This window comes from Canis lupus, chromosome 21 (assembly GCF_048164855.1).
Source record: "Canis lupus baileyi chromosome 21, mCanLup2.hap1, whole genome shotgun sequence".
Classification (NCBI taxonomy): domain Eukaryota; kingdom Metazoa; phylum Chordata; class Mammalia; order Carnivora; family Canidae; genus Canis; species Canis lupus.
In genome coordinates, this window is record NC_132858.1 from 33,264,259 (window position 1) to 33,799,277 (window position 535,019).

The 535,019-nt window shown below is 38.2% G+C and overlaps 2 protein-coding genes and 3 long non-coding RNA genes across 21 annotated transcripts in view; 3 read left to right on the forward strand and 2 right to left on the reverse strand.

Moving 5' to 3' along the window:
• Window positions 1-63,057: 63,057 nt before the first annotated feature.
• On the reverse strand, window positions 63,058-69,705 carry LOC140613004 (uncharacterized). The gene is made up of 3 exons (XR_012014123.1): window positions 69,569-69,705; window positions 66,452-66,666; window positions 63,058-65,655 (listed from the first exon to the last, which is right to left on the reverse strand). It is a non-coding gene; the product is annotated as an uncharacterized lncRNA (long non-coding RNA).
• On the forward strand, window positions 69,499-306,193 carry SEMA3E (semaphorin 3E). Of its 4 annotated transcripts, none has more exons than XM_072791345.1 (17): window positions 69,499-69,657; window positions 204,182-204,342; window positions 223,532-223,591; window positions 226,004-226,123; window positions 256,121-256,214; window positions 266,448-266,567; window positions 267,678-267,820; window positions 269,051-269,165; window positions 269,568-269,637; window positions 272,495-272,639; window positions 275,038-275,260; window positions 277,793-277,884; window positions 280,124-280,165; window positions 281,817-281,983; window positions 286,753-286,820; window positions 288,349-288,488; window positions 305,153-306,192. In XM_072791345.1, exons 1-17 carry the CDS (start codon window positions 69,543-69,545, stop codon window positions 305,624-305,626), a joined length of 2,349 nt encoding a protein of 782 aa, XP_072647446.1. In that variant the 5' UTR covers window positions 69,499-69,542; the 3' UTR covers window positions 305,627-306,192. The 4 variants fall into 4 exon arrangements, with proteins under 4 accessions (XP_072647446.1, XP_072647449.1, XP_072647447.1 ...); XM_072791348.1 differs by lacking the exon at window positions 305,153-306,192 and adding an exon at window positions 289,983-290,195; XM_072791346.1 differs by lacking the exon at window positions 69,499-69,657 and adding an exon at window positions 92,669-92,728.
• Window positions 306,194-310,412: 4,219 nt separating this feature from the next.
• Window positions 310,413-343,057, reverse strand: LOC140613005 (uncharacterized). Of its 9 annotated transcripts, none has more exons than XR_012014130.1 (7): window positions 342,919-343,057; window positions 342,452-342,662; window positions 341,257-341,350; window positions 328,086-328,179; window positions 327,646-327,701; window positions 325,358-325,508; window positions 321,655-323,738 (listed from the first exon to the last, which is right to left on the reverse strand). It is a non-coding gene; the product is annotated as an uncharacterized lncRNA (long non-coding RNA). The 9 variants fall into 9 exon arrangements; XR_012014128.1 differs by having other exon boundaries at window positions 327,646-327,704; XR_012014127.1 differs by having other exon boundaries at window positions 328,086-328,289.
• Window positions 343,058-453,171: 110,114 nt separating this feature from the next.
• On the forward strand, window positions 453,172-460,064 carry LOC140613008 (uncharacterized). Its single transcript, XR_012014133.1, has 3 exons — window positions 453,172-453,245; window positions 459,071-459,141; window positions 459,834-460,064. It is a non-coding gene; the product is annotated as an uncharacterized lncRNA (long non-coding RNA).
• A 19,710-nt stretch (window positions 460,065-479,774) lies between these two features.
• Window positions 479,775-535,019, forward strand: part of PCLO (piccolo presynaptic cytomatrix protein) — a 389,843-nt gene continuing 334,598 nt past the window's right edge. For 5 of the 6 annotated variants that reach the window (XM_072791350.1, XM_072791351.1, XM_072791353.1 and 2 more), the window contains exons 1-3: window positions 479,775-480,046; window positions 485,964-487,518; window positions 506,622-508,025. In XM_072791350.1, the coding sequence (XP_072647451.1) occupies window positions 479,790-480,046; window positions 485,964-487,518; window positions 506,622-508,025 (3,216 nt within the window). In that variant the 5' untranslated portion in view covers window positions 479,775-479,789. Of the gene's footprint in view, window positions 480,047-480,395; window positions 480,533-485,963; window positions 487,519-506,621; window positions 508,026-535,019 lie in introns of those variants that run through there. The other variant, XM_072791352.1, reaches the window with a different exon arrangement.

The window sequence follows — 535,019 nt, forward strand, 5'->3', positions numbered from 1 at the left end:
GTCCGCAGCGTGGCCGGCGCCCCCATGTAAGGGGTCTCCGTGCGACGCCCAGGGCAAGCATCCCCGGGTCATCTTAAGGTGATGACGTAATGGGAGGGACCGCGAGGGGCACGGAGCGCTGGAGAAGCACCGCACGGGCCCGCTCCCCCGTTCCACCTGCTCTGGGCCTATTTTTTTGTAAGTGTTAAGTGCTTTTTTGTTTGTTTGTTTGTTTTATTGTTTTTGTTTAATCCTGAAAAGCCCAAACAGGTAAGAGCAGCCGGAGCCCCTGAGCGGAGCACAGCGCCCACCGGGCCCTACAGACGTCGGGGGCAGAAGGTGGCAGGGAGAGCGCCAGGGGCGGTGCGCGGGGCCAGGCCCGGTCCCAGCGGCTCCTGCAGGCGTGTCGCCCCCGGCGAGGAGGGGCCTACCCGACCCTTTACTGGAGGAGGCACAGAGCTGGCACACAGGGAAGCAAGGCCACCTGTCCCGGGCGGATGCTGTCAGCCCTGGTGTTACGTATTTGTGAGGCTCACTTGCTTCCCAGACATTTTTCTTCTTCTGGAACGGCCAGGCCTTCCCGGGGGCCCAGAAGCAGCAACTCGAGCCTAGGGGACTCCGCAACTGGGAAACGGGACGGGGCGCGCCTGCTGCGGGTCGGCCTCCGGCCTCCGAGCGGCATTAGAGCAACATGAGTCGCGTCCCGGGGTCCTCGGCGCTGCCTCTGGTCCCTCTGTAGGCAGATCAAGTCCAGGCAACATCGGAATAAAAAATCACACTTCTGAGTGCTTCCTCAGACACAGCGAATAAGAACTGTTAAGAAACATGCGTGGGATCTGAAAATCTATTTTTTTAATATTTTTTTTAATTTTTATTTATTTATGATAGTCACAGAGAGAGAGAGGCAGAGACACAGGAGGGAGAAGCAGGCTCCATTCAGGGAGCCCGATGTGGGACTCGATCCAGGGTCTCCAGGATCGCACCCTGGGCCAAAGGCAGGCGCCAAACCGCTGCGCCACCCAGGGATCCCCTGAAAATCTATATTTTTAAAAACATTCCCTCAGGTAATTTTGATGCTTTGCCAAATGTTGCCAAGGTTCCAGATTCATACTCTGTGGTTCATTACCACCTCTGTGATACACTAAAGAGGGCCATGTGAAGGACATTGTGTAAATGTGAAGGACGCCAGAAAGTGACAGTAACTTATTAACCTACATTTTTAGAGAAAAACAAAGGTTTGTTGAATTAAAAATCCTTATAAAATTACTTTGAAAGCTCAGTGAAAACTCTTCCAAATAGAAGGAATCAATAGATGTATAAATACCATTTAATCTCATTGTAAAGAGTTTTAGGTATGAAAATAATGCCAAGAAAAGAAAAATCCAAGTAAATGACTTCTTTTTAACAAATTAATCTTCAGTTGTAGAGTATCCATTTAATACTGTAAGCACATTAAGCAATGTCAGGTGTAAGAGAATCTCTCTGGGCTACGTTTCCCTTAATGGATTTTGGTGGAAAGCCATAGAGCAACTCTAATTCATATTTAATTCCCAAAGACACAGATAGCCCAGAGAGTTATCAAGTTAAATGCAAGTAATCCTAAAATACTTTTAGTATTTGAAACTGATGTCGAATTGAAATTTAGATCTTGATTTAAAGAACTTGTTTAAATTGCTTATCGAATAGCCATTTGCTGTTTGTTTCCTAAATGTCAAATACCAATGAAGGCGAGCATATATTTTGAAATATGTGTATGTGTGTATAAATGTCATGTATACACACGTACCCTACCCTGTGTTTCAGGATGTCTTTTGGATAAATTATCACGATGACATTAAATTCATAAAATCCAGTTTAGTGATATTTCTATAAAGAATTAAGCAATTATTGTAATCTGTAGGTATCAGTACTATTCAATATAAGTGAATTCTGTTTCTAATATCCAAAATCTACAATATTTAAGACAGTGATCACATAGGTTTTTACCCGCATTTAAGTTAGTTTTTGATAGTGGTACCATTAAAAAAAAAAATGTTCAGGGGTGCCTGGCTGGCTCCATTGGTAGAGCATGCTACTCTTGGTCTCAGGGTCCTTAATTTGAGCCCCACATTGGGCAAGAGATTACTTTTTAAAAAGTGTTCTTAACTCACAAAGCAATATACATATGTTCTCTCTTAAAGTCACTCTTCAGAAGGTTCCTGACCTTGTCACCCATAACCTACACCAGTGTTTCTCTGTGTGGCACCAGATCAGCAGTATCAGTATCAAGGGACTTGTTAGAAATGTACAGTATTAAGCTCCTCTCAGACTTACTCAATCGGAAATGATGCATTCCAGCAATCTGAGCAACACAAGTAGATGTGCTAAATGCTCACAATGGTGGGGGGTGCCTGGGTGGCTCAGTTGCTTAAGTGTCTGACTTTGGCTCAGGTCATGATCTCCAAGTCCTGGGATGGAGCCTGGCATCGGGTAAGGAGTCTGCTTTTCCCCCTCCATCTGCCTCAGCCCCTGATCATCCTCTTTCTCTCAAATAAATAAAATATTTAAAAATAAGTAAGTGAATAAATAAATAAATGCTCATAACAGTGGTTGCTTTTTTTTTTTTTTTTTTTAAGATTTCATTTATTTATTCATGAGAGACACAGAGAGAGAGGCAGAGACACAGGCCGAGGGAGAAGCAGGCTCCACACAGGGAGCCCAATGCAGGACTTGATCTCGGGACTCCAGGACCAGGCCCTGGGCTGAAGGCACTAAACCACTGAGCCACGCAGGGATCCCAGGTGGTTGTTCTTAATAGCAGTTTTGTGGGGGCACCTGGGTGGCCCAGTTGGTTAAGCACCCAACTCTTGGTTTCTGCTCAGGCAGTGATCCCAGGGTGGTAAGATCAAGCCCCTCTTGGGCTCCACACTCATCATGGAGGCTGCTTGAGTTTCTTTCTCCTTCTCCCTCCGCCCCTCCCCACCTCTCTAAGATAAATAAATAAATAAATAAATAAATAAATAAATAAATAAATAGCAGTTTGTTGGTTTTTTTTTTTTTTTTTAAGATTGTATTTATTTATTCATGAGAGATACAGAGACAGAGAGAAACAGAGACACAGGCCGAGGGAGGCTCCAGGCTGCATGCAGGGAGCCGGATGTGGTACTGGATCCCAGGACTCCAGGATCATGCGCTGGGCCAAAGGCAAGAGCTAAACTGCTGAGCCACCCAGGGATCCCCTAAAAAAGCAGTTTTGTGTCTATTTTCCCTTATTATCACTAATAATTAATAGTAAACAACTCTAATTTTTGCCCCAATATGCTGAATGTGAAATAAAATTATTTTACTATTTTGTGCTATCCTAATTATTATGGAAGATGAGTATCTTTTCATAGATTTATTGGGTATTCAGTAAAATTCCAGGGGTAATTTCTTTTTTTTTTTATTTTTCATAGTTCTTGGATATGATTTTTATCCTACCATTTGAGTTTTAATTGTATATGGCTTTCCTTTGAAATTTTTTTTAAACACTTCCCTTTTTTGAGAGAGAGAGAAAATTTCAAACAGACTCCACCAAGCTCAGGGCCCCCACATACGGCTCCATCTCATGACCCAGAGATAATGACCTGAGCCAAAATGAAGATTTGGACACTTAATCAACTAAAACCAGTCAAGCACACCTTTCCTTTAAATTTTTTTAATAGTATCTTTTGTTACATGGATTTTTAAAAACTTTTTAATTAGCTATATGTACAGGAAAAAAATGTACAAATCCTAAGTATAAATAAATTATCTTTAAGTGGACACACCTCCCATCAAGTTCAAGAAATCAAAAATTACATTAACTGGAAGGGTTTTTTTTATACATTTAATGCATTTTCTAGTGGTTTGTACTTTTGAATCTTCTTTAAGAAATTGTTCCCTAATTTATTATCATAAATTTTTTTCTGAAAATTATGAAGCTCCATTTTTGTTTTGTTTTTGTTTTAGAGGGAGGGTAGGGACAGAGGGAGACTCCATGCTGGGAGGAGCTCAATCTCACAACCCTGAGATGGAAGTAGAGTTGGACACTTAACCAACTGAGTTGCCTAGGTTCCCCAAAGCTCTGCTTTTTATGTAATTTTACTTTCACATATCTTAACCTATTTATGGATGGTTTAAGGTAATGATCTATTTCTTTTCTTTTCATATGAATAGCCAGTTGTTGAAACACCGATTCATGCTTCTCTGCTGATTTGGGAAGTCATCTTTCCCATATTCAGTTTTCCTATTGTCATGGTTCTATTTCTGAATTTTCTATTCTTTTTCATTGATCTTTTCAATAATCTTTTGACTATTATAGCTCTATAATAAACCTGTTATCTAGAATGTCTTTTACCATTTTTCTTTTTTAAAATATATTTTAGTTAATTTTGGACCTTTAATATTTCGTAAGGATTTATGAATGACTTGTTAATTTCCTGAAAAATACCATTAGGTTTTGATAAGAATTTCATTATGTCTTCATACATCAATATGGGAAGAATTTATATGTACATTGCACTTAATATCCCATCAGGAATATGACTTGTATGTCTTCATCTACTTAGGTCTTTGTTCTCATGAGTAAAGCTTACCCCTACCAGCCTGCATTTTATTAAGTGGATGTTATAGTTGGGCACTTGTGTTGGCTTACCTGTGTGTGTATACAGGTCTGCAAGTTGCTGAGGCAAAACTGAGGTGCAAAGTAAGGAAGCCAGCAGTCAGCGGTCCTTCCAGCCCGTGTACGTATGCATGCATGTGTGTAGGCCTCTAGTCTCTTTCAATACTGGGCCTCTCTGACAGGACCAGGAATACTATAAAAAAGATTTTATTTCAGGACATACCTAAGCATGACTAGTCTTTGCTTTAGGTATTTCTACTACAAGTCATCTTTTTGTCTTACCATCAAAGTTGACTTTCTCTAAGATTTCCTTTTGTAGGAGAAGTCAAATTGAAAATTGGGCAGAATTTGGAAGTAGGTTAGGTAAGGGATGATAATGCCATGTAATCACCACCTTCTGTTACCTGCAAAGTAGGAAATCTTGAGGTTAGAGTAGATCTTTCTATCAAAGAAATTGCATGCTGTAAATCTACCCCTTATAAAGAGTAAAAGAAACAAATGAAACCCCCATGCCTTCTAGCCATATATACTATTTACCAGGAACACAGGTCGGCGATAAAGAAAAAGCCCTCTGCAGGAACATAAGGAGGGAGATTGCTAGACATGGAATGATTTAGTTCTAGTTTTCTGTTTCCCCCCAGCAGCTCCTGCCACAGAAGCTAAGTAAATGATATTCTCTCAGGAAGCTCAAGGTAGAGTCAACTCCAGTTCCCAGGACTTCACTGTTCATAGGGCTTCTCTCCCAGCTATGGCATGCCTGCCTCTTTCTTAGAGCCCTCAGTTCTTTAAATATACAGAATATTGTTCTCATTAAAAATACCTTACTACTCATATTGACAAGTAACTGCTCACATAGTTCCAGACTGGATGGGGAAAGTATAAAAAATTTATTCATCCATTTCTTTTTTCTCTCATTCTGATCAATAATTTGCAGCCTTTGCATTTATAGCCCTCATATTCAGAAACACTTGGATGACTATTTACTTGTCAATTAACTAAAGAAAAAATGCTCATTTTCTGAAATATTTACTTGGAATCTCCAAAATATTAGTTAGGTCAGCAACTACATGAATGCATCAAAACAGAAGAAAGATTTATTGCTATTTCCCCCAATATAGTATCATAGACCCAAAGACAGGTTTAAGATTAAATTGAAAACTACTTCTAGTCTACTTTTCTGGGTTTTTTACTAGATGAATCACAAATTATTTAATTTTAAGTAAAGAAAAAGTGCCAGTGAAACATGTTAGAAGTACATCAAAACAATACTTCAAAAAGCTTTGAATTCACTCATCTAATCAGTCAGTATAATCGTGTACTTGGGAATATAGCTGAATTTTCATTTTCACACTGGACAAGCTTTGTTCAACTTAAAGGTGAGGATTTTGTCCTGGGAATGAAACAGATGGTATCCCTGCCCTTTACACTAGAACAGTGTATTAATTTTCTTTTGCCTTTTCTAGTCATCACTACATTTATCAGAGAAAATATTCCATCTTAATATTTTTCTAGGCAGCCTTCCTTAGATTTCACACACTTGGAAAATAAAAACAGAAAATTACTCTTACAAATGTTACTGAAAACATCGACATACGTGTCCAGGGGGCCATTCCACAGAATTGTGTTAAGTAACTACTTAAAGTGGTCACAGAAGAACAAAGCCAAAAAGTTTACAAAAGTGTACAACAGAATTAAAGCAATAAATTCAAAATTAACCTATTGACTTTTGATGTCTACAACCAGTTAGGCTGTTCCTAGAGTATATCTGTGGTGTGCATATTGGAGGCAGAAAGGAAATGTATATAAACACACATATAAATGTAAGTGGTTTCAAAACATTTCCCCAAGTTCATTGACAGTCTTTCCATCACCAAGCGGAGCTCGAAACTGTGTAGGTCTTTCTAACTGCCTTGACCAATAGGATGTAACACAAGTGACAAGGTAATGCCTTGACTGCTGAGGCCAGGTTAGAAAAAGCCAGGTAGCTTCTGCTGGCATTTCTTGAGACACTTGCTCTGGAAGCTATCAAACCACCATGCAGAAAGACAGGTCCCAGGGGGAGAGATGCTCATAGAACTCTGACTCTTTGCATCTTTCCAGCTTAGGCAACAGATATTTGTGAGTGAAGAACCCTTGAGATGATCCCACCACTATCTGACTGCAATCCACTGAGACCTCCTGAGCCAGAACTGCCAACCTGAACCCAGATTTGCAAACAAAATAAATGTTATTCTTTTAAGATACTGTTTAAGACTGTTACACAGCATTAGAAAAGAAAGAGTGTGTGATAAAATTAGCATTCACAATGCATGTGCACCAGAAATATTAAGACTGTTTTCTCATAGTGCTTAACAGTATTGCCATATAACCTCAAATAAATTATATGCCGGCCTAATGCTGGAAACATATTGAAGGTAGATGCTGACATATTATTTTCCAACAGTGGAAAAATTGTAGTTTTCCTTACGGTCTTACGATCAATAATTGCTTTGATTTCGGAAATGCCGTTTCTCTATTTCTGTGACACATTATTAGAATAGCACTACTACCGGAGACCAGAATGCAGATGCAAGAATATGGTTTATTCTTTTTCTTACTAAAAACAAGTTTGTCTTTATTAACCTGCCAAAGTTCTTCCCTAAGAAAATTGTGTATGTTCTCTCATTAAAATTTCCATTTACTTATTCTGTTCCATTCTAATTTATTCTTTCTCCATTGGATTATTGCTCCAAAATGTCTTTAACTTTTTTTAATGACTGCTGGTTTCCGTGATCATAGTTCTATTTTTCTAAATTAGATGCAATGTAAAAATAGGCCTTGGCGATGTTATGTTTCTATACAGATTCGCTGTCATATTTCTTTAATTTTATATATAGTCAATCCTTATTTCTAACTCCAATGAAACACAAACTAAAAATCCAGATGCTGTATCACCATTCTTTTGGTATTATACATTTTCTCTCATTTGTTTCTTATTTGCATATTTTAAGGTTTTAACAAGTTTTTACCGGTTTCCATGCACTGAGCTGATCAGATGCATATTTGATTCTCAGGATCTGAAATCAATCAGGTAAGGTTAGATCTTGTAGCAATTAGCTTTTATTGAGTAACAAACCATTCCACCAATTAGCAGCTCAAAACAACAACCTTTTATTTAACTCAGGATTCTGCAGGAGGGTATTTTGGATTGCCGAGCTGTGCAGTTCTTTTGGTCTGGTTGCTCAGACATACATGCCAGGAGAATTACATGTTTTGTATAGGACTGATACTTAAGCAAATATCTAATTCCTTTTAATTTTAACAGCTTTTAATTTCCACTTAGCGGAAGAGAGAAGGCAAAGAAATTTTCAAACTTAATGTAAGTTGATGACTTGAAACCATTTTTTGGGATAAACTCAATAATCCATCCAAAACACCATCTTGTTAATAAAGGAGAAATACTCACTGATGAATCATCCACAGTCTGAAACCCCTCTTTTTGCTGCATATAAAAAACTACATTAAATGGAAACAAGAAAAAATACATTGCTGCCTTAAGAAAAACTAAATAAATGAATTCTGAAGAGTGTTACTTCTTTTAGAATACTTTCCTCTATCGTGTAAAAGTTTTCCACAAATGCCTTCTTCTGTGGTGCTTACTGCCAATTCATGTTTTACAGAGCAGTTCTACTGTGATTTGGCCATATAGAGAGAATTCCTCATTAGTCCAGATTTTTTCCATGCTAAGGAATTTGCCTTCATAATGGGTTGTGATTTCTGAAGCAGCAAAACTCATTGGAAAGAGATCTGTGTAAAAAGTTCAATAAACACAAAGTGATGTTCTTTTTTAGAAAATGAAAATTTTTTTCTACTCCAATATTTCATTGTTTTGAAGAGAAGGATAACATGTTTCAATGTCACATATGCATTATGGTTAAAAGCAAGGAACCATCATGCCAGATTTCACTTATTCATACACCGTCTTATGAATATCAACTGTACTAAACACAATATTTTTCTATAAGTTGACGACTCATGTCTTAAAACAAAATCCCATTATTCTCATCCTAAATAGTAATATTTATGGAATCACAAGAAAGCTGTATTCATTACTGTTTTCTAATAAACATGATCATTAACAGAAAATAATTATTCTATAAATTGTCTAAGATAACATTATGTAACATCCTTAGTAGCCATTATTTTGTATTTTGAAAAACACTCTCAGTAGCTATTATCTTGTAGTTTGAAATTTTCATAATTGAGAATTAAGGTCAAGAGTAACTATTTTCCTTTCCCTAGTGGTACCTTATTAAAAAAAAAAATCATGCTTGTAATTGTGGATATTTAGAATAAATTCATGGTAGTGGAGATAATGTGGAGTAATTAGTTTAATTCTTAGTGTTATTTTTTTAAGATATCGTGGATAAACTAGAGAATGTTTCTAATCAAAATAACAAAACCACAATGAGATCCCACCTCACACCAGTGAGAATGGTGAAAAATAACAAGACAGGAAATAACAGATGTTGGAGAGGATGTGGAGAAAGGCGAGCCCTCTTGCACTGTTGGTGGGAATGTGAACTGGTGCAGCCACTCTGGAAAATAATAAAATTTAGACCAGTTCAGGGCTGCATATTTTCCCAAAACTAAAAATATTCAAACAGAAATGGAATGAATAATTGCCAAAGAAGTGTGCAGGACTTTAAGCACCGACATATAAGTTCTAAGATCCCTTATAAGATTTATACTCTGGGCAGCCCCGGTGGAGCAGCGGTTTAGCACCGCCTTCAGCCCAGGGCGTGATCCTGGGGACCCTGGATCGAGTCCCACATCAGGCTCCCTGCATGGAGCCTGCTTCTCCCTCTGCCCCCCTCTCTCTCTGTGTCTCTATGAATAAATAAATAAATAAAATCTTTTAAAAAAAAGATTTATATTATTTATTATCCCATTGCTTTGGTCTACTATAAAATATCTGTGATCTTTAATATAGTCATTATTAAAATCCATTATTTGACATATTTATAGGAAGGAAATTCTCAGAAATCTATTGTGAAATTAGTAGTATTTAAAAGTATTTCCTGAAGTACAATTTTCAAAGACAGTTGACCCTTTCTTATATACTGGATCCTTACAATAAAGTAAGCTAGAGAAAAGAAAATGTTATTAAAATCATAAGAACAAAAATATACAAGTAAGTACTACACTGTACTTACCACTATTTCATAAATTTATGTCACTAGCATATAAGACGAATCATCTGTCAGTGCCTACATCACTATTGTCTTTATGACATAAAACCCTTAGATGTATGTATTACTAACACAGGAAATCAAAAATGAAGAGATAATATGAAAAAGAATTTCACATTTATTTATAGGTATAATGATTTCATGCATTCATAATGAAGAAGCAGTAATACAATTGCTTTATAGTAGTGTAGTGTGATGGGTATGATTCAAATCGAACTTCAATAAAAATATATATATATAAAATAATAATGGATATGATTGCTTCATAGTAGCTTACCCTATTGACTAATGAATCAATCCAATACTAATGTATGGCAATGTAATTTTTTGAAAGCAAAGTTATCAAACAGTAAGAAAATGAACACATTATTGTTTTAAATATCACTTACCTATGCCTGTGTAAGGATAGACTATCCAAGTCTTGTGCACAGTGTTCTACTAGTGAACACTTGGCGATGGTAATGATGACACAGAAACATTTCACACGACTCTCATTGTACAGTTTTTGGATTTTCACACAAAGACACATACATACAGGAAAGTGTAACCATATGACATGATAATTATTTAGTCTTCATTAAGTAGAAGTGGATAATAATAAAGATCTTAAAAAATAATAATAATAAAAAATAATAAAAATAAATAAAAAAAGATCTTCGTCCACATCATCCTTTCATTGAGTAGGCTGAGGGGGAGGAAATGGGGGGCACTGGTCTTGCTGTCTCAAGGTGGCAGAGAAAGAGGAGGTGGGAGACGCCAGGGGAGGCAGGTACCCTAGGTGCAAAGACATTGTAATCTCTGTCTTTTTGCTTTTTCATTCCTCTAAGAATGCTTCTATATGGTACCAATCCTTCTTCCACCATCTGCTTTAGTTTCAGTGCCCATATCATAAAGGAGTCCATGTCATAAAAGAAATCAAAAGCAGTCTTGAGTAACCGGAACTCTTTCTGCTAGATGTCTAATGTCAATTTGTTTTTCTGACACTACTTCTGCATCTTCTTCCTCATTGTCTGGCACCGTGTGAGACCACTCATCTCCATCAAGTCATCCTCTGTGAATTCTTCTGGTGTGGTGTCTGTTCTTGAATTTCTCCAAGATCCATATATTGAAATTCTTCATCTCCTGCCTCTTTTTTGCCATATCTACAATCTCTTTCATGATTTCTTTGATTGGCTTTGTCATAAATCCTGTGAAGTCATGCACAACATCTGGACACAGTTTTCTCCAGCAGGAGTTTATTATTTGGGGTTTGATGGTCTTCACAGCTATTTCTGTAACAATGATGGTCTCTCCAATGATGTAATCCTTCCAGACTTTCATGACGTTCTGTCTATCGGGGTTCTCTTCCATAATGTTGACAATCCTTTCCATAGAGTACCACATGTAATGGACTTTAAAGATCCTTAAGATCCCCTGATCTAGAGGCAGAATTAGAGACATTATGTTTGGGGGCAAGTAGACCATTTGACACCTTCAGTGTTGAGCTTCATGAGGTGCTGGGTGGCCAGGGACATTGTCTAATATCAAAAGATATTTAAAAGGCAATCCCTTATTGGCAAGACAGTTCCTGACTTCAGGGACAAGCATCGATGGAACCAATCCAGAAGAAGGGGTTTCATTATCCAGGCCTTGTTGTTCTGCAATCAAAACACTGGCAGCTGGTATTCATCTTTTCCCTTTGAAGGCTCAGGGGTGAGGAGCTTTACAGTTAAGGGCAGTCCTGATCATAAACCTGACTGCATTTGCACAGAACAGTAGAGTTAGTCTATCCTTTCCTGTCTTAAACCCTGGTGCTCACTTCTCTTCCTTACTAACAAATTTTTTTTTTTTGTAGCATTTCTTTTCCAGAATAGGGTATTTTTATCTGCATTAAAAAGCTGTTCAGACAGCTATCCTTTCTCCTCAATGATTTTGTTAATGGTGCTCGGGAACTTGTCTGCCTCTTGGTTAGCAGAAGAGACTTCTCCTGTTACCTTGCCATTTTTTAAGCCAGATCTCTTTGTAAATTATCAAACCATCCTTTGCTGACATTAAATTCTTCAGCTTTAGATCCTTTACCTTCCTTTTGCTTAAGACTTCAATTTTTCTCGAATCATATTAAAGTCTGTATGTATGCCTTTCTTAGAGCAATCTGGCATCCACGTAAAAGCTGCATTTTCAATACAAGATTTAAAAAGAGGTTTTGCAAAAAGTGTAAGGTTTTGTGCCTCTAGGGATAGTTATAGCTACAGCTTGATGAACTTCCTTTTCTTTTTTTACAATGGTCTTTATGCTGGAATCATTAACTTGAAGTTAAAATGATAGGTAACTATGGCTGCAAATGTCAATCTATAGTACATATCAAGTAATTCAACTTTTTCCTTGCAATATCATGACTTTTTTCTACTTCTCGAGAGCACTTTCAGCATCACTAGTGGACCTTCATGTGGGTGTCATGGTGTTATTCAGAGTTCACGATACCACACTAAACTTTATGAAAACTATGCAAGAACCTGGAAAGATCACTTTTTACTGTGATATCCATTACAGAAGAGACAAGCTACTCACCCAAAGATAATGAGCATCGCAGAGCGCTTTAAGCAGATAATCAAAACACATCTGCTCACTGCAAAAGCAACAGCAAGTGACTATATAATTATTATACTAGTACAATCTGTACTATAGTTAATTGTATGCACTTATGATTTAATAGTTCATCTTTATTTCTACTTATTTTTCCACTGCAAATGGTCTACAAGTGTGTAAGTTTTGATAAATTTTAACTTTTTACAATGTATTTGTGTGTATTTTATGTAAATGATAAAATGGCTAGTATCTACATGTATTTTATGTATTGATGACATATCTAAGTTTTTCTTAATTTATTTTCAATATGCTAAGCTATTCAGTACATCTGCAGGTTTTTCAAATTGTTGCAAACCTCCAAAACTTTTTCCAGTATATTGATTGAAGAAAATCCATGTATAGGTGGACTTACACAGTTCAAATCCATGTTGATCAAGCATCAATTATATATAAATGTTTGTTTTTTTCATATTCTTAGTATAAATTTTTGAGTAAAGTGCTAGTGCACTTTTAATAACATTAAGTGTTATTACTTAAGTACATGCTCAACACATGTATTTATACCATATACTTTTTTAGTTAATTCATTCTTGCTGAAAAGCCAGATGTTAGACAATAGAAGCCTTATAAAAACATTTTGACAGTCCAGCAACTGAACTTTTGTGAATCATTTGATGAGTCTGTAGACCTATGCAAATGATACAGTTATATCTGAATTTTCTCATTCAATAAAATGTGATTTGAGTGATGTGTGATTTCATTCTGTTACATGAGAATGAAACACTAAAAGATAATTCACATCTCAAAAATTTCACATTTCAAATTTCCATTATCAAGTTCACATTATTTCTGAATTATACCAATGTGCCTATTTTAATGAAAGCATAATTCAGCTTCTGTCTTCTTCCAAACTTAGATCTTATGCTTAACTTCTCATAGGAGGAGGGAGATCATAAAAGATTTATGTTAATGTGTTAAATTGATGTAATCTAGGTATAATTCTCCAAATTTTATCGGACCATAGAATTAAAATATATCTACAGTGAGCTTATATTACTTACTTTTTACATCAGATCAAATGGGTACTGGTTAATCAAAATGGATTAATTGAATATTGTATGTGTGTACATGTGTGTATGAAACTTGTGCTTTATACCAGTAGAATGTGAAGTCACACTTATTTAAACATGGAATGATCTAAATTAAGTCAGAATAATCTACAAAAAGAAACTTGAATTTTGAATATGAATAGATAACTCTGGTCATTAAGTAAGCCATGCTCTTAGTTCTAACACAAACCTGGTATTATTTTGTATATCTCATAATAAATAATTCATTTCTTCTAAAACTAAACACACAAAATGTAGGCCTATGTGAAATGTACTATAAAATATCTTAAAATATATCTTTTTTTTTTTTTTACATCTAATGTACCATACCACATCATGTTTCTCCCCCTTACTATTTCTCATAGCTATATCTGTGTTGATTCTATCTCACTTAGGGAACCCACTTTGTATACATTTCTGTTGTGAATGACATTATAGGTTTTGTATAATTATCTGCTTCATCCTTACTAAAGTGTATGTGATCACTTGGCAGGAGAACTTGGGGTTTATTTTTATATTCTTAGGGCTTAACATGGTAAATAATACATAAAAATAAATGTTCAACAAATTAACTCATATAGTAGGGTGATAAGAACAGAAAATAAAATTATTATCTGAAAACTCTAAAAATGGAAATACAAAGTTATTGTATATATGCCAAATGTTGAACATACACATAGGCTTCAAATTACGTGGATGTAAACTTACAAATTCTAGAGTAACTAGAAAATTTCAACATACTTCTCTCCCCAACCTTACCCCAAAATATACCAGGTTTTCTGTGGAATCTCTCTTCTTGCTGCAATGAATGTCTGGGAAAAAAATGTGTAGCAGTCAAAACTACATTCAGAGCCCCACTAACTTACTTTTGGCTTCTTTTATGAGAAACTCTTTATGGTGATATTGATAATTTCTCAATATCATCACTAAAATTTTAACAGAATTGTTAGATGAGCAGTAACATATCTGAAAGTTCAAGTCAAAGAAAAAAAAGTCAGTGAAGCTAGAAAAAAAAATGGTTAACATTTTGTTAATAGAGTAACAGTTGAATAAAAATTATTTTTCTTTATAATGTAAGATATTAAATAGTTAATGTGCAGTTAGGACTGTATATTATAGGATATTTGATTTTCCATTAAGGAGTCATGTTCATGATAATATGTTTCACTGAAACATACCAATGCAAGTGGCAAACTTAAGTTGTTTTGAAAGAAAATACATTAAATTTTGAATTTAGTCCTTTTTGAAAAATTGTTACTTTGCATTACTGCAATTCCAAAAATTTGCAAAATTTTTTATTTCATCTGGTAGATTTATGTATCTCTTTTTTAAAAAAATCACTGAAATGCCACTCTCTTCCAGTTAGAATCTAGCCACCCCTTAAATGAGTAGTGTAAACTAGCTTAAGACAGTGGAAACCAGTTATATAATAACTCATTATTAAACGGACTATATTATTTCTTAATACAAAATATTGTACAAAACATGGCTTTATTCACTAAAATCTATTCTTCCATGATTATGACTCACAACTTACTATTACATTATACTGTAACAATAGAATTTCACGTGTTGCCTACTATATTATGATCATGGTAAAGAACTCAGGCCCTTAAAAGAGTCTTAGTCTGATGAAAGAAAATTTTATTTTGTTAGGGATCAATTGCAAATTAAAAAAAAAAACTCAGGGAAATAAAAAACTGCTTTCCAGTCACATGGAAAGCGAACTGCTGGACTTTTTTTTTAATGATAATTAAATAGATCTTAACATACTGCTATAACATTTTTACTGATACCAACATAGAAGCTCAGTGCATTCATAAAAATTTTGTATAAAAAAAAATCCAAGTGTTCCTAAATGCTTACTAACTTTTAGTTTATCAGTATTTTTTAAAACTGAATGAAAAAAAAGAAGAAAAAAAATTGAATGGAAAAAAAATTAGAGAAACACATTTCTTTTTAACCATTATGTATTCCACATTAAGTGTTATTACTTAAAATGCCAATTTGGATCATTTTCAGTAAAATACAATACAAAATTTATATAACATTTTCCATTTTATCAGCAAAAACGAAATTGTCCACAAACACTTTGCTTGGCAGGGGTCTTCTGACTGAATCATTGGCAGGTGCTAATTGGCCAAAGAGAAGGCAGTTTGCAGTAAACACCTTTCTCCGTAGAGAAAGTGCCGGACTGCAAAACCCAAGTTCTTTGAACTTTATTGGCTGTTCAACAAATAGGCTTTTCATGGTAACAAATGCTTAGCTTTACATCAGCACTGAACAAAATTATTTGTAACTCTGAGTATGTGGCAAGTTTCACTGGCTTAGTTTCACGATTAGTTTTATTACTTGTAAAAAAATAATCTAAACAGTTCGATAACTCGAAGCAGTTAAAAGTTTTTGTTTGGACAGTTATCTCTCCCACTGAACTGCAGAAAAACCCAAGGTACAGGTACGGTTTTATATTTATTATGCCGTGGAAAACTGCACTGTGTGTAGAATTACAAGGCTCTAATTTCATTGAAAGTTTCTGTAATGTCATAAACCAAAAGGCTAAAAAATACAATCTTTAGAGTCCTGATACGAAAAACGGAAGACTCCTATTACCTCAATATGTTCTGTAAGCTAATCTGTATATCATTTGTTTCTTAAATGACCCATTTCCTACTCCCATATCAAAATTTGGAAATTATAAGATATCCAGAGAAAGTTTAATATTTCATTTAACATTCAGTAATAACAATTTAAAAGCTCATTTCAGTAGGAAATTAACTATTTTCTTGCCCTAGAAATAAGGCCAAATCATATTAAAATTTATGACATCAGTGCAAACATCTATTAAAATGCACATATAATTTAGAGCAGTTTAATCAAGATCTACCTTTTGCAAAATATTAGGCGATCGTGATGGCAGTAAATCCCAGAGTGATTTCAAGGTAATAAGAATGTCTCTGTTCAGAGCTGTAAACCCTCCTGTGTAGCGTGGGGTACTTTATAGGCTACAGCTTCTTCTAAAGAAACATTACTACCATTTCCTATTAGTTGGGACTTGAACTTAAGTATGCAAGTTGGCTTTGTGAATTTAATTTTTACCAGGAACAGAGAGCCTCTGGGTGAGGAGCCTTCATGATCAATGGAGAATAGTATCTTAGGAAGCCATGAAATTGTGAATATACCACAGTAGTATTTACAAGAGTTTGTATCTTATTCCAAGCCTCCCGTAGATTTGCATATGCCCTTAAGGGCAGAAGAGGAACAGATAAAAGTTTTAAGAATTATTTTCTTTTTTAAAAAAAGATTTTATTTATTTATTTGACAGAGAGAGAAAAAAAAAAAAAAAAAAAAACACGAGCAGGGGAAGTCGGCTTCATCCCAGGACTCTAAGATCACGACCTGAGCCAAAGGCAGACACTTAACAGGCTGAGCCACTCAGGCATCCCCAAGAGTTATTTTCAAACAAAAATCAATGTGAGATATCTGGAAGCTGAAGAGGAACAGATTTTTCTACAGTAAAATGTTTCTTTGACATAAGAGTTATCTTGAGCCAAAGGCAATTAAAACTCAGCAGATTCAGAGAAAGCTCTTTACCTTCCCCTCTTTACTGCTTACATTTACTTTGGGAGGGGGCTCGGTACCAAGAAGAGAGCTAGTACCTAAGAAACTTCCCTGCATAACAGCAACCTTCGCTTTCCAGACTTGGCCTCTGCCTTCCTGTGAACCAGGCCCTCCTCACCTTTCTACACCCAGACTCCTACCCCTGTCTTTTGCTCAGGATGTTATGATAAGCCTGTTACCCAGCTGCTCTTTGGGTCCCATATCTTTATGAGGCCTGTAGGTAGGAAATTGAGGAGTTTTTTCTGTTAACCTATTTTATATAAATTTAATCATGAGACCATCCAAAAAACCTAGAAAGGGAGAGAGAAAGCGTTTCCACATGCACACAGCGAGCATAGAGGCAGTGGGTCTTGGCCTCCCGACACGAAGCAGGGCGGCGGGGCCTTGGGCCTAGGGGTGCCCGGGCGTCGTTACAGACACCCTGGCCTGTTTTCCTAGCTGTGTGGGTGACTTCGGCCTCTTCAGCAGTGCTCAGTCCACAATGAGAGCACGGCCGTGGCTCTTGGCCAGTTGAATCCAAAGCGAGGGAGGCCGGCACTGCAGGGTAACGGCAGGGAGAGCCCTGGCCCCTTGCTCACAGTGGGGGTACTGGGGGTGCAGCTCTAAAAGTGCCTGCAAACCATGCCCCCCCGCAAGGACACGTAGGGGAAAGTGGAAGAAACCTTATGGGACAAGGGTTTCCTAGAAGTGGATAGGCTAGAAGTGTGGGGAAAATGTGTTCATCACTTACGGTGTGCACAACACAAGGTATAGGCACGTGTCAGAAATACTTAAGCTTTGGTTCCAGAAGGCCAACCAGTTTTTGGTTTCCAAGTGCATATAATAGTTATTTTTACACTATACTGTAGTCTACTAAGTCTGAAACAGCTTTATGTCTAATAAACAATGTACATACCTTAATTTAAAAAATACTCTATTAGGCAGCCCCGGTGGCTCAGCAGTTTAGGGCCTGCCTTCTGCCCAGGGCGTGATCCTGGAGACCCGGGATCAGGTCCATCGGGCTCCCTGCATGAAGGCTGCTTCTCCCTCTGCCTGGGTCTCTGCCTCTCTCTGTGTGTCTTTCATGAATAAATAAAATCTAAAAAAACAAAAACAAAAAACAAAAAAACCCTCTATTGCTAAAAAGTGCTAATGGTCCTCTGAGTTTTCAGGGAGTCATAATCTTTTTGCCAGTAGAGGCCCAGCTGTGATGTGGCTGGCGTCTGACTGGGCAGGGTAGCAGGTGCTAAAGGTTGGGGTGGCCATGGCAACTTCTTTAGACAACGAGGAAGTCTGCTGTATGGACAGACCCCTGCTGCTGTATCCACTAAGTTTATGCAAAATTCTATGTCCTTTTTTGTAGTTTCAACATTCTTCATAATATCCTCACCAGGAATAGATTCCATCTCAAGAAGCCACTTCCTTTCCTCACCCGTAGAAACCACTAATCCTCGTTCAGGTTTTCTCATGAGATTGCAACAGTTCAGTCCCATCTTTAGGCTCCACTTCCAAGTCTAGTTGTCGTGCTATTTCTACCTCACCTGCAGTTAATTCTCCACTGAAGTCTTTTACCCAAGTCCTCCATCTGGGTGGAAGTCGGTTTCTTCCAAACTCCTGTTTATGTTAATATTTTGACTTCTTCCCATGGGTCACATTTCTTAACGGCATGTAGAATGGTGAATCCTTTCCAGAAGGTTTTTAATTGACTTTCCCGGGATCCATCTGAGGAATCACTACCTACGGCAGCTCTAGCCTTATGAAATGTATTTCTTCAATAATAAGACTTAAAAGTCAAAATGACCCTTTGATGAATGGGCTTTAGAAATGGTTGTTGTGTTAGCAGGCATGAAAACAACATTAATCTTGTACATCTCTCCCAGCTCTTGGGGGGACCAGAGGCATGAGAAATAATATTTGAAAGGAACCTTTTGCTCTGAGCAGTGGATCTCACCAATGGGCTGCAGATACTCGGTAAACCATGTTGTAAACAGATGTGCTGTCATCAGGGCTTTGTTATCCTATTTATAGAGCACAGGCAAAGTAGATTTCATGTAATTCTTAAGAGCTCTGGGATTTGGGGAATGGTCAATGAGCTTTGACTTTAACATAAAATCACCAGCTGTGAAAAAAAAAAAAAAAAGCACCAGCTGCGGTAGCCCCTAAGCGAAGCGTCAACCTGTCCTCTGAAGGTCCTTTGAAGCTTCGAAACCAGTCATTGACTTGTCCTCTAGCTATAGAAGAAGTAGATGGCATTTTCTTCCAATAGAAGACTGTTTCTTCTACATTGAAAATCTCTTGTTAGTGTAACCACCTTTATTAATGACCTTAGCTAGATCTCCTAGCTAACTTGCTGCATCTTCTACACTAGCACTTCTGCTTTCCCTTGTACTTTTTTTTTTAAAGATTTATTTATTTATTCATGCTAGAGAGAGAGAGAGAGAGGCAGAGACACAGGCAGAGGGAGAAGCAGGTTCCATGCAGGGAGCCCGACGCGGGACTCGATCCCAGGACTCCAGGACCGCGGCCTGAGCCAAAGGCAGGCACCAAACCGCCGAGCCACCCAGGGATCCCCTCCCCCTTGTACTTTGATGTTGTGGAAACCATCTCTTTCCTTAAGGCTCATGAACCAACCTCTGCTAGCTTCAAACGTTATTCCCACAGCTTCCTCACATTCCTCAGCCTTCATAGAGTTGCAGAGAGCTAGGGCCTTCCTCTGGCGTAGGCTTTGGCCTAAGGGAATACGGCTGGTTTGATCTACCCAGACCACTGTACCAGCAATACAGTTGTTTCACTTCCTTATCATTCTTGTGTTCACCGGAGTTGCACTTTAATTTCTTTCAAGAATTTTTCCTTTGCGTTCATGAAGTGGCTCAGTGTTTGGCACAAGAGAACTAGCTTTTAGTCTACCGTGGTTTTTGACACGGCCTCCTCATGCAATTAATCATTCTGGCTTTTGATTTAAAGTGAGAGACATGCGACTCTTCCTTTCACTTGAACACTCAGAGGCCGTTGTAGGGTTATGGACCGGCCTAATTTCAATACTGTTGCATCCCAGGGAAGAGGGAGGCCCAAGGAGAGGAGAGAGTGGGAGGAACAGCCGGTCAGTGGCTAGTCAGAACATACAACTTTATTGATTAGGTTCACCATCATATGGATGCAGTTTACGGCGCCCTAATCAATTACAGTAATTCCATCAAGATCATTGATCACAGATCACTATTACAAATATAATAGAAATGAAAAAGTTTTAAATATTGTGAGAAATACCAAAAGGTGACACAGAGACACAACGTGAAAAAATGCTTTTTGGAGACTGCAGGTAGACTTGCTCCACACAGAGTTACCGTGAACTTTCAACACGCAGAAAAGGCAGTTTCTGCAAAGGGCAATAACACAAGGTATGCCTCTAAACTATGGACTTGCTTCAATTCCTTATTTGATAGTACTAATGGAACTCATTACTACAAATGAAAATACTCTGGAAATATAATGAACTTCAGGAAACTTTTGTACCTAGTATAATGCATAATGACGCCCTCAGTCATGGAGTCTTTTCACTGTAATTGTTTTCAAATAGTTAAAATCAGATATGTTACAGAAATATGGAAGACAGACTTGTCCTGGATAATATGAAATGATAGCTTGGTATGGAATACCTTTTTTCCTAAGTTATCGATGCAATACCAATGTTCCTAAGGTACATATAAATAACTTTACATAAATAAGATCATAACCTGTTTACTCTTTTTTAAAGATTTTTAATATATTTATTCGAGAGAGAGAGAAAAAAAAAGCAAGCATGAGCATGGGGTGGGGCAAAGAGAGGAGAAGCAGACTCCCCATGGAGCAGAGAACTCAAGGTGAGGCTCAATCCCAGGACCCCAGTATCATGACCTGAGTCAAATACAGATGCTTAACTGACTGAGCCACCCAGGCGCCCCACATGTTTATTCTTTGATAGCAGGTTTTTTTTGTTGTTTTTTGTTTTTTTTTTTCTGTTAGTTGACTCTGTCTTTTCCCTCACATGAATATCTTTGGCCTATATTTTGAATACCAATGCTTTATTTTTTATGGACTAGATGTCTACAAGTTAGACAATGCCTAGGATTTCTTGGTTAAAAGTTCAAAAAATAGATAAATAGATAATAGATTGACAAGTAGATAATTAACAGATTATCTTTCAAATGTATTTATTCAATAGATATTGCTACATAATCTTTTAAAGGACAGTATTTACTTTTTTTACTACATCTTCATGACAAACATCCTAACTTGTTTAAACATTTTGCCAATATTTGAGCATTACCAGTTGAGTGAAATCTTTCATGTTTAGCAGCTCCTCAGATTTACATTTGTTTTTCTTTGTATTTTCTTTCCATAACCTTTGCCCATTCTCCTTTTGAGTTCTTTGAGCCCTGGTACAATATGGTGGGTATTCATATGGAACTGTAGGAACATCCATACATATTGTTAATTAAAACTAAACAAGTAAGAAATGCAGTATAATTATATATTAGTTTTAAAAATCAGGTAATCAAATATCTCTCTAGACGTGCATTTATGCCTATCGACATTGAGGCAATAGGTGAGTAGAAAGGTGTTGAAGAGCATCACAGAGGGCTTTCCACATGGGTTCCACCTGGGTGTGAGAGTGGAGGGGGATGTGGGAGGAATGTTCATTGCACATACATGCATTCTTATAGTGTATTGTTTATATTACAAAGTATATTACTATGTTTGTCACTTAAAATGCTAATAAATTTTAAATATAATAAAAAGGTCTATGATTTAAATGATAAAAATAAGATTGCTTGGAAGATAAAAAGTATATACTCCATTTCTCATAAAAATTATCATTGTAAAGGCCCTGCATGGCTCAGTCAATTAGGTGTCTGACTCTTCATTTCAGCTCAGATCATAATCTCAGGGTCATAAAATGGGGCCCCCCGTCGGGCTCCATGCTGAGTGTGGAGTTGGTTTAAGATTCTCTCTCTCCCTCTGCCCCTCCCCCTACTGCTCAATCTCTCTCTTTTGTTCTCTTTCTATAAAATAAAAATAAATAAAATAGGGACCCCGAGATCATGCCCTGATTCGACGGCAGACGCTCAACCGCTGAGCCACCCAGGCGCTCCTTAAATTGTCTTTTTAGTATTAAAATACTTGCTGGGATATATTTATCCTTAGATCAGTGAATTTTCAGGCTATGGAAATTAGTGTGAAAAGATGACATTATGGAAAAAGTCAATCAAATTCGACTGAAAGCCAAGCAAAATTTTATGAAACAACCTCATCTGCCCATAACCACATCTCAGGAAGTATCTCTAAAGAGCTAATTCTTGCATTCATTGATGAGAAAGGGGCAGCCCAGGTGGCTCAGCGGTTTAGCGCCACCTTCAATCCAAGGGCGTGATCCTGGAGACCCGGATCGAGTCCCACGTCGGGCTCCCTTCATGGAGCCTGCTTCTCCCTCTGCCTGTGTCTCTGCCTCTCTCTCTCTCTCTCTCTGGGTCTGTGTCTCTCATGAATAAATAAATGAAATCTTTACAAAAAAATTCATGAGAATGCTTCACCATTGCCTATTAGATGAATGCAGTGTATAAGATTCAAGGTCTATTTTTATGCTGTGTATTTGGGATTAAGGCTATTTCAGAGTAAATATAATTTTCAAGAAGAAATCTTTGAAAAGAGAAATGTATATAGAGGAACGAAATTTGCTAGAAACTTTAAATAATTTGGGGACTCTGGAAAGATAATCAGATTAAGAGAAGATTGAGTAATACTCTCATTATAGCATAGAATTATACTTGATAATTTTAATGATCAGTAATTTTTAAATATTTCTACAAATATAGAATCTACCAAGTGAAATCAGTCATTTAATATGAGATGCATTAACTATAATGTTGATATAATCTAATTATATTTTAGCATTAAGAAGTGAAAAATAATATAAACTTCTAGGCAACATTTCCTCATGACAAATGCAGTCATTTTTCTGCCTTCACCATCCTTATAAGTTTTCTAGGTATAAATTAAATAGCTTTTTCCATGTGTTTGAGTTCCCACTACAAACAAAAAAAAAGAAAAGAAAAAAGGATTTTCAGCTATGAATCACTGCCCTGAGATGCTAAACATGTGGAAATCAGGGTGCAAACTATAAACGTCAGATTGTAACATCTTTGTTTTAGCAGAGACCTTAAATCAAAGTTAATTTATGAGAAATATCTTTAATGTGAAGACAACTAGAGATTATGTAAAATTTGAACACAATATGGCGAAGTAACTTATCACTTATTTGGTTCAATTTGAAAGGGGTCAAGATATGCCCTCCTGCCAAGTCATCCTGCTGAGAAGCCTGAATTCTGACATTAATGCTCCTTTGAGAGTGTGTAGTTGTTACAATAAAAGTATTATCTGGCATATCGTTAACCCAGTAGTTCAAATTTCTTGAAAACATTAATTATCCAGTCTCCCAGCAGTGCACTAAGGTAATGAAACTCAAGATGAGTTGATTTTACATTACTGGGGGACTGGAAAGAATGTGGAGGGACCTGTATTGACCGGAAGGATTAGGCATGTGAGAGGCAATGTGGCAGGTATTTAGGGGAAAAGGCAGTGATTTCCAGTGACCTGGAGACTAAGCCTGGTGGAGTTGCTTGAAACACTCCTCTCTGGTTTCCTGTGCTTTTCAGGCTCTTGCACAGCTCTTCCTAAACACAATCATTCATAGTCATTTGTTGTTTCCTAGGATTCCACCATCTTCTCATGATCTCCCTCTTAAGAATCTCTTTGAGTAATGTCTATAGTGTTCAGTTCATGATAGATGCCCAGTAGTCCTTGTGTGTTGCATTTATGGAAGGATATAAAAACAAGGTATATCTTAATCTTTTAAAAGTCCAAACCTCTAAACTATGTATATGAAGTTATTATTTTTAGGAACTTTTTCAAAAATTACATATATATACATATATGTACACACACATATATGGTAACCTATAGTCTATATTTTTGGGAAATCAAAGAAAAACTTTTCTTTTCTACTACTGTAAGGGATATGTCAGTCTGTTCTCATTGAGCCAAAAATAGAAATGACCTGTGGTAATACCTCAAGTAACATTTTGTGCTTCCATTTTTGAATATCAATGCTTTCAGACTATAACTAGTTTAATAAAGATAAATGCAAGATAAAAATACAAAGGGAATACATATCAATATGACTAAATGGAAGATGATTATATAAAAACTATTTAAAAATATTTGTAGAACATCTGGACCAAATAAATGAATCATAAAATGGTATTGAAATCCCAGTGAACTATTGTATGGGACACCCTTAAAAGATAATTTTGTATAGCTATTACAAAGAACAGAGCAGAAATAGTAAAAAATAATTCTCAATATAAATTACTAAATGAAAAAAGCAAAACATATTGCCACAAATGTTTTGTTGACTTCTAAAATATCTGCATCTTTTCCCATCATACATAGTTTTTAATGTAGTCAAATCTGGTGTCTTGTTTGCAATTACTTTTACAGTTTATAAGTATTGCGAATCTTGTGTTTTCCACATTTGAAAATAAATATTCATGTGGGTATGTATGAAAGTTAAAAAGCATGATGCAGTGGAGACTGTGTATTACTCTACCATTGGCATATACTTTTTAAAGGGTTTTACTTAGAACCTCCTGAACCTGAAAAGTTTTCAGAAAGTGGAAATAGTTTTTCTAAGGAGGGGACTTGGGGGTCTGATGATCAGGAGAGCAAAGAGACATTTGGATAATACACTATTTGCTACTGTTTTGATTTGTTTTTTAACCAAATGCAGGTATTATTTCTTTTTTTAAAGATTGTACTTATCTATTAATAATATCTGCAGGTATTATTTCTTTGAAAACAATTTCATTTTTGGGATGGCCAGGTGGCTCAGCGGTTGAGCGTCTGCCTTCGGCCCAGGGCGTGATCCCAGGGTCCCGGGATCGAGTCCCCCATCGGGCTCCCTGCATAGAGCCTGCTTCTCCCTCTGCCTGTGTCTCTGCCTCTCTCTCTCTCTCTCTGTGTCTCTCATGAATAAATACATAAAATTTAAAAAAAAACAATTTCACTTTTTAAGATTATCCTATAACCTTTACATGTGTCTACCATTCTGTCCCTCTATCTCTATCATTAAAGGATGTTATTGCTTAAAAATTACTTGAAAAGTGTAAAAGCCATGACACAGTAGGATTTGCCCAGCGGCTCACAGCCTCGGGGCGGGCGGACCCCTGGAGCAGGCGATACCCGCCGCCCGGGTCGCAGGACCCCCTGCCTTCAGGGCCCGCGCCCTTGGGACCACCGCGGAGGGCGGGGGAGGGCGGGGGAGGGCGGGTGGGGGCGGGGGAGGCTAGGGGAGGGCTAGGGGATGGGGGGGTAGAGCGGGCAGAGGGCGGGGGGAGCGGGGGAGGGACGGGGGAGGGCGGGGGTAGAGGCAGGGCGAGAGCTGCGCGGCGGAGCCCCCTCTCCCATCCTCCCCCCCCGCCCCCCCGACAGAGTTGGCCGGTGGGCGCTGCTCCCTGGGTGTGCGGCTGCAGAGGGTCGCAGCCGGGCCTGAATCCAGCGCCGTCCGGCCTGCGTGTCCCCTGCGCCTGGGCCGGCGCTGAGCGAGGGCAGGGCGGTGCGGGGACGGGGTGAGGCTGCTGCTGGCGGCGCCCCCGCCCCGAGCTCCCGGCTCGGCTCTGGCGCAGGCCCCGGGGAGGGCGCTGCCGAGGGATCACCCGGCTGCTCCGCAGCGTGGCGCACAGGGGCTGTTTCCTGTCTTCTGCATCACGACCGTCCTGGTTCACCGGCAGCATCACTTCACTGTGGTTCCAGCCTGCATTTGTCTAGTGAAGCATGATCCAGGGTAACTCCCTCGGGCTTGTTGGCAAAGTGTCTTCCTTTGCACAAGTGTCCCTGCAGATCCCCTACAAAACGGCGCGGCTCTGTGAGTCTGCAATTCCTCCCCATCTCAGGCACCGGCTGGCTCCGCTGGTTAAGCACCTGACCTCCGCTCGGGTCATGACCTTGGGGCCCTGGGACTGAGGTCGGTGTGTGGCTCCTCGCTCGGCGGGGGCTCGGCGTGCGTTTCCCTCTCGCCTTCTTCCCCTCCCTCCCCCCACTTTCCCTCTCAAAAGTTAAGCGTAAAGTTTCCATATGATCCAGCAATTCCACCTCCAGCTATGCAAGGACCCAGAGGACTAAGAACACACGAGCATTCACGAGAACCGCATCTTCGTAACAGCCAGAGGTGCGGACGGTGCAAGAGCGCATCCGATATAGGCCGGTGATTGTCCAGGGCTCAGAGGATGGAGGCGCTGGAGAGTGCCCGCTGGAGAGCGGAGGGCTTCTTAGGGAGGACTGAGAACATCCTGGAGTTGTGGTGATGGTGACACAACTCTGCACGGAGAACAACTAATACAAAACAGCTTTCGCGATATAAAGTTGAAAGACAGAGTTTCTGTACAGTGAGTAAGAGACACCAAACGAGTGCTCACTTAGTGGCACCAAATTCTGTGAATTTATCCCCGGATATAGGAATAGTGGTAGAGGTGGAAAGATTTAGCCAGAAAGATGACATCAAAATCGGTTTCATAGAAAGTTAGCCAAGGAAAAGGCCCCCAAATATCCTGAGACTTGCCCTTCTCTTGCCCACAGCCTCCCCCAGGGCTTTGCCCGGGAGGGGCTCACTGTTATCATTAGATCCTCTCTGCTGGACTAGACCATAAATAAACCCCTGGCCCCAAGTGCTCCAGATGTTCTCTCCTAGGAATTTGGACGTAATCAGTCTGTATGGGTGTAACGTGAACTGAGGGATATAAATTCAGGGATCATGGGTCTGCCATTGTCTGTTATCTATATAGAGAGGCCAAGAAAGCCGGCTGGGAGGATGGATAAAAGACCCAGAGAGAAGCAGAGATAAGAAATAAAAAGCAAGCACCACTGGATTACTGATGGTTTGCTCATTTCTGCTTCCCGGCCCAGCAGCCCAGCGTTTTGTGAGGGACTCCAGTACTTCTAATAAAATTATCCTTTTGATTTTAGTGGGAAAAAAAATTAAAATGAGGGATAAAAAAGGTGTGAGAGAAGTCGGAATAGATGTCCAATCTGAGGACCTGGTATGTTCAAATCCATGCAGTAGCCAATTTACTTGAATATAAATTTGTGCTTTTTGAATTATATTATTTATTTACTACAGTATTGGAGTCATATATAATCATTATCAAGCACATATCCTCATTAGAGAAAATCTGGTAAAATCATTCCATTTTTAGTAACAGTATGGCAAGCTCCAAGTATCAGCGGTCCTGATGAGAATCCTCGATGGGAAGAAATGCGTGGTCCCACTGGTAATTCTTGTTCTTATCCCTTCCCTAAAAGTCCAAGCTATTTCATGGAACAGGAGATACTTTCTGTTTTTTTTTTTTTTTTTCTGGAACTGTTATGTCACAGAAGATATATTTGTAATTAGAAAGAAGTAAAAGATAATCAATAGCAGAACGTAAACCTCCTGATTAGAAATGTAAACCAAAAACACATCTAAATTTAAGATTCAGAATGGTTTTTCCAAAGCACAAAAAGCAAAGAATGAACTTAATACTTAACTCATTTACATATGTTAGAAATTTAAATTTAAAAGGATTCAGAAGGGCACCAGGGTACCTCAGTGGTTGAGCGTCTGCCTTTGGCTCAGGTCCTGATCCCGGAGTCCCAGGATCCAGTCCCACGTCCGGCTCCCTGCATGGAGCCTGCTTCTTCCTCCGCCTGTGTCTCTGCCTCTCTCTCTCTGTCTCTCATGAATAAATAAATAAAATCTTTTAAAAAAACAAATAAATAAAAATAAAATGATTCAGAAATGAGAACTGGTAAAGAAACTATCCAGTTAAAATACTGAATAAAATGAGGATTAAAGTATAAAAATAATAAAAATTTTCACATCCTAAATTAGGTAATGTGAATGAAAAGAAATAGACAGTCACTAATAACTTTCTTAAAATTTGTTTTTCATTCTCTGTAGACTTTTAGCCAAGAATGAAAATCTTCCAGTTTATTTTGTTCATCCGACACTCTCTAGCATCACTTTGCCTGGATTGATCTGTAGCCATTTCACTATTCAGCAATGTCTTTCTAATATTATACAGAAGAATTTAGTAAAAGACATGATTTTTTTTTAGTGTCACATCCAGACGTAGTTCCCCAAGCCCCTTACTATAAAGCAGCCTAACTTTAGTGCAAACAATGCCATCATAACTAGTGTGGTTCCCACAGTTAGCATATTGCATTCAAAAAAAAAAAAAAAGAAAGAAAGAAAGAAAGAAAGAAAAAGAAGAAGATGGCATTTTAAAATCTTAAGCCAAATCATTTATGCTTTACATATATAATTCACACACAATTTTGAGTAATGTGTTAGAAGGAATAAATGTGTCAACCAAATTATGTTTCAAAATAGGAACATTTCCCTGATTTAGACGAGGCTGGTGGATGCTGGAGGTTCTGTTCTTCATTTTCTGCCTCAGATAGCTGCTTTATATCATTAAAGGTCTAATTGAAATAATGCTAATATCCATTCACTCTTCTATAAATGACTCTATTGAAAATAATTTCTATATTCTGTACAGCAACAGGACTCTACAGATCAGACATGATTGTACGTGTTCTTGGCAATATAGTTATAGAGTTCCGCATGATAAACACATTGTGTTGAACTGGATATAATTTAGGAGAGCATTATAGATTTCAAGTGTTTCGAGAGACACTGACCAACAAATAAAGTCACATGAGTAAACCAGCGTAATCTAATTATTCCCCTACAGATACTTGCTCTGTATCTTCTCTTTCCCCACTCTGCTTAAAGTCTTTAGTTAGAATATACGTCTTCTTCATCCTTACCATCTCCAGAGTCTGGCACAGTGCCTTTATACTATAAACACTCATTCATTCAGTTCATCCAACTAATACGAAGTTATCAAGTCCCATTTATTGCCAGGCTCTATTCTAGGTAATGGGTTAGAGCAGTGTACAAAATAATTATAAAATCCCTACCATCAAGGGGCTTGCGTTCTAGAATAGTGAAACTTATAATAAAAGGTAAAAATCGAGGGTAGAGTACAGTAGGTGTCAGTAAATGCTATAGGAAGAAACAGATCTGTGAAGGAGAATAGTAAATGATAAGATAGAAAGTTACAATTTCAAAAGGGGTAGTCATATACATTCTTGCTGAGGTTGTATCTGAGTGAAGACACCGGAAAGAGTGGAAATATGGAGGAGGGGCACTGCAGGCAGAGGATAGAGCAAACACAAGATGCCAAAGCAAAAGGCTGCCTACTCATGTTCAAAAAAAGTAAGAATGTCAGTGCACATGCTGTATGATGAGCAAAGGGGAAATCAGAAGTTAGAAGGTTAACAACGACCCTGTGTTTGTAACATCTGGACCGTGCTAAAAACTGGAGCTTTAGAATAACTGAGTTGGGGAACATTGAAGGGTTAAAGGGGGAAGCATGACATCATCTGATTTGTATATTTTATAAGATCACTCTGGTATCTCTGTGGAGACTGAGAAGAGAAAGAGCTGAACCAGAGAGACCATGGCCATGTAAAGTGAAGAGACACTGCACTAACAGGTGCAAATAATTTTTAAAAAGTGCAAACATAAAATAGACTGGGGAGGTGGGAGAGGAGTACCTGCAAAAAAAAAAAAAAAAATGGTAGCGTGTGATTTGCTGAGCTCTCAGTATGTTATAGAGAGGAAGGGAAGAGAAAGGGGTCAGGAGCCGTTGTATTTGGTTGTTTGGCCTCCCATAGATATGTGCTTGGGAAAGGGAAAAATCACTTTATTTTTAGATAATGATAGATATCCTTCTTTGTCACTGTACCACAGCTCAATAAACCGGACTCTTTAAAGGTTAACTGCAATAAGAAATCTGAATCCATATCAATAAAAATTTTGCACTGTTGCAATGAAGTTCATTGGTCTGTTTCGCACTTTGGGTTTTTTTTTTTAAGATTTTATTTATTTATTTGAGAGAGAGAGAGAGTACAGAGGGAGAGGGGAACGGAGAAGCAGGCTCCCTGTTGAGCAGGGACCCCAAGGCAGGGCTTGATCTTGGAACCCTAAGATCGTGACCCGAGCCTGAAGCAGATGCTTGACTGACTGAGGCACCCAGGCACCCCGTCTTGCACTTCAATTGTGCTTTTTATTCATGCATGATTTTATAACATCATGTTTTGGTCATTGGGTAAATAACAGCTCTCTGAGTTATGTAAATATTCCACATGTTCATATATTTTATTATATAATATTTTAAAATATCATATTCATTTATATCATGCCCATTTCATTAAAAAAAAAACACTTAAGTATTAGGATACACAAGGTGGTAAACAAATTGTCCATAATCATCATTTTCATTTGAAAGCTTAAAATTTATCACTGGCAAAAAAAATTGTGTTAGTTATTTTCCTTGAAATGACTCACTTTCTTCATTTGTGGAAAAATGTCTGCCAAATACCCAGTTAGGAATTGCAATAATATGTCTGTCAGTTGTTCTTTCAAATAAAAATGTTATTTCATGAAAAAAGCACAAATCGTTTTTCTAGAGATAACTTTTGTACTTCAGTGTGCAGCAGAAATGCTTTATGTGTCACAGAATATTAAAAGACATTCTTGAAGGGTTAAAATTTGATATTAATATTTTTACTGCTTTCTCTAGGACATTCATAAATGAAACTGACTTTTTTTTTCTGGACCACAAGTGCTTGTTTGTGGCTTCTACTTTAGTTGGTGCCAGTACCTGGACTGTGCTAAGACACCAACAAATTTTCCCCTCTGTTGCTTTTGTACCTTTGCAGCTAGTGTCAACACAGTGAAACAGGCAAACAACATGTAAGTGTTAGTATGAAAATAGTTTTGATTTCACAGACCCCCTGAAAAGGTCATGGGTATTTATAGGAGACTGGGGGCCAGTCTTTGCAAAGTCACTGCTGGTCCAGGAGACTAGGAGAGTGAATGTTCTGGGAAGATATAACATGATCATCAGATAGCTTTCAGGTTTCTTGGTAGGAGCTTAACATGAAAACTGGAAGTCTGGTTGTATGGGATTTTTTTCCCTAACTTTGTTCAACCATGTGGATATTGGCTAGGATTAGATCATGGGTAGAATTAAACCAAGATTTTAGTTTGGCTGAGCAAATATATGGAAAAGAAGGAGCCAAGAGAATTGAGTGTGCATGCCAAAGAGTGATAAGGATTGAGTCTGAAATTCAAGCTGTAAGATGAAGAAATTAAGACGTGATGGAGTAAGGAATAATAAAAAGCTGGTAGGATTAACAAATGCTATGTCAGAGTAGGGTCAAAAGATTGTTTTATTTGGTTCTAATTTGGAGCTAGAATGTTGGGAGTTGACAGTTGGAGTGAGAAATATTTGAAAGTGAGATTAAGGATATTTAAAATTGTGAAAAGTGTCTAAGGTATGCCCAGAGGAGTGAGCAGCTGCAGTAGGGTCCAAAGAATTTTTGGAGGAGAGAAGATCAAGAACTGACAAATCATCTACCCACTAATATGTCAGAGTGAATAAGAGCACGGACTTCAGAACTTTACTGCCAGAACGCAGATCAAGTAGACTTCTCGCTGTCTAATTTACTCGGTTTAACTGCGCCTCAGTTCCCTATCCGTGTAATGGGGGTGATGATTATATTTTTCTAATTCATGAGGTTGTTATGAGACTTAGAAGAGTTAATATATGTAAAGCACATAAAACAGTGCCTGGCATGTAGTAAAAAACCTTGTATGAAGGGTAAATGTTATTAAATCTACTGAAGTCAACCGGAATTATGGCAAGAGGAATAATGTAAGAGAGGGACCAGTAAACCAAAAGCTAAAATCTTCATTATTGGAGAGGTTATGACCCAGGGGCTATGGCAAGAAGGAGAAATTGGTGATACGATGTGATGACGTGAGATTCAAAGCTGAGGACTGTAGGAAGGAGGGATGTACTGTGGTCAGGAAGTGGCAGTTAAGATCCGTTGGGATAAGTAAGGGCCCAGCAGCCTGAGGAGTATTTGTGAGCCCTGGGGGAAGCAGTGTCCTCAGGCTAGGACTAGGTTTAATCTTCCAGATTCCCCTGGATATTTTTTAGTAGCAATTTTTTATTGTTCACCACTGATACTTAACATTGTGAAACTAAAGTTACTCCTTTCTCCAAGTGCCCACTTGCTCTGTGCAAGTCACCATGTTCTTTTAAGTTTATCTAACTGCACAGGCTTTCATTAGTTTCGATTTTCCCCCTTTATTTTGTCACTGCACTAGCCAGTTCAAGCCAAGTTACTCAATGCCTGGCTGTATATTATTAATCCTAGCTGTTGGCTCTAACTCAAGCCTACCACACATTTTATTCCATCTTATGCATTTCATCCTGAAGTAAATCTCTGATTTCTTCACTTTCTCAAAAAAGAATAGTGACCATTAAAGCTTTGTTATTATTTGCGGGAATCTCTTTGACCTCATATTCAAGGTCTTCCTTCTAACCACCAGCCTGAATAGCCTCTGAAATCTACTTCCCATTGTGAGTTACAGAATACTCCCAGAATATTTTCCATTACTGTTCAAGAGAACTCTCATCCTCCCTCTTCCCACCACACTCCAAGAAAATCAAGAGCTAAAGTAGGAGGCTTTTCCCACTCAGTTTGATTCCAGTGTGATGAAGAGGGTACCATGTGGGCTGCTCTTACCTGTTGTGCTCTTGTGTTCTGGTACTCTCCAGTTATTAGTGTTGGCCAAATCCAATGTTTATTTCTAGATAGCTGAAAACTTTAAGTGGGCTTAGCATTTCCTTACTTGTGACCTCGAGGAATTTCTCATGGAAATCTGCCCTTATGAGGAAAAGAACTCAGAATAATATACACGATTCTTCTCATTCATCTAAGATGATAGTGGATAAAAATGATATTTGAACTCTAACCCTGAGGAATGTGTCTTGCAGGAAGCCCCTGTAGGGAAGAAGAAGAATTTTCCCTCCACCCTTCTAGATTCTTGGCTGAGAGCCCCCAGCCTTGCTCTCACACCCCAATAGTAGAAGACAGATTAACTAGAGAAAAACAAGTCTAATAACATGTATCCACCCTGTATACACAGTTGAGTAACTCATTGAAATGGCTCAAGCCATGACCTAAAGTATTATCTCCAGCTAAAGAAGAAAGATGCTGGGGGATAGGTGAAGGCCAGCTAAAGGAGATTACTAGGAAAAGCACAGTAAACAAGGGTATGGTTGTTATATAGATTTAAGACTATGCCTTCTCCATTGATAAGAGTTTCTAGAGATTTGGTCATCCTTCTCCTGTATAGAGAGACACTCTTACAAATGGAGGTTTCCCTTATAAATGTTAATGTCTCTAGCAAAAGAGTAACTTTGGCCCTTCTTAATTGGTGTTTTAGGATTTTTAGAGCTTCTTCTGTCTGCAGTTTATTAAAAATAACAAGCCTAAAATAATCCTTATACCAAAGAGGCATAATTTGGGGTGGCAAATTCTGGTTCTTTCTACCCCACATTCCTTTGCAATTAGATTTGTAAGAAGGAAATTTTTTAGAGTAAGTAAGAACTTCCAGAGGCAACCCATTAAATATGGGGAAAGGGGATGGGATTACACTATATATAGAAAAAGTCTCTAGATCGGGTAAATAAAAATGGAGCCCTCTACTGGATGGGGGCTATGTGACTGGGACAGCATTTATTAACAGGTACACAATAACCACTATTTTATCCACTTCTGCAGTAACAAGACTGTAATTCTTTTTTTTTTTTTTTAATTTTTATTTATCTATGATAGTCACACACAGAGAGAGAGAGAGAGGCAGAGACACAGGCAGAGGGAGAAGCAGGCTCCATGCACCGGGAGCCCGACGCGGGATTCGATCCAGGATCTCCCGGATCCCGCCCTGGGCCAAAGGTCAGGCGCCAAACCGCTGCACCACCCAGGGATCCCTGTAATTCTTTTTTTAAGATTCTATTCATTTATTCATGAGAGACACACACACACAGAGAGAAAAAGAGAGAGAGAGGCAGAGACACATGCAGGGACCTTCATATGGGACTTGATCCCAGGTCTCCAGGATTATGCCCTGGGCCGAAGGCAGGCGCCAAACCACTGAGCCACCCAGGGATCCCCAAGACTGTAATTTTTATTTGTAATGATTCTGCTATTCCTCTTCCCTTTTCTATGGCTTTGTCAACCAATTCCAGGATTTTTTGCAATTCAGAATGTGGAGAATGGTGGAGATAGAGTTTAGAGAGAGTAAAGAAGGATTTAGCATAAAAGATTAAGAAAAAAGGGGAGGAGGATGGGGACTACAGAAGCCTGGCTCTTTGTAATGAACTTAATATCTTCATCTTTGTTTGGAAAATTGAATTAGATACTGGAAAAATTTTTATTCCCTTTTATTTCTGGATTTACTCCCATGCTACTCTATAGATAGACTGTACCATGTTGGCCCTGCTTTTATTAGGATTTTAGTCTTACATGTAGCTCACAATGTAAGAAAGCTTCTTTGCCATTTCCTGAATACACTATAACCAAATACATTATAATCATGATTCCTAAACTTTGAACCAAAGTACCATGGGGCACCGTAATAAACTCTCAAAGGCACTGCCAGGTGTTTTAAATATTCAAAAAAAAAAAAAAATACAGTAGAATTTGTTGCATACCATGTGAACTAAAATAATTTGTTTGGATTTAAACTACTTAGTACATGGATCTGTTGTCAACCTTAAAAATAGTTACTTTACTAGCAAAGTGAGCTTATTTGGAAATGGCAGAGGAATTGCAATTTGGGGCAAGCAAATGAGTGATAGGCAAGTTTGGAGAACGAAGGAGAGGGACTTGTTTTATACAGGAAAGGAAGAAATTTGGGAGGATTGTTTTGAGCAAAAGTTTACTGGAGAAGAACGAGGAATTGTGATTCTGCTGGCTTCTCATTGGCTTCGAGCAGTGGTTAGTGTGCCGTTGCTGGAGCAGGGAGAAATCTTTTTGTTGAAAGCAGATGAAATTCCTATGTGAAAAATATCCTCCCTTGTCAACATAATTCTTATCTTCTTTCTTTCTGCTGGTGGCACAGGCTTCAATAACTGGTTCATTCATGAGAGCTCACCCTTCAGGGATTTGAGTCCATTTTAAATGAGGTTTCCTTTATTTTCACATGGTCAAGTAGTTTTTTTGGGGGGAGGGGAGAGCCTAAGGTCGATATGAAAAAAAAAAATACTAAGATTCTAAATGTCATCAACTAGAAAGTTCTATAAGCTTTCGAAATTCCAGACCTACTTCCACTGCTTTCATTTGACCTAAAATAATTTACTCCCCCATTTTTACTTGAAAAACTTATTCTCTACTAATTTTCATATTCAATTTCAATTCAATTTCAAAGTCCTCTAGGAGGACTTCTTTTATACCTGCTACCATTCTCTGAACTTTTTTGATCTATTTTGAAGAGGAGCAGAATCTGCCAAATACGCAACTGAATTGTCTCTAGAACACACATATGCACACACATGTAAATATATATTCCATAAATCTGGTTCTCAACAGTCATAGAACTACCAGTTTTCTTGAGAAAGTCCATTTACAGACTTTTTTTTTTTCATTTACAGACTTTTAACAAGTTATTTATATTTCTAGGATTCCATAATGAACACTGTCACAGAATAAGAGTAAAGAAGATTTGAATTTTAGGCTAGATTGCTCTAAAATGAATTAGGGCTTATTTAAGATAATTATATCAACTGTTTGTAAGAGAGAGGGAGAGATTTTTCTTTATTTAAGCATGATTTAGATTAAATGTATTCTTGATCTCAGGCATTTTAATATATAGCATATTTTGATTTTTTTTCTCTTACTCAAAGATGTTTCAAATATAAAGTGTCATATTAAGGGATCAGGCTTTTATGGAAGCATCCATTACATGAGTTGGGTGGGTATTCACAGTAAGACTGATTTCTTTTTATGCTAAAAAAAGTCATAAAAATTTCAGTAAGATTTTGTTAATATCATATGAGCTTGGAAATGCATCAACTGATGCCCTGATTTTATTGAAGGTTTGCATTTGAGTGCATTTCACAATTTACCTTCCAGTCAGCACTCTAGCATGGAAAGGTGGAGGAATTCAAATAACAAATGCCATGCATATTTCAGCCCTTGGATTTCTGTTTGGATGATATCAGTATCTTAGACTTTCAGGCAACCAAATTATTTGCTTTAATGAAGAGGAATCAAGACTATTTTTACAGCATAGCAAAGATTTCATCCTTTGAGCCACAGTTATGCTTAACATAAAACATACCACTCATCATCTCTCTTACTCCTGAATGGTTCTTCAAAATGTTTATTTTAGGTAGAGAAAGCTTCTTAAATATTTCTGGAACTAACAATTTAAACAAAGAGCATACACAATACACTTTGGAATGAATATTACAAACACAGAATCATTACAACAAGCAGGCAAGCACAAAGTAATGGCTGACCAACTTTTCTTTTCTTTTTCTTTTTTTTTTTTTAACCCAACACTAAAGCTGAGAAGTAAACTATCACGAGATAAAGAGCAATCAAGATAAAAAGATCAAAATGGCTTGCTCAAGTAGATTTCTAAAAGCCTTTCTCTATTATACTTGCTCCATAACTTTGAACAGGACTGAATAGATTTAATCCCTGTGTGAATCTTATTTATCTGAGGATATTTTGTGATTAAAAACTCTACATGCTTTCAGAGTATCTGCCTTTGATTAAAAATAAAGCAACCTCTTTGATTGTTTAGCATATACCAAGTAGTTTTAGTCTACATCGCTGATTATTCTAAAGCTTCCAGAGCTTTGTATTTTTAAAGTACTCCCTTGTTTTACTTTTAGCTAGTTTGAACTAAACTCTGCAGTTCTGCAGCTGGTTTGCTAAATAACCTTGGAGAAGTCACATAATCTATTTCTGTGATTCCATTTCTTTCAACTATTTAAGGAGGGAAAAATAACCCAGGTGTCTCAGAGAGAATATACTGGCTCCATAAAATATTAAGATTTACACGATGGAAGATATTTAATATATATGCATCTTTTATAAAACAAAAAGTACAGGTTTCCCTCGCTACCCAAGAGCACTCCTATGAAATTTTTTGTAAACTGAAATGGCATAAAGCAAAGAAGCAATTATCATTAATTTAAATGGAAAAAATTCAAGTTCCCAGACCCTAAATAACCTCTCTTGGGCTTTTCTGATACATTAGGGTACTCCTTGCTAATGGATGCACAAAATATATACAGATAAAGCACAGATGCTCGCAGACTCTGTTGAAAGCTAAGGACGTTGGATGCTGACAGTAGTTCCTGAGAAAGGGGCTTGGTGGCGCCATTCTCACTGCTTGGGGTGCATGCTACCTCTATAATGTGTGACTGCAAAATAAACACTGAATGCAATTTTTGCTTTTCTTCTTTTTTCCCAAAAGTGAAAATCCTCTTCAGATTTCTTGCAGCTAGTGAAAGCAGGTGCTAATGTAGGTCTTTCATAAAAGTGAAGTGGTGTAATGCAAACTTTCAAAAAGCAGAGGATCCTTGTACAACCTTCTTTATATAATAATCTCTCATCAAATTTAAGGAAAACATATCTTACTGATCATTAATAATCTTGGTATATACTTTGGGCTTGTAGGGGAAAGGGCTCCTCTGTTAAGTAATTATTGACTCCCCTCCCCCGCTCCCCCCCCCCAAAAAAAACACCCTTTCACTTAAATGAATACATAAGAGTGAGATAGGTAATGTTATTTTATTTTATTTAAGAAAGCAGGGAGCTGGAGTGGGAGAAAAGTAGTAAGTTAGAGCAACTCACCTATTCCAGTTTTCAAAGGAGAAAGGGTAAGGATCAGAACCAACCCTAAACTTGTTTTCAGGTTGGACAAGTATTAGGAGAGGTACAGGAATGTCATGGTCTTCCCTCCTGTGCTGTATAGGTGGTGAGCTGCCGTGATATTTGTATTGAAATGAATTTGGGATGTTCAGTAAACTTACTAAAGCACAATGATTTAATTTTAGTCCTCTATTTACTAGCTTCTTTCTTTTTAACCTTGGGTGCCTAAACAATCCTATGCTTCATTTTCTTCATCTTTACATAGGCATGATAGAACCTCAATTCCTGTGCTCTGTTTTCCTTTCTTCTTGTGGGTAAATGAAAATGCATTTAAGGAATAGGGCATGGTGTCTGATAAAAGGCCATCTTAAAATATGGTTGAACTTGGAACAACACTGATTTGAACTGCATGGGTCTACTTGTATACGGATTTTTTTTCTTCTGATAAACAGTATATAGTATAGAATGTAGTATATAATACATGACATGCAAATATATATTAATTGACTGTTTATATTATCTGTAACACTCAACAGTGGGCTGTTAGTAATTAAGTTTCTGGTAGTCAAAAGTTATACTTGCATTTTTCTACCTCAAGGGGGGTCAGCACCTCCCCGGGGTTTTCAAGGGCCAACTATAGTTGTTTTTGCTCATTTGTATAGAAGGAGACATTTCTAAGTTGATGCCAATTACAATTATAAAGTAATTTGATTGATTCGATAGCTTTAGACTATTAAAATTCTCCAGGATCATTCATCACATCAGGTGAAAAAAGAGGGAGAACCGAAGTCATACTGGCTCTGATGGGCAGCAACCGGCAGCTCGGTACTGTCACCCAGGGCACTGGGCCGGCTCAGCCTGTCTCCCTGCTAGTGGCCCCTGAAGCCCCGAGCACAGGAATTACAGTCTAGGTTTTAGCACCTGTTTCATTCTCAAAACCGGTCAACAGGGTGGGAAACATTGTTACTTCCAGAATATATTCTTGCAAATGTATTTAATCTCAGCAATGCTAAAAGATATATCCATAGGAAAAAAAATCACTTACTGAAAATTCAACAAAATGTTTACTAAATTTATGATGAATCATGATTTTTTTTTTTACATTTTACAAAATTACAATTTTTTTTATTAAAAACCGTCAAATTAAAACAGGTGCTTGTGTTGCCTTTGATATAGCAATCCTACTCCTTGGAATTCACCTTCAGGAAATATTCAGAGAAATGTATAAATATGTCTACTGAAACATTATAAACTATAGCAGGAAGAGGCAATTTAAATGTTCATCAGTAGATTATGTTGTTGAAATTATTTTTAAAATTTTTTTTAAAGATTTTATTTGTTTATTCATGAGAGACACACAGAGAGAGAGAGAGGCAGAGACACAGGCGGAGGGAGAAGCAGGCTCCATGCAGGGAGCCCGACGTGGGACTCGATCCCGGGACTCCAGGATCAGGCCCTGGGCCGAAGGCAGGGGCTAAGCCGCTGAGCCACCCGGGCTGTCCCCACCCCTTTATTTAAAGAAATTATTTACTACATACTGTGTGTCAACATTAAGATGATTTCTTACCTGATGATATATATACACACACAAATGTACATGCAGTAAAATATACAGCCCTAAAAATCAGGAAACTAATACAGTCCTTGAAAATACCCGCAGTCCAGCGGCACCTGCGTGGCTCAGCGGGTTAAGCATCCACTTTCCACTGGGTCAAGGATCCCACCGGGGTTGAGCCAGGTCTGGCCTCTGTGCCTCCTGCTCCGCGGGGAGTCTGTTTCTTGCTTGCTTTCTTTTTTCTTGCTTTCTTTTTTTAAAAAAGATTTTATTTATTCATGAGAAACACACACACAGAGAGAGAGAGAGAGAGAGAGGCAGAGGCCCTGGCAGAGGGAGAAGCAAGGTCCCTACGGGGAGCCCGAGGCAGGACTCGATCCCAGGACCCGGGGTCATGCCCTGAGCAGACGCTAAATCACTGAGCCCCCCGGGGCCTCAGGAGCCTGGTTTCTAATGTGCCCCTCCCTCTGCTCCTGCTCGCGGTTTTTTTTTTCTCTCTCAAATAAATAAAATCTTTTTTAAAAATCCACAGTATATTTTAAGACAAAAAATGGATAATAGAGTAGTATAATCCCATTTATTATATGCCCATATTTCTATATCTAAAGTTTCTACTTACTACCACATACAAGATTATTGTAGTTTTCTCAGTGATGAATTTATAGATTTCCTTAAGTTTTTAATAGTTCTCTGATTTCTTTGTTTTTATTGAGCATGAATGATTTTATATTTGGTAAAACCAAAATAAGATGAGTACTTGTAAATCATGCAATGCTTATAATATTTTTAAAAAGACCAACAACACCTTATAATTTTAAAAATATCAGCAACTTGAGATAATAGGATTTTAAATTTCTAGTCCAAATTCTTTATTTTTCAGCTGGAGAAACTGAAACCCAGTAGGTGAAATTACCTCCCAAGTTATGCAGCATATTATTGCTAAGTACCCAGTGTGTGCCAATCCTGTGTTTCTGTAATGCTTTTGTTTGCTTTCTTCATTCCAAACAATTAAGTAAATGTCACACATACTTCAATTGTTTATGGCATTTCAGATTACACCACGGTTTTGTGCAACAGCACCTTCTGAGTCAAGGATCTGGCCTGTGCCAAATCTATAGATAGGCTTTTAGATAACATGTTCTTTTACCGCCTCCCCTACTCCTTAATTTGTTGTTTGTTTGGATTTACTTTTAGAAATATGTCGAAATCAGGCCAAGATAATGTGATCACTGAGGTTGTGATAGTACAGTCTTCACTTTGATTTACGGGGGATGAGCCTGAAAATCCCTTCTACTGACTGTGACTTGGAAATGGTAAAGAGCTCCCGTGGCTTCACAGCCCTAGGTAAAGTGGAGCTTCCACATTCCATCCATTCCTCCCGAGGAGGGGGCTTGTCAAGCCTGCCTCACAGGGCACAGCTGTTGACACCAAGGAGAAGATTCCCACCGCCCTGGACCTTATCAGCCCGGAACCTCCGCCAGGATTCCACCCCAGGAGCCCACCTCCACACCTGCTCCTCCTACCCAGCCTTCTTCCCTCTGTGAATCAGATGGGAACTTGGTGACCACGCTGCTCACAGATACTTCCACAAACAAGTCCTCCCCACCCCCCATTTCTCATGATTGTGACTGTGTCAAACTTCCAGAAATTCAAAATCCAGAAAATAGCAATAGAGTCAGAATTGTGGCAAAAAGTATGATTTCCTGTAACTCTTAACTCCTTGAGGTTTTATAAATACAGCCACTCCCTCACGCTATGCTAGAATTTTAAATAATTTGGCAGCAAAGATCAATTTAATTTTTCCTTGAGAAAATATGCAAACAGGCAAATATCCTCACCAAATCTATTTAAAATGCACAGAGGAGCACGTCACAACGTTCCACTGACTGAAAAAAAAAAATAAAACTTTGGAAGGAATACGATTCCTTAGTCCAATGGCTTATAATGTGGCAATATTAAATAATTGTACAATATTAAATAATTTCACAGTAATAGAATAGCGTTTGGTACACAAAGATGTGTAGTGTAAGTCAGTACTTTGCTGTTCTTGATGATGACCCCAAAATGTTTACAGAAGAATAAAGCTATGAAATAATTATTTATAGTTTCTAAATTTTTCACCAATTATGAAGAAATCCAGGCTAACATAACCACCTTGGTGTTCTATTTTTCCTTTTTCCTTGAAGATATATCTGCCTGTCTTGGGTTTGCTAGTTATTTAAAATGATGGCTAGGAGCTGCATGTGCTTGAGGTCTTAAAAAGGAAATTAATGATACATACGTCCAGCTCTTACTAAGTAAAAAGTGCCAAGGCTTGCATACCCCTGGGCTTTCTCTAAGTCTCCATTGCTACTTTAAGGACCCAAGAAGGCTAAATTTCATGCTGGAAGTTTTCCCAATAGGAACTATAAAGATAAATCATCTTTGAAACATTTTGGTTTCTTCCTTTTAAATGTTCATAATGTTAGCATGTAAATAATAATCACCTCCTCGGATCATAAAATCAAGTTGGACAATTATTGAGTGAAATAATGGCAACTGCAGAGATTTGGTTATTTCTAAGACAATACAAATTGTAGAACCTGACATAATCAATCTATTCATAATTTTAAAAGAGCAGAAACAAAAATCACAATCCGTCTTTTGTAAATAAATGATGAAAATTATTTTGTAATTTCCTTATGCTTTGTGTATTAATCAACAAGCCAACAATTAAGAACATAGACTAATATTTTGCTCTCCTGATGGTGGAAATTACAGAGCATGATTCTATATATAATTTTGTATTAGATATTATTTATGAGAATATTGTAGTTTAGTACAAAGTGATAAGAAATTAGTATATTACAGGGGCCCCTGGGTGGCTCAGTCAGTTAAGTGGCTGCCTTTGGCTTAAGGTCATGATCCCAGGATCCTGGGATGGCGTCCCACATCGGACTCCCCTCAGTGAGAAACCTGCTTCTCCCTCTCCCTCTGCCCCTCCCATCCCACTCATTCCATCCCTCTCTCTCAAATAAATAAAAAAAATCTTAAAAAAAAAAAAAAGAAATTTTACATATACAACTTGAAGTTAGCTTGGATATCAAGTTCCAAAGCTTAGGTTGTCAAACTTCTGAGAACAGTGAGAGGAGAGGAGGGGTCCTGAGCCTCCCAGCACAGAAACCAGAGAGGCATGTACAGAGTAGGATCAAGGTGACAATTGCTCGAGGAATGTGGAGTTCAAGGGAGCCTCAGCTTTGTGCTCCCTTTTCAAGCAACCACCACCTGGCATCTGTGTCCACAGAGTGATGGCACCATGAAGCACACCAGTTACTCCCCTGATTGCCAGACCGAAGGGGCTAGTGCTTAGAGTTTGTCTTTAAAGTGAGACACCTGTCCCTTCTTGATATTTTTTCTCTCCTCCTTTGGATCTTGTACACTAGATCTCGGGTTTATCGTTTCTTTATTCCTCCCCGGCTCTTTTTTCCCCTGCCAGACAGTGAAGTGTTACTGTTCTCTTGATTTATTTCCTCAGCCAACTTCTGTTCTTGAATTTTCTCTTGCTGAATATTCACATCCAGTCTCACAACTCTAATCTGAGGTTTTAACTGGAATCCATAGGCTGGTTACTGCCAAACAACACTCTCTAGCGCATCACTGCCTGACCTATTCTCACACATCCCATTTTCTGCCTTACGTCTCTGTGGAATCTCCTACAGGAACTTCATATTCAACTTGTCCAGAATTTAATGTAACATTTTTGTATTTACTGCTGTGTTTTCTATCTTATTTTTGGTTCCAACAAGCACTCCACAAACCAGGCAAGAAAACCAGGCGATGACTCCTCCTTATTTACTAATCTCCAAATAATGACCAAGACCCACTGATTTGACCTCTTCCATGTTTATACATATGTTCCCTTTTCCCAATCACTATATATTGCCAATCTCCTAAAAATCATATACTCTTTTTTGTCTGGATCATTGCAGCAATCCTCTAATCTCAAATTTCCCCTCCACAAATGTTATCTCCTCAAAGCTGCCAAAGTGACTTATGTCAAACACAAATACAAACATATTGTACCTCTGCTTCAGCTCATCAAAAGCCTCCCATTTCAAGAGGGATAAAGCTGAAGTTTTTGGCACATCATCCAAGGCCTCCTTAATCTTACCTTTTCCTAAATCCCCAGCCTCATCCCTCCCACTTCCCCTTCTACTCTGAACCTCCTCCTGCCTTCTTCACTCATCTCATTTCTTTGCCCCTGCCTCCAGCCTTTCATCTTTTAGAAAGTTCCTACTTATCTTTTAAGTTTAAGAAAGGTCTTACTCCCTATGCCATTCCCCACTTCTTTCCCAGCAGGGATTGATACCCTTAGCAATCAATAAAATTTACTATTATCTGTCACTTTATTGAAATAAACATCTTCACTTTCTGGCTTCCAGTTCATGCCAACTAAACTCTGACTTTTACCACTCCATCTCGGAGCTAGTATGAAGAACCAATCAACAATTTTGAGATATTTTTTGAAAATAGACTCTCTGAGGCATCTAACCATGTTGGTGCCTTTACCGTGCATTCATAGCACATGTGGACATCGGTTTAGGGTCTTACTCAGTAGGCAGTCTTTAGCAAGTTACTTGACATCCCTCTGTCTTGCATTCTTTACCTCTAAAATGAGTGTAATATAACCTATCTCAAAGTTTGTATGATGAGTAAACACATGGAGACTGTGTAGAACAATCTCTACTCCATCTCCATCATCATCATCATCATCATCATCATCATCACTGCTATTCTTAAGGGTTAACATACACAGTAAATGTGTCTGTATAAGTGTGCACGTTTTCCTGCATCAGTAAACAAGTCTTTTCTTGAACAATTGACCCTGATGGAGATATAATAGATTTGTTTAAAAGCTAGATATAAATTTTTCACTTATTAAGTTAGGATGTCTTCTAAAGAATGGCAATACAATAGTTTTGGAATATGATACAATAGTATAGATAAATATATGTTCTAAGTATCTTATTTAGGCACAAGGAACTCCTCCCATCTGAAATATGTATTTTCTTGCCCATCTTAAACCTTTTTTTTGAAGATAATATAATAATAACTCTGAAATAACATTTTTATACATAGTTTATAGAAGTTTCTTGGCCTTTACACTGCATTCCTGATTCATAAAATTAAACCTGTATGGTGTTCTTCTTGCTTAGAAAAGTATTTTTTCCTGGATTAAAAAAAAAAAAAAAAAAAAAAACACTTACATTGTCCCAGAAATACAAATTATTGAATTTCTACTTATACTTCTACTATTGTAGATATTATATAATTGTTTTGCTTTTCTCAGAAAATAAAAAATAGAAACAAGGTCTTAATTATGTAATGAAAAGGATATTTTCATCAAAAGCATACTACTAAGTGTTGGTCTGTGGATAATTGTTAAAGTGGAAAAGTTGTCTTTCTTTTCTTTTCCTAAATGAGTATTTCCACTAATAGAGGCAAAGTTCCAGCATACTGTCCCTTTGTCATCTCCCCTGAACCCATCTCTCTTAGGCTGATCTGATTCCTCAGTATCTTTTTCTTCTCATGTTGTCCAGCAACCATGTCTGATCAATGCTTATTCTCTCCATGATTTTTCTGTATTTTGATTAGATAATGTAAAATAACTTTTGAGTCAATTATCTTAAACCTCAAAAGTAACATGCAGATTTTATCGTACAGGTTTTTGAACACATAATAGAAATGACATAATGGGGATCCCTAGGTGGTGCAGCGGTTTGGCGCCTGCCTTTGGCCCAGGGCGAGATCCTGGAGACCCAGGATCGAATCCCACGTCAGGCTCCCGGTGCATGGAGCCTGCTTCTCCCTCTGCCTATGTCTCTGCCTCTCTCTCTCTCTCTCTCTGTGACTATCATAAATAAATAAAAATTAAAAAAAAAAGAAATGACATAATGGTAATATTTCAATGGGTTGGGAAGGTCTTATTTTGGGAAGGTGAGCTCTAAGGCTTCTCAAATTTGAGTATATCTGGAGGTAACAATTCCACTCCCTCATCCCTCCAAGATAACATTATTTCTGTTAACATAAAATGTTGCATTAGTCTTTATAATAAAAAAGATTAAAATTCTTCCATACCTTATTAAAAATTTTTAAGTACTATAACAACTTACACGAGTAACCTCTAATTTATAGAGAAATATTTCTAGAAACTATGTAACCAGACAGATGGCCACAACATAGAGAAGATGCACTGCTATTCCAACTTGCTTCCATCATTGCTAAGATGGTAGGATGATGGCAAGTGAAATAATTTTGAAAATAAGAGAATAAAGGACTAAAATATTAGTGGATAATAAATAACTATGATTGTCTTAAAAGTATTTACTGGGATCCCTGAGTGGCTCAGCAGGTCTAGCGCTGCCTTCAGCCCAGGGCCTGGTCCTGGAGACCCGGGATGGAGTCCCATGTCGGGCTCCCTGCATGGAGCCTGCTTCTCCCTCTGCCTGTGTCTCTGCCTCTCTCTCTCTCTCTCTCTCTCTCTCTTTCTCTCTCTCTGTGTCTCTTATGAATAAATGAATAAAATCTTAAAAAAATAAATTAAATTAAATTAAATTAAATTAAATTAAATTAAATTAAATTAAAAGTATTTACTGGCCATACAAATTCTATTTTGTGATTAATTGTGTAAAAAAAATTTTGGGAGTCACCCACCTTTTTGCAATGAAAACTTGTGTTTCCTCAAAAGCTTGGGAACGGAACAGGCAGATGTTTACAAATAATGAAGTCCCCTTCCTGGAGAATGATAGCACCAGGTATTTTCCCAACTTCACAAGGAATCATGGCAAATCTCAAAGTGTGGGCAATCTATCATATAGAATTTTTATGTATGCTGGCAATGGCCCATTTACTCATGAGACAACTAAGAATAGTATAATTATTTGTATGACCAAATTGCAACTAATGATAGCCTTCTACTTTAATAAAATACATTAAGAAAATGTAACTTTATCATAATCTACTTTGTACGAATTTGTAAAATGGCTTCATAAGAGTTTGCCAATATTAGATTAATAGATTAATATTAAGATTTTAAATTTTGAAGGTGTGTTCCATCCATTTCAGAAGTAAGGAGAGGAACTAATAATGAATCTTCAAGTCTCTTTACTAATACATCTTATTTCGTTTTTAATCCTTGTATCATGCACGGACTTCTGTCCTGGAACATGTGTTTGGACTGCTAATGTGTATAATCATTTTAGTCCAGCCAAATATTTTAAGTACTCAAATGTTAAGTGTTAGAAACTTTAATTTTTAGAAAATTAGAAAGCCATTCAGTCCTAAACCATTTCAAGGCATTTAGGTTATCTCATGCTAAGATGGGAATTGAATATGTGGGAGTCCCATGGTCTCCAGTAAGGAGGGTCTCTGGCTAGGGCATGTTCTAACTGATTTTTGACCCGAGGGAGCCATAGTTGACATTGATCCCATTAGTCTCCTGTAGAAGTGATGCCACCTTTTGAGGGCCTCCAGTCCTTGTACCTACCATCTCTGCACTGTCCCTCCCAGCTCACTTTTGTTTTATCCTTCTTACTTAGCCTAATTACATCCTATCAGTTAATCATTCTGATCATTCTGCACGTTCTTTCAACTTGATTGTCTTTTTTTATCATATTTGTTTAAGAAGACACCTAACCTTGTGATGTCCACCACTTTCTACATTTGGGTTAATAAATCTCAACTCTTCCAGATGCTCAGGTCTGACTTACCTATTTACCACATACCCCATATTCAGTTGATAAGCAAACCCCATCCGTTCCACTTATAAAGTATGTCCAAAATCCAGATCATTTCTCTGCACCTTCAATACTATCTCTCTAGGCCAAGCGAACTTGATCTTGTTCCTGAAATCTCCTAAAAGCAATTTCAGTTTGACCACTCCTCCCTCTCATGCCTCCAGTCAATTCTCAATATAAAAGCCAGAGTAATCCCTTTAAAAACATAGATTATGTCCCTCCTCTGCTTCAAATGCTACAGCTTCTCTCATGATAGAGTAGCTTCCCCTTCCTTGCCTCATTGTCGCTCAGGTCCCATCTCCCATTGTGCGCTCTCCTGGGCTCCACTATAGCCTGCCCCCCACCTGGTGGCCAGGTCTCCTGGCTCTTCCCGGATCAGCCCTATAGCATGATGCTCCCACGTGCCTCAAGGAGTTTCAACTCATTCTTTTGGCCTAGACTGCTATTTCCCCTGGAGGTTAGGTGGGACTGAGGTTGGAGAAGGGCTTATTTACTTACCTCCTTCAAGTCTTTAATTATCTTTAATTATCACCTTCTCAGGAAATCCTTACTGACCATAGGATTTAAATTTTAACATCTCCATAACCTACTATCCTTTCTTGATTTCCCCTCCTATTGCCTTTACTATCTACCACAATGCAATCTGTTTATTTATTTATTCTATCTTTTGTCTTTTTCCCTTCAGAAAGCTCCATTAGGTCATTTGTCTATTTTATTTACTGTTGATTTTTTAACTAGAGCAGTGCTTGACTATAGGTTTTACTTAACACACTCTTGTATGACTCTTCTACGGTGATTATGCATCTTGTTTCTTAAAGCTTATTTATTCAGAAAAAAAACCATCATAATTTTTATAATAAAAATTTATAATAAAAATTTAAAAAACCCATGTTTAGCCATCATAATTAGTAAGTGCTTAGCCTCTGGAATATTGTGTTCACTTTTTGGCTGCACTTATTACCATCTGCATGACCAGAGAGAAAATAACAATATCCACTTCCCAGAGTAGTTGTAATACATTAATGGAGATCGGGCAAGTAGTGTTTTCCAGAGTTCCCAGCCAGAGTAAACACTGGTCATGGTTCCCCAGTGCTTTTATTAAAATGTGTTAGGTGGGCAGGTAAGTGCTACCTACCTGAGTGCCGCATCTCATGAAATCTGCTTGCCAGTGTGATAGATGAGACGTGCTATTGCCTCTGGGAACTCCAGGAATATCTGGACTCCTCCAGACTCCAGACTGAAGAGAGGTACGGAAGGGGTAGTATTTTCCCTGGCGTTGTCTCATGTCCCGTGTGTACTGGGGATATCTTCATGTATTCTGCAATTACTCAACACTCAGCACTATTTCTCAGAAAGGTAAATAATCCTATAAATTATGATGAAAAGGATAGGGAACTGTAAGGAAAATATGAAAGAACTAAAAATCGTCCCTGAAACCCAGGCCAGTGCAGACGCAATGACGAGTCCCACAGGGCATTCCAGGTTCCAGGGCTCCCTGACAGCCCCAAGGTTTGCTTTCCTCATCTGGGTGTGGGTTGGGAGTCAGGCTGCATCACTACCACATAACCAGTCCAGCTGTTTCCATTTTCAGAGCCGTGAGCACTTCCTTGGCTTCTAGGTTGTCAAAGGTGGTCATTCACAGCGCTTTTGAAACTGTTGAAGGGACTTCTGCCTTAGAGAAGCAAAAAATAAATTCTGCTCTGTTTTTAGACTTGTGAACCCACCTGGGAGCCCAATCCTAAATTACAAAAAGGAAAAAGTTACTCCAGCTCTCCATTTAGAAACCACTCTTGTACCGGGACTCTTTTGATTTAACAGCACATTCTAACCTGGAGGAAAAAGAAAAGAGGAGAAACATCAAACATTGTAAGAAAGGCAACTTTACAAAAAGTCACTGGTCACAATCTAGGACTTTAGGGACAAAAGGAACTAAAATTCGTCTAACGGAGCTGTATAGGATTGTTCGTCAATATATTCACATGGAAATAAATTTATTTTGGAAAAAATATTTTAGTTCTGTTTGCAGAAGGTTTTGCAAGGTAGTATGTGGTAAACTGTTTAAAGCTAAAAGTGCTAGAGATGAGTTAGATCAGACTCTGGCTTATTTCCCAGAAAATATAATATTCTATAAAGGAGAGCATTATAATCAGTTTCTTATGCTACTCATTCAGGTGTCTCATGTTTTACTGAAATTTAAACCAGATCTTCAAAGAGAAACCTACTTAAAATGAAAAAGGAATAAGACCAGATACCAGTTGTAGGTGAATGTTTTTTTCTGTGTATGTATAAGAGTTTTAGATGCATGAAATTGATAACTTTCATAGAATTAGTAGAAATAAACTGTAACACAATATTGATAGATTTATAAAATTAGTACATACTTATTAAGGAAAAAGGGGCTCAATTTTCAGTCTCATAAATAATGTAATCAGATAATCCTGTTCTGATTTAAAAACTAAACCGGATTAAGGAAATGCTAATCACTGTACTAGGCACAGACCTTCGCTTGGTAGATGTTGAGGGAATGAATGAAGAAAATCAGCTGTTCACCGAGCTGAGCGCGAGATAGGTAAAGAAGTTCTCAGAAGACTGAGAACTTAACAAAAATGCCTGAAATGACTTGCACAGAATGATATATAACAACAGTCACTTATTTTTTATTAATTTTTCTTAACATCCGGGTCCCATTTATTGTCCATTTTCTCTCTCGGGAAGTCCAATGGGAGAAAACCACCAAACCCCAGAAGGCCCCCAGCTGGGGTCGGGCAGGAGGGCCCTGGCTGGACTGCATGCCCCTGTGGCTGGGTCAGCTGTCCCACTTCGTGTCTCATGTTGGTGCCATCCCGTCCTCTCTGGGTTCTGCTGCTTCATCTGCTGCGAGAGCTAACTGCTGGCTGGCCTGGAGGAGCGCGCCCCGTCCTTCTGCCAGGGGCTGGTGCCAGGGGCTGGTGCCAGGGGCGCCGCGGCCTTGAGGCCGCCCTAAGAAGTCTTCTCCGAGGGGCTCCCTGAGCTTGGGGATCCTCCTGAGGCCGGGGCCTTATCCCTGAGGCTGGGGCCCTGTCCCTGAGGCTGGGGCCCTGTCCCTGAGGCTGGGGCCCTGTCCCTGATGCCGGGGCCCTGTCCCTGAGGCTGGGGCCTTGTTCACGGTGCTGGGGCCCTGTCCCTGAGGTCGGGGCCCTATCCGTGAGGCTGGGGCCCTGTCCCTGATGCCGGGGCCCTGTCCCTGAGGCTGGGACCTTGTTCACGGGGCTGGGGCCCTGTCCCTGAGGCCGGGGCCCTGTGCCTGAGGCTGGGACCTTGTTCACGGGGCTGGGGCCCTGTCCCTGAGGCCGGGGCCCTGTCCCTGAGTCTGGGACCTTGTTCACGGGGCTGGGGCCCTGTCCCTGAGGCCGGGGCCCTGTCCCTGAGTCTGGGACCTTGTTCACGGGGCTGGGGCCCTGTCCCTGAGGTCGGGGCCCTGTCCACGGGGCTGGGGCCCTGCCCCTGAGGCTGGGACCTTGTTCACGGGGCTGGGGCCCTGTCCCTGAGGCCGGGGCCTTATCCCTGAGGCTGGGGCCCTGTCCACAGGGCTGGGGCTCTTTCCTCGAGGCTGGGGATATGCACCCGCCGGCGACGTCCAAGCTGCCGACAGGTCCCGTGGGGTTTGCTCCTGTCCCCGCTGCGTCATGCCAGGAGCCAGCTCGGGGGCCCCGAGTCAGGGAACCGTGGCCACCCCGTGCTTGTCCACAGAGGAAAGCCTGCGTGACTGTCCACAGCAGGTGCACAGACCCCCGCCCCCTCCCCCCCCCCCGGCCCCGGCCCATTGGGGTCGCGCGGAGGCGCGGGGCGCGGGGGTCCCCGGCGGCTGCTCCTTTCCCCGGGGTTGGGCGGCGCGGGGCGTGGGCGCGGCGCTCCCGGGGCCGCCTCAGCCCGGGGCCCCTCCGCGGTCCCAGAGCAGCGGGTGGGGCCGGAGCGCAGCAGCCGCAGGACCTGAGCCTCCGAGGTCGCCGTGACGCGTGCCCGCTTGGGAGCGGGGTGTCCTGCTAGCAGGGGTCCCAGGCCCCGGAAAGCCTGTGGGCGCAGCTTGGCCGCCGCTCCTGTGCCTCTGCGCTCTGGCCAAGGTCCGGCCGCAGGGGCACCCCGCGCCCCCAGGACGCCCCGGGGCAGATCGCCCACAGGCTCCGACGTCCTGCTTACCATTCACAGAACCAAAATACGTATTTATGACTTTCTGAATCTAGAGTCTCATGGTTTTACATATAAACACACAAGTATATTTTAAATATACCAGACTTTCTAAGAATACAACTGTCGTGTAAATGCAGGTGTAAGCTTCTGCGTCTGTTTGTGCTTGTTACCAGGCTGTGAACCCAGAATCCCGCGGGACTTCTACTATCCTTCTATTTAAGGTCTGAACTGCAATTAGTCCTGCGGGCCTTTTCCCCACTTTTGTTCCTCAGAGCATCCTTCCCTATCAACAAGGGGTGAGCATTATTGACCCGAGTAAAGGAATATTTTCCAGTAAGGCTTAGAGAAGGGTGGCTATAAACTGGCCACCCCAGGCCTCCTTTCCCTGGTTCTGCTCACTCTTACAGGGACAAAGGGACCTCCCAAGAAGAGGTAATCACAAACTCATCCTCACCATACCAGCCTAGGGGAAAAGGAAGCAATTTAGAAAGAGAGGAGAATCCAAACAGAGAGCACTCCCCACGGCAGAGTTTGTAACCCCTTAGTTCCTCCCTGGGAAAGCTCTTCCAACACAATGGCCTACTTTGTGCCTCTATCACAACCGAGAAAGGGAGGCTTAGCCTCCTTGCCACTCCCATGGTGTAGAGCCAATACTTAACAATAATTCACCAGAGCTAGTTTAAACTATTTTAAAAATCACACGTTGCCTTAGCCTGTGGGGTATAATTTGATGACCTCTATTCTGCAGCACTGTAATCTTCCATAAGGTGAAAAAAAAATTTTTTTTAATGTAGAAGTAATAAAAGGTTTGAGAGGCAAAATGTAGAATTGCAAATAGATGGATCTGGCCTCAAACACCTGCAAATCATATTGAAGACAATAATAAAAGCCATTAAAATAAGACAATTCTAAAGGAGAAGAAAATGTCCTTTATTATATACATAATACATGCCTATGAAATATGTTGGGAATTATAACGGAGAAATTTTAAATTGTGGAAACAACTGTCTTCAGAGTGAGACACTGTTAAACTATTAGGAAGATATTTTTGTATACATACATATATGACTTTACATACATTATATTCTGATTTTCCCACCCAATCTTATTTCATAAGCTTTTTAGGTGTTACTAAAGGAACTTCCAAAAACATGATTTTACACGGCAACCTAAAATTCAAACACAAGGCTGTGTCACATTTTATGAGGCCTTGTTATCTTGACAGACCGGTGGAAAACACAGTAAGGATAAGTGAAAGTTCAGAGAATGAGTAATGACTACTTAGTTTAACACACTAAACCTAAAAAAAGAGTGGCTGCAGGCATACCTAATTATAGATTTCAAGATATGAATAAGGGCATCATTTGAAGAAGCACTTCAGGGAGAGTGGCTACATTTATATACGAAGGGGAGACACCTGGGTGTATTCATTGTAAAGTTAATGGATATTTAGAAAAGCATTTTTAAAACTAGCTGTAAGGTGTTTGAAAAGTTTTAATTCTTCTGGACATGTTCCTGAAATACAAAATAGAGCTTCTACACACCTAGAGCACGTTCAGACCCACTGTAATCGTAATTCAAGACAATCAGGAGTTCCTGAGCTGCTGCTAAGATGTTCATTATATCCTGCTTGCATGAAAATAAACAAAGTTGAATAGGATGGTTCCTTCTGCTTGAAAATAACACAAATCTTCACAGTAATGTTATGCCAAAGAATATGTCAGATACAAACCACCAAAGTAAATTTTGAAGTTGTCTTGGCCCTCTTGCAAGAAACTGTACCCTCTACAATTCTGACATTCCCTCACCTACTGTTATGAGTAAAAAAATATTACGCCCATGTCTCTTATTATTAGAAAAGTAACTTTTCGTCTGCCAATATAGAGATGAAAAAAAAAAAACAAAGTAGATGGGTTAAATGTAATCATTTTTAAATTGTCTAAATTCCAAACATGTAATTATTTTACAAGATTAACAAATCATAAGCATTTGTTTTGATCTAACTAGGGATAAGCATTTCTCCAAAGCTTTCTTTTTTTCTTTAAGATTTATTTATTTATTTTTATTTATGATAGACACAGAGAGAGAGAGAAAGAGGCAGAGACACAGGAGGAGGGAGAAGCAGGCTCCTTGCCGGGAGCCCGACGCGGGACTCGACCCCCGGACTCCAGGATCGCGCCCTGGGCCGAAGGCAGGCACCAAACCACTGAGCCACCCAGGGATCCCCCAAAGCTTTCTTTAAATGTCCTGAATTTGTGAAGAGACAGAGCACGTGTGTTTGCGTGCACGCGCACGTGTATATCATTTGTTACTTAATATAAAGCTATTCGTGGGATTCCTTCTGAGCAATTTTTGCGAATTGCCTTCTGGAAACCTATTCCGTAATAAAAGATGCCGCCGTTAGCTAGGTGAGGCTAGCACTCTACACAGTGGTATTCAAGGTGCATTCAGGAGTGCTTTCCTAAAAGAGTCATTTTTTATAAAGTCTCATTTTATTCACGAAAACAGCCAATCTTTAGGTCGGATGTAACGTTAGTCCCAGCCCAGTCGGCCCGCGGGCGCTCAGCGGCCAACCGCCCCTCCAGCAGGCGGCACGGGACCCGCTCAAAGCGTCAGAAAAATGGCCACAGTGACCAGGGCCACGCTGTTTGTGAGCTTATGCGGTCCTAAGACGACCTCCTGTATTCCGCTCCCTCCGGGAGCTCGCTGTAAGCGCCGGGCAAGCCCGCGAAGTGCAAAGTGCGTCTCCCCGGAGTACTGCAAAGGCGGGGCCAGCGGGCCAGCGCGGACGTGGGCGCCCGGGAGGACCCCCCGCGCGTGGGACGTGGGCGCCCGGGAGGACCCCCTGAGTGTGGGAGGTGGGCGCCCCGGGAGGACCCCCCGCGCGTGGGATGTGTGCGCCCCGGGAGGACCCCCCACGCGTGGGACGTGGGCACCCCGGGAAGACCCCCCTCGCGTGGGATGTGTGTGCCCCGGAAGGACCCCCCGCGTGTGGGAGGTGGGCGCCCCGGGAAGACCCCCCACGCGTGGGACGTGGGCGCCCCGGGAGGACCCCCGGCTCGCGCGTGGGACGTGGGCGCCCCGGGAGGACCCCCCCGCGTGGGAGGTGGGCGCCCCAGGAGGACCCCGCAGGTTCACAGCGCTGCCGGGCCCCTGCGCACCGTGCTGGCGCACTCTCCCTTGCTCACCTCCAGGAAGCTGCCGACCTTCTCGAAACCCAAATGCTGAGAGTCCAGGGGCTCTTCCGGTACTGGGCACCGCCTTCAGGGACACCCCGTAAGAAGCCGAAGCCCGGGCAGCCCGGGGGCCCAGCGGTTGAGCGCCGCCTCCGGCCCAGGGCTTGACCCCGGGTCCCGGGATCCAGTCCTGCGTCGGGCTCCCCGCAGGGGGCCTGCTTCTACCTCGACCTGGGTCTCTGCCTCTCTCTCTGTCTCTCATGAATGAATAAAATCTTAAAAAAAAAAAAAAGAAGGAAGTAAAGACAGAAGAGGGCTGATGAATAATGTCAAAAGGCAAGTAACCTAAAGGTCCTGATGTGATGTATAGCGGGGGTTGCATACTTCAAACCACAGCCCAAGTCTGCTCCTGTTTTTGTAAAGCTTGAGGCTAAAAAAAAAAAAAAAAAAAAAAAAGTTTTTCACATTGTTAAATGTTTTAAATTTGTATTTCAAATGTTTGAATATATATTTCATTATGTATATATAAATGTTCAAAATTTATATTTTTGAGACATATAAAAACTGTAAGAAATTCAAGCTTCAGGATACAAAAATAAGTTTTAGGTTTGGAACACAGCCATGCCCATTTGTTTACATATTGTCTACAGGTGTTTTTGCACTATGATGGCAGAGCTGACTGGTTGTGACAAAGAGCGTCTGCCTACAAAACCTGAAATACTTGCTGTCTGGTCCCTGAGATAGAAATGGAAGGCTTAGGAGGATTAGAAATCAAAGGAGTGAGAAATTAGACTTGTGGTAGAGGAGTTTTGCTCAGAGGTTGGTTACAGAATTAATGCTTTTGGAAATAGAGGGAATTTATACTAAAAATGTCCAGACTGTATCCATGAGATTGAAACCTAGAGAGAAGCTAATTATTGTTGATTAGAAGGTCAAGGAATTGAAAGTGTTGTTGGACAAATCTATTATTTGAATACTGAAATCATTTAGAACACACAAGATAGGTGCCATAGTCTTTGATGAAAGATTGGAGATAATTAAGAGGTGGTAGGAGAGTGGTTAGTTCAAAAGATTTAAGCTCCAAAATTACAGTTTTTTTTTTTAAGAGGAGTACTTGCCTTTGAGAAGGAGGAGTATTGAACATGACACGCTCTGTGGCTGCTGTCTCGCCTCTCCTAGACCAGGGTGGTGAGAAACTCATAGTGTCCTTTTGTGGGGAGGAGAATATGAACTTTGAAGCTCTATTCTCAACAAAACAAGGTCTTGATAACTGCTGAAAGGAACAAAAGTTTATTTGTAGACAAAATCTTCATTATATCAGGAGTGCATGTTAGTGCCAAAAAGTCTTAAGTGATGAACTTACTTATATTTAGCACACAGCATGAATATTTAAGATGTTTTTATTTTTGGAAATTTCCTCTATACTAGGTTTTTCTTGAATGGATATATTCTAAAAAAAGTTATGAATTCAAAAATTAATGCCTACTATTTTCACTATCATTAAAAGTGCTATATTAAGGTATAATTGGTGAACAACAAAACAAACATATTTAAGACGTATAATTTGATGATAACTTTTGACACGTACACATATACTCATGAAACCATCACTATAAATCAAGATAGTGAGCATATCCATCACCCCTGAAAGTCTTTATATTTAATCAGCTATTTCTGCTAATAATAAAATTTTACCTAATTTTAACTTGAAGTATCTGGTATATTTCCTTTTACTCATTTGTTCTTTCATTCTTCAATAATGAGTAAATGAGTACATTGAGCCCAAGCTTTTAACAGTTATGCCCCATAAGCTAAGAGTAGACACATTATCAAAAATAAATATCATTATCCCAATGTATAGATAATAGATATTTTTTAAAAATCTCCTGGTAAATCTATTTTTTATAAAGAAACAAATCCCTCAAATAAAAGAAATTACTCTAAGGCATAGATTTTGTAAAATATTTTGCTCTGCAGATTTAATTAGCATAGTTTTCAAAAGCATTTTATACTCCTTTAAATTCTGACCTTGTTGAAAACGTGTTAAAGACTATTCCTATATTGATTGTAGGATATTAGCTCTCTTTTATTCTGAGAGGCTAGATTGTCTTTCTGCAAAGGTCTCATTCATTTCATTAATGGGAATGGAAAGGTATTGGGTTGCCTACTACCTGCATCTCTTCCACAATACACAGGAGGCATCCCATATCTACAGCAATGCCTCTGAATATATAGAACATTAGGAATGACACAAGAGCCAAGTTATTTAAATCTTGAAAAATCAATTATCCTTTTTGTAATATTAGCTCCAGAAATACCTAGTAAGAGATAGTTCTTAAGAGGAAAAAAAATTTTAACCTATTGTTCGAATGGTAGCAATTTTTAAGAAAAACCAATGTATTTAGAGAACTTCATGCTAATCTTTTCATACCCCCCAAATTGAAATAGAACTTATTTAAGTATTTTAACATGCTAATGTTAATATAGAAAATTCTAGAACTTTTTTATATTAAATCTTTTAATATAATTGTATCAATTTTGAAATACTTATTCTATTTAAGTGCATTCATTATATTTGTCTCCATTACATATGCTAGAAAATAATGCTCGGAAAAAGGTAATTAAGGGCACCCAGTTACATAAGATTAAAGCAGAATTCAAAATATGCCTTTTTACCCTAAATACCCTAAATACTGGTCTGAAAAAAAATTGTTCCAAGTAAAAACATCACATCACAATAGATATTTGTAGATGCTTGAAATATAAGACATTGGTGTTTAACATTATGTTTAATGTTTAATTTCTTAGTAATTACATCTTTTTAACTTTTTGACATGTAATAAAAATGTAGAGTTATTATGATACATGACTTGGCTTTTTGAGGGAAAAGCTTTATACAGAGAGGAAGTAGCAGGTGCAAAGGCTCTGAAATGGGAGTGTGCTCAGTCAGGCTGAGAGCAGTCAAAATAGTCCATGTGGTTCGAGTGGGGTGAGAGAGGAACGGTAGCTAAGATAGAAGACATAGCAGGGCCCCGATCAAGAAGAACCTCATAGCCCACTCAGAATTTGATTTTATTCTAATTGCTATGGCTTGGAAAGGCATTGGTGGGAAGATAGCTAGACAGTTCCATTTGCTGAGATGGGGTAGTAGATTTATAGATTGAAGGGGGCAAAGAGCAAGTCAGAAATCAGAAGTTCTGTTTTGAATATGTTTATTAATCATCCAGTGGACATATCTAGAAGGCCAGTCAATATCCAAATCTGTTTGAGGATAGTGAGGGGGTTGAGTTTTTGGATATGAATTTGGGATCCTCAGTACACAGATTTTATGGAAAGCCCTGGTCTTAGATGAGGTAGTAGAGTGTGTACTGGAAAGGGGTTCAACGGAAAAAGTAGAACTTTTAGGAGATATATGCAGATTTGTTACAGGGATTTAACTACACATTTGTGGAAGCTTGTCAATAGGTAAAGCTGAGGTCTTTATGCCCGATGCTAGATTTTGAAGTGCATGGGGCAGGCAGAGAGAGGAAGGGTGTAGAGTGGGGGTTGGGGAGAGAACAACAAGCTGGGAACCCACAACTAAGAACTTGAATGGAGCAAAGACAGACTGAACTCAATGTCAGCTCTTGGTGCTTCTGACCTTCATGATGTGGGTTCCAGGAGAAGCCAAGCCCCTTAGTTGTGAAGAGAAACACATACACTTGACCTAGGAGACAGGAAAGCTGAAGGAGTTTCCTGGGAAGTTGGGAGTAGCTACAAATGCAAATAAAGTCAATATGTGTGTTACAAAATGATTGCCGTTTTTTTTTTTTTTTTTCCACCCTTAAAATCTCCCAGGAATTACCTGTTTGACCCCACCCAACTGGAAAGAGATAAGAAAGGGAATTCTGGGAAAGGTAGTTCAGTTTGGCCAAATCCATAAATTGCACACTACCACAGGAGGTGAATATAGATAGAGAAGAGATGAGGTGGTAAGTCCAAATCCTGTGGAACTCAAAAATTTAGAGATAAGAATTTGAGGGTTTCTAGAAAGTATCCTTAAATGCAAGTATCCTTTGGCTGCAAAAAGGATGTGTTGGCTGGACCCTGGACTCTGAGATGGAGGCCACCCATTGGGATGGATAAGCAATAAGATCAAAAGTGTTCATGTTAGTTATTCATTATTAGCTCATTGTGCTGCTATGCAGTCTTGCATATGGACTATGTTTATAAGAGAAGTCAGATTTGTCATATTTAAACCACTGTCATTTTGGGTTTTCTACCTGCAACAAAGCCTAATTCTAACATATGCAGTGGATTCAAGAGAAAATAAGGTGAACAGATTAAAGATAGAGTATAGACAATATTTTGACAAAATTTAATTATAAATTGGAACTCAGAAATTGTTCTCTAGCTAGAAAGTAAGTGATGGTGGGGGAGATTTATTTTTATGATGAGAAATGTGGGCAGCCCGGGAAGCTCAGCGGTTTAGTGCTTCTTCAACCCAGGGTGTGATCCTGGGGACCCAGGATCGAGTCCCACCTCAGGCTTCCTGCATGGAGCCTGCTCCCTCTGCCTATGTCTCTGCCTCTCTCTCTCTCTCTCTCTCTCTCTCTCTCTGTTTCTCTCATAAATAAATAAATAAAATCCTTAAAAAAATTTAAAGAAAATTATGATGGGAAATGTTATTACATTTTTTATAAGATTGGAGATTATCCAATAGAGAGGAATGATTTAATTCTTTTTTTGAAATTTAAATTCAATTTGCCATCATATAGTATAATACCCGGTGCCCATCCCATCAAGTGCCCTCCTCAGTGCCCATCACTCAGTCACCCCATCCCCCCTCCCACCTGCCCTTCTGCAACTCTTTGTTTCCCAGAGTTAGGTATCTCTCATGGTTTGTCTCCCTCTCTAATTTTTCCCACTCAGTTCGCCTCCTTTCCCTTATAAATCACTTTCACTATTTCTTATAGAGAAATTATTTAATCCTATAGTACATCAATTAAATTTATGTAAGGAATTATGAACTGAATAAATACAAATAACAGAAAATTCTAGAAAAAAAACATTTAGTTTACCTGAGTGCTTATTCAGAATGGGGAAAATTTTATTTGCATTATTCTCTTATTATATAGATATTAATACTGTTGTAGTTAAAAGCAACATTCTGGGAATTTAAACAAATTAGCATAATTTTTAATCAGGTAATCAGGAAGAAATAGATGGTATGTCACGTCCTTAATTTAAAAATATTTTATTTATTTGAGAGAGAGAATGAAAGATGAAGGAGGAGCAGAGGTGGAGGGAAAAAAAGGGGGAAGCACCCCAAGTAGACTCCACACCCAGCGAGGAGCCCAAAGTGGGCTCAGTTTCACAATCTGAGACCGTGACCCAAGCCAAAACCAAGAGTTGGATGTTAACTGACTGAGCCACCCAGCCACCCCAGATAGGTCAGGTTCTTAATGCTGTAAAAATTACTCGATTGAAAATAATTGGTAAAGACTTTTTATGTTTAAACTTATATCACTCAAGGAGTCTCTAATTCACTTTTCATTTCTATTTGCAACACGTTGTTGTTTCTTATATTTTAGTCCTGGATAAAGCTTATTAGACTTATTATAAGAACACAATGTACCAATTAGCTTTTCCTGCTTAGCTATTAAAATTTCATTTGAACTGTGAATCCACTTTTTTACCTCTCCTTATTGTTTTTTTTTTTTTTTTTTTTTTTTTAATGATAGGCACGCAGTGAGAGAGAGAGAGGCAGAGACACAGGCAGAGGGAGAAGCAGGCTCCATGCACCGGGAGCCCGATGTGGGATTCGATCCCGGGTCTGCAGGATCGCGCCCTGGGCCAAAGGCAGGCGCCAAACCGCTGCGCCACCCAGGGATCCCTTTACCTCTCCTTATAATGATAGGTGATCCATCTTCAGATCATTAAACGATTTTATTAAAATTCTCCTGCAATTAACTTTTGGCATAATTAATTTTAGGCATAGCTATATGCATATACACTAATTTATCCTTGGAAACATTCTAATTTCTTAGTCGTATCTAATATAATTAGAAATATGCTTTCCGTTTAGATCTCCAGTGAAAGACAGATTGGTTTGTTTGTTCCTTTCTTTGTTTTGGTCCACAAGTATAGTGAGGTTGGAGTTTAAAAGAGTTGATACTTTCTGTTAATATCTTTGTATAATTTATTACCTATTATACACAAAGGATTATATAAAGAAAAGATAGTTATATGCAATTATATTCCTCTCCCATAGTTATTGTAATGTTAGAGATGCTTTAGGTATGAGATGCATAATCATAAAATCAGGTATGGTTAGAATTCTACAAACTATCACCTTTTTAACTGAGTTTGCTAAATTTGAATCAACATGTTTTAACAAGACATATTTTCCTATTTATTAGCTTTGTTTCTCATATGTTTACGGTCATCTCTTGAAAATTTAAAGCCTTTTCATAAATATTTTCTGAACAGAAGTGTTAATGTTCTTAAATGTTCTCCAAGAACATTTAAAGTATTTTCCCTTAACTGGCAAGACCCATTTTATCAGTCATGAAAAGTGGCTACATAAAGTGGCCACATCATCGGATAAAGCACATTCTTTGTTTTGTAATAGGAAACCCATGGTGAGAAGGAACAGGTTTGTAAAGGAGTTTCGTTTACATATGAAAACGTGTAGTTCCAGTCTTGGCCTCCACATGGTGCTAGCGTTATGTCCTGGGAGATACCAAGCCTAAACTACCTGGTAATGCAAAATAACCACTCATACTGACCATCAAAAATAATCACGGTAATGAAACACCTGATTCAACTAAAAAGGCACCATACCTGAAATTTTGCCCTATGTAAAATTTGGCTTGTGCACCGCAATAATTTTGCCAGGTCATTTGTGGAAATTACAGCGAAGCTAAATAAAAGCTGACATGAAATAATGAGTTTAGAGATTCTTGTTTCATCCTTGGGAACTCACCAATGGGTCCAACAGCACTTTTTCTTTTTATCTATGAATTGTTTTCTCTCTTCCGTAGATGGTTATTTGGAATAGTGTTGAGGAAAGGAAACCCTTGGAAAAGAGACTTCGTAGGATTTCTGCCAGGTTTTTTTCTTCCGTCATTGTGATTCCTTTGAACTCTAAAATTCGCGTTCATAGCCAAAATCTGATTTATTTTGAATATTTTGATTTTCTGTCATATTCTTCCCAACTTTAAAGGTAGTGTTTTGTTTCCATTTATTTTAATGTGAAACAGGTATAATCATTGAGTTGATGGCAGCTTTATGTGATATACTTTATATCCATTTGCCAACTGTGTGACAATGGAAGATACTATAAAATATTATAAAATATTTGGCCTTTTTGCTCAATTTCTTGCCGGCTGACTAATGGATAATTGCACTGGCTTTATCTAATTCCTTCCTTTTCTTTCATAATGGGACACAACTGTTTTCTTCACTTTAGGCTTACACATTGATCATTGAGCCAAGACAAAGTGAACGACTAAAGAAATTATTCAAATAATTGACAGAAATTGATTTGGTGTCTCTAAATATCTCAAGCCATATAGAGTGCATTTTATAACTTTTTTCACACATTTGAATATTTACTCAAAAAATTACTCCATGCCAACTGGTTTGGTTCTGGCTTTAGCAGTGGTAGTTTAAAACCAATGCAGAGTGCAGAGAAAATGAAAGTGGGCTCAAGACTTGAAATAAAGAAAATATTTTTGAAAACTATATTGAACTGCTATTATCACTTTCCTCGTGACTTCTTTCCCTTTTCTCCTTTTTTTTTTTTTTTCAAAAATTTAATTATTTATTCATGAGAGACACAGGCAGAGGGAGAAGCAGGCTCCCTCCAGGGAGCCTGATGCAGAACTTGATCTCAGGACCCCGGGATCATGACCTGAGTGGAAAGCGGATGCTCAACCACTGAGCCACTCAGGACCCCCCTCCCCCCCCCGCCAGTTTCCTCCTTTTTGAAAAAAAAGTAAATAGTCCAGAAACTGACCTTAAAAAAATTAGATCACTTCTTGCCTGGAAGACAAAAAGTGTAAGTAGTCTTAAATTCTAGAATGAGATTAAAGATGCCAGTGGAGGGATAACTTCTTTAAGTAGTTTATGGCACTTATTATTGGTCTCATACTGAGTCCATTTCTTAGGTGGACTGAGTATAAAGTGTTGTCTTTGGTTTAGGTACATTAGTGGTAATGTTGTTTGAAAATGTTGGACTCTTTTGGACAAAATCATATAAACATCAGCCACCATTCATAAGTGATTTATTACCCTTAAATCCTTTCTTGGAAACGTTGTTCGTCTCCTGTAACTGTTACTAGAAATATGTGTGTGGGAATGCACATATATGTAAATATATTTCCACCAATATGAATAACTATTACTTGACAATTTTTTAAAAACAATTTTTTATTGTACTACTACTGTATTTTTCATTATAGAATAAAGATTATTAGAAAAAAACTGTTTAGGTCCTTTACAGATTTATTCTTTAATAATTTGGCCCACCGTGTTTAGCTCCAGAGTATTCCTGATTACCAAGGTAAGAAGACAAAGCTAACAGCCTGCAGAGGCAAGATCTAGTCAACTAAACAGGTCGCTAAAACTTGGGCAGCTGGACACTGTAACCTGAAGTGGAATGAAAGTGTGCTCTGCTACCTGCCACAACCTCAGACGGAAGGCTTTATCTGGCAGGTTCAGTCCCAGAGGCTGTTGTCCACTGAAGCACCAACTACCTTGAGTCTTTATTTTATCTCTTTTTAAGGATTCATTTATTTATTCATGAGAGACACAGATACACAGGCTGCCCCAATAAATACAATCTTTAAATGAATAGGGCAGCCCAGGTGGCTCAGTGGTTTAGCACCTCCTTCGGCCCAGGGCGTGATCCTGGAGACCCAGGGATTGAGTCCCACATCGGGCTCCCTGCATGGAGCCTGCTTCTCCCTCTGCCTGTGACTCTGCCTCTCTCTTTCTCTCTCTGTGTTTCTCATGAATAAATAAATAAAATGTTAAAAAAAATAAAATGAAATAAAATAAAATAAAATGGTGGTTCTGTCACTTATCAGTGTTCCACCTCAGCAACTTATTTGGCATCTAGTCCCAGATTTTTCTTACAGGTAAATGACAATAAAAACGGTATCTATTGCACGGGGCTATTATTTGGGTTCAACTGGATTTTATAGGAATGTGCCTTACAAGGTGCCTAGCATATATGGGAAACAATAAATTAACATTATCATTACATTACATTTTATTATTATTTTAATTCCATTGATGGAATCAGTTTGAAGTGCAGTGTTAGATGTTGCAGACACTAGTCATACATTACTAACAATTCAACATTGGCGCCAATAACTCACAAATATTCATTCCAACAGACATAAATCAATAAATTACAATATATTAAGGAAGTTTCTTTTTTTTTTTTTAAGGAAGTTTCTATTACATTTTTTATAGCAACTGGTTGGAGCGAGCTCTGCTTTTTTTAGGAATTCTCCATAACTCATAAGGAGGACTATAGGGAAACCTCTCAGGACCTACAAATTAAATATTTTCAAGTTAATGCACAATAATTTTATTTTGCCATAAAGAGCACATGAGAGCCATCACTACACTTTGATTAAAATCAGTTAAAGCTGATACTTGACTTGCCATGTGTTTACTGCTTTTCTTCATGGTCAAGGGCTTAAAACAAAATTAGAGTAAGTCAGAAACAAGGAATTCGAAATTTTATAAAATATAATTTTTGTTTAAATTTTGAAGTTGTTTTGTCTTGTTTTAGAATACCTGGTCAAAATAGCAAAAAAGAAAAGCCACTCCATTGAATTGTTAGCGATCTAAATGATGACATGAGAATGACATCAACCAAACCTCTTCCAGGAAGTGACTGCAATGGGTCCCGGATGGGTCTTATTGATGGGATGGACTCTTTGGACTATTCTTGACAACATACAAAAATAATTTGGTTGTCCATTTTTTCTCATCGACTTGAATCACAGAATGTAGGAAACAGCCAATTCAGACTTCTGGGACTCTCGCAGGGTCTGCAGCATAAGGTATCTGCACTGACCAACCAGCAAATGCATCAGCAACGTTGGCCCGTAAAAGCCAGTAGTAATGATGGCAGCAGCTGCAGCCGTGGCAGGCCGTATCAGTGGGACATTTGAGATGCTCCAGATAGCAGGGTTAGCAAGAGTAGAAGGAGGATTAGTGAACCTGAAATGCCATGACCACCCGAGAGAAAATTTACCTTTAGTTCCTAAAAGGATCATCATCATTGCTGTTGTGATACTTTGATGTATTAATGGTTTTAATCATAATGTTCTTAAACCTTAGTACTGACTGTTCACCTATAAATACTGCTTATGACATCACTTTTGTGTACAGAGTTCAGTTGGAAAAGCTAAGGGCATATCCTATTTTATCTAAGAGGGCCATAGGGATTTACTTTATTTCTTAGCCTGCGGTATCCACATCTCTTACTGGATATATTAGTAAGTTCTTTTTATTTTTTTTCAAGGGTTTTATTTATTTATTCATGAAAGACAGAGAAGAGGCAGAGACAGGCAGAGGGAGAAACAGGTGGGGAGCCCGATGTGGGACTCGATCCCAGGACCCCGGGGTCACGACCTGAGCCAAAGGCTGATGCTCAAGCGCTGAGCCCCCCAGGCGCCCCATATATTAGTTAAGTCCTGCTAAGGTAAACCTTCGTGGCAGAGAGCAAGGAAAGGAGTAGCAGTGCCTCACTGATGCCATGTTTGTCCCAGACACATTTCCCAGAGCGCAGGAGGTGCAGTTTGTGCATCTAGAGGCTGTGCCCTGCTGTGGAGGCCACACAGAGGACACAGCTTTGGTCCCTGTTCACGTGAAGACTGCTGCGGGCCTGGGGAAGCTTCCAGGGCAGCTGTCCCCAGTGTGATGATTCAATAATCCAAGATGCTTCTGTCTTACAGTTTCACCGTTTCAGTGTAAGATCTTCTCCTTTCCTGCAAAAAAAAAAAAAAAAAAAAAAAAAGGAGACAGAAGAATTGCATCCGGAGCATCCCACTGCCTCAGCGCAGATGTAGCACATTTACTTGGCGGTCACAAGTTGCCAAATGGCTTCACGTAAGTGCCAAGGGGTTGGGAAACCCACTCTCTCTCGCATACACCTCCTATCTTCCCTGGGTAGGAAGGAAAGAAAGAAGGGATATTGCCTGGGGGCATTAGTACTGCCTCCCATAGTACGTGAGATAACTTGAAGCTGTGCAGAGACAAACTTTTACAAATTTTGTTAGGTTTCACGTGTGTTTGAAAAACATAGGCAGCATATCAAGCCCATGAGGTAATGATTTCATTTTATATGAGTTTAAGCTAAATTTTAATTGCAAACACTATGCGATTGTGATAAAAAAAAATGATGAGAGCAGCGAACAGATGTCTAATGTTTTAACAACACTGACCTAAAGGAACCATTGTAAAAGTCAAATTTTAGTATGTACAACTTTAGGCAAGCTGGGACTATCAGGTGGGGCCCAGGAATGTGTTCTTTTAGCAAATACCCTGTGTGATTGAGCAGCAGAGTGTCTGGGACCACATACTGGGAAGGATTATTTCAGAGGCCAGTTGCTCTTCTGCTATTAAGTGGAGAACCAGTGACAGGAGCCACCAAGTGGGAGCCTGGAAATTCTGATGAGTACTCCGTTTCCCCCACCCTCTCCCTTCCCCCTCACCACTACGGTGTGACCCTAGCAACAAAGGGTTAAGGTTTGGGAATGAAACACTGGGCCTGGCAAGCAATACCTTCAGAATTGGCATTTCCCATAGTGCCTGGGTGGGTGGCTGGCTCTGTTTGGCTGGTTAAGCGTCTGGCTCTGCTTTGGCTCAGGTTGTGATCTCATGGGTGGTGAGACAGGCCTCTGGGTTGGGGTCCTAGCTCAGTGAGGAGTCTGCTGGAAGATTCACTCTCTCTCTCTGCCCCTCTCCCCACTTGTGTGAACTCTCTCTTTTTCTTTTCTCTTTAAAAGAAAGAAATGTTTTTTTAAAAAATAAAGAATTGCCATTTCCCTTCTTACCTGGCTTTCCATGTTGTCTAATGCTATTCAAACTGGCAGTTTAGCTCCTCTCAAATTAAAGCTAATAGCACCAACAGATACTGTTGCTAGTCCCAAAGCTCTTCAGTTCACTGAAGCTATTCATTCAGCACTGGTGGCAGGTCAGTCTTGTTATTTAATTTTTTTTTTTTTCTGTTGCCATGTTTCCCAAGGGTACCTAGAAATCTCTTCCAGGAAGAGTGACTTGTCATGATGTTCTTGGTTTGCATGTGATTTACTCTTAAAACCTGTCTTGTTTGTATGATAAATTATGTGGTGACCCTGCTCCTGAGGGTTCTTGTGATTTTATTTCATGATGCAAATGACTGATTTTGGTGTCCGAGGCTCTTTATTCCATTGATAGTGGCTAAAAACACATGGGGGCAGCTGACACTATGGTCATTTATGGATGTTCAGAATTTTTAATAATTTTGTTTTTTCCTTTCGGCCTCATCTTTAGATCATACACTAGAGAGGAAGATAGGAGGACATACAGAGGAGCTAAAGGGGTGAGCAGTGAGGTTGCTGACCGAAGGATAAACCAAAGCACATTTTGAGAAACCAGAGGAGCTCATTAATCTGGTGTATCCGTCACCGTGCGCTAACCTGACCTGACGGGTGACACGTAACACTGAAGATGAATCTCACTATGTGGCTTGTACGTACGTAACTGACATGCGTGACATTTATTGTCTCATAGACATTAATGGTATGAATTTCGTATCCTAATAAAATGGCTGTAACGTCTTACACGACCTCATGTCCCTACTAGAGTTAGAACAGGCACTGCACAATCTTAAGTGGAATTTCAGTTGTTTGAGACGAGCCATATATTTGTAATAAAAGTTATATGCGCTACATTTACTTTTCCTGGAATCCTACCATTAGATAACACATATAAAAGCTGCTATTTACTTTCTAGTTACTTCAATTCTGAAAGAGAGTCAAAGAGGATTCCAAAGGTACAGCATATCACACTTGGAGCTACCTTTAGGTCTGTAGCTCATCAGACTGGCTTTTAAAATATGCAAGTGCCTACAGAGACCACCCCAGGTTAAAAGTGTCTAAATACTTCATGTTACTCTACTGTTAAATAATGTTTAGAGTTTGTTATCTTTTGTAGCCCTTGGAAATCTAATTATTTATAATATCCAGTGACATTTACATTTTACTAAAATATACTCTGCTTGTAATAGAGCATATCATGCCTAGGAAAATGGGTAGATAATGCCTGGCTCTACATTTGCTTATATATAATGCAAAATATCAGTGTAACCTGCATTATCTTCTCATTATAATCATATGATTTTAAACACATACTTCTCAAGAAGTGGCCTTAACAGTATCATTTAAAAACAATAAGGAAAGTTATAGCTGAAATCATTTGTTTGCCATTTAGCTCCCAACCATCAAATCAAATACCTATTCCAGTTTATTGGTAACTTAAAATAGTGCCATTCATTTCCATGCCAACGGGCTACAGAGTGTTTGGTTTAGTTTTTGAGATTGATTGAAAGTAGATTGTAAAGTTGACCTACTGTGTTAAGCTTATTTACACAAACATAGTGTCTTGGAAAATAAATTCGAGAGTGCACAGCAGGAGAATTTCACATCCCGAATCTTCCTATACCCGCTTTCCCTGGATCTGTCACATAGAGACCCTCCACTTTTCCGTTGGTACCTTACCTAGGAGGAAATCACTTCAAAATGTATTCTTAAACTGGGGCTGAAATTTATGACTTGCTAAAAAAAAAAAAAAAAAAAAAAAAAAGGAAGAAGCATTTGCTTTTAATTGGTTTGAAGGACTTGCCTAAGTAGAATAATTTTTTAGCACTAACACATTTATGAAACAATCACAGGTGAATTTTTTTTTCAGGCTCTTGAAACGTAGTTTTCTTCCAAGAGGTGAAAATAGCATTTCTAAGATGTATTTTTTTTCCTAAAGGTCATCAAGGCGAAAAAAAATACGATTTCCGTGGAAACTGCAAAAAATCAACTTGGGTGCTGGATGGTGACAAATGGATGATTTAGACTGCATTTAGGTAAAGTGAATGATTTAAAAAGGACTAAAATGAATTCAAGGGCTAATCCTGGGGAGTGAGCGTTTCAAAGCCCGCCCCGCCCCGGGCCCCCGCGTCCGCCCCCCGCGTCCCCCCCCCCCCGGGCCCCCCGCGCGGCGCACGTGGGCTCGGCCCCGCCTGAACTTCGCGGGTGCGCACGCCCCCCGCGCCCCCGCCCCGCCCCTCCCCGCCCCCCGCGTCCCCGCCCCCCGCGCCCACCACCCCCGGGCCCCCGTGGGCCCCGCCTGAAGTTCGCGGGTGCGCCCCCGCCCCTCCCCGCCCCTCCCCGCGCCCCCCTCCCCGCCCCTCCCCGCGCCCCCCTCCCCGCCCCCCGCGCCCGGGGCACGGCCCTTCCGGGCGCCGCTCGGCGGGGGCAGGTGGGGAGCGGCGGGCCGTGGGCGCCCAGCCCCGCGGAGGGCAGCGCGTGTGCTCCGGGGCCGGTTCCGAGGGAAGCGCTTGCGCGAGCGACTCGAGGAGCAGCGAGCCCGGGGCCGCGCGGACGGGACGCGGCCGGCAGCCCCCCATGGCCCCCCGCCCCCCGCCGCCGCCCGGCCGCCCGCAGCCCGGGGGCTCTGCGCCGCGCAGCCCGGCCTGGCGCGTGGCCCGGGGCGGCCGTGCCCCCTGCTGACCGCGCCCGCGCCCCGCACCCCCGCGCCCCCTGCGCCCCCCGTGCGCCCCCTGCACCCCCGCACCCCCGTGCACCGCCCGCACCCCCCGCGCACCCCGCACCCCGCCCGCGGCATGGCCCGGGCCGCCAGCCTGCTCACCTGGCTCCTGTGCGGGCACCTCCTGCAGCCGCGGCCGGGAGGACACGCGACCGGCGCCGCGCACCCGCGCCTCCGGCTGTCACAGAAAGGTAGGCGGCCCCGCGCGCCCTGCCCCGGACGCGGCCCCGGGACGCCCCAGGCCTGAGCGCCGCCCCGGCCCCGGGCCCCGCGCCCCGCGCCCCGGCCCCGCGCCCCGGGACGGCAGGTCCTGCGGGCCGAGACGGAGCCGGTCCCCCGCTCCCCCCCTCCGGACCCCCCGGTCCCCCCGGTCCCCGCCGCCGCCGCCCTCGCCCTCGCCCCGGGACCGCAGGTCCTGCTGCCGGAGAGCCGGTCCCGCCGGTCCCCCGTCCCCCCTCCGGTCCCCCCGGTGCCCGCGCCCCGAGACGGCAGGTCCTGCGGACGGAGAACCCGAGAGCCGGTCCCCTCCCCCCGGTCCCCGCCGCCCCTCGCCCCGGGACGGCAGGTCCCGCCGCGGAAGAGCCGGTCCCCCGGTCCCCCGGTCCTCCCCCCGGTGCCCCCGGTGCTTCCCCCGGTGCTCCCCCCGGTGCCCCCGGTCCTCCCCCCGGTGCCCCCGGTCCTCCCCCCGGGGCCGCGGCCGGGCGCGGGGCAGGTGCAGGGCGCCCCGCGCGGACGGAGCCCGGGCAGCCCGAGGGCCGCCGACCACGTGCGCACCTGGACGCCGCGGGGCGAGCGCCCCGCACCGGGGCGGTGGGCTTGCGGCGCGCTGCCCGCCCTGGGGTGACAGGAGGGGACACGGAGCAAGAGGGCAACCCGCGACAGTCGTCACCCTGGAACCAAAATGACGAGCGACTCACAGAAATTAGGTTTTTAGTTGAACCGGTCATTAAGATTCTTTCATGTCCGGAGAAAAAGATAGGCAGAGTCTATTAGCAGTGCCGGTAAGCTGGTTTATATCGATTAAAGCATTAAGGTACCGTTCACTGGCATCTCTTCTTTTAATGTAAATTCATATTGCTTCACTGAAGATCTGTCAGAAAGTGCTTAAATATTTTATTCTGCAGCCATGTCTTGGAAAGCAGCATTTGGTCATAAATAAGTTATCAAAAGATAGCTTTTGCATCAGGACCAGTAAAAGCCAGTGGAGAATGGGTTTGGGGATTTTTCCTGTAAACAAACAAACAAACAAACAAAACCCACGCGTACAGAGAAAGGGACTGCTGACCTAGAAGTGATTTGGAATAGATTATCCAGACAGAAGTATTTATTATCACCAATCACTGAGACAGACAACAGTTGCAAGAATTCCCTGAGAACCTTGTCTTAATTGTGTGAGCTGTAAAATTGTGCCCATGGTAGAAAGAACAGAAACCTGTGTTTCTGAAGCATAGATGCAGTCTTTACCAGAAAGAAAAACAAAACGGGAAGCCTCACTCGTACATGACATGATGGATCGGTTTTTGGTTTTGTCGGACAATCATCAGTTGGTTTTGACTATGGAAATTTCTCGTTTTCAGAAGAGTTAAAACTCTATGAATACTTTCTTCATTTAAATAGATTTCCTATAGCTCTCTGCAGGAGGTAAGTTTAAGACACACTGACACCAAATTTGTAAGGAGTTTGAAAGAGAGTACATAGCATCAGCACAGATCTTTGGAATTGGGAAGATGCATCGTGGTATGTATCAAAATGCATATTTCTAAGAAGTCTGATCAAATATATCAAAATGTAAAAATTTGGTGGGATGAGTTATGGACAAAAAGGCATGGCAGAAAAAGAACGTAATAGATGGACCGTTTTCCTTCTGTAGACAAGTGGATCAGCTGCCAGCTTTGGCCAGCTACCATTCTACCCGGTATTGACCTGTTATACCAAATCATTAGGGTACTTGTTTTCAGTGGTTCCATATTAGGGTATTTTCCAAGATATCTCCTTTTAGTATTTCATGAGAGAGCTTGTGATTCGGTCAGAGCAGCCCAAAACTTCTCTCATGCATCTAAGTGCTATGCACAGTACTGTCATCAGACTTAGCCTTCACTACATCCCTCTTTTTTTTCCCATTACATCTCTCCTAAAGATGTTGTGGGTTTATGCATTGCGTTAAACAATGTGGGAGTAGAACTGCTGGTCTTTGTGTGTACACTGGACTGAAAACTACCACAAAAGATTTCCCTTTGGTTTTTCTAAACCTTTTCATTTAATGGCACTGGCTGAAATGCTGGGTGTCGTGCTTCTATAGAAAGGCAGCGTATAGCTACCTGAAAATAGACTGTTCTCACTTGTGCAGGCTAGCCAGCTAGCAAAGTCAGCCAGGAGATCACACCAGCGATGCAGCCTGACGCAGCAAAGGCCTGCCTGCCGCAGGTGCCTCAGTGAGAGCAGAAGCCCCATCAGCCCACCATACACTGTCCCTGTTTATGATGTACACTCTGGACTTCAGTGGACTTTTGAGCCGTATCCAAAGACTAGGGGGAAAATATTTCAGAGCATGATCTTTTGCTATCTTAAATGATGCCAGAAATGGTAAAATTTTGGTAATGGGTCAAGTTAGTTGATTGATAGTATGAATGAGTACATGGTCCTTCAAAATCAGGAGCACTGGGCAGCCCGGGGTGGTTCAGCGGTTTAGCGCCGCCTTCGGGCCAGGGTGTGATCCTGGAGTCCCGGGATGGAGTCCCACATGGGGCTCCCTGCATGGAGCCTGCTTCTCCCTCTGCCTGTGTCTCTGCCTCTCTCTCTCTCTGCATGTCTCATGAATAAATAAATAAATAAAATCCTTAAAAAAAATCAGGAGCACTGGATATAAATAATGTAACACCTCTGAACTGCTGCCTAACCCTCAGCAGGTAATCCAGTAGGCTCCCTGGAGGTGGTCTCCTCTGTTATCAAGATGGCACTTGAGACCACAAGCCTAGTGTCTCTTCCCAAAAGGGAAGCAGAAGTTTCAGTGTCAAATACAAAGTTTGAGCTAAATTATATAAAAATACCCATGACTTGCTCTCTTCACTCTTCTCCATCTTTCTCTATGTCTGCAAGTGGCATGTTCTAAAAAGAGAGTTTAAGAGGAGAGACCATTAGAGCTAAAAGGGGAAAAAAGATCTAGAAGAGGGAGACAAGGTAGAAAGCTGGTATCAGATATAGATCATCTTCTTGCTTATTTCTCACTGCCTTCCGTCTGCAGTGGGATAGTGCTGAACTCCTCCCTCTTCTGACTGAATATCCGCTCGGTTCCAATGTTAGGCAAATATGCTGAGAGCAAGCCAAGCGGATAAAGCTATGAGATACTCTTGTTGAGGCAATGCATGTATCTTTTAATGTATTTTATAGGTATAAGACAAATTGGGTTAACAGATAAAAAAAAAATAGGAAGATGCTGTCCTGCCTTGTAAGACTTTTCAGTCAAGATTGGAGTTGACATTAATGGCACCAGGGAAGTACTTAAGGGTTTATGAACAGTTAGGGATTATAGCCAACTTTGGAGCCAATACCCTACAGAGGATAATGTTGGTGTCATTAACTAAAGTTGATAATATTCTACCCAAGTATTTCCTTGAAAAATAGCCATGATCCTTATGACAGAGATGAAGGAAAGAGAGAATAAAGGGAGTAGTGTCGTACTACATTCAGCCACTTCGCCCTGTTGATGGTCTGTTCTCTCCTTACCTCTCACCATCCTGCATTAATGAGGTTACAGGGAAGGCAAAAATAACCCTCCTGATAATGGAGTTCAAAGAAAAAATAAAACAAAAAACAAATGAGCAAGGCCTCTTGTCAAAGAAGAAATCCCAATGTACATGGAAAACCCCAGAAATTCAGTCAAGGGAGTTTGGCAGATGAGGCAGGTAATCAAAGCCCCAGTAAAGAATGACAATCACAGAAGCCAAGGAGAATGGCTCTGTAATCAGAGGATGTTGGTGGAGAGATAGTGAAGTAAAGGCATAATTATGGCAGAAGAATGTTCCTAAAATATATTGACATTATGGATGTAGATTTGAGCACTGAATATCTATCTATCTATATGTATAAAAAGTAGGATAAAGAGTATTAGTCTCTCTGTATTTAGATATGACCAATGAAGAACAGATTTGTCATAGTTCAGAGAGGTCAGAGAGGTCAGGGTTTAGAGTCCGAGGTCTCTACTCCAGTTCTAGCCCTTCCACTTACACTAATGGTAATTATGCCTCAATTTCCTTAATTTGAGAATAGGGATAGTAACGGTGGGTGCTTTCCCCGTATATCTTCCTGGCTTTTTGAGAGAATCAAATGAAACAACAAAACTGAAAGTACTTTATAACCTAAAAATTATTTTATTACTGTTTCCTAAAGACTGACATAAATTGAGAACATTAAAAGGAAACATGTCCTAAAGAGAAAAAAATCTTTGAGACTGGCATGAGTTTGGATATCAGTAATGCTAGGATAATGTTAATATAGAAGACAGAAGAAGTTGGTCTTAATTAGCATAAAATGTATGGTTTATCCTGACAGGTGGCATTCATTCCAAATCCCATCTTCCATACCTCTGGCTTCTAGTTATAATAATTTAGAAGATAATCGCATCACCTGTGCATTTTTCCAAGATTCATGGCCAATAGTTTGGCTTTAGTAGTGTGTGTAGTATATCAATTAATTACATATATTCACTTTATACCACACCCTTCATATTTTTTCCCCAATTTGTATGAAAGAAAATTGAGATAGAATTGTAGAAGAACGCAGTAAGAACTGAAAGTTTTAAATGATCATCCTGGAAGCTGTGATATTTATTTCATACCCAGAGCAAATAAAAAAAAAGAGACAGTGACTAAGCCAGTTTTTCCTGACCCAGCTCATAGCTCAGCCAGTCACTCGGTATTATCAATAGTGACATTAGTCACACATCCCTGCATAGTTAATAAATAAAAACTGGTCATAAGGCATGATTCATGAAGAAAGTAGTTAAATAGGACCCAGGAGTAAACACAAACCTTCATGCCAGGTCTCCATCAGGGAGAGTCAGTGCGAATTAAGTGGTGGATTTATTAAGAAACAGTTTATATTAAATTAAAAACACTGGGTAAGATGAAAGGAATTCCAGTCTGTTTTGTTGAGTTTAGTTTACTGAGAATATACTTTCTGTAGAGGAAGCCCATGTAAGGATTTTGGATGGTGCTGTCCTTCGTACTTTTATATTTGTTAGAGACAAATACTGCCCACGTGTCGCAGAAGTGCATAGGGGTATACTGAAGTCCTTGACTCAATAGGAATTATTTCGTCCTTATCTGGATTTTGGGTGTTACACTGGGAAAACTCTTGGCCTTTAGTATAGTGGATAGGATGAGGGCAGGTCAGAACCAGCCAAAGCAGCAAATGGAATGTATAAATGGACTGGGCCAATTTTAAACTGAAAAATAATTTAGTTGCATAAAACCATTTCTTATAAGGAGAGTGTCCTGTATATAATATAGAACAATGCTTGTTTGTGACTATTAAATATATGCAGTAGTGTTGTCTCCGTAGAATATTCTTTCAAAAATTTATAGCCCTCTTATTACTTTGCTTTCTATGTCAGATTTGTCATGTAGCCTGAGGTGATTTCATGGAGGGAGTCTCTCTGGGATGAGATCAACTTGGTGGCCTCAGTTCTATGACCACATGATGAAGAACCAAACATCAAATTGGTCATTGCTGGTGGAAATTACTGTTAGCCATCTACAGACTCGGTTTTATTTCTCCAAAGATATCTACCAGAATCGTTGTTGGGAGTTCTTAGTGGGGGAGCATGCAAAGATTTACTCCTTTATCTTTGTGTGTAACACTCTTCTGTGGTTTAGTAGAGGAATTTAGTCTGCAGGAATCCAGAAATGGCACTTTGCATGCATGCATGCCCCTTTATCCATAGCCACCGTAGTGTTAAAGTGGTCTCGTAAGGTCAGCCTCAGAGACTTGAAAATAAAACAAAAGGAAATCACACCATTAAAACATTTTCCAAAAGGTGCAGAGTAAAGATTTAGATTATTTTCTTAGTTTCAGTAAGCAGGGCTAAATGTTGGTCATAGTCTCTTAGCACAACCTTGGGAATACTACATAAACTATACAAAGGACAGTGGTTATTTTAATAGTGATTTTTTCTCAGCATGGTTTTAAATAACATTTGAAGCATAAGAGAAACTATCAATGTCATTAGTTATTTCTTGGACTTAAGCATTATTCTTTGTACTCGTGGTAAGGATGAGAATGACAAGACTGAATATTTTATAGGCTGGATTTGCTGGACTATGAATGAAAAGGATGTATGAATGCCACATTGGAACCCAGCGTTATGGTCTCTGATATTGACAGAACATTTTCTTGCAAAGAATGTGCTGATTTCAGGGACAGAAGTGTCTGTCTGTGGAATTGATGGCTTGACCTCAAATATATAGCCCTGGTGATGGCCAAGGCAACTGATGACTCAAGAAATTCTCCGCCTCCCTCAGTACTAATGTCTGATTCAGGGCAATGCCACTGCATGGCTCTATTGCCCTGGTAATGTTGCCTCTGCAAGTATTGAAAAGGGAAAGAGAAACCCATGACTTGCCTCATTTCTGGGGCTTAGAAATGTATCTCCATTTCTCTTGCTGGTGACTAACCCCTCAGCCCTTATTGCTCTCTGTGCAAGGACTTACATGGCCTCGGCACAGTACACGAAGAAGGATAGCGTGGGCCACGTATTACAAAACACTCTCACATTCTGTTTTCATTGGCCTAAAACTCTAGACTTTGGATGAGGCCTGCTGGATGTGAATCTTGCCTTTGGCTATACTATCCCGAGGTCCTTATCTTTTCTGATTATGAATTTTCCTATCTGTAAAATGGAGTAATAGGTAATTGCAGTAGCCTGAAGGAATTGCACAAGAGAATGCAAATTAGCGTGGCAAATACTTGAGGACAGGAAGCTTCTCAGAGGTTATTCAGTAAATCAGAAGAAGTTCTGAGAGCATTCATCTATCCTGGTTCCCTTTTTTAATTCTAAAAGCCATCACGAGTTAATGATTAACTTCTAACTTAAAATAAGGGAGAATCCTTAATCGTTTAGTTTTTGACTTGAACACAAAGATTTCGGTTCATGAAATCCAGCTCTCGTTGGGGTGGGTGATTGGAAGGAAGAAGGGATATTGGCATCTCTCATGTTTTTTAATCACTGTAGAATTACTATTTTTTGATAGTATAAGGAATTAATTGGAAAGTTGGAACTTAAAGAAAGAGGACAGTTGAAACTTCACCTGATGGCACCTTGGTGACAGCAGACCAAAGCCACAGAACAAACTTAAGTTACTGACAAAGGTCGCTGTAGACCTCGCTTTGTAAAGCACTTAGAACTAATATCACTAAGAGCACTTTTAACACCGTCAAAAGTTAAACAAAAGTGTCCTATAGGCAGCTATCAGCCTGGCAGGTATTGCTTGTGCTGAAAGCGAAAGAAAGCTTTCCATTCTCCCTTCTCCTGGACAAACAGGTAAGGCAGCTGGTGGAGGGCCCGATTCCTGACCTCTTGGAGGTGTTCAGTAATGCTCATTGAGTGGGTTATAAAGAAAACAAAATGATGCAGAGCTATGTTTTTAAAAGGAGAGTCTGATGGGGGGTGGGGTGAGAAGTACCAAGGAAACGAAAGAATCCTGAAGAACTCTTTTGGCTCCGTTGGTAAGACCTGCATTAGGAGAAGGCCAGGGCTCTCTCTCCCTGTTGCCCTCCATTCCTCCCAGCGCTGAACTGTAGGGAAGCAGCAGAGCCTCCAGGCATCCTCCGGATGTGTTAGCCAGATTTGTGCATTTATTATCAAATCGTGGTGGTGGTGGTGTGATGGTGATGGTGGTTCTCCTCCTCCTCCTTCTTTGTCTTTGTCGTCTCCTCCTCCTCCTCCTCCTCCTCCTCCTCCTCCTCCTCCTCCTCCTCCTCCTCCTCCTCCTCCTCCTCCTTCTTCTTCTTCTTCTTCTTCTTCTTCTTCTTCTTCTTCTTCTTCCTTTTCTTCTCAGTTTACCTTTTGCTGCATTTGTCTTTCCTGGGTGATTACTACACACTCCTCCCATTTTTTCTCTTATCAGTTCATTCTTTGATCACCCCCACTGTGTTGCTGTCACCCCTCCCCTTCTTTTCCTCCTCCTCTGCCTTTTTTCAAAGATAGATTATTTTTACTTCTCTCCTATCTTAGGCCAAAAATGAATAAAAACATTCTTAGTGGATGGTATATATCTACTGGTCCTCAATTTACCTTCAATATTTGTTTCATTTTTGTGATCTAATTCAATGAAGAGAAAGGCATCTTTGAATTAAAGAAAGTTTAATTACACTCATTAGGCATTCAGAACTTGTTGAAATTCATGACATAGGAAATAATAAAATATGAAGACAAACAGCTTACTAGCCACCTGGAAAACATGTCCTCTTTGTCTAGCCTGTGTTTCTAGTGGGCAACTGATGCTGCCAAGGCCCCTTGTGACTGTGCCTGTGGGGCTGGACTGGGAAGGAATCATGGCACTCAACAGGAGGGGATATGCCTGCCTTCTGCTCTCTGGCTACCCTTGGGTTAAGTGTAAGCTAGAATATTCTTTATATAAGCCTATTTCTAGGCTATTTGGGTTCCTTTTCTCTGAGTTATAAGTTTTAATTCATTGAAACCAGAATAGAAAGAGGGTTTTTGTTCCCAGGATAGAGCAGAGGAGCAGCACCCCTATGGATAAGTCTCGGTGGTGATGTCAGGTAGCCAGACTAACTCCAGAACCAGAAAAGAACAGCAGCGAAGAAAATGAGGATGAATGAGGGGGAGAGTAGAGGTCAGCTAGGGACACTGAGCTTTTCCTTTCTGACCAGTTCCCTCCCAGGAGATGATGGAAAATGAGGAGGGCTTTAAATTCAAAGCTCAAGATTCACTGTGAAACTAAAGCCAAAGAGGAAATGTGCTGACAGCGTTGCATATGGCCATTCATGCCTCCTGACTGCTTTTTTCCTAACCCTGAATCCAAAAGTTTATTATGGACCATGTGATTTCTAAGATCCTTTCCAATTCTAGAATTGTAGAACTCTTTTCCTCCCCCTTCCTAGACCTCCCAGTGTGTATAATTTCTCCACAATACTTTCTAAAATTTTTATTAGGAAACAGTATGTTCTAGTGGAAAGAGTAAGGATGGACTCACAATTTTGAAATCCTGGGTTTGAACCTACAGTACATATATCCAATTTGATGCCACGTTATTCTTGCTAAATCATTGAACTTCTGAGGCTTACTTTTCCCGCAATTACAAAGGACTAATGCACACTATCTCATAAGATTATTGTAGGAAACTTAAATGTATCATAGAAAGGTGTATTGTGTTGTAATGGCTTATAATATTCCCTAGTTTTTGTAATTGCCTTTAAACATTTTAAGATTTTTGAGAAGAGTAATTTTATTTTGTTAATTAGTTTATTTTGGGGGTAAGACTTGTGGATAGAATAAAATGACATACTCAGATCATTCTTAAAGCCAGTAATTAAAGTGTTTAGTATGTATTGAATAAAAACAAAACTAACTTTTTATTGTTTTTGTTGGCTTTTGTTGGCTTCTCTGTTGTCAGAGAGACAAAATTATAAAGGCTTGCTTAGCTTTTTTAAGAGGTAGAGCTGCTGCTGAAAAATTCACCTGACGGAAGGCTCAGTTGAATTTCTATGAATTTACTTGGGATTTCCTTTTGTTCCTTTTCTGAACTAGAGTCCCAGAGGAGATAGGCATTGGGGTGCTATGCAGAGTGTCAGAGACTGGCAACATCAGCCACCCCTGGGAGCTTCTGCATCAATAATTCTGGTGCATCGGAAGCTGTGTTTTAACAAGCCCTTACAGGTGACTCAGTGCACACTCCGCTGGAGTGGGAGAAACACTTGGTGGCCCAGGTGGGATGACCTACAAGGGGGCCTCACTTTCACATTACTTTTTCATTGTTTTTTCCCCATTAGGTCCATCACCTATGTTAAAGGTGTCATTTATTCAAATTTCCAAATCACACCCCTGGTCCTGGTAAATATACTTAAATTCATGAGTATGTTATACCACTCTCTATTTTTTTTACTAGATATATATGTATATATCTATATTTTTATATATGTAAAATATAAATTAAATCTGCTGTGAATGATTATTGATGATATAAATTGTGACACATCATGGTATCATTGAATTCAGATGAGAAAAACATCTAATACTAGTGAACTGTAGAAAAGCATTTTGTAAGATTCCAGAATTACAGAACTCCTTCCCTCAAGGAAACATTTTCTTGGGCTAAAGATATTTGATCCACTTCATTTTTTGTTATATTTCCTGATCTTTTCCCTCAGGGATTCAGAAGCTTCTGTATCTTTCTAAGAAATACTCATTCAGTCATTCATGTATTTGATGACTACCTGTTGAGCTCCTTCCAAGCTTCAGATATTGACTGTCATGCTACGGATTTCAGAATAAAAAACACAGTTTTGTAATGTGATGCATTTCCTGGTTGGGATCCTGGAACCACAGTAGTTAAAAACTTAAGGAAATTGAACAAAGTGTGAGTTTTAGTTAATAATAACAGATCAGTATTGGTTTATTAATTGTGGCAAGTGTACCATACTAATGTAAGCTGTTAATGGGGGAAATTGGGTGTAGGTATATGGGAATTCTCTGCACTATTTTTACAACTTTTCTGTATACCTGAAACTATTGTAAAATAAGAAGTTTATTAAAACACACACACACACATACACACATACACAGCCCCTCTATTCAAACACTATTCCTGAGAATCTTAAGGGCCACTTTTAAGAAGAGACAAGTCATGATGGAGCAGGATTTTTTTTCTACTGAAAGTTAACACAAAAAACTTATGGGGGATCCCTGGGTGGCATAGTGGTTTAGCGCCTGCCTTTGGCCCAGGGCTCGATCCTGGAGACCCAGGATCGAATCCCACGTCGGGCTCCTGGTGCATGGAGCCTGCTCCTCCCTCTGCCTGTGTCTCTGCCTCTCTCTCTCTCACTGTGTGCCTATCATAAGTAAATAAAAATTAAAAAAAAAAAAAGAAAGAAAGAAAAAACTTATGGAAGGCTGGGGTTGGAAGAAGGAACCAGAGCACAGTCTTGGAGAAATAAGTAAGAGGAGTCTGGGCAAGAAAGAAGGAACATATCATCTATGCCTGATCCTGTCTTGCCAACATTCCTGCTGCCCTCCCACCACCATCCCATTGCATATGATGTGCTGTGTCTTCCTAGAAACCCAGTTACCCTTGGATATCTGAGTTCTGTGTTCATAGCTTTCCCACACACAATGCTCTGTGTTCATGCTCAATTAAATTGCTCCTATTTCTCTACGACTTTAAGCAGTTCTCACTTTTAGCATGAGGAAGAGAATTAATAGAAACTCACAAGTAAATTTTGAAAATTTTAAAGGCAATTTTATTATTTTATTGTTTGAATCCTTGAAAGCTAGTGTACTTTGGATATTTAATAAATTTATTTCATCATTTGCATTTAATGTATAGAATGTAATTGTTATGTTTACTCACATTAATGTTGCCAACCTGACTACTTTTGTTGGATGCCACATCTGTATAGGTTCCTAAGACAGATGGCACATAGTAAGATGGTAGGGCTTGACAGGGAGCATTCAGAAGTCAGGACAGTGGATGAGAATACTTCTCCTCTGCCTGTGCTCCAAAACATCAGGCCCTACTTTGGCTTCAGGTCTTCTATTTTGAAAACTTTGAAGAGAAATCCAGAACTGCTTTAAAATTTTTCAGGAAATATCTGTATATTATTGGAAGGCACAGTTTAAGGCTTTGCAGAGTGTGGTTCGAATTCATCTGGGCCATTACATGATTGATGTCACATTTCAAGCATCTTTTCTTCCCATTTGCTTCAGTTGTGATCTCCAGTGTCCAGTGTAGCATCGCATTCATTTCTAGAATGACGACCTATGAAGAGAGACGGAGAACGAATGCGTGAAATCAGCAACAAAGCAGAAAACAAAGGCAAGATTATAAAAGGGTAGTAACTTACTCAACACCTTTGTTTCTGAAGAATATTCTAAATGAACAAAAGCAAGAATGTTTGCTTTGTTTTTCTCACTTTACTCCTGTGCAAAGGTTGGTTTATGAATAATTTGACTATGTGGCCTTTGTTTTGTGGATTTATTGGTTTAAAAGCATGGCTGTAGGCAATAATATAGTAAGAAAAATAAACAATATTTACAAGTTTTATAGTTAAAGTTAGCATATGCAAGGTGCTTTCAATTTATTTCCCAATCCAAGTTAATTGAGAAAGAACCAATAAAAATTTTATCTTATTAAGATTTTATCTAACAAAAATTGACAGTACATTTTTAAATCGTGGTATCCTTGAGGTTTTGTTTTGTTTTGTTTAGCACCATACTAATTACTCAAATATAACACACCTAATCTGTAAGAAGAAATTGATGGACAGAAACAGAAAGGTTAAAAGTGAAAGTTAATTAAGGAGAAAGCACACATTTGTCACTGTCCCTTTCTCTTGTAAGGAGTAAATAAATATAGAAACAGGAAGCAACTGATTATTTTATTTTTAGAAACTAAAGTCAGATTGTCAAAATAAATATATAGGAGGTAGGATCATTTTAAGCAAGGTAAAAATAATATATTTTTAAAAGAAAATGTGGAAAGTAATGGAAAATAAAAGTGATTTCTTTTGAAATAACTCATCATTACTGATGAAACTGATAGAGCTTATTTTTTTCTTATCAAAAGAAAAAAAGGAAGAAGAAACTTCAAGTTTGACATTATCACAATGCATGAATGTTACACATATTTCTGTTCAGATGAATGATAATCTGACAGATACTTTATAATTGCTTAGAACGGGTACTAGAATATTGAGCTTGCTGACAATTTAAGGGTCTGCTTAAACTTGAGTTAACCATATGGTATATTCTTAGAATAGCCATACAACCCATGTTTAAAATTTAAACAGAAAAATATCTTTTTTCAAAGTCAAATGTTATCATTTTAGTTGATGTACTCAGTTATCCATATAATTGCACCTTTTGCTAGTAAGGGAACACAAAATATTTCCTTGTAATTTGTCCAGAATGAAGACAAAGAGAAGCTAGGACCGTGAAATATCAGAATGGATATTATGAGCCACCTCAAAATATCAATTACTATATTGTTACAATTATGAGAAGTTAATATGTTTAAACCTCAACACATTAATATGCTTTGATTTTCTAGTAATTCCCCGAAGCAAAATTCCCTTGTAACATTTAGATAACCACAGGAAGAAGAAAAATATTATAGTTAAGTCAATTATGCTTATAATTAAAAGAATGTAATTATATCTTTGTCATTATATTTCTCAGAAATAAGATAAAGTTATGTACTGGGCACTGCTTTTGACAGATTTTTTTGCCAAATGTTTTTTACTTGCTCCAAAATGTGTATGCCCAAAGTGAAGTCTGATGTATTTTAAGACTGTAAAAGAATTTTTCATATCTGGAGAACACAAAGGAAAGTCTCAAGACTTAAAAATCAATAAGATTAGACAAGAATTAGAATGAAAGATTAGGAAATTAATAATAATGAGAAAATCTGCATGCAAATAAAGCAGTAGAAACACATGAGATGCCTTTTATAATATTGGTCTCAAGGGAATTAAAATGCATAAAATACTAGGATTTTGTGTGCAGTTGTATTTTAGAATACATAATGTTGTTGACTAGGCATTTCCACACCTATATGGGTGAGCTTAACAGGAACTTAGAATGTCATTTGTCCAGTGAGTCTGCTCATACATACCCACGGCCTAGTTAGAACAGACCTTGATATTACTTTATTTTTCAATGTCCAGAATGCTGGTAATAGGAGTAAATGTATACCAAACGGATCCCTGGTAAGTTTTGCTGTCTTGGAATAAAACTCTTGCTAGCACAGGCACTGCTGGAGGCAGTGCTGCCCCTGTAAAAGCTTGGGGAATAATGCAGTTCTGTCCCCCAGTTCCGGTGCATTATACTTCTAAAGTTCCCCAGCCAGGCTCCAAGTTTCCACTCACACTGCTAGCCACCGCAAGTTCCCTTTGTCTTCACTGACTATTTTTTTCCTCTTAACAAATAGGCCCAGCTGCTACTGCAGCCGGTTGCCCACACTCCCCCATACTGCTCTCCCTGAGGATGGCAGCCAGAGCAAAGAATAACAGCTGGGATTGGCTTACTTTGGCATCTAAATAATTTTGGGTGGGTCCATTCCTAACTTTATTATTTCATTTAATTTGTATAATCTTTCCTTCTGCTGAACTTTAAAAAAAAAGGAGGTACATGATATTTTTCCGAAATGCTCTCTTCATCTGGCTGTGACTCTCCTACCTGGCTGCTCCGGACAAATTGGTTCATTCTGCACACTGTTAGTTTTTCCACTTTGAAGCACCATTTGGAAAACAAACGTTACAGAAACAAATTTATTCATGTGATACTGGACACATTATGTAACCTTTTTCTGACTCAATAGAAGAAAAATAAATATCACCTATGTCACTGATTGTGATTAGGATTAAATGAAAGAGCATTTGAATTCATTTAGAAGAGTGCCCGATGCACAGTAAATGCCAAGTAAGCATTGGATAGAAGGAGAGTCAAAGGAGACTCTCAGGGGGAGGGAAGGAACAGTGGAGAGCACTGGGAAGCAAGGGTAGAGTGAGAGGAGAGAGGGTGAGGAGGAGAAGGGAGGGAGAAATAACTGATGAAATACACAAAGTATGCTTATGCAGTTAAGACCAATGTTGCACACATAGGACTTTTTTTTTAAAAGACTTATTAATTTGAGAGAGAGAGCGTGCACGCGCACATGAAATAGTGGGGAGGGGCAGAGGGAGGGAATCTCCAGAGGCTGGTGCAGGGCCGCATCTCACAACCCTGAGATCATGGCCTGAGCAGAAACCAAGAGTCAGGCACTCAACCCACTGAGCCACCCAGGCGCCCCACACATAGGATTTCATATATCTTATTCCACTCAAAATGAAAATCAACACTTAGAAAAAGACTGAAGTTTAGAAAAGCTGATAGAATTTTACTTGAATCACAGAATTTTCTTAAAGATAGGAATTTTAGTGATTTAATCACATCCATGGCATCCGGACAGGTAGTCAGACATGATCATCACTTGGAATTTGTACACTCTCATGGAAAGGGAATTCACTACCTGATAAGGAAGTCCATTCCATTTTTTAAATCTTTATTTTTATTTTAAGAAATCTCAACATCCGGGCGCCTCGGGTGGGTCAGTCAGTTAAGCGTTTGCGTTCAGCCCAGGTCATGGTCCCAGGGTCCTGGGATGTAGTCCCGCATCAGGCTCCCTGCTCAACAAAGAGTCCGCCTCTCCCTCTCCCACTCCCCTCTGTTCACGCTCTCTTTCACACGTGTGTGCTCTCTCTCAAATAAGTTAGATCTTAAAAAATAAAAGAACTCTCAACATCCAACATGGGGCTTGAACTCACGAGATCAAGAGTCACATGCTCTACCAACTGAGCCAGCCAGGCCCCACAAGTCCATTCCATTTTTGAATGTTGTAATGAGGAGAAAGCATTTGCATAACTAATCCCAAATCTGACTTCCTGGGTCTTCCACTTTTTAGTTGGAGTTCTTTCCTCTCCTGACATAAAGTTGTAAGTCATGGCAGATCTCCAAATGCTTAAAGAGAGTTATCCTGACCTTTTGTGGTGGTTGGTAAACATTCCTCACGCCGGGGTTATCCCGCCTGAGGTGTCAGGGTTCCCATCATGCTCCTCTTTGTTAAGGCCTCACTTAAAAGGGAGCACCACGATCAATACTCAAGAGACGCCTGCCTTGTTCACAGGAGAGTGGTGCTGTTAACTGGCGACTCCTATTTATTAAAGCCACCTGAGTTGACAGCAGCTTGTTTGGCAAATATGCCAGCCTATTGGTTTATGTTGAGATTGCTGTCAGGTTTTCCACATGGACTCTAAGCCAGCGCTTTCCTTTATTTCACACGTGTGCTTTATTTGTTGAAGTCAGGAAAACCCTCTCCTACTCTCTCTAGTGTAGAATGTGAACCACAAGCAATGCAACAGCGTGTGGTGTCCTGAAAAGGACGTGAGCTCTAGAGTGTGACATTCCTAAATTTAAAGATTGTTTCTGCTATTGTGTTTAATTTTTCTTAACATCAGATTTTACGTTCATTATCTTTTGGAAACTATCTAGTTAGAACTGGCAAAACTTCTATTCATTATAGACATTCTTGTTTTTGTTTTAAATTTGAAATATTGTATAGGCTTTCTCTAGTGTTTGGAAGAAGGTTAACATACATTCAAGACAGTTTTTAAATTAGCATATATATTATGTATTAGCATATATAAAATATATGCTTTGGCTTTCGGGGAAGATGTAGAACAATAAATATCACTGCTGATTTTTTTCATAAACATTGCTGAGATAATTTGTATAATTATAGTTACGGAAAGCTTAATTTGAAATGCTTTAATATGAGGAAATAAAAGAACGTTTCTTCACAGCTAAAATAAAAAGGAGACTTTTTAAATGTCTGGACAATTTTTATTTAAAAAGAATCTGGAATGGTCACCCCAACAGAATGGCAGAATTAAAATACCACCATAGCTGTGACTGCTTGATTTTGTAACTTTAGTCTGCTGTCATTTTGTAGATTTGCCAGTCTCTCTGGGTATTTGTAGAAAGTACTGGGATCTTAAAAAATGAAGCATATGATTTTCCAGAAAATTTTGTTTCATTAACTCCTTGTAAGTCAACTAGTAAGCTCTAGAAAAATAATTCACTGAAGACTTTATATGTTAAAGGTATGTGTCACTAAAATTAATTTTTTAATGTTTTTTTAACCAAACTTCCTTGTGGTCTCTGTTCTGCTCTTGTTATGGGATTAACTCCATCAAGTGCTCTTTTCCTATATTACCAGTCTATGAGCTACTTACAGTTTCTTGGAATTTTGAATGTAGAAGAATGACTCTAATAATAGTATTGAGTCAGGTGGTCAAGTCCGAAAACACTACACATCCACTGCTTCTTGAGTCAGTTTCTATCTTTCTGGTCCCACTAATGCATTAATGGTCCATCTGCTTTATTACAAAGCCTCCTGACTAATACTTTCCCGCCAATCCAATTAACTCATCATACTACAGAGTTATCATTAAAAATGCAAATTTCACTCATTTCATTCCCCCAAAACAAATCTTTAATGGAAGAATATGCATGGCTTTTTATAGAAAATGCATACTTCTTGGCATGGTACACTAGGCTTCTCATGACCTGAGCCCTGTTTACTTTGTTTTTTTAAAAGATTTTTTTTATTTACTCACGAGAAACGCAGAGAGAGAGAGGGAGAGAGAGGCAGAGACACAGGCAGAGAGAGAAGCAGGCTCCACGCAGGGAGCCCGACGTGGGACTTCATCCCTGATCTCCAGGATCACGCCCTGGGCTGGAGGCAGCGCTAAACCGCTGAGCCCCCCCAGGCTGCCCGTGCCCTGTTTACTTTGACCCTTCTTCCTTGTTCTATATCTTTTTCTGAGTTCCAATCTCCAGTGATTCTGAACTCCATGACATTATGGGCCTCTGTCAAGCTTCTTCTTGCCGCCAAGCCTTTGTACTTAGCCTCTGCTTCCTAGAATGGCCTTTTCCTGCGTTTCCATCCTCCCCTCCTCTTCTGCTTGCTGGTAATGTCTGCTCATTTTTTAGGACTTGGGTGAGACATACGCCTTTGCCATCAGCCGTCACAGCAGTCCATGCATACTTTATAACAGTCATCTACGTTGTGTTACAGTTGTCTATTCATATGTTAAATTCACAAGGATTAACTATATCACAAGTATATACCTTAGTACCTAGCAAAGAGTAAGAACTCAATTAATAAATAAATGGATGAATGTGTTGTGTTATGGCCAACTGGCCATTTCTGGGTGTTCATTCTGAACAGCAAACATGTGGGAAAAGCAATACTTTATTGGCACAAAAGAATCTCTAACTTAGGAGAGCCATAAATAGTCTGTTCACAGATAATTCCAAAATTATTCGTAAATACGTTACCCATAAGCCTAATCATTTTTATATTGATAGTATACTTTTTTAGTGTTGTGAAAGAATACTTTTTAAGCACTACTCTACTTTGTATAAATTCCAGATCAGCATCTTTGGTAACATCTAGAATATGAAACAGCCTTTTAAAAAGCCCATCAAGCAGTGATTTACAATTTCCTCCTTCATAAAATCACTTAGTTACCAATGTACCCAAATTATAAATTCTGATAGAGGAAGTGGAAGCTTTTTATATTCTGTGACACAGTTATGGAAAAATATTTGGTGGGGTTGGTTTCATTCCTTTATGGTTAACCTCCTTAGGGCATTTATTAGCCCTCATATATGAAATGGAAATTGGTCATTCTCAAAGGAGGATTATACATAAATACTACTGCAAAATGGGAATTGTATAGGAACATAAAACATTAAAAATAAAAGTGCTGGAAAAGAATTTGACTACAAAAATACTTAAAATTATGTTAAGATTTGTTTTAGACTTTATATTTTTATTTAAAATAATAACTCAACATATATTTTAGAATTTTAACCAAATTAATTATTCAAACAGAGTATGAATTGGAATCTTTGAAGAGTATTTCTTGGCAGTTGTGGGATCTAATCTGGGACTTGAGGGATGGGTAGGCCTTCAATAAAGGGAGAGCAAGGAAGAGGGCATTGCAGGCTAATGCACAAAATCAAGACTGGTAAGGAAATTGTAGTGGATTTTTAGGAGAAAGCTGAACTTTCGCAAAAGGATACATTGAATAAGTATACAGGGGACAGTTTGCTAAGTACATCCTTTTTATTAGAAGATATTGAAGTGTGATAGATTGTGATTCTTGTAAAAAATAAAATTTCAAATGTAATTCCTTTTCCTATTCTGGCAAAATGTCCCATCTCGGACCTAGTTATCTCTAATAGGAGGTATGTCGTATTTCTACTGGCTCTATAAGGTACTTAAACCCTCTTTTTGGCATTTCCTACTTTTTGGTACTTTTCTTATGTAAAAAAGGTCATAACATGAATGCTAATTGTCCTAGCTACCTACATCAATTTTAGTAATAATCCATGTATTTTGAGTTTATCATGATGCCATTGTTTGAGATGCTTTTCTCTTTGCTCACAGTCTGTATACTTCACTTGTCAAAAGATTAAGGAAACAGACTCGCACATAATTCACAGCAGCTATTTACCCCCAGCTGAATGTAATTATTGAAAAAACAAAAGCAGAGATTTGGGAGGAACCCCAACAGGTACCTATCTAGTTCATGGTCTAATCTGTTCAAGGGCAGAGATGGGACCTGCCACAACACAGGTACTTACTGAAGACGTGGTTTTCTTTTCTTAATCAACTTAATCCATTTTACTACCTCTGGGCAGGATTGTTTAAGATCCTTCCTGATGAAAAAATTCCATTTAATGAATAAAGCTTTCAGGAGAGAGATTCTACAACAGCTCTTAGAATTTAGGAAAACTCAATGTTTTAGAAAGCTGACGGAAAACAATTCTTTATTATATCTCAGGGAGCTCACCCAGGCTTCTTCCATTTAAGACCATTCTCTCTAGTGTTCATTTCTCACATAAGACAGTAAAATTGCCTTATAGTTGCTATAATCTGCCTTCTGGTGGGAAGGTGTGGGTGTCTGTGTGCAAACCTCTCTCCTCAGTGGTGAAAACAATGATGAAGATATACAAAGTGTGGCGATTAATAATGTTAGTCTTTTTATGACCTGAGAAGTTTCATGTAGTTTTAACCTATAAATTGCCTTTCCTTAAAAATAGAACTACTCTTCCCCTGCCAACTTCTAGGAGCCCCCACTTACATCCACGTGGTGATTGCCCACATTATGGTACAACCCACCTGAGCCTGTTTTTTTTTTTTTTTTTTTTTTTAAATTTTTATTTATTTATGATAGTCACAGAGAGAGAGAGAGAGGCAGAGACACAGGCAGAGGGAGAAGCAGGCTCCATGCACCGGGAGCCTGACGTGGGATTCGATCCCGGGTCTCCAGGATCGCGCCCTGGGCCAAAGGCAGGCGCTAAACCGCTGCACCACCCAGGGATCCCGAGCCTGTTTTGTTTTGTTTTGTTTTCCCTCTGAGCTATAGTCCAAGCTCTTAAATTTTCTGTAAATTTTTGTCATCATTTTTTATCTGTCTCCAGGCCCCTCATGCTACACTATGTGCCAAGTAAGGAGTAGAAAAACAATATGGTATGAACTGAACGCTATCTCTAACATAATGTGTACGAACATTTTAGGACAGTTTAGAGGAATCAAATCTCAAAATAAGGGTAACAGAAGTGGTAATTTCAGGTTACCTGTAGATATAAAAAGTAATAGATGCCACAGAAACCCTTACAACAGTGTGGGGCAGAGAAAGTGCTCAGTTAATATCAGCTGTTGTTGTTTGCTGCGATGAGGGTAGCACTGGTGGTGGTATCTGGGTACATCACAGCAGGATCTGTACCTTACTTGTTTTTATCTCCTGCAGGGAATATCGTGCTTTGTTCTACTCATAGGCATATTCAGTACATGTATGCATACATGGATCCAATAAGCAGGGATTGATTCAACCAAAAAATTCTTTATGTAAGAATAATTGTTAGAAGTTACTTAAGCATTTAAATTGTTGTGAAGTACTATTTGAGCTGCTTATTAATCTTTTAATTCTTCATTGGTACCTGATAGAATTGCACATCCCCGCTTCCCCTCGGAAGTTAGCATGGCATTGTGATTTGCTTTGGCTAATTAAATGAGGTCAGAATCGACACCTGCCACTTTTGTGCAGAACTGGGATCCAGGAGACCGAGAGTGTGATTTGTCACATTTCCTCTTCCTGCTCAGCAGTCCCAAATGCACCTGCCAAGATGGGGCCTCAGTTACCTGGGTGTCAGAGTTCTTTGCTAAGCCCAGTCCCACTTGAAAACCTGCCTTGGGGGGCAGCCCGGGTGGCTCAGTGGTTTAGCGCTGCCTTCAGCCCAGGGTGTGATCCTGGAGACCCGGAATCGAGTCCCACGTCGGGCTCCCTTCATGGGGCCTGCTTCTCCCTCTGCTGTGTCTCTGCCCCCCCCCTCTCTCTCTCTTTCTCTCTCTCTCTCTCTCTCGAATAAATAAATAAATAAAATCTTTAAAAAAAAATAAAACCTGCCTTGGATATGTAAACTGAGTCTGAGATTTCCAGCATTGCTGTCTATTGCAGAGTAACCTGCCCTTTCTTGACTGACGATTGGCAACACATTTATTTGTGAAGGAAACATTTTTGCTACTAGACATGACTAAGCAAACTATTTTCTCCACACACACATAAATTACCTTCAGGTGTCACTCCCCATAACTGATTGTGCCGGGCCAACTTTCTCTACACTAAATGTGGTGAAATTCTTTCCTTACAAGGAAGAAACACAGCATCTGTTGTATTTGCACAGGAAAACTGCTTCTGGCTGGCTGTCCACAGTGCTGAATTGGAAGCAAGATCTGGCTGCCTGTGTATCTCGAACGTTAGCACTTGGCAGCAATGCGAGCAGCTAGCTTACCTGCGTCCCTGTATCTCACACTCCCTCTCCTGTTGTCCAGTGCAATGCAAGGCACAGAATGTAGTGACCTAACTTGTGACAGGTATAATCATCAAATAATCACTGGGGATTATGTGGGCCAACAGAGCAATTCTTCTCTCAGTAATAGCAAGAAAAACTAAAAGGTGGAGAAAATAACCCTCACTGCCATTCCTCTATCCCACATACTTTGTTCTTCAGCGAGAGATTCAACAGTATTTCTGGAATTCTTATTTCTCAATAAATGAATACTGTTTTGTATTTTAAATGCTTTAAAAGATGTTACATCTTTAGAAGTCGTCTTAGGTGTATTTTTTTCAGTAAGTGATTATAAAGAAAGTTACATTGTTTATTCTCTAATAGGACTAAGACATTAAGATGAAATACATATAGTGGAAACTGTGAGATATGTGAAGAAATTTTGTTTTGAAGGAACTGCCTTTTAAAATTTGCACCATCCTCAAGAGTTTATCCTTAAGCTCTTGAGTTTATCCTTAAGTATTCCTAAAGTTTATCCTTACTCTTCATTTTGGCCCAGGTCTGGATCTCAGGGCCCTGAGATCGAGCTCCACAGTGGGCTCCGTGTTCAGCAGGGATTCTTTTTCTTCTTCTCCCTTTGCCCCTCCCCTTGCTCTTGTGTGCTGTCTCTCAAATAAATAAATAGTAAATCTAAAAAAATTATGACAAAATTGAAATATGGATTGTAAAATACAAAAGAATATTAAATGCAGAAAATAAAATAATCCTAATTCAAAAGCCTTGTTAATTGTATTGACGTGGGATATTTTTAGGCCTGAATTCTTGTCCTCATGTTAGAGTAAGCCTGTTTCTCTGTGTAAATGGAGCTCCTTGTTAGTTCGATTTTAGATGACATGAGTAAAGAAGGAGTACTTTCTGAAGACAGTAGTCATTTCATATTGTTTTGTGGTTTACAGTGCTCTGTTTAAAACAGCATGATATTGTTAGGCCTATTTTAAACAGTCATACAGTCTGATTCACAAAGGAGAATTGATCATTCCTTCCCATTTTTAAAAAGTTTGTGTATTTTAGATTTGATTCTGTATATAATTTACTTATTGAAGGGAGGATGGCAAGAAGGGCAGGATACTGGAGGACACTAAAAGGCACTCTCCTTTGCTTTCAGGTTATGAGATAATTATGATGATAGGATGCTTCTTCCAATGTGAATAAAACTTACTGTTTTTATATCTACCATATGCTTGATGATGTAGATGGACCATCTCAATTCCTCCAATTATCTTTATATTATTATTTGTATTTCATGAATAAGCTAAATGAAGCTCAATTATTTAGGTGCCTTGCCCATCTAAAGCCATGTAGATATTAAATGACAAAACTGAATTCAAACCCAGTGTCTGTTCTTTCTGAATACAACAAGCTGAATTATGGGTGTAGTTTTGAAGGATTATTTTCACTTAGGATATCAAACTGTCTTTCCCCGTGGTACGTAGATTAGTCTTCATTGTATTTTTCTACGTGAAATAATTGACTTTTTATAATACTTATGTTTTAAGGTTGGACAGATCTTGTTGAAGCCTTTCTACATGAACTCTGAAACATGGCTTCCAAAGAACTTGTTCCTCACGGTAAGAGGACACTTATCCCAGAAATAGACATTTTTGTGTTTTACCTCATCCCTAGTGACACTGGAGTGCTCTGTTCTTTAAAATCCAGTGATTAAAATTAGACAAGGCAGGCTTCAACTGCACAAATACACAATTATCGAAATATACTTTGAGCATTACGAAGGCACTGGGGACTGAGCAGTTATTTTGTTTGCTTATTTTTTCATCAATTGAAAACATAGTTAAGTTGTGACCTTGGGTATTTCGCTACCTAAGACTCAGTCCTTCATCTGTGAAATACATCTCCTGTCTAAGATTACTTTCTGGATTAACTTAAATATTATATTTAAAGTTTAACTTACTGTGCCCATCAGAGTAAAACCTTGAAATTATAAGTATTTACTGAAAACATGAGAACGTATCTTAAGAAAGGAACTGTGTCATCACTCTGCTGTAGCTCTGAGGGAAAATATATATGTATGCATTAGTTATTAAGTAATACTCTGAATAAAAATAAACAAAGCAGGTTAAGGAGACTAGAATGTATTAGGGGGTTCTTTTTTTATATTCGGTGGTCAGAGAGAGTCTCTCTGACAGGTGACATTAGAGATATGAAGGAATATGGGAATCTGAGGGCAAACATTATGGACAGAGAGACTGACAGGGGCAAAGGCAGTGAAGCCAGAGCATCATCTGCACTTTCAAACAGTGAGATGAGCAGGAGGGAGAGTGAGAGACGAAATCAGTGAAGTAGATGCGGAACTGATCTGTCAATCTTGTCTGCCTTACTGAAGAGTAGATTTGGGCTATATGAATGGGAAACCATTGGGGAGTTTTGAATTAAAAGACTTTGTCTGACTTTCCGATTAAAGAGGTTACTGACTGCTGGTTAAGCAATGGTAGACATTAGGGGCCAGGATTGAAACAGGGAAACCAATTTGGAGGCCATTTTAATAGTTCAGGTTAAGAGACTTTAGTAGCATGGGCAAGAGTGATATTGATGGAGGCAGAAAGAAAAGATATTATGGATATTAAAGGTAGAACTAACGTGATTTGCTGATAGATTGTATCAGGATGTAAGAGGAAGAAAGAAGCCAAGGGTAATTCCAAAGGTTTCGTCCTGAACAACTGGAACAGCATAGTTACCACTTCTTCATGGGGTAGGTTGCTGGAGAAGCAAGTGTGGTTATGCACAGAAAGTATATGGTAGCTGAATGGAGCCTGAGGTCAAAGAGGATGATAGTTATGAGTGGGTGATCTGCAGCATGATTGCCTGGTGATGGAATGCTCTGGTGAGAAGAAACAACTGGTTATATAAAAGTGGGACTGAAGTCCTTGAGTAGAGGAGAGATAGGATTGCCTGAAGCAGAGCAGAAGCCAGGCTGCCACAGAAATGCAGAGGGACTGTGGGGGATAGGAATATTGACAAAGGTGGTTGGCAGAATCATTGGTGGGTAAGAGACCTTGGAATTTCTCTCTTGATAATTTCTAGCTTCTCAGTTGTATATAAAGCAAGTGTCTCCGCTGTGGGATGAGGGGAGGTTGGAGGTGTGTTTTATTCTGCTTGGGTTGCCCTAACAAGGTAGTACAGACTGAGTGGCTCAAACAACTGAAATTTATTTTCTCACAATTCTGGAGACTAAAATTCCGAGATCCAGGTGTCAGCAGAGTTGGTTTCTTCTAAGGCCACTCTCCTTGGCTTGTAGATAGCTATCTTCACCTGTGTCCCACATGATCTTCCTTCTGTGTCTGTGTCCCAACTTCCTGTTCTTATACAGACACCAGTCATACTAACTTAGGGCCTACCCTGATGACCTCATGACTTAATTTTAACTTAGTTACCTCTTTAAAGGCCCTATCTCCATATGCAGTTACATTCAGGGGTACTGGGGACTAGAGTTTCAACCTGTGAACTTTGAGGGACACAGTTCAGCCCATAAAAAAATGGCTGAGTTTGAAGAAATTGTCTGGAACAGGCCAGGGAAATTTATGATCGCAGAGCACCATTTCACTTGATGCTGTAAACCTGTTCAGTCCCAGTCACATCATTGTAATACCCATGACATTAAAAAACTCAGGGATAGGAGCACCTGGGTGGCACAGGTGGTTGAGCAGCTGACTTGGTTTTGGCTCAGTTCATGACCTCAGGGTCCTGGGATCAAGCCTTTCCAGTGGTGGGCTCCATGCTCAGTGTGGGGTCGGCTTGAAAGATTCCCTCTCCCTCTGCCCCTCTGCGCTTGTGCTCATGTGCACACACTCTGTCTTGCTCAAATAAATAAATAAATAAATAAATAAATAAATCTTTAAAAAAGAAAACTCATGGGCAACTTTAAAATTTTAATAACTCTATTCATGCCAATTAAATCCAATTGAAATTATAATGCTTTCTGTACCTATACTTTGTATTTAGTGGCATGGAACATAAAATAGAAACTGAGAACAGTAGCTCTACATTTCTTCACTAGGCATCCACCTGTTCCGGGTATTTTTGCCAAGTCTCTACATTTGTTATGTTATTAATTATACCCATAAGGTTAAGATCAGAAAGCTGGAAAAGAGGGAGAGATTGGTAAAGTAGCTTTCAAACTATGACCTTCAGATTAAAGCCCTATTTTTACCACTTCCTCATACAATCTTACATTCTCTGTGAAAAGTCTGTGTGCATTATTTGCTTCAGGTATTTATTTATTTATTTATTTATTTATTTATTTATTGCTTCAGGTATTTAATATATAATTTTTTTCACATTTTACTTGTAGTTTGTCATTAAATCAAGATTTAGTATTTTTCATAAGTATTTTGATTTCATTTTACAGTTCACTGTAGCATAGGTTTGTATTTTCTATGCAAATTAAGAAGTCTCTTTGGATTTTTAAAAATTTATTATCCTTAATCATTCAATGGGCAATATTTAATTATATTATGGTAATGTTTAAAATACAATGGAAAAAATTTTTGAAAACATATAGCACATTATTTAAGTAGGAGACTAACATGTATGATCTTAACATACCTCTGTTATATCATTGATGGGAGTATTTTGGGGCTTCATAGTTATGCTATGTGATCAAATAGACAGCAGTGGTTAAAAGTATTAAAAAATTTTAAAGAAAGGTAAAATGTATGTGTAACAATAAATTATATAGAACATAATGTTTAAATTATCTTTCTCAATGCATAATAATTTACCAGACATTTCTTTATATTTTATCAATGCTTAGAAATTTGTCACATGGCTTTTAATTCTTGACAGTCATCCTTTGAATCCTTAAAATGAATGAAATTTTCTGCTGCAAATTGTACCTCAGTCTACTTTCCTTTCACTTAGGTCTCTCAAGCAATGAGAGTTGGGATTTTACCAACTATGAAAGCTTAAATGTGATCACAACAATTTCGGGTCACATGCCATTTGAAAACCTGAAGAATACTGTGGATTCTCTAGAAAAATTCAAAGCTTTGCAGGTGCACTCAGAATATTATATGCAAATTCAAGCAGCTCATATATTCCCATAAGAAACTCATGATATCCACAGGCTTCAAATGACAGTGCTTTTAGACCCACAAATAAAAGCCTGATTTCACCACTTGTGCTTTACTATATTGATGAGATATGATATAGACAGGGAATAGGAGAGATGTTTATGACAAAATATGAAAAAGGCGAAACACAAAATTATATATACAATGATTATAATGCTAGAAAATATGCATGCTCTAAACAAAAATTTTTAAAACTCACATAAAACAGAAGTAGTTTTGTAAGAGTCGTGAGATTATAAAATTGTATTTCCTTCTTTTTAAAAATTCCCTTTAATGCCCTATAGTTTTGTATTAAAAATAATATAGTAATATGAGAAACCTAGAAAAGAGATAGCATAACCTGAACAAATGCAATCATCTCTTAAATGTTCACCGAACACCCAGGAGAGTCCTTCCTTTTTATTCTCTTGGATAAAGCTAAAATAATCTTTTAAAAATTTGGTGGTTATACCACACTCTAAAACACCTTAAATTGAATTTAAATAAAATATCTTAAAAAACACACAAAATCTCCTCAATGGCTTCTAATTGCTCTGAGGATAAAAATAATGAAAATGTTTCCCAAAGCTTCTTTCCATGAAATGGCAAGTGTCCACCTTCCCACCATTTTCGCCAGTTCAGCTTTTCCCAGAGAAAGCCTACCCTCCTTGCCTCTCTGGCTCTACACATGACTTTATCCGTTCATTCCTCTGTCCTCCTGCTCCCCCTTCTCTTAAATCTTACTCATCTTTTAGATTTTAGCTCCGATTTCACTTTTCAGGAAAGGTCCTGTTGATTCTCCAGCTTGAGTGGAGTACTGCATCATTCACACTTACAACGTTCAGATTTTTATTTCATAGCTTTTTTTTTTTTGTAGAATGAATGAAAAATAAACCCACAAACCAGTTCACATTTTTATAAAACATTTAAAATATTTTAAAATGTGGAAGGTTTTTTTTTTTTTAATAGATAAAACTGAGGATGAAGCACTACAATTTTCTGACTAATCAATATGGCAGGCCATTATCCTCAAAATTAACAGATGTAAGGCCAGGTCTCTTCAAGATACTACAGTAATAAAATTTATAAGGTTAAAGAATGTGCTTCGGTGGGTAACGAAGACATTTACATTTATAGTTTATGTTTTGAGATTGAGGCTGATAACAAAATCCCAAAGCATCTAGTGATTTTCATACATTCAGAGAAAGTCAATTAAGTTGAAAAAAAGAGCTAAACATATTATTTGTTATTACGTGGATACAAAAGCACTGATTGAATCTGTCCTTTTTTTCAAGTAAGTACTGCCTTAGGTCCTTTCATACTGGGGGATTCAAAAGGAAAGACAAATGAGCTCAGTGGGAGCTAATCTCCGCATCATCATCTCAGTGGTTGGATAGCACTTCTGAGTGCTCATTTAGAAGTTCAGTATTCCTGAGTTATTTCCAGTTGTACCCGATCAGGGAGTGTTGGTATCATTCCTGTAGATTTAATATTTAAGGAATGAGAGATATCATATCCTGAGTAAATAGCCTAAATGAAACGATACTATTTTTAGCTTTAACTTTTAATATTTCCTGGAAGCTTCACCTTACTAGATCTTATGCTGTATTCTAATATAATATGCAAATAGGAAAATACATGTATTTGTTTAAAGCAATAATATCTAACCTGATTTTTTAAAAATCTCATTGAGAATACCCAGGAAATGGATGAACTGCTAGTGTATTAAGGCTAACAAATCATCAGTCCGGTGGCTTTTTGTAGATCACACTGAAAGGAAAAACCATTAACCATTCTGTCTCTTCATTCTGTAAATTAAGACTTTCAAAGATTTTCAGTTTGGGATGCATGGAAGGTAACAGTCTGGCAAGTTCTCAATTTTCTCATCACATACAGTTAACCTGAAGCTGGTGAATGCCAACCAGATATATGATGGCTAACTGCTGTTAGGATTCTGGGTCTCAAAATGTTTAATAGAATATTTGAGATATCAAACTTTTATTACTTGTTTCAAATGTTTTTAATTTTAAAAGTGTATCTCCTTACATATTTAAGGGTTCATATAATAAGATTTCTATGCATATCTTTTTTTTAAGATTTTATTTATTTATTCATGAGAGACACAGAGAGAGACACAGGCCGAGGGAGAAGCAGGCTCCAGAATCACGCCCTGGGCCGAAGGCAGGGACCGCCGCCAGCCCCCAGGGATCCCCTCTACGCAGGGATCCCCTCTATGCGTAACTAAATAGTAAGAGAAAACCACTTAGATTTAAATTTATCACTTCTGCTTGAATTCGATCTAAGAGCCCCAACAGCCAGGCACTTTTTCACAAATTGTAGACAGCTTGATTCAGAGTGTACACGTAGGACTTAAATGGAACAAAATATCTGAAGAGAGGAGTTGCCCTTTCTCTATACACGCTTATTACTTACTAAACTAACTTCACTTCACTTTTCGGGGTGGGATGAAATTCCTCCGCCCTCCTTCAGTTGGTTTGCTTCGCAAATGCAGTAATAATAATTATTCTAACGAAGAAGCAATTTAACAGTTGTTAGAACAGTGTTTGCTTTCCAGAAATGTGGTTATCCTCGGGTCCTTTAGGTGAACCACCCAATCAGGGATATGAATCTTTACTCTCTGCACCTGAGAACATTTCTGACAGGATCATTTGGCAAGATAAACTCTACACACATTTAACTTCCTATTCAGTTTCTTAGCACCTTAGTTTTCGGCTTGCAGCCTTTAAAAAAATACGTGTGCAAGAGGAGTAGCCAAATCTAAAGAAAAGTGTATTCAAGCATTTGTAGAATTACTCGTTACAAGTATTGTGGTGATGCCATAGACAGCTCCGAAGATTAAATGGTGAGGTTTTCACATCATATTTTAGAAGAATGCAAAGGTCTACAGCAGACAAAAATAAAATTGTGGCTTAAGAGATTGAAAGATACTTGCTTTGTGAGAAAATCATTGTTTTTGGTCTTTTTCCTTATACTTTAAATAGAATTGTGACCATCTTACCACTGGTATTAGAATTAATTTGTTAAACCATTATACTTAAACTAACTTTGGGGTAGAGTACCTTCGGATCTCCTTAATAAAATGCCTGCAGCAGCATCTAGTTTTATTCCAAAACGATATGCCATTTTTCCATATAAGTAGTTATGAGTTATTGAAACAGTATTAGGACTTAAGTCCTAAGAATACAAAACTTCACTCCTGCTTTCTGGTAGTAACTTATAAATATCCCCTGCTTCCGTTGTAAAGCAAGAAAGGATCAGCTACAAGCTTTTATGGTTTTACTCCGTTTTCTCTTTTATGTTTTGCCTCCCTCACATAGTCAACAAGAACTGAAATAGCCCAACACTCATATTGACACACAAACTTCAGGGATTTTTTTGAGGAGGAGCTAATTATATACACATTCATACCACTTTGAAATGCTTTATTACTCACAGAAGTAGAGGACATTGACCAGGGGGTTAATTGTGTTTCATGAGAAATAAAGTATTGAGTTAAAAGCTTATTAGAGAAATATTATGCAAAATAACCACTTTTTCTTGGACCTGCGCATAGAACAATATAAAATTACACAATTTGGGGGAGTTAAATTTCAATTTCAGTTTCACTTAAATATTTATTGAGGACCTACTATATGCAAGCTGTGATACTCAGAGGGATCAAGTGTAAGTTAGCTACTAAGGGAGTTATAACAAGAATAATAATACATGCAGGATGCCTGAGTGGCTCAGCAGTTGAGTGTTTGCCTTCAACTCAGGGCAAGATCTTGGTCCAGGGATGGAGTCCCACATTGGGCTCCCTGTGGAGAGACTGCTTCTCCCTCTGCCTGTGTCTCTGCCTCCGTGTGTGTCTCTCATGAATAAATAAATACAAATCTTTAAAATAAAGATTAATAATAAATGCAAACAAATGTGAATGGCAGGGGCAAAATGGAGCAGCAGAGGGACATTGCAATCAAAAGGTGGGAGGAATCATAGCAGGAAAAATGAACTAATGTTTAAGAGTGCTTAAAGTTTAAGGTAAATTAGAACAACCAATTTAATAGTCTTAGATTTTGAGATTAAATTTGATAGAGTCAAGATCATTTTTCTTTGATTCCAATGTTTTATTTTGCTCCCGGATGCACTTGCAAAATGATATTATTAGTCCTGGCACACTTGGAATTATGTCATGAGATTAGCATCTGTTAAACTTAAGCACTCATCTAGGAAAAAAAATGTACTTTTAAGTGTCAGGTGCCTTAGACCTCTGAAGGTAAGATGAAAGTGCATCTTTTTTGGGAGGGGAGGGGACATGAAGAGGGGCATGTTTATTGGAAATTATTGAACATTTCCTATGTGAAAAAAAGATTTTTAGATATAATGTCAAGAAAGGTTGTATGAAGGCAGTGGTAGCTCATATGGTTAACAGTGACTCACGTTTGTGACTACCTCAACACTTCAGAGAATATTGCTTGTTCTCACATTTTTACTTTATCACTTTGATGTTATTGACTTTATTGTCTCTCCTGATGATTAAGCGGGGATGGAAACAAAAACTACATTTTTTCTATCTGAAACAGAGTTAAAGAGACAAATTTCTCATCCATCCCATTTCCAAGGTAGCCCAGAGCATACTGGAATCCTCTCTACTATTTAGAGTTAATAAAAATATTCTCCATCCTCCTTCCTCTCTCTCCCTCTATCCTTCCTTCTCATAGTGGTGCTAGTAGTAATGGTAACAAGTATAGTCACCATTTATTGAACTCATTGTATATGTCAAAAATTATGTTCAGAACAATAATTACATTATATTTTATTCTTGCACCTCTGCTTCAAGGTATATTTTATGTCAGATTTTTTCAAGTAAAAGAAAATAATTGTATTAAACAAACAGGTCAAATTTATTATATGGAATGGTTCATGATCCAGAGCTCTACATACAACCAGGCCTCAGGCAAGGAGGAGAATCAATACTTAACAATTTATTAGGAACTCAGAAAGGAAGCTCTCTGTATTTTCATCTTTGGTTTTATCTATATATCTGTACCTTAGTTTTCTCTATTTCTATGCACACAGGACAAGAGAAAGATGGTCACTCTACAGCTTCAAGAGACTAGCCAAGGTTAATAACTATCTCTCAAGCCCAAGGCCAGATTCTTACGAAAAGAAAAATTTTACTTTAAGAGCTTGAGTTAGCTCTCCAAAACTGATCCAAAGACTTTTAGCTAGAGAGTCAGGTTTACTTGGAATATAGATGGGAAAAGAGTGTGCAGAAAAAGGCATGTTATGTGCGTTCCCTATATAAGGATAAATCAAAGAGGGTAACTAGTTTACCCAAGTTCATATAGTTAATAAATGGCAAAATGGGATTTCAGAACACAGATTTTGAGTTTAAAACCCAAGTAGCTTTTATTGAATTGTGTCGACTTTTGATACTATAATAAATTATTATAAACGTAATGGCTTTAAAGACAAATTTATTATCTTAATAGTTCAGGAGGTCAGAAGACTTAAATAGGTTGGAAGGGTCTATCTTCCTTTTAGAGACCTTAGGAGGAATCCATTTCCTTACCTTTTACAGTTTGAAGAGACCTCTTCCTGGCACCCTTCCAACTTTTGTTTTTTTCATCTAACATCATTTTCTCACTCTGCCCCTCCTACATCCCGCTTAAGAGGACCTTTGTAATTGCATTAGATCCACCCAGATGAGCCAGGGTTATCGTCCCATCTCAAAATCCTTAACTTCTTTACATTGTTAAATTCTTTTTTGCCATGTAAGGTAACATATTCACAAATTCCGGGACTTAGGGTGTGCACGTCTTTGAGGAAGCCATTATTCAGCTGACCATATAACTCCAGAGTCTGTTCCATTCCTACTTACAGCTGCCATTGGATTGACCTTTAAAATTCTTTTTACAACCTCATTTTCTACACATTTTTAGTTCTTATAGTTCTCTGAGATTATGACCTGGTTTGACATAAAAGTACTACTTTTATTTGTTTCATCATCCTATTAGTTGAGATTCTTCTGTTCTTCTAATAGTGAATATTTCTTGGTCTTGGTAATTCCTAGATCCTTAATTTCTAATGTAATCCATCCTTTTTTTTTTTTTTTTTTTGAGATGGACTTTGATGCAGAGTTTTAATTTTGACTGGCAGAGATGAAAAGGGAGGCAAAGGGAGGGCATTTCCCAGAGATGGGAGCAAAGGGAAGGGTTTTAATATACCATATATATCTTCTTCCCAAAGGAGGAAGAAAAAATGGAAAATAGTCTGTTACCTAGTCTATTGGTGACATTTCATGGAAGGATGAGAGAAGGAATGTAGATTGGGAGCTATATTTTGAAAGTTTTTTTTTAAGATTTTCTTTACTTATTCATGAGAGACACACAGAGGCAGAGGGAGAAGCAGGTTCCATGCAGGGAGCCCAACACGGGACTCGATCCCGGGATTCCAGGACCACGCCTCAGGCCAAAGGCAGAGGTAAACCACTGAGCCACCCATGCTGCCCTATATTTTGAAAGTTTTAAAATTAGTCAGCATGGTACTTACATAATATGATTGATGGGCAAATGATTATCTCAAAATGAAGTTCGCTACAAATCCATTAATTTTAAAATGTGTTTGTTGTGTGGAAAATACCCATTTTTTAAAAAGTTTGCCATTCCTTACGTACATATAGGTTATACCTTTAAAATTCCCCAAAGGTCTTTCAAGAACCATCATATTATTTATTATTTGGAAATAGATACACACACACACACACACACACACACACACACATCCCCCCCACACACAAAGCCATTGATATGGGGACCTCATGCCATGCTGGCTGTTAAATAGGATTAGAATACTATGGACATATGTCTTTGAACAGGGGTTGTTTCTTCTACTTATCTCATTCTGTAATTCTAATTGTTTTAATAGTATTGAATGGTTTTCTGAATGTAGAAATTAAGTCTATATGTAACTGTTATGTAGTTAAGTACACAAACGGGCCATGCATATACTCATTTCTATTGTATTCATCTTAGGTAGAACTATTCATGTTGATGTTAACAAAAGCCAACTTAATTTTACAGTCATTAAGGACCAACTATGAAAGTATTTAATGGCTATAAATCAGCCCTGGAGCAAAAGTGGGCTATTGAATTTAAGTTCACAGTATAAATGAACTATTTTGGCACCCATTAGATTAAAATGATTAAATTGCTTCTCTCCTGTGTCTCATATTCACATAGGAAGTTTTGTACTTTTGCTTAACCACAAAATACTTTACCCTCTAGAAGGGAAAAAAAATAATCCCATAGCTTTTTAATGAAAGGGACATTGTGTATGTGTAACTTAATGTTTCCTCTAGATTTACTATTTTAGAAAGGCCTAGAAGTGGAAAATATTAGACACTACTGGCTTACAATGACATCATTCTGTATTTAATTAAAATGTGTCCTTAATGTAACACTAAGGCTTTCAAAACAACAGAGCTTTATCTAATTATATCTTTTCCTTTTAAAAACTAGAATTTTTATAATTTTCTAATTTGACATTAATTTTCTAAGGGATGGTCAGTGATAAACCCAAACATTTAAGTCATTTTAACTCAGAACTGTTTTACCTATCAAAATTTTCCTAGTGTCTGTTTTTATGAAGAATAATTTCCTAGTGTTTACTGTTTATCCACTTATTTAGTTAATGTATATTAAGGGCCACATTTTTACAGATACAGTCTTTTAGAAATAGAAAATTTTAGAGGTACAAAAGTGTATAACATACAGATTTTGCTCTAAGGAAAAAAATAGATGTACAGTTAAGTGTATAGTCTGTAATTAGGTAAGTGCTAGCAAAGACATACAGAGATGTTATGGAAGCACCAAGCACCAGAAAACAGTAGGTTTTCTGGAGGTAATTTGTATTATGGTTAAATCTTAGGAGCCTGTTGATTCTGATTTGGTCCCTTTAAGAGAAGATTGGAATTCTCCCAGTTTAAACTCTGCAAATGCTCACACCAGTGAACTGCAAGCATTATTAATGCAGTGTATTTCCAAAGGGAGGACTCTAGCCTGTATAATAGCATTGACTCACCATTGATTTTTATATATAAACACTGACTCAGTTATCTATATGGGTGAACAAAGAATGGATAAATAAAACCCAAGATCAACTTATAAAAGCCACTGGTATTCAATACTTTATATTATTTAATGATTTCAATGTGTTCCCTCACTAACTCATTTACTAAATAAAGTTGACCGATAGAATATAATGACAGCATTTATCATGGTGCCATTCTAATAGTCTTTTAAAGGCTTTCTAAGACAATTACATTTGATATTGTGAAAACTTGAATATACAGAAAGACACTGAAGAAGTGCCAGATCTGAGATCTTACTGCATTTAAGTTTTGGCACAGCCCTTATGCCACCTGGATGATCCATCCTAACACCTGCCTCCACAGGTGGCTCTAGCTCACCTCTGCTCTGGTGTTCTCAGTTTCAGTGGAGCCAACTGGTATTAATCTCCATATTCATGAGAGAAAATAATATATGTGAGAGCCTTTTGGAAACTACAAGTGATATATTAATATGAGTATTGATAATAACAGCATTAAGTTGGTTACAGTACCTTCAAAATATTCTTCTTCCTCCTCTCAATTTCCAGAAATGCACCACCAAAAATGTACTTGACCATTTTTTAATGTATATTATTTCTAATTCCTCTCTTATATATTCCTCTATACCTTTACATATATATTTTTTTTCCATCAGGATGATTGTTTTTCTTTGTATCAGAGTATGGCACATTAGTTCTATTAGAACAGCAGTGGGTAGTGGGTATTAGAATTGGGTTTGATGTTAGTTTATGACCACTTGATCTCATATTATCTACAGAGTGAATATTTAATGAATTCATATTATTTTACCACAATAATAACCAAGAAAAGTATAGTTGTATATTATTGTCTTATATATGTTTAACCTATATTTGGACAAAGTTGCATATAGTACAGTGAAATCTGTCATCACTTACTGATGGGAAATGGGCAGGAGAATTGGAAAGCTCACTGGATTATAACAATGTAATGAACCTGTTTATAGGAAACCTTCTAATAGGGTTCATGGAAACCACAACCAATGAGTGAAAGTTGAGTAAAACACGGTCAAGATAGTAAACTTGGTTAAACTTGAAGAACTGAGTGCTAAAACAGTGAAAATTACTACTGGCTTTTGACAGTGACATGTTTCACTTAGCAAAAATAACTGTCATAAAAATGTCAAGTTTTTTTCTACAGATTTTATTTATTTATTCACGAGAAACACGCACACACACACACACACACACACACAGAGGCAGGGGGAGAAGCAGGCTCCATGCAGGGAGCCCAACACAGGACCCGATCCCGGGTCCCTAGGATCAGGCCCTGGGCCAATAGCAAAAGACCCATGTCAGGTAGAAGGACAAATAAAAATTGGAAACAGTACCTAGAGGCTGGTGAGCACCATCTCCTGCCCAGGGAATAGAAAAGCAAGTAAAGGAAGCAGGTTGGAAAGTAAAACTTTACAGACCAATCTCATGGTTTGTTCAGATATATATACAGATAGATATGGAAGTAAACCATTCTGTGGTTTAGTTACATATTTATTACATACTTAAACTACAACACTGTACTATGCTGTGTTAACACACATACACTAGCTCTTGTCTATATCCACTGAGAGAACCTAGAAGCAGTGACAGTCAGGCGGCAGTGAGCGTATCCAGCATATAGCATTCTCTGTTAAAAGGAACCAGGGTTCCTTAGAGAAGTGGGAGGAACAGGGCAGGGAAATACAAGATGACCCTGGAGCGTGGATGTGCTATAAAGAAAAGGAAAAAGGAGAGAAAAAGAACAGAGGGATGAAGGATGGAAGGAAGGGAAAAAATGGGTGGGGTGTTCAAAGGACACAGGAGCCAAGCTGAAAGAGCTCATCATGGCCAATGCTGGAACAATTTGAAATTGAAATAAACTATGGTGTACTGGATTACAACCAAAAAGAACAATAGAAATGTCTGTAAGTCAAAACTAACATAAATCAGTAAATGGGAGAAGGGACAACTATTTCTTAAAGAAGATTATGATTAAAAATGTGGAAGAAATGAAAGAAATAGAAAAGCACAGTTAGAACAGTGTAGTAATAACTGTTGCAGGCCAGACACAATGACAGGTGCTGTAATTAGTGGACAGAAGTTGAAGGAGAAACAAGGTATTGCATGGTCACAAGGTATCTCTTCCTAAAGTACATTAATTACAAAGAAAAAAAAACCATAGTAACTGCCAGAAATCTGGCAAACACCATCTTAGCCAAGGGAACAGGGTAAATGGCACCAGATTTGCCAAATCATGACCCCCCCCCCCCATGTGATGCACAGAGATGAGAGGCACCTCTGTGGTGTCCTTCCCAGTCTTACACAATGACAATCTAATTTTGGAAAAACAAGGCAAATCCAATTTGAATGACATTGCATGAAATAGCTCAACTAGGGATCCCTGGGTGGCGCAGTGGTTTGGCGCCTACCTTTGGCCCAGGGCGCGATCCTGGAAACCCCGGATCGAATCCCACGTCAGGCTCCCGGTGCATGGAGCCTGCTTCTCCCTCTGCCTATGTCTCTGCCTCTCTCTCTCTCTCTCTCTCTATGTGACTATCATAAATAAATAAAATTAAAAAAAAAAATTAAAAAAAAAAAAAAAAAAAAAGAAATAGCTCAACTAGTACCCTTGAAATGTGTTGAGGTCATGGAAGACCAGGAATGAATGAACAAATACCACAGAATGGTAGAGACTAAGAAGAAATGACAACTATGTGCAATCTGGGATCCTGAGACAAAAACAGCATTAGTGGAAAAACTGGTAAAATCTGAAGTCTGTAATTTAGTAAATAGCACCGTACCAATGTTAGTTTCTTAGTTTTGATAATTGTAGGCTAGTCAGATTTTAACACTAGGGAAAGCCAGGTGAAAAGTGTAATAAAAACTCTGTGCTGTTTTTGCAACTCTTCTGTAAATGCAAAATCATCCCAATTATTAAGAAAAAAGAAATACAGGAGTCAAAGGAAAACAGCAGTCATTTTATATGTCAGGGAATTGTGGAAAAGTGCCGTCGAGGCACACTGCCATTAGGATGGTTTTGGTTGCAAGTAACAGAGACACCAACCTAGTTGTCCTAAATACTTGCTTATTGAACTGAAGAAATCATGGAAGCAGGGGAAGCTGGATCAAGATGTTCAACCAGGACTGTGTCTTCTTTTTAATTTAGGTTCTCTTTAGTTTAGCTCTCCTTCCCAAGTCTCTTTATCCTCACGCTGCCAACGAGAGAGCTGCAGCAGTACTGGAGTGAGAGGCCTGCCCATGGCAGTGGCTTTTGTAAAAAAAAAGTTAGGGTCTGCTTTCCTAAAAGTCCCTGGGAAACTTCATCCTCCAGAGATCTAACTGGAGGAAATTGGGTAGGGTGCTCATGACTAACCCAACAGCAGGTGCAGAGATCACTTAGACCATTTGTTATGGAGCCGGTTTCTAAAAGCAGCCACCGGCCAGGGGATCTCAGCTGCTCCGGCCGCCCTGGGCCTGAGGATGGGTGGTGAGCTGCGAGGAGCTGTGTCAGTACATGAACTAAACTCAGGTCCTCAGGAAGGAGAAACGATTATTAGGAAGGAAAGAAACTGCCCAATAAAACATTTTTCGACATCAGAATCATATATATGATTTGGGATGAATAAGTCAATATTCTAACATGGAAACAATAGAAAAGAATATGTGAAATCCACCACCCCCTGGAAAGCCGGCAAGGCCTGCACTCATGCTCTCTACAGCCATGAGAGAACTGTTTCAGCAGCCTGGTGAGACCCAGGAGGTTGACTTATTAGGCCTTTAAATTCCATCACTGCCTCGTCTGATCCGTTTCCACTTGTTTCAGTCAGCGTCTTGGAAATGGTCCCTTTGTTTACATACATTTGGCGCAGTTCCCATCCCTAATTTGATCACCTGCACCTGGAAAAACGGGTAATTTCATTTGAAGATTCAGGTGCCCTCATTAGGGAACAAGCATTACGTAAGCTTCCTGCTGGCTGAACAAATTTAAATTGTTCTCACCTAAGCGCCTCACCTTCTTACACACAAGATGTTATAGGAGAAGCAAAACAAAAGGATGTCTTTTGACAGAGAAGGTAAAAATATTTCACGCTCTCCAGAGAGAAACAATCTCTAATTGGAGTAAGCTGGCAAAGCTCTCTGTTGGCGCGGTTCACGCGATGGAAAAACCGCAGCCCTAAGGACACCGGTGAATGTGTTGTGAGGAAAGGACACAACTGGTTTGTGTACCTCCAGACATTCACATAACTTTTAGCAAATGTGAAATAAAACAGTTTCCACTTTTTAACGTTCAATTATGGTTTTAAAAATTACTATCCATACGTAATTATTGTTTTGCCAGTGACATCGTGGAAAGCAATTTATGTACTACCTGTTTTCTTACATCTTTCTGTAATGTATTTTGAAGTATTAAAAAATATGGATAAATTGCCTTTGCACTGAGGCTCCATTGGATCTACATCTGTAGATCTGAGCTCTGCTTTATCTCCCGACCCAGGCCTCTCACTGCTTGATGGCTTTCTCAAGGGGGATAAACCTTGGCTGCTTGGTCTGTCTGTTCCAAAGAGAAGTCATGATGATGAACCTGAACTTGGCCTCCTCCCCACATGTCCACTTTCAATTGAGAGCCCTTGGGAGGTGAGAGCTCTGGTGGTGACCCTGGCTTTTAACTCCCGTTGCCATCTCTAATTCCTTCTGGCTGCTTCTTAGCCTTCACGTGCAGTTACGAAGTGCTCTTGATTTTATATCTAAGTATTTTTTAAATATATGCCTTCTTTCCTAGTCCCACAATGACCATCTTGATACAACAGAAAATCTGTTTTCTTCCTGGCCCCAAATTCTCTCCCTGTTCCCAGCAGCTCCTCTCCCCTAACCACACACACACACACACACACACACACACACACACACACAGCTTTCAGAGAGAATACGACCTAGATTTGATTTCATGATCTTGTCACTCCCTGCTTCAAAATATTTGATGGCGGTCTAGTAACTGAAGTTTAATAGACAGGGCTGTCCATAGTTTGGCCACAAACTACCTTAGCAGTCTACTTCAGTGAATCCCTTAGGTCTTAGTCTAATTGACTTCATTCATGTCCTTTTAAAAATGTGCACTCTCATTCTCCAGGACTCCTTTCTCTTCTGTTTCTCTCCTGTTCCAGTCTTAGTCTGCTTTATCAAAGTACCAAAGACTGAGTGGCTTGGAAACAACAGAAATGCATTGCCCACAGTTCTGGAGGCTGGAAGTTGGAGATCAGTGCCAGCATGGTCGGATTCTGGTGAGGGCCCTCTTTGGTGCTGCAGACTGCTGAATTCTTGCTGTATCCGTCTTCTCATGGCTTACCAAGGACAAAAAGTCCCAATTATAAGGGTGCAAATTCCATTCACAAGGACTCCACCCTCATGACTCTAATTACTTCCCAAAGACTCCATCTCCGAAGATCATCATCTTGGGTGTTAGGATTTCAACATAAGAATTTGGAAGGGACGCAACATTCAGTCTATTGCACTCCTTCATTAGGTTTTCTTCAGCTGTTTGATCTACTTCCTTTATTTTAACCAACACCTTTCTGGGAATTACTCCCAAATTTAGTACCTTCAGCTGAAATACTTTCCTGACTCGAAACTGCATATCAACTGTCTCCTACTTTATATATTTCCCTGAGAACACATTGACTCCATCTCTTTTCTCCATTCACTATGCCCCTGTATATTCAAACATCAAATCTTGATAATTCTACCTCCCAAATATGACTGTGATGTTAGAAAGTTCCAAGTTTTTTAGTATAGTGTGGATATTGACCATTTGTGGTGGGAGGAGGGACATAGATAAAAAGATAAATTCAGTGATCTCAGGGTCCTGTGATCGAGCCCTGCGTCAGGCTGGGCACTCAGTGAAGAGAGCTTGTCTCTCTCCTTCTGCTCTCCTTATCAAATAAATAAATAAATAAATAAAAATCTTTACGATTATATGAACCAGACAAAATGCTAAAAATACAGGATAGACTCAAACAGTACTTTAAAACCTGGAAATAATTAATGCTTTGTAAATATAGCAAGCAAAGTATTACCCCCAACATACCCATTAGCCTAACCCTAAGTATATATTTATTCATTTTATTTAGCTTCTATCCATCCACACTTAGTACAAAGCATAAGTTTGATATTGAATAGTGATCCTCATTTAGAGCTGCAGAATAATTTAGAAGTCCCAATTTCATCCTTTTACATGTAACCAGTATTTTAAAAATAGAAGTATAACCATATACAGTATTTCTAAGGTTTATGGGAAAGATTTTTTCATTACAGTCTCTATAAGCTCTGTTAAAATATGTAGCCACATAGGCCCAGCATGGTATGTTAATATGCAAATACTTACAGTTTTATTCCCACAATTAGAACAAGAACATTATAAAGCAGTGTTGTAAGTTGCAATTTTTGGTATGACTATACTTGCAAGTCAGATTTAATGTTATAAATGGATCAGAAATGTTGGATTTAAAATTACACAGGATAAATTGACATAAATAAACAAAAATAAAATCTTCACCTGATCCCTGTCCCATTTGCTATATTACAGTTGTTTTTTTTTTTCAAGTAGAGCCCTAGTTCTGGTTTCTTGCAGTGAAATAAGCATTTTGCACTTATGTGGTCATTATAAAAAGAAAAACACAATTTTGAAATACAGAACAATACCAGTTTATGTATTTTCTGAAAAAGTTTTATCTGCTTATTTTAGTTCAACTCATGTTGCCAGTGTTTGATCATTTATAAGGTTTGATCCCATCCCATTAAATCTGCCCAAACTATTTACTTAATTTCTCTGTTTAAAAACTGTACATTAAATAGAAATGTTGAAGGGATATTTGAATTCAGCCTAACCAAACGGTAGTTGAAATTATTTTTGATAATATTCTATGTGATAAATATGGATTCATAAATATAATACATATTTTTTTAATTTTTATTTATTTATGGTAGTCACACACAGAGAGAGAGAGAGAGGCAGAGACACAGGCAGAGGGAGAAGCAGGCTCCATGCCGGGAGCCCGACGTGGGATTCGATCCCGGGTCTCCAGGATCACGCCCTGGGCCAAAGGCAGGCGCCAAACCGCTGCGCCACCCAGGGATCCCTATAATACATATTTTTATATTTAAGTCCTAATTCAAACTCAGTGTATGGAACACTAGACACAGTCCTTAAGTGATATGCACACTGTAGTAATCACATTCTTCCTGTATAAGACGAAAACCACCAAACTATAAAATAGCAATTGTAACTTGCTACTGACAGCAGGTCCCATGATATCCTATAATCCAATAAAGATTTGCACATACACATAAACATTCTAAAATAAACAATTCTGATGGGAGTTTACATTTTGATTATCTAAATTGCATCAGTTTTACCTCTACTGGCAATAAAAGTAAACATTTATCTATTCTTTGGAGGATTACTCTTTCTTTGCAAGTAACTCTAAGATAAAGTTATAATGTGGGGAGGACATATGGAAATAAATTGACAGAAAATTAATGACTTCCTCATCAAGAGCTGGTAGCTTAAATTCTCACTTCACTAATGAAAACAATTTGTATTTCATTTTGACTAAAGTTTATAAAACATTTTTTGATGTTTGCATAAATGAAGATGGTTTTAAGTTTCATGTAACAAAACCTAACTGACAGCGGGTTGACATTAAGAAGGTTATTATGTCCAATTCTGCAGTAGTATCTTCATCATTTCATCTGCTGATTCTTGATATTTTCACTTCTCCCCTTAAGCTGATTCCCTGCAGAGTCCCAAGATGACATGACTTCTGTCATCACAGGTAGATAGGAAGGTCCAGGAGAGAAAGAAGACTGTTCCTATTATGAGCAAGAAAATCCCTTCCTTGTTCCTTGGACGAAATTACATCACATACCTCTGGCAGAGTCAGTCATTGGCTAGGGAAAGGTAATTACCTAATGGACTTACACTAATCAATATCCCATTTTTTAGTTCTTCTCTGCACACATGGTAAAGGTGATAGTGAGCTCTCAGACAAAATTGAGGTTCTGGGACGCCTGGATGGCTCAGCAGTTGGGCATCTGCCTTAGGCTCAGGGAGTGATCCCAGGGTCCTGGGATTGAGTCCTGCATCGGGCTCCCTGCAGGGAGCCTGCTTCTCCCTCTTTTTTTTTTTTTTTTGGTAAATTTATTTTTTATTGGTGTTCAATTTGCCAACATATAGAATAACACCCAGTGCTCATCCCATCAAGTGCCCCCCTCAGTGCCCATCACCCAGTAGCCCCACCCCCCGCCCACCTCCCCTTCCACCACCCCTATTTCGTTTCCCAGAGTTAGGAGGCTTTCATGTTCTGTCTCCCTTTATGATATTTCCCACACATTTTCTCTCCTTTCCTATTCCCTGTCACTATTTTTTATATTCCCCAAATGAATGAGACCATGTTTGTCCTTCTCTGATTGACTTATTTCACTGAGCATCATACCCTCCAGTTCCATCCATGTCGACCTGCGTCTCTGCCTCTCTTTCTCTCCATGTCTCTCATGAATAAATAAGTAAAATCTTTTTAAAAATTGAAAATAGGGTCTCTGATGGTAAGAAATGCCTTTGTTGGGCAATGTAACACTTCTAATAGTCACCAAGCATGTTTGTGTGTTAGACCTTGCTAATTCATTATTTGTCCTCATTTAGGAGAAGGAAATCTATGTAAAATCTTGTAAGTAAATTTGAGTATTTAATACCTCTTTCTATAATTCTCTTTGATATAGAGAAGTATCTAGGATGATACAGTGAGCTTCAAGGGACTCCAGGGAACAAAATAGAGACTATGAGGGAAAGAACACTTATTTTTTCACTTATATGCTTCTGTGGTGTTTGGTTTCTTACAGTGAAAATATATTGTTAATCTTTTAATTTTAAAACAAGGGAAATGGGTTTTTCCTAGCTATGCAGTAAATTACAAAAGTGATTGTATTAAAAGAAATATTTTTTCTGCAATTTATAAAAGGCAGTATAGAGCAAATGCTTGCCAGGTAGCATGCTATTATGTATTAATCTGAGGAAACCACTTTTCCAGCTGTGAGGCGTCCCTCATTGGACATGGCATATGGAAGGTTGGTCTTTAAGGAAAATATGAATGTGAGGCAGGTTGTTGGACCATGCTTGAACTGTTAAGTTACTTTGAAACCTGGCATTTCAGGACTATTCAGATCTCTAGCTTCCAGTAAAATAGCCACAAACTATGTGTGGTTATTGAACCCTGGAAGCATCTGTGGTCTGGATTGGGATCTGCTCTAAGTGTAAAATACATAGTCAGTTTCAATTAATATAAAATAGCTCATTTTTATATTGATTATATATTAAAATGATAGTTGGAATATATTGGGTATTAAAATTATTTTCATCCGATTCATATTTATCATTTCAAAAAACCTATCTCATGAAAGGTATCGAGCTAGGTAAGTGGCTCCCTTTGTGGCTCCCATGGCGTGTCTGTCGCAGCACTTTCCGGCTGTGTCCTGGGGAAGGCCGCGCGGGCCACGTGGCTGCGAGCTCGGGACCGCGTGGGCCGCCTTCCGGGCCCGCCGGCGGTGGCAGCGGCTGCAGCTCCAGCTCCAGCTCCAGCTCCAGCTCCGCGGGGCTCGGCTCGGCTCGGCTCGGCTCGGCTCGGCTCGGCTCTGGCCTCGCGGGCGTCTGCGGCGCAGCAGGCTCCGGGCGGCGATGCCTCGGGTGGGAAGAAGCCGCAGAGGAGGGCTGGAGCCGGGGGAGGAGAGTTTTATTCGATGAAAGTCTAAGGACAAGCACAGCGTGGAGAGGAGCAGAAAGTCCCGGCAGTCAGGTTACCTCCTGGGCTCGACAGAACAAGGGGTGACGGGGTAATCAGTGAATTTAAGAGAACGAGAGCTGCCCGGGCCCGCGGAGCGCCCCGAGCTCCGGGATGCCAGGTTCGGGCCTGCCGGGCTCGCCAGCGCGGGGGTGGGGGGGGGTGTCCCCGCGGGGGGTGTCCCCGCTGGGTGCGGGGCCTGCGGGGGGCAGGGGGCGCCTCGGAGCAAGCCTCGGAGGAGCGGGATGCTGAAGTTCACAAGCTGGACAATCCCCTGGGGGTGCTAGGAAGTAGCCGCGGACACGAGGTCCCCGAGACCACGCTGGTGGGGCTGCGGCCGAGGGTGCATGTCTCGGGCTTTTTAAAAAAATTATCCTGACCTTCGTTCACCTGTCACGCTAATATGCTCTCAGGCAAATAGGGACTATAATTTAGAGCATTCAGAAACCAGACTAAGGCATTTAAAAACCATTAAGATAGAGGAAAAGGTCTAACACTTTTAAGCTTAGAGCCGTTAGCAAATGCATCATGGTAATGCGTGACCTTTGTCATCTGCCTCACCCACGCGGAGTACTGAGAGGTGACATTGATTTAATATTCAAATTAATTACTAGACACTCTTCACATTAGCTGGGCATACCCTTTCCCTCAAAGTCTCTACCTAAATAAATTCCTCACTGCTTTTATTTATTTTTTTATTTAATTTATTTATTTTTTTTAAGATTTTGTTTACTTATTCATGAGAGACACACAGGGAGAGAGAGAGGCAGAGACATGGGCAGAGGGAGAAGCAGGCTCCATGCAGGGAGCCGGACGCGGGACTCGATCCCGGGACCCCAGGGTTAGGCCCTGGGCCGAAGGCAGGCGCCAAACCACTGAGCCCCCCACGTGTCCCTTCACTGCTTTTAAATATCCATCTGTCCCAGCATTCAACTACAGAGGTTTTCACAATTCTTTTTACTCTTTAAATAAGCAGCTTTTCGGTTTCTTTAAGCACATGAAAATCAATTATATACAGCTTTAATACTGAGAGACTTTCAATATTAAGAAAAGCTACTAAAAGTCTCTCTTACTTTATCAGTTTTATACCAGTCAAATCTAATTAAATTATATGTATGAAAACCAAATGACTCTAGTGATAGCTGAAGTATAAAAGGTTATATAAATATAGAAGTTACTGCTTAGAGTAACATTTAAATATTTTAGTTACATAAGTAATTCTCAAATGCCTGCTTGGGTTAAAAAATCATATAACACAGATGCATATTTTGCAAGCCATATTTATTTCTACTCCTTTTATACAATTATCATCTTTAAATTTTTTGTAGTATACTTTATTTTTTTTAAAGATTTGTTTATTTATTTATGATAGACATAGAGAGAGAGAGAGAGAGGCAGAGACACAGGAGGAGGGAGAAGCAGGCTCCATGCCGAAAGCCTGACATGGGACTCGATCCTGGACTCCAGGATCGCACCCTGGGCCAAAGGCAGGTGCCAAACTGCTGAGCCACCCAGGGATCTCTGTAGTATACTTTTAAACGTTTTTCTATGTAATCTCATATATTTATAAATGTGCTATTTATGATTTTGTGTACATGTATATATATTTACATGACCGCATAGGCATGTTTTCATATACGTATGCATATTTTAGCTGTTTTCTACATAAATGAACTCACACCATATAATAATAGAATATTTGGGAATTTAATTTTCAATCAATTTAATTTTCAATTAAATTTTCAATTTAATTTTCAATATATTCTAGATTCTAGGGCTGCCTGGCTGACTCAGTCAGTAGGGCATGCAACTCTTGATCTCAGGATCATGACCTCAAGCCCCACAGGTGGGCATACAGATTACTTAAAAAAGGAAAAAAGAAAAAGGCAGTGTATCTGAGATTCTTGTCATAGCAGAGCATTTAGATATACCTTATTTTTTTAAAGGCTACTTATATTTTCACAGTAAAACATAGTAAATAAGGTTAAATAACTTCCAATAAAATTAAGGAACGTAAGTTGCTTTTCCATTTTGTCCAGTGCTTTGTTGACAAACTATAATGAGATAATAAACTATATTTTTTGGCCTAGAATATGTGAGCTTCCAGGGGTTTTAGATGCGAGAGATTGACCAGTATCATCAAGTCTACTTACATATAAAGAAAACATATCCAGAAAACATAGGAAACATACCCAAGGTCAAATAGTAAGTTGTGTGGTGATGTCTGACTGTAGTTGGCAGCCTCCCATTTATGCCAGTGATGTAAGAAAACATTTTACTGAATTAAGGATTGTATAAAATGATATATTTCTGAACTGAATATATAGTTGTGATAAAGCCATATTTCTGATTAATGGGGGGGGGACCCAAATACCCAATAGATATTATGGGCTATAGGTTGTGATTGGCATTAAAATGGAATAGAATCCTGAAACTCTAAGTCACTATGACAGCATGGCAGCAAATATCCAATATATGTGTGTAGATACATTGCTTAGATGAATTGGCACTTTAGTGGGAAATTGTAGTGGCAAAATAATATTATATTATTTATATATATTAAAATTTAAGTGATGTACATTCCTCTTGCAAAGGATTGAACTCAAATTTCTACTGAGAATAATAATGAATTCTTCTTAATTCTCTATGATTAATAATTGAGGACACATTTTAGAACTCTGCAGCAACCACCCTCCAAGAAAAAGAAGTAGCATATGTATATCCACAGTTCTTCACCTTCTTGCCTGCTAAAGAAATTTCCGAGTCTGCCAGCTTGGCACCTTGTCCTTTGCTGAGCTTAATCAGGGTAATGGGTAGGAAAAAAGTAGATGCCAGAAATGCTAGAATTGGAAAGGACAGCTTTCTTTCTGGAAGAGAGAAGTAATACTTTTAAAGGAAGAAAAGGAGAAAAGTTTTTAAACATTCGGACAGTCCAAATTTTTGTGAACAGTTTCTGTGTGAATGAAATAAGAACATGTTTTTGCTTACATTATGACATTATGGATGGGATCTCTTGCCATTAAAAAAACTTAGTAAATATTGTAGTGAACTTATTAATATTTTTCAAAGATAAAATTAAAGTGGTTAAAAATAAGTTGAAAAAATAGATTTAGTTTGACAAAAAACCTTTAGCATGCCATATAAGGGGTACCGTTAGGTCTATAAAATTGAACAAAACAAAACAACTGAATAAAAAAATACGTATTTTTTAAAAAAATATCAAGGATAGAGATAGAAATATTGGAAAGGAAAATACAAATACATTACATGGTTCAAGAGGATTTAAAATAAATGAGACTGAGGATTGTCAGTTAAGACTAATGGTGTCTTAAAATATTTCAACATGAACGAAATAGGGCATATAATGAAAACTGCATTATAAAAAAGGTGAATCTTTTAGATCTTAAGGTGCAAGAAGAGAACTGAAGAGAAACAGAAACTGTATTGGAATGTACTAATGTGAAGCAGGTGTGATTAAATAATAGTTAACTGTTTCCTACAGACACGATTAACACTACATTTTAACCCGGTAGATAACAGGCAAATACTTGAATTTCTGATCTAACCTCGATTTATTCCTGTAAAAAATATTAAATGGAAAATGGAATAAGTAGTATCTCCTGTGTATTTTTTAATTAGATACCTCAAATATCTGAAAGTTAAATACACAAATGAATGATCAACATGACCTGTGATATATATTTCCTAAAACCTCAATGCCATGATACTGATATACGGAATAAACTTTGAGCCTTAGACTCAGAAAAGTATTCATTAATTTAAAAAAAAAACTCTTTTTAAAAAATATTTTGAATAACATTGTAGCTAACACTTGTTGGACACTTAACTATATTCCATGAATTTACAAAATTCAAAGTAAGATACAGTATTAACTCATTTAATTCTCAAACAACTCTAAGAGTTAGTTACTATTATTACCTACATTTTAGAGAAGAGAAAACTGAGATGTGCAGAACTTAAGTAATTGCTAAGGTCACCCAACTTATAAGTGGTGGAAACAACCTAGAATCCAAGAACTCTGGTGCAAGAGTTTACACTCTTAAACCAATACTCACCATAGTCTCACTCAGCAGTTAATCCAGGCTATTTTTAAAAGCCAGAAATTTTTAGGAGAAAGCAATCACTCTTCAAAGGCATGACTTTTAAAACCAAATTGATGAGTTTTACGTGAAAGACTTAAACACCTAATTATTTCTGTGCTTTTCAAATAACAAAGGAGCACTTATTGTACATATGCTAAATAGAATGAACTATTATGCCAGATTTACAACTTGTTCTAACCTAAAAATTCATTTGTATTCCCCATATTCTTTACATAAATATATAATTTTGCTTTAATTATCAAGAGACATTCCCTCATAACCCATAACATATTCCTTGCAAGTATTATTCCTCAAATAACTTAAAACCCTGTTAACTTGAAAAAATTCTGGAAACATATAGTTTCTTTAAAAGAAATTGCTTGACATAGATTTATTATGTTTGCACTTTTGACATTTTCTTCACGTGATGATATTCTGCTGAAATTCTTCAGCTTCCACTTGATAAACTTCAGAAAGGAATGAAAGAGAAGCAGTGAATTTTAAGAACTTCCTGGTATCCAGTTCTTCAAATACTCATCCACTCTCACCTTTATTTCATAGCTTTCAATGTACAAAATGCAGAAATATGGCTGTTCTGGTAAGAATGACCTTGAAGTTTCCTGTGCTGAGGGAAATAAGAAAACTGTGTATTTTTCACTTACTTTCTTTTCACTGTCTTCATGCATGCTCTGACCCTTTAACTTGAATGTAGCAATTTCCGAGTTCAAGGAAACCTGGAGTCTGTATTTATTTTGGTGACTATAGAGATTATTTCCTTTGCTGAGGCATGGTGGGTAATGACAGACTGAACATGAGGAAATGGAAACCTGTAGATTTTTATTATAATGTTTGGAGGAAGATAAGTTTACTTAAAACAACCTCTATTATAGTCCTTTCTTTGACTTGTTGGTCTTCAAAGATAGGTTCTTATTGATTAAAATAGCATGCCAAATCTCTTTGGCTGCTTTAAAGTGATATAAAACTGAAAAAAATAAAATAAAGTGATATAAAATTGAAACATAATATCAATGTAGCAGCTAGAAAGGATCCTCAAGATTGTCCAAATTTGAAATTCTTGCTCTTTGGGTGGCCCCAAACCCATCTGAGATCTGATGAAAATTCTACATGTTCTTCTTAGAGAAAGGTATGTTTGATTGTAAGTGTTGACACTTGCATGATTGGCAGGAATTCAGGATCCCTTAGGTATCCCTCAAAGTACCCTAATATCAGTTTCACAACTTCTACTCTAGCACAATGCCATTGATTTATAGATAATAAAGATGACTTGATGAGGTGAAGATGATAGCATGAAGATATGTATTCAAATGAGTGCATTTATCTCTACTTGCATATACATGTACAGAGATATTTCTGGTTTTTGTAATATATGTAAGGTGAACTTGAGTGATCCAGTCCCCTGCCTCTGTTTTCACATGGCCTTCTCCTCTTCTGTTCTTGAGTCATTTATAATGGGGATGCTTGTCATTGGATTTAAGGTCCACCAAAATGATTTCATTTGAGATCCTTAATTATATCTGCAAAGACCCCTTTCCAAATAAGGAAGCTTTATTTCCTAATAAGATTACATCCACGTGTTTATGTTGTTAGGGCTACCATTCCACCCATTATGGTTACAATTATTGATCATTTATTAGCTACATGGCACTGGATACTCTGTTTCTTTTTATCTTAACACAATTCTGTGACGTGGATAGTTAGGGTATCCACCACAGTTGAGGAGCTTAGGACCTATATAGAAGTTAAATTACTTTCCAGATTTCACATAGTTTAGTCAGTGGTGGAGTTCTTGCTTGGCCTGTATCCTTGCTGCTCAAGGCTTAAGGATAACTCAAATAGTTACCCAAAGTTAAACAAAACAAACAAAGGAAAGTTGTTAAGGTCCTCTTGGATTTTGTTTCTATTAATAAAATAGGAACTATATGAACACATAATAGCTGAGATACAGAGAAGAAGTTAAATACAGTGAAGAGAAATATAAATTGTTAAGGATTTGCAGAGGAAGCTGACATACCCAGCCATGATCAATTTATGGTGTCTTAATACCCTAATACAATTAGGCTGATTATAAATAGCTTCTGTGACATTCTCTACTTTAATATTCATATTGCAAATCAACACTGTCTTACTTAATGGACATTCAGTCACTTACTCAACATGTATCAAGTACCAGAGAATTGTGTTATATACTCAAGATGTAATGGTTAAAAAAAGAAGAAGAAGAACAGATCTCCCTGTCCCACCATGTACATGCTAGTGAATAAGATAAACAACAAAGAAATGAGAAGGCAAATACATAAAATAGTGAGTACTATGAAAGCAATGAACAGGGGACGGGATCCTAGTTTAGGTGGGGTGGTCAGGGAAGACCTCCCTGTGAACAGGGCATTGCTGTTCAAGTGTAAGTGTAGGGAAAGATTTACCATGAGAAGAATGGTGAAAGAGCATTGCAGACTCAGGGAACAGCTGGTACCTATCACCTGAGATTAGAGAATGCTTAGCATCTTCAAGTAACTGGAAACAGTGATTAGTGTGGGACTGTCACTCAGTGTGAAATAGGCAGAGACCAGAGGATGAAAGACTCTTGCTCAAGGCAAGGAGTGAGGATATTTCCTGGGCACTGGGAAAACACCTCAGGATTAGGTAAGGAAGTGATGTAAGTGAGTTTCTTTTGGAAAGATCACTTTTGTTGCTCCATGGAACATGAATTGGAAGGTGCCAAGAGGGGAGGAAGAGAGGCCAGTGAAGGGACTTAGAGAACATAAAAATTATTTGTCAATATTCAAAATTTATTTAAATGATGGCCTATCACGAAGAATACATAGTATTTTGTAAAAAAAAAAATTATATATACAGTCAACAGGAGCATATATTTAGTAGCAAATCAATTATCTGGTACCTATTATCTTGTGCTCTATAACTGCTGAATATATTATATATGTAATGTAGGGTGGACATTGTTATAGGGTAACATTTCATTGTTAATGTGGAGAAAATATATCTAAAAATCATTTCTTTCAAGTAAGAGATGAGATGGCAATCCCATCTCTCAAACATCTGGCCACTCAAATAGAAATTAATTTATCAATAATAAACAGTGAGCATTATTTACCTGGTCTGTGCTTTGTACAACTTTGTTTTCACCAACCATTGATCCCAGAGGTTTCATTTTTCCAACATAAATACTTGATAGACGTGATCTGCAGAGCAGACTTACTGCTGGTTTTCAGCCTTTCATTTAGCCAATGGAAAATGGAGGTATAATATTTATTCTCTAGATTTTCATGTATTTGAACTTGAACAGTTTAAAAATAGAGTTGTTAATTTGTGTCTCAGGAAAAGTCTTATCACAGTTAGTTTCCAATTCCATTTTTCACTGTGAGTACAAATTGCTAATCATTGTTTTTTTTAAGATTTTATTAATTTATTTGAGAGACTGAGACATCACAGGAGCTGGCAGAGAGGTGTACAGGGGAAGAAGGGAAGGAAGAGGAGAGGGACAAGAAGACCTGTCATTGAACCCCAAGCTTAAGCCAGGGTTTGACCCCAGGTCCTTGAGATCATGACCTAAGCCAAAAGATGCTCAACTGACTGAACCACCCAGATGCCTTCATTATTTTATTATTTTATTATTTTATTTTTTATTTATTTTTTTAATTTTTATTTATTTATTCATGATAGACACAGAGATATTTTATTTTTTAAAAGTGAGATTATGGTCTTATTCCCTTGGGGCACCTGAGTGGCTCAGTAAGTTAAGTATCTGACTCTTGATTTCAGCTCAGGTGAAATTCTCCAGGTTGTGAGGTCCAGCCCTGTCTCAGGATCCCCGCTGGGCGTGAAGCCTATTCCAGTTAGGGTTCTCTCTCCCTCTGCTCCTCTACCCCACCCCGCTGCCCCACCCCTGCAGGCATTAGCACACAGACGCACGCTGCGCTCTCTCTCAAATAAATACATAAATAAATAAATAAATAAATAATTTCTTCCTTGTATATTGGAGAAAAATACTTGCATTTTTGACAGAAGTAGAAAGCATGTCTCCTTGTCTTGGAAGTTAAGGGGTAGTATAGTTATGACCTCTCATTAGGCTTACTTTTAAAGACTTTAGTTTTCTTAAGATGTATAATTCTATTTCTTCTCACAGCACATGAAGAGGAATAATGTTGATGTTTTGCAATTAATTTAATCACTTTCCACTAGTAAAAACAGCGACAGGATTTCCTATTGCTAAGAAAAGTCCCCCAGCCACCACCCTTGATTGGCAGTGTAGACAAAACTTGTGAATGAAATAAAAACATCCCCAATTCTTTTCTACCTACATACTCTGACAGACTGTTCCACGTAGAGTTTGAGTCCATTTCCTACTACTCTGACTTCAGTAGTAGTTTAATGATTAATTGGTGAGCTAATAGCTTTCATCAATTTCCAGATTTTAGTTATCACTTACAGTGATAAAGTTATGTCACTTTGTGGCATATCTGTTTTTAAATTTAATCTGCTGATGTTTGTAAAATTTCTTCTTCATAGTGCAAAATTTCATTTATTAAATTGAAAACATTGAAAAATAGATTGAAGTCTTAGTTTTAAAGTGCTATATAGGTTAAATAAATAAACATATCCTAAGAAAAACAAAATAAAACAGTATTGTAGTTCAAAACCCAGTGGTATTATTCATTAGGATAGGTCTTTCAGACAGGGATGTTGATAGAATTCACTTCCTTTTTCTTGCAACATGGAAGTATAAGTTACAAGAAAAACAATTCAAGGTCCACGCCTATAAATACTACGATGAACAGTGAAGCAATATGCTACGATAGAGTATATGTGGAACGTTTTAAAAAATAGTTTGGAATCTTTAATGGTAAAATAATACATAATGGTAGGGACTTAGAAAATATGTGTTGAATTTTATTTTTAAAGACCTGTGAGAAGTAGAGGACCTTAGTTAGCCATGATATGGATTCTTGAAAAATGCAGAATCTTATGAAGTTCTAAGTCTTAAATCCAGTTACCGTTATAAAATGACTTTAACGTTCTGATATTACTTTTGAAAGGCTAGGATAGTAAACCATTTTCAGAGTGGACATGTGCAAGACTTAACTTATGAAACGTTTAAACTACTTAATTTAACTTTGTTCTTAAAATCCAGTTCATGATCTAAGGATCATAATTATGCAGTAATGAAGATCTAATATCATTTTGACATGAAATTCAATGTATTAATAAGATTAAGGTTTTTTTTTTAACTTTTGTCACCTATATTCATTAGACAAACATTCGCAACATTTAGCACCTCATATTTGCTTGGAACAAGACTTTGAGAAATAATAGAGACTTTGCCTTCAAGACAAAGAGAAAAGGGTTATATAAATTGGCAATTATCGTTCTATGGCCTAAATACTAAGATAAAGAGGATTAAGGGAGCACAGAAATGAAATTTATTAGATTGAAAAGTTAAAGAAGGCCTCCCAGAGATAATTCATGAAGTATGTTTGATGAAAGAGTTGAAATTAGCTATCTGCAGGAGGAGTGGGCAATGTACTCCAGACAAGTGGAGAATCATTCAGTTAGTGAGATACAACAAAGAAATGACCAAAGTCTAAATGGAAGAAGGGCCAAGGAAGATAAAGAGATGCACATGATAGTCAGTAAATGGATAGAATATACAGGATTTTATAAGAAATTAGAAGTAAAGGAGATGATTGAAAGGAAGATGGAGAATAACTTGACTTGAGTCAGTGATTTTAATAAAATGAAGGTGATGGTAAAGCTGAATTTACTTTTGACCACATTACTTAGCCTACAGTAGAAATGATTTATGTAAGGAGGATGATTTTGAGAGTAATCAAAAAATTTCCTATTTAAAAAATAAGACACAGATTAGAATATTTTATTTGTAGTTATTCCTGCTGAGTTTTAAAAAGAGACTTAAAATGATACCAAGTTCATCCTCTTACTAAACTCTATATTTTTGTTGCTCTGTGCATGATTTTTATTTGTAATGGAATTAAAATAGACTAATAGAATTAAATTGGCTGATTTTTTAGGCACAGAGTGTGCTTAGAGTGTGTTTAGTTGGTAAACTAAACTTGGTAGGAGCAAAAATCTTTATCATGTTTCTAAGATTTTCTTATTCTTTGAGTGAGTTCACTCATTGTTGGTCTTCCAAAACCAAATTTAACAAGCCAGGTGGCTACTTTTCTAACTAGACCATCTTTTTTTTTTTTTTTTTTTAATAGTTTTTTTTTTTCAAGATTTTATTTACTTATTCATAAGAGATAGAGAAAGAGGCAGAGACACAGGCAGAGGGAGAAGCAGGCTCCATGCAGGGAGCCCGTCGTGGGACTTGATCCCGTTTTTTTGTTTTTTTTTGTTTTTTTTAAGATTTTATTTATTTCTTTGAGAGAGAGAGAAAGAAAGTGAGTGTGCCAGAGCGAGCGTGGGCAGGATGGGGTGGTCAGAGGAAGAAGCAGACTCCCCACAGGACAAGGAGCCCAGTAGGGCTGGATGCCAGGACCCCGGGATCATGATTTCAGCCAAATGCAGACACTTAGCCAACTGAGCCACCCAGGTGCCCCAGTAACTAGACCATCTTAAATTGGCTATGATAAGTGTGAATTAGGAAAGGAAAAAAAAAAAAATTGTGGAAATTGAAATACTTGTTCTCAGAGTTACTATTCAAATTTACATTGTATTTATTGGCTGGAAAATTACACAAAACATTTTGCTTTGAACCAGGATTTTTATTAACTATGTTTTCTTTTGCCATATTTCTTAGTATATAATAATTGTATTGCTGGAGTGTAATGCAGAAATATCTGACAATATGGTAGGCCAGTTTTAATCATAATTTGATTTACTTTAATCCAAGTCAGATATACTAGACAATTATGCAACCTTAAATTCTACTTCTTTGTTTACACTACAAATGATAAACTGAGTTTTTTTTAACTTTTAAAAAGAATTTTTAAATTTCATTTTTCAAATGTGAATTTAAAAATTGGTTACAACTTTTTGAAAATACTCAAAATTGTTTTGCTTATCCAACTAAGATTATCACGCTAAAGCAATCAAAACATACAAGTGGATTGCATTTATATAGTTTATTACATAGTTATGTAGTTATTATATTGTTTACTACATCATATATAGTTTATGCGTAATAAATAATCAATATTAGGTTTTTTTTTTAAATCTCTGTCCTAACAGAGTTAAGGATAATTAAGTATGTCATCCAACTATGAAAAGTGAAGTCTAACAAAACTTCAACATTTATCTGCAAATAGTTAAATTTTATAATGGGATAGATTATATTATATCTTTTAGAATCTAGCTTAATCAAACATGGCCAAACGTAGTTCGTCATATATTCAATACTTAAAGTCTGAGTAGTCATTAATTGAATTTTTATACATTTCTGATTAACTCAAATATCGGTACTAACAGATTCCATAACTTCTGTGACTTTTATTATTCAAGGACTTAACAAAGCTCGACAGGTCTAAAGGGCCCATATTTGAATAAGCTGTCTTTTGTTATGTCTACATTTAATCAAATTTAGGCATAATACATTTTTATTCTGAAGTCATCTGCTTTTTATTATAGTGAGTCCTACATCTCTAGGTTTTCTCTTCTTAGTTACAAGAGATTCTACTGTAAGAGGGAGTTTGCTTTGGAATAGTTGTAGAAGAAAATATTCTCTACCTGCATTTTAATAGTCTTACATTTGTTTCATGAATTGCAAGGAATGTTTAAAACATTTTTCTGTATTGAATGATGCCTTTTTAATAGTCCACGCTATGGATTCTGTCTTTTAATAGCTTCAATAGTATAAAAGGTAATTGGCATAGGAATATTAATCAACATAGCCATGAAACCAAATTAAATATCAGAAACCTAAGGACTTCTTGGGGGATATGTGAAACATTTTTTGTTGTTTCATTGCAGCACTTTCTTAGGAGAGAGCTGTCACAGTCATACTTGGATGCAAACAATGTTCTTGTGCCAGAACTTTAGAAAGGTAGAAATTATGAAGCAGTAGCTCTTTTCTTGCATGTGCCAGCTTTACGAGTTAATATTTAGATATTTTTAAAAATCTGGCAGCTGAGGAACATAGCTTACATATGTTTTTCAAAATCAATGTATTTCCAGTTAGTTTATTTAAAAACACAAAAAAAATAATGTCAAAATTGAGATAAAATTTTATATGAAGACACGTTTGCTATTCCCTTATGATTTATTAAAATATAAATGCTTGAATATTATTTATACTTATAATAAATATGAAAGAATTACAAAATATTACATTATTTCCAAACCTCTGAATTGAGATACATTTATTTTGACTTTTTTATAATTAAAAAAAATATCCTACATTCTCTCTCCTAGAGCCAACTTCCCTCTATCCTTGCTTTAAACCCTCTGTCATCTATCTCATGCTTCATCTAGAATTAAAATGAGTGGATAATCTTACAATACCTTTTAAAATTTCGTTTAAATTTTGCCTAGCTTGCATTACTAGAAACCTATTTAGGCATAGCATTACATATCTATATATTACATTACAGTGTAAAATAAATTCAGTACTAATTAAGTGGCTGCTTGCAAGACATACGTAATTTCTTAAACTACTAGAATATGTCTTAGATGTTGCATTATCCCCTAATATTTTTAGAGTAACATCTCAAGTCTTGGCAAGTTACTGACATCCTACTGTTCAAATTCTAATTTAAATTAAAATAGTAAAGCAGCCCTGGTGGCCCAGCGGTTTAGAGCCGCCCTCGGCCCAGGGTGTGATCCTGAAGACCCGAGATCAAGTCCTGCATCGGGCTCCCTTCATGGAGCCTGCTTCTCCCTCTGCCTGTGTCTCTGCCTCTCTCTGTGTGTGTGTCTCTCATGAATAAATAAATAAATAAAATCTTTTAAAAAATAAATTAATTAAAATAGTGGTGAGTATGGAAACTACAAACTATACAACAAAGGGCTAGGATATAATATAACAATTTTTTTTTCAAGACTATTTAATCACGAGAGACATACAGAGAGAGGCAGAGACACAGGCAGAGGGAGAAGCAGGCTCCTTGCAGGGAGCCCAGTGCGGGACTCGGATCCCAGGACCCCAGGATCACACCCTGAGCTGAAGGCAGATGCTTAACCACTAAGCCACCCAGGCGTCCCAACATACAATTTTTAAAACTTTCTGTAACTTCGGTCCCGTTGGAAAAAAGAGCTGTATATTCTTTCCATGTCTATTAATTTATTCTTTATCCATTGAATTTCTCGAGTTTTACATAAAATTTGTCCCAACTCTCTTGTTAGAGACTAAGCAGTGCTATCCCATCAACCTATTTCTCTATATCTGTTCATCTATCTATCTAACCGTTTGTCCATATATATCCATCATTATGTGATGATCTACTCGTTTATATGCAAATTTTAATATAATTATTTTTAAATTTAGGTCTCTTTGGTGCTTTGAGTAGTTCTTAAGTGGATAACACATGTAACTGAGACGAATAGAAAACATATTGCATAAGAGAATATGAAATCCAACTTACAGATTTTGAAATCATATAAAACACATATAACTATCATGTAAATTAGTTGGAATTTTAGCTATGATAAAGACACCTAAGCATAGTTTGGTCATGTTCTTTCAGTATAACATATTTTACACATTCATTTGGGGCACTGAAATACACACATTTATAGGGCAAAATTACTTACAGAAAAAAACATTAATTAGAAACTCCTTGGTAAGTTCTAGCCATTTTATAGTTATCTAAGCTGTGACATTTTCGTTTTCCTCAGAAACAATACCAAGTTTGAGCTGGGCTTAATGCAACCTATTTTAAAGTTTACATTCCCCATCCTTCCTTGTAGTTTATATACTATTTACTTACCATTTGCATATGTCTGAAATTTTCCAATGAAATTTGATATATTAACCATAATTAACTCAGTAGATATATAAGATTCTAGGGGCACCTGGGTGGCTCAATCCATTAAGCATCTGCCTTTGGCTCAGGCCATGATCTCAGGGCCCTGGGATCAAGACCTACATTGGGCTCCGTGCTCAGCAGGAAGCCTGCTTCTCCCTCTTCCTTTGCCTGCCTCTCGCCCTGCTCATGCTCCCTCTCTCTGTGTCTAATAAATAAATAAAATCTTAAAAAAGAAAAGATACATAAGATTCTAAAGAGGACTCAGGTAAATTGAAGAGTATTAGCATTAGATCAAAGTATTAGCATACGCAAATGAAAATTTTAAATTACTTTAGTAAGTTACTGGCTATAGGAAATGCACTTTTAGTTGATTATAATTTATATAACATTCTTACAATGAAATTCATTTTTATGCATCTTTCCAATAGATTTATATCCTAACATCTATTCCAATACATACTCTTCCATAGTAACGTGACACCACTTGAATTCTCCTTTCTTCGTAAGCTAATACAAATGAATGCACTGTTGGAGGCTTGAAGCTATGCAACTGAATAAATATTTAACCACTCAAGTGCTTAACTACGCGAATAAAACTTTCTTCATGGTGTTGTAAAGAGATGAATTTATCTAGTTGTTTGTGGGTGTGATGAAATTATACTGTGAAGGTCACAGCATGTATACTCGTCCTTCCATTAAGGATTTATAAGTTGGTACTTTCCCCCACAAATGCAAGGAAAAATGTTAATCCATCTTTCTTTTTTTCAAGCATTCGAAGGTTAGAAAAAAATCAAAGAAAGGAGATGGTATATCTTTGTAGATCTTTGATGTTCAGAAGGAAAATGACCCACAGCTTACAATAACATTTAATTATCACCGAGAGCAGAGTATGTTGCAGCTGTTGCAGATAATTATAAGCCCAAGGGCTGACATAAAAATAAAAGAAACCATACACTTTTGAATGAAAGTTTTGTTTCTTAAATCTCAAAAACAGCAGAAAGCATAAGTTTGAATAGAATGTCAGGCACATTGAAAATGACTTTTCGGGGCGCCTGAGTGGCTCAGTTGGTTGAGTGTTTGACTCTTGATTTCAGCTCAGGTCATGATCTCAGAGTTGTAAGGTGGAGCCCTCTGTTAGACTCACGGGCTGGGTGTGGAGACTGCTTAAGATTCTCTCTGACCCTGTCCCTCTACTGCCTCCCTCTATTTTTTTTTTAAAAGGAATAACTTTTCATAAATTCTTGTTGAAATTATGGTGGAAACAAAAAACCTGTATCCAATAGCATATGTAAGTAAAATTAATCAATGAGATTTGTATTAAGTCTTAGTATAAAAAAATTATTGCTTTTCACTTTGTCTCTAAGTAATTGTGTTTAAGATATCATAGGGTCCATGGAATATAATCCAAATCTTATCTTTGGTTTGCATCTATCTTGTAGGCAGGTGATAATATGCCTTCTATGTTCTTCTATTCAAAGAACAACTTGAAGATAATGCATCTTTCCTGCCACTCTTTCCTAACTAGGGGTAGAAGAAGAGCAGTGTGCTGTTATTTCTTGTCTTTTTAGCAAGGCTGTCTTTCAGAGTAAAAACACACTTTTAAATTACGATAAATCAGATTTGTTGAACAGATGCACATTTCAAAGGGAATTGACATAATAATCTGTTTCAAAGTCAACAACTAAAATGAACCACCAAGTGGAGAAACAGTTTATTTTGTCAGCAAAAGCTACTGTCCCCCACTTGCATTTATTGTTCTTTGTATCAGTTAGCTTTTGCTGTGTACCAAACCACCCCAAAACTGACTGACTTTAAAAACTCCAGTTTCTTTAGTTCACGGTTCTGTTGTTGGAATGGGCAGTACTTCTGGTTTGTGATAGGTTGGCTGATCTCTGCTGGGCTCTCTCATGTATCTGGTCAGCTGTCGGATTGACTGGCCACCAAATGATCTAGAATGGCCTCACGCGTCTGGCTGCTGGCACAGGATCAGCTAGTGGACTGTTGGCCGATGCTCTTCACTTCTCCACATGGCCCCTCACTCTCCAGCAGGTTAGCACGGGCTTGTTCACAAGTACAGCCAGAGAGAGGGAGTCTCAGTAGGCAAACACTGATGAAGTCTGCATGTATGTAGTATTTGCTCTTATCTTTCTTGACCAAAGAAAATCACAGGTTAATATTTCCCAAAGATGCAGATACAGGGAGGGGACTTACTTTTGTTAGCAGTCTACTTTACTCTCTTTCTCCTCTCAAAAATTTTTTTTCACTTTCTATTTTTTTTTCCTTTTCTTCTCTTGTCCTCAGAATATGGCTTTTTGGGGTGCCTGTTGGTGCAGTAGGTTGAGCATCTGACACTTGGTTTTCTCTTTGGTGGTGATCTCAGTGTCCTGGGATCATGCCCTTTTTTGGGCTCACCCTCAGCAAAGAGTCTACTTAAGATTCTCTCTTTCTCTCCCTCTGCCTTTCCTCTCTGCACACCCCAATCTCTCTCCCCACCCCTTTCAAATAAATAAATACATTTTTCAGAGAAAAAGGACATGGCCTCTTTGTCATTGTTCATATTATGGTCTTTGGAATCCCTTTTTCATGGTAAAGATTTCTCTTTATCATGGCCCTATGCCTTTCCATTTTCTATTTTCTCTTTAAAAATTAATTTTATTTTCCCATTTCTAGTAAAAGTTTTTAACTAGAAAAACAAAATTATTTCCTTTTGCTTTTAAATTCTAAGTAGTTCTGGGAACAAACTTCAGATATCTTTCAGGCAGAATGAGGTCTGAGCACTAAAATTTCTCTACAAAGATTTTTGCAGTGCAAGTCTCTGAGGATTTGGTTTGCATTTCTCTTTAGTAAAGACCCAGGAGGAGAAGTCAAGGTTAATATTTGAAAATTAAGCTGCAGTCTAATACTGCATATAAAACATTGAACATTGACCAGAGGAAGGAGAACTTTAACTCTAAAATTTATAGTTTTAGCCCATTTTTTTGAAAGCCTTACTCAAGTTTACAATTCCTTTTTTTTAAACAGGCTTCCAGGAGATAGCAGCAAAACTGGTTTAGTTATTTTTTAAATTATTGTATCCTATAAAATGGTAAAGGAAACATTATTATACAAGATTAAAGTATTTTTAAAAGATTTGATTTATTTATTCATGAGAGACACACAGAGAGAGAGGCAGAGACACAGGCAGAGGGAGAAGCAGGCTCCATGCAGGGAGCCCGACGTGGGACTCGATCCCAGGTCTCCAGGATCACACTCTGGGCTGAAGGCAGGTGCCAAACCTCTGAGCCATCTTGGGATCCCAAGATTAAAATATTTTTATAATAAAAATAAGAACCCGAGAAGAGTGGAGTATCTGATATACAATAAAGCAGCTATTTTTATTATCTCCAAAATTAAGAAGGATAAAATGTATACATTTCTCTATTTATGCTGAACTACTTACTCTAAAAAGATAAGGTAAAAAAGCTAAAATAATAGATATTAAATAAGTTGAACTCTCTAATATTGAAGGTTATATTTAATTGCAGTGGTCATAGAAATTGCAAACATATGCTTATTATTCATGGATAAGGCAAATGTCTCTATCCTCCTATTACTTTTATAAATGACCAATTTCAAAAAAGTGATTAACAACAAACTGGATTTCCCCCCTCTGTTTCCAGGATGTCAGTTTCTGCCAGAAAATATCAATTTCTCCTACAACAAAAATTTTTGAGACAAATTAAACATCAATGTATATGTCCATACACTGATTCATGTGGTATGAATTTCATTTTTATTAAATATGATAGTGTAAATTTATTAAGTTTAGGATAGTTAAAGGATGCTTAAAGATTAAATAAAAATTGATAGTAGCACTCTTCTCCAACATGAACATCTTCTAGAAATCAATTTTGAATAGTATCTAAAATTTTTAAACAATTCCAAAATTAAAATAGGAAGCATCTATTGAATATCTATTTATGTGCTCAGGGTATGTCATCCACGCTTTTGACAATATTGCCAGCCTTCCTTTACAATGAGGTTGATAGGGAAAAGTTAACCTGTCCAATATCAAATAACTATAAAGTCCAAAATTAGAAGAGTCCAAAGTTCCTGTGTCACGTTTTTCCTCTAATTTATTTCTTGGAGAAATAACATTTCCATAAGCAAATTTTTAGGCAGTGATTCTATGTATATAAGTGTCAATATGCTGGATAACAAAGATTACATATAAAATAGTATAGATAGGTTAGAGGAAGGAAGTAGTTCTTCCAAAACACATTAGAATTTAGAAAAGGTAAATATGTTGGAACCAATAGTCCACAGTACTAGAATGGGAGACAGCCATTCAGGTATAATAGAATGAGATTGCCTTGGCTCCTCTGGCTACACTGCTCTTGGAGTAAGAAAAAGCCAATACCACAGTCGGTCATACTAGAACTTGTATAAGAGGATTAGCTCAAGAGCTAATATGTATGAAGTGTGCAGGAATGGTAATCCCATGGATGAAATAGAATTCAAAAAAAAAAAAAAACAGGAGAAAAGTCTAAAGAAGAATCAAGCATTGAGTAAAGTTGCAAATATAGCATGTGAGAGAGTTAAGTGAGTTAGTTGTTTTTAGCACAAAAGAGTGAAGACATTGATTAAGGATGTACAGAAATCATACGCAACTTTAGAATGTATTTAAAAAACTGAATGATTGTAAGATTTACAATTCTCTGGAAAAGACTTTTTAAAAGAAACAAAGTGGTATGAAGAAGCTGTCTTGTGAGGAATGGGGGAACTTTATTGTCCGTATGATAAAATGCAAGAATTCCAAAGAAGGTCATAAAATTTCCACCCTGTAAAGTGAGAAAAACATGGACAGCTCTCTTTTCAGTTTAGATAGTCTGCAGCCTTCAGGCAAGGAAGTTGGAACAGGAAACCTTTTATGATATTAAAGTTTGGATATCAAATATATATTCTGGATACCAAGATAAAAATTGATACTGAATCACAAAACACATTACATCTTCATTGTGTTTGCTATCTAGTCCCAAGAAATATTTTCAGTTCATAACAACTTCTAAGCCTATCCCTATTTTCTCACTTTAAAATATTTGTATTCTTTTTTGCCAGCCACATAATTGTCATCTGTTACATCATTCCTCCAGCTATATATTGAACAGCAACTATGAACCAGGTACTGAGCCAGGTGTTAAAGTGATAGCAGTTAGAAATGATTTCCTACCTTCATGGAGAAGATTGGGGGAAAATGGTGAACAATTGTTAACAATAGTGACTAAGGAATAAAAACATTTATATTTTAGTAAAGATGAAAGCAATATATAGATGGAAGTTTTAAAAATATACTAACAAGAGTACAATGTGAAAAACATTGACCCTGAAACACCTGGACATGGCATTCCAGGAATGCAATTTCATGATTTTTTTTTTTGAGTAATATTTAAAGCTCTTTTTTTTCTTTAATTTCTTGGATATAGTTTTCCCAAATTATGCTTCATTTTTTTTAAATGTGTCTGTTGGGCACCTGGGTGGTTCAGATGGTTAAGCAGCTCAGGTTGTGATCCCAGGGTCTTGGAATTGAGCCCCGCATCAGGCTCCCTGCTCTGCAGGGAGGCTGCTTCTGCTTCTCCCTCTGCTTATGCTCTGTCAGATAAATAAATAAAATCTTTTAAAATAACTAATTAATTTAAAAATGGCTCTATTTGCAAAATATTTCTGGAAGGCTATATAATGCAATGACCTTTTAGAGAAAGTGAGCTGACTGCCCACTGAGAGATAATATTTTAATTTTGTATTTTATTATATTTTTAAGATTAGCTTCCATATAGAATTCTAGGAAGTTTGACAGCTCTTATTTGACACTTTTCATACATGATAGGTTGAACTGGTTGAAAAAATGAAGGGAGAACTGACCAATCTCGAATTGTCATCCAAAATTTAAAATTGATTGATTATATTTCTTTTTTGATGAGTTGAATTTCAGGCATCATTCCAAGCAGTCACCAAAAAGGAGTTGATTAACAGCTTTGACTTCTGTGGTCAAGAGGAAGAAGAATGTGAAAAGGTTTCGCTTAACTTACAGAAAGGAAGGTGACATGGGGATAGGAGAATCATTTTAAAATTGTTATGTGTTCATATTTTCATATGATACAAGTATTGAAGAAAAATAGGCAAAGTAAGAGTAAACTGACATATTTGGGTTGAAAGCATGCAGCAGTGGTTCTCAATTTTGGCATGCATCAGAACATCACTAAAGCGCAGAGTGCTGAGCCCCAGTCTTGAGTTTTTTTGTTAGGTGAGTGTGGGCTAGAACCCTAAAATTTGCATTTTTACTAAATTGCTAATGCTGCTGTAGCTGCTAGTCTGGGCACCATACTGGCATAGAGTATGCCTGGTTGCGGCTGGTACCCTTTGAGTAAAACAGTCATCAAAACAAGAGCAAAAATAGTAATTAATAGTAGAGACGGAGGTAAACCAGTGACAAGAGAAATAGTTGTGGGCAAAGTGTATTAGGGATTGATTTCATTGCTTGCTTTTTCTATCGCCCGTTTGTAGAAAAATTGTCCTTTCCACAGTCCTATGACTTTTTTTAAAGATTTTATTTATTTATTCATGAGAGACACACAGAAGGAAGCAGAGACATAGGTAGAGGGAGACATACCCTTTGGGGAGTCTAATGTGGGACTCCATCCAGGACCGATCATGACCTGAGCCAAAGGCAGATGATCAGCCACTGAGCCACCCAGGTTCCCCGTCCTATGACCTTTAAAAGACCACATCCTATCACAAGTCATTGTCCTAATACCGTAAGCTCCATGAGGTTTATGTGAAAGACTTTGCCTTGTTCATCACTGGATCTGTACTGCTGTCCCTGATTGCAAGTTTACTCAACCCACAAGCTGCCTGGGGACCAGAAAGAATCTGATTCTCATGGGTCTGAACTGAAGCTCAGAAGGGTGCCTGTCCACAGTGAACAATGGAGCCACGCAGCAGTCACGAGGAAGTGAAAAGCACGAGTAAACAAGGAAGTCAAGGTGGAAAGGAGAGCTGAGAGGGTGTTAACAGCATCCTTGAGAGCAACTCCTCTCCTTCAGATGACTTCCCTGTGCCCATAAAATTACCTTCACTTAGCTTCCTCTTCTTGGATTATTTAAGATTTCCCACTATCTAGTGAGTAACTTTCCCCTCTCTTTTCTTTATTGGAGAAAGATTGGTTAAATCTTTGCTTCGTACTACCAAAAAGCTCACACTAGGACCTATGGACTTCTTTCCCTGTTGTTAGTTGCAAATAATAGGCACTTCTAAAAGTTAAAGAAGCTACTTTTTGTCAGCTGAAACCAAATTCCCTTTGCTCCAAACTGGGTCCTATAAGGAAGATCCTCTGGAATAAGATACCTGTCTTAACTGTCCGTGTCTGCCAGTCTCAAGGGACAGTTTGGAGAGAATATGCTTTCTAAGATACTACCCCTCCTGTAGTGGTCATTTTATGCATTTGACAGGAAAAAGAGATTTTGGAAAGCCCACTCTGGCTGCCACTACCAGCAGTCCCTGGATGTGTACCTGGGATTCTGAATGGTTCTTGGCAGAGAATATTTGGAAAAATCAGGCCCTTTTCAATCTAAAATGTCCAACCAACAAAATAATTTTAAAAATGGACCAAATGTAACCAGAAATCATCCTCCAAGATAGTTTTCAATTTTAAATTAAGGGTAAGAAAACTCTGTGTTTTTTTATTATTCTCTTAAAAACACTCTTCAAAGATTTCCTTTGAAAGGCTTTCATTTTAAATATGCATATTCAATTCTAACTAAAATGCTGAATGTGAGACCGATGAATTAGGAATAATATGCTTGGTTATCCTTTGGCACTGCATCTTCATACTTTGTACCTAGGAATCTGATAAAAGCCATGAACTAGGAGCACCTGAGTGGTTCAGTCTGTTAAATGTCTGCCTTCAACTCAGGTCGTGATCCCAGGTCCTGGGATAGAGCCCCCCCCCACCCCCATCAGGTTCCCTGCTGGGCAAGGAGCCTGCTTCTTCCTCTTACTCTGCCCCTCCTCCCTGTTCATGCCCTTGGTCTCTGCCTCTTAAATAAAATATTTTTTTAAAAGAACTACATGCCCTTTCCTACCAGAGCTCCAAGTCATAGCAAGCTTAGTGGGGATTTTCTCTGCAATTTTCTCTCGGGAGGGGTTCTATGGCTAAAAACTGTTAGAAATTTCAGTCCTTAGACACTAATTAGTATGTTTCCCCACTTATCTAAGCTAAAGTATCACTTTTTTTCCATTTTATTTACTATAAAATCAGTGATGCTATGTACACAGCAGTAGGGTATCATAAAATACCATTTGTGTTAGCATATTGATGGAATACTTAGCGTAAATGAGTAGATGGACTTTTAAAATCAGTTTGTCATTATGCAGCTGCAGGTAAGATTGACACACAATTTCCAGAGTGAATTGAAAATGCTATTAGCTCATTACTGTGAAAGCTCAAGAGATTGTAATAGGGTGCTTCCGCAAAGGGCATATGTTTTTTAAAAAGCAGCTTAATTCAAAGCATCAATTGATTCCTTGAGGAACAGGGTGTTAAGAAGGAAGTTGCCTACCAGAGGGTGGAATATGATCAGGGATTAGGAGGCAGGCAAGATTGGAAAACAGGAAAGAGAAAATTGAAGTGTGTGCAAAAACCTGAAAATTCTACCGTGAAATTATTTTAGAAGCCCAACAGAGATGTAGGCAGTCAAAAATCTAACGGAATCAGAGGAGAATGTTTTATCCTAAAGGAACAATAGAGGGATGAATGGTGTTTCCTTCAAATAAACCTTCTAGTTTACTTTGTGAATATTAAAAGTCCTTTAGAGTGGATTGTTATTTTGAAGATCAAGATGAGTTCTCGCATCTGCCATGTTGAAAAAGTATGGTTAACTCTCAATTTATCCCATATTTTCTCTCTCCACTTGGTACAGTTTGGTAAATATAGATTCCTTGTTGGTTTTGTTAGCTCTATGGGAATATCTGTGCTTACTTAGTACATTTAATGGTTACAATAAAAGGACACAAAAATTCCCGTATCATGTATAATAGTTGCTTTAAGATTTTTAGATTAGTAATTTCCAGTGAATTAAAGAATAGCTTATCAAGTGTCTTTATTTCATTTTTTCAAAGACTATGCTTTGGAAAGCAGTATTATGTAATTGACCGTAGTCTACATATGTTTGGAATTTCCATATACATTCTAAGAAAGCTTTAAGTGTAAAACTTAAAAAGATATAATAGGAACAGGGGCACAGGGGTAGCTCACCCAGTTGAGTGTCCCACTCTTGGTTTTGGCTCAGTTCATGATCTCAGAGTTGTGAGAGCAAGTCCCCCCATGGGCTCTGCATCGAGATTCTCATTCCCTCTCCCTCTTCCCCTTCCCCTGCTCACTCTCTCTCTCTTTCTCAAATAAATAAATAAATCTTTTTTTTTTTTTAAAAAAGAAGATCATAGGAATAAAAAGTTATGCTCAAAATAGTTTTCTGAAAAATTATTTTCTAATGTGCAAATTGCATTGCTATATAGATAATGCAATATGTTTAAAATGCAAAGCAGTTTTAAAGAATATTTTTAAAACATATAGTCTTCTTTCTCATAAATTAAATGAATACATATGTCAAAGATTAATTTAACTCATTTTAAAGAGAGATATAGTAAGATATTATCTTACTAGTTCAAAAAAGAATTCTAAGAACCATACAAGTATAGGGGATAAGGAACTTTGAAATGAATTTACCAATAGATGAAAAGCATCTATCCGTAAGGCAATAATCAATTGCTTTCCAGCATACATAATGAAATTGCATTTCTACAGACAAAAATCATTTTTATTATTACCAGGTTTTTTACGTGAAAGGCAATTAGGTGAAATAAACAGGACACCACAGTTTTTCCTACTTTCAAAGTACTGTTTTCTAAAAGTAATAATGTTTAGAATGTGAAAGCAAATATGGATTAACTAAACCATTAAGACTGAATTTCCATTAATGATTGCTTTTTATCTTGGCACAATGCTAGAGTCTTTTATGTATAATATGTATATTGCATATATAAATCTGTGTATTTATATATAAATTATATGTATATATGTAAAATATATATAGTTAGTCTTCCTTTTTTTTTTTAAAGATTTTATTTATTTTCTTATAAGGGACACAGAGAGAGAGGAAGAGACACAGGCAGAGGGAGGAGCAGGCTTCCTGTGAGGAGCCTGATGTAGGACTTGACCCCAGGACCCCAAGATCATGACCTGAGCCAAAGGCAGACGTTCAACCACTGAGCCATCCAGGCGTCCCTATAGTTAGTCTTCTAATTCTATCAAATACCATTAAAGGAGAGTATCATTTTATAGAAGAGAAAACTAAGAAGGTGACCTTCCTGTAGTACCATAGCTAATAATGGTCGCAAGTGAGGATTTGAACTTGTTCTTATTCCAAGTGTACTACTGTTTTTGCTATATCAAAATTGACACAAAGAAGAACAGTAATTACTGATGCTCATTTGTGATTATTGAACACCACAATGGCTTCAATCATCAGTTGGATAGCTGGTTAAGTTTATATTTTATTTGAAACCTGTGAAGCAAAATAATAAGCTTAGAATAAACCATCACTTTCAAGTGATGACCTAACTACACTTAACAACTGAAGGAAAGCCAAAAAGCCAAATTTGGAAGCTTATATTTGATTTATGTTGTATTTTTTTTTTATTAAAGAAAATATTTTGGGTTTCTTGAAAATTTGATTTTTGTAGTGACATGACATGTTATTAGTCATTACTAATAATACTAAAGATAAGAATTTTAATCTTCCATTTTTATAATGTTAAACTAGAAGGATTATTACCTCAGTTTATTGTGGTTTGTCATTATAGCGTTGATTCTCAACCATATTTTTATTAAAATGTATTAAAATATTGAGTTCAGTTCTGAAATATTGCCATAATTTACAAAAAACCATCTGGAATACATCTCTGCTAATATTAGTGGATCTATTATTATTTCCCTGCTTTATAATTTGACAACTGCAATTTTTGAAAAGTGGATAAATGTATATTTTTATAACTGTCTTACCCTCCCCAGATGCCACATTTTATATTTTAAAGGGAAACTACTAAAGAAATGCTCTTTAAACAGTGCTATATTTGTCTTTTGAAACCAAATACCAGTAGCATAGACGACCACAGAAAAGTAATTCAGTAAAATCTTGGTACCAGCCCTATAAATTAAAATAATATGGAAAATATGTTGTTTTGAAAAATCAAGATTGGTATTTTTTCAACTTTATTACCTGAATTCTTACCTTAGAGTAGGGCATCTTTGGTGATGTATTAGTCGGGGTTCCCAGAGAAACAGAACCAGTAGGATGGATAGAGAGAGAGAAAGGGAAAGATGTATTATAAGGAATTGGCTCATATCATTGTGGAGCCTGAGAAGTCTCAAGATCTGAGTTGGCAAGCTGGAGACTCAAGAGAGTGATGGTGTAGCTTCAGTCTGAAAATTAGCAGGCTGGAGACTTAAGAAGCTCCAATTTCTCAGTTTAAGCCCAAAGGCAAAAAAATATACATACAGTCAGTTCACATCCCAGCTCAAACAGTGAAAGAGGTAGTCTCTCTTACTTATCAGCATCTTTGTTCTATTCTGGTTTTTAATTGATGTTGAGGCCCACCCTCATTAGGGAAGGCAATCTGCTTTACTAGGTCTACAGATTCATTTGTTAATCTCATCTAAAAATACTCTCACACACACAGGCAGAATAATGTTGGACCAAATGTCTTTGCTTCTCATGGCCCAGTCAAGATAACACATAAAATTTTAACCATCACTGGTAATGTCTTCAAATTTTTGTCTTTTTCTTTTTTAATGGCTCAATTTATCTCAAGGCTTTCCCCCATTGTTTATTGAAGTTGTTTACCATACATTACATCTACTTTTCCAGATTATTAAAGTTACAAATGTTATGAAAGCTATTATAAGTATATTTTATTTAACAAATTGAATGGAGGGCTTATTTGGATGAAGACCTCAATTTTCTCTAATGACTTGAGTGCACAGAAATATGTGTTTTATTCCTCTGAATGTTGTTGATACAGAAAAGCTATGTTACTGAGTTTAACAACTTTATGTAGATGTGCAAATAAAGCTAATTATTTTAGAATTATACTTTATACATTTTGAATGAACTGATAATTCTTTATTCCTCGGAATAAAATTAGAGTTTGCCTCACACCTCCCGTCAAGAGTAATTTTTATTGAGGAAGATGGAAAATGGAGTAGTGTACATTTAACCAGCTAACCTTTATTCTTAAGAGACACAGCTAGTAGCCATAATAATTTCATTCTTTAGAAGAATAGGAGGAAATAGGAATATATTTCTTCCCTTTGTACAAACATCAGCATCTTTACTGACATAAATTATAGAATTTAACTTATTGTTTTAATTTATAGAAACTGGTACAGAATTTTCTTGAATGATTTGTCAAATATTAACTTTGTTTAAAATAACTATTTGTATCCCTTGAGAGTTCTTTAATAACTGACATTCATGATTTAATTAGTGAACACTGTTTAATATTTTTAATTGGAAATAATGAGCATTGAAATGTTTATAATGTGAATTAGATAATTTTATTTTCCCATAAGAATATTGTTTATGATAAAATCCTATTTTAATGCATTTTGTTAATTGATTAAACTATATCAACATAAACTATTAATACTTATATTAAAAATGTATAGTAGTGATTGTTTTGATTTTATGTCCTAATTATAAATTAATACAAATTACTTACCTTTTACCTGCCCAGTGAAAATTAGGTAAGTTTCATTTTAATTCAAAGGCATATAACTGAAGAAACAGTATAAATATAATTGTTATGTAAATTCAGTAATAAAGAGCAAATAGGATTTGTTAACACATGGTAAGAGAAGTTAGTATAGCCAGGGGGGAAAACAGAAGAGGTGTCATGAAGATGCAAAAAGGAGATCCAGTTTCCTCATAGGTAAAATGAGTAAGCCATAGTATCTCTAGGGGTCTTTCCTTCTGTAAAAGTTATAGGAGCCTATTCTTTCATTGAGTTGCACTGAGACATGGGCAGATCATGACTGTACTGTACCTTAGTTTCTGACATGGGAAATATATTTGCCTCTAGTGAGAAAATGAGTAGGTAAAAGGCAAAGGTAATAGAAATAATTCAGGATATAGATATTTATAGCTGATAAAACACATTCATGTCTATAGTGGGGAAAAATGCTGTGACTTACCATGTACTTTGTTCTTTCAAACCCATTTAAGTGGAAAGGGGAAAAAAAGGAAAAAGTAACAAACTCATCCACAAACTTTTTGATGCAGAAAGCAAACTAGCATTAGACAGATTTATTCTTGTACTTTATGTCAAAGCAAAAAACTTTTTTTTTTGAGAAATGAATTTTTAGTCTACAATAAGTGACAATAGGGAGAGTAGTGTTTGCTTGACTTTTCAAAGCTGCATCTCTTCTGTGGAAAGAATGATTATTCCACTTACATTTAAATGTTTTCTTTTGAATAGAATTGTTTCTATATGAAATCCAGGTCTTTAAAGTGTTTAAGGAAGTGTCTATGCTTTTTATAAACTGAATGCTCTAAAATTCTGCTTTAAGAGTAATGCATGAGAGACTTTCCCTTCTTTTACCTCAAGTGGCAAGATAATTGCTCTGATATTACTGGATTAGAAAACTATTGACTTAGTTTTTTACTTAGTATTACTAAGTTTTGTAAACTGGATCTTCTTTTAAAGTCCCAACACCTTTCTTTCCTCTTCCATTTTTTCAAATGTATCTACATTTCTAGACCGGTCCACAAAACTGGTTCAGCACTATATAGATTTTGAAAGACTTGCTGGATGCTCATATCTATACTTAAGGCCTGGAGAAGCATATGTGCTACCTGATGTCAAGCAACTCGGTTACAGCTTTTTAATGCGAATTTGTCACTCAATTTCTTGTTAATTTGACGACCTTTATTTAAGATTACTAGTAAAATCTTAGAAGAAATTACAAATTTTCAAAACTACTTTTACATAGCAAGCCAATAATCATTGTTTTGGTCATAAAATGTAAAAAAATACATGAACTTCATGATTCTGAATTAAAATCATGTCATAAAAGAGGTTCATTGTATTTATTTCTTAATTTCTGTTAAATATGATTATATTATTATGAGAATAAAGTATTGACATATTTAAGGACTTCAGACTTGTATTCTGTATTCAGGAGTGAAATACTTCTGATATACCAACTTTAGAAATAATCATTTAACAAAGAAAATAATAAAATCAGAAAGAATAGGAAAAGCAAATTAAGGCAAAATCATTAGATTTAAATCATAAGTGGATGGAGATTCATAGTATTCTTTTCTCAACTCTTATGTATGTTTGAAAATTTACACGATACAATATAAAAACCTTGACCTAAAGGAGACATTACAGAGTTTTTCAAGATGAGTCATCAAGAAATTTTCTATTTAATGTATGGATTAAGATAAGATTGTGTAGGTGAAGAAAAAAGACATCTTTTTCTAAACATTCTTCTGGATTCTCAGCTTGGGCTCCATAACAAAAGACAGATTAGCAAGAGGAAAGCATACAAACATATTTAATATGAGTTTTTACGTGACACGGGAGCCTTCATAAGGAAATGAAGATACAAAGAGGTGGTTAAACCTGAGGATTTTTATGCTAGGTTTGATGAAGAGTGGAAAGTCGTGGGAAAAGAATATGAGCTAAGTGCAGTGAAGTTGGGGGACACTTAGCAAGGCCTGTTTATTCAAATTTCTCTCAGTGTTCCTCATCTTCAGAGACTTGGATGCTCCTTTCCTCTGGTGTAGGAAGGGCACCTCTTATGTGAGTTTTATCACCGGGCTCAGGAAAGAAGCCTCAGAGAATCCTTCCAACATCTGCCATTCCCCAAATCCTTCAGGTTAAGATATTCAGTATGCCAAGGTGTCATAATTTGTGGAAGCATGTTCTGGACCCCATCAATTGATAACTCTGTCTATGTAACTAAACTTACAGACATCATAAGAAATATTTTAATAACAGGTTTAGAGTTTTTCTCAAAAACATTGTTAAAATCTGTTTATATTTTCAGTATTGAATAAGTGGCAGAAATGATTCTTTCTGATGGATTTTGTCTGCTATTTTGGAGAAAGCAAAGCCCTAGAACCAATTAATTCATGTAGTTATTCATACATGTTCAACAAACATATATTGATTACTTACTGAGCTAAGCTTTGGTAATATAAAAATGAAGAAGACATGGTACCAACTTTGAAGAAACTAACTGGAGGAAGCTGGAAATTCCCCCTTGTGATAGTCTAGTCCAGTGCTACAGTGGAAGACTATAGGGGTCAGGATGCCAGTTATCTGCATGGAGGTAGAAGTCATTCTTGGCAGACAGCATAATGTGTGCAAGTTCATAAGTGAGTGGAAGAGGGTATATATTTTTTAGTCAGGACTATGGTAGGGTATCAGAGTGCATAGTCACTGTAGACTCTTTGAGATGCCCTACATATATAATACAATGACACTGTGACAAATTAATAATAGTATGTCTAATATAAAAACGCAATCTGTGTATGTGTCATAGTGGTAGCACCAGGGTTTTTAGTTCAGTATTTGACTACAAGTGAGTTTGGCTTTGTTTCATGTGAATTCCACATAAATTATCCCAAAAGACACTAAGTCTCAACTTGGAGTGATTTTGCTACCAAAGGATATTTGGAAGTATCTAGAAACATTTTTGGTTGTTACGGTTGGAAGCTTGCTACTAGCATCTAGTGCCCAGAGACCAAGGATGCGGCTAAACATTCTACAGGGCAAACAGCCAAACCCCACAGACAAATCATCTGGCCCAAAATGACAAGCGGGCCAAACTTGAGAAACCCTTCTGAGATTACTGTTGATCATATTTTATGAAAAGTAAAAGGAAATCAAATCTTTGACTTCTCCGTATTTACTGATATATGTAAATGGTTTAGTATGGAGTAAATTATATTATAAATTATAAAACATGTATACCTGTGAACCTATTATCCACTTTAAGATCTAAACCCTCTCTGTTCTGTGTCACTACCTGTGTGCTCTTTCCCCGACTCATCTTAATTTATTCCAAGAGGTGATTATTATCCTGAGTTTTATGTTTTATTTTTATCCTTTAAAAATAATTATCCTTAAATAGTTTAATTTTGCTTGGTTTTGCACTTTATGAAAGCAGTATCATCAACTATGTGTTCTCATATATGTTTTTATTTTACTCAGTATTATGTTTTAAGGAATCTTTAACATTTTTGAGAGTAGCCATATTTCATTCATTCTCACTGCTTCATATACTGTAGCCATCATTTTTGATGGACTTTTGAGCTATTTTTATTACTTTTTGGTGTTATAAACATGAACACTGTTATAGGCCTCCTGATGGATATATACAACAGTTTTTTAGAATATATACTTAGAAGTGGGATTGCAGGGACACAGCGTAAGTGGACGAACATTTAGATAGTGCTACAGTTTTCCAAAGTCATACCAATTTACAGGCCTACCCACATAAGTGTATGAATGTTCCTCTTGATTTACATATTCATCAATGCTTAATATTATTTTATTTTTTTATTTTGTTCCATTCTGATTAGTCTAAAATGAGATCTCATTGAACTCTGAATTCTCTGATTATTTTATCACTGATAAGGTTGAAAATTTTTATATGTGTATTGACATTTATATTTCCTCTTCTGTGAAAATCCAATCATATTTTATGCTGTTTTTCTGTTGGGACATTAGCATTTTTGTTGTTGATTTGTGAGCCTTTGTGTATATTTTCCAGTTCTCTCATGGAATGTCAAGGATTACTGATCCCAGAAAATCGTTGGAGTTTCTCCTAGTCAACTTACCAGAATTACTTGATTAAAACATGAATCTCTTGATGAGTAGGAGATAAAAGAATGTTAAGAAAAGGAATTTACATTTTGAGATATTTTATTTTTGCCCTCTTAAATATTTGTTTTTTAGAATCTCTTGCAATGTATAATAACAGACCATTGGAAACTATATGTTCTATAAAACATGAAAAAATCCCTTAAAGATAACGTTTCCCAAATAAATGCATAGAATATCAAATAGTAGCTTCTTGTTTACACTTAGAATATATTATTATGTTTACCTTTTGAAAAAGATATGTCACAACTTACAAAGAATCAACAAAAGGGGAAGAAAAAAGAGCAACAACTCTATTTCCCCCTATTTGGAAAAGATAAATATAAAATGCTGACGTGAAGTATTGCCTGATTATAAATATGTATATAATATATATATATAATGTGTATATGTATAATATGTGTACATATGTAGATCTCACATATGCATAGGAATTCAGAAGTTAGCTTATGGGAATTGAATAGAATAACCCTTTTAAGATACTAACAATTTGATCAGTCCTTCAAAGCAGTAATTTCAGATCAACACAAAGCATCATCTGTCTTACACAATTGTGAATGTGGGTGTTGCTCCTTCTCCAAGCGATAGGTGACCTTCATATTCAATACCATATGTGTTTAATATTGAAGGGGGATTAGATAAATGAAGACAGTTGATTTTTCTTGGCTCTGGGTATTTCTTTAACATATTTTCTATGGTTTGACTTGTGTAACTTCAAGCAGTGTAAATAAAACTGTGGTCTCTACTTTGCAAAAATAATGGACTAGAGTAAATCTCTGCAGAATAGGGGGAGGCTGTTCAGACGTGCCAATGTTAATAGTGTGGGTGATTGAATTTGTTTGGATTAAACTAAAAAGACTTATTGATTTTGAATATGAAAACTCCTAAATGCAATTATTGACCATTCATTGCTGAGGTGAAACTGGTAAGGCAAGGAATGCAGAAAACAAAACAGGGGATGAGAATTGAATTTGGCCTCACACAGGTAAGGTCACCTTCTCATTCTGGGAAAATGAGAAAACATGGACTTTGGTGGCATTAAAGGGAAACTTAGAACTTGTAAAGCTGTTGTATGAGATCTAGCAGAAGATGGGAAAAAGTGGATGACTCGTATTTTAAATATTATTTTATCTTTAATGGTGATATTGGCGGAAATGTCCTTTGGATATAGGATTAAAGAAAGATGAGTTAGACATTAGATACATGTACAGGGAAGTTATGATTCAGTGGGAATTTGTGAACTAGTAAAAGCAGAACTTCCATTAATTTTTAATAATAGAGATGGGATTAGAATCAAACAGATAAAAAAAAGATTAAAAAAAGATAAAAAAGGGATAAAAAAAGAATCAAACAGAAATGTAAGAGTACGTCATTAAAGAAGTTTTGTTAGACTGTGTGTGGAGGAAAATAAATAGTGGCAAATGTCAAAAATAGGAAAAGAATAATTGGATTCAATTATCAGACTAAGTGTTGCAATCAGGATTTTAACTCAGGTCCCTCTGATAGGCTTGTATTTAAGCTGTATCCTTTAAAGTATGTAATCATAGTACCTGAATAATGAGGATTCTTACCGGTTCGTTGAGTGATTAAATGAAATAACATGATACAGCACATCATAAGGAAAGCGATTTACAAAGACAAGTTGGTGAGGGTGTGGATATTGATGAAAATGCTTCCAAGTGACTGGAAAATCAATTCTGTTATGTAGTAGAATATAAATTTCATTACTGAAAATTTCTGTTATTTGATGAGAAAAATATAGTTTAAAATGAGATATGGTTTCTGTTTTGTTCTATTTTTTTATTTCTAAATGCCCAGAAGGGAGCCACGCTTTTATATTCCTTTGTCTTGGGGGCATCCCTAGTAATGAAAGAAATTGCTAGACCCGGATAAGCCCTCTTCCTAGCTTTTGTTTTTCAAAACCTAGAGTACTGAGGGTTTATGCTTAGACTGGGAGAGCTAGGAGTTGAATGAGAAGGGTACTTAGAAATTGGGAGGGCCCAGGGAATTAGGACATCCTACTTTCCTCAATTGTCTCTCTCTAGTGATCACACCTAAGAGGAATATACTGTGGAATCAGTCGTATATAATTTTAATTAGATAAGTAATGCAATATTTTTGTGCCTAACTAGAGTACTGAAATACTCATAATTTCTAAAAGAAGAAGGAGGAGGAGGAGGAGGAGGAGGAGGAGGAGGAGGAGGAGGAGGAGGAGGAGGAAGAAAAAGAAGGAAAAAGAAGCAAAACAAATTCTGGGAATGGGAAAGGAGTAAATCACAGATCTTTTTACATTGATTTGTTTCTAGCAAGCAACTAAAAATTTAAAGTAGGGCTCTATGGTGTAGCAAACTCAATTAAATATTCTAAATTCCCTGCAGAATTACACCATCAATGTGTGTGTAAGAAGTAAACAAGTTCATCTCAGCTCTCTGTTTCTCCAAAAGCTCTTAAACATAGGTATGAAAATAGAGAAAGGAAGGGCCTGGGGATAGACCTAGTGTGTTAAGGCAGTAGAGAGAGAGTAATCTTGGAACAAAGACAGGAAGTGAAGGAAACTGAAGCTGTGGTTCATGAGCCCATCTTGGACGCGCTGGAGCCAGATACAGAAGAAGATATTCCACTCTGGGCAGGAAAGTTCACCCTTCTGGATCTGGCAGGCTCAGCAAGACTGGGAAATGCTACCAATTCTTCATTCGTATGTATTTTTTTTTCCTGTTGAAAGATTGATGATTACTCTAGAATCATAGTAGGCGAATTTTTTCATATGTCTGCCTTAGTAAGCCTACTGGAGTCTGGCAGCTTGCCTCACCTGGCAGCTAAAAGGCAGGATATACCCCTCTGCAACTCTGTGGGTGGAAGAAAATTTCCCTTGGCCTATGTTTGTATTAGACAGACCTAATAACCACCACCTCTAGCAACAACCAAGAAATTTTGGCAAGTAGCCAGTTTTCTAAGGCTAAACATAAATCTTTAAACATAATTTGATAAGAATAAAATAATACCATACATTCTTCATTTGGGGGATATTTATAGTAAAGTGTGTCTGACCAAACTTTCATGAGTTAATTTCCTTAGTTAGGCTATGGAAATTGCATAATGGGTGGTTCTATTGTGAAAAGAAAGCACACTCACACCAAAATTGGATTTGATGGTATTTTTGCATGAAGTCTACGCATTCTGCTAAAAGTTTAGCCACAATTTTGCAAACAAGATAAACAAGGGAAGGTTACAGACCAATTATTCTGTTAGTAGCACCTTGATGAACTGGTCTTGGAATCTCGAACGTTATGTGGTCCCTATGGGTAAATAATGTACAGTTCCATATACTGTGATTTTGGACTCTGCTTAAATGTTAATTAAAAATAACCTAAAGTATGACTTTTTAAAGTTGGCAAAAGAGTAAACTTTATTCATAAGTAAAATAATAAAACTTGTAAATATGAATTTATTCATAATAAAAGTACATTATTACACATTATTTATTCATAAATAAAATTATAATATCTATTAGAATATAATTAGAACTCTAATTCAGTATTCTAAGAAGAAAAATTGGCTCCAGTTAACATTTGATAGTTTCCTATAGACTCTTAAGGTATACTCACCTGGGCAGGTGGTTAAAATTTTAGGTAAGACAACTCACACTCTCATTTGGGTTGCTTATAGTTTTCAATTGTTATTATTCTTGTTTCATAGTCAGACATTATGCCTACTTAATTTCATTTTCAATTTGTTTTGTCTAAATAACTTTGAATAAGATAAATATTTCCATCAACAGGATTTTGACCTAGGATTCAGTTACAGTTACTTTTACCCATGTGTTTTGTGTTTTGTGTTTTGAACAATACTTGCCATATCTTTATTGCTAAAGAGATATGTGCAGGGGATCCCTGGGTGGCGCAGCGGTTTGGCACCTGCCTTTGGCCCAGGGCGCGATCCTGGAGACCCGGGATCGAATCCCACGTCGGGCTCCCGGTGCATGGAGCCTGTTTCTCTCTCTGCCTGTGTCTCTGCCTCTCTCTCTATCTCTGTGTGACTATCATAAGTAAAAAAAGTAAATAAATAAAAAAAAGAGATATGTACACATATAGCCTGAATGTGCGCTGTATTAATTTATCACTGGTTTATTCTTTATTGACCTATGAGACTTGGTAGGATAATGAGATCTTTTTCTGGCTTCAGAGAACAGTATTGAAAAGTTCGAGAAACACTGATAGAGTGATTCCAAAGTACATAACTGGATATGGATACAAATGTAATTTTTAAAATTCGTTTATTTATTTATTTATTTGAGAGTGAGAGCGAGAGGGAGTACAAGTGGAGCAGGGAGAGGGAGAAGGAGAAGCAGGCTCCCTGCCAAGCAGGGAGCCAGACTCAGGGCTAGAGCACAGGGAACTGGATGCAGGGCTCCATCCAAGGGAACTGGGATCGTGACCTTAGCTGAAGGCAGAAGCTTATCCTACTAAATTGCCCAGGCACCCCAATAAAATCTAATTTTGACCCTAAAGTGAAATCTAAATGAGCTACTGGAGAAAACAGAAATGCATGTAAGACTTTTTGTGAGTAAAATTATAACAGGAAATATTGGTCTTTTTTGTCTTGGTCTCTGTCTTTGCCAGTTCTTATTCACCTGGTGCCAAGAAACTGACACCTGTCCCTTTGAAAACACCTTTCCTGCCTCTTTCCCATCCTACACCCTGCCACTGACACTACACTAGTCCTGCACTCACTACATTCTCCTGCTTCTGCCCTCCCAACACACACATATACAGCAATGCACCTTAAACATATCCCATCAAATACCCAGTCTTCAACTACCTAAGTTACCAAATCATCCAGTAAGCCTGTAATCGTTCAAGTTACAGATCCTTAGAAATATTGGTGCTTTCGTGGGTAATTATAAAATACTAATACAGTTAATTCCATTGGCTGAACATGGAATTTTTTTCTAAAATGAAAAAATAAAACATGAAATATAAGCATGTAGTTCTAATCTCATCCAATACCCAAAGTTGATACAACGTAGCCCTGGTCATCTTATCTGTTATATTACTAGAAGATAGTTTTAACATCTAGTTTCTCCTAGCCCATCTGTACTAAGGGGAAGGGAGCCCAGTCATGGGTCCTTAATAGTTAGAAATTGGCACCGCACTGCATTTGCCTCAGTTTCACTCCTGCTGGCCATGTGTTTATTTTCTCTGCTATGGTCTCTCTTTCTCCTATCTTTTTTTCCATTTTCCTTGAACTGTTTGAACCAGGAGGGTTGAATAAACATTTTTGCCTAAGAGGAGTTTCATACTGGAGATGAAACTACAGGTTTAATAGAGGCTTGAAAAGCTTTCAAGAAAAATCATTTTTGGAGATTGGAAGGAGACTTCTGTCATTATGGAGGGCCTGACAAACATCTCTGCAGACTGGACAGATGGACTCAAAATGGATAAGACCAGAAACTGGGTGAAGCCATGGCCCCAGAGGTTTATCTTGACTTCTAAGGTTTTGAAGAAAAAAGAACATTTGTCATGTTAGCAAATTAATGTAGTTCTAAGTGGATGATGACCCCTGCAGTGTTTTCTCAGTTATGTCTCCCATTTCCAGGCATTCCTAACACTAAATGGGGTACATGATGTACAACAAAAGCACATCTTCAAATATTAATTTCAAGTGCAGCAAGTCATAGTTAAGTTGTTGGATTTAGTAAGGTCAGTGGATCCTGAGTTTCCTATTAGTGCATTTTTTGATACTTGCTTATTAATTTTTTCAACTGGTAGGGTTATTAGCCAATACCAATTTAAGTGTGCAAATGGTTTTATCTAGTAGCCTATTTTTTTCCTATGAATTAGGAAAAAAAAAAACCTTTTAATTTGATTGATTAACATCTTTTGTCCAAGTCAAGGAAACTATTGAATCATGGTTTTAAGAATACAGGGCTACTCCAAGTGGCTATAAGAGAGTGAAATGGGGGCACCTGGGTGCTCATTTGGTTAAGCCTCTGACTCTTGATTTTGGCTCAGGTCATGATCTCATGGGTTGTGAGATGGAGCCCCTTATCAGGCTTCTCATTCAATGGGGGGATGGGGGTGGGGAGTTTGCTTGGGATTCTCTGCCCCTTCTCCTACTTGTGCAGTCTCTCTATTATGCTCTCTCTCTCAAATAAATAAATAAATAAAATATTTTTTAAAAAGGAGATGAAGAGTCCTACATAGATGAGATATAAATATATGAAACCACAGCATGAGACCCTACTGCCTTAGTTTAAGAAAGCCACCTTCTCTGATTGACCTATTTCACTCAGCATAATACCCTCCAGTTCCATCCACGTTGAAGCAAATGGTGGGTATTTGTCATTTCTAATGGCTGAGGAATATTCCATTGTATACATAAACCACATCTTCTCTCTCCATTCATCTTTCGATGGACACCAAGGCTCCTTCCACAGTTTGGCTATTGTGGACATTGCTGCTAGACAAACATCATATGTTCTCATTCATTTGGGGAATATAAATAATAGTGAAAGGGAATATAAGGGAAGGGAGAAGAAATGTGTGGGAAATATCAGAAAGGGAGACAGAACATAAAGACTCCTAACTCTGGGAAACGAACTAGGGGTGGTGGAAGGGGAGGAGGGCTGGGGGTGGGGGTGAATAGGTGATGGGCACTGAGGGGGGCACTTGACGGGATGAGCACTGGGTGTTATTCTGTATGTTGGCAAATTGAACACCAATAAAAAATAAATTTATTTTTAAAAAATAAAAATAAAAACCAAAAAAAAAAAAAAAAAGCCACCTTCAAGGCTTAGATTCAGAGGTACTTGTCTTAGAATATCATGCTACCTGTGTATAGGCAGTAAATCATGTCTCAGTTTTCCCATGAATAAAGTGAAAAAAAAAAGTAACTACCATATTGAGTTTTTGTGATGATTAAATAAGGTAATGCACGTACTTAGGACAAAGTACTCAGGTGGGAACTTAGTATCTGGCACTTACTATGTGAATTCTGACCACAGTATAGCAGAAAGCTTTCTCTCATCACTGAACCTTTCATGTCTCCCCAAATGCAGCTCTCTAGTCTCTTAGAATTCATACCAGTAAATAGTCATCACCTTGGGGTTTAGAACTGATTATTATTTTTATATGTAACTGCTCAAATGAAGAAGTAACACCATTTCTAAATAATATTATTTGATAGGACATACAATGGATTTGTGCAAGTGCTATAGTTCTCAATTATCTGTAATTAGGGTTTTAAATAAATGGTGAGGTAAGAAAGGAAACAATAGAAAGGATTTGTAGAGTCCACTTAAACATATTTTAACCAGCTGCCATTAAAGACCCTTAAAATGTTAGTGTTTTCTACGAGCCAATTACGCAATTACCTATTTCCAAAATGTCTTAGGAATCTTAGGAAATAATTTAATTGGTACTTTATAGGATTTTTTTTGTTAATGTCTTTATCTAAAAGGATTGTACTCAATGTAAGAGGAAAGAGAAAGCAACGATTTAAAGATTTTTAAGGAGGAAGGCTAAGTGGCAAATATAATGACTAAAGAATTATTGACCTGTTTAAAGTTTAAACTGATCAAACAGTTTGAAAGTACAGTGGTATAAACATCACCCTGATATTGAGTTCTTAGCTTGTGTTCTTTTTTCTTTCTTCCATGATAGCCTAGCAAAAATTGGTGTATTATTCACAATTCTGAAGTCAGCATTGTTTAGTGCATCATTATATAGGCAAGCAGGACAAGTCCAGAGAAATAAGTTAATCATGTGCTTAGGAAAAGAACCTTTTTAAACCATTTTCCCCCACTTCCTTGCATTTATGTTATCTTCTGCCAGGAGGAATTCAATTTACTGTCAAGTTGCAATAGAACTGTCTTAGCTTGCTGATTCCCCACAAGAATGTTTACATATATATCACCTTAAATTTCTAGAGCCATTAAATCACCAACTTCCCATCACAAACGATCTTGTTAAGAGGATGGTAAGACTGTGGGAACTTTAACATATTGAGTAACCAAAACTCTAAACTCGAGTTTCCTTCGTCCAAACACATAATGTAGCCTCAGACAAGGTATTTTATTTTAATACTTGTAACCCCCCAATGGATTTGGCTTTTTATTTTGCCTAAAAAAACAAGGAGAAATCTATTTGGTTTTGTCTTATCATTGCTTTTGAATAACAAGTTCAGTATTTCAGAGGACCCAGGAAAATTAACTACCACATCTAAGACTGAGATTTGTTTTGTTTTTTCTTTTTGGTTGACTTGTCCAAATCACTTTACACCTTAGTTTTGCCTTAGTTTCCCCAACCAAAGTCAGTCCATCCATGTGTTTTATCAGTGCAAGACTATCATAATAATAAGTCCCACTTATTGAGCATAGACTATGCAAAAGGAATTTATAGATTATCAAGTAGACACAGTTGGGAAAGACTGAAACCCATAATAACATGGGAAGCATCTTCCCAAAATCTCAGGACTGGTTAACTTTTTTTTAATTGTTTATACATTATAAAGTATCTCCCTTTTTTGGACTTATAAGCCACAAAAAAAAGCTATTGTTCAAACCTCTCATTATTTGGTTATAATATGAATTTATAATTTAATAACTTGGTAAAAAGTTTTTGAGCATCTACTGTATTATACCAGTTTTAGTGGCTTAGAGGCAAAAATACATATGAAAACAGATAAATTACCACCTAAACCTTGCCAATTAGGAATTTAAAGCCTAGTGAGAGAGACAGGCATTTAAGTTGATTATAAGATCAAATAACTATAATGAAAAGTTATGGATACAATCTATGATAAGAACATATCATAGATATGTATCTTCTCTCTGCTTTCTGGGGTGAATTATTACATCTATTTCAAGTTATACTTTCAAAAAGGTCAATTTTTCCCTATGGATTTTATTTTGCTCATTGAACTATTCAAACACTACAAAAACCTATCAAATAGTCTATTATACATATATATAAAAACACATGTATAATATATATCTATTTCTAATATATAAAACAAAATGTAATACACATATAATGTGTTATACATAATATTAAAGACATATTTTAAAATGAATTATGTTCATATGTATATATAAAATCTATTATGTCACAAAATTATATAACTATTATATATACTTGTATATAAGTAGTTCTATTATATAAAAAACAAAATGAAATGTTCCATGTTAAAATATTTTAAATTTAAGTTTTAAGACTTTTAAAATATAAAACAAGAATTACCAACAACAAAACATTTGATTTCTATAGAATACTAACTCTCAACATCCTTAGAGTTAGTTATCTGTTGATTTATCTAGTTATAATCATTAAGAGTTAGATTTTGGGGCTTTTGGGTGGCCCAGTCAGTTACATGTCTGCTTTCGGCTCAAGTCATGATCTCAGAGTTCTGGGATTGAGCTCTGCATCGGGCGCCCCACTCAGCAGGAAGATTGCTTCTCCCAATCCCTCTGTCCGCCACTCCCCCTGCATGTGCTCTCACTCTCTCTCTCTGTCAAATAAAAAATTTTTTAAATCTTTTAAAAAAAAGAGTTAGGTCTCCGGGCACTGAGGGGGGGCACTTGACAGGGTGAGCACTGGGTGTTATTCTGTATGTTGGCAAATTGAACACCAATAAAAAATAAATTTATTATTAAAAAAAATAATAAATAAAGTTTGTTTGAAAAATACAGTGGGTAACTACATGCCCTTGTATGTGACAAATACATCAAAATTTATTTATTGTATTTTTCTTATAAAATTCTTAATTACTTTAACCAAAAATTAAATAAGTTTGGCTTAAAAAAAAAAAAAAGAGTTAGGTCTCACCGTTGGTTGTCACTGAGTCACTGTACCGTAGCAGTTGTCAAAAGCTAAGTCCTATAAGCAGCGAGACTGCACCAAGCTCTTCAAACCTGCTACCATAGATTCTATTTTCTTCAATTCTAGTCCTTCTAGAGTGTGTTTTAGAGTATCTTTTCCCAATGCAATTCCTGTCTAACAGCAGGGGAAAACTTGGGAGGTTATATATTCCTTCTGACTTACAAAGAGCCACTGCCACTGGAAGTCTCACACTGAGGCCTTATTCCAGAGTTACAGTCTTCCAGTTTCTCTGAAGAGTAGGCTTCATGACTACTCTGAGTTTTCCTGAATTTGATGACATAAAGCATTGGTTGACCAAAGTTCTCTTAAATATTTAAAGAAATCAAAGTTAAGCCACTATCACCCTCCTCAGTAATCTCTCACTACTTATTGGCCTCTGAAAATGGCTCTCAGATGAGGTAACAGTAACTTATGTTTTTGCCTTTCTTAAACAGAGGAGAGGGACTATGGAGAAAACCAATCTCACAATGCTGACTCTGGTTGAATCTAGTGGTATCTACCCTATGCAACACCTATACTTTCTTAGTATTGTATTCTCTCATGGTCAAGGGTCATCTGTTCCTTCACCCAAACAGTGTTCATTTGTTCATTGACCCCTACTGTGTATGGTGGGCAGTATGCTGGATGCTGAAGATGAAATAAGAAATTTGATAGAAATGATCTCTGCCTTCATGGCATATAGAACTTTAGTTGCAACCTTTATATAACTTCCAAGAATTTTTAAAGAGTTACAAGGACAGTCCTGTCCAGTCCTTTTCTTAAGACAGTCAGTGCTAGATGTGTAAATCCAGGTTCTTAAACTCCAGTATTCTTTCTCCCTAAACTGATGATGTAGAACCAATTCCAGGAAACCCCCTCTTCCAGCCCAATGAATTGATTGGGGTCATCATTTGAGCATAGCTTGCTTGCTTGCTTTTTCTTTTTTACAATTTAAAAAATTTATTTACCCATGAGAGTCACAGAGAAAGAGGCAGAGACATAGGCAGAAGGAGAAGCATGCTCCATGCAGGGAGGACCCCAGGACCCCAGGACCACGACCTGAGCCAAAGGCAGACACTCAACCACTGAGCCACCCATGTGCCTCCTGAGCCCTTTTCTAATGATCTGAGCATCTCAAAACACTCTGTCATCCCTTTATTGAGGATTTAGGAAACTCATCTCCTTCCTTTAACTAGTCTCTCAACACATAAGAAAATGAGCTCTGAGTCATTTGGATACAAATTTGTTAAATCTTCTCTTCCAGGGAGCACTTACGTGGCACAGTGGGTTCAGCATCCTACTCTTTCTTAGTTTTTGCTCAGGTTATGATCTCAGGGTTGTGAGATTGAGCTTCATGTTGGGCTCAGCACAGAGTCTGCTTAAGACTCGCTTTCCCTCTGCCCCTCCCTGCTAAAATAAATAAATCTTAAATAAAAATTCTTCCAGAAAATAGCTGCATTTAACAAACACCCCATATTTTATGCCATGTGCGGTAAAAACACCAAATTCATTAAAACCTACAAAAAAATAATTTCACAACTGACCTCCTTAAACACATTTTTTCAGTGTGATTCTCAAATTTATTGTGCTTTAAATTTACCTGGGAAGCTGAGTAAAAATGAAGACTCTACCCCAGAGATCCATACTAAGTTGGACTAAGGAATCTATATCTATATTTAATTTTTTTCATTTTTACTGTAAATAGTCTGTGGATCAACCCTTGAGAAATATTACTTTAAGTAATACATACCATAATAGAGTATCTGATAGGACATTAATATTTACATTATTAAAGTATTAAATGGTTTTGGAATGATATTTAAATGCATATGTGCATTCTAGAGACATAGAGTAAGGCAGTCTAAGGAAGAGGTGTTATGAAATATATTTTGACTACATATGTTCTTAGACAAGTATCTTTATAAAATAGATTGGGTTTTTGGCAATCAAAGACCAGCAGTACTGCCTGACATCTCACTGATATAACACCTTAAATTGATATGGCTTATTAGATTAATATTTAGATAAAATGTATGCCTAATGGGCAATTTCATATCTAAAATGGTATCCATATCCTTTTATGCAAAAAAAAAAAAAAAGTTGTTCATGGAATAAGTAGTTGAATTTGTTCTCCAGCACCTTTCGAGATTAAAATTAACAAATGGAAGCAAGGCTTTTCTGTTAAACATGGTGATTAAACATGGACATTAGCCTTTATGTTTTCTCCAGACTTTGGGTGTTGTTACTGCCAACGGAAAATTTGGTAGGAACAGCATTAGGAAAGGAGAATAAGGTGGGAATATGGCAGTAATAATGAAAAGAGATTGAGAGAGGAAATAGCAATAACATATGGAAGCCTGAAAACCTGAGTTAAGTGGTAACTGATTTAGCAAGCCAAGAAAGCTGAATCATAAACTGGAATGAAGAAGAAAGAGTAAACGCAGTCTACCAGGAAACACCCCAAGAGTTTAGGAATTGGCAATATCGGTTTATCTGAAATTGAGAGAAGGTGGGTCTAACATAGGAAGATTGGTTGAAAGTCTGTTTAAGAATTAGGACGTTAGATTTCCCTTCCCTTCTAAGAACGGGCTTTCTGACTGGATACCAGGCATAGCTGAGGGGAAGGAAGGGTAACTTCTAAAAATCCAGAGATGAAGAGAAATTCCACTAGCATCTTGAAATTCCAGCCCACTTTCTCTCTGGGCTCTCAGAGGCTAGCAATAGGCTATCCCTAACAAAAAGATTAGAAGTCTTATGATGAATGACACCACCCCAAAGGGAAGATTCTACACTTTCTTAGAAAGTTGCCAAACAGGACCACCTCATGGTGGCCTATAGTTGAAAAGACCCATTTACCCACTTGGAGCTTCTAATCAACTTTTTCGCGTCCTAGTCTCATAGAGGAGCACATAGTCATGAGACTTACCAAGTATTTGAGGAAAGGTCTTAATAAAGAATTCAAATTAAAGAATATAAATTTTTATATTAAAAAAAGTTAGAGAAAACAGGTTATATGGAAACAATGACACTGAACCAATAAAAGGATGGATAAATGAATAAATAATAAACAAACAAATAAATAAATGTCCTCAGAAGTAAGAGGACTCATGCAGTCACAAAACAACTTTTTAAAAAAATAAATCAGACGGGGGCAGGGGGCTGGGTGGCTCAGTCAGTTAAGCGTGGACTCTTGATTTTGGCTCAGGTCATGATCTCAGGGTCATGAGATTGAGGCCCCTGTGGAGCTCCCTGCTTAGCTGGAAATCTGCTTGAGATTCTCTTTTCCTCTCCCTCTGCCTCCCCCAACTTGCCCACTGGCTTCCCTGAACGCTCTCTTTCTCTCTTTCAAATAAAGAAATCTTTAAAAAAAAATTTTTAAATCAAAGGAAAAATGAGTTCTTTACATTAAACATTTGAATTTGAAGAAAGAGCAGGTGAGTTGGACATAGGATTAAGGAAAGATGGAGACAAACGGAGACCAGCAGAAAACAAAAGGAAATAATTAAGAAAATAATTAAAGAATTTAATCCTAGAATTGAAAGGCTAGTGTAAAGGATGAAAATATTCAAACTGAATTATTAAATTTTAAAGTACTGGGATCAAGAAAAGATCTCAGACATTTCCAGAAGAGAAGAACAGTTTCACACGCAGGACAAGTGCCAGAACAGCAGGGGACTTCACAGTAGCAGTACGAAGCCAGAAGATAGTAAACCACTTTCTTCCACGCTCTGAGGTAAAATCATTCCCAGCCCTGAATTCTCCTCCTGACCAAATTATCAACTAAATACAAGAGTAGAATGAACTAACCTCTCACCACTTTTGCTTCCCATACACAATTGCCCAGGAACCTCTGAGGATACATTTTTCCCGTGCAGGAGAGAATGCCAAGAAGGCGAGAGTCAGGAGATCCAGGAAACCAGTCTTTAACTTGAGAGAGGGCAGGGAATTCCCTGGTGATTATGAACAGGGATACCCAGGTAATATTTGTGTAGCTGACCTAGGGGAGGTCAGATGGCTCCAGAGGAGATTTATTCAAGAAGAGAAAATTGAGGGGCGCCTAGGCAGCTCAGTTGGTTAAGCATCTGCCGTCAGCTCAGGCCCTGATCCTGGAGTCCTGGATTGAGCGCCACGTCGGGCTTCCAGTTCAGCAGGGAGCCTCTCTCTCTCTCCTTCTCTCTCTCTCTCTTCTTCTGCTCCCCCCCCAAATAAATAAATACATCTTTAAAAAAAAAGAAGAGAAAATTGGTTTTAATGTATTGACAAGAGATTGATAACAACTGAGAAAGAGTTCTGAGATACGGCAATGAAAAGTACATAGAAAGAAACATTAAGATGATTCTGTGGTGGGAAGTTATGACATTATAATAAACTAAATGATTCAGCTGCGGAAAATGTTTATACAGTTATTATAATCTAAGAATGTAATAACAAAACATTGACTTAACAAGAGCACAGTTTGTATTCTCTTCCATTATGTGTGCATGTTCATAATGGGGTTGCTGTGGTAAGAGAAGCAGATAGAAATCTTAATAGACATTTCTCTGAGAAAGATATACAAATGGCCAGTAAGCACATGAAAAGATGCTCAGCATCATTAGTCATCAGGCAAATGCAAATTAGAACTACAATCAGATGATAATTCACTCCCACTAGGATGGCCAGAATCAAAAAGGTAAGTGGTGGTCAGGGTGTGGAGGATTCAGAACGCTCACCCACACTGGTAGGGGCTGTCAAATGGTGCAGTGTCTTTGGAAAAGAGCCCACAGCTCTTCAAATGATTAAACATAGAGTCACCATATGACCCAGCAATTCTGGGTCTATACCCAAGAGAAAGGAAAGTATATGTCCACATATAAACTTGTACACAAATGTCTGTAGTAGCATTATCCATAATAGCCAGAAAGTGGCAGCGTCCCAAATGTCCATCAGTGGAAGAATTGGATAAACAAAATGTGGTGTAGTCACAGAATGGAATGAAGTAGTGATACACTGCTACTTGGATAGACCTTGAAAACATGCTGAGTGAAATAAGCCAGTCACAGAAGTCCACATATCATATGATTTCATTCATAAGAATAGGGGAATTGATAGAAAATAGATTAGTGGTTGCTTAGGGCTGGGGCAGAGGGCAAAAAAGGATGAGGCAGTGGTAGAGAGTATGACGGGATTCTTTCTGAGGTGATGAAAATGTTCTAAAATCCACTGTGATGATAGTTGTACTCATCAGTGAATATACTAAAACCCATTCAGCCATACACCTACTATACGTATGTATATACATCTATAGCTGTATGGTATGTGCATTGTACCTTAAAACTATTTTATTTTTTTAAGATTTTATTTATTTATTCATGACACAGAGAGAAGGAGAGAGAAAGAGGCAGAGACAGAGGCAGAGGGAGAAGCAGGCTCCATGCAGGGAGCCTGATGTGGGATCCAATCCTGGACACTGGGATCACACCCTGAGATGAAGTCAGATGCTTAACCACTGAGCCACCCAGGCGTCCCAATAAAACAATTTTTAAAAAAGAAAAAAAAAAGCAACAAAACAACTATCTTATTTATAGATTTGAAGATAAACATTAAAAAGTCATAACTTAAAAAAAAGTAAAAAAATAAAAAGTCATAACTTAAAAGTGAGTCAGTGTTCCTCAACCTGGGCGTCATTGGCGTTTTGGGCCAGATGGTTCTTGGTCGTGCAGAGCTATCCTGCACGTTGCAGGAGGTTCAAAAGCATCATGTCCTCTACCCCCACTGGATGTCCATAGCAACCCTCTCTCCTTTCGCCCTTTAGCAGTAACCAAAATGTCTCAGGACATTGCCAAATAGCCCCTGTGGGTCAGGAGATGGAGAGAGGTTTGGTTTTCCCTAGTTAAGAACCACTGCTCTAATGATTGGGAATTGGGGTGTGGGAAGAGCTACAATGTGGAGGCATGGCTATTTTTCATAACAAATATTGAAGATTACTTGACTATTTACTGTGTGAATGTGTATGTTTTAGCTTGGGCTGCTCTAACAAGTTACCATAGACAGGACACTAAGCAACAGAAATGTATTTATTTCTCACAGTTTTAGAGGCTGGGGAGTCTGGGATCAAGATTTAGTTTCTGGTGAGCATTCTTTTCCTTGCTTTTAGTTGGCTGCCGTCTTGTTCTGTCCCCACAGGCTGAGGAGATGGGGAGGGAGATCTTGCTCTCTTCCTCTTAGAAGGCCACCGATCCTATTGGATCGGGGCCCACCCATATGACTTGTTTAACCTTAATTACCTCCCAAAAGCCCTATCTCCAAATACACACTGGGGGTTAGGGTTCAATGTATGAATTTTGGGGACAAATTTAGTCCATAACAATGTATAACTTTGAATAAAATCTAAACTAAATACTGGGTATTTTTACAGAAAACCTATAGTAAAATTAGCAACAAAAGTTATTCCTTGCCCTTCTCCCATTCATGCTTGTGCTCACGCTCTCTCTCAAATAAATAAATAAGTAAATCTATCTATATCTATCTTTTTTAAAAAAAAGTTATTCCTCTATTAGGTTGCCAATAAGGTCACTGTCTGAGGATTTTTTTAAAAAGATTTTATATATTTATTGAGACCAAGAGAGTGCACATGAGTGGGGGGAAGGGCAGAGGAAGAGGGAAGAAGCAGACTCCCCAGGGAGCAGGGAGCCTGATGCAGGGCTCCAGCTGGAGCTTGATCCCAGGATCATGACCTGAGCCCAAGGCGGCCGCTTAACCCACTGAGCCACCCAGGTGCCCCACTGGCGATGTTACTAACAGTACTAGGAATATTATTTTGTTGTTGTTTGGTTTTGAATAGTTATATTCATTTGGCAATAATCTCAAATTGTTATTGTCAAGTTTGCAGTGGTTTTCAAAACTATCTCAATGTATGTGGTTATTTAAGAACCTGAGTGAGCCGTTTTATAAGCAAGATTTTTTTAAACAATGTTTTTTAAGGTTTTACATATTAGTGAGAGAGAGAGAGAGCATTTGGGCAGGGGTAGCAGCAGAGGGAGAAGGACAAGCAGACTCAGTGGGTCAGTGGGAAGCCTGACACGGGGCTGGATCCCAGGACCCTGAGATCATGACCTGAGCCAAAGTCAGATGCTTGGCTGACTGAGTCACAGAGGTCTCCAGCAATATTTTATTTTTTGATTATTTGCTTACTTTTTTTGTTTTAGGTGGACTTGGACATGCATATCACACCAGAAATATGTAGGCAATTACTCTATTTTCATAAATTGTTATCAATTTTTCCAAATCCTAAATATGATATTAGCAACAGACACTTGTCTTAGTTGGTCTAAGATGTTCTCCTGGCCAACTTAAATAATTTAATGCTGTGGTTATTTCCCTGTATGTTCAATCCTTTAAACAGTAATTCAGTTTAAAGTTTTTACTTGGTCAATCAATATATTTAAAAAATCAAATCTTCGTCAAAGTGATCAAAGCTTTACTTAGATTTTTAAGTAAATAGTTAATCTTAGTTTTACTATTACATTCATCAGCATGGTAAAAAAAACTACAGCGTAGGTACTTTTGAAAAAATTACCCCATTTATCAAGCTGACATTTTGGCTGCTTCACAAAAAAAGCAGATTCCATCACTGGTGTATATAGAGGCAAATTCAAATCAAATCATTCATTCCACTCGGGGATGTTTGATTAATGAGATCCTGCTTGGTCTTATTAATCTTACTGCATTCTTCACATCTCTCTTTTGACACATAAACATTCTCTTTGAAACCAGCTTCACTTTCTTTATGTATAATGCAGATTTAATTGTAATTTAGGTTTGGGATTTTTTTTTCTTCTATAATTCTTCATAAACCATTTATAGGATCTTTATTTGTAAGCTAAATATACCTACTGCATGTTGTGAAGATCTATTTTTCTGACCTCTGTTAATAAAACCCATCTGGCAAAGAAAACAAAACATCAGAATAATTAATTGAGACCTTTTGCCTCAAGCATATATGTCTTACCATACGTTTAGCATATGAAAAGATACATAAGTGAAGCTTTAGATTATAACATCAGAACATTGTGGCTTTGGGATTCATCCTCAAGGTCAATGACAGGTTTTTAATGCTGTCTTGGAAGCAAGTGTGAACAGAGTCTAAGTTGCTTTTAAGAACCGTATGGCTACCGTGATAATGAAAGCCAAATAGATATCATAGATAGATGAATACTGTAAATGTTTACCATGTCAGCTTAATGAACTAATTAACCTGCTTGAAAATAGAGGCACTTCTTTTACTGGCCTCTTGACCACCTTTAATTTAATGGGCTTGCTCTTTTGTGTACTGTCAAACCACAACAGCTTCAGGCAGGAAACATAGTTGATCCCCAACACAACTGCTCCTTAGGGAACAAAGGAAATCTACCATTAATGCTCACTGAATATAGTCCAAAGTTATGAAACTCAGTTACGAGGCTCAGGCAGGAATCTTTTTTTATTTTTATTTTTTTCAGGCAGGAATCTTTATCTAAAAATAGGAAGGTTATAAATTCAGGAGTTTCACAGTCAGAGCTAGGCACATAGCTCAAAGTGAGTTGAGTAGCAGGGAACATGATCTATTGGAGATTAGAAATGCACTAGAAACAAGATATAATTTCATCCCTGCCTAATGTGCTATATTTTCGGGGTTTCAGAACCCAGCTGGAGACTGTTAATCAGAAAAGAGTTTTACTCCTACATGGGAATGGTTTATTATTGTTCCTGCAATAAAATCCAGTCCCTAACTTGGAATACGAGACCATTCAAACTCTGGATTCTGATTCTTTTCTAACCTCTTAGCTTTTTACCATAATTCCCCGCTTCCTAAGGCAAACTGCTTACTTTGAACAAGGGGGAGGGGGGCAGACCCACTTTCTGTAAGGTCAGGTAAGATGTAGGTTAGACTTTGTGGGCCACGTAATCTCTCAGAACTCTTCAGTCCTGCCACTGTCGGCAGGAAAGCAGCCGTAGATCGTGCATTGAATGTGGTGTGGTTGTGTGCCAGGGCAACTGTGTTTACAAAACAAGTGGCCGACTTCATTGGCCCACGAGCCATAGTTTGCTGACTCCAGTTCTAGATCAGTTGATTTACAAACTGTTCATTGTGATTGTTTAGCAGAATATGTAGTCCATTTATAGGCCATGGCCAGATTTTTATTTATCTATCCAAGCTTAAATTCCCCAGCCGCTGTTTATTATAAAGGTGAACCCTAATTCTCATGATGGGTTTATTTGTAGGACTTCTGGTAGCAAGCATCGGCACCAGGGCCTCCGAACTTTCTAGAGTAGCAGCAATGGGGATCAGCTCCCAGCAGGATCTGGTCATACTGGATGAGGATGTCTTTGATTATCTCTCTTGGAAGCCTCATCCATGTGTTTCTGCTAATGGGCTACTCTCCAATCCGAGATGGACTGGCACTTGCAGAAATCTGGGCCAAGTGACCCTTCTCTTCACGCAGGCATGGAGGTCCTCACTAGCAAACAGCTCTTTGTGCAATAGAACAGGTCCAGTAGCTTCTACTGAATCAAGTATGGCTGGATTAGGGGCCTCGGGACCCCTTGATTAGGCATTTACCCCGTTTGTTGTGTGCCTTGGTATGGCAGTTTTCTTGTATTTGAACATATGCAGGACTACTGACGTCCCATGCACTGCGTGTCTGCAGGCACAGACCAGGATTCCGCACCTTGCAGCTCTGCAACTGGAAAAGGCTAGTTTTTGTTTTATTTTCATAATAGGTGCTTCTTTCCATTATTATTTCATAATATTTAAAAAATTATGGGGGGTGCCTGGGTGGCTCAGTGGGTTAAGCATTGGACTGTTGTTTTCCGCTGAGGTCATGATCTCAAGGTTGTGGGATTGAGCCCCCAGTGGGGCTCAGCTCCAGGGAATCCTGCTTGAAGATTCTGTCCCTCAGTCCCTCTCCCCATGCATGCGGCTTGCCGATCAGTCTCTCTCTCTCAGATCTTAAAAAAAAAAAAAAAAAAGTTCTGAGAAGTACAATAAAACAAGAAACATAATTAAGTATGATAGTAAATGAAAAGACACAAACTGATTTACAAACTATAAGATTATATTACTCCACAATCCAAGAGATTCACCTGAAAACGGTTTGGGAGAGTGGGGTCCCAAAGTTACTAACACATGGCAATCACCTGGGGAATGGCCCCAAAACAATGCCGGCTCCTCCAAAAAGATTGTGATTTATTTGGCTCAGTGTTTTATTTATTTTTATGTCTGGGAATTAAAAATATAAGAAAATGTAACTGGGCATGTATTGCATGTAGTAGGAGTACGAACTGCTTGGTGGAACCTTGTTTGCAGATACATACTTGACATCTACATGTGTACTGGCTATGAAGTGAAATCTATTTGTTACCCCTGGGCATGTTGTAAAAAGTTTGAAAGCTGCCCTAAATTGCCTAGAATTTGCATAGACTTAAAAGGGGAGCTATGTTGACTTCCTTTGGAATTTGTTACATAGAATGATTTTTTTTTATTTTTAGAATTTTTTTCCTAATAAAACTTTTATTAAATAGGAAGGTAGACCTTTCTTTAAGTATCTTATGATATTTTTTCATTTAGAAAAATTTAATATTTATGTAAGCAGGTCCATCTTAGAAAACTCTGCTTAGGGATCCCTGGGTGGCGCAGCGGTTTGGCGCCTGCCTTTGGCCCAGGGCGTGATCCTGGAGACCCGGGATCTAATCCCACGTCGGGCTCCCGGTGCATGGAGTCTGCTTCTCCTTCTGCCTGTGTCTCTGCCTCTCTCTCTCTCTCTCTCTCTCTCTCTCTGTGTGTGTGACTATCATAAATAAATAAAAATTAAAAAAAAAACTCTGCTTACTTCAATGTTGAAAATATGTAAAATCCTCAAGCCAGAAACATTACTTAATTCACCAAAAATAAATAAATAAGATGATATTTGAATTTTTTTTAAAGACTTTATTTATTTATTCATGAGAGACACAGAGAGGCAGAGACACAGGCAGAAGGAGAAGCAGGCTCCATGCAGGGAGCCTGACGTGGGACTCGATCCCAGGTCTCTAGGATCACACCCTGGGCTGAAGGCAGCGCTAAACTCGATATTTGAGTTGTTGATAACACTTGGGGTAAAGAGGAAAACTCAGGAGGCAGGAAGCCCTTTCAGAAATGCGATCATGGCTATTAGAAAGGAAAGTGAGCTGGTCGTTAGGACAATGGCCTACAGCACATCTGGGAAGGCAGGCAGTCAGGATCTTACCCATCAGGGGTGCCTGTGCTGTCTGATTGACAACAGCACCAGTAACTCCCTGGTTTTCCTTTTCTGCCTTTTTAATCATTCATATTTCAATTAAGTGGAATAAGAGAAGGAAGTTTCAGATGGAATTTTCAGATGAAGCAATCCTGGCTTAGGCAAAAGAGGGACTTGACCCCCATCCTCCCCCTGTCTTGTCTCAGATGAAGGATCTTTGTGGTGTTTGCTTTCCTCTCTTCTCCTGCCTCCAGACCTTGCCTGTTTTCTTTCCACGTGTGATTCAAACAAAAACTGAGGTGAGAAAGGGGAGGTTTTCTTTTAGATTGTAAATTTTGGGATTCCACGATGCCCTAAGGAGATTCAGGTAATGTCAGGTTAAGGGGGAGAGAAAGATAAGAAATGGAAGTTATTATAGAATGGCTTTTTGGTATAGTTATTTCTGTTTGAAGGATGGAGAAATCCTAGTGGTTTCACATGAGAAAACCATATGAAAATTAATTCATCTGCATTAAAGATACAGAACAGAAGTTCTGGTGAGAATTCCTTACCTTACTGATCACATGGTACTTACTAACAAATGAACACAAGCAAAGTGAGACTGTACCTTACATTGATTTTATTCTTGTTTCTTGAAATGGGTAAGAATCTCATCTAGATTATATCTAAAAACCAGGAAGGACTTCAAAATTATGAACAACCATCTGTCCCCTCTTTATTTTCTTATCAAACTGAAGTATTGAGAATTAGTCAAAGATAGTAAGTGCAAAGAAGAAAGTAGATTCCAGGTTTCAATGGTTATCTAACTATGGTTAGTTCCCATCACAGCAAATTTCTTTCTCTTAGTAAAGAGAAAATTACATTTTGCCTTAATGTTATTATGCAGTCCATTCATACATTGATTCATTCATACTTTCAGATTTCTTATTATATGCCAATCACTCTACGAAGCGACTCTTCTCTAAAAGTAGAATGCAAAAAAAAAAAAAAAGTAGAATGTAGACTTGGTGTCTGCCCTCTTGAAGCTCATGCCTGAAGACACTGAGACACTGAGACACGTCAGAGAGAGACACTGAAAATGAGAGAAGGACTTTGAAAACATTCATTTCTGGAAAGGAAAGGCGGTTGAATATAGGTTCCTGAAATTCTCATGTCTGTCAGTGTTCATTAAATCCTATTTCCTATAATGTGATAACAGCTTCCTAGCTCCATTTTCTGTCTTTAAATTAAGAAAAAAGAAGTCAAAGAATATAACAAGAAAAAAATAAAGATGTGATGAGATCAAGAAATCTCAAATGCTAAAAAAAAAACAAAAAAACAGATTTTGTTTTTTAAATGTTGTCTTAAAATTTGCATTGAAATATCTCCTTCATGTTTTTAATTTGTATAAACATTTACCCAGAAGAAATAACAGTCAGTAACATATGCTAATTTTTTTAAAAGTTACGTTCATCCTGTGTTGGTTTGAGAGCCAAAAGTCAAACGTCCCATCTCCTGAGGATGGCCATATGCAACAGTGGAATGCAAATATTTATAGTGAAATTATTTTCATAGGTGTCAATCTTATGTCTTAAGGTGGTTCAAATTAATCAAAGAGAAAACAAACAAATCTTTCCCCCATAATTTTTACAACAAAAGAAGTAAAATATTCGTTAAATAAAATATTTTGGTACCCTAAATTTGTGCATTTTCATACTTAGTATTTTTTCAAAATTAGAAAGTAAATTATAACTAAGTAATAAATGTCATACAAACATGAAAGAAAAACAGATATTTGAAGACATCTATAATAGGAACATTACAATCAAGGAGCATATACACACAAAATACTTAAACTAAGATTTAGGAATTTCCCCAAGTTGTTTCCTCTTTATTTGATTTTCTTACAAAGTAGGAATAAATATTTAACCTAGAATAAACAAAATAACTTTAGGTGCTTAATAAGAGTTGTAATATGAGGCAACTATTAGGGCAAACTGATTGTAACTTACATTTTATTGATTATGTATGCTTTCTTGTGTAAAGTTTCATATAATTGTAAATGCCAAATTCCCTTCATTTAAGAAAATCCTTAGTAGTTTCAGGGCAAAATGAGTATGTCTACACATATATATATAATGTACATATACACACATTAATCCAATTTATAATATATATATAATTTATAGTATGATTATATAATTTAATATATATTTAATGTAAGATTTATACATTTCCACAAACACATTGGATTCATGCTATACTTTCTAGAATCTTAATTTTAAAAAATATAAATATTTTGGAAATTGTCCATGCACAACAAAAACTTATTCCTGCTTTTTAAAGCTGTATAGATAGTGTTCTATTTTATGATCCTTCCATAACTAACCAGTTCTGATTGAATGATACAGTATCAGGACACCTGGGTGTCTCAGTCAGTTAAGCATCTGACTCTTGATCTCAGCTCAGATCTTGATCTCAGGATCTTGAGTTGAAGCCCTGCGTTAGGTCCACTTAAAAAATACATATATAGTACCAACTTTAGAGCTTGGAAAAGAATTGGAACAATTAATAAATGAGGGCACTGTGTCAGTGAAATGGAAAAATATGCCAACCTAGGGAAATTGCATGATTTCCATATTTATCACCATATTAACAAAATTATGTAGGCAGTGAAACTAAGACACAGAAGGCTTAGAAAGAGGCAGATCTGACCATCAGTATGTAGAGCCCCAGTACATTAAGGAGTTACCGCCATATCTGAGAACTTCTAGATGCATTAAGTTCTCTTAGGCAAGTGGATAGTTTAGTTTTTGTCACAACCACTGTGTGACTCACAATCCTCCTTTTTAATGGAATTATTAGTGCATTGTATTTAAACAGTGTTCTCTATTTTTAAGGTTTTTAAACTATTATTTGATTCTTCATAAGAATACTGTTAGACAAAGCAGATTGTTGACGTTACAGAACAGAAATTGGAGCTCAAAAGTTAAATGATGTGCCTAACACCACACAGTTAAAAAAAAAAAAATATCAAGGGTGGAACTAGAAAAGTTCATAAAGAGGGGTACCCGGTGGTTGAGCATCTGCCTTCAGCTCAGGGTGCGATCCTGGGGTCTTGGGTCCCACAGGGAGTCTGCTTCTTCCTCTGCCTATGTCTCTGCCTCTCTCTGTTTCTCATGAATCCATAAATAAAATCTTTTTTTTTTTTTAAAAGAAAAGTCCATAAAGAGAATTTCAGTGTTCATTGTAATATTGCCTCTCAACAAATGAATACATACTTTCATTTAAACCAAAATATTTTGTATACTGCTAATATTTGCCATTATGATAGTATGGTGATTACTATTCCTAAGAATTTCCAACCAATCCTTACTTGAGCAATGCTCATAATAGCACTTTCAAATCACCAACCAGATGTGAAAGTCACCTTTGTCCTAATGTTTCATTCCTCATATTCCAAAGAAAACCTTGAGCATCTAGATCATCTCAAATTGACCATCCTGTTTATCTAACTGTGCATACTGGCATGTAGTAATTGTCCCACTTCCCTTTTCAGCTAAGAGTAACTTCTTTTCTTTAGGGAGCTTCTCCTGAGTCCATATAGCTTTAAAGAGGCTGACAATCAAGATATCCAAAATCACTCACCTCTTCTTGGCATAGTGGTCAGTCACACTATCCTAGATCCTGAAGACAAAATTAGATTCAGTGGTTGAGTGTGAGATGCAGATCATGATCGTCAGAGTTGTTAACCCTTAATTCTCTGAAATAGTGCTAGAAGGATACTTTCCAGTTTGCAAGTGGTCTGTCTACATATGGTGCAGCCTTGGGCCTGCTGGTGACTGTTCTCTACTGTACAAAGTAGTCTTGACACAGATGGGGGAGGAAAATATAATCAGATGTAATCAGGGCTGGAGGGAAGAAAGATAAAGAGATCACTGATTTCAATCTTTCAATTGCTGAAGCTCAGATTCCCTTGACTCTGAGAAATTTGTTGTATACCTATCAGTCACATAAATCTCTTTTAAAACATGCTTGGTATGATGAGAGTTGAATGTCCATCTTGGAGAGAATACCTGATTTCTGCACAAGTGTCCCTGCCGAGGTTTCTATTCCATGGATTCCACACACGTTGGTAGGATCTCCCTCACGCTGCCCAGCCTTTTACCAGCCCCTTTTCAGGTAATGCTGAATCCTAGCTCTACTAGCTGGAGTCAGTAGTGAATGGTCTCATCACTGGGAACAGCCATCTACCTAAGCAGAGCTGTTCTAGGATTTAAAAACCCTTTGCATGCATAGACCGCCTGTATTTACAAAATGTTCGTGACCTTTGTGAAGGCAAAGTCATGGGAAATTGAATCTCTTTACCTACTACTGATATTTCTTCATGGGAAATTGAATCTCTTTACCTACTACTGATATTTTTAAAAGACAAATTTTGCTAGCTTTTGACAAAGGTAGCTCAATTTTCTACCAATTATCTAGAGTATACAAAGATAGCTATTAACTGTTCTGTACCTTGGCATTGTCTGCCTTTATCAGTCACCCTTAGCGAGCAAGTAAAGTCACAGGCAAACAAAAGCAAATGCATTGATGGAGTTCTTAAAGTAGTTGTAGGCCATGGTGCCATCTGTAAAGAATATGCCCAGGTACACTGCTCCCTGGAAGATGAGAAATAACCATTCTCTTCTTTGATAGAGGATATAGTTTTCTAGTTATTTGAAGAGCTGCTTCCACTGGAGGTCATAAAATTCTTTAGTTACTATTTAAAACACTTATGTTACATTCCAGTGATTACTACGAGCATGATTTAAAATACTCCACCTGAAAGATCATCCTTAATGAGTAAAGAATAGGCAACTTGAATACTCTTCTAATCTCAAAACTTGTCTGGAAGATTTTTCTAAAGATATAGCGCTCTGATTATCTAAAAAGTATTTACTTGTCCACTTGAGCATATTTTCACGTATTTAAGCCCTTTACAGTATGGCTCATTTAAAAAATCCAGAAGACTCTCTGAAGACCGAGAAAGCTAACAAATCACTACAATTTCATTTAAGTTTTATTATACCTTTTAATTTTTGTGACACTTTCTGAAAATGTATTTATCCTAAAGAATTTTTTTTTAAAGAACTTGAAAATGTAGCCATGTTACATGGGTATTTTATTTTATGGGTCATATTTTGCAAATGGAGTCAGTAAGTGAAACTGTTAAAATGAATAGTAGGAGTAGCTTCCTAAATGAGATCTTGGATTCTACTCATTCAGTCTGGTTCGGTTTTTGTTGTTGTTATTTGCCTGTAGGGATGCTTATTTAATATAAAAATGAATAGTGATTGAAATGATTATGAAGGGAGTCTGACAATATTTATTTATCTATGCCAAACTGTGAGCTCTTGATATTAATATCTTAGAGTTTTTAGTTAGACTGTATTACTTCAACCATTTTCACGGCAATCCATGGTACATTCCAGCTAGTCTTAAACTATGTTGTCACTGCCAACAAAGCTGCTATTTGGCCCTTTATGCTACTGCATTGCTCTTGTAACTTCAAAAGAAAAAGATGGCAATATTGGATGTTGTAATTGTGATTTTTAATATTTAGCTTTTCATCCTTTCCTCAAGAGGTAGTTTAATTTTTGAGTTCCCGTGGTTAAAAATGCTTACGAGGTCCTTCGTTAAAGATTAGTTCTTACAATTAGTATTATATGGAGACTGTTTATACCTTATTTATACTGCAAACCTTCGTTATGCTAACCTAGGTGCCAATTACTTTTATCAAAGAGAGTTTTATGCAAAAATTATGACAAAAACTATAAACTTGGAATTATAAAAGTTCAGCAGAAACATTAGGTTCTAGATGTAATCACTATGCAAATGTTTTTATAATAATTGCCACAAATGATATACTTTGCTCACCCATCTCTAATGACCAAAAGTTTAAAAAGGAACTGATTAAAAGAGCTCTTAAATATTCATAATATATCCAATTCTGAGAAAAATTTATAATGCAAATGTTACCTGAATTCAGGAAATCATTGAAATCACTGGTCTTTGCTACCACTTAAAATTGAACTTTCTAAATTTCAGAGGTGAAATACTTAAACCCCAATGGTGCTGTTACATCTCTGCCACTTGTAGCTTTTCAGTGTTTAAATGTAAATATATCTGAACATAAATTTCTGAGGCTCTTGCGCTATACTGCAGTTACAACATTGACCCTTGGGCTTATGTAGGCAGAAGCAAGAACGAAAACATCATATATCCCATAGGATCAGGGCTCTTAATGATGAAAGGGTTATATTAGCGCTGATTACCTGGGTTCCCTTTGTTCCTTTTGCCCACCCTATGCCAAGAAAAGAGCAAAGCCCAAGCCTTGGAAGTAGAGCGTTAATTTTCAGGAGCTGACAGAAGAAGTTTAGGAGATTAAATTTGAGCTATTATCCCAGATGTAGAGAAAAAATACAAGAACAGATGAACAAAAATAAGAGAAAAGAAATTTGGAACCAACCCAGAATTTCAAAAAATATTGAATGAAGAGAAAATAGGGAGTGTGTGTGAAAGAAGTCATCAGTAAAGTCATTGACAATTTCCTAGTACTTATATTTATTTCCAGATTGAGAGAGCCCATTACAATGTATGCAAACAAATTCATACCAAAGGAGGTCATAACATTGTAGAGCATGGGGAGCAATAGGAGGCTTTGTGAGGTTCCAGAGGAAATAAAGAAGTTACATAGTTTACAGGGATTAGAATTGCTTTGTTCTTCATAGATTCAGCCCTAGAAGCCAGGAGGCAATGGAAAAATGCATTCTAATTACAAAGAGAAATTATTTCTAATATAAGATTCTATATCTAGCCAAAGTATCAATTAACCTGGGGGATTGTATGAATACATTCCAGACATACAAGGTCTCAATTAACCTTAACTGAGATGATTTCTTATGAATCTACTAAAGGATGGTTCCAGCAAAACAGAGCAAACCAACAGAGAATTAGATCCTGAAAGAGGGGATTCAGGTGAAGAAGGAGTGAAAGAAATTCCTAGGATAAGAGTGATGGATCATTTTTTTTTTAAGAGTTATTTATTGTTAGAGCACAGGTACGAGAGAAGGAACAGAGGGAGAGGGAGGTAGAGAGTCTCAGACAGACTCCCCGCTGAGCAAGGGGCCTGATGTGGGGCTCAATCCCATGACCCTGAGATCATGACCTGAGCTGAAATCAACAGTTGGATGCCTAGCCCACTGAGCCACCCAGGCGCCCCAAGAGTAATGGCCAGCTTATAATGACAGTGTGCACCGGCAGTGAAGCCAATCCACTCTTTTGGTGGGCAGAGATTCTGATAAAGTTCTGTAGGGTGGTGATTCTAACAGATTGCCTGATGCATCTGGAAGTATTGAGAAGAAATTTAAATAACTGCTTCAAGGCTGGGGATTGAATGTGTATAGAAAACATAAGCAGAAAAAAACCCAGGGAATATTAAATCTGATTATTAAGAATGCCAGGCAGAAAGTATATTTCTGTTATATATAACTTTGTTCAAAGATAAGCTTTAAAAAATAATATTAGCCCAAGAACCCAGAGTTCTGTGCTATGTACAAAGACTGAATAAATTGATAAAACATACCACCTGCTTCTAGGAATGTGGCATTGCCCCTGCACAGATTGTGTTCCCTGCATTCCCAGAAGTGCTAACTTAGTGAGTAATGAAACAACTCGGAATTTCTTTTTCTTTTGACTAAGTACTCAAAGAGATAACAGAACTCTCTCTGATTTCAGAACATTAAATCCAGGTTTCCTGGAGATAGTTTTGGCCCTTAAAAAATTTTTTTTTTAAGATTTTATTTATTTATTCATGAGATACAGAGAGAGAAAGAGAGAGAGAGAGGCAGGGACACAGGCAGAGGGAAAAGCAGGCTCCATGCAGGGAGCCTGATGCGGGACTTGACCCCAGGACTCCAGGATCACACCCTGAGCTGAAGGTAGACACTCAACCCCTGAGCCACCCAGGCACCCCTAGGATCTCCCTTCTTTGTGAAAATCACAAGCAGAAACTTTTCAGTTACTAACTCACCAGAAGTTGAGGGTAAGTGGTTGCGATTAGGCCTCGCAGCCCTAAACACCACTAATACTGAGGCAGAACCACCAGCGACTGAGTGTGCAGTGTTTGCACCACTGGACAGGCACAGTTGAGGCTCGTTCTTTCTCCACTGCTGTCTGCCATCCTCTTGTCTGTGTCCTTGGCTCCATCCCCTCTCTGGGCTGGGGCTGCTGTTACCCTTTGCCATTCAAGTCACTGTAAGTAGTTGCCAAACACTACAGGCCTGTGCTCCCCCGCCTTCCTCATTGTATTTCCATCAATCCTGAAACTTGGTCTTGGGTAACAGGAGTGTTAGGCAAAAGTGGGAAATGAGGCAAAGCTAGAGGTCTCAGGCGAGGAGGCAAAGTGTAAAGGGAGAAACATCCGGATGGGACAGTGAACCGAAGACTGAGGGATTAAATTTGAGTTAGGAACAGGAAGCCTGGGAGGAGATTATAGTAAAAGACAGTAACGCTTACATATCCTCTTATCCCCATGTGTCTCCTGATGCCGTCAGAGATGTTCTGTCAAGTGCGGTCTTACATCGCATTCCCCAGAAGACCTTAAGACATGCATTGGTGTGCAAATGATTTATTTAAGAAGTGCTCCCAGGGGAGAATAGTCAGGGTCACAGGGGCAAGCGGGTGGGGGGCTGGGGAAAGGATGGTGGGGGGTGTCGCACTAGGGCAAAGATTAGGGGAAAGACAAGGAAAGCTTCAACTTGTCGTCACGAGGGGACTTAGGTTGTGAAGTAAGGCCTAGCAGTGCCCTGACCGAAGCAAGGGCTGGGTTTTATGTCACCGCATCTGTTCGGTATGGGCTGGTGGCCGGGCACTGTGGCTCTCCGCAGTGCTGGCCGAGTGGCTCCAGTGGCTGGCGCGGGGATCTGCAAACAGGCGTGAATTCGGGAGGTTAAAAGTAAAAACCCACCAACTTAGAGAAACACACAAAAAGAAACCAAAAAATGGGGAAAATTATCAGAGAGGATCTAGAGAAAGCAGTAAATAGTATCTTTGGATAAAATTATTGTCTAAGATAGCATTTAGGAGAAAGCTTACTTCTCATTTCTCAAGAATTCGCGGTGGTGCACCTGTCTACTGCAGCGGTGTCACACCTTTGTGTAGCACATAATGTTCCGGTATGAACACCTTTATAATACTTTCAGAGAAAACATCTAATTCTTGTCTCTTCTCTGAGTGACTTCATAGCATTACTACGTTAGGTAATAAATGGCTTATGGTTCTGTTAAGATATGTGCAGTAGACTGAACTCTGTCTCCGCAAAATGTACGTGCTGAAACCCTAACCCCTGGTGTGACTGTATATGGAGTAACAAAGGAGTTAAGGTTAAATGAGGTAGGGGTAGGGTAGGGCCTCGATGGGATTAGTGTCCTTGCAAGAGACACCCAAGAGCTCCTTCACTGTTCTCTACCACATGAGGACAAGTCAAGAAGGTAGTTGTCTACACGCCAGGAAGAGAACTATAGTCAGGAACTCAGTTGGCCAACACTTTCATATTGCATTTCTCAGCCTCCTGAAATGTGGGACGTTAAATTTCTGTTATGTCAGCCACCCCATCCGTGGTATTTTATTACAACAACTAGGCTAATGCAATGCCACATGTCTGTACTCCTCTTTAAAAATGTTTTATTTTCTTAGGGAAAAAATACAATGTAAAACAAAATTCCAGAGAGAATGGTTTCAACTCTGACACCATCTTTTCCCTAGCTAATGAAAAATAATGCAATTACTTAGGCATTGAATAAGTAATTTTATATATTCTTAAATATAAATAAATTGGGCAAGATTGGAAAGAACGGTTCCTAAATTTGCTCTCAGACCTTCCCAGATGAACATAAATGTTGCCTATTTGTCTTGGTAAAGGTGTTTTTTTTTTTTTTTTTTCTATCCTTAGAAAGTCAGAACCTGCCTCCTGGCAGAGACTGGTCTCTAAGAGACACTACGGGAGGGACTGTGATTTTAAAAGAAAATGTTCCTTGGCAAGAACTGTTGCTACATACGTCCCTATAAAATTTCCACTGGCATTTTGTGCATCTACACATGGGATCTTAAAAAAAAAATCTTAAAAAGTCCAGGTGCTTCCCAGAACAGGGACCAAAGGCTCTATTAACTGCAATGAAAACATTCTATTTACAGGCCGACTGCAGAAGAGGGAGTTAGCCATGTGGCCGACGTCTCACCCCCCAACTGGACGCCCATGCTCCAGGGGCTGAGCAGAGCCAGGCAGGTTGCTCTTGGGAGCCAGCCAGCAAGGCGGGCGGCGCTGCCCCCTGTTCCGGGGGCAGGGGGGTCCCGAGGTCCCTAACAGGCCACTTGCAGAGTCGGAGCTGACCAGTCTGCTGTAACCAGCAGGGCTCAGTGGGACTCAGGTGTCTCTGAGTGGCTCCGTCTTTAGGTGGACTCAGCAGCGACTTCTCTCCATCCCTAAACAGAATTTGAATTGGAAATACTACGTTGGCGTGCTTTTGTTAAATGGAATAGAGGTTGGCATTCCAGGCCGGCGAGCGAGGTGGATCCGGTTCCTTGCGAGGCTTTCGCCCCGTTGCTGCTAGAGGGGCCTTGAGCTGGTCCTCAGCGCCCCCCCCCTGCCTCCCCCGTAGGGCCCAGGCGGTCAGCCCCCTTCCCCACGCTGGGGCAGGAGGGCTGGGAGAGGCGGGAGGTGTTGATTAAAAAAAAAAAAAGGAGGGTAAGGGAGAAAGCGCACATCGATTCTGTCACCAAATCCTTCTGTCCAGGTCCTCCCGGAGGTGGGAGCTGAGGACCAGGCGAGGCCGCGGCCTGGCAGCCTGCTGCCGAGATCGCCCAGCCCCACCAATGTGCTTTGCTGACTGTCCTCTCCCAGGCGGACCCTGCGAGGTGTGGATGGCACTCCATACGTAGATGAACGCAAGTTCTCTGCATTGGAATAGTTTGGGTCTTACTCGACGAGGAGAGATGAGAAAGTTGCCCGTAAGAGGGCCACATGTAAGCAGTGCCAGTGCCTAACAATGACGGACGAATGTCAGGCTTGATTTCACTGTGAGCCTCCTTCAACCGGAGCTTCTACGTCTGTTCATGTTTCACGTGTTTACTGAGCACCTACTATGCAGCTAGCGTGGGAAGTGAGAAGCAAGTGCGATGCTTAGGAGTATTGGACAGATCAAGCAACCTGCCTCGTGTCCTAGTTCTGAACCTCAGATTCTGTGACCTTAGTCAAGTTATCTAACCTCTCTGTGCTTTGGTTTTCTCTTCCACAAAATGGCCATGAAGAAAGATCTATTTGGAGTAGATGTACAGATTGTATGGTCCATGTTGTAGACTTTCAGGGTAATAGCTATTGGTACTACTGTTTGTGCTCAGTTCTACTCATGCAGAAATCAATAATCCAAAGCACCTAAGACACTTCTAGTTTGATGATGGGGTTTAAAGGAAGAAACTTAATGATTAGGACCCAATATGATAAGTACTATAATAGAAGATAGATTCCAGAGCTGCAGCGCTCATAGGAGGGGTTACTTAGTCCAAGGAGAGGGGGATGGTGTTAGGGTTTGATACAACTTTTGAACCACTTAACCTAAAGACAAGATGATGAGGTCTCCAGAAAAGACACAGACATGAGAAAATGTGCCTTCTCGGAATGTTACATTATTTATTATATCCACTGCTAGAGGAAACTCTAGGAGTGTGGTAGACAACGATGCCTGGTCAATAGAAAGGGCCAGGGCCAGGCCATGCTAAAAGAAAATGTCAATTTGCATTGCAGGACATTAGACAAGTCAGATTCTAGAAAGTTTGCCCTATGTCTAGTAAGAACAGTATATTTAAGTTGATAAATCTGAAGGCCAGGATTGGATAGAGATTTATGAGAAAGAACTGCCGTGAGGGGTTTCATTGTGCTGGAAAGCAGGGAAGTAGAGCCTCATGGAAACAATGGCTAAATGCTAAGACTGTGGAGTAACAGAGGGGCAAGCGGGAGCTTACACGAGAGGCAGGGCTGTGCTCCAGTCTGGACCTTCGCATCTTCAGGGCGGAAAGGGGAAGGGCATGAAGCATTACCACTGGCATTCACTGACATCCAGTATGTCTTTATCCTCTCTTTTTATTAATGACTATAATTTTCTGCTATTTTGCTGTTTTACATAAATCATTTAATTTTATGCTTATAATAATTCTATCTGGTAAGTGCTATTATCTTCATTGTATGGGTTAAGAAATGGATACATGTGAAGTTAAGTGATTTGCCTAAGATGACATAATAACTAGTAAGAGGATAAGCTTAGATTTGAACTCAGGCTGAAACCAAAGTTGATTTTTTATATAGTTTGTCCAGTCCCTGAGCCTTTTTTCCTAGGTATACGTCCTCTTACTTTTTCCCAGTCTCCAGTTTCAGCCCCTGGTATGACTGTCATTGCAGATTTCCTTGTATCTTTTCCTTCCTTTACCTATGATTTCTAAGTGTTTACTGATCTGCTCTCTTTTATTTCTGGGCTAGTGAACATATTTGGCAAAACCCACTGTTATTAATGTTCTGCAACTTCAGCTGAATCCTTGCAGTGTTCTCCAGACCATTTTCTACATGTATCTTGTCCATTCTGTGGCCTGTTCCCCATAAAAACCACTCAGATTCAGACTCTAATCCTTATGTACCAACTGCGAGTCCATCTCCCACTCAAAAAAAGTCATACTTTTCTCCTTTCATGAGGAAAACCAAGGCAATCATGTGCACTTGCTCAAATTTCTCTTCTGTAGATTCTTTTTGTCCACTTTTTACAAACTCTCACACATTTATGCACCTCTAAGGCAAACAGTAGCTTTGGGATTTCCAAGCTCCTAATGGAATTAACTCTGCTAATTACTTTTCTCACCCACAATCCTGGAACTATTCTCCATCGTGGTCCTCGCTTACTATGCCTGTATAAACACATCCCTATTTACCTCTGGTCCCCCTAAAACTTTACCTTTGCCCCTTCTCTTTCAATTTGCTCTTGCTTGAGATCCCAAGAGTGGTTAAAAGCTCGAAAATCTCACTTTCCATCACCTGACCGGTATATGGCATGTCTTGCTATCCTGAATTTTGATCTCTAAAGATCCTTTTTTTGCTCATATGTTCTCTTTCTCTCATCCCCCTACTTTCCTTTTTCCTCACTCCATTCTTCTTGATAAGGTAATGCAATAGCTTAGTCAAGAGAAATGCTCTCTCCTTAGAAGAGGGTGAGTGTGATAATGAGGAAACTTAGTAGACAGTGCATTGCGACTTCTTTACTTAATGATTAATTAATATATTTTTAAATTTTTCCCTATTGTAGGTTGGAGGGAGTATAGCAAAAGCAGCATTTAATTGCATTGGCGTATGAATGCAATTAAATTCCAAAATAAGAATAGTTTTTCTTCTCCTAAACTTACAGGTCAGTAAAGCTTGTGAAGTTGTCGATGTATTTAGAACAAGCTCTGAAAGTGTCAGAGCTTCATTGCTTACTCTTCCTCTGCCTCTACAAAGCCAGCTTGTTATTTATAGAATAGAGTGTGTAAAGGCCATGGGGCAGTCTTTCATGCTCTGTCTAGCATAAGGCAGCTGCAAAAACACATGATTTGGAGCATCAAGGCCATGGCTGAGGTCTTTCCTTGTCAATGCAGATGTGCAACTTCAATGCATGTGCTTTTAGACCCTGAAAGGAATAGGGTTGATCAGCTATGGGATGTGTGGTGGTTATTTCATCTTGGGAGTCACAAGAGTACATTGAGTTGCAAATCGTAGTCCAGGAAGCAAAACATTCTATGAAATGGCTACAGTATTCTCATAGTAACAAGTTCCTTTATATACACTTTATGCCATATATATATTCAGAACATGCACATAGGATGCCTTTGATTGTTCATTCTTACTTTTACTGCTAAAATTTATTATTGTAGCTTAACAGTGTGTTCACCGGAACATACTGTTAAGAACCAGACTCTCTCTAAAACATGCCTGATACAGTTAAAAACAGTGTAGCAAGTGGAGAAACTATCAATTTCCAACTACTAAAACACACCATTTTGTGTCCACTTGTGTTAAGTATTTAAAATTAGGTGCTGTGAAAATATGAAAATACACTGGCTTTAATGGTGACAATAAAAGTGTTCTAAGTATTTATATACAGTTACTTGTAATTATTGGGTTTACATAGTATTGCCTTATTCTCTTCAGTTACCTAAGCAAATATTATCTCTCAGCAGTCAGAATCAAACAACAGAAAGTCATTTTCATGCTAAGATTTTCTAAGTATTGTTTACATTCTGAAAGATTTCAAATTTGCATTGTCTTCACTTGCAGTATAATTCATACTTTTCCTTAAATAATTAAGACTTACTATGAACTCTTCCAGGTAAAATCAGTAGGTGCAAATATCTTGCCTTTTTTTTTTTTTTTTTTTTTTTTTTTTTGTATCTCTGTCAAAGAGTCTTTAAAAATTACTAAATAACTGTTTGGAAAGAAAACATTTCCTCCTTAAAATAAAAAATATGGGGCAGCCCGGGTGGCTCAGCGGTTTAGCACAGCCTTCAACCCAGGGTGTGATCCTGGAGACCCGGGATCAAGTCCCATGTTGGGCTCCCTGCGGAGCCTGCTTCTCCCTCTGCCTGTGTCTCTGCCTCTCTCTCTCTCTGTGTCTCTCATGAATAAATAAATAAAATCTTTTTAAAAAATAGAAAATATATGTCATTTATAAATACATGGGAGGCTATTATATTACTCTCTTCATTTTTGTGTATGTTTGAAAATTACCATGATAAGAAGTTAAAAATTAAAAAAAAAAATTTTTAAAAGAAAATATGTCTCATTTAAAGGAGGAAAACCAAGAAGCCATGACTGTTTTATACATTAATATACCTGGAAGTTAGTATTCTGAATAAAAATGCTTATTCAATTAATGAGTAAAACTAAGTTTACAGAGAACAAAATTAGTCTAAACTTGATTGTGATCTATTATATAAAAATATCAATGTAATGACTAATAAGGGAATCACTGACAACTAGCAGTTTTATATAAAAGCTCAGGGGGAAAAACACATGCAGTCCAATTTTTTCTTTTTTAATAATCTGGAGGCCTTGCCATTTCTAGGTGAACAGTCTATCATAAAGATCCCTGGTGTAAATTCTAAGGATAAAGGAGATGGATAAACATCGATAGTACGGGCACATTTTCGACTTTTCGAAGGAAAAGTGCTTTTCGAGGAGCATTTTATAGTGGAAAGATGATGCACATTAGGAATAACTCAGGCTCTTCCTCTTCCAAGCCATTCTTCCTTGACAAGGATGCAGTAGGTTAAGGAAATCCATGTCATTTTCTGCTAGTTTTCTTGATAATTTGCACTAATAATTCAGATCACCTTACATATAAAAGAACGATTCAGGCTTAAGGCCCCAAGAACTTTATAACAACATTTACTTGGAATTGAGGACATTTCTTCTTTTCCAAAAAAAAAAAAAAAGTCCTTTATTGAGTTAAAAAAAAAAGTACTCCACAAAGTAGAACACCTGCAGGGCAGGAGGTTGCCTGTGAGGCCTCTGCCCCCTGCCTGGAGTTGCTAGAAGGCAAAGGAGATGAGACGGGAAGCCAAAGTTGGAGGCGTTGGGGTGGGTGAGCCCCGGGTGCACTGATTGTTTCTCCATCTCTCATCTGACCCAGGGCCCTGCTTTGTTTAAATTTAATCTCTTATTTGCCCTGGCAAGGACAAAGCACATTTCAATTAGCCAGGTCTCTGCTGGTGACAGTAGTGGCTGTTTCAAGAGGGAGGAGAGAACCATGCATGAGAAAAATTTTTCTTCACTTTTTACTTACCATGTATATGCGTCTATAGGAAACAAGTGTGTGCCTGTAAGCAGGCGAGGCATCTAAGTAAATAGGATACTAATTATTCCCCAAATAAGATGCAGTTATACCCTTTTCCTCTTATTAACTCTCCTGATTCTTTAAAAAAAATCTTGACAAATGCAGGGGTAAGCAGCAAATTTCTATTTCATCAGAATCTGTTGTTCAATGTCTAGTTAATAATGCCCTGTAAATCTAACTTTACTTCATTAGTTTCTCTTCCTCCTTAGATCAAGAATAGGAATGTTTTTCTCCTTCTGCAGCTGAGTAATTTCCAATTAAAAAGGGAAACAAAAGCTAGATTTTGTATTAACCATGATATTCCATCAGCCAGTAAAATTTATAAAATTTATTTATATTTAAAGTCAAGTTTGGTATGCAGTTACATTGGACAATAAATAGTTTTTTCTTCATTTTTAAGAAAACAAAGTTTTTAGGAAAAAAATTAGAGATCTACTAGAAGCTTGTTACACCCTGATTTTGAAACCTTGGTACATTTATACCAAAAACTTTAAAGAGATTTTGACAGCTTGATCAAGATAGTATGACACTGATTTGAAACATATATAATTGGTTAATGACATTTGAAAACTTAGTTTTGTTAAGTTCTAAAGACAGAGTGTGATTATTGTTTTCCTAAATGTGCATGCTGAAGTCACCCAGCTAAATTGCTTCTCTTGTAACGTGAAAGCATATGTATAGGTGCATTTTTTAAAGGAGACACAGCCTTTAATGATAAAAGATAACCTGAATATGGTCTCATGGACTTTTAATTTTGTAGCAAGTTCACTTTAATCATGAATGATATATTTAAATGTGTAATATTTTAAAATTTGTATAGTCAAGTTGGACAGTCACTGCATTGATTTGTTTTTAGAAAAATGGGTATTTTTCCTTTTAATTTAAAACGTTTGTGGCACCTCTGTCCTGATTCCCCTGGGAACTTTGCAAGAGCATTTGGAAGTGTTATGGGAAGGGGTAATTATGTTGTCCAGGGAATTTGTCAGGGAACAGAACTGTTGGAGATTAAAGGAGATGTGATGGGTACAGGGGTCACAGCCTTGATTTTGAGCCAAGACTCGCTATCACTTTTTTAATTGAGTCTGAAAACTAGAAAGCTGTGATGTAGTAGCCACCTATTACCAGGGAGGACACATCTAACTAATTGGAAATGAGTGAGCATGGGGGCTTAAAGAACTCTAAAAACAAAGAACCAGAACTACCAAATATGAATGGCAGCTCATTAAAACAAATAGATAGAGACGTTTATAATTGATGCATACCTTTCCTTTTATTTTAAAAATACAAATTCATTTTGAAGAGTATGAAAAGTTTAACCTTTATTCTAGCTTTAGTAAGACAATGAGAAAAATGTTGTGCATCAGTGTTGATACTTTTTCAGAACATTTTTTTTATATATTAGAGTTTTAAAAATTGTGTTGTAGTATTAACATATATCATTCCTATATTACACTAAAATTAAAAAGCGAGTCTAATTTATGTCATTTGTCATATTGAAAATACAGAAATATGTTAGTATATTTACAATAGACTTATTTACCTAATTTAGCATAATTGGCTCTGTTATGTCTATTCTTTTGTATATTCAGACCTCAGATGATAAGATACTAATTTAAGATACAACTTAAGACCAAGTTTTGTTGTTGCAAACTAGTTTGCAGTTGTAAAGAAATTTGGCATATATTTTGTTTCTACTTTTTAAGTTCCAATTAATATTAAATATCACTGTCTCGAAAATATAATTATTTTTTTTCTTCCATGTTTCCTTCCTTTAGAAGTCACAGAGTATCTGAATAACATGTAATGCTTCTTTTGGAATGTAATGCCCATCCCTCGGCCTTGTTTTATCCAATGTCTGTGGACACGGTAAAATGAAAGCAACTAATCCATAGCTTGTGTTTCAAGAGTTCTGTGGTTTGGGAGTCCCTATAAATGAAAACAGATCAAAGTTTCAGCCATAAGAAATTTAACAGTGTATGTACAGTTTCTTTGGTGTTACCAGCCTGAGATAGCTATTAATTATACATCCTCGTGCAAAGACTTTTTCTTTTTCTGTCTGGAAAGTATGTTTGCTTTCTCCAAGCATTTTAAGGGAGTAGTCACAGGTTGGACTCGGGAAAGCAGAAGGATGGACCCTTCTGTTAATTTAACCATGGCAATCACATGAATGAAAATGTCAGTCCTAGGAGATTTCTGGACAGATTTACTTTTATGGACCTAAGCAGTTTGTACTAGTCACCCCCCAATCAATTATATCCCCCCCCCCCCCATTTTTTGGGCCTGAACAAATGAGATCAGCAAATTCTGGTCTCTTATCTCTTGTACTCAGGCAACACTGACATTGTATGCTCTTTTCTCAGAAAATACTTTTTGTATACTGCAACAACTAGAGCATGCCATGGTCTCTTGCTGTTTTAATGTTGCTGTTAGAGAAAAAGAGAGGGACCTTCTTCCCCTTGACCCTAACCTCATTGGATGAATGGACATCTCATTGGTCCAAATTCTTACTCCTTTGGGGCATTCCAGCTGCTGGTAGGTAGGGACTCGATCTGCTCAGACCTTTTGAAAATGCTCATGTACTGAGCAGAGGACTGCAATCACTTGAAATAATCACCAGCGTTGTTTTATACTCAACATTAGAACCCTTTGACAGGTCTGTTTCTTGGTGTCCTAAAATGTCTGCTTTATTTCTCACTATTTAATAAACACATTTAAGCTGGACCCACAGAAAGGGTTCACCTCTAATACTGACAAGCACTGTGTACAGTGTCTCACCACGTTTTTGCAGTGTATGAGTTAGGCATGGCCTGATATCTTTTAGATTAATTAGATTTTTTTACCTTAATTTGTTAAAAACTTTACAGATGACAGGAGACACCTGTAATTTATTAAGAAATCTGGAGAGTTGAAAGCTACTCAAAATCAAACTTGCAGAACTCAACACAGACATTTATTTTTGAGTTTATTCCCCTTTTAATTGTCATAAGTATGAATGATGAAGCACCATCTTTTAAAAATAAACTTTCTTAGAGTTCAAATATTCAAGGTTGGCCATCATACAAAGTGTGTGATATCTTAAATATAATTAGCTTCTTGAACATTGTACAGAATAGACTCATCACATAAGAGGTGTCTTATGGCACAGATGAAGGACATCCCACTAAACGTCCATTAATCACATCATGGAATATGTACATAAGCACCTAGGGGCAGCCACGTTGCTCCCACTATTAATATATTGATATATTATTTAAGATTTTTTTCCTCAACCATCTTGGTCTATCTATAATGTCAAGGAGTGATCAGTTTTATTGTCCTCTTGTTGTTGACTCAGGATTGGATGATGACTGGAACATTTTGGTAAGTTTGATATTTTGGCAATTTTATGTCACTGACCTATAAGCTTGCAAAGCTGTGATTTGTTTGCATATAGTTTCTGCATCTTCTCTAATAGCTGAGCTTCAGCAGAATCATTCTATAGCAGACATTCTCAGTTTGGGTGTTGTATCAAAATTACCTGGGGAAATTAAAAAAGCCAATCTAAATCCAATTCTCTTGATATGGAGCACAGCCTTTTTTTTTCTTTTTTTTTTTTAGCTTCCTGGGGATTTCTGCATGCAACCAAAATTCTAGGACAAAACAGATTCAAAATCAGCATGAAGAAAATCCCCCATACTGAGTCCTGAATTTACCATAAAAATCATGTTCTGTCAAGTTGATCTGTGCCAAAGTAAATTCTTGGCCAAATTGCATAGACTTTTGTGACACCATTCAGAAATACCCTCATGTGTCATGGAGAGTGTCTAGTTGTCTCCAGAAAACTAGGCTAAAAGTGAACAATTCATTTGGCTCTGGACTCCCTATTTTGGCAAAATAGCCAAGCTCCATGCCAGGACTCAAACCTGGCCTGCTAAGGCAACGTTATGAATGTTGTATTGGTGTCAACCTCCACACTCCCCCAAAGCTCCCACAAACGCCTAACCTAATATTGTCCTTTGTTTCCACTTGAGAAATACCCTTCCTCTAGGCTCATCAAAGGTTATATTTACACTAGACCCACTTCAAGTATTCAGACAAGGCTAAGTTATTAGTTGATAAAGGTTTAAGGTATAATCCCTCCCAGAGGTCCCAAAATTTTAATAGGGACTTTTGAAAGCCAGAAATATCAAAGTTGTAAAACTTTAATAACTGGAGAAACCAGGAGGGGATTAAATAATTGGACTCAGAGGCCCCTCTATATTACCCCTCTTCAAATTATACCACAAAGGCAGTCTTATTTATTAGGTTAGTCCCTCTGGAAAACATTAAGCTTCTGTTCACAGCAAATTCAGAGGACTCACTATTACCTGATCAAAAAAATAATAATTTTTGCCTTTTGATTCCAAATATGATCATATATCTTTTTCCCCCCAGATATGTTGTCATATTGGTCATAGAAGTGGGGTAGACAATCATGTTAGAAATTAATTATTATTCTGACCGTGGTAAATTGTCATCAATACACTGAAAAAAAAAATCTTATTTACTAAGGGAAGTGTGCTAATTAATTACCTTCCAAAATTTTAATTTACTCTAGATAATTTATTATATCATAAAATGTCTTATGTCCTATATACTGTACTTTGTCAGTGAATATTAAAGACATGAATGTGATAACTATAGAATTTTAAATAAAGCAATTGACTTTATAGGAATTACAGCCTCTGTTAGTAATCGTGCATTTGCTGAAGGAAATTGTGACCCATCAGTCATTTCATTCATGTTTTTTATATTCTTGAATATTCTCCCTATAAACATCTTAGTAATTTTGAAAGTATTTACTAATTCAAGTATAGTAATACATGCTTTTATTCCTTATGTACGAAATCAGGGGTCTCACAGGTTGCTGGTAAAAATAAGTTCTCCAAAAGCAGGCAGGAATTTAAAGGCTTTAAATTCTTCAGTCTCATGTCTGTTAATCTGCATTATTTTAGCTATACGTCCTACAGCCAAAGTGATCATTTCTTGATATTATTTCCACCAGTTTTAATTTCCATTTTTCTTTTTTTTCTTTCCTCTGTTGCAAAGTGAGTGGAAATGTTGAAGTGGAAGCTTTCACACCTCCTGCTTGCCACCCCTAGTACATTAATTAGCATTCTTTAAGTGTCCTCTCAGTGTTTCTCTCTCTCTCTCTCTCTCTCTCTCTCTCACACACACACACACACACACACACACAGCTCTGATGGTGATAAATCCTAGCAGTCACCAACCACGAGCATTCTAAGATGTTGCATCATCCCTGTGGAGGGTGTCTGCTGGTCAGAGAGGTTAATACATTTGCTCCTTTCCAGTGGCAGAAGCTATCTCTTCTTGGTCATGACAGGAAAAGAAAATTGACCTCCTGTTCCCAATTTCATATGGAATTTTTCTCCCAGGTAGGGGCAGTGACCTTGCCAGAAGGATCCAAGCACATGTGAAATCATATTTGACTTGATGATGGATGACCAGTTACCTGGGTACAGGCATCTGCTCTGATAAAGCCAGGGCTGGGGATAGGGTAGCTATCTGTTCAGTTGCATTTACCTCTTGCCTCCAGCTGGCAGGAAAGATATTTTCAGAAATTCAGTTGATTGTCAAAGGAGATGATTGGCAGTCCTACACAAACTATAGGACCAGGACCTGATCTTAATGTCGTGGCACAAGTTTTGTTTCAATCTTTCAACTTGCTCTACTAATAAATTGCTTATCCACAGCTAATTTTATACTTTGAAGTTTCTCTAGTAAGTTCTACAAAAGACATTTTAATTTGTCCTATAAAAATGTCTTCCAAGTTTTCCAGGCTTTTTCTTATTTACCATTCAGGCTCTTGTTCTCAACATGTGTGGAAGGGTATTCATTTTGTCAAGTTGTTTCCTGGGGAGTAAGACTTTGGCTGAGTGGATTGCCTTTAATTTATAAATGTACTATCATATCTCTAGTTCTAATTGTGGCATGACCTAGGTTATATATTTTTTTCATTTTCTTAGTAAGTATGGGATACCAGGATGAAGTTAGAGGATGTTTGATTTATATCTTCCATCTTATATGTAAAGCCTATCAAAAATAACAGGAAAACTGATCAATATGATACATCTGTTGCTTTTTCTACTGATAGTGATATACTTTTCTTGACATGAGAATTCAACTGATACAAAATTGTATTTTAAGCACTAATTCTTTTCTTCTCATGCAGCTAGAATTAATGCTGCAGGTCTCACAGTTTGTAAAAAGCTAACAAAAAAAATTCTAGACGGCATCCTTTGGACACTTACACTCAATATTTTCCCTAGTTGGAGATGATATAGTCCATGATGTGAAGCGAGAAGGAAGCGGCTTGTGAAGCAAGAAGGAAGTTCAATGATAATTTCATCTATTCCTCTCATCCTACAAATGGGGAAAATAGATTTCCTGTAAATGGTATATTCAGTAGCAAAGTTGGGAATAGACCACAGAGGTCTGTGCTTATTATTTAAATTATTTTTTTTATTTTTAAGAATATTATCTCCTCTTATTTGAAGTCTGTAGGTTATAGGAGTGTATTTTTTTCATTTATTTCTAATCTCTGTCTTGTTTGATCCTCTGCAACCTGTTTTTTTTTTTTTCTGTTTGTTTTGATCGGATTGCACAATAAAGACATGACTGCCTTGAGGTAGCCGTTAGGATGCATGAGGCAAATTACAACAAAAGACTGAGGTACAGGTTGAAAAAAATGCCTGCTCCAGAGGTGTCTGTGGCCACTTATCAGGGGTAAATCTTCTTTGATAAATGCATGAAATACGGAAACCACCTGCAACACACTCCTAAGAGATTTACTGTACTGAAAATGCATGACTAATCTGCTAATGAAGGAAGTATGTAATTATGCAAACTCTTCTGTTATGGTCAAAGAGCAAAATAAGCAAAAATAACCTATTAGCTCCGGAGATATCAACACTGAAATAAGGTGTGACCCTAGGAAGTTTTTAAGTTTTCCCGTGAGCCTCTGCCGCCTGGCCTATAGAGTGAGGAGCCCGAGGCAGCCGCCGTAGGAGAGCTGTGAAGGGCAAAGGAAATTCTGTAAATTGGATGTTTCTCGCCGAACCTCCCACACGAGAGCCTTTCTGTGAATGCAGGTTCTCCCCCCTTCATAGTTTTCAGAGAAAACACGGGTGGTCTTTAAGGCACTGTTTGCCCTGCGACAGGTTATAAACAACAGGGGTTTCTGGGAAGTGCATCAGGGCTTATTAAGGATTGCCAGAGAGGAAAACACAAGAATTTGTTAGCAGCTTGGTCACTAAGGCAGCTTTCTGGTGAAAGAAAGTCATCAGTGAATTGTGTGCTTAGCTCGGGTGCGTCTCTCCCCTCCGCCGCCTCTGAGGAGGGCCCATCTCCCCGGGGCCCAGCACCTGTGAAGAGGCTTCCGTCCACGTGGCAGCAGCTGCAGTCACCGAGGCACGTAATGGCAGAGCCAGTGAGCTTCCAGTGGCTGGGGAGCATTTCCAAACCTATCAAAAGATGGCAAATACACACCTACCGACAGTATCGTTGGTATGATTTCTCTGTCTTTTAACGTGAATGAGTAGATTAAATTCCCATTTAATTAATGGGATGTAGAAAGATTATAAAATTGCCCTTTATTCTGCTTGGATTTGAAACGCAGTTAGTATTCTGTAAGAATAGAAACTATGAGGAAATGTGATGTTAATAGAAAAAGTGCCCAAGTAGCGCAGTGGTCATTACCTCATGGTAAGGTATCAAGCTGAAAACCACGTATTTTTAAAGGCACAAATGTTCAGTGTGTTAAATGGTCAGATAGGATGGTCTGGAAGTCATTTTTTTTTTTTTTTTTTTTTTTTTTAGAAAGGACGTTTTCTAGGATTAAATTCTATGGTTTGAGAGGAGGCTTTATTTTTATAAAAATGAAATTGAAGATCTTTATTAGAGGTCAGGAAGTGAGAATGCAGAGGCTATTTAGCTGTGATGTTTTAACACCAAGTCAAACGATATACCTGTCTAGGAGCTGACAACTGTGTTCTTAAAAAAACAACTACCAAATTCAATACTGGAAAACTCATAAAAATTCAAGGTTTAATAGTAATAGTAAAAATGTTGAAAGAATTTTTGCCTGCTCTTCTGGTACTTAAAATTTAAATTTCAAGGGCAGAGATAGTTTTGTATAATGTATTTTAGATTGAGCTTATAAATATGAATAAATGATAAAGGAAGCAGATATTTTAAAAAAAAAAAAAACATAAATGTTCAGGATGCCTGGGTGGCTCAGTGGTTGAGCATCTGCCTTGGGCTCAGGGTGGATCCTGGGGACCCGGGATCGAGTGCTGCTTTGGGCTCCCTGCAGGGAGCCTGCTTCTCCCTCTGCCTGTGTCTCTGCCTCTCTCTGTATGTCTCTCAGGGATAAATAAGTAAAATCTTAAAAACAAACAAAAAAGGATAAATGTTCTCTTGCCAGCTGGGATAGATGTGGACTGAAGAAAGGAATAGAAAATTATTCCAGACTACTGTTGGTAGTAAAGCAAGGTTTTAACTTAAAATACAGACTAGCTGTCTGCACTGATCATAGTAATCATGTACCTGGAGAAACTTCCTGTTTCACTTTAAGCCTACAGAGCAACTATGTCCACTTGACAAAATATAATTAAGGAAGGCCTATTTTTACAGGGGAAATTTTCATTCAATGCCCAATGATTTATCAATATCAAAGAAAGAAAAAGAAATCCATATATATTGGCCGTTCATTATGAATCATTGGATTCCTATGGCAAGCCAAATAATTAGTTACTATTATCTCCATTTCACACATGGGAAGTCAAGATTCAGAGACATGGTCTTCATTTCACACATCTTTATCCAGTGCCTACTAAACAAACAGCACTAGCCTAGAATCTGAGGACATCACAGTGACCAAGATGGAAAACGTCACTCCTCTCACGGAATTTGTTTCTTGTCAGAGGAGGAAAAAAAGGTAAGTAAAGAAAAAAATATAAACCCAAAACATAACCAAGTACCATTTACACAATGGGGGATTATGTTACAAGATAGTGATGCAGCAGCCAGTGCCTGGATGGGAACTTTGAATTCCTTAGACTTGGAAGACTTCAGAGGAAGGAGCCAGCTATCAGGGAGGCCAGAAGGAGGCAGAGATCTAAAGCCCGTGCCCTGCAGCTCCCTGAGCAAGGGAGAACGTGGAGCAACATCAGGGTGAGCTGGTCCACTGACAAATCAGATTGTGATAGACTTTGAACTAAGATTTTAATCTAAGGGTATTGGGAAAGAGTTGCAGAGTTTTATGCAGAGGAAGGAACATCCTGACTCAATACTTGGAATGAGTCACTGGCTACTGCAGGGTAAGCAGTAGGAGGGGGCGTCGGGGAGGGTAGAGGCAGGAAAGGAGGAGGTTCTTTCACTGGTCCAGCCTAGAAGTGGTGGAGATGGTGGAGACACACAGTGGAGATGCTGAGGACACACAGTGTGGCATTCAGGGAAAGAAGAATCACAAGAAGACTATCTTGTGAAACCAGATATTTCATAAGATTAAAAGTGCCATTTACTGAGAGTAGAAGACTGAATGAGGAATTTGTTCATAGATGGGAATCAAGAGCTTATTCTCCATTTGCTACATTGGACTCTAGGAGAAGATGTCAAGTAGACAGTTGGCTAAACAAGTCTGGATTTGGGGATAAAAAACTGAGAGGCCTGTTACTCTGAAGAACTCCAGGTATCAAATATTTGAACGAGTTTGTGATAAAGTAAAAATGGGATCCAGATTTTAGTAAATTTGTTGTTATATGATGGTTATTTTTAGATAAAACATTTTCTGTGATAGACCAAAGATCAATAAAATGGTTGTTAGAGGAAGATACAAAATCCTAACAAAAATATAAGAATTTAGAGGTGAGGGAAATGGATAAAGGAATTCCAAAGGCACAGGCTTCCAGTTATAAAATAAATAAGTCATAGGGATGTAATGTACAGCATGGTGACTGTAGTTAACAATACATATTTGAAAGTTACTAAGACAGTAGATCATAAAAGTTCTTAACACAAAAAAATTATAATTATGGGAAGTGATGGATATTAACTTTGGTAATTATTTCACAATATATATTACATGTACAGGAAGTCATTATGTTGTATATCTTAAAGTCATACAATGTTATGTCCCAGTAAAACTGAAAAAAAAAAGAAAAGATATACTATGTATTAGCAAGGTATATTACTCTAACACTAAAATGATTAAATACAAAATGAAAAAATAGACCTTTTTAACTTTTTAGCATGTCTTAAATTCAATTAAACATACAGATTGTAGAGGAGACATTAGTTTCTTAGAAAAGCACTTCTGAGTTAATATTGAAATACATTTATAATTTAATAGCTAATTAATTACAATTGAGTGCATATTAGCCAACTTCAAAAATCAGAAAGCATCTTACAAAATGCATTTTTTCAGGGGGGTATAGATGGAGCATCAGAAGTCATGATTGCTTAAATATGTGTTGGAGGAAATGAATTACAAAGTACTGTCATTCATTTATTTTGAACCTAACTCTGACAGAATATGATGTAAATTCATATAGAATTGTATTTTATTACTCACTAAGCTTTAAATATTAAACATGAGCCAAGCCATTGTGAAATGTCATAATCCAAAGAAACTGGCTTTCAAAATATTACTGTGAATGAACCCACTTCTACATGTCTAGCATTAAAAAATAAGTAACAGGAATAAATGAAATCAAAGCCTTGTTACCATGGACAGTTTCCTAGACTGTTTGAAAATATTTTGAAAGAACAACATTCACGCAGTGACCAGACCTGTAGCACACTGACTGTTACCGAGAGAATTTTGTAGGACTTGTAGAAACATGCCTCCCACCCCCGACATAAGTTTTCAATGACTAATGGTACAGAAAACATTATATAGTTCACATATATTCTTGGCTTCCTTAACTTGTACTTTGACTAAATATTTCACATATTTTCTAAAATATTTGTTTCTTGGAATTCTGGATTTCTCTTAAGTGTCCAGAAGTACCCACAGTCAAATTAGGAAGGGGCTTAAAGGTCAGTTTTGGATAAATCCTTTTTGCCCTCATATCAAAGAACCTTCCTCATTGGCTAGTGTTCAGTAAAAGCCTGGCCATAAATAAAAATTGACTCCACAGCAGTGGCCTTGCTAAATTATGTATCATGCACAACATTTCCTGTATCTCACTGTAGTGCTTAAATTACTAAGGAAATATTATTTAGTGCTCCTTAATAGAACCCCTAGTTAATCTGTATGAGGAATAGTAGTAGATTTGGGCAATTACAGATGATGGGAAATAATTGTTTAAACCAAGGGAATAAAAATGGATTTGGTAGGGAGCCCCAAAAATGGAGCTGTAGCAAAAGTCCAGAGGAAGTCTAAGGGAATTGGAATCTTAAAGAGGCCAGATGGAAAACATGGCCCTGAAGGCAGGGAGGATGGATTAGAGGACGGAAAAGTTTGCATCAATAGCAGTGTACTAGGAAAGGAAACATCTCGCTGAGGCCTCTGGTTATAAAACATTTGTCACCATGGCAACTAAGGCAGGGTCACTGTGGGCAAGGCTACTCATTACCTAGTTCCCCGTAACTCTCCTGCTGAACATTTGTGCATGAGTTTGTTGACACTCAAATCTAGCCTCTGGGAAACTGAGCATGTTCTCTGGCCACTTCTGGTTTATAACGTGTGTGTGTGTGTGTGTGTGTGTGTGTGACTGTGTGTGAGTGATCTGTTAATCGCCAAACTGGTTAATTACCCAGACAATCAAGAATCAACTGTATTTACTAAAGCAAAACTATAACCCTGAGATGAGGAGTCAGAAGCTTAACTGACTGAGCCACCCAGACACCTCAATGTATTTTCTGAAAGAAGGAAGGAAGGAAGGATGGAAGGAAAGAGAGAGAGAGAGAAAGAAAAGAAAGAAAAGAAAAGAAAAGAAAAGAAAAGAAAAGAAAAGAAGAAAAGAAAGAAAATGGGCCTAATTATTATCAAGTACATAAGCTTGGAAAAATCTTACCTCCAAAATTATTTTAGAGAAATCAAATGAGGGATACCAAAATCCAATTTGTGTCATTTTTACAGAATTACATTGATCCTTAATATCTCTCTGAAATCCCCCAATTAATGCCTAATACAGTGGATGACTATATATATTGAATTTTTCACTGAATTGACTATGGTATCCCAGTCTTAAATAGCCTAAATTTAAAAAGATACTTTTACCTTATAGTGTGAAATTTGATGGCTAGCTTTGTTCCACGTAGTTGTTCAGGTCTCTGTGTGTATAAGGTACCTTGCTTTGCTACTACCATTATCCTCACCTGCTGATTGAAAAAAAAAAAAGTCTTCAGACCTTTCCTCCAACTTTTGCTCCCTTTGGCACATCAAAATCAGCTGGTGTTTTTGAAATCAGTCTGGTCATATAATTGCTCAATTTAGGAAGCTCATTCACACAGAGCTTGCTGTGTTAGCCTCCAATGAAATGTAATTATAATTCAACATTTAGGAGACAGTCAAAAATAGTTTTGTTACTCACTTTTAGGGAATAGCACTTTATATTCTATGATTCTGTTCAGTAACTTAACTACATGCACACAACCACATGTATAGTGCGTGGATGCACAATGACACTTTGTAACTTGGTCCTTTCATGACCTTGCCTAGCGTTCAGACACCAATAATCTAGAATAGCATGCATAATACTAAATAATAATAATTTATATAAGATAGGAAGACAAGGGATCTTAAAATCCTGACCCTATTCTCCTTGGCCAGGGAAATAAAAGCCTGTGTAATGTCTAGGCTCTTCACAGATACATTTGAACTCTTTCTGCTTTCCCTGGAAGTGGTGAATGGCTAAACCTGGGGCACCGCTATGCCTGTTGTCAACTAGAATCGAAAAGTTGAGAGGACGTCTGAGGGCCAGCCGCACCATGGCTAGGAAGAGCAGTTAGCGCACCACCGACCTATCCCCTATTTACACTTAAAAAAAAAAAAAAAAAAGTGAATTGCTTACTTCTTTACCACTCTGTCTCAAATTATTGCAAACCATTAGCCATCATTGATTGGGTATGTCAAAATCATCAGAGCATTTTGTAAGAAACCTTTTCCTTTATTTTAACTGTTTCCTTTTTGGACTGTTAAGAAGTTGAAGAAAAGGTGTCTTTCCCTGGGAACCACTGGCCCTATGACCTCTAGACTCAGGAGGCTCAGCCCACCCACGGGTCGTGTTGGTTGGCAGGGGCAGGCATGGGGGAGCTTTGAGGGCATAGGTGACTGTCGGGGAGGGGAGACGGGACTTCCCCAAGCAGAAGGCAGGACCCCGGGAAATGTGTAATTTAAGGATGCCAATGATAATAGTATTATTTTTTTTGTAAGGGAAAATCAATGTGTACATTCTGAAATCATTTTCTCTGTAAATGGTTGGATTTCATTTCACCCTTAAAGGGATGCTTAAAGGAAAAGATAATATTAATAATTAAAACAGCAACAAAGTCTGAAAAAAAATTTCTATATTTCATTACTATATTTCATTACTATGAAATGTAATGGTTCTAATGGTTACTTCATTTCTGTATTTCATTTTCCCTAGCAGTGCGTGCTACATATGCAATTTAGCATTTTGTAGTCGATTAACTTGAAGATCTGCATTGATTCAGGAAACAATGAAAAGTTCAAATCCCGGGGTCTCAGGAAGTCGCTACTTTGCAGGTGACAATGGAGGAAGTGTGTGTTCAAGAGAACACTCCTCCCTTGGAAACCCCTGTGTGTCTGAGCACTGGGCAATGTGTACTCCCTCCCCCCCCCTTACACATGGGGGTGGAATTTAAATACATTTTGACAAAGTGAAGAGAACTGTCTCTGTAACATATTGATGCCAATGAGTTTTAAAAGTATTTCCCTTGCAGGTTAAAAAAGAAAGGCTGTGAGAGGAAATGACTAAATCCTTTGTGTATATCTTCATTGACAGCTCATAATTAGCATGCGGCTTAGCAATAATAATTAGTTCCCTCTTGAGAAAATTTCCGGATGAACTCGAGTTGGTGCATCTCAGTTTAGTCTTGTTTTTGTCCAGTCCCTCCCCCAAGTAATTTATGTTATTTTTAGAGTCGGAAGAACTCAAGATGCGCTGTCCATTATTTGCACTGTGTTTTCTGGAGATTACCTGAGATTAGAGTTTCTTTGTCCCCCTCTTCCTGTATGTTTTCTGATTCTTTCATCTAGGCAGCTTGAAGCAGTGCAGAAGGATAAAGAAGTTAGCCAGGGCTTGGTAAATACGCCAAGTCCACAGACTGTAATTTGGAGCTAAAATCACTCATATGATTTAAAGTGCTGGTTTGAAAACTAACAAGAGGAAAAAGTCTCAAGAGAGGGAAGCTTCTTGCATGAGTTTCTTTTGATTTAGTCTGTACCTTAAAATGTCCAATACATCTTGCAACTGTGTAGTAAATTAAGTAAAAACATTTTAATTTTCTCAAAAGAGATGCACGATGCGGAAAATGTCACCAGTTGACAAGTCAACAACATGAAAAATTCTATAGTTATTGGAAATAGTTTATAAAATACAAATTAAAGGAGTTTAAAATTGATATTAACCTGTATTTTCCTGTTGATGTTGCTGCCATTGAGTTTTTTGGATTAACACCAACTATTCAATGTTGGGAGAATTTTCCATTTTATCTTTTTTTTTTTTTTTTTTTAAAGATTTTATTTATTTATTCATGATAGTCACAGAGAGAGAGAGAGAGAGGCAGAGACACAGGCAGAGGGAGAAGCAGGCTCCATGCACCGGGAGCCCGACGTGGGATTCGATCCCGGGTCTCCAGGATCGCGCCCTGGGCCAAAGGCAGGCGCCAAACCGCTGCGCCACCCAGGGATCCCCATTTTCCATTTTATCTTATTTATATCAGACTCTGTAAAAATGTTTTCGATTTCAGACTCATTGTAATCTCTTGATAGACTAGATATTTCTTAGTTGTTTCTGCAAGGAATTTTATCTAGAATAGGTGTTGGAGTCCTTGCTGGTAAGGAACAAGCTTTTAATAAGTTAGTCTTTTTGCTCATTGAGTCTGGAGACCAGAATGGAGGATGACTAAACGGTGTGATCGATGCTCCATCTTACATGCATTTCTCATGGCGAAGCTCTTCACTCAATTTCTCTTGTGCAAATTTTGGCACCAGCGATGACTGAACAACCCTAGTTGTGCACCAAATCTCTTAAAACCTCTTTCTTTGTCTAAAAGATGGGGATGGTTGTAGGTCCTACTTCATGGACGTGCCACATGATTACAAGAGATAATAAATGCCAAGTGCTTAGACAGACATGACACATAACTACTCAATGGGTATTAACAGTTATTACCCCCCAGGGAGTCAGGGCTGAGAGGAACAATGTTGGGACATATGAGAAAATTTGGTTGCATAAAAGAAGCAGGCATTTCTCTAAACTTTCCTTTATGTTTAGGATGTAATTTTGTTTTTAATAAAATAATACATGTTCACAGAAAAATTTTTATAATATAAAAGTGTCATGTTGGCCTCTACAAGAGTCCTAATAGCAATACCATGAACCTCATTTTTGCTGATTATTGTAATTTTTAAAAATATCCTTTAAAATGATATTTTCACATTTATTTCCTTATATAGTTAATGAAGTTAAATTTTGCACATGAACTCGTTTTTTGCCATCTATTATGTCCTGTCTCTTTACAGAATAGAGGTGATCATTTTTCTTCTTTATTTAAATATTTTTCAGTGTACTGAAAGATTAATAATCTGTTTTTATATCTATGCTCTAACTAAATACTTTCCATTAAATTTTCCCCTAATAATTATGTTTCTGCTTCTTTCTTTAAATCTTGGAATTCCATAATTCATCAAACCTTACTGCTTCTTGTCTTATTAATTACTTTTATTTTTACAGTGCTCTTTTTATAAATGAAGCATGGTTTAATTCCTAGAAACTTCATATGCATGAGATAGACGAATATTTCCCTATCCCAAAAGAAAATAAAAATGGAAGTACTATTCGCTTTTCTGACAGTAAGGTTCATTTTCCACTTGAGTGAAGGACTTTAACAATTCAGTTATTATTAGGAAGGATAAAAACCCAAATTTTCATATTTGAAGATATTCTTCAAAAATTGGTAAAATTATATTGAACGTTTCTAAGCCACAGGTCAACTTATTCAGTCTATTGGAAATATAGATTATAACGAATTTGTTATTATACATTTGTTAATGAATAAAGACAGACTAGGTTTGTCTATGGCATTGGTGCATGTGCTTAATGATGACAGCTCTGAATTCCCCATAATTATAGGGACCACACCATTTACCACATGGCTTTTACATTTGACTGTGAGTGATTAATTGATCCCAAAGCATCCAGTCTACAGGAAACCAGCAATTTATGAATTGTGAACACTGGCTAAGTCAATTAAGTTATTTTCCTTGGGAATTTGAATTGAAAGATGCAAAAATTATTGTCGTATTGTGGTAGGATGGGAACTGGATGGTCATACAATTGGGGCTAATGCACATCTATTTGGTTTGAGCAAACAAATGAATAAACCCATTAGAATCAGTACATTGAAGCAGGGCATTAAGAAAAGCAAGAAGCCAATATACACCATTTCTCAATAAACAAATTACTTCTGCTCCTCCTGTTGGTTTTCCCCTCACTATGAGGCTTGGTTTTCCATCCTTGGATCTACATTACCCTGAGTTCTTTAATCTCTGTTCATCGAAATCACTAATGTCCTTACTAACACGGCCACCCATGGCCATAAAGTCACTTTTGGTAGATTGTACTCTGATATGAATTCAGGTGGCTTGCATGGAGGCATATAATTACATGCAGAGGCATGGCTCTTGATACCTTTTTTTTTTTTAAGTGATGTTGGGTGTCCATCATAGTTAGCCATTAAGAGGACCTCAGGAGAAGTTTCTCTTAGTCCTTGATACCAGGTGTATTAGTCAGAGTTCTCCAAAGAAACAGAACCAGTAAGAGATATGTATACAGTGGGGTATTGGCTTATGCAATTACAGAAGTTGAGAAGTCCTACAGTCTTATGTCTGCAAGGCAGAGAGTCAGAAAAGCTGGTCTGAGTCTGAAGGCATAAGAACCAGGGAGCTCATGATGTAAGTCTCAGTCTGAGGGCTGGCAAGAACCAGCTTAATTGGACAGGCAGGAAAAAATAAGTCATGAGTCCTTCCTTCTTCTACGTTTTGTTCTACACAGACCCGCAAAACATGGGATGATACCCGCCCATACTGCTTTAGTGGGTCTACCAATTAAATGCTCATCTCTGCCAGAAACACCTTAACAGATATACCCAGAAACAATGTTTAGCCAAATATTTAAGCAATCCTGATCCAGTCAAGTTGATACATAAAATTAGCCATCACACCAAGCAAAATTCCTAAGTGATCGATGCAGTTTTTCTGTTGTGTCATAGTGACTTTGACTTTGAAGTTTAGAAAGTCTGGGGCTAATTTTGGTATTCACTTTAACAATGTATAGGGATGTTAAAGAATGACTTTCAGTTAATAAAATTAATTCTGGACTATTCCATATTTTCCCCTTTATCTTGATAACCCTTGAAAACATAATGCCCCCCTCAGAATTATATATGTTAGTTCAATTGAATGTATAAGTTATTTCAGATCCTTTTTGGGAAGAGGCAAGCTAAATAAATAAGTGTAGAAAATTGGAGTTAGTATTGAAGCGTAAATATGTACAGCCTTTAAAAAATGTTTCTATTGTAGAATGCTTCTGTGTCCATTATTCGAGATATATATTTAAAACACGGATTTTTCTTTTTAATGGATAGTTTTAACTTTTCCTGACTTGAAGTCAAGGATATTGGAGAATCACAGGGACAGTTTGGGTCTTAGAGAAAATTAAGGATCACAATCAGGATTTATGCCTGTGGAAATTGATTAGAAAAAAATAAACCATCAGATGGATACATTTTGGTCAGGATCATGATTCTGAAATAATGTATCTACCTACAAGCCCAAACTTCCTAGGAATCAGAGATTGGCACTATGGTGTTGAATGGTGCTGGTCAAAGTAGAGAGTTGCAGAAGCAACTCAATATAGTTCTCCCATTTTGTGAAAATGTTTAAAGAAAACTATTGTCTGTTCATTGGGTCTTGAAACTTTAAAAAAGATAAAGTGACTTCAGGAATTATTCTAGAAAGTGTCTTCTTAAGTGAAGTGAAATTTATTGGCTTACTGCCTAAGGCATGTATATGATATTCAGCTTAATGTATCCAAACAAATCTCGGCAGCAGTTTCCTCTGAGGCAATATAAATAAATCAAAATAAGATCCAAAGTTCCTTATTACTTAAAAAAAAGGTATTCTTAGACCCTATAATCATTGAAATATATGAAAAGCCATAAATGAATATTTTAACTACATCCCTTTAGACAAGCTTAAATATGGTACATGTGATATTTACACTTGCTTATTATACTCCTTCCATTTGTTAAACTTCCAAAACACAGACTTTATGCTGTACTTTGAAAGAATCTCTAAAATATCTGTGTGTTGAGTTTATTTTTTTACAATGTTTTTATGACCTCTGCTTTAGAAATGCAGTTTAGTCAAAGACAAAGAGTTTTGAATGTGGAGTAGTGATTAACATGTAAAGAAACCATCAACCAGTAAAGAGGCTAAGTGGCTGTTCAAGGTGACTCAGGTAATCAATGGCAAAGCTAAGACTTGAATGTGGCTCTTCAGATTCTCAGTCTGTAGGACTTTTTGTTATGATATACACATCTGTTGTACTTTAATTCTCATAGTTGTTTTGTAATTTGAGTGATTTTTTGTTATAACAATGTATGACTATGGGATGGTTATTTAATTTCTGGGCACCTGGGTTTCTCTATCAGTAAAATAAAGGACAGTGGTAATTTTTTTTTTAAGATGCAATTTATTTATTAGAGAGAGAGAAAGTGAGTGCAGGGGAAAGGGCAGAGGGGGAGGGAGAGGGACAGATCTTGACCTGGACCTAAATCAAGAGTGGAACTCTTAAGGGACTGAGCCACCCAGGTGCCCCAGGACAGTGGTAATTCACACTGTTACTCTGTGGCTATTCATTGTTGTGGGGAGGAAAAACAAGATAAATGTAAAGGCCATCAGAAATGAATATTTAAAGAATTTTGCATTTGTTGAACCCACATTTCAGTTTTTTCTCTTCACATTTTCTAAATGATTTCTCCATGGGAACATAAGTGTAGCTTTGTGATATCATGGGATAGACTTGGCCACAGAGCTGGGCAGAGGGGTCGAATAAAAGGTGATATACCAGAATAAAATAAGATTGATGAGTCAGTAATCAGTCTCTCTTATTACAAAAAAATAGGAACTACCACCTTTAGGCTATTGGAATTATAGTAAGTATAGCAGAAATTGATAAGTCATAAAAACAAGTACCTGCTAGTGTCTGTCTCTCTTTGTGTGTACCCGGATGGTGAGGCCCTTCTGACCTCCCTGGGAAATAAGTAAGGTGATCGCTGGATGGAGTTGATGTGCAGAGTGCCTCCTTTACGGGTTGGGCTGTCTTTCATTTCAATTCAGACTTTTTAATATGGGCACAGACGATTCCACTATGGCAACACTTTAGAATATGCTCTCGTATTTTATTCCTTTCGTCACTTCATCTTATTTTCCAGCAAACTTAATCATCCAAACTCTGGACCTTACTATGTTTGGTTTAGAGACCTGTTAATTCTAGATAATGTGTAACCATTCTTTTTTAATTGCATCCTTCACTGTACATAAAACTTGGAGAATTTTAGCAACCTATTGGAATAACTGGGGAACCTTTTCTGGAAGAGTCCATTTAGCAGCCCTAATAAAAAACCATATCATATGTAAAGACAAGGTGTAATGGCAGTCGACAGTGTGAATCCATATTTTTGTTATGGTATTGAATCCCTAAAGTGTGCATCTCTTGCTGTTGATGGATACCTAGCAAGGAAGGAAAACAATATGATTTGACCTTGACAAAATTTCTAAACGAGAAAAAACTTGTCTTCCAGGATTCAGAAACCCTAATCTCTCAAACTGGTTTCCCCCTCCCCAGATAAAGCACCTTATTACTCTTTGCGTATCTCGCTCAAAACTTGTTCTCCGATTTTCTATTTAGGGGAAGAGTCAAATGACTCAATATCATTAGTTTTACCTTTACTAGAGATACTTTGATTTTAGCAGTATTGCTTATTTTAAACTGAGGAGTTTTTAATGTGTTTTTTTTTTCAATTTGAGTAGACTTGACACCCAATATTACATTAATTTCAGGTGTATTAAACTAAAGGCTTAAACTTAGCCCTGTTCCACAGAATCTTGGGCATCTACAGTTTCAGAGTAGAGATATAGACAGTGAATACATTTTTTAAAGATTTCATTCATTCATTCATTCATTCATTCATTTGAGAGAGAAGAAGAGAGCAAGTGAGCGAGCATGAGCAGGGGGAAGGGCAGAGGAAGAAGCAGACTCTCTGCCAAGCAGGGAGCCTGGTTTGGGGCTTGATCCCAGGACCCCTGATTCCACAAGACCCCAAGATCATGACTGAAGCCAAAGGCAGATGCTTAACCATTACCACCCTGATGCCCCCAATACATTTTTAATAGAGAGGGAAAAGGTCTTTCACCTCCTCTCAGAGGCAGCGCGGGCACCTGCTGTATAGATTTGCTGCATTTCATGCCACTCTCTGTATTTAGTGTCTGGTCACCAGTATTCCCCATTCTCTGTCAGATACATCACGCTTTGACTTTTGGAAAATGAAGCCCTTCTAACTAGTCTGTATTTCCCAAGGGACCTCTTCAGGTCATAGGTCGCTTACCAAGCTCCAGTACTGAACTGCCATATGCAGTTAAATACCTTCAGCCACCAAACAGATATACGATATACACACGAGTGGTGAGTCAGATTGTGACTTCCTAAGATTATACATATATTAGTTGAAACAAATAATTTGTGATTCCTGCTGTAGGCACAAATACATAACATGATCCCAGATCCCAGTAGTAGAGATCCCACCAGTTTTGTCGGTTGTCCTGGCTGAATGAATGCTGTCATGTTTTATCCTATTGTATTAACAACCTGAGAGGTTCCAGACACGGACAATTGGATTTTGGATGTGACTTTCAAAACTGGTATCAAGTGGAGACATTTGTTTTGTGAGTTGGTCTTCATCTGCAATTAAATGGACACACTTTTAGAAGATTTTTTTTTGTAGATTTGGAATTTTTATTGTACACAGAGAAGTGAATATAAAATTCACAATAAAAAATAAATAAAATAAAATTCACAGTAAAATAACTTTTCCCACAAAGCACTTTCCCACAATTAATCATGAAGGTTAATTCTTTCTGTATTTAAAAACATAGGATATTTAACTTACATATTGAATTGAAGTTTTTAGATTTACAAACTTATAAAGATTTTAATTTGTGCACACTGAAGTGTATTCTTAATTACACTTGTTAAAAAATTCATTTTTAGTTTTTCTAATTTTAGCAAGATTAAATGCACATGATTTGATATAGGTACATATCATAAATAGGCTACTATAGTAAGTTTAGTTAACATCCATGACATCACATAGAAGTTTTTTTATTGTGATGAAAACTTTCAAGATACACTCTTTTAGCAGCTTTCACCTATACAATACACTATTGTTAATGCACTGCATATTTTTAATCTTTTGTATAATAAATTCTGAAGGCTTTATATTTATATTTATATTTAAGATAAAATGAATGTTAACTACATAGTTCCAGTAGGTATGACGATAGAGCCAATATAAAAGTGTTAGGAAGGTATTTGTATTTTGCCTTTTGTTTAGCTAACATTTTCTTTTACATTTCAGAACTCTTGGACCTAAATCGAACATCAATCTTTCACAGCCCTTTTGGGTTTCTTGATCTCCATGCAATGCTGCTGGATGAATATCAGGAGAGACTCTTTGTGGGAGGCAAGGATCTTGTATATTCTCTCAGCTTGGAACAAATCAGCAATGGCTATCGAGAGGTATGGAAGCATCAGACTGTGTCAGGAGGGAAAGAAAAGGGAAGAGGGAGTAATTTCTTGCATGGTGTTACTGGAATTGGTTTTTGATTATTGGCCATTTTAATATTCTGAGTGATTATTTTATTGAAAGAAATAAGATAGTCATTAAAAATGAAATAATTTTGAGAAAAGTTTATAAATGATCAAGAATGAACTTTTCTAGCACACTGCTGATCTCTGTATTCCTAGAGGGCTTTGGATTGGTGTGTTTGACATTGCTCTTTGCATGATGGCCCTCGTCACCACATCCATTGTCCTGAGACCTGGATTTGGAACATGTTTCTACCAGCAATCCCTCTAGGCTTTATAACTACAAAAAGCCCAGCCTAAAGAAATATGGATGTGTGACCTTGCTCTAACTAACCCGTGATGTTCTATTGGTAGGATCACCAACTCAGGGGGATGTTCCTTAAATGTGGTGGATTAAAGTATATTAAAATAGGCAAGTGCCCAACATTTTAACCAAGGGTTGACCATGATGAGAAGATAGTACTTAGAGTCACTGCTTCTACAGGGTTAAGTTGAGCTAAATTTTTTTCAGACGCAAATCAACCTTAAACATGGAGAAATATTTAGACAATAGTATTTTTGGCATAAATGTATCTATTACATAATACATTTTCTTGACAACACACATTTATTTTTATGTTTGACAAAATGATCGATGTCCATATTTTTTAAGTCACAAAAAAATTTATGATAAAAAGCAGCACCTTTTCATCTCTGCCAGTTGCTAATCCCTACAGAAAATTATTTCAACTCTTTTGTTATTTCTTCTGATTCTTACCTCCATTTTTCTAAGTGACATTTGTATGCTATTCTTTCTTGATACCATTGATGTTAGACAATATCTGTTGACTTTCTATTAAGGAAAATGAGGATTTTAGTATTCTTTTCTTGCAGTACTATAGCTAAAATATCTCTGCAGTACATGGGAAGCCCCCAGGTATCCATCCCCTCATCGTCCCAATTTAGCTGTAGCATAATTTTTAGTTAAGTAGCAACCATTTACATTAGCGTAATTAGGAAAATAGATCACACTTCTTTTTATGCCCCCTCTGGGATTAAATACTAATCTCTTCTTTTTTCCTTTTGGCTTAGATTTTATATATTACTTTCCCTAATTTTTCAACAAACACCAAACTTTTACTATACTTCCTCTCCTCCTCTCAGTCTCCAGCAGTTCCAAGTTTTTGATTTTTAAACTAGAGATATCCTTTCTGGTTCTGTTACTATTCCACAGTTTAACTTCACCATTATCCTTGAGCATCCCCTCTACCACTCACTTGCAGTCTTCTTTATGAGTTTTTATGACCTTTTACTGAAATGTACCTTCTGGTTGCTTCTTGAAGATGGATACAAAGTAAAATCCTGAGTCTTTTATGTTTGAAAATATTATTATTCACTCTTTACATATAATTGATATGTATTAAATTCTGGAATGAAAATCATTTGCTTCAGAATTTTGAGGCTATTGCTCTATTGCTTAAAGACTTTCAGTGTAGCCAGTAAGAAGTTGATGCCTTTCTAATTTCAGTTTTGTATGTAATCTGTTTCCTGTCATCGTATCCCCGTTATCTTCACCCTCAAGTGCTTCTGTGTTTTAAATTTTTCTCAAATTTCTCTTAGAATTGATCTTTTCTCTTCTGTGTTAGGCCTTATATAGGAGACTTCATGGCCTTAAGTCTGGAAAATATTATTTTTAAAATGTTTCTTCTTTCCATTTACATCTTGATTCTCTTTCCCTCAATTTTGTGGCTTGTTTATTGTACTAACTTTGGACCACTTCTCCTGATTTCACCCATACCTATGCAATTCTTATTCTCAGAAGAACCATAGACTTCCAATTCCTGAGAATTTCTAAGGTTCTTTTTCATGAATCAGCTTGCTTATTGTCTCCCTTCACCTTGTAAGCATTTAGATTTCAGCTTTTCTAGTGTGCAAAGGCAGTCAGCACTTTTGATATGTCATAGAACTTCCAGAATGTTGCTGACGTTTCTTTGGCTTTTCAACTCAAGTTTTGTTTTGTCCTCTTCGGATTACGTCCTTTATTATCATTTTAGTAGTTGCAAGAGGGAGCCGAAGCACATAGTCTTTCCTTTTTTACTTCATCTTTAATTATATTTTCTCAATAGGTCTTAAAGACACAATATCTCTTTATATATGTAACATATATATAGTATTTATATTGGACACACATATATACGTACATATACATGGCCTCTGAGATCATCTATGACCTCCTCCTTATAAATTCAATGGTTTTTCTTCTTTCTGTTTGGATCCTCTTTCCCCCACTAACTGTGATGTTTATCATATGGCTTTCTTCTTTTTTCTCTCAGTTAGGTTATCTGCATGCTCTGATTCTTTTTCTTTTCTTTTTTTGCTCTGATTTTCTGTGAAGGAATATCTAGGCTTGGGATCCTAAGTATCCAATCCATAGAACAATCTCTATTACGGACTGAATGTCCCCCAAATTCATATGTTTAAGCCCTAACCCCCAGTACTTCAAGTATGACTGTATTTGGAAATAAAGACCATTAAAGAAATGATGAAGTTAAAGTGAGGCCATTAGAGTGGGCCCTAATCCAGTCTGACTGGTGTCCTTATAAAAAGAAGAAATTTGATCACACAAAGAAACATCAGGGATGCGTGTCTACAAAGGAAATACCATGTGAGTATAGCTAGAAGGTAGCCATCCACAAGCCAAAGAGAGAAGCCTCAGAAAGAACCGATTTTGCCGACACCCTTGATCTTGGACTTGTAGCATCCAGAGCTATGATAAAACAAATATCTGCTGTTTATGCCACCCAGTCCATGGAATTTTGTTATACTACAGCTATAATAAACTAGTGAAATCCCTATATTAAAATTTTAAGTATGTGAATATGGAAAGATCCTCCAAGAGATGGGGCACCCAGAAGATTAAGAATCTTTGCGTTGGGCAGCCCCGGTGGCGCAGCGGTTTAGCGCCGCCTGCAGCCCAGGGCGTGATCGTGGAGACCCTGGATGGAGTCCCACATCGGGCTCTCTGCATGGAGCCTGCTTCTCCCTCTGCCTGTGTCTCTGCCTCTCTCTCTCTGCATCTCTACGAATAAATAAATAAATAATCTTTAAAAAAAAAAAGAATCTTTGCGTTAAGAAAGTGGTTTTTAAATTGGTATCTTTGGGTCAGGATCATATAACTCTCATGGAGTTGGTCCCCGGAATCCACATTTAGAGCAAGCTTTCTAGATGATTCTTATGTACACAAAATCTCCTAATGATTTTCCTCAGCTGTTGTTTCCTATGTGGAGCTAAGACCAGGAGGTATCAGCTTCCCACATTAATGTGATTCCCTTTTAGAGTAGAGGAAATTGAATCACCTACTTATTTTCCCTTTATTGTTTGGCCTAATTGTATCCTTAGGCCTGTAATACTGGAAAGACAGGCTTTGTAGAGGAAATGACCAGTGAAGACTCTATAAGGGTCCAGGAAAGTAGTAGGGTTGCATGAACTGCATCTTAGGGAGCTAAATAGAATAATCTGTGGCCATTGAAGCTTTAGGGTACCATCTCGCAAGGAGGTCAAGGAAAGTTAGCTACACAAATTACTAAATTTAATAACTTGGCTGCATTCAAGGGCAAATCCTCATTTTGTGGGGCCTGAAGTATATACAGTTTAGCAACCTCTTCGGGAAATATATTCATTCAAACATAAATTTCAAATTGCTCAGATCCTTCCTCAGGTCACAAAAGGGGCAAGTACCAGTAAGGAGTCCTGAGGCTTAAGCTTTATTGGCTCTGAGGTAACTTCACCTCACCTGCATTGTTTTTATGTTTTGTTTTGTACTTTCCCTTCCTATTTCCACAAAATGATTAGCAATGAAACTTCAAATTGAACTTTTGTGTTTGTTTTCAGTAACAGCAGAATTAAAGCTAGATCTACTCTACGCACCTTCTGTTTAAAGGAATGGACTTGAGAATGAAGGTGCCTTAGTGGTTTCCAAGCTCCAAAGATGCTGTGTGTCTGCCTCTGGGCCAGGCTTTCCTCACACCTTTTCTGGACCTTGCTCCCTCAATTTTTTACCTGTTATATTTTTAATCTCTCCTGCTTTGCTTTATCTATCTCTGGGTTTCTTAACCTACCAGTACTATTGGCATTACGAATAGGTCTAAGCTGGGGAAAGGGGTATCCTGTGCACTATAGCCTGTTTAGCTGTCCCTGGCTTCCATGGAATAGATGCCAGCTGAAGTCGCCCCTCAGTCATGCCAATCGAAAAATCTCCAGATATTACCAGACACGCCTTGGGAGGCAGAATTGCTGAGGTCAAATCACTGAGACTAGCCCATCATTCTATAACAGGATCCGGAGCCCACCATAGAACACCCCCCCTAAATATATATCCATGTGATACCAAATCCCTCTTAGATCCCTTAGATCAGGTACCTTGAGAGTAGCCAAAGCCCATTTTCTCTATTTTCTCACATTGTATTTATTTCTTAGCTTTTAATATCTTTTGAAATGTTATATTTGATGCACAAAATAATATGTAAAAAGAATAATGTAAACATGCTAGAAAGCATAATAATGAAATCAACACCAGTGAGTCCACCACTCAACTCAAGGAGAATATCACCAATCCCATTGTCGAGGCAGCTACTGTTTTCCCCTCTTCATGCCTCCTGCTCTATAGAAGTGATTACTACCCATATTTTATGTCTGTCTGTTTGTGTTTTTATTTTAAAACTTGTTATAATAAATGTTTTGAGTATTATTTCTTAGATTCAGTCATCTTCCTTGCAGTTAGAATCCTTTGTTGTGAAACTAGATTAGTGAATTAGGACCACAAATTAGATTTCTAGGTTCCAATCCTGCCTCTACACTTAGAACACTTGGCAAATTCCTTAACCCCTTTCTGCCTCTATTTCCTGATTTGTGAAAGGGGAAATGTTAGTCTTCTCTGAGGGCAAAAATGAGTTAATGGAAGTAAAGGACCAAGAAGTATGCATCGCACACATTAGAAGCTATGTATAAGCTCTTATTAGTCACTTTGACTGGGATGTAATACATTCCATCATATGAATATAGCACAGTTTACCCGTTACCTGTCAAAAGGACAGTTGGGTGGTACCCAGGATTTTGCTTTATTGATATTTCTGTGATTACTGTAGTAAGTATCTTCTACACATTCCTGCAGGAACGCCCCCAGGACATATATTCTGGCTGTTGCCTGTTACAGGTTAATTGCTGATGATGTTCACTTGTACAAGATAATGCTCTCCCAAGGCAGAAAGCAGTTACATAAAGTCCCACTCTCCAGCAGTGTCTAAGTTTCTGGTGATACACACATCTTCCAAACCCTTTCCTCTTGGTCTCTTTAATCCATATATTTTCAGCAGTCTTCCCTTGATTCATTTGTTTATCCCCACCCAAGACCTCAATGTCTTTGCAACTATAATAGCACTTTTGTTTTTGATTTTACTTTATTATTTTCATAACCCAAATTTTATTTCAGAAGCAGGGACATACACAGTGTAAAAGATTAGAATATGCAGACCAAAAAATACCATACTAAAATATCAGACAGTGATAAGTCCTATGGAGAAAAATAATCCTGGTTAGGGAGGCAAGAGTAAAGGGGTTGCTATATTTGGTAGGGTGGTCAGAAAAAGATTTTCTGGGGAAGTGATATGTCACCTATACAAAATTCCCACTAGTCATGTTTCAAGGCTCAATAGCCAATTGTGGCGAATGGCTCCATAGTAGACTGTGGAGAGCTAGAGGAGCACCAACAGAGTGTGTGGCTGAGATCGATTTCAAGGACCATACCATTGAAATATCAGAGGATAGAGCACCGGTTGGCTAGAGTGATAGGGGATGATTCATCCCTATGCAAAGAAAGACAGTAATCTTTCCACGGAGGAGTACCTGACAGAGGATGATGGTGGTTGATTACATGGAGGGGTAGCAGGTGGTATGGTTGTGATCACATGAGCTTCAAAGCAGCAAGGGTTTTATGTTTACTATTTGGTTTTAAATTTTTATTTGGTAGATGAATTTAGAGTGAAAAGTATTAGGAACGGGCCAGAAGAATCAATTAAAACATCTTTCTTAATGTGGGTTTAGAGTAAAAAAAGCCACTACCAGTAGATACCACTGGTAGAGAAACAACAGTTTCAGGGGACAAGCTGATTTTAATTAAAGCAGGAAGCTAAAGGAGCACTAGAAAAAGAAGTAGAAGTGACAGTGGATTTTGCTAAAGACAGAGTAGGCATTTGAGACGATTTAATGGAAGTGTTTGAAAAGTTTGGAAGGGCAGAGTCAGACTGGGAGCTGCATAGAACTTTATGGGGATAAGAGTCCAGCCATTGATTATTGATCTCCTTGGGTAAGGGAGTGTCACTGCTTCCCGTGGGGTGCACAGTCACCGCATAGAGATGTGTCACAATGGATTAGCCCTGATGATCTCTTCAGGGAAGATGACTAATCTTAATTTTTAACTTTATTAGAAAATAGAAACCATCAAACAGGTGGATCCTTTCTCTCCTATCACCAAGTCCACTACTTCTGTGTGACTTTTCTACTGCCTTCCTTGTTAAAGTGGGGAGTGCTCTTTCTCCTTTCACAACGTGCCATCCCTTTTACCCATGCTCTGTATCCTACCCTGTTGACTTTGCTTAAGGATTGGTTATCTTTTATACCTTATCATTTCCTCTTTCTATAAAATTAGCAACAAATATAATTTTGTTAGGGGTTCATAACCTTTCTTGTGTATCATGGATCTCTTAGGCAGTCTGGTCAAGTCTATGGACCTTTAAATGTATTAAATCATTATGTAGGGGACACCTGGGTGGCTCAGTCGGTTAAGCATCTGCCTTTGGCTCAGGTCATGATCTCAGGGTTCTGGGATCAAGCCCCATATTGGGCTCCCTGCTCTGCAGGGAGTATGCTTCTCCCTCTGCCCCTCCTCGTGCTCATGCTTGCACATGCTCTCTCTCTTTCTCTCTCTCTCTGAAATAAAATCTTTTAAAAAACCATTATGTAGGATTACTAAGTAAAATATTGGAAAAAGCCAGCAAATTATAAATATATTGAAATAAAGTTATCACACCACAAGAATAATAATTTGTAGTATGAAAGCATGTAGCTTCCTAATTTGAATATTAAGTAATAAGACCTAGCAACTGGTCTTTTCAGCACTGTAATTCCAAATTAATGATGAATGTTAATAATATTTTGAGATACCTGTAACAACCCTAAGGTAATATTAAAATATCTGTTATTTCTTGGAGCTCAGTTCATAAAGCATCCAACTCTTGGTTTCAGCTCAGGTCATAATCTCGGGATTGTGAGATTGAGCCTCATAACAGGCTTCAGGCTCAGTGGGGAGTTTGAGATTCTCTCTCTGCCCTTCGCCCCACTTGCACACGCTCTCTTTCTCTCAAATAAATAAATATTTAAAAAATAAAATATCTAGTATTTCTCTTGCTTATTAAACAATGGATATTAATACTACTGTAATTTATTTCTTACATTTACATGATAGAGGTGCTAAATTTCAATTGGAGATTATACAACTAAATAATGATGATTTTTTTTTCAATTGAAGCTGGTGCATTTCCTGAACTCAGGAAATCAGGCCATAGTTAACATGGTTAACATAGTTATTCTTGCTCTATAATTTTTATCTTATAAAACATTCTAAAATTTTTGAGTAAGAATAAAGTTTTCATTTTTGCAAAGTTAGAGATCCTTGTGATCTACTCGTATCTACCTTTTCAGTCTCGTCTACACTAATATATTGCTAACAGATCACTTCTATTTTCACTTTTTCCATCTTTATTGAGGTGTAATTGACACATGAGATTGTGTAGGTTTAAGGTGGATAACATGTTGATTTGATAAATTTATAAATTGCAAAAAGGCTACCACCTTAGTGTCAGCTAACATATCCATCATGTCACAGGGTTACAATTTCTTTTTTGTAGTGAGAACATTTGAGATTTACTGTCTTAGCACTTAACTTTTAGTATATAATACAGTATTAATCATCATCATCATGCTGCACATTAGGTCCCCAGGACTTACTCATCTTGTAACTGGGAGTTTGTACCCTTTGATTAACATCTTCCCATCTCTAGGGAAATCTGGGTGGCTCCATCAGTTAAGTGTCTGTCTTTGGCTCAGATCATGATCTTCAGGTCCTGGGTGGAGCCCCACCCACATCAGGTTCTCTGCTCAGCAAAGAGTCTGCTTCTCCTTCTCCCTCATTGTTCTCTCTCTCTTACTCTTTCTCAAATAAATAAATAAAATCTTTAAAAAAAAAATCTTCCCATCTCCATCTCCCCACCTCCCTTTCTGACTTACTTCACTTAGTATAATGCTTTCAGGGTTATCTATGTTGCTGCAAATGGCAGGATCTCCTTTTATATCACGACTGAATAATATTCACATCTTTATCCATTCATCCATTGACACTTAAGTTGGTTTTATTTCTTGACTATTGTAAATAATGCTACATGGGAATGCAGATATCTCTTTGAGATTCTCTTTTGATTTCCATTGGATATACAAGTAGAAATGGAGTTGCTGGATCATATAGTCATTCTAGTTTTAATTTTTTGAGGAGTTTCCATGCCATTTTCCATAATGGCTATACCAGTTGACATTTCCTCCTCACTGCTACATCTTCCCTACATCTTCACCAACACTTATTTTTTTATTTTTTATAATAACCATTTTAACAGTTGTAACATGATATCTCAATGTGGTATGACGATGATAAGTGATGCTGAGCACCTCTATTTGCTCTTTAATATCCCCTTCTTGTTATACTCTCTCCTTCCCTGGACTAGCCTTCAAACATACCTACTTTTTTTTATAAGCCACTTCCTTTTCTTCTAAACTGGATTTAGAGAAGATTCTCCTAGCCCTTTCTTTATCTTTGGTCTGATTTTGATTCTCATATTATATTAAAATTGGCTGTTTACTTGCCAGTCTAATTTATAAGATAGCTCCTTCAGATAGGTACTGTGTTATATTCGTGTTTGAAGTTGTAGACAAAGAACATAGACAATAAGAGAGTGAAACTGTGTCTGTAGTGAATCCTGACATCATCCAATATGTTCTCTTCATTGTCTGCTCTCTTGCAATTCCCATTGTACTTATTGCCAGAACCACTATGAAACTAATTATTCTCTAATTTCTTTTAGGTTAATTTTGTCTGCCTTCTACCCCCACCCTTACCCCCACCAACCACCTACCCACTTCCCCACTGGCAAACAAGGTAGGATCCTGTTTTATAAGTGTGGCAGTAGTTTTAGTTTGGCTGCCCATTAATAACACCTGAGGACATTGTAAATAATATCTATGCTGTGATGCCCCACCCACAGACTGAAGTGGGGATTTTAAACCAGCCTCCAGATGATTGTTATGTTTATCTAGGATGGTGAAATACTGAAGCATTATGTGTCCCTGTAAACCTTAGGAAATACTGGTCCTATATGTGATGCCAAATAAATGTTTTATGTGTAATAATCAGAACTTTTATGATTATACACACACATAAGACTGCAATTTTGAAATAGATAAGAATTTACCATTTACCAGACTTACTGTACTATATTAGTCTTTTTAGAGACTGATTTTATTTTATAAATTAATTATTTAATAGCATTTTCCAGACTATGTAATAATAGTCTTTTGCCATGAAATTCTGCTCTGTTGTATCTGTATTACATTCATAAAACACCTTTAACTCACACTCAGAAAAATCAATACAGGTGTTAAATCCTACTATTCACTGTGATAAATTCAATTTTATAATTCCATTTGTTCTACCTTATGTTTTTATTTTATGAGAACCTCACATCTGCCACAAGAGAGTAGTTTCTACAAATTGCTCTCTTCAAAGATCTCTAAAATCCACAAATAATGTGAGACCTCTTAAACTCTGATTTCATCCGCAACTTCCAGAGAATTTTTTTTAAAACGTACTCTTTTCCTTTTTATTTTTCTCTAAAGCTTTTGGTGTAAAAAAAAAAAAAAAAAGGACTAAATTAGAGAAACCAGAATTTGAGTGAAAAAATTAAAACATCTTGAGAGTTTCTGGTCATACTATGACAAGATCAGGGAATTAGTATGAATAGAAAGTGTGTAAAGGGAAGGACAAATCATCTTGCCAGATACTTTTCACATGATTTCCTGTAGAAACAACCTGGATCTGTATCTCACTTTTAAAAAGCATCTGTTTATGATAAAATCCTATAGTTTCTAAGTTGCGATAGGGCTCTAAACATGGAAATTCAAGGCTATTCATGTTTAAATTGGCTTTTATTTTTCATTTGTTGAAAACATTCCTCATTAAATTTTCTTGTACTTACTGCTTGATTTTAAAACTATAGTTTGTATTGAGGAAGTGCTTCCAATCTATAATTTGAAAAGGAATGTATATGTTTCTACAAACATTTTCCACCCCAATTAATTTTTACTTCTTGTAAAGTCAAAATGTAGCCAAAAGAGATCATGACGGTTTAATATGTTATTATTAAATTCTCAGGTTAGCAGCTTTACACTCAGCAGAATTAAATCCTATTTTCACATGATGCATAGTTTTTTGAACTTTAATCACTGATATAATTTAATTGGATTTAGGTCTAAGAGGATTTAAATAAATACATGGAAAATTAATGGTAAGATATTTTTAGAGTTAATTCATAGAAAATTCTGATATATTAGAAATATCAAAAATAAACTCGGGAAAGGAGGAAAAAAAGAAATACCTATAAAACATACTGCCATTTTTTAACATTTAAAAGCCAACCCAGTATTTACACAATTATTTAGTAATTCAGTCTTTTTAAACAGGATTTAAAAGAACTTTTCATGTGACTTTAAAACATTTTAATAATGTGTATCCTTTCAAAATCATGAGTAATGATAATATTCATTAGTAAACTAAAACTGGTAATCAAAATAAAGATCCCTCTTGATATTACACAAGGGAAATTTTTTCACATAGCATCTAAGAATTATTGAAAACATTTTTGTACTATTTTTTTATATTCCATGAGAAAAATGTTATTTCCTTATTCACATTTATTACAATTTGTTTAAATTTACCATTAAGGAAATATTAGATATGGTGTATTTGTGTTTCTTTATTTACTGAAAGTGTGCCCTTACTTTTTCTGATCAATGTTTTATTTCTAGAATAAAGTTCAGCTGACCAATAGTTAATTTTTTTGAAAGTTAACAAAAATAGCCAACATATAAATTTTACTTCTTATTTCATTTTAACTGTTTTAATTCATAGATATTATAACACTGTTTGAAAAGTAGCAGAACATAATAGCAAAGAACAAAGAGTATGCAGCCAGCCTGTACGGACTCTAGTATCCAATCTCCCACTTATGAGATGAGTGATCCTGACCAATTGTTCCACATCCCTATGTCTCAGTTTTCTTATCTGTGAGAGAGAGGTGATCACAGTACTTAATTCACAGCTTTTATGAGAGGATTCATTAATTATTAAATGCCTAAGACATAGTCCCTAAATATTTGCTACCATGATTGTTGTCTAAACTAGACGTAGAATCAGTACACAATTCTTTTTTTTAAAATATTTTATTTATTTATTCATGAGAGACAAAGAGAAAGAGAGAGGCAGAGACACAGGTAGAGGGAGAAGCAAGCTCCATGCAGGGAGCCGGACGTGGGACTCGATCCAGGCTCTCCAGGATCACACACTGGGCTGAAGGTGGCGCTAAACTGCTGAGCCACCCAGGGATCCCCTCAGTACACAATTCTAATGTGCTGCTATAAGTAAGAAAAATAATCCTACATATTTTTAGGGCTTTACAACTGCATTTTAGAAATCTACATAGAGATATGAAGAATGAACAAATGAACAAAACAGTCTCTACCCTTAAATATTTGCAATATAATGGAGAAGATAGATAATGCACATTTGCCATTTATAGCACAACTAAATGAAACTGTAATAAATGTTTAAATCCAATGCTAAGTAAGCATATGAAAGCTGGGGGCTGCGGATTTCTGGAGGAGAGATATAATTTAAATTGGACTGTTAGGGGCATCTGAGTGGCTCATTGGTTGAGCATCTGCCTTTGGCTCAGATCGTGATCCCACATCAGGCTCCCCACAGGGAGCCTGCCTCTCCCTCTGCCTGTGTCTCTGTCTCTCTCTGTGTGTCTCTGTGAATAAAGAAATAAAATATTTTTAATTAATTAATTAGACTGTTAATGATATTCGGAATTTCAATTTGTATAGAGTAGTAGTGGGAACAGAGTGAATAAAGGAAAGAACAGAAATTTTAGAGCTGTTTAAAATAATAACTAATCTCCAAAGTAGATAGTTAAAGTGGGGGGATGTGAATGGTGGAAGGTAGGGTGCAGAGTAAAAGTTAAGAATGGAAATGTGGTTGGGACCAGATCCTGGAAATTTTTCCTGTACTTTTGAAACTTACTCTAGGCAATGCAGGAGCCAGTGGGGGATTCTGAATATGTGCATACCATCACTAGAATTGTAATTAGTACAGTTACCTTAGCAGTAGTATGTTGGATAAATAGAAGGTAGAGGAAAATAGAGGCATGAAGCCAGTAAGTAGCAGGTAGAATTTAAAACCAGGTCTGTCTGTCGAGAGGCCTGTGCTCTTTCCACAGCATCATACCATTGAGAAGCAGAGTACAGCTTTGGTGTGAACTTCACTTCTCCCAACTGGTCTTCACCATATACCATTAGCTCTGCCTTCTGTTATGCGGTGTTTCTTTCCCCTTGGTTCTTACTCCCTTAGCATGACCACATTTTACCTTACTAATGGTGAAGAACTAGTGAAGTAGTTAGTAGTTGGTGACAGGATAGAGAGAAACTACTGACTAGTATAAGGAGGAACTGTGTCCCACTTATGGTTACTTATGGCAAAGATTGAGAGCCCCACGGACTCCAGTATTAAACCGTGGTAAGTGATTAGTTTAGCTGTATTTACAGTCTTTACAGTCCCTTGTAATCTGTGTTGAGTTGAGCATTACTGAAATTTCCTGAAAAACAAATAAAAAATTTTCTCTGAAAGATAACAATACTAAGGCATAAAATTTTGAGGCATAATTTGTTTTGTTTTGTTTTGTTTTTTACCATTCCCAAACAAATCAAAAGTTGGGGCACCTGGATAGCTCAGTGGTTGAGCATCTGCCTTTGGCTCAGGTCATGATCCCAGAGTCCTAGGATAGAGTCCCACATCAGGTCCCTGCAGGGAGCCTGCTTCTCCCTCTGCCTGTGTCTCTGCCTCTCTGTGTGTCACTCACGAATAAATAAAAATATTTTTTAAAAAAAGAAAAGAAAAATAAATCAAAAGTAGATATATATTTAAGCTATATTTTATGGCACTTCATAGACTATCCCATATTAGTAATAAACTTTAAATTTAGCATTATTCATACTTTTTCTCTAAGTTTCTAAATTTCAGGCTATTTTCCTAAAATTATTCTCACCACTCTTATTTTAAGCTAATAGTAAATTAGTTGATTTGAATTCTGTACATATAGTTCTCTTAGATACTTCTGTTTTTAAAAGTATTTACATTTTTCCCATTTATTCCACTTTATTACATCAAAAGTAAAAGAAATTCTTATATTTTAGAATTTAATTTTTTTACTGAGTGGAAAAAGGCATTAAAGTATAATTCGCCTATAAATGGCAGATGGTATTTCACATTAATGTTAGCAGTTGAGTAAATTTCATCCATTAAAAAGGGCATGCATCAGGCCAATAATGTTCTTGTAGTAATAATATTGTTCTAGTTCAAATGCTTTGGAGTATAAACATTTCAAATACAAATCTTGTTTATAGTTCAAAAGATTATAATTCTGGCATATAAACTACTTGAATAATGACAGTCATTATAATTAAGTATAAAAGCATAAACACTAAAAATGATGTCGGGTTAAAGACTACCATTTATAAACCATTAGAACTCTTTTAATGTGTTATACTCAAAATATATTTTCTTTTCATGATATTTATAGGACACATAGTTAACATATACATTGATGGACACTGATACTGTGCATAGATGTAAAATGTAGAAAGAAAAAGTAAAATATAAATAAACATTTTTGTTAAAATAATAGAATGAGAAAGAGGATATATTAGATGAAATTATAATATTGTCTAAGGCAGTTAAATATATTCCATGAAGGGAGATTTACTGGATCATTTTACTTATTTATTTAAAAATGAAATCTTTTTTTAGAGAGTTAAATTGTCTCTTCTTCTTGGATTCGTTTTTACTTCCCTAAATCTCTGAGTGTCATAACATCTTGTAATAGTAAGTTGTTAAATCCTTAATTGTAACATAATTATGAGACTCAACAGGGAGCCCAGAAAAAATGCTTTGTAATTTAATTTTTATTTTATTTTATTTTCCTCCTTTGAGATGTGCAAGAGGAGTAAGTTGACCATTAATGTGCATTGGAACAATTAAATTGTAATATAGGAATATTGTGATGAAATGATGTGTATTTAACCTTTTGCTTTTAATTCCTTCTTGGAATAGAAAATTTGGAAATAGCATTACACCCTGTTGTTTAACTGCCTTTAAGAAATGTTTTTGGCAGAACAAATAGCTTAATTTGATGGGCTTTTGTTGATGATAAACTCTGGAGCAGAACCACAATACATCCTGATTTCCACAACAAATGAAGAAAATAATTTTTCTTACTATCTTGTCAGGATATTTGTGCATGATGGCTTTAAAATAACTCCATTTTCAGGAGCTATGTTATCTTTTCTCACATGAATGAACATTTGAATGCTATCCTGAGCCTGTTAAGTGTTATATATAAAAAAAAAAAACCCACAAAACTTGAGTAAATCTGTAATGACATTGTTTTGGAAAGAGTTCCTGTGTATTGGACTTCGTAGTGGTAAGTGTTCATAATTTAACCTTCTGCATCTCTCCCATCCTCTCAAAGTGATCTGGTCAAGATCCTTTTCCTCTGTTTTCAGAAATCCCACCAGTCTTTCAAAGTCTAAATTTTTGTTAACATCCTACAGAATTCCCTCTCTGATTAAACCCCAAATTGCTACTTGTCTCATTCCTTTGCCACTGGTTACAGCAATTTCATGCCAGTGAAGTTTATCTCTGAAATTTTACTGTGGATGGACTTTACAAAGAATGTTAAAAAGATGTAGTGATTGATAGAAGTCAATCAACAGACATTGAATAAGCAGTAACCACGCAGAAGGCATTGTGCCAGGTTGGGTTGTGCATTGGTAGGGATACAGAAGTAAGACATTGCCCTCCTCTCTATAACTTACAGATTAATATGAGACTTAAGTACACAAATTGTAATACAATCCTAATACAGAAAGTAAGAACAATATAGAGGATCAAAGGAGAAATAAATATTATTTATTTAAAAAGATATTAGGAAAGGTTTTATTGTGAAATACTTTATACAATATGCCTGGAGGAATGATTTTTTTCTTTTCTAGTGCAATTGAAATGATTCCACTTGCCACTAAAAACAATACAGATCCTGAAAATCTTGAGAAATGCCATTTTTTGTATTCACTATGACAAAATATATTATGTTTCGTTGGTGGCATAACTGTAGAGAGTCTGAGATTTTGCCTCACTTGTAAGACAGCAAGTTAGCTGTCACCATGTCCTAGATGCTGCCAGAAGACATGAGACTCATGGGTCAGAAACAAAGAACTCTATTAGCCACAGCATTGCATGCAGCATGGCCATCATGTTTCCAGCAATTGCTTTGCCCTCAGAAGTCCCACAGGGGGTGATGCATAGCATCACCAGGTATGATGCTGCACACAGAGTGCGTATGTGTTATGCCTGATGAACCCAAGCTTAGGAAATATGAAATCTCACAAGGGGTACATTAGCAAACCTATTCAACCTTTGTCTGGAGGGAGACATTCTCTTTATTATCCTGGTCAGGAAGCTAGTCTTTCATTTCCCCTGGAGGGAAGTTCTATCTTTACCTTCAAGCCTGTTTGAAAAGATAATGTAGAACAAAACTGTCAAAAGGTGTGTAGAAATTCTGTAGAGAATTACCCCTTTAACAGTTATTCAACTAGTCCTAGAAATAATCATTATGAAGCAATCATTTGGGGGAGTACATGGTGTAATGTGTTCAGGTTGTGTTACTGGTCTGGATACTATTTCAACATTGAAAAGCTGAACTTGATACATTTTTCTAAAGAATTGAGTTATACTTTGAAATTGTGACAATACAGCTTAAAGAAGTCATCATTTTACATAATGAAAAATGAATAACAAGGGATGCTAATATTTTTAAGAAGAAGATGAGCCCTGCATTTCTTAAGTTAAATGTGTTAAGAATATAAAGCACTATTTGGAATTACAAGTAAGATATTCTCTGATTTATTGATGCTGTTAACTGAATTAGTCATGAAAATCTTTCCAATGATGATGGAAATGATGATTTCCTTATTTTAGGAGATGATCCTAAAATAAGTTTGTATTTATATTTATTTGTATAATTTAATATACAGTATGTATGTAATATATGCTATATATATTCAGTCCGCATATATGTGTGTGTGCACATGTGCGAGCATAGCCTTTTGAATAATTTATGCATCCACAGTAAAATCATAATTCCAAAATAAAACTGAATCTCAAGTGAAAATAGGTGTGGAAATTATCTGAAAAAAAATCTCACCCTGACTACAAAAATTTTTCCCAAAATAAGGGATCAGTAAAGTTTATGAATGCTACAGCTTTGCTTCTGGGGTGCTTACCCTCTAATGGTACTAATGACTCTGCTGAAGCTGAGGCAGGGCTGCATCTGAACCTGACATTGATGTATTTACGTGATCTCTTTCCTGAAGCCTATATGATCCCCTGCTGGATTCACTGCCATCATGAACATTGATTCTAGGATTTTATGTGTATGCTTTTTGCTTTTTAGTTGGTTTTCTTTTATATTCCTATTTGTTTTCCTTTGTCTTTCTTGTGTCGCAACATAAATGAAAATATGATTTTTTAAGTTTATATACTGCACTATGAATATTTAATGTTGAGTATAGTTAGTAAGAAATGTTAGTAAGAAACGGGGGCCCCTTACACTATTAAGAATATCAAAGCAATGCTTTATACTTGTAATTCAAACAATATCAAAGTAATATTTTATACCTGTAATTCAAACCACGTAGTACTTACTCCTATGATAATACACACAATAATGTAAAAATCATAATAATAAAATGCCTTTGACACCACTTTTATAAATTCCCAATATTACTCATGTATCTGGGACTGGATTTGACTACATTATGTGTGTGTTAAGTGACAAGCCTCTTTGACCTCTAGCATATAAATACCTAACTTGTTATTTTCTGGGGCACAGCTTTAAAAAAAAGTTTAAATCTTAACCATATTTAGGATTCAAATATATATATATATATATATATATATTTAGTATGTGTGTATATATATATGTATGTATATATCGTTTTCAAAAACTTAAAATGGCTGCTGGGATCAGTCAGGAGAAGAAGAGTCTGAAACAAATTAAAGAAAGAGTGCCTGGCCCGCTTGGAGAAACTGGAAATCTTGATTTCTATTCAAAATTTCTCATTTGTAAATGTTGGCCACTAATTGGAAAACAAGCAGTGTGCTCACTGAACAAAAAATATCTCCAATCAGTAACCTCTCATATTTAGTTTGATACCCTGGATAATTTCTCTGGCATCTTTGAGCATCCTGAGAAGGAAAAGGTTATTTGTAGAAATATTAATATCTTGAGAGGCCTAGGCTACTCTGCTGGGAAGTTGCTACTCCTTCCCCAAAATGTTAACTTGAGAACAGAAAATGATTGCCTAAAAAAGAAAGAAATATGGATGTAGCTTGACTCAAAGTGTCATGGAGGTAGGAGAGGAAGAGAGAACATCTTAGGAGTTCCGTATCCCAGTGCGGATCCTTAGTGTATCTAAGGTGAAAACCTTTTACAGCAGTGAAGGAAAAGTTACAGGGTATTCTGGTCAGAGTCAACATCCCTCCACACTGAATCTGTTATCACCCAGCTGGTAGAAACCATGACGATGACATGATGGCATAGATGATGCTCCCCAGGATTCTGAGAGAGATGCAAGAAAGGGGGCCAGTTGAGCTTTTTCAGCCTGGTGGGGGAGGTTGATTGATCCATCAAGATGTGGGGATAAACTATTTACTGGAAGGCTTACGATCTTGGGGCATAGAAGACATTTGGGAACTTACCACTTGCTACACTTATTCAAATGGATCACATTCCTTGGTTCCCATGTATAGATGTATTGCCTTGTGGGGCTGCATAGAGAAATGTACCTTTTCGTTTTTAAAAGCTCCCTGGGTAATACTATATCTTTAATAAAGTTATGGTAAGTATTGAAGTATTTAATCTCGGGTGCTTAGTACAAAAATTAGAAAGTTGGTTGAGTATGTGGCCATTCTGGAAGTACTCTGGCGCTATGTTAAGAAATAAAATAAATGCTTACCCTAAGACCCAATAATGCTATTCCTAGGTTATATACATACCAACCCCCTCCGTTGGTTATAGATACTAACGGTGCTCTTTTACCAATCTCAGAGGGATGTGTACAGAGACGCATCATGTTTGATGTATTGGAGACCTGGAGGTAGTCTGGGTGTCCCTCCAGGACAGAGGAGTCCTACATCCTTTAATCCCATCATTTAGCAAATGTTACTGAGTCCCCGCACACCACGCTCTGGGCTGAGTGGTAAAAATGCAAAGGAAACTCAGGAGGTGCCTGACTTGGAGGGACAGACAGTCAAGTTCAGGGGAAAGACAAGACAGATGGCGGAGATCACAGCCGGTTATATGCAGAGCAGGGCTGCTTGAAGTGTGGCGTCCTCTTAAGGGTGGAGACTGGAGGAAAACCTGAGAAAGATTTTTGTTTAAAAACTAAGTTTTAGGATGAAATAAAAGCTCAAATGTTAAGTGTCTTCATTAGGCGTGTAATGATGTAAAGAAGATAGTCTTGATTTATCTTCTCAGGAAATAGAACAAAAGGAAAATGTACTGGGATTATAGAAAAAATGAAATGGTTTTTCGGTGTGGTTTATTTTTGTATGCATTTGCATAATAGTTCATTATCTTTATTTCAGATACGCTGGCCTAGTACAGCACTAAAAATAGAAGAATGTATAATGAAAGGAAAAGATGCAGTAAGTATTACTCATTGTAAATTAAACACATTGCCAATTATATTCCTGGTCAGTCACGAGGGACTGACGCTTTAACCTTTTATTTGCTCCTAAAAGGCGTATATGCGATTCCCTCAGGAAGAAAAAAAATGTATGTACACATATCCGTGCATACACATGCATTCTATAGAGATCATAATTTGTAAGTTAATTTCAATGTGAAGTCAGAGTAAAGGGAGCTTGAAGTGTCTAGGTTTTGGTTTTTGGTTTATTATGTATTTCTCAACTCAGATTTATGAATTTCTTATCCTAATGCTTATCTCCTACATATTGGGAGAAAAAACAATTGCAGGTGCATTTTTAATTCAAGGGAAAGTTAAGCACATTATTTGTGAGATTTCATCTTGCCTTGATTAGTAAATTAGAACCAAATGAAACAAAAGGAGAGAAAAACAAAAAGAAAGGAGAAGCCAAAGGCAGTGCTTTATCTCCCCCGCGATGTGTTTAGGGTCTCTTCTGCTGGAACAATCAGTGTTCCTTGTCTCCCTAACTTCCCTGTGGCATGTGAGGTTGCGCAGAAGCAGCGTCCTGACGCAGTGCCTTGTCCACATGCACGAAGGGACTTTCAGGTGCTGGGAGTAGCTGACAGCTGACACGATACACGTCTTGGAGAAAGGGGTGCACACCTCCTTTTGAAAGTCAACTTATCCCTTTTCCCCCTTTATATAGTGAGAAAAAAAAAAAAAAACATACCATGTAAGACTAACACACTCTATACCAACTCCGGAGTCTCTGTAGCAACTGGGTCACCCAGCCAAGGAGTGAGCCAAGACATTCCTGCTGTCTTAGTCCACAGCATAATGCTGACTAATTGAACACACTCTTAGGCTCTGTCAGTCTGAGCCCGACCGAGCCCAAATGTAGCCTCACTGGCTCATTCAAGGTTTCATGAGATGAAAAGCAGGTACTTACAGTGATAGGAGAAGAGAATATTTTCCCCATGCCTGAATGAATTCTGGTCACCCTCAGAATAAAATGCTACGTGAATGGGAAATAGAAGAAAATATATCTACATGCTCTGGATAATCAGGTTAGTGGTACTTTCCTCATTCTGAACAGGGAATGCTATAATCTGAATCACTTGTAGTAAAATGGTTGGTTCTGGTGGCTTTTTCATCCTACTGTTCTATGAAATGTTTTATAAGGACAGATTATGACTTTTAAAATACCACTACTGGTATTTTACTGACTACTACATGCATTGATATCAGAGTAGTATTTAGCATTAGAAGAGTTTAGTATTTTGTAATTTATTTTAAATGAAACAATACCTAATTTACCAGGAAGGTTTTTGCTAGAATTAATTTGGACAAGTTGGTTTGAGCTAGTTAAAACTCTTCTCATTCAGCATATTGATCATAAAATTCACCTGGTGATTTATGTAGTAAAATTTGTTAAGCATATTTTATATATATATATATATATATATATATATATATATATTTACTACTGTGTTTAATTAAGGAGGGAATACAAAGATGTGTAAAATAAATATTCTACTTGAATCCCAATGTAGGCAAACTAGAGCTCCTCAGCCAAATGGGGCCTGCCATTTACTTTTGTAAGTAAAGTTTCATTGGAAGCTAGCCACGCACATTCACTTTGTGTATTGTCTATGAGTGCTTTCATGCCATATTTACAGAAGTAAGTTGTTGAAACAGAGACCAGTTGGCCATTTTAACTAAATATATTACTCCCTGGTCCTTCATAAAAAAATTTTTGCTGATTCCTGCACAGCCGTCTTATAGTCATGGGTGTAAAATGTTATTTCTCTTGGTTAACTTCCCATGTATTTATTTGAAAATCCTCTATGAAAGTGCTTTGTGTGAATTTATGAGTTTGAAGATATGACTTATTTTACCAAACATCAAAACTCTGTAGAGCCTTAAAGTCTGCCCATGTTTCTTTAAGGGTAGTGAAGCCTTCTCTAATTATTGGTTCTCTGACTTTGTGCTGATTCATTTGTTTATATGTACTTAAAAAAAAATAACAGCATTGGGAATAACTTAATTACTTAGTGGGATGTATTGCCATGCACATCTTTATGTTTGAATAAGTTTCTGCATAGTACTTTTTTTTACTCCTCACTTATGTACTAGAATACTTGAAAAATGATACAATCCTGTTATGAATGTAATTTATGCAGTGAGGCTAAGGTGTGCATTGGTTATCCCAGTCTGTGCTTCCACTGTTTCTTGCCCTCTACATCCACCCCTCTTGCCTCCTCTAGCCTCAAAGGAGACTTGAACATGAGATTTGTAGGGTTAGGGAAAACAGACATCAAAAAGGCCTAAATACAATTTTTTTTTACAATAACCTGTTTCTTTTTTCTTTCTTTTCTTTCTTTCTTTTTTTTTTTTTTTTTTGCTTTAGAGTGAATGTGCAAATTTTGTCCGGGTTTTGCATCACTATAATAGGACACACCTTCTGACCTGTGGTACTGGAGCTTTTGATCCACTTTGTGCCTTCATCAGGGTTGGATACCATTTGGAAGTAAGATAATATCATTCATAGCAATAAAAGTCATGCTTAAAATAACTTTTTTTTTTTTTTTAAAGAAAGGTGGTGGGATTTTCTTTGATGAAAAAGAAAAGCATTTGTGGTACACTGATGAAGCTTTCCTAAGTCAGAGAAATGATCTCTCTGGACCTTTAAAATCCCTCTCAGCTATAAAATTGATAAATCAATTAATTCTTTATGTATTCCTCACTGAACAACTTCATTTACTTGATTGTGCACTTAAAAATATTTCTTCATATCAAACTGTGTTCTCTATTGTGTTTGTGCATAAATTTTATTAATGGAACCACCAAGCTAGAATGTATATATATAAATAAATTTATGTAAGCACAATTACTATATATAGTATTTTACAAAGGAAATGCAAAGACTTGTTGATTTCGTAATTACTCTTTTTTTGATAAGTGAAATGAGGGAGGTGGAGTTGGGAGTTGAGGGGTGAGGTGGATTACAAACTGACTGAAGCTAAATATTAGTGGGTGAGAGCTGTATGCCTCAGACCCCACTACAAGTGATCAGCATAAAGAAAACAAATCTCAAAAAAAAAAAAAAAAGCAAGAAAAGAAAAGAAGAAAGGAAAAGAGGAAAAAGAAAAAAGAAGAAAAGATCTCAGCTGAATTCTATCACACATATAACCTTGACTAACAAGCAGGCTTGAATATCCAATAACCTGTTGAATGAACTCTAAATTCTCATTTCTCTTGGGCACATTTTCAAGTATCTTATATCACATTTTCACTGTAAAATACATTTAAAAAAAAACTTCTCATGTCAGGATCTGCTACCCTTTTTTAGGTCAGAAGGCGGAGTCCTCCATTAAGGTGAGATACAGATAAAACAGACATCTATATATTCTATAGTGAAACAGCTACGGTCTCTTGATTCTTATACTCTACTGATGAAAGGGCAGCAGTGACCCTAAAATGTTTTCAGCCGCCGCATATAGAGAAGAACATTCACTTCACTCGTGCAAAATCATTCCTGGTATCCTTCATACTAGTTAACACTCAGGTGCACATACAATCAGTCATATCCAAAGTACTTAGTTTAGCTGCCTCTTGAGAGCCCCCTGATTGAGGGACTTCAGCTGTGAAGTGTCCTTATAGGCAGGATTTTTGATTAGCATATTTTAAATGTTAACTAACCACCTCTACTTGTAGATTAAAGCTAAAGAGTGTACACAAACACATCGAGTGTACTCACTGAATTCTTTTAAAGAAACAATACGGCTTATCTAATGGAAGAACCTTAAAGAGAGCCATGCAAAGCCAATCAACCCAGTGAAAGTCAGGATACTTACATGCATGCAAAGTATTCAGACATGTACACCTACATATGAAGCCAGAATATATACATTTTGTGGAGCCAGTCTGTTGGCAGCAAATAGATCTGAAAATGCCTTGATTTCATTTTTATTTCTCAGGGATATTTTCCCTGGATATAGAATTTTGGATTCACAAGCTTTTTTTTTTTTTTTTTTCATTCAGCAGTTCAAAGATACTTTATTGTCTTCTAAATCGCTTTCTGAATGTATATTCAGGTTTCATACATATTGATATTACCATGTTTGTAATAGCTTTATCTCTCAGAATTTTCTCCTCCTGTTTGTTGTCACCAATTTTTCCTATTATGTGCCTATTTGTGTGGTGGCAGTGGTGGGAGATAGATATTTACATTTCTTGAAATACTGAGATTTTTGGATACAAAATCTTATGTTTTGCATTGAATTTGGCAAATTTTGGGCTGTTATGATTTCAGATAATGTTATTGTTTCATGCCGTCCTCTCCCTTCAGGGATGTATTGTGTATGTGTGTGTGCACATGCATATGCACACAACCGCATGCATGTGCTCATATATGTGTATTGCATTGTGCCACAAATCACCTACATTTTGCTCATTTTTATTCAGTCTTTGTTTTCTCTGATTTGCATATTGGATAAATTCTATTGATTTATTTTCAAGTTTACTAATCCTTTCTTCTGGCCATCTCCAGTATGTTGTTAAGCACACCCCATCAATGGTCAATACATATAACATACTTTTCAGTTCCAAAACTTTGATTTTGTTTATATTTCATTTCTTTAATGAGCATTTCCCCATATTTTTATTCATCATGACTATATTTTTCTTTAAGCCCTTGAACACATTTTTAACAGCTGTTTTAAAAATTCCTGTGTGCAAAAAAAAAAAAGTCCCTTTGTGCTAATTTTAACATCTGGGTCAACTTAAGGTAAGTTTGCATTGATTGTTTTTCTCTCTTGACTCTGGGTCATATTTTCTTGTTTCTTTGCATGTCTAGTAATTTTTATTGTGTATCAGACATTACGGATCATATGTTTTCAAGACCATGGACTTGATTATATTTTAAAGAGAATTGATTTTTATTCTAGCAGGCAGCTTACTTGTCTAGACTCAAACTCAAAAATCTCTTGTGATGGGCGGCAGCCAAAAATTTCTTTCAACTTTCCAGACGGTGTTTTTTATGCTCTGCTTGCACATGCAGTCAGGTGTCAGCCAAGGATTTGGGAAGGAATGTATACATGCATTTCAGGGTGCCTCCCTGAGTTCCTGGGTATCTCCTCTTGCATTTCAGCTGTCCTGGTGCTTTTAAGTCTCTCTTCTATGACTTTCCACACTAGTAAGTCTATAGCTTTCTGCTTGAGTTCTAGCCATTCCTCACCATGTGGATTAGGGGATTTCCTGGATTGGAAAACTCTCTAGTCGTTGCTCTTAAGTGACCTCCGTTTTTAAAAAATAATTCTTTAAGACATTACTAGTTTATCATCATTATCTGTGTGAGAGTCCAAACAAGCTGATTATCATTAGCAGAGGTGGAACTATGTGTAATTCATCTTCACAGACATGATATTTGAATATTTTTCTCATGTAATTATCAAAGTATCAGTATTATTGAAAACACATTTTGGAAAAAATTCTACACAGGATGTAAGAGCATCTCATGGACATATAGGATAATAAGAATAACGAGATATTTATTCTCAAAAGTCCATTTGGAGGCTTGATAACATTTTATATGAGAGAATGAGAAGTTACACATTATACAGACAAGGAAAATGCTTTAAAAAACACAGAGGCAAGCACATATGGGATAGGTTCACAGACATTCATGGAGTTGGTTAGAGAATGTCAGGAGATAAAACTGGGGCAAACTGGCAGAGGATTTTAATGCTAGACAGTGGCATTTTGTAGTTACTTCTAAAGAGAGCATGGAGACCATGAAGGAGTTTGAGCAGACTGAAAGACATGACACTGGTAATATTTAGGATTGATTCAAGCAGAGAGAGATGAAAGGCAGGGAGAAATTAAAGAAGGCTTATTACAGGAGTCTGCAAGATCATGAGGATATTTAACTGTTGTCACAATGGCAAAGGAAAGGAAGTGTGGAGCTGATGTGAGAAGCTGCTCAGCAGGAGAGATTATGTAACATTTTATTGGATGTTGCTGATTAAAGGGAATTAAGAAAACAATTCCAATTTTATTTCTTGACAGTTGAGAAGAATAACAAAAAGGAGCCAAGGAGGCAGAGTAGGTTTTTTGTAAAAACATGAAAAAATTCTCAATATATCTCAGCTATAACTTTTTCATTTCTATGTATAGTTACTTGAAAAATTGATCTGCATGCTAGAGGAGGGCGTTATCAGAATAAGTTGAATTATTGAACCGTAGGTAATTAATTGTCCCCGAACAAGTCTCTTCTTTCTCCTTCTCCCCACGCCTCCATCCACCCCTCCATCTTATCCCTTCTCTCTCTCCTTCTCCCTTTATCCAAGTACTTAGAAAATTCCATTATTTAAGTGGCGGGGCCTGATCTATCAGTGTAAATAGCAACTGAGCAGACAAAGGGGTATAACGCAAATCAGGTTAGCACAAAATTTATAATCATTTGAAATAGGAAAAAAATATATTCTAAAATGATAGACAACATCAGTGCTACAGAGGGCAGTTTTTCTAAAGAAGTGAGTAATTAGAATGTAAGGGGTTAAGAACTGACTGACTAGTGACCAAATAAAGACAGTGATATTACCTATTTAATCCAGAAATAGAATTGTTAAGGATAAAAAATATAAGGGAAGGATATAAAAAGTGTAAGGGTGTTCAAAAAAGGTTTTTCTTAGGATAGCAGATAGGGAAGAATCAGTTATCCAGCACAGGATATGGCCACTTCTTGCAGATCGGGAGAGCAGGGTGGGAAGTAAGTTTGCTGAGGGGACTATGGGATATTTATTTATTTATTTATTTATTTATTTATTTATTTATTTATTTTTGACTATGGGATATTTAATGGAGAGATCTCATCAACAGTTGCGTATAAAGGGCTATTTTTCAGGAGAAAGACTTGAAGTAGAAATGCAGATTTGAGAGAGAGAGAGAGTGTGTGTGTGTTTGAAAACTGAGATCTTTAGGCATGATATCATTGTCTAGGAAGAGACTTTGAGTAAAAAGTGAAAGTAGTTAAATATGGAGCCCAGAAACACCAACACTTGAAAGGCTCTTCTCTCTCTGTCTCACAAATAAATAAATAAAATAAATCTTTTAAAACGGAGGGGTTGGGTGGCTTAAGCCCCTTGATTAAACCTCTGACTCTTGATTTCAGTTCAGGTCATAATCTCAGGGCTATGAGACTGAGCCCCGCATCAGGCTCCATGCTCCGCGTAGTATCTGCTTGAGATTCTCTCCCTCTGCCCGTCCTCCCGTCTGCTCACGTGTGCTCGCGTGCTCACTCTCTCTCTAAAACAAATTTTAAAAATCTTAAAAAAAAAAAGACTGATGGAGAAAGAAAAACCAACAAAGAAGATTAAAAAGAAGTGACAAGGAAGTTTAGAAGAGAAATCAGAGTGAGATAGCATAGAAATAAAGGAGTAATTAACCAAGTCATTAACCTTCTAACCAAGGTTAGAAGTTTTGAAGAATCAAAGTGCCATGGGACCTTCCTAGAAAGTCTTTGGAGGCTTCATGTGAGGAGTTTCAGTGAAATGTGGCTGTAAACTGTGGTCTTCTGGTATTAAAGATTAAAGCCAACTTTTTCTTGAATCTCTTTTCTCTCTTTCACATTGCATTATTTTCCATTTTTTATGGAAGTATAATAAAAATACAAGAAGTATACAGCATGTGAATGAACAGCCAGATCATTTTCACAAATGGAATACCCTTTCTAATAAGTACCCAGATCACATCCTTTATTTTTATTTTTTGGTTTTATTTTCATTTTTTTTTATCATAGAGCATAAACACTTGGGGTGTTTTTTCTCATATGCCCCTTCTCGTATAGTCTTCATTTTAAAAATTGCTTTCTCTTTTTGTTTTAAAATCCTTCCTGAGTTCTATCATCTCTTTTTTTAGTTTTTCTAATTTTGATTTATGCTTTACATGTATTTCTTCTATTATTTTCTTAATTTCTTCTAAATTCAACTGAAATACTAAATTATGGTTACTTCTTATCTATTTTGTGGCATGTTTTTCTGACAAACCTTCACTGCCTGTGGTAAATGTTATTCTCTTCTGTTTCCTTTTTTTTTTTAAGAACGTTGTACTGGATTTAGCTGAGATTTTTCTCTGTTGCTCATTTTTATATAAAATTGTTATCCTAAACTTTCAGAAGAGAAGTGTGGATATGTCTAGTACCTTCATATTCCAGAACTCACCATTCTTTTTTTTTTTTCTTTGAAGAGAATTATGTATACACTTCTCCTGGCTATCATCTCTTCATTAGGATATTGCTTTTTCTTTGCCCTTCTTTCTCTTTTTCTTGGAAAAAATGGTATTATAATTTCAGACATTTCTTCTGGAAGGGAGATAAGGTGATGAATTTTGAAGGTTCAAAGAGCTTCATCCTTCCCATAGACCTCTTGAAATAGTCCACAGGTCACATTAGCAAAAGTTCCTCCCAGGTTCAGCTCATGCTCTAAAGGGATACTCTACTCTCAGCGAGCACTTAGACATTTGAGAGTTCTTCCTTTCTCAGTTTTATCAAAACCTGGTTGCTTCTCTCTGCTTCTTCCTGCAAGATATTAATACCTGGTATGGTTTGTAGCTCATGGCATTTTATCCACACCTGCTCATACTTGGGGTCTCACGGAGATGTCTCAACAGCCAGTTTTGCTGGAAGTATAGTCATTCAACTTTAGGTTTTGCATTCCCAGTTGGTCCATTTGTTTTTCCTGGGAGAATTTATAGAGAGTAAACGTATGCCTCTGCTGATAGTCTTGCAGAAGTTTATAGTACCTTTTTTTAAAAATAAGGTTTCTTTATTTCAGAGAAAGAGAGAGAGCAAAGAGCATGAGCGGAAGGGGCAGAGGCAGAGAGACTCTCAAGCAGACTCCGTACAGAGCACAGAGCCCAACATGGGGTTTGACCGTAGGACCCTGAGATCATGAGCTGAGCCGAAACCAAGAGTCATACACTTAACCAACTGCACCATCCAGGCTCCCCTCACAGTGCCTTTTAAATAGTAAAATTTTATATGAGTACAGAATACTATAGAAAATACGACAGAGTTGTGTCTAACCCTAATTTTACTCACCTTCCAAAGAAAACAGAAATTATGTGTTGAATGTAGAGGTTCAGATAAAAAGAAACCCAGAGGTTCAGGTATAAAACATGTATTTCTAGAGAACTGGTAAAGGCCTTGAGCTCCCACAAAAGTTAAATCGCTTTTGTTACTGAACAGCGTCCTTCTCTTAGAACACGATGACTTAGCACAGTAATATTAGCATATTACTATTTGTATTAGTTTTCTATGATGCCAAAAAAATTATCAAAAATTCGGCAGTTTAAAACAACATACATTTATTACCTCATATTTTCTGTGGAGCAGGAGGCCAGGCACTAACTGCTTAGCTGGCTCGATTGCTCGAGATGTCTGCAAGACTGCAGATACCTTTGTGGAGTGCAGCCTCATATTCTGAGTTCCTGTGGTCGTTGACAGAATTCAGTTCCTTGCTGAACTGCAGGACTCAAGTCCCCATGTTCTTGACGTCTGTCACCCAGGGGCTAATCCCAGCTCACAGGCCACCTGCTTCCCCTTGCCACATGGCCCTGTCACAGCAGGGCAGCAAACTTCCCAAGGCTGGCAAGAGGGTGATTCGGTCCAGCTTACCAAGACGGGTGATACCATAGAACCTCGTCATGAGAATTACCGTACCGTCTGTAACCGTCCAAAGGGCCATGACCTAGAGAGCGCTTGCCACCATGCCTGTACTCCCACCAGGACTAGGTATTGCCTGGGACATTTCTGCGGGGGCCGGGGGTCTTGGTGCCATTGACACTCTGCCTTCCGTGTCTTACACGTGAAAGCTTGTACTAGCACAAGTGTTTTAGGACACTGTTGCTTGGGGAGGCAAAGCAAAGGCATAGAGTAAAAGGGGAGAAATGAAGTCGTTTGTTTCTAAACTTTGTCGGTGGCTCTCCTCTTAAAAGAAGCCACCTGGGCAGCCCGGGTGGCTCAGCACTTTAGCGCCGCCTTCGGCCCAGGGTGTGATCCTGGAGACCCGGGATCAAGTCCCACGTCGGGCTCCCTGCGGAGCCTGCTTCTCCCTCTGCCTGTGTATCTGCCTCTCTCTATTGTCTCCCATGCATAAATAAGTAAAAATCTTTAAAAGAAGAAGAAGAAGAAGCAGCCAGAATTCTTCCTTGCAAGAACCATAAACATTAAGGGGTGAATGTGTGGGCCATCTCCAAAATTTTTCGGCCAAACATGGGAAAATATGATTATCTTTGTCGGCATAAGCACTTGAATATAGATTGCTGTCATGTTTCATTAATGTAGGGTATTTTCTCAGCGTATTTTATTTAAGCCTATTTATATCAGTTTTTAAGTATGCAGACTGACTTAGCCATGCAACTATGCTTGGCACCAAATATAATCGATAATGAATTTTTAAAAGATTTTCAGTATACAGTCTTGACACATTTCCTCTAATGCAGCTCAGCTATATAAGTTGGGATATTATCAGCTTCAAAATCATGAGAGTTATACATATCCCTCAATCCAGTATAAATCTCTTTGAAAACATGTTAGAAACTGTACACAAGTAATGTTCCTAGCTATTCATCCATATTTGAACTTCATAGACTGGAAATTTGTATTCTCTAGTTAAATACTTTATGATATGCCAGTAAGAGATTACAATTTAGACATAACAGGACTCTTGCCTTTTAGAGTCATGCATTTTACATTTTGATCCTTAAGAGTTTGAACTCTGTATTTTCAGTAAATATTGAAAGTATCTTTTCAGGTGCAATACTTAATTATCCAAAATAGATCAAAACATACATTTATGAATACATGGATTTTTAAGTCAAATACATTTTTGACAGTACTTAATATTTGTTTCTTAGTCAAATTTTAGTTTCTGCTGCTTGTACTGAGTAAAATTTCATTGGCTGGCTAACAAAACTAGTGACAGTTTCTAGAGGTTTAAAAAATTACCCAGTAGAGAGATGCCTGGGTGGCTCAGCGGTTGAGCATCTGTCTTTGGCTCAGGGCTTGAGCCTAGATTCCCGGGATCGAGTCCCGCATTGGGCTCTTTGCAGGGAGCCTACTTCTCCCTCTGCCTCTCTCTTTGTCTTTCATAAATAAATAAAATCTTTTTTTAAAAAATTACCCAGTAGATTTCTATAACTGTTAGTACTTTGTTGTATGCAACTCTGATCAGCATACCTGTGCATCTGATATTCTTTGTGTTTTTCACAAAGAAAGATGCATATTTTTATTTCACAAAGTATTTTGTTTAGTACCAACACTTGCCACACCCAGCTTCTAAACCCACAAAATTACAAAGATTTTTAAAGTTGTCCTTTCAGTGGCTTTCTATTAGATCCCTGTTTATTTCTATTTGTTTAACTGCAATGTTCTTAACAGCAGGTGAAAACGTGTTGAGGACAATAATTTTAGAATAATTTTGTAAAAATGAAGAGTGAGCATTAGCCATTTGAATAGAACAAGTATATGAAGTGTATGCATCAAGTATTTAGCAACATGTATACTTTCAGGTAATTAATATATATTAAACTAGCCTTTAGTTAACAAAAATTTTCAGACTATAACTTGCACCAAGATATTTTTATAAACTTTTTCAGTCACATGTTTTATAGGGTAACCCTGGTTGTTATTTCCTGATCCATTTTTGTAAAAGTATATAGAAATGTTTTACTAATTTAAAAATTGTGGCAATTTTTTTATGTTCTCATTTCAAATAAGTGATTAAAAGACAATGTGCATCACCCTATGAAAGCAGGCTTAGGTTTTGCTTTGGCCTCACACTATGTTTTTCATTCTGTAGACCAGGTGCCTTTTATGTATTTTTGAACAAAAATGTAATCAAAGTTATGGGCAATGAAAATAGGCATTACTTTATAATAATATTTTGTGGGTTTTTTGGCAGCAGGGAGAATAGAAATATTTTATGTGTTAAGATAGATATTGAAAATTAATTGTGGAAGGGGAAATTATTTATACTACCATAGTAACTATCAAAGACAATATATTCATAGTTCTTTAAGAAAGAAGACAAAAATCATTTGAGTAGGTGGAGAAGGCTCTTTTAAGTTTTATATTTGCATTATATCCAGACACATCATTTAGAAATTAACATTAGAAGATTTAAATAGAATCAGTATTTTAAAAGAAATCCTACATTTTGTCAGCTGGGTCCTCAGTCATTTTGAACAGTGTTTCTTGTGCCTTATTTACTGCAAATCAAAGTGAGTATGGGGTTTTCATCAGGAGCTTGCAGGCTGTTACTTTTGTGACATTTCAAACCCCTAAGCTTATTTTAAAAGGTGTCTGAAGAGACTGATTGTTCCTTCAGGTCCTTCTCTTGTCACCCCGGAATAGTGAAAGCTGGTTACATGATGTGGTGGGAAGGAACACGGGATTCCTTGTGCTGGTTTTGTCTGAGAGTGGCTCCCTGGAAGCTCTTGGAAAGGCAGGCTGCTTGACACCCTTTGCTTGCGGCTCTGTGTTTTGCCTGCGGAGTGCGAGGCGGTTGGCAGGAGGCCCTCCTGGCTCCCGGGCCTGGGCCGAGGGGCTCGTGCGGGGCGCTGGGCGGTGCAGGCCGCAGCTCCCCGCTGGCCCTGGCAAGGCAGAGAGCAGGGCAGAGAGCAGGGGAGGCGCGTGTGGTGAGAGGACCGTATCTAATGAAGGAAGGAACAGGTCACAGCCGCAGGGAGCTCTGCTCCATGGCTTTTTTTGTCCAGTTAAAAAATATGAATACACAGAAGAAGTCGCTAAAATAAAAAGCGGATGTCGTCCTCGCCAGCCTTTGCCCATGTCACCCATGGCACTCCTCTGCTAGCAGTTTGATGCTTAGTAGAGACTAACTGTGGGTACATGTCTGTGCAAAAACAGACAAAAATGTCAGACTCCACGTGAACTTCTGATTTTGTTGATTTTAACTCAAATATTTCGTGAACATTCATTACGTTAGGACATAACAATTGCACCTAGTTCATCTGAGCAGCTGCGTAGTATTCCACAGGAAGAACGAGTCATAATGTATGTAATGAGGCGTTTTATTTGTTAAGCTGTGAGTCCAGTTAAAAAATATGAATACACAGAAGAAGTCCGGAGGCCCCAGGGAGGCCGAGAAGGAGCGTGCTGCCGTGTGGGAGGGCGCACAGAGGCTCGGGGAGCGCCTGTGGCTCGTGGGCCCGTGGCCGCATCCGAGGTTGGGGCCTGGCGGCCTGGTGGCCTAGCTCGCAGCCGTGCTTCGCGGGTCGCGGCCTTTCCTGTGTGTGCCCCGTCAGGGAGCCTACGTGGAGCCCCGGTTGGCTCCACCTCGTAGGTTGGGAGTCGCACCCCAGGGACCTGAGGAGCCGGGGGGCGAGGTAGTCACGGCGGCTGGTGGCCCAAGGCCAGGTGCTGGCAGTGCCCACTGCGCTCTGTCACCGCCAACTGGGCCCCACGGGCCCTGGCATTTGTTCCCCAGACACCGGGAGACTTAGGAGCCCCTGCAGATCCTCCTGGGCTCAGAACCCAGTACCCACCCAGGAACCTCGGAACGAAGCAGTGACTGTGCGGGTCCATGATTTCGTGAGTAGCCTTTGTGACATTCCCACTGACGTAGACCTCTACCCAAGACACCAAGACGTCCAACTTGAGAAGCTACTGGCAGTCTTCGTAAGGTAGAATGTTTAAGGACCCTCCCCGACATTTCTTCTTTTAATCATGTCCATCGTGTCCACCCTTGGAAAGGTTTGGTGATGAAATGATAACAGATACCAGTCTTGGCTTTTCTGGTCTTCGGAACATGAATTAGGCAACATGACGTAGTCCACAAAGACACTCTGTAGGTACACGTCTTTCTCGACTTATAAAATGTGTGGAGAAAAGTGTACAGATCAAGAAATTGCACTCACGATGAGTTTTTACAAATTGGACACATCCGTGCAACCAGTGTCCAGATGAAGAGGCCAATGCCACCAGGGGCCCAGGATCTGTCCCCCGACCTTGTGGGTCTCCATTCCCTGCAGGTAACCACTGTTCGGACTTCTCTCCCCATAGAGGAGTTTTGCCTGTTTTAGAATCTTACGTAAGTGGAATCACACGGCATATATTTTTCTGCCAAGCTTGTTTTGCTTTAAAAGGATGGTGAGACAGACCTAGGCTGTGTGTGTAACTGTTTTTCGTGTGTTTTCATTGCTGTGTAGTATTTCTGTACCTCAATTTATTTGCCCATTCTCCTTTTGCTGATTATTTGGGTCGTTTATGGTTTTGTGCTATTGTGCTGCTGTGAACGCTCTTGTGTAGGTCTTTCTAGTAAACATTCACATATGTGTTTGCTTAGTATTTTCTGGGAGTAGAATTAAGGCCCCCAGAGGCTACATGTGCCTAGCAGTAGTAAACACCCCAAACTGTCATGAACCACTGCACCGACGTCACGGCCTCTGGCAGTGTGATGCTTCCAGTGACCTCATTCCCCACAGACAATACTTGGCACTGTCTTTTCCCCAGTTATTTTGGTGACTATGTGCTATCACATTGCGGTTTTAGTTTTCTTTCCCAAATGACTAATAAAGTTGAGCATTTTTCAAATCTTATTGAGGCTTAGAATTGTTGGGTTACTCTTGAAATGGAGTCTCTGGCTGGCCATTGAAGAGCTAATTGACATTTGCCAAATAGGTTTGTCAGGGGATTTTATGAGAGAGCAAATATGAAATATCCAGGTTAGTTTTGGAGAAAATAATTATCTAGCCCTGATCATTATCACCGATAGTATGGCCCTTTTCTTTGCTTTTTAAAACCCTTAGAAAATGTAAAATAAGGATCGGAAATAAAATTGGGAGGGGAAATGGTGGAAAAGAACTGCTGAATTATATTTAAAGAGATGGTAGGAAAAGAGGTAACAGGGAGGATGGTAAGACTAATATTTTCTGATAATGATATTAACCTTCTTGTCACCCACGGTAAGTCAGTGAAAAAGAGAGATAGTTCTCGATGGAAGGAACAGTATAGAGATTAATGGATTTGGATTCAAGCTTTGGATTCAAGAATACCTGAGTTTTCATTTTTTCACTGTAACCTAACTAGATATTTTATAGGCCTAGCAATTGTACAGTCTTCAGTCAGTAGTGAGAATTAAATACATTAAACTCTAACTATAAAAACATTTTAAGTATAAAAATAGAATACAAGTCACATATAAATAAAATGTAGCCCAATAATGAAGTAGGTACTCAACAAAAAGTAACTACTTCTATTACCTTTTCCATCTTTGGGCTTTGAGGTATAATTATATACATATGTTTATATAAGGGACACTGATAACATGATGAACAGTATCCGTAGTATAAGTCCATTGCAAAGAAAAAGAGACTTTCTATATGTGGACTTTTGTACCTCATGCCAAAAACCTAATGTTATCATAGTTTACCACTCTTCACATTTATGATACTATGACAACGGGATCATGTCTTTCCCTGACATGATGACACTTGGGTAATGGCAGATGTTTTGTAGTAGTCACATTAGCCTGGTTTAAGTTGGGAATAATTTAAAATGGATTCAGTTTTTAAATATTCTCTTGAAGGTATCTGGAGAAACTTTGAAAAAATCTACCTTAGGATGTTAATAAAATTCTTTAAAGATACATTGGATATTCATTGAAATTTAGTAACTGTTAGGAGAAAATGTGCTAACCTGGTAGGTTTTTCTTGTTTTCAAGAATGTTTTCACTAAGACATTTGAGCAACATTAGGTGATTAAGTAATATGTTGGCTCCTTACAACTAACTTGAATTTTATTAGTATAGTCAAGTTAAATGAGTTACAAATTTAATCACATGCTATGCTGCTAATTCACAGGCATGATATAGAACAGATGTACATAGAGTTAAATTTGGTGGTCTAATTAAAATATTGGCTTAATTAGAATGACTTGCTTATTCCAGTCTGGCAAATTGAATTTTGTCAGGTTTCACTTCCCAAAGGGAGATACATATTTGAAGTAAGTAAACTCTAATTTTACTCATTTATTGTGTTAACCTTTAAAATTCTTTGATATTGTGGATATATTTTCCCGAAAACTTGTATGAATAGATGAAGCAGCTAAGCAGAGAAAGGAAAGAAAAAGTAGAAAAGTTCAGTAGAAATGCAGGATTCTTGGTGTGTTGCTCATCACTGTCATTTTCCTATGAGAAGAGGAAGAGAAAAGTAATATAAGAGACTCAACCAAGAGCAAAATGTTAAATATATGTTGGTATGTCCATCCGTAATCTCAGACCAGAAACATTTGTCAGATTTTGATAGTCTGTGTAGATTGATCAGTATGTAGATTGTTTTATTTCCTGAATAAAATTCTGGAGCAGTATTAGCAAGGTATAGTTTCATCTTAGTGCAACGTCCACACAAAGTTTGTTTTCCTCTGTAATTCCTTATTTTCTCATGTGTAAAATTAGATAAAGGGTATCTTCTAATCTAAAATTACATAGCAATGAAATAGTACTGTCTACCTCACAGTCTTATTGTGATAATCAAATCATCCCAGTAAGAATCTTAATAAATGTAATGACCATGCATCGAGCACATGCCATGTGCCAGATGTTTTTGTTCATTTGCTTTGATACTCATAACTTTCCACAAGGGAGGGATTACTGCTCTCATGTAACAGATGAGGGACGTAAACAGAAGGTAAGTTGCTTCTTAATGCTGCATAGTAAGTGGCCAAATGTGGGTTGCATGGTCCAAGGTCAAGTTTTTTCCATTATGCCGTGCTGCTTTCCTTCAAGACATAGCACGAAGTGCCATATAAATAGTTTAATGATGGTGGCAATACTTGTGTCTAAGCAGGCATTATCTAGGTGAACCTGTGCTCTCTCCCCTGTTCTCCTACTGTCTCAACTTGACTTTCATCCTCTGCCTTCCATAGACATCTTCTCTTTTCTCTCATCCTTTAATCTCTTCAAATTTTACTACCTTCTTGATACAGTGAAGGACTCACTCCACTGACATTGACAAAATATGGCCACAAACGATTTTGTTCTTTATGTATCTGCCTTTATGATGTATTAACCCTGGCTCATTTGAACCTTTTGCTTTCTCTATTGGAGCTCTCGAACTGCTGAATAACATTAGAGACAATTGGGGGATGCTGGTTGGCACCACTGTTATTCAGATGAGCCCATATACATGTGCTCACTCACTTTTAGTCCTCAATGAACTGTCCTGGCATTGTCCAAGTCACTGCAGTTTTCTGGAGGTGAGATGAGGGTAAAGTGATACAATGAAAAGAATATAGGTTTTGAACTAGACAGATGCAATTTCAAATCTGTGTCCTGCTGCCTACTACCTCTAAAACTTTGGGTCAATACTTTACATATCTGAATTTTGCTTTCCCCATCTGTAAATTAAGTCTCTGTTATAATACCTCACTTGCCAGATTGTGTGGATTTTCTGAGATCATACACGGGAAGGGAGCTGCTATGCAGGAAGAGTCTGTACTTACCACCTCTACTTCCTCAAATTCCATTGGTTCTTCAATCCACGGTACATTTATCACTTTTCTAAAATTGCTCCTGTTACTGTTACCCATAACCTTCTAGTTGTCAAATAAGTATCTCTTTCACTCCCTATCTTATTATGCCTCTTCTTTACTGTATTTGACAGTATTTATAATTTTGGTATAATAGCTTTCCTCTGGTATAATAGCTTTCCTCTTGTAATTTTTAGGACCATTATTTTTTTCATAGTTTAAAAATTCTGAATATTCTAGCTTCCCAGTCCTTTAAACTTCGGTGATTGTAGGAGTTGTGAGAAACCCTGGCATGTGTTTTCTCACATTTTCTCACATTTCACGCTTCTCTTGACAATCTGATTAATTCACATGGCTTTATTACCTATTTGTTGACTCTCAAATCTTATCCCCAGACTTGACCTCTGTCCAGAACTCTCCATCCACATTTCCTATGCCTGCCATACCCCCATGAAATAATGTCCTAGGGACATTGCAAAGAAATAGTTCTTTTAATAATAAAACTGAAAATTCTGGTTGACAAGGGTAGGGGAATCTTCATGATGAGGGAGTAGCTGCCACACTACTTTTAGGACTCACCTTATTCTAAGAGACTGACCAAGCCACCACAGCACGTTGTGCCATGCCTCGAAGACATTGTATTCACTCAGTTGCTCAGGTCTTGGTTCACACCCACCCCTTTACTTGAACCACTTATCTTCATTCTCTATTGAGAAAATCCTAACTCATTTTTCCAAAACGAAGTGATGTTTATCTCAACCCCCACCTGGTAAAATTAATTACGTTTCCTTTGGATTTTCATTGTACTTAAGACAAGTCTTAATTCTGAATTATGATTTCTATGTGAGAGCCAAAGTGTCTCTAGAAAAAAGATTATCATTCCTCTCTCTGTTTCTTTAAGGCCCAGCGTAATCCTGGCAGTTATCAGTTAAATCATTCACTAAAAACATGGGATCAGGAGCTCTTCTTTCTGGTGGGAACAAAAAAAATATGGCCTTTTTCGTTTGTTTCTTTCAAAACTATATTATGATTTAACTTTATATCAAGTATAATTCACTTTTGTCTGATAAATTTATTCTAAATTTATCTTATGAGTTTTAAACACATGCATAGATTCCAGGAAGCACCGCCACTGACCAGATTTGCAGTCAATCCTTTGACCTTTCCTCAACTCTTGGCAGCCACTGACCTATTATCTGTCCCAATAGTTTTTGTAATTTTGAAAACGAGATTTAAATGGAATCATACAGCAGGCCGACTCTGAGATTGGCTTCTGTCGCTTAGTGTAAAGCATTTGAGATTGTATCCAATAGTGTGTACGTGAATACTATGTTCCCTGTCATTGCCGAGATGTTTTCCATAGCATGGATGTATCATAGTTTGCTTATCCATTCACATATTGAGAGACATTTGGGTTATTTCCAGTTTTTGGCAATCATGAAAAAATGCAGCACATTCTAAGGTAGGCACATTCTAAGACGAACCTGAGGACTCCGGCCCATCAGTTGAGGGGGGAAGGGAACCTGTCACTTGTTTCTACCCTATAGAATATGGCAAAGGTGACGTGATATCACTCCTGTGATTAGGTTATAGTGTGTGGAAAAAGGGGAAGGGAGTCTGCAGGGGTAATTAGTCCCTAATCACTTCTCTTTAAGCCAGCAGTTGCTAATCTTTGTCAATAGAGGGTACTGAGAGACGGTCCAGAAGGAAAAGACTCCCTCTGGGGCTGGTGTGGCCCCTTCACCAGGTTTCTAGAGAGCGCACTTCTTCCATTGTTGCCCAGACCATGTGGTTTTCTGGGCACGAGGTGCCCGAAGTACACGGATTCCTGGAGCACCTGCCCTCGTCCCCGCAGAGGGAGCAGGCCGCCCGAGGGCCCTGCCCCCATCCCCCCGGCACAGACCTGGGCCCAGGCCGGCATCCAGGAACCCCTCGGGAGGCCTGTCCGGCAGGTGCGCCTCCCCCTTGCGTGGGGCCAGCGAGCCTGCCGGGGTGCGGCGGGGGGCGACTCTCCCTCCCAGGTTTTTCCTTCCTCAGCCTTCCTTTCATCATCCTTGCTCCCTTGTCATCACTTAATCACGTTTATATTACACGTCCCTGTTTAACCCTCTGTATCAGTGTTTCGGTCACTTGATTGGAGCCAGACTGATACAAGAAAATAACCTACTCCTCTACCGCTTAGGAACCACAGATTTGCTGATTTTCTGTGGAATTACTAGAAGGAGTTTAGCAAAGCCTAAAGCCTGCGGCAGCGTGCGCTGGGGTGGGGGGAGGGCGCCACGGTCCGCGGGCAAGGCCGCCCCGAGGGCTCCCGGCAAGGCCCCGGGACCTGGCTGGCACATCTGGAAATGTGCTGGGTGAGCCCCATTGCTTACCAGATGCGGACACTGGCCAGCCACATGCTGGCCACTCGCTGGCTGCGGAAGGCCTGTAGAACCAGACAAATACAGACCAAAAGCCCTGGCCGGCAGGGTGGCTGCCTTAGCAAACACAGGAGGGAGAAGCACAAGCCCACAAACCTCGGCCCACCTTCCCCCGGCCTCCCTGCCCCTCGGGGCCTGGCTCAGTGGTGAGATCCTATGACATAATACCAGCCGGCCACGGGAGCGGGGTCACGGGGACCCTGAAATGGTTACTGCTCGCTTGTTCCAAGACCCACCAGGCCGGTAGACACTTCTTCACTCCAGCGATGTGTAAATATGAACCTCGGGGCTTAAAGATGATGTTCTGAACATCATTGTAGAACTAGAGACCAAAAAGCATTTAATGATGGAATGGAGATAGAAGTAATATTTGTCTGACATCCACGTAAACTTGGCATAACGTGGGCTTTGTGAACTGACAGGTCAATGATGCTATAAAGACTGGATGGAGGGGCGCCTGGGTGGCTCAGTGGGTGAGGCATCTGCCTCGAGCTCAGGTCACGGTCCCGGGGCCCTGGGAAGGAGCCCCGTGTTGGGCCCCCTGCTCAGTGGGGAGCCTGCTTCTCTTTCTCTCTCTCCTGTGTGCTGTCTCTCTCGCTCTATCTCAAATAATGTAAATAAAGCACCTAAAATAGTAAATGTCAGGGAGTCATCAGCTGTCACTGTCACCACCACCGGCGGCGTCTCATTCCTTTAACCTTCCGGTGGTAGTCATTAGCCCCATGTGTTCATTCACAAGCCTGAATTCCTAATTCTGACATGTCTTTTGATATCTTATGTCAACTTTCTAGTATCTCCTGCCATTTAGGGGTCCAGGGGGGCCCAGTGGGTGAAGCGTCTGCCTCGGGCTCAGGTCATGATCCCAGGGTCCTGGGATCGAGCCCTGCATCGGGCTCCCTGCTCGGGGGGGCCTGCTTCTCCCTCTCCCTCTGCTGCTCCCACCTATTGGGTCTCTCTCTCTCTCTCTCTCTCTCTCTCAAAATAAATATTTTAAAAAATCTTTAGTATCTCTTCTCAATTAAAAAGTATCCAAAATCAGTAAACACATTCCTCGTAGGAGATTTACCACATTTCCTTAAAAATCTATCCTTTGGTTCCTTTCTACTCTGCTCCGATCACAGTTCAGCTGTCACCCTTTTCTTTCTGGCTGGTGCTTAAAACCTCAGTGCTGTGTCGCCAACCTAGCTGCCCCCGAGGTGAGTCGGGGTGGTGCGGGGTTGGCTGTGTTTCAGCCACCTCTCCGAGTCCCTCCTCCAGAACGCTCACCGCCCCGACGGCTTCCACGGGCTTCCTCACGCCCTCGCTGGCTCTTCAGCCTACTTGATCCCTGCTGTCAAATCAGCTTCACTGAACAATAAGTCTTTTCAGAACGCCGACGAGTTCTATTGCACAGCGAGGGGAGGAGGGGGCCACCCTCCCACCTCCTACCCCCCCACTCCTGAGCCCTCCCTGGGCGACCTTAGGCCCAGTCACTGAGGGCTGCACCCCTTTCTTACCCATCCCTTCATCATGGAACGCCTCTCCTTCCAAAAGCCTTCCTGTCGAAGGCTGCTTAGCAGGCCTGGGGATTCCATCCTCCTGCTACTAGCTCTGTGAATTTGGATGCATTTCTCTATATCTCTGAGCCTCAGAACCTTTATTCGTAAAATAGGGTACAACTATCTGTCTCAGAAGGTAGTAACAATGAACAAGACAAGTAAGCAATGTTCTTGGAACAGCCTCTGAGACAGAGTGTTCCTAATGTGAATCTTAACTAATTTTTTTTTTTTTTTTTTTTTTTTTTGTCCCTGGGAAAACCAGTTCAGAGCATTACCAGTCCTTCTTTCCGCTCAGACCACACCGCCCCCAGGACCAAAGTTAGGCTCCAGGTTCTTGTTCTCATCACAGTGTGTGCCTCATTCTAGGACTTTTCACACTGATGCACTCATTATAGTAATTATATTTCCCTATCTAGGGCCTGAAAGACATAGTTCGTGTCTCGTGATGTTCTTGGAAGAATCATTGTACATTTAAATACCTGTCTTAAAGACTTGTGATAGCCATAGGAAGAGCATGTAGGTAGAGTGCTTTGTATCTGCAGAAATGAACTATTACCTTTGCAGTAACTAGCACAGCGCCGTGCAGAGTGAGGAAGTGCATGGTTGAATGAAGGCCACGTTGAAATGGTGTGGTAGAGAGCAGACATTAGGCACTGCGTTTATCCTCCATTCTGTTATCACTGATGATGTGATCCTAGTGAAACATACTGTCTCTTTTAGTTTTATTGTATTTCTGTTCTGTCTCTATCTACGGGCATGAGCCTCCACAATAATTACTAAAAACAAGAAACATGCTAAGGATATGCTCACACACACACACACACACACACACACACACACACACCTTTAATGTTTTCGTAATAAGCTGCTTTTTGTGGTTTGATGAAGGGATGGATGAGATGCAAGGAGAAAGGTAGAAACATACATTCTCATGACTAGGTCATGGAGCAGGTTTTCCTATTTCAAGTGTATAGCAAATTGGACTATAGGCCTGGGCATCGTAAAATCAGGAAGGATTTAATGGTTATTAGCTTTGAAAACAATTTTGGAATATTCTTCTCTATGTAAGAATGAAGATACAATTCTGCACATGCATATTTCCTCTCTCCCTGATAAAAAGCCAGAAATCCCTTAACCCAGACTCCGATAACCACAAAAGCCTACCCGTTAACCCTGTTTTCCAGAATTCTCTTTGTTGACACTGTTAACTCCAAGGGCTGCATGGGCCCAGCCAGGACTGGAAGACAAATCAGCACTTAGAGAAGGCATCCCTACCCTTGCAGCTGTCCCCTTTTGGTGCAGATGGTGAATTGATTTTTCCTTTACCAGCAATTCTTTCTTTTCTTCTCCACACAGGACTGTGATCCTTTGTGATCATGTTTGACTCAGCAGTGGGGACACTCAGAAGATTGAAGAGTTTTCACATGTGTCCAAGGGAAAGGGAACAGGGATTCAGAAATGAGGAATTGCTCCAAAGGCTGTCTGTAGTCTAAAAAAGGGGCTATGACTTCCTCCCTGTGAAAAGTAGATATTCATAGTTTTAAAAAGCGTCTTTGTCCTCAAAAAAGAATTTTGACTCTTGTTTCATTGTGTGTGGTCAGAATAACAGTGAGAGCAGTCAGACCCAGAGAAGGTGGGCAGGAGAAACAGTCCAGAAGAGAAATCCAGATCTTAGAGCTAACTTGCATCCAGATGGATCTTTTCTTTCCATGTGTAAATGTCTAAATAATTACCTGCGTCCTTCAGTTAAATTTTTTGAAATATATGTGAAATTTTATTTGTGATTATTTCTAGCATTATCCTCTTTACAGTTTTAATGTTAATACTGATTAACATTAATTTAACAGTAGAGTATTTAATATTCATATTTCACATATTGCTTTTGTCATATATGTAAATTATTATATAAACACATATATAAATTATCATATATGTACTATGTATTTTATCTAAGAAACAGATATGATTTAATTGCTCATTTATGATGTACCAATTATTACACAGTGTATAGAGAATATCAGAAATTAAACACTGCTAATAATGAACAAATATTTACTACCATTAATTTTTTTCTACTAGGTTTGCCCTGTAATATATAGGTTAAAAGTTTAAAATTGCTTAAAAAATAGCCATTTGCAGTTCCATTCACTAGCATTCTTGGCATTTTATTAAGCAGCTAAAATTATGGAATCTAGACCATGATGCCTATTATGGCAAAACTCTATTTTCTTCAGCCTTTTTATGTGTAGATCTGCTTTGAATATTGTATAACTTGTTGATGTGAAGAGATTCCAAGTAAACTACTTAGTATTTTATTACAGAATGGTGTTTCAGTTTCCATATCAGTTGTAAATTTAGCACCAGATTAACTGGGTAGTCCAGGCAGGGATTTGACTAGACATATTGTGGTAGATTTCCTATCACACTGACTTTGACTTTTTCCAAAATCAAATACAGATGATCATGAGATAAATGAATCAAATTACAAGCAATGCTATAATTATTAGAAGACTGGCTCTGGTAATTTTTCACATAATTAAAATACCAAATTTCTTAATCTCAAAACTAGATATTTAATTATAATATGACATTTTCTAATATGATCTTAGAGGATATGTCCAGAAAATGCTTCAGCATCAAGGTCTTTATTTTCTTAGGCTTATTTCAGTCTGTTAGAGTTATTCTCCTATTGATAAACTGATTGTGTCATCTTTTCCCTGAGATACCTCGTCAAGCTGACATACCTCTTCTAAGTCTTTGTTTTTATAGCTTCTTTGTTTCTTAGAATAAAAAGTTTTTCTAAGACCACTTTGTACTTTTATGGGTGCAGACTATTTTTAAAATTTGTTTTGTGATCTTTATTGACTTGTGTGATTTCATTATATAATAAGGAGAGAAAAAAGTCCTTTTGAGTGAAAAAAAAATGTTTATGGTTCTTCCATAAACATAAGATTTCTTTTCTCAAAATCATTCAGTTATATTATTTATCAATTTTTCTTTTATGTCTTCTAGATTTTGTGTCTTGTTTTAAAAGGTCTTTTCCACACTTAAGGTTATGTACAAAATTTTTATGTCTTTTTCTATTCCTTCTATAATCCTATTTCTTATGTTTAAATTGGTGATCAATCTGGAATTTGGCTACAGGGCTATGGGACATGAGGTAGTAATCAAACTTTATTTTTTTCCATATGGCACTCCAGTTGTCCAAACACCATTTATCGAATAATCCATCATCTATCCAGTTCTTTGAAATACTATCCATATTAATGTGTATTCTTACACTTATGGTTTCTTATAATATAGAATAAGGTTTTAAAGTTAATTACAAAATAACAAAACAAAAATAAAATAATACAGAATGAAATCAGCATTGTGCACCATTACATTTGATATAAAATATCTGTTTGCAAACCCTTGGATTTGTAAGAGGTCAGTTTCCTTTTCATATATAGTTATGTCACATTCAAATTTTCTAATTCTGGAATTTTGTAATATTCCTTCTTCTGATTCTCACAACAGTCATATGAGAGAGCAACACAGAAATCTTGTTTCTTCTTTTTCATAAATGTTGAAACTGAGGTTGAAAGAGGTTATGGGACTTGAGCCATAGATCAAACTAGAGGCTTTCTTATCTCCACTTTGGATTAGCTCTCTTTGTAAAAAACAATTCAACTCTTCCTTGAATTCTCATTCCTTTTTTTTTCTTTAAAGATTTTATTTATTTATTCATGAGAAACACAGAGAGGCAGAGACACAGGCAGAGGGACAAGCAGGCTCTATGCGGGGAGCCTGATGTGGGACTCGATCCCGGGCCTCCAGATCACAACCTGGGCTGAAGGCAGACACTCAACTGCTGAACCACCAGGGATCCCTGAATTTTCATTCCTATTCCTATTTTCATTCTCCTCCTCCCTCTGGTTCCTAGTAGTTTATAAAATAACATCAGAGAATTTATTTTTGCCATTGAAGTAGAGTTAATATATTGTCTCATAAAAAATTAGCATATTAGTTGTAGTCACATGTTCACCTTGGCTCTGCTATTTGTTAAATTTACAATTAGAAAGGATGCTTAGCTTAATTTTTATGGGGTTTAAAAGGAGCGGAATGCACCTTGTTTCCTAAATTCAGTATTGATTGAATGTTTGGAATGTAGGAGGCTTCTTAAATGTTTGTTGAACATATATACGTACCCATGATGCAATGGAACTAATGTTACAGGAGACATGTAGCACAGCCTATGGGAGAAGTTTTGCTTGGAGAAGTCTCCTGGAATATCAGCAAAGTCATTTTTCAGCATTGTTTCCTCATTACGTAGGGTTTATGTTGTAAAGAAAAGGAAGCATTGAATTCCCTTTTCCCAAAGGGAAACTGTAGTGGAAGAGCTATGGGTATTGTCAAGCATACAATCTTTAAAGAAAGTCAGCCAGCTTGTGCTTTTGGAGTTGTGATTGGACGGTGGAAGTCATGAAGGAGATAGCCTAAGACAGAGCAGTGAGGATCCTGAACTGTCATTTTGGAGATTACACTTTATAACAGCAAGGAAGCACCGGAGGGAGAGTGGCATGATTCTATTTGAAAGGGAGGTGAGGAAGAGGTAGGCAGCAAGGAAGACGCTGTTTTCTAATAAAAGCAGGCTTCAGGGCTACATAATAATTAAGGTTTGAAGAGTATTTGTTTCCAGTACTTTTAGTACACAAGACATACATTTCTGGTAGACAGAGCTAATAGTGTGGAATTTAAAAGACTATTGGCATAAGATGAGGGCAAGGAGAATGGAATCGTGAAGTAGTAATTAAAGGAAACACAAGAAGGGGAAAGATTATTTTGCCTACAAATATCTCTTTAAGCAAACATTGCTTTACAAATTCAGCACAAGGGATCCCTGGGTGGCGCAGCGGTTTGGCGCCTGCCTTTGGCCCAGGGCGAGATCCTGGAGACCCAGGATCGAATCCCACATCGGGCTCCTGGTGCATGGAGCCTGCTTCTCCCTCTGCCTGTGTTTCTGCCTCTCTCTCTCTCTCTCTCTCTGTGTGTGTGTGTGACTATCATAAATAAATAAAATTTTTTTAAAAAATCCATAAGAAAATCTACAATATTAAAAAAAAAACAAATTCAGCACAAGATAATCGAGTTAGAACTTTACCTTAGGTGTATTATATATGCTTTTAAAAAATGTTTGGTGGCATCTGCAAGCTATTCCAATAATGTTAAAGGAAATAAAGCATTTGAACATAGAATTTAATAAATAGATAACTAAATAATGATATTTTCTTCTTTAAAAAATCTGAATAAACGTTTTCAAACCTTGATTATACATTAATTACCTCATAAAAGACACTCAACCATGCCCAGCAGGACAAACATATACCCCTCTCCATCTACAATGGTAGGTAGGATGGATAATATTGTATGTAAAATAAATGTGGAACCAGAAGCTAGAAGACACTCTTTGAGACTGGCTAGCCCTTGCCTTGCCTTTGATTTTAATGTTAGTGAATATTCTTGAACCCTGTTTTACCTCATAAGCTTATTTTGAAGTTGAAACAATCTATGCAAGGGTATTGCCTACATTTTAAAGAACCATACAAGTATGACATAATTTTTTAGACATTAAAAATGTAAAAAAAATGCAGAGCCATTAGTGTCAAAATGTTTAAATGTTTACTTACAATTTCACTCTTATTTTGTATTTTTTTTCTACCAGTTTATTCAGTTTTGGGGTATATAAATATACCAGTTTATTCAGTTTCAAATATTCTTTAATACATATTTTTATTGATTGGCAGAAGAAAGGAAAAAATTGTATAGTGAGTCACTTTCAAAGTTAATTTGCTACAGGTCATTAGATAACTTAGGTACAGAACTAAAATGCATGATATGGTTATTATAGACATTTGCTTATCAAAACTGTATCTTTATTTTTCATTGTTGATGGGTATGTGTTTACGTGCCTTGCTTATTTTACTATTTTTTCTCTGTTAGAAATAGTTAATAAAATAAGGGATTATTGCATTGTAGTGTTTGTAATGGTCTAGTTTTTTTCTGACATCTTTCAGAATTTACCATTGACACTAAGGGCAAAAATAGTTCACCAAGCTGACTTATTAATGGGAAACTCGCATTTGATTTACTTGGCCTCACATTTCACAGCTGATACGCAGTAGCTCACATCTATTGAAAATAGCTTAGAGCAGTATTTCTGGGTTCCGCGCACTCCCCTCAAGGCCCAAAGGGGAAAATTCTCCTGGAAAGACATACTATTTATTCTTAAAACTTTTTTCTGAAGAGCACAGGCATCTGCCCACATTTGCAATCTGCAAGTCCTGGTTTCTCTTCAAGCACAGGAGAACCTATTGAAAAACTTCATACCACACAGAGACAAAAAGTGTAGCCCGCACTGCTAATGCTAGTGATGTCTTGTAAACGTAAGCCACATTACTCAGACAGAAATTCCAGCTGTTAAAACACAGATAATGGAAAGCCAGTATAAGTACTGACCAACATTCACCATAAGGTTAAACACCAACATTACATAGTACTTGAACCATAAGCGCGATTGCTTTAGGGTCATTGACAATGTCATCATGCCTCAAGTTTTCTGGTTGGTTTGGTTGCTGAATTTCACTTCATGCAAGAAAATTATATTACTCGCTTTTTAGCATTTTATTGGATTGTGCACTAAATTAAACACTTCATTTAAGATCACAATGAACTCTCAAAATAATGTGAGAAACTTCATTCTTGAATGTATACTTAATTTTGAAGTCAGCTCGATCTGTGCAGAACAAAGCAATAGAAGTTTAGAATTTGCCTGTTCTCCATTATCAGTATTATGCAGTCTAGGATATTTCTTTTCTTTTTACCCTTTCTCAACAATATCCACATCTCTGCTGTATGAAGTTGCAAAAATAATATATTGAGTCCTAAGGAATTAAAATGAATCGAACCAATGTGTCTTTCTTAAATAGGTAGCTTAACAAGATAAAGAAAGCCTCCGCTCTAAAATCATGAAATGAAAGATCAGGTAAATTATTAAAAACTGCTGTCAAGTTAGTTGCTTGGTAAGAATTAAGAACTCAGTCTTTACTCTCGGCTCAGTATTGAAGCTTCATGACCATACACCACCGTATCAAAAGAATACTCGTTTAAAAAAAAAAATTAGTCATGTGGGAAAGAGAAGCCTTAAGTAACAAATGATTTTGTACCTCCATATTACTTCAGATTACATATCATTAATAAGGTCATTGGGGATAAAACAAACACCACTATCATTCTTCAGTATTTGATTTTATTTTTAATAAATGCCAGGGAGTATTCAATTATATTTATCCTAAACCTTAATATACTAATCCTGGTAAGAATCTTTTATAAATTATAAAAGTGTATATAAGAATATATTACCCTCATTAAGTAGCTGGGGAAATAACATATCTATCCTTCCTTTAGTTGTTTTAACAATGTAATAGTTTTACTAAAGCCAATGGCAATCAAAATGTAGGAAAAAAAATAGGATCATGATGTTGCTATATGAGCAGCTGTCAGGAAGCATGCACAATGTAGCACAGCGGAGCAATTTGTACTTACTGTCTAGTTTCAATTCCACACACCTGTCTACAGCAGTCTGTGAGTTCTAGATACAAAATAAATAAATAAATAAATAAATAAATAAATAAATAAATAAATAAAGGCAAAACGGAAAAAAAAATCTGTTTCTAGAAAGGTGGTATTTTTGCAAACATTGTGAAGAGTTATGCATTTATTATGTGCCAGGTAGTTTATTTGATAGAGGGGATCAGAGATTAACATCACATGGGCAGTTTCCCCAAAAAAATACTACAGTCGAGAAGGAAGGAATCAAACAGGCAGTTGTAACACAGAAAAGTGCATTACATAAAAGAAGGATTCGTATGACGCTTGATAGGACACAAAAAGGGAAAGGAGGAGATTCTAGGGCAGGCAAAGAGGTCAGATCAGGATTCCTGGGGGTGCTAGAGTCCCTTCTGAATTCTTAGTATTAATTGGGCATTATTATCCTGAACACACCGATGAGCCCAGGTAAGAGACACCGGAAGCCTGCGAGTGGTTCACAACGGCTGGCACTCAGACTTTCAGGTGTCCAAAGCACCTCTTCATTATTGTGTTATACGTATCATATGCTTCAAAATACACAATCTTGTAGTTTTCAAATGTAAGTATCACACTGTACAATCCAGTTGCCGTTGTCTTCATTTTTGTATTATTTGAGTCCTAGAGTGGTAGCCACGTGCTATGTATGGATGCAATGACTGTGTCCTCTGAAGATGGGAACCTTCTCTTTGTGAATAAAGATAATGGCGCTTCTCTAAAGCAAGGGCGTTCCAATAGTTTCTCTTTTTTTTTTTTTTTATTCAGCAGTGGGCTAAACAAGTAGAAACTGAAGAACACATGCATTTTTTTTAATTAAAATGTTCAAAAAATAAAATAAAATAAAATAAAATAAAATAAATAAATAAAATAAAATAAAAAATAAAATGTTCAATGTCCTTTATTGAAAAATACGGGTTTTTAGCAGTGATGTAAAAAAAAAAGGCAAAAATTTTTAATTGAACTATTTTATTATTTTAAAATGATTATAGATTGAGGTAGCTTTCACCATTAATCAACTAAATGAGAGAAAGAGTTGAAATCTTCTACATAAAAGGGGAAATTTTCAGTCAAGATACAAATTGGCATAGATCTCTGAGAATGTTTGAATATCCGACACTCATTTATCCTCAGATTTAAATCTGAGGTTTTGTAAAAGAGGATGACCTTTTACAGACTCAGCTAGTTGTTCAATACATGTTGAACAGAATCACGCCTCGTACATAACCTAAAAATTGCATGTGATTCTGGGTTCTGATTGTTTTCAAGATGTTTGGGTTATAGGTGTATTTTTTAATATAGGTTTATTTCTGCTGATTCAATCAACTTCTCTTGAGAGCTGAAGACACTGATATGACAGAAAATTGAAAATTCAGACCTGTGCTGAAATTCCCTGGTCAACGACAGCCTCAGGAGCATAGATCGTGATTTCTACTTAGGAAAACCTGTGCCTTTTCTCAGACGTTGTGACTTCATTCTCTTCATCTAACTACAGTCCTTCAAAGTCTAAGATTCTCTTGACCTTAGAATTCTTAGTTTGCATTTTCTATGTTTCACCCACGTGACAGTTTAAACTTATTAATATAGTGCACTGACTTGAATAAATAAGCAACATACTTGTTTGCAGTTTCAATTTTAGTGTTGAAGGTATCTAATTTTACCCATTGGGTAAATCACCTTCATCTGTCATTAGTGATGAAAAGCTGAGTATCAGAATTTTGAAGTTGTAGAAAGTTTTGATTTTAAGAAAGCAGTTCAGTATACCTCTTTAACAGCTTTTTTATTTGGATGTTTGCATTTGAACAAATATAAAATGTATGTCCTACCTACTTTTTTCCAATAATCTACAAAAGTGATAGCAACTAATGGGTCAAACATATATTACAGTCACACACTTGATCACTTTCTTCTTCCCATAATGCTGTGGGTCCCTTTTGCAAATTTAGATGCAAACCTTTCAGCACAAGTGTTAGGTTAGCTGGGCAGACCAGCCATTATGTCTCATTTGCACAAACTTTTTTTTCTCATGTCATTGCAAATTTGTTATCTCTGAAGAGCGAACACAAAAATGTCTCAAATTATTCATTGGTATTCCTACTCTCTACTTATTTGTGTGAAGTGTATAAATAGGAAAACAAATAGAAGCTTAAAAAAAGTTTTGTGTCTTTAGCTACATCTGTGTTGGGAGCCTACATTTGTTCTCTAGGCTGTGGTTTAATTCCAAGGATAAGATCTGGAGGGTATAGAGGCCAGATGAACTCTTCATTTACTGGGAAGGTTTTGGAACGGCAGGACCAGAAGGGTGATTTTAGAGGATCAGAGACAGAAAGAAAAGTGTGTCAAATAAGAATGGCAAGATAAGGACAGACAGATAACGTGAGTTAGGAGAGTGGCTAAGAAAGTCAAATTCAAGATTGAGTCAAATTCAACCTCTCAGAGGTTACTCAGGACTTTCATATTGTTTTTAGGATCATGGTTCACAGGTGGGCAGGGCTGTTCATAGACGCCAGTGGGCAGTGTCAGCAATATTCTGCTGCAGAGTAGTTTTCTTCTTACAAAATTTTCAGTATTGTTATTGTCACTTTTCCAAACTACTTTCTTTTACCCAAACCATTTATAGAACACTTAATAATCATAAAAGTGTATTAGGGACAATTTTGAAATCTGAGTATATTCAGAGAAAATTTCTGTGGTTATGCGCTCACAATAGGAACCAATTAAGTGGTAGTTTTTCATAGGAATACTTATTTTCAAGCTCTCAAGTGACGCAAGTCTGAAATATTGCTCATGATGTGACACTTATTTTTGTGACACTTATTTTTATATATCTATATTCCAGTAATAATTTATGCAGCCATCATTTTCTAAATTATTAAAATTAAATGTCTATACAAAGAATATGCGATGAAGAATAAAAATGATTGGAAATAAATAATCCAAATCGTTTGAAAATTTTATCAGTTTCTTTTTGCAGACCCTTCAAAAACAAATCAGTAGTGGCCTTTATGGAATAGCAGCCCATTTCTGTATTTATCACTGAACTTCCCTTTTGGTAACTATTTTTTTAAGCATGTTTTTGTTCCTTTGGAATATTTACCAGACACATTTCAGAATAAGTAACACTGTCTGCTTGAGTGATAAAAATTGCTAACATCTTCCATGTCCTTACCTGCATACTTTCTGGGGGGAGTGAGAAAACCTATATGGGCCTGAAAACCCATATATGTAATTTATAAAACCCAGTTTGGTCCTAAATAACTTGATCATACTCAATGGTGCCCTATTTACAGTACCTATTTTGCAAAATATCAGGGTTTTTATATGTTTCATCTGAGCAGTTAGATTCTTATTAAAGTCAGTAAATACATAATGGCTTTTCTGTTTTATTTTTCAAGGATCCTCTGTTTCATCTGGAATTGCACAGGTCTGAAAGAGGAAGAGGCAGATGTCCTTTTGATCCCAGCTCCTCCTTCATCTCTACCTTAATTGGTAATTATTTTTGCCACAGACATTAGCTGGCCATCATATTGATTTTGAAACTTTGGTTCTCTTAGTGTTTCTTGGTATGTGTTGACGAGTCCTATGTATTTATTGGTGTTGAGAGCAAGGATAAAAAATTTTAAGCCATGCTAAGCTGAGCCAATTTGAGTCTAAAATGAGTGCAATATACTTGACATATGTGTGTCAAAACACAAATTGTTGCTTAATAACTGGTATAAAACATGTTGTATTGTGCCATTTATTGTTCAAAAAATGGAGCTATGGGCATACTTTATAAAACCTGGCCAGAGAGGCTGAACTATTGTAATATATGTTAGTTCCTTTTGTTTTAATTGCTCTGTGACTTTAGGGGAACTTTAAATATTCTCTTCTTGTTGGCTTTCTTTATATCAGTAGAATTCATCAGAAAGTCATCTCAATTGAGAGCTTTAAAGTTATTTATCTAAATTCCTGTTTACCTAGAATGTTAACTATAGAGGTTGACCAGTTCAAACTTCCACTAAATGTCCACATTGAAATAGTAGAATAAGCTGCCGTGTCTGGTCTCAATTTCCATTTGATTCCATTTAATTAGATGAGGTACCTGAGTACATCACTTAAAACACAATGAAATTATTTTTCTTGCTCTTTTATATTCTTGGGACTCAATCAAAAATGGCACCTTTGTCAAAGTACTCCAGCACTGTGATGGTGGAGATGGGGGAGTTCCCAAACATAAACCTGAAGAGAGCTCTCCCTGACATCCAACGAGGTGCTATTAGGAATCCTTTTTTCAAAAAAAAAAAAAAAAAGGAATCCTTTTTTCTCAGTGTTACGAAGTTCTGATATAGGGATGGTACAGATGTATGAATTTCTGTTAGTAAATTTGCAATACTTAGAGTTATATGCTAATACAAGGTTATGCTGTTTACAGAAGATGGGAAAGTGTGAAACAGCATGTAGGGATTTCGTATCTTAAATGAAGGGTTAACACTTAAAACTTCCCACTGATGAGTAATCAGAATACCATATGCTTGATTTTGAGTTGATACAGATATTCTTGTGTATTCTAGAAACTCTATAGCCTCTGAATTTATCCAGTTGATTTTGATGGGCCTTGCATCCCACTCTTTTTATTTCCCCGTCCCAGTCATCATACTTAGGTCCAAGAAAGTAAAGCTTCTTTTATATGTGCAGTTGACCTTTGAACAGCACAGGTTTCAACTTCATGGGTACAGATATTTTTTTTAAATAAATACAGTGCAGTACTGTTAATGTATTTTCTCTTTCTTATGATTTTCTTAACAACATATCTTCTGTAGTTTAAGAAAACAGAAGATAATACATGTAACATACAAACTATGTGTTAACCAATTATTGTGTGTTATCCTTCAGCTTCTGGTCAGTTAGTAGTTAAGTTTTTGGAGAGTCATAAGTTATATGCAAATTTTCAACTGTACAGGTCAGCGCTCCCAACTTCCATGTTCCTTAGAGGTCAACTGTCTATTTGTGGAGCAAAGATCTTATGTTAGCTCTAATTAATAGGAAAAGATTGATTTGCTTCAGCCCCATAATTTACAAAGGCTCTAAGATGAGATTTCACATAGGAAGTAATTAAGGTCTTCCGGAGCTTGAATAAAGAGAGGTAATATTTTTAAAGAATATAATATTTTCAAGAAAAGTAGTATTTTAAGATAGCTAGCATTCCTCTGCTAACCTGTGTGTGTGTGTGTATAAACAGAATATGAGGAAGAGAGACTTTAAATATGAAAATAAGGTTACCTAAGCTTAACTTTAATAGGAATAAAAATCTTGGGAGTGACACTTTCAGTGAATGCCAGATCCATAAACGTTAGAAATGGCAGTGTGTTCATTAAAATACATGCATTTAATAGACTTTTTTTCTTTCTAATGCCTTTAGTGCTTTTGGAGGTAACTTCATAGGTTTAAAATTTGAACATATTCGGAAGAGATTTTCTTATCATTTCTTTTACCATACATCTTGCACAGAATAGGCCTCCTGTAAAAATATTCACTGAATAGACTCAGTATTCATAAACAAACACAAAACAAATTTTGGTATATTATTCATAAGAATATTATAAATGATATTGAAAGTAGGAAATTACAGCATAAACACTACTTCTATAGTGAAATCCTAAGAAGATTAGCACACCATTTATTTTTAACATTTCACTTAAATGGTTTAAAACAATTTCTTTAGTCACCCTGCCACTCAGCACTAAGCCTCCCTGGAGCTTATTTATGCATGAAACCAGGAACTTAAAACTGAATTTTTTAAGAGGGGAAATATTACTGGAGGGACATTTCCAAGTGGGTTTCATTGAACTTCCAAATCAAATTACACTGTGCTGAAATGTGAAGTGCTTGCCATCTGGGTGGCTGTTTCGCTTATTCAGAAGAGAAATCAAATCATAAGAGCCCTCCAAACTAAACACAAAAGTTATAGGACTAATCCCTCCAAAGAGAAGAAATAAAAATATAATTCTTCATATTTATCCACTAGCTTTCATCCCAAAGTACCTTTGAAAGATCATTCACTCGCTGTAGATAGGCAGCAGCCACTGAGATGGAAACCCGATAACCTATGTGAGCCAGCAACTCAAAAAGAGAGGAAGTCGGAATAATTCACCCAGTTGAAAAAACAGCAGGAATATTGGCTGGAAAAACGGAGCTACCTGAGTTGGAATTTGGCAAGCTCGGCGTAGTTCACTCTGACAGGGAAAGAATGCGTTAATATGGTATTTTATGACCACACGTGTTCTCTGTTGATGAGTTAGGACAAGACTCCAGCAAAACGATGACCATCTTGAGACCACGATCCTTCTTTGTTTCTTTGTTAAATGTGGGTCGTGCTTACTGTCTGATGCCTATTCACCTTGACATGTGCTTTCATGATAAGAAACTGGAATTTGTAACAATCCTCATAAAGCTAACAAGGCCCACAAAGAAAAAAAATGTGCTGGCAAATCAAAGAAGGTCTTATTATTTCTTAACTTTAGATACAGTTTTCATTTCAGATAACAAATTCAGTTGGCTGAAGATCACGTGAACTAAAAGCTCACCAAAAAACTGAGTAAAGAAAGATTATTTGCGAGGTAAAAGACAAGTTAACAAACATGTTTTAATTAAATTTATCATCTAATTTAGGAAGGAACTTTTAGTATCTTGCAATGATTCCATGTGAAACAGAATTTAAGGAGTAAAACAGCCTCGTTGTTTAGTTATGTTGTGAATGTTCAGAAATCAATTGAAATGAAATCATATGTTGACTATGGTTGCTCTCCAAAGGCCATTTGGTTTTAACATAATTTATCTTGGTGGCATATAAATTCATACCACAGGTGCAATATTTCTACATGTTTAGCCACATTTTCCCCTACTATGATTACTAATTTGATCTTTAAAAAAATGGTCTTAAGTAAATGTCTGAAGAATATAAGACATTACAACCTGTCCTTTTTTAAGATTTTTTTCATTTATTTGAGAGACAAAGATAGAGAGCATGACGGAGGAGGGGCAGAGGGAGAAGCAGAGTCCTGCTGAGTAGAGAGCCCAATCAGGGCTCAATTCCAGCACTCTAAGATCATGGCCCGAGCCAAGGGCAGATGCTTAACTGACTGAGCCGCCCAGGTGCCCCACACCTGATTTTAAAGGCGCTTTTTTGAAACAGTGAATTATTTAGTAAAATAAATTGCTGTATTAGTTGCCTATACCTTTTATTTCATCCAAAGACAGTATTTATTTTGCTACTAAACTATTGGGTTTGGTGACTGGCCAAATAAAAATTCAAGAAATATAAATATATATATTTAAAAGAGGGAGAGAGGAGGTGGTGAGCAGAGGGAGAGAGAAAGAGAGAATCTCAAGCAGACTCCATGGTCAGTAGGGAGCCCAACACAGTGCTCGATCTCAGGACTCTGACATCATGACCTGAACTGAAATCGAGAAGTGGACACTTGTCTGACTGAGTCACCCAGGGGCCCCAGAAAATATGTTCTTTATGTCATATATCATTTTGGCTAGGAAGAAAAATATTGGCTGACTTTTTTTCATCAGCTCTGTTGGATATAATATTGTAATATTCTTAATAAATTCATAACACCTTCAGCAACTGCAGGATTTTTCTTATATTTTGCCCTCTCAGTTCTATTGCCCCCTTTTTTTTTTAACATTTCATTCTGGCCCAGATTTGTAGTAATTTAATATTTATTGTATGTGCTATGACTATGGTACACTGATATGCATGTTACTAGCATTTGGGGGAAAACCACTCTAATTTGTCATGTACTTTTTCTTTACTTTCGAAGTGTTAGCTTTGTTATAGGATATTTTTAGGATACTTCTCCAGCTAAAGACACTATATTTTATTTCAACAAATAGCCATGAATAAGATATTTTAGTCACTGAAATTTTCTTTCTGAACTTTTTTTTAGTTCTGTTACCTTTTTTTAACAAATAAATCTACAAACATTTTTAGCCACAGAAATTTTCTTCCTGCCCTTTTATTCATACTAATGAGACCTTTGTGAATATATCTTCTCATTTTATATTCTGCGAATTGAGAGTCAGTGTTGACTGAATGAAAGTGAATTGGAATATATGCATAGGAAATTTAAGTAATTATTTCAAGTTATTAATAGCATTACAAAAATTTTTAAATAAATATTCCTTTTAAATTAATTTTATTCAGGACACAGTTATGAATGAATACTTCTGGCACAAAATATGACTTAATAAGTATCAGAAAATAAATGAAAAAATCTAAATGAAGGTAAAACATACGTCTTTATAATTGCAACCTCTACATAACAAACAAGGTATATTGCCTTATTTCTTGAATTCACCCCAATTGTACAGAAATTTAGACTTAAAGTTATTCCTTTAAAAAAATAAATAAATAAAGTTATTCCTTTGCCATGTTCCTGTCCCTAAAAACATTTACAATTTCTGCTGTGCACTCCCATTTGGCAAAATGCCAGTTACCCACCTGTCGTTGCTTCTGACCATAGCTACTAGTCTCTGTGGGCCTCTTTGAATATTTTGTTTATGGATTCCTCAAAACAAACAAAAATTATAAGGATAGGAGGAAAGAAAGTCCAAACAATGACTTCATAACTAAAAAAAGGATATGTTCTGTCTGGTTACTTTTAGTAACCCTAAGCTGAGTGTGTGAACTGGGATGTGGATGTTGGAATACATGGATCATTCTAATCCAGACTCATCCTCTCACATGTATTTTGTTTCTATTTGCAATGATGCATGTTACAGTCATTCTATAAAATAATGCACCTGATGTTATAATGATTTTCTACCGAAATTAATATGACTCAGTTATAAGATGTAGCAGTTAAATCAGTCTTTAGCCATGTGCTCTCCATGAGGCAAATATATTACACAGTATTTAGCTGTGTAGACATTTACCACATAAATAGGAGAAATGCCTGAGTAAAACTTAAAAAGATAAAAAGCACAAGAAACTGAATTTTTTTTCTTACCAATTGAAATCTGTATTTCTGACACGGTGACTAAAATCTCAAATCGATCAGTTAGTATACTGATCCATGGACAAAGTATACAGTCCATGGACAAAGCTATTAGTAAGTTTCATAAAATAAGAAGGCAGTGAAGGATGTTCAAATGAAACTTCAATTAGAGTTTGTTCTGTGAAAAAGGAATTAGGTAGAAAACGATTGTCGTGATGCAATTTAACTAAACATTATTTACAGTGGATTTGTTTTTGTATATTGCAAAAGAGTGAAATGATCCTTATTTTCTTTCATATGAGCAATTTAGTGTAGACACAGTCTTTTGGGGCTGAAACTATTAGGTACAAATACTGGAAGAAAATAGAGTCCTTGTGTTCATGAATTAAAAAACTTCTAAATATTGACTTTTTAAGGAAGAAAAATTCAAGGAACTCTTGTTACTCATATAAATGCCTAATAGGGGCAGCCTGGGTGGCTCAGCGGTTTAGCGCCACCTTCAGCCCAGGGCATGATCCTGGGGTCTCAGGATCGAGTCCCACATCGGGCTCCCTGCATGGAGCCTGCTTCTCCCTCTGCCTGTGTCTCTCAATCTGGGTCTCTCATGAATGAATGAATAAATAAATAAATAAATAAATAAATAAATAAACAAATAAATAAATACCTAATAGTTTTTTCTTACTTTTAACCTTTTTTTTTTTCCTGAAGCACTTTTTAAAACTCAGAATCTTGTTCTAAGTGTTTTTTGCATTTCCTGAAGCACTTTTTAAAACTCAGAATCTTGTTCTAAGTTTTTTTTTGCATTTCGTGGCTTTTTTAAAGTTAAACACCTAAAATAATTTTGAGATATATTCACTTACTAATACATTGTGCTCTTCATTGATTCAACAAATGCTTATTGAGCACTTTCTGCACAGACACTGTGCAAGATATCGAGGAAAAAAAATATATTAGACATATCAAGAGGCCTACATTCTAGTGAGGCAAAAAGTCAAACATAAACAGTCAGTTAACATAAAGGGTGATAGAAATAGGCCCGGGGGCTATGTTGGTAGTAGGAAACAATAAACTAACAAAAATTTAGTCAAGGAAGGCTTCATAGAGGAAGTGGGGAATGGCCAGGTACATGGAGGTGAGGCAAGCTCAAGAGATTACACGTAGGTCTCTGTGATTTGACAGTAATGAAGACCATGAGATATTGAACACTTTAGCCACAAGCAAACAGCAGATTCAAGCTAGGGTCTTAGCATGACAGATTTCTAACGGAGACTATTCCCACTATTCTTACGTCTGCCCATGGAGCCTACGTTAAGCATGACAATAGTAAGTTACATTCACCTGTCAAAATACCCTGCAGATGCTCTATTTTTTTTTAGGTTATAACCACACTTGACCATTAAAATTAACATGACCTCAGTTGCCATCAGTATTCAGTGCTATAACAAATGAAATGTAAATATATGGCGTAAAAATCAAATTGGTTAATTATATTCAGAATACTGAACTAGATGAGATACCAGTTAAATTTATGGCTGAGCTAATACATTTATTAAATATCCTGTCTCCATAGACATACAAAACTGAAAACTTAGATAATTCTGTTTTTATCATTGGAACTCTAAAACTTATTTTTTTATTTATATGAAATCTTTTCTTCTTATTCCATGAAAACATGATTTATCCAGATTTTTTTGTACTTGTAAAATACCAATATATTCATTCACAAATTTACCGTAATTATATCCAACAGTTATGATTTTAAAGTATTCAGTTGAAATATGGTACATATATACCTCATATATTTGCTGTAAATAGTATTAATTATAATGATGCTGAATATTTTGGCTCATTTAATTATTATAAAGTAATATTGGTGCCTAAAGCCTTGTTCTACTTTATGATTTTTCATTGAAGTTTTTTTTTCCTTAGGAAAATTTTTTACCCAGCATAACTATTATCTATTACTATGAATTTATTTTGTTCTTTACACCGATAATAAGCTATGAAAGGAGAATTTTTCCCTTCTGAGGAAAATCTAACATTTTCAACAGAAACACATTTGGTTCAGTTTACACAGCATAGAGTTTTTAAGCACCTGTCTGATTTCTTTGAAGTTAAGTCATATAGTTCATATTGTGTTATTTGAATTGTTCACAAACGATTTTCTTTTATCTGAATACACAAAGGGAAATTGGGTAAAATTGGTAATATATCATCTTTTCCTTTGTGTAGATAACTGGTCTTGGATGTAGTATTATTTGGTATCATAGGGTTGCCATCTAGTGGCTCGAAGGGGTACTTGCTTGTTAAGTTTGTAAATTGATAAAAGGAGTAGAATGACACACCGTGTTTCAGATCGGGGTAAGTGCAATGAAATTGTTGTAAACCAATATGAAATTATTTTCCCATAATAGTAATGTTCTCAAATGTCAAAGTTCTAGAAATATTTTAAGAAATTAAGTCAAATCAAATGTTAAAAACTTAATAGAAAACTGTCATGATTTTTAAGAGATCTACTTTTTATACCCATTATGCGTTAAGCATTCAGCCAAGTCCATATTAGAAAAATAAGTTTTGTTTAGAATAATTTTCCAAAATGGCCTTTATATTTTATATGAAGAAAATAATCAAGTTTAATAATTAGCAAGGAAATCATTTCAGAAAAATCCTCACTCTGATGGTTTAGAAGTCATTGAACCCTTTTATAGGTCATCTCATTCTTTTATACCATAAAGTTGATGTTCCCCAAGGCCTTTTAATGAATTTAACATGACTTTCTTTTACCTATGTGCAAGTAGTGCAGGATGCCTCCCATTTAATGATTCATATCCCTGACCACTGAATGCGTTTATCTCAAAATACACCTTCTCCACATACAGATATAACTTTCTGATGAATATAACATTAACTGACTTTGATATAAATTATGTTGCTTTTCTTCCCTTTTGTTACCAAACAACGTACTTCATTAAGAGTTCTGATATAACTTTTCTCTATCAAATAATATTTTAAGTCTAGAGATAAAGCATCTTTGTTTTTCATTTTCTGTTATGTCCCTTATTACACCTCTCAGAGAGCGTACACTCAAGCATGCGGGATGAAGTCAACAAGTACAGCTTTTTTTTTTTCTTAACTTGTTAATGGGAAAATTTTCAAATACAAAGAAAAATGGAAAGAGAAGTACAATTTATGTCTTTATACCATTTACCTGGATTCATCAATTGTTAATACTCTAACACATTTACTTCTCTCTATCCTGTTTCTCTTTTGTTACATGTATGTATAGCTTAAAAATGAATTCCTTTGTGGGAAACCTGGATTTTATTTATCTGTTTCCTATATATTTTTAAGTATCCACAGTGAATTTTGTGAACCAAAAAAGCTATTTACATTTATTTGTCTTTGTATAAATGAAATAGGTTTATTATTATAACGTTTCTAAAAGCTTATTTTTCCTAAGGCGTCCAATTCAATTTATATCTTATTTTTCTATTTTTAGATCTGATAAAACAAAGGTAATTAGCTTCACTTTTTAAAAAGTAAGCCAGTTAAATTGAAAATAAACTTCTTTATGAAGTGTCTTATTTACAACTCATTTGATTATTTTCTGAAATTTTAAACCGTATAAACGTATTTAGTCTATTCAAAGTTTTAGAGGCCTTACCTTAGAAAAGTCTCTTTATAAATATTTAAATAATTTTTAAAATCTATTAGGTCTATTAATAAAATTTATAGACCTAAGAGTCGCCTGGGTGGCTCAGTTGGTTGAGCATCTGACTCTTGATTTCAACTCAGGTCAGGATCTCAGGGTCCTGAGAAATGACACATCTCGAAACCCTGCATACATTTATGATTCCTTGGTCTGATTTTAAGTCTGGGACCTCCACCACATGTAACTAACTTTGTTCATTCTGTTAATGATTAAATTATAAATTCTTTATACCATTCCCATCTAAGCCACAGATTTACAAATTAAGTGACAACTAATTGGATTATTTACAGCTCTGTCAGACTTTGTGATTCCCACACTAAAATCATGTTAATGGAAGCAATTTCTTGTTCCAAGAAGGATTCGAGTTAGCTGACTTACATATAATACTGCTACTACTACTACAAAAATTAATAATAATCCCCTGATGATATGAGGATTAGAAGAAGTTTAGTAAAATAAAATGAACCAGATTACTTGCCAAAGATTCATATAGGTCTGGGGTGCCTAGATGGCTCAGTTGGTTAAGCATCGGACTCCTGATTTCAGATCCGGTCATTATCTCAGAGTCATTAGATTGAGCACTGCGTGGGCTCTGTCCTGAGTGGGGCGTCTGCTTGAGGTTCTTTCCCTCTGCCTCTCCCTCGACTCATGTGTGCTCTCTCTCTGTCAAACAAATAAATACATCCTTGAAAAAATATATTCATTAGATCTTAGTATAGGCCCACTATTGTTTAAAGTATTTTACTCTTTACAATACTTGCGAGTACTTTTCCTATTTGGAAATGAGGAAACTGAGGCACAGAGAGGTGAAGCAACTAGGCCACGTTCACACAGCTAGTGAGTGGCAGAGTCAGTATTCAGGCTCCAGCAATCTGATGGTACCATCCATGCTCCCACAATAGGACTCATTTCATAAGGTCATAGACACAGTGATGGATACGTTTAACATAATTGTGGCCTATAGATTGTTGTCAGATCCAGAGAGAAATACTGACTTCTTTTCTACCTGATGTTTCCATGTAGGTAGTGAATTGTTTGCTGGACTCTATAGTGACTACTGGGGCCGAGATGCTGCAATCTTCCGGAGTATGGGGCGACTGGCTCATATTCGCACCGAGCATGATGATGAGCGCCTATTGAAAGGTAGCGTCCAGGAGAAAAGAATGTGTAAATCAGAATTGAAAGCAAGTGTAGAACTCTTGGGAAATTTGCCATTTTGATAATAATGATACAAATGTCATTTATAGTTTTACAAATTTCAGAATTTTAGTAATATTCCTAAATTAAAATATTATTGATAGTATGCATATGAATTTGATATTTTATATCAAAATGGACTGGCTTTACTATAAAACCAAATTGCCTTCATAGCAATACTTAGAAATTGAGATTTAAATGAAGAAATCAAACCAAATATATAAAAAGCAAAAACAAAACAAAAAACCTAAAAATCCCTTTTATCCAATAAATTCTGTTTTCTCTTTGTCTGTTGATATAATTCTGGATGAATTGATTACTTTGCTTTACTTATTTTAATAGGATCATATTGTATTTAGAGACAAAATTCTAGGAAATTCACGAGCCATTCATTGACAGAATTCTTTATGAAGAATAATGTTTATGTTTTGGCACACTGGTCTATCCAGGGATTAAAAGATCATTTAATAATGAATGATTTTATTATTTTTAGCCTTTTTGTTAAGCTTTAGAATGCACAGTCATTATTGGCAGCATGTCAGCATTAAAATATTTGACATACCATATCAGCCAAGGGTGGTTCTCTTAGATCCCTTAGACTACAACTCAAAATAAATTTTCTACCTTAAAATTAAAATGGTCTTCCATGAGCTGCACTGGTAGATAATCTATGAATTTTTAAAAAATGATAAACTTCTTTACTAAAATACTTTACATATATTTATGTTGACTTTTTATATATATGGGAGGAAATTTATGGAGATAATCACCATCGTGCCCCTAATCTGTTCTTTGAATGCATTTTTAAGGTATGTTGTTTGAAATTGGTTTTTCCTTTCTTGACCCTTATTTTCCAATTAAAATGTCCTCTAATAGTTCTAAACCAAATTGTTGGTTTGCAATGAGAAAGGAGATATCTACATTTTAATGTTTATACAAAATTTCAAGGAAAAGACTTATTGAAACTGAAGCATTCATGTGATCTGTAGTTTATTAGAAGAACCTAGCATTTCGCTGTGACAGCTATTTTACTTTTCTTCTTTTTTATATCTATAGAACCAAAATTTGTAGGTTCGTATATGATTCCTGACAATGAAGATCGAGATGACAACAAAGTGTATTTCTTTTTTACGGAGAAGGCCCTGGAGGCAGAGAACAGCGCCCATGCAATTTACACCAGGGTGGGGCGGCTCTGTGTGGTGAGGCCTGCCTTTCTTTCTCATTCTGCGTGCTTATCTCATGATTTACCCGTCAGGCCTTGGTGAGATTGCATAGTAGGCTTTTTACTTTAAGATATTTTCTAGTTAAAAAAATATATATATATATATATTTTCTAGGACTCTGTAGGCTGCCTGAAACCAATATTTGCTATCTGATCTTCATACTTCACATGTCCTGAAAGTTTTAGCTTAAAAGAGCTGTGTATTTTCAAGACCATACTAAGAAGAGATAGTTTGTAGTTAGGCTACATTTCTCCCTAGAAGGAGTTTGAACCCCCCTTTTACAAATTAATTTAACCAAAATCTTTTTAGTCCACGTTCTAACTAATTTATATTATATGTCAACAATTCGGTTAGTTGATTCTGTAGAAAAAACATCTGTGGTTGGTTGGATATTCAGATAGGCTGCTAGTGAATATTCAAAACCAACTGAAGGGGGATCCCTAGGTGGCTCAGCAGTTTAATGACAGCCTTCGACCCCAGGACATGATCCTGGAGACCAGGGATTGAGTCCCACGTCCAGCTCCCTGCATGGAGCCTGCTTCTCCCTCTGCCTGTGTCTCTGCCTCTCTCTCTGTGTTTCTCACATTATTTCTCTCTGAATAAATAAATGAAATCTTTAAAAAAAAAAAAAACAAAACCAACTCAAGTAGCTATATGTATTGAGAGAATGCTAATAATATTGCAAATGTAAGGTTATTTTGCTATTTAAGAATAAATTTAAGAATAAATAAAGAGGAAATTAATATATACAGATTTATGTCCATGTAGGTACACCTGTGTGTGCACATGTGTGCAAACATGAATGTATGCTGTATGTGTGTATGTATGTATTTCTAAAAGAAAGAAAGAGTGAATGCTTTCCGTATGTCTGAGATAAGCAGATTATTTCAATAAAATAATATTAAAGGTCACTGTATTTTAAAAGCCACTACTTTATAAAGGATAGACCACTCTATTAACATTCTTTAATACCTGGAAAGTATATTTAATGGACCAAAGTGAAAGGATACTAACAAGGCAAAATACAAAAACCTCAAAGAAATTGTGCGGGGAATTGCTTCTATGGTATTATTTAAGGATAAGGCTAATTTCTCCAGATTAAATTTAAAAAATGACAACCGTTCTCATCTGTATGTTTAATAATGCAGAATTTGTTGTTGTTAGAAGTTCTTTAGGCACTCACTGACCTAATTTTGCTTGTCACAGAATGATGTGGGAGGACAGAGGATACTGGTGAATAAGTGGAGCACGTTCCTAAAAGCGAGACTGGTTTGCTCTGTACCAGGAATGAATGGAATTGACACATATTTTGATGAATTAGGTAACTGCTATTGCGAGAATTAAGTTTTACTCTTTGATATTTATTCCTCTCTATGACCCTCACTTTCCCTAGCACATATGGAAACTTGCTTCCTGCAACGAGCAAGTTTCTGTTCTTTCATTCGAACCGGGTCCACGTGGTAGGCTCAGAGGAGTTGCGGGCCCAGGAGATCCCTCTCAATAGCTTACAGCCAGCACCTCGTTCCTTCCTCCAGGCCCAGCTCAAGGTCATCCTGAACAGCCACGTGTTTCACTCTGTTGTGATTTGGTCATGGTCGTATGATTGTGTATGGAAAGAAATTGGTATCATAAATCTGCAATGGATTCTAAGCTATTTTACATCAGTATATTTCCTTTGCAAAGAGGACTAAAAATATTAACATAATGGTCTTTAATTTTCCAGAGGATATTTTCTTGCTGCACACAAGAGATCATAAGAACCCAGTTATATTTGGACTCTTTAACACTACCAGGTGAGAAATTTATATGATCGGTAAAAACGTTATGAAACAAAATATGCCTTACTTCTTCACTGTGTATGTAAGTTGCAAAGACTGTTGACCCATTGGCATTGTCTATTATTTTATATCACCAATTTCTCTTTGTTCTCTTATGTTTGCAATGTTATTTTTAAAGCCATGAGCTCAATTTGGATCTTTATTTGTTTCTGTTTGAAGCACCCCAAGACCCTTCCATGCTCAGTATCTTAAACTCCTCTCTCTCTGAGCTGCAACAGAGTGATTTTCTTTCCATATAGTTTATAAGATATTATTAGTTCCATGCTGTGGAGGCTAGTGTAATTCTTTTAATTGTCATATGGTTTTCCAAGTCAGGTTTTTCAAGGCTGTCTATCAACTGTCTATCACTCAGCTTTGGACGTTTTTCCTACAAGATTATACCTTGACAGAATCTGCGTCTAACTCATTAGAGTTCCATCACTATGATTTCATTTACCCACCTCTCTTACTTCCAATGACTTTCTCTTCCAACACTGATTTATATCATTTCTCTACTACTTGTCACTTGCCATCTATAAGAAATATTCCTTGATATCTTAATCACAGAGCACTTTGCTTACTCCTTGACTCAGGCTGTCCTGCTCCCATGTAGATTCATAGCAAACATATTCATTATTTGCCTCCCATGTGTTAAATTTAAATAAGCTGTTCAAGTTTAGGGCTTATAACCTATTATTTTTCTCTGTAGCCTGTTTGTATTTTGTTGATTGAAGAGTATTGGGAAAAAATGAAATACTATTTCATGTATATCAATACATGAATAAAAAATATTATTAGAATCAGTTTGGGTTGAAAGATTACATATATAATTTCCAGAGTGTTTCATCCCAAGTAGGAGAGAGTGGAGTGAGATGACTGGAGTGAGAAAAAAGGATATACCTCAGGATGCCTGGGTGGCTCAGCTGGTTAAGCATCTGACACTTGATTTTGCCTCAGGTCATCATCCCAGGGTCTTAAGATTGAGCCCCGTGTCAGAGTCTGCTGGAGATTCTCTCCCATCCTCTCCCTCTTCCTTCCCCTGCTCGTGCTTGCTCTCTCAAATTAATAAATAATTGTTATTTTTAAAAAAAAGAATTCTACCTCAGATAGAATTCACTTCCTCTTGCATTGCACTGGCCTTAAACTATGTTATTATCATGTTTACCTTGTGTGCTTGGGGTCTTTCCACAAAGCTTTTTTTTGTTGTTGTTATTTTCTTCAGCAAGTGATTTCTTTGAAAAAAAAATAATGTTCTTTCGATAAATATTGTGCTATTGTAAGGAGACCTTTTCTTCAACAGAGAAACATGGAAACAATTTTTGCTAATCAGTTCTTCCTTGATGCAAAGAAAAGTAGTGAATGTAGATTGGTAGTTGTCACAGTCCACGGAAAATCCCTAGATTTTTTTTTTTAACTTCATCTTTATTCTTAAGCCAGTGAAGAATTTATACACTGCATTCTAATTCCATGGCTTTATATCATAAGTAAAAGCTAAGGGATAACCAGAATAGGTTTTCCGTGGGTTAGTATGATCAGTTCATAAGCTACTTTCCTAAGTGATAGCATAATGGATCTGTCTAGATTTCAAAGACAACAGGTAATTTTCTTCCATGATTTCAATTTTGACCGTTCAATTTATACACAAATCTGAGGAAAAGGCTTCCCAGCTGTTACCTGATGTAAAAGTTGGTATTTGTAGCATGGTGATCAAAGGTTCATTGCCACTTTAGTTGGGAGACTATCTCTGGCTTTCTCACTATCGCAGGCATTTCCAATTGCTTCAAGGTGTGTTGTAAAACGTGTGAACTGATGTCCTGAGACAGTAATGTAACTGCTGTTCTACAGGTATCTCGGAGCGTAGGAACTTTTACATTTAGAAAGAACTGTGCATTGTGCAGAGCACTTTTTACAAACATTAATTATTTTGATTCTCACAGTGAGGAGGCTGGGGACATGTTATAATTTATTTAGATCATACCAAATTAAGGAATACGGCCAGATTTTTAGAACAAATCACTTAACAAGGGCTTTTTTTTGGCAGAATCAACTGCAAATGCCCCCAGTAAAACTTGGTATAGTTAGTCATCTCCTGTCTTTATCGTTTTTATTAAAAAGAATGATTTCAATTGCTGCTGGTTCTGTAGGTAAAGAATCTGACTTTTATATAATTTTCCCCAAATTAACCTATTTCAGTCCAGTCATCTTTCCACTATGGTACACTTTCAGTAACCTGGAGGTCACTGGTAGAGGGAATATACAGCAAGCTTATTGATGCCTCTGAGACCTCAAGGTAAAGAATGGAGCAAAGCTCCAAAGTTTCATTAGACTTTAACTTGTTATTTGATCACATACACTGAGAAATCAAATAAAATTGAAACAGAAGGAGTAATATTAACAGTATGGTGATTAGGCAAATACTGTCTACTATGAATATAATACAACATACAAGGAGATAAAGCTTAAAATGAATAATTCAACTTGGGAATGAATTCTTCTTTTCAGGCCATATGTACATTTATATATATTTAATAAAAATATAAAAACACAATGTAAGATTTAGCAATAATAAAGTGAGGTGACAAACATCACTTTTTTAGTCTAACAGTGTCATTTGTGGTTTATTATTATAAGAAAGTAAAGAAATGGTAAGTTGTAGAGTTCTAGTACTTGGAAATATTGCAGTAGTTAGTATTTCTAAAATATCCTATATTTAAGAGTTGCAACTTTTTTTATCCAAAAGACTTCATCCTTATCTCTGTAGTCTGAAGGGTGTGGTGAGCTGACTTCTAGTCAGTTCCAGAATAGTAATTCTCCTTCTCTTTTTTTCCTCCAGTAATATATTTAGGGGGCATGCAATATGTGTGTATCATATGTCTAGCATCCGGGCAGCCTTTAATGGACCATATGCGCATAAGGAAGGACCTGAATACCACTGGTCGCTCTATGAAGGAAGAGTACCTTATCCAAGGCCTGGTTCTGTAAGTTTAGGCGTTTAACAACGTATTCTTATTTTATTTAAGGCTCTTTTATTTTTTTATTTTTTTTTTTTTAAGGCTCTTTTAGTAATATTTTGTTCACTGTTTCAGATGCTTTACAAAACTTCCATTAAATAGTTAAAAAATTCTACACCTAAAAGTATGCTTGATTACTTGTACAGTGAAGAAATGACACTTCTTATATCTGGTTGTATTCTTACACTTAATGAAAAAAATCTATGATGGGTACATATTAGCAGCATCATAAAATATGTATCATCATTGATGTTTTGGCTAAGTAGCCCAAAATGACATTTTATTTTTGAGATGCTGGTGAACACAGAAACATCCAATAAAAAGAGCATCACAATCCTCCATTTCTTCAGAAGAATTAGTGCCACATATAAATTCCAAGGGGGAGAAAGTTACCAAATAATTCCATTGTAATATTTGAGTCAGCCTCTCAGTTCCCTAGGCCAAACTTTCTCCTTAGCGTTTTTTTCTGCTTCACCAGAATACTTAGCATCTCATTCAACATCCTTGCCGGCTCCTAGAAGAAAAATGTCAATATAAAAGTGCCACTAGGATTCCAGAAGTTTCACCACTTGCCTCTGCACTCATGCTGCTGCAATTCTCCTTCACTCGCCCTGCAAACTTTTGTGCTTTTACTTTCACGTGTATCTAAAAATGATGATGACGAGGACAATGATGATGATTTTGTGTCGGGTATCCTGTGAACAACTAGGCTGGAAAAATGTAGGCTCATTGTATGTGCTCATGGGCCATGGAGAACAAACATTTAACTTGTCATACATGTCAAAGTCTACACTTTTTTGAGCGGCTGGTGAAAACCCATCACTGTGCTGATTCCACAAGTACTTGCAAGTCAAGGAGAAATCATTTCTGCAGAGCCAAAATCCAAAGTGGAAACAAACCTTACCCCCATTAACAAGTGTAAAGCTTTACCATTTCAATCATTCTCACTAGCTTAAAATTATTACTTCCAGTAAGACATAAAGTATACTTTATTTCACTCTATTGATTGAAATTACAATTTAAATGGAGAAAACCCACTCCTGTGGCTTTGCTGGAAATGCTTCTTGAAACCACATGGTATTAAAGGAGATTTGGAGGAAGTGACTGGTTACTGAACTGCTTCCAGGCTGGTCCAGAATGTTTCCAATTATGTATCATGTAAGTACACTCCAGTGAAAAACTCAGGCCAAATTAAGAAATATGACCTGAATTTTAAAACAAACCATTAAAAATGCCCTCTTTGCAGAATCTGATTGCTACACTACTGTATTTATACCTAAAAGTGAAAAATTCTTTATCTACATAATCATTGCAATTGCTGCTGATTCTGGAGGGAAATACATGAAATGAGGGAGTGCTTAATAACAAGCATGAATCAACCAGTTAAAGGTATTCCAAGAAGTAACCTGGGTGCTGTTGAACATTTCTTTTTAGAGTCCATAGACTCTAGATTCTGAATTCTATAAGAAATGAGGCAGGTTATAGCAAATATTTCTTGTTTTCTCAATTTACTGTGTTGAATCCATACAAAGATAATATAAATTCATACAGATTACAGTAGAAGGGAGAGGAATTTTTCCCCTTAATTAACACTGACAGAATTTGAATAGGTTTCTTTGTTATAGCACTAAAATTCTGTAGTCAGTGAGTCCATTGGAACCATCACATTATTATCTTAATATCAATATGGGAAAACTATTTTGTGCAATTGTGACCCTTAATCCGGAGGAGGGGGGTGTGGAGATTTAGCACAACAAAGAGGCTTTTTGTTTTACTATGAAAATACATTGTTTACCTTTAAAAGTTAATTTACAATCTGAAAAAATAAATTTCAGAAAATGGGGGAAGTAATAGCAATATTTATGATGATACACATTTTTACCACCTTCAAATTATACCAATATTAAATATAGTTCATTTTTCCAAGATTTCACTACTTTCTGTATTTTTCTAGTGTTGCCTGTTTGGAAAGATACAGTCTTTCTTTGCAATTTTTAATGCCAGTTTTATTTCTCTAATGAAAACTATGTGGTTACTAAATATTTCTAACTGTAGTTGATTAATTGAATATATCCAGTTTTCTGATGGTTTTCATAATTTTTAAAAGATTTTATTTATTTTATTTATTTGTGAGAGACAGAGAGACAGAGACAGAGACGGAGACATAGGCAGAGGGTGAAGCAGGCTCCCTGCCAGGAGCCCAATGTGGGACTCAATGCCCGCACCCAGGATCACACCCTGAGCCAAAGGCAGACTCTCAACCACTGAGCCACCCAGGCATCCCTGATGGTTTTCATAATTGATTACAAATGAGCTCTTTGGATTTAAGGCAAAAGAAAAATTATCTAATCCATTTGCATTTCAGTGTGCCAGCAAAGTGAATGGTGGGAGGTATGGAACCACCAAAGACTATCCTGATGATGCCATCCGATTTGCAAGAAGCCATCCACTTATGTACCAGCCCATAAAACCTGCCCATAAAAAACCGATCCTGGTAAAAACAGATGGAAGATATAACCTGAAACAAATAGCAGTGGATCGAGTGGAAGCTGAGGATGGCCAATATGATGTCTTGTTTATTGGGACAGGTAAAGAGATTGAAAAGTACTGAGACATACATATTGAATCTTAAAATCAATAACATTATTCATATTTTAAAAACCTAGCAGTAAATCTGTTAATCCATTAACCCATCTGCACACTGCTTATTCACTGCAGTGGAAGAGAGGATTTGGGGCAGTTACAGTGCCTAATTCCCAATACACAATCAATACTTAGTATCTCTGGACACACGAATACATGAAGGATTGAGTAATTGATGTTAAGAAACAAAACGGGTTCCAAGTAGAACTTTTCACAGAGGAAGGAGGCTACCATTGCAAGGATGGTTGTGTTGAGAGTCTCTGAGGTCCATTTCCACCCTTGGCTGTTCAGTAAGGTCTCAAAGTCTTTCTTGTTTTGTTAAGATTTTATTTATTTATTTATTCATGAGAAACACAAGGAGAGAGGCAGAGACATAGGCAGAGGGAGAAGCAGGCTCCCCAAGGGAAACCCAGTGTGGGACTGGATCCCAGGACCCCAGGATCATGACCTGAGCCAAAAGCAGATGCTCAACCACTGAGCCACCCAGGTGCCCCAGGTCTTACAGGTTTTTAAAAGCTTGGGACAATAACTTCACAGTCTATAATCACAACAATGCTTATCAGGCCCCATGACAATCATCCATTTGTACCAAACAGGCTGAGTGTTACCCATAATGGAGGTAAACTTTTAAAGCAAAGCTATAATATTCTGTATTAATGGAAAAAAATAATAAATACACTAAAAGTAAAATTTTCGAATAAATCTACAACTTCAATTGATCCCATACATTAGATTTAGCTTGTGGAAGAGAACTTGGAATCTCTTAACCTTTGGGGCATATATAACAAAGTCAGTCAAGTACTTTAAATTCTATAGCCATTGGAAAAGTCTTTTAAATTATCATTTCTTTCTTTTTTTTTTTTTGTATGCATTATGTTCATTGCTACAGCAGTTGCTGTTTAGTAGAATAAACATCGTACCATACATAACTTCAATCCTAGATGTAATTCTACAGAGACATTGCATATACCCAGATCAGGAGCCAGGATATAATATTAATATTCATGGTTGGGCTTCTCCATTCATACTTTTTGAAAAATCTAAGATTTAAGTAAGGAAACATTTATCTGATTTGCAGAAATTGATCTCTGGTGTAGGCTATATTTTATCCTTACTCTAGGAGGTTAATGTTACTAATATGCCCTACACTGTGGATTCAAGATTAACAAAGCATCACATTTCTTTAACAAACTTAAAACTACTTGGCCATGTAAGAATTCACTCATAATGACATTTAATAGAGGCTTTTTTTAAAAGTTCCATGAGCAAAAATAATATTTGACAAAATTAAGCATGGGAAAAGGTATGTTATTTTTAAATGTCCTGGAAAATAGCAGTCATATACAATGTATCAGTCCAAGACTGTTTTTGGAAATACTTTTTTGTTAGATTGACCAAAGCTGTTTGAGAGAATTCCAGAAATATCAGATATGTACTTATGCTATTATGTAAACTATGTTTAACTCAAAGATATCATCATATTGAGCCACAGCTTTATAGCACAAAAGAACATATTTGATGAATGTGTGATGAGTTACAATATTGGAAAATCCCACAGATGATAGCTATTTTTCCCCATGTGCTTTAAGAACATGTGTGTGTTTGTGTATGTGTGTGTATAAAACACGGTATAAAAGGGGAGAAAGCCATTGCAAATTGCTAGTTGCAAATTAATAATTTGAGTTTCACCCTTGCTTTTTGCTTGATATAATAACAATTGGATATTTATTATCTGTTCTCAGCTTAAAAATTATAGTTTGTATTCTTTTTCATGTACTATACAGGTAATTGTTATTAATTATATCTTAATCAAATTTTATTAACCCAGCCACAGAATTTGCTAATTTTTAAACAAATTGCTTCAGTACTATGTAAGTCTTAGGTCAGTACCTCCAAAGTGCTTATTTTTTCTGAGCTATCCTTAGCACTACATCAAATTATTCTTACAGGCAAATTAGTGTCTTATTACATTTTTTATTGTAAAGACCACGCTCAGGATACCAGGTATAATAAAAGTTAGATGGAATTTTAAATTATGAATTTTATTTATAAAATTATTGATAATTATAGAAGCTAAATGATTAGTGCAAGAGTACTTATACTGTTCTCTCAATAGTGTATACTTGAATTTTTCTTACTAAAAGTGTTATATATATCATATGATATCAAATATCATTGTGTATATATTAATACATTTTGATTTTTCTATCTTTAGTTGAATTTCTGAATCAAATTATTAGAAAAATAATTACATATTATTTGGTCTTATTTTTTAACCAGGCATAAAAGTTATTTTTTTACTGTTTGAAAATATGAATATATAAGTAGTCTTGTTGCTTCAACTAGTAATGATTAAATATTTCATGCATCCAGATATCAGAGCTTATTCAGGTTAATAGTCTATGCATGGTTTTTAATTGTTTGAAAACCAGATTGTGACAAGCTTCTGATTTATCTCTTCTTTTGCTTTCTTACAGATAATGGAATTGTGCTGAAAGTAATCACAATTTATAACCAAGAAACAGAATCAATGGAAGAAGTAATTCTAGAAGAACTCCAGATATTCAAGGTATTTTTATAAGAAAAAAAAAGAAGTAGACAACATTTATGCATTACAGACAATTGCAAATGAATTATAAATGGGAAAGATGTAAGGTCAATTTTTTTTTCTAACAGGTATGTTGTGAATTCACAGTGAATTTGAAGTGAGGAATGTTTTAAAACCTATTTGATTATTGTAGACTATTCAAATGAGAAGGCCAGTATTTGCCCAGCTAGCAGGAAAAGAATTTCAGCATATTAACTGTGACTTTAAGAAATAACACATACCATATATGAATTCCAGAATCATTATTGCAAAGTCTCATTTTACAAATGTACTTTCAACACAGACAATTAAAACAAAGCAGGTTTCATGTTGTTGACTTTGTGATAAGTGTATTGCTTTTTATCATAACATATCAATTACCACAAAGAATTTACTAAAAAAGAAAACTGAAAAATGATAATGTAAAGATTAGACATGACAGTTATATATATGCATACACACAAACACATAGATTCGAGTATCGATATTTGTGGCAGTTATGGTCTTTAAATATCAGACCATATGTCTGATAAATATGTAGTTTAATGTGAACACTACATTAGTGAATACTGACTGACCAATGTTCCCAAGGGGCACACAGGGGTAGATTCCTGTGAGTCTCTAGTCACAGCATTTTTGTCAACTGATCAGTATATAATGTTGTTCTTTGTTTTTAGTTAAAGACATCTTATTTAGTGTATACTGTTGATTAACTAATATTGAACTCATGGCCTACAGCACTGTAATGCATGTATGAACAAAGCTTATTTGTATTTTCCCATGATACACATCACAGCCTTTTGAAGCTTTGAAACACTAGACAGCACTTTAGCACTTTGCTTAGAGGCCATTTTAAACATCAAAATTGCCAGGGAAAAGCACAAAAATGTGAAAACATGGCGTTAAATAGACCATGGAAAAGACACTTGTTTACAATGCGAGAGCTGAAACAAATGGCAGAGTGTCACATTGCTTGATCTCAGGTGGGGATATACTTGCTGGGCAACCAAAATGTACTGCCCCTGTGTGGCTGCATGTGTCCATGAATGGCCACTGAACATGGTAAGTATTAATACTGGAATTACAAATAAATTTTGACAAGTAAGAAAATTTGGGGGAAAAAGTCTGCAAATTATACAGATTGACTATGTGCGTAATGATTACAGATGAAAATATTTTTATTGATGAAAAACAGTTCATTTTACTTTGGCTGTCCTGAAGATTAGATTCCATATAGCCACATCCAAAGTTAACCATGTTCCCCTCTCAACCAGAGCAGCTATGTTTTTGTTTATCTTGCATCCTGGATTTCTGTGTTAGATTTCATTTCATATTAGGGACCATAGCTCCCTTATTAGGAGCATCTGCCACAGCATCTTGCTCATATCAACCCTAAGAAACATTGTCACCTAAATGAGTAAATGAGTGCACGCATGCCAGTGGTAAAGGGTTCTGTAGTTTAAAATATTGAAAAAAATACTGACACAGAGGATCACATTTTCTCTTTCAAAAAATAATTCTTTGAAGGATAATCATCCACAGAGGGGATCCCACCTGCCTGTTGCTTGTCTACTGGTAGGATTCATCTGAGTTTGTGATACTCCTTGGAGACACTCTAGTCTTAATCATCACCCCTACAGTAACACACAGGCTCTCAAAGCTATGTTATAGATCATCTTTCCTCTGGTGTAATTCTAAGACAATGACGTTATTCATCTTGCTCAAAGCACCTTGGGTTCATATTGATTGACCATGATAACTCCAACAAAAACGTATTTTGTTGTAGGCTTAGATTTAAACAATTAAAGGTCTCTTGGTTTGTTAACAGTAACACCTATTCAGAGACATAATTGTTTCACTTCTCATGGTTCAAGTACTTTATAAGAACACTGTGACTTTTTACTCTTTATTTAAAGATACTTGAATTTCCAAAGCATGAGTAATATTCAAATGCAAATACAAAAATTACTTTTCAGAAACAAATGGTAAACTGCTTAGATTATCCACTACTTTTTTTTACCTGACATATCTGTCCTATTTTATTAAAGAGTTTTTAAAAGAAAGCTGTATTTTAATGTAATTATATGTTCCTATTGATTTGCTAAAATGAAAGCTAGTAGACTAGCATAGAGCCAATCGCATACCTGAGTTCAGATGATTAGTAACTATATTAAGGTATGTTCCTATATTTCTTAAGAAACTTTAAAAAATTTTTTTTCAGGACCCAGCTCCTATTATTTCTATGGAGATTTCTTCAAAGAGAGTAAGTTTGTGTGTATGTGTGTGTGTATGTCTGTATATATGTGAGTTAAAGTCAAGGGTAAAGAGCATAAGTACATGTGCTTATACATGAAAAAGTTACAGTTTTATTCTGATAAAAACATGGTGATTTACATGAGATAGATTGATTTTCTGTTATTAAAGAAAGGTATATAAGGGTAGACTTACTTCTATAATCATGATAGGCTGTTATTCTGTAATTTTTTTTGTTAAGTTTGTGCAAAAATGTAAATGATGGTAACACAAAAGGGTGTGCAGTGAAACACAAACCTCCTCTGCATTTTTCTAGAACCAGTTTCTGGTGCAAATTTCTCCAGAAATGGTTGTTGCATATATTACCTCAAATTTATTTATAAATTACCATTTATGTTTAGGTAAACAGAAACAGAATGTTCACTGTTCTGCTACTTATTGTTTTTACTTAACATATCTTATAAGTTTATTGCACATCATTCCATGAATATATCTGTATCACCCTTTTAAATGTTATATGTTAGTGTGTGCTATTGTTAGGACTGTAAATTGGTGCAGCCAATATGGGAAACAGTAAAGAGTTTCCTCAGTGTATTAAAAATAGAACCTATAATTAAGCAATTTCATTTCTGGGTATCTATCCAAAGGAAACAAAACCCTAACCCTAAAAGAGATCTGCACCCATGTTTATTGCAACATTATTTACAATGGCCAAGACATGGAAACAACCTAAGTGCCCACCACAGGATGAATGGCTAGAGAAAACATGGTACATGTGTACAATGGAATAGTATTCAGCCACAAAAAGAAGGAGGTCCTTCCATTTGTGACAACATGGGTAGACCTTGAGAGCATTATACTAAGTGAAATAATTTTTAAAAAAAGACAAATACCATATAAACTCATCTGTGAAATTAAAACAAACAGAAAAACGAGTTTATAGATACAGAGAACAGTTTGGCAGTAGCCAGAGGCAAGGGGTGGGAGGTGCGCAGAATGGGTGGATGTGATCAGAAGATACAAACTTCCAGTTATAAAGGAAGACCTGGGAGTGTAACGTAGAGCATGGTGATTATAGTTAATGATACCGTGATGTGTATATGACAGTTGCTAAGAGAGCATTATGTACAAGTTCTCGTCTCATAAAAACAATTCTACCTATATGTGTCAAGGAATGCTCACCAGGCTTATTGTGATCATTTCACAGTACATACAAGTCTTGAATCCTTATGTTATAATAAGCCTGATACTGATATGGTGTTGTTTGTCATTACATCTCAGTTTAAAACATTCAAACAATAACAACAATGAGAAAAGACCACTTACTAATCCAGTCTGTTATTGGTCATCCCTACTGGTCTTTTTAAAAGACCTACAGTGTTAAATGATGAAAGAGGCTCTCTATTTAAATAACCAATAAAAGAACAGTCAACCTCTTGAGATTTTGTCGAGCTCACTTTGGCAGTTTTGATCCTCGGGCACCCAGGTCTATAAGAGTTTCAATTCTTAGAGAAATGAAAGGATCAGTGTTCCATTACCCATCCCGAGTAACTGCAGTAAGTTAAATGAATATTCACAGAAGGGATTGTGTATAAATGTGAAATTCAGTGAGAGTTCTGTCCATTTCTGCTAGTGGCCTCTCTGTTCTTTGATGTCTCTAGCAACAGCTGTATATTGGATCTCCTTCTGCCGTGGCCCAAGTCAGATTCCATCAGTGTGACATGTATGGAAGTGCTTGTGCTGATTGCTGCCTGGCTCGAGACCCTTACTGTGCCTGGGACGGCATATCCTGTTCCCGGTATTACCCAACGGGCACCCATGCAAAGAGGTGAGAGGAGTCCTCAATGGGATATTTCCCTTGTTTAGAAAAACTATAAGACTTTTTAAAATATTTTTCTTTCTGCACACATTCCATGAAAATAACCATGTTATTTTTGTTAAATAAGCCATCATAGTCATACTTTGTTCATAATACAAGCCTTCAAAGTTGAATTTTCCCTGAAAATAATTCCTATCAATTATTGCGTAAAGATTGGTGTGGAGCACTGCTGGGTTTGTTTTTTTGTTTTGTTTTGTTTTGTTTTTTGCCCATGTTTGAATCCACTCTTACCCATCTTGACACTTTTGCTGCAAGACATGAATCCAGTTTAGATAAACTTAAAATGTGGAAATGGCAAGCCCCACCACACATGAGGGATTCAAAGACTTAAAAGAAAAATAAATAAATAAATTCTTAAATACATCCTGCATTTGCCCCGTGTCCTCTCAACCAGCTGGTCTTCATTTATTTCATTTTGAAAGTGAATATTTTAACTCCTAGGCAAATACATGACCTGTATAATTAATGAAACGTGTGATTTAATTGAACACAAATGAAAGGTACTTAAAGACCTCCAAACTCTAATGTCTACAATTCAGCAAGGTCATTGCCACTTGTAAGAGAAGGTAAATCTTGGGATTCTTTGAACAGGAGATCTTGAGGTCCAGAAAGTATTTTGAAGGATGGAGATATTTCTTCACTGAAGCCATATGAAATTGTGTATTCTTTACAAGGAAACATAAAGGAAAATATTTTTATTTATTATAGAATTAGCAACTAAGTTTTTCTCCTAGTAAAGTGACCAAAGACAATATAAAGCAAAAACATAGAACTATACACAGTTTCCTTACTGAAAATTAATTTTTTATTAATTTCAGTTATTTTTACTCCTCCACTCTAGATTACTTCACACTTTTTAAAAAATCCAATTTAACCCACCTTAATATCATTACTATTTTATAAGTTCACATATATTGTAGAATCTAATTTTTTTAAAGATTTTATTGATTTATTCATGAAAGACACACAGAGAGAAAGGCAGAGGAGACGTAGGCAGAGGGAGAAGCAGGCTCCAGGCAGGGAGCCCGATGTGGGACTTGATCCCAAGACCGCGGATCATGCCCTGAGCCAAGGGGCAGGTGCTCAGCCGCTGAGCCACCCAGGCATCCCTAGAATCTAATTTTTAAAAAACATAATCACTCATTCAAATCTTTTGTGAATTTGACATCAGCTAAGTCAACATTCATTCCAAGAGTACTTAGAGTACATAAGCAGATAGTGAAAAGATCTTTTGAGAGGACATTTGTTAACTAACTAACTTACCAACTGTTTTAGAGAATCAAGCAAATTAATTGATTTTGTTACAAATGCTTATTGATATTTAAAAACACATCTTGAATTCTTCAAGATAGCCGTTAGTATATAAAAGTATTGCTCAGGGGATCCCTGGGTGGCACAGCGGTTTGGCACCTGCCTTTGGCCCAGGGCACGATCCTGGAGACCCGGGATCGAATCCCATGTCGGGCTCCCGGTGCATGGAGCCTGCTTCTCCCTCTGCCTGTGTCTCTGCCTCTCTCTCTCTCTCTCTCTGTGCCTATCATAAATAAATAAAAACTTAAGAAAAAGAAAAGAAACTTTAAAAAAAATAAAATAAAATAAAAAAATAAAAGTATTGTTCAATGATTTACTCACCCATTCTGCCCCCCTACTGTACTGTGTACAAGGAGGATGAAGAAGCAGTCAATCAATACTCTTGGCTAAATGAAATCGGAACCTAAAGTGGAAAATGGAATTGTAAGTAAGAATGATAGTAGGTCACTCTTGAGCACTTCCTGCATATAAGGTACTGGACTAAGCGCAGTACACATACATTATTTAATTCTCACAATAACCCAACCTTTGAGCTCAGTCTTGTAGTGGGAAAGTAAAAAGATTCCAGTTAAAGAGAATTGTACAGAAGGCATAGAATGTTCAGGGAAAACCATGTAGTTCTATAGGTTAGGAGTAAAGTAGCTGGTTCTAAGGGTGGAAAGATAATTTCACCGAAAGTAATAAAATTAATTATTTTATTGTTATTAGCAACAATAACAATGTTTGCACACTATGCATCCAATACTTATGAATAACATGGTTTTGAATTAGGTGTGCAATAGCGGTGATGCTTAACTGAATTAAGCAGTTTCTGTAACTAAATACTTTGTGATACGTGGTGCATCTTATTAGAGTATACATCTACAAGCTTGATAATATATTTACAGAGGGTGGACGAAAAGCCATTTATTTTATTTTTTTAAAGATTTTATTATTTATTCATGAGAATACACAGAGAGGAGACAGAGAGAGAGGCAGAGGCACAGGCAGAGGGAGAAGTAGGCTCCATGCAGGGAGCCCGACATGGGACTCGATCCAGGATCTCCAGGATCACCGCCTGGGATGAAGGCAGGCGCTAAACCGCTGAGCCACCCGGGCTGCCTTTTTTTTTTTTTTTTTTTTTTTTTTTTCAAAAAGTCATTTAGCAAAAGCTAAACGAATGGGCAAAGTCTTAGGAAGGAGCACAGTGCTTAAGTCAGGAGCTGTGCTCATAAATGAATTAGTTTAGTTCAGTGACGCGTAATAGAGATCTTTCAGTCGTGTCAGATTCTTTTAAACCATCACCCACCCCTGGAGGAGAACTCTTTGGATAGGTTCCAGCACATGAAGGGAAATAGTTTGCTTTTATAGCAGATCGTTTTTTCTTCAGACCTGACTAGCAGCAGAAATTGAAAACTGGTCATTAAAATAAATACTTTTCTGTTCACAGAGTGAAAATGAGTCAACAGAGGAAAAACATTAATTCACAATCCAAACCACTTGTTTAAAATAGTCTTCCAAAATACACTATCATTTATAGAGCTAAGTCTTTTACTTCCCCCTGGCTCTTGTATTTTGTCTATTTCCGGTGTTCTCTTAAAAAGTTTCTAAGTGGCAAGAGATATAAGAAAAATATGCAACTTTGAGAATGAAAGGCAACTTTGATGAACCTTTCTCAAACTCCTGAACAGTTTACAGACTTTTTAAAATGCTGAAGTAAAGGACATTTATATGAAGATAGTATTAAAGGAACTGAAACCTTGCTGGAGGATGTGATAGCATTCCTTTTAAATACATGTTTTCAATGATTTTAAACAAAAATTTTGCATGCTCAATTATTCACCTCATGTACCTAGAATTATCTGATTGACTTCCCCTTATTCTCACATCACTCATGTGATAAACCTGATAGAACATTTCAGCAAAGTAGAAAGTATTGAACTGTTAACTAAGATCTGAACTCACATGTGAGAAAGCACGCCATCTCTTAAAATGAGGTTCCATTATCATTACTCAGAGGCAATGAGAAGAGCCTAGAATGAAAAAAAAAAAAATTGAGACTGGAATAGATTTTAGATGTCAATTAGACCAACTCCATTTTACAAAGGAGGATAGAGAGAACCAGGCAAGAGAAAAGATATATATGTATGAGATCAGACGGCACATGAGTGATGGCATTGGGATTTGAATCTGGTTCCCTTTTCCAGACTTTATCATTGCATATGGTTAAAGCATTTCATTGTCACTTTGGAAGCCTCACCATCTCCCTTAGGGGTGAAACTTCTGCTTTGCCTTCTGTTTTTTCCTCAATCTTGAAGAAATGCCATCATTGAGAAAAGCAAATAGTATTTTCTGCTCTTATGTAATTCTTCTATTTTTATATCTAATCTGAATTAATATGCTGAAGATCTTGATCTTAGAATTTCAGTGCTAATAATGATGATTTCCATTTTCTAATCCCTCCCAGAAAGATGTTTACAAATTTAAACTATAGAATTTTTCCTCCATGGATAAAAATATTATTATTTTTAATTATATATTTAAACAATCTATCAAATATAGAAATACAATGGGGGCAGCCGAGTGGCTCAATGGTTTAGCACCGCCTTTGGCCCAGGGTGTGATCCTAGGGTCCTGGGATCGAGTCCCGCATCAGGCTCCCTTCACGGAGCCTATTTCTCCCTCTACCTGTGTCTCTGCCTCTCTCTCTCTCTCTCTCTCTCTCTCTCTCTGTATCTCTCATGAATAAATAAATAAAATCTTTTAAAAAAATACAATGGAAGCGATCCCAAATGTAGCAGGCAGTCTTGCCAGACAGCCTGTTAAGTATGTATAACGCACAATCACATTGAATAGAGGCATATAATTTCTATGTATGATATCTGAAGAAAGGAGTAAGTTGAATATACATTATTAGTTTATCCCTTTTTATTGCCAGTGCTATTTGTGCTCCATGACTATGACAGCTCTAGAACAAAATATTTGGATTCGAATACCTTTCCTTTTTGCATGCATCTTATTATATATAGGAGTTTTAGAATTTTTATTCAAATAAATAGTCTGCCTCGAATCCCACTGTCTTTTCTGCACACGTCCCTTACCACCCAAAACATTCATTTGAAACGGATCTTCTTGCACAGATTTTTAAACAAAATATAGAGAGAGCTTTCTTAAATTATTATTCTGGGATCCAGAATTCAGACTTATGTGAACACTTAAAGAAAAATTTGATACAGATCTTATCCATTGAATAACATTCAGTGGAAATATGGGAAACTATGAAACTAGAATTTTATCCTTGTTTTGTATGACTGATCAGTTTTTTTCAGTAGGAGAATACTCCTTGAATTTTTAATGCAGTTGGCTGTATTTTAAAGTCTGGAAAATTAAAATCTGAACGTCTCCTAAACGCATCTACTTTCTTTCAGACGGTTCCGCAGACAAGACGTTCGGCATGGAAATGCAGCTCAGCAGTGTTTTGGACAGCAGTTCGTCGGTAATCCATAGAAAATCAATTGCTGTGGGTTACTCAGGGTGTATGGTGAAGATATGCTGCAGACTTCTTAAAAGGGTCCCTGTTTTCTTTGTGATTGATATATACTAGACCAGTGTTACTGAAAGTATTTTTTTTCTTCCACAAAGCTAAAATTTTAATTATATGTGGACAAATAATTTTTAATTAATTAGGGAAATAAGTTCTGTGTACCACCACGAAGACCTTGTATTAGACCTCAAAGTGGGGACCCTAGAACAAGATGCCACAGTGATTTGTAGGACTTCTCTCTCCATCTCAGCCCTGGGAGTATCTTCATCATGTTACATATGGTAATCTTACCAAGAGGGTGTCAAACTGGTGTCAAGTCACCTACTAAGCTTTGGGATAGGATAAAGTGAAAAACTTGAAGTCTTCCACTAGCATGGGGAAGGCTAGAGCTCAGGTACAGAAGTGAATTTCTGAGGAAAGGTAGTAAGCAGTCTGTTGGGTAAAGGATGGGAGGAAATTTCAGCTTCAGGAAATGTAAGGAAGTCAAACACAGAAACCAATGGTCCTGACTCTGCACCACGTTGGTGGTTGGAACTGGCTGCAATTGGTGTCACCCATCTCGTGAGGAGGTCACAGGGAGATGAAGCACCGTGCCTGGGAGACCAGCAGTGTTTATATACAATCCAGAGTTGCACAATGTCAGTTCACTAGACCCAAAGCTGACTGAGCATTTGGTGTAGGACAGAAGTCTCCGAGAACATTGGCTAAAGGAAGGCAGGATCTTAATCTCAGAAAACTTACGTGTCAGCTTTGAAAGTGAGGAGGATTCAGGCACAAGGAAAAAAATCCTGGGTTCCAGTTACTGAATTTGATATTCTTGTTGTTTTAACCAACAATGGATACATCCACTTGCTTTTATTCCCCACTGCATTCGAGTGTCCTAGCCTGCATGCAAATTTGAGTTCAAGTCCAGTGAGAGCCTCTCTGGGCCAAGATAAAGATTATAATCAAGCAGCTCTGGATCCGAAGTGTTTTTTCTTACTGTAGGAGCCCAATATTTGGCTAAGTGCAATCCCTTGACAAGATCTCACTCACACTTGTGTTTATGTAGCACCATATCACCTCAATTTCTGCTTTCTGCTTTTGTTTGTAACCCTGAATTTTTGTCTTATGTCTTACTTGAATGGTTGGTGCTCTCACCTTCCCTTGCCTGCTTTATCAGTGGATATCATCACCAATGCATGGAAAATGTATTTAACACCAATCCACCTTCTTACTGTCCTGAGTGTCCTGGCCTTCGGACCCACACTCCCATTTACTTCCTTCTGGTCCTCTCCATAGGCTGTAGTACTTTTTAAAGCCTAGACTTTGGTATGCCTCTGTCTCTAAATAGCTCCTTTAAATGACCTTGCGTAGAAGTTAGCAGTAAGTAATGAAAGATACTCACTTTGCTGCAGGAATCTAAATAAAGAATCATTTAAAAATATTATTGACTGATAAAATCAAAGTCCTAAAGTTAATTTTAATCTTTATATTGTAGGGGATGCTTTGGATAAGACTGAAGAGCGACTGGCCTACGGCATAGAGAATAACAGTACTTTGCTGGAATGTACCCCGCGATCTTTGCAAGCAAAAGTTATCTGGTTTGTACAGAAAGGACGTGACACAAGAAAAGAGGAGGTAATTCACACTTGCTGCATGCTCATGCCATGCTGTCTTGTGTATGGTGTTTTATTAGTAGATAGATGATTTATTTGGTGTTTAAAAATGAATCAGTCTATTGTGCTGTACATGCATTATGTAAAAAGTGAATTTATTATGTGTGATTTATATACATATACAAAATTTTAAGTACACACATAAATTTATATGTATATATAATTTATATATGCTTTTAAAACCTGTGTACATATATGAATCTTTATGCATATAAATATACATATAAAAACATAAATATATATATAATACATATATACATGTATTACATAGAAAAATATATACACATATAAGTAAGTTGTATATGCATGCATGTTTGTATGTATGTATATATATATAATTTAGATTCTGAAAATTGGACTTTTATTCTATAGATACTCATATCTTCATGATATTAGTATCATGTCAAAGTGATAGTCTTATACTGTATCACCCAAGGTAATGTTCTAGAAAAATAACAAATTTAAACACCATTAACATGTATGTCTTAGACATATGGATAATAGAATTAAAACAACAGCAGCAACATTAAACTAAATGATAAAGCAATTGAATCATACATGAAACGTTGACAGAGGGATTCCATTACTGCCCACTGGGAACAAAAGAAAGGCATCAGTTTGTCCTTTTAAGTAGGTTTAGTGGTGGAGATTATATTTCTGTTATCATCTAAATGACATGTGCTGCTTTTATAGATGGAAGAATAGGAAGCCTTTAAAGCACACATAAGGGATAGCCTGGAGGCAGTTAGAGGATAATCTTTTTATGCACGTCTAGGGATCTGGGTGTATATTGGCCAAGGTCAAGGGCATGAAGCAGTTAGTAAAGGCAGGTAAAACATTATTGATGCTAATGTGGGCTTTGAACTCAATTTTCACAGAAGTGGAATTATAAAAATAGAAAGAATGAAAATTGGTTCATTAAAGGGAGATGGATCTTGGTAACTGCTAGCAAAATGTTTCTTGGCAAAAAGAAGGTTGCAAATTGAACAAGGGAAAGAAATGTCAGATACCTGCCTTCGGACCCACGAAGAGCAGATAGATACACAGTGGTGGGAGAGGGAAAAATGAAGTCCTCAACTATAGATTCCAAATGTAGACCACATTGACTTTATATGCCTTTTTTTCTAGCCCATTGTTGAACAAAAATGCAACATGTCTTTGGTCCAAAACTCATATAATACATCCTGGGAGATGATTAAATTTGTAAATTCCAGGTTCCTGGTATAGTTATTAAGAGAGGAAGGCACTCAGCAAAGGCTGTTAGAGATAATATAGAAAGGCAATCAAGGACAGGAAAATTCTCCTAAATTTGCATGACGTCATAAGAATAAACATGTGTCCAAAAATGTTACAGCATATTGCACTAAAATATTGTCGATTTAGTACTAAAGTATTCTCCATCCCACAAATCTGATGTGAAACTGATTTTTAAATTCTGTCATAACTCACTTGGCAGGAGAGGACCTGGGAATGTTCTCTAGCTCCTCTAGTTGAATGGCTTCAGAAGACAGAGAAGTAATTCTTTCATCAGTGGTTTTCTTCCCTTCGTATGTTCTGTTTCTAATTTGGAAGTCACCATAATCTGCCTCATTTGGAAATCTTTACCAAATCATTTTGACATGCTGCATCCATCAATGTTCAATTATAAGCTTCTTTCTCCTGTTGTTGATATAATCTGCTTCTCCTTTGCCCAGATTTTAGTCCCTGCTTTTCAAAATTCTATGGCTGATATATTTACTGATACTTGAAATTGTGAGTTTACTCTGTGCATTAGATGTCAGAATCATATAATACTTGATTTCTATACATAGCAATATATATTGATTTTTTCACAATCTAGAACAAAACACAAAATTGCTGACATCACAAAAAAGTGCATGTGTATGCTGAATGCACAGAGCAGAATTTTTGATTGTGTGTCCTTTTAGAGCTTTTTTTTTTTTTTAAAGTTCTTTTAGAGTCCCTTTTTGGAGCTTTTAGAGTTTGTTTTTTTTTAACAACCATTTTATTATAGTTACTCTGGACAGAGAATTATATTATTATTATCAAATCTTGACCATTGCATAAGATCTTGAAATTTATCCACTCCATTTCTTTCCTCATATGGAAATGCTTTTAGAGTACAGCTGAGAGTAGCCATCCAGGTTTATCACAGACACTTTAATCCATAAGTCATTAGTTTGTAGCCAGACCATAGCCTTTGTGAAAATCTTTGATTGTGACATATATATCTTCTTATGGAACTGAAATTTTTGAGTCTGGAACTTTTGCCTGCAAATCCAAACTCAGCCCTCTGGAGTTATCTGGAAACCACAATTCAATGGATAAAATTTTGCTCAGATAAAGCTTTTGAAATGCTACATAGAGGAATTGCTAGAAAACATCTAGATTTCTAAACTGGATTACTGCTGATCTCTTGAATATGCACTTTATGATCTCCTGCTTTCTTAAAAACCACATATGAAACACAATCTCTGTACATGTTATTAATTCCATAAATGTTTCTTGAAAGCCTGTTTTGTAGGTAATTCTTAAGGGAGTAATTTCCCTTGGTCCAGTGACCTTAGTTATGGCGTGCATCAGTTGTTGATACCCTGAGGGAAAAGATTTTAATAGAAGGGACTCTATAGGTGAGGCTGTGCTTCACTGTGCGTCTACCACACACAGAAACTGAGGTAGTAGGAAGGTGCCTTAGCTTATTGTTCTTACATCTCACAGATGCACACCGGAGGTAATGGGCCTCTTCCTACAAGCATGGAAACTAACGCTGAGAGAATAGAGTTCATAAAGCAAGTCTATAACAGGTTTAAACTCAGATATTCCTGACTCCAAAGCTGAGCTGCTTCACATTTATTCCTTGTCTAACCACCTAGGAATTTGCTGTGTGCATTTCATAGAATACACCATTTTAGTCTAAAACATGATTTACAGGTGACATCATTGAGACACAGACGGTTTAATAACATCCCTGGTTACTGACAGCTAGTAAAATTGACTCAAATCCAGGTGTCTATGTTCACTCTACTAAAGCACACAACCTTCTGAAATTGGAACCCTAAATACAGTTTCAGATGCTTTGGGACCTGTAGCAAAATGGAAAACCATTTACAGCCAAAGTTTTGGAATTTGATTTCAGGAAATTGGTCCTGATATCTGCTCGATCCTTATCTATATTTTTTCATCAAACCTTAGTGAAGCATGTTGCTAGAGCCTTGGGGGTAAAAACACTAGTCCTCATGTTTAGATGTTGAGAACCTGCCGGTAATTTGAACAGTTCCCACTCTAAGCACTGATACCATGAATCCTTATTAGACAATGTATGCATCAGTGTGTTTCCATTCTCAATTGTCCTTTCAGGCCTATGCCTCTTCGTTAAAGAAGGATTCTATATCAAATTAGATGTTCTCTCTCATTTTAGCTTATAAGGACAAAAAACCAAGAGCACTGTACTTCATTTTCTTGGGTTTTTAACCAAAATGGTGCTTTGTTAATTCTTTTGTAGCTTATCTATTGAGCACCCAATATGCCTTGTTTTCATAGAACCTGTATTCTAGAGAACAGAGGAAGATGATAGTGTTGATGAAAATAATCATACCACTAAGTAAGAACCATATTTATGTAACAGATGATGACAAGAAGAAAAGTGTACAAGAGAAATTACCTACAGGGAGGAATTGCAGTTTTTAAAGGAGTGTTCATGGAAAGTCTTACTAAGAGGGTCACCAATTCAGTGACAGTTAAAAAGGACTTGAAAGAACTGATAGAGAAGGCCGTATGACGGTCTTGGAGAACTTTCTGGACAGTAGGAACAGCAGATGTAAAGGCCCTCGAGGTGAGAGTGCTCCTGATATGTTCAAGGAACACTAGAGTGAAGCTCTGTGTGGCTGGAAAGGAATGAGCAGTAAAGAGGCTAATAAACTATGAGTCAGAGAGTGAGGTAAAGGGCCAGCTTATGCAGGGCTTTGTAGGCCCTTATAAAGGGCTGGGGTATTTTCTCTGAATTAAATGGATAACTATTGGGTGGTTTTCAGCAGAGCCAAGATGGGATCAAAATTTGGTCTTAAAAGGATCACTTTGGTTATTGTATTAAAAATACACTATGTGGAGTTGGAGGAGGGGCAGAAGCAAGTGATCATTGAGGTGGGGACATAAATCTTCATGTTCCCTGAAACAACATCAACCCTGTATGTACCCTTTACCTTCAAGGTCAAATGATGTGCACATGACTGCCCCTTACACAAACAGCAATGTAATTTGCACATGCTCTCTGTTTATTACTGAGAATTGTGAAGGCTGTTTAACTTCTCAGGTGGAATAGTTTTTCAGCCTTCCAGTCTCATCTCTGTTTAAGTGTCAGCAATTAGTGTTTTAAACTCATTAAATACTCAGTACATTGATAGGTGATGACTAGCTCATAGCCTTAGCCCTTTAGAGGCCTACAGTCTTAAAAAATGTAAACATATAATTATAATATATTGTATTCACTAAAGTTATGTTGAAACTTCAAGAAAATAAAAGTGTCCACCAACAGGTTGGGTATGGAGGACAGGAAAAGGTTCAAGGGAGAGTGACATGTAAGCCAGGTCTTAATGGATGAGTGGAAGTTAACTTCCAGAGAGACTGGCATAAGCATGTGTGATGGAGATGAGAAACAATACGGTGTGTGTAGATCTGTGACTGGAAATGAGGATGCAAAAATGAGTAGATAGATCAAAGGACCACTTCACTTTATTTATAAGCCAATGAGAACACCGTAGACACCTGTTTAGACATACTACTCTAAAAACTTGAATATAGGCTTTGAGGATAAGCAAGTGTCAAGAAGACAATTTTAGAAGGTCTTTCAATAGTCAAGTGGAAGATTTTTTACCAGAACTGACAGTTTTCATTTTTATGAAATAACATGGAGTGCATTTGGTTTTCGAGATAAAAGAGAAGCAATTAAAAATGAGTCACATGTTCTTGGTTTGAGTATTTGTGTAGTTGATGGGGCAGTAACATGATCTATAAGACACAGGGAGAAATACAAAGCTTAGGAGAAAAATGTTGAGTTCGTTTTGGGCAATGTTAAACTAGGGTCTCCTGTGGAATTTTCCTGTGGAAAATGTCAGTTCAGGAATATCAAATTCAAAAGAAAGATTTGGAATGGCAAGAGATATGTGAGAGACACCAGCAAAGAGGTAGTAATGAGGAATGCCTGGGTGGCTCAGCAGCGTCTGCCTTCGGCCCAGGGTGCGATCCTGGAGACCTGGGATCGAGTCCCACGTCGGGCTCCCTGCATGGAGCCTGCTTCTCCCTCTGCCTCTCTCTCTCTCTCTCTCTCTCTCTCTGTCTCTCATGAATAAATAAATAAAATCTTAAAAAAAAAGAGGTAGTAATGAAATTCATGAAAGTAATACAAGTAAGAATAATATAGCAGCAATCAATACTTCCCTATCACTTACTGTGTGCCAGGCAGTGTCCTAAGAATTTTAAGTATATTAATACTTTTAATCCTCGCAACAGCCTCATGAAGTAGATACTGTTATTGCTTCTACTTGATAGGTAAAGAAATTGAAGTTCAAAGGGATCGAGTTACTTGCACAGTATCACACAGCCAATGAGAGCAAGCTGAATTTGAGACCAGATATTCTAGTTTCAATTCTAGGCTCTTAGTTACAGTGTTATGGTGCCTCCAATTGCCATAGCCTACCTTGGACGATGAGTGAGTAAGAAGCAGTGCGAACCAGGCCGAGAAGCAAAGGAAGGAAACACATCTAAGGAAAACTCAGAAGACAAATTCTAAAGTGAAAGCAGAAAAAGAATTAATTACGGCTAGCATTCATTTAGTGCCTACTGCTTGCCCTGTGCTGTTCTGAGTGCTTGGTGTGTAGTAACGTATTTGACAACAGTTCTCTGAGGGAGGTATTGGTACTCTGTGCGTGGTGGAGATGAGACTGAGTAATTGATGCAAAGAAGGAAACTGCTAAGTACCTCCAGAGTAGTTTAGCTGCGGTAGAGACAGTGGAGTCAGGGGATCATGAAATAATTTATCAAAGGGAAGAGGAACTGGATAAGGATAAAGTCATAAACCCTTTGAAATTTTCAGAAAAGAAGTACCTAGTGTCCGCTGAGAATGTGCTCAGTGGAATGGCTAAGCTCGGAGCCATCTAGCCATAGGTTAAGTGATGAAAGAGGCTGTAAGGAATTAGAAACAGCTAGTGCAGTGCATTTCACCTAAAGGTCTGAACGAGAGAGAGAGGCCAGCGGTAGGAGACAAAAGAAGAGAAAACTTTTGGGGTTTTTTTGACTTAAAAAAAAAAAAAGATGACTTGGTCATGTTTAAAGGTCGAAGGGAAGAAGCCATTAGGAGGCAAATGTGCAGCTAAAGGATGAAACAAGCTAATTGATGAAACAAGCTGAAGAGCTTATGAGAGAGAACATAATTATAGACAAAAGCTAAGGGGTGAGTTTCAAGAAGGAAGAGAAAAAAACCTTCATTCTCTGAATTGGAAGAAAAGAAAATAAAGATTTTATGAATGTGGATAAAGAAAATAATTTCATCTGCAAAATCCAAGTTTAGCTCTTCCAAATTCCTTATCTATAATTATTTAAATATGTAATACCAGTTCAAATCTCCCTTATGTTATAAGGATATATAAATTATATTTTTGTGATTTCAGAAGACAAAACTGTTAAACATAACTAAATTACCTAAAGTGATACACCCTAGTTTATGAAGTCTCAGTTCCGTACACTTGAATTTATAAGCTTCCAAAATAACTGCAAAAGTTCAATCTTGAGTAACATTCCAAAGAAAAGGAATTCATACTTGTTAGAGCGCTTGGTTGGACAACTGAAGTACTTGTGCATTTCTTTTTCTCCAAAATACACAAGGACTACATTTTAAAACTAAGTAAATGAGGGAAAATTTGCATAAGTATTTATTGCTTAGATTTAAATGTTTATTAGTTCTCAGTAGTTATCATGTGCTGGTGTCCCCAGAGAATGTACTCGGTGGAATGGTTAAGCTAGGAGTCATCTAGCAATAGGTTAAGTGATGAACGAGGTGTGGGGAATTCTCGGTTATCATGGTCAAGAAAACCATAATCTCTTCAAGCTATCATGATAAAGAAAACCGGGGATCCCTAGGTGGCTCAGCGGTTTAGCGCCTGCTTTCAGCCCAGGGCGTGATCCTGGGGTCCCAGGATCGAGTCCCGCATTGGGTTCCCTGCATGGAGCCTGCTCCTCCCTCTGCCTGTGTCTCTGCCTCTCTGTCTCTCTGTGTCTCTCATGAATAAATAAATTAAAAAAAAAAAGATAAAGAAAACCGTAGTTTCTTTAAGCTACTCAGAAGATTATTAAATAACTTTTTACCTTAATACAATATTATTTTGAATGTTGTGAGCTTGGAGTATATGATTTTAACCTACAAATAGTATATTTCTCTGAACCCAACAATGATTTAAAGCAGAAGTTGGCAAACTACAGTGTGAAAGCCAAATCTGGCCCTCCACCTCTTTTGTAAATAAAATTATATTAGAAAAAGCACCACGCCCATTTGTTTACCTAGCCTCTATGGATGTTTCCATCCTATAACCACAAAGTTGAGTAGTTATAGCAGAGACCATATGACCTGCAAAGCCCAAAAACCTTTACTGCATGACTCCCTCCAGGAATTTTGTTGGCCTCTGATTTAAGGTAGAGTGAAATTTCATTAAATGAGTATTGTGAAAAATATCTCTATATTTTGGAGGAAAAAATTTTTTCATGAATAACTAAGCCCTGACTTTGTGCTGAGCACTATAATTTCATTTGAATGAATTTTCAATAAAACTAAGCAGTATGAATAGTTTCTTGGAGTATGTTCTTTTGGACTTTATTCTTTAGTCCTTTACTGACAAAACCAATGTATATCCCAAAGATACTGTAAACAACGTTGAGTTCCAGGAAGGAGTTGACTTAACATACACAAATCCCCAGTGTGGAAATTGGCAGGGGCAGCAGTGGGGACAATCCCAAAACACATAAAATATTCTCCTAAGTGATCTATGGCTGGCAAGTAAGTTGCTGGTCCATGAGACCAGCATCACACTTTATCCTTTGGTAAGCATGGAAGTTTCATTTTTCCCTTTGATCCTCATTGATCTTTCCATTGTGGATTCTTTATTTAAAGGAAAATATTTTTGTGTGTGCTCATGTGTCTTAAAAATAAAAGTATCTCACTTTAAAATAGCTGATTGTATGCATTGTACAGTCTGCTTAAATAATGCACAAATGTGCATGTTTATTATAGAAAATCCAAGAGAGAATGTAAGTTGACATCGAAACTCCACGACTTCAATTTCACCCCACTCTCTGAATTCTCTTTTTTAACTGGATGCCAAACGTTGTCACTTTCAACTCTGCTCGCAGACCACCTACTGAGTAGGATAAATTCATCAAAGTCGTTTAAATACTGTTGAGAAATCTAAGAAGCATGGTTAACTTATCAATCAGCAGTTCCTTTCAGATAACTCAGTTTATTGCATCCATGCGGAATTTGTACAGCTTTAGGTAAGACATGATTTTATTGATGATACAATGCCTTGTGGAGAAGCTTCTCTGGTAAAAACAGAAGAAAAATGGAGTATATAAGTTACATCTTTTAATGTTGCAGACTTACTATATAATCAGAACTAGGAGAATTGCAAAGTTCAATCTCATTCTACCACCTTGTTTACCCTACGATGACCCGTTTTTTCTTGACCTTCCCAATGCTAACCCATGACAGGAAGCCTAAGGGACCAATGACAGCCTTAAGTTTACGATACTGTCTCTATACACATGTACTGAAAGCATGAGGTTTGTTCCACATGAATATTATTTGTTTTTCTTGTTGTCATAACATAAAGTACATGAACTCTGCCTCATTTGAAACATCTGCTTAGTAGTTTTGATATTTCTATTTCAATCTTTAAAAAAACTCCGCTCATCTTTTCTAAACGAATTCTTTATAAGTAGATATTCATAATTTACATTTTAAGCCTTAACAAGCATATTTTTATAATGTCATTCACTTCATATTTTAGTTCTGGAATAATCAGCAATATAGCCCATTAATTTCATTTTTTTCCTTTATAATTCCTGTAAGTGGAAAATATAGAGCAACGTTTTGGTCAAAAGGATAGAAATACATCTAGTGGTTTAGATAGAACTCTCTTTGGTTAATTTTCCAAAAAATACTGGAAAGCTTTTAAAATTAAATGTACATTCCCAGATCTATGGAATCAGATACAGACTTGTGTTGTGTCCCACGGAGATCACTGTGACTCTGGGCATCAGACTAAACAAAGTAACACAGTAACGCCACAAGCCCGGTGTCGGGCATAACAGGATAGATGTTCAACAATGTAAAAAATATGAAATCTCTTCACTCTTTAATTCCCCTTGTTCCAGTATAAATTATAGCTCCGACGGTCTTCTACATAATAAAAAATACACATCTACATGAAGATATATCCACATAGAACTGGATATCCGTACTACATTGTGTTAGTTCTATAGAGTTGCTTATATTGAACTGTACGTGGGCATCTTGTCTTGACCCTGAGATATTACCTTAAGAAAATGTATTTAGTGTAGTGCTGTTGTTTGGATGCCTGTATCTCATTTTGTGAAAACACAGAAGAGATTTTTTTCCCTCAGGCCTCAATGGCAGGGAAAGATGTACTTGTCATAAGGAGTAACTTTATTTTTTTTATAATGGTTTTTTTATTTGAGTATAGTCGACATACAATTTTACATTATTTTCAGGTGTACAGCATAGCGATTCAACTTCCGTGCTCACTATGCTGTGCCCACCACAAGTACAGCTACCATCTCTCATCATACAAGGCTAATACATTATCATTGACTGTATTTCCTATAATAAGGAAGAATGTTAAAAATATAGTTTGATGACATTGGGGGCTTAGAATTTATACTTTCTTCTTTCCTTTGGTCACTAGGTAATTCAGTGTTGACTTTGAACTCCAAATATAGTAGTGATTCAGTGCCTTATGGTATGCACTTTTGTGTTCAAACATTCTCTTTCTTTTACCCCTCCTCTTATTTTCCCTTCATCCTGATTATTCTGGTATTCTTACCTATGGAAATGTTTAATAAAACATTACCCTTACACTGCTGTTAGTGTATTTTTCAACATTATTTCTAAAATCATATGGTTCTAGTATAGCATAGCTTGAACAGATCTTACTGACTTAGTTTATTGGTTGCCAAACCTAGATAATCATTATAAGCATATTACTTAGTTCACAGCACGTTGTCATAATGGGTTCATACAAATCTCCTTTCTCGTTTGACTTCATTTTTCCTGGACCACCTTTCTCCACTTTCATCTTTGCTTCCCCATATGCATGCATTGTAATGATTGGAGTAATTCCAGTACTACATCACTTGTACTACATTGAACAAGTATATAACATTGTGAGTACACATGAGCTGTAAAAATAAATCTATTGAGTTAGAGATCTTACTCTGCTCCTCTCTAGAACTCAAAATGGTGGTGTATCACCATGGCCGTGCATGTCTCTATGTCATTGTTCCTGATTGCAACTTAACATCCCATAGCATGCATTCATTGCTCTTAATTGATCCATGCCCCTAAGAGTGGACCAACAATGTCATTAATTCCCATTCCCACATCTTTAATGATCATTTCTTCAAATAACTTCTTACAGACCTGAGTGCAAATCTCAGCATTCTTATCTTGTGACATCCTTTATTTCTACAATTTTGTCAGCTCACTTTGCAGAATTTTGGCATCATCTGCACTCTCAAAGTGTTTTATGTAGGTTCCCATTTTCCTGTATTCTCACCAATTTTTTGTATTTTCTAATTTTTGCCTGTTTTGCTAGTAGAAAATAGTGTTTTGTTTGTGTTTGTATTTCTAAAATTGCTAATTAACTTGCATACTTATTAAACATTTGGGCTTCTCCTCTGACATACCTAGTTATATGTTTTTTCTCTATTTTTCTCTTTTTCTTGACTTTCAAGAGTACTTTGTATCTTCTGTATATTAGTTCTTGAATGTAAATGTTCCAAATTTCTTCTTTGATATAATTGATGTTTCTCAAAATAACACTTTTTCACAATATGGTTTTGAGTTCTTATTTATGATAACTTCCTTCTCAGCATCTTCTTGTATTAGAAAAAGGTTTTCCACCTTTGGATCTTTAATCTGAAGTATATATACAACTTTATTTCTTTTAGATATCTGTAATATGTTTCCCTAAATGAGCTATTAAGTTCTTATTGGGCAGTCATCTCGATCATAAAGCACATTCACATTGAAAACTGTTTTTATAAAAGATTTTCATTTTTATGCTGTTATGTGTATTTTCTGTAAGTTAACTGACTTTTTTGTATTGAAAATAGGCCAGATAAACCAACAAATATATAAATTGTTGGCCTTTATCTCTTGACTAAAACTAATTTCAGTGTTAAATATATTCTGAAAGAAACCAATTCAAGGACTCTGTCTTTCCTTTCCCTCTGAAAAGTATGGAACCATATGGTTGATACACATGGAAATCACTTCTTCTTCCTGACCAGCTACCAGATGTGCAGGGTTCTTTGTTCAATTGCTTTTTTTTTTTTATTTGACATTACAAAACATACTGAATCAATCTTTTTAACTCAGAATATTAAAACCATTTTCAGTAAGAAATGCTGTATTTTTGTAGATTGCCTATAAGAATATTTGATAAAGTGATGTATTATGTATCATCTTCTTGACCAAGGAAATCAGGTCTGCAGACATAGAGAAAGCACAGCTGACGAAAACAATTGTGTAATCAAGATTTGCTGTTGAAGGGGCCCATGTGGACTAAAGTGGAAAGATTAAATCATGGAAGGACTTCAAATACAAATTTCTAAGTCATTTTTATTTTTGGGTTTTCACAGGCTATGGAAGGTACATTTAACTTTCAAGGTGATTTAATGTACATAGTGTACAGCCATCTAGATTTCGGAGTTAAAATGTCTTTCATGACTGAATTTCAGACTCACTGTAATCAGGAAGGCAAACCTACATTCTGAGACAGACACTATCTCTAACATGCAAATAAATGATGTAGGACAGTTCCCACTCTAATTGTCACACTTCACATCTTCGGACTCTACTGGACTTTATATACACACAATGCAGTGTTTCTCAAATCAGGTTTCTGATTTTCGAAAGAAATATCTGCGTGGGGAAAAAAAAAAAAAAAGCACTCCTGACCCAGTGGCCAAGGATTTGTGTTCATGTTTGGTTTTATTTTAAAACACTTTCAAACACTTCATGTGCCAGAAGCTAAGCTAGCTGACTTTCATATTTTCATATTTGCACTCTCATGGGAAGTACAGTAGGGAGAAAACAAAGGATCATATTCAGTGAGAGTGTTTGTATGCAGATTCCTTCCAGGTGAAGACAGTCTCCTAGGAGTTCTTTTCCTATGTGTCTGTGAAGCATAGCCCTGTCAGTAGTCACTAACTGCTCCTGAAATCATGCTTGCTTCCTTCCTTGTCCAAATCATTCCTGGATTTACATAGAAGAAGTGAATAACTTCTGGACATATCTTCCTTGGGATACCCATTGCTTGCATTCTTGTACACTCTGAACAAGTGAATATGTTCTCATTTTCACTATGTTCTGAGCACCCTACTCATCGTGGAATATTTAGAATAACTAAGAGAGGCCTTTGGTTTTAATGTGTGGTTAAAGAGCTGAAACTCGCATGACAAAATTATTTGAAGAATGATATGAATACCAGCTGTGTGCTACAAATGTGAATGCTATTGAGTTACAAAAAGAAAGAAGAGATCTTTATGGCTGAAAAGAAAGTATTCATTGAGCAGTGAAAGTGTCAAGCTAGGAAAGAAATTTTAAAAAATGGATCAGTGATCTGTAGAAAGGAGCTTTCTAAGAGAAAGAAAGAGTAAGACCAGAATAAGACATGGAAGTGAGAAAGAAGGTGGCAAGACAAGGGACCGAGGATTGAAGGTGTTATAAAAAGGGAGATTGGACTCTGGTATTTGTTTAGGTTGTCCCCACCATCTGCCCTTGAATGTGGAACATTGTCTTGGGCTAATACAAGCATGAGTTGTATTAAAATGTTTATTAAATATTCATAAGAATGAAACAAGGAATGCATTCCTTATGCTTGTCACTTTTGTTCAAATATAGAAACAAAATTAATTTACAAATAAGATGTAAACAAATCTATGCATCATTTAAATCTTTATTTAATGTGATCATTTTTTTCACTGAAATAAGGCATCTCCATAAACATAACATAGGACACAGACTACCACATACATGTGTGGACATGTGTGTATGAAACATCTGCCTGTAGCACTTTGTGCCATGTGCTGACTCAATCCCCCTAACACTTTATACAAGTGACTTCAAAACTTTTTATGTATTACTGCATAGGGACGTTGTTTGGTTTTCATTTGGCTGGAACATATCATTAACATATTACATTCATCTTTGTTCTCAGCAGCTGGAAACCGTTAGAGCTTTGAAAACAGTCCAGAGTCTATGATAAACACCAATACTAACAATGAAGTTGATCTTCCCCACCGTCCCAAATATAGTTTGTTAATCTACATTATTATGAAAATTAAACACAATGATCTAAGAAGTCTTTATAGAATACTCATTGATCTGCAGAAATGTCCACATTCTCCCAACCCTGGGAGAAGCACTACAGTAAGCTACTTGGGGATATGGATTTAGAAAGGCGGGAGCGGGCCGGTTGAACAATTCTTACCTGCTTGGGCAGCAATAGAATCTGAATAAGGAGCAGGACTAAAGGAAATGAAATTTGAAGCAGAGTTAAATAGCGCCCATTTGTTGAAATAAAGAGGAAAGGTATCAGGGAAAAGAAAATTATTTGAAGGACCGGTTACTTTTTGCAGGTAATGTTGTATGCCCAGTTGACAAAGGTTAACAGGTGACATGATGGTAGTAAGGGAAGGGGGACACTCTTACCAAGATAAGAGGGAGGCCCGCTTGAAGAGATGACATGTTAATTCGGCCTTTCCCAGTAGGAAAGCAGCAGTAGGGAAGTCCCTCCAGGTCGGGCCAACAGTGGAGGTGGCGAAACAGAATCAAGTGGAGCCTAGTAGCAGACGCAGAAAGGAGGAGGATGTGAGAGGAGCCTGCCACGAGGGGAGGTTGGGGAATCGGTCGCACAGTATGAGAATCTAACATTGTGGCAAGACAGTGGAATGGAATGACTGTTCCCACCATCACCCAGGAAGAAACGTTGATGGGAATTTGTGACATAGTGGATATGAAGGCATAGTAATGAGTAAGAAGTATAACAACACATGAGGAGAGAGGGACTAGAAGGAGAAGAAGACTGTCATTGTCAGAAATGAGGAAGTCAGTAAGTGGCGGGGGGGAGGGGCGCGGTGTGCGTGGACACGCTTTGGATTGTAAACAATGAAGGATCACGTAAATTTCAGTCCGTGTTTTGTAATTAACAGGAAACACAAAACAACGGAGGATGGGGTGTAAGATGAGACACCAGCTTAGGAAGCTCATTGAAATAGAATCCTCAAACGAATGCAAATAAAAATGAGATCAGGGAGGGTTGGAGGGTTGTGCCTTAGAGGGAAGGAGAAATCTATGGAAGACACCAACGGGGAACGAAGAAGAGAAGCAGGACAATAAAATGGCACGTACCACACAAGGGACAAAACGGTGTAAGAAGGCAGGTTCCTTTATGTCACCTGCAGCCATAAGTTTCAAAACGGTGGAGACTGTGCTTTAGAGTCAGAATCACCTAAGGCCTGTGACAGATTTACGGAGAAGAGAGCAGTGACTCCAAGTCATTTACGTGAGCAGTGACAGTGACTCCAAGTCATTTAAGAATTATTGGCTGGGGCAGGTGTCAGGGACACCTCCTCAGCGAGACCTGTCAACAGACAAGCAATGGCTTTATGTAGCGACGATGGTTTTGGCCTGACAGCTCTTCCTGATTCCTCACGAGAACTTCTGGAGCTGATGGCTCTAGCATTCTGCGTACTAGGACGTGGTCCTGCCAAGCCCAGGGAAGCCCCTATCAAGGATTCAGGGAGCCCGTTCATCCAACTATGTCACTCCGAAGCTGCTGAATAATTAGCTTACCTTACATGGCTGGGGAAAACCCTCAGAGAGCTTCACAGTTTATCTTAACGTGTCTATTGGAGAGACAGTCTCTTCCTACACTGCTGATGCCCTTTTGCCCCATGATTCACAAATAATATAAATGACGGCACGTGAGTGTAGCACACATTGCAACCTTAGACATCCTGGATCTAATTAAAGCTCGGGAGAGCGCAACCCAGCAGCAGGCCTTACCAGGACCTACCACTGGGACCAAGCCATGCTTGTCTCAATGGCACTTACTGCCAAAGTGGTTGTGGTTGTCAGCATGCCCCCTTTTGCTTTTGGTTTGTGTTCTCAAGGGCGATGTTAGCCAGTATAGTGTGAATCACCTTTATCCCATTGTGGTGTGATCTTTGGTCATCTGAAAACATGTATCAGGTTTTGGGGGGTTTTTTAGCTGGAGGAATATATACAGGAGAGGGAGAGGTAAGTACTGGTAGCACCATACGAAGTGTTCTCACTTAGGTTATTTTATTTAAACTTCACAGCAGTCATTCAAGTGACACTTAGATCATCTCCAACTGTATGAAGAAAACTAAAAGAATACACATAAATGCCCTACGTCACACAAGAAGTAGACAGTGGTGCCAGTGTTTGGAATCTCACTTTGTTCTAATGTCAAATCATATACTCACTGTTTATCATTAGCTCTTTATCAAAAGCTCTGTTGTGCTTTTACCTTGAATTGTAGTTATTTATTTATAGAATTAAGGTGCATAATTTATTATATCACAAACAAAAAGATATTTGAGCACTGAAGTTATATGTAAACTTAATACTTACTGGAGTGTGAAGTTCTTCAGATTGTGAATTTTTCTTGTTTATTTTTAAGCCTCTGTTAAATAGAAAGCCTTGTAGAAATATAAGGAATGCTCAGTTAATTAATGAAAGGGAAATGGGGTTTTTTCTCCTTTTTTCTTTTTTGTAAGGAAAGGGAGTGAAGGTATCCCAGCTCTTTTAACAGAGGTCCTTAGAGAGACCCTGGTCTTTATGATCTGGAAGGAATAAGAACCCCTGAGCTAGTAATGTGAGAAATGGCATTTGTGCTGCCTACTAAGAAAGAGTTAAATAAAATTGACAGATCTTCATTTCACTCTAAGTTTGAGTGCTCTGCTGAACTAGGTGGCTTTTTCTAATGATTAATTGAAATCATTAGGGAGAAAGCTCTCCCGCTCTGCTCTCAACAGTATTGATGTGAGATGACCTCAAAATCATTACTATGACGTGATCTCACATGTAAATACATTCAACACACACACACACACGATTTAATTAGTCCTTCTTGCTCACTCACTGTCTCCCTCATGCAGTTATATGACTCTTAGGATTTCATCATGTGATAACAAAAATTGAAAAAAAAAAAAGAAAAAGAAAGAAACTCAGGGCGGATGGTGGAGGGGTTTACAGGCGGGTGTGCTCTCCCGGGTAAGACTCCAGCGCCACCGATTTTCTTGTTCTTGCAGGTGAAGACGGATGACAGAGTGGTCAAGATGGACCTCGGCCTACTCTTCCTCAGGGTTCGCACAGTGGACGCTGGGACCTACTTTTGCCAGACGGTGGAGCACGGTTTTGTCCACACCGTCCGGAGGATTACCCTGGAGGTAGTGGAAGAGGAGAGAGTAGAGCAGATGTTTCACAAAGACCCCGAGGAGGACGGGCCCCCCAGGATGCCCTGCCCCGCGCCCGGCGGCCCGCAGGGGGCAAGACCTTGGTACAAGGAATTCTTGCAGCTGATCGGCTACAGCAACTTCCAGCGAGTGGAGGAATACTGTGAGAAGGTGTGGTGCTCGGAGAGGAGGAGGAAGAAGCTCAAGATGTCCCCTTCCAAGTGGAAGTATGCCCACGGCCAGGACAGGCGGCTCCGGGCCAGGCCCGAGCACTACCGCGTGCCCCGGCACACGAGGGGCTCCCGCCGGGCCCCCGCCCCCGGCTCCTGAAGGCCCCGCGGACCCGCGGCCGGCAGGGGGGACCGCGCCCCCGGTACCCGGAGCGCCCGCCCCGCTCGGCCGCGAGCACCGAGAGGCCCCCGCGGCCCCGGGAGCCCGACCCAGACTGACCGCGGCTGCACGTGGGGCCGCGGGCCCAGCGCGGCCGGGACCACCCCCCTCTCCCCCCCGGGCGGCGGGGCCCTGAACACCGGTGCGAAAGCGCGGGCCTTAGGAGCGCGGACGGGGGACTCGGATGTGGTCTCATCCTCCTGGACACCCCCCCCTCCTCGCCACAGTGTCCGGGTGCGGAGCATCAGAGCTGTCTCGGCGCCTGCGAACCCCTGTCCCCCGGGGGCCGGCGTGAGGGGCAGCCCCGTGTACCTGGCGCTGGGCGCGGAGACCCCTGCAACCGTCAAAGGAAACCTGTGGCCCCCGGGCCCTGTGCCCTTCCCTCTACAACCCTGGCCCCCCGGTCCCCCGGCCCTCCGGCCCCCTGGCTCCCTCTGGCCCCCTGGCCCCCTGGCCCCCTCTGGCACCCTGGCACCCTCTGGCCCCCCAGCCCCCTGGCCCCCCGAGCCTCTGGACCCCCCTGGACCCCCAGCTCCCTGGACCCCTCTGACCCCCCCCCAGCCCCCTGGACCCCTCTGACCTCCCGGCCCCCTGGACCCCCGACCCCCTGGACCCCCCTGGACCCCTCTGACCCCCCTGGACCCCTCTGGCCCCCCAACCCCCTGGACCCCCGACCCCCTGGACCCCCCTGGACCCCTGGACCCTTCTGGCCCCCTGGCCCCTTCTGACCCCCCCTGGCCCCCTGGCCCTCTGGCCCCCTATGGCCCCCTGGCCCCCTCTGCCCCCCCAACCACTCTGGCCCCCCAGCCCCGGGCATCCCCTGGCCCCCAGGTCCCCCGGCTCCCCAGCCCCCCAGGCCCCCTGGCCCCCTAGCCCCCTCTGGCCTCCTGGCTCCCCGGCCCCCGGCCCCTCGCCCCCTCCAGCCCCCGCCCCGTCCCCAGCAGGTGCACGTGGTGATGAGAACAGCCTGGCCCTGCCTCGGCCCCGCCCACAAGGACCGGGGCTCTGCCGCCCTCTGCCGGCGCGCAGGGTGCACGGCCTGTCCTCCGCCCGCCCGACTGTCCCGCCAGGATTCCAAGGCAGTTTCTGCTGATGCGTCTGGCCGGTTTTCGTGAAAGGCCTTACAGAGGAGGGTCTGGATGCGTAGGTCATGCTTTCGATGGAGACGACGTGTCTATGAATAGTCCATTGCCTCACAAACCAAAATGAAGATATCACAGCATTGAAGCTCTGCTGAATCTTGAATTTTATGCCTTCCCAATAACCTTCCCCGAGATACAGAAGATGCCCCAGAATCATACGTCTATCGTTTTGAAAATATTAAAGCAGTTTGCTCTCAGATTCAAGTTTTCCTCTCTTATGTTAACAAATAAGAAAATTATTTCATAAGCTCAGTTAATTACCGAGATGCCCAGAGCACTTTTATAAATAGTATCAAGAATCCTCATTTTTGAGAATGCTTCTTTCTTGAAGTCTCTCCTTCTGCTGTTTATTTAATGGTTACCTTTCTAAAGTATGAAGTTTTGTTCAGATTTTTCACTTAAATAAAAACGACAAGCAAGTGAAACACCTGAAAACAATTAGGAATATCTATTTAAATGTTGACTTTATTCATTTCCGTTTTCAAAGCTAGAGTACAGGGTATGTAATTAAGAAAGGTAAAATGTTGGTACCTTGCAATGGCTTGCAATTTCATTGAAAAATCAAAAACTACGCAAATGTTTCAAGGAAGTTTAAAAAGTTCATTTGTTAGGCTGCCAAGCTCCAAAAGGCCTAAAGAGTAGAAACACTTTGAAAATTACCATTCCTGAACGACCCAGGGGCTCTTTGCCCACGGATCCCCCGGGAGGTCACGCTGCCCCGCAGTGGTCACTGAGACGACACACCTGGGTCAGGAAGATGCTGCCCAAAGTGGGGAAACAACCATGACCACAGATCGGACGTGAGAGGACTTGCCCCACGATCTGGGGACAGCACTGCACGGTCCTCCACATGAACGCTGTCCCCCACGTGCTCGGCCTCTCCCCCCTTTCTCGCCGGCGTGAGCGTGGGGCAGCAGGTGCAGCGGGCGCAGCGGGTGCAGCGGGTGCAGCGGGCGCAGCAGGTGCAGCAGGTGCAGCGGGCGCAGCGGATGCCTCGCCATGTACTCCAAGTGAGCACGCAGACCTCCAGGGACAGACCGACAGCCTGCAGCTCTGTCCTTGTCGGGAACCCGGACACCGCGGAACGTGTCCGCCCGCCGTCTGCTGTGTCTGCGGCCAGAATCCAAATCGGGATTTCCAGGCTTAGGAACTCGCAGATGGATTGACCAGGAACTCAGGAAGGACTCGTGCCCTTGGCGTCCCGCCCGACCGGGAATTAGGGCCTCTTCCCAGCCGTGGGCAGACCCGGGCGGGGAGCCGCGCCCTCTGGAACGCCCCCCCCCCCAATCCTGGGTTCCAGGGGCCCCCCAGGCCCGGTGTCGCCGGCCAGGAGGGGACGGCGCCTCGGGACAAGGCCGGGGACGGCGGCTCCAGAGCACCTGCTCCAGGCCCCGGGCCCGTCCGCAGGAGCATGGCTGGGCGAGGCTTCACCCCGGATTGGGGCCCCCCGTCTGGCAGTCCTCCCTGCTGTCTGTCCTCCCTCGTGTTTATTGCTGAATATTTCAGTGCAAAGCTATTAACTTGGAGAAACAGGGATTGAAAGTGACACAAACACTAGTAAGAGCTCTAGATAAAAGGGGGGACAGGGGCCTTTGCCTGTGTAGTAAGTGGCATTTCTGTACATACTTCGGAGTTTCTTCTTTCCCCAGAGTACTTAAATACCTAGGGTGTTTTCATCGAGTGTTTTAACGTTTGCCACAGGGCGTAGGGCTCCGTCAATCTTCGCAGCGACTCTGACCATTTGTAAAATTTGCAAACCGCAATCAAAGGGGCGCGTGTGGGTGTCGAGCGCGAACGACCGGGGCGCGGCCCTTGGCTTGGCTGAGGTGGGGGGGGGGGCAGCTGCTGGGCCCGGGGAGCCCGCCGCGAGGAGCAACCGCTGCATTGGGATCGGTCGCAAGTCATAGATTGTCCACGAGCACGGTTCTGACTGTAATGTGCTATTTCAGCCGGGACGTCTATTTTCCCCGGGAGTAGCGTTCTGTTTTGCCCCCGTTACCACTGAGTGTGCCGTGCGTGAGCGGCTCAGTCGGAAGCGGAGTGCAGAGCGGGACCCCCGACCCTGCGGCTCCCTGCACCTGCCGGCCCGAGCCGCCTGCGCCTCCTTATCTCCTCCCGGCGGGAGCCCGAGGCCCCGTCACCCAGTGCTCAGCTCCCAGGCCACGGCCCCGCGTGGCTGCCCGGCGGGACGTGCCGCTTCTGTTGAGGTCCACCTGATGCTAAAGAAATAAATATGTGCTGAACCCTTATGTGCTGTCCGAGGAGTGGTTTCTAAATTTATGCCGATTAAACTCGTTTCGCAAGGTGTCAAGCCTAAGCGTAAACCGACAGCGCTAGACCGGCGCTGGTTTTCTTTGAGAAGTTCGGGAAGAACTCGATTCTCCTTTGTTGGAGATTCGCGAGTCAGCTCCCCTCGGGTTGATTTATGCCACGTCATGTTTCTAAGACCAGCAGCCAGAAACTCCTTTTAAAGCTGCATCGTCCAGATAAGAGACGTCATGAATGCTTTTGAAATGGTAACTAATAGGATGTTTACAATGTGTGCAGGCCTCAACAGCACCTTAATACCCACAGACTGTGGTTTTTGCTGATATTTTTATTAGACCTTGGAGAGGTCATTTAAATGGGATTCGATGATAAATGAACCTCTCTTTGGGAGTTTTGTTCCCAGGGCATTTTGTTGTTTTGGTCAGTAATTAGCTGCAGTAGTGTGTGAGTGTGTGTGTGTGTGTGTTTTAAAGATTTTATTTATTCATGAGAGACAGAGACACAGACAGAGGGAGAAGCAGGCCTGCTGTGGGGAGGCCGATGCGGAACTCGATCCCAGGACCCAGGGTCACACCCTGAGCCAAAGGCAGATGCTCAACCGCTGAGCCCCCAGGCATCCCCTAGTTACAAGGTTTTATTTTATTTTATTTTATTTTAATTTTTTATTTATTTATGACAGTCACACAGAGAGAGAGAGAGAGAGAGGCAGAGACACAGGCAGAGGGAGAAGCAGGCTCCATGCACCGGGAGCCTGATGTGGGATTCGATCCCGGGACTCCAGGATCGCGCCCTGGGCCTAAGGCAGGCGCCAAACCGCTGCGCCACCCAGAGATCCCCTAGTTACAAGGTTTTAAAGCAAGAATTTGGCAGCCGCTTCAGGATCCTGTTTCTGGCAGGTTTAGAACATGATATTGCCATTACTGATAACTGCACTGCATTCCTTACAAACCAGGCCTACTTTTAGTGTATCAGGTGATGAACCCATTGAAACTGCTCTTCCCGTATACGCCCAGTCATTAGTCCAGGGAAAAGTAGAGAAACAGCCATGGCCACTAGGACTCTTACCTGTTGCCCAAGGGAACAAAAGCATACGCCCACTTTTTTTTTTTAATTCAAAAGCTAGGGATCCCTGGGTGGCGCAGCAGTTTAGCGCCTGCCTTTGGCCCAGGGCGCGATCCTGGAGACCTGGGATTGAATCCCACGTCGGGCTCCCGGTGCAAGGAGCCTGCTTCTCCCTCTGCCTGTGTCTCTGCCTCTCTCTCTCTCTCTCTGTGTGACTATCATAAATAAATAAAAATTAAAAAAAAAAAGCTATATGCCAGGCACTGAGTTAGGTGTTTCCTAAAATGTAGAAATGTTAAGAATGCCATGAAATTATACAAATAAACTAAAGTTGAGTTGTCTTTGTTCTGAAAACGTGTTCCCAAGTTTTACTGGGAAAATTGCAAATCCTATTTCTCACTTGCCGCAACTTGAAACACAGTAAGAGTGCAGCTTTTAAAATGTATTTCCTGTGTTTGGAATGTTGTGGAAAATACTTCCAAATATGAATCTTGAGACTTCTGGTCAGGATGGCTTTGGAAAGCACACTTGAATTTGGAGAAGCTGCAGGGAGGTACCGATGATAGATGGTACTTGGAGAGAGACAATCATTTAACAGAGACTGGAAGAGGCAGCAGAAAGGTGGCTGTCTGCAAGCCAGGAAAAGAGCTCTCCCGGGCACCAAACCCACCGGCACCTTGGCTTGATCTGGGATTTCTCAGCCTCCAGAATGGGGAGAAGTAAACGTGTGTGGTCCCAGCCACCCAGTCTACGGGGTCTTCTTACAGCAGCCTGACCAGACCGATACCTGGGGGAAAGCAGAGAAATGAGTCTCTGGTCACATATTCAGAAATTTGGAAACATCTAAAGTCGAGTAGACGGAGTCGAGTAGACGGTGCTGTGTGGGCAGGAGGCCTCCCAGCTGTGACCACCGCTGGCTCATATTACTTTCCCAACTGGAGGTGAGTTCTTCTCTGTGGACCAGATGGGTTTCTGGGGAAGGAGAAAGGAAAACCATCAACTCAACATTCAACCAATAAAAGCCAGAGACTTGGTAATTAGTCCATGGATTCCATCTAACTGAAAGAATAGGTCAAGAGTTTCTTCTTTTACCTGTTGGTTGGTTGGTTGGTTGGTTGGTTGGTTGGTTGGTTGGTTGGTTTGAAGCAGCACAAAACGACTCAGACTTGTTACCACCTGGGGATTGGTGTCCCGGGAAGTCCAGGCCCGGTCCCAGCTGGATCCCCGCTCGGGCTGGATCCGGTCGGGTGCCCCTGGGTCCACAGGGCATTGGTGGACCCCTGGGTCCTTCTTGGCTCAGCCGCACTCCTCCGCCTCCCATTGGAGAAATGTCTCTGCTTGTCAGGTCCGGCGATTAGACTGCATCCAGCCAGATAATCCAAGTTAATCTCTCTCTTAAGATGCGTTACCTTGATCACGTCTGCAGAGTCCCCCCTGTCCCGTAGCCCAGCAGGTTTTCAGGTCCTGGGGTTAGGATGTGGCCATACTCGGCATCCACAGCCCCTCCCCGCACCTCCAAACTTACGTTCTTCCCAAATGCAAATGACGTTATCCCATCTCCAGGTCCTCAGAGTTCTCTTTCTTTTACAGCATCAGCTGAAAAATCCCAAATCTTACCACATGTCTTCTAAATCAGATGCAGATAAGACCTTCAGTATAACCCATCAAATACCCACCCCCAGGGCACAATTTCTTCCATCTGTGGTTCTGTGAAACGAAAGCAACCAGTTATCTACCGCCTACTACCATGATAGACAGAGGCTAATAGCTTACTGGTATTCTGGTTTGAACAAGGCAAAAAATGACAGGTCAAATGGAGTCACCCTCCAAAGCAGTTTCCTAATTCAGCAGGGTATCCGCTGTTAGGTTTTAAGGACTGGGAATATTCTGTGACTCTCTGAGTTTACATTCAGCCCTGTGAACCTCCGCCCCACCCTCTGGATCCCTAAATGGCTCAGGTGATCTCCATCTTTCCCCCTTTGCCATCCTGGGCATTGACTTGGTCCTCCAGCAGACGGTCTAGGCATCTAGTTTTTTTCACAAAAGGTGCCAAAGGCGGTACTCAAGGGGCAGATTATCTGTCCATCCCCCACCCAATGGCACCAAAGCCTCCAGAAGACGTCCAGCCAGGACTGCACCCGCTCCCACATCAGGGAATCCTGGAAGGTAGTTGCTGATCCTGTGCTGGGAGACGAGCATACCTATATAAGAAAAAGAGACATTGGGAGGCATAGTTGTTGAGTAGAAAAAAAGACCTCATCTGTTGAGGCAAGAGAACAAGTAGACTCAAAATTTTAAATTAAAATTAGTAACACTGTGTGGGATAGACAAAGAACTCCTCCATCCTCGTAAACTGGTAATTTAGAGATTTAACACTCTACTTAAAAATCCGAATTTTGGCAAAACATCATACTCAGGCAATGTAAAAAAAAAATCTATTACTTTGTTGGTAAATTCTACATGTTTGAAATTTTGCTACAATAGTTTATGGAAAAGTAGTATTTGGGCAAGCTTTCTGAAAATATGTTAACTGTGGTTAAAGATTCATTTTACATAATTGAAGCAAGAAGGGTAAAATATTGACACCAAAAAGAGTATTCAGAATTTACATTTTATAAGACATAAGAGGACAGCACATTTTTTCTTATCACGCAATTCTTAAAGAACAGATGGCAGAGGCAGAGACACTTTTGGAGCATTCTTGGAATGTCTGTTCCTTGTCACTTTTGTCACTGTTCATATTAGGAAATTTGGTCTTATGGACAGTACAGCAAAAACCTCCAGAAATGTGTGAGAGGTATCCTAGCCTCAGCCAGCAGAACGGAACTCTGGTTCTCATGTTGACAGATAACTTAGAAAAACCATTTCGTTTCTCTGCTTCCAAATATGTAAAATATATTTTGGCTACCAAATACGTAAAATGAAATGATTGGACCAGATGATTTTGGAATACTTACCATTTATAACATTGTTTGATCCTACAAAGTGGGATGTCTTTTCCAAAGACTGTGTTCAAGTACTTACAGAGAAAAATCACACTCGTTAGTATGGAGGCCAAACTATTTTATCTTTAAACTGTTATTTTTAAAGCTTTATTGACACAGTTGACGTAAAATGAATTGTACATATTTAGAGTGTGCAGCTTGGTGAGTTTTCATATATATACATATATGCATCTGCATGACTACCACCATCAAGATGATGAATGCATCTATTACCCCCCCAAAACGTTCTCACAACCCTTTTGAATTTATTTCTCTGTCTTCGCCCCTCCTCCCACCCCTGCCCAGGCAAGCGCTCATCTGTTTTATGACACTATAGAGTGTTTATGTTTTCTAGAACTATATAGAAGTGGAAACAATCCAGTGTATCCTCTATTTGTCTAGCTTCTTTCACGAAGCGTAATTATTTTCAGATTCTACCCACCTGTTGAATGTCTCAATAATCTGTTCCTTTTTATTACCGAGCAGTAGTCCACTGTGGTGAATATACAAATATGTGATGGACGATTCTGTTGTTCCAGTTTTCAGCTGTTACCAATAAAACTGCCTTGAACACTCACACACAAGAGTTTGATGAATTTAGCCATTTATTTCTCTTGAGTGGAAACCTGGGAATGGAATTCCTCGATCGTGTAGTGGGCGTATATTTACTGTGTGAAGAAGTGTCTTCCAAAGTGGTCGTCCAAATTCCATTGCCACAGGTAGTGAAGGAGATCTCCTTTCCTCCGGATCTTTACTAACACCTGCTGTGTTCAGTCTTCTTAGTTTTGTTCGGCCTGCTAGGAACGCTCCAGGATCTCATCATGGTTTTTCCTTTGCTTGGCCAGTGACAGACGATGTTCAGCATCTTTTCGTGTGCTTATTTGTTACCCAAATGTCTTTTTTTGCCCATTTGTATTTGGTTATTTCTCTTCTCATTAAGTTGCAAGAGTTCATATATATTTTAGATACTCAGGCTTTGTTAGAGATTTTGTAAATATTTCTCAGTCTTCTGCATATTTTCATTCATCATAGTAACGCTGTCTTAGTAGCAAACGTGTTTACTAAATCCAATTTTTCATATTTCAATTTTTTTGTATTGAATTTAATAAATTTTTGCCAGACACAAGGTCACTGAAATTTTCTCCAGTACTTTCTTCTAGAAGTTTTATAGCTTTAGCTCTAATATTTAGATATCTATCCATTTGAAATTAGTTTTGTGTGTAGTTGAAGTATGTGCCAGGATTTCTTTCTTTGCTTATGACTACTCCAGTATTCCCAACCATTTCAACCATTTGTTGAAAATATGATTCCCTCGGTGAATTGCCTTGGCACCTTTTGTTTCCCTTTTTTCTTTCTAGCAACAGAGTGCAAGCGGAAAAGGGCAGAGGAAGAAGGAGAATCTTTTTTTCTTTTTAAGATTTTTATGTATTTGAGAGAGAGAGAGAGAGAGCATGAGCTGAAGGAGAGACAGAGAGGGAGAAGCAGTCTCCCCTGCCGAGGGGGAGCCTGACGTAGGACTCGATCCCAGGACCCAGAGGTCCTGACCTGAGCTGAAACCAAGAGTTGGACACTCAACCGACTGAGCCACCCACCCAGGCGCCCCCGCCTTGGCACCTTTTGATGAAAAGAATCAGCTGTAGACACTTTAGGTTGCCTGAGTCACGATGACCTACCAGACTGAATGACACACCCATGTTGCACGCGCAGCATTTTGTACCTATGGAAGTCTTTTGGTCTCTTAAAAAAGCGGTCAGATAAAGACATCTTTGATTTATCCAGCAGCCTCTTCAAAATGCTAATAACTCTTGTAGAATCGAGAGGGCTGGAATCCACACTGGCAGCGTCAGTCAACCAGCTAAAAGCCATTTGGGGTCACCTGAACAGTGAAAGTGACATTTTTGATGGGGTGGGGATGGGGAAGGAAACCAGGGGAGGAAAGAAGCTCCCTGGCTTTTTAGGGCGAAGCACATTAAGAGGAAGTTTGGGCCCTGGTTGAGGGACTTAGCATAACAGAGAACATTGTGCCCCTGGGCAGAAGAAAATGGGAAATAAAAAGACGCTTTATACCATTTTTTCCCTATAGTTTCTTGTCCTTTATTAGGGAAAGGGGAGAGTTTAGAAGTGCTATCTCTGGTGCCCTTCAGGTCAGCTGTCCGCCTCTGTCTGTTGTCCGCTTCGAGGTCCCAGGGGCCGGGCCCTCCTGGGCCTGCGAGGCCCCTTCCCTCCGCAGACCTCGGCCTCGCTGCCACAGGCCAAGCTGTTCAGGGACTTCCCGCTGCAGGTCCCTACAGTCTCAAAATAATCCAGGAGCAGTGTACCCCACAATTTCCGTAGCTATGGTACATTTTTGAGTTGCCACGTGAGTTTGCAAAGGAGTGCAACCTGTCCCTTGTCTGTTACATCCTCATAAAATGTCATCTAAATCTCAAAGATTTAATTACATGCAAAATAATCCTAGTGCTAATGTCTTTTTGGTTATTTTTAGGACGTCGTCTTCCTAAATATGAAATGCCTATGGGAGTATCATGTTTTTTTTTTTTAATTAACTGGACTACTAAAATCAATAGAATGTCAAGTATGAACTAGTTCCTAAAATGTGTGCACAAGTGGATGTTCGCTGTATCACCTTTACTCTATCAAGAGTGATATTGCACATGTATTCTCGGTAACAAGGTGAAAATTAGCTCAGGGTTTATTTTTAAATGTGAGACTGTCTCATTTCTTCAACTAATTAATTCTGTTTAAAGAGGACACACGTTGGAACTCTGCGAATTTATTTATTCCGGTTTGTCACATCCATCCGTAGACTAATAGTCAAAGCCTTTCTGAACAGGAGGCTTAAGCCTCATTCACTTTACCACATTGTATGATACAGTTGCACGTAGCAGAAGAAACAATACTACAGAATGTTTTCCGAGAACCCCTGGGTGATGCCGATGCACTGTGCAGGGGGATCACTGTTCCTTCTGCTGCACGCCCGCTTCGCCAGCTGCACTTGAGGGATGCGGCCACGGCCACGGCTGCTCCCTGGGGATTAAGCAAAAATCACTCCTGCATTGGGCCCCCAGGTGGCTCAGTCTCTTAATCAGCCAATTCTTGATTTCAGCTCAGGTCACAACCTCAGATGGGGAGATGGAGCCCCTGCCAGCACCCCCGCTGCCCCCCAGGGAGTCAGCTTGAGAGTCTCTTTCTCTGCCCCTCCCCCTTTTGCTTTCTCTCCTCTCTTTCAAATAAGTAAACAGATCTTAAGAGAAAATGATCTCTGCACCCAGGGTCTGCCCCAGGTCAGGCTTTCAATACCGCCTCCTGCCTCATGTGGTTCTCCTTCCGATTGTTCATGCTTCTGTGTATGGATGCATATTTTTTCACTGAAGGAACTTCTCCAAATTATGTCACTAATTCTCGTATTACCCTCCTCAAAATCCCATCCAAAGATTCTATTCTGTGTACAGAATAGAGCCAAACTCTTTACCATGACGTTCTAGGCAACCGCATCATCTTTCATACATTCTACGCCGTACACCAACTGAGAGAACTTACCAGATATATCTATCCCTTTAAATTTTTTACCTTCTCCCCTTATCCGCTGGCAGGTTACAAAATGGAGCCACAAATCCACTTCCTTTACAGCTGTGGTTTCTCTACTGTCTTTATCAATGCCTGGCTCTCTTCCGCAAGCTCTCAGAATCCAAGGATCCGGAGAAATACCGTAGCACTTTTGATCTCAATGCCGTATGATGAAATGAGTTTGGCAGTCCTTTCAGGTCATCCGGCGTCCTCCTTGGACACCACTGCTCAGTGCTTCAGGTCACCAAGTACTGTCTCCCCTAAGTTCTCTCAAGGGCACTCAGGGACATGTGGGAAGGGAGGCCAACGTGACCTTGTTAATGACCGCGTCTTCATACCCAAGCCATGCCTTACAGTGTCCTTGGGATCCTGGAGTCTTAGGTTGAATTACGATGCCATAAAAACTGGGTTTTTCCCTCAAGGCCTTGCTATTGCAACCTCACCTCCAACGTCTCTGGAGTTAAGTTGCTCTGGGGTCTGGCTACCTGTAGTTCCACTCCACCTCTTCCCGTAAGTTAACTGGCCAGCACACTTGACTGTCTTTCACTTCTTTTCACAGAGACCACAAGAATGTCTATTATTTGGTCTAACTCAGGGAGGTGCATGTGTACTTTTTGAGTTAATGTCCCCAGGCTTCTGTCAACCTAACCTCCCACTGTGCCACCAGCTTTCTTTGATGAAACCTAGTTCCAAGTTGGTACATGGATCATTTATAAAGCAGCCTTCTCTGACTCTTCTAGTTGGGATATGGTTTCTTCTACCCACAGGGACCTCTCCTTATTACCTGTTTTTCCATACTTTGAAGCTTCAAAGTAACAGAGAGAGAGAAGGTGTCAAGGCCTGAGATTTTACCCTACCCTCAAGTTAACAAGACAGCCAGTTATCGTTTTACAGATGCTAGCAGAAGACACAAGGCCCCAAGTCAGAGACAAAGGACTTTACTATAACACAGCAAATAGCATGAGTATGTTGGGACTGGTAACCTTTGTTCCCTGTTTCCATGGAGGTGACAGAAAATGGCCCATATGTTTACTGAACTTACAATGAGTTTGATTCACAGCTAAAGAACATTGGTTTGTTCTGGAAGGATACGTTATATCATCCTTTAAAGTTGTTTGCCCCCAATACAATCCTGAGAAATGGCCCAGGTAAGTGCAGTCAAGGCTTTGCACTCTTGCCATACCTAGCAAGAAAATGCGAGAACACTTATGTCCTATGGCAGAGTGCTTTTCCCAACAGAATGCTCATATACATTCTTCCAGTCAGTCTTCCCTACATCTCACTCCTGTCCACAGGTCAGAAGAGGTGAAGTTTCCTTCTTCTTACCCAACATAACACCCTCCTTCTTTATCCTCCTTACTTATGCTAAGTAAGACATTGTCACAGATAGAAATATTTTCCCTATGCTAGGGAAGAAGTTTTTCAGATATCCTTCCATATCTAGCTTTGAAGAACTTAGCTGGAGAAGAGTTGGTTCAAGTCTTTCGGGAAGCAGACATCAAGTTGGGTGAGTTCAGCCTTGGGAAGAAACGATGGGACGTAAGTATCCTGCCACACTCAATCATCAAGTTGCCCCCCTGGGAGAGAGCATTGGCCAACGGCCATCAGCTGACTGCACTTGAGGCCGAGTTCTTTAGGGGAGTCCTGAGTAGCGTACTTTCTTGGCTGCTGTAGGAGCCAAAGGAATTACATGTCCTCTCTTTTCATTATGGCTTGTTTTAAAACTTGCCATTAAACCAAAGAACTCAAAATACCTGCTTGGCCTCCCTTGCAGCCATAATTGAGTGAGTCTAGCTAAAGGTCTCTCATTATCTTTAATCTTTTCCAAGAAATGACTTAGTTTCATTGATCTTTCTGATTTCTTTTTAAGTCTCTATTTCATTTTTGCTCTAATCTCTGCTGTTTCTTTCTTCTACTAAATTTGAGCTTCATTTCTTCTTCTTCCTTTAGTTCCATGGTGGGTAAAGTTAGGTGCTTTATTTCAAACTTTTGTTTCTTGAGGTGGGCATTTATGACTATGAACTTCCCTCTTAGAACTGCATTGGCTGCATCCTACCAATTTTGTATCTGATATCTCCATTTTAATTTGTCTCAAGGTATTTTTTTAATTTTTTTATTTCTTATTCGACCCACAAGGAGCACAAGGTTGTTGGTTGTTCAGTGAATATTGTTTAATCTCCACGTATTTATGAGTTGTTCAATTTTCTTCATGTAATTCTTTTTTAATTACATACCACTGTGGTATGTTTCCTATCATTGCAGTCAGAAACAATGTTTACTGTGACTTCAGTCTTCTTAAATTTATCAATACCTGTTTTGTGCCCTAATACATATTAGAAAATGTTCCACATACTTAAGGGTTGTGTATTCTGTTGCTTTTGGATGGAATATTCTATATGTATTTATTACATCCATTTTTTTCTAATATGTCATTTCAATCCTGTGTTTCCTTACTGATATTCTGGTTGGGTGAGCTATCCTTTACTGTAAGTGGGGTTTTTATTACCCCACTACTATTATTGTACTGCTGTCTATTTCTCCCTTTCAGTCTGTTAATATATATTTGCTTTATATATTTAGGTGTTCCTGTGTTGGAACCCCTTACAAATGTCTTATCTTCTTGTTTATTTCACCTCTTTTCATTATGTAACACTCATCTTTGTCTCTTATTACATTCTTTGTTTTAAAGTGTATTTTGTTTGATACAAATATAGGCTACCCTGGCGATCTTTTGGCTTCCATTTGCATGGGGTATCTTTTTATATTCGTTCACTTTCAGTCTGTGTTCTTATATCTAAAGTGAGTCTCTTGTAGGCAGCATATAGATGGGTCTCATTTTGCTTTGTTTTTTTTTTTTTTTTCCCCATTCAATTACTCTGTGTCTTTTGACTGGAACATTTAATCTATTTATATGTAATGTAATTATTGATTCATATACACTTATTGTCATTTTGTTCATTGTTTGCTGGCTGTTTTTGTAGTTCCTCTCTGTTTATTTCTTTTCTTATTCTTTCCTATGGGGATTGATACCTCTCTTTAGTGGGGTACTTATATGCTTTTCCCCTTATTTTTTGTGTATTTAATATAGAGGGTTTTTTTGTGTGTTGTTGCCATGAAGCTTACACATAACAACTTATAACAGTCTATTTTAAGTTGATAACAATTTAAGTTTAACCCTATTCTAAAGCTCAACATCTTACCCTCCCCATGTGCACATTTTTGATGTCAAATTTTACTTACATATCAAATATTATAATCATAATTACTTTTACTACTTTTGCCTTTTAACCTTCATACTAGATTTGTAAATGATTAATTTACTACCTTTACTATATATTCACCTCTCCAAAGAGATCCATATACTTCCTTGTTACCAGTTAGTGTCCTTTCTTTTCAGCTTTAACAAAGTGGCTTTCACATGTCTTGTAAGGCCTTTTTTTTTTTTTTTCTTGTAATCCCATTTTAGTTGTCATAAATTCTTTAGCTTTTGCTTATCTGTAAACCTCATTATCTCCACTTTAATTCTGAATGATAACTTTGCTGGGTAGAGTGTTCTGGTTAGGTTTTTTTCCTTCTTCTTTCAGCACTTTCAATATATCATACTAGTCCCTTTTTGCTTGCAAGATTTCTGCTGAAAAATTTACTAATAATCTTATGGAGACACTCCTATATGTAACAAGCTGTTTATCTGTCTGTCTCTGGTTCTCTCTCTTTAAAACCATGTTCCTCTTTCAATCTCTTCTTGTAATTATACCAAAAGTTCTCTGAGATACAGTTAAGTCCTACTAATCTATATAACCAATGTAGAAGAGTCATTCAGAACACCATGGCATAAGTTTTTTTATTTGAAAGTTCTAAGTATAAAAAGGCTCAGAAGGAGTGTTCTGTCTCAGAAAAAGAGTAGAAGTGCATAGTGCTTTAGCAGAGGGTATCAGCTGAAACCAACTACTAGCAGGAATAGGCAAAAATGGTTCTCAGAAGAAGAAGGAATTACTCTTGTGGATTAGTAACCATTGGGTTGGAGAGAAAGATGTAGGGGGATGAGATCACAGGCAAGGGAGATGAGAGGAACAGCTCTGGAGGCAAAGACATAACAAGGATGCAGTGCAAAATTCTCAGCCCTTCTGATGCCTTACACCCTAAAGTTTCTCTCTTTCCTTTCTAGTTTCCTATGTATCTAGCCCAAATCTCTTCACTTCTCATCCACTTCCCATATCCTAATTTCTGATCACTTCTCATGCCTCATACTTCGGCCAGTTGCGCAACTGCCTAGTACATGTAGATACTAATATCCACTTTTATCCCAGTGTTACGCCCTTTACCCTTTGCTCTTAATAATCTATCAGGGTTTATCATTGAAGAACAAATCTTATGATGTTACCAAACAGACTGCCTTATTTCTTAATTGGCCAACAGCCACAATGTTGGACTCTCCCAAGCTATGTCCTTCTAGTACAGATGACCCTGAGCTTTGTGTAACTGGTTGGATTATATTCCTACCCTCACTGTGTTAGATAAAACCTTTGCCTTAGTAAGCAGGTCTCCATTGGGCTTGCTTCTCTTTCCTTCTGATTCCATTATGCCAAGGTCATGGATTATTTCATACCCAGACATATGTAATTCTTCTCAAGTCTCAAAAGAAAGATAAATAGGATTTTGAGAGGGACGCCTGGGTGGCTCAGCGGTTGAGCATCTGCCTTCGGCTCAGGGTGTGATCCAGGAGTTCTGGGATCAGATCCCACATCAGGCTCCCTGCATGGAGCCTGTTTCTCCCTCTGCCTAATTCTCTGCCTTCTCTGTGTGTCTCTCATGAATAAATAAATAAAATCTTTTAAAAAATAGGATTTTGAGAGATAAATAAGATATGAAAAAGAAAAGCCAATAGCAAAAGTGCAAAAATGAATTCAAGAAACTGCAAGTTGCCCATCGTGACCACTGTAGCCAGAACGGTTCATGGAGAATTTATTTAGCAAAGCAGACATGGATACAATAGGAACTAAAGTGCTAGCTTTGATTAGGGAAGGAACCTCTGCTACCGATTGCTCATCACCCCCAATTGACATTCTCTTTCTTCTTGCAGCTATAGAATCTCTTCAGTTACAACTGGGCATGTAGCCACCAACCTAGACTCCCTTACAGCTCGTGACTACATTCAGGCCAAACATATTATATCTGTAATTGGTGGGGAAAATCCCTTACAAAGAAAGTTGTTTGTCCTTTATCTTTCCTTTTTGTGCTGACAGAAAGTGGTGAACATTGGATCTGTTCCTTGGACCTCAAGGTGGAATTCATGTTGAGAATAGCAAGGTTACACCATCAGTCCTGGATCTTTGAGCTTTTGTGTAAGAAAGCAATAAACTAAAACAAAACAAAACAAAAAAAGGCAGTAAACTTTCATCACATGCACACCTCTCTTTGGGGGGGTTCTATTTTTATACAAAGTTATGTCCTTATTAATAAAGGGTGTTTGAAGTCTTTAAAGTAAATTTTGAAGGAAAAGTTAAGATTGGTACATCAAAAATAATAACACCAATCAAGTAGCAGCTATCATGAGCATTTTCAAGCCCAAACTAACACTAATGCCAAGAGGAGTCTCATAGCTTCTCTGCTTCAATGCTTTTCCTGGCCAATATCAAATTAACATAAATACATTCATCAGAGACACCTCCTCCTCTTTCTCACTGAGCTTGATTGGTGGTATCTTTTAGAAAATTGGCCTCAGAACATAATATTGCCTTTCAGTATCAGCATTCAGCAGCAGGGCAAGCAGACACCCATTTTTTGATGTGATGTTCAGCCTGACACAAAATACCTCTTTTATGTTCCCAACAGAGTAGCTCTTAGCCCTCCCCCTAGGCATTTAAATTAAAACATTGCTAATGTTCATAGGATCCCTAAAAGAGAGAGAAGAACAGAGTCTTCTAATATAATTAACTGCCTGGGCAAATTGTTTCATTAGAAGTTGTCGCTTCAAAAATGTCAGAAAAGTGGATACCAAGCAATTTGATTTTCCTAGGAGTTTTAGTAAATGAGGCCTTCTTCCCAGCAAAGGAGGTTGTATGAAGAGTGCTCTTGGAAGCTGTTTGCCAAAGACTAACACTTAAAATGGATAAGGTCCCATGCAAGCATCATCTCCTCTAATGTTTCCAGGACCCAAAGAGGAAGGACTCTTCACCACTCATTACATAAATGAGAATCCTGGTCTAGCAAGGTTCAGGGACTTGCCCAAGGTCACAGCAAGCGGTAGAGCTGATGTTCCAACCTCAGCAAGACTGTTCCACAGCCCTAGGTCTAGCATACTCACTACACTGCTCAACATTTTATGGCTCAGATGAGGAGCTATATACCACCTACCCTCGCCTCTCAGGATGGCATAGCATTGGGCATTAATTTCCCATCTGCGAACAGGCGACTTTAGATAATACAGAGCACTATGCAATCTAGTTGGAGTGCTACTATTCCTAACCCTGGAAAGGCAATGATCAGAAGGCAATACATGCGTAGTATAACCAAAGTCTGATAGAGGTTTCTGAGATAAAAATTATATGCCGTTTCTAAAAATATCTAAGCCTAACCTATCATTTCATTTGTTATAAACCAGGTCAATGTTTCTTAATACAAATCACGCCGAATCCAGTTTTAGGATCATTTCCCTTCCCTTTGAAAATGTGCTCTTTTGAAGTTTTTAAATAGATATTTCCTACACCTCTTCTAAATATATTATATCACTTTTTTTTTCCATTTAGAGATCATTTGAATTTGAAGTATAAAGAAAACCTGGAATGACCTGAACATAGGAACAAGTGCAGCCTCCTTTGGCTGTGATTTAATCAGTGGTTTTGGCTGTGAATTTTTCGAGTGAATAGCCTCTGCAATGAGCTGCTTATTTTCCCAGTTATCATAATAGAAAGGGCATGAACCAGAAACTGGTTCCAGAGGGAGGGCCGCGTGACTGTCAGATAAGAGGAGGAGTTGCTCTGCAGAGCGTGCCTGTGACTCAGCTCTGTGAAATTCACCAACAGCCGTCCCCTAGATAAAGACAAGTGGCAAAACGAGAAATCTGTTAGTCTCTTAATGGGGAAGGTGGAGTCTCAGTACCTAACCTTCTCTTTATACTGAAGGGATGCTGGCTGCCGATCTAGATAAGAATGGGTTGAAGTCTTTGTTTTTTTATGATGCCGAGATTAGTACAATTTATGGTCCTGTAGATTTCTGTGAGATAACAAGATTCCTTGGATTCACTTGTGGCTCCTGGCTCCGTGTGGTTTCTCTCTCCTCTGAGTTGTAGATATGTGGTTGCACTTTCTTCATGAAACTAACCATATTATGCCATACTGAGCCTCAAAATATGGCTGTTTATGTCAATAATTTTTATGTTCTCTATTGAATTCAGTTTCTCAAAGCTTTCTGTGTCATATTTATATTTGTATATCCCTGAAATTAGTGTTTTGCTTATAGATATACATATACGTATTGAATAATGAGGCGGAAGGAGTACTCTCTTTCTTTTAGGTATTCTGAAACATTTTCTCTTTAGTTGTCAATGTGATTTTGCTCCCTGACTATAGACGGCTTAGTGAAATTGGTTATATTTGATCCTTTATGATCTGCAAAACCAACAAGACCTGTGGTTCACCTTAAAGTTTCCATATATCAGGACACTCATAAACTATTAAATGAAAGTTAGATTTGTAAACGTAACTTCATGAGAACTGTATATTATATTTAAAACCATTTGAATTTCTGTGATATGAGCTTCAGAGCATACATCTTTGAGTCTACCTCTCTAAACACATAAACTCTCAGTTTCTGTAAGGAATATATTTATGTCCTGGTTTATACCCCAGTATAAGAAGATACTAGTTACCATTTTGATTTATTTTTATGTTACCCTGGGAAATTTATAAAAGCAGATCTAGCTTGAATGCAAGGTGTATTTCTAAGAATTATTTTACTTTTGCTAAGTAGATTGCATAAATATTAAAATCATAACTCTTACTGAAGTGTAAAATGTAAAATATCTACCCATCCATTTAGCAAGCATTTCCTACATGCTCAACATGGTGGGGGGGGGGGGTAGTGCAGAAGTGTGGAGATCAAAAAAAAAAAAAAAAAAAGAAGTGTGGAGATCATGGACTGTGGGTACAGAGACAAGAATGAGGTGCTCTATATCATCTTAAGGAATTTACAAAAAGATGAACAATATCCACTGCACATATATTTCCGTCACTTAAATCCTTAAGTTATGTAAGTAGCCATTCTCTAATGATTTAAGCTCTAATTTACTGGTAAAAGAAAGTTTATTCATCTATTATTATAACTTACCTTCTAAGTAATGTCAACCTAAACCTGTGTTCATTACTCTCCAAGGCTTAAGTTCATTTATTATGTCCAAATCTTTCATTTCTAAGCCTGTATCTATGTGGGGAAAAAGCTTTAGGAACCAAATGCTGCTTTTACTTAAAGGAGCCTTTAAGAGATCAAAAATATAAGGCAAAATAGTTTACAGAGAAGTATTAATTAGTGATAAGTCACTCTTACTGCCTTCTCTTCAAAGCTATTTAAAAGAGCTATGAAGTAAATCTGTGAGCATCCCCACTTATAATGGAGGTGGAGGGCTCTCTGGGCTCCCAAAAGCTGTGACAGACCTGGTATATTTGCAGGGGGAGCAAGTGAGCCTTTTCCTGAGCAGGGGAAGCACGTTACAGCTCTGCAGGAGTTTCATAGGCTGCTTCTAAAATGGTTTCCAGTCTCCTAGAATTGACAACCTTGGGAAATCTCCTTCTTCAGTGGCTGCTTCTAAAAAAGAGAACACAGTGAAAGTCATGTCAGTTCTAAGATTGGGTTATAAAAAATGGTGGTGGTACTCCCTCTCTTGATCTCTCACTTGCATACTCTGCTGAACCCACTCCCAGATGCAAGTTACCCTTTGAAAAGGCCCAAGGAGTAAGGAAGTGAGGGCAACCTCAAGCCATCAGTGTACCATCCCGTAGGGAACTGAGTCCTACCGACAACCAGGTGTGTGAGCCTGGGAACAGATCCTGTCCCAGCTGAAACTTGAGACGACTGCCACTTTGGACAACATCATGGCCACCGCCTGTCAGAGAGAGGACCAAGCCCAGCGGCGCCAGATCCCCCACCCAGAGGCCCTGTGAGCCAGTAAATGTAAGTTATTTTAAACTACTGATCCCATGGTAATCTATTACACAGTGAGAGATGACCAATACACATTCCTATTTCCTGAGGTTGAAAGTAAAGATTTTAGCTGCAAAATACAATGCTGGAGGGAAGCGGAAAGGCAAAGAAACAGGATGGCTGAATCAAAGGAGGGCAGATTAGATTCAGGGCCACAGGCATCTTTTTTCTCAATCAAGATTTTAAGAGTCAGGTGAAATAAATGAGTACAATAAAACTAAGAGCTTTGTAACCGTTCAATCAGAACAACTCCCCACACACAGTGAAGCATAGTGGGAATTCTTTTTTATGTATCCTTAAATATTGTGCATCAACACAATATTTTTGAACATGGTCAGTTCCAGTGGCAATTATAGTTAACTTTTAAGATACTCAAATGACGGGATCCCTGGGTGGCTCAGCGGTTTAGCACCTGCCTTCAGCCCAGGGCGTGATCCCGGAAACCTGGGATCGAGTCCCACATCGGGCTCCCTGCGTGGAGCCTACTTCTCCCTCTGCCTGTGTCTCTACCTCTCTCTCTCCATGTCTCTCATGAATAAATAAATAAAATCTTAAAAAAAAAAAAGATACTCAAGTATCAAAAGATACTTCAAATTGGGATTCATCCAATTTGAAACACACAGATGCACACATACTATCCTGGTGACTCACTAGGTCAGTAAACTATTGAAAATTATTTTACCCCACCCTAGCTTTTGTTTCTGTAAGTCTAAAAGGAAGACTGTACCGCTCACCACATAGGACTGTGGAAACGGGAAAGTGTATGCAAACCACCCAATGCAGTACCTGGCACATGGAAATTGGCTCCTATCTGTCTGGGTCAGTTTCCCTCTTACATCATATAGAGTAGAAGAGCTTCATTCAGTGATTATGGCCGCTCAGCATGGAGCTTGAATAATGAATGTCCAAGTGTTCACAGGAGTTTTGAGAAAGGCTGTGAGGAGGCTGGTGTGTCTGAGCATTAAGGCTTTACCATTTCTATTTTGTTGAGACGGATTTTCTAATCACAGACAGAAGGTTCCTTATTTGCTTCCAACTGTGGAATTTGGAGTTCACATTTCAGAAAAGAAATCCATTTTAACACCCACTCTTCCTCACATATATAGAACTAAGTCTGTGACATGCTATCTTAGCTGAGCTCTGGATTTCCTGTTTGGGGCTGCCTGGAACAGGATCGTTACTTGCAAATAACCATGAAGTGAGTCTCTTTCATTCTCTCTCTTCTATTCTTCTCTTCTTTCCTTTTTCTCTCTTCCTCCCTCCTTCCTCCTCTTCTTCCTTCTCCTTCTCGCCTTACTCCTCTCGTTGCCCTCCTTTCTCCTTCTCTTCTCTCCCTCCTGCTTTCCTTCTCTCCCTTGCTTCCTCCTCTTCCCATGTCTGAGATAATAGCTGATAAAACACTGTGTGCTTTTTTCCACATGGATTTTTTTTCTCATCTGGCATCATATTTTCACCTAAATTAATCTTTTAAAATAATCACACTGTTTTGGAAGAAGCCAATGCCAACAATTCACGTAAGGGAGGACAAAGTTATTAGCTAATGACAAATACTTCTTCCTGAAAAATGACTGTCCTAGGATTACTAATTACTCAGTACCTCTAATCTATAACCGCTGAAAAGCGATGGAAACTAACACTGTAATTTAAGTAGAAAAGGACTTTCTTGGAAGGATGTGAAGACTCCTCAAGACTGAGGAGGGAAAACCAGACTTGGAAAACCAGACTTGGAAGAACTTCTCACCTAGAGGGACAGAGTCTCCATAGCAAGGACCCCCAGACTGTCTTCTTCAGGCACCACTGCTGGAATGAATAAGTAAATGAATGCAGTTTGTTTTTCTCTCCATTTGTGACATTCAAATTTCTTAAATTTCAAAGTTCTGAAAGTTTGATTAGGGGAGCATAGGTCAGCTGGGCATACCTCTGAGCTTTTCAATGAAGCAAAAAAAATAAATGGTTGTGAAAGAGACTCCTCCTAGCACCTCGTAAGCTTCTGAGTAGTTGGGCTGAGCATTCCGCCTTAATTGATTTGCCTTCCAGGGTTGCACATGCTCTGGAAGACTTAATTTCTCAAGAAAATCTCAGGGCACTAGCAGGAGCTAGAAGTGGATGCTGGCTAGCTTCAAACAGCAAATACCAACCACATGTAATTTTTATACACCGATTTGACAGAAAGAAACTCACTCGAGCTACATGTGAGATCCAGGCTCTGAGATCCTGGCTCTCGTCCTCAGGTCAGGTGAGAAGCAGTGCTTCGTGGTCTCTGAGAACACAGCCTCTGCAGTTGGACGGAATAGACTCAAATCCCAGCTCTGGGCTCAGTAATGATAGTTAATAATGACAACACTGGGACGGCTCGTCTCCATCCCTGTACTTCTACTTCCTCATCTGTAAAAGCAAGGAGTGAGCGTCACTACCTCGAGAGGCTGCTGTGAGGGTTACTTGTGCTGCTGTATGCAAAGCGGCTGGTGTAGCCTCGGTTATGTTTGCTGTAAAGTGACAGAATGTAGGGCTAGACGAGTGAAGGGGTGAGACTCAGAGGGACGCTCACTGGGCTGGCTGGTGGTCTACACCGGGTGTAACTCAGTGAGCCAAACACGCAAGCGATCAAACTGCAGGTTAGGGCAGTTACCACAGCTCAGGTGCCCTCGGTCATGAGGCCGGCTGTGAGGGTGACACCATGTGAGCAGGCACAGGGGAATCAGGATGCATCAAGTGGAGGACAAGGCAAACCACTGGGCCACAGGCATGGCAGGTGGGGACCAGAAGGTTTACAGAAGCACTGAGGAAGGCAACACAGATAAAGTGGATGCATGGAACCAACATCAAGGAAACTTATTTGGAGTAGTCTCCTGTCTCTGTCAAAAGCTTCCCATAATTTCACTCTCAATGCTAACTGAACCTGGGTTTTAGGGGAGAGATTGTGGGCTGAGCCACCTGCACAAAGGGGGACCTGATTACACCTAGAAATAGAGATTGCAAGAGTTAGAAGAGAGGCAGTGACTGAGCATTAGTGCTGTGGAATCCATGCCTGCTGATTAATTAATGGTATGAGTAATGAACAGCAGAGCCAGTAATCATGGCAGATAGCATTTACTTAGCATGGGCTATGTGCTTAGCACGCCACAAAGTGCTTTATATCCATTATATCATGTAATTCTCCCAACAAAAATGAGATAATTGTTAGAAAATAAAAGCCTGTTGCGCATAGAATGTGTTGTCTTCACCACTCTGTCCACAATACTTAGAATAGGACCCGGTACTTGAGAGGTATTTCTGAAGTGTATGATCCCCTCACACAATGTCAGATTGTAGAGATGGGATTCAAGGTTGGGGAGCTTGACTCCAGAGTCCAAGATGAAACTCTACAGTTTTTACCCAACACTACCCTGTCTCCAAAGCATCGTCCACAGCCTGTTTCCTACTGACTGCCTCCTCCTTGCTGTACTTCCTTAGTCATTTAGAGTGAAATAGAGTGTTAGGAAAAGAACAAAAGAACTAGTCGATGATAAGCTTGTTTAAAAACAGGATAATGAAGACACAGTACTTGCAGCCTTGAATCAAAGTGTTTGGTATTATGCAAACGTGGGCACCTTGAACCAATTATATACAAGGCATTGAAGTGGATAATAAAAATATGATCAAGTCTCCAAACTTGAAAGATCCACATTCTAGTGAGAAAGATGGGGGCATAAACAAACAAATGAATAAATAATCTAGTAAGTGCAGAAATTGAGGTGTTAGATTTTTATTTATTTATTTTTTTTAACCCTGGCAGATTCTAGCAGCAGAGAAATCATTGAGGCCTAGCAGGCATGCACAGGAGTGATGGGAGGGAGACAAGAAAGGTAGTTTATAAGATGCAAGAACTTGGAAGGGTCTTAAACATGACACCTAGGACATTCTACACCATTTTGTCAAAAGTTGGAAGACGGCGGGACTAATGTGTTAAGTAATAACTGGTTTGATCAGAGCAAAGGAAGATGGGCCATTGGGGGCCAAGCAGTAAGGAAGGACAAATATGATTAGGGCCTGACATGAGATTGTAGCAGTGGATCCAATGCAGAACCACAGGATTTATTGGCTGATTGAGTTGCATCACGAAGGACAGTGAAAAATCAAACATGACTCTCGAGTTTCTCACTGAAGTAAGTGGGAGGATGATAACACTATTAAACCCAAGAACAGAAATAGGAAAAACAGATCTGTCTAAGGTAGAGAGACAAACCTATTGTGGATACATACACCATCTGAGGGATTTGTAAAAAATGAAGCAGGAACTAAACTACATCAAATGATGCATAATTCTGTCTTTGTGTTGCATGGTTTTACATGTGGGAATTAATTCTGTTACTTCAGCTCTTGTTTTGTTTTGTTTTGTTTTTAGTTGCTATTTTCTAAAACTTAGCTCCAGGGCTATAATTGAATTTAATATAGTTTACTTGGTTGTGCTTTAATATAAAATCTTTCTTCCTCTGGCTGCTGTTTTTATGTTCCAGGACTAATTGGAGCTCTGTTCATAATCTACCAGACACAGTTTGAGTTTGCAGTACTTAATTTTGAAGTTAGTGGCCAAGATGATCTCATTTTGAAAAGTCTCTGAGAAGATCATTTTTGCATTTGGAATATCATTAGCAAAGTCTCTTCCATGATTTTTTTTTCTTCCATAAATTTTTAACTTGAAAGAGAGTAGCCCTAGAGAGAGGAAAACTTACCCCAGTTCAGGATCAATGAGGAAAAGAACAAGAAATCTAGATGTTCCAAGGCTCCGACAGTCAGGTGGGTCTTGGATTGGTTAGAATGAAGAGAATTTGCTAGAATGTTGAGAACTATTGGTAGTCAACTGACTCTTCACACCTCATGAGTTCACTGGCCTAATTAGAATTTTTTATACTTTAGGAAGTCTCCTTGTTGACTTCATTGCTTAGCCAATGAGAGATTTTTTTCTTTCAGCTTTTTTGAGGTATAATTGGCATACAAAAAATTGCATACAATTAATGTATACAATTTAGTGAGTTGGTACACGTGTACACGCATGTTACTGTACCACAATAAACGTACCCATCACTTCCCAAAGTTTCCTCTATCCCTTTGTCTGTAGTAAGAACATTCATGAGATCCACCCTCTTAATAAAATTTTAAGGACACAATACCTTAATGTTACCTGTGGGCACTACAGTTAATTGTACAGCAGGTCTTTGGAATCTACCTCTTTTAACTCTAACTTTACACCATTGAACAACTCCCCATATCACCTTCTCCTCATCCTCTGGTGACCAGCAGTCCATCGTCCACTTCTATACTTTTGTTCATTTTGTATTCTTTAAAGTTGAAGATTCTTTAAACCAAACATTAGATACTCCAAATTTGAGAGACTAAGTCGACAGTATTTCCTAACAAAAGACAAAAGGGATACTACATACACACACACACACACACACACACACACACGAGACAGAACTACTAGGTTGCAAAGATGGCATGAATGAGTGAATACATTTATGATTAATTGCTTTTTTCTCTGTATATCTGAGAAATGAATAGATATTGATTTTTATGTTTAAAAGTATATGTTTTGAGATTTAGCGAGTACTGACCTCGATAAACCTACCATAGAATTTTTGCTGTTGTTTTTGTTATTGATACTTAAAACTTTTAATGTTGTTGTTGTTTATGGCTACTGAGGAGACCTATTACAGACTTTTATATCCTTGAAGGGTATAATTAAGAGAGATATATGGCAAAAGTTATATACATTAAATTTTTTTATTTCTTTATAATAGTTATTTCCAATTTGAGCAGTCTGTAAACTCTCATTTTTATGTCAAATATAACAATTAAATATGGAAGGAATAACAACACAATTATGGGGTATTAAATAAACTATCAGATTTTCTTCTGTCATCCAAGTATCATCTTAATATTTAATGAAGAGAAAATCAATGTACAAATGTACATTGTACAATGTATAAATTTTAAAAGCAGCATTAAATCTAAATATCTAGTCTAAGTGACTACTATGTAGTCAAAAGTAGATCATGACCTACCAGTAAATATTAAGGTCTAAAAGCTTATTTGTCTATGACAGTGACTACCCTTTGCTGCTTGCTCTTTTCTTGGTTTTCTAGTACCCCTAACTGGAATGGGATGCACACGTGATCATAGTATGTATTTGTCTTGTAGGTCATAATTTATTTATTTATTTATATTTTTTTGGAGAGAGAGAGAGCAAGTGAGAGTGAGAGTACATGCTTGTAGGGGCAGGAAGTAGAGGAACAGAGAGAGCGGGAGAGAGAGAATCTTAAGCAGAGTCCATGGCCAGCTGGAGCCTGATACAGGGCTCAGTCTCATGACCTGACCTGAAATCAGGAGTTGGATGCTTAACCAACTGAGCCACCCAGGTGCCCCTTTTGATCATGATTTTTGTGTTGAACCCACACTTTCTCAAAAAGAAATTAGTTGATCTTTAATTTAGTTGAATTTCTTTTTATAGGTGATCAGTTGGGGCCGATTAGCTAAGAAAAAAGTAAGGATGAAGGGTATCATTAATAAGTTACTCTCTGCCTCTTGGAATCCTTTGAATGCTTGATTAATCAGCCCCCTGATTTTTTTCTTTTGCACACACACAAAAAAAGACTAGAGTTTCTGGATATGAAAATATAGTCTATTAGTGGATATCTCAAAATCTCTCCTCTCCCAAACTCTGTTCCCATTTCAAATCTGGTTGATCACTACTTTCTTAACACATTTTATAAGGGTTTTAGCATAATCTTAATCATTATTGCTATCTTTCACAAGCATTAAACACCCTCAATTAGAAAGGCTGGTTAGGAAAATGAATGTAGAGAGTCAGAGGTCTGTGTCTGAAAAGCTCATGATTTACAAAGCAACAATTTTTCTATGGCAAATGTTACAAGTACCAAACAAAAATTAATCATTTATGTCTGATTCCTGATTAAAATTCACCACAGCCATTCCTAAATTTAGATTGAGTTCCTTAATTGTCATTTGAACATGTAAATTGATAATAACAGACTTAAATTGTATGTTTGGGTACTTCAATGGCAATACAGAATAACTACAATTTGGATACCTAATAGAACACCATCTTACAAATATAAAATTTTATTGGAAATAAAATTCTTAAGGACGAATTGCCTAAAGAACCTGCAACCCCTATGTTTCTCTTGATCATTTAAAATATACTCCTCTATGAATCGAAAGCAGTGCGAGTTACCCACTGGTTACAAAGTTTATACACTGACCACTCTATGGAACCACAGTTACTGAGGTAGGTTGGAATTCACTCCTTTGACTTGTGTTGAGGTCTTCCTGGATGAGGATTTATATTATGAAACACCTCTCTAAAACTGTACTGACACATTTTGTTACACAGAATCCTCCTTGTGAGGATTCTCAGAATAAGTTAATTTTTATTATCAGTGTTAGGAATTACTGAGCTTTTTCTGAATAATTGATTTATCTCACAGTTTCTATGAATTGTATAAGTCAGCAAATCCCAAATTAAGATAAGAATCACTGAGGAAAACTTTCAAAATACTGAATCTGGTCTTTCCCCAGATAGACGAACTCACAGTATGGAGGTATAGCTCTCAGAATTCATGTTTTTTTACGAAGCTCCCCAGGTGGTTGTCTATGAAAAGACATTGGAGTAACTGATCAACTTGCCCATTTCTCACTGCCAGCTAGAAAAATTAAGAGGTAAAATTGTAGTCTACCCTATACGAGGAGTCCATATGAGTTCATGTTCAGATCATCTTCTTAAAATATACCTACTTGAAAATAAGTTCCTTACTTTGATTTCTGTCTTAATTTTCACATTAATTTCTACTTTATACTCTGTGTCATGTTTGACAAATTATTGCTTACCACTTTTTTCTTTTTAATTAGCTAAAATTGTATCCCACAGTACACGCAGATTTTAAGTGTCTTATTTAAGAAATACTGATAAATTACACATGGTTCATAATCCAAATCAAGATAGAGTAATTCCCCAAACTTGCCTAATGCCCCTTTCTAGTCATTTCTATTCCATCTTCCCTCTAATGATAGCAATGAATCATCTAAGTCACTAAAATTGATTTAACCTGTTCTGGAACTTCTACTATGTGGAATAATAGAGTATGTACTCTATTGTATTTGGTCTCTTTCACTAAAGAAATATTTTTAAGTATCATCCATGTTGCCATATTTATCAGTGTTCACTGCTTTTTATAGTCAAATAGTAGTCTATTTTCCAGGATGCCCTAAATTTTATTTATTCTTTTATCTGTTGATGGACATTTAGGTTCTTTCCAGTTTGGGCGGTTATGAGTAAACATTCCTGTACAAGTCTTTTCGGGACATGGGTTTTGTTTTATCGTGGGGAAAATCCTAGGCATGGGATTGTTGGGTCACAGAATTGTCACATTTTAGAAACTGCTTTTCCAAAGTGGTAATATTATTTTATACTCTCACGAATGAAGTATGAAAATTCCATCTGCTTATTAGCCTGCCAACATTTGAAATTTGTAATTTTTAAAAATTTAATTATTATTATTATTTGTAAGTAGGCTCCACACCTAGAGTGGATCCCAACATGGGGCTTGACCTCCCAACTCTGAGATCAAGACCTGAACTAAGATCAAGAATCAGACACTTGGGATCCCTGGGTGGCGCAGCGGTTTGGCGCCTGCCTTTGGCCCAGGGCGCGATCCTGGAGACCTGGGATTGAGTCCCACGTTGGGCTCCCGGTGCATGGAGCCTGCTTCTCCCTCTGCCTGTGTCTCTGCCTCTCTCTCTCTCTGTATGACTATCATAAATAAATTTTTAAAAATTAAAAAAAAAAAAAAGAATCAGACACTTAACCGAGCAACCCAGGTGCCCTGAAATTTGTCTTTTAAAAATTATATGTAACAGTATCTCATGGTTTACATTTGCATTTTCCTTATATTTAAGGATGTTGAGAACATTTTAGTGCACTTGATCGTTTGTATATATTTCTCAGTAAAGTGTCTTTTCAAATACTTGTTTATATTTATTGTTTGACTTTATATTACTGAATTACAGGAGTGTATTTCCTGTAAAATATTCTGAATGAAAATCTTTTTTTTCAGGTTTGTATCTCACAAATAATTTCTTCTAGTCTTTTGGCTTGATTTTTCCTTTTTCAATAATGTCATTCAAAGGGCCAAAGTTATTAATTTTAATAAAGTCAATTTATCATTTTTTCCTTTTATTCTTTGCCTTTTGGGTCCTGTAAAAGAAATCTTTGTCTCCTCTCTCTTTACTAAGATATTCCCCTCTATTTTATTCCAGAAGTTTTATGATGTTAATTTTTACATTTAGGTCTGTGATCTGTCTTGAATTAATTTTTGCATGTGTGAGATAAGACTTCATTTTCATTTTGATCTATACAAATATCAAATTGTTCCAACACCATTGTTGAAAAGATGATTTCTTGCTCATTAACTTACCTTGGTGCTTTTGTTGAACAACCACCAAAAACATATATTTGGGTCTAGTTATGGTCTGCCAATTTTCTGTTTCACAGATCTCATTATCCTTATGACATTTACATAACATTTTGGTAACTATCTGTACAGTGAAGATTAAAATCAGAAAGAATAAGTAAAATCAGGCAGTATGAATGTAATGATCATTTCAAAATTATTTTTGCTAAGTCCTTGGCATTTCCATATAAATTTTAGGATTAGATAATCAAATCTTCCATATAAACTCCTAAGATATTAATACTTTGTTGAACCTAAAGGCAAACTGGGAAGAATTGATATGTTAATAATACTGACTCTTTATATCCATGAACATGACCTATTTCTCCCTTTATTTGCATCAGATGTTCTATATCTATTGAGTTGATTATATGGCATCTCTTCTTTAATTTGTTAGTATGATAAATCATCATTATTCATTTTTAAATGTTGAACCAAATATTTTTCTTTTGTATTAAAATAATTGCCATATAACATTATTTTAGTTTTAGGTGCACAACATAATGATTCATTATTTGTATATATTGCAAAATGATGACCACAATAAACTTGAATTCTTGAAGCAAACCCAGTTTCTGATGACTTTTTGTCATTTGGTATTTTCTGGAATCACATTGTTCATCTTCTGTTGAAGATTTTTCGGCATGTTCGTGAGTAATATTTGTAATTTTCCTTTCTTTCTAATATTCTTACTGGGTTTTGCTATGAGGTCTATGCTCTGTTTCCCTTTACTCCCACCTATCTGGTCAGTACTCAGGGGAGATAAAAAGCTGATCATCTTACTCTTCTAACTTGGCAGGGTGTCTCAGTTGCTAGGGTAATGTAAAAAAATTACCACAAACTTGAACTTGGTGGGTTAAAATAACAGAAATTTATTCTGTCACAGTTTTCCAGGCCAGAACTCTAAATCAAGGTGTCAGCAGGCCTGAGCTCGCTCCCGAGGCTGTAGGAAAGACTCCTTCCTTGAGTCTCCCAGGTTCTGGTGGATCCCATGTTCCTTGACCTCTGTCTACATAACTCCATTCTCTGTCTCCATCTTCCCATGTCTCTCACTTCTGTGCCTGCCTGTGTCTTCTAACTCTTAAAAGGAATTGAATTTAGGATCCATCCAGATAATCAAGTATGATCTCATCTCAAGAACCTTAATGTAATTACATGTGAAAAAACTTTTTCCAATACTATCACAGGTTCCAGGGTTAAGATATGGACTTTTTGGGAGAACCACCATGGAATCCACCATACAGGGATTGAATCTTGATTGTGTTAAAAAAAAAAAAAAAAAAAAAGAACTCTATATGTATGTTTAATTTTAAGCCTAAGAACTAAAGAATTTATATATTTTTCTTTAGTGGAAGAAATGTTGTTAATACAGAGCATCTCAGGTGGGAATAAAGTCCCTTGATGCTTCAATTTGCGTCCTCTGAGAAGAGGAAGCCAAAAGAATTAGATGAATTAGATCTATAAGAGACTGATTGGGAAAATGCCTATAAAATAAAAGGGAAGTCAGAAAAGCTGAGGAGAACTCTGACCCCTGTGAAGAAAAGTGCAAGGAAGCAGGGTTGGATATACAGAGTCTCAGATTCCAAATATTCCCCAGAATGTATCACCCAGATTGATGGAGGTGCTTTGAGCCAAAATTACCCATCAAAGAAATTCTGTATCCTACAGGAATGGGTATCTTTTTGTCACTGGCTGAGACCAGCCCATTGGAAGTGAGATGATAGGAAAACAAAGTGGTAGAAAATTCAGACAGGAGAGGTAGCTTTCTCTTTCTAGCTTTCTAACCCAGCATTAGTAATCTGGATAATGCCAAATCCATCATTAATAACCATTTTAATAATGGATTCAAAAATGTAGATATGTGTGTTTATCTTAACAAACAAGCAGAATTTGAGAAATGGCTATTTATAAATATATTTTTAGAGAGCATTTGATATGTGCCATGCACCTCGGAAAGTGCTTTGTAAAATAAATTTTCAGGGCTGCTACACTCAACATGTGGGAAGTTAAGTTTAACTGGTTTGGGGGCACCAGTGAAGAAAATTATCTTTAAATAATGATTTCTGCCCATCCACTCCCAAGTGCTCTCCCCACGCTCTGATGGTTTTAAGGAATTTTAACTTTGTACACAGAATTTATTTTTTCCAAGGAAAGAAGCTGGCTCTTCTCAAGACTAATTTGGACCATTTATTTATAATCTAATTTAATCTAATTTTAGAATCTATCTATAAACTATTACAACAGTCTTTTTTTTTAAGATTTTCATTTATTTATTTATTCATGAGAGACACAGAGAGACAGAGAGGCAGAGACACAGGCAGAGGGAAAACAGGCTCCATGCAGGGAGCCTGACGCGGGACTCGATCCCAGGTCTCCAGGATCACGCCCTGGGCTGAAGGCGGCGTTAAACCGCTGAGCCACCCGAGCTGCCCTACAACAGTCTTTTTAAAAACAGAATCTGAAAAAATAAAAAAAATAATAATAATAAAAAAAATAAAGACAGAATCTGGTCAATCATTAACTAAACAGATGTTTAACCTCTCCTAGATTTCTTTTTTTTATATTTTCTTTTTTTTATACAGATTTCTTATTTCTTTTTTTTTTTTTAATACAGATTTGGGCATTTGGAAATTGAGGGTTAAAATATTATAACATCCCATCTTACTTCCGTTTGTCCTCATTACAGCCTTTTCCAAACCAAAATAAAGAGGTCTGATTTGCTAGGAAAACTTGTGAAACTATATAATTTCTTGTAGCTGTGCTGCTGCTGCCACCACCATTCCCTGGGGCCCCACCACGCTCCACCTGCTGCATCCACCTCTCCGGGTTGTGCCTCCAGAGGCCAGCGAGAGTAGTGCAATGAGTCAGGATGACCTTTAACCTCAGGGGACCACCATCTACTTTCTTCCTTAAGCCTAGTGGCCACCTGAGGCAGGAGCTAAATGCTGTAGGCCTCACCCCGAGGTTAGAGAGCCCCGGTGAGGGAGTCCCTTTTTCTGCATGCTGTGTAATTTCAGAATCCCTGCTCTGTGTCTCTCTGAGATGGAACAGATGTGGGGAAGGTGGTTTGAGGTTCAAGTGATTGTCACAAAAAGCTTCTTTTTTCCTTTTTCTGCCTGTTTACTGTGAAATATATTCCATATCACTCCTCTTTCTATGTCTAAACCGGGGGAGATTGCCTTGAAATTTGCAAGAATAAAGTCTAGAAGCATCTGGAGGTTTCTGAACCTAAAAGCACTATTTAAGGTTCCTGGGCTTCAGACAGTTGCTCTTCCAGGTGAGAGGTAGCTTTCTCTTTCTAGCTTTCTAACCCAGCATTAGTAATCTGAATAATGCCACATCCATCATTAATAACCATTTTAATAATGGATTCAAAAGTGTAAATATGTGTGTTTATCTTAACAAACTAGCAGAATTTGAGAAATGGCTATTTATAAATATTTTTTTAGAAAGCATTTGATATGTGCCATGCACCTCAGAAAGTGCTTTGTAAAATAAATGAGATAGGGTTCTTGTCCCTGGATGCTACAGCCAGTTCTGGGGGTAGACCAGTAATCACGCTTGCAATACATGCACGTGTCCACAGAACATTATTTAGGATGTGCCGCTAATGTTGATTCTGTCTTGGAAATTGAAGACATGATATCTGAATAATAACTTGATGATTATTGTAAGTGTACTAGGAACATCTGAAGAAAAAAATCTACAGAAGTGAAAGAATAAAAAATGGAAGATTTATATTCTTTAAAAACTTTTTAATAGTTTAGTGTGGCTAGAATGCAACATGCACGTATGTAAAAACTAGAGTTGAGATGGAAAAAGTCAGCAGGGGCCAGGAGGCAAAGGCCTCTATTTCATAGTTAGTAGGTGCTGCTGGAGGTTTCAAAACAAAGGCAGGACCTGATGATAGGAAAGAATCCATTTAAAAAAAAATAACGACAACAAAAAACAAGATTCTAAGAATTTTAAGGACATTTCCTGGGAAAAGTCCTGGGAAAGAGAGAAGATAATACAATTGGCAGCTAGGGCTCTAAGAAAACTCACTATTAGAGAAAGCCCATCCGAGCCAGTTCCCGTGGGCTTTTGTAGGCAGGCTTGTTCCCAGCACGTGTCTAGGTGGAATGAAATGTATTTTGGCTTTTCCAGTAGTGGACAAACAGGATCGCAGGGAATGAGGTATCATCTGTAAAACCCCACATGTCACACAGCCAGAGCCCGAGGGAGGAGGGGGAGAGGGAAAAGATTCATACAGGTTCTGATTCTTCAAAATTCTCTTTTCCATTTAAAAAAGATTCATATGGCTCAATGATCTCTCACCTGTAGTAAACATAGACCCTCATAATGTCCACATTGATAAGAGTCACTTGTTGGAATCTTTTTAAAAGGTCTTCATCTCTCAACAGTGGCTTCCAAGCATTTTCTCAACATCGCCTCTCCCAGCACACCTGCTCAGAAGCATTCACTTGATTTACAAGTCTTACAAGCTGCCTTTGATTGTTATTATTGTCAGTGTAAAGGAAATATGCACCCTCTCTCCAAGGACCCAACACACTTGGCCTTGACAAATTGTGATCACATGTTATATTTATAGCAGATAGCTTTTTCTGACAAGTATTTAAAAATAATTTTGCACTTCACTTAAAACTCACAGTCATGCTGACAAGTTGTTCATCCTGAGAAGGTAAAACATCTCTTTCTCTCTCTCACTCCATTGACTTCTTGATTTAATCTGCACTCATCACATGGGGAAAGCAAATAGCAGGGTGAGCACCTGTTGGGGGAGTTGTTTCTAGCACAGACAGCAGATTTGATACTGATCTGGTCTCCTCACAGCCAGGGAAGCTCTTTGTTCTCTGGATCACCAACCCTCTCGAGGTATTTTATGGAACTTAGATCTCTTTTGTGGATTTTACCTCTGCTGCCTTTTCTCACTCAGAAAGCTTATGATTCCTGACTACAGCAGAGGAGAAAGCAAACATTTGAATAGGACATAGAAATGTTGTTCTAATTTACAATTGTGGTGAGGTGGATGTGGGGAGGATCACCCAGATGGAACACATGTGTGAGCAAACGCTTGAAGAAGCTGCAACGTGCTTCTAAGTGTCGTTGAACTGTCTGGATCACGTGTGACAGGCTGAAGATTAGTGTGGCATGGATTGGAATTTTTGAGTAGTGTGGACTTTAATGTATGTTAAGAACAAAAAATCCAAAATGGTAGAAAGAATGGTATTTGGCTTTCTTTCATTTTCATATTACTTCCAGAAAAAAGGAGACAGGTAATTTTGTCACCCTTAAGACTTTATGTTGTGAAATGTTATTAGTGAAAATGTGTACAATTTTCACCTTTTTACACACTTGCAAAGCATTTGAGAAACCATCTCATCCAACACCATCATTTAGTGTCGCACATTTTTACTGGAAAAAGTGCTAAGCACAATGGAAATAATGTTGGTTTATCTGTCGGTACAAAAGAATGAAGAAATATTTTAATGGACTTTTATAATACTTTTTTTATGATACACTATGAAAGATATTTAAATTCTCTTCTCTATGACCCAAGGCCATAGTGTGAAATGGACAATTACTGTGTAGTGCCTGAGAATTATTTTTTCCTAAGTAAAAAAAAAAAAAAGCAAAAAGATCTAAAATACAGTCATGTTGCCTGTAACAATGAAATACTAAATTATTGTTGCTGGGTGATTTATTAAGAATTTAATGAAGAAAGATAATGGAGAGATTGCTGTGAGCTCTGCTTTCACTACTGGAAACCCCTCAGGCAGTAATGCCGTTTCCTCCCTCAGCCCCCACTTTCTACTCCCAAAAGACAGCTTGAGGATTCTTACCTCAGGGAATCGTTTTTTGATGCTTCTCAGGCTTGAGTCTGTCCCTCTGGACCATTCACTTCCACATCTTTCAGAGAGCCAGCAAGCTCTGAGACTGTGAAGAAATTTGGGGAAGAAATTAGAGTGACCTCTGAGTGTTCCTCAAGGACTAAGAAGTATATAGCTTTGTAGGGTCTGGAAGCGGGGACAGAAAAGTGTGGACACCACCACTTAGCATCAGGTTGCTGGAGAAATAAGAGGATCTCACACAAGTGCAGGGCAAAAAACCCCCAAAGACTTCCCAAGCCTAGACTATGGGCCTCAAGCCTGAGGAGAGGAGGGTAGAGTCAGGGTGTTGAGCTGCTTTATTGTCTATCAGTCTCACACAAAATTGTAAAGTTCCAGACAGTGAATTTTGTATCCTCTTGGTCACAGTCAAGGATTATTGGCTGGATAATCCTTGGATTAATTGGTTGGATATTTTCCCCAGCAATCCAGATGACTTTTCAACATAAAACACACAGAATTATGGGGGAGCAAAAAAAAAAAAAAAAAAGGTACTCTTATGTCCACATCAGGAATTTCACATTTCTCATATTGTCTTTGATATTCCAAGATCTTCATAGTAAGTATTTATCAGGATTATTCTGGGTTACACTTGTTCCCAGATAAAGAGTAAAGCAAATGTTTTTAAAACAAACAAACAATTATTTGAGAGAGAGAGAGAGAGAGAGACAGTGCGAGCATGAGCAGTGGGCAGGGGCAGAGGGAGAGGGAGAAGCAGACTCCCCGCCTAGCCGGGAGGGGACTCAGGACAGGATCCCAGGACCCAGAGATCATGACCTGACTTAACTGAGTCACCCAGGCACCCCTGTTTTTAAAACTTCTTGAATTCACAAATAACTCAGTAGCTTTGTAAAGGTCCAAAAAATAAAAACTAAGAAATAACACAGATGTAGTCCGTGCAGAAGGCAATGAACCTCCACCTGCTGGATGCAGAGTCCAGTTTCTGGAGGAGCGGAGCAGGTCATGAGGCTACGTGGCTCACTAGTTGAAGCCCCAAGCAAGACACATCTCCTGTACTTAAAGAGAAATGAGTCGAACCACTTCAATCGCAAGGTAAATGGTAAAAGATAAAAGAATTCACTTTTGCATCATGTGGCCAATGAAACTGGTAGAGCAGTGCTTCTCAGACGTCAACGTGTGTGTGACTCACCTGGGGTTTGTTTTGCTTTTAAAGCAACGATTCTGACTCAGTAGTTCTGGGGTCTAAGGTTCTGCATTTCTAGCAAGTTCCTGGTGCTGGCTTAGGGAGTAGCAGGAGTCTGGATGACAGTACTTGGGTTGTATGTGACCTTGGACCCAGCCGGCCGTGGTCATTTTAACAGATTTCAAACGTAACGAGGCCGGCGAGCGGTGTTTTGCTTCTGAAAACAAATGATCTGGTAAATTCATGATCTGCCTTAAAATTGTTCCCTTAGATGAGGGGGAAAGGGGGGCGCCTGGGTGGCCCAGCGGGTGAGTGTCCGACCCTCGGGGTCCGCGCGGTCGGGGAGCCTGCTTGGAGTCTCTCCTCGGGCCGCACTCGGGCTCCCCCCGCCCTCGGGTCCGCCTCTCCCTCTCAATAAATACGTAGATAAATAAGGAAATAGCTTAAAAACAAGAAAATGGGCAACGGAATACCCGCAGGGAACGCCTGGTCCTGCTCTAGGCCCGGTGCTGCTGTCCCGCTCCGCACGCATCACTCGGTGCCAGCGACCAGCCGGAGGGCGGGGGAGGAGAGGCCGGCGGCCTTGCGCTGCGGGGGTGCGGGGCGGGCCGCCGGGGGGTGCGGGGCGGGGCCGCCTGGAGCTGCTGCGGGGCGCGGCCGCCGGGGGGTGCGGGGCGGGGCCGCCGGGGGGTGCGGGGCGGGGCCGCCTGGAGATGCTGCGGGGCGCGGCCGCCAGGCCCAGGCCACCTCCGCACCGCAAGCCCAGACGCGAAGGCCCGGCCGGGGAGGACACGGGGCTCTCGGCCTGAGCCCGCAGCACCGACGCGGCGGAACCAGGCGGCGGAACCAGGCGCGGAGCTGCCGTCTACACCGCGGCAGGGCCGGTGTAGACGCGCGGCGGGAGCGTCCGACTATGACGCCTACACCGAAGGCCTGTCCCCGGGAACGCAGCACAGCGACCCGCTGTGAGGTCTGCTGGCCCGGGGCGGGGCGACACAGCAGGACTTTAACGTGACTGAAAATCGGGCAAATCTGTCCCCAAGTCCTTCAGCCTGTGGGGTCTGTGCTGATGACACAGTAAGTGGACCCAAGCTTTGAATCCGAGGCACGAAGGAATCCATCAAACTTCCTGAGATTTCGTGGGCACCCGGGGGGCTCCGTGGTCGAGCGTCTGCCTTGGGCTCAGGGCATGACCCCCGGGTCCCAGGATCGAGTCCAGGATGGGGCTCCCTCTGCCTGGGTCTCTGCCTCTCTCTCTGTGTATCTCTCATGAATAAATAAATAAAACCTTAAAAAAGAAACACTTCCTTAGATTTTGTGTTTTCCTGAGAGACTCTTTGTTTCCCTGGCTATTACTTCAAATTCTTCTTTTCCTTCAATTATTCATTCCCGTCCCTGGTTTTGTGAGGCTCTTATCCTATTTCTATAACAGTCTGCCCTATGCCTGGCCACTACCCCTTCTCCTGCGTTCCCTTAAGCACCATCAATACAGAGCTTTTGTGTGCAACGACCTCTTTTGCTGGGGAGTTAAACATAATTCAGTGTTCAAAACACTGACAAATTCAGGATGCTCTCTCTGGCATTTTAAAATGGGGGGGGGGGGAGTAGAAGAGTACATAAAGTCCCACAAAGCACCAACTTCCCTACATGACTATTTGGATCTTTATTTTAAATTATTTTAGTTTTGAAAAGACAGAGCATATGGATATAATTGAAAGATGAGCAAGGACATCGTATAAAGAATTACTCTTCCACTCCATTTCCCAGACAACTACAATCCTATTTCCCAGAAGCAACTCCCATTATCTCTTTCTTGTGTATATCTCCAGAAATAATCTATACTTGAGGATTTTGAAAAATAGCAAATGTTCTTTAAAATTATGTTCTTTGAATGCCTGTCTCTGAAGATTTCTCTCAGCACATTCATAGCCTTTTTGTTGGGTAGTAAGACACTGGTTAGAGCCCAGCCCTGAAAACAGCTTGGAACTCCCATTTAAACTACATGTTCAAAAGTGATTTTGCCATCCGAACAAGAAACGCATCCACTGTCATCTCTGTCATTCTCCCTGACGCCTGCACCTGCCCTGCGGCTCCTAAGTTTGTCAACCTCTTACTCAGAATACCCTCTTGTCAAGAGAGCCTCCCTCTCTAGACTGGTGCCCAGCAGATCCTTGGTCTCTCAGTCTACTGGCCTTAAAGTCCCAGCTGAGTTATTACACAGAACAATTTAAATATTCTGTGGCTAGTATTTTCTTCCTGCTGGCTATCTCCAAGGAGGACTGGCCTCGCATAAAAAACAACGGACGTCCCCCAAGAGAATTGTTTCTGTCCCTTAAGTAACCCCATACGCTGCAGCCACTGTCACAATAACACTGCATCCAGCACCTCCTAGCAATTCGATTATTTTCTTTCCTTGGTAAAGGTCTTATAAATCATTGACTAGTTTCTAGGACACAAATTCTTTCCCCAAGTGTCTAGGCGGGGAGGAGAGAAAAGCTATCCTTCAATCAGAGCACATGGGCACCTCGCTTGTACCTGAGGGCTGGTGCCCCCTCATGCACAGAATGCTCAAGCCTGTGGCTATGGTGCATGCTCAGCGCTGTGAGAACGGGGAGGGCCTCTAGTTAGAGCAAGTTCCCCCCTCGCCTCCGGGAGTCCTGCTTGGCACACTTGACCCCCATCTCCATCCTTCAGGGCAACAAGTGAGGAAAAGGAATTCTGAGTCAGAGAAAACACCTGGCAGGCCTCAGGGAGGCGGGAGCTCTCCTCTCCTTGATGACGGTAGCATGGGAGGTAGATGATAAGGAAGATGGGTAGGTTCTTCATGTTCCTTCAGCCCTTCCCTTCACCTTTCATCCACCCTGCTGCCCCAGTGAAGAGGGATCATCAACAGATACTAAGCTGCACACAACCTAAATAAGGTTCCAGTAGGTCAAATCCATCAGGCTATGACAAAAATAAAACAATGGCAAGTTAGACTTTATCCTAGATTCATATTAAGATCATATCTCATTGGGGCCCCAGGTGGCTCAGTGGTTGAGCATCGGCCTTCAGCTCAGGTCATGACCCCGGGGTCCTGGGATTGAGTCCCACATCAGGCTCCCTGCATGGAGCCTGCTTCTCCCTCTGCCTGTGTCTCTGCCTCTCTCTGTGTCTCTCATGAATAAATAAATGAAATCTTTTTAAAAAATCATATCTCATTGAATGAACACTCAACAATAAAAAAACTCTTAATGTAATTTACCACATGTAATAGACTAACAGAGAGAAAACATATCATCTTAGATATTGCTGAACTGGTCAAATTAAGTACTCTTTTTTAAGATTTTATTTATTTTAGAAAGAGAGAGTATGCACAAGCAAACAGGGGGGAGAGGCAGAGGCAGAGAGAATCTTAAGCAGACCCCACGCGGAGTGTGCAGCCTGATGCAAGGCTCGAAAGCATGACCTGAGCTGAAATCGAGAGGTGCTCAACTGACTGAGCCACCCAACTGGCCTAACATTCACTTTTTAAAAAAAAACAGTTTATTGTAAAATAATAAACTCATTAAAGATTAACAAAATATGTTTTTGTAGAAAATATATTTTCCAGAATAAGTATTAGTGAGAAGAGTGGCATTTCTTTATACTTTTTTGCATATCTTTTTAATATCTGGTTTATAGAACACAAATTCTTCTATCTCCTTTGACATTCAATCTGTTGCAATATGTTACTTTAAATAAAGTGTCTGAAAACAATCTGGCCTCACACAGATATGTAGTTGGAAAAGAGAAGCCCTTTGAGCTTTCTAAAGTGCCTGAGAGACCCTTAGAGTTCTTCGAACCATACTTGGAGAACCTCTGCTTTAGAGAATCTGTATTTAAATCTCACTAAAATTGATTTAGCGCTATTTCATTCTGTATTAACTGAATCAAAATGTATAGATCAGGAACTAAAAAAGTATTTTGCAAGAGTTCTGATGAATATATAGATAAATATGTGTCAATATTAAGTAGAAAAGTGGGCTGTGATTACTTTCATTATAAGCACTTATTTTTAGAAATTTACTATATGCCCTAATTATATGTATATTTTTATGTCAATACCAAATTGATACCAAAAATCAGTTTTATAATCAATTATACATAATTTCATATTAATTCATTTAACAGTTATTCTTTGAGCACCTGTATGTACCAGACCCCATCAGAGGTTCTGAAGATAGAACAATAAGAAAGCCAAAGTACCAGGCTTTATAAAAATTATTTTCTAGTGGCAGAAACATAATAAATTATCAAATAATAATAAAAATCACCAGATCAAATACCATTTCAGACTCATTTGTTTGACAAATATTAAGAGACTTCTGATACTGCTAGAGATGATGTGGGTTGAAAAAATATTTTAAATATGGCTGGTAGAAATGTAAATTGGATGACAATTTGCTTTCGCCTTGTAAAGTTGAACCTAACCTAAGACCTAGTAATTCCACTGTGGGTACATACTCAAGAGAAACCCATGCATACTGTTAACAGTAGTGGACAACTGGAACTTACCACAGGCAGGAAAAGAGGGAAAAATGTACATTTACACTATGAAATAATACACAATGTGGGAAGCAAAAAACCACAGATAACCTGCAACAGCATGGTTAGATTGTACTTGAGCACAAGAAGTAGGCCACAGAAGATTACATTCTGCCTAAAGACTTTTATAATATTTAAAATAATTTTATTATTAAAAAGACATTTTTCAAGCATGTGCATATATGTTTGTGTTTAGGAAAAAAAAGATAATCACAGAATTTAGGATAGTGGTTGGTTGCCTCTGAGAAAGGCAGGAGGGTGGATAGAGAAAGTGAATTATTAGAATTTATTTTTAATGTTTTACATCTGGGGTGGGAGGTTGGGTTCAGGAGTGACCAATTTGAATTGGTCAAATATACCATTCATTTCTTATAGGAGTCTTCTAACAAGTTAGAGGTAGTGTCCTAAAACTGATAAAGGGCAAATAAAAACTATGTACAAAAAACACCATCAAAATAACACCAGTTAGGGGATCCCTGGGTGGCTCAGCGGTTTAGTGCCTGCTTTCGGCCAGGGTGTGATGCTGGAGTCCCGGGATCCAGTCCCACGTCGGGTTCCCTCCATGGAGCCTGCTTCTCCCTCTGCCTGTGTCTCTGCCTCTCTCTCTCTCTCTCTCTCTCTCTCTCTGTATCTCTCATGAATAAATAAATAAAATCTTTTAAAAAAAATAACACCAGTTAGAATAATTCCTTTTAAAATCAAGAGCAAGGGACACCCGAGTGGCTCAGTGGTTGAGCGTCTGCCTTCAGCTCAGAGAGTGATTCCAGGGTCCTGGGATCGAGTCCTGTGTCAGGCTCCCTGCAGGGAGGAACCTGCTTCTCCCCCTGCTTGTGTCTCTGCCTCTCTGTGTGTCTCTCATGAATAAATAAATAAATATTTAAAGAATAAATAAATAAAACAATAAAATAAAATCAAGAGCAAGACAAGGAAGTTACTATATTGGCTATAATTCAACAATGTTATAAAGATTAAAGTCAATTCCATCAGTCAAGAAGGAGAAATAAACTGTTTTTTATTAGAAAAGCTTGTCATTGTTTGCCCCTAGAAATAGTTGTGTCCTATGGAAAATGACTTAAACTACTATAATCCATGAAATACCTGATTTTGAAATTCATCTAGAAAAGAATGTATGAAGCAAAAGTGAATAAATCTTGCTAATTTACATAATAAAAATATATTGGAATATAGATATAAAGAGCTGAATGGAATAGACTAGGTAGTGTCTCTTTCTCTTCATATACACATATTTTTTCTTTTAGAAACTGTTTTTTTCAAGGTAGGAGTAATTGCCAAGGAGTGGCAATGAAGAACAAAATGAAACAAAGCCCCCAGGGGTCCCGGATGTGAAACAAACAAGACAGCAATAAACAAGACACCACCAGATGAGGGGGATGCTGGGAGACCGCATCTTTACTGCCCACCCAGTCCCGCAGTGGCCCTCAGTACTGTGGACCTTCGGCACATCAGGTGGCGCAAATCTTCTTTTGCAGGACTTGGACCACTGAGGTCATTTAACGTCCGTGAACCCTGTCCTCTGTACGCCAGGAAAGCTCTCTGGTCATTGGGGCAGACAATCCTCCAAATATTTGTAGACCTGTGGACTGGGAGTCTTTGGGAGCAAGAAGGTGCTCTGGCATCAGGGAAGAAGTCGATCATTTGGGAATTTTGTTTCTGAGAGACCATAATTTAGAGAGAATAGCAGCAAATTTGAGAAATTGGAGCTGTATGGGGCTGGAGTCAGATTAGGTTGTACACATAGAGGCATAAGGCACGAGAGCTGAGGGGCTGAGGCTGGAAGGCCTGGCTTTGGATGATTGATACAACCAAGGATATGGGGCTTGACGGGAGCTTCGTGATTTCTTAAAAAGGCATGAATTATGGTTACTAATGGCAATTTCCTTGTCAAACTCTTTTCTCAAGAAATTCTTAGAGTTGTGAGGTGGATAGTATGGGCCTACAGAACTGCATCAGGAACATTAGGAGACCGATGGATCTTCACTTCACAGCTAGCACAGGGACAGCCACACTGATGGAGACATATTCAGAAAAACATATTTTCTAATAAGTGATCAGATTGTTAACATTTCAAAAGAAATATATTCAGTTTATATTATTTTATGATCCTCACCTACAATTCCACTATTTCATATTTGAAGCTAGTGTGAATCTGATTTGAGACAGTCATCATATGACATATTATAATAATTCCTACCAACCATATTTACTTTTGTTATCCTGTTTTGGGCTGTTTTATTGTGTCGAACCATTCTGCAAAATGCTACCAAGTCAGGAGAGCCTGATTAAAACTTATTAGAAATCAAAATTTCAACACTTCACATATAAGGTGAATGTTATGGCTAATTCCAATTCATTTCAGATGCTTCTGAATTTTAATTTAATTGAAATTAAAATAATTTAAATCAAATTGACTGTTCGATTTTAAATGTAATTTAAATTCTTGGTTTAGATGCTTTCCAATTTCAATTTAGAATTTTAATTTATCTCAAATATAAACTGATTTGAATTAATCTTAAAATTCAGATTTCTTTCAGATTCAGTTAGAAAACACAGCATTCATTTTGCTCTGTGGTTTCAGTCCATCAGAGTAGACTAATCAAAATCATTTCCTTTTATCTTTTCTCTGTCCCGACTTCCCTCCAGTGGCTTACCAAAAGAAGACATATTCAGACATCGCCTATGAGCAGGCAGGGAGGGTATGTATTGTAATATAAAATCGATAAGAAAACCAACTAAAGGTCAATCTGACTTTTATTGTCGCAATGCACCAGCAATTCTAAAAAATTGATAAATTCTAAAAGAATTGTTGATAAGTCATTCCTCTCTGATAAAAGCTTTTATTGGCCTACGTTTTAAATGATGGTTGTGGTTACTATTCAGCTTTAATAATATAAATATAACCTTCAAATTAGCACAGTTTTATTACCCATCACTTAAAAACATTCTTTGCATAGGGCAGGTAATTTGGAGAACTCCCAGTTATACATATGCGGCCCCACCTCCATGGGTTCCTTTGGAGAGTAAGCTCATAACAGTTTAGAATTATTCAAGTTAACTTTGGTTGTGATTCCTGTCTCCACTCCCAGTTGACATTATATATTTCTACATTTAAACACTGGATTCAAAATGAAGAGTGACAGCAGAGTCACTGTAAAGATAAAGAACTTGAGTCACGTCAATGTTGTCATTTTGTGTTACCACGTGGAGCTATTTTTTTTTTTTTTTTGAGTTATGGTTTTATATGTAATTAAAACAATGAAATAGGGCAGCCCGGGTGGCTCAGCGGCTTAGCGCCGCCTGCAGCCCAGAGCGTGATCCTGGAGACCGGGATCGAGTCCCACCTCGGGCTCCCTGCATGGAGCCTGCTTCTCCCTCTGCCTGTGTCTCTGCCTCTCTCTCTGTGTCTCTCATGAATAAATAAAATCTTTTAAAAAAACAAAAACAAAAAACAATGAAATAGAGCCCAAAATTAAGGTGTAATGTTTCTATTTGGTAACTCCAAATTTTAGTCCAGCAATAAGATATTTTATTGAATTTGAATAATATATTTGACATTAAAATCTGTTTTCAAAAATTGTTATTCCTATTCATTATTGAACTATACTGTTATTATTCATAATGATACAGACTAATATATAGGTATAAGTCTTCCCCATCTTATAAAAAATACATTCATGTAATTAAGGAGATTAACCCAGTACTTTATTTTCCCTTATCCTACTGATATTACTTATTTGTTTATCTTATTATGGCATGATTTTATAAACATAAAAGTAAAGATTTACTGCCTATCTTTTTTCTAGCCATTATTTTATTAATTTCTAATGATTTTTGATGAAAGCAATTTTGTGATAGAGTGGGGTGTTTAAAAATGACCTTCTCCCCCTCAGTGTCAAATACTCTAGGAATAGCTTTCTGTTCTCCATCTCTTTCTTCAGAGACCCATGGATCCTTTGGCTCACAGCTGGTAGACAGCCTCGCTGTTGGAGACATATTCAAAAATATGTTTTTTATCATAAGTGATCAGACTTTTATCATTTCAATAGAAATATATTGTTTATATTATTTTTATATTTATGTCATATTTTATATTTGTATAATTTTCCTTTCCTCAAGGAAGAGAAAAATCTTACCTATGTGCAGGAAGGTAGGATTTGGGTGTATTTTGCTAAATCTCTTGAATCTGGAATAATAGTTCTGCCCATCTAACATTCAGTATGGAATAATGCCATTTGTCCCAATTTTCTTTGTTTTTTTAAAAATGCATTGGGTTGGGGCTCCGGGGTGGCTCAGTCAGGTGAGTGCCTTCAGCTCAGGCTCGGCTCAGCAGGCAGCCTGCTTCTCCCTCTCCCTCTGCCTATTATACGCTCGCTCTCTGTCAGATCCATGAATAAAATAAAAAAAAAAAATACATTGGGTTATTTTGTGATGATAAAAGAATAATGAGAAATGCCTATTCTGCTTATTATGCATGCTAATATTATTTGGAACTTAAGATTTTTTTAAATAAAGTGTAATTATAAGAAAAATATATGAAATTCTATTCAAAGAATGAAATAGCATTGACTAAGTAAAAAGGACCGTGGACAGGAAGTGTTAGGAAAAAAATAAAGAAGTCCACTGTTTGACTCATACACTTTATCTCCAACTTCTTAAAGAGCTACAATAAATTCTCAACTCTATGACTATTAATAAATACAATAAACTATTATTTGATTCATAGACTTAAGTAAGTATTGTTGTGGCCTAGTCTGAACAACTAGTTGGAGATTTTTCTGTACTCTAAAAACTAAGGCAGACTTTATAACGTCAACACCATAACCATTAAGAGAAATGAATCACCAAGACAGTAGCCCCAGACACTAGACACAAGTGCTTTTAAGATGTTTTTGAAAGGTGAACTTCATTTATCTGTAACCTCTACAAGCAGACTCTGGAGATAGATAATTTTGGTCTGAATAATATGTCTGTCATTTTGATGTGTCATCTTGCAAGTTACTTAGTTTTTCCCTGGGAGGGAAAAAAATATATATGTATGTATGTATTAAGTGGATCATATATGTAAAATACCTAGAACAACATATATATGTTTATTGTTATTATTTCATGAAGTAATATATCATTAATGTTTTAATTATTTACTTTGATCCATTAACTTTAACCCTGGGATGTATGATTAAGTGGATTAATCATCTTACTTTTCTTTTTTTAAGATTTTATTTATTTATTCATGAGAGACACAGAGAGAGAGGCAGAGACATAGGCAGAGGGAGAAGCAGGCTCTATGCAGGGAGCCCGATGTGGGACTCAATCCCAGGACCCAGGGATCACGCCCTGAGCCAGAGGCAGACACTCAACCAGTGAGCCACCCAGGTGGCCTAATTATCTTATTTTTCTAACATGGAACTGAATCTGAGATAAGTAAGTGATTTTTCTTTGGATCAGCAAAATGGAATTAGAAAACATATTTTAACTTTTTTATAGTTTGATGTAACCAGTGCCTGTAGAGGATTTACTTTAACATTAAGAAATATTTGACTCAGCTCCTTTTTTCCAAAGCCTTTATGTAACCTGCAGTTGTTAGTGTTCTTGGTACGTGCTTGTCCACATCCTCCAGGAGTCACAAGGCCTGTGATAAAATGAGTGGTTTTGTAACATTGTGATTATTGAGATTATAAAATTCCTAAGAGAATATCAACAATGATTCTGAAAGGACAAGGCCAAGGATACCAGACCATGGTGTTTTTAGAAGAACATACCCAAGGCTACATCCCAGGTACAAGATGACTAACCACCTTTTTTTCTGAGTAATTGCTATCTTTTTACCAAAGATATATCCCCAGTCCCTCTTTGTTCTCCCACCTTAATAACATAAATAAAATGCTGAATGGCCGAATTTCCCCCAATTAAGGATAGGATCCGATCCAAAATTGGTCCTTATCCCTCCTTAGAAGAATCTAGCTCAAGTCCAAGCCCTATAGGAGACACTGTAACATCCAATTCCTGTGGTGTGTGTTATCTCAGGCTGGCAGTAAGTCAACAAATCTGTTTTTTTAAGCAGATGTGTTTCCTGTGATCTTCAGTCAGTGGGCTTTAGGCCCTCCTTTATCTCAAAGAACATAAAAAGCTGTAAAAGAGAATTGCACGCCACAGACACACATACACACTGTTCATCTCAGTGTGTTTGTACTTCTATGCTATTTACTATAATTGGACCATAACCAGTTATTAATTGTCTGTAAAACAGGAAAGTCAGGCAAGACAGTATTTTATGAGTACTAATGTGACTTTAATAGATGGATAGTTGTTTTTAAAAGTGTCCTTTGTTAGACCCATAAATACAGAGAACAAACTGATGGTTACCAGAGGGAAGGAGGGTGAGGGTACGGGCAAAATGGGTAAAAGGGAGTAGGGAATACAGGCTGGTTAGGGAATGTGTAAACAGAATGAAAGGCACAGCGTAGGGAACAGTCAGGGGTCCCCGTCCGGTGACAGACGGCGGCTACCCTGTGAGCGCAGCATCACATATGAGCTGGGCCAGTCACTATGTTGTACACCTGAAACGAATGGAACATCGTGTGTCAACTGCTCCAATTAAAAAAAAATATTTTTAAGTGTACTCTTTCATATGACTTAGAAAGATAGATGGATATTTCACTCTAGTTAATCTGCTCAGTAGCTTGTAGGTCATTTGCTGAAATAAATAGAAAATAATCCCCCTTTTTTCCTACATTTATTTGTATTTTAAAAATTACTGCTAAAACAGCAACCCATAGAAAAAGGCTCATATTAAACTGAAATCGTAGAATCACTGAATACTCAATTACTTGTCAAACAGACTATGGGAATGTGTGATATTATCTAGAAATGCATAGATTCACTCTTTGTAAAAATAATTAATTTTAGAATTTATGGTCTGTCACACTAGGGAGGGTGCTGCCAATAGCCATCCCCTCCTCCTCTCTGTTTCTGCTCGACACAAATGATGCACTATTGGCAAGCAACATTTCAGTATGCACACCAAAAAAATAAAAAACAGTCGTTGCCATATGGCTTCAGTAATGTCCCTAAGGAAGAGTGCCATTTAATGGTTCTTTATCTTTTTTTTTTAATTGGAGTTCAATTTGCCAACATGTAGCATAACATCCAGTGCTCATCCCGCCAAGTGCCCACCCTCAGTGTCCGTCACCCAGTCACCCTGTCCCCCACCCACCTCCCCTTCCACCACCCCTAGTTCGTTTCCCAGAGTTAGGAGTCTCTCATGGTTTGTCACCCTCACTGATGTTTTCATTCATTTTTTTATATTCCTCAAATGAATGAGACCATATGATGATTGTCCTTCTCTGATTGACTTACTTCACTCAACATAAAACCCTCCAGGTCCCTCCACGTCGAAGCAAATGGTGGGAATTCGTCATTTCTAATGGCTGAGGAATATCCCAGTGTATACAGAGACCACAGCTTCTCTATCCATTCATCCGTCGATGGACACCGAGGCTCCTTCCACAGTTTGGCTCTTGTGGACATTGCTGCTATGAACATCGGGGGGCAGGTGTCCCGGTGTTTCACTGCATCTGTATCTTTGGGGTAAATCTCCAGCAGTGCAATTGCTGGGTCATAGGGCAGTTCTATTTTTAACTCTTTGAGAAACCTCCACACAGTTTTCCAGAGTGGCTGCACCAGTTCACATTCCCACCAACAGTGCAGGAGGGTTCCCTTTTCTCCGCATCCTCTCCAACATTTGTGGTTTCCTGCCTTGTTAATTTTCCCCATTCTCACTGGTGTGAGGTGGGATCTCATGGTGGTTTTGATTTGTATTTCTCTGATGACCAGTGATGCGGAGCATTTTCTCATGTGCTTGTTGGCCATGACTATGTCTTCAATTTAATGGTTCTTTATCTTTTTTTCTATTTTTTCCTTTGGTTTGTTTTTGCTTTTATGTTTTATTGGGAATTTCCCTAATGTGCTTATGCTTTCAGAGGAATCCAGAGGGATATCTCTTGCATATCTTTATTACCTAATGAAAATCCCATTGATCTGTAAATATTCAAGAAAAAGGAAATAAAAAAAAAAGAAAAAGGAAATAATTTTGACTGCAACAGATTGAAGTCTTCAAAATTGGGACAAATCCCCATCCCCCTACCCCACCAATTTTTCTAAGCACTTTTAATTTCCCCAATCCAAAATTTTTTATTAGCATTTTATGCTGTCTTTGATAATGGGAGAGATAGGGGAATGGTGGTGTTTGTGCGTCACTTAGTTGTGAAACGAAGCTCCAGAGCATGCTAAAGCCTTCATTACATAAGCCCTCAGAGGTAACAAGACTTGTAATTCTATTCCAAATACCAGTGAGGTTATTAATCTAGGTAGATACACACTCACTTGAGGTTTATTGAATTTTAATCTGCTTCTGCACTTCCAGCTGTTCAGTTGAGTTACCCAACAGGCCTGCAACTCACTGAGAACTACTGTAAAACTGAGAAAAAGATCCACCAACAACAGGAAGGACACGGACCTATTATTTTTAAATGTTGGCATTAAAGCTGAGCCTGGAAGATCCTCCTCACTTTAATTTAAGCCAGAAGCTGAGTGAGCATTTTTGAATCCCAGTGATTGATCTTCACTCTAGATTCTAGAACTTGGACCAAATGACTCAGAAATGGCCACAAAGAGTGACTGGGGACTTAACGGAGGTACCTAGCCGACCTAGCATGTAACTTTCTCACAGCAGACATCGCACACAATTAATTGTACTAATATTATTGGACATATTTTCAGTTGTAAATAATGCTCCTTGGAAGCATTACTTTTTTTTTTTTAAATCAGGCAGACTGAAATCCCTTAAAAGTGGCACATCGTTAGTAGGTATTAGGTCTTTCTTTACAAAGGAATATTTGAAGTGTAAGACCAAAAAATAAAGGACTGGAATTCTGTTTGAAGAAGAATAATAAAGCTGAGATGGTGTAAAGAAGTTTAAATAAAATCATAAACCAGTGCTGTGAGAGCGTTATTTCAAATGTCTTTAAATTTCAGATTTTAAAATTTTGAGGTGAAATGCAGGTCCTATATTAAATTCTTTGTCGTCGTTATTCATGACCCTTTCCATCTGCAGAGGACTTGGCTGTGATGTGCTACAAGTTCAATGGATACTCAGGAATTTATGCAACACACGTCAAGTGCCTCCTGGGTGCCTGGAAGTCTTCAGCTGAAGGACAGAGGGCACTGTCCCACAGAAACACGTGTCTAATATGCATGTGCCCCTGCTTGTGGCAAAGCCATATCCTACAAAGTCAGAATTCTTTTTAATGTCCTAGAGAGTTTTTTAATTCAAGTGTGGCCACCTACTACACGTCTCAGCTTCAGGATCTTCCCAGAGGCCCTCCCTGTGTCACCAGCCCTTGTAAGTTAAGACTTTACTGTCAGTTATTATGTCAGTTCCCTGTTACTGCCATAAATGGTATCAATATTTTCATGTATTTATTTCAATTCCTTCCATTTATTTTCTGTCTTCTCGCTATATGGGAGGTTTCCTGAGATCAGGGACCCATTTTGTGCTGTTTACCAGTGTAACTTGCATTTAGCTCTATGTCGCCTGAAAAACAAGTTTACTTTGTCTTCACCTAGAGTCTCGGCACCATTTTAGTCTTGACCATGGTATTATATTGCAATTTGACAATACCATGATGGGTTTCTAATTTCACTTTAACTTTGCTTGTGTTGAATCACAACCAGATTAGGAAGTAAGGAACCAAGGTAATGTCTGTAAAAGGCGTCCACATGCTTTCTCTTTTTAAATAACAAAATAAACAAAATTATATTCCTTATCAAAGAATAACCACTTTAGAAAACTTGAAGCTACAGAAAAACATTTTCAATCTTTTTATTTTGAAACAATTTTAGTGTCACAGGAAATTGCAAAGATGCTACAGAGAGGTCTCATGTACCCTTGACCCATTTCCTCCAATTTTTAACATTTTCTATTACTATAGGATAGCATCAAACTCAGGAAACTGATGCCAGTAGAATATGTGGGAATAGTTCTATATCACGTTAACGTGCTTAGATCTGTGTGGCTAACACCACAACCAAGAGAGAGAACTATTCTATTATAGCAAATATCTACCTTATGCCACCTTTTGTAATGCGGTCACCCTCACCTTCCATCCCACGGCCATCCCTAGCCACTGGCAACCACTAATATGTTTTGCTTATTTTGAGAATGTTATATAAATACAACCATGTGGTATATAACCTTTTGAGACTGGTTTTTTCACTTATCACAATGACCTTGAGATGCATCCAGACTGTTGTACAGACCGACGGTTTCTTTCTATGTGGAGTGGTACCCCATGGCAGGAGTGTAACACAGTTGGTTTCCTCATTCACCCATTAAGGACCCGTAGGCTGTTCCCAGTTTTTAGCTATTACAAAGAAAGCATATATAAATAAGCATGGAGAGGTTTTTGTATAGACATTGTTTTCATCTCTAGTTTTATACAGACATAAGTTTTCATTATTATTTTATTTGTATCTGTATTTATGTTTTTGAAAAAAGTAAAAATTATATGAAAGGATGCTCACCAGAGAAAATTCAAAACTACAAAAAAAAATTTAAGGGGAGGAAAAGCAGTCCCTTACATTCCCACAAATGAAAGTCAATCGTTATTACTAGTTTGGTACTTATCTTTCTAGTTTTTTCTATGCCAAAGATCTTCATTGTTGATTATAGATATGATTATGATACATAGTGAAATTTCGTATCTTGACTTTTTCTCTATTATCATGGAAGAATTGGTGTTACAAAAATGTAAGAAAGATAGACCCAATTCATATAAAAATATGTATTTGAATTAAAGCATATAGTGAAATTCCCCCAAGCCCACCAGCCTGTGTAAGAAATAGTGTACACTAGTACCTCTCACACTCCCTTAGGTTCTCCTTGTGTTTTACCTTTTTATTTCTAAATGTTTTTCAAGAGATCTTATCAGCTATACTGCTGAAAACAGTAAAAACTTGCCAAACAAAATTTTAAATGAGGAGAGATAGGAGGCCCACTGATTATCTTAACTAACTGTGGCTGGTACTACGTCTCCTCTCCTTCCTCTTTATACTTTTTCAAACAATCTTACTAAAACCTCAAAACATTCTTCCCTCGAGAATCCTATGATTTATGTTTTTTGTATTTCTATGTGAAGGGCCAGTTAGTTCAAGATTGTAGAAAATCTTTATAAAACCACTGCAATTTACAACCTTACCTGTGAACATTTTTCACAATTTATGTTTGTTTTGTAGTTAAAGCAGGTGGTCAGTCTTTTTTTCTACACCATTATTGAGATGAATGCACCATTCTTGAATTGTTAATATAGTTTTTTTTTTTTTCTGGATATGAATTAATTTCAGGAGCTCCTTGATGGCTCAGTCAGCTAAGTGTCTGCCTTCGGCTCATGTCCTGACCTCAGGGTCCTGGGATTGATCAGGCCCTGCGTCTGGCTCCCTCCTCAGTGTGAAGCCTGCTTTTCCCTCTCCCTCTGCTTGCTGCTTCCTCTGCTCACGCTCTTTCTCTCAAATAAATACAGTCTTTAAAAAAATTTCACTCTATGCACTGCATAAGGAAAATAATTGTTTTAGTCATAATTATGCATCGTGAGTACATGATATTTGCTTTGTTCCATGGACTCTAATAAATACAGCAGTTACATACTTCAAACTGTAACTATTCCAACTTCAAGGAGAACTGAAATTTAGATTTACACATATCTATTTATCTTTTGACTTCATTGTCACTGTCAGGCTCTTCCATATTCCCAGAAAAACTGCCATTGTTATGCTATTTATTTACAGCATATTAAAATTCTAACATCACTCTTGACATAATTGGAAATATTACAAAATTACATTTGGGAAGATATACATAGATTCTGTTGATTTTCTATGTGTTTTGATCTGCTGGATATTCTGAAAATTTAACAAGAGAAGAGTTGTAGTTGTACTGAGATCTGTGTCAGTGGAAAGGAAGTGATCTATAGGTGGAAGGGCCAGCTTCCTTACAGAATTCGCAGTGAGGCACAGGCATAAGCAACACATTTTGCAGTCCAAGCAATTCTGCTTTCAGCTGCTTCTTGGCCTGGTGACAACCTTAGACTACAGCCCTTTCTGGAAAAGTAATACAAAGACGGTGGCCTATCGATCAAGAAAACTGATAGCACATAATACACTAAAAAATGGCCATGATGCTCCAAGATGAAAATTGATCCTCACTTATGATCCTAACCAGTAGATCCCAGATGTCCTAGACTTTTTACTTTTAGGTCACATTATAGATACACACACACACACACACACACACATTCATATTTATTTTTAATGAATAAATTACGGCAACTTTAACCCTTACGAGTCTGACTACTAGAAATTAGTTCCACTCTGCGTCGACCCACTGTTACCAAGAGTGACTTAAGGGGCTTTTCATGTATGCTCAGAACTAGTCTGTCGACTCTGATCACTGCAATAGCCACCCCAGTTTTTTCTTTCTCACTTGTCCACTGCTCTGGCTGTGAAGCCACTGGATAAGGCCCAGTAACCACTGCCTGTCTGTAACTGGTTTCAGGTATGCTCTAGACCTCAATGTGCCAGGGTTCTTCTTCCCCAGGCATAACTACATTTTTGTGTCCTAGACTGTAAAGCAGTTTTTGTTTTGTTTTTTAGTTCTGGGGTCTCATATATTTTTTGTGCTAGCTCCTAACCATATCTTACCTGTATGCTTCCCAATACTCATAAAAATCTGGACTCTCTCCTCTAGCATAGAAGTTCAAGTTCAGTGCAAGAGGCTAGACAAGATAGAAACCATCGCTATATCACTTTCTCCTTCGGGTTGTAAGCGAATGTCCTTCAAGTTGGCCCAGGTACCATATGCCCTTTGTGTACATGCTAGTTTATATAGATAGATGGTCACTAGGGATGGAGGACTATGGCTTTATCTGTACTCATAGCATCTGGGAGCTTGATCAGCAATCTATTCATTTATCAATTATTTATTGCAGGTAACGGTTATGTCCTAGCTACTAGGTAGGATGGAACTTACCCTCGTGGAGTTTACATTCTAGAAAGAAGGACAACATAAACAAGGAAGGAAATACACGTGTTTGAGAGCTGGAGGCTGTGCTGATGGCAGGGTAAGAATATTCATCAGCAGAGAGCTGGAGAAGGACGCGGAATTTTTTGCAGAGGGTAGTCATGGAAGGGCGATCCCTGAGAAAAGGTTCTAAAGATGAGGCTTTGGAAACAGCCAAAGAAAGAACATTCTAGGGAGAGGGCTAGGTCCTACAGAAGATAAAGTATGGGTGAGCTCAAGAACAGAAAGGAAACAGGTGTGCTGAGGGGGCTTCTCCTGAAGAGAGTGAAACCAGATTCAGAGAAGGTCAAGTACCCTGTTTTCCTGTAAGGAGGAGAAGAGATATTGAATAATTGCTGGATTGGGATGTGGTATTTTAGGAGTAGGGGGCTCTGTACACACTTTTAAAAGTGGAAATATGATGATAGTCTAATCCAGTAGAAAGGAAGAGTTTGATGATTTAAGACAGAGCAGAGAGCAGAGGAAGTCGGGAAGAGCTGAGAGGGAGGAGAGGCATCTGGAGAGGTTCACATTTGACAGCAGTCAGAGCACTTTCTAGTTGTAATAGAAGATAAATATAGACTCCAGTAGGTTTATAGGTTTGGTGAAGGGACTAGGTGGGATTTCTGCTGAGTTAGCAAATACCCTTTGTTATATGATAAAAAATAAACAGAGGTAGATATGATGAATTACGATGATACTTGACTAGGAGCCAGGTTTCAGGGGGTTTGTTTGTTTTTTTTTTTTTTTTAATAAAGCAAAGTCTCATGTCCTTTTTTAGATCAACATTCCTTACCACAATTTGGAAAGTCAACTGATTCTTAAATAAAAGAAAGTCTATACATTTACTTTTCACCTGTATTTGTTGGATCATTTACTGTGTATTAAAGACAAAGAAAAGTTCAGTTTTTCAGTCTGGTAGAAATCTTAAATTCCTTGTATGATATGTAAGAATATCTTGGGCCTGTTTTACTGACACAAATGGTTTGTCTTTTAGCTATAAAATGGCTCAGATCAACTGACATTCCTAAATTATTACCTCCAAGAGCAGACTTATCAACAGGAGGCCGAGGAAAGATAAATTTAATATGGGAATAGAATATTGTTCAGAATTTTATTTTTAAACTCACATAAAGAAGTTTTCATAAATCTGAGCACTTCTATTAAAAATTGTCAGTGAGGGCAGCCCTGGTGGCGCAGTGGTTTGGCACCACCTGCAGCCTGGGGTGTGATCCTGGAGACCCCAGGATCAAGTCCCACGTCAGGCTCCCTGCATGGAGCCTGCTTCCCCCTCTACCTGTGTCTCTGCCTCTCTCTGTGTGTCTATATTCATAGACACAATAAATAAAATCTTAAAAAAAAATTGTCAGTGAATCAGAAGAAATTAGGAGGAAGATGCTTATCACAAGCTAAGAAACATGGGAAAACCAATGAAATTGGTTTTATGACACAATACTTCTCTACATGTTTCTTTTACTAATCAACCTTATAATGTATGCTTGTTCTAGAATTAAACTTTGCTTACATTTGGTAGAGCAATGAGTTGATTTTAAGATGACACCTAAGATTTGGAACAGCATATATAATTGTTAGTGTGATCAAGAGGAAAATAGAATGTATATAATACATATTTTATATTTACATACATTTTTAAAATAGTAAAGTAATAAGAACATGTAAAGATGTCTCCAGAAAGATTATTATATATGTACTGTTGCCTCCGGGAAGGGTAACTAAGTAACAGGGGATGACAGGAATGTTTTCATTCCATTTCATTCCTCATCATTATTGATCCATTTGGAAGTGTCACTTGAGTATAAAATTTTGTAAAAGCAAGCAAGCAAGAAAGAAGAAAGACAGAAAGAAGAAAGAGAAAGAAGAAAAAAGAAAGAAAGAAAGAAAGAAAGAAAGAAAGAAAGAAAGAAAGAAAGAAAGAAAGAAAGAAAAGGGAGAAAAGAAAGAACACATACTGATAAATAAGTACTTGCTGTTTATGTAACCGTGTTTCAAGTCCCCTCCCCCATTTCAGAAATCTTCTGAGGAATAAATATAAAGAGCAATATAACTAGAGAGTTAAAATCCCTTATTTTAATATCTGGTTATCTCTTAATTAAAATTTTAACTTAGAACAGAAAGATACTACCATGTTCTATGAAATCAGGAGAGTGTCAAAAATCATACCTCCTCCCAACATTTTCTTTAATAGATAAGATTAACATTGGTGCCAAATTTTAAGAGTAGAAAGCCTTCACTCTATACTGTCTATATTTAAAGTTTATTTATCTTTCCAAAGAGAGAAGTTCCAAGACTAATATGCACAGAAGATAAGAAATTTAAGAAATTAGGTTAACTGCTAGTGTATTTAAATTGCTTAACCTGGTGGTTACAAGTTGTTAAGTTAGAGATATGTATCAGTTTGAGAGTGAATGGCGGTGATAAAAATTTATCCAAAATAATGAGTCACGAGATATTTGGGCCCTAAAAAGATACCACACAACTAAAAATATTAATTTTTACCTTTTAAGAATGTGTCAGTCTGTTAGTTTATTTCTCAAAATAGTTTTTGAAAACTATCACCATAAAGGGTTTACTCTCCAAGGGACTTAGGTAGTGAATCACAGCATCAAGCACCCATAAACACAAATCATCTCTGTCATCAATGTTTGTTCCTCTGCCTTCTACTGCCCCCTTTCTGGTCACCACAAAGCCCAGGCTTGTGGTGAAATGAAATGAAAATTGTCATTTTCATAACCAATTCCCAGACCGTCAGGTCTGTCAAATTTCAGAGGATGCCTGGGTGGCTTAGTCAGGTAAGCATGTGACCCTTGACTTCAGCTCAGGTCATGGCCTCCGGGTTGGGATGGAGCCGGGTGTCAGGCTCCATGCTCAGTGGGGAGTCGGCTTGAGATTCTCTTTCTCTGTCTGCCCTCCCCACCTGCCCTCTCTCTAAAATAAATGAATTAAGAAAAAAACACAGCAAAACTCAGCACTCCGGCTGCACCATCCATCCCTCCCCACGCCCACTATAGACGCCTACTGCATTATAAATCAGTACATGCATTGAGCAACTTTAAGGAATTTGAGATGTGTCATTCTCTTTTATTTTATTTTTTGAAGTTTTATATAAGTAATCTCTTTACCCAACATGGGGCTCAAACTCATGACCCCAAGAACAAGAGTCCGGCACCATAATTTCCATCATTCGAAGTTATCAAGCAGCTGCGGGTCCTGGGACAATTGTGTTGGAGCTGACGTAGATGCGGGCAGGGGTGGTCCCCGGGCTCTCCGTGGGGAGGGCGCCCCGAGGGAGGGCTGGGGGGGTGTACGGGAGGGTCTCCGGCTCTGCCCAGCGGTGCAGGCCGAGGTCCGCATCCGGGCGGAATGGGAGGGGCAGGCCCGCAGCCCCCGGGAGTCCTACAGCGCGTCGCTGGGTGACCCCCCACCCAGCGCTGGGTGAGGCTTGGGTCGGCGCCCAGGTGTCCTACTTTGTGTGGGCGCCACCTCTGCGTCCTGTCCTCGGGGCACCCAGGGATGGGGGGCGCCCAGGGATGGGGGAGAGGGTGCCCAGGGTTGCAGGGGGCACCCAGGGATAGGGGGCGCCCAGGGATGGGGCAGAGGGTGCCCAAGGTTGGGGGGTGCCCAGAGATGGGAGGGCCGAGGGATGGGGGGCACCCAGGGATGGGGGAGCCAGGACTGGGGGGCTCCCGGAGGCAGGCAGAGGCACCGGGTCCCCCACAGGCTGCAGTGGATGCCCCCTTGGTGCCCACGCCCCTCCGACCTGAGGGTCCCCTCAGTGCCCCGTTTGGCAGCTCCGGGCTGTGGCCTCTGTATAGGAGCCGACCATAAAATGGCAGCTTGGGGGCCCCGGGGACTCTGCTCTGGGCTCAGGCCGTGACCCCGGGTCCCGGGATCGAGTTCCGCGTTGGGCTTCCCGCTGGGCGCCTGCTTCTCCCTCTGCCCGGGTCTCTGCCTCTGTGTGTGTGTCTCTCAGGATTAAATAAATAAAATCTTTGAAAATAATAAATTGAATGGCAGCCCCTTTCCAGCCCCGCAGCGTAGAGGCCCTTGTCTTGAGGCCTAATAGTAGAGCCGCAGCTCCTGGGCGAGGATGGCAGCAGCCGGGAGGAGGCCTCCGCACACAGCCCTGCCGCCACCGCGCTGGAACCTGAGATGAGCTTTCCTGTGTTTTCAGCTACGAAGTCCTGCAGTTTTTTTTTTTTTTCTCTTTGTGCTGACTTTTTGTACAGCGGACATTTATTTCACACATTTGACAATTTGACCTTTCTTTTCACTGTTGGATATTCCGTGACTGGGCTATGAAATGCTGACAGAGAATTTTCAATTTTCAATTTTTTAATTCAGCGAATGAACATCCAGCATATTGTTGGTGTCAGAGCAGAGGCCAGTGCTTCCTCAGTCCTACGTCACCCCCGGTGCCCACGCATCTCAGGCCCCTTCTTGTCCATCACCCTGTTACCCCGTCCTCCTCCCCATCCAGCGACCCTCAGTTGGTTTCCCACGATTAGCAGTTTCTTTTTTTTTTTTTTAATTTGTATTTATTTATGATAGTCACACCGAGAGAGAGACAGAGGGACAGAGACAGAGACAGAGACACAGGCAGAGGGAGAAGCAGGCTCCATGCAGGGAGCCCGACGTGGGACTCGATCCTGGGTCTCCAGCATTGCGCCCTGGGCCAAAGGCAGGTGCTAAACCTCTGCACCACCCAGGGATCCCGATTAGCAGTTTCTTATGGTCTGTCTCCCTCTCTGATTCTGTCATCTTTTGATTTTTCCTCTCCTCCCCTAGGCTCCTCTGTTTTGTTTCTTAAATTCCACATGAGTGAGATCATATAATTGATCTTTCTCTGATTGACTTATTTTGCTTTGCATAATACCCTCCACTTCCAGCCACATTATTGCAAATGGCAATATTTCTTTTTTTCTTTTTTCTTTTCTTTTCTTTTTATTTTTTTTCTGATGGCTGAGGAATATTCCATTGTATATAGAGACCACATCTTCTCTATCCATCATCTGTCGATGGACACCGAGGCTCCTTCCACAGTTTGGCTATTGTGGATATTGCTGCTGTGAACATCGGGGTGCAGGTGTCCCGGCGTTTCACTGCATCTGTATCTTTGGGGTAAATCCCCAGCAGTGCAATTGCTGGGTCGTAGGGCAGGTCTATTTTTAACTCTGAGGAACCTCCACACAGTTTTCCAGAGTGGCTGCACCAGTTCACATTCCCACCAACAGTGCAGAGGGTTCCCCTTTCTCCGCATCCTCTCCAACATTTGTGGTTTCCTGCCTTGTTAATTTTCCCCATTCTCACTGGGGTGAGGTGGGATCTCATTGTGGTTTTGATCTGTATTTCCCTGATGGCCAGTGATGCAGAGCATTTTCTCATGTGCTTGTTGGCCATGTCTAGGTCTTCTCTAGAGAAATGCCTGTTCATGTCTTCTGCCCATTTCATGATTGGATGTTTGTTTCTTGGGGTTGAGTTTGATAAGTTCTTTATAGATCTTGGATACCAGCCTTTTATCTGATGTGTTATATGCAAATATCTTCTCCCATTCTCTAAGTGACACTGACAGAGAATTTGAAAACTGACAGAGAATAATACTATTCTCGGAGCTGAGCAATATTGCTTTTTCTTGGTCATGAGCCAAGTGAAAATATTAATTTTAATTATAAATATAATACTTTGAAATTCCTGTGATGATAAATTCAAGACTCTTGAAAACTAAAAGTTCACCTGAAGTTGGCACCTGCGGAGTTATTACTGAGTTAGCCCTAGAAAACTGATTTGTGGACAGTACATAGAATTATACAATTCAGCAACAAATCAGACAAAAAGTGAACTTTTTGTCTTCTTAATATTGTATTATTTCTGTAAAATGAGATCTACTTCTTTGTATGAGTCAGAGCAGAGCTAAAAAGTGGTGAGTTAGCAATATTTATAGTATATTCTATGAGACATAGAGCTTTTTTTGCATTGTGAAAGAAAAAGTAGAAGGAAAGGTAATGACTTGCTGACTGCGTGTTTGGGGGGCGGCAAAGGGCCACACTGAAGTGCAGAGGGACGAGGTGAAAGATGGCAGTTGTTGCTCTCACTTCAAGTAGCACCAATCATAAGACATGAGAACCGAAAAGAGGATAGTGCTCTAGGAACTACTGCCTCTATCAGCACAGGGCTTTGTAGAATCACAGAGCCTTAGAATGCGTAAAACATTCTTTTGGGGGGCACCTGACTGGCTCAGTCAGTAGAGTGTGCGGGTCTTAATCTCAGGATTGTGAATTGGAGCCCCATGTTTGGTGTACAGATTACTTAAAATCTTAAAAAAAAAAAAAAGACAAAATTCGTCTTCATGGATTTACATAAGTAAATCAGATTTTCTTTGTAAGTATTTGCCTTTTTGCTGGGATTGTGGGCCATTAAAATATTGATTTTGATTTTCATTTCCATTTACAACTGGTTGAATAATAGAAACGAAGTATATGCAACCTATGATCAATCCTTGGGGTGACAGACATCAAGGGGAAAAACAGCTGATGTTAAAATAGAAATAATTGAGCTAGTGCTGCATGTCACGTCAAGACAAGTGTGCTACTGGAAATAGATTGAATTTATTAGGGCAGCTTTCCCAACCTCTTGTTAAATCAGTGATGTGATTTCATTTGGTCATTGTGAGAAAAACTGATTTCTTTTAATATCAAGAGTCACTGTCTATGTTTCGTGGATTATGCTGTTAAATAAAAAGATTTTAGACCTTTAAAGCATTCTTAAATCAGGCAAAGTGAGGAAAAGAAATAAAACCTTGGCACCTGAAACAAAGACAGGAAATAATTTAGCATATATGGGGTATTAACTTTGCTAAGGAAGAGGGTAATTTGCTAAGTCCTGCTGTCACGGGCGGCTGCTGAGCACACGACTTCCTGAGGACTTGGGAGTTTTTAATTCATTAAAACTAGTGAGAGAGTGAGGCAGTGGACAGTTTGTTTACAGCAGCAGGAGGGCGTCAGGCCAGGAGCCCCCCCAGGAGCCCAAGGCCAGCCTCAGACCCGGAGCTGAATACCCAGGCGGGGGTGTCTGTGAGGAGCCAGGTGACTAAGCGCCACAAGGGCCCACAGCAGGTGGAAACAAATTCAGAATCTGCCACTGGGTTGGAATAAGCAGGGCTCGGGGGGGGGTTTGAGCAACTTGGACGCTGGTTGAAAACATTACGATCAATTATTTTGAGATTATGAATAGTCACTAATGTAGAATGTCTTTCAGAGTATGGGTTCCGGACAACGAGTGTCTGGTTCTTCTCTCAGACCGAGCCAGTTTCTGCACTCGGTCCTACCTAAGATTTTGATTCTTTTATTTTTTCATCATGGAAAAGTTCAGGATTCAATCCATATAGATTGATGACTAAAGGTCTGTATTTTGGACAAAGAACTATTACTCCAGATTCTAGTAGTTGCCTCTCAAACATTATTTTCAATCATTTTAATTCCTCCCTGGTGAAGAAACTTCCCATCCCAAATCCCACCTTATTAAAGGCTAAAAATGCCAGAGATTCATGTTTTCTGCTTTCAGCTCATTTTGGATCTGGAGAAATTGAGAATTCTTCTGGAGAGCTTCGGTTGTAGACAATTTCTTTTCTCCTTTTAATGTTTTGTGTAAATTAGGGTGCTTAAATTAGGGTGCTTTAGTGTTCATCTTATAGACATCAAATGAATGTCAAGAGAAGCCAGTGCAAGGGGCTGACATCCGAATTAGGTCTAGAACCATCTATTCTGGATTTCTTGTTATATCAGATATTAAATTTCCATTGTTTGAGTCACCTTTAATCAGAAATATCGCATTTGCCACAGAAAGAACCTTGACCCAATGTGTAGTCAGCTTATTTATCTCAAATCACCATGGAAAAAGGTAAATTGCCCGATCAGTAGTCTGAATCAAATTTTTTTTTCTTCTCTTCCCTGTTGCCACTGCTTCACATAGCAAACAATACACAGAACAAAAACTGTGTAACCTTAACGTATTACTCTTATTTTATAGATCAGTTAGCATAACCATGGATGTCTCATTGGGTATATGTATATGACATAGAATATAACAGAATTTTCTTAGAACAGAATCATTTTTAAAACTGCCACAGTAGTAGAGAATATATAAATTACACTATGCTGTTCTTAAAGATGTAAGGAGGGGAGGGGTGCCTGGGTGGCTCAGTCCATCGAGTGTCTGACTCAGTCCGTTGAGTATCTGGTTTGGGCTCCACGCTTAGGACTGTGCCTGCTTAGGATTCTCCCTCTGTCTCCCCCTCTCTCTACCCCTGCTCTCCTTTAGCACTCTCTCTGTCCCTCTCAAAATTTATTTATTTATTTATTTATTTATTTATTTATTTATTTATTTATTTATTTAAAAAATAAAAGATACAAGTATTCCTGAGGATTTTCTGACCAGGCAATAATTCAAACTTAACCCTAACACTATACAATTAATGCTTCTCTCAGTTTCTCATTCTCCCCCTTTCATCTTAACATATACAACATATTAAAAATGTCTTCCTTCCAAGCACATAAGTAAATGCGGAAAGTTAATGAATTATTATAAAGCAAACAAACATCTTTGCAATTGTCAACAAGGTCAAGAAATTAAATTTTGCTGGCAAATCTGTCCTTTTGGCCCAACACAATCACAAGTACTTTGTCTCCCAGAAAAATCCACTAGCCTTTTTAATAGTAATCACTTCCTTGTCTTCTTTTACATTTTGTCACTTTACGGGTCACTCTGAACATAGTTGAGTGTTGTCCATGTTGAAAGTTTAATATGCCTCTCTAGTCTCTATTCATCTTAATTTATCTCTTCCTCCCTTTCATTTCCTTAAACTTTATTTGTTGAAAAAACTGGGCCAATTGAATTTAGAATTTTCCACAGACTGTGTTTTACCAGATTGGAGACTCATCGGATGATTCAGTATGATGATGAGCCCTTTGTATTTCTTGACAAGTGGCAGCTGGATCCGAAGACTTTATTAGACTCAGATTCTATCCTTTTGATAAGACTACAGGCATTGCTATATTCTTTCATCAGGAACACTGGTTGTCTCTCTTTTCATGATAGTAGATGTTGACACTCAGTGCAGGAGTCCATTAAGAGGTAGTAAAGTGGTGATATTTGAATCCTATTATTTCTTTTAATTGATTGGCTGGGAAACCTCTGTGAAGGGACTCCTTCACTCATCTATCATTTACTTAAAGTTCAAATACAAAGAGAAGCAATTGCTAGGTGTTCTCTTTTATTTCTCAATTTTCAAGATTAAAAATTTCCTTTTTTTCTCCATATGTGACCAGTTACTTTATATTATGACGACCATATTTGTTGGATTTACCCAATTTAATTACTATTTTTATAAAAAACTCAAGTTGTCCCATCTCTTGACCAGTCGGGTTTCTTGCAATTGGCTCTTGAGTCTTTAAGATGTGACCCTAATAGTCTGGTGGCTTCCTTGCTGTCTAGTATAACAAAATGTATTAGTTTTCTGTTGCTGAGTAACAAATCACCACAAATTTGAAGTCTTAGAACAGCATACATGTTTGTATCTCACAGTTCTGTAGTTCAGAAGTTCAGCGTTGTGTGGCTGGGTCCTCTGCTTAGAGCCTTACAAGGCTGAAATCAAATTTTGAATGAATTCAAATTTTGAATGAACTCTGAAGAGTTCAAAAGAAGGCTTGCTTTGGGTCACGTGGGTGGCTTAGTCGGTTAAGTGTCTGCCTTGGGCTCAAGTTGTGATCTCAGGATCCTAGGACCGAGTCCTAGATGGGGCTCACAGTTCAGTGGGGAACCTGCCTCTCCCTTTGCCCCTTCCCCTCTCCTGATCTCTCTCTCTCTTTCTCTCTCTCTTTCTCTTTCTCAATAAATAAAACATTTAAAAAAAAAGAATTGCTTTCACATTTATTCCTGTTATCAATAGATCCTCCGTGTTATAGGATTGGGGTGCCCATTGCCTTCCTGGCTCTTGACTAGTGGTCACAATCAGGTCTTGGAGTCTTTATGCAGGTTCTTTTCACATGATTCCTTCTCTGTCTTCAAGACAGGAGTGACATGCCAAATCTCCCTTGTACTTTGTGGGGGTTTTGTTTGTTCGCTAGCTTTGTTTCCAGCTTTATTGAAGTGTAATTGACAATAAAAATGGTAAGATATTTAAAATGTAAAATGTGATGATTTGACATATGTCTCCATTGTGCTTTCAGTTTCTGATTTTACAACCTGCAGGAGTAAACTCTGTGCTTTTTGATTAGGTCAGCTAACTAGGATAGTCTCCGTATCTTTGGGATTTTAATGTCATCTGCAAATCCCTTCACAGCAGTATCTAGATCAGTGTTTGGTTAAATAGCCAACAGGAATCTGGGTGTGTGTGTGTGTGTGTATATATATATAGATAGATAGATATAGATATAGATATAGATATAGATATAGATATATGAAATACATAATATTACATGTAACCTCATAAGTTCATACTAACATTTTTAATTCAAATTCAGGACTATAAGATTTTTACTTAATTTGCATATTACATTTGTATTTCCATTTTCCAGCCAGGAATTCTGGTTTTCAAAGACACATGTAATGAAAGGAATTAGAGTTTCCCATAATTATTTATTACTTTATAACATAATACACATACAACTATTTCAGAATGGCAGTGCTAATAGTAAAACCACTGATAAGCGTGCATACTGAAAAAATTTAAACTTAAAACTTAATAAAACATCTTGTACATTCTCTGACCATTAAAAAAAGTTGTATCGTTGGCGTGCCTAGGCAGTTCAGTCAGTTAAACATCTGCCTTTGTGTCAGGTCATGATCTCAGGGTCCTGGGATGAAGCCCTGCTTCAGGCTCTCTGCTCAGGGGGAGTCTGCTTCTTCCTCTCCCTCTGCCTGCTGCTCCACCTATCTGTGTTCTGTCTCTGTCAAATAAATAAATAAATAAATAAATAAATAAATAAATAAATAAATAAATCTTAAAAAAATAATATTGTCTATATTCTCAAATCATATAGCTCTTACTATACTCCTCTTTTTTTTAATTTTTTTATTTTTTTTATTTATGATAGTCACACAGAGAGAGGGAGAGGCAGAGACACAGGCAGAGGGAGAAGCAGGCTCCATGCACCAGGAGCCCGACATGGGATTCAATCCCAGGTCTCCAGGATCGCGCCCTGGGCCAAAGGCAGGCGCCAAACCACTGCGCCACCCAGGGATCCCTATACTCCTCTTTTAACTCTCATTTTGTCTGAAGTTTACAAGTAAACTGTTTGGAAGTCTTTTGATACCAGTGCACCTCCGTGGCTCAGTTGGGTAAGCATCCCACTCTTGGTTTCAGCCCAGGTCATGATCTCCTGGGTTGTAAGACTGAGCCCCATGTGAGAGGGGCTCCCTGCTGAAAGATTCTCTCCCTGGCCCTTTCCCCCACTCATTCACTCACTCTCTCTCAAATGAATAAATAAATCTTTACCAAAAAAAAAAGAGAACTCCTGTAATAACTAAAAGAGTTTTATAGTTTCTATAGAATATAGAATTTTATGTCCAAAAATTTTATAGACTATTTCTTGGTGTTATCCACTTTAAGTCAGTATTTTTAAGTATGCAATGTGATCTTTCATTAAGTAGTTTTAAGGATTTTTTTTAAATTCAGAAAATGTTGGGACACCTGGGTGGCTCAGCGGTTGAGCATCTGCCTTCCACTCAGGCCATGACCCTGGATCGAATCCCACGTCAGCTCCCTGAATGGAGCCTGCTCCTCCCTCTGCCTGTGTCTCTGCCTCTCTCTCTCTCTCTGTCTCTCTCTCTGTGTGTCTCTCATGAATAGATAAATAAAATCTTTTTTAAAAAAAATTCAGAAAATGTTATTTCTAAGTTTAACAATCCCTCTACATTTTACATATATATATAGACATACACTTACCCATATATACATACATATGCTTGTATATACATACATATACACACACCTGACTAAAAACACACACATATATATTACTTTAATTTTGTTCCTTTAAATCTGTTTTCATTTTTTAGATTTTCCTTCTTTCTATTTCTTTGAAGGCTATTTATTGTATTTGTTCATTTTAATTTTATTATATTTTAATTTTAATGTTCTAATTTTTATTTTATTATTATTGTTTTTAAAGATTTTATTTCCAAGCAATCTCTACACCCAGTGTGGGGCTCAAACTCACAACCTCGAGATCAAGAGTCACATGCTTCACCGACTGAGCCGGCTAGGTACCCCTTAATGTTTGAATTTTAAATTTTCTAAGTTTTGTCTGAGTTTTAGCAACTCATTTCTGAGCTTTTCTTTTCATTCTTACTAATACTTTTTTCTTATATTTGTTAACATTTTCCTAATATCTTTTTCCTCATTTTGTTCTGTTCGTAGGTGTGTCTTCTGGTATTCTTTTATTTGTAGAAATGTTATTCTGTATTTATTGTATTTTTCTTATTGTAATTATGTATAGGGTTGGATATTCATACTTTTATTCTTAGTTTTCCTAAACTTTTATTTATTTTTTTTTATATTTTATTTATTTATTCATGAGAGACCCAGAGAGAGAGAGAGAGGCAGAGACACAGGCAGAGGGAGAAGCAGGCTCCACGCACGGAGTCCGACGCGGGACTCAATCCCGGGCCCCCAGGATCACGCCCTGGGCCGAAGGCAGGCCCCAAACCGCTGAGTCACCCGGGTGTCCCATTTTCCCTAAATTTTTAGAAGGAGGTTTGGTTCAGGAGAGCTTTTCTAACACTATAGGGCTCCCTCTTCTCAAGCATGCACATTGTGTTAAAACTATGACAGCTTGCATTCTGGACTTTTCTAGTTCTGTTCCCCTTCCCTACATTTCTCTGGATTTTGTCAAACTCAGGTCAAGTGAACACATACTAGCAAAATGGCTCACGCCCTACGCGCTTATTCTAAGAATAGAGACTACTCTATCTTGTTCAGTATTGTATATCCTGCAGCTAGGACAGTGTCTGGCACACAGGGACTCGGTAAATGTCTGAATGAATGAATGTGTACGAACGCATCACCTTCCAATTCCACCAACCTTAGCCCCACACGGCAGCTGAATTGAGTTGATGGCCAAGCGAACCAATCATGACACAAGTTCTTTGCAGCTTCAACCTATTTCTCCTTAGGGCATCTTTAGGTCGGGGCCCCTAGATTACGTAAGGTTGGCTACTTTAGGATTTATTCATATAATTCTGTGATAGGTGCTGGTATTAAAGATTTAAAAAGGCAGAGCGCTTGCCATTTGCAACAAGAAACACATGTGTTACCTGGGTGGCGTGAGAACGCTGAGGCTCCACCTAAGAGGAATGCCCAAACCTTACCTTACCTTACCTTACCTTCCCTCTTCCCTTCCCTCTTCCCTTCCCTCTTCCCTTCCCTCTTCCCTTCCCTCTTCCCTTCCCTTCCCTCCCCTCCCCTCCCCTCCCCTTCCCTTACCCCTTCCCTTACCCCTTCCCTTCCCCCTTCCCTTCCCTTCTCCCTTCCCTTCCCTTCCTTTTTTCTTTTTCTTTTTCTTTTTCTTTTTCTTTTTCTTTCTTTCTTTTTCTTTTTCTTTTTCTTTTTCTTTTTCTTTTTCTTTTTCTTTTCCTTTTCCTTTTCCTTTTCCTTTTCCTCTTTCTCTTTCTCTTTCTCTTTCTTTTTCTTTCTTTTTCTTTTTTCTTTCTTCTTTCTTCTCTCTTCTCTTCTCTCCTCTCTTCTTTCCTTCCTTTTTTCCTTTTCCTTTTCCTTTTCCTTTGGGCCGGGTCAGAGAAATCACTTGGAGTGTTGTTTATGCCCACATCCCAAGCACTGTAGAACAGACCAGGTGAAGGAAATGAGGGGCTGGGTTTGGGGAGTGGTCCAGAGGAGAGCTCTTGAAGGAGCCCTGGAGGGAAGAGGAAGCCTGCTAAGTTTAGGGGAAACGTTAAGAGTGTATCTTGGTTTTTAATTCCCACAGCAGCGTATTCTGAATTCATGTAGAGTGCTTACAACATTCGCTGTAATTAAAGTTAGGGTTTTTTTGTTTTTTGTTTGTTTTGGTTTTTAGTAAAATTGTTTGGGCTTTGTCTTCGTCCGTTCAGACTGCTGTAACAAATTACAGTAGACCGACCAGCTGGGAAGCAGCATGCATTCTTTTCTTCGCAGCGCTGGAGCCTGGAAGTCTGAGGTTCGAGGCCCGGCGCTCCGGTGAGCAGCCGGTTACCTACTGCCCACCTCTCATTACACTGCATGGCCTCGAGCAGAGAGGGGAAGCAAGCTCTCTCCTGATGGTTGCTTTTAAGCAAAGATTTACTGGGGTCCCTGCTTCGCTAAACGTGGAAATGTTAGTACAAAAGGGTTTTTCTGTACCAAACTTCTGTAGATTTTTCCCGTTGGTTTAATACTTCTCTTTTCCTTTGAAGCTCCAGCTGTAACAGTAGCTTTTGGTCACCTGGTTAAAATCATGGGTGCAGTCTTTATGTCTTTTTATCCCTCAGGACTTAGGGCAGTGCCTGCAGCAATCCTGGAAATTGAGCCTAGGTCTTATTCTTGTGTCTAAATTAGCTGATGCATTAAAATATTAAATTGTTTAAAGATGAAATTGAGTATCCATGCTTTACATTTTGAATTTTTATAGCAACTTTGGATGCAAGTAGTTAAGTAGAGATGAAACACAGCTGTCCAGATGCTGGAGTTATCAAAAGACTTCATAAGCAAGCAGTTCTTTAGAAAAATGAGCTCTTTTGTTCAATCCCCATAGCAGAGTCCACATTGATTTGTACAGAAAAATTCCATTCCACAAATAGAGTAAGAGTAGAAATTAAGGAACTTTTTAATGCATGTAACACTTTTCTTCTGAGTCTAGAAAAAAATAATCAGAGTCCACGTAACTTATGGGAATGATCGTGGTAGATCTACAATAATTTATGTCTTTTTCTTGATGTTAAGATCTAAATTCCCTTTTAAAAATTTGTATTATCCATGAAGTTTCTTCTGATGCCACCATCAGAATTTTAGACTACTGAAATACTCTTTAGTAAAAACATATCTTTAAAATTAAAACATTTAATAGTTTATTAGAATGAACTCATAAATTTAATCTATGTAATCAAAGACTTACTCTATTTCATTAGAAAGGGGGGAAAGAAATGGTCTGATTGTTCCCTGCCTCCATGGTCAACATTTCGAATAAACTGATGTCTCTTCCTCTTTGAACCTACTCACGGAAGGAATTACTAAATTGAAGCGCTATCCTATTCCATCCAGTTTTTTGCAGGTCAAAACAGGCTAGATTCTTCCTATCGGCGTTTGAGAACGTTTTGACTAAAATAGCTAAACCTCGAAGATGATGTTTCACATGGTGCATACATTTTAAACCATATTTAGCAGAAAACTGTTTCCCACCATTTTAAAAGAAAATATTTCTCTTCTGCTGAACTCAAACATTTTTTTACATATATATTTTTAGAATGGGTTTTCTAGACAGAAGTGCTAAGTGGAGCAAGATCTGTGATAACAATTGAATTAGGACCCTGTGTTCAAAGTCATGTAGTCAGTAGTCTGCCTTTATCCCATGACCTATGGTGCATGTTTAGTTGAGAGAAATCGTCTACTAGGAATTATATTCTGAAAATCAAGAATGTGCTTTCTTAGCTTGCTGCTGGAGGAAGTCTTTTGGAAGTTTTGTCACTAGCACTTTCTCTAGCATAGGATAATCTAGAAACTTGTACCCCGGGGAGATGCTAAATATGTAAGCCCATCTTGCAGCCTCTAATGTGCTTTTGCATTGACTTAATATACTTTTCAGCATTTTATGGTTGGCTGGCTATAACTTTCTAGAGAAGATTCTTAAAATTGACTGATGTAAGGGTTATTGTTTTTAATTTCTGACTTCAAATTTTCACGGAAAAAATTAGCATGAAAACAGCACGATACTCTATCTGCTCACCGCCGGCTGGCTTCAGAAAACCTCTCAATTTTGGTGCATATTATGCAAAGCAGCAGATGCTCTAGTCACTAGAACAATTTACTTCCTTTGCCACGAGATGGCGCTGCTCACAGGGCTAAGGGCGCTCTTCCTGCAGGAAGAAGTCTCGCCGCGTTCAAGGGGGGCAGAGCCTCTGGGCGCCCAGACCTGCTCCCGGGGCCCGGGACGCGCCACCGAGCGCGCGCGCGAAAGGAGAGACGGCTTTGCAACTGCAAGGCTGTGATAAAAATAGAGGGATTAAGATCCATCCTTCAAAATAATTTTAGTTTTGTTTTTTTTTTAAGATTTTATTTCTTTATTCGTGAGAGACGGAGACAGAGAGGGAGGCAGAGACCCAGGCCGAGGGAGGCTCCATGGGGGAGCCCGACGCGGGACTCGATCCCGGGACCCCGGGGCCTGGGCTGAAGGCGGCGCTAAACCGCTGGGCCATCGGGGTCCCAAATAATTTTAATGCAGAAAGAACGAATGGCAGAGACAGAGTAGGGTCTGTAACTCCTCCGCCGCGGCCCCCCTGGGCAGGGCAGAAACGACGGAAAGGCCGGGACCGAGGAGGGTCGCCGCGAGGAGCCCGAGCAGCTGCAGCTGGTCTTCGAGCTCCCGGGGCACGAGGCCGCCCGAGGCCGCCCAACGCCGCAGCGCGGGAGGCGCGGGCCGGGGGCGTGGAGGGCGGGAGGCAGGACCGGGGGGTGGGGGGGGGGGGTAGGCAGGCCGTGGGGGGGCCCCTCAGTGCCGGGCCGGGACCCCGCGGATTGCCCAGGTCGCAGCCGCCGAGCTCCCCGCCGCCTGGGCCTCAGCAAGGCCGGCCCAGTGGAGGCCGTGGGCACCGCCTGTTTCTGAAATGCCTTTGCCTGATTTCTTCTCGTCCCTCCTGCCACGCTGCTGACCTCTCCGAGGTATTCCCAGGCCACTAGGCTGGAGTAAATCCTTGCATTTCATTAGCAGCCTCTTGTTTTTTCTATGTCTGTTATCAAAATGTAACTCCCTGGGGATCCCTGGGTGGCGCAGCGGTTTGGCGCGGGCCTTTGGCCCAGGGCGCGATCCTGGAGACCCGGGATCGAATCCCATGTCGGGTTCCCGGTGCATGGAGCCTGCTTCTCCCTCTGCCTGTGTCTCTGACTGTGTCTCTGCCTCTCTCTCTCTCTCTCTCACTATCATAAAAAAAAAAAAAAATTAAAAAAAAAATGTAACTCCCTGAAGGATGTACAGGCTTCACGTTTCAAACAGATTTGAAAATGGCATATAATGGGCCCTCTAGTGACTGACATCGTACATTGGCCAATGATAGATTCTGGAAGGTTCTATTCCTTTTTTTTTTTTTTTTATGACTTTATTTACTCACGAGAGACACACAGAGAGAGGCAGAGACACAGGCTCCATGCAGGGAGCCCGACGTGGGACTCGATCCTGGGACCCCAGGATCAACGCCCTGGGCTGAAGGCTGCGCTAAACCGCTGCGCCACCCGGGACTGCCTTGGAAGGTCCTATTCTAAAGAAACTTACAGAACTTTATTTAATCCCGAGCTTCCAAAAATTACTTTTTAGTATTAACAGAAGACCCTTTAGAAAACACTCCTCAGATTCATCCAAGCTCCGCATTTTATAGAAGAGGAAACATGCTGAAGTTAGTGGTTGCCCGTGCAAGAAATTTAGTTAGCAACAGTCTTTGATGGACACAATCCTATTGACAGTGAATTTATTTCCACAGAGTGATTGATCCCACTCCTGTCATTATTTTTTATTGCTGTTGTCTTACTATATTTGGGCTGCTCTTTAACCAGACTTTATTATGGCAGCAGCTCTCTTTAAAATCATCACAGACCAAATGTTATCATTATATCCAAAATATTTATTTGGATTCATGCTTCTTACTTTTCTCTTTGTTTCTACCCACAAAAAGCGGTTATTCATTATTCAGTTGCATTTTGGCAGGTCTGTATTAGAGCATGGATCAAAGAGAATAACAGATTTATTTCAGTATCTTCCTCCCCCTTCTAATTTAAACTTTTAAAGGGAAAGGAATTTATTATTCCTTCTCATATCTCTTAGACATAAAGGACCCCAAAGAAATAAAGAGTAGAGGGTATAAATACGAAGACTATTTCTCTGCAGGTAGTCCAGGTCTAGGGGAAATTGTCATAAATACCAGCAATTACAACGTGTCAGGCTGTGATAGAGAGGTTGTGTGACAGAGAGGTTAGTTGTGACGGTGGGTTCCAGCTCTGCTTTTCTAAAGTGTAAGTTAAATGGGACAAACAGGGTCTTGCCACGTGGAGGAAGAAAAAGGCAGAGATAATATCACAGCATAGTCACACTGTATTTCCCACCTCCAGAAGGTTCTAGCTGGACATTTGGTCCTTGCAGACCTTAGGATTAACTGTCGGTTCCACAAAGACGCCTTTCTGGGACTCTCACAAACCAGATCACCGCCCCGACTGAGATCACCAGTTACACCTTTCAGCTTTGCCTCATAAATTTCAATCTAATATAATGCATGAAATTATGCGATTTTATTGATATCTCCTAGTAAAATGTAATCATCATAAGAGGAAGACACTATATTATCACTGGTGTTCCCCTTAGCACCCAGCAAAGTGCCCTGTATATAGTAGATTCTCGATGATTATCTGTAGAATGTGAAAGAGCAGAGAAGTCCGTGAACTGCTTATTGCTAGTTTTAAGGGGTGAAAGAAGACGGAAAAAAATGTAGAAGAGGTAGATTTTGAAATTTATGTTGGAAGACATGGAATTTTATTCTATTGCTTATAGGAAGTCATTGAAGTTGTTTGAAAGAAAAGAGTAAATTAATAAAGAAAAATAGTCAAGGCTTTGTAGTAAGTTTTCTGACTCCCTAATGAATGGTACCACAATAAACATCACTAAATCTGTTAGAATATGCTATACAAATAGACGAATAGAGTATATGTATGGGTATTTTCATAATGTCAGTCAAGTATAGAGGTTTTATTAACAATATAGTTGTAAAATATAGGTAACAAATATGTTAACAAGTTACATTCTTAATCTGAGGTTTTAAAAATGACATTTATTTTTAAGAGAGCTGAATCAGAGAAGGCTAGAAATTTAGGTGTCATTAATTCTTATCTCCTCTAGACTAACCTGCACTATCCGGTTAATGGTTGATTATTTGCAGGTGTTTAAAAATATCCTTGAATGGGTGTCTGGGTGGCTCAGTTAAGTGGCCGATTCTTGGTTTTGGCTCAGGTCGTGATTTCAGGGTCCAGAGATCAAGCTCAGAGTTGGGCTCATCCTCAACGTGGAGTCTGCAGGAGATACTTTCCCTCTGCCTCTCCTCTGCTAGCACACAGGCTCTCTCTAAATAAATAAATAAGACTTACAAGCAATAACAATATAACCATTAAATGCCCTAGAGCTGTGCAGATATGTTAGCCACTAGCTAGATGTGCCATTTTAAATGCAAACTAATTAAAATCAAGTAAAATTAAAGAGTTAGCTCCTCACTAATACCACATTTTCAAGTGCTCCTTTGATAACTGCAGAAAATGTGACTGGACAGTATAATAATTGCTTAGAGGGCAACAACTAAAACAAACAAAAGCGTCATCATAGTAGCTTCCATGTTTATAGTACTACATCTATTCCAACACCCTTGTTTTCTATACTATCTTACTTGACTCTGGGAATGAGCTGTTGAGGTAGGAGGTACGGCAATCCCCACCCCATCCGCATCCCCATCATTACCATCACTAAGAAGAGGGAAGTGGGAGAGAGCAACTCCAATGACTCATCAGCTCCACGTTGGTAGCAGCACCAGGGCTGAAATAGAATTTTGACTTAACTACAGACACCTTTCCTGGATGAGAGCTACAAAAAAAAAAGGGAAAAAAGAAACAAAATATCTGTCATAAATCCTGAGAAAATCCCCTTCTAAGAGAGAGCTAGAAATGAGGAAGAGTGGGATGAATTTGCCCCCTGACTGAAATCACTGCTCCGGTGATTCTGCATGCCAGTGTCTTAGCAGCATCCTGTAGAACTACATGGCAAGATAAGATGGTAAAAGAAATACATGCAATTTAAGGTAGGAAAGTGGCTGTCAGCAAATCACGTCAAGAGCTCAAACCCCCCTAGTCATCCCATGCAGCCTGTTTATCTGATTGGCTGTGACGAAGGTTAATTTGTGGTGAGAGCAGCAGCAGCTTCCTAGCAACGTCGGTAGAGTCAGGTGTTTCCTAGCCACTCAGGCATCCCAGCAACGCTGCCATTTGCTAGCTCTCTATCCTACTTTTATTTACAAATACAGCCAAATGAGGGGAAATAAATAGGGAAGGCTGTAGTAGCAGCTCTACTTATGAGGATGCTCTCCACAATGCAGATTAACGGGAGAAATATGTTAAACCAGTAAAACAGAGTGTAAAACCTTCAGCTTAAAACCCAGAGCTGTAAATTACACAAAATTCATGGCTTGGAGGACAGTGTGTTACTCATAAGATTTCAATTTGTGTAAGTGGATGTTGTTTCCTACAGATAAAGACAGAGCTGCAGGATGATTTCCACAGGAGGCATCTCCAGGATGCCTGTCTTCACCTTACAAGCAGCCCAGGCAGTTTTGATTGACAGCTTCAGGGTGCACATTGGAGGATGCTAAGGACTGTATGTGAGCCCTGATCCTAAAAGGTAAAGTCCACTTGCTGTTTATTAAGTTTTATAATGCAGCATAAAACTTAATAGAGCTGGGTAGGAGCTAGGCACTTTTTAAGTAAGCGTGAGTAGTAGTTGAGTAGGTACATTCTGGAAAATGTCTTTTCTCTTTTGGGTTATGTCATGGATATTCATTATTTTATTATTCATCACAAAAGAAAAGCTTCTTAGTAAAATAATAAGATGTATCGGATGACACGCTGATGTTCTTGAACTTTCCCACCCTCATTTCCTCCCTCCCTCCTTCTCTGCCCAGCTAGCTCCCATCCCCATTAAAGCAGTTGCTCTACTTGTACTATTGCCAGGATCGAGAACTAGTTGGCTATTTTAACTCAAAATTTGTTCTTTAGCATAGATTGTAAGAAAGAATAAGAATTAAGAAAAACTTTTTCTGAAGGGAAAATAGGAGAGATGAGGTCTTTCCATTGACAATAAACCCCCTAATTTCATAATCTATTTGGAGATGTTTTGATAGCAAGGGGATGATTATTTTTGCTATATATAGAGCAAGCAAGAGCAAGCGAGAGCAAGTATTCATCGTTCTTCTAATTTGCATTCCTTATATTGATACATGATTACTAACCTCCCTAAGGAAGTAGGGTGACCATAAAACTTATCTTCTAAGCCAGGGAACGCTTCAAGGGGAAGGGTGCTATTAAGGGTTAATAGCACGGACCATACAACAGTACCAGTATGCAGAAGCAGTACCAGGCGAGCTGTGACGTATGGTTGTCCTACTCCAGGTCATACAAGGTCATTATGATCAAAAGCCTAACACTTTTCCATATATACTTGCTGACAAAGTTAGGATGTATCTTCTTGGTAATAAATACTGTAGAGTACAACCAACACTTTTTGCCTGCATTCTTCAAAGGTGCTCTGTTTACCTCTTGGTGAAATGTAGAATACTGTTATTTATTTGTAAGGACCTAAGGGCTGAGCTAGTTAGAAAGCAACTTTTCTCTCATAACTCCCCTCAGTAACCTGTGGCAGTAGTTTCTAGTTTCAAATTATGGGGCTCAGGCAGCCCCGGTGGCGCAGCGGTTTAGCGCCGCCTGCAGCCCAGGGTGTGATCCTGGGGACCCAGGATCAAGTCCCACATCAGGCTCCTTGCATGGAGCCTGCTTCTCCCTCTGCCTGTGTCTCATCCTCTCTGTGTCTCTCATGAATAAATAAATAAAATCTTTTAAAAAAATCAAATTATGGGGCTCTTTCCTCAGTGGCTCTTGCCTATCAAGAATACATGTCTCATTTGGTACATTATCGCACAGCTAGAGAACTTTGAAAATTATCCTGGGCACTTGGCTCAAATATTCAATTTTCTATCTGCTCAGCAGGATTTGAGATGTATTATTATATGGATATTTTATGATTCATGTTGTAGCTTCTCACTGACTAGCAGAAGATTGAAATACAGTCTAAGGTTATATTTTGTGATTTTTTTTTCTGATACCATCCATGGTATCCCGGAGTACATTAATAACTATAGAATGGGTTTATTAATTGCTTAATAATGTTTTGAGACTAGAAACTGAACAAATAAATTCATTAAAATACAGACATGGAATTGAAATAAGATTTTTTAAAAAGATACATAAGATAAAGAACTGGAAGTATAGGAGTAGCAGCAATGAGAGAAGACCAGGAGAGGAGACTGAAGATATGTATAGATATATATATATAGCGATGTAGATTTAGAAATCTGATATATAACCAGAAATTTGTGTACTGGTTCTTTTTCAGGATAATAATTTAGAAAAAGAAAAAAAATTAGAAAAATTCAAGAGAATTTCTAAATAAATAAATGCAAATAATATGCCAAGCTTAACTTTTAGCTCCTCTGCCTACCATTCCTGTTTTTCCTCTTCCCCTTTATTTCTATAAGTGTGGGTGCTCCTAACTGAAAGAAATATAAAACACAAGCCAAACTTAATAAAATATTAAGGGGAAATTTTGGGATCCTATGCCTTGAAGTTCCAGAGGAAATAGGGTGTGCACGAATGGCTTGGTTGGGGCTCTAGTGCCTACTTACTGTATTCTCTTGGGATGCACACCTCTGCGTGCATCTTCAACCCCAGCTTTTCTCATGGTGGCAACTTGGCAGTTGTTCAGATGGAGGTAGATGTTCATGGTATGGCATTCCTAGCCAAAGTTTCAAGTTCTTTACTGATTGCTTGGTGTGAGTAACCAGAACAAATTTTTTTGGTAAGAGATACACTCTGTTCCCAGAACCAGGAGTGAATTCAATCTTACCTCCAACGGCATGGTTGCAGGGCTGGCACACCATTAGGTAAATGTGAGGTGAAGGATGAACTAGTGTAAACGACACTTCCCCGAAGGAAACCTGCCACCACATATGGAGGCACAAAGGAAGGAATAGGTAGGCGTGTGGTTATTACTTAAATAACCATTTCTACCAGATGCTCCTCTTCCTTCATATCTTGCCATCCTTCTTTCACCAACGGACTTTGATGTTCTCATGTTCCCATTTAGAGGCCATGTTATAATAAAATTTTTACTTCCATGTTTAAAATGTATTTTTCGAGAGAAGAGTGCTATGAATGAGCAGCCGTTCCATTTGTTTCTTTATATTGTAAATATTGTAGATTTTCATCTATCTAGTCCCTGACATTCAGGCTGGCCTATTTTAACATAGTCCTATTTTCTTTCCTGCCAGTCTCCTCACCCTCCACCAGTTATTTCCCAGGTGGATTGAATCCTACTGCTTTCTACTATTTTAGAGAGATGTTGCAATATAGTTATTTTTATAAAAAACAAGATTAGGTGCAAGAAACAAATCCACACATATTTCCCAAAATAACATGGATATGTTCAAAGTTAGTAGTAACATTTGTGGGGGTATTTTGTTCCTGCCAGATTTTAAAATGATGGAAGCAAATGTGAAATAGAATATGTTAAATGATTATAATAAAAACACCACTAAAAAATGTTCCAATATCTTTTCTTAGAGTGATATCAGTATCAGAGAAAGATTTTTTTTTAAAAGTGAATTCGTAAAATGTTCAGTGACAAAAACTGAAGGACCTGTTTATATACTGATATGGAAAGAGGTCCACAATATTTTGTTAAATAAATTTACAAAGTCATAAATAAAGCTGGGTATCCTCCATGGGGTTTTGTTCCATCAAAAAAATGAGGAAGATCATTTATTTACTGGAGTATGCATAATGGTCTCTAGAAGGATACATAAAAACCTGCAGCATTGGTTCCACAATATTGAGTAACATAGGAATTAGGCAAGTAAGGGAAAGTTTATGGAATTTAGTTTTTAATTTTATGTTAAATTATGCCATACAAATGATCATGTAGGTCTATATGTAGTCACAGTGTAAAAATGTATTAACTTTGGAAAAGAAGTCAGTCTAAAAATTGTAGCCTCATGTTGCCAACTATAGCATATTTAACACTACATTGTGTTAATGTCTTAATTTTTTGGATGTTTGAAAATTTTGAATGGCTTTGTGACTTTGTTCTGAAGATTGATTCTCACCTTATGAAGCCCTAGAACAAGATGTTGGAGGAAATGGTTATTACTTTTTGTGCGTCACCTACTATTTCTTTTTACTCAGGTTTTTCATTTCTGTGGCACCTTCATTATTCTCTTTGCTTTACTGGCTAGAAATTCCATGAGGTAGGAATGCTTTCCCTTTTTGTTCTTTGCTTTATCATGACACTAGTCATGACACCATGCTACCTTTCATAAAACTGTTTGCTTATGCAAATATCCTTGACAACCCATTTCAAGGTTAGCATTGTTTTGTCCTTAGTATGTCTCAAGACTTCCTCTTATATCTATAAATGATTCAGGAGGCAAGTTATTTCATTTCACCTAAAATGTTATCATATTAACTTTAGCAATAACTTGGAGATGAATCTAAACCCCCAAACACTGCTTTGAGATCTGTCTCTGAGGGCCTGGGTATATTGCAAGTTCTGTAGTATCTTGTACATTGCAGGGGGCCTCAAAGTGGAATATGAAGACCTCTTTAAATTAATGCATTTTCAAGAAGCCAATAAGAAAGTGAACAGAGAGCATGAGCGTAGAGTTAAAAAAAAAATAGATGTTAACAATGTCAGCTATTCATCAACACTTAAATAAAGAAAAGCAAATTGAATCATCCATGAGCATTTTTGAGCAGTGAATTGGCAAAAGATGAAATATTTCAGGATATAAAATAATGCTAAGGATGTTGGAGAAAAATATTTGTGCGTTTTATGTAAAGATTTGATAGGGAAAAACCTTTAATCGCAGCTTTTAGTAATGATAAAGGACTATCAAAATCATCATCAATAGGACACTAACTGAAGTATAATGCATTCATCCATTGGAATGCTTTACAACTATTAAAAAGAGCAAAATAGATCTACATGTGCTGATATGAAAGTATCCCCGACATTTATTATGAAGTGAAAAATTGTAGGTACAATATTCTTTCATTTGGATTCAGAGGAAAACTACATATCTATGCAGTCTCAGAGAGATACAAGTATTTCTAAAAGAATATATAAGAATATTAACACAGTGGTTTTCTCCAGGGAAATGTGCAGAAATACTATGATGGAAAGGAGCATATCTTTTTTTTAAGTCTGTTAGACATTTTTTAAGCCAGGTACACATATTGTCTTATTTTCTTAATATGGAATTTATATGGCTTAAAGGTACAAAATCAATGTTTTGTGAAGTTTTCTATGTACTTCAGAGCTCATATAAGCCCAGTGTTCCTTTTTGATTCATCTCTGTCTCATGAAAATTGAATCAATATTAAAAAATCAAAAGATGTTAGCTTGTTAAAGGGATGTTCTTTGAGTCGAGTAATGGGGGGCGGGGGTGTTACTGTTCCAATAGTGGAAGAAAGTGTAGAACAACGCTGGGTGGGGGGTCATCAGAATCTGAGGTGGGGAGAGAGTGCTGCAGTGTTTTAAAAAGTGCAGTTTGTGGATGTTAAGTTTTCCTAGGCACAAATTAAAAGGATTTCATGGCCATATATACTTGAAAAATGATGGGTTAAAATTTCTTAAGAAAAGGGATACAAAAACATTCTTGAGACTCTCTTGGGCATTCTGAAATTTTTAAAAAATATTTTATTTTTATTTACTCATGAGAGACACAGAAAGAGGCAGAGACGCAGGCAGAGGGAGAAGCAGGCTCCCTACAGGGAGCCCGAACTGGGACTGGATCCCCAGACCCGGGATCTCACCCTGAACCAAAGGCAGATGCTCAACCACTGAGCCACCCAGGTGCCCCCTGAAATATTGATAGAGTCTTATTTTCTGAAGGTTTTTGGTGTGGGAAAAGGAATAAAACTGTGGGCACATGGTTTAACGCTAAGCTAGTAAATTTATGTATCCACTAAGTAAAACTTTAAAAACCATTTTTTGAATATTTAGTGGTGATGAAAACTAAATTAAATTTCTTTAAATATTTAAACTAATGGCAAATTGAGTTTGATCAGTTCTTTCGAATTTTTCAAATATTTCAAACACAATATTTACAAATATAACTATTAGAAATTTATTACTATTGACACTGAAACCCTTTTAAAAATATCAACACAAGTATTTTTATTTTTTTATGCCAACTTCTTGTTACCCGTTTTTAGGTTTAAAACTACACCTATTGAGTTAGGCTTTGAAATTTCAAATAAGTTTACTCTTATTTGAAATAAGAGAAACAATACTTGGGATTCAGTATGGGTTATCAACCACTTATGGTCAGTTGGCTGTAGCACTTGGTTATTTTTTCTGAACTCTTGGATTTAAGGCGAGTCCCTATTTAAAATTACATTATATTGGTGTTTTATTCTGTTTTTTTTTGGGGGGGGTGAGATTTTTAATTTTTAAATAAGGTATTTTTTGTGAAACTTCACTTGTTTTTTTATTTTATCATTGCCAAGATTTTGTTTTATATCATTGCCAAGTCATTCTGTCTTGGCTTGGTGTAATTATCTTTGGAGATATAAGTTTGTTTCTCTTCTGAACATTTCAGTATAATTAATAGAAACATCTCAAGCAGTGTTTTTCAACCAGGGGCATTTTTGTCCTATAGGAGACATTGATTATTTTTCGTTTGTCAAACCATGGGGAGGGGACTATTGATATCTACTAGATAGAGGCTATGAGTGATGCTAAACATCCGATAGGGCACAGGGCAGCTCCCCCAAAGAGCTATAGGACCCCAGATATCCATAGTGCCAGGTTTGAGAAAAGAGTCTTATATGAAAATCAGTAGAATCTGTATTTTAAAGCACTTCTGAAAGTTTAGTGTGCAGTTGCATTTATAAAAGCAGATTCTAATTCAGTAATGAATATGGGAAAGAACCAATTATAGTCACTTTACCCTTTTTGAGCTGCTCTCCGTTTCAGAGGCAGTCGGCGGGCCAGACACCGTATAAAAACATGAGGGAAGGCTCTATCCTGAACCAGCCAGGGTCAATGTGTTTAATCTAATTTAAGGAGAGAATCAGCCAACATGTTGATCTGTACATTGGATTCATTATTCTGATTGGATTCATTGTTAACAGTAAAATTGATCATTTGAGCTCCAGCAGATTGGCCTCTGTGCTTTTTTTTTTTCCTTACAGAGGAAGAACAGTCCTATTTGTTGCCCCTTCACAAAAATTCCTTTTTTTTTTTTTTTAATCTTACATCAGCACAGGTTGGCTGGTAGTCACTTTAAGTTGGCCCTTAATCCTCTATCACTGGCTCAGGTCACATAAACGTCATTTTTGTTTTCTGGTAACAAAAGGCCATTCTAACTAATCTGCTATTTTTCTAGTTTTGAGCATCAACTACCCTTGGGAGTCCTGTTTGATTTCTAGTATCATATTGTACTTAACATTATATTACATCACATCATATAGGTTTTACATTATATTGTATTTAATATAGATTTTGAAGTAGAGATGCAAATCTGAAGGCTGGGAACACACTTCAGAATCAGTCACGGGAAAAGTGCTACTGATGATTTTGGTGTTGGGCTATTGTCAGGGCAAAGCAGCAAAAGTTTTCATTTACCTGCTAATCGTAATACATTAATATTAATATATATAATATATTCCTTATACTTTAAATTTGGTTTGCTCAAGGTTTATTTGAGGTAGGAGATCTTTCACATTTTTAAATATAAGCATTTATTGCTATAAATTTCCTTCGGACCATGGCTTCTGCTGCACCTCACAAATTTTGGTATGTTGTATTTTTGTTTTTATTCATCTCAAAGTATTTTCAAATTTCCTTGTGATTTCTTCTTTGACCCATTGGTTGACAGTATTAATTTCTACACATTTATGAATATTCTAGATTTCCTTGGGTTATTGACCTCTAATTTCATTCCTTTGTGGTCAGAGAAGCTGTCTCACGGGATTTCAATCTTTTCAAAATTTATTGAGACTCTTTTTGTGACCTGACATTTGATCTGCCCTGGAGAATATTCCACGTATGCTCTGGAGGACTGTGTATTCTGCTATTGTTCTTCACAGGTCTTTTGATCTAGCTGTTTTACAGTGTTGCTGGTTATCCTGAGGATTACAGTTAACATCTGAATTTATAAAAATTTATTTTGGGGACACCTGGGTGGCTCAGCGGTTGAGCATCTACCTTCAGTTCAGGGTGTGACTCTGGGGTCCTAGGATTGAGCCCCACATCGGGCTCCCTGCATGGAGCCTGCTTCTCCCTCTGCCTGTGTCTCTGCCTCTCTCTCTCTCTCTCTCTGTGTCTCTCATGAATAAGTAAATAAAATATTTAAAAAATAAAATAAATTCTTGATTGACAGTTGTTTCTTTTTTAAGTACTTGAACTGTCTCTTCCCATTGCCTTCTGGTTTCCATGATTTCTGATGAGAAATCAATTGCTAATCTTATTAATGATCCCTTACCCAGACGAGTTGTTTCTCTCCTGCTGCTTTCAAGATTCCTTGTTTTGGGCATCAGTACTGTGGTTATAATATGCCACAGTGGGAATCTCTTGGATTTTATCCTACTGGAGTGTGTTAGGCTTCTTGGATGTGTATGTTAATGTTCCTTATGAAATTATGAAGGTTCAGCCATTATTTCTTCAAACATTCTATCGCCTTCTCTCTTCCTTTCCTGGGAATCCTCTTATGCATATGTTCATGCCCTACACGTAGTTTTCTTTGTATTTATTCTCTAAGAGCTTTATTTACTTAGTTTCTTAACTCTTTGGTTTCATAGTTCATCAATATTGAGAAATTCGCAGTCATTAATTATTCAAGAATTCTTTCTGTCTCATTTTCTGAAATTCCAATTACAAGCATGTTAGAATTATTATACATTCTTCCATACATCTCCCATGCTTGTTTCACTATTACTACTACATGGTTGTTATCACTATTATTTTCTCTTTATGGTTATGTTCAAGTAATTTCTTTTCTCTTTAAGTACTCTGGTTCTTTTTCCTACTGTGTTGGGCCTTATGTAATGTATCTCTAGTAAATTCTTGTATTTTTTCTAGTAAATTCTTATTTTTAAAATGCTGTATTACTGGGGCATCTGGATGTCTCAGGGGTTGAGCGCCTGCCTTCAGCTCAGGGCATGATCCCGGGGTCCTGGAATAGAGTCCCACATCGGGCTCCCTGCATGGAGCCTGCTTCTTCCTCTGCCTATGTCTCTGCTCCTCTCTCTCTCTCTCTCTCTCATGAATAAATAAATAAAATCTTTTTTTAATGCTTTATTATTTTTATGCTCTTGTAGTGCAATAATTTTTTTGATATCATGTCTTTTGAATTTTTCCACCTTGATACTTATTTTTTCTAATTTTTACTGTGATTTCTTAAACATATTTACATCAGGGACACCTGGGTGGCTCAGCAGTTGAGCATCTGCCTTTGGCTCAGGTCGTGATCCTGGAATTCTGCAATCGAGTTCCACATTGGGCTCCTATGAGGAGCCTGCTTTTCCCTCTGCCAATGTCTCTGCCTCTCTCTGTGTCTCTCATGAATAAATAAATAAAATATTTTTTTAAAAAATTACATCAAAAAATTTTATGTTGATTCCAAATTCTGAGCCCTTTCTTGAAACTGGCCTACTGGGGATCCCTGGGTAGCTCAGTAGTTTAGTGCCTGCCTTTGGCCCAGGGTGTGATCCTGGAGTCCAGGAATTGAGTCCCACATCGGGCTCCTTGCATGGAGCCTACTTCTCCCTCTGCCTGTGTCTTTGCCTCTCTCTGTCTGTCATGAATAAATAAATAAAATCTTAAAAAAAAAGAAAAAAGAAACTGGCCTACTTTTTTTTCCTCATCCTTTTGATTACTGGTCATACTTTCTGCTTATACCTTACAATATTTTATTATTTTCTGAATCTTGTGTTTAAAAGGCCCATAAAGACTGAAGTCCATAGAACTTTAACCCAGAGGTGGCATGCTCTTCCCTCTTCCAGGAGGACAGTGTAAGTGGATAAACATTTTTGACTTGATCCAGTCAGAATTTGTGAATGCTATGGTTTCTTTTTATCTCCAGTTTCAAAAGTTATTAAGGGCTACCTGTGCTGTGTATCTATCAGAGGCCACCTTCTCTAGCAGGAGATTTAAGAATTGGAGATTCTTTGCTTTCTAGCAAAGACACCAACCTCTTTGTTATATCTCTGCTGTTACAAACTCAGTAAAAATCCCATGCGGGAGAAATGGAAGTAAAAAGATCTAGCTCTTCACCTAGTGCCCTTATTTATTTTGATCATTTACAGTGGCCACAGGATTGATAAGAGATCCTCTGGAATCCAGTAGAGTTCCTCTCTAGGTGGCAGATGCAATCCTCCACTCAGACCCAGACTATGCAAACAATGGCTACAGATTACTGCTAGCCCAGAGAGGATTTAACACTCATTGAAACTGAGTTCCTTTTGGCCTCTTTATGTTTATTGCTCTTTGCTGCTTTTTATAAATATGATCTTTTGTTGTTGTGGTTTATAGGTATAGTTGATCCTCAACTTAAAATGGTTCGACTTAGATTTTTCAACTTTACAATGGTGCAAGAGTGACACACATTCGGTAGAAATAGTACTTTGGATATTGAAGTTTGGTATTTTCCCAGGCTAATAATCTGTGGTGTAGTAGTCTTGTGATGCTGGTCAATGGCAGCAAGCCTCGGCCTCCAGGTCAGTCACGCAATTTTGAGGCTAAGACAACTGATGCACTTACAACCATTTTGTACCTATGCAACCATTCTGGTTTTCACTTTCCGTATGGTAGTCAATAAATTACAGGAGACATTCCACAGTGTGTGAGGGCATAGGCTATGTGTAGGATCATTTTGCCCAATTGTAGGCTAATGCAAATGTTCTGAGCATGTTTAAGATAGGCTAGACTAAGTGATGATGTTCAGTAAGCTTGGTGTAGTAAATACACTTTCTTTTTTTTTTTTTTTTTTTTTTTTTTTTATTTTTTACTTTGTGCTTTATTTTCATTTATTTTCTTTGATTCTTTTATATTAATTGCCTTATTTTAATTTTTATGTATGTACCTTATATATTTCTTATTTTTACTTTCATGGTATTTTTTTTTAATTATTTTTTTTTATTGGTGTTCAATTTACTAACATACAGAATAACACCCAGTGCCCGTCACCCATTCACTCCCACCCCCCGCCCTCCTCCCCTTCTACCACCCCTAGTTCGTTTCCCAGAGTTAGCAGTCTTTACGTTCTGTCTCCCTTTCTGATATTTCCCACACATTTCTTCTCCCTTCCCTTATTTTCCCTTTCACTATTATTTATATTCCCCAAATGAATGAGAACATATAATGTTTGTCCTTCTCCGACTGACTTACTTCACTCAGCATAATACCCTCCAGTTCCATCCACGTTGAAGCAAATGGTGGGTATTTGTCATTTCTAATAGCTGAGTAATATTCCATTGTATACATAAACCACATCTTCTTTATCCATTCATCTTTCGTTGGACACCGAGGCTCCTTCCACAGTTTGGCTATAGTGGCCATTGCTGCTAGAAACATCGGGGTGCAGGTGTCCCGGCGTTTCATTGCATTTGTATCTTTGGGGTAAATCCCCAACAGTGCAATTGCTGGGTCGTAGGGCAGGTATATTTTTAACTGTTTGAGGAACCTCCACACAGTTTTCCAGAGTGGCTGCACCAGTTCACATTCCCACCAACAGTGTAGGAGGGTTCCCTTTTCTCCGCATCCTCTCCAACACTTGTTGTTTCCTGCCTTGTTAATTTTCCCCATTCTCACTGGTGTGAGGTGGTATCTCATTGTGGTTTTGATTTGTATTTCCCTGATGGCAAGTGATGCAGAGCATTTTCTCATATGCATGTTGGCCATGTCTATGTCTTCCTCTGTGAGATTTCTGTTCATGTCTTTTGCCCATTTCATGATTGGATTGTTTGTTTCTTTGGTGTTGAGTTTAATAAGTTCTTTATAGATCTTGGAAACTAGCCCTTTATCTGATATGTCATTTGCAAATATCTTCTCCCATTCTGTAGGTTGTCTTTGAGTTTTGTTGACTGTATCCTTTGCTGTGCAAAAGCTTCTTATCTTGATGAAGTCCCAATAGTTCATTTTTGCTTTTGTTTCTTTTGCCTTTGTGGATGTATCTTGCAAGAAGTTACTATGGCCGAGTTCAAAAAGGGTGTTGCCTGTGTTCTTCTCTAGGATTTTGATGGAATCTTGTCTCACATTTAGATCTTTCATCCATTTTGAGTTTATCTTTGTGTATGGTGAAAGAGAGTGGTCTAGTTTCATTCTTCTGCATGTGGATGTCCAATTTTCCCAGCACCATTTATTGAAGAGACTGTCTTTCTTCCAATGGATAGTCTTTCCTCCTTTATCGAATATTAGTTGCCCATAAAGTTCAGGGTCCACTTCTGGATTCTCTATTCTGTTCCACTGATCTATGTGTCTGTTTTTGTGCCAGTACCACACTGTCTTGATGACCACAGCTTTGTAGTACAACCTGAAATCTGGCATTGTGATGCCCCCAGATATGGTTTTCTTTTTTAAAATTCCCCTGGCTATTCGGGGTCTTTTCTGATTCCACACAAATCTTAAAATAATTTGTTCTAACTCTCTGAAGAAAGTCCATGGTATTTTGATAGGGATTGCATTAAACGTGTATATTGCCCTGGGTAACATTGACATTTTCACAATATTAATTCTGCCAATCCATGAGCATGGAATATTTTTCCATCTCTTTGTGTCTTCCTCAATTTCTTTCAGAAGTGTTCTATAGTTTTGAGGGTATAGATCCTTTACATCTTTGGTGAGGTTTATTCCTAGGTATCTTATGCTTTTGGGTGCAATTGTAAATGGGATTGACTCCTTAATTTCTCTTTCTTCAGTCTCATTGTTAGTGTATAGAAATGCCACTGACTTCTGGGCATTGATTTTGTATCCTGCCACGCTACCGAATTGCTGTATGAGTTCTAGCAATCTTGGGGTGGAGACTTTTGGGTTTTCTATGTAGAGTATCATGTCATCGGCGAAGAGAGAGAGTTTGACTTCTTCTTTGCCAATTTGAATGCCTTTAATGTCTTTTTGTTGTCTGATTGCTGAGGCTAGGACTTCCAGTACTAAGTAAATACACTTTCAACTTACATTTTCAACTTACAATAGGGTTATTGGAACATAACCCCATTGTAAATCGAGGAAGATCCATGTATTTTTTACTGTTTTGAGCAAAGGATGTTCTGTTTAGACTATGTCCCTCTTACCTGAGGCAGAAATCTACAAAGATTGCCTTTGGAGTACTGAATTTATTACTGTATTAATTTTATTCCTGGAAATAAATTGAAAAATATTGGAAACCTTAGAATACCTTCTTCATTTTATCAAACTCTGTTGAAATACAAAGACATTAGAATGCATATTATCATTTCCTAGTGGCATATTTTGAGTCTTCATTTTTTCTTTTTTCAAAGAGAAAATCATTAAGGCAGTTGAAAAATAAAAGTTTATGAACATAGCATTAACTTATGCTAGTCTCTAAATCACTAAAAATTTTTTTTTTGTTATTTAATAATAGAACTTACATTTTATACTACCTTTATTTTAGTGTAAGAAACCACTGGATTTGAGAATTATCTGACTCCAACATTCCAATCTACATTTTCCCCCCTTATTTTAGAGGCCATTATATTTTCCTGCTTTTACTTTCAAAATTTACTTATCCAAGTTAGCAAAGATATTGTTTCTCCCTTTTGTTCCTTTTAAATTGCTTCTTCATGAAACATTCAAATTCGTTCTCCATATAAAAACAACAGAAAATTCTTTTTGAATAGAATGGCTTAATCCTACCAACAGAATCATGTTTATTTACTCTACTAAATTTCAAGAAAATTTTACCAACCTCAATACAAAACCATTTCCTGCTCAGTCAGCTTTCTTATTGGATAATTGTATTTTCTGATAAGTATTCAGTCAAATCCTTTTCAACTAACATACTTCAAATCTGGAATAAAAGAAAAAAATCTGTTTTATAGTTTAATGGCTCATGAATTTTCCTTTTAACTAAATATGTGATTCCTCCATTTGTGTCACCTGATAGACTCCTCTTTACTTCCTGTAAATTTATATTCGGCAATCATGGTCCCCTTTCCCTATCAGTATACTTCAGTCAGGCCCATTACAAAATAACCAAAAGCCCCTAATGATTGTTGAAGTGCAAAGGGGACATTTAGGGATCTTAACAATGTCTCTCCCAAAGCTTTCTTAACACCTAATAAAAATAGTTCCAATTTGTTTAGCTATGTATATATTTATTTAATCCACAATAATCCCATGATACCATTGCTGTCTAAAATCTGCTAAGCATATCAAAGGATATTGGGAAGGGATGCTTTGCCAATACATATATCAAAAAAAAAAAAAGTTATTTCTCTTGGTATTGCATTCAAATAATAAGGATCACTTTAAATCTCTTTCCAGATACTTTGCTCTCTCTACTCTGTAGGGATGGTGAGGGAAGCTCCCAATTTCACTTTTTAAATGGCACATTTTTGTTGTTATTGTTAAACAGGCCCTTTTCCAGGCACCTTCTTATATATCACTGATTCAAGATTCTATCATCATCATATTCACATCACATAAGGATTGTTGAATACATGAAACTTAAGCCAGAAGCTATAACTTTATTTAGGTGACTAATTGTTGACTGTAAACATCAAATTATTTTTTTTTAATTTAATGGATCATGATTTTTTTTCTTTATTTTAAAAATTAAATTCAGTGTAGTTCCATGTCCTCATCTCTAGGAGTTAAAGAGATCTTCAGTCTCCATGATTTGGGAGTTTGTGTTTGTGTGTTCATTCTAATGGGGGTAGTCTTTTATCTCCTTCAGTGTGTAATGTCCTGGGGAGATTTTTGGCTGACTTAAGCAAAGAGGAATTTATTGGAAGGTAATTGGAAGGGGGCTCTAGTGACAGACTAAAGACAGACAGGGATACAGGGAGACCTAGACAGAAAGAGGCAGGAAGCCTAGCAGCCAGGACATCTATTACGACTGCTACTGCCACCAGAGTCACTATGGTGAATAGTCTCCAAATTCTTTCTATCCCATTGTCACTGGTTCAAGACTTACAGCTCCTTCCTTACAGAAGAGACCATGTAGGGGTCAGGCCTTAGTCTCATGCCTATACCAAGGTATGAGGAGAGGGGAAATCTGACTTCTATCTATAATGAGGGCCTGGGCACATGGAACCTTCCTTCATGCCAAGCTTACGCAAACCAGAGTTTTCCCAAAGATAAATAGCGTTATTAGACAAACAAATGACTGCACAAGCTGCCTTAAAAAGAGGAAGAACTTTCTGTACTTGGGTACATCATTTAGAACTTTTGTCCTTGATATTCCAGTTGCTCAAGCTTTTCTGTTTCCATGAGGGCATGGATTCAGGTCTATCATCCCAAGCTGCACTGCCTAAATCTTGGCAGAGGCAGAGAGTATCTAGAGCTTACTACCCAACCTTCTGAGATCCTGCTATCCCCCCAGAGACCTTGCCATGGAATTGGCTCAAGCTGATTTCTGCTGTTTCCCAATTGTGGAAAATTTATTTCCAATGTCTCTCCATGAGCCCTCTCAGTCCCAGAAAGGTACTCTACTTTTATTTCTTCCCTTCTAGATTATGGTTATGAACCTTTTTTCCTCTTTATTCTCCTAAAATTATTGAGGACCCTTGAAAACCTTTGTTTATGTGGGTCCTATCCTACTGATATTTATCCTATTAGAAACTGAGAACATTTTACAGTATAAGAATATGTGAGTACAGATTCTATTAGCTGTCAACATAATGATATCACCTATCAGGTAGTTTGCAAAAAGAAATTATGACCTTGGGCAGCCCGGGTGGCTCAGCGGTTTAAAGCCACCTTCAGCCCAGGGCGTGAATCTGGAGACCCGGGATCGAGTCCCACGTCGGGCACCTTGCATGGAGACTGCTTCTCCCTCTGCCTCTCTCTCTCTCTCACTTCTCTCTCTCTCTCCCTCTCTCTCCCTCTCTCTCTCTGTGTCTCATGAATAAAATAAGTAAGATCTTAAAAAAAAAAATTATGACCTTGTAGACCCCCACAAGAGTCTCATGGACCCACCAGGGAATCTTGGACATATTTTGAGCACCAGTGACCTAATCTAAACTTCCCACTGACTTTAAACCTTTTTGACAACTAGAAGCTTTTTACGTAGACCATGAGTTTAAGCTCTTAGAAGAAGGCTATTTTGACAAGCTTCTGTATTATCAACTCCACAAAAAATCTGGTTACTTTCTTGGAACAGAGGGAGAAGAATACAATGAAACACAAATAATCAACATTTCTTCCAGATGTTTAAAGCAGCAAAGATGGAATACAATTTAACACAATATGGCATATTAAACTTCCTCTCCTGATAAAGCCTCTTTATTAATAGTAGTAAAATATTTAGACCTGTTTTCAACAGATAGGCTGATGTGAGATAAGTAGCATTTTGCCTCTATAGATACACTTGGAAAGTACCTAAAACGTAGATAAATTAATGACAGTTACTTATCGTTGTATTGATCTATTTCTTCATTACAATCTTTGAAATTATTCCATTTAATTACCTATGAATTGTGAGCTACAATGTAATGAAGAACACTTTTTTTAACTTAGCAATGTTGAAAACATAAAAGTATTGTTAACAGTAAAGCTTTACAGATATGAGAATGCTTCCTTGATTCTTATTTTAAGTACTGACATACACAGGGCAGTTCTATATAAACTGTTGCTTGCTTTGATATTTAACTTGGGAAGTATATGGTCATATTATTATTATCATAGGCCAAGAGGAAATTTGAGTGCCAACGGCTGCAAGGTGACTGACGTCTATGTGGGAAGGAATACTTAGACACATGTAAGAACCACATGTAGCTTTTTTTGTCACAAAAAATTCACCTAATTATCACATAATTATAGATTCAGATATTAGAGTAAGAGAACAAAAATGATAAAGAAAATATCTTCCTAAGACTTTTACTTCAAAGGGTCCATTTGAATCAGAGGTGACAGAAAATGATTACTTCTTGGAGGATTTTTTTCTACTCAGTTTATTTCTCTCATAAGAGGGCTGCAGATGAAGTTTTCCATGGCATATGCTCCATAAACGCACCAGGGAATGGAAATGCCATTTCCTGATGAGTTCATGGTCTGCTTTCCTCTAGAACTTTGTTTTTAAGAAGCTCCTAATAATGTAGTTCTATGTCTATAATTTCATTGTTTTGATTTATTGAAAGCTTTCTAAATTCTTTTGAGAAACCATTGGTAAGCTTAAAAAAAGACAATGGGGCTGCACTTTTATGTCTGAAGATTAACAATGGCCAATTCATTAATCAAGAAGTAAAGGTCAAGATAACTGCTAGATTCTCCTGGGGCATATATATATTATTTAATGTGTTAATATTGTAAATGTGTTTATATAGATGTGTGTTTATATATGTATATATAATTAGTGAAACAAAGAGACCTCTTGACAGTGTTCTTTGGCCTCTGTATTTCTTCTGTGACATGAGTGAATATAATATTGTGATGAAAAACCTTAAAGCCCGAGCTGAATTTTTTATAATCTGTAAAACGTTGGAAAGTAATATATTTGCTGATGTATATCTGACTACTTAAAATTTTTTAAATATCTGATATTGCATATAATCAGTGGTTACTTGATGGTTTCTGTACGTTCTAAAGGATGCATTATGCTTTTTATTGGTGAAAACAAAGATGTGGGTTGACATTGTTTCTATATCTCAGCAGTTAAATATTTTCAGCTGTCAATTTACCCATGACTCATGTCTTCTCACTGTTAGGAGATATGTATCTATCTAAAGATATATATACACATAGTAAGATCTACATCTACATCTACATATATATATCCCTTAATCAGTTTTCCATATTTATGCAACCTTTTGAGTTTCAGTTCTTTTTCTCTAGCTACCAAGTTTTTATTCTCTAGATAGCTTCTATAGTACTTTCACAATATGCTGTTGAATTTTTTTTTAATTAAAAAATAATTCTTAGTGATTCTATCTATACCAAGCATTATTCTCAATGGGAAAAGAGACAAGGGAAGGAATGTGGCTATTAAAGTAAGCCATTATATCTTCTCCTGGAAGAATTTTCCTTCCTTCTTGGATGATAAGCATGCCTAGATAAAAAGTTCAAAGTTATGAACTAAACTAATTTGTTTATTTTAAGGGTTTATGGGGGCCAGCTTTTGGTAGATTCCTCATTAGAACCCACCAGTACAGAGAAGCATCGTGATGTTGGAGATGGTTGACGTTCACATATATGGTGTGCTCCCATGGGAAAACCCGGATTAGCATTTCGCATAGATAATATAGACTATAGGTCATGTGTGATTCACATTGAAATTGCTTGGCAGTTCTCAAACTTTTCAGTCTTTACACTCTTAAAAATTATTAAGGACTTCAAATAATTTTTGTTTATATAAATTGTATCTCTTGATATTTCATAGTGCACATTTAATTTGATTTCTAGAATTTAAAAACCAATTTACTCATCTATGTCAAGAACACTAAGCTTAGGGATGCCCTGGTGGCTTAGTGGTTGAGCATCTGCCTTTGGCCCAGAGCGTGATCCTAGGGTCCCGGGATTGAGTCCCACCTCGGGCTCCCTGCATGGAGCCTGCCTCTCCCTCTGCCTGTGTCTCTGCCTCTCTCTCTCCCTGTGTGTCTCTCATGAATAAATAAATAAATCTTTAAAAAAAATACTAAGCTTATTATATGTCGACCTAAATGGCATATTATGGCAAAAGATCTATGTTTTCCAAAACAAGACAAAAATAGAAGAATATTCTTGTTTACGCTTGTGCCAATCTCTTTAAAGCCAATTTTATAAGAGATAGTTGAATGCTAATATCTGCTTCTGCATTCGCTGTGTCAGGGGGTGTTGTATATCTGTAGTATATTATATATAATCCAGTGTCACCTGGAAATGAATTTAGAAAGGAGAAACTTGCAGACCCTGAGAGAACTTGGGAGCGATCAGAGTCTTTAAATCATGCTTTGAGAACCACTAATCAAACTGTATTTCTTCTTCCCCAGTCAGAGAAGCCTGTGGAAATATAAGTAATGAGGACAGCAGTTTTAAAATCAAAATTTTAATTTTTTTAAAGTGCTTGTTTTGCAGTATTCCATGACACATAACTTCTGACACAGGTCACATCTGCTCATCTGGTGGAGCCTCATCTGTCGGGACACTTACAGTGACCTTGGCTGGTGTGGGTGAGGGTGGGCGGTCCACTTAAATCCTTCTTGTGAGTGGAGTGCTGCAGGCCTCACTTGCCTTTGGCTATTTGCTTCATTTCTCTAAAGCCAATCACTCCCTACCCTGGAAAGGGCAGGAGATAATTATAGAATTAAGCCTCAATACTGATGAGGTTTAAATCCTTTCTGACTTTCAGCCTCTCTTGTTATTTAAATTATTTACTTCTCAGATTCAGAACCTGCTAGAATCAAGTGAAATTCCAAGTTGAGATCTGATTTGCTTCTTTAATGGGGACTCTTCTCAAAAAGATTCCCCTCTTCCACCCCCCTCCCATGAGCTGAGTGCCTTTTTCCTTTCTCTGCTTAGTAAGTGCCCAGGACTCTGTAAGCAGCTCAGACCCACAGGTGCAGCAAAGTACACTGACATGGCTTTTCTTAAAGCCGGGATTTCAGGTTCTGAATATCTGGCTTGCCATAATCCCTCAAATTGACTATATAGGGTTCTGTTTTCACTGAGGAGTGAGGTGCTAATATTTTCTGGAAAACAGATTGTGAAGTTTATAAATTTGTTTATAGGAAAGTTATTTGACTTTCCCTCTAAGTACCAAGTATTTTTAAACATCACTGACTGGTCCATGAAATGAAGGTCTATGCAAAATGACCTCCAAAGGCCGAAGGAGCCATAGGACCAAGGAAACAGGACTACAAGTCCAGCTTGACCAGAAATAGTTTATTATGGGTACTTGCAGACAGAGGCTTGTGTTGGGCAGCTGCAAGATGAGTAGATCTCACTGACCTCACATCCCATAGGACCTGCTTGTATAGCCCTAGAGGCTGGGTGTCCAAGCTAGGGGACTACCCCAGAGGAGAGTGTTTAAAAATAGGTATGTGTTATAGTCACACCCCTGAGGCAGCTAGAGGCCGTTAAGCCCCAATGAGGTACTTAAGAGGATGGTTAAACATAAGGAAAGAAAGTGGGGTGGGAGCAGCACTCAAAAAAGTTTGAGGTCCCAGAAAGGGTTTCCTTCACGGAGGATTTGCCCAAGATGGCATTAGTCTAGTTCATACTAACAAGATCTATTTATCTTCATTAGTATTTAACAGCTCCTTCACTTATCTGCTATTTTTTTTAACACTCTCTTGAGTGTGGCTTCAAAACTTCCTTCAATTTTCTTTTTTTTTTTAAGATTTTATTTATTTATTCATGAGACATACACACACACATACACACAGACACAGAGAAAGAGAGAGGCAGAGACCCAGGCAGAGGGAGAAGCAGGCTCCCTGCAGGGAGCCCAACGTGGGACTCGATCCCCAGTCTCCAGGGTCACGCCCTGGGCAGAAGGCAGGTACTAAACCCCTGGGCCACCCAGGAATCCCCACCCCCAAATTCCTTTTTGACTTCGTTTTCTTTTCCAGTAGGTTCCATGCCCAATGTGGGGCTTGAACTCATGACCCCACCACCAAGAGCCACATGCTCTACTGATTGAGCTGCCAGGTGCCCCAAAACTCCCTTTACATTCCTATCCTTACCTTCACCCCCTCTATTGATAGCAAATATTCATACGTGATCTATTGAAACTGAAGCCATTCAACAGAAGTCATGCGTTTCCATCTATTTGACCTCTATCATCGTGTCTTTTACCTCCAAAAACTCTTCCTTTAACCCTGTTGTCCACTTAGGCTGCCTTCACATGTCCCCATTTGCTCATTCAGCATGATTTGATGGATCAAGAAAAATGTTTCAAGCATTTTGATGGATTCCTAGAGAGACCTCCTTTCAAAGAGATATATTTATCAATAGAAATTAAAGTGTCAATGTTTCCCAATTAAGAAGTTGGAGTTATGGGCAACCCAGGTGGCTCAGCGGTTTAGCGTCGCCTTCGGCCTAGGGCGTGATCCCTGGGTCCCGGGCTCGAGTCCCACGTCTGTCTGCCTGTCTGTCTCTCTCTCTCTCTCTCTCATGAATGAATGAATGAATGAATGAATAAATAAATAAATATTCAAAAAAAAAAAAAAAAGAAGAAGAAGTTGGAGTTACTGCTCCAACTCCCAGGGAGTATGGGAGGATGGGAAGAAAGGAGGAACAGGTCACCTGTCAAGAGGCTCTTGCTGGGTATGTCACTGGGGAGTGGATTATAAAATTCCTCAGTTCTTGTCTTCTCAAAGCAAAGAATTCAATTGAGACATTCGATGGAGAGTTAAAGCAGCAAAGGTTTTATTCAGCAAAGCACAAGTACACTCCAGAGATGTGGCTGCGGGCTGACTGAAAGTGGGCAGCGGCCTGCTGAGTTTTGCATTTTTTTTTTTGTTTTTAATGGGAGTTCTATTTGATCTCCTCCTTCCCACCCTGTAATTATCACATCACCCTCTGGGTCCACCCTGGTTTCCTCCCTTCAACCTTTACCATGAGTTTGTGTCTGCCATCTTCCCATGAACGGCTAAGCGACACCCACAGGGCCAAAATCGCCATGCAAAAACAGCCTGGGGGTGCTGCTCAACACCTATTCCTTAAACGCGCATGCTCCCAAGTTGGGCCAGTCCCTGTGGCCCCCGCCTCTGCGGATCAGACTGTGCTAGACTGCACAAGAGGCTGACCTGAGGGAGACCTGAGGCTGTGGGTGGGTAGTGGGTGGTCCCTGGAATTTCCCATCTGCCATCCTTCTTTTCCCCTCTGGCTCATGTGTCTCTAACTGCCTACCCTAACAGATACACAGAACTTCCACATACTAGATTGGGGGTGGCACATTAGATGGGGGAAAGCAAGAATATTAGTTTGCTAGGGAGGCCATGACAAAATAGTACAGACTGGATCATTGAACAATGAATTTATTTTCTCACAGTTCTGGAGGCTAGAAGTGTGGAATCCAGGTGTCAGCAGTTTTGGTTTCTTTTGGGGTCTCTGTCCTTAGCTTGCAGATGACCTTGCTGGGTCTTCACATGGCCTTTCCTCTGTGTGAGCACACTCCTAGTATCTCTTCCTCTTTTTCTAAGAACATTAGTCATATTTCATTAGGGATCCTCTGGAATGGCTTCATTTCAACCACTTCTTTAAAGATCTTATCGCATAAAATAGTTACATTCTGAGGTACTAGAGTTGGAATTGCAGCATATGAATTTGCGGAGGACACATTTCGGCCCATAACAGGCAGGTTAAGGTATTCCAGGCTGAAGGGGAAAACAAGTAAAAATACAAGGACAAAAAGTGGTGAAAAATAAAAAATGAGCAGATTTTCTCCCCTGCTTATATACAAAAATATTTTTTAAGTAAGAAAATAATTAAAAATTATATACAAAAAATTAAAATTTTGTAAATCATAAATTTTGGTAAATATTTTCTGATAATGATGTATATGACTGTGAATGAACTAGAAGAGTTTTCTCTATTGATAAAATGCTAAATTATTTAAAAATTGCTATAATGTATTTTATAATGATAAATTCATATTTACAAGATAAGCATAGGATAAAGATGAAAAATGCTTAAATATATTTATTGGGCTTTATATAGTAATTTTTCTTATTTTATCTTATTTGAGTTTCCAACTCCTCAATCTTCTTCAGACAATGTTTATAATGAATACATGAATGACAGGCAATCATGAGGCAAGAATCCAATGTATTATATAATATTTAGTTGGAATTCAATCTCTTGTCAAAAGTAGTCTATATACTGAACATAATATAATCTACATCATCTTTCATTAAAATGTAATATGTTTATAAAGTTTATAATATAAAAATATTCAAGAAAAAAATGGTGCAAGAAATATTCTTTAATTCATCAGTTATATCTAAGAATTTTGTGAGAATATACATGCAAATTGTCATATGTCTATGTATATATATCTCACTATGTTTATATGTGCATATATGTAAGTACATATAAACCTAAAATCATACATAAACTTATATATCTGGTTTCCTGTATGTTGACCATTTTAAATGAATATGAATTTCAGGGCACCTGGATGGTTCAATGGGTTGAGCATCCAACTCTTGATTTCAGTGCAGGTCATAATCTCAGGGTCCTGGGATCAAGCCCCACATAGGGCTCCATGCTTGGTGTAGAGTCTGCTTGAAATTCTCTCTCTCCCTCTGCTCCTTCCTCCCCCTACTCTCTCTCTCTCTCTCTCTCTTTCTCTAAAATGAATACAAAAATCTTCAAAAGAAAGTGAATATGAACTTTAGTAGTTTGAATTCTTAAATGAAGACTGGATAGATTTGCATTATATTTATTTTTAAAAGTTTATTGTAAAACGTGTTGTCCTTAAGAGGCCAAAGGATTTGAAGTAGCATAAACCACCATCTCTTTATCATGTTCCTTCAACTTAAGAAATACTTCATAAAAACATGGAAGAACAACCTATTGATTATGATATTTTGTAGATAACTTTGCTGATTATAATACAAATATCCTCCTTAAGTACTTAGGCCTCTCTTTAGTAAAACAGCTGTTAGAATCAAGCATCTTTTGTCTCTTAACTAGCCAGGGACAGTTTGGAAATATTAATTTGGAAGTAAATCAGACTTATATTTGTAAAGTCAGGATTGTAAAAATTTTAATAGAGCTCTATTATTAGTAGAGCTACTATAGAAGATATACCTGTACACAAGCTATCAATAGATTGTAAATCTTGCTTTAATACGGAACACTACTTTTTCTTGTTTCTTCTCTTCATTCGAAGTCCTAATGACTGTATTCAAGTACTCATCTTCTTAAATAGTAAGACTCATTATAGACTACAGTATAATAGATTTAACATGTTTAAATTCATGTCAGATCCTTCGGTGAGTCATGAGCAAAGTTGGTAAAAGAAAATGAAAATGCATTTTGGATAGTGAAGTAAGACATTCCATTTTTCTTCCTGCACCACCCCCGCCCCTACCCCCACCCCATCCCAGAATTTCTTTCTATTAAGTTTCCACTCTGTTGCCTTCACTTAGTAAAGAATGAAAGATGGCGGAGCAGGACGTGGCGTCTATGATTCAAGGCATGACTGGTGCCATTCTTTCAGTTTAACAAAAAAAGTTGAATTGTTATTTTAGGATTTTTGATTTCTTGAATAATAAGATTAAATGACATTATTCTTTTGGAAATGAATTCAGAGGAAGATTAAGTCAAATCTAGAAAATTACTGTTTCAGCCTAGTACTTAGGGGATTAAAAAAAAAAACCCCAAAACTTACGTATTTGAGCAGTTTCCTGCTGTGAACATGTCTCATTTCCTACTCCTACATCCTTTCTACTACAATTTCACTATATATATAGGAAGCCATGGTAACTGTGGGTTTTCTGCCCAGCATGGTCTTTTTTCCCTTTTTTCCGATAACAAAATATTTCTTTGCAAATAGTGGATAACCGTTTCCTCCAGTTTGAGTATTGCAGATATAGGGACATTCACATAATTCAAATCTGGACAATTAGACTACTTGACTTTGATTGCTGCCATTACTAGTTCAGGGATTGGTAAATAATACAGATTAGAACAGAAATAAATTCATTGAAAAGTAAGCTGAATGAGACTATATCTGAAGATTATCTGTGTCATTCAGTTTTTAAAATGTTTAAAATGCTTTTTAAAATCCACTTTTGTAACCTGATAATAAACAGGCATGATTCACAAGTAAACTTGTTTTCACAGACTGGACAAAAGTTGAGAAAAGACAAAAGATGAAAATAACTATAATCCTTGTGTAAAAAAGCATTAGAAATGGAGACATTCAAGGGAATAGTTATCTTTTTAGCAAATTTTATAAGTTTTAAATGTGTCATTAGGGTTTTATAAAAAATGTTTCAGGCAAAGAAGTTGAAGAATGACAGCAAATGCCAAATGACTATAGATCAAAACAATAGGAAATAGAATTCTCAACAATAGAGCAACCAGCAAGTTTAGAGCAAAATGGGCTGCGCTCTATTCATGATAGTGCAAATGGAGAAATTCTCTATCTTTACAGTGAGTGAGATGATAAGCATCCACACAATAAGAAATGGGCATCTTAGGGCAAAGAGAGTACTTTAAAAATTGTATATGTACCAAAACCTAAATTATTATTGAATATAGCTTTTTGTCAATTGAGTTTCTCATTCTAACTCTTATGCCAAGAATGTGGGATAATATAATAGATTAGACATAATGACCATAAGATTGAGATATTAGAAGACCTTAATATGAGAGTTGGGCTGCGATGGTTTATTTTAGCAGGACTAAAATTAGCTTCAGATGTTTTACTGAAATGAGAATGTACCAAGCACTGATGCCTGGTCAAAGCATAACTCATACTGATTAATAATTTTGCTTTGTGGGCAGCCCTGGTGGCGCAGTGGTTTAGCACTGCCTGCAGCCCAGGGCGTGATCCTGGAGGCCCAGGATCGAGTCCCACGTCGGGCTCCCTGCATGGAGCCCGCTTCTCCTCTGCCTGTCTCTCTGCCTGTCTCTCTCTCTCTCTTTCTGAATGAATGAATGAATAAATAAATAAATAAATAAATAAATAAATAAATAATTTTGTTTTGTAATCATCTGTCTGAGGAGTCTGGGAGCAATTTATATAAGCTTAAGAGTATTATTTATTGATACAGTGAGATTAATTACTTGCAACTGGTCTCAGTGAGACATCTTGAAAGCTCTGTGATTGAGGCTGACCATGTAATAGTCATGCCTAAAGGACTAGCAGGATATAAGAAACCCTGGTCGAGGCTCCATATGGGCTTCCTGATTCTGAGGTCTTCTCTGCACACCAGTGATTCCTGATCTAAGAGAGAAAGTGCATCCCAGGTGATCTCTACAAAGGAAGGTGATTGGATCTAACACTTCTAGACTGGAGCTTGGCCTCTCTAGATTCATTACTGTGAGATAGCCACTGGCTGTGATGCATATCCTTTTTTTTTTTAAGATTTTTAAAATTTATTTATTCATGAGAGACACAAAGAGAGAGAGAGAGAGAGGCAGAGAGACAGAGACACAGGCAGAGGGAGAACCAGTCTCTACGCAGGAAGCCCGATGTGGGACTCGATTCTGTGGCTCTGGGATCACACCCTGAGCCAAAGGCAGACCCTCAACCGCTGAGCCACCCAGGTGTCCTGAGTGTATCCTTATTTTAATGATTCTGCTGTGTTATTTTCTTATAATAAGCCCTTGATTTGTAAGCATTGTCATGTGAAGTCTTTAGCAATTGAGTACAGACTCATTAGCACAGTTAGTTTCAAAAGTGAGATTCATTAAAAGACCGCTGACTCATTGTTAACTAAATATATGACTAAACTATTATTTAGAAATAAAATATCTGTAAAGAAGATTAAAATGATCCATTGATGCTGCATGGTTGCCTAACAAAGGTTTTACAATCAGTTACTGATAATAAAACTTTCCAGTAATCTGGAAATGGTGGAACTTGAACATAAGGAGCTATCACAATAAATTAAAAGGAATTACAGATCGAGGCAAGTTGGCTAAAAAAAAAAATCAGTTCCATGATTATTTCTTTTAGAATAACTCAAAGCAGCGGTAAGTTTAGAAAATCTTTCACTTGAGCTTTACCCCCAGGTGCTAACTCTAAAAATAAAAGTGTTAGTTATTTTACTAGCAGAAATGGGTTTATCACTGGGGAGCCCTATTCCCGGTCCTTGGTTCTGGAGTTTGGCCAAGAAAGAATTCAGAGCCAAACTCTTTTTTTTTTTTTTTTTAAGTTTATGTATGTATGTATGTGATCTCTACACCCAAAGTAGAGTTCGAATTCAGGACCCTGAGACCAAAAGTCCCATGCCCTACCACCTGAGCTAGCCATGTGCCCCCTGAGCTAAAACCTTAAGCAAAGTTTTAACAGCAGTTTAAGCAGAAGGATGCTCTCAAGATGGGAGAGTAGGCAGGCCTAGAGGTGGCACCTGTACCCAGGATCAGGGTTATCTTTTCTTTTAATGTTTGGATAGGTTATGGGTCATAACATGGGTGATTTTTGACTAAGCTTACAGTCCATCATCTAAGGGACTCATCCTACCAGTTGGGAGGGGAAATTTTCGGCCCTATATGATATGATTCTTGTCAGAACTGTCATGGTGGCCATTTTCTCCTGGGGAGAGATTAAAACCACAAAGTAAATGTATTATAGTGAAGCTCTAGGGTACTTTGGGCAGTGGTCATAGGGAAGACCACCTGTGTATCCCCTGGGTTCTGCCCTGGCAGCTTGGAACTTGGCCTCTGCCCTTTATCAGTCCGAGAGCACTTGGTTCCTGTTGATATCTAACCAACTGCCCACTCTGTCAGGGTTATTCAGGAAAAGGAGAGAATTGCTAGCAAGCTATGGCAAAGCCATTGGTAAATCTGGAAAACAGAGGAGACAAATGCTTCTTTATAGAGAAAAGGGGGCAGCAGTTGAGAGAGACTTTTAAAACTTAAAAGTCCGTTGGAATAAACTGGGGGTTCAGAGTTTAGTGGCTTCTCATTGGTGAGGCCATGACTGTCTCTTTTTGGCCATGCTGGTGGGGGGTGGGGGGTGGACTCGCCCTTCCTCTTGCTGGGATAGTAGAGTGTATCTACTTGCAAGGGCCCACCTTTTCTGCAATTGGCAAGTACTGGGCATGAAAGCTCCCTCCGTGGGCCTCCCGACTCCATTCTAAATGAGATTTCCTTTTATTTTCACACAAGCCAGTGGAGCTCCAACTGAAGGATCTTGAGAAACAGTAACATTTGATAAATAGACTGACATGAGACTAATTATAACTAAAATGGTAAAGTAGGGGAAAGTTGATAATGATGTAGGAATGAGTTAGGGATAGACAGAGCTAGGCAGGGAAAGATAAGGGAAAGGCCCAGAGTCAGGCTCCCATAAATCTGTGGGCTCCCATAAATCCCAAGGATACCAAATGGTCCAGAGTCAGGTGCCTACCCATCCCAAGGAAACAGAGATAAAATGATAAAAACAGAGAAGAAAGTAAATTAGACTCCCTAGCTCTGAGGTGTTAGGGAGTATCTTGCTCTGATGGTTACCAGACAATTCCAGAGATTCACCAGAAGCCCAAATAGCCATATGTCAATCATTTAAGACCGCACAAAGAACTCTCAAGGCCTTGAGTTCCCTAGTTAGGTTCCCAATAAAAGTCCAGCCAAAAAGCCCCCAGTGGCAACCCTGTGAGGACCCCTCTCACTTCTGAGAGCTTTCTCTGTATCTTCATCCTTCCACTCCATAAGAACCAAGCTCTCCCGTATCAATAACAAGGGAAAATAGGTGTGAACATAAGGAGTACTAGGAGACAGTCAAGTCACTTTGTAGACCATTGTAAGCAGTTCCTTTATGAACCCTTTAAAATGGCTTCTGAGAATTTTAGAGCAAAAGGCTTATCTCTGGCTTTAAACCCTTCTGAGTAAGGGGAAAGGTTTGGGCTTACCTGGATCCTCAGTTGGTTGCACCCTTTCAAAGTATGGTTGTGATACTATGTTTTACAATAAAAAATAAGTATTTGGTCTTTGGCTGTAACAAAGAGCTCCTAAAACCTTTGGAATTTCCTAAGTGATGAGAATGATAAAGGTGTCTTTTTTTATGTTAATCAGGTGACTTTTGAAATGCTCCTAGGTTACAGGTTAATGGGGACTGATTGCCAGGAAACCAACCATGAGACTGAGGTTTAGAATTTTCAATTCTGTCTCACTACTCATCTACCCCGGAGCAGGAGAAAGAGGTAGGAGATTGAGTTTAATCACCAGTGGCCAATTATTTAATTAACCATGCCAGTGTAACAAAGTCTCCTTAAAACCTCCAAAGGACAGGGTTTGAAGAGATTTCAGATTGGTGAACATGTGGAAGTTGGGAGAGTGACACACGCAGAGAAGGCATGGAAGCTCTATGCTCTATCCCCACACCTTGCCTTGCTCTATGCATCTCTTCCATCTGGCTGTTACTGAGTTATATCTTTTTATCATAAACCAGTAATCTAGTAAGTAAAACATTTCTCTGAATTCTGGGAGCTGCTTTAGCACATTAATCAAACCCAAGTTGAGGGTAGTTGGAATCTCTGATCTATATCCTATAGGTCAGGAGCCTAGTTGACAACCTAAGCTTGTGATTGAAGATGGGAGGCAAAGGGGACAGTCTTGTAGGACTGAACACTTAACCTGTGGGATCTCCACATAGCTAGTATCAGAATTAAGTTGGAGTATAGAACAGCTTGTATTGGAGAATTGCTTGTTGGTATGGGGAAAAAAAACTCCAACATGTTGGATATTGGTGATCAGAATTGTGATGGCTCACAGCAAGTGCTCCTAATTTACTAGCATGGATTTAGAGAAGGGCCCATCGCGTTTATGCAGAGAAAAGCAGTAGTCCTGCTTCTCCCTTGTCATATAGACAAACACTATTACTGTGCTTTTTTAAAATGCTAGACCATGGTGGATTTTTTTTACATAAGCTCTCATTTATTCTCATAATAGTCCTTCAAAGAAGTTATTATTATGTCTATTTTCTAGAAGACAAAAGCAAAGTTCAGAGAGTTTAATTTACTTCAGATCAGGAAAGATGAAGATCAAAAAGATTATAACCTCTTGTAAACTGTAGGGATATATGGAGTGTTATATTTAAGATGTTTGAAAAAAGTTAAAAAAAAAAGATTTTTGAAAAAAGTTACTGTTGAAAGAATAATTCTGGAGAATAGGCAAAAAAAAAAAAGTTGAAAGAAATGAAACTCAGGATTGTCTTTTAGTTTTATGTAAGAATATGTATTATAAAATTTTTCAGACACTTAGCCACGATGGTTCCCAAGTTCTTGGCTCCCTCTCTTTTTGGTCTTTTCCCTACAATATCTGGTCCTTTTATATGTAGGTCCTCACTTAGATGAAATGTTCCAGCCTGACTTCAGTCCTCTGTGCCTTTATATAGTTGGTTTTGCTCTTATTATTTCTGTTTCTTTATTTGAAAGATGCTCAACTCCAATTTCACTTATATCTTCTAATTCTCCCTCTTCTGAATGCCCACTGTGCTATGAAAGCTCTGTATCTGCAAAAATACAGATACTCTGTATTTTTCTGTAAATAAAGATACTCTGTATCTCATCCCCAATAGTAAGAGAAGATTGTTTTTAGGAAATAAAGTGATTATATTACAAAGCCTTCTCTGGAACTAGAATAGACTAAATGTTTGGAGGTAAAATTCTGTATAGAACATTGAAAAAAGCTGAATGAAGTATTAAAAGAATCATTTTAAAAGGAAAAGGAGGAATGAAGAATATCATAGGAATCCAGCACTGACAAGAAAGTCCTGAACCAGAGAGCAGGAGATAAAGAACAGTGTATACCTTTTTTTTTTTTTTAAGATTTTATTTATTTATTCATGATAGTCACACAGAGAGAGACAGAGAGGCAGAGACACAGGCAGAAGGAGAAGCAGGCTCCATGCACCGGGAGCCGGACGTGGGATTCGATCCCGGGTCTCCAGGATCGCGCCCTGGGCCAAAGGCAGGCGCCAAACCACTGCGCCACCCAGGGTTCCCAAGAACAGTGTACACCTTGAGAAAATGTGCTCCTTCTTAAAATCCTAGACATTGAATTTTAATGGAGTGGCCCCTGAAGGAACCAAAGGCCTATGCTGACGTGATACCCACCACAATAAAGCCTGGGGGTAGGGTTAATAAAATTCACAAGAGAGACAGAGTTTGAAGATTGATCCAACAAAGTAGAGGGATTTGGGAATACCCTGGTCTTTTCACAGATTCGATTTCAGGAAGAAGTTATATAACCAAGCCTTTTCAAGTTCAGGGTGATCCACTTTAAGTGAAATTCCTGTTAACACTGAATCAGTCTATCATGTGTATTATCCACAGTATTCTGAGTTTTTGATCAGTAATCTGTAGACACATAAAGGAACTGGGAAATAGCCAATAAAAATCAAATCCAAGAGGGCACAGTTGTTAGACTTACCGACTTTGAAACATTGTCTGCTATTAGAATTTATTAAAAGAGTGAGAAATACGTGGAAATTATTAGTGAAAACCATGGTCTTAGTAAATTATGAAATTTCAACAGAGAAATGAAATGAAAACTATAAAATAAATGGAAATTATAAAAATAGAGAGTAAAATTGTTGTTCTTAGCAGTAGCAGGTCCACTTCCTATTGGTGGGAAAATCATGATTAACTCAGTGAGTGAACAAGCCTTACGTGGGCACCCATGCTCACCAACGACCACCTGAGGGAGGAGAGTCAGGTCCCGTAAGTAGCTTGTTGCTGAAAAAAATCGTAACCAAACAATGGCCTGAACTTACACCATATGTTTGGATTATAGACCCATTCTTAAACACAAAAAACATGAGAACAGTTACTCTCAAACTCCTAGGTTAGAACAATATTCTTTTCTTTTAAATTTTATTGTGTTAAGAACACTTAACATGAAATCTACCCTCTTAGCACAATGTTGTTTTGGTTTTTTACTTCATTTTATCTACCTGAGCAAAAAGAAGGTGAGGACTGACCATATTTCAACAATAGTTAGTGTTATAAGAAAAATCAGGAAAGTGATCTAATATAAATTTAGGAAGACATCATAGAATAGGGAATAGAACACTAGAAAAAAATTAGAGGATCTGAATTTTGGCCATAATTCAGCCACTTAATAGCGTATGACTATAAAATTCTGAGAGACAAATGTTCCTTGCCTGTGAAAGTTTAGCAATGGATTCAACTTCTAAGGTCTTATCCAGTTCTAACACACAAGAGTTGTGTACTTAATGCCCTGTGTACTCATGACTCTTTCATGGTAAGGAAAACACCTCTTTTGAAAAATAAAGTTTCAGGGGCCTGAAGGACAATATCAGAAATTTATAACCTACCTGTAATTTGGAATCACAAAGAAAAGTATTGATTGAGATAGAAAAAGAAAAACTATTTTAAAAATAGTCTGAGGGACACCTGGGTGGCTCAGTGGTTGAGAGTCTGCCTTTGGCTCAGGGCCTGATCCTGGAGTCCCAGGATCGAGTCCCACATTGGGTTTCCTGCATGGAGCCTGCTTCTCCCTCTGCCTATGTCTCTGCCTCACTCTCTCCCTCTTTCATGAATAAATAAAATCTTAAAAAAAATAAATAAATAAAAATAAAAAATAGTCTGAAAACTCTCCACATTTGACTTCTAAAAAATGTAACTTGTAGATCAGAGAAACTTAGCAACCTACAATCAGAATAAATAAGAAGTACAAGTAGGTATATAATAATTGAGTTACTAAAAAGCGAAGGAAAAGTGAATGTAACCACAAGGAATAAAAGACATTAAATACAGGGAAACAACAATATGAAAGATGATTGAATTTCATCAGAAAATGGAGATTGAGCATCATTTTATATTGTCATGAGGCACTTCATTTGTTTTTCCCATCCATTTCTCTGATTTTCATCCCAAAACTGATATATATTTGTTTTTCTTTATTTTCAGAAGCTCTTTATATTTTATGGATATTAAACCTTTGTGAAGTAAGTATCAAAGTTTATATGCAGTTTTTCACTTTTTATTTTGCTTATAGTATCTTTTCCGTTTTTTTACTTTTTAAAAAAATTTTATGCTTCTGTATTTTGTATCACAGTTGTGCAAGTTTTGCCAATCCCAAGGTTGTATAGAAAGTCATATTTTCTTCAGATGCATTTACAGTTTCATTATTTACATTTATTTTTCCTTCCTGTTTACCCTGAACTATCATCATATGAGTTAGGCATTGCATTTTATTTTTTTCCATCAAGCTATCTTATTATTATGGTAGTTCCATATTCTTATTAAAGAGATAGTTCCATATTCTCTAGAAGTAGTAATAAATGTAATTTGTGAAACAAAAAATTCTTAGTATATGATCATGTTGGGTAACAGTGAGGACTTTGAAAGCCTAGTAGTAAAAAAAAAAAAAATGTTTATCATCCAAATATTCTGTGCAATGGAATGGCTGGCTAAAATTAGTGTTTAAACAACATTCATTTGGTCATCTTGTTCAGGATGTTAAGTTTAATCAATTGTAACAGGAAGCATGAGGTCTATTGATCAGAAAACAGACCATTTATTCAGAGAGCATTTTAGCAGCACCACACCCCAACTTCCCATGTAGAGCACAATGAGGATCGGATGTCTTTTGTGCATATAGTGTGGTTTGCATCATAGAGAAGGAATTTAGCACTTTATAAGAAGGTGGGAGAGAGAGAGAGAAAGAGAGAAGGAAGAAGGGAGGGAAGAAGAGAGAGACTTTTGCTCTATAAAGCCATAATGTAAACAAATCTTTTCCAGAGAGGGGCAGGGTGCCAGTACCCTGGAAGTAAGCAAAATTCTTTGAAGGAGAGGAAAAACAGCATCTCTGGGTTTTATTACCTTTAGAATGGAAACAAATGACTTTGGGAGGTATATCTTTCAATCATTCTAGAGCAATTCATTATCTTCAATTTCCAAGACTTGTTTACCACTCAGTCTCCTTTCATCCAGGCTGTCAGTACTCTGTGCAGAAAGCCCAGATTGTGCAGAAATGTGGAAATATTCACAGAGAATTGTTTTCCTAACAAAGGCTGGTTGCAAGAGAGACTAACATTAGGAATCTAGCTAGAAAGATGCTTAACATTTAGGTTCTAGGAAATTATCCAGATTCAGATTATTTCATTGGGCATGAAGAGGATGGAATAGATCTGAGAGGCATATTTTATATGAAATTTGACAGGACTTTGTGATTAAATAAATATTAAGGAGAATGAGAATAATGAGTTAAAATTAGTATGTACTTTCAAGGATGGATGATAAAGGAAAATTAAAGGAAAACTTTTTTTAATAGTGGAAAATAGGAATAGATTTGCGTGTACAGTGTTTGAAATTGTTGGGAACAGAATTAGAGTGGCAGATCAGAATTTGCTCTATTGAGCACTATTACAAATAAGGAACTTCTGAGGCACAAGTGTCTGGTGCATGTAGGTGGAGAAAAGGATCTAAAAAGTGGCAAAGACTTTTTTGTGAAACAGAAGGAATAAGAAAGTGGTATTTGTCAAGACAGTCCGGGGTCATGCATTCCAATGGAGGTGTCTTCCAGAGAAGTAGATTGCATATAGCATAGACAGTGCTGAGAAAAATTACAAACAGAAGGTTTTTAATTTAGCATTGGAGAGGCCATCGGTGACTATGTGACAAAAATTCATTAGAGCGGTTGAGGAAGATGCGAGTAATATGGTTAAAAGAGGAGGTGAAAAAAAAAAAGAGGAGGTGAGTGGAAAAGAAATGAAAATATAAATGTTACTCCATTATACAGAGGAACCACTATGCACTTGGCATAAAAAAAATAATTCCTCACTGTTCTGACAGCTTTGGCTTTGCTTCTCTTAACCATCCCTTACTCTCAATGCCTTGACTTTGTTTACTTCTGAGACCTCCAAATACAAATGCATTTAGAGAAATTTCATGTATTGAACCAAAGCGCCAGCATTTTCTTTTAATATGTTTACTTTGTTTTTGGATGAGTACTTCTGAGATTGTATGGGATCTTTAAGGTTTTTTCATTAACTTAATTTATTATTAAGTCAGCAAAATACAATTATAATGGGTCATACTCCAGGGCATGTAAGTAGCTCCAGGAAACAAAAATTTACATTTAGAATATGTTAGTTTAAAATGTAATTTTTCCTGCAAATAAATATACATACATATAATATATATATTTAATTTTTCCTGTGTTTATTGTATTACTCTCTCCAAAAATCCTTGACTTGGACAAAAATCATTTCAAGAGAATCTTTAAGCAATCTTTAGACATAAGTAGCACTGAGGATTATTTATAATTATAATTATAAAGAGAATTTCCTGCTTTGAAGCAAGGGACTAATATCCAAACAAAACTAGAAATCTAATCAGTGGATAAGTGGTAGCAGTGCCAGGTGAAAGTATGACACAGCCATCTGGTTGTTCCCTACGGTGAGAGGAACATTAAAGCCTATCTTGGCTCCGTATTTAGTTCAGATTAATACGCACTCTGCCATGATTCTTGAGAAATCTCATAGTAAAGATTTCACGTGTCTAAAATATTCAGCCCCTGCACACTTTGAAATTGTATTAAAGTAACTAGCGAAAACTTTGGAATTCATTTGGATGCCCAAACAAGTGTAACATTTGGCTTTTCTGTGCCAACTAATTAATTCTGTCCAGGGAGTTTTCAGAAGGAAGTTCATAAGGTTCCAAGATTTCTAGACAGAAGCATATGTCAATATGGTGTTTAAAGCAGCTAAGTTATTTCCATACAATATTGCTCAATCCTTTTATCACTATAAAAGAGAACAGAGAAGGAACTAGATCTATTGTGATTTTTTAAATGTTTTCTTTATGTTAACTATAATTTAAATAAAATCTTTAAAAAAAAAGTGTTGGGATTTTTTTCCCCCTCAAATAGTGGCAAGTAGTTTGTCTTATAAATAGTGTCAGAATAATGAGGGAATGGTAAATTTTAAGGAAAAAAACCTAAATATTATTTTAGATGTCATCCTAGAAAAGATTTATACTAAGGAACTCTGGGAGTAAATCTGAATTTATACCAGGTACATATGCAAGTTACTGTGTTGCATCTCCAATAAAGTGAAATATCCAATTATACATCTGTATCACCTGATGTCCATCAGATAATCTAAAAGTCTCTCACAGTAGACTGTGATAAGCTGAGACAGTGATCTGATGCCCTGTGACTAACCCTGCTTTCTCTTCGGGCGTGAAAGCTGTGTCATTCCCTGATTACACCTGGTTATGGATTACTAATAGTAAGAGATTTCATCAGCAAAATTGTATTAGCTAGCTCTATTCTGTGAGTTTTATATGTATTAATTCACTTACTCATATGTAACCTCATGATGCAGTTGCTATTATGATACCTATTTTTATAGAAGAGAAATTGATGTGACTTGCCAAGAAGAACAAATCATAATCAATTTACAAGTTACTAGGAAAAGCTTGAATGCAACATGGTTGTTTATGGAACAGTTGTAACTTTGGTTCCTAGCTCTTACGCATTAGCATTTTCTGAGTGTTTTTTAAAAATGGAAATTCTTAGCTTTGTCTCCCCAAATTAGAGTCCATCAGGCTCCACCTGAGGTTTTCCTTTGCCATCCTGGGCACTCTGTCAGGGCAGTTGGCCAGGGCAATCCTACAGACCAGTTTATTTCCCTTCCCTCAGGTTCTCTGACCTTCATTGACTAATGGCCAGAGTCTTGAAACCCAGTAGTTTACATGTCTTGTCTGCTTTTTTGTTACTTAAGGCAAGAGAGTAAGTATAGTCCCTGTCTATCCCTTCATCTTGATCAGAAGTAGCTGTTATGTGGAATTAAAAATATACACACATTTTATTGTAATCTCTATACATACAGAAAAGCATATCTGCCATTAAGTATGCAGTAGCATAATTGTTTATAATCTGTGATCAAAAGATGATAAGACCACCACTCAATATCTAAAATAAGATTGTTGAATGCATTGCCTATTTTAAGAAGGAGAGTTATACCACTCAGACACAGTGTCTCTGAGCAGAGCAGATGGTTCATCTTATATAAAGTTCTTGGGAAAAGTGTAGAATTTTGGTATTGACACTTGGTAGAGGTTAAGAGAATTTACATTATCTGCAGTATTCACCTGGGTGAGGTTTTTTTTTTTTTTTTTTTTTAAATTGATTAGTTGTCAGAGGCATGCTTATTGCAGAGAATCCATTTCTGATTAAGTGACTTTTAGAAGCAATAAGCTGTCACTTCTTGTAAAAGCACATTCACAGAGTGGAGTTTTTGATCAATTGAACAGGTTTAAAGCCAGTTCTGGTGGCTACACACAGCCACGGCTATCGAATAATCCATCTTTGCCTGGGAGTATGAAAACTTCTTTTGTCATTGAATATACCTCAGTAAAGAACAAGGAAAAACAAAACAAAAATTTGGAACATTGCTAGTTCCCAGAAGCTCTACCTTGGGCTCTCATCTGGTTAGCCCTCTCTTGAGAAAAGCCATTATCCTGACTTCTAAAAGCATGGATTTGTTTTGCCTATTTTGGCACTTTACATAAATGGAATTAGTATCTATTTTTTCTTGTTCTAGTTTCTTTTGCTCAGCATTACATTTTAAAGATTTAGCCATATTTAATATTAATTAAAATACAGATGAGCATGTATACCCAGTTGTGTTGGCTGTATACCAAGTAATGGGATTGCTGAATCAGAGAGTAGGGTAGGTATGTGCTCCACTTTAGCAGATACAGCTACCCCATTCTCTCTTGTGTTCCACTTGATGCTCCCATCAGCACTATATGAGTTTCATCAGCCTTCACTTTCACCAATACATGCTACTATCTGATACATGTGGTAATAGCACATTGTAATTTTAATTTGTTTTTCCTTGTTGATGAGTGAGGTTGAATAGCTTTTTTTTTTCTGGTGATTAATCCCCCAACTCTGTCCTTATCTTGGATCCTAGAGCCTTGAAAACTAGGTTTTTTTTAATGTCTAAACAAGCATTGGGGGAATTATTCTCTAGGAAATCTAGCAGAAAACATTTAGAGAGATTGATACTGGTGGTAAACCCTAAAGGAGTCCAGTCATATCATTCTATGTGAAGCTTTATTTGACAAATGTGTCCATGCACTCAAAGCTTCCAATCACCAGTCTAAAGTCGAACTCAGGTATGAGTAGACAACCAAAGAACACTAAACAACCAAAGAACACTAAACATTTTAGAGAATTAGCTAACTTGCGATATAGACCCAAACTGGAAAGAAAAAAAAAAAAAAAACAGAAAATAATTGGAAAGAAATAGTAACTTAATCAAAGAGAAGCACTTATTGTCATAATGATATAAGTGGTAAATACTGGTCTAGGCAAAATTATGCTGTAATTCTCCAGGGAGGATGGATGCATATTTGCAGTGAGTGCATGCGTGGGGTATATGCAGTGGGTGCAAGAGTGTGTAGCGGTGTGGGAGAAGTTATACAAATGATCTGTACTTTCATTGTGAAAAGTAAATATGTGATGCTTAAAATTGAAAAAAATAGAAAAGCTTAATATCTGATTAGATGATAAGGAAAGAAAGAGCAAATAGGCGGCTGCCACTGGGATATAACCTAGTGCTGGGTAGGAAGAGCTGCTTCTTGGTAAGAGTCTTTGTAAAATTGTGTAAGTCCTAAAACCGTGTTTGGGTAAATATAAGAAAAATAACCCAAATTGAAAAATTTCTCCTTTTAATCTTAATGGTTAAGGTAGTAGGTTTTTTGGATTTTTAAAAAAGATTTTATTTAATTATTTGGGACAGGGAGAGAGAGAGAGAAAGAGAACAAGCACAAGCATGAGCTTGGGGAGGGATTGAGGGAGAGGGAGAAGCGGACTCCCCAATGAGCAGGGAGCCTGATGCTGCTTGAACCCAGGATCCTAGGATCATGACCTGAGCTGAAGGCATATGCTTAACTGACTGAGCCATCCAGGCACCCCAAGGTAATAAGTTTTACTTATATTTTATCACAATAAGAACAATAGAAAGAAGCTTCCTTAACCACAATTTTGGTGAATGCCTCAGGAGAAAGAGAAGGTAAATATGTGGATACACTTGGCCATATATAACCAGTAGAGCTCCAATAGATGTTATAAGTACTCACTCCAGAAAGAGAATATCTAAGTAGGAGGTAACAGAGGAAAATTGCATTATTTTTAAATAAAAACACATTCAGCATCACTATATTAATACTCATGTCTCTGCAACGAAGGATACATTAATTTTATGAAAAGATAATAGTAAAATAATACCACCTCCTAGACTGGATTGTTCATTCTCTCATCAAATATTTATGCAGTATCTACTATGTGCTAGATGGTATAATGATTATGATACTTTTTTTTTTTATTTTAAATTGTTTGATCTAGTGGAGGAAATAAAAAACCATGTAATGACATTGCGGGGAGTACCACACATAGGGTGAATGAGCACACCCAGCATATAAACAAACCTCAAATAGCTCTGAACACTTCCCCAAAGAGCAGACGTTTGAGCAAGTCCTAAAGATTAAGTAAATACCATTACACAAGTTATGGAAGGTATCTATTTATTTGATTTTTTTTTAATGATTTGGAACAGTTACTATGAGAAAGAGAAAGCCAAAAGTAAGAAGTTAAGTCTATAGCTAAAGGCACAAACTCAATATATATATATATAATATTACTGAGTTAATTCTCAGGTCAGCCCCTCAAAGTTGGCTATACATTGGACAAATCCAGTGAGCTTTAAAAGATACTGGTACCTGGGAACCACAATCACAGGCTCTGTTTGAAATGGTCTGGTGCATGGCCTGGGCATACCATATGACTCAGCAATCCCACTCTTTTCCAAATACCCCAAAGAAATGAAAACATATCAAAACATATCTTATATGCATGTTCATTGTAGCTTTATTTACAAAAACTAAGACTTGGAAACAACCTAAAGGTCCATCAATGGGTGAAAGGATAAAATATATACACAGATATACACACACATACATATATATCCACACACACATACACAATGGAATATCATTCAACCATAAGAAAGAAGGAAGCCCTACGATTTGTGATAACATGGATATTCCTTGAGGGCATGATGCTAAGTGAAAGATAAATGTTGTATTATACAACTGATACATGGAATCTAAAATAGCCATATTCCTAGAAATAGTGAAACTGTGGCTACCAGGGTCCTGGTGGGTGGTGGACTTAGGGAAACATTGGTCAAAAGGCACAAGCTTGCAGTTAGAGGATGAAATAATTCCGGAGGCCTAATGTACAACACTGTGATTATAATTAACAGTACTGTACTGTATATCTCAAAGTTGCTAAGAGACTAGATCTTAAATGTTCTCACAATAAAAAAGAAATGATAATTATGTGACTTGATAGAGGCGTCAGCTGTGGTAATCACAGCGCAATATGTAAATGCTTTAGATCAACAGGTTGTACAGCTTAAGCTTAGGGTTGTATTTCAATTATAACTTAATTTTAAAAAGAGATTTTTGATGTAAATAAATAACTCCATAGGAAACTCAAACATGCAGCCAGGGTGAAGAACCAATGATGTCAGTTGTTTTCAAAGCTAAATTTCAGTGGGAGGATATCTCAAGAAAACGGGCTCATTGAATAGGTTACAGCAGAACTCCAGGACCCCCACCGGAGCACATAATTTATGTATTATTTTCAGAGTACAATGTAAATGGTGCGTTTTGTAGTTGTGATATAGGAGTAGCAGAGACTAGGAACTTCATCTCTGAGAAGATCGTTTGGCTTTTATTATTTTTTTTTTTCGTTTGGCTTTTAAACTTGAAAGTAGTAAAATTTCAGAAATCATCACACCGAATTTTGGGTTAATGTGAATGTTTCTAGAATAGCTTCAAGACTCTGGGCGTTTTGAGTCGTTGCTTTGGCACAGCAGACGTCGGGGAGTGCTGTGGTTTGTCTCAGGGCTGCCCTGCCCAGCACCATGGTCCACTCCCAGCTTTCTGTCCTTCTCACTGGGACACTGGCTCCTTCAGACGCACGTTTATCCTAGACACCTACCTACTGAGTGCGTTTCCCCATAATTAGCCATTCTGTTCACCATAATTTACTCCATTTCAGTGATATTTCTTACCTAAAAGACGAATTTCAAGTAATTCTTAAAGAGATTTTACTGTCAGTATTATTTCTTGGTTTTACAATGAAATACTGTGAAAAATTCATACAGACAAGTACCTAACACAATGTAAACGGTGTGTTGATACACAGACTTCTACAGTGAAGCAGATACTATTTTTTTTCTTTATACTTCTTTCTTTCCTTTTTTTTTTGTTTTTTTTTTTTAGATTTTACTTATTTATTCATGACAGACACACACACAGAGAGAGGCAGAGACACAGACAGAGGGAGAAGCAGGCTCCATGCAGGGAGCCGGATGTGGGATTTGATCCCAGGATCCCGGGGTCAGGACCTGAGCAGAGGGCAGACACTCAACCACTGAGCCACCCAGGCGTTCCTTTCTTCCTTTCCTTTTACAGAAATAAGATGGATGCAAATTTCTCCCATTGATTTCCTTCTCTTTATTCCCAAATATTTTTTATTCTAATATGCATTTTTGTACTCTACTGAGTGTAAGCATAAAATATATGTATGACTTCAGGTGTACATATAATTTTGCAAATGATTCTCCACCACTACCAATGGATATTATATATACATGTTGATATATGTAGAAAGTTAAATTATTTTAACTCTGTTTTAATAATCTGAATGGATAGGGACACCTGGGGGGCTCAGTGGTTGAGTGTCTGCCTTTGGCTCAGGACATGATCCTGGGGTCCTGGGATGGAGTCCCACCTCGGGCTCCCTGCATGGAGCCTGCTTCTCCCTCTGCCTGTGTCTCTGCCTCTCTCTCTCTGTCTCTCGTGAATAAATAAATAAAATCTTTTTTAAAAATCATCTGAATGGATATAGTTTTTCTACTCTTCTCCAGAAGAATAATTTTTTAAAAATATTTTTTCACAATTATAAACTACTTCTGTGAACAATCGCATTAATATTTTTACTCTATATTTCAGCCATTCTTTTCGGTGCTTGGCAGTATCACACTGTTGCTTGAACTTGTTTCCCTAATGAGTTTTCTATGTGATTATTGACCAGTTAGGTATTATGTTTTGTGAAGTGCCTTTTCATGTCTTTTGTCTTTTATCGTTTTTTAAGTTGTTTCTTATTTTTGTATTTCTTGGTAGGAGTTCCTTACATATTCTGGATATGAGCCCTTGTCAGATAAAAGTATTTGGAATATCTTCTTCTCTTGCTGTTTCTGGTGGGCAGAATTTTTAAAGTATTTATGGAGTCCAGTTTATCAGTCTTCTCTTTCATAGTCAGGACTTTGTTTCCTGTTGGAGACAGATATCTTTCTTTTCCCTAAACTCATGCAGATACTGTTTTTTTTTTCTTTTAAATGGTTAATGGCTTCACCCTTCACCTGTAAGCCATATGATCCACTGCTTATTTACCTTTTGATATGGTGTAAGGTAAGAATCAAGACTAACTTTTTTTCTTTTTTCTTTAGAAAAGTCCATATTTCCCCCCAAGTATTTGCAATGGCAAGATTGGTATAAATCAGGAGGTCATATGTGTGTACATTTCTTCTGAACTCTCTTTTCTGTTCCATTGATTTGTTTCTCCTTAGAGAAACTGAACTGTCTATGAACCTTGGTCCCTGTGTAATTCCTCTAACTTTTTTCTTCTTCAAGATGAAATAATATGTATTATAGGTCCTATGCATCGTTAAGTCAGGTTGTGTGGGGGATCCCTGGGTGGCGCAGCGGTTTGGCGCCTGCCTTTGGCCCAGGGCGTGATCCTGGAGACCCGGGATCGAGTCCCACATCGGGCTCCTGGTGCATGGAGCCTGCTTCTCCCTCTGCCTATGTCTCTGCCTCTCTCTCTCTCTCTGTGACTATCATAAATTAAAAAAAAAAAAAAAAATTAAAAAAAAAAAAAGTCAGGTTGTGTGTATATATGTGTTTTCCTCTGCTGAAAAATCTGGACCATATATATAATTATATGAAATTATATATGAATGTATTTTTATTATGTTATCTAACATAGCAAATATTGTATATATTCATATTTTTTAAATTGTTAACTTCTAATGGATGACACTGACGTTGTTTCTGTTTGAATTGTGTTCTATTTCCCTGAACTAATAAAACCTGGTGATCCTATGAGCAAGTGGCTAGGAAAAACTATGTGACTTAGTTCCTTAGTGCATTTTTTCCCTTCTTCTGTTGTTATAGCAGAGAGCACTTTCTTTTAAAGTGGATAGTAAATTTTATTATGTTTTTTCTCTTCTGACTTTTTGTATTGCTTTATTCAAGAACTTCCTTCATCTTTAACCTCCTTTTGTCCCTTCACCAATACATTTCCAAGAAATATGGTGCCTCTAGGCTATCACTCTCTTTCCCGGAAGCCAGGCATCCCTGGGACTGCCACATTAGACCCTGTACATTTGCCAAGACCTTCCCCTTAGGTCCTCACCATCCAGTGCTATCATCTCCCATAACTTGTAAATGATTTCACTAGCGTTTACTATGAGCTTCTCTTTTCCTTCAGGGAGTAAACCCTAACTGCTGTCCCCTGTGTACCCCTGCTACGAGAGCCTGCTAACCTTCCCTTTCCTCTGCCCAATCCCTTCCCCACTCCCTCCTGTGTATGGGTGGGTTCTGGTGCCATCTCTGCTGCTTTCCTGATGATTTTGGTGTTTATTTTCTCAACTCCATGTAGCCTGGTATGTATAGACTCTTATGGCTTCTGTTTGTGCTAAACGTGTGAGCTGGGGTGATTTTCTTTACTATCTTAATCTATATTGTCTACAAGAGACTTTTTGCAGTATTTGGAATATATGTGGTCACCATTATCTCACAGGATTCTAGAACACATCTTTCATTTTCAAACTACTCCAAAATAAGCTGACAAATGGCATATTTATATAGATTTCTTGCTTTATAATGGCTTATTTTATATTCCTCCCCACAGGGATAAGCGTGAGCTTATCTATTACTAAAGACTCCTATATAAGTTAGCTCATAAGACATTCTTTGGATTGATGGAATTCATACCTCAGAATACATAAGAATAAAGTCAGGAGCTCTTAAAATTACATATCTGCCCTTACTTTCTGGTCCAAGATAGGGCCCAGGAATCTACATTTTTAAGAAGTCCCTATTCTTTTTTTTTTTAAGATTTTATTTATTTATTCATGAGAGACACAGAGAGAGGCAGAGACACAGGCAGAGGGAGAAGCAGGCTCCATGCAGGGAGCCCGATGTGGGACTTGATCCTGGGACCCCAGGATCATGCCCTGAGCCAAAGGCAGAGGCTCAACAACCGCTGAGTCACACAGGCATTCCAAGAAGCCCCTATTCTAACACAGGTGGAATAAGAATAATATTTTCTGATTCTCCTCATATATTATATGATGAGATATGCAAGTCATTATCTTCTTAGTGATAATCACAGTACTTTATACTCTATGAAATATCTTCAGGCATATAAACCTAAACTCTAATTAAAGAGTGAAATATAAAAATAATTTTTTAGGCCAAGAATTATTTGTCAAAAAATTCAGAATTTCTGCCAGCTAAGTGCTCTCTGATCTTATTCCCAGAAATTCTCCATGCTGACAGTCTATTTTCTAAGAACTGGTTTAAAAGAGATAACATATGATTCAGCAGTTTGTGATCTATGTTCTGAATGATCTGATTTTTAAAAATTAATGATAGTGGAGTTATACCTCATTTATAATTAGTACCTGAAAAAAAATTGCACATGTCTTACATTGCACATATCTTTTGTAGAAGTCCACCAAGAGGTTATGATTTAAAAGTATCAAAAAAGGACTTATATCCAGGAATGTGAATGCATCAGCTTAAAGATGCATGTTTAGGAGTGCCAGGGTGGCTCAGTGGGTAAAGCATCCAACTCCTGATTTCGGCTCAAGTCACGGTCCTGAGACTGAACCCTGCATCGAGCTTCACACTGGGCCCTCCAGCTCTGTACTGGGCGTGGAGCCTGCTTAAGATTCTTTCTCTTTCTCTCCATCTGCCCCTCTGCCAACCACCTATCCCTCCCCAGGCACATGCTTTCTTTCTCTAAGAAAAAAAAAGTTGAAAGTTCTATTATGATCATAAAATTTATTGTTCTTCTTCTATCTTTAAAAATGCTGTTGTTTTTAATAAAATCCCCTAAACAAAGCACTCTTTATTATAGAATTTAATTCTCTACCTCAAGAATGGAGCAATTTGCCTAAATTATATAACCTTTAAAAAGTGATTTCACATTTCTATATAATGATTTCTTTCACATAGAAAAATGGCTATGTATTATAGTGCTGCTGTACATCAGGAGAAATTTAAAGTTAAGAAGATTTTAAAAACAGCTTGCCTATTAATTTTCTTAATCTAATTTTAAATACTGTATATATTCACTTATTAGTTGACACCAAATATAAGTTAATTCTGCATTTTTCTAATTAGAACATTCCAAAAATTGTTGTGATATAAATTCTCATATATCTAGATAATGTTGTGTTTTCACTATTACAAATATATTTAAAATCCCATATGTGAAATATTTAAAGAACTTAATTTAAAAAAAAAAAAGAACTTAATTTTTTATACCCACTTTTAACGAAACCATTTTATTTAACGTCTTAACACATAACATTGACCTTGGTACCACTGTAATGACTACAGTCACTCTTGAATTCATCTAACAATTTTTAAGAACCTGTTGCCTTTCTTCTGACTGCCTAAATTGTTTAGATTCATCTCTTTTTAAAATCGGCATGTATATTATCTTTGGAAATTTTATACCAGCCCAGCTACTGATTCACATAACTTTAGGATAGTTTGGGTTTTGTTTTTAATATTTTCTCAGTGTGCTATATATTGGTACCTCCAGTACATTCTACTTAGTTTATGGCTTTAGAAAGGATCACTAAAAGGATTTTTAAAGTAGTGATATCCATCATTTGGACGCATGAGGTTATGCCTCTTAGAAGGACTAAATCTATGGTAAACCTCTCTCTCTCACTCTGCTTAATATAATCTACCAGGTAATCTCTATAAACATCCGAAATAGATCAGTTACTGTCATTGCAGGCTAAAATATCATTCCGAAACAGTACTTTAAATCAAGAAATGGAAAGGACTCTACAATTAGAAGGTGTGTAATGATTTAAATATGAAGCAATTTCTTTTGCAAAGATAATGGGAACAGAGCTTTCCAGTCATGCAATCTACACTTATTATTTATTTATGCCACAATTCATTTCTTCCTCAGAAATATTTGTAATCACAGTTTGGTTAAGCTTCCTTAAATTATCCCGAAAGCAGTAGCTTATATTTTAGATTTATGTTTCTTACTGACAATAATACATCTTGAACCCTTAAATTTTGTATATATATTTTTAATTCTTATCTGTAATTCTTAAATATTAAGTGGAGAATTTTGGTTGGTTTCTTTTTTCCTATTTAACTGATTGTTCTTTCCCAAAGCAGATTAATGGTCATCTTGACCTTTGCTCATAATCACAATATCAAATTAAATCAATAAAGATTTCATTAAAAACAAGAAAGTTTTATTTATTTTTTTAAAGATTTATTTATTTATTAGAGAGAGAGAGAGAGAGGCAGAGACACAGACAGAGGGAGAAGCAGGCTCCATGCCGGGAGCCCAATGTGGGACTCGATCCCGGGACTCCAGGATCGCGCCCTGGGCCAAAGGCAGGCGCTAAACCGCTGAGCCCCCCAGGGATCCCCCAAGAAAGTTTTATCACCAATACTTCAATAAAATATTTTTAAGAACCTTAAAAAAAGAAATTTCTATAAATCTCATCTCAGATAATGAAACATAGCTTTACTTTTCCATGTATGTAGAGCTTCTGAAAATATTTTAGCATGCAACGATACATATTGAGTCCTCTAAAAATTGAGTTAAAGAATATTAGTGTATAGGATGAGATTCCATATAGAACTATTACAGTAAGAGAACCAATCAAGAAGTGAATCTGCTTCATAAAGAAAAACTCTTCTTGGGATCCCTGAGTGGCGCAGCGGTTTGGCGCCTGCCTTTGGCCCAGGGCGCGATCCTGGAGACCCGGGATCGAATCCCACGTCGGGCTCCTGGTGCATGGAGCCTGCTTCTCTCTCTGCCTGTGTCTCTGCCTTCTCTCTCTCTCTCTCTCTGTGACTATCATAAATAAATTAAAAAAAAAAAAACTCTTCCTTTTCATATATCCGTTTTCTGATAGTGTCAGTGAATCATAACCTAACAAGCCATCCTATGTAGAAGATACTGCAGAAGGAAATATAATTTATGCTAACCTAATTTCTTGGCCATTATTAAGTATAATACAACAGGATTATTCTTTAAATTACTGACAGCATTTTAGGACTACATGTATTATTATAGAAAGTATAATCACCTGAAGACACAGTATTCTTCTTTTGAATGTGCAGGCACAGCTGTAGCTTCAGGTTTTAAAGCACATGAAGCTGCCCATTGTAACAACTTTTTAAGTTCTTCACAGATTTCAATAGTACAACAGTTGTTTGGGGGGTCATTTTTAAATATGTGCGTTTAGTAATGTTGTAATTCCTAGACTCTACTAATAAATCTACTTATTTGGTATCTGTATTCTGGAAGAGCATGTCCTATTAAAATCCCTACCTCCCAGGGCTACATGTACAGTGTACTTTGAACAATTAAATAGACTCTTAGGAGTTATAATCTCTTTTCTAGGCTTTGGAAGTTCTAATCATAAGAAAGAAAAACCTCTCTAGAAGTTACAGGATAAATAAGTGAACATTTAATATAACAGATGTGTTTCAAAAGTATATTTTAATAAAACTTGATTAATATTTTTAATAATGCCGAGAATTTTGATAATGCATATTAAACGCTTTATCTAATTTACATGTCTTCATGTCTTACTTTTTAAAATAAAAGATACATTGTTATAATTAAGATATTTGCCTAATATTTTTTAAGAACTTAAATGAGAAAGTCACAAAACAGAGGGAATATAAAGGTAAGTTTAGATAGCTATTTTCTATAGTCAAATGAGACCTGAATTTCATCCCTCAAGGTTCAGTTCTCTCCCCTCTCTCTCTTTTTTTTTTTTTTAGGTTCAGTTCTCTTGTGGTGATCTGTCCCACAAACTGCTATGCCTCATCAATAATATCCCCTTCGATAGAAAGATTTATATAGGCTGTTCTCTCATCATTTCCAATTATTTTTTTAAAAGATTTTATTTATTTATTCATGAGACACACACACACAGAAGCAGAGACACGGGCAGAGGGAGAAGCAGGCTCCATGCAGGGAGCCAGACGTGGGACTCGATCCCGGTTCTCCAGGATCATGCCCTGGGCTGAAGGCAGCGCTAAACCGCTGAGCCACCCGGGCTGCCCCATTTCCAGTTTTATACCTGGCCCAAGTACCAGAATCCATGTCTGCATGGGGCATTCTCTTTCTTTTTTTTTTTTTTTTTTTTTTAAACTTTTTTTTTTTTTTTTCATTTATTTATGATAGTCACAGAGAGAGAGAGAGAGAGAGAGGCAGAGACACGGGCAGAGGGAGAAGCAGGCTCCATGCACCGGGAGCCTGACGTGGGATTCGATCCCGGGTCTCCAGGATCGCGCCGTGGGCCAAAGGCAGGCGCTAAACCACTGCGCCACCCAGGGATCCCGGCATTCTCTTTCTATGGGGCATATTATCAATAAATAATTAAAATTTAAGGGAGGAGAAAATATGTGATAAAAACAGACTAAAGCAAAAAAAAAAAAACAAAAAACAAAAAACCAGACTAAAGCCAATGGGTTGCATATGTTGTCATCAGAACAATATAGTCTAATGCATTGTTTTTTTCCATTCCTGGAACTCACCCACTTAAAAACTGAGACCCTTTAAAAACATTCTGTTCTGATATGTGCGCCAGGACACATTTTTATCTTTTACCTCTGTTTTTCACCCTTAATTTAAAAAGAAATACTGGTATATAGCAGCTCTCCTGCTACAATAACACTTTAATAGCAACATGGAAATAATTTTTCACCTTTTTGTTTTAAATAATACCATTGACATATGGTATGTCACTTTTTCTCACTTTTTCTCACTTTTTCTGTTTCTGTCAGCTTCTTGGTGACATATAGGAAGCCTCCTTCAAATAGGATATGGATGAAGGAAAAAGCATGAGTTCAGAATCCAAAAAGTTGAGCCTGTTAGTTCTTCAATACAATGATCACAAAATTATAAATAATCGCAAGGATTCAAGGCCTTTTTTGAATGAGTTTCTTCATGTATAAAAATAATGTGGTAGATTAAATAGTCAATAAAATTTTTCATCTATCCCGGGATAATAAAAATAATGAATGAATGTGTAGAATCTGACAGTTAATAAGGCTTTTTTTCCTATCTGTTATTTCGTTCTACAGCATTCGAGCTCTTAAAAGTCTCATAAATTGCAAAAGATATTTTAATCTTAAAGAGGAATCTTTTCCATAATTAAAAGGTTATTTGGGAAAGTACATTAACTTCAGTTTCTTTATCTTTGGAATAGGTGATAACAAATGTCTCACAGTAATGTATATAGATAGCAGATCTCTCCACAGTGTTTTTTACAGGGGATAAAATTCAACTCTAATTAGCTATTTAACTCTTAGTCATGTAACTAATTGCTATTGCATGTGATTGCATATTTTTTCAGCCACGATTCTATTTATATATTTATAAGGTTTAAGGCAGTCAGTCTGTGGTTTGAATGAAGTAGCAAGTTTATAATAAAATATGTCAAGCAACAGTGGCCAGCATATAACAATTGGGCATCTTTATTTGCGGCCAATAATTTTCTTGCTAACTGGTGTTGCACCACTCAAATTTCCCTTCAAAGAAGCCACAAAAGAACTGTTACTCTTGCTAGTGTGAGTGTCCTTAGGTAACCTTCAGCTGTCAGCCCTTTTGGGGTTATCTTAGCTGGAGAGCCTCCTTGCCCAAGGTCGCATGGTGTACATCCAGTGAATTATGGGCATGGAGGTACAAGGAACCAATCATGTTCTTTGAACTCAGAGACATGAGTTGGAAAACCATTCTCTGAATCTCTCTTACTGTGGGGGTCAGCTGAGGCTACAGCTGCCCAGTTCACTCCCATCCCCTCTCTTCTCTAGATGTCGATCCCAGACATCCCTACTAAACATTCTGTATGCTCAGTTCTTCTCAAAGTCTGCTTCCTGGAGAACTCAACTTGCAAAAAAATATTTATGAGACATAAGATGATGTACAATTTATGAGAGAAAATTCATTCAGAGGGATAACTCACATGAGTTATATAAAACAGTATAATGGTATTTAAATAAGCCTAGAATATTTCAACGGAAAAGCTATAACCCACTTAGGATGAGATCTTATGTTAATATGTGTGCATATGTGTGCATGCATGCTGTACTGGAAACAAACATGTAGGTCTATGGCAGACGGTGCTAACTTTAAACCAAATATAACTTTCCTCCTTCCTCTTTACTAACCAAAATATAATTTTATTCAGAGCAATGTTATTTCTTATTCAAGGCAAAATGCTCATTTTTCTGGTCTGTCTTTACCACAGAACATATTTCAGGTCTGTGAGATAGAAACAGCATCCCACTGCATGTCCTGGGAAGGGTTTTTGTTTGTTTGTTGTCTTTTTAATGATTGGCAATATGGGACTGGCACTTCCCTTTCTAGTCCTCGTTCTGCCTTGAGCACAGATGTGCTGTCTGGAGCTGGGCATACATCAATTGGCTATGAAGAGAAATAAGAGAGGACAAAGGGGCCGGAGATGCTGGCCCTTCCATGGTTGAACTGCTGAGCCAGCCTCAGCAGCCATCTCTTCCCAGACTGCCTGATACACGTGGAACAAGGAGGCCTTATATTAACAGTCACAAGATTGACTTCCTTGACTCTTTTCAGAAGATAGGAAAATGATGTTTTGTCATGAAATTTAAGCAAAATTAATAAATCCTTTTAGTTCTACTTTAAAGTATTAAGAAAATACCAGAGCATCAAATTTTACATAAAAGATGAAGAAGGGGAGAGAAAAGCCAGCCCTTTAAATTCTGGTAGATTATTAAGAATAAAAAGGAAGAGTGAGAAACAATGAGAAGGTCAGATGCCAAGAGTTCTCATGCCTCATCCTCTCCCTTATCCACACCTCAAGTTCGGAACCGTTGAGGTGTCCAAATTCATCTAATGAGGCACAGTATCAGAATGCTGTAGGTCCTTAGGAAATATCTACCCTTCAATTCAGCCCTGGCAAAATGCCTTGGGAGTAGGCAGGCACATGAAAATGGCAGAGGAAAGTAGATGGAAAAGACTAGATGGGCCTGGGGCTGTGTCTTGGTTCCTCAAAGCTTGTATGGCATATTGGGAAGAATGGAATTAAATGTCTGGCCTAGGATTCCTTTCTGTCCTTTAGAAGGGCAGGCAAGAATGCTTCTGGGAAAGAGAGCAGGCACCTAGTTTAATCTTCTATAAATGTACTAATAACTCACTTCTTCAAAAATAAGCCAATATTTATCAGGAGTAGAATTCTACCTATTGAATTCTTTTTGTAGGATATCCCTGCTTTAAGACTGCTTATGGTAAACACATGTAGAATCTGTGGATTTGAGAAATATGACTCCATGCAGTATCATGTGAGCTGTGCAACTATCTGGATATAAGATGGAGATAGGGGATCCCTGGGTGGCGCAGCGGTTTGGCGCCTGCCTTTGGCCCAGGGCGCGATCCTGGAGACCCGGAATCGAATCCCACATCGGGCTCTCGGTGCATGGAGCCTGCTTCTCCCTCTGCCTGTGTCTCTGCCTCTCACTCTCTCTTTCTGTGTGACTATCATAAATAAATAAAAAAATTTAAAAAAAAATGGAGATATTCCCCATTTTATCTAGTAGCCCCATGCATCTTATTAAAGACCTCATGTATTATTCTGTGTCATAGAGCATGACTGATGTATCCAGGCCTCTCCCTTCTCCATCTGGTCCTGATTATTTGTATTTTTGGCATTATTAGTAAAGCTTGACACTGCAGAAGGTGTCTGGCTTTTATGTCAGTTGGATTTACAATCTGATATTCGTGTTAGCTCATATATATAGGACCCTAAGTTCCCCTTGTGCTCTACAAAGAATAGAAGGCCAGGAGACTAACAAAGAACTGATATTGAAAAAAAATGCTGGGCACCCGGGTGGCTCAGCGGTTGAGCGCCTCCCTTTGGCCCAGGGCATGATCCTAGAGTCCCAGGATCGAGTCCCACGTCAGGCTCCCTGCCTGGAGCCTGCTTATCCCTCTGCCCATGTTTCTGCTTCTCTCTCTCTGTGTCTCTCATGAATAAACTAAGAAAAAAATCTTAAAAAAAAAGATCTGTCTTTAAAAAAAAATGCTGCTATATTCAGGGAAAGAATGTTTGGTCCAGTCTTGGTAAGCTTAATATGATCCAATAATTTCAGTAGAATAAAAGCTCTGTGAGAATGGGGATTTTTAAAATTTTTCTCACCCTATTTCTTTTCTTTTCTTTTTTTTTTTAAAGATATTTATCCATGAGAGACACAGAGAGAGAGATGCAGAGACACAGGCAGAGGGAGAAGCAGGCTCCACGCAGGGAGCCTGACACAGGACTTGATCCCAGGTCTTCAGGATCAGGCTCTAGGCCAAAGGTGGTGCTAAACCACTGAGCCACCCGGGCTACCCTCTCACCCTATTTCTAATGTGTTTACTAAACACACAGTAGCTTCTCAGCAAGTACATTATATATATGTACAAATAATTAAATACATATTTAATAGCTTATGTAGTCTTTCCTGATAATTCACCTGCTGCTTGGATATCTCAGTTCTATGCTCAGTGCTTTAGCTTTCTTGGGCTTCTCTCAAGACCCCAGGACTCCAGGATCATGCTGTGGGCCAAAGGCATCGCTGAACCACTGAGCCATCTGGGCTGCCCATGGGGTCCTCTCTAAATGGTGTCAATGTATCTACAGTTAGGAGCTTATGCAACCATGTGATAAAAAGGAAATGAAGGAGGTCATTAAATTGATGTTGGAGTCTTCTGAATCTTCTGAAGTCTTTCATGCAGTTCAAGTAAGAGAGATCTCAATGTCAATGCTGGCTTCATATGTTAGAAGCTATAGTCCTACCTATTTGCCTCCATCTATATAATGTCTTTGAATAAATTTCCATCTTTGTTCAGAACCCGAGCAAGCCTGTACCCTGGCCCTCACAGAATTTCGCTATTTCCTCACATGGACATGAAGGAACTTCTAGTTTCCTTCTACACATCACAGAAGACCAAGAGTATTGCCTCACCATAGTTACATTTGCCTTTTTAAAACTTGCTTTTTACCATTTCTCCCATGCTATATTACAGATAGTACTGTTACCAAAGCTAGAAATACCTAGGGGTTGGATTGGTCTCCAGACCCCTGACTTTCCTCCCAAAGGAGCACTGTGCCCTACATGTGTGTACGTTTTCTTCTGGCAAATTTGATCTTAACTTGGAAATCCAGCCTCTAATTACTTGTTTTTCCTAAATTACCCTTCTGAGGGCCCCTTAAGAGGGAAGAAGTTAAATTTTAGCTTTTCATTTACTTTATATCATATCTTGCTAGTATCCTAGAAAATAGACCGCCTGAATTAGCCACCATGTAAGTAAGGGTAATCTTTCAGCAATATTGAATAAAACCCATAACCTGAATTCTCTGTGCTTAAAAATGAAAATTAAAATTTAAAGGGAGGAATGAAACTTATTTCTCTGTACTTTTGGCATTGATAGCCATTACCAAACTACAGATCTGAAGAATCTGCCTCAGGACTCCAAGCTGACCCATGACCTCCTTGTTCTAAGTTAAATGTATCTGTTCTTTCCTGGATAATAAACTATCTGATTAGAGCTTGCATTTGGAAGGCTGTAAGGGAACATGTTATAAGGGCAAAACAAAGTCAATATTTTAGTATTTGCAAGCCATTGTCTCTGTTACACAGACTCACAAAGACCTCTCACCTAATTCTTGATTTCTTCATCCTCTCCTCCACAATCTTGCTGCCTCCTTTACATGGCAGCAGAAAATGGTGGTTGACTCACATGATAGATTGGAGGCCCAGAAACGTCAAAGACACGAAGCTGATGGCAATGGCCACAACCTAAGAAAAGAGAAATGGTGGGTGAAGACACAGAGAAAAGGTTTTTAAGGGATATGAGGTCAATTAGTATGTATGTTCTTCTCTAGTGAAGGAAATAAGCATGCAGGTATGAGGCCCAAGATTAATAACACGGATTCTCTATCTAGACCAGGGCACTTTTAACTGTGCTTAATAGGACAGGTCTCTTCCTTCATCTTCAGTCACTGGCAGATACTTGAACCATCTCACAGAAAGCAACAGAAAGGCAAAGACAGCAAGTTATGAAGATTGTGCAGTGATCAGAATTGATGAGAAATCCCAAGAACAATCTAATGTTTTAAAAGGAGAGGGAATCAAGTCAGTTAGTAGAAGTAGAATGTCAAAAGGCAATGAATTCAGGAGAGTGGGGACGGATGGGTTAGCAGGGCCTTGGGGAGAAAGAGAGAAAAGATGGAGAGGAAAACAATAGAGTGTTGATATTCCTAGGCCTATAATATGAGGAAAGGGAAGAACCTAGTGGGAGTTTAATCAAGTAGTAAACAGCTTTGGGCATGTAGCATGAGAAAGAAAACATGTAGAAAGAAGTTAACTATACTTATAGACAGTCATTCAGGGGCTGCTTAGCTCCATCCTAGAATACACCCAAAGAAAATTTGGCAAGGCTTTTGCTGCAGAGAAAGCAAAATCTGGAAGTGACACATCTGAGGGTTATCAGTCCTCCCACTGAGAAGGATGGCTTGTGAGAGACAACACAATCGTAGAGGAAACCTTTGCTGACTGCCTAATGGTATGTGGAGGAAACCAAGGATCAGCACAATTTAGGAAAATTCACATCATGAAATAGAAGACCTAATATAGACAGTCAGAACAAATGATATGGAAGAGAACAGATAATTTAGGGAACAAAGGAAAAAAATTGTGATGAATGTCCTCAGAGGGATTATAGAGGATGCTGCCTCTGAAAACAAGATCAGGCTTCTAAAAAAGGAACAGCCAGAGAATAATAAAAGTTTGAGGGATATTAAACATAGATTGAAAAGTTAAAAAAAAATCAATGACAAGCATAGATATTGTAAATGACTATAGACCAAAATAAATAATCTGAAAGTTAGAGTCAAAAAATTGCCCCAGGCCTTCCTAAAACACTTTTCTCTACTTTCCTAAAGAGGAGACAGTTGGAAATAGATTAAAAGGTAGGAAAAAGAAAGATCAAAGAAATAAGAAAAGAAACTTTCCTTCACTTGAAGAAAAGCATACTTTTTCATACTGTAAGGAGCTCTGTGGATTGAGCAATGTAACTAAGAAAAGACTGACACTTATACAGACCCTGGAAAAATGCCACAGTTCTGAAGATAAAATCATCTATGACTTCTCTTTTTTAAAGGAATTTAAAAAATATGTGGACTTCAGACATCTCATCTCTAATAATGAATACAAGAAGATGAAGTATACTTTCTAGGTCCTAAAAAATAGGGGAAAAAAAGAACCAATAATTTATTATCCAGGCCTATTATTATTAAAATATGAGGGAAAATCGTAGACTTTTTTAGATGTTAAGGATGATGACATTATACTATGTTCAGGCCTTCTCTGGAAGATTTGGTCAAGTAGGTCCTGTTATGTGTCAAAAAGTAAGTCCAAGTCTTGATAGTTAAGCAGTGCTTAGAAAAGAGATAGTAGTTATTACAGAAAATCAGTTATGTTTAAAGAGTTGTAACTTGAGGAGGACGTAAATTTTGGAGTCAAAAGAGTTGATCCTAACTTGGAAGCATGATCTCTTTCATCAGTGATGATCACCAAGTTAGGTTGCTCTGGACATGAAAGATAAGTGGGTTTCAAACAGTATTCCAGGTCTCTAGGTGAAAGGAATGGTATATACAAAGCATAGATACAGAAAGAGAAAAGTGGCTTTGGGGAATAGCAAATGAATCAGTAACACCGGAGTCATTGTTGCAGCCTAGATGGTGATCAGAATGGAAATATTGATAGGAATCATAGTAATTTTGACATTGAAATTAAAGTCAACAAATAGAATGTTGGTTATTTCCATCTTTCACATCTTTTTTATTAAAGAAAACCAAAGCAAAACCAAAATAAAAACAATCTCAAAGTTTTACCAAATATTATTATTTTTATAGTTCACTTCGTGATTCTTTGGGGAGGAGAGCAGAAGAGAGGACAATTACAGCTACACTCATCAGTACTCTCCTTCTGTAGTCCATATTTATGTTCTTAAATGTAATTATTATATCTTTGTGGTGTTCTGGCTATAGTCCATAAGCCACTCATAAGAGTAAGATAGGTAGATAGTGGAACTTTCTTTACCTCTAAATCAATATTCAAATAATACTATAACTTACTGTGGATATCCTAATAACAATGTGGGTTATCTTTAAATGTTAAGTAAAATATAAAGCAGCAGATGTGCAAATAGAAGAGTGAGTTTAGTAATGCACTTCAGCTGACATGTGATACCCAAAATTTGGTCTTACCTGTGTGAAGAATATGTATGAGCACTGATAGATAATAACATATTACCTGGAGAAGCTTTGGTTTCTATGTGCTCTATGCCAATAGAAAGCCATCGGTGGAATCTTTCAGAGATGCCTTTAAAAATACGTGCAAGTTAGTCATTACCCAACAGTGATGGGTTTCATTAAATTAAGTTGGTAGCAGCCATCTTTCTTCGGTTGGTTGTGTGTCCACCAAAATTGCCACTAGAGTGACACTACAAAGTACACTACAGACAATTGTTGTTTCCAAGTTTTTATATCTAAAATAGAGAAAAAATTTTTGAATGAAGTTTCTTGCCAAGTTTCTGTATTTTAAAAACTGAAGGGAGGGAGGGATGGGAGAAAGGAGGAAAGATTAAAAGGAAGAGAGAAACAGTAAAATGTTTTGTTCTTTAATTTATTTTATGAAAATCAAACACCTCTTTAAGTTAGAGACTTTCCTCATCTTTAGGTAGCACGGAGCTAAAAAAGTTAAGGTAGACAATTAGTTTTCTTAACAGAAAACAATTTCTTTTTTTTTCCTTTTTTTCATTGAGCTTACTTTCTGCTCAGCTTGAGTCCTCTGAGAAGCAGATACCAATTTGAGACTAGATATGCGAATGATTTAGGAGGGGGGGATTGCACTTCAAGGATAAAGAGAGGAAGGAACAGAGGAAGGTGTGAAGAGCTTTCAGATAAAGGTGATGCCTCACACTGGACATCCCCCAGAGGAGAAAGGGGAGGGAGGATTGAGCTGTACCGAGCTATGGCCTGCTGTGTAGTTGTGAGAAAGTCATGGGCAAGTTGTAGAGTCCTTGATTACAGGTTGCAATTAGAGACCTGACTGCAGGCAGAAATGCCTCAGCTCTGGTATTGCTGCTGCACTCAGTCAGCAGCCAGGAGCTGGCCACTGGAAGGTGGCCTAGGCAGCTGGAGTAGTCAAATGTGAAGATGTGGCCGTTGGAGGCTGTCAGCCAGCGAGGCTTCTTACAGCAGGTTCTCTTGAACTTTCGAAAGGGTACAACTCCATGGTAGCTACTTTAAGGTCATTAGAAAAAAAGTGATTAACAGCTTTCAAACCTTGCTTCCTATACCTAGACAGAAATGCTTGTTCCTAACGTAATTTATTGCCACACACCTGTGGGAACCAAATGGGAACAGTAGTCGAGTGCCCTGAGCCCACATAATTACAGAGAAGCTATTTACCCCCTCAGCCATAAAGTCAAAATAATTATTTTTACCTCTCTTATGTCCAAATTCTCTAACTTAGTAACCACATGACAGAGTTGATAGAAGATTGTACTGGGCTGTATAACTGGCAAAGTAAACTTTATGAAGAATCATAAAGGAATGTCTATTTGGTGGAATAACTGCAGATTGTTATAAAGCCTTCAATTTTATGTAAAAGGAAGAATGCATTATAAAAGGATCTATTACATGGGGCTTCTTAACCAAGGGCAATGAAAAAATCTTGATAGACCTTAGCAGAAAGCCTAGGAAAGTTAAAATATGTACTTAAATAACTTGTGGTGATTTGACTTTTAACCATGGAGAAAGAATCAAGAACTTTTTTGGCTAAGAGTTTAGCTCTGAGTTTGGAGAAAAAGTGCCTGAACAGACTGAAACAAACAAAAAATTACATGCCTCTGGAGTATTTTAATTGTTAGGCATAATGGGAGATGAGAACCGAGATATCACTGCTGAGCAGATGATTCAAAAACTTGCGCTATGCATAATTTAGGACACAAGCACAGAGGATATCTCTATCTCCTTCTTGACAAATGGTATGCATTTTTTGAGAAAGGCATGTTCACACACTGAGTTATTTATGTCTGAAGTCTTCATAAGTCTAATAGCCAACAAAGACATGGCCTATAATTCTTACAGTTCTACAATTACCTTGTACCGTGACAAGGCTTCAGCATTGTCAATGCCTTCATCAGTATTCCAAATTATTAGCAAATATATCATATTCAATTCAATAGCCAATATTTCCTAAATATTTCTCACTCTATTTTTTTAACTTTAAAGTACTTAAAGCTTCACATTTAATTTTTAATATTGAGATCTTGCTAGCTGGCCTTCATAATCTGTCTTTGAAGGAAGCATTTGTCATAGTAAATACATAATTGAGGTGATGTGCTGGTTGGGTGACTGTGCTGAAAGCTTGTCATGGTAGAAGAAAATTATAGTCAGTTGAATTAATTATAATTAGCTTTTATTCTATCTTGTTTTAAGAATCTACTTGTGCTTCTGAGTACAACTGGCATTTAAATATAACTTTGAAGTGTTGCATTTTTTAACAGCACTGTTGAAGTTTGTGTTGGTTTGGTAGAACTACCTTAACTAGTATTAAAGACTAGATGGAAAAAAAAAAAAAAAGACTAGATGGTTTAATAGCAGAAATTTATTGTCTCATAATTCTAGAAACAAGAAGTCTTAGATGAAGGCATTGGCATAGTTTTGGTTGGTTGGTTTCTTCTAAGGGCTTCTCTCCTTGGCTTGTATATGGCCATCTTCCAGTTTCTTCACCTGGACTTCCCTCTGCATGTGAGGATCCTAATGTCTTCTTTTTATTCTTTTTTAAGTAATTAAAAAATATATATTTCATTTATTTAGTAGAGAGAGTGAGAGAGACAGAGAAGAAGCAGGGGGAGGAGCAGAGACAGAGGCAAAAGGAGGAGACTCCCCCGTGAGCAAGAGAGTAAGAGAGCCCGATGTGGGGCTGGATGTGGGGCTCAATCCCAGGACCCCGGGATCATGACCTGAGCTGAAGGTAGACACTTAACTGACTGAGCCACCCAGGTGTCCCTCTTCTTTTTTTAATCTTTTGATCCCAATTTCTTCTTATAAGGATATCAGTCATATGTGATTAGGGCCCACCCATATGACCTCATTTTGCCTTAATTATTTTTTTAAGGGCCCTATATATACAAACATATTCACATCCTGAAGTACTGGGTGTTAGGACATCAACATACAAATTTTAGGGGCAGGGGCACATTCTGCTCAAATACATCTTCCTAAATCATCTCTGTTAATAGTTTGAGAGTATACCTTCCAAAGTCTATTCAATTTTAAATGTGTTTTTTAAAATACAACAAAAAGGAGACACTGCCCTACATAGTTTCTTGCAAATTGTTTAAAACAAACAAACAAACAAACAAAAAACCACGTTGCGTCTTTTTTGACCATATTCATAGGTCCATGCCATTCTTCTTAATAGGGCATTATATTATATTTAATGAGTTTCTGTTAGTTATTTTAATCAAATTCCTATTTATGATGTACATATTGGTTAAATCATTTTGTTGAGTTTAACTAAAATTTATATGGGCTTGGTTAAGCTAAAAAGGAATTAATTGGATAATTTCAAGAATATCACATGTAGGACAGCCCTGTTGGTGCAGTGGTTTAGTGCCGCCTTCAGCCCAGGGTGTGATCCTAGGGACTTGGGATCGAGTCCCACGTCGGGCTCCCTGCATGGAGCCTGCTTCTCCCTCTGCCTGTGTTTATGCCCCACTCTCTCTCTCTCTCTCTGAATAAATAAATAAATAAATAAATAAATCAATCAATCAATCAATCAATCTTAAAAAAAAAAAAAAAAAAGAATATCACATGTAATCCCAAGAAGAGCTGAGTCATCACCGGGGAGGATGAGCGAGGGGAATAGCCTGCTGTGGTCAGTGTGGCAAAGCAGCCAGATGATTTACTGACCCCAATCATGAGTCAGCAGTTCTGCCAGTAAAGAAGCCTGGGGAACCACCCACTAGGTGGTCTATTCACAATGTTTAAATTGCATTTCTTTTACTAACACAGGCAGTACTAGACTCAGATGTAATAAACCCCTGAACAGTACTGGCTATGTAATTTGCAAGGCCCAGTACAAAATGAAAATGTGAGGGCTCTTGTTTAGATGCTATAAGAATTTCAAGATGGTGACAGCAGAGGATTAAACCGAGAACACAGTCCTTTTAAACATGCAGCTCTCTGTTTTAAGATTTTACTTATTTTTTAAAATGTATTTATTTTAGGGAGCAAGCGTGAGAGTGAGTGCACAAACAGGAGGGGGGGCAGAGGAGGAGCAGACTCTGCTTCAAGTGGGACTTGATCCCAGGACCCCAGGATCATGACCTGAACCTAAGGTAGAGAACTGACTGAGCCACCTAAGCACCCAAGATATTACTTATTTATTTGGGAGAGAAAGAACACAAGCAAAGGGACCTGAGCTGAAGACAGATGCTTAACAGACTGAGCCACCCAGGTGCCCCTAAACATACAGATCTCTGTGACTATCTAGGTCACATGCTCATGAAACCAGCCCTGATCCTGAGATAATCTGACAAAATTGGATAAATTATTTTTTATAAATATATATATTTTATATATATAATTTATATATATATATATATAAAAATATATATAAATATATATATATATAAATTTATATATATAAATTTTATAAATTTCACCAAAAATTGAAAGTTAAAAGATGTAAGTCTGGGGGATCCCTGGATGACTCAGTGGTTTAGTGCCTGCCATTGGCCCAGGGCATGGTCCTGGAGTCCTGGGATTGAATCCTGCATCGGGCTCCCTGCAGGGAACCTGCTTCTCCCTCTGCCTCTGTCTCTCCCTCTCTCTATTTTTGTGTCTCTCATGAACAAATAAATAAAATCTTTAAAAAAAAGTAAGTCTGAAATTTATGAATGTATGTGCATCTTTATCTATTCTTTTCTAGAAAATTTTTCCTAGGTAAGTTTGAAATGCAATTATGTATAGGACACTTTTACTACCCAATAAGGTATATAAGAGAAAGCACACACAGTAAAAGTAAAAAATATTTTTTGTTTCATTTTTAATTCAAAGTTTTATTTTGTCATCACAGGCCAAGGTATAGTTATTTCTAGGAGTATTTATCTCCCCAGTTGAACTCATATGTCACCATAAATCAATGTTGTCGTTTGATAGCAAGGAAAGGAGCAATTTTATGGTTGGCTTAGCAGATGAAAGATTTAATAGTAAATTATTCAAGGCATGTGAACGTTCTGTTAGTAGATAAACACACCTGAGACTAGTTCAGTCATCTAGTTATGTTAGACACTATGTCCTTAAAATTTAACCTATTTGTTTTTGTTGACAATCGAGCTCTTTATTTTACTTGAAATTCTTACATATCTATAAAATAATAGCAAATGTTTATGTTAATCGACAATGCGCTTCCGTTTATTAAATACCGTCAGGGTGCTCTAACTCAGCAAACATCTGGCTCCTGCCATGCAGCAGAGCAGTGACACAGAGGTAGGGGGAGCTGCTAAGCATTAGGGCGACAATCTGGAAACTGTCTAAAAGGAAATGACTTCTAGCAGGTGAACAATTTTTGTAAGCCTCCAAATTTGGGGGGACACATGTGGCATTTTTTTGAAGGCATGAAAATATTTTTAAGTATACAGTTTTTTTTAATTGCCAAATTATTTCATTTCTATTTTTGTTACAAAATCTTTGTCTCTGTTTTCATTCTCATGAATTGCCTCCAAAATTCTTACTAAAAAGTGACAAAGTAGGAGAAAGCAATGGATGAAATACTGTTAGCTTAGCATGTAATTATTTTAATCAAGTTTGAGGAAATTATATGTAGTATAACTAAGTCTTATGAGCAATTTGAGGTATGACAGTCTCATGTCATGTTCCAAATCAGCTCCTGAAATGCAAATTAAGAAAACTTTTGAAAAGCTATATTTTTTTCTTTAGGTTACACAATGTCTTTTTCTTTTAAATCGGTGTTTAGATATAGCTGTTCTCTATGGAGATTACACATATACAAAGAAAACCTAAGATGAGTAGCAGTAGTCTTACCAAGAAAGAATTATTTGTAAAAATTAATAAGAAAATCCAGAGAAGAATTCTTTAAACTTCACAAAGTGAACAGTGATGCAAATATTTTAAGAAGAGACCCAGGAGATTATTCAACTCAGGTACACTAACATCTGGACCTCGAACATCATCTATTTTTTTTTAAGAACATGATATGTCCCATGTAATCACTGTGGGCATATAGCCAGTCTGTTGGCTCTTCTCCAACCTTCCCTCCCAATATACATCCACCAGAATAGTGTAAGGTACTCAGTACATGTAAGTACTTGCAAATTCCTCTACATACATTAAGAACACAAATCAAGGCTGCCTGGTGCAGTTCCTGGCATATGAAGATGCTAACAACCTCTTTCTTTATTTTATTTATTTATTATTTATTTATTTATTATAGTCACAGACAGAGAGAGAGAGAGGCAGAGACACAGGCAGAGAGAGAAGCAGGCTCCATGCACCGGGAGCCCGATGTGGGACTCGATCCCAGGTCCCCAGGATCGCGCCCTGGGCCAAAGGCAGGCGCCAAACCGCTGCACCACCCAGGGATCCCCAACCTCTTTCTTTAAAGAAAACCCTTTATAGCTGATAATGCAGAGGCTTAGCAAGGGGCAGTGACTCTCCAAAGGTATGTAGGCCACCTCTAGAGGATAAGTCTATGGATTCTCAGGTCACTGCCCTCTGCATTTCATCAAACTAAGCCCTAGTATAGAAGCCTGTGATGCCTGACATTTATATAATAATAAAAAAATTCTATATGTGAGTTGAGAAGCTATGGGTTTGACACCATTGGGGCATTAGTAGTCTATTATGGAAGTTAATTCTGTGCTTAGAACATTATTATCAGCACCAATCAATACCTAAAACTGATTCCTGAATTTGCCAACGTGGGCAACTACTTTTTGAATCCTTTATTGCCTGCTAAATATTCCTTAGATATTTTTTTTAGAAATCAAAACTCTGTGCACTACAGAATGGAGTTGCTATTTCAAAATTAGTGGATCTAATTAACATAGTTGGTAGTCCTGGGAAATGTCTTCCCTTTCAACATTAGGTCTGATTTATCTGATGTTGAAATCTAAATTTAATAAAAGCAAGATAATCTCTAAAACTCCATTTTATCATTCCAGACACTGTAGTTACTCTGCCACTAGCTTAGCTTAGCAACTGTCAACACTTAGCAGGAACTTTTTTTAAAGATTTATTTATTTATTCATTCATTCATTCATTCATTCATTCATGAGAGACACACAGAGAGGCAGAGACACAGGTAGAGGGAAAAGCAGGCTCTATACAGGGAGCCCGATGTGGGACTTGATCCCAGGACCCTGGGATCATGACCCGAGTCAAAGGCAGATGCTCAACCACTGAGCCACCCAGGCATCCCAGCAAGAACTTATTATGTGAATGGCCTTTGATATCCATTTACCCATCCTAAAATTTATTATATTGTGAATATAGGCAAAGTAACCCTAATGGTCACCCACGTCATCCTTTCATATAGGTGTAAACTGAAGTTTGAAGGGGTATAGATTTGTGGTTAAGAGTGCAGGCTCTGGAGATGGGCTACCTGACATAAAATCTCAACTTGACAACTGAAGGGAACATGGAAAAGCAAAGTAACCTTAATTTTTCTAATCCATAAAATAAGTGCCACAAAGCTTAACTGACATAGTGCTTAGAACAGCACATGGCCTGTTGTAGGCTTCCCAGGTGGGTTAGCTATTGCCCAGATCACAGAGGAGAGCTGTGTTTTGAACCTTTGTATTAAAGTACTAGGTTATACTGCTTCTCTGTGGCTATTCAACACAGTCCCACACCCAGCCTTCGCCTCAAGTGTGCCACATGTAAGGAGTGGGTTTCTGAGTACAGAATGGATCACGGTTTCATTAGAAGGATCTAGGGCCTTATGACCACATAGGACTATTTTCCCTTTTCAATCTCTCTCTCTCTCTCTCTTTTAAGATTTTATTTATTTATTCATGAGACACAGAGAGAGAGAGAGGCAGAGAAACAGGCAGAGGGAGCAGCAGGCTCCATGCAGGGAGCCCGATGTGGGACTCGATCCTGGGACCCCAGGATCACGCCCTGAGCCAAAGGCAGACACTCAACCACTGAGCCACCCAGGCATGCCCCATTCTCTTTTTATTTTTATGTCTTTTAATTACTATCTTTTCTATTTGTAAATATATGTATGACATGAAAATATTGAAAATTCCCCTAAGCTCTGGACAAGGAGAACAAGACAAAAATTACACAGCACTTACCAAAATTAACAAGATAAATTGTAGCCGCTTCATCTGCAGCTGCATTCAAACTGCTTTGCAATTTGACTGTGAACAATTAGGAAATCAAACTTCTAAAACCGGTATTACTTATAAAATAGTTTTAAAAGGTATACCACATATCTGCTTGCAGTCTACTTACAAATATACAAGTATCTTTATTAATATCTGTGCTCATTCTCTCTTTAACATTTCTATTGTATACTTAAGTAAAAGAACAATATTTTTGATATAGCCACATTGAAGTGCTTTTAGAAAACACTGGATTTAAAAAGTTAATTATGCTCTATTTGGCATTTATCATGATATGTGTGAACTTTATAATTAATTACATGGGATTATCTATTTATAAAGCAGATTTCCTTACTAACTGGAAGAATAATCATGTATTCTAATTTCAAATTATTGTACGGTAAAGAATATTTGGATAAGGCAAATACTTATATGAAAGGATTGCTTATTCAATGGTGTATATATAGTATTAAGAGCAAGTTAATGCATTCATTTGTTTCAAAGAGAATACAAAGATATTAGACCAACGTAGTACAGTTTTACCTGTTTATACTGAGTGTGCACTATGAAAAGAATAATTATTCATTAAATCCTGTTTTAAAAACCAGTCTCACTAAGGGAAATAAAGCAGTTTCAAATATGTGAAACCACAGGAATTGATAGTATGACATTCTTTTTGCTCGTTAAAATATCCTATCTAAATAGGAAAGGCTTTTAAAAAAGCAAGATTAGCAATCCCACACATGTAGTGTTAAAAGACTTAGTACCTAAATCTTAGGTCCAGAAAAATGCTGTTGACATCACAAAAGGCTTTTTTAGTTGTACTAATGAATTTTTCATGCTCTAAATGTAGGAGGAATTAGTAGGAAGTACAGTTATTCATATAGACTCCCTCAAAAATTCTAGCAAAGCCTTTTGAATATCATTACATGCTTTTTACAAACCAAGGACAATGTATTCCTAATGTGAAATTTTTACTAATATATGTTCAAATAATTAGGAAGCTCTCTTAATTGTTTATTCAGTCAGTAACAAAAAGTTCAATCACTGAAATCACTAAAAAAAATCACTAAGCCTATAAGATTTTAATTGAAACACTAATTTAATTAACCTGTCTTTCAGAAAAGTTTTCATCATAAAATTTAAATGTTGTGTGGTTCATTTTTATGTTGTATTCATTAATACTTCAGAAATAAACATGGGAATGTTTTATCCTTTACTTTAAAGTATGACCCTTTCTGTGTCTCTTATTTTTAGCAATGTATTCTAACATAGGGACCACTGAGCCACTGGCATACATTTTGTTTAACATAAAAGGAGAATTCAACCCCCAAATGGTGTCACCTTTTCTACTAAAGATCTTTTCAAGGATGATTGGGGAACAGGGCTAGCTGAGGACAAAGCCAGCTGATATCCCAACAAAGGACACCCTCCACCCCCACCTCTACCCCGGCCCAGGGTGAGATATGTGTGACATTCCTCAGGAGGCTTCCAATTGTCTTAAGGTTGGTGCCTTGCTAGAGGGAAAAAGCAATCTTTAACTTGACAATGGCAAGGCTTCCAGGATCTTGCAGGTCCTCCTTAGCATATGAAAATCCTTTGAAATCTCCCTACCTCCCCCAACTCCCAGGTATATAATCAGCCACTCCACGAGCCCAGGACAATAGCTCTTTCTGCCCACGGGTCCTGTCCTGGTGCTTTAACAAAACCACCATTTGGCGCCAAAGACGTCTCTAGAATTCTTTGTTGGTCATTGGCTCTGGACCTCACCTATATTCCAAAACTTCATCACAGGATACTTTATGAATGTTGCTGAGTAGCTAGGCAAAGGAAGGTAAAATACACTTTCAAGGCCATGGAAATAGAATGAGCAGTTATGTTAATTTAGTTCCAATTTCCTAAAACTCCATTTCTAAGACTGTGACAATTCACATGCTCTAAAAGGAGGTGGTAGGGAAATATCCTGGAGTATTATTGGAATCACTATGCTGATTTTACGGACTTTGCTCTTCAGGGTTCCAGTTAATTTCTACTGCTCTCTGGTTCCCTGTGGTCTTCATAAATCCTGGGCATTCACTTCTCATTCTCCAGGTACTCTTCTTTTGCCCCAATTTTTTTTTCCCTTCTTGCCTGCATCTTGGTTTTACTCTTAAAAATTGGTTAATAGATATATCAATAACTGTTTAGGTCTAAGCCCGTTTCTCTTGCTCAGTCAGGATTTAGACATTTTATCAGTAGCAATTCACACAAAAAAGACCATTGTTGCATTAACATGACACCAGAAGGTGAAGTGTGAAGCATAACGTCCAGCTACAGGGCAGCCCTGGTGGCTCAGCAGCTTAGCCTGCTTTCAGCCCAGGGCGTGATCCTGGGGACCTGGAATCGAGTCCCATGTCAAGACTCACCTAAAAATTATATCCTGGTGCTTTGACTATAATTTCCTGAAGATGGTGACTAATATCTCAGAGAAGGGTCCATATTGGGTTCCCTGCATAGATCCTGTCTCTCTGTCTCTCTCTCTCTCTCTCTCTGTCTCTCATGAAATAATAAATAAAATCTTCAAAAAAATAAAAATAAAGTCCAGCTGCCAGGGAACATGCCCTGGATAATGTCCCTCAAACTATCTATAAGAGCAACCCTGTTTTTGCTGTTGTCTCATAGAATTGCCTGCCTACAACAACAAAAAAACTTAAAATCACCCTTCTTATGATGTGAGAAAGAAAAGCAGGTGGAGAGGGGAGTGTTTAGCATAATATTTTATCACCTTTCTTTAACACTTCAATTCTGAAGGGATTTTCAAGTTTAAGAAGTCACAGAAGTTCTAGGATGCCTGGGTGGTTCAGAGGGTTGAGCCTCTGCCTTTGACTCAGGTCATGATCCCAGGATCCTGGGATCCAGCCCCACATTAGGCTCCCAGCTCAGAGGGGAGTCTGCTTCTCTTTCTGCCCCTCCCTCCCGCTCATGTTTTCTCTCTCAAATAAATAAATAAAATCTTGGGGAAAAAAGTCATAGAAGTTCAAAATCTCTCAGTAAGTTCATTTGCCAGACACGAGAGCTTTCTTGACTCACCTAAAAATTATATCCTGATCCTTTGACTATAATTTCCTGAAGATGGTGACTAATATCTCAGAGGAGAGTCCACTCTCACAACCATTAGTTTGAAAATATGCTTCACACAATGAGCTGGAATCACAGTGATCTTCTAGAAAGATAATTCATCAAACATTTTGTTCTAGGTTAAATCTCCTTGAAGCAGAATATCCTGATACAGTTACTCCTACATAGACTTGATAAAAGACAGGCTACATTTCCCGTTAAAATTAAAATCATTGGGGCAACCCGGGGGGCTCAGCGGTTTAGCATCTGCCTTCAGCCCAGGGCGTGATCCTGGAGACCTGGGATCGAGTCCCACGTCAAGCTCCCTGCATAGAGCCTGCTTCTCCCTCTGCTTCTGTCTCTGTCTCTGTCTCTCTCTGTCTCTCAAGAATAAATAAATAAAAATCTTGAAGAAAAAATTAAAATCATTGAATTATTGATTTATATTAAGTAATATGATAACTGACGTCCTGTATCGTTTTTCCTTTCCCAGTTTCATGACCCTTCAGTAGACTTTGACTTTCTACTGTGTTTTGAAATCTGAGCCCTGTAGTTTCAGTAGGGAAGCCAAAGATCTGGGAAAGGGATTTCTGCTGCCATTCTAAGACCTGTAAGTGATCTTTAAGCAAGACTATTAGGCATACACAAACCCAGAAAAATATCCTTTATTTCTGATTTCCGTTGCATAGTCCAGATTCTTGTTGCAGAATCCACTGCAGAAAGTGGGTCTCCCCAAACAGTGCTCTGGTTTGTGTCCCTACAAAGCTACAGCTCTGAGAGCGTAATATTTTGAGCCTTGGGATCTATGGGGGTGGGATCTTCCTTCACCACACATTTCTCTTATCCTCTCTGTTCTCCACTTAAGTCCCCATAGTCCATCTGTCTGCTCAGTGGGATTCCATTTTGGAGTCCCAGGGGGTTGGAGTGGTGAGGCTCAGAGTGCTCTCCTGTCAGGTTATCGCACTCTAGAAATGGATCTGGAATTGTTGCACAGTTTTCACAAAGAGTGTGTGTCTGTCTTAATACTAGGCAGCAACAGGAGAGAATACAAATCCTAGGACATTTCTTTTCTCTATTGATTGAAATTTTATGCCACTGATATTTTTGTTGTGTGTGTGTGACTTCAAAGCTACAGATACTATAATAATTGTTTTATATGGATTATTTTGCCTAATTTTCATAGTAACTAGATTAATTGTTAAAATTGTGTCTATTTAACAGATTAAAAAACTGAGTCAAAAGGATACATTTCATTGCTTGGGGCAAAGGAGTATAAGAAACTTGCCAAGTAGTGATACAGTTATGAAGTAGAAAATGTGGAACCAAATTCAGATATGTGATTCCAGAGTGTATATACATAACCACTGGGCGAATCTTCCCCATGCATAAATCCACCATTTACTTACTGTTTACTCTGTGCCAGGCATCATTGTAGGTGCTAGAAACACACAGTGAGCAAAATCACATGGAAATTTGCTGAGCCCAAAGCTGCTCTCATTTGCTTCCTGGTCTGAAAGCTCAAATCAGAGTACAGAGCAGGCCTTTCGAGGTAGGATCCATGGTCAGCTCCTCCAACCAAGCCTCTGGCTGGTAAATCCATTAGCTCCACCTGCAAGGCTGACCCAACCTCAGTGAGGTTCCTAGTTGGCAAGCCATCCACCTGCTAGATAGTACTTTGTGCTAGTTTAATCATTTTTTATTAAAAAAAACTTTTTATTTTAGAATAGTTTGAGATTTATATAAAAGTTGTGAATGTGCTACAGAGTTCTCACGTATCTCATATCCAATTTCCTCTATTATTGACCTTATATTATTCATATGGTATATTTACCAAAATTAAAGAATCAGTATCGATGGATTCTTATTATCTAAAGTCCATGCTCTACTCACATGTTCTTTGTTTTTACTTGAGCCCATTTCTCTGCTCCAAGATCCCATCCAGGGTACCAAATTACATTTGTTCAATATACCTCTTTAACCTCCTCTTTGAGTTAGGGACAAACAGGGCCAGGCAGGGGGCCACGGAATCAAGCTGACAGAAGTCCCCAAAATGCTGAGGTGTAAGGAAACCAGAGATAGAGGAGCAAGCCAGACCACCTTGCCCTAGGTGTGGGAGGGGAGGGTGTCTTTTTAGGACAGTCACCTGTGACCAAAAAGAATAACCAGACCCCAAAGATGTCACTGTTAGGTTTTCCTTTAATGATCGGTGGAGAAAATTAAAGACAGCAGAGCCAGGCGGTAGGTTCGTGGGTGCTTTAATGGGGAGCGTCCTGGGCGAGGTCCCGGCCAGAGGGAGGCCCGAGTCAGGGACGGCGCGCCCAGGCCCACCGCAGGGCGTAGAAAGAGGTTGTGGGGCAGCCCGGGTGGCGCAGCGGTTTAGCGCCGCCTTCAGCCCAGGGCATGATCCCGGGATCCTGGAATCGAGTCCCACATCGGGCTCCCTGCATGGGGCCTGCTTCTCCCTCTGCCTGTGTCTCTGCCTCTGTGTGTGTGTGTGTGTCTCTCTCATGAATAAATAAATATAATCTTAAAAAAAAAAAAGATTATAAAGAGGTTTTGGCGAGAAGGTGGGGGCAGGGAGGCCAGGTGGCTTTGGCGGGGAGATGCTGGCCAGGGTGGGCCATGTCGACGTCCCCAGTCTCGCCAGCCCAACATTCCGACCTTTTTGTTTTGTTATAATGCGGCGACGATTCCCTCTGGCTGCTTCCCGCTGCTATAGGGGCGTCGTGGGGTTCGTGGGGTTCATCGAGGTGGGCAGGCGAGTGTAGGGGTGTAAGAGGAGTTGGCTGACCACCCCCCGGGCGGTTTCTGGGGGCTTTCCCTGCAAAAATCGGGTGACGCGAGGGGCAAAGGAGATCAGGATGATTAGGGTACGCAGGGGGCCGGCGGGGGAGACGCCAAGTCTCCGTGGGGGAAGAGGTCCCAAGCAGCGGCGCCCGCCGTGGGGACAGGACGCACCGGACAGGCTCCCACGGGCACCTGTGTACCCGGCGCCGAGCGGAGAGGACCCCGGAAACACGCACACGCGGGTGAGTCGTGGCTGGCTGCGCACCCCAGGAGCAAGCCACCGCGCAGGGGAGGCTCCAGGTGGTGCAGCAGGAGGGGAGATGCTTGTGTTCATGCAGCGACGATCGGGGGGCTGCACCATTAGAGGGCAGGAGGCACGTGAAGCTTGGGGCACTGGTGAGGGAAATGGGTCCCCCAATAGGTCCAGAGTGAAGGGTATGATTCGTTAGGGATTTTGGTTAGTTGTTGGAGTGCCCTTAGGTTGATTCCCCTATACTGAGGTGGGGTGGAGAGTTTAGCCAGATTCTGCAATATTATTTTAGACTGATTTTTTTAAAGCCTGGTCCTGTACCCTGCCCCTGTCCCAGAGCCCTATTTGGGCCAGGTAGGACCAACGTACTCCTCCGGATTTGGGGTAAGCAGTACTGGGAAGCGACTGGTTTGGGTTAATTCAGAAATCCAAAAAGTCCTGCCCAGGACTTGAGTAGTGGTACAGGTCTGGGGGTTTCCTGCGTAGCATTGGGAAGGCATGAAGGTGAAGGACTGAAAACATCGATTGCGACCTGAGCCCCGCATGCATGGGTCACGGGAGTTAGTCATGGGTCCCTGAGGGAGTGTTAAAATGAGAAGGGACACGGGCCAGACGAAGTTTGGTGGGCCCGGGTTTTGAATAGTCCAATCATTTTGTAAGGGGGCCTCTTTAGTTTGGATATATGTACCCACAGGGGAGTGACCCAGGAGTTTTGCGGCCGTAGAAGTGGTTAGGGTAACAGTATAGGGGCCTGTCCACTTATACTGTAGAGTCTTAGCGTGTAATTCTTTTAGTAAAACACTATCTCCGGGGGACAGATCTCACAACACGTCAGGAGTCGGTACCCCTGGAGCAGGAATGACGGAATCCGTGTGGGCCCGGAGAAGGGTTCTCAGGGGAGTCAGGTAAGGTAGATAGGAGAGGACAGGGTGTGGCGATGACCGCACGTTATGAGTAAGAAGAAAGGGTCACCCATACAGTAATTTGAAAGGACTAAGTCCCGAGGTTCCCCTTGGGGTTGCCCTAAGCCTGGTTAGGGCAAAGGGGAGGAGGGAAGGCCACGACAAGTGTGTCTCAAGGGTTAATTTGGTAAGCTGTCCCTTGAGAAGGCCGCTGGCTCCCTCTACCTTACCCGAGGACTGGGGAATGGTAGGGTACATGCAGTTTCTGGGTGATGCTGAGACTTTCGGAGACCTGAGTGATGCTGGATGTGAAAGCCGGCCCGGTATTTGACTGTAAGGTTCGAGGGAGGCCGAATCTGCGAAGGATGTGTTCAGTAAGTACTTCAGCAACAACGTCAGCAGTCTCTCGGTGGTGGGGAAAGCTTCGATCCAACCTGTAAAGGTATCCACTAAAGTTAGGATATATCGGAAGGCTTTTTGATAGGGCATATGGGTGAAGTCAAGTTGCCAGTCCTCGCCCGGTTGGTGTCCCCTCAGTTGGTGGTTGGGCCCCGGTTGAGGGATCCCTCTTTGTGAGTTAACGGAGGAGCATGTTTTACAGGCATGGTGGACAGTCTCGATAGCCCTACAAAGGTGAGGGTGATAAAAAAGGGGTGACAGAAAGTGATAGAAAGCCTTAGGTCCTATGTGTAGAGACTGATGAATTTCAGTAAGCAGGGTGCGGAGGACTTTGGGAGGGCGATTTTCTCTCGGAGAAAGATCCATCCCTTATCGGCAGGTTTGCCCCCCATTTGTTTGAGGGTGTTGAGCTCCTCATCCGAGTGAGAAGGGGGTATGGGGTATGTTCAGAAACAGAAGAGGGGCTGGGGAAGCCTTTTTAGCCATTTGTTTGGCCACAGTGTCAGCTTTGTTGTTCCCTCGAGAAACGAGTTCCAGGGATTTTTGATGGCCTCGGCAACGTATAATGGCCACTTTGGTAGGGAGGTTGAGGGGCTTCAACAATTTGGAGATAAGGGGGCCATTAACTATGGGCGTGCCCTTGGTGGTCAGGAACCCCCGTTCTTGCCAAAGTACGGAATGTGTGTGTGTAACCAGGTAGACGTATTTAGAATCTGTATAGATGTTAACCCGTAAATTCTTGGAGAGATGGAGTGCCCTGGTGAGGGCAACTAACTCAGCCTTCTGGGAGGTAGTTCCCGGAGGAAGGGGAGCCGCCTCAACAATGGTCTCCAGAGTGACCACCGCGTATCCAGCATGGCCATCTGGAGCCATGACGGAACTCCCATCTACAAACAGTACCCGGTCGGGATCAGGAAGAGGCTGGTCAGAGAGACCTGGATGAGAAGGGGTAAGATCGTCCAGGAGTTGTGGGCAAGAGTGGGTTGGTTCAGAAACAAGAGGTGTGGGTAGAAGAGTAGCAGAGTTGAGTCGCAGAGAAGTAAATAAAGACACTTGAGGATTTTCAATAAACAGTAGATGATCGAGTTGGAGGCATGAAGGGGTCAAATGGGCCAGGGATCTGTGGCCAACCAGGTCTATTGATCCGTGTGGGGAAAAAACAGTGAGGGGCTGCCCCAAGGTGAGTTTTAGAGCCTCCTTAGTGAGGGAGGCAGCTGGCGCCAGGGCTCTGAGACAGGGTTGCCAGCCTTTAGCTGTGGGGTCTAGCTGTTTGGACAGAAAGGCTACTGCCCAGTACGTTGGCCCAGCCAGTTGGGCAAGGAGGCCAGTAGCAGACCCAGATCGTTTGTCAGTAAAAAGATGAAACGGTCTAGAAGGGTCTGGGAGGGTTAAAGTGAGTCCTGATATTAGTCGGTCCCTGAATTTGGAAAACAGATTTTGGACTGCAGTGGGGTCGGTCAGGGGGCTGTGGGGGGTTTCCTTGGCTGCTTGATATAGGGGTCGAACCAGAAGGGTGAAGTTAGGTATCCAATGTCGGAAAAAAACCACCAATCCCAGGAAGGAAAGGATTTCGGCGGTGCTTTGAGGGGTTTGGAGGTCCTGGAGCAGCTGGATGCGGTCCTTTGTCAAGGACTTGGAGGTGGGAGTTAACCAAGGAGGTGACAGTTGGGGTGCAGAGTTGAGCCTTAGCTGGCATGACCCTGTATCCCTTGGACTCCAAAAAATTCAGTAGAGTGGTGGTATCATCCTCTGAAGAAGAGAGGGAAGGGCTGCAGAGAAGGAGGTTGTCTACCTACTGAAGGAGGGTACTAGTTTTCAGAGAACATTGTTGGAAGTCCTCGGCCAGGGCCTGCCCAAAGAGGCGGGGGCTATCTCGAAAGCCCTGAGGGCGGACCGTCCATGTAAGCTGCCCTGAGATGTGTGTGTCTGGGTCCTCCCAGGTAAAGGCGAAGAGAAAGTAGGAATCGGGGTGTAAAGGGACAGTGAAGAAGGTGTCCTTGAGGTCTAGGACGGAAAAATGAGTGGTGTTGGGTGGGACGCTGGAAAGAAGAGCACACGGGTTGGGCACTACTGGGTGAAGGGGTATAACGGCCTCATTGATGAGTCTTAGGTCCTGAAGGAGCTGATAGGCCCCAGTGGGCTTCCTTACCGGGAGGATAGGGGTATCACAAGGTGAGCTGATAGGTATGAGGAGCCCCTGCTGTTTGAGGCAGTCTATGATGGGCTTTAGTCCCTGTCTGGGTGTCAGGGAAATGGGGAACTGAGGACGGGCTGGATAGGTGTATTGGTCTTTGATTTTTATAGGTTGATGGTGTGAGGCCACAACCGGCTTGGAGGTATCCCAGACCTGGGGATGACAAACAGAAGGCGGGAAGAGGGTGCGGGGGCTTCCGACGCCAGAAGGGAAAGGACAAGGTGGCTAGAGTGGTGGGAGAGGGGGAGAGCCGTATGGTGGCCCTTAGTTTATAGGGAATGCCCCTTCCCAGAAGGGGCACCGGGCAAGAGGGCGTGATAAGGAAAGAGAGCAAAAGGGAACCCATCCAAGCTACAAGTGAGGGGCGGGGTTGACCTAGGCCCGGAGGAGGTGCCATCAGTTCCCATCACCATGGGGGGAGGGGGGCTGACTAGGTCCCGAGTAGGAAGCCAGGACAGAATGGTCCCCCCGAGTCCAGCCAGAAGGATACGGGCTTACCCGCTGCCTGGAGCGGACCCCTGGGCTCGGGCGAGTGGGGTGTCGGCGTCTGGGCCGTCAGTCTCCTGCACACCCAGTAGCTGGAAAGCCTCCGCGGGGAGGCGCCGAGGATGCCCCGGGGGGGACAGTCGGACTTCCAGGGGCCCATCATCTTACACGAGGCGCGGCCGGGGACTAGGACAGTGAGGCCCAGGGTCCCTCGGTGCCGCCCTTGAAACGGGCTCCGGGAGCCCGACTTGCTCCCCTGTTCGGGTCCTGAGACGCGGCGCGTGCGGCTTGGGCCCCGTCGGGCCTCCTCTGGGGCCTCGCGGCCTCCTCCCGGTTACAACTTTAAAGGCCATTTTCACCAGGTCTGAGATGCGAGTGCGAGGACCCTCCTCTGCATTTTTAAGTTTTTTTTTCCCGGATGTGGCGCCGACTGGGAAATAAAATGGGCCGCCGGAGTCACCCCCGGGGGAGCCGCGTCCAAGCGGTCCAGGAGCCAAGGCTTCCGTGAGTCTACGGAGGGCAGGCGGGGTTCTCCTCGGGTTCGCAGCCAGGTCTCGGTTTGTCATGGGCAGACCCGCCCTACAGCGCCCGGGGCACCCCTGTGCCCCCACCGCCCCCAGCTCTCTCTGCACCGCTGCCCAAGGGCTTCTGTCCCTTCACCCACCCCGTGTCCGCCGGGCCCATCTCTCCGGCAGGACCCCGGCAGGCCAAGGACGGGGGCGAGCGTGGCCCCGGATGTTCTGTCCCTCCCCGCCCCGGAATCTGCATGTGGCAGTCCTTTTTAATTGGGGGGTTTTCCATTGAAAACCTTGCACTTCCTGCCCGGGGCCCGGGGCCCACTCCTGCCTGGCAGCAGCGGGCTGGGGAACAGCTGCTCCTCCCAGTCCCCGCCTGCCTGCCTCCCCCCGTGTGCCCCCTGCCTGCCTCCGGGACACCGTGTTGGACTCTCCGGTCTGCATCTCCTGCCCAGACAGGACGCTATCTTTCTACCAAGTGGAGATAACTAGCCAGACAGAGCTTATAAAATTCCTAACTGATTTTAGACCTGTCAACAGAGCGGCTGTTTCTCAAAGATGGGGGGCAAGATGTGCAGTGTATTGTAGACCTCACCCACATTTTCTTCTTTCCGTCTCCACTGATTCCTTCTATCGATTTTCTTTGTGCTCACTGGGTTGTGCACCTGAACAAGTAGTGGCAGATTGCACTTGTTCCGCATCTGCATGTCTCAGAGTTGGAATTAACAATCATGTAGGTAGAATAATAGTGATGGCAATAAAAAGGGTGTAAAAAAAACCTTCCTTACTCTGGAGAATTTTTTGTAATAAATCTCTTCTTTAGCTAGAAAGAACATTTCCCTCCCCAAGTTATTTCTGATAAATGTCATACATGAACCCACTTTTTATAGAATTCATTTCTAAAAATCTGTCTTAGGTCAAGAATTAACATTAGCTTTTTTTTTTTTTTTTTTTTCTTTAATGATCCTTTGTCTCTGGAGATCATAAATTCTCCAGAACTTAGTACTAACTTTTGGAGGAAGTTAGCAGTATTTTAAAATCCCTCATAGATAATTTGATAGATCACCATGCCATAGATCTGACCATAAATTCAATAACAAAATAAAATCCTATTTAACCTTTAGGGCCTGCAATCCATTTTTTTACTTTTAAGGAAAAAATCTGGCCCAACCCAGAAATATGAGTCACATGAGACACCTTCCTTTCCTGAAGATGCCAAATTATATACCGCACAATCTCTAGCACAAATAGCCATTCCTGACTTACTTTCCCCTTGTTTCTTAAATGAACTTTTTTCCCATTCTAGGATGATCTTATATTACCTCTTTGCAGATGCTCAGGTGTGCCCAAATCTTGCATTCTCACCCCTGTCCCAATCTATCCAAGTCCTCACCCAGGCCTCATGAAACCATCTCTCCTTATTCTATTACTTTCTTAAATCAATCATTTGGTATATGTCATAGGCCAGACTGAAACAGTATTCCTCTTGTTAAATAACAGTTTTTAATCCCTTCAACAATGTGCTCACAAAAGAAACTGACTGGATCCCATGCTTTTTTTTTTTTTTTTTTTTTTAATCCACTAAACTGCTTTCCATAAGAAAGACTATAAATACCCATTGACAGCCTGCTTCTGGGACCTAATAGCTTAAATCAAAGATCCTACACCATCAAATTTTCTCTCCATAAAGAATCTTTCTCATCAGCACACAAATATATTTCTATTCCTAGTATGCTTTTTTTTTAAATCCTCTCTTGACCTTATTTCTCTCTCTAGCTACAACCCATTTCTGTGCTCCCCTTTGTAGCTGAACTGATGATCTCACCCAGTATCCTTGAATTTAAATATTCAGTCCATATAATATCTACTAGTTGTATCAAAGTTAGCATGTTCAAAATTAATGCTTATTTCTAACCCAATCCAAAACACTACTACTGTCATCTGCTGCAACACATTTAACAGTAAACTTTACCCTTCCAATTGTTAAATCAGATTCCTTGGAATTATTTTAGACTCTTCTCTTTCTCTTGTACCTAATATCCAATCCAGTGGCAAATTCTATTGCCTGTAACTTCAAAATTCATCTGGAATCCAAACGTCTCTCATCTTCCACACTACTAATATGATTACTCAGTCTTCTCCTGCTTGGATTATTGAAACAGCCTTCTCTGTATTTTTAAATATTTATTTATTTAAGTTATCTCTACACCAGATATGGGGTTTGAACTCACAACCCTGAGATCAATAGTCACATGCTCTTCCAACTGAGCCAGCTAGGTTCCCCTGTGGTACTCTACTATCTGCTCTGACAACTCCCACCCTTGCCTAGCTTTGTTAGCTACACAGCAGTGGCCAGAATGCTGCTATCCCATCATGTTACTGCTCTGCCTCAGAGTCATCTAATGAATGACTTCCCATCTCAAGTAAATAAAGTAAAAGCCATAGAGTGCCTGGGTGGCTCAGTCAGTTGAGCATCTGACTTCTGGTTTCAGCTCAAGTGGTGCTCTCCTGGGTCTTGGGATCTGCCTGCATGGGCTCCATCCTCAGTGGGGAATCAGCTTGAAGACCCTTTCCTTCCGCCCCATCCCCCACTCAATTTGTGGGTTCTCTCTCTCTCTCTCTCTCTCTCATTCTGAAGTAAATAAGTAAATCTTTTTTTAAAAATAAGGAAAAAGCCAAAGATTTGCCAGGGCCTACAAGTCCTACACGATCTTAAACCAACGCTCTTTATCAATTTATACTTTCTCCCTTACTCATTCATATCTTTCCAGCCACATTCACCAACTTGCTTTTCAAACATACCAACCATTTTTATGCTTCAGGTTTTTTGTACATTCTTTCTTCCTCTATCCACGTAGCTTTAGATATTTGCTCTTTAGTTGCTCAGGGTTACCTTTTCACTGAGACTTACATAAATAGTCTCTTTAAAATGGCAATCTCTATCCATGTTAGCACTCCTTATTATCCTCCATTATTTAACTTTTCCTCACCTCACTTATTCATATCTGATATAGTATATATTTTACTTATTTAATTTGTCTTCCCAACTAGACTATATACTCCATCAGAGCAGAAGTTTTCTTTTTTTGTGCTATTGGCTGATTTATACCTAACATCCAGAACAGTGACTGGCACATAATAGTTATTTAGTAAATATATTATGCCTGTAAGAATAGTTGAGTGAATGAATGAGTAACCAAAAGATTAACATTATCTATTGGAAAACTACATTATAGTTGAAATACAATGTTAATACATTTCTCCTGATCATTTTGGAGGGAAATTCCCGTGTTATCTTTGGATAATACAAACCATGTTTTTGGACTTAGGTACCACATATACACTGTTAACTTTTATGATGTTTTCTTAACCCCTCCCTGTTGCTTTGAGCTTTATATTTACCTCTCTAGTAGAAAAGCATAATAATATTCCCCAGGTACTACAGAGTATGCCCAAATTTCATTACACCCCCTCAAACCTACTCATTGTGTTATGCTAAATACCTCAGTAAATGACAATACCTCTAGCCCAAGCCAGATATGTGGCAGTTTTCCTAAAATCCTCCTTCATCTTGTATAGGCACATCTCAGCACTCCAATAAGAGATGCAGGGATATTTGCACCTTTTCCTTATCTTTCCAAGAAACCATGGTAAGAAAACTTCTGAGAAAGAAATTTGTGTTTTGCATTGTGTTCTGTTTTCCTCTGCTCATTGATACCAAGCAGGTAAGTAGACCCTTATTTTCTTGCCACAGGAATTTTCCAACCTTCAAAGTAGAAGGTGAGGGCATCTCCAGGACAAAAGAAGTGAAAGAATATGGGGAAAAGAAAGAGAGAAAACTAAGACATTAAAAACATGTTATTAGTTGCATTTGGTACATGGTGCTCCCAGGGAGGCTTTGTCCTAGGCATAGTAGCGTTTAGATCCCCCCAAAATCCACACTCTTCAGTTAGGACCTAGGAGCTAAAAAGTCCCCACACTGAAAGGAAGGCTGTATGCAGACTATGACAATGTCACTCCATGACTCCAAGAGGATAAATGATCAGTGACCTCCCTTCTTGCTGCACATCTTAAATGTTACCAAACACATGGAACTCTGAATTCTGGTAATGACTGAGACTGAATGTCCCACCAGCAGAACAGAGGCCCTATCAGCTTTAATTCATACAAAGAAAATAAGTACCTATGGTATTTCAACATTTGTAGACTGAAATTTATGTTATTTGATCAATTTGTATGTTCACTCACACTTGCTCACTCTATCACTCTATTGCTCTCTCTCTCTCTCTCTCCTCTTTTTTTTTTTTTAATAATTATTTATTTATTTATTTATTTGTGATAGTCACAGAGAGAGAGAGAGAATGAGGCAGAGACACAGGCAGAGGGAGAAGCAGGCTCCATGCACCGGGAGCCCGACGTGGGATTCGATCCCGGGTCTCCAGGATCGCGCCCTGGGCCAAAGGCAGGCGCCAAACTGCTGCGGCACCCAGGGATCCCCTCTCTCTCTCTCCTCTTAAGGGATTTTCTGAACAACCAAAGAATTAAAAAAAATAAAATGTAAAGATCCAAGGACTGCAGCTTTTACCCTTGGGAAAATATAGTCTCACTTCTCCTTTTACCAAATAACATTCAAAAAGTAGAGTTGTTCACTGATGCAAAACAGAATCTGCACAAAAAAGTATCAACTTATTTAGGGTCACAATATGCTCAAGAACCTACAATGTCAGAAAAGCATGAAGTAGAAAGACAAGGAGCTGGCATTGCATAGATGATTGGTAAGGGGAGGAAATGATGAGTCTGAGCAAATGAGCCTCGATTTAAGTATATTAATGCCTGCATTTTGACTAAGAGTCATTTTAATATAGCCTAAATCAAAATTATAGCTACTTTTATTACTCAAAATTATGAGAAGCAAATACCCTCTACCCTTACCCCTTCCCGACTCTCAGCACTGTGGATAAAGTGGAAAGGAGACATCGATGGTGGAGAACAGACCAGATGGGGGTTAGAGAGTAGCTGCCACACCAACTATATTTAACCAAGTCTCCTATGGTTATTACACTCGTTTATCCCTAAAGGACCATCAGTCTTTCTCGGCAAGGTACACATTGTTTGAGAAGTCCTTTTTATTTTAAATTATCTACTTTTCAAACTTTCTAACTTCTTTCTCAAAATGTATTAGTAGTCATTTAGATTCTTAAAATTTTAAACTATGAAAGGCAGACATACCTTCCTTTTTTAGGCTTCCCGATTATGCTGACTTTGCATGACAAATATAGGACACTAGATGGGATGGTAAAAGGAGTTATTTGTGTGTTTTGACAAGTGCTGGTCAGTTATTTGCAGACTATCTCTAATTTTAGCTTGACATTTCTCCTGATTAGATTTGGGCTATACATTTTTTGGCAACAGTGGACAGAAATGATATGCCTTTCTTAATGCCCTTTTGTGCTGAGATCCAGACTAGAGAACATTTCCAACAAATGTCCTCTCGTTTTAGTAGCTAAAGACCTTTCTTGGTTTTCTTGCTCAACCAGGGTGTGCTTCACTTTCTTCCTCTGTGAAATCTAGATACCAATTGTGCCTTCCTCATAGAGCTGTTGTGACGATTAGAGAAGGCTATACTTATAAAATATGTAAGGCAGTACCTCGCACATAGTAAACCCCATAAATAGAAGCCATAATTAATATTCACTAATAAAATAGAGTTAACACGTATTATGCATTTACTGTGCTTTCATTATGTAACCTATTTAAACTACTGAATGAATCCATCAAATAGAAATTCACCATGAGAGTACTATAGTAATGACGCAGGCAAGATCTACCAATAGACATGCACATTAGTGAGCGCAAGTTTGGGAAGAAACAGGGTATTTGCCTAGGTTCAATGTAACTCTGCCAAGATATTTATTAATTACAGAGGGGAAAAATGACTTTGAGGAGAAGCCTCGCAGATACCACTGTAATTAAAGGATCAAGTTTAACATCACATGTCAATATCATGTACTGCCTGATACGATGCAGAGAGAACAACCATCTGTGGCTCCATTTATTTTTTTTATTTTTTTTAAATTGTTTAAATTTATTTATGATAGTCACAGAGAGAGAGGCAGAGACATAGGCAGAGGGAGAAGCAGGCTCAATGCACCAGGAGCCCTACATGGGACTCGATCCCGGGTCTCCAGAATCGCGCCCTGGGCCAAAGGCAGGCGCCAAACCGCTGCGCCACCCAGGGATCCCTGTGGCTCCATTTAAAAGAAACAACCTCAGTCTAACTTTGAGATAACAAAAGATACATCCAAATTGACTCACATTCTGCAAAATATCTGGCTAAAGCTCTTCAAAAGTATCAAGGTCATAAAAGACAAGGAAAGATTAAATAATTGTTACAGACTAGAAAAAATGAAGGAAACATGAAAACCAAGTGGAGTGTGGGGACTCAGGTGGATGACAGACCATAAAATGGACAATCATAGAAAAACTGGTAAAACTGGTATGAAAACTATAGATTAATAGTGTTGTTCCAATGTTTATTTATTAGTTTTGATTAATGCAATGATTATGTAAGATATAAACATGAAATTGGATGAAAAGCATACAAGACTTCTCTATTACCTTTTTGGCTTATCTGTTAAGTGTAAAATTGCTTCAAAATAAAAAAGATTTTAAAAATCCAGTAGGTACTACCATTTACAGATAAAGAAATGAAGTATGTTAACATCACATAGCTAGGAAATGTAAGAAAGGAAATTTTAATCCAATCATTCGAGCCATAGAATCTATATTTTAAAACTATTTAAAATTATAGCCTCTGCCTCTACTTCTAGGACCTTTGCTCTCTACTCCCTTTTTCTTTTTCCTCTTAACACTTATCTCCAGCACACACAAACACACACAGAAGGACACACACACACTTTTATTAATTTCATTTCTCACCATCACTATGCCTTAGAATATGAGCTTAATGAAGTTCCCAGGAGATAGTAAGTGATCAATTTCCTAAATGAATAAATGAATGACTGAAGAGTCCCCACCCTCAGGGGGGTGCAAGGATTCCAATTTAAATTTTTTTTTCTTGTTTCAAGTTTTTTTTTTAATTTTTTTATTTATTTATGATAGTCACAGAGAGAGAGAGAGAGAGAGGCAGAGACATAGGCAGAGGGAGAAGCAGGCTCCATGCACCGGGAGCCCGATGTGGGATTCGATCCCGGGTCTCCAGGATCGCCCCCTGGGCCAAAGGCAGGCGCCAAACCGCTGCGCCACCCAGGGATCCCTTGTTTCAAGTTTTTATTTAAGTTCTAGTTAGTTAGCATATAATAAGGGTTTCAATTTTATTTATTTTTATTTTTTCTTTGAAATATTTGTTTATTTATTCATGAGAGACAGAGACAGAGACAGAGACAGAGACAGAGAAGCAGGCTCCATGCAGAGAGCCTGATGTGGGACTCCATCCCCTGACCCCAGGATCACGCCCAGCCCAGAGCCGAAGGCAGACGCTCAACTACTGAGCCACCCAGGCATCCCATAAGGGTTTCAATTTTAAATGGAATGCCCAGAGAGGGTGATAGTCATTTCCAAAGGAGGTGAGAGAGCAAGCTATGCATATAATTGGAGAAAGAGAATCTAATCGAGGGAAAACAAATTAAAAAATTCTGCATCAGCAGACTGCCTTGCCCATTCTGGAGCAACAAGGAGGCCGGTGTTGTTAGGCTAAACAGAGCAAGGAGGGATGCAGTGAGAAGTACAGCAAGAATGACCATGCAGGGATCCCTGGGTGGCGCAGTGGTTTGGCGCCTGCCTTTGGCCCAGGGCACGATCCTGGAGACTCAGGATCGAATCCCACGTCGGGCTCCCTGCGTGGAGCCTGCTTCTCCCTCTGCCTGTGTCTCTGCCTCTCTCTCCCTCTCTCTGTGTGACTATCATAAATAAATAAAAATTTATAAAAAAAAAAAAAAAAAAAAAGAATGACCATGCAGTTGGGGGACATACTGGTGGATTTTATGGACTTTCCTCTGGTTCAGATGGGGATCAAGTGAAGGGTTATAAGCAAAGGAGTAACATGATTTGATTAAAATTTGTACAAGATCACTCTGGCTGCTGTGTACAGATTCTTGTGAGCAAAAATGGAAGCAGGAAGACCAATAAGAAGTTACTCCAAAAGTCTAGCAAAATGTTAAAATGGCATAGACCAACCTGGAAGCAAAAGTGGTAAGAAGTGTCTGTGGTGTCTATTACAGTTTCCTGACTATATATAGTCAGTGCTCAGCAGTCATGCCCGCAACATTCTCCTATATCCCAGACAAAAACCCTGACTTTCAAGCAGTTCTAGAACCTCTCCTATCATTGCCTCTCTCTCTAGAATATGTCTTCCGTGAGCGATCACATCTCTTTTTGTAGGACTTCAATTCAGAGGAAATTTCTTCACAGTTTTAATTTTCTTTCCACACCTTCATCTAAATCCCCTAATCCCCACAGGATAAAGACAAACCATCCCCTAGTTTTCCTAGGAAAACATGCTTTTCCCTATCTTTAAAACAATCTTATTCCCATCTCTGGAAACCCTACCCAAACAGACACTCTTCCTTAGGTTACCCTGGTTCGATGCTTCAACTCTCCAAAGTCTCTCATGCTGGCTGGCTTGAAAGGTATAAAAGAAGAATAATTATATTAGAAGGCATGATTTTGTTTTTTAGTATGAAAACTTTTTTGAACAAAATCCCACATGTACTCCCTCTACGCCCTCTGCCCACATTCCCGCAAGACTATTCTATTCTTATTATTCCTGATTGTAGCTCTATTTTAATAACCCATAACCATAGACTGTAAATTAATGGATCCAAATGATCATTTCTGTTCGATAGGTGAGTAAACAGGAGTATGCAATCCCACTGGGTACAAGGAATTTGGGTGCAGAGCCAATGTTCATAGAGGAGAATGTCACCAGTGTTTGCCACATTATTTGTAGAAATGAGCATCTCAGGGACACCTGGGTGGCTCAGTCAGTTGAGCATCCAACTCCTGGTTTCAGCTCAGGTCATGAAATCAAGCCCCATCCAGGAGTTTGCTTAAGTTTCTCTCTCCCTGTGCCCCTTTCTTGCTCAAGCTCACTCACTCTCCCTCTCTCTCTTTCAAAATAAATAAATAAAATTTTGAAAAAATGTTTAAAAGAAATGTGCATCTCAGTGGTGGAAGGAGCAGTAGAGAGTGAGTGAAATTTCTTCCCGAGAAGTGCTTACATTTTTAAAGGTGAGAATTGTTATTCACAAGTAAATATATAATTTTTAAAATATTATTTATTTATTTATTCATGAGAGACACACAGAGAGAGGCAGAGACATAGGCAGAGGGAAAGCAGGCTCCCTGCAGGGCTTTGGGATCAGCCCTGAGCTGAAGGCAGACCCTCAACCACTGAGCCACCCAGGTGCCCCAGTAACTATATAATTAACAAGAAACTTAAAGATCTTGTCAATTGTGAGGAAGTAGACAAACAGGAAAATGAGATGGAGTAACTAGAGGAGCAATACTGGATCTAGGAGTATGGGAAGAAAAATATTTGATGCAGAAGAAATACCTAAGTCTAGTGATCAAAACTAAGATTGAATGGTTTAAGGAACAGAAAAACAGTCAAGCTGTATAACTGGAAAGGCAGTCCCGAGGAGGGAGAAATAGGTAGAAGCGAGATTATGTGGGCCCCTGTAGACCACAGTAACGAATTGGATTTTATTCCAAGGGCAATAGGAAGCCATAGAGATGATAAATTATAAGAGCACCAGAGTCTGATTTACATTTGTAAAGGATCATTTTGGAAGCTGTGTAGAGAATAATTTTAAAAGTATCGAGAGAATTGTTTTCTTCATCTTTCATCCTCAATCCTTTATGATGTATTAGCTGGAAAATCAGTTACAATTACTTTGGGGTGAAAAAAACTATCATAATTCGGAGCTTATAGGCAAGCAAGCTAAAGTAGGAGGCTAGAATGAGCCTGTGGTAATGTATTACAGTTGGAGACATCGATATGAATTTGTGTTTAACTTGATATAGTTACAGATATATACAAACAGAATTATTTATAGGTATATATTTACATAGATAGAATACACATATATTTCATTGCTCAGTCAGAAGAGAGAACTTAAAAGCAGCAACATTCTAGTGCAATGAACACACCTTGTGCCCAGTATTTGATTTCTTATACCATTCTTCAATAAAAAGAATCAGAGATCCTTGGAAAAATGATTGATTCCAGGACTAATTCCAGACAGGGAACATAAACGATGAGTCTAGAGCATCTAGTATCAGAAAGTAAAAAAGTAATAAACAAAAAAGAAAGGAAAAGAAAAGAAAATCTAGAATGAAGGGTATGACAAAAGGAAACAGGAACCAACTGAAAAAGCTTCCAATGGCCATGAGTGGAACACTCTGAAGAACAAAACAACTAAAGTAGTATTGGCTCATGACCCAAAGTATACATATCCATGAGTCCACACTGATTGTGTAATTGAATGAAAAATTGAGTACATAAATGGGGACGAAGACACAAGTCTCCTATGCAGAAGAATTCCAAACGGTTAATGGGGATCCTCTACCTTTAGGAGGTGGAGCATGACTTCACTCCTTAGGTATAAGCTGCCCCAAGTAACTTCTCTCCAAAGAGGACAGCATGGAAAGGGGGTTAAAGGAGTAACAGTAGAGAAACCTGACAAACAGCACCTCAGCTACGTGTTCAAAGTCAACATTCACGATGATAAACTATATTGATCATATGTACATTTGATGTGGTATGGTGAAAATATACTTCATCTCTGATGCCTTTCTCCCTCAAACCTCATTCTAATCATGAGAAAAATATAAGGCAAATCTCACTTGAGAAACTTTGCCAACAAAATGCCATTACTTCTCAAAATTCTCAAGGTCATCAAAAACAAGGAAAATCTGAGAAAATGTCACAGCCAGGATGATACAGGAGAGCTTGGTTCTTGTCACAGAGCCGAAGAATGAATCTTGCGGAGGCAGGAGAGTGAGTAAAGGGATAGAAGTTCATTAAGTAAAAGATACAGAGAAAGCTCTCAGGAGTGAGACGGGTCCCTACAGGGTTGCCCCTGAGGGTTTGTAGGGTTGGTCTTTTATTGGAAGCCTAATCAGGAAACCTAAATCCTTTTAACATTATCTATTGACATCACCATTGAGAAAGGACCAGTGACAACATCTTTAATGTCTTACTTCTTCTTTGGGGTCTGGTTATTCTTTTTTGGTCACAAGTAGCTGTTATAACAAGACACCCTCTGCACCCACACCTAGGGCAGGGTGCTCTGGCTTGTTCCCTTATCTCTGGTTTCCTTATACCTCAGCATTTTGGGGACTTCTGTGAGCCTGCTCCCGTGGCCCCCTGCCTGGCCCTGCCCAGCCCTGTTTGTCCTTAACTCATCAGCTCAGTCACTGCTGGAAGATGAAATGGATGTGTGATCACCATTTTATCCTGACCCGTGCCTGGATAAGGATTCCTAAACCTTCTCAAAGGTTTATGCCCAACCACAATCCTCAAGATGAATCTGCCTCCATTTGTTTGACTCAAGGATTCGTTCAACATCCCATTTTTTGTTTTTCATTGAATTTTAATTTGTTTTAGTATTGGCTCTACACATGATAATGTTTTATGAACAAATTACAGTACAGTATTGTTAGACAATAATAGTCGGTAAAAAATGAAAACTTCAATAGCATATTTTTAGGTTTAACGTTATACTTTATCAGACTAGTACAAATATTTCTAGTTTTTAAAACACGGCTATTTTTACAATTGATTATATTCCTTATTTTGTGACTTGATTATTTTATAACTGGAAGTTTGTACTTGTTAATCCCCTCCTTCTATTTTACCCATCCTCCCATTCACCTCCCCCCCGGCACCCATCACTTTGTTCTCTGTACTTAAGAGTTCAGTCTCTCTCTCTCTTTCTTTCTTTCTTCTTTCTTTCTCTCTCTCTTTCCTCATTTGTCTTTTAGATTCCACATATAAGCAAAGTCATATGGTATTTGTCTTTCTCTATTTCACTTAGCATCATACCTTCTAGATTTATCGATGTCACAGATGGCAAGATCTCATTCTTTTTATGGCTGAGTAATACTCCATTGTGTGTGTGTGTGTGTGTGTGTGTGTGTGTGTGTGTGTGTGTGTGAATTACATCTTCTTTATCCATCTATTTATTGATGGGCACTTGGGTAGCTTCCATATCTTGGGTATTGTAAATAATGCTGCAGTAAACATAGGAGTGCATGTATCTTTTCAGCTTAGTATTTTTTGTGGAATTTTTCAGGGGGCTTTGGAGCTTTTGTTTGCTTGTTTTGTCAGTTGTTTTATAACCACAAAAAAACAGTATGAAAAAACCCAACTTGTACAGAGAACACCCTGTATGAACAACACAATAAAGATTCAGAGATTGAGGAGTTCCCTTAGCAAGGCTGATGATTTCATCCTCTGGTATTTGGAATTTAGGCTGTGGTCCTTGTTCTTAGATTGATCACAATGAGCATGGCAAAGTCCATGCTTTTCATCAGGTTTGAACAGGTGAATGACCACTTGGCCCAGGTTGAAGTAGATTAAGTGCTTGGTTTCATGTTTCACTTAACTATCACTGTTTCTCCTCATGGTACACTGTCTGGTGGGGTTGCACTTCTTTTCAAACTCTATTTCTGTCTAGGTTGTGAGGTCCTGTGTGCTGTATTTTTCCAGCAAGTCCTATTGCATTTCCTCTGACATATCTGTATTTTTGGCCATGGCTTTTTTTTTCTTTCTCTTTAAATCTCACGTGGTTACAGTGGAGCATAGGCTGGCTGACTTCAACCATCTCCTGGAAGATTGAGGATTTGTTTTGTTTTATTTGTATTTAGCCTTGCTTATCACACCTGGAAAAAAAATCTGCCCAATATTATGCTCAGCAAAATAATTATTGGTTCCACACTTAAGATACTGAATTCCACTTACACCTCCACTCTAATCAAATGGAAGTTCTAACTGTCCACATTCTCTAAGCCAAAGCAACAAGTGGGGGAAAAAAAGAAGTTGTGTAATACCATTTGCCTTCTTATTGGCTTTGTGTATGCCATGGGATTGGAAAGCCTGTTGAAGTTTCATCTTTCTGGTGCTTCAGTTAGGAACGACAGAGTGTATTGGCCAACTCATGGCCTCTAACATCAGAATGTACAGCGTCTACATTTCCATCAGGCCTCTCCTTTCCCTTTCTCACTGATCTAGTTCAGGCTTCATTATTCTCATTCATTATTTCAGACTTTAATGGGTACAGGAATCACCTGGGGGTTTTGTTAAAATGCAGATTCTGATTTTATAGGTTTGGGGTTAGGTTTGAGTCTGTTTTCTACATGCTTTTGGATAGTACTGATCTAGAAGGTCCAAGGACCTTACTTTGCCCAGAAGGATCATAGACAGGGTTAGAATCTCTGGCTCAAGGATCACTTGGGCTCTTCTTACAGTGTTGTTGTTTTATTTCACTCTCTTTAGTTCTTTCTTCCATACTTCTCATGAACTATTTTGGAACATCTTGAGCTACATTTCACTAGCTCCTCTGAAACAACCATAAATCTAAGCATATGACTTCCTCTTTCCTAGAAAGAGCAAAAATTTATAGAGGTCTATGGTGAAAATACCTTCCTCCAGATTAGACTTTTTTTTTTTTTGCTTTTTGTGCTTTACCTAGAGCCTACTTTAATATTGGAAACATGAAATTTGAGACTGTCTCCTGTAGTATTTAGGCAATTTAAAGAAAGAAGTGAGATATATATAGATATAGATATAGATATAGATAGATATAGATACATTTTTTTTCAGTTCACCCTTGTCCTGTGACCGTTTTGTGTCCCAGCTTATTATTTGGGAGGATCTCATGTCATACCCTATATCATTTGCAGACTCCTGGTTTTCATTTCTGTCCTTCTCATTCAATGAGATTGTTGAAAAGAGAGTTGAAATTTTTCTGAATCAGCAAATGTTCGCAACACAAAAGCAGCTTGTAGGTTCTTCTCTTCCTTCAGTTTTGGCCTGGTAATCCTTCACTGTAATTTTAGCTTTAATGCACCCTAATATTTTTTAAAATGTATTTTGACCAATTTCTTAGGTCTTTTCAGCAAGAAGACTTGTCCAAGTCAGTCAGCTTGCTATTTTTGAAAATAAGAAATCTGTAATTGCCTTTAAAAATATCTGTCTTCCCCTCTACACTATAAACTCAATTAGAACAGGAATTGAGTCTTCTTTGTATATCACTCTATTTCTAGCTGGACACATAGTAGGTGCTCAAAGTGGTTGCTGAATGAAGGAAACCTAAGGTTGAAGACCATCTCTGGCTAGGAAGGCAGGCAGGCAGGCAGAAAGGCAGGCAAGAGACATGATTCCAAGATGGGCTATTAGGCCACCTAAAGCAAATTAGTGAACTGCAGGATATGACCTTGCTTCTGGTGCCAGATGGTTCATCTTTTCCTCAGGATGCATTTGAGAAAGGAATGAAAACTGTAAGATGACAAGAAAGAAACCATATTGTTCTCTTCAGAAGGGGCCTTTCCTCTGTGGAAAATGTAAAAGCTTCTGTTTTAGTCTTTTACTATCTATGATTAAAAATAGCCACCATTTCCTGCCAAGAATGGCAAGGAAATCCATACAAGACCATGATTATCTATCTTGGGGCATCCTTTATTAGATTGATACAATTACTCTTTTTTTCTTTGAAGAGCTCAGATTTTGGATCTGTGATTGGTATGTCTTATGGATGATGAGAATAAAATGTGTAAAAAAATAAAACTTCTCTAGTGGCAAGTATAAATGACTCAAGAATTATGCTGGAGTCTGGCTCATTGATTCATTTCTGCAGTTTAACCATTTGTAAAACAGACCTGTGATGGTTATAGCAGTGTTGTAGAGCTGTTGGTTTTCAAAAGTTTGAGATCCCTGCAGTAAAGGGAAAACATGAAGTATTATTATTATAGGCAGGTTATGGACCATCTGCCAAGAGCAGACACTGATCTTTTTATATGAGCTGTAAGTCGAATGGGGAAAGACATGGGAAGCCTCAGGCAGAATTATATAAAATCCCTTCCATCCTCCGCTTACTCATCAATAATTAACCTGGCAAATCTAGAGCTTGGTTAGAATAAAATTAAACATTCCCCAAATTGCTCCTGGAATGGTGAACAATAAAATTCTTGCTCTATGATTTGAAGTCAAGGCATTTAGCCCTAAGTGCAAATAAAACATGATAAATTGGTAATGATGAAGACAATTTATTATTAGATCATCCTATAAGATCAGAATAATGAGAAATGTTTTCATTATATTTTTTCAAGATCCTCATTTATTTTCCTTCTCTTTGGCTTCATGGAATATTTCTTGGGCAATAAAGGACTACATGTCATTTTCCATTTATTACACTTTTTGGTTAGTTTGTTAGAGAAGTATTATGTACTTCCAATATACTAAATATATTTTACAAGTTCTGAAAGTGGCCACAGGGTATACCACTTCATGAGTCTATCTGTGCACTCTTTAGCAGAAATGGAAGCTATACTAATACAAGTGAGGGAAACAGTAGGTATAAGAATAAGGTTGAGTCAGGTTTGAATTCTCTCTTGTTATAAAGGACCTTAAGAAATTCAAATAACTTTCTCAAATCTCTATTTTGTCATTTTTAAAATGGACAAAAAAATAGTTACATGACAAAACTGTCAGAAGGATTAACAGAGATTAAAAAAAATATGTCAGATCCTTAACAAAGTGCCTTGGTAATACATATAATATTTAGGAGTTAAAAATCATATCATTATAGGATTCCTTAATCTTGATGAAAGCCTTCCTTTATTCCTCCCTAATAGAAGTCCCCCACAAAATAAAGTCTATTTTGTGTTATTCACATTTTTAACCTGAAGACATCTCACTAATGCACTTAATGTCTGTTGGCTGAGCACTCGCTATGTGCACTACTTGATAGGACTGCAAGAGAAAAACATTGTTGCATCATTTGAAAACTCAGTTCTGAAACAGTTGACTGAAGAAAGCAAAACCACATGCAAATAAATGTCAAATGAATGTCAAATGAATACAATTCTCAAAGAATGACTGAATAGTGGCTTCAGAATAGGAAAAGATCATATGATGCTGAGTGGCCCTGAGCTTGGCCTAGGGAAATGCATGGATGGATAGAGGTGAGGGGACAATCTTGCCAGATTGAAGAGGAATAGGAACTGGAGAAGAGGTGAGCATGGCATTTTCAAGGGTCAAAGAGGCACCCAGATCTATCTGTCTGCAGTTACAAAATAAAAATGGAACCAGGATCACTGATGTGAAAAGGATAAAGAGGGGATGTATTTTATTGGTGTTAGTTTCTCCTGCACAGAAGTACCTCTCACTACTGTGTATTAGTTAAGATAAATAACCCTGGTTGACTACACTGACAAAAAGACAAACAAAAATATGCTATGACTGTAACATAATATATATTTCCCCCCTTATTTACATAACTGTCCATGGAAATGGCACAATGGCACAATTCCATTCATGGTCATCCAGGAACTCTCTTAATGGAATCCACCCAAAGGCACTGCCATCTTCAATTCATGTAACCTCTGCAGTGCACCATGGTCTCCATCTTTGTCACCCACAAAGGTGTACATATCAGAATTCCTTTGGTTGGTCCTGGAAGTAGCACATTTTCATCCCACGGAGCTGGGTCAGAAGGACACACAGAGCTGCAAGAGAAGTTGGCAACTGTGGTGTAGCTACTTGCCCAAAAGATGAGAAAAGTGATGTTGGTCAAGAATTAGTATCATTCATCCTATTGGGGGGAGGTAAACAAATCCACACATGTACTATGTCCTGTTACTCTTTTTTTTTTTTTTTGTTAAGTGTGCCTTTCCATGTAACCAAAAATCCCCTTTGTTTTAGTTGAACAGATTTTGGTCGACATGTCCTGAATTCATGTTCCTCAGTAGGAGGAACCCTTTCAGTCTTCTAGATTAAAGTGATTTTAGGTCTCTTTTTCTTTGAATGGCTGTGCTTCTCTCAATCTGTTACACGTTTTGCAAACTGCAGTGACCAGAATTGTATACCATAGTCCAAATGCAGATATGATACTATTTTTGGACAGAGTAAATCTGTGACTTTTACCTTTTGGTTCAAAAATAATTTCTGATGATGGTTACTGTGTTGCTAACACCTTTGGCTTCAGCTTTGAAGAAAAGTCTACACATTCCCAAGTGCCTCTTTCTTGTCTTCAGTCTTGTAATGCTGGTATTAAAATCCCCAGTCCCTTTGAATAGTAGTTCTCAACCCAAGCTGTATATTACCATCATCTGGGGACCTTTAAAAAATACAAATGCCACCCCTTCTCTCAAGATTTTGATTTAATTTGTCTGAGACGAGGGGCCAGCTATTGATCCTTTTCAACATATCTATAGATAACCTTAATATTTTCTCAGGGTTTTCAATTATTGACAAAAGAGTAATTTTTACTTTTTTTTCCAATTTATATATCCCTATTAAAATGCATCTATTCATTCTCTGCGAGTAATCTTTAATTTTTTTCCAATTCCAATTTATATATCCCTATTAAAATGCATCTATTCATTCTCTGCTTGAGATAAGAGCAAAATTTTCCAAAGAGTTCTCCCATTAGCTTGGAATTAACACATGGGAAAATTATGGGGCTCTCTGTAAACCTTATAAATCTTACACTTCAGCCCATCTGATAATAATGACTGAAACCTAGATGTCAGATGTCCTTTGTCTTCCAACTCCATGGTATCTATATCGCCTGTATTTTTAATGTATATCAACTTGGATATAAAGCTCTGCATCTCTTTCTGTGCCAACTCCTCACCTCTACCCTTTCTCAAAGAATCCATAGTGCGTAATGCCTTAGGTAATATGCATTTTTTCTGGAATTTACATGAGAGAGACAAAGCTGGGTTTTACCTTGCACAGTCCACAGGAACCACCATGAAGCCTCATTGACAGCTCAGTGCCGCAAAGGCCCCCTAGGCCAAATCACCACTAGAGGTAGCAGTGATGCCATTTCCATTTCCCCTTTTCCACAAAGTAAGTGGCATCACATTCTTTTCATCCCTTATACATTTCTCTACCTTTGTCTTCCCAGTCCATGCTACTCCACCAATTCAAGTTGCTCTCTTCTACAGAGCAATTCAGATAAGCCCTAACATCTCTTCTCAAAATGTCTGAATTCCAATCCATCACCAGGCTAGATAAAATGGAGTATCCTCTAGTTGATGTGATCTTGACTCCTTTAGAAGATAATATGAATGTTAACAGGTTTTACTGGATAGATATTAAAGACACTGTTATATATAGTATTTGTATCATATTAACTTTTAAAAATTCTAAAAATATGTTTGAACCTCTGGTCCCAAATGTTTTACCCAAGGAGCTGTAAGTCTGTAATCTAGCCATCATCTTGAGTAGGACCTTAAGAATGCCACCTTCCTCCCCCAGAAGTTTCTCAAATAAATACATTGGTCTTTCTCAGAAAAATTCTCATGCATACATTTTTCATCTTTTTATATAACTTTATATTTGGATAGCATTACATAGTTGAAAAACGATCTTCCCATATATTTTCTTTTTGAGCCTTTCATGATACAAGTACGAAAGTATTCCGCATAATTGGGCTCTTTCCCATTTATAGTTTAGAAGGGTGGTATTTGGAAATTTTGAACAAATAACTCAAGTCCATCTGGACAGTAAATGGGAAAATAGTCACTAGAAGCAAAGAGTGAAAAGGGAATTTTGAAAGACTATGCATAATCATACTGTGTAAAAACTGGAATATCAGGTAGTTTAACAAAACCCCCCAAAACTTAGTAACTTAACATAAGACAGTAATTATTATAATAACTATTATTCTACTTCTTTGGGTTGATTGGGCAGTTCTGTTCATCCCACCTGATTCAGTGGTGTAAATATAGCCAGCAGATACGGCAGCAGGGACAGGGTTCTCCAGTGGGACTCACCAAAGCCACCGCTGCGATCTCTGGAGACTGGGGTAAATGAACTCCTCTCTTCTCGGAGTCTCACCTCCCGGGCTTCTTCAGAGCACAGAAGTCTCTGAGTATGAAGAGGGCCAGATTGGAAGGTTAGCCTTGGAAGTTACACGCCTCTCCCGCCACATTCTCTTGGTAAGAGGTTCAGTTCTAGTCAAAGGGAAAGGAAACAGTATCTCTTCCTGGAAAGTATGGCAGTCCCCCTGTCAAGAGCAGCTGATGCAGGGAGGTGTGATTCATCTTATACCAGTATTGTAACAGTCTACCACAACTGTGCTGATGTGTTTCCTAGTTTATCTATTTTACTTTTTATTTTTAAAGATTTATTTATTCATGAAAGAGAGACAGAGGCAGAGACACAGGCAGAGGGAGAAGCAGGCTCCATGCAGGGAGCCCGATGTGGGCCTCGATTCCAGGACCCTGGGATCACTCCCTGGGCTGAAGGCAGGTGCTCAACCACTGAGCCACCCAGACGTCCCAATGTGTTTCCTACTTTAAAAGTGCATTTACATCTTATTATTATTATTATATTATTATACTTATTATTATTGTAATAATCACAAGGACCCTATGAGGGAGTACATTATTTTCTCCGTCTTTACAGTCAAGGAGCCTCACATTCTAAAAAGTCAGTGACTTACTAACCCAAATAGATGTTAAGATGTCAGAACTAGGATTTAAAGTCAGACACTGTCAACCAAAAAAATCATAAAGAATAAGACATGCTCACAAATGTCTCCATTTTCCAAAGAGTAGGTTCCGAATTCTAAAGCCTCTTTAGAAAACAGGTGAGTAAATAATGCTGAATCATCTAAGTTATAACCTCATGATTTCTTAGTGATTTTCAATTTATGTAAGGTGGCATAGTAACTAATTTTATTCTTAAGATTTTATACAGCCTATGTCTATAGGAACATATTTTAAATACAAGTAACTTTTTCTTTTATCTTAAATTACGGATTTGCTGTAGAATAAGTATGAAGGGGAAAAAGAAAAAAAACAAAAACAACTGCCTGATAGTCCAGATGTCAGAATTCAAAAATAAATTTATCAAACTTTTTTCTAAAATACTTCTCATGTTTTTTCCCTCAAAATTGAGAAGCTGGTTCATAATCAACTGCAATCTCACTTGAATTTCCTCCTCTGTAGTTGCAAATCTCATTTTAAAGCAAAGCTAACAAAAATGGCTTAGAGCTGCAATTGAGAAGCAGATCAACCATAGCAAAAAATGAAGTCAGACCTTAAACCACTGCAGGTCCTTGCTCCACAAAATTAACACAAATCTCTCTTATCTTCTATTAGAGAAGGAACATTAAAAAAAATGTGCCTATATAAAAATAATGTCATACTGTCTATATTTACACATGAATACATACTTGCACATGTACACTAAAATTCATGATCTTTTAAATATAGAAAGTATAAGAATAGTTTGCATTTTATCACTCACCTAATCACATGAAATCACTGTTAGGGTTTATGCCACGGCATTTTCTTTTTCCAGTTTCTTCATAGGTATTTGTCACAAAACGATTTAGCATTTTGCTTATCTAGCTTAACAGGTTCCATTATTTCTGTTGTTTTAAAATGATTAGTCATAATTATTGGAGCTCTTACATCATAAAAAGAAATCCACATTCATTCTGAAAAATTTGAAAATTATAAAAAATTAGGAAAAGTAATATTGTCTATGATCCTCCCATTAAATATATATGGGTTTTGTTTGTTGGTTGATTTGATTTATTTCTTGGCTTTTTTCCTATGCATTAGAATATTTTAATTTTTTTGCAGAATTGTGATCACATAACTTTATGAAAAATTATCGCATGTATACTTTGTGAAATTTTTTCTATGTTGTAATAAACTCTTTAAAAACATTGTTTTAAATATTTCATAAAATACATTCATCTGGTTGCATCAGATTTTACTTCTCCATTCTCGTTTATTGAGGCAGTAATGGCTTTTTATTTATTACTATTATAAAGAATACTCAAGTGAGCATTTTTTTCCCCACAAACTGGTTTTATAACTCAAACGATCTCTTTAGGACTGATTTCCAGAAGTGTATCACAGATTATGACTCTTTTAAGGCTCTTGATAAGTATTGCTAAATTATTTTCTGTAAAGGTCAAATTTATATACTCTCAAATTTAGCTTATGGTATTTCATAAAGCCTATTTTATAAAAGATTCACTTGTGCTATAATAATGGTTTTAATATGGATGTAATGGGCATTTAATAATTAAGCCAGTATTCAGATACTTGCTTACGAAATAGAGTTTAATATGTTATTATTTTTAATTAAAAGGCTAAATTAAATTATATGAAGATTGTTTAATTGTAGGTTTTTAAAGACTAGTAAGACTACACATTCTTCTATATTGGTGAAGATTATTCTAACTTTAATTTTTGCAAATCCTGAATTTATTCAAGTATTGCACATGTGACACACAAGATGGTCTATTTGATTTAATCCTAGGTTGAGTGGTATCTGTAAAGACATGGGTAGACTGGGCAATTTCATTCCAAGGATTCATTATCTAATCATATTTAATTGTTAATTATCACATTTAGATTGGTTCTAATTGACTAAAATAGGAACTACATGGGAAAGTGAGACAAAAAAGGTAAACAAAGGAAAATACCTGACTTTCGAGAGTTTAGGAGTCATTTTAGAAAGACATAATGGTATATAGGAGTGGAGGTTTTCAAAAATTAATTAATTTCATGACCTGCCTATCAGACTGAGTGAACTGGAGCCAAACTATCAGCTTCTTAAATCTAAATTCAAATGAATAGAGAGCAACAAACACTTTGAATATAGCACCATTAGTTAATTTGCAGAATAAAATTAATTGTGATATTTTCCTGAGTAAGCAAGGAGAGAAAGTATAGATAAAATCATCTATAACATTTAACTTTTTGTACCCCCAGAATTCTGAGAATTCACACGCAAGTAATGCACCTGGCTTCTGCTCTGGTATTTTCTTCAGATCAGAAACACCTCCCAAGCACAAGCAACTGTTAAGCCCAAATGGAAGACTGAAAAAAGAAATACTTTTTGAAACTCACAGGCATAAAGGTCCTAAGGGCAAAATTATTTTAAAACCTCAACAACCAAAATGTTTCCACTTCACAGTCCATTTACTCTTTCTACCATCCATCCCATTTTCCTGTTTTCTGATGATGATTGCTCCTGGGAGAGGAGGGAAGGAGAAGGTGAATGTGCATGTATTCACGATGGGCTATAAGATCCCATCTTACAAATTATTACTTTTTATTTAGTCTGTGCACATTCCTTTGCATATTGATTATCACTTGTTACTACTTTACAGGCTCCTTGCCATCTATAATGGGAGAGAATATAGTTAACAATCTGTTTTGTAGTTTCATCATTATCCTGAGGCTAGACTTTGAAAGTGTTGATCTTATTTCTTTAAGCTTGTGGTTTGTGGATTTCAATACATCAAATGTATTTTATTTTTACATAACTTGAGCATGTTATAGGAAAATAACCAGCGTGTGAATCTTCTCCTTCCTCATCTCCATCCAGTGTTAGTGATTCATAGGGCTATTTAGGCATTGGAGCAGTTACTCATTTTGCCAGAGATTCCAAGTTATGTACCAATTATCTCCTTTTTTGAAGCTAACTCATTTCCAGGAACTATGATGATAGTGTATTTGTCTCCAGGTGTGGCCATCAGAATGTCAGGTTGCCTCATGTCTTTTGTTTGTGTGAGGGGAAAGCACTGTCTTTATTTAAATGTCTGGCTCTTTCCATTTTGACTTTGCAAGTCCTATCTCAGTGAAGTCCTATCTCAGTGTGTTTAAGAGAATCAAAGTTTATGCAAAGGTTTTGTAGGAACCCAACCACTAATGATACTTCATCTGGCGACTAGACGTCTTTGAAAAGCAGCGCCAAGTCACACACTGTGGTAACGGTGCCGTTTTTTGGTTTTGATACAAGCGGAATGCAAATTATTAAACTATTATCATGATCATCGTAAAAACTTGGAAAGTCTCTGAGCAATTTATTCATTTCTGTGTATTTATTTGTTCCCAGGTGTTAGCTTTTGATTTTCTTGAACGTCAATAATGGGGACATCAGGTCCATTTTGTTAGCAGAACTTGGGCTCAGACCCAGCGCTGCCCTGAAGCCTCCCCTTGGAGGAGATGCAGCGGCGGGGACGGTTCGCGGGTGGGTCGAGGGGGTCCTCAGGTGTCTCCGCGGCTGGCCTGCTGCGTCCGCGCAAGGGAACCGGACGTCTGGGCTCTTCTGTCCAGCCTGTACCCCAAACGGGACTGAGTTCATGTTCTCCAAACCTCACACCACTTTAACCTCTTAATATTCTGGAGTCCGGATCTTGCTGCACTGGCCCAGCGCGCTTCCCCAGGACCCTCTATGTAGTGCGGCCCCTTAGGGACGCCCCCGGCACCGGCGGTCGCTGCCTACCTGCCTGCTGCTGCCGCCCCTAAGGTGCCCAGGTGATCGGTCTGCAGGAGCCCTCAAGGCAAAGCTCCAGTTTTAGCTGCTTTGCGGGAATTAGCCCCAAAGGTGTCACAGGTTCATCTCCAGCTACCCGAATCCATTCCTAACACCTTTAAAAACCCTCTCGTAAGGGGGGGAAAAAAAAAAACCCAACTGGAACTACAGATCCCAGGAATCCAAAGAAGGGCCCAGCGGCGGCCCTCCCGCCCCGCCCCGCCCGGGGGACGCAGGTCGTGGCTCCCGGCACTGGCCAGAGAGAAAGGCCGGCTGCTCCGCCCCGCGCTCGCTGCGGGCTCCCGGCTCCTGGGCGGGGGGCGGGGGTCGACGGGCACGGGCGCGGGCGCGGAGGGGGCGGGGCGGGGCGGGCGCGGCCGTCACCTGCTCCGAGCGGCGCGTGCGCACTGGGAGGGCGCGGCGGCGGGGGGCGGGGCGCGGGGCGCGGCGGCGGCGGCGGCGGCGGCGGCGGAGGGCGGGGCGCGGCGCGGGCGAGGGGGCGGGGCGCGGCGCGGCGGCGGGGGGGGCGGGCGGCGCCGGGCGGCGCGGCTCAGACGCGCTTCTCCCGGTCGGGGCGGCGGCGCGGCTGCGGGGACCGGGGCGCCATGGAGGCGGCCGCGGGCGTGAGCTGTGAGCGGGAGTAGCGCGCGCCCGGCGTTCCGCGGCCCGAGCGCGGCCCCGGCGGTCCCCGGCGGTCCCCGGCGGCCCCCGGCTTCCCCGCGGCGCCAGGAGGCAGCGCGGCGTCCGAGCGCCCGAGCCATGGGCAACGAGGCGAGCCTGGAAGGGGCCGGGCTCCCGGAGGGGCTGGCGGCGGCGGCGGCGGCGGCGGCGGCCGGCGGCGGGGCCGACGGGGCGGGGAGCTGCCCGCTCGCCGCGGGCCCGGCGGGCGTGGAGGCGGACCTGAGCCGGCTGAGCGACGAGGAGCGCCGGCAGATCGCCGCCGTCCTGTCAAGGGCGCGGGGGCTGCCCCCGGGAAGCGTGGCCCCGGCCGCGGCGGAGCCGCCTCCCTTGCACAGGCACGCAAAGCATGATGCATCTGCCGGGCGGTCGGTGGCTCCGGCGGGCGCGGGCGCGGGCGGGCGGGCGGTGCTTGCGCGGCGCCGCCGCCGGTGTGGGCCCGCGGGTGGGCAGCGGCGCGGCGCAGGCGGCTCCCGGGGCCGGGGCACGGACGGCCCGCAGTGTGTCCCGGCCCGGGAGCCCTCCGCAGGAGCAGGGACGCGCGGGAGCCGGGAGCCGGGAGCCGGGAGCCGGGAGCCGGGAGGGCCGGGTGCCCGCTGTCTCGCGGCGCCCGGGCGTTCCGGCAGGTTCGACCTGTATTTCATGTCTGAAATATCCCTGCCTGATACCTTTAGTCCCCGGAGGTGACCCCCCTCCCCCCCCCAGAACAGGAGCTGCCGAGGTGGAAGGCATGGAAGGAAGGAAGGAAGGCACCTTTTATAGTCCACGACAGACCCTAAAATACGTCGTGGCATTAAACAGATGGCTTGGTCGCAGCAGAGCAGGTGCTGTACGTGTATTTCTGAATTAGCATATGCTGTTCTTTAAACTATTGCTCTTTTATATGCAAAAGTACCCTAGTTGGTGGAAAAACGTGTGGATTTGTGTTGCCTTAAAATTAGTTTCCAATACATACTTTTCAAGTCAAAACAAAAGAATGACAGCTTGCACGGGCAATTAAGAGCTAGTCTGTGATATTAACGTATTAATTTCCCTCTCTAGCTCTCCATTTTCCTTCATCTAATGAATTAGTTGTTTTCTAATTAGAGCACTAAGAGGCTATAATCATTGTGCCTGCCTCGGCTTTTTCATTGTAAACAAACCCTTTAACTTTACACCCTCCCTTGGAGAACGGTTCTCTGTCCATGGTGCTGAAGCCAGTCCTTCCTTGTAACTGGACGGAGACCTACAGTTTTCATTTGAGATCTTGCAAATACGAAAGATCTGCATGTTGTAGGTGTAAGCTCTCATCCCCTACTTCATAAAAGTATTTTAACTTGGAAACTATCATATAAGTATATATATGTATATAGTATACAGTATATACTATATATATATACTTGTACGTATGTATATACCTTGCCAGGTAATTATTTAAATCTGACATAGAAGTGTAATGGATAGTTGCGATATTTTTAACATAAAATCTTAAATACTTGGAATATATCAGCTGAAAATCCTATGTTCTTGAAGCCACCGCTACTAGTAAGAACTTGCTCCTATATATTCAATGTGCTTTCTGTGTTTTCAAACTAGTAATATATGGGGCTATTTCTTTGGTATAAAGCCTTTTTTATCCATTACCTTAAGTATGACAGTTTATGATATGTACCATTTTTCTCTACTGATGAAAACCTGACTTGAAAAAAAATTTTGAACATTCATATATTAGATTTTCATAGGGTAATAATGAGGTATAATACTTTTTATTAGCCTTTTAGAAATGTATGCCAGCTCTTCTACAGTTTTTCCTAAGGGGTACATGCAACAGGTTTAGAATGCTGGTTACACAGACCAAGAAAAAGTGTGAGCTTTTATACCTACATTATTTTTTTCTATTAAGACGGTGACTTAAAAATACTATTTCAGCCCATGAAACTGTGGTTTTATGCTGTACTTATATTGGATTCTGCACTGATAATTTTGTTATAGTAGAATTTTTATTAATAGATTATTCTGTGGCCTCAACAGTTACTGGTGAAAGCTTCATCTAACTATTTAAAACAATATGCTTCTGATTTTTGAAACCTGTGTATATTTTCGTGAAAGATTTTTATAAAAGGTACATAATTTTTGGAAAGATATTATCCCTGTATGTGATAACCAAAGAAACACTTGGTTTATCATTTCGATTTTTAGAAGCAAACTACCTTAAGAATATATAAGAAAGTATCTCCAAATTATTTAGCTTGAAGAGGTTAACTGTGTCAATTAGATGTGGTATTTTGTTTTTAAATAAGGGTTGAGAGCCCAGAGAACTAGGTTCTTATCCTATTAATTTTAACAGACTCATGACAAATTATGTATGCTTCTCAGCCGTAGGTGCCTCAGTTTCCTTGCCTCCAAATATGGCACATGACATTTGTCTTACCTATATTGTAGAATCATTGAGAGCATTAGTTGGAAATTGACAGGGATGTTTTTCTTTGAATTCTAATCGGAAGAACTATAAATATCAAGAGTAGTAATCTCAGTATCAGCAGTGAATGGCATTGGCAATGATGGCTCCAGACAAATTGTATGTTGAATTCTTCACCATTAGATACATCAAAATAACTCATACCTTTTTTTTTTTTTTTTTTTTTAAACATATGTAAAAGTCAGTGCAATGTAGTGAGACTCCCACTTCCCTTCCCACCTCCACCTGGAGTCTGGATACCAGATGTCTGTGACTAACTAGTTATAACCTTGGATGAATCTCTTAGTGTTTTAAAGCCCTAGTAACCTCTGCATTATAAAAATGAATAGCTATTTCCCAAGTTGCTTATATTTCTAATATCAAAAAATTTTATGTGACTCAGCACTCTTAAGTGTCATTGCCTGTTGTGCTCCATTAAAAAATTTTTTTTAGCTTTCCAACTGCTTTTACATTCTTCTATGTGAACACATTTGCCTCATTTGTAACTGAAATATTTTTTCTGCTAATCTGTAAAAGGCAAATTTTAATCAGGGGATGATAGTAGTCATGAAAAAGGAGGTTGTATAAAACGTGGGTTGTTACAAGCTAGAAGTTACAGGTTACAAACAAAATGCTTCTGGATTTTTGATTTATTGAAGACCCAGGGAAAGGAAATTTTATCACTTGTTCTACTCATTCTATGTACAGCTATGGATATAAGAAGGGCTGTACTGAAAAATGCTTCTGACTCATACAATATTTTATAGGAATTCTGACTGACTCCATTATTTTCTTCAGTATTCTTTTGGGCCTCTCCTACTGGTAGACAACTCCACAACTTTTTTTTCTTCCTAGAGTAGCAGGCCAAGTCCAGGTTCTAAAATGGATGTTTCCATTCCAGTAGAATGTTTCACTTATATCTCAGGACTGTGAAGAATTTGAAAAAAATTCAAGAAACATTAATCTAGCATAAAACAAAAACCTGTTTCATTCATTCATTCATTGTTATTCATCCATTCATTCATCAAACACCAATGCTCTAGTTAACAGGTTTGGTTTTGGTGATGAAAAATAGATTATCTAGGAGATCACAGTCTAGTATTATAAGACACAGATTGCATTTTAGTCATTTTTCTTTTTAACAGAATGTTAACACCAAACAAAAATTCATCAAAAGACCACAATTAGCTGAGACACCTTTATATTTTTTGTTCAGTATTAAGCCTATATATTCTTTTAGTTATTATCTATTTCTTATATCCATATTTCCATGTTTAATAGCTAAAATTAGTTTAAATTGTAGGGGCATCTTTATAGCTGTATCAGTATTCTCACGGGGATTTTATTGTATAACATATTTGTAAGGAGGTACATGCAATTATAATTTCTGCTGTAAGCAGATTTAAATTTTGGTGTTGATACCACAAATATTTCATTTTCACAAAGCTTTTTTTTTGTATAATTGTTGGATTATGTGAAACAACACAAAAATAATGATTAAGTTTAATGGTATTTTCAAGAAAGAATAACTTAGTTAAATTAAGAGTGTATATATATATATATATATATATTTTTTTTTTTTTTTTTTGGTACTCTTTACATTATAGGTCTCTAGGACTCTACAAGGGAACCAGTTTAATTAGTTACTTAAATGATTACTTATAAGATAGATACTTCTGAAATGCAGTTCCTGAGAATGTGCCCTTCACCGGAGTGGTAGATTTTATTAATTGAGTGTGGAACATTTTTAGAATAATGTGAAGATCTATACAATGAAATTTTTGAAATCCATTTTCGGTTGTTTAGTATAGCTCGTCTATCTTCCTGTGGAAGGGAACACATAGAGTGGTCAGTAAAGAAACATTCAAAATTATTTTCTCCAAGTGGAAATATAGTACTTTAAAAGATACCTTAGAACCGTTGGAATTAATTAGGGTAATAATTTTAGTTCCTTGTTTAAGTCATCTAAAGTTTTTGCAGCTTTTTTCCTGGAGGAAATTGCCAAAACTAAGAGTTCTTTTTTTCACCTTTTATTAGAATATCACTTCTTGCATAGAATGGCTTTTATAGATTATTTTCTTTTGATTTTTTGCTATTTAGCATGGAGCCTGCTTCTCCCTCTGCCTATGTCTCTGCCTCTCTCTGTGTCTCTCATAAATAGATGAATAAAATCTTAAAAAAAAAATTAAAAATTTATAATCTGGCTTATTAGCAGCTAAGTTTTCACAAAACAAATTGAAACCTGTAGAACTTTATTGTGATCATCTCATATTTTCAGTGATGCTGAATAACTTTCTCTTTTTAATTAAAAAATCTTTTTCTAAAATTAAAAAGTTTCATATATCAAATGAAATATTTGTAATTTTACTTAATTCCAATACAGCCTATTCCTATTGGTTGTGATTTAATCAGTAAAGAATGGCTTATTTAAAAAAAATTAATGTATTTAATTTTTGGTTAAAAGTATAAGAAATCAGCTATTTTAATTATTTAATCATAGTCATTTAAACGTGATCACGTTTCCAAAACTATTTTAAAAACTCCATCATGTATGTTTGTCTCTGCATTAAAAGAAATTTTGCACAGTAGTTACAGTCTTAAGTCTTTGTCAATTTTATTATAAAATTACCAAGAATCTCACAGTGGCAATAGTAAATGTTATAGAAAACATTCAGTAAAGAGATTATTATGTTTTCTTCTTCTGAGAAAAGTAACAATACTTTCACAAATGAGGTCACAACCAGCTGTTGCTATCTGTATGCCAGGCTATATCTCAAGATTCTTTAAGTGTCTATCCGTATTTTGCATAGAGATCTCACATTAAGAATTAGCTATTGGGAAAATAATTAAATGACAACAGTTTTCTTCTAGAAGAAATACGGAATTGTTTCTCAAAAATTTCTAATTAAAGTAGGACTTCTCATTTTACAAAGTTTAATAAGGATAATATTTGAGGAATATTATCTTTTTAGAGTAACAGGGTAAAATTGAATAGATTATCAACTTTCTCAGAGTCCCTGGAAATGCATCAAGTAACCTCCTTTACTAAAACCTTCCATGATGTCATGTGTGCCTCATATGAGTAATGTAACTTCTTGTAATCAAGTAAAACAAACGAAAACAATTGCAACATGCTCCCACCTTTTAAAATGAATAGTTTTAATTCTCGGTGCTGTTAGTATTTGGAAGAATAATATTCTTCAAACATGAATGTACTAGAACGTAGCCCTGCACTGATTTATTGAGTTAATATATTTAATTAGGTTTTAAGAATGGCCAGATTTGGGATCCCTGGGTGGCGCAGCGGTTTGGCGCCTGCCTTTGGCTCAGGGCGCGATCCTGGAGACCCGGGATCGAATCCCACGTCGGGTTCCCGGTGCATGGAGCCTGCTTCTCTCTCTGCCTGTGTCTCTGCCTCTCTCTCTCTCTCTGTGACTATCGTAAATAAATAAATAAAATTAAAAAAAAAAAGTTATTATAATTAAAAAAAAAAAAAAAGAATGGCCAGATTCAATTAAGTGTAAATGAAAACTATTATAAGTAATGTCTAACTAGATATCTTAATTTTTTGTCACTTATAGTAGCGAGTATTGATTTTTTCCCCCTTTTGTTTACGTTGTCGAAAATCTCTACCCATGTCAAGAAAGTAACAAAGACTTAACACATTTAATGATCACTTATAGGATGCTGCAAAAATGTGTTTAGGTATATTTATACCTGCATAATTTTGAGGCCCTAAGAAAGCAACGGCTCATTGATATTACTTTGAGTTTAGATATTTTCCATTATTTTTACTTCTTTTTGTTTCACTCTTCCAGGAAGCAAGAATTGGATAGTAGTCATCCTCCAAAGCAACCAGGAAAACCGCCAGACCCTGGACGTTCAGCTCAGCCTGGTCTCAGTAAGAGTAGAACCACAGACGCTTTGAGGTCAGAGCAGAAGTCACCTGGACGGAGTCCTTCCACTATTAGCTTGAGAGAATCAAAGTCCCGAACTGATCTGAAGGAAGAGCACAAGTCTAGTATGATGCCTGGCTTCCTCTCAGAGGTTAACCCTTTAAGTGCTGTCTCCTCTGTTGTAAATAAATTCAACCCTTTTGATTTGATATCAGACTCTGATGCATCCCAGGAAGAAACTGCCAAGAAACAAAAAATAGCTCAGAAAGAGCAAGGAAAACCTGAAGGAATCACAAAGCCTCCATCACAACCGTCACCTAAGCCAGGTCCTAAGCAGCAAGGACCTGTGAGGGTCCCACCACAGCAGGATGGCTCTCCCAAATCAGTAACTTCTCAGCAACCAGAAAAAATGAAATCACAACCTCCAGGGACAGTAAAGCCAATTCAGGGGCTTACCCAGGCACCTCAGACAGACCAGGCACAATTGCCACCTCAAAGAGATGCAACCAGGCCTCAGACTAAACAGTCAGACACCGTGAGGGGAGAATCTGTTAAACCCTCAGTGCAAAGCCCATCCAAACCACCTATTCAGCAAGCAAGTCCTGGAAAACCTCCAGCCCAGCAATCTGGACCTGAAAAAGTTGCCACACCACACCCTGGGCCTGCAAAGCCCTCAGCTCAACAGCCAGGGACAGCAAAGCCCCTAGCCCAGCCACCAGGGACAACAAAGCCTGCTCCTCAGCAGCCTGGGACAAAGTCTCCAGCTCAGCTTGTTGGGCCTGCAAAGCCTCAAGCTCAACACACTGGGTCAGAGAAACTTCCATCTCAGCAGCCAGGGCCCGCAAAGCCCCTACCCCAACAGCCAGGGCCATCAAAATCCCCAGCTCACCAACCTGGGCCACAGTCTCTGGCTCAGCCACCTGGGCCTACAAAGACTCCATCTCAGCAGGTTGGGCCAACAAAGTCTCTGGCTCAGCAGCCTGGGCCAGGAAAAATGCCAGCTCAGTCTCCTGGCCCAGCAAAACCCCCTCATCAGGCTGGCCCGGCAAAGCCCCCTCCTCATCAGGCTGGCCCGGCAAAGCCCCCTCCTCAACAGCCTGGCCCGGCAAAGCCCCCTCCTCAACAGTCTGGCCTGGCAAAGCCCCCTCCTCAACAGCCTGGCTCTGCAAAGCCTTCACCTCAGCAGTCTGGTCCAGCAAAACCCCCTCCTCAACAGCCTGGCCCAGCAAAGCCTTCAGCTCAGCAATCTACAAAGTCAATAAGCCAAACAGGAGCTGGGAAACCTCTGCAGCCATCATCATCTCCATCTGCAGCACAGACTCCAGTACAAGGCCTCCCTAAAACCATCTGTCCTCTTTGCAATACCACTGAACTTCTGTTGCATGTTCCAGAAAAGGCCAATTTTAACACATGCACTGAGTGTCAAACCACTGTATGTAGCCTCTGTGGTTTTAATCCCAATCCTCATTTAACCGAGGTGAGTACATTTATTCATTGTGTTCATGCTCTTAATTGATATTGTCTTGCACAAATGATGCTTAGTTTATCACTGGTTTCATAGGATGACATTGTTTTCCTCTCATCCTTTCCTTCCTCCCTCCTTCTCTGCTAATTGTAAATTTAAAGAATTATTAAATATTTTCTTTAATAATAAGCCCAAAATATTGCCGCAATTTTTGATAAGTTTGGCCTATAAAGTAAAAATTGGTTTAAAGATACTGAGCATTTTTATTCGTTGCACTCTGTCCCATACAACCCAAATTAATAGTGTAATATGCAGTGATATTTATTGTTTAGTAAGCAGTGTTATTAGTTTAACTTTAAAGTTCATACTCCTGCCTACCAAACTTAAGGTACTCTTAACTGCGATCATACCTGTAATGGGAGGGAAAAACAGGCAATATTTTCGCATTATAAATACAATTTTAACACAAAATTGAATACACTTTTCCAAACTGTATATCCTCTTTCCCTGCCAGCAATTTTGATACATACTGGGAAGGCATGCTTCACTCTTTAGTTGAGAGTCATTAATAACAGCCTAAGTCAGTTCATAAAGTGAAGAAGTGATGAGAGCAGGTTCCCCATTGGTGGGTGTCTTCTCAGAAGTCCACAATTTATTTCTTCAAGTCTTTGGGTAAACCTTCCTGACCTATCAAAGCATAAAGGGGCCACTAGTGACACAGATGAGCTCAACACTGTTTAAGGATAGAAAATTAATCTTCAAGAAGTCAGTTAATGTTAACCCAGCACGTGAAGGCACTACATTAAACAAAAAGATATATATTTTAATAGGTAGAAATTTGGGGACATTCAGGGCGAAGAGGCAAAAAACCCAAAACAGCACAAGAGCTCAGAAATTCTCTGAAGTTAAGAAATAATTATAGTGAAGATGAGATAATATAAGTGAGAATAGAGAGGCTAGAAGAATACATTTTTAAAAGAAATCTGGTGGCTTCTACCCAGTGAGAAGGCACAGAAATCACTTTGTCTGCAGGACAGCTGTTGGTAGGCTATGTGTGTATTATGTCTGTGAAAGCCCAGGAAGGAACTGACAGCAGGCGATGAAGAATTATGTGATTTAAATATTCTTGAGAGAGGAGACTTGTGTACCCTTGTTATAAATGAAATCTATTTTATGATAATAACAGCATTGATGATTATTGATAGCTGTTATATTAGCTGGGATACTTACTCTGATGAGAGATTAAAATGATGTAAATTAAAAATGTGTTAACTTCTGCTGGTTTTCTGAAGTATCATTTACTGTTCTTATCCAAAAGTCCTATTAAGTACCTTAACTTTTCAGATAAGTCATCTTTAATATAACATTGTAATTAATAAGAACATGCTGCATTCAAATCGTAGCAAACATTGGATTATAAGTAATTTGTGTATGTAGTTGTAGCGTTTAAAATTTTGGTGAAGATATGTTTCTGCTTGTACTATATGACATTGACAGGAATGTATGGTCATAATGACTTCCAACAATAGGTCATTTCATGAAATGCCATTTTTTTGGCAATCTATAAAGCAGAAGCATGCAGTCAGACTTTGAAGCCACATATATTATTAGAATACCTGTTATATGGAAAATATTTTAATACATGTTTGGAAGAATGTAAAGATAATTAAAACATAATGCTAATCTTAACATCAAAGCGTATGAAGTGAGATAATACATGCACAAGGCACCACGATATGTGGTCAAATGATAAGAGTTATGAGAGAGATGGACTAACACTCTGGACTTCAGAATAAGAAGTGTCCTTTCCAGTGGGTGAGATTAAGAAAAGCTTCATGGAGAAAAAGGCATGTGAGTTATTTTGAGCTAAGGATGGACAGTGTTTGAACAGGTGAAGGACATGGAAAGGGGTGATGATTTGGTCTAAGACCTAGAGCCAGGAAAATGTAAGGTGTATTAAAGGAATCTGTGGTAAATCTAGGTTGACTGAAGTGGTGGAGGAAAGAAAGATAGATAATGAGATTGGAGAGGAGTCGAAGTCAGATTTTGGCCTCCCTCATTTAGCAGGTTGCGGTGAACATTCTGCTTTATGAAACTTATTTAATGTAGTCGTACCTTCAGTTCCTCATTCATTTTGCAAGTTTATATCAAATGCCTGTTGTGAAGCCCACATTGAATGCTCTGAGAGAACCAAGAATTCATTGGATGTGGAGCCTTTCTTCCAGGAAATAAAATAGGGGAAACAAAAATTGTATATGAGAAAGAAAAAAAGTATATATATGAAAACGTAACTTTTACAAGGCTTTACAGTTGACATAGTTCCTTCCTACTTGTTTTATCAAAATTAAATTTCCAAATAATTTCATGGGCATATATTCTGTTTTCTCTACTATAATAATTAGAAAACTAGTGTTCAGGTGGTTACCATGGTTACTTTACTTCTTAGGATCATCCTGATAGTAAATAATCAAGAATTCACCCTAAAACTCCTGATTACAAATCTGTTTACTTTTGGTAGGAACAGAGATAAAATGCTATGAGGTCAAAGAAAGAACACATCACTATCACTGATGGGAGGTGCATGGGCATCATGACTATCTTCATGAAAAGAAAAGGATTTGGGCTGGAAATGATGAAGCATAATAGGAATTTGGACACTTACAGAAGGAGTTGGGAGTGTGGGGGCAGGTCTACCTCACTAGTTCATTAAAGGAAAGCATTTCCATTACTGATGAGATGAGCTTGGGCAAGTCATTTAAACTTTCTGTGGCACGGACACCATTTGAAGTTTGAATATAATAATGTATTCTCTGCCAAAAGCATTGTATTATTAGGAGGATTCTCTGAACATTTGCATGAGAAGGTATTATTAAGTATATTAGGTGCTTTTTAAGTTGCAATATAATGCAACCTGGATAAGATTTAACTTCTAAAGCTTGACCTCAGCTTGTTTTTTTACATAGGTACACTATCGTAAGCTGTTGGGTTCTAAGGGAGCAATCAGGAGCCATTTGATTTAGTATTTTTTTTTATTTATAATATTAATAGTAACATTACTTTTATTTTTTTCTCCCACAAGTAAAAATGTCATCTGAGTTGTAATTCTAAGCTCTAGGAAGGCACCTTCCCTAATCCTGTCCACCAAATGGCCAGTTCCTCATTCCTGAATTAACAGGGGGTCAGATTGGGAAGTGAGACCTGTGGATTGAGGCTGAAAGCTTCTGGTTGAAGGGAGAAGATGGATGAAATTTTGGGAATAATTGCCACTGTATGTCCATAAGGAAGTAAACTTCTTTGCATCTTCTGAAGAGGATATAACACTCTGGGTCAGATTGTCTTCAAATATTCGGATTGAGTAAGCAGTTTCTCTGCAGGACAGGGACAGATGCAGGATGTTCTTGAGTGCTTTAATTTACATGGATTTATTACTTGTAAGTTTGATATTTATGTGTGAGTAACTCAATACTATTACTTTTGTAGTTTATGGGTTATATAGAATATTCTCTTGTATCAGTTCCTTTTTTTTTTTTTTTACAATTTTATTTGTTTATTCATGAGCAACACAGAGAGAGAGAGAGGCAGAGACACAGGCAGAGGGAGAAGCAGGCTCCATGCAGAGAGCCTGATGCGGGACTCGATCCCGGTCTCCAGGATCACGCCCTGGGCCGAAGGCTGGCGCTAAACCGCAGAGCCACCCAGGGATCCCCTCTTGTATCAGTTCTTGACAAGATTAGAATTTCTCTGATACTTTTTGTTACCAACATATCAGAATCATGACTATATTTGCTTAAGAATATTCTGGCTCTTAAATGATACCAGTCTGGGGATGAAGGATTGGAGAGGTATCATCATTCAGACACAAGCTTTAGGGAAGGGGATTTTTACTTCCTTAACTAAATTTGTTAGCTTTCTCCTACCCCTGCCACACACACACACACACACACACACACAAACCCTCACACCCTTGGACAACTCAGATATCTGTGTGAAGAGGATGGTATTTAAATCGTCCACTCTGCTGGCTGACAAGATGTGCACTGCTCCAAATAAACCTTAAGAATCTACTGGCTCCAAGCCTAGACTTTTGGTGCCAAGAGGAGTTTATAGCTATCTCTTTTTGCCAGTCCATTAACAGAATAAATCTCAACAATGCAGCTTCTCTCTTTGGGCTTGCTTTCTGACACAGACACTGAACAGTTGCTTTCTAAATAGCAACAACAGCATTTTTTGTTGTTTTTGTTGTTCATTTACTTTCTCTCTTTTGATGTATAGCCTGGGACAAATACAGGGAGAGATTTAAAGACTTGTCCCTAATGTCTGAGAATTCTCAAATTTTGTAATATATGAAGTGACTTCATCATTCTTCAGAATGCTGATACTGAACCAAATATTAATAATGAAAGTGGATTTAAGGTGCTTTGTGGGGGTTTATTTATTTATTTTTTGGTCATATTATTTTTGGTCATGATGGCCCATATGTTAATTAGTTTCTTGGCTATACCAGATATTTAACAAAAACATGGCCATATTTTAGGGGCTAAAAAACCCCAAAAAACAAACCCACCTAAACTTGCATATAAACACCCTCCACTTATTAAAAAAAAAACAAAATAAAAAAATGAAATTCCTCAGGTAGGCAAAATGACTTAACTGGGCACCACTTAGGTGGATAGGCCTGCTACATCTTCCATTTCTGGTGAGAGAAACCAAGGGGGAAAATCTGTTAAGAAAAACTGGTGAGAAAGAAAGTAGAGCTGTGCCCAGTGTCAGGTGCTAGAACCTATAGAGAAAGAAAACCAGTAAGACCTTCCTGATGGTGGAGTAGCTGGAGGAATGTTTAGAAGAAAGAATATTCTCTTGCTTCCTGATGCAGCGCAAAGGTCTTGCACCTCTAATTCTAAGCAAAGACTGCAACATAGTTCCTCTTAAAAAGGAAGACTGGGCACAGTAAGTTCACCTCTTCTTTCTAAAAGTCCCACTTCTTAAAAGATTGAAAATATAGTGGTTCCAGAAAATGGTAAAAGACCACCAATAGTATAAGTTGGCATGTTGCATTCCTAGAAGATAGTAAAATGGGAAAAAGATGACAGAAAAAGACCCAAGGAAACCGCTGTACAAATGGCTTCCTCAGGGGATCTCTGTGAGCTCTAAGCTAGGAATGAACAAATCCAGAAATCAGTCATGGGTTGTGGGTAGTGATCAAACTACAGATTAAAGAACTGGAGTAGGAATCAGTACAACTAATTGACTATTTTCTAATCTCCAGTGGGAAGATGGTGGGTGGGGAGAGGCTTGATTTTTCTTTCCCTCTAGCGAAAGCTAAAGCATTCTCCAGGTGACAGGATGAGCTGCCTATTGGCCCCTCATGAGAAAACTAGGGCCTTTGAAAGAGGATTAGAAGTAATGCCCTTCTCACACAAGAGAGTGATTGAAAGGAGAAAACAAAACATTGTTCAACTGTGTGTCAACTTCACTGATCTCTTACTGTCCTGGAAAGCTGTCCTGAACTTGGACACTGACCCTCTGCCGTCCCATCTCTCATTCAAAGGAGAGGACTAATGGAGAAGCAGAATGTCTACAAACACAGAAGAACCTTTGTTGGTTATCTAGTAAGCTATGGAGACATTCACCATAAATGACTGGTTTGAGAGACACACTTGACATTTTAAGCAATAATCCCACATGAAGGATGCAGGTGACCTACTGAAAAATAAAACAACAACAGAAACACCTGACCTAATAGGAAAGAACTCATTCAGGGAATATAAAGAACTTACAAAAATTTTTCTTATTCTTGAGAAATATTGAAAAGGATATTTCATAAATAATTACCATATTCAAATTTCAGTGGGTCCGCTTGATGGTCAGGAAAAGACCCAGGATTTTTCCATACTAAGAACTAAATTAAGACAAATAAAAAAATTACTCAACTACTTACTGTATTTCAGACACCATTCTAGACTCTGGGCATATAAGAGTGAACAAAGTAGACAGAAATTCTCCCCTTGTGGAATGTGTGGTCTGTTAAGAGGGACAAATAAAACATATAGTGTGATAGCTGGTAATAAATGTTATGGAGAGAAATGATGTAGCAGAAGGTCAGAGCATGGATCATGAGGGGAGGGGATCATTTGGTAGGTTTTCCTTCCATTGAGGGATTAGGGTCTGGGAATTATGGATAACTTGAGAATCTGGAATGTTTACTGGTGACTACAGATCTAATTTGTGTATATAGTCCTAAATAAAGCTTGCGTTTGGGAGTGATTAAGGAAGAAAAGGATGAGAATGCACCCAGAAATGTGTAAAATTCTGAGATTTTCCTCTTTTCTACTTTCTTTGGTGATGTGGAGGCTGAGAAAGGGGCATTTTATCTCCTATTTTAGTATATGTGCTGCCAAAGTGAGCACAAGGGAATTTTATCTCCTATATGGGGGCACTTTCTGGATACCTGCCCATGGAGTTGTAGACATTTCAGGGAGGTAGTTATTTATAACTCTGGGAGCTCTGGGGATCTAAAAGAAATATTAAAAATCATGAAGAGTATACCTAAGAGCTCTAGTAGGAGCTCCAGAAAGAAAGAATCAAGATGATAGAGATAAGCTCTAGAAAAACATTTCTCTGAAGTAAAGAAAGATTGAAGTCTTCAGATTGTACAAGTCTACCACTGACCATGCAAGATGAATCAAATAACTGATAGGTACATCCTGAGGAAATACCAGATTTCCAAAGATGAGAAGAAAACCTAAAAGACTTCAACAGAGAAAAATACTACCATCTACGAAAAGATGAGAAATCAAACAGCTACCATACTCATTATCAACACAGAAGACGGTAGTTAGGGAGTGATTTCTTTAAATTTCCAGATATGATGATAAGATGAATTTTGTACCTAGACAAGATATCAGGAGAGAGTATGAGGGCAGCTTAAGAATGTTCTAACACGTGAAAGAATGCATACAAGGTATTACCTCTCTATAGGTATATGTGTATATATATTTTATTGCATGCTAAGATATGCATTAAATATTTCTTGGCTATGGCCTAAGACAGTCCTAAAGTAGTGGTAATGTAAGGTGGTCTTGAAACATTGAAGCTTTTATAGTAGGCTGAAAAAACGTAATATTTTAAATTTATAAATTGAAACTTGATACTATACTGGCAACCTCTAGGAAAATTCAAAGCAAAACTTCACACTGGTTGATTGAGGAAAGTAAGGCTTGGTAGAGAAGATTTTACCTTTAATGTACCGTTTTGCACCATTTTTTTTAAGCTTGTAAATTTATGTTATAATTAACATTTAAGTAATTAAAAAATTCTCCATCAAGTGATTGGTTGAACATTTTTTTTTTCTTTTGGTTGAACAGTTTTGTGATAGAATGAATAAAGGATTTAGATTCTTGATTTTTATACCTTTAGCCTTGGCATTCTACTTTTTGACATGACGAGAATTTTTGGTTTTAAAAAACAATGATGATTTGAAATGCCTTTATGCCTATGATGACAAATTTGATTAGTTTTTCTTTTAAAAGATTTTATTTATTCTAGAGAGAGAGAGAGAGAGAGAGGCAGAGACACAGACAGAGGGAGAAGCAGGCTCCATGCAGGGAGCCCAATATGGGACTCGATCCCGGGACTCCAGGATCACGCCCTGAGCTGAAGGCAGACGCTCAACTGCTTAGCCACCCAGGCATCCCTAATTTGGTTAGTTTTAATACGTCCTTTGTCACTATCATGTGTGCTTTAACTGACAGTTTTTATATGAATCCAGTGCAGAGAAATAGTCTCTTGATTCTAAATATAATGTTCTTATAGTCCAAAGATAAAGGACTTTTTTTTCAGATTATTCTCTGATAATCCATATGGTATCATTAATAATATTTAAATAAGAATACCCTGACTATAACAAAATTAATTTATTTTCACTTAAAATAGTTTTCTGATGAATTTGAAGGAATAGAAATACTCATTTAAAAAAATCTTACTTAAATATGTTTAGAAACACCATATTTATTTAGCTTTCATTTTCGACAACATCCAGTTTGCAACATTTTTCTCATGACTTGGATGTTCCCTGTATAACATATTGAGCAATATTGAGTAGGAAAGGTATAAAGCCAGTGTTCTTGGACCTTCGTTACTTCGTTATTTTATATGTTTCTGAACATATAAAATATATGTTCTCTATGTTCTCTATGTATTAGTTTAGTCATTAGAACCAAAGCTGCTTTTTTTTTTTTTCACTTTCAGCTTTTAAATGACTAAATGTTTCAGGTGACTTTCTGCATATCCAACTTTTAAAATATCTACTAAGGCTGTTCATATTATTGCAACCAGTATGATGATGTATGTAGCTGGGTAAGGACAGATGTTCTGCTGTGAAAGCAGATACCTGCACCTAAACAAAATCATTTACTGGATCAGTAAACTCAATACAGTGATGAGTGAACGTGCTTATTGTTCACATCTCTTGAGAAAACATCTAACATTCACTCCTATTCCATATCTTAATTAGCGTAGATAAAAGTAAGCTTTTACTTACAGATATGTCAAAGATAATACATTAAAGACAAAAATGTAAATAATCTATTAGAAGTATAATTTTTTTCCTTAAAAATGCCAATATCAAGTTCATCAATAAGGCATCAGATCTAGGGTGTATACTCTTGCTGATATTCCTATGAATTTACTTTGAAGTAGTTCTAGTTACCTCTGATAAGGAAGCAACTACTTTTCTACAAGTGTTTCTTGCCTTTTTTCTTCAGTAAAAGAGATTGATCTTTGGTCACAGAAAGGAGAGATCTTAGTTTGAACACTATGCATTTCAGACTGCAGTAGGCCCTCTATATTCATTTTGTCATTTCATGCTCTTTTATGAGGTGGTATCCACATTTTAAAGACGAGTAAAGAAAAAAAAAAGATGAGTAAAGAGAGTAAGGAAATAAAAATTCATGTTGTAAAGCAATTTGAAATCTCCGATGTTTCTTTATAAGTTAATCATCAGATGGCCCTTTGGAAAAGTGGAAATAAAGTGGGATTTTAGATTAGGAAATGTGAATATGAACCCTAGCTCAGCTACTTACTTGTGATTTGGTCTGATTGCTCTATTTTTCTTTCTTTTTTTTAAAAAATATTATTTTTTTCATTTGTTTTTATTGAAGTTTGATTTGCCAAATATAGTATACCACCCAGTGCTCATCCTATCAAGTGCCCCCCCTTAGTGCCTGTCACCCAGTTACCCCAACCCCATGCCCACCTCCCCTTCCACTACCCTTTTTTTGTTTCCCAGAGTTAGGAATCTCTCATGGTTTGTCTCCCTCTCTAATTTTTCCCACTCAGTTCCCCGCCTTTCCTTTATAATCCCTTTCACAATTTCTTTTGAGATCACTCTATTTTTCTAAATATTCAGTTTTCTTATTTATGATATAAAACTATTCATAAAGTAAAAATCCTATTTGGCAGTGCAAGTGCTTTGAAATTGAAAGTAGTATATAAACATTATTTTTCATCTTTATAAAAATTATGATAGGCAAGTAGGGATAGTGCCATCATTGCTAATTCCATTTGTCAGTGAGAAAACTGAAATTAGGGACTTTAGGTGACTCCAGGTCACAAAATTACTGAGCAATGAATCTCATATAGGATGCTAGATCTGCTGACTCCAAATTTAGCATCTTTTTTTTTTTAAATGGGAGATCATGTTGTCTTTAAATAGGCCATTTCTTAAATTTTTAGGTTAAAGAAAGTGTGTGTGTGTGTGTGTGTGTGTTTGTAAATTTCACATATTCTTAAAGTTAAAAAAATTAACTTTCTTGGCAAGAGTTTAGTTTTGAAATTTAGTGTAAATTAAACGAAGGTCCAAGAACACTGGCTTTATACCTTTCCTACTCAATATTGCTCAAACAAGAGTGTTATATTGCTGGGTTCTTTTTTGTTCCTTAGGAAAACTCTGAACTTCTACTCTGAGCTAGCCACTCTGTTAGATTTTGAAAATATAGATGATGAAGTTGATAACTTTGTTTACTGTCAGGAATAGAACTCAGAGTCCAAAAGGAGAGAGAATAATTTAGCAAATGAAGATGAGATCTTGTTTGTAAAACAGAATATAATAAAATTTATGTAGATGAGATCTGGTCTCCTTTGAATATAAAACAATAAACCACGTTGTCTTTTTTTTTCTCTAATTAAAAATAAAGATTTAAAAAATTGATTATAAAACATTGTGATAGAAATATGGCATATCTGTCATTTGTTCAGTAAAGTCAGAGTTTTCAGTAAAATTCATGGAGCACCTGTTAGGAGCAGATTTATACTTACATAAAACAAAAGAAGTGAGTGGCAGGCTTTATTATGTGAACGTGTCATTGGGAATTCTGTGATTGTAAAAGTTGGGAAAAATTTTAATGTGTAGATTTATATGTTTTTAAACTTGACAGAGGAAGGATTAAAAAATGATTGGAAGGAAATAAATGGTAATGAAAAATGTGGATAGGATCTATGAAAAAAATGGAAAGTAATGTAAAGGTGATTAAGTATAATTTTAAAATCCAATTTGCCTTACATTCTTGAAAATGTGCATATGTATAACTGTAAAATATGAGTAAATTATAAGTGGCTTCCATTCATAGAAAGCTACAAGAGGCTAAAATCCTTATGAAATTTTGTTGTTTGTACACAAGATTTAATATACTTAAAGCATTTCATATTTATTTTTAAAAAGTATTTTTTTCCTTTCCAACTCAATATATAGGTGATTATCTTAATTCCAGTGAGCATCTGATTGAAATAAAAATTCATAGCTTCCAGCGTATGTAATGAGTTCATAAAGTTTAGGTGACCTTTGGTTTTTACTAATGGATTTATTTCTTTAATTTTTAAATGAAATAAGAGGGCAATTCAGTAAGCTATTTGCAAACACAGCCTAATTGGAACTATTAGATCACAGGCTACAAGAGTATGTGACAGCTCAAGGTGTGTGTTAATCATTCAAGGTATAAAAGTTGAAATTTGCCATATGAGAGGCAGTTCAGAAGTGTTAATGCATAGCATATGTAAATTCAGTTTATTGATTTGGGATCCTTCTCTCTTTGTATGGCTGTACTAGAGTACAAATATATTTTCATGTCTGTGTTTTTGCAGTAATTATTTTTTAAAGTTTTGCTTTGATGAAAGCAGTTTTCTGGTTTTGGACTGCCTTGACAAATATCAAACTATGGTTTTATCATTTGATCCTATTTTTTGAGGATTTACACATGTTATTGCTAGTACTTGGTGAATATTATTATGCTTTAAGAAGGAAAAAGTTTGTGTTTAGTGTACATTTTATGAGGTTTGTTAATGGTTGGTGAATTATGCTGCAGAAATTATAATCCACACACTTTAAGAGAGGACATATCCATCCAACTTCTGGGTGGATTGTTTTAAATAAAATTGTTGTACCAAGTTGCTAAGCATGTCATCACAGTTCTGAGGAATGCTAATGTCCTGTTTTTAGCCAAAATAAATTGTGCATTAATATGCATAGCTAAAGATGTCAACCACAGTGAGCCATCTGTAGCCAAACTGAGTAACTGCCTCTGTGGAGGAGGTCATGTGGCTTGGGCAATCCTTGAAGAGCAGAACACATAATCTGTTTACAAGTGATAGCTTGGTGTCCTCTTTATAATAGGATACATTATGTTATTATATAATGCATGTTATATGATTATATTTTCTATGGCATTCAAAATAATGTAAAACATGAATAGCATATTCAGTAAATATTTGAAGATAATTTGATGAAAAATAGGGGAAAAGCTGAGAATAATTCATGAGAAGTGGTCACTTCTTTTGAGTCCATGTGAGGAGAGGAGGGAAGAAGAAATCATTGGAAAAAAATACGAAGCACTATCTGAGTCTAAGTACTGTGGTTCAGACTATGGTAGGAAGAGTTGAGAAAGGGCAGACCTTGGAATATTAAGTGGTAAAGGAGAAAATTCAATGTGCATCCTAAAGATGGGTAGCATTCAGGTAAATAGAGGAGGAATGCACATTGGGCTGTGTGTCATGACCAACGTGAGGGATAATGAGGATACTGCCATGATGGAGTAAATGGTACAGGTTGATGTCATAGTCTTCAGAAAAGTTTAGTTGTTATGCTTTCAGAAGTTAAGAACCCACCAGGTTCTGGGACACCTGGGTGGCTCAGTGGTTGAGTGTCTGCCTTCGGCTCAGGTTGTGATCCCAGGGTCCGGGATCAAGTCCTGCATTGGGCTCCCTCTGCCTGCATCTCTGCCTCTCTTTCTCTGTGTCTCTCATGAATAAATAAATAAATCTTTTTTTTTTTTTTTTAAAAAGAACCCACCAAGTTTTATTGTATAGGGACAGGATGAAAGCATGACTGAAGAAAATCTATTTAACAGCTAATGTGAATGGTATGAACATCAGCAAATATAAATTCCTAATATTGTGTTATTCTTTTAATGTTCCATTATTCCAAACACTATGCTATGTTGAGCAGAGATTCCATTATAAATCTTTTCAAAAAATATTTATTCATGAGAGACACAGGAGAGAGGCAGAGACATAGGCAGAGGGAGAAGCAGGCTCCCTATGGGGAGCCTGATGTGGGCCTCGATCCCAGGACCTGGGGATCACGACCTGAGCTGAAGGCAGACGCTCAACCCCTGAGCCACCCAAGCATCTCTCCATTATAAATCTTATGTAAATTTTATATTTAAAATTTTCAGTTTGGAGTACATTGAATAGTGGATGTTAGTCATTAGGCCTTCTGGACTCTTTTGGGAGAAATTTCCATTCTGTTCTGAAGCTAAATAGATTAATAACAGTTCTGAGCAAGAATATACTTTAATTCTAGAACCCTAACATTTGCCAACTCACCTCAATGCTTAGATGTATTGAGTTATCTTAAATTATTACTGAAGACACTGATTAGTAGTAACCAATCAAAAGTTTGAACAACTGTTTTTGAAAGTGGCAACATTAATTAAACTATGTGAAGTTCACAACCTTAAGTGGTACCTCTTGAAACATCTAAATAACATATTTATGATTATCCCTCAAAATCCTTAGCTAATGAATTTGTCTAACTATATATCATAGCTCTGATAAATAAGAAAGGTTCAACAAAGTGGAACCCAGAGGATCGGATAAGCAGGGAAGTGTGCGATAGTAATTATATTACAGGTCTGCATTAGAATACACAGTGACCTCAGAAGGAGCAAAAGTCCTGGCTGACCAGTCTCTTACCCCTTTTATGTAGCATATTAAATTAGAACAGTGAATGAACAACTTTATGTATTTCTTTTGCTCCTTTCCAAAGAACTTATTTAATTAGAGTAGCTCATTAAAACAATTGTGTCTCCAAAACTTGAATTCCATTTATGCACTTTTTGTAGGTAAGACTATGAGTGGGGAAAACAAAAGATAACTATTTTTCCTTTTCTTATATCAACTCAAGAATTTAGGAATAGGTGAAGCATGACATTTTTCTAATAAAGTTGGATTCTTTCATTTCAATGTTTATATATAGAAGATAAGACTTCTTCCTGGACACGTTGATATGGTTGTGGGCTTACCTGGTGTTGTTTCTTGCATTTTGCCCATCATTTATCAGGTGGATGCGGATGATTATAGTGTAATGTTAGGGAATAAGTGCTAGTTATTTAAATTTTTTTTTTTTTTAATTTATTTGAGAGAAAGAGCATGTGTGTGCATGAGGGAAAGAGTATATGAGTGGAGGCGGGGAGGGGGACACAGCTGCACAGGGAGCCTAATGTGGGGCTAGATCCTAAGACCCTGGGATCATGACCTGAGCCAAAGGCAAATGCTTAACTGATTGAGCTACCCAGGTGCTGTAAAAAGTGCTAGTTATGACCCAGGCACTCTAATAAGTGCACTTATAACAGATGCCCCAATTAAGTGCTAGTTATGGGAGGTTGTTTATGAAATATTGGTGGAAGGCTTCTGTGAATCAGCCTTGTCCTTGGATATCGTTTGACTCCTGTGGCATGATGAAGAAATGATAAGGACTAAAATCTAAGATCCTTGTTCATGGTAAGGGTAGAATGAAGACCCAATCATGTAGAAATAGGAGAACCAAGTGTATAATAGACATGGATACCAAATGGAACTGGCAGCAAGTGTCTGAGGCAGTGATGGTAATAAATTCAGGTTCATTTCTCCTCAGAAATAAGTGTTTAATTTTGGAAGTGAAATGAGGCAGTAATTGCCTCTAGGCAGGGAAAATATGTCTGTTTAGCAGGTATGGTGATTATGAGAGACTCAATTTGACTCATAATGAGGAGAGGTTGTCCATCGCCAGAGGTATAGAGTTCTAGGGAGAATGGCATGCAACCAGAAAATGAAGGGAGAAATATGTCCTACAAACTGTGTAAACAATGGCAATTAGTAGAGTAAACACAGGAAGGCTGTAGCTTGAAGAGCACAAACATTTTGAGTTAATTTATTTAATCTAAACCAGCTCAAAAACTGTGGGCATGTCACACTTAAAGGATTAGTTAGACCCCAGGGTGTCAGTGAAAAGACTACTACCAGTAAGTCCTCACCATCTTTTGGGGGATATAGACCAGGAAATAGAAGAATGATGGAAGTGGTTGCATTGTATATTTCAAAATTATATATTTTGAAGTTCTTGCAAAATATTAACTTCATTTCACAATTCTGGAAGAGGCATAGTTAAAGGTATGAGAGGAAGTAGTTGGAGTCCACCCCTTCTGTGGTTGGTTGTTTGACACAGTTACCCTTTTGTGAGGGTGTAAAGTATCTGGACAAGTGAGGGACTTTGGCTTTGGAAATGTGAAAAGATGAATGGGAAACTACCTTTCACAAGCAAACAGACACCCTTGTGGAGTCACTGAGAATGCAGTGAAAATAACACAGCATTTCTGACTCTGATGACTGAGAAGGAGAAGGCACTGTTACTGCCTACCCGTTAGATGCCTGCGCAGAATTGTGGAAGGCACGGTCCACGGTAAAGTACAAGGTGGTTCCTGATGTTGGGGGCGGCTTGTGGATTCTCATTTTCTCAGTGTATGGGAAGTTTGCTTTTGTTTTTATTTTCCCACTTGAATCAGGGAATTGGAAATGCTTCTGTTTTCAGTGCTAGATTGTTAAGCGCTGAGAAAAAATCATTTCTAGTTTCAGTGGATTTGGCCAGTAGAATTAAATATAAAGGAGGCTCTTTCTAAAAATTCCTAAGAGGATAAAAAGCTTTTCATATTGTGATCGCTACAGTGATTTTAACCTGTGTTCTAGCAGGGAGGAGGAACATTGAGGGATCAAAATGTCTTTTATGTGTTGTTTATCAAAATGAAGAAAATGTGGTCATTAAAAGGACAAAAAAGATGGAGCAGTGGAGTTTGTTCAAAAAAGAATGAAGAGAAAAGCAGGATTCTCCTCTATGAGGAGGCAGTGACTTGTGATATCCACCTCTCTTCCTAACTCTCCCTTGTGTCTTTATGTGGAAACAAGAGTCATATATATTTATAAACCACAAGGAGACATTGGATTTTGGAACAAAGGCAGTACAGAATGTGTTTCCCAGTGTTAGTGTAAATCATGCATTTGATATGCTGTGGTAGCGTTCTAATTTTACAGTGTTGAGAGTGCAGTGAAAGCCTAACAGCTAGCTACGCATGAAGCTCCAAAGTTCACATTGCAGAGAGACTTACAATTTTACTGAGAAAACCAAATGAATCCAAGGAAGTATTCAGGAGGGAGCATGGAAGGAAGTTTCCTAGCAGGAAGAAAGGAAAAAAGTAGTCACCACAGTAGTATCAGATTCTTACTATGTATCTGTAATAACCTTGAAGCTGTATGTTAACCTGTTTCTTGTCTGACTTCTCTACTATGATGTAGTCTCCAGGAGGATGGAGATTTATCTCTTTTATTCAGTGCTATGTGCCAAGTAGAAGTTGTTCTATAAATACTTGAATAAAGAAATGAATAGGTTGGCTCGGGTCCCTGGGTGGCTCAGTCCCTTAAGTGTTAGACTCTTGATTTCAGCTCAGGTCATGACCTCAGAGTCATGAGATTGAGCTCTGCATCCGCTCTGTGCTCAGTGGGGAGTCTGCTTAAGATTCTCTCTCTCCCTCTCCCTTTACCTCTCCCTTCCACATGCGCGCTCTCTTTCTCTAAAATAAATAAAACCTTAAAAAAAAAAAAAAGAAATGAGCAGGTGGGGGTGCTTGGCTGCTCAGTCAGCGGAGCATGAGACTTGATCTTGAGTTGTGAGTTCAAGCCCCATGTTGGGTGTAGAGCTTACTTAAAAAGAAAAATGAAAAAGAAATAGGTGAATGAATTTTGCATCTGTTTTGGTTATAACACTTGTCAAAAAGATTAAAAGCAATTAACTATAATGTATGCAGGTCACTAACCTTAGGAGTTTATAATTTAATGTGGTTAATGTAGATGCATATCTCACAATGTTTTATAGGAAAAAAAATCAGTGACAGAGCCTAGGTAAAGAATTATGTTTTTAATTATATTTTCTTTTGTCTGGCTGCATGATTATGAGCTATTATGGTACCATTTAAGGCTGTGGAAAAAGACAAATGAGAAAAAATGAATAGTAGAACAGCAGAAGTTACATTGACAGGAGGGGAGATGATTGAGTAGGTAGTTGGAGACTTATGGAGGAATTTCTGTTCCTCAAGAAGCAGGTAAAGTGGAGTGAAAGGTTCCATCTTACTTTTTGTCATGGTGCTTGCATAAGTAGCATTTGCTTGTGTTTTGGGATTCAAATATTTATATGTACAAAAATTTATTTTGTGAAATGCTTTAAGCATACAGAAAAGTAAAGATAAGAATATTAAAAGTGCATAGATACTCAGCCCTTATACTGGAAAGAAATGTATTAAACACCCAAGTACTTTTTATTTGTTTTTATTTTATTTTATTTTTTTTCTTTTTTTGTTTTTATTGAAGTTTGATTTACCAACATATAGCGTAACACCCAGGGCTCATCCCATCAAATACACCCTCAGTGCCCATCACTCAGTCACCCTATCCCCCTGTCTACCTCCCCTTCTACTACCCTTTGTTTGTTTCCCAGAGTTAGGAGTCTCTCATGGTTTGTCTCCCTCTCTGATATTTCCCACTCATTTTCTCTCCTTTGCCCTATAATCCCTTTCACTAGTTCTTATATTTCCCGTATGAGTGAAACCATATGCTTGTCCTTCCCCGATTGACCTACTTCACTCAGCATCACGCCCTCCAGTTCTTTCCATGTCGAAGCAAATGGTGGGGATTCGTTGTTTCTGAGGGCTGAGGAATATCCCAGTGTATACATAGACCACATCTTCTCTATCTGCTCATCTGTCAATGGACACCCAGGCTCCTCCCACAGTTTGGCTGTTGTGGACATTGCTGCTGTGAACATCAGGGTGCAGGTGTCCCGGTGTTTCACTGCATCTGTATCTTTGGGGTAAATCCCCAGCAGTGCAATTGCCGGGTCGTATGGTAGCTCTGTTTTTAATGTTTCACATTTTTAAGCAGAACTACATCTTGTTAGAATTGACCATCTCTTTAACTTTCTCCAAACAAAAGTTTGCTTTCCATGATATTGCAAAACAAGCCGTTTTATACCGGTGCATGCGTTTAAATGATTCAGTGTGCTTTTTTATTTTAAAGCCATTTTAATGATTAAGAAAAAGATTCAGTAAGGTTTTTATTTTTTCTTACCAAAAAGGTTTAACAATGTAAACTGTTAAATGGCAGAAGTTTTTAAGAGTTTAGGAAAGGTTAATTCAGTTCTTTTCAGAAGGAAATTGTTTGCAAGTAAGGAGCATGTTTTTTGCCAGCCTAACACTTCATACTTTTGTACCATGGAAAACTGTTCTCATACCTCTGTTCCACATATTTCGTTTTTCGCTATACAGACTTCTGTACATAGAACCTCTGTGCTAAACTGATATCATTGTTACTTTGAGGGGAGAAGAGTGGATCATGTAGAATTTGACATTCTAAATTACTTTGGAAATATTGAAAATTTTGTATAATTGTATATTATTTTGGAATTAAAAAGGTAAATGTTAAACATAGATACTTTTAAATTATGATCTCAAGTATCAAATTCAGTATCTCCTTTTTATAATTGATGCAGTAAGAAACCAGCAGGCATTTAATTGTATACCTATGTTTATATATGTGATATATATCTCACATCTATACATATCTCACCAGCTGAATAAGTGTACTGTTTACTTATATTGCTCTTTCTAGTATATCCATAAAATTATAAGGAAGAATATTTCCTCTGTTAAATCATGGTATTATTTATGATAATTTGAAGACGTGCCCTTTTTTTTTTTTTTTAATTTTCTTAACAGAGAATGTTCTCTTTCTTACCCAGTGTGGTTAACAATTTTTGTTTTAGCACATTTGATTATGTTGCCTCGGAGGGGAAAGTAATGCTCTGCTAATTTAAGAAATTTAGCAATGTGTTAAAAATTTAACAGGCATTATACCAGGTTGTATACCTAAAAACTATTTATGAACCATCAATAGAGAAAATATCTAATGAAACTAATTTATGGAATCTAATATGTTATAGCTCATCTTTTTAATGATACAATGTTTCCTATTTATGGGGGTACAAACTTTCAGTAAATCAAAGGCAAAGAATAACAAAATTAACACTAGAAAAAAATACAAGTATGTTTATTTTTACTTTTTTATTTTCCTTAAAATATAGAGTGCTTATTAAGTCTCTGAGATTCAGTAATTATATTTAAGTGTCATTAACATTATAAAATTTTTGATACAAATTAAGGAAAATAAGTTGATCTATTAAAATATAGATGATGAGAGCAGCCCAGGTGGCTCAGTGGTTTAGCGCCGTCTTCAGCCCAGGGCGTGATCCTGGAGACCTGGGATCGAGTCCCACATCGGGCTCCCTGCATGGAGCCTGCTTCTCCCTCTGCCTGTGTCTCTGCTCTCTCTCTGTGTGTCTCTCATGAATAAATAAATAAAATCTTTAAAAATATATATATAGATGATGAGTAACATAGTTTCAAATGATACCATGTGTTTTTAAAAATGTTTTTGTGTCTTTATATTGTTACTGTCTCTGACCATTATTTTATAATTATTTCTAGATAAAAGAGTGGCTCTGTTTAAACTGTCAGATGAAAAGAGCTCTAGGAGGAGATCTGGCTCCAGGTCCATCATCACCTCAGCCCAAACCGAAGACTGCCCCTGTTACTCCTGCATCAGCTGTGAGCAAACCATCCCCACAGCCACAGCAGAGTTCTCCAAAGAAGGATCCTATACCCAAACCGGATATCTCAAAGGCACCTGAGTCTAAGAAGCCCCCACCCCTAGTGAAACAACCAACCATTCACGGTTCTCCCCCACTTGTGGCCAAGCACCCTCCTGTGGCAGAGTCCTCATCCAAGCCAGCCCCTCCCAAAGAGCCTTTGGTCCCATCGGAGCAGGCCAAGGTCTCCACGGCTGAGGATAAACCAAAGCAGCCCAAGACGGTAAAACCAGCCACAGACGTTGTGTCTTCAGCATTAATAGCAGCAAAGCCTGATACTCCAAGCTCTAGAGTGCAGTCAGAGGATCAAGAGATAACAGCCCCTCCTCTAAAAACAGACACTGCCAAACCGTCGCAGAGTTTTCCACCAACAGGAGAAAAAGTCACCCCAGTCGATTCTAAAGTCATACCCCGACCTGCATCAGATTCAAAAATTATTTCACATCCTGGGCCTAGTTCAGAGAGCAAAAGTCAAAAACAAGTGGATCCTGTTCAAAAGAGGGAAGAACCCAAGAAAGCACAAACCAAAATGAGTCCTAAGCCAGATGCCAAGCCAATGCCAAAAGGGTCACCTCCACCCCCAGGCCCACGACCTACCACTGGCCAAACTGCCCCCACATCTCAACAGCCCCCAAAGCCTCAGGAGCAGTCGAGACGCTTCAGTCTGAATCTGGGAAGTATTACGGATGCCCCCAAATCACAGCCCACGACGCCTCAAGAAACCGTGACTGGAAAACTCTTTGGGTTTGGAGCTTCAATCTTCAGCCAGGCATCAAATTTAATCTCTACAGCAGGCCAGCCTGGGGCCCAGTCTCAGAGTGGGCCTGGGGCCCCAGCAAAGCAAGGCCCTCCCCCTTCGCAGCCACCTCCTCAGGGGCCACCCAAATCCACAGGCCAGGTGCCCCCAGCGCCTGCAAAGGTTATACCTGTGAAAAAAGAAACAAAAGCTCCAGTGGCTGAAAAATTAGAGCCCAAAGCTGAACAAGTTCCAACTGTAAAAAGAACAGAAACAGAAAAGAAGCCTCTGCCTGTCCAGGATAGCAAATCTTCAGCAGCTGAGCCTCAAAAGGCTGTCCTTGCCCCCAAATTGGAGGAAGCCTCCAAACCAGAATCAACTTGTCCTCTCTGCAAAACTGAACTCAACATAGGTTCTAAGGATCCCCCTAACTTCAATACTTGCACTGAATGCAAGAATCAAGTGTGTAATCTCTGTGGATTTAACCCTACGCCACACTTGACTCAGGTAAGCAATTTATATATTACTTATGGATGTAAATATATCATGTTTATGTGGAAATATTTTGGTAGCTGAGTTTCTGAGCCAAAAAACCTCCCCCAAACAAACCCATGTTTAGCAAAGAAGGCGTATCAATATTGGTGGCATAGTAAAAGTTTCAATTACTTATTACAGGCTTCATTTCTTACTAGAAGTTCATATACTTTGTTTTTCTGGGTTATGCACCAGAATTAAGAATATGAAATAAACTGACAATTTAAAATAACAATTATCCCAGTCCTTTGTGAATTAAAGACTTGTAGCTTTGGAGTACTATCTGATTTTCACTTACGCCAAGTAGGAGTTGTAATTTATGGTTCCCATTATCTTCAACCTTCCTGCCTCTACTGTCTTAGAGAAAGTTCTGGTTGCTTGCCGATCCATAAACAACAAGAGCTCTGTTATTTTACAAAAATTAGTATAAGTTAATAACATTACCTCCTAGAAAATACTGGTTCAAACTTATTATGTCTAGACTTCTTATAATTCTCTTTGAGCTGTTATCTGTACTTCAATAAGAATGTGCAAAGAACCCCCCAAAAAGTACACAACAAATCAGATACATGGGTTTCAGTGACTAATGTCAAGGAACTGTGTTTTTTAATTTAATTTTTTTTTAATAGGACACTGAGACATTTTCTCCACACTGTAAATGACCAAAATGCAGATGGGCAAATTTCTACCTAATAGTGTTATAAAAGAATGAATCTGTAAACATTAGTAATCTGTTAGGGGCCGTTAGAATATTTGGATCTTGGAAACCTGGGGGGTTAAATGATTGTTGCTGTCTTAGATGCTTAATAAACATGGGATTGAATTTTAACTGATTGTTCATTGTTTTTAGACAAATCAGAAATACTTAAGGATTACTTTATTGCACTCTCTTTGATTTTGTAATTCATTGGAATGGAAAAATTGAACAGATTTTAGTAACTATACAGAAGAAGCTTTAGCGATTCCGGGTGTGGTTTTGAGTTAATCTTTTTAAGGACAAAACCATATATAATTTTTATTTTTTTACTTTTAAAAGGCATTAGGTTGCTTTGACATAATTATCACCATGTGAAAGTGCTATTTTTACAGACTTAAGCAGATTTTTATCCTCTTTATCTGTGATGAATAGAGTTAACTAAGATCCGTTTTAAAGGCAGATAAAATTTGGTTTCCCTCAGCATTTCATGAGTGGTAACAACTATAATTATTACTTACAGTGGCTTGGATTCAATGCAAAAGCAAAACAAAAAGCAAACCTTAAATTTCTCCCATATATTTAGAAGAGTTGTTTTTGGTTTTGTATTCATGAAGCAGAAAATTTTGGTTTTACCAATACAATTGTATTTATTTCATAGACTTAAAAAATTGTACCCTTTAATGAGGAGCCTATGGTGTCAACATAGTGCAACACTGAAAACAAAACATAATGTCTACATTTAAAATGTATTTAGGGCACACTGAAAAAAGGTGTGATGCGGAGGGAGGGCTTTGTGAGTATGTGTACATATGTATATGTATATATTTGGACCATAGTGATTATGGGAATCTAGTCAGTGTTTGGAGGTATGAAATGAGAGCCCTTGGGAAGAAAGACTGAACTCTTTAGGACAATCTTTGGTTTTCTTTGTGTTGGTAAAATTTTATTTGGGGGAGGAGGATGGTTAATTTGGAAAGGAGGTGTTTTGAATAAGGCACTGAATTACCTAGGCTGTATGTACGAAATTTCAATAGTTTGAAAATATAAGGGGTCTCAAGAATTTAGGTGGTTTAGGTGAAGTCCTATTTTAAATATGATCGGTGGTATTTAGACTTACTATTCAGAATATTCTGCTGTGTGGTAATTTATTTGATTTTGGGGGATCCCTGGGTGGCTCAGCGGTTTGGCGCCTGCCTTTGGTCCAGGGCGCGATCCTGGAGTCCCAGGATCGAGTCCTGGGTCAGGCTCCGGGCGTGGAGCCTGCTTCTCCCTCTGCCTGTGTCTCTGCCCCTCTCTCTGTCTATGTCTCTCATGAATAAATAAATAAAATCTTAAAAAAAAAAAAAAAAAAGATGTGATTTTGGAAGATGTTTCAGAGGTGAAAAAAAAAGAAAAAAAACTGGTGTAACAAAACCAGTTGGCTAGTGTTCCTAGCTTACCTGAGCTAATCCATATGAAGCCGTCAGTTGGGACATAAGGCCTTAGTGATCTTCCGTCTGTAGGTAAGTACATCGGCTGACTTCGTATCAAGGGAGTGAGTGACGTTCATTGAGTTAATCAGTGTTCAAACATTCCTCTTACTGTTACTCCAAAGGACTTCAGAGGATTGGCAGATGGAGTTAGTTGAAAAGAAAGGCACATTGTGTTTGTGTGTGTGTGTGTACATACATACACATGTATTTCTAGAAAATTTTAAATGCGATTTAGAGGCTTAACTGGTGGTGCTCTCCCAGAGTCCTTACTCCTAATCTCCCCTCATTTCCTTCCGTTAGGAGTGATTAGGAGAGCATCTTCTCCTTGATCCTTGCTTGCTTTCTCTGCTTTCTCCATTCTGCTTGTGATATTTATTTCTTGGGACCTAATATCTCCCACTCCTTCCTTCTAATTGTAGAGAGCACATTCAGAAAATACTCAGACTTCTGCCTGCAATGCAAAGAAATAGTATTTCTAAGAAAGGATTCAACTATTCTGTTTATTTTTCTAATAAAGCATATTAAACTTTACGTTACCCGCCTGTGTCTGCTATAGGTAACCACTGTGAGGCGGGACTTCTTTTCCTGTGGGTACCACTCTGCCCTCCTGTGCCTCTGGGGGTGAGAAGAGCTGGTTATCGCCTGTCACGGGTTCAGGAGCCCAGGGAGTCCTCCCTCCCCCGCCCATTGAGCCAGCACACCTTTCTCTGAGGTTGCCCCCTGCAGCCTCCCCGCAGCCTCCCCCAACATCCCCGCAGCCTCCTCCAGCCTCCCGAAGCCTCCCGAAGCCTCCCACAGCCTCCCCGCAGCCTCCCCGCAGACTCCCTGCAGCCTCCTCCAGCCTCCCGCAGCCTCCCGCAGCCCCCCGCAGCCTCCTCCAGCCCTCCAGCCCCCGGCAGCCTCCCCCAGCCCCCCAGCCCCCCGCAGCCTCCCGCAGCCCCCCACAGCCTCCCCCAGCCCCTGAGCGGTGCCAGGCCTGCCTGCCTGCCTGCGGCCGGGGTGAGCGGCCCGGGTGTAGCCACCGTGGGCCTGAGCTGCGCGTTTGCGTAAAGGGCCTGCGAGGCCTGTAAGGAATGGCCCTGAGACCGAGGAAGGAGTGTCTGGGCGTTGACTCCTGCCAACTCGGGGAACATCCTCCCTTAGCAGCAGTCTTTAAAGTGCAGCCAGGGGATCCCTGGATGGCGCAGCGGTTTGGCGCCTGCCTTTGGCCCAGGGCGCGATCCTGGAGACCCGGGATCGAATCCCACGTCGGGCTCCTGGTTCATGGAGCCTGTTTCTCCCTCTGCCTGTGTCTCTGCCTCTCTCTCTCTCTCTCTCTCTCTCTGTGTGTGTGTGTGTGACTATCATAAATAAATAAAACCTTTAAAATAAATAAATAAATAGATAGATAGATAGATAGATAGATAGTGCAGCCGGGCTTTCTGAAAGAGCCAACGGTAGAGACTTTGGAAACAGCCTCAACTGATGCTCAGTTTACCCAGTGAGTCTAGGAACTCGTGTTCGGGTCACAGGCGCGGAGGACTCGGAGTTCCTCCTAGTGGTGTTGATTTTGCTGTTTTCCTGTACCTTTCAAAACTTGGGAATAAAACTTAAAACCGCGTTTCCTGATGTTTTAGGAAGGTCTAGGGTCCTACTTTTGCTTCCTTAGTAAGACGATTCGGCTTGGCCCCAGTGCGGTGGGGAGAGCGAGCATGTCCTTGTCACTAGGCAGCAAGTGGCCTTCGGAGCCCGTGAGACCCAGCGGTGTAACCCGGGTCCCTTCCCATCTTTGCTCCCCGCCCCCGGGGCTTCTTCCCCAGGACACCTTGGGGACGGCCTGTGGGCACGCGCGAACCTCTTAGTTTGCCAAACTGTGTCTTGCTTTTGCTTAAAAAATCATTACTGAAGGCTTTAAAATCGTATGCCCAATACTAACTGGCACGTAAGTACACACACACGAGATTAAAAACTGAAAGAATGGTAGAAAATCAGTAAGTAGAAAATACTTCTACCAGTAACGATTTTCAGAAGCACAACGTAATGCAGATTTGCATTCTGTGTGAGTATTTCTGACACCCGTGGCAGGGAGGGACCCCTGATAGCTATTTTTAACTTACGTGAGAAAGTTGACAAGTTCGTGGGTTGAAACAAAATTTTTGGTTCTTAATTTTTAGGAGAACTTTGATATGTACTTTTTTATTAAGTGACATTTAGTCAGAAAATTCGAATATAGATTTAAAATAGACTTTTGTTTAGACAAGTTTAAACAAAAAATTATTTCTCCATTAGTCTTTTTTTCTATGCATTTTTACATAGTTAAAGTTCTATTCCATATGGTAGGTCTGTATCCCATTCTTAACATATGATTATGTAACATTTCCTCACATGATTAGAGACTCTGTAAATATTATTAAAAATGATTATTAAGTTTTGGATATATGGATACAAGTTTTTTCATACACATTCTTCTCATTTTAGGGATTTAGGTTGTTTCATTTTTTTCATTATAAGTAAGATGAACATTTTTGGACAGAAATACTTTGTATTTTTAATTATCTCCCAAGGAAACTTTACTAGTACTGTTGTTACCAAATCAAGGGACAAGGATCCTGAAGTATCAAATACTCTTTGGAGGTGTGATAGCATTTAACGTTGCCACCACTGGTGTCATGATTCCCTTCTTCCTGCAGCTCCTCCATACTTGAATAAAAACATTGAAAATGATTACATACATTATGAAATGCTTGCCATAATATGTATATCACAGTATTATTGACCATATTCCCTATGCGGCACTTTTTGTGTATGTAACTTATTTTGTAATTGGTAATTTATGTCTCTTAATCCCCTTTGCCCATTTTATCCATTCTATGACCCCTCCCCTTTGGCAGCCATCAGTTGCCTAAGAGTTTGGGATTTTTTGTTATTGTAGTTTGTTTGCTTATTTGTCTTGTTATTTAGATTCCACATAAAATGAAATCATACAGTATTTGTCTTTCTCTGGCTTATTTCACTTAGCATGTCCTCTAGGTCCATCATTGTTGTAATAAAAATATTTCATTCTTTTTATGGCTGAGTAATATTCCATTGCATGTATATACCACATCTTTGTTTTCCTTTCATCTATGAATGGACACTTGGTTTACTTCCATATCTGGACTGTAATAAATAGTTCTGCAATCAACATAGGGGTGCATATATCTTTTCAAATTAGTGCTTCTGTATTCTTAAGGTAAATACCCAGTAGGGGAATTACTGGATCGTATGCTAATTGTTTTTAATTCTTTAAGGAACCTCCATATTTTCCAGAGTGGCTGCACCAGTTTGCATTCTCATCAACAGTGCACGAGGGCTCCTTTTTCTCCACATCCTTGTCAACACTTGTTTCTTGTGTTTTTGATGTTAGCCATTCTGACAGGTGTGAGGTGATACCTCATTGTGGTTTTGATTTGCGTTTCCTTGATGGTGACTGATGTTGAGCATCTTTTCAAGTGTCTCTTGGCCATCTGTATATCTTCTTTGGAAAATGTCTGGTCATATCCTCTGGCTGCTTTTTAAATGGATTATTTGTTATTAGGTGTTAAGTTGTATCAGTTCCTTATATATTTTGGATACTAACCTTTTTTTGGATATACCATTTGTAAATATCTTCTCCCATTCAGTAGACTTTCTTTTATTTTTGTTGATTGTTTCTTCTCTGTGTAGAAGCTTTTTATTTTGATGTAGTCCCAGTAGTTTACTTTTGCTCCTTTCCCTTTGTCTTAGGAGACATATCTAGAAAAATGTCCATATGGCTAATGTGAGAGAAATAGATGCTTTTGCTCTCTTCTAAGATTTTTACGGCTTTAGTTCTCACATCTGGGTTCTTAATCCATTTTGAGTTTGTTTTTTTGTATGGTATAAGAAAGTGGTCCATTTTCGTTTTTTACATGTAGCTGTCTAGTTTTCTTAGTACCATTTTTGAAAGAGACTTTCCTTTTCCTATTGCATATTCTTGCCTCCTTTGTCAAAGACTGACTATATAATCATGGGTTTATTTCCTGGCTCCCAATTCTGTTTCACTGATCTGTGTATCTTTTTCTGTGTGTGTGCCAGTACCTTACTGGTTTGATTGCTACAGCTTTGTTGTATATCTTCAAATTTCCAATTGTGATACCTTCATTTTTGTTCTTTCTCAAGATTGCTTTGGCTATTTGGGGTCTGTTGTGGTTTCATACAAATCGTAGGGTTTTTTAGTCTAGTTTTGTGAAAAATTCTGTTGGTATTTTGATAGAGGTTAAATTGGTAGATTTATTTGGGTAGTATAGACATTTTAACAATATTTGTTCTCTCAATCCATGAGTGTAGAATATCTTTTCATTTGTTTATGTCATTTTCTTTCATCAGTGTTGTATAGTTTTAGAGAACAAGTCTTTCATTTCCTTGGTTAAGTTTATTCCTAGGTATTGTATTATTTTTGGTGCAGTTGAGAGTGGGACTCTTTTCTTAATTTCTTTTTCTCCTGTTTCATTACTAGTATATAGAAATGCAATAGATTTCTGTGTGTTGATTTTGTATCCTATGACCTTACTGATTTCATTTATCAGTTCTGGTAGTTTTTTGGAGGAATCTTTAAGATTTTCTATTCACAGTGCCATATCATTGGCAAGTAGTGAAAGTTTTACTTCTTCCTTACCAATTTGGATGGCTTTTATTCTTTTTGTCTGACTGTTGTGGCTAGGACTTCTAGTACTATGTTAATAAAGGTCGTGAGAGTGGATATCCTTGTTTTATTCCTGATTTTGGAGGTTAAGCTCTCAGTTTTTCACCATTAGGTATGATGTGTTGGTTTTCATATATGGCCATTATTATGTTGAGATATATTCCTTTACTCTGGTTTTAGTGCATCCTTTGCCATTTAATAAATTTCCATTAAAACCCAGTTCCCTTTCCTAAATTCTTTAACTTGTACTGTTACATGTCTAGTCTGAGGTATCAGTATATTACTATCTTTATTAGTCTAGTTTTAATATTTCAGGATACTAAATATCCATGAAAACCTAAGTTAAAAAAGCCTAGTGATAGCATGTTTATCTGGCCAGGATTTAACTTTACCCTACTTATAAGCTAATAAATTAACCTGTTACTATTTCATAGTTTTGCCCATTGTTGACATGACACTTTTGGGTCAGAGACAAGATCTTTATTACAACACAGCAGGCAGCATGAACATCCTAATATTTGCATCAGTTTACCTTGCCCTCCACTCTCCTGTGGGTTCTATGATATGGACCTGTATTGATACTGTACATGTAGTGGGGTTGAGTCATATATGAAGAACACTCAGCTTGTCGAATCTACTTCTTTTATGTAAACTGTAAGCTAGCCTGCTCTGTGTCATAGAGGGAGACATCACATCATCCTTTAAGGCTGCCCACTGCCTACACAAGGTTCAGAAATAGCCAAGATGAAGAGTGGCCAGGGCCTTGCATTTGTTGGCATAACCTGTAAGATAGGAATGCAGGAGTGACCCCTTGAGAACTGTCTTTCACAAGAGGTACTAATAATCTAATGTATTGTAAGCTTAAAATATTATGAACTCCTCCTTAAAATGATGTTAAATATGGAGACCGAGGTTGGAAAACAATGAAAAGTATGCTGACTTAGGCCAACTTCAACCACTTGACTGAGGGGTGGAAGCTGCGCCTTTGGAAACCTCTCTTATTCTTGAGTCTACTTCTCATCTAACTCTATGAAACTTCTCTGAAAGAAGACTAGTTACCAAACTTGCTACTTAGATTAAGAAAATGAGGCTCAGGGAACTGAAGTGATATGCTTAAGATTGGGGCCAGATAGTGATTGCTAAGTACTGAATAAAAATACTCTTTTCATTAAGTTTATTTTCTGCAGCTCCTTTAAAGTTTTTTTTTTCCCTTTACTTAAATTCGGTGAACAACGGGAACAAGAGGACAATTTGTGAAACGGATAACCGGTCTTACATTCAAACAAGCATTGCTCCAGCAGAAAATACATACTTCGTGACTTGATATATATTAACATTTTCTTGCCCAATTGTATGTGGGTTATGCAGTCGTACCTATTAATATTAATATGATTTGAAAATAAATTCGATGGCATTTTCACAGTGCAGACAGATTTATGTACATGATTCTGAGATTACTCTTTCATTAAATTATAGAAATCTAATCAGATGGCAAAATAATGTTTTTGTTTTACATATGACTGTCTGCAGTACTGATAATATAATCTACATGGTCATTTTATACAACTTATTGTAGATCTATCTCACTAGGAGAAAAAAGTGGTAATAGATATTCATATAAGTTATTGAAACACTATGTGTTGCTTTAATATTTTTTCACATTGGAAATTATATATATATGCATATTTGTGTGTGTGCGTGCGCACATGCACTTACATATGTATATTTTTAGATATAGAAAGATATAGAAATAGAAATCCCTGAGAAGAAGTTAAGGCTTAAAATACCGCAAGGTTTAATTTTGGGAGATAACATACGTAGTGTTGTGTATTAACATATAGAAATGTGAGTCACACCTGCCTTGTCAGTTTCTAACGTGTGTCACGTCAAGTGAAAATAGAATCAGGAGAAATCAAAATAGGTCCTACGGATTGAATTAGCCATTGAAATAAAAATAATCTCAGATATCTGTGCAGATTGCCTAACCTTGGACTGAGCTACTTTTTGTTTTTAAAAATGTTATGAGAAAATGTGTTTATGGACAGTTAAATGTTAGAAGACGTGTTATGGACAATTAAATTTTAGAAGACCTGTAATTTTAATTTTCCCATTTGAGAAACCACAGAAGGAATGTTCTTCTAAAGTATTTTCAGTTGCTTGTTTTGTTATTACTATAAGGCTCTTTTAATAGCTAGCTAATAGATATTTTGGGTAAAGATGGTTGTGAGTTTATCTTGTTTTTTGTTTTAATAAATTTATTTTTTATTGGTGTTCAATTTGCCAACAATAGAATAACACCCAGTGCTCATCCCATCAAGTACCCACCTCAGTGCTCGTCACCCAGTCACCCCCATCCCCCGTCCACCTCCCCTTCCACCACCTCTAGTTCATTTCCCAGAGTTAGGAGTCTTTCATGTTCTGTCTCCCTTTCTGATATTTCCCACTCATTTTTTTCTCCTTTCCCTTTATTCCCTTTCACTATTTCATCTTGTTTTTAAATCCTGAAATTCACTTAGACTACCTTTTATGCATGTCAGAGTAATAATTACTCTACATTTTTCACCTAGCTTCAGCTTACTTCACTGTTGCATAACTTTGTAAGTAGAGTGATTTTTTTTTTCCCGCATACCACCTAGTGTCATTACTCTCATCATCTCAGAGTACCATATCCAGCAGTTTTCTTTTGTACCTGCTAAAAATAGAACCTTTCCACCTGAGTCAAACTTCCAATTACAGCACTCAGAAAACAATATAACTTTTCACTGAGTAAACTTGTGTGTGAGAATGCCTGCTAATTTCTTTGGCTGTTTACTCAGCCTTCATGAGTCTCTGTGGACTTCTGACATCTTATTATGTGTCATGCATTTGTTCTTCCATTCTTGTCTTACTCGCCAACATACTGCAGTAGATGAGGAACTTCTGAGAAAATACTCCCCATCTTAAGAAGTACATTCATACAGAAGCAATTATGTAAGTATTATCTAAGTATAAAAACCATTAATAGACTGAAGAGACTTAAAGAGAGAAGTGTCTGAGCCACGCCAAACAAAAGATCAAATGTGTTTTGTGACTTCTATAAAAAGAACCATCCTCTATTTAAAAACCTTGCATGCTTATCAGAAATCTTAATCACCTAGAGTCAGTTTTCTCTTGGCACTATAATGCAGTATAAAGATACATACTAATTGATGGACCCAACACAATCTGATACCTGTCTGAATAATCTAGGACATTTTCTTTAGGATATTTTACTGAGGTGTGGTCTCACAAGATGCTACACTAAAAACATGTTCCTTGGGCAAGAAAATTAGCAAATGCTTCATATTTAATCTCTTTTATAGATATAAATTGCATATATTAACACTATGAGAAATCTTTCCACATAGAACTTTGTTTTACCTAGTATATAAAAATTTTATTTGACCACACAGTCTTTTTATTTATTTGACGAAAATGGTTTCTAGAAGACACATACCGCTCAAGAAATAGTATTTGAAATATTTAAATCCATTTGAGTTGATGCCTTCATCATCTTATTCTTAGAATTCTTTCTTTTGCTGCCATAAATTATACTGTCTAGGGAAAATTTCCGTTAAAATGTACCACACACACACTTCATATTCAACATGCCCCTTACTGAAGTCATCGTTTTCACGCGCCTGTTCCTTCTCATGTGCTCCCTGTTCTGCTGAAAGGCCTCATAAATCCTGAGAGTCCTTCTAGACTTCTGTTTCTGTTTCATTCCCCAGAAGCTATGGCTTTCAACTGGTATTGATTGTACCTGCTAATGATACCTTTGTGCCCTTATGTCTCTCTTGTCCTCACTGTTAGAACCTTGTTCAAGTCCTTATCATCTCTGTTATGGCAGTAGGCCCTGAACACTTTGGGGAAATTCAGTTTCTCCAAATTCGTTCTCCAAAAAGTTTCTGATTGTTTGTGCAATGTCCTTGCTTATCATGTTCTATGGAATCCCTAATCTTTTCTCATAAAAGACTGTATTCAGGGGATCCCTGGGTGGCTCAGCGGTTTAGCGCCTGCCTTCGGCCCAGGGTGTGATCCTGGAGACTGGGGATCGAGTCCCACGTCGGGCTCCCAGCAGGGAGCCTGCTTCTCCCTTTGCCTATGTCTCTGCTTCTCTCTCTCTGTGTGTCTCTCATGAATAAATAAATAAAATCTTATAAAAAAATGACTATTTAGTGCCATGATCAAAGTATACACTTTCAATTCTCTGTACCTTTGCATTGTCCTCAATGTTCTCTACTTCCTTGCATATTTATCTCCTACCCATTTTTTGAGCATTTCCCCCTCATGTTCTAATACTTCAGTCAGCTGTCTTACATAGTATTGCAATTTTCTCTTTATTTGTATAATCTCACCAGAATGTGACTCCTGGAGCACTGTCAGTACCATTAAAATGCCAGCTTATGGTAGGTAGTCAGTACATGTTTGTTCAGTGTGGGAAAAACAGAATTTAGGGAAACAGCATGTAGAGGAAATCCATGCATCATGTTCATAGTGTTTTTTTTTTTTTTTTTTTTTTTTCATAGTGTTTTATAGTTTGAAACAGTTTGAAAGTTATTCAGTCCTGTGTGGGCTATAAGGATTTTAAAGTCCTTCAATAAGTCTTATATGCTAACATGTATCTCTTGGCCCATGTTTTTCAAGTACAGAAGGATTTAGAAGGATGATCTTTTTTTTTTTTTTCATGAAACAATAAGAACTTCCTATATTTAATTTTTTTTGTTTAAAAATCACCTTAATGAGGCTAAATTATACCACTGTTTAACCTGCCACCTGCTTTCAATAATGCAAAAATTTCTCAACCTGTTTCTTTTGTTCATATCATTTATTATCTTGTAACATGGTAGTTAATTTATTAATTTATTACAATTTTTTGAAAATTATCTCTCTACCACTAGAGTGTAAGTTCCATGAGTGCAGGCACTCAACACACAGTATACTCTTAGAAAATCAAGTGCTTGGCATACAGTAGACTCACAGAATCTTTGTAGAGTGAATGAATTAATTCTATATAGTTATTACAGTTGGGTCTCTGAATTAAGTAAACTGGAATATTGATTCTGAATGCTAACCTCAGGGTGCCAGGGGGGCTCAGTAGATTATGTTTCAGACTCTTGGTTTCGGCTCAGATCATGATCTCATGGTCATGAGGTTGAGCCCCGGGTCAGGCTCCTTGCTCAGTGGGGATCCTGCTTCTCTCCCTCTCCCTCTGTACCTGTCCACCCCCTGCCCCTTGTGTGTATGCTCTCTCTCAAATAAATACATCTTTTTTGTTTGTTTGTTTTTTTGTTTTTGTTTTTTAAAGAATGCTAACCTTATATCTAGTTAGCTGCAGATGTTCTTAATGACTTTCCAAGCTCACCTTTCCCAAGGTGTCATTTCAAAAGGTGGAAACAGGTCCCTGGGTGGCTCAGTGGTTGAGCATCTGCCTTCAGCCCAGGGCATGATCCTAGAGTCCCGGGATCGAGTTCCACATCAGGGTCCCAGCAGGGAGGAGCCTGCTTCTCCTTCTGCCTGTGTCTCTGCCTCTTTCTGTGTCTTTCATGAATAAATAAATAAAATCTTTAAAAAAAAAAAAAAAAAGGTGAAAGAAGACATATACCAGATAGACTTTAAAACTTTCTCCAAAATAGTCATTATAAATTTGGGCTTATGAGGGACAATGTATCTATCTTCTGTTACAACTGAGGGATAAATGAAGGAACTGAGCTTCAAAGAAAAGTGACAGTGGTTTTAGTGATCCGTAGAGAGGCAACATATGTGGTCAGGATGGCACCTCTGCCGCCTTCTAGTGGGTTGGGCATGATAATAAGAGGCCCTACTTCGTGGGGCCCTTGTCAGGATGAGAAGAGGGAATACACGTTAAGCTTTAAGAACAGTTCATGGCAATTGGTAAAGCTCAATAGTTGATAGTTTTGCTGGATCTAGAAGGCATGCGGTTATCAGATACACCTTTCACTAAGACATGATAAAAAGGATTCTTTTCTGAGTCCAGTTTTATTTCTAAGGAATGCTAAGCTGCTTAATGAAATGTGTTTTGATGTTAAATGGCAAGTGTGGGTCTTTACTGCAAGCTTGAAAGATTATTTCAGATTATTTTATATAATGTGGTAAAAAGTAATGGTCCCTGACTAAAATGAAAATACATGTATTGCTATGTTTTTGCGTGCGATGTCAACCATGCTTCTATTTTTACCTAACGAGCTTTTCTCTATGATTGTGGCATATTAATATGAATGCTTTCTTTACATATGAAATGAAGCAAAGTATCTTTAAGATTTTGAAAAGACTTTTATCAAGAGAAGTTTTATTATGGATTTTCTTAAAATGAGTATACTTGGAAAGCTTTAGAAAATTGCTGAGAAGTAATTACCAACAAGAATATGTTGACATGAAAAATGCTCACTGAAATTTATGGCTGAATGGCTTAATTCATGTCAGCTATGGCCTGAGATTTATTTTCTTTTCTGACATCTAAATAAGTTGTTCACATTTTTGTATTTCTGAAAAATTTGAGTTAAATGAAGGTTTTATGTCATCATGATTTTTTGCCAAATGAAGCCCAGTAACTGGCATTATTGATTTATCCTGGCTCTTTAAAATCAAGCATATATTTTGTAATTAAAACACTGTATCACACTCAGGGAAATTATAAATATAGCTTTTGACAGAATATTATTTATTTAAATTATATAAAAATAAACATATTTATAGTTTTTAAAATGATATTTTCACTTTTTAAAATGTTATGTAAAGGAAACCTAAATATAGAATTCATTTTAAAATTGATACTACTCGAAGTTTTAATCGTGAAGTAGAAACTGCTTTTTCTTTTTTTTTTCTGCAGTGGGTATTTTCTTTTGCTCTGTAACAAGTTGCCAATAAACTTAGCAGCTTAAAACAATATACATTTATTAACTCAGTTTTGCAGCTCAAAAGTCTGTTAGGACATGGCTAGGTTCTCAAATCAGAATCTTAAGACAGAAGTCAAGATGCGGTTGAGGCTGTGTTCATATCTGCTAAAGAGAATCTGCTGCCACATTTATTCAGGTTGTTGGCGGAATTCAGTTCTTTGTGGTTGTAGGACTGAGTGAGGTCTCTGTTTTCTGGGCTGTCGGCCAGGGGTTACGGTTAGTTCTTGGAAACTGTGGACATACCTTGCATGTGGATCCCCGATCTTCAAAACCAGTAACAGAATATCCCTTCTGTGATCAGTCCATCTCACACTTTAAGTCTCTGACTAGAAGAAGAACCAGGTTCTTCCAAAGGCTCACCTGATTGGATTGAGCCTGACTGGATAGCATCTCCTTTGATTTACCCAAAAGTCAACTGATGAGTAACCTGATCATGGAAAACATCTCATCATATTTGCAGTTTCCACCCATACTGGAAGGGGAGGGAATTAAATAAGGTGTGTGTGCCAAAGGGTAGAAATCTTGGGGGTGAGAGATATATCTTAGAGTTCTATCTACCATTGCTGCTAAGATATTGCATTTATTAAAGCAAGATAATTTTATAAGGGAGGGCACATGTATTAAATTGTTTTTGTTACAGGGCATACATACATGAATGTACCCAAGTACTTCACTGAAACATGGGTGTAAAGTAGAATTAATTTATCTGAAATCCCATGGCAGGAAAGAGAGTGTGTTAGAGCAGTACCAGAAGTAATCTCATTTAAGGCCTTCCACATAAAAATACTAATGCATTATTCTATTTATTAGGATAATAATGAGAGGTCTTTATGAATTTACAGTTAAATGCTTGACCTTAGTTTTTGTAATCATACCATTCATTTATTAAATGAGCCAGATTATATTGGAAATTATATATTTCTTCCTTCTTTTGGGGAGGAGATGGACTTGATAAGGCTAAGCATTTGATTAGATGTGTGGAAGTAAAAAGACAGATATGACTGCGTGCTTTTCATTCTGAGATACCAGGACAGTGATTGTAAAATCAAGTAAAATTGGAGTATGTTCAATTACTGGAATGTTGGTATGCTGAGGGAAGTTAGATTACTCTAGATCTTAGAGGATATCAAGGGGCAGCATTCCTATTTTGGATGTCATCAAAATAGAAGTGGAGTCAAAGTCATGAAATTAGATTTTTTTTGGAAAATATTTTATTTATTTTTCATGAGAGACACAGGGAGAGATAGAGAGAGGCAGAGACACAGACAGAGGGAGAAGCAGGCTCCCTCCAGGAAGTCCGATGTGGGACACTATCTCAGGACTCCAGGATCATGCCCTGGGCCAAAGACAGACGCTGAACCACTGAGCCACTCAGGCATCCCATGAAATTAGATTATGATATAGAAGAAAAAAAAATGTAAAAAAGCAAACAAAGAGACCTGAGACTAGAAAAGCCCAAATATTGTGGGGGAAAAAGTTGGGAGCAAAGCATTGCATATTGAATGATTAGAGAGAAAGGAAAATTAAAAAGGGCATTTGGGAAAGAAAAAGTAGGGAAAAGAGATTTTGCAGACCTAACTTTGATTCTGGTAAGCATTAATTAAGGAGGTTAATTAATACAGTGGTGATATATATTGATTAATCCTCAGTGGCAAGAAACAATATATTTAGCAAAATACGAACAAAATTTATGAAAAATACTGAACATTCATCCCCTTCTGCCTTTCATGATTAAGAACTAAGAATGGAGTCCAATCTCTTTCAGAATTATGCACTTACATTAAGTGTTCAGAAAATATTTTACATCTAATTTCAGCACTAGTATTTTTTAAAGATAAGAATTGTGTATAAAATTTCATTTAATTTTTGGCAGCACACACAGTGGGGAATCACTTTTAAAATGATAGTTTAGATTAAACTTTTCATGCAAGATATTTTAGTTTTCTGGTAATTGTCTTCATTATGATGGAAGAATGACTGATAAATAGATAAATAGGTAGAGAGACACCTGGTTAGATAGCTGCTGTATGCTAGGATAATGGTGTGAAAAAAAGGCCAAATAAATATGGACTTAGGATCTAATATACAAATTAGAGCGAAGAAGAATATTCACCACTTACCTACTAACTTGTGATTTTTGCCTTTTTTAGTCCATGACTTTTTAGGAATTTTTTTTTCTCATATATATGCACACATACATGTATACACAAACTCTTTTACTTTGTGTAAATTATATTTATATATGACTATTCATGGGTGGCAATTACTGTTGCCAAAGAATATCTGAAACTATTATATTTTGAAATTATAGACTTCTTTATATATGTGTGTGTGTATAAAATTATGTAATATACAAATATAATATGTAACGGATAATTTTGTTTGTGTTGAGTGTTTATCTTTCAATGAATTAATTTTCTAATAAATTTAATTGGATTACCTATACATTTTAAAAATCCAAATGAAGGGCATCTGAATGGCCCAGTTGGTTTAGAGTCTGACCCTTCATTTCAGCTCAGGTGACAATCTCAGGCTCCATGCTCAGTGTGTAGTCTGCTTAAGATTCTCATTCCTCCTGTCTCTCTGCTGCTCCTCCCCCACCCCTTTAAAATAAATAAATCTTTTTAAGAAGTTAAAAAAATCCACATGAAAACTCAAATTTATTTTAAATTCACTCAAAATAATTTTTTTTAATTTTTAATATTTTATTTATTTATTCATGAGAGATAGAGAGAGAGAGGCAGAGACACAGGCAGAGGGAGAAGCAGGCTCTGATGTGGGACTTGATCCCGGGTCTCCAGGATCACGTCCTGGGCCAAAGGCTATGCTAAACTGCTGAGCCACCCGGGCTACCCTCACTTAAACTAATTTTAAAGGTGACTAAGTGTTGTCTTTCTAGGGGATATTTTGGTAATGATTAATTTACATTTTAGGTCATAATAAAATCCTGAGACCAAAATGAAGCAAACATTATTGTATTTTGTGTATTGACAAATGACAAAAGGGTAGACTCAGGTGAAAGGGATTCATGTTGGTCTTGTGCTCACTTTGGCAGCACTTATACTAAAATTGGATTCATGTTGGTCTTGATTAAATATTAAATTTTGTTCTTCACAACATTTAATTAATTCTAGCAGGTGCCAAATGAAATTCATTGGGGCCTGACAGTGGTGACATAAAAGTGCTGACGTCTAGATGTGTTCTCTTCCTGTTACATTGGTCACTAATGGAATAAATCATAGGTGTATAGGTGCCTGATGATGATACAGCTGATGATAATACAGCTTCTTTAGTAATTCTGGCAGATGTTCACATCCCCTCACAATTAACAGGTAGTAAATTTCATTTTTTTAAATATTGTTTATATTATTCCTTTTTTAAAAAAAAGCAAGTGGGATTTGGCTCTTGGCAAAATATGCATTTAATTGTTTTCAGTGTTATGAAATAGATATCAATGATCATATAAGCTAGTGAGTTTTTTTGAAAAAATGTATTTCTAAAGGAAGTAAAGACTAAGAATTTGACCTATAAAATAATCCTTGATAACTCTTACTTGTTACAGTTATTGGCTAACATATTTATAGCAGTTGATGTTCACCAAGGATAAGATCTAAATCCTGAGAGAAAACGGAGAATACTGACAATGAAAAAAATAAAATATTGATATGAGATTCTTCTTTCTTCACTTAGTTATGGACAGAATTCCATAGTAAAGCAGCACATGTCTACCCAGTTATATGAGGATAAATGGAAAGAGAAGATACAGATCACTCTGACAAAGATGAAGAGAACTTAAATCACTGTATATATTGACTGTTCTTTTGTTTCTTTTAAAATACACTGAGTCAGGGATCCCTGGGTGGCGCAGCGGTTTGGCGCCTGCCTTTGGCCCAGGGCGCGATCCTGGAGACCCGGGATCGAATCCCACATCGGGCTTCCGGTGCATGGAGCCTGCTTCTCCCTCTGCCTATGTCTCTGCCTCTCTCTCTTTCTCTCTCTGTGACTATCATAAATAAATAAAAATTAAAAAAAAATAAAATAAAATACACTGAGTCAAAAAAAAAATACACTGAGTCTGTATTTGCTGTGTACTTTCCAAGTAGTTAGATGTACTTACTAACCTGTTTGTATAGTGCTTCAAGTATGATAGAAGATGGTAAAAATCTTCACGTTAACATTACTTTTCAGTGATTTTAAAAAGCTGGGTAAAAGTGATAAATCACAGTATTAATAAGCACATGTTTGATATATTAGATCATCTTGGTTAAACAAAGTTAAAATTTTGTTTCTTCTAAGATGATGCTCACTGGGTGATTTTGGTGGGAGACACGGGCTTGCCACTCACTGGGAGTGGATGAGATGGGAAGATGTTTCATCTCCCGACTCCATGCAAACTAAAGCCTGTGCTTTGGGACTCCCCTTAAGGACGTGGTACCTTGGGGATGCTAAGATGATGCCCCGTAGAGTTCACACGTGCCAGACTTGTGGAGGTCGCAGTGCCAGCGCAGCGTTCCCACGGCTACTTCTTGCTCTTGACTTTGACTCTGGTTCCTATGGGCCAGTCTCCTTGTTTCCTGTTTTCAGACCGTTTCTTCAGATTCTCCCTGATTTTGACAACTATACCACATTCTCCCCTGCCCACGCACCAAATCCTTTTCCTGTCAGAATTAGGTTTTTGTTACTTGCAAGCAAAGACCCTACTAATACAGCTGTAAAAGTTGAACTTGCAAGAAAGTCTATTTCTTGATTTCTTTTTAAAAAAATTTTTTTTGGTTGGACAAGTTCAGTAAAGCCAAAAAAGCAAATACTGTATGTAGGGCATTGTCAAACCAGAGAAGGAACATAGCAGGAAATCATTTTTTAGTGCAAAACAGAATTCTACACTTCCCTGATTCATGATGCCCTGGGTTCCCAGTACTTTATTCACAGTACCCCTAGGCAAAAAAAGTGTCTTACAGTTTCTTCTACTAAGAAATTAGATACGAACAACATGATAGTACCACTTTGTGTTGAATGCTGCTGTGATTTTCTTGGAATTTAAAATAGTTACAGTGCCTGTGTGGGCTCCCCGTAGCTTTCTGGGGTGCCTCAACATGTTGTTGGAGGAAACACAAACCTAAAAGATTCTTGGTATTTTGCCACTTTTTAATTTGTGTTTCTCATTTCACATTCAAAATACTCTTACGAGGTTTGCACATGGAGAAACTGATGTTTATGAAAGTGAAGTGATTTGACTACAGATATATATATAGCTGATATGCAGGGTATCGAACCCGAAACTTTATATTCTTAAGCTATCTTGACCATAGCAATTAGACATTATGTCTGGGGTATGTGTGTTTATGTGGCTAAGGCTATGAAAATGGTATTCTGATTAAAAAAAAAAGTGCCAAGATATAATTGTCAGGATAGGAGTTCATGCACACCCAGAGGATAAGTACAATTTTTGTAACTGACCTTTTGCCTTCAAGTATTTCTGGACCATGGATTCCTTAGACATAAGGACTTGGATCTTGTCTGTTCATACCTCGTACCATGGAAACTCTTCTATACTTGGTACTCAGGTAACCAAACTCTGTTTGGTTTATTTAAACTTATGTTCGTGTTGAACACTGATAGGTAAAAGTGATGTTTTTACATTAATAAGATTTGTGCTATGGTAGGAATGATTAGGAGTTACTGAAGATGAGTCTTAAATTCTGTTTCTTGATGGTTCATTTGCCCATTCTTTGTTCATTCATTCAATGGCCATGTATCGAGTGGGTACTTCTCAAAATGTTTCATATTATTGAGAAGATTGAGTGCAGTACCTGCCAATAGAAGCCTTTGTCCAGGTCTGTTTTGGACCAATGGCACTAGTTGGGTTACTTCTTTTCTTGATATTAAAATAAGAGAAAGAGCATAGTTTAATAAAATATTTAGAAGATGATAATTCAGGAATCATGAGAATTTCCACTATTATGTTGTGAACTAGAATATCTATTTTTGAATTTGGAAAAAAATATGAATGCATTTTTTAGATAATTAAAATCAGCTTCTTTTGATTGCTTATGAAAATATTACTTTGGAGTGTTAGGGAGCTCTCTAGCCAGGTGATACAGTTTTTCAAGCCATGGTATGATTTTGTTTGGGTGCCTCATTAATAGAGTTATGACTATAATTGAAAGCTATATTAGGTAAAATTTTAGATGGAGCTTGTGTTTTTATCTTACTGATGAACATGGTTTATGGAATTATGGAAAAGAAAACAAAGTAAAAGCAGAATACATGTGTATGTTATTAAAATTGCTGGAATAATTTTTTTACTTTTGCTTATTCCTCCTAAAGATGATATTTTCCTTTAAAACACAATCAGGTATAAGACCAAGTAAGTCTTCTGAATTTACTTATGTGGCCAAATGTGCACACATTTCTGTGGCACATATATCAATTTGATCAACCAGTAATCATTATTAACATGTCTCCCTTTTATATTCCCAAACACACACCAACTTAAGATATTTCCAGGTAAATTGAAATTAGAAAATGGTGTTTCTTTTTCAGATTTCTTATACTGTTACTATGTTTCCTTAGAATTTGTGTTTGAAACTGAACCAAAAGGCTTTTGTAGTTAAGAAATGTGCCATTTGATGAAGTCAATGATTTGCAACTTTAAAAAATAATTTTGGCTCAAAGGGCAGAATCCCTGAGATGAGTCTCGCTTCCATCAGTGTTTAAGTGCATGGTAATTCTTGAAGTTGTAATTTTATTTTTACTGATTGTAGGCAAATATCCTTATTTGCTTAGAAAGTGAGATTTCTCTTTGGGAAGCCCCACGAAGTGTTAGTTTAATACAATAAATTGTTTTGTGACTTTATGATAAATATTGATGGCAAGGAAGGCTTCTTTGCATTTGGTGTTAATGTTTTATGATTTAGTCTTTCTTGACTTTTGTATGACAGCATAATTAAAATTATTTTGAAATTTTAGTGATTATTTTTTTCTATGACAATTTAATAAGCAGCAAAGAATGCTGAAATGAAGTATTTATTATGGTTTGGAAAAGTTAGAAACTGACTTGCATTTGGTTGAGATTCTAATTCTGAAAAAAAAATTGCTAGGCTTCCTTTTCTGTGTTAAGTATGGATATTTTAAGATAGTTATCACTCATAATTTTATGCCTCATGAATATATTAATGCATAATGATTTGTGGTAAATAGCTCTCCCACCCCCCCTTAAAGAATGAATGGCTACTAGAGAAAGAGAATAAGTAGATGATTTCTGAAGGTCTTTCTGGTCAAAATTTTATATCATGCTTCTTATAGTTTGGCTACCACTCTAAGCACTTTACCCACCATAGAATTATTAGTCCTATTTGTCTTAAGAAAAAAAAAAAAAAAACAAACGTTAGTTGAGTATCTGGCTGGCTAAGTCAGTAGAGCATGAGACTCTTAATCTTGGGGTTGTGAGTTCAAGTCCCACACTGGGCATAGAGCTTAAAAGTAAAAAAATAATAATAATAAAGAAAAAATATAGTAACAACAAGAGTAAATTACTAATATCTTACAGTAGAAGTTCCCACTGCTTGGAGATTTGTACTTACTTGTGAAATATGTTAAAAATATAAGTTTCATGTATATTCAGCCCATTTCTATTAAGCCCACACTATATTCCAGAAATCACATCAACTTCTGACTCTGCTTCACTTAATAAAATAGGCAAGTACCCTCTTGCTATGCCAGTTCCAACATATGGGAGAGCTAGTGATATAAGTGACTCTCTGGACACTACTAACCACAGGGTGGTTTCCTAAAGGCTTCTTTGTGGTTGGATCATTTTAGCTGAAATCAGTAAGGTGAGAAGGATCAAGTGAGTGGGGTCAGGGCCATGAAGAGCAATTCAGGCAGAAGGAATGGCTTGTGTAAAAGGTAGAGAGGATGGTAGAGAAAGCTGAGTTGTGATTTTGAGTAGAGAGAACTGGGAAAAAGTGTCATGAGATAGCACTTCCCATAGCATAGAGGACTAAGATTTGTAAATAACCGCCATTAACATTGACATTTACTCTAGATTTCTTACCAAATTTTAGTGGACATGTTTTCTGATAAGTTTGTTTTGTGAGTAAAAATAGAGGTGTCATTAACTAGAGCATTAGAAGTTGCATTAAATCTGCTCTCTGTCATTTCTATTGAGCAAGGGATTATTTTTCTCCCTTTCATACTCCTGGCAGTTGTGAGTTCCTGTAATGCTTTATTTCACCACAAGTAGTTTCTAGAATGCCCATGAAAACATGAATGTGAATATCGTTTGTTGCATGTGTCCAGGTGGAAGTACATTGAGAACTTATTTTTTGGCCATACTGTGATTTTTTTTTTTTTTAAGATTTTATTTATTTATTCATGAGAGACACACAGAGAGAGAGGCAGAGACACAGGCAGAGGGAGGAGCAGGCTCCATGCAGAGAGCCTGATGTGGGACTCGATCCCAGGTCTCCAGGATCACGCCCTGGGCAGAAGGCGGTGCTACACTGCTGAGCCACCTGGGCTGCCCCATACTGTAATTCTTAAAACTTTTATGTCTTGGGCTCCTGAGACATCTCAGTACAACGTAGATACTCTTTCACATCGCTGTTGCTTGCTTATGTCAATTCTGTCATAGTTTTTAAAACAGACTATTTTAGGGGCACCTGGGTGGCTCATTAAGCATCAGCCTTCGGCTCAGGTCATGATCCCAGGATCTTAGGATTGAGCCTACTGCCCAGCTCCCTGCTCAGTGGGGAGTCTGCTTCTCCCTCTGCCTTTCCCTGTACTCATGATCTCCCTCTCCTTACCCCTCTCTCTCTTTCTCTCTCAAATAAATAAAAATTAACCCCCCCCCCAAAACAAGTATTTTAAAAACTATTTTCAAATTGGGTAATATTTCAAATGCCAAGAGAAAATATTAGGAACAACCCATTCAGTCTTGTCAAATCTTAATATGTAGCCTTATTTACTTCTAGTTGTATATCCCTAGGGGTCCAGTCAAAGCATCCCAGGTACTATGCTTTGATTCCATTATCTTCCATTAGTTCACAGAGAAAACTGCTATCTTAAAATTGGTATTTGTTACCCTAAATGGGGTTTTATATCTTAATTATACCTATACATACACATAAGCAATATAAAATATTGTTTTGAACTTTATCCATGAGGATACACGTATCTCTACTTCATTCATCTTGACTCTTGTATAGGTTGGCTTACTGTACAGATGTTTTAGAAATGTACCATGTGATTTATACATTCTCTAGGTAATGAACATTTATTTTGTTTCTAGGTCTCATTTACTCTTCTATTTATGTTCATTGGTATATTTTTGTTTTGCTTCGTTTTTTCCTCTACCCCAAATTTTAATGACTCCTTTTAAAAAGATTTTTTTGATGATAACCTGACCTTATAAGATAAACACAAAAGCATCTTAATTTTTAATCCATTTGAATAGTATTACCAAAATAGTTTGGAATAGATTACAGTTATTACATTTCAAAATTAATAATTTCTTTTTTAACAATGGTAAAAAAAAATAGCTAAATATTTATAGACTTAGAAACATCCTGTTGGTATGTTTTTCTCAGGAGAGCCAATCAGTATTCCTAATCACTACCTTTTAAAAATTTTATTATGATAAAGCCTTTAGATTCCTTGGAAAGGTAGATTTTAATAGACATATTCAATTTATGAATGCCGTATGATTATATTTATAAGCTATTTGGCTTGCTGAACTAAGATAAAACATGCCTTTTTGATATGCAAATTAATAAATGTTTAAGATTTGTTCAAATATCTTTTCTTCTGCAGTAAACATCACACTTATCAGTTAGATGAATTACAGAAGCTGCTCGACAATGTATGATCAGAAATAAATAATTATTCATTCTGCATGATTAGAAAAATCATAATGAACTGTCTTGAGGTTAAATTTACAAAACACCTAACAATTTTTCAACTCTAATAAAACTTGCCCCTCCAGTTCTTAAAGTACCAAAAGGTAATTGTAATTCTTTGAATTCTTTCAAGTCTGTTAGTTTGCTTGATTAAAATCCCATTGTTCTTTTGGCTTGGAGTCACAGAAATTAATGACATTATCTTCTCAGAGAAACAACGGTGAGTTTATTTCAGTTTAGGCTTTTATTAGTGAAGCCCTTAGATGTCTGCTAAGAAATGTTAGACTTCAGGATAGCTCTGGGGAGGATTATCCCCAAATAAACAAATTTGGAATTTTTTGGAGTGTGAAGCAGGATTGCCTCGTGATTGGCAAAGTTAATTTTAGAATATTTATTCTTAGAAGCAACAGATTTCAGCCATTGCTGCATTAAAATGTCACAGTTTCTTTTGCCAAAAGTAAGACACGTATCATTCAAATTGTCCTTTACTGCTGTATATATTAGTTAATTAACATCTACCAACAATGTGTCAATTATTAGGCTTTGTGTTGATAATTATGTGTTCAATTTGAAGTTATACAAATATACTCTCTGTCTTGTGATTCAGAGAGTTCTAAAGGAAACTGAAGTAGGTTATTCAGCTTAATGTTACATAACACTCATGAACAGTTTATCATTTTCTATGTATTATCTAATATCACTAGAATTTCTTAATGAGGGGAGTAATCATTAAGTAAGTAAACCACTAAGTTGAGAAAAGATTTGTCAGTGGATATAATTTATATTATACCAAACCTGTTAAACAAAAGAGAGTTGAAGAGTAAGATTTTTTTAACTGATGAAAGCAAAACTAACATTTTAGCTAGAGATAAAAAACCTCGAATTTTATGTATAGATTTAGGTAGAATATGCCACGTAAAAGTCACCATACCAGTAAGAGATATTTACATTTTGTTATATAAAACTAGTCTTTATTTCTTTTTTTTTTTTAATTTTTTTTCCTAGTCTTTATTTCTTATGTGTAAAGCCAAGTAGAATGTAGCTTTGATATATTTTATCTGATAAAGTTTTTAAAAGAAAATTTGTTCTTAATCCTAGAACAAATTCTTGAACATAGACTCCCAAAATATGGCACCAATGTATGTATCATTGTAAACAAGAGGGTAAATTTATAATCCTTTAGTAAGAAAATGTAATGCTGAGGATCTTGCATAGTAACAAAATATACCCAGAGGTTCATACTAGAAATGAGACACATGGTACGTCCAGGTTCCGTTTAGGAAGGAACACCTGGGCAAAGCACAGATGTCGTTTTCTCCCTTCTGAACCCTGGATAGCTGGGATAGCCCAGCTATCCAGGCTGCACCAAAGACTTAGTTACAATTTCCACTTTGGCTCTTTCATATTTACTGCAGGAACTTATATCTTTTATATGATTCTGTAACATGTACCTTGGAGAAGCTCAATTCTTCCTGGACCATGTGCACAAAGTTACTCTCTGATCTACTCTCATGCTTCATATACTCCCTCAATTACAAACGTTTACTCACATCTAGAACAGAGATGCCAGTGAGCTCAGAAACAGAGGAGGACAAGAATGGTTCTGATTTAACATGTGGGGTGTTGGTCCACATGGATCTCTGCTTGCCACTGATTTTAGAAAAGAATGAAGCTCTCATTGGAAGCTTATGATTTTTCTCAGCAATATTCAGGAGGCTTTTAATTCCCTCAAATATTAACAATTACACAAGAAAAGGAAAAGCCTAGGTTCTTTCTACTTTTCTACATTTTTTGACAACACAACCAAGCAAAAATCATGATACTCTATGAAAGATTGTTACCTAAAATGAATGATAACAGTGGTAAATATTGAAAATATATTGTATGCAAGTCTTTCTTGTGGAGTAGGGAAGGAGTAACTTCTGGCTCTAGCTTTTTCTAAATATAGCTTTATCATAGTTTCCCTGTGTTTGTAATCACCTGGGTGACATATTTGTCTTCTGACTTCTTTGGTGACATCCTTACATTCTGCGATATAGTAGCCTCTCTGCTACCAGAATATAAACTCTGTACTGGTAAGAACCTTGATATTCTTTCCTTGTTTTTATTCAAGCACAGAGCAAAGTAAACTTCTTTTCTAAAGAATGAATACCCAGTTCATGTTGAAATAAACTGAAGTGAAATCTGTGTTTCTCCAAGGGCTAGAATAAGCCTAGGGCTTTGCTGACGCATTGCTATGGTGTCATGGGCGGTATGCCATTAATATGCATGAATACAACCCCTGTCTCTTCATCCCTCATCTTCTGGGCTCAGTTGTGGGGAATTTCAGAAACCTTTTCTGGATGCTCAGTATTGGAAACACTGATCAAATACCTTCCAGTCTTCTTGGCAGAGGAAATATTAAGTGTGTGATGTATAGGATACTCAGGTTAAAAAAAAAAAAAAAAAGTTGGAATATTTAATTAAAATAAAAACTGAGGTCTTTTCTCCTTTTTGGAAAAAGAATACTTAGGTTGATTTTAGTTGTATAGTCAAAGAAGAAAGAAAGTCTCAGGGATCCCTGGGTGGCGCAGCGGTTTGGCGCCTGCCTTTGGCCCAGGACGCGATCCTGGAGACCCGGGATCGAATCCCACATCGGGCTCCCGGTGCATGGAGCCTGCTTCTCCCTCTGCCTGTGTCTCTGCCTCTCTCTCTCTCTGTGACTATCATAAATAAATAAAAATTAAAAAAAAAAAGTCTCAGAATGATCTAGACACCCTTTTAAAAAACTTTCACCTACTTACTATTTCTTATCAACTTTGTAGAATTAAGTCCATTGTCCACTGTTGGACAATGAAACTTCAACACAATTGCTATTGTGTAGTCATAATTGTAAATCATGATATTGAGACATAGAAGAAATTTAGATTAGCTAGTCTAACATATAATTTTACCTTCTGTTGTACTTCTTGTTCCTTCAGAGTGGAAATCTGAAGGGTATAGATGTTTGGAAATGAAGGAGACTACCTTTATCTTAAGATTGTCTTAATTGAACTCATTTATGATACTATGATACTTATTTAATGAACTGCCCGTGTTCCTTTAATTAGCTGTGCTGGGCACATATGGCCCTACTCTTTAGTAATCCAGATTAGAAAGGACTTCACTCTGATTCCTTTTGAATCCTATAGAACATTGGAAACGATTTCTTTTTCTTATGGTTATGGTAAAGCCTCTAATTATTTCTCCCTTCTATTTGTATAGCAGAATATCTCTGGTAATTGATGAGCTCAAGTTCAAAGCT

What these genes read in the sequence shown, in the direction of transcription:
- SEMA3E (XM_072791345.1), top strand. Translation starts at nt 69,543, where the DNA reads ATGGCCCGGGCCGCCAGCCTGCTCACCTGGCTCCTGTGCGGGCACCTC. An exon ending in GGGTGGGGCGGCTCTGTGTG is followed by an intron (nt 267,821 to 269,050) that starts GTGAGGCCTGCC and finishes TGCTTGTCACAG; the next exon opens with AATGATGTGGGAGGACAGAG. An exon ending in TTTTGGACAGCAGTTCGTCG is followed by an intron (nt 286,821 to 288,348) that starts GTAATCCATAGA and finishes TTTATATTGTAG; the next exon opens with GGGATGCTTTGGATAAGACT.